Below are 576,716 nucleotides of genomic sequence, written 5' to 3'. Positions count from 1 at the left end.
ACTGTTCAAAGGCTCCCTATCCTTTGGCGAACGCAGCACCTGTCCTAGCTTCATATGAGGACGGAAAATCGTCTTAATGCAGTATCTCCGGCGTAATAAGTGTCCGATTTTATCCGTCACGCCCTTAATGTAAGGTAGGTATAGTACATTCATACATAGTACATAGGAGAGACGGGCCGAAACATTTCCACCAGATTGTCCGAGCACATACGTAGTATGAAGAACAGGGATAGCCGGGGTTCTGCGGTGACGGAACACGTGTTGGATTCGGATTCGACTCACTATATACGTTTCGATAAGGTAACTATGCTGGCGAAAGAAAAGTTTGTGATTCAGCGAAAAGTACGGGAGGCTATCGAAATTGGTCGTCATCCGAATTTTAACCGTGATTGTGGTTGGTCAGTGACTCCGAGCTGGAAAACTGTTTTGGGTACTACGTCGGTGGACAGTGTGGACGAACCATTAGCGAATGACGTAGTGAGTGTTGTGTGCAACCCATCATTTGACAATAATGCCGTAAACGAGGGTAGTTTCTCGCCCCCCCTGCCGCCACCGGCGCCCGCGCCGAGTCATCGGGCGCGGAGGGCTGCGGCCCGCAGTCTGCGCCGGTCCGTCACCGTCGACGCAAGCTCCTGATGACGCTCCTCGGTACGGAGTGAAACATGTCGAGCGTTTTCGACTGAAAACACGTGAGTGACCCGTCATTAATATATTTAATATGTCTATGTCTCACGGAAGTTTTGTTATTAACATTATAGTATACTTACGTATTTTATTCATTTTCACGAAATAATAACGAAATTTTATCAATTTTCAGTATTTAAAATGCAAGACAAATTTGCATCGAGTGTGAAATTGTAAATGATACATTTTTCACCGATCACTGATCCAGTCAAAACTTTGAAAAGACTCAATCAAAATCCCTTTCAACACACCGCATCTCATTATAGTCTAATTTAAACCACTAAATTATCCCTTTCTGCAATGACAAATAATTCCACTTCCTTGTTAGCGACTGACTAGGGGACACCGCTTTTTATTACGACACGGTTCCATTACTTCCACACACACAAGCGAATTTACACTCTAATGTGTGTTATTGTGGTTTAAAATTGAAGGATGTTAATGTGTAGAAGGTCCGTTGTAAAGTGAGAAGTGTTGCGGTGAGCCAAAATGGATGTTTTCAGCGAAGGCGTCAGCCTGCATGATGGGATTGAGTATGGAAGTATGAACTAATCCCCCGTCGGTGATAACTCAATAACGTTGGATAATTACGCCTTTGATGCTGCCCCGGCCCTCTGAAATCCTAATTACAGATAAAAAGATAAGTTCGCAGATGGTGAGATAAAAAGATAAATTTGCAGATGGGTGTGCTTTTTGACGAGTTAGATGGACACGCTGTGACCGCTTGATGTACTGACGAAGAATTTTAATAGGCGTTGTTTTTAACAGATTTATCTTTAGATGCACTCACTGATTTAGTATTGTCGGTAGATAGCCTGCCTACGAACTGCGAAGCCGGTCCCGGGTTCAATTCGAATCCTGGTAAGAGCATTTGTATGTGTTTATCAAATTACGAGTATCACATATATTTGGTCCTGAGTTATTCATCGATAACGACCATAACTATCTGTCGTCGTCTTGTACCTATACCCACAAAACAAGTCTTATTGAGCTTACAGGGGAATAACTCAATTTGTGTAAGATTGTCCCATAAATCCCATAATATTAATTTATTTGTTTAGAAATGCTAATACATATAGTATAAACTATGTATATGTGAATTTCGTAGTAATCGCACTGTAGAAAAAAAAGCTTTTATATTGATTTGAACTAACACGATTTTCACTCATAATTCCCATTAATTAATTAATTAGTCTGCCTGTGACCACGAACGTAACGTCACGTTCGAAACGTCAGGCCATAAATAAACGTAAGTTTGTACGCGATTAAGTCCCGTTAGTTTTAAAATTAAAAAAGCTTTTGTTCGAAAATTATTAGTTGAAGTAAGTCAAAGGGCATAATTACATACAAGAATATGGGTCACACAGTCGTCTCTTTGTGAAAATGTATGAGGAAACTACATCTTAGCTGTCACTAATAAGTCGGAGAGGGCGCTATGTAATTCTTTTGTCGCATGTCGACGAGAACAATAATTGGACACTAGTGCATTTAAGAAGTGAAAAAAAAATTACACTTCTTAAATGCACTAGTGTCCAATCTCCTCATATCCTGGATTCCCTGCGCCCTCGGCAGATATTTCTCAGTGGCGACGAGAACAATTGGACACTAGTGCATTTAAGAAGTGAAAAGTTTTTTCACTTCAAATAGGAAATAAGAAGTGAAAAGTATTTTCACTCCACATACATTACACGTATACTTTATCACTACGCGAAAAAAAAAAACAAGGTCACATCTAAAACAAACAAACGGCCAAAGAAAGCACACCAGGTCACCCATAAAAAAACCTAACTAATTGTTCCTACTGAAATAGCAAATAAAATCCTAGACTTATTTAACACACGCGAGCTAGTCACGCTAGTCCATTCAATTTCAATTAATATGCAAAATTTTATCGCCAACTAAAAATCTAAATATTAAAATGTATGTCTGTCCCAAGGGGGTAGGTACAAATTGCGAAATTAAAAGTCCCTTGATAGTATCTTCGTTAAGGGTAGGTTAGGGTAGGTAGGGGAGGTGTCGGCGCGTACACCTACCCCTGCGCGCGTGTTTTTGAGTTTAAATTAAGCGTGCATAAGTGTGCGCGGAACGTCACTAACGATGACGGCATGGTATTTTATCCTCCTTTTGTCGCTGTCGGCAGCCGATCGCAAAATCAGGCCGATCGCAAAATCAGGCCGAACGCAAAATCTGGCCGTTCGTAAAGTTCCTGTGTATTGTTTTGACGGTAGTCACATTAGACCACCAGATAGGTAGGATAGGTCCGTTAGGTTGCTTCAGATGCCCGAAGGGAAAAATCTCTAGAAATAGGAAGACTCAGGGAACGACACAATGATTTTCACGATTTACGACATGCCTAGGAATTTCATGATCAGCCTGATTTTACGATCGGCCACCGGCATAGCTAAGTCTATAGTTATTTACGGAATTGCCTGTCCCCCAATGTCTGAGAAGGAGAGATTAGACGTCTCGCATCTTTAAGTGACATTCGGATGTCAACTACGGCTGCATTACTGCTGCGGCATTGATGACGTGGCACTGCTGTTTATGTCAAATCCCTTGATAAAATAAGTAAAGTTCGCCACCGCAATACTGTCGCAATTATGACGTCCAATCCTTCATTAATTTTATCAAGGTAATTGACAGATACAGCGTTGCATCAATAAGAAATGTCACTTTTGACACTGACAGATTATACCCGTAACGAATTCAGATCAAATTCATTACCTGCTATTACAATTAGAATACGCCTCCTGATTTCTGGCCGGCTTTTCGTTTACTTCATTAATATTATCTATTCTAAACACCACTATATATGTATTAGGTACTTTTCTGTAATGTGCCGTCGAACATGAAACATCAAACATTTATTCAGCAAATAGGCCACAGGGGCACTTTTACATGTCAATTTTTACAAACAATAATATTAACCCAAAATTACAAAAATCAATTACATAAATATAAATGTTAAATTACACAATTAAAATACACACTAAAATTGCGAAATTTCCACATGGAAAAAATTCTAAAACCTCATATTATTGTATCAATTGTATGGCTATCGAAATCTTCCATTTCTAAATTAGGTTTTCTGTGAAAATTTTCTGTAATTCCCGAGAGTTTTCCAACTTTTTGGTAACTCCGTAAGTTGCATATCTGTAAACACTAGCACATTTATTTGTGACATTTTCAACCAAAAGGTACCACATTGTCGCTTGTCAATAAGGTTGATTTCAAATTGAAGCTGTATGGAAATAGCGCCTTATTGACAACCGACAATAAGTACCCTTTTGATTGAAAATGGCACATTTCCTCTCATTTATTAGCCGTCCGTCTGGCAAAGTCAGTTTTTTACGAGAGGGCAGTAAGAGGCCGGCACGATATTGACTCTCGAGGGCCCTCCGGCGTCTTTATCTGGCCTTTGACGTTAGCGATTTATGACAAAATATGGTATTATTTTTCTATACCTACAGCGGTAGCTAACAACGGTCCTCTTGATGATAGGGTAGACGGCAGTGCCGGTATATATGGCTCACGACTATTCAATTAATTATTTAATTATTATATTTTCAAGCGTTTTACTTTCAAAAAATGTATGGTTTGTAAATGTAATGTATGTTTTTTTTAGTAATATAGTAATAATCCTGAAGAAAGGCCAGGTCAAGAGCACCCTAAACCGGCGAGCGTGTATGAGGAATGTTATGAAAGTGAAGGAAGCGAAAGAGTTATGTCAGGATCGTAGCAAGTGGAAATCCGTGGTCTCTGCCTACCCCTGCGGGAAATAGGCGTGATTATATGTATGTATGTATGTATGTTTTTTTTAGGGTTCCTTACCCAAAGGGTAAAACGAGACCCATTACTAAGACTCCGCTGTCTGTCTGTCTGTCCGTCTGTATCTCACGAACTGTGATAGCTAGACAGTTGAAATTTTCACAGATGATGTATTTCTGTCGCCGCTATAACAAAAAATACTGAAAACAGAATAAAATAAATATTTAAGTTGGGCTCCCATGCGCCAAACGTGACTTTTTTTGCCGTTTTTGCGTAATGGTACGGAACCCTCAGTGCGCGAGCCCGACTCGCGCTTGTCCGGTTTTTTAAAGGTTATTAAACAATCTCTATTAATAAGGTAGTGCAATAACGCTAAGGTCTAGAATCACTTAAGTCTGATTCAATAAGATGTATTTTTTCAACGGCTTATGTGTGTGAGAATTATAAGAAGGAAATTCAAAGAGCTGGTGGGGGTAACTGCACTATTTTTCAGACTAGCAACATTGGGTTTCTTGAAGCCTAGTGCATCAAGTTTCAGAAGTCAAAATGCTATTTAATAATTGTGGTAATTTCTATAAAAAGGGACCTTAGACTTATATTGACCGGGATATAGACCGTGATTACCTTTTGTATTATTTGTGAGCTCCCGATATTTCGACGCAGTTACATGCATCATGTTCACGGGTGATCTTCAGTCACCCGTGAACATGATGCATGTAACTGCGTCGAAATATCGGGAGCTCACAAATAATACAAAAGGTAATCACGGTCTATATCCCGGTCAATATAAGTCTAGTGAAACTAACCGTGAATCATTCAAAACTCTAAAAGGGACCTTATTGTCGATGGCACTTACGCCATTATTAACGATGCCCCAATATAAAATTTATATTGCATTGTATTTATATTATAAATACAATGCCGCGCGACGCTGTGCGGCGTAAGCGCCATCGACAATAAGGTCCATTTTCATAGAAAATGTTCCAATATGCATACGACACAGTTCTAGAGATACTGGTCTATACACCGTGTTTTTTTAAACTTCTTTAATTTTAAGGGTACATTCCTGTGAGCCTAAATTAAGTAACTTTCTCAAAGACACTGGTATTTATTTTTATCTAATAAGGCCCCTATGAGCGTGTACACTTGCCTTAGGGCTTGTTTACAACTTTACATTATTGATTAGTGTTTATTATTATTATTAATTCTTTATTTCAGATAATTTTTTTGTTAGTTGTTTAGTATGAGTTTATGCATTTGCTACTAAACGCAAATAGGTACTCTGAATCAATGTTCAAAATTATATTTCAAAGTTTTCAATTGTTTGGTTAAATAGCATGCCCATGTTAACAATAACGCTATGTAGCATTTAATTACTTTTTACAAAAAAAAAAGTAAATAAAAATTTTTACTATGCCAACACCATGTATACTTCCCGGAATTCTTGTATCCGGACCATCAAATCCCTAGCATTATCTTTTTCAATAGAGAAGGGACAAAGATCACGATATCTCGAAAGGGTTGCGTTGCGATCCATCATCCCGTGAAAAGCTTTACGCCGTATTGAGACGTACACGCCACTTTATCTTGGCGTTTATGGCGTATTTTACGCCTGACAATGGGGATAGAGACGCTCCGATAAATAAAGTGTAAAGGCGCAAGAAACTAACCTAACTTGAAAAGAGGTTTATTTAAATACTTTTTACAAGCTTTTTATTAACTTGCCATGTACAGTCGCCATCTGATATATCGGAGCGGCCAAGGTGCTCACAAATATCTGAACACGCCTCTATTGTCAAGGCGCTAGGTGCGTGTTCAGATATTTTTGAGCACCTCGGCTCCGATATATCTGATGGCGACTGTCAGTTGGGGCGCGTTCAGAACTCCGCTAACAGTATGTACGGGTAAAATCTCTATAAATAAGTACTTACCTAATTCAGAATATCCATTAGGTTACTGAATATAATGTAGCATAAAAAGTTCAGCACATAAAAACATTATAAAAAAATGCCACACAAAAATGCTAATATCCTTCCAAAAATCCTTAAACACCTTTATCGTAATTAGTACAGTCAGCAACAATTATAACTATAATTGAGACCACACCACTAACGGTAATAACACTAATAACTTGTAAATATATTCACCGATTAAATCTCGTCACAGCTTGTACGGTTGGCCGGAGACCAGTAAATAATAAAGACAGGCGACCAGTCTGATAGACGGTGACTAGAAAAAAAAAGGTCTGTGACGACTTTTCAAACTCGTTTAGGTATACTTGGTGGCAGTAGAGGTGACTTCACGACTGATAAAAATACTAAAAAACGGCCAAGTGCGAGTCGGACTCGCGCACCGAGGGTTCCGTACTTTTTTAGTATTTGTTTTTATAGCGGCAACAGAAATACATCATCTGTGAAAATTTCAAACAGACAGACAGACAGACAGACAGCGAAGTCGTAGTAATAGGGTCCCGTTTTTACCCTTTGGGTACGGAAACCTAAAAATGAAAAATCTTTTAATACTGTTTTGTTTATTTTAAAAATAAAAGAATGTTTCCTTTAAGTACAATATGCTAACTGAAGGTTTTAAGGCAGTTTCCCTCCAGGGCCTATAATTTTTTCCCACCCCGTATATAGCGACATATACTTATAAATTGACTTCTTGCTGCAGACAAGATTGGAAGAAATGACATTATGACCTCAGTCGTCAGTTAGTATTGCAATTACTTAAATCTAAAGTGAACTCACAAAATATTTATTTATTTATTTATTTAAACTTTATTGCACAAATTTACACAAAAAGAGTACAAATGGCGGACTTAACGCCTTGAGGCATTCTCTACCAGTCAACCATTGGGCTAAACAGAGACAGTTAGTTTGGTGCAGGATTGTAAAGAGTAAATATGAAAAAGATCCAAGTCAGACTACTATGATACTATATTTACACAAATATCCATAAAGAAAATAATAATATACCTACATATATACAAATTTAATATATATATAAATAAACATACATATATTTAATAAATATTCCGAACAGGACCGACATGTTCCGTTGCGCCGCCATTGAGGACTGTATGAAGTTTACCAATTTTTATTATTAACCTGTCTTTCTGCCGGGTAATTATTTGGTATTCGACACATAACTACTACATTTTTGTTAATAATTCACAACGCTTGCCTTCTTTGCCTGATCCTAAGGGGCCCACTGACTATCAGTCCGCCGGACGATATCGGCCTGTCAGTTAGAACAAAAATTTGACAGTTCCGAACAACTGACAGGCCGATATCGTCCGGCGGACTGATAGTCAGTGGGCCCCTTAACCAACGTACGAATACGGTACGTCGCCTTAACCGTTATGACGCTTCGTAAACGTTCAAATGGGATGTTAAAAATTTAACGTACGGTCAAGGAGATTAATTTCACTACTATTTCGTACCTTGTCACAGTGACAATAGGAATAAGTATGATGACATGTTGAATTTTATAACAAAATCTAGTAAAATATATAGCAAATGAGCAATTTATCACAATAATGTGGATATTTTTTGAATAGCTTAATTAAATCAGTGTTATACCTAACATAGTTTTATGAAAACCTCACGTGCGTGCTATCGCATGTTTCGGCAGATTTTAATGGAATGGAATGTATTTAGGTGATTTATTTCCGTTTTGTAATAGGCAATGGTGCCCGTAAATTATATACTAAACAAGCACATATATTTTAGTGTTATTTATTCTATAATACTATTTAATTAACGTTCAGCTAATTCAACAACGACTTTTCCTAAAAGACCAACCCCGAAATCGATGTCAACTTTTTTTGGGCTTCCGTACCCACAGGGTAAAACGGGATCTTATTACTAAGACTCCGCTGTCCGTCCGTCTGTCTGTCTCTCCGTCTGTCACCAGGCTGTATCTCATGAACCGTGATAGTTAGACAGTTGAAATTTTCACAGATGATGTATTTCTATAACAACAAATACTTAAAAACAGAATAAAATAAATATTTAAGGGGGCTCCGCTGTCCGTCCGTCTGTCTGTATGTCTGTCCGTCTGTCACCAGGCTGTATTTTATGAACCGTGATAGTTAGACAGTTGAAATTTTCACAGATGACGTATTTCTTCAACAACAAATACTAAAAAACAGAATAAAATAAATATTTAAGCGGGCTCCCATACAACAAACGTGATTTTTTTGCCGTTTTTATAGATAATGGTACGGAACCCTTCGTGCGCGAGTCCGAATCGCACTTGGCCGGTTTTTTTTCTACGGAACAGCAGATTCAGATTCAGATTCAGATGTTTTATTGGTAAAAGGCAGTCATTTTACAAGTCAATAATTTACATAACACATTTTGGGTAGGTACTAACTAATTATTGTTACATATTTATATTAATATTATAAATTTACATTAATTTCATTATTATATATTTACATTCATTTAATTATTATATATTTATATCTATAATTAATTACTTGCGACTTTTTATATATTTTTTCTCATACGCACATGCATCATTCTCGTGCCACATGTATCTAATCTACTGCCCAGCACTAGCAAAATGCACACGCTAATGATAGTAAAAAGACATCATTTAGACTTCAAAATATACGTTCGAATTGGCCTAAACCACGCTTGACTGTCTCGGAACTCGGAACCATTGAAAATATAAGAGTTTTTGAATGATTCACAGTTAGTTTCACTAGACTTATATTGACCGGGATATAGTCCGTGATACTACTATCTTCAGTCACCCGTAAACAAGATGCGCGTCGAAATATCGGGAGCTCATAAACAATACAAACAATACAAAAGGTAATCACGGTCTATATCCCGGTCAATATGTCATTGAAAATATGTTATTATGAAAAAAGACAGTAACGAGACTCAAATGATGTTATACTAAAGTTTGTGCACAGAATCCCTTTCTAAAAGTCGGTGGAACTACTAAATTTTGATTGTTCTAGTCCACTATCTGGAGTTGTAGTTTTGTTCTAATAGTAAATCGACTTCGTGAGCGCGTTTCGACTGTGGTTTCGAGTCCGATAGCGTACGAAAACCAACAATTTGGAAGCCGAAGTTATGCAGAACTAGTTTAAAATAGACCAGACTGATGCTACTATTTTACTCTGTAGAAAGATATTTTTCCCTCACTAGCTCGGAAAGCCGTCTTTTATCATTTAAAACAAGCGGGGAAAAACGCATTTTATCCACTAGTGGGGAAAGTAATTTGACCTTGGATGGAGCGTGTTTAAGTAGCTTTTGACAGGTAACAAAACGTAAAACGCTCATAATAATGGTTCGTTCGATATTAATTATCATTAAATAAATGGTTTGAGAATAACAAATACCAAATTTAGCTATATTTAATGATTTTAAGTCATATACCTTAAACTCCATAAGAAACATTTGTTTTTTTAAATGATGCTGAATGTAATTCTGAACGCACAAGTTGAGTCGATGCAAGTTCAAAACGCATCGTCAGAAATGTCATTGTCAACAAAAACTTTTCTCACCAACACGTAAAAATACACAACTTCCAGAGTTTTCTGTTATAATATCGTATTATCGTAAAAAAAATGAGTGATTCCAATGATGCAGATGATCTAAGTGGATGTTGCACTTTCCTCGCTATAGTGAGGGGAAAAGCTTTGTGTTACACACGGGTGCAAATGTATTTTACTTCTCGTGTGTTAAAACACTCGCTACGCTCAGGATTCTATTTTAGAACCACTCGCTTCGCTTGTGGTTCAACGAAAGAATCCTTTCGCTTGCTTGTGTTTCAATTCCACACTCGCGGGTAAAATACAACTTTGCACCCTTGTACAACAAATAACTATTTTAAACATCACCATAACTGTTTCTTTCATTCTTAAGAGTACCTCTGTAGGTAGCTATAAAAGTACTTAAGATAAATATAGATGATCTAAAGGGGCCCACTGACTATCAGTCCGCCGGACAATATCGGACGGTTAGTTAGAACAAAAATTTGACACTTCCGTTCCGAACAACTGACAGGCCGATATCGTCCGGCGGAGTGATAGTCAGTGGGCCCCTTAAATAGTGTACACTTAACACTAAAGCAAAAAAATGTGTCCTAGAATTTGTGCGAGAAAACAAAACGCGCCTTCAATTATTACATGAGCATTAACTTTCGTAAATATGCCTTAAGGCCTTGTCCCCCAAAAGCTGCACTCGAACATTAGAATCTGATCTAAATTGGTACCTTGTGAATTGGTAATCGCATTTTAAAGGTCTGAAAGCCACTCCAAATTCCCCAAAATTAGAAAAATCATCCCCCAACTAAAAAACGTTTAAACAACTCCCGTCATAACTCAAAAAAAGCGAATCTGCGTCAAAAAACCCGGTTTTTATTGCCACCATGTTATCACACATGTCCCGGTCGGCTCGCAAAAAACGCGGAAAAACACGAATCGGGTTCATGTTAATATTTGAGGTATTTTTATTTGAAATTTCCATTTACACGCGGCCCTCCCTCATACATATTCATCGGATGCACCCCACTTTCTCCACTACAGCGCGGAGTGACCTGGGTTTTGAAATCTCCTCGTATAATTTTATTCGTGTTTTCGAATCAAGGTGTATTGAAATTTTGAATTTGCAATTTGGGAATAAACACGGCTTTAAGGTTTCAGTGCCGCGGTTAATTTTGCTAAGTACCTTTCATTTCACTGAAATATTGGAAATGCAAAATTACGAATTATTATTTTGGCACTGAAATTATTTAATAGCATTTTTTTGTATTATATTTACCCTAAATTTCTCCTCATTTGATATCCGTCAACATCAGTGAAATCTACCAATATAAATATTTTTAGAATGACCAGCCTAACAGGACCCAAATTTACACTGAACTGCCTGTTAGTTTAAAATAAAATTACACTCAGAAATAACCCTGACTCTGCTCAGGCGCACAAATAGATCAGCACAAGGCTTTGTACTGTGATTCTGTTATAATTAGATTTATTGATTTAATCAATCAATATGTTTATTTCAGGCAAAAACCCATAGATAAAAATTACCTATACAAATTAAACTTAAAAATACATAAAATAAATTGAAATTATATTACACTACAATTACATTAAAAATCAAATAAAAATTACAATTCACTATTTACATTTAATTAGAGTTTTTAATTATACACATAGTGGCTCTAGAACCCATATGTAGGTCATTCCAGTGGCCCCAAAGTGTACTAGCTGGATTTCCAGAGGAAAAATATGTACCTACATTCGTTAATCGCATACATTCTGTCAGGAGTCATGATATCTTTTATTTAAACCCGTATGCATTTTACACTTAAAAAAGTTATATCATGACCAAACACCCCACATGAATGTATCTAAAATACACAAATACCAACCACGTTTTTCTATCCGAGCAACAATTTAGTACACCCTCGCCTCCACAAATACAGAACCTCCCTTTATTTCATTAAAGGTTCACTGAAGGGAAGCACAATGGGAAAATTTGAAACTCTACCTAGTGGTATTTTGGACGAAAACAGACGGAATTTACATCTGGTAGCAAAGATGGATAGTAAAAACTTAGGCTGGGTTTAGTGTCACGCGGACCGTCCGCGGGGATCGCTCGACGTCGCCAAATTGTATGAGAAAGTCCGCGTGACACTAAAACCAGCCTTAAGTAGGGTCAAGGAGGGAACAGTGGCTCAGTGGCCGAAGAAAGGGGTACAGAGCCTTCGTGAACCTGTTCACAAGGATTGATCACAGCTGACTTTAAAAGAGTCGGGATGCGACAGAGATGGTTTCAAAAAGGTGGAGAAGAGAAAGAAACCAGCTCCTAAGAATCAGTGCGGTACCCCACCGACTAGACCCAACCATTTGCTTCATTTCATTTCATTTTACCACAAACAGTGGCTCAGTCGCCCAAATATCGCTATACACTGTAGAACCCTTACGTATTAAAATAACCATTGCTCGTTCATTTGAATTTGTTCGATTACTAAATGTTTCTGCTGTATTAGCCGGAAAGCAAATAGCCTCTCTCATGTTGGATTTAGGTTGAGTGAGTCACTGTACCCGGCTATTTTTTTCCGAGTCACTGTTCCCTCCTTGACCCTAATGCTTCTCTTGTAGCTTGTAGAGTACTCATAACTACCTATATATCCGTGTACCGTTTCAAACGCTTAATTTACGTGGAAATTTAATTGAAATTCAACTTAAATTCTATATTCACAGATTTGTGACTTAAGGCCGTTCCATCGGATTGCCGCTGTCACTGTCACATTTCGCATCAGATCATGCGCGCCAAGTGTCAATTTTAATAGAATTTTGTCGATTTTTATTTATTTTCAAAACGTTACCTTACAATATCGAAATTCGAAAGCTATGAAATTACTATTTAAGTTAAGATTGTTTTTTTTTGTTTATAGTATCACATAATAAATAACCGAGTAAAGTTTGATTAAAAGTCCGAGTTAGAGGTTACTTTAGGAATTAATTGTATCGAGCGAAGTGTCATAATTTGTGTATGGGAAGCTATGTTATTAAAGATAATATAGTCAAAAACTACATATATTTTTTCCACGTCTACGAAAAAAGCCAAGAAACGATTGATAAAAGTGTTTATCTGGGGCATTGCGTTGTATGCGAGTGAGACGTGGACACTGAGACAAAAAGACAGAAAAAGGTTGGAAGCTTTCGAAATGTGGTGTTGGCGGAGGATGGAAAGGATTAGCTGGACTGAAAGAAAGACGAATGAAGAGGTTTTGAATATGGTAGGAGAAAGGCGAAGCTTATTAAATACCATAAGGAATAGGAGAGGCAAGATGTTAGGACACCTAATACGAAACGACAACTTTTTCCTTAACATCCTGGAAGGAAAAATTGAAAAGACGAGAGGCAGTGGAAAGCCTAGAATCACATATCTGAGCCAAGTAAAAGAGAATGCATCGTACGAGCAAATCAAAAGACTGGCTCAGGAAAGAAAGGACTGGCAATTACTCCACCGACAAGAGCAAAGCTCTTAAGTGATGATGATGATGATGATGACGAATATCAACGCCTCTTAGAAAAACATGATCATATAAGGAGATTATTCGCCTTCTGGCTCAGGGAACCGCCTTAACAATTTGTTATGATTTTGAACTGGTTTTGACCTTGACTCTCGCCTTGGTGATTGGTGCGTATCTCACGTACGACGCTCACTTCAACTAACGCACCAATCAGCGTTAGCGTCCTTCAAGGTCATATCAAAATAAGATCAAAACTATAACAAGTTGTGATATCGAGCTCCTGGACAAAAAATATTAAACTTCCTAGCTAAATAAAATGTGTTTGTTACGTATACAAACACATTTTATTTAGCACGTGGGCCGAAACGTTTGGGGACTGAGGTCGAAAGGATTTACTCGTAAGGTTACCAAGGTTAAGAGAGCGGAGTTTTTGAAAAATCGTATTGCTTTTTTAGATCACAAGGGTTCGTCCTCATTTTACGTCACAGCAACATGGGGAGGGACGTCATATATGCTAAGTGTGACAGTAATTATTAAAGACCTATACATAGTAAGCGGGAGGGGGGGGGGGGGGGCTAAAAAAAATCTAAATTTAGTGTGATGTACTTAATAATACAACCCGACGACAAAAGTTTAATTTGCAATTAATTCGGATTTTCTCTAGAGACTACATCGATTCGAATCCTGTTTTTTTACTTTTGCTAGATAGAAAAAAATTACGATCATAGGTCTAAAACGCACTTGGACACACTTTATGCAAAAAAGCTAAAAATGTGAAAATTTCTTCTAAAAATGGGCAATTTTATTTTTGTACGATCTCATCGTTTAATTTTTTTGTCAAAACTAATTAAAAATAACAATTGAAAAATAATGATATCCTCTATCCCGGGCACGCACCGCTCCTCGCTCACGCTCACGCTCAGTGAGAGTGAGAGAAGAACACGAACCTACGGGGCCTTAAAGTAAATTACAAATTTTAAGAAAAACAACCGAAAATTCAATGTCGTTACTTTAGTAGGTCAAGAGTCAATGTTCAAAGTTTCATTCTCCTTGAAACTTCAGGATTCGCTGTTAATTTACACAATAAAGCTTTGATGCGTATTATTAGGGTTCCGTACTCAAAGGGTAAAAACGGGACCCTATTACAAAGACTCCGCTGTCTGTCTGTCTGTCTGTCACCAGGCTGTATCGTGAATCGTGATAGCTAGACAGTTGAAATTTTCACAGACGATGTATTTCTGTTGCCGCTATAACAACAAATACTAAAAACAGAATAAAATAAATATTTAAGTGGGGCTCCCATACAACAAACGTGATCTTTTTTCCGTTTTTTGCGTAATGGTACGGAGCCCTTCGTGCGCGATTCCGACTTGCACTTGGCCGGTTTTTTTTTAATAATCTAAGTCGATTTTTCAAACTTAGGCACAGTAGCTGATGAACGTGCCAAAATTATCTGCCACTGCCACACTGGAATATATTTCCAAATAGAGATGTGACGTTTTCAACCAAAAGGTACCACATTGTCGCTTGTTGATAGGGTTGATTTCTAATTGAAGCTTTAAGTATTAACCTTAGTAAGATAAGTTAATCATTAAATTTAGATTAAGGTACTAACATTGAAAATGGGTGCATCATTTCGTTAAACGCAAGTTTGGCGAACCTACTATAAAAAAAAAAGTAAATAGCGTCTTACTGACAAGCGACAATAAGTACCCTTTTGGTTGAAAATGGCACAAATATCTTCACAGACCACAGTTCACGTTAAAAATTATCTGTTGCAATCTGCCTACGTATATTTACATAGGTATCGAGACATAGTTTTTTGTTAAGCTATTAGGAAATGGTATAGATACTTCTGACGTAAGGGGCCCACTGACTATCAGTCCGCCGGACGATATCGGCCTGTCAGTTGTTCGGAACTGTCAAATTTTTGTTCTAACTGACAGGCCGATATCGTCCGGCGAACTGATAGTCAGTGGGCACCTGTCTGATCTGCTACCTTGACGATAATACCTATTACCAGTCAAAATTACTGTAAGTTTTCTTATCATCGGACCCTAATATGATGTATATTTTATGAACTGATACGTATCTATTGTTTTTTTTATTTTTTTTATTCTAGATTAAAATTTCTTGCATATTGCAGTATCTCAATGTCCCGTACTGGGTACGATAGGAAGGTCAATTACCAAAATCAAACGTAGAGATGATAGCCTTATTAAAAAAAATTATTAATACATAATTTAGATGTACTTATGAACAACAATATACTAAACAATGACCTGAAATTGCAGGTACACCGCCGGAAGTGCGTCACACGCGAGCCGGAAGTGACGTCACTGGGCCAGGACACCGGAAGTGGACCGCGGCGCCGCCGACGGAAGCGGATGTCGCCGCAATGCGATATCTTGGAGGTTAATGACCTGATCTAGTGAAGAAGATAATAGTGTGGTTAGGAAATAGGAAGCAATATATCATTTAGTATTAACAACAAAATTGTTTCCTTATACTAACTTCTGCCCGTCTGCGTAGAAAAATGATTTCCCTAATCCATAATATCCATACTATCCATACTAATATTATAAATGCAAGTCTGTCTGTCTGTCTTTCCGTCTGTGTGTTCGCTCTTCACGCTTAAACCTCTGAATCGATTTAGATGAAAGATTGTATATAAGCTCCGAATAATCAAAATTTTTGTATTTATTAAGTGGTGAACGGTTTTGGTCACACATACTGTAAATAGTGTTAAAACTACTATATTTAAGTTTCCCTTGTAGTGATTGTTTGTTTACCTAAATAAATTGAAAAAAAAAAAAAAAAAAAATTGGCATGTTTGAGTGAGAAGGACATAGGATAGTTTTTATCTCGAAAGTCATCCCTTAAGAAAGTAAAAAGCGGGGTGCAATTGAGATATGAAGTGCCTGCTAATTTGTGTGCATAATATGCTCAAATTGAATGATTGCTATGAGATTTTTTCTAGGCGCTATACTTACTTTAGCTGCTGTTACTAAGTCCACGCAGACGAAGTCGCAGGCAAAAGCTAGTAAAATATAATAGCCTTCCTCAGAACTCAAATATAAACTAAACTATATAGTACAATTACAAGATATTACAATTAAAACATTACATTAAATTAAATCATTAAACCATATCAATCATTATCATATTACTACATCACTCAACATAAAAAAATAAAAATAAAAAAACACACACACAAACACAAAACAAAAGCAAAGCTGAGCAGTCAGCAGCAGTTGGCAGCAGTCAGTCAAAGATCCCACCCCGCGTCATCCCGTGCGCAAAGGTGCTCAAAACGCTCGCCGCATTATCGCGCTGAATCGCGATGGAACCTCTGCACCAAGAATGGCCCGGAGCAATCCAGGCCTTTATTTCGCAAACGGTTCCCATTGAAAAACTATCTAGCCTCTGAGCACCAACAGCCAGCCGTTTCGACCGCCAGAGGCACAAACAAGAGCCGTCCAACCCCGCATACTTCTCCCGTTTCCTCAGCGCCGCTACCTCAGCAGCTGCCCCTGCTGCCCTCACGGTGCGGCCAATGTGCGATGCAGCAAAAGTGCTGACGCATGCAGCATCCCAAAGCATCCATCAAAGCAACAAGCTCTTTCTTTTCTAGTGAACCGATAATGAGACTTTCACGAGTGCAGCTCAGAAATGAAATGGCAGCTCAGAAATGGAGCGCGGCAAGGACTGACAGAATAGCCATCGCCGTTATGTCTATTTTTTATTGTATTAAATCCTTAATTATTTGATGAGGATTGGTGGACTTTAACACTAGGTATTAGGTATATTTATAATCTAACTAATCTCATCTTAATCGATGCAACGTAAACATGAAAAGTTAACAGACAAGCAGTTACTTTCGCATTTGTAGGTAATGTTAGTTTGTTTTCGATTTGGTGAACAGCAGACAACGAACTAATTGGTAGGAAAAGTCAGCTGCAATAGTATTGAATAGAAAGTATCTGCCACATTCTAAAGGTACAGTGAAGTGTAAAGATATAGGTGCATATAATATCTTACTCAAAAATATGTCCGGCCATAGTTCTTAATTCGCTGACATAAGAGATATGGGACATATTTTCAAAGCATGATGTGTGTTTCATATTTTTACACTTGACTGTACCATTCGGATCCAGATTAAACCCGCGAATACAGCTGTACGGCAACAAGTTTTTGACCTAAAACATTGATTTTGACCTAGACTTTCTATAGGGGTGTTTTCGGAGTTAATTTTCAAACTTAAATGTAAATATATTTTTCCTTTTTTACGTTGACGTAAGTATGTGTGGTCGAGAGGTAAATCATGCGCTAACGCATTTGTCAAACGAGTTTGTTAATGTTTGTAATCCTTAAAAATGCAGATGTCTCTAGTGACGTTGTTACAGTTGCAATGACTTAATTCGCGTTGATTGGCGGATGGTCAGCTGGCGGAATTTTTAACGCATCCAAGGATGTGGGTTCGAGTCCCACGTTGGCTGACATAGTTGATTTTTTTTATTGTGATTGACATCTGTATTTAGAATTTATAGATTTTTAAACTTATTTATACACGATGAACTTCCGCTTTAGTAAATAATGAGTGAAAATCGCGAAAGTTTAAATCAGTAGATTGTAGATGTAGATGTAGTGTAGGGACGCCCGGCCGCGGAAGCAGGCGGGCTGTCGATCACGTGTCGCGTTCATTCAGCCCAGTTCCCTGAAGTCGGAACTGCAGGTTACTGTCCCGGCGGCATTCCCACACTATTCTCCTCAAATCTTCTTGTTTTCCTGCAGAACAGAAGGACATTTTTAAGTTCGACGTCCTTTAGTTCGGTCTCTTTCAGCGTGTCTCTACCGAATGTATTATATCGCGATGCCGCATACATAATACACTCTGCTAGTAAGTAAAAGCTAGTCTCCTCCTTACCACAATGTGGACAGGAGGCGTCTCTACTAATTTCCATTATCTTAAGGTGTCTATTAAATCAGTGTAACACTGGCATCCGCGTCAGTCGTCTTAAATCCTTATTAATAACCAAAAACCGTCTCGAAACGTAACCGTCCCCCCGATTAAGAATTACGGCGCCTTATCTCCTCTCCGTCCATTCTATGCACCGATATATAAGTGAAATTATTTCAACAAACTTTACCTAACGACCATCATACAATTTCCCATAAGAATATAAACCTTATCGTTAAGCAATAGAGTTGGTCTTAGATTGGGAGCGCATTGGCGTTTACGACGGTTATAAATTAAGTGCGGAAAACTGAAAATCATTTGTGACTCACAGACAAGGACGCAAAATTTGATATGACGGAAATTGGTAAGAGTGATAAGGATAGAGGATAAAGTTCGAGCGAGGGATAAAATTTATACTCGGATAAAACGATTTATTACAAAGCGTTGAAGGTAGGGAATTAATTAGGCAAGTTTTGCTTTCATTTTGTACCATTGTGAGGATTTGTGCTGTCTTGGAGGTTGTACATTGGGGTGCGTTTGAGGTTATGATGGAGATTATGAGAGAGAAAGTTTACGTTATTCTGAAAACTTTGTAATGTTTTTATGTATAGAATAGACCGAGGCGAACCGGATCACAATATGAGGAATGTTAACCCTCCCCCCCTCCTTGTCACACTTGGTCACATTGGTTAACCCCTCCCCCCCTGGTGTGACGTCACATTTTTCAATAAAATCGGCAAATCGAATTAAGTATTATTAATATTTTATCAAAATATTTTTGACAAAAGAAATATTAGTAATTTTATAACCCAAAACAGCTTATGAAAGAAAATTAAACGATTAAAAACGATTATCGTTCCAAATACTTGTTATTTAATTGTACAGCGAAAAAAATAATTTAAATAAGGTAATGTGACGTCACTAAGTTTGTGACTCCCCCCTCCCCCTTGTCACAACATTTCACATTTTCTTGACACCCTGCCCCCCCCTTATTTACCATAAAATTTATATTACGAAAGACGTCACTCACACTTATTACAATACGGCCAGGATTAGGATTACACTTGTAAGTTTTACTTACGTAAGTAGGGACACAGCTATACTACAGATTGAGATATGAATATCGTTATCTCATTCTAGCAAATAGCTTTGTCCCTACTTACGTAAGTAAAACTTACAAGTGTAATCCTGGCCTAAGATACAATACTTACGTAAAAACATTACACGAAACATTTACACTGATTTAAACTTTCACGATTTTTACTCATTATTATTTATCTCCACGGGACTTAATCGCGTAAAATAGTTTCAAATTTACCTCCGAGACCACGGGGACAACGCCGTCCTCGAAACGTCGGAGGTAAATTTGAAACTATTTTACGCGATTAAGTCCCGTGGAGATAAATAATAACGAAACATTTAATTTATTGATAGTTACACGTGTGTAACGTTAAGAATAAAGGGCCATGTATTATCATTAATCATAACAATAGTTCGTTGGCGTCCTTCCAACACCGAGAATGAAATACGTATTTCCATAAAAATACACGTATGTATTTGTATACACACGTGAATTTGTATTCAGTGGGTAATTTGGGAAATAACCATCAGGGAAATAAATTATCAGGAGTAATTTTCTATCCTACACATGGTAGGCATAATGCTGTATGGGTCAGAATGTTGGGCTACTACCAAACAGCACCTCAACAAACTACACACAACTGAAATGCGGATGCTTCGCTGGTCTGCGGGTGTCACCAGGTTAGACAAAATCCGGAATGAGTTTGTCAGGGGAAGCTTTAAGGTTCTGCCTATCACAGAAAAAGTTAAAGAAAACCGCCTCCGCTGGTACGGCCATATCCAAAGACGGCCAGAGGACCATATGGTAAAGCTAGCCCTAGATTTGCCAACGACGAAACGGGGACCTGGAAGGCCACCCACCACTTGGCTTACGACGGTCGAGAAAGACCTAAAACAATTAGGATTGGACGCCTGCACAGCTCAAGACCGAGCACAGTGGAAGAGAAGGATAAGGAGGGCCGACCCCAAGTAGATGGGAAAAGGTCGCGACAAAAGAAGAAGAAGAAGACACATGGTAGGCATAAACATTTACAATACTCTGGACGAAGAGTTAAAGTCTGCCTCTGACTCGATGTTCGAAGTCTTAAAACCTGGACAATGGCGTACAATATTGTTGACGAATTCGTAAAAATAGATGCCTACAAAATTGATAATGTAGTTATGTTTTAAATAATTAAATTAAATTAAATTAAATTAATAATATACACCGTGTTTTTTTGATTTCCGTTAAATTCGACACGTTGCTTGGTACATTAATAGAAGCTACCTGGTATATCGCTTCTTGTAAAATTCGAAAAAAAAATATTTTTTTCCTTTTTCATACAAAATAAATGAATATTGCATTGTAAAAGGTCCTTTAGAGTTACGTAAAAGTTAGTGTGACACATAATGAAAGAAAAGTAGGTAATGTCGGAATTGTCAAACTAACTCACCTCAGTAACCTATGGAAAACTCTTTACTGACGAAACTTAAAAAATAAATAAAATTTGAAGGCAATGAAGAATCTTTTACACAGGCTCAGCAATTAAATTTATTTATTGAATATCTCAAAAACTGTAAGAGTTAAAATATTAGTTTCTTAGAGAAATTAACTTTATTTAACCTAAAGAACCCTTAAAATTAACGGAAATCAAAAATAACACGGTGTATAATATTGTATTAATAAATAATGTAAACGACAAAAATGACATTTTTTTTTTTATCGTTAACGATATAAGTAGAGCGTAGAAAGAAGGGTAGGATATCTAGATATAGAAAGGTGTATGATATTTCTATTCTAAATGGAGCTGGTGTCCTCGCGGTAAGAGCGTGCGACTTTCAAACCGTAGGTAGCGGGTTCAAAGTTTCGTTCAAACCCTGGCTCGTACAAATGAGTTTTTCGGTACTTGTGTACGAAATATCGTTTACTGATTTAAACTAACACGATTTTCCCTTATAATTTTAAAACTAACACGAGACTTAATCGTGTCTCCCTGTGACCACGAACGTAACGTCACGTTCGAAACGTCAGGCCATAAATAAACGTAAGTTTGTACGCGATTAAGTCTCGTGTTAGTTTTAAAATTATGAAATATCGTTTGATATTTACCAGTTCTGTTGCTTTTCGGTGTAATATTTCGTAAACTTTAAAACCAGCTTTTATATATTAGTGTGACTACTTAAAAAACACAAATCAAAATATTTAATAAAATAATTTGATTTGTTCCCAAACTTGTTCTATTACAGTTTTTAATTTAAAACCAGCGTCAAGTAGTAATAAAAAAGTTATAGCTATAAACTCTAAACCATCATTCCTTTAGACAACGACCCATTTAGTGTCGCTAAACTAAATATTTCACGTGTTTACAACACTCGTTCTAAAACATCCTAAAGTTAAGGCTGTTCCATCTGTTTGCCGCTGTCACTGTCACATTTCGCAAGAAAGAACGAGAAAGATCATGCGCGCCAAGCGTCAATTTTGATCGAATTTTGTCGATTTTTATTTATTTTAAAAACGTTACCTTACAATATCGAAATTCGAAAGCTATGAAATTACTATTTAAGTTAAGATTGTTTTTTCTTCTTTTTTGTTTATAGTATCACATAATAAATAACCGAGTAAAGTTGGATTAAAAGTCAGAGTTAGAGGTTACTTTGGGAATTAATTGCATCGAGCGAAGTGTCATAATTCGTGTATCGGAAGCTATGATATTAAAGATAATATAGTCAAGAACTACATATATTTTTTCCACGTCTACGAATATCAACGCCTCTTAGAAAAAAATGATCATATAAGGAGATTTTCCGCCTTCTGGCTCAGGGAACCGCCTTAACAGAAATGTACGGAAAATACTACTTTTATGACCTGCCGGCCTAGCCAAGGTGACAATCGCTATCGCTTCGACAACGAAACGCTTTGTGTCTCTCTATCACTCTTCCATATTAGTGCGACAGTGACAGTTGCGTTTCGATCGCTACGGAGCGTTAGCGATTGGCGTGTTGGCTACGCGGCCTGAGTGCCCAGAAAATAGTCACATATAAAACAGCACGACCTCGAAAGAGTTCTGTGGCACTTACGACTTTGTTGATACTCGTAAGTATCTAGTGAAACGGTCCAGAATTTTATTACAATATCTCGAACGAATCTGAGTTACAATATATGTCACTTTCATATGGGTTTGCGTTTTAAGAAACCAAAACGAAAACATTCTCAATTCAAGAAGGATTTTTGACGCTTACGACTTGCTTTGTTATTGCGATGTATTAATAAGTAACCTATTCTGTGCATTTTTATTGCAATTACTCTACACCGCGGGCCAGGAACAGATTTCTATGACCAATCGCCTCCCGGGCGAAAACTCGTATAGTGGTTAACGGCTATGTATGATGAACCCTCGTGAACGTCAGCTGCCGCTCCGTTGGTGTACTATAAAAAAAATTGTCATCGCCAGATGATCATTTAGATGCTATTGTTAATAAAACAAATCTTCAGCCTGTTGTATCGCGGTGGAAAGGCCGTGTTACGCGTTTCGGGGGCTGCCATTCCTCAACCCACCAACGGAGCGGCAGCTGACGTTCACGAGGGTTCATCATAAATAGCCGTTAACCGCTAATACGAGTTTTCGACCGGGAGGCGATGACTGACGAAATTTGTGCCTGGCTCGCGGTCTACTCGTAGCTTCGTCGTTTTCAAACTATAAGAATGACCTTTAAGAAGAATCAGTCTTCTTAAAGGTTATTCTTATAGGCATCGTACCGCAAGCGAAGTACTACAGGCAAAGAGAGCCGAAGCCGTGCTGCAAGAGGACTCGGTGTGGCCTGGCCTTTAAGAAGAATCGATGTACCTACAAGATCGCAATATAGTTAAACGCCTATCGTTACGATGTATCTCGCTCTCTTGTAAAAGGGGTATGTCTATGTGTAAGTATACAAAATAATTTAGCTAAAAGAACTTCGCAGAAGTATGAATGGGAATTTCTATCGGACACTTTATATGGAATGACCAAGATAAGTCTCCAACGATTGTGACATATAACACTTGCACTAGCACAGTGCAAGTGCAAGTGTTATATGTCATACTTTCATACTTAGAGTAACTTATACTAGAGCGGTACGTCATAGTAAATTTTGTAACCCCAGTAAATTCACTGCCATCTGTCGACACACTTTAAAACTAAAATTGAAGATTTGTAAAAATACGATAAAATGTATTTAAATATAGATAAATGATTTTTTTTATTTGCATTAATTATTTTGATGATTTTGACCCATGTTCTTTCACTGATATGCGTTAAAATTGTTAAATAACAAACGAAACCGTCAACGCCATCTATACGACTGTAGGCCAAAACTAGTAGCGCCCTCTGAACGAGAATCAAATTTTCTTGATTTTCGAGGCACGTTTTTTCCTTAGACTGTATCCATCTATTACGGAGTTATATCTATTTTGCTTTCATAGAAGTTTGACGTTTACAATAACACTTGCACCCATGCGTGTGTATATTACGTGACTATTACATATTCTTTTCTTCAACATTTTACCGCATAAAGTGTATGATGTACGCTCACGCTTGCTTCTGTGAAGTTTTTTCTAGTCTTTCAAAAAATTAACTAAGCATACCTCCTGATTTATTTATTAAGCTATCTTTTCAATGTCGTTCTCTTGCCAAATGGACAGTTAATTGTCGGCATCTTCTGGATTCTGGTCAATTAGAGCGAAATCCACGCGTGTCGAAGAATCACCCGCGAGGGATGCCAAGAAGACTCCTTAAGGCATAAGAGGAAAGCGGTTTGTACGATCATTGACCTCAGCCTACGACCTACGAACTCAACATATTTTCCTCTTCTATAAATCCCTGTTCCGATCTTCCTGGTGGCCGCTTTCCGGTGGTGGCGTCCGTACGCTCGGATTAATTTCGGAAGATTGCAGTCACTTCTAGATAAGATTAGCTCAGAACTGGGACAAATGGCGTACTCGAAGTGAAACCTATACTTAGCAGTGGGCGATAAAAACTGATATAATGATGAATATGGTGATACCTTCCTGTCTCTTATCATCCTATTATTTTACTAACATCATCCTCCTCATTCTTATGTGTCGTCTCTCACATAGTCCCTTTTTATGTTCCTTGATAATCTCTTTCCTCTTACAGTAAGTTCCATAGTCATTGGTCACATGCTTAATTTCCACATAAATTCATCCAGTCACAATTTTCTGCTTAATTAAAAAAAAAGTTTTCCACTACGGTGATATCTCAAGGAAATGCTTATTACTATCTTGTAAATAAATAAAACATGGTAAATAAGTCCACAACCCAAAGTCAATGTGATGGATAAATTTAAACAGAAAGAAATGCTTACGACTCTGTCAACCACTTTCACCTAAATAAGCTGTATTTTTAGTCCTGATACTTAAGTAGTTAGATTTTTCTAAATAGTAAGTGGCATATACTACTGGCAGTTACTAGTTACTTTATTACTCTCTCTTTTTTTTTCTTGCCTTTTGTCTTCATTGCTAAGTTAATTTGTATTCTAGTTACTCCCTTATTAGTTATCATTTGTATACGCTCTGTTTACATATGTGGCTGCGATAGTGCGCAACCTTAGTATAGTACCTATTAGTTTGTATCATGTCACTACCTGTGAGTTCCTATAATTGGCTTCCTGTATCAACTATAATTTTTATGTTAATGTCACAGCTGTTGGGTCTCCAAATAAATAAAATAAAAAATAAAATAAAATATAAAAACAAGGACTAAAGAAATGCGTTCACTGAAACCAAACTCTTCTATTTTGTACCACATCTTAAGCGGAATATCTCAGCATCCTCAGCTAACCATGTAACCCCTTAGCACGCGTCTTAATTACGCTTTACGACCGACGACGACTTATGTTGTGGGTTGATAATTACTCACAACTGCACTATATTACCTGACAATTATATCAGTATAGGGAGAAAAGAAAAGAAAGGATCCAATGAAAAAAAAATTAAGCAGTAGTTACGCAACCTGGATAAACACTAAGATTAGTGATAGCAAAGATAGATATAACTCCGTAATAGATGGATACAGTCTAAGGAAAAAAACGTGCCTCGAAAATGATGAAAATTTGATTCTCGTTATGAGGGCGCTACTAGCTTTGGCCTACTGTCGTATAGATGGCGTTGACGGTTTCGTTTGTTATTTAACAATTTTAACGCATATCAGTGGAAGAACATGGGTCAAAATCATAAATATATTTAATGCAAATAAAAAAAAACATTTATCCATATTTAAATACATTTTATCGTATTTTTATAAATCTTCATTTTTAGTTTTAAAGTGTGTCGACAGATGGCAGTGAATTTACTGGGTTACAAAATTTACTATGACAGTACCGCTCTAGTATAAGTTACTCTATAACAATACTACAAAGGTGAGAGTATAAAAAAAGAAAGGTAGTAAAGAAACAACAAATCCAGTTAGAAATATTATTGTCACTTTGTGACATTTTAATGACGTAAAAGGAAAGGAGATCTGAGACAAGGGGGTTGAGAGGAAGAGAAGTGACACAGGCAAATAATCCCGTTTCAACGGTAGGTATTGATACTACTACGAGTATAAACTCAATTTATCTTGTGCCACATTATAAGCGGAATATCAGCATCCTCAGCTAACCAAGTAACCCCTTAGCACGCGTCTTAATCATGCTTTAAGACCGAACGGGTGTCGGGGACTGGGAATGTGTTGTGGTTTGATAATTACTCACAACTAGACAACAAAATATACTGATAATACTGAACCTTCTTGAGTACTACAGCTTTAGAGTACGCCTGAAGAGAATTTAAGGTTACTGAAACCGACATATCTGACCTTCCAACATTGAGTTACTATTACTAAAGAGAAGTCATACCAAATAATGAATTTGTCGCAATCGCAAACTGTACCACGCGGTACGCGACCGAAACGTCGTAAGAGCCGTAACATTAATAGCGCTTACGCGTTTAGGTCGCGAGATTTACGCTCCGCTTCTATGGCGCAAAATACTGAGTCTCTTTGCCGGTTCTATACGTCGTAATAATAATTCAATGCCTTCCAGCTCAAAAGAAAAATTAGGGCTAATTGGGATTAGACTTGGGATGACTCCTTACGCAGCATACACACTAATACCGTTAGTAAACAAACAGTACCTACGCACATGTGCGTTATGCGTACATAGAGTATTGAAACCTGCGATGATCAGATAGCGTCGGATAAGTAAATGAGAGGACGCCCCCCAGAGACCCAAAGAACAGAGGAGCTGCGGAGTCGCAGTTTTGTAATTCTTTAACAATATTTTTTTACTTATGACGTACTAACTTAAACTTCAATTCAAAAGTAGCTCATTTCTTATAGATTTAGGGTACATTAAGCACCGTAATTAAACAAAGTTTTTCAACAGCTTTTACAGCATTTTTTTTGAAGAATTTTATCAAATGATGGTGATTGAGAATTTCTTTAAAAAAAGCCTGCGCTCACTGAAAAACAATGGCTACAAAAAATTGACGTATAATGTAGTCAAGACTGCAAAAAAGTATTAGGGCACTGTCCCATCTGTCCCAATGGAGATCCTTTTAGAAGGCTTTCATTTTGCATAAAATGAACTGCGTCAGCTAAAACACGGCATAATAGTAATTCACCAAAAATTTTAAGATAACGTCGACTCCACTGAACTCCTGAAAGAACATCAATGCCTAGCTACTAAATTAGACGTTTTGCAGATACTAAAAGATATTTAGCCGACCCCCACCCGGGCACTATTTTAAAGGGTTGTTTGCCACCCTCGGACGTAAACCCGGCAATCTCCGGCAAATGACGAGAGTAAACTAAAAGTGCCTTCTTGTGAGGAAATGGGAAAGATCACGATAGGGTTCGCTGGTCGCTGTGTAAAAGGATTTGTTGAATATGGAGAAACAAAAGAGTGTGAATTGAGTAAGCTTTTATTTGAGAAGTTCTGGGAGTTTTGCTAACGTTAGTATTTTAATTTTAACTGTTGTAATTTACACCAAGAATGAACCCAGGGAATGAAATCCGTTCGTTATGCACTTTAGCAGCTTATAACTTAATCATACTTGTAGGTAACAGTAATAGTATAAATGACACCTTGAGTACAAAATATTGTACTTATAACAGTTACTGTCCAGTCAAAGAATTAAATATCGAGACGGACAGTGCCAAAAAAAATGTACACACGGCCTTATAGCCCATGTACATATTTTTGGCACTATGTCCGTGTCGACATTTAATACCTTTTTTTTTTTTGAAAACAAAACAATTGCTTCTGGAAAAAGTGACTATTCTTATTATAGATAGGTACTTTGGGCTAGTGTAGGGAGAACAAAACAACAAATGTGTGTGTGTGTGTGTGTGTGTGTGTAATAGAACAAATAATGCCTTTGCTCTGCTGGAGAATGTATAAAGGCTTCTTCTTCTTCTACCTAGCGTTATCCCGGCCTTTGCCAGGGTCCGCTTTCCTACTTGCCTTTCTCCACTTTGCTCGATCCTGGGGAATGTTTAATGGTGTTTTGACAAAATGTTTTTGTTGACACCAGGAATGTAACATTTTCGCGCCGCTCTCTCAATTCCTGGCAAATAAATATGGCCTCAATAGTGACCCCCTTTGTACATAACAAATCCATCAAATAAATCCCCTAAAACCTTTGAAAACATAGCATCAAACGTGCCCCCTAAAATATTCCACTTTCCACTTCACAAGTGTCACCCCGCTCCTTTGATCCGCCGTCCAAACATCCACCAATCACAGACCGTAGCATTTGATTGCTCCTGGGACTCTTAATTGTCAAATGACCTTTCGGCAAAGGCGTGTTAGACCCTTAACACTTCGCTGAGTGCCAATTTGCTCCAGTAGGTATGTACCATGTCTTGGTATTCGAGATCAATGTATTTTAGGTGCCCTTTGCGAATGTAAATTAGACCCCCGTTTTAGTGTTTGAGGTTATAGCTTGGCCTATTTTCGGGATTTGGAATGTAGAATTGGATATAAGCGGGCATTTAATTTAAGGTGCCGAGATGTTGAGTGAATTTAATTGATTTTATCATCATTCATCATTGGTCTATTTCATTTTGCAGCATGTGCTAGTTAATGGATTTACAGAAACCGTGAATTATTGGCTTTGTAAGAATTGTATAAGATATATCGCAAATTAGAGGTAAATTCCTATTACGTACAATTACTATTAAAAACATCAATTAAATGACAGATTTCTACAGTAGTTTATAGAAAGGAATTTCCTCCCGCGTACGCTTCGGCTGTGGAATGAGCTCCCTGCCGAGGTTTTCCCGAGGGGCTACAGTATGGGGTTCTTCAAAAAAGGAGTGTACAGGTTTTTAAAGGGTCGGCAACGCGCGTGTAATATCTCCGGTGTTGCAGGCGTCCATAGGCTACGGTAACTGCTTACCATCAGGCGGGCCGTATGCTTGATTGCCACCGACGTGGCATAAAAAAAGTTACGAGAAATAAGCTATTTGAACTTCATATGACAGTATTCATAAGAGTATGCGACACTATTCATAAGACCCTATCCCTATAATATCTAAACGCAGCTTTACAAAGGTCTTTTGGGTCAACCAGTTTGACCTCATTGGTCATCAAATAACGCTAACGGTCGAAATCGAAAACTATTTTGGACACGAAGCCTTTTATAATATATCCTTTTCATAAAAATAAAGCTGATACTCTAGGAACACTTTGTAGTCCCAATGGCATGTGACACAATTCATAATGACCCGAAAGTATCTAAATGCTGTTTTACAGTCAAGCAACATCTTGCCCCTAATCCCCAAGTTTCATGGGTCATCCAGTTTGACCTCATTGGTCATCAAATAAGGCTAACGGTCGATTAGTGCCCTAATCCGGAGCCGATTGCTCGGGGACTCTCTGATTGCACTTCTCTCTTTAATTTATTAGCCAGTCCGACTTATTGCGTCTCTGTGGAATTGTGTGGAGTAAGGTTTTCTTTCACTGCAGGCTTGGTTTCTGGAGTAAAGAAATAAGTAAACTATGTACAAGTGTGTCACGTTCTAATTTTCTGATGACCAAGTTTATGATGGTAAGCACATTAAAATTCTTAATGCATGTTTTGGTCCATCAGCGACTTGTTAGTAGTTAAAAATAAATAAAATAATTAAATATATTAGGACCTACTCCGCAATATATAGATTCTAATATATAGAATCTACTTGGCGTCGTTCTGTGGAGCAAGAGCTGGGTGTATTGGGGATTGGGAGGAGGTTACCCAAGCTGCTCAAGACCGAAGTCAATGGAAGAACAAGATTCGAGCCTTACACCCCAGCAGGGGGTAACAGGAAATGAAGAAGAGAAGAAGAGGACAATGCTACACAAATCAACCTAGTTTCACAGTAAACTCAATAAGACTTAAGTTATGGGAGCATATAAGGTAACATATAAAAAAAACTTGTATGCATAGAAAACATTCATAACTCAAGAACATATATTTATGATCACATATAAATGCCCTTACCAGGACTCGAATCCGGGATCTCCATCATCGTAGGTCAAAACTGACTAGGCTAGGAGGCCATTGCGATATGCCATACATAACCTTGAAGAGCTTCGTTCAATCCATGAATGAAACTACTTGTGCAAATTTTATTCTGGCTATGTCTATACGTCAGCGAAAAACTTCGCATCCAGCTCAAATCGAACGAATCCATCCAATTTAAACTTAAACCCATTCTAATGAGTCAACCTTTTTTTAAACCAAACAAAGTCAAACCTATTAACAGTCGTTCACCATTATTTTTCCTCAAGTCCCAGCACGACTTTTCACTCAGTACGTCAATCAATCTTGGACTTTACGACGTCGAGTTAAGGGTGACGTTGGTCGTAGGAGCTTGAAGAGTCGGTGGCAGGTATCGGGACAACAATGATGTATCTCGACCAGCTCGATTGCGAGGCTTTTTTCACTAACATCCTTAGCGGCTGCGAGCTCAGAACAAATATGGAGAGGGCACAATATGTCAATTTGAAGAAAACCTTTTCGTACTTTAAAAGAATCTATATATAAGAGTAGTACATTAAAGAGAGGAAAAGCCGTCAATGGATATTTCCATACAAAGTGCATTAATTCTAAAGTTAACTTCTATGTTCTATGCAATAATCTTTTCAGTGCCAAAATTAAACAAAATGTACTTAAACATACTAAATAGGTTTCAGTATTGACATAGAGTAACTTATACTAGAGCGGTACTGTCATAGTAAATTTTGTAACCCCAGTAAATTCACTGCCATCTGTCGACACACTTTAAAACTAAAAATAAATATTTATAAAAATACGTTAAAATGTATTTAAATATGGTGAAGTGTAGGTATAGAATATTAGGTAAGGATTCAAATAACATGTAATTAGATCATAAGGATCATATAGCTTAGCGGTACCATATACGGAGAGTCATATAAGACGACTCTCCCCATATTAGGTTAGGAATGTAATCCATATACGGAAAGTAATGTAAGATGACTCTAACAACCATTTGACACCTTTCACGTGTAGATCTCCCAAGTAGTGTGACTCATAGTTAACCTAGATAATTTAGTATATAAAGGATTGTATCTTTTAAATTAAGGCATTATATCTTCAGTATTTAACCGACAGTCTTGTGTTTTACTTCTGTCTTGGGTCCCATCCTTACATGGTGATCCTGCCAGTGGCGTAAAGTCTACGCCATATGGCGCCTGCCGGTGCAGTAGGTGGTTCTGCACTGGCAGGGCGCGCTTCAATGGCAAAGATTCAAGTGTGAAAAATTCAAGAAAATAATTTAAAACTTAATATGTGGACATTCGCAAAAAAAAAAAACAGTGAAAAACTAAAATATAAAACAGCAAAAACTTTGAAAGTGAAAAACAAACAATAATTTTATAATAAACTAAAAGTAATAAACCTTAATTTGTGGAAAAGTGGACTCTAGTGATAAACATATGTGAAATAAAACAAGACATGTATGTGGACAAGAAGGCGAGTGATATACCAGCGCCGGTTTGTCAATGTAAAGTAAATAAAACTATGCTTGTGAAAATCTATCAGCTATCGACGTGAATGTGAAATTAAGATTCAACTATTCGGATAAATAAAGTATTGTGCATATCCGCGAACCAAGACTGCCATGTGTGTATGTGATATGAGTGATGACTGATGACAGTCATTGCTATCCAGCAACGAAAGCTGTGGGCGCGGCTGGATGACTCTAAGTGGACCCAAATAGACAAGAAGAAATGGACTCCTATTATATTAAGGTACACTCAATAATTGTGTTCGAGATTTTAATTATTTTTTAAGAGTGTACATGTGGATATTTAATTTGACTGTCATAACAAGCTGTATTTTCAGGGTAGTTATTTTTTTAAATTGCAAATATCTAAGGTTAATAAAATGTATTAAAAAAAAACAAGAAATTCTTAGATGTAGATTCAATAAATTTAAAAATAGAAATATTACATTCTTTTAACTTCTTCTTAATAGATTCTTAGGCGAAATGCATTAAATTTATTGATTTTATAATGTTTATTTTATTATAAGGTAAATTAAGTAGATATATGTCAAGTATGAAGGAAAATACATAGGATACTTATAGTAAGAAGATATGATTTTACCGGATTTGACTTTGTTAACACGGACTTGAATGCATAATAAACAAATAACGAGGAAGAAAATAAGTGATATTTATAGAAAAATTAAACGTGGAATACATATAATATGTAACAAAGATTAAACGAAAAAAGGTTAAATATTATGATATGTCTATGAAATAAAACTTGATGTTATTTTACTATGGGATATGGAAAATTAAATGTTCGTAGGTAACATTTTGTAAAGTGAAGTTAAATGATTATTTTAGAAAATGAAGTTATTATAATGTAAAGGACTGGTTTAAAGAGAAAATTCGCGAAGATAGAAGGTTAAAATTGTGAGGTTTATAAAGTTGTGTTAAAGATGGCAAAGCTAAGCAGATAAGTTTTATGATGTAATTAGCCTGATCACCTAAAAGCGAATTAAATACCTATATGTTGTAGTTTTGATGGCTTGTGAGTAATCTGAAGCGGATAATAATTGTATAGATTATGAGGAAAATTAATTATTTTAAAAAAGATTATATGAGAGCGGTAATAATGATATTCGTTAGCTTCAGTGGCCCGAAGGGAACTGTTGTGCGAATTAAAACAATGTAGCAAGGTACACCGGGATACAAGGGCAGGCACGAAATCCTTGTTACCTGATCATGATTCGGTCGAGCTACCTTTCGTGAAGGTCCTTGGACACGTGGTATGTTTGTTAAAGAAAGGAAGTGTTAAAAGAACTGCCTGTTAAGTAATAATTAATGGTATAAATAATATATGCGCACTAAAGAAAGAAATAATAAAAAAAATATACCTTGTATGTAATGTATTGTATATGAAAGAAATAATGAATAAAATAATAAATGAGTGAATTAATGAATATATGATATATTGAAGAGATATTGTAGCGCTACAGAATAGATAATTATGCTGTATACCCTTGCAATGAGAATCGCATACAGTGCATGTTTTATAAAAGAAATTGTATGAAAACAAATAATAAACATAATAAGCATGTGAAGACGTCATAAAAGAGAAAGAGATACATAAATAAATTGTGAAACATTATTTTCTTGCAAGTAAATAGGAAAGACGATACTATAAAAAGTTATGCATACTGACAATATAAAAAAAAAACCTGTGTAATTTAAGGTACCTAGGATTGTGACAAATAATTAATACGCGTATTAATCAATGACAATGACAATGAGAAATAAGAAAATTAATAGAAAAGGAGATTGAATTAAGAATTACTTTGTTATCAAATAAGTTTAATTTTATTAAGATAAGAGATTTTTGTATTATTAATTGTTTTATTTTAACATGTAAGTAAAATTTTATTTTAGCATAATTATGAACCATACTTATTATAGTGGAAGACATATGAATATTATTTTTGTGTTATGGATAAATAATTATAAAAAAAAGTGTCAAAAAAAAAGAAAAAGAAAAGAGAATGTAAAAAATATATATATACAAAAACAATAATATAAAAAATGTAAAAAAAAAGAAAAAATATATTCAGTAATATATTTTTCCTTTTCCAGAAGGAGGGAGATGAAGTGTAGGTATAGAATATTAGGTAAGGATTCAAATAACATGTAATTAGATCATAAGGATCATATAGCTTAGCGGTACCATATACGGAGAGTCATATAAGACGACTCTCCCCATATTAGGTTAGGAATGTAATCCATATACGGAAAGTAATGTAAGATGACTCTAACAACCATTTGACACCTTTCACGTGTAGATCTCCCAAGTAGTGTGACTCATAGTTAACCTAGATAATTTAGTATATAAAGGATTGTATCTTTTAAATTAAGGCATTATATCTTCAGTATTTAACCGACAGTCTTGTGTTTTACTTCTGTCTTGGGTCCCATCTTTACAATGGATTAATGATTTTTTTTATTTGCATTAATTATTTTTATGATTTTGACCCATTTTCTTTCACTGATATGCGTTAAAATTATAAATAACAAACGAAACCGTCAACGCCCTCTATACGAGTGTAGGCCAAAACTAGTGGCGCCCTCTGTTCGAGAATCAAATTTAACATCTGTAGGTACATATGTGTTGAAAAAACGGTTATTAGACTAAACTTGTATCATGCTTAAAAGACCCATATTTCCCATGAACAATGGAATAATGAAGACTATTCGAATCGTAGCCGCCATAAATCCCCCATCCAACCTTCGTACAGCCGCGCGCCCCACACCGCGTCACTCGCGTACCTTTTCGCCTTATTTCAAAACCCTTCCTTTTGTTTCGAGCCCATTTCTTTATTTTGCTCGCGATCTTATTATTTCGCTCGCTACCGTTGCCCGCATTGCAACGCTCCTTCGTTTTTGCTCGCATTGCCTTCGGATGCGCATGCGCAAAGAATGGAGTAATACAGTCCAAGACTCCCTGGTATTGTGTACATGTTGAAGTTTTTTTTTAAAAACGTAAGAGATATCATCACATAATTACATATACCAATTAAAATGGCTTGATTGAAACAGCGGATGCGAAGGATTAATTTGTCATATTCCATTTTGCAAAATCTTTTCCTTCAATAACAAACACTGCCTCCTTTTAAGGATAATGTCTTTAGGCTAATTAAGGCGAACATGCGCAGGCGTTAATCACACCGCGCCTGCGCGACAAGAACTTGCTTTTAGTGATCATGTTCCCTTAATCTTAGGAATCCCGATTACAACGCCGGTTCACCCTTAAATGAGACAACACCGATAGCAATGTCAATTAAACAGAATTTAAAAATCTTCGAATTCTATAAAAGGTTTGAATTAAGGAGGTGGTAAAAAGTTTCTCGGGAATGGGCCCAGTTCGTTCTAATTTCGCTTGTCTCACAACCGGAGTGCAAAAAGGTCCAGACAATGTCTCTGGGATCCGTCGGACAATCGCTGAGCTGAATTTATTGAGACGTACGTAAAATAAATAAAGGGCCTTTGGTACTATAAGTAGTATTGTGTTGGTAGTCTGGGGATTGATCTTAGACATCAACTGTCTGTCCGTATGTCTGCACAGGGAGCGCGAATACGAAATGAGCAAGTAAATTATTGTTAGGTTGATCCGCGTCCGATGTCTTCATTGCATGCAAGTATTTTCTAATGTTTAGATTACGTGCTTACTATTTAATAAGTACTGCTTTTTATGCTTTATAATAATCGTGATTATAATCGTTTTTACCTTTACAACAGTGTCATACCTAAGGTAAAAGAGTGCGACTTTCAATCCGGAGGTCGTCGATTCAAACCCAGGCTCGTACCAATGAGTTTTACGATTTTATGAGTACGATAAATATATCATTTCATATTTAGATATTTACCAGTCACTCCGGTGAAGGAAAACATCGTGATGAAACCGGATTAATCCCAATTCCTAGTTCCCCTCTGGGTTAGTAGGTAAGATAGAAGTCGCTTTCGTAAAAACTAGTGCCCAAGAAAATTCTTGGATTACATTTATTTCAGTTTTGATTGACGAATTGTATATATTGTAGGTTAAACATACAACGGTCAAATTAAACATTATATTGTCTTCGGTTACCGCGATAGTTACTCATGAAATAAAACTATGAAAACGGATTATATTGCGTATACTGAATTTATAATACATCCCGACGTTTCAAACCCTTTACAGCATTCTTGGTCAACGAGTGACGGGTGGCTGTAAAGGTATCGAAACGTCGGGATGTATTATAAATTCAATATAAGCGATATAATCCGTTTTCATAGTTTTAAAGTAAGCACTAATCCAAGAAGAGAACTTCAAAAATGTTCATGAAATTGCCTCGTTGAGAACAAAACCACTTCAAATATGATAAAACTGATTTAATTTATAACATTACACTAACATCTAAGTAGCTCCCGAAGTGAGAGACTCTTCGGGACCTTATCTGGATCAATACGCATGATACCGATAAGATTATTCTTGTACTTTATCGCCACGTTTCAGATACGGCGATAAACTGGCACATTCAATAAATGCTGTATAACGTAAAAACTCGTTTTTACGGTAACATATACATTTTATTATTATTCACAACGACGGGACTTAATCGCGTAAATCGGAGGTGAATTTAAAACATATTTTACGCGATTAAGTCCCGTCGTTGTGAATAATAATGAGTAAAAATCGTGAAAGTATAAACATATACATTTAACAGCAAATTTACAAACTTACTATTAAAAAAATATAGTATTAAAAGAATTTAGACGTGGTTGATCACACTTCTTCCAATTTTCAGTTTCTAATTCCTCTTCCCTACCGACAAAATCATTCCAGCATCTCCACCATAATCGGCTCCAATGCGCGGCTAACTATACGAAGGTACCCTCTAGTTTAAACCTAGACTCTCAAATTAGAAGCTCCCTACCCCGGTATACCGGTAGATATACTGTACAGGGTGACTCAGGAGACGTAAGATGTATGAATTCAGTAAATGATAAGCAACTGTTTCGTAGGTACTAGTATGAGCTAAATTGACGTTCATTATTTTTAAATTTTGAAAACGAAAATGTTTTAAATTATTTACGACTTCTGTTGCATATGTATGTGTGCTCACGCACACACCCACCGCGCTAACTTACGAATACACGTCAGTACGCTAACAGCAAGCAGTAGTTTCACTTGTCTCACCCCACGTATCGATACTATTTATTTTACCCGTGACAATGACAAGTGTCAAATATAAGTCATCAGTCTGGTTACTTTTGAAAAAATCGTATCTCAATCAATTGGACAATTATTTTCTTAATAATCATAACTGTAATAGAGGTGAATAAATATGATTGAGAGAATTAGAGAAGTAAACCTGTACTTAATAAAAAGTTAAAATAAAGAACAGGAAAAAAGTTGTGGTTGTTTTACTTAAATACGATTGCGAGCGATGCGATCCATAACAGCTACTGAATGTATAAGTTTTTACTTAAGTGTACCATTTCCTTTTTTTCAACAATCCATCAACTTTTGGGTTATTTCTCCTCAGAATCGCGAGGACTATCGATTTAGAAAGAAAAAAATATCCCCAAAAGAATGTCAGTTTTGTAACGCATTTCCACATACATTTTGTATGGACCGTTACAAAACTGACACCTAAAATGTGTATGAAAAACTGGGGCCCCTTTTTCTTTGTCTCATTCTATAGTACTCCTGATTACTATATAATGAGACGTTAAATATAACATTTAAAACTTTCGCGTTCTGAACACATAATTATAAAATCACATTTAAAAACGGCTATATCGCGAATTTATTTTGTTACCTTTATTTTCCGACGTTTCGACACAGGTTTCACTGGTCGTGATCGCGGCTAACTGATTTCCCAGCAAAATGTCAAAACAGAGATTTGTGTGACTACCCGACGAAAAGTCGATACAAGTCGATAGTCGAACGTCGGTAAATAAAGGTAACAAAATAAATTCGCGATAGCCCCGTTTTTAAATGTGATTTAATATAAGACGTTAAATAACCCAAAAGTTGATGGTTTTTGGAAAAATGTAAATGGTACCATTTTTTCTAAAAAAACCCATAAGGCTGCATGGGCTTACTCACGTCTCGTGAATTACTCTGTATACCGCCATAGATAAATAGGTATAGTGTGGTAGATATTTGAAGCTAGTTTCAGCGTCGGGTTTTACATTACAATCGTCGCACAACCTGTGCAGGATATGATAAATCGGCCATGTTTGTACAGTCGCGCGCGCTGGTGTTTGCCGAAGCTCATGAGCGAAACGTAAATCAATGTTTTTACTGCGAGGATGTTTCTGGATATACATTTTATAGATAATAAGTAGGTAGGTAAGGAAATTAAATATGCACACTGATTTTTAGGGTTCCGTACCCAAAGGGTAAAAACTGGACCCTATTACTAAGACTTCGCTGTCTGTCTGTCTGTCTGTCTGTCCGTCTGTCACCAGGCTGTATCTCATGAACCGTGATAGCTAGACAGTTAAAATTTTCACGGATGATGTATTTCTGTTGCCGCTATAACAACAAATACTAAAAACAGAATTAAATAAATATTTAAGTGGGGCTCCCATACAACATGTAATATTTTAATATGTATCTTTGTGTATATATCATATCTTTGTAATGTTTTGATATGTATCTTTGTGTGTTATCTGTCGTGGCATCACCGAATGGGCCCTACGGAAGACCAGCGCTGGCTTTATAGCTAGCATTATGCTGAGTTGGGTCCATTTCGTGATGCACACTTGATGATCTCTTCTTTTCTTGCTGTTGTTGTATGTACATGTTTGTACTTGTGTTGTGATCGTCACGAATAAATGTCTTTTATCTTTATCTTTATCAACAAACGTGATTTTTGCGTAATGGTACGGAACCCTTCGTGCGCGAGTCCGACCCGCACTTGGCCGGTTTTTACCTTACGTCATTGGAATTAGGTAAAAATATAAACTGTCTGAATAGTGTGGTGTTGATTATTTACAATCAGAAACGTTCGTTGTTTTAATAATATTAAATTAACCGAATGGACGTGACAATTAACATACGTGACAGTTAATATTTACAGTGTAAATTTATTTTTACTTAAAAACATTTCAAAAACGATAGTGGTAAATTTTTGGCGTAATATTCATTTTTTTTTATACTACGTCCCGCCTGATGGTAAGCAGTTACCGGTAGCCTATGGACGCCTGCAACACCGGAGATATTACACGCGCGTTGCCGACCCTTTATTCATGATAAACATACAAACTAGACTGAAATTGGAATATGATTATAATTAAGTTTACTCTATCTATGAGAATAACTTTGTAAATTATAGTGATATGCTAAGTGTTATTTAAAAACCGGCCAAGTGCGAGTCGGACTCGCGCACGAAGCGTTCCGTACCATTACGGAAAAAAACAGCAAAAAAATCACGTTTGTTGTACGGGAGCCACACTTAAATATTTATTTTATTCTGTTTTTAGTATTTGTTGTTTTAGCGGCAACAGAAACATCATCTGTGAAAATGTCAACTGTCTAGATATCACGGTTTATGATATACAGCCATGGTGACAAACGGACAGATAGACAGACGAACGGACAGCGGAGTCTTAGTAATAGGGTCCCGTTTTTACCCTTTGGTTACGGAACCCTAAAAACTACCTACTATAACAATAAAACATTTTATTTTGACGTAGTTTTACTTGTCACGACACACTTTATTTTCTTTTCAGCTGCAATCATACTCATGAAATAAAACTATGAAAGCGGATATACGCGATATAATCCGTTTTCATAGTTTTATTTCATGAGTAACTATCGCGGTAACCGAAGACAATATTATCTACAATCATACTCTTAGTATCGAAAGATATCCTTACATACTAAACAAACTAACTAAATATTTTTAGTATTTTTACATATCAATGTTACAAATTCTACTTAATATATAATTTCCTTTTCCTACACCGCGCGTGCTCGACTGTCCTCTCTACACAGCGGTATGAGTACCAACTACGCGATTGTCTTAGTTGACACGTTCTGAACTTCCCAAGTTATTGGCTTTTGTTAATTAAATTAAATTCAATCCGTCTGTCTGTGCTTTATGAGTTCATGAACTCTCGTCAATATACCTAGCAAAATAAGGTTTTGATTTTTATTCTAATGAACTTTATGATAATTGATATCTTACCTTTTATTCATTTGGCAAAACTCAGAAAAAACAACTGATAGTTCTATATGAATAACACTCTAAGGCTGCGTTTCCACCAGAGATGTGCAAGGATACGTCGTATTAGCGAGGGATGTTTGTTAAGAACCAATTAGGAACACTTGATATGTATACTTAATTATCCTCGCTCAGCGCAGCTCTGGTGGTCAATATTCTATTTGTTCTTAACAAACACATTTCTCGCCACGCTACGCATCCTGGCACATCTCTGGTGGAAACGCAGCCTAAATCTAAAACAGGTCAAGAAAAGTAAACCCAGACTCAAAAAGAGTCCTAATCTCCGAAAAAAGGCAAATCCTTAAGTGTTTCGTGAACATGACTGTCTACTGCTAAATTCCAAAAAGATCTACGCATATTGCACTTGTCATGCACATAAGACTTTCCACTGTTATTAAGTAGCAACAGCAACCTAGTAAATTTAAAACGACGTAAGTGTAACTATACAGGGTAAAAACTTAAAAAGACATATGTATGTGGCAGAACCACGGAAACAATATTGGAGATAAGGAAATTAAATTACCTAAAAGATTTTAAGAAACAGTCTAGTTCTCGAAACTTAAACTATCGTGAGACATATTTTGAAATATTTAGATCAGTACGACGAGCGACGAGGCGGGTGGCGCGGGCAGTGCACGACGTACAACCGCCGCGGACACTCGTGCCTGAGGAAGGATTCCCAAAGAATCCGAAACATGTCGCCGAAAGCGACTAAAAATAACAGAGAGTGAAACCGTACTGGTCTAAATAGTCTAGATCTCATTCAAATTTTGTTTTTAGTCACTAGCATACTTGTACAACTGCAACAAAATTCAAAAGTGGTTTACAGCCCAAACTCTATTGTGAGAAAAGTCTAGAGTTAGACCAAGAGAAGTCTGCAACGATTTTGATAGCACACGCAGTGCGTTATTTATACGTCATAATTTCATAGAAGTTTGACGTTTAAAATAACACTTGCACTGCGTGTGCTATCAAAATCGTTGCAGACTTATCTTGGTCTACCTCTAGACTTATTTTACAATAGAGTTGGGGCTGTGAACCACTTGAATTTTGTTGGAGTTGTACAAGTATGCTAGTATCTACCTACCTACGTGTGCCTACGAAGGTAACATTTGGATTCAAATAACTTCAACTATAAATTTAGCTTTTTTATATTTTATACAGAATTAAGGACGGCAGCAAGTGTATTGATGTCAATGTTGATGCCCGGATGTTTGATGCAGCAGCGATGCAAAAGGCAACAATACTGCAGCAGTAACGATGGTGCATGGAGACAGAAGAGAGAGCCTCGCATGTGGTGCTGGAATGCAGCAGTGGCTCTGGCAAGAGGGCAAAACATCTCGGATGTCCGAGAGATCTCCCCGAGGTTCTACTCAACATCAAAAGATTGGTAGGATTCATCGAGTTGGGCTGGCAGGACTAGCCTACCCCCCACCCCCATCACGCAAAATAGTCACTGATTTAAACTCACGATTTTTACTCATTATTATTCACAACGACGGGACTTAATCGCGTAACATAAGAATAAGAATAAGAATGATTTATTGCAGTACTGTGTACATTTGTAGATGGTAATCATGATACAATTTCAATTTGTTTCAACAGTTTCAGTTTGTTTCAGTAAGTTTTAAATTTACCTCCGACGTTTCGAGGACGGCGTTGTCCCCGTGGTCTCGGAGAAGACTGGCTAAAGTTGACATCAACATCTTCTAGCCGCGCGAGTTTTTCGAACTACCCGCACTTGGTCATTAAGTCCCGTCGTTGTGAATAATAATGACGCAAAATAGTCACTGATTTGCACTTTCACGATTTTTACTCATTATTATTCACAACGACGGCTTAATCGCGTAACATAAGTTTTAAATTTACCTCTGACGTTTCGAGGACGGCGTTGTCCCCGTGGTCTCGGAGAAGCTGGCTAAAGTTGACATCAACATCTTCTAGCCGCGCGAGTTTTTCGAACTACCCGCACTTGGTCATTAAGTCCCGTCGTTGTGAATAATAATGACGCAAATTAGTCGCTAGTTGTCGACGTTGAGTTGCGGAAAATCGCTCGAACTACAATATAATACAATACAACGCTGGTGTAATCAGATATTTTAAAAACAGAAGACATAGACATTTCCTTACTTAAAAACAGGCTCGTTTGCTTTGTGCATCCTGTAACTAAAGGAAATACGACCTTGTGTAACTATCGAGCGCCAAACGTGTGGATCGACGCGTGCGCACGTTCGCGGAAGGCGCCTAATGAAGATCTTAATTGGGCACATGGCTAATCGCATTGTGGACGCGGCTTTAGGAACAGGTATGGACAAGGTTTTAGGTACAATACAAATCAAAATACAAAGTCATCTAAGAGAGTCCAATGAGATATCTCTGTACCGAGTTTGACAGACAAAAGTGTTGAAATTTTACACTGTTCTGTCAAAGTCGATGCATTGCATACCTAGTTAGCTTAGATGGACTTCCGGTTCGAGCGCCATCTTGATAGTCACGCCTCGTGATTAATTCCTTTGTTTTTACTTTTTACACACTTTTATTTAGCTTCACTGCGTATATACCTTTGTATATATAGTGCAATAGTCAATATTATAGCCAAAAGAATTCCTTGGTGGAAAAACACAAACACATCAAGTTTAGCCTCATTAGAAAGGTCTCAAGAAGTACTCGATAGACATGCAAATGGGAAGAAGTACAGTCAGCAATAAAAGTGTGTGTCACAAAAAAATGTTTTGACAGTTACTTGTTTGCTCATTAATTTTGTTTAAAGTGTAATATTGATGGCTTATTATACATCAGTAATTTAATGTGGTAGAGTGCAGTGAATAAAGAATTAATATAGAAACGGATAACAGGATACCATCATCATCATCATCATCATCATAAGTATTCGCTAGAAGAAAAAACGACAAGTACTGGGTTACGTAGTTTAAGATCTTTTTCATTTATCTCAAACGTTATCAAGAAATCCAATGAACGAAATATGTCGAAAACACATTTTTTTTATCACATTCTTCGGTGCTGGAATCAGACTCGAACCTGGGACCAAAGTCTAAAAAGGCAAGAGCCACTAAGCTACCAGTTTAGTCGAAATAGGCTAGAATAGTTATGTAACACTATTCATCGTTTAATAGCATTACGGTTAAGATTGTAGATTCTAACAGAAACTTTGATTCACAAACCAGACCCGAACCCGGGACCGCCGTCTAACGAGTCGAGGCAACAACCACTAAGCCACTAAGCTACAAGTTTAGTCAAAACAGCAGGTTTGGGCTAGGTCAGTGTATACCTAGCAAGTTCATTGCCGTCCCTAAAGCATAAATTTAAATAAATAAATATTCAACGACCAACTTTTGTCGTAGCGACAAAAAACTAAACAGAAAGCTATGATTTGACGAAGGTAGAACTAAACTTGTGAAAGGCGGACTTAATGCTTTATGATACTTCCTGCCAATCACTAAATTATGCTAAACGAAATATCTAAACGCGGGGTTACAGCGGTCTTGTTTAAATACTATTGTCATATTAGGCTATGCCTCCTGCAATAGTCGCTATCAGATATATCAGAGCAGCCATAGTAATCACAAATATCTGAACAGGCCTCTATTATCAAGACGTTATAGTACACACTTTCAGATATTTTTGAGCACCTCAGCCGCTCCGATATATCTGATGGCGACTGTACAACAAAGCGTCCAACATATCTGACATAATTTGTAGAGACATAATAACATGTCATACTTATTAATCTACATACACATTATTTCATCAGAAACCTTTATTTTAGTTTTACATACAAAACAAAAATCGGCCAAGTGCGAGTCGGATTCGTACTTTTTTAGTATTTGTTGTTATAGCGGCAACAGAAATACATCATCTGTGAAAATTTCAACTGTCTAGCTATCACGGTTCATAGACGGACAGCGGAGTCTTAGTAATAGGGTCCCGTTTTTACTCTTTGGGTACCCTAAAAAACAAATCGATTCACAACCATGTAATCATAGCAACAAAGTATGATAAAACGAGTCATTTACTCGTACATTGATTACCTATATATATTACCATGTTCATGCCCCGACTATTTCCAAACAAACAGTTTTAGCAAGCGTGACAGCCTACGATACCTCCCTGAATGGTCAAAATAAACACGAAAACACAAAAACACGCAAAACGACCATTACACAGTACATGTGATTCGATTTGAGAGAGTAGGGAACAGAATCAATCGCGCAGACTCGGCACGCGAGGCTTAACGCCGAAATAATGTAAATTATTGCTCGTAAAAGTGTCATTTTCGACGTATACGTGACGTCACAGACGAGTCACGGAAATATGTGAATAAAGGAAAGTATACTTTAAGAATGAGAGGTTAGCATTTAAAATTGCTTGAGGACTGAAAGCCTTCAGAAAATCGTTTTCGCTCAAACTGCCCCCATTGTTATCTTTCGTTGCATGATGTTCCCAATAATTCAGCATAGAAAAACTTTAAATTTTGACAGAACTGTCCCGAAATTCGCGCTGACAAGGAATCAAATTGTAGATTCGTATTTAAAATAGGACAAAACCTGTCAGGGCAGTAAACCTCAAATGAGTTTGTATGTGTGCCGTCGGTGTGTACGCACACAGATGAACGGAGACGATCATTTACATACGGCGGGCGAGAGGGACAGAGAGGACCGAGGGCGGCCCGAGGGCCCCCGCCGTACATGGAACGCGTGGGAGAGACAAAGACGACTATATTATTATCCTGTGCTAAAAAAAGGAATTGTGGGCGGGGGATTACATTATAGTAGCGAAAGTAATCGATATTCTGTTTCAGTACGAGTTTGTTAGTACTGCAGCGATGCAGTCTATATTTGTAAGGTTAGGTCACACGCAATAACATTCATTTCTTCAGATCTTCTATCACCCTTTAGGTAGATACAGATTTTATTATGTAGGCACTTCAAAAGTCGACTATTTTAAGACTTCTTCTGAACTCAACTCTGAACAACAATGAAAGCTAAATTAAAAAGTATACGTTACTAATAGTTTTGTATAAATTAATTGTACTGACAATGACAATTTAGATTGTATTCAAACATACAACCCGCTATGGATTCCTTGATTGTAAAAAAAATGTTAAACCACGGCTCTATTTGTAATGCATGAAAAAGTTTATTGGTATGAGTAAGAAATCACAAATAAGTGCGTACGTATTTTCTGAGACCTTTAAAATATACCCACCCTGATTGCAAATCAGATTGCTACTTAAGAAGGCTATGGAAAACGACCTAAATAACAACCTAACTGCCCCAAAATAGCTAGCCTTAAACAAAAATACTAAGTTTGTAGCACATATAGGTATGTGACTCACCACCGGCACCAGCTAAGTTAAAGTAGCTGATAAATATAGTGAACATCAATTATTATTTTTGTCTAAATCATTACTTTATCCACATTTCCCCACTTACGCATCTAATTAGTAAGTTCCATGGTGAATCATCTGTACTCAAGAAGTCATTCTTTCTAAATAGTAATTTCTGTCTACTTTTAGAAACCCCATAAACCCGTGTTTTCTGCAGCTGACCTATCAATGCAGCGTCGTAAAGAAGTCAGCTGTAGCTATGTAAATGAGCCACGCTTTATTCAAATTCGCTGCGCTGTCTACCGCCTCACAAGGTCCTTGACACCTTTAGGAGCCGCAACTTCGGCTATGACCTTAGTGTTTTTGTTTAACGCTTTCTTTTATGGGGAAGTAAGAATTGGTATATTGGATTTTCTAGAAGTGCATACACAAGCATTGCCTCGCATTGTAAGGGTTTGACAGCGTTAGGACTGTTAGGAGCCACTTTGGGTATGACCTTAGTATTTTTGTTTAAGACTTTCTTCTTTGGGGAAATTAAGCTTTCTATCCTGGAATCTGAAATTTCTATCTGGAGGATCTATGTCTGTGAGCTATTACCTTGCATAGGTTTTAACACCTTTAGGAGACTTCGGCTATGACCTTAGTGTTTTTGTTTAAGGCTTTCTTTTTTGGGGAAGTTAGGTTTGCTAGTTTAGATATATGTGTGAATATATGATATAATGAATATATGGTGTATATGTGTTTAGATTATGTGTGAAATTTTGTACACATATACCATTTGTATCCTAGTGTTCCATTGCTGGGTAAAGCCCTACAAATTGGCATTCAACAAACATTACGGTTTTTTCACAAAATTCTTTAATGTCAAATTCTAAAGTACTTCCATATTTATCAAGTGTTAGTTGTTATATTATACGTATAATTATGCGTGCCATAATTTTGCTCTCTTCTTCAACTTTACTTAAACCTCCCATCTGTCTCTAAATGTATTTTATAAGTATCCAAAGTTCAACCGACATCAACACTTGTAAAATGCATCCCGAGCCCGTAAAGACATGATTACGGCCGGAAGGGTCAACTCAAATGAGCCGCAAGACATTTGTCGCGTAATTTCACCGAGGGACCCTTTGGTCGGTTATTCATCGGTTATTGCCCATATCGTGAAATCTTAATTCTTTGGGAATGAAATATTTACTGGCTTGTCAGTGGGTGTGAACTTGTGAAGTCTAAAGTTGCTAAGGAAGTAAATACTGGAGATAGATAGGAAATACCATAGGTAAGGTAAGTAAATAATGTTTCTAGTCTACAAGGCGAAAAAGATGACTAGGTAACAATAAGCGGGTTTTTTTCTTAAAAGCGGTATCCTCTAGACAACCTTTTGGTAGCAGAAAAAGTACCATAATAAAGTCTCAAAAAATTCATTATCAAGATTTTTAAAGCACCAAATGTGTATATGTATTTGTCCTTCACCTCTTAAACGTTAGTTGGATGTTCAGTTGCGGATGACAACATATCACTAGATTCTTCTCCATTACAGAAGTGACATAAGATAATAATATATTTTTTTTATCTTGTTGTAATAACTAAGAACCTTAGAAGGGCTTCTTTCGTTTCACCAACTCGGACCAATCTATCTTATCCCTTATCCCCATTTTTGTAGGAGTGAAAAGTGGCGAATTCCATTTTAGAAGGGTTTTTACTTACTTCATAAAACTACCTTTTATCAAACGCATTAAAAGCGAAGCTACGTCAAACGGGCATCCTATAACGGGTTCGGCCCCCCTCGGCCTCGGCACGTAAAGTAGGGGGATATTTATATAGTGATAAAATCCATTTACGCGCTACAATGCGGGGGGACAAACTGTGTTTCCATAGAATCATATCTAGCGCTAGGGATGGAGGTGTCGATGTAAGTTTTCGATATCGGTGTTTTTAAATGAAAAAGTGGTCAACGCGTTGAAAAATACTGAGGTAAATAACAATCCATTTGCATGGTGTAATGAGAGTAAAAAATATGATTGAGGAATTCTGAACTGCACACATTAACGTTAAGCGTGTAGAAGCGGTAGGATGTACAGCAGGGCTTTTTCATGAAAATCTAAAAAGAAACTTAAAATTAAGTACAAAACAGAAAAACAATCTTTTCTACATTGAGTACGTAACAATACTTGAAAGTGGAACATTTGACAGAGATTTTTTAGATATATAATAAATAAAATGAACCAAAATCAACACACACTTTTAACTTTTCGTAGAATTCGCGACCACATTATACACGTTTTGATGAATGAAATGAATTCAAAAACCAACCAATCAACTAATAATACTGATCGGTAAGTGTCAAAAGTGACATTTTTCAAGCAAAACGTCACTGTTGACACTGACAGGTTAATACCTGTCAGTAATCATCGGAAACAGATCGAATAACTAAAACTCAAATTGACCTGTAAGCTAATGTATTTAATTTTTTAAAAAATATTCGCCAGATTCAAGTTGTACTCATATCGACAACTGTGCAACGTGACTTAATCCCCATCATTACATTATCGATATGCAGATGCCCGTCCCTAGCTCCCCTCGGGTTTCCTTCAATTTTCCTTTTGCGATCTCCTCTTAATTGACGGAGAATTTTGATTGGTCGCCGGTACCTACCACACTTTTCCTCTTAAATCAACAACGTCTTATGTTTACTACTTTCATAGCGAGTTATGCTCTTGCAAATTTTTATGGTTGTCTTAGAGACATAAGCTTTTTTTATTCTGATTTTCGTATGCATCGGCGTTGGATTTTTCTTCTTTAATTTGAGCGTTCATTATGCCTCTTATTTTAATGTTTGGTTCGTTATGATTCGCTTGATATTATTTTCTATTTTTACTGAGAGAGGTATTTCCTTGGTCTTTCATTTTGTGGTGGTTGTAGATACACTTGGGATATTAAGTTTCCTTTTTGTGAAATAGTTTTTTTGTAAACGGGTATATCAAGACGATGTTTTGCTCTAAAACTAGTGTGATTTATATGAATAAATAAGTATAATTTACAAGGGAATAAATACCTCAGTTTCAAAATTTAAGTCTTTTTAAACATCCAAAAAGGAAAAAAATGGTACCGTTCGATTCCATACATTTTATTAAAAATAATATTGTACAGCAACAATATACATAAACGCAATATTTCACCGACAAAATCGCAATTTCCTTGTTTTCCACGGCTTCTACGCAATAGCGACGTTACATGCTGACGTCACGATGTAATGTCATTTGGTTAGAAGCGCTTCGTCAAATCGTCAGAAAGGGGCCCACTGACTATCAGTCCGCCGGACGATATCGACCTGTCAGTTAGAACAAAAATTTGACAATTCCGAACAACCGACAGGCCGATATCGTCCGGCGGATTGATAGTCAGTGGGCCCCTTAAAGTGCAGGTGCCAGACTTTGACCATCATTTGTGACTTTTGTATTGCTTTAAAACAATGGGTCCCATACAGACATTTGATCCTGATCGACTGATACCATTAATCAAAAATTGTCAACTTCCCTAGGTATTAAAAACGTTGGCTGTGATTTCAGTAAACATCGTAAATAATATGCAGTTATTCGAAAACTTCCGGTTAGATAGGAATTTCGGTTAAAACTCATTTGTTCGTATGTCACTTTAAAATTGGTCAACAAGAGACAAAATCTATTTTAATTAGAGTCGGACCAAGCTAACTTTGCATAGCGTTTACAATGACAAAATGTGGAAATATCATAATTAATGTCAAACTATAAAAAATATAATTAGTTTATAATCACACTCCCTCACCTCACTTTGTTCTATTGAAGACGGTGCAAAGTTAGATTAGTCGACCTCTAACAGAAATCTAAGCGTTATGAATAAGGGGAGTTAATATATGGCATTGCACTAAAGATTTATCTACATCTTTCCAATAGGATAAAATAGACCATCCACTCAACCTTCAGACTAAAAATAACCAATCAATACAAACAAAAAGCAAATAACATTTCAATTGGCAGCAATTACTCGTCAAAGGCGGTACAGTTGAATGCAGAACTGATTAAACAGTACAGTCGGCGACAGTGTTGACAAAACGGCGCCCGCGCCGGGTCGCTATACAAATTTACAGAGTGCCCATTGAAACGTCACTGGGCTAGTATTGTGCGTATGTCCGCGCTTGCGCATTTTGCGTTTTTTAAGAGATTTGTGGAGGATTTATTAGTAATATGGTTTTATAAAGTTATGGTTGAGATTATGGAGATGATATGGTATTAAACCTATTTTTTAATATAAAAATTTGAAATGGTATCGTAAGCCCAATTTAATGGTCACCTCTCACAAATTTGACCATTTTGATGACTAAAATCTATGGAGGTTTTGTAAAGGCCGGTGTGCAATACACACCTTACATCTACACCTTTTATCTAAAATTCTGGTACGTGTATTACTTTTTAATTGGCTTTTACGATTGTTGATTGGGCATTTTTTTCTGTAGTCATCACTACACTGGACTTTTTTTCCAAAATAGGTAAATTTAATGTTTTTCCTACTCAGAATCACGAGCTCCTTCGTTCCTACTAGGAAGAAAAAAGCGTCGCAAGTTTTATTTTTCCATTCCGTTACCATTTTTCAAACACTTTGCACGGCCGAGTACGGCGGTAACGTAATGGAAAGTAGGTTAAATGTATGAAAATTTTGGGACATTGTTTCTTTCCTAGGAGCATGGAATGAGCTCATTATTCTGGGCACAAATAACATTAAATTTACATATCCTAAAAAAAGTCCAGTGCATCACAAAAAAAATACACAAACCCAAAAAAAAAAATGCCCGATTGTCAACTTTGCCCTAAATACAGTCCTATCATAGAGTAACTTATATTAGAGCGGTACTGTCATAGTAAATTTTGTAACCCCATTAAATTCACTGCCATCTGTCGACACACTTTAAAACTAAAAATGAAGATTTATAAAAATACGATAAAATGTATTTAAATATGGATAAATGATTTTTTTCATTTGCATTAATTATTTTTATGATTTTAACCCATGTTCTTTCACTGATATGCGTTAAAATTGTTAAATAACAAACGAAACCGTCAACGCCATCTATACGACAGTAGGCCAAAGCTAGTAGCGCCCTCTGAACGAGAATCAAATTTTCTTGATTTTCGAGGCACGTTTTTTCCTTAGACTGTATCCATCTATTACGGAGTTATATCTATCTTTGGTCCTATCCTTAATTTTTTACAATAACTTATACACAAAATGTTAAATCGAAATGCTCTAAAAATAAATCTGAAAATCAGAAATCATCGCATCTATTCGTGATAAACTGTAACACACTTGTATAAAACAACAAAGAAATAAACATAAAAATAAACAAATAGACATCAAAGTTCCTCAAAACAAAAGCTACCTTCGATACTTTCTTTCATCCATTCTATAATTGTGACGTTTTCAACCAAAAGGTACCACATTGTAGCTTATCGATAAGGTTGATTTCAAAATAATGCTATATGGAAATAGCGCCTTATTGATAACCGACAATAAGTTCCCTTTTGATTGAAAATGGCGCATATTATGTCGGGAGTCGAACTACTCGTAGCGACCTCCTGCTCCAGTATCCAGCTAGGCGACCCGGCGTCTGATTACCGCGTTTGTATGCTGACCGCATACAACAAGAGGGGGCTCAAGAATTGAGGAAACCAGGATAAATGAAACAATTAATGTTGTATTATATATATTGTTTAACGTTGCATAAACGTCGATAAAATATAAAGTTATAAATATAGATTTAATTGCTATTTGTATGAGATGCATGTAATTTTACCTAGACTTAAGAAAATTGAGTGCCCTGACAGGGTGTCATGTACCTACCATCCTCAAACTGTAACACCTAATGTATTATGAACATGACTGCAATACAATAAAGAATATTTTGTTCGATATTTACATAATTTATATCTAATAGAATACAGATTTTATAACGACAATCTTAGCATTAGCATTAGCATTAGCACCCAATCTTAGCATTAACACAGACTTTTGTTCAAGACATTTAGATCACCATATCCATCAGGGGTCGGAAACCGGTATTTGCTCCATACAAAAATACCGATATTATTACGTTATTTTTCGTTATTTTGTTTATAATTTCATTTTTAATGGGACGTTTTAATAATGCAAAATTGTTTCCTAAATACATGATTCAGTCCTACGTAATGAGAATAAAAAAATTCAAAATATTGGGCTATTTCGGGGTTTTTAAAAAATACCGGTTCCGAGCCCTGATATCCATAGAAAATTACGTCATAGTTTTGCTGGCCTAGCTGATATTTTTTTAACTAAATACTCATAATAATGTGTGATGGAGAATCAAATGGTTACGTAATCTTAGATAAAATACTTTTTCATACACAACTTTGGGAACAAATCAAATTATTGTATGAAATATTTTGATGTGTTTTTTAAGTAGTCACACTACTATATATAAAAAATTATAAACGGAAATAGCTGTCATATATTAAAGAGTAAGTAAAGTTTATAACAAAAAAATGTATGTACCTACGGAAGAGCCAATATGTCTTTCATGTCCTATCTAGTAGGTTGATCAGTGACCGGTACAAGGAAGGGCGTTGAGAAAGGCTGGACAAAGTCCAAGTATTTGCGGACAAAAGGCAGGAATGCGATCCAAAATTCAATTCGTATTGTAGACACCATTTTACAAATTCTTTGGTCTTATTGACTAAATTTACTATTATAAGTTAAGAGGCCGGTGTCGATTTTAGTCGCAAAAATGTAAAATTGATAGATTTACTCCGTGAAATTTTACACCTTTTGTTACCTTATTCAAATAACAAGTACTGGTTTCTATAAGCACGTCTTCTTATCTTACCTTTTATCAGATCAATTTTTTGAAAACATACTCACTAAATTAGTAATGTTTGCTTTTCTGATGGACGTTTAGGTAAACGCGCGTAAAGCACTGATTTTGTCGCTCTTATTTGTAAATTTCGTAATGTTTGGACTGCTAAACATGGTAATTTTGTATTACACATATCCTGTACTTGACGTTTATCAGACTACATTTTTATTATTATGACTTTGAAGTTGTGTAAATGAAAGTTAGACGAAATAAATTTTCTCCAGAAATTACTTCAAAACAAGTGACAATTTCTCTAAAAATCGACTTAATTTCAACTTAATTTTGATACTTAAAACAATCTACAACATTTGCTGAAACTATTCTTATACATCAATTTGTATAATTTAACACCATGATTTTTTGATGAATTTTTAAAAACTGCCCCTTCTCTTCATGCATTACCGGTGACGCACGCTCGCGACCTCATTATTAAAAGGCAAGATGAGAAGACGTGCTAATAGAAATCAATACTTGTTATTTAGATATTACGTAACAAAACGTGTATAATTTCAACGACTAAATCTATCAATTTTACATTTTTGCTCCAAAATCGACTACGGCCTCTTAAATACAAAGATGTTGTCGCATATGTTTTTACTATTATTAGAAAAAATCCGGCCAAGTGCGAGTCGGACTCGCGCACCGAGGGTTCCGTAATTTTTAGTATTTGTTGTGATAGCGGCAACAGAAATACATCATCTGTGAAAATTTCAACTGTCTAGCTATCACGGTTCATGAGATACAGCCTGGTGACAGACAGACGGACACACGGACCGACGGACAGCGGAGTCTTAGTAATAGGGTCCTGTTTTTACCCTTTGGGTACGGAACCCTAAAAAAGGCTCGTTTTAAACTAAGAGTTCGTAGTAGTTAGGTACATCTGTAATTACTTACATATTAATTACTTTTATGTATTAAAGCTATGAAAAGAAGCTGAACATTAGCGAATTATTAGAATTCCAAAAGGTTGCCTGGAAGAGATCGCTTATTAGCGATAGAACCGCCTGTAGTTACCTAGTCCTTTTCCTTGAAAATTTCTTTGTAGTTTTACATGTATGTAATACATAATTATTGGTGCAATAAAGAATATTAACGTAAATAAACATCAAAGTACAACTAAATATTCGTATTTTTAGGGTTCCGTACCCAAAGGGTAAAAACGGGACCCTATTACTAAGACTCCGCTGTCCGTCTGTCCGTCCGTCTGTCCGTCTGTCCGTCTGTCCGTCTGTCCGTCTGTCCGTCTGTCCGTCTGTCCGTCTGTCCGTCTGTCCGTCTGTCCGTCTGTCCGTCTGTCCGTCTGTCCGTCTGTCCGTCTGTCCGTCTGTCCGTCTGTCCGTCTGTCCGTCTGTCTGTCATCTCATGAACCGTGATAGCTAGACAGTTGAAATTTTCACAGATGATGTATTTCTGTTGCCGCTATAACAACAAATACTAAAAACAGAATAATATAAATATTTAAATGGGGCTCCCATACAACAAACGTGATTTTTTTACTGTTTTTTTCCGTAATCAGAATCAGAAAATATTTATTGTCACGAAAAAAAAAATACCTTAAGAGAAGAGTAATGGTACGGAACCCTTCGTGCGCGAGTCCGACTCTCACTTGGCCGGCTTTTTTAATGTTATCGCAGTGTCCACAAATCCTGAACCCCATCGCAACCAATAGCAGTTTTCGCCAAGACACATGTACCGTCCATCTAGATTTAGGAGCCATTTTATTGTACACTTTCGTTGTTAATTGGCTTCTTCCAATTATACGCAAAGTGCCCGTAACCGTGTTAGGATCTCATAAACTGCAGGTTAATTGCAATACAATCCCAACGGACGGCAGAATAAACCACTAAAGTTGCGCAGTTATCAAATATATGTGGTATTTTCTATAAATTCAATTCAATTCAATTTATTTATTTAAGACAACACTGGCCCATAACGGTTAGTAACAATTAAGGTTAAAAACTAAGTGTTAGTGGAACACAAAAAACAGAAAACGACAAAACAAAAACAGTCAGCAATAAAATTCTTACAACTCACCTAATAGCGGTTATGACACATTCAAAATGCCGCATTATAGGTGAGTCGTATCGGCCCGCAACAGTGGTCAGGATGGGGTTGGAGCTGACCCGCACTCTGCAGAGCAACGAGGCAATTCTCTTGCGTATTATGGCATAGTAGTCATCCGTGTGAGCTTGCGCAAACATGCCCGATGCGCTGCAGAAACGGACCTATAAAAAGAGACCTTATTGTCGATGGCGCTTACGGCATTATTAACGATACTCCGATATGAATACAATGCCGCGCGACGCTGTGCGGCGTAAGAACCATCGACAATAAGGTTCCTTTTCATAGAACATGCCCCATGTTGGTGCGGCCAGGATGTTTACAAATATCTGAACACATATCTACAACGCTTAAAGGGGCCGACTGACTATCAGTCCGCAGGGCCGGACGATATCGGCCTGTCAGTTAGAACAAAAATTTGACAGTTCCGAACAACTGACAGGCCGATATCGTCCGGCGGACTGATAGTCAGTGGGCCCCTTTAGCTATGTATGTCGGAAAGTCTTACGCCCAATTTTAACAATGCTTATAAAATGTCACAGCGATACGATACCGATCTGTCAGTGTCAACAGTGACGTTTGTGGTTGAAGAAATGTCACTTTTAACACTAAAATTTGGGTATCGTATCACTGTGACATCTTAAGTATTGTTCGAATTGGGCCGTTATTTTGAACAAAGGTTATAATAACATTTGGTAATGAACCTGGTATGGTTTTGGCCTACTTTTATTGCTAAATATTATGTGGATTTGTTTGTTATAGGTACTTAGTATTTTTTTATCTTTTATAATGATGTAAGAATTATGAATGATTTAATTTGATTTAATTCAATGTAATTTTATTTTAGTTATTGATTTTTACGTCCTTTCTATTACTTTCCTTTCCTTTTAAAAATATTCTAACATAGTTTTTAAGTAAAGAGTTACTAACCATATTATGGAAACTATGTTTTCTGATTTTTTATTTATTTTATTAGTCTACTTTGGTGTCCCACTGCTGGGCAAAGGCCTCCCCTCGTTTTCTCCACTCGACCCTGTCATCGGCATTTTCCCACCATTTGGGGTAGAATGCGTCCAAGTCGTCCCGCCATCTCCTTTTTGGTCTGCCTGAACCACGGCCTGCACCGTCTATGGTGCTCCGTGGGTCCCACTCAGTAACCATTTTTGCCCACCTTTTATCAATTCAGTTATGCACCAACTCTTTTCTGTAACTTGTGATATGTACTTACTATGTACTACAATTGTATTCGTTCTGTGCAATAAAAACATTTTTTATCTTATCTTTTTATCTACCAAATATCATTAAATTATACTGTCCGTTTGTTAAAAATGTGACCAAGAAAGGGCTTAGGCGCCCGAATAACGTTTTAACATTTAACTAACGTGTCTTTGAGAAGAGCAATAGATTATAAAATGTAATGGATAGTATATCACTAGACTCCAGCTTCCAGACTGCAGCAAAATTCGGGATAACAGATGCTACGAAAAACGTGATAATTTCCATACATTATTCAAGTTTAGATTGGTGTTTTTATCAACGATTGCTTACAAAAACTACAGCCTACTGTGGACTAACTGATGACGATGCTCTCTCCTGACCGATTTCGGCCGCAGCGACTGTGTGCTCTGGAGTAGGCGTTTTGTAATTCGCGTTATTAGAGTATAGCTGATCCGCTCTCTGGTGCGCCCTTAGGTGGCTCACGTACCCTATCTTTTTGATGCGGTTTTTAGGGTTCCGGGAACGGAAAACGGGACCCTATTACTAAGACTCCGCTGTCCGTCTGTCTGTCCGTCTGTCACCAGGCTGTATCTCGTGATCTGATAGCTAGACAGCTGAAATTTTCACAGATGATGTATTTCGGTTGCCGCTATAACAACAAATACTAAAAACAGAATAAAATAGAGATTTAAGTGGGGCTCCCATACAACAAACGTGATTTTTGACCGAAGTTAAGCTACGTCGGGCGGGGTCAGTACTTGGATGGGTGACCGTTTTTATAGTTAATGGTACGGAACCCTTCGTGTGTGAGTCCGACTCGCAATTGGCCGGTTTTTTTAATAGATAGAGTGATTTAGGAGGAAGGTTTATATTGCACCCGTGCGAAGCCGGGGTGGGTCGCTAGTATTATATATATCGTTGTCTGAGTGCCCACAACACAAGCCTTCTTGAGCTTACTGTAGGACTTAGTCAATCTGTGTAAGCATGTCCTATAATATTTATTTATTTATTTATTCTGCGCAGACGACCTTGCCATTGCGACATGCCCTGAATAAGGTCGAGTGACGTATGTGCTGAACGCAGCAATAAGGGTGTTCGGAGTGTGCTGGCATTCTTAATCAGTGATATGTGGCTGAGCGTGCTCGAGGAATAAATGGAGAACACTAGGTTTTTGTGATATTTTTCCAGTTGGAATTATGATATATCTTGCTTAAGAAGAGATGCTTGTAAATAGAGTGTGTAATTGTGTATACGTTTTTTCCGTAAGATACTGGGCCCCAAAATGAGACCGGATGGAAGCTGGACAGTCAGGAACCATGAGATTGAAGACATAGTGGCTGAACCTAACATCATGGGAGAGACTAAAGCTCACAGACTCCGTTGGTTGGGCCATCTTGAGAGAATGGATGAGGATCGGAACGTGAAAAGAGCATACCTGGGCCGCCCAGCAAGAAGACGTCCTATTGGACGCCCCAGGTATCGCTGGTGCGACAGGGTGGAGGCGGATCTGCGCGAGCTTCGAGTCACCAATTGGCGAGAGGTCGCACAGGATCGAGAAAAGTGGCGCTGTCTTGTGTCGGAGGCCAAGTCTCATTTATTTGGGTCGCTGAGCCAACGGAGTAAGTAAGTAAGTAATTGTGTAATGTGTATACACAAACTCATACATTACGAAAATTCGGGGTGATCGATGATTCGAGTCGTGAACTGGAAACTGGAGCCTGGAAAATAAAGTTTAGGTACCTATAACGGTGCCGTTCTCGAGAACGTTCTCCGTTTACTATGGGGAATGTTCTCGCACATAAGTGTAGGTACCTGTCCTCTCTTATATTTTGAATCTTCATTTTGACTCATCAAATTATCTCTGCAAGTTTTACTTTGCGGGCGGCTAGGCTATAAAATACACTTGTGAATTGGTTTCTTATACTTAGTTTTTTGAGCTACGAGTCAAACATAGATTTGAGTGTCGATTTAAAATATGTGGGACAGGAACAATAGAAACATCCCACATGTTACATTGACAGTTGACACTTCCAGTGGCCGTGTCTCGTTAGGCAACGTTTTTGCAATGACATGACACGTGACATTGTCATACGCGAAGTGGTAAGCCTACTGTCTTATGTTACATAACGTAACGCACGTTTTTTGTTCTCCATTGTTTTCCATTTTCGTAATAGGTGTTTGAATTTAAGGTTGTTGGTTTTGTCCTGCTTATATAATGTACTAGCTTTTGCCCGCGACTTCGTCTGCGTGGACTTAGTAACAGCAGCTAAAGTAAGTAAAGCGCCTGGAAAAATTCTTATAGCAATCATTCAATTTGAGCATATTATGCACACAAGTTAGCAGGCACTTCATTAATTATCTCAATTCCACCCCGCTTTTTACTTTCTTAAGGGATGATCTTCGGGATAAAAACTATCCTATGTCCTTCTCAGGGACTCAACCTATCTCTATGCCATTTTCATCTAAATCGATTCAGCGGTTTAAGCGTGAAGAGGGACACAGACAGAAAGACAGACAGACAGACTTTCGCTTTTATAATATTAGTATGGATGTGGAAGGAAGGACCATCGGTGACTGCATCCACCATAAGCAGGCTGAACTGGGACTGATGGTGTATATGCATTGGGTTAAATCTAGGGTGTCGGCAGTTATTGTGGTAACAACCACATTGGGGGTAACAATCCGTAAACTGCATAAGTGTGATAACTATGGAATTAACTATCGCTATCGTTTGCGATACTTCCGGACCGATACGACCTTTAAACCTTCAAGAAAAGAGCGTCTTCAAGGCTGGCAACACACTTGCAACCTTTTGGTGTTGCAAGTGTCCATGAGCGACATTAATTGCTTACCATCAGGCGATTTGTTTGCTCCCTTTGCCTCCTATATCATAAAAACACGCCTATTGGGCGCTAAAAGCTTGAAATTCTTCTTATAGTTGGACCAAGTTCAGGCACTTGGTTACCATATTAGCAGTAATATTATCACTTCTATGGATGTCACAACCGTGAATGATTTCATCGCTTTTTTGTAACGTCATCCACGTGTTAATTAACAATTGTCAGTCTTATTGCCAACGCATAACGTCCATCGATAGTCAGTTAAGAGTTCAGTTAAGAATAGAGCCAGTAAGAAACCTGAGGGCTTACTGGCTCATCGATAGTCAGTTAACATGAATTTATAAAACCAATGAAAAAGACTAAATAGTTGGAAAACTCAAATAAATATTAAAGTGGAACTTCTATATTGGACTGCATATTTGACTAACAAATAGTTGTTACAAGAATAAATCTAGATCCACAAGGGTTTTAATCCTGTGTCGGTAAATGGCCACTGAAGGCAAGTAGGCCGTGGAAATATCTTAGCTTAAAGAAGTATCTTCTACATTTCCTAAGTACCTTGTGATTTCGTATGTAGTATGTTAGAAGAATAAACCTGTCTTTAATCCTGTGTCGGTAAACGGCCGCTGAAGGCAATATCGGAGGATCGGCTCGGCACGTAAGTAGGCCGTGGAAATATCTTAGCTTGAAGAAGTATTTTCTACATTTCCTAAGTACCTTGTGATTTCGTATGTAGTATGTTAGAAGAATAAACCTAATAAAGGCAATATCGGAGGATCGGCTCGGCACGTAAGTAGGCCGTGGAAATGTCTTGACTCGTAGAAGTACCTATCTTCCACATTGCCTGAGTACCTTGTGATTTCGTATGTACGAGTATGTTAGAAGAATAAACCTTTCTTTAATCCTGTGTCGGTAAACGGCCGCTGAAGACAATATCGGCGGATCGTCTCGACACGTAAGTAGGCCGTGGAAATGGCCGGCGATACTGCCCCTGTACACATATGGATACTTACGTTGAAGGACCAAAGGTGGTTATGGTGGTGTAGTTAGGTGTTTCTGTCAAATATTTCATTATTTTGATGTATAAATTGCACAAAATTATCTTGAATCTCGACGTGACAAACGTACAAAAAAGCAGAAAATATCTGCTTCTTTCTTAAATTTATTTTAAAATCTTCATACAATGATCATAAAACTTCAACGAGAAAAAAGTCCTAATTTCGAAGCCAGTTATGGTAGAGTTAGATCGAAAAAATTCTGCAACGATTTTGATTGCATACGCAGTGGAAGTGTTATTTAAACGTATAACACTTGCACTGACCGTGCTATCAAAAACGTTGCATTGTAGACTCATCTTGGTCTACCTCTAGCTTTAAGTATCATCACCTAGTAGAATGTAAGAGAGATTTTTTTAAATTGAATCTTTTTTACCACGTCGGTGGCAAAGAAGCATAAGGCCCACCTACACTACAGCAGTCTATGGGCGCATGCAATTCCAGATATGTCGCAGGCACGTTGCCCTTTATACACTCCTTTTTGAAGATCCCCATTATCACAAGAACACCTCTGTATGTTTTCTCTAAGTGACAAAGTATTTCTTCTTTTCTTTCACATTCCGATAATGAATTCAAGCCTTATTCTTTAGTAATTTCCGCAATCAATTGTTTAGTCTCCACAACTTTTCATTTTTTTTTCTTTTTCAAACTGTCCCAGACACTGTACGCCCACTAATGTTAGTACGAAGACATCTGGCGGCGTGACGAGCGCGGAATAGTAATGGCGTTTTGTGACAATCGCCGTACTTTCCATCGTGCCCGTGCGGGAGGGTACACGCACCGCTCCCATGGGTGACTTTTGCCTTGTTTAACTTTTATCAACTGCGGGCTGCGGGCCTAGGCTCTGCAAACCTACGACGAACCACTTCGTTCGTTCATTCGTCGTTCTTTTAGGGTCGGCGACGCGCATGTAACACCTCTGGAATTGCAGGCGTCCATAGACTACGGTGACAGTTCACCATCAGGCGGGCAGTATGCTTGTTGCCACCGACATGATGTAAAAAAGTCTATTTGCCTCTTTATCAAGAGCAATGCAATTATGCAAGAGCTATAGAGAAGCAAATAACGAAATTCCTATTTTCGATGTTCGCGGTAGGATCTCTGGTTGAATCTTGTCACATAATTTTGTTTATTCTCAGTGTCTTAGAGGTGTATTTGTGAAATAGGCTATAACTATATACTAGGAGGAGTTCTGGCCGAAGAGTGTGAAGTAAGTAAGTAAGTAAATATTCTTTATTGCACCAAAATTATACATTTTACATACATGTAAAACTACAAAGAAATATTTAAAGAAAAAATCGAACCAGGTAACAACAGGCGATCTAATCGCTAAAAAGCGAGCTCTTCCAGACAACCTTTGGGTAGCAGGAAATGTAGAACAGAAGTACCGGCGGTTCCGGCTGACACTGCGGGGTTGCGAACTGTATCGCAGCCATAATCGTGTGTTTTTAGTTTTACTTTATTTATTTTTTATTTTATAATAATAGGTATGCTAGTTTTAAGGTATTTATCTATGGGCCAATAGTTGCCTGAAAATAAAGAATTTCATTTCATTATACTTATTTATGGTGGGCTAATAAAAGCCTTTGGCCTTCTGAGCTCTCTACAATCTCTACATAGGTAAGTACATGTAAGAATGTAACTAGAAAGCAGTTTGAAACCACAACTAGGTATTTTAGCGGCCTCGCACCTGCTCCTCTCAAAAATGAAACTAGATAATTAATATTATTTTTCTTATTTACAGGTAACACATCATGGAGTTTTTCCTTTTAAAAGAACATTGTAATACTTAACTATATATTAATTTTATTTTGTAACAATAAATATCATAGTTTATTCGCTGGTTTATTACCTTTCCTCTACATACGTAGCCTAAACAATTCCCCGTTTGGACAAAAATCCCTTATTCTGTTCCACCCGATATAAGTAAAGCCTGACCAGGAATATATGATCACGAGCCATGTTGCGGAATTTCACTGGAACTAATTTTTTCATACTATAGTGAACTGTCACTATACATGAGAATAACAGCGCCCTCTTGACAATGATCATATATTTCTGGTCAGGCTTTAAGTACCTAAGTTTATATCATTTGCATCCCACTCAAACATTAGCGGACTGAACAACATCACTCGGTTGTGAACTATGACATTTCCTTTAATAAAATTTAGCGAACAGATGGTCTGGTGCAACCAAGCAGTGTTGGCCGAACGCTAATGCCATTAACCATTAAAAATTAACAATTAAAAAGGTTAATGGCCATTAACCATTAGCCATTTAATTCGGATTAAAGTTAATTCGGATTAAAGTTAATTCGGATTAAATTTTTGAGACGTTAATGGCCATTGAAGTTAATTCGGATTAACTTTAATTCGGATTAACTTCAATGGCCATTAAAGTTTCTAAAAATTTATTAGAATTACTCTCAATTGCATCAACGTCTAATAAAATTACATTCGTGATATTTTAAAATGAGACAGCAAAATGACCCTGACTGAACCCTGGCAGTAGTAGCAGTACCTACCTACTACCTAGTAGAATTCTGGTTTGGTGCAACACAGACATACGCGGTTTTGGTCATTTAAATCGTCTTGATGAGCACTTCGGAGAGCCGTACCCACGATAGAGCTGATGCTGAACCCTGGCAGTACCTAATGGATCTAAGGTTTGGTGCAACATAGGCACACGCTGTTTTAGTCATCCAACTCGTCTTGATGAGCACTTCGGAGAGCCATACCCATGATAGAGCTGATGCTGAACCCTGGCAGTACCTAATGGATCTAAGGTTTGGTGCAACATAGGCACACGCTGTTTTAGTCACCCGACTCGTCTTGATGAGCACTTAGGAGAGCAGTACCCATAATGGAGGTGATGCTGAACCCTGGCAGTACCTAGCGGAACTAAGGTTTGGTGCAACATAGGCACACGCTGTTTTAGTCATCCGACTCGTCTTGATGAGCACTTAGGAGAGCAGTACCCATGATAGAGCTGATGCTGAACCCTGGCACTACCTAGTGGATCTAAGGTTTGGTGCAACATAGGCACACGCTGTTTTAGTCACCCGACTCGTCTTGATGAGCACTTAGGAGAGCGGTACCCATGATAGAGCTGATGCTGAACCCTAGCAGTACCTAGTGGATCTAAGGTTTGGTGCAACATAGGCACACGCTGTTTTAGTCACCCGACTCGTCTTGATGAGCACTTAGGAGAGCAGTACCCATAATGGAGCTGATGCTGAACCCTGGCAGTACCTAGTGGATCTAAGGTTTGGTGCAACATAGGCACACGCTGTTTTAGTCACCCGACTCGTCTTGATGAGCACTTAGGAGAGCAGTACCCATGATAGAGCTGATGCTGAACCCTGGCAGTACCTAGTGGATCTAAGGTTTGGTGCAACATAGGCACACGCTGTTTTAGTCACCCGACTCGTCTTGATGAGCACTTAGGAGAGCGGTACCCATGATAGAGCTGATGCTGAACCCTGGCAGTACCTAGTGGATCTAAGGTTTGGTGCAACATAGGCACACGCTGTTTTAGTCACCCGACTCGTCTTGATGAGCACTTAGGAGAGCAGTACCCATGATAGAGCTGATGCTGAACCCTGGCACTACCTAGTGGATCTAAGGTTTGGTGCAACATAGGCACACGCTGTTTTAGTCATCCGACTCGTCTTGATGAGCACTTAGGAGAGCAGTACCCATGATAGAGCTGATGCTGAACCCTGGCAGTACCTAGTGGATCTAAGGTTTGGTGCAACATAGGCACACGCTGTTTTAGTCACCCGACTCGTCTTGATGAGCACTTAGGAGAGCGGTACCCATGATAGAGCTGATGCTGAACCCTGGCAGTACCTAGTGGATCTAAGGTTTGGTGCAACATAGGCACGCGCTGTTTCGGTCATCTGACTCGTCTTGATGAGCACTTAGGAGAGCGGTACCCATGATAGAGCTGATGCTGCACCCTGGCAGTACCTAGTGGATCTAAGGTTTGGTGCAACATAGGCACGCGCTGTTTAGGTCATCCGACTCGTCTTGATGAGCACTTAGAAGAGCAGTACCCATGATAGAGCTGATGCTGAACCCTGGCAGTACCTAGTGGGTCTAAGGTTTGGTGCAACATAGGCACACGCTGTTTTAGTCATCCGACTCGTCTTGATGAGCACTTAGGAGAGCAGTACCCATGATAGAGCTGATGCTGAACCCTGGCAGTACCTAGTGGATCTAAGGTTTGGTGCAACATAGGCACACGCTGTTTTAGTCACCCGACTCGTCTTGATGAGCACTTAGTAGAGCGGTACCCATGATAGAGCTGATGCTGAACCCTGGCAGTACCTAGTGGATCTAAGGTTTGGTGCAACATAGGCACGCGCTGTTTAGGTCGTCCGACTCGTCTTGATGAGCACTTAGGAGAGCAGTACCCATGATAGAGCTGATGCTGCACCCTGGCAGTACCTAGTGGATCTAAGGTTTGGTGCAACATAGGCACGCGCTGTTTTGGTCATCTGACTCGTCTTGATGAGCACTTAGGAGAGCGGTACCCACGATAGAGCTGATGCTGAACCCTGGCAGTACCTAGTGGATCTAAGGTTTGGTGCAACATAGGCACGCGCTGTTTTGGTCATCTGACTCGTCTTGATGAGCACTTAGTAGAGCGGTACCCATGATAGAGCTGATGCTGAACCCTGGCAGTACATAGTGGAAGTAAGGTTTGGTGCAACATAGGCACGCGCTGTTTTGGTCATCCGACTCGTCTTGAGGAGCACTTAGAAGAGCAGTAACCATGATAGAGCTGATGCTGAACCCTGGCAGTACCTAGTGGATCTAGGGTTTGGTGCAACATAGGCACACGCTGTTTTAGTCATCCGACTCGTCTTGATGAGCACTTAGGAGTGCAGTACCCATGATAGAGCTGATGCTGAACCCTGGCAGTACCTAGTGGATCCAGGGTTTGGTGCAACATAGGCACACGCTGTTTTAGTCATCCGACTCGTCTTGATGAGCACTTAGGAGAGCAGTACCCATGATAGAGCTGATTCTGAACCCTGGCAGTACCTAGTGGATCTAAGGTTTGGTACAACATAGGCACACGCTGTTTTAGTCACCCGACTCGTCTTGATGAGCACTTAGGAGAGCAGTACCCATAATGGAGCTGATGCTGAACCCTGGCAGTACCTAGTGGAACTAAGGTTTGGTGCAACATAGGCACACGCTGTTTTAGTCATCCGACTCGTCTTGATGAGCACTTAGGAGAGCAGTACCCATGATAGAGCTGATGCTGAACCCTGGCACTACCTAGTGGATCTAAGGTTTGGTGCAACATAGGCACACGCTGTTTTAGTCACCCGACTCGTCTTGATGAGCACTTAGGAGAGCAGTACCCATAATAGAGCTGATGCTGAACCCTGGCAGTACCTAGCGGAACTAAGGATTAGTGCAACATAGGCACACGCTGTTTTAGTCATCCGACTCGTCTTGATGAGCACTTAGAAGAGCAGTACCCATGATAGAGCTGATGCTGAACCCTGGCAGTACCTAGTGGGTCTAAGGTTTGGTGCAACATAGGCACACGCTGTTTTAGTCATCCGACTCGTCTTGATGAGCACTTAGGAGAGCAGTACCCATGATAGAGCTGATGCTGAACCCTGGCAGTACCTAGTGGATCTAAGGTTTGGTGCAACATAGGCACACGCTGTTTTAGTCACCCGACTCGTCTTGATGAGCACTTAGTAGAGCAGTACCCATGATAGAGCTGATGCTGAACCCTGGCAGTACCTAGTGGATCTAGGGTTTGGTGCAACATAGGCACACGCTGTTTTAGTCATCCGACTCGTCTTGATGAGCACTTAGGAGTGCAGTACCCATGATAGAGCTGATGCTGAACCCTGGCAGTACCTAGTGGATCCAGGGTTTGGTGCAACATAGGCACACGCTGTTTTAGTCATCCGACTCGTCTTGATGAGCACTTAGGAGAGCAGTACCCATGATAGAGCTGATGCTGAACCCTGGCACTACCTAGTGGATCTAAGGTTTGGTGCAACATAGGCACACGCTGTTTTAGTCATCCGACTCGTCTTGATGAGCACTTATGAGAGCAGTACCCATAATGGAGCTGATGCTGAACCCTGGCAGTACCTAGCGGAACTAAGGTTTGGTGCAACGTAGGCACACGCTGTTTTAGTCATCCGACTCGTCTTGATGAGCACTTAGGAGAGCAGTACCCATGATAGAGCTGATGCTGAACCCTGGCAGTACCTAGTGGATCTAAGGTTTGGTGCATCATAGGGACACGCTGTTTTAGTCACCCGACTCGTCTTGATAAGCACTTAGGAGAGCGGTACCCATGATAGAGCTGATGCTGAACCCTGGCAGTACCTAGTGGATCTAGGGTTTGGTGCAACATAGGCACACGCTGTTTTAGTCACCCGACTCGTCTTGATGAGCACTTAGGAGAGCAGTACCCATAATGGAGCTGATGCTGAACCCTGGCAGTACATAGTGGATCTAAGGTTTGGTGCAACATAGGCACGCGCTGTTTAGGTCATCCGACTCGTCTTGATGAGCACTTAGAAGAGCAGTACCCATGATAGAGCTGATGCTGAACCCTGGCAGTACCTAGTGGATCTAAGGTTTGGTGCAACATAGGCACACGCTGTTTTAGTCACCCGACTCGTCTTGATGAGCACTTAGGAGAGCGGTACCCATGATAGAGCCTTACCACCTACCTTAGATCCACTAGGTATTGCCAGGGTTCAGCATCAGCTCTATCATGGGTACTGCTCTCCTAAGTGCTCATCAAGACGAGTCGGATGACCAAAACAGCGCGTGCCTATGATGCACCAAACCTTAGATCCACTAGGTACTGCCAGGGTTCAGCATCAGCTCTATCATGGGTACTGCTCTCCTAAGTGCTCATCAAGACGAGTCGGATGACTAAAACAGCGTGTGCCTATGTTGCACCAAACCCTAGATCCACTAGGTACTGCCAGGGTTCAGCATCAACTCTATCATGGGTACCGCTCTCCTAAGTGCTTATCAAGACGAGTCGGGTGACTAAAACAGCGTGTCCCTATGATGCACCAAACCTTAGATCCACTAGGTACTGCCAGGGTTCAGCATCAGCTCTATCATGGGTACTGCTCTCCTAAGTGCTCATCAAGACGAGTCGGATGACTAAAACAGCGTGTGCCTACGTTGCACCAAACCTTAGTTCCGCTAGGTACTGCCAGGGTTCAGCATCAGCTCCATTATGGGTACTGCTCTCATAAGTGCTCATCAAGACGAGTCGGATGACTAAAACAGCGTGTGCCTATGTCGCACCAAACCTTAGATCCATTAGGTACTGCCAGGGTTCAGCATCAGCTCTATCATGGGTACTGCTCTCCTAAGTGCTCATCAAGACGAGTCGGATGACTAAAACAGCGTGTGCCTATGTTGCACCAAACCTTAGATCCATTAGGTACTGCCAGGGTTCAGCATCAGCTCTATCATGGGTACTGCTCTCCTAAGTGCTCATCAAGACGAGTCGGATGACTAAAACAGCGTGTGCCTATGTTGCACCAAACCTTAGACCCACTAGGTACTGCCAGGGTTCAGCATCAGCTCTATCATGGGTACTGCTCTTCTAAGTGCTCATCAAGACGAGTCGGATGACCTAAACAGCGCGTGCCTATGTTGCACCAAACCTTAGATCCACTATGTACTGCCAGGGTTCAGCATCAGCTCCATTATGGGTACTGCTCTCCTAAGTGCTCATCAAGACGAGTCGGGTGACTAAAACAGCGTGTGCCTATGTTGCACCAAACACTAGATCCACTAGGTACTGCCAGGGTTCAGCATCAGCTCTATCATGGGTACCGCTCTCCTAAGTGCTTATCAAGACGAGTCGGGTGACTAAAACAGCGTGTCCCTATGATGCACCAAACCTTAGATCCACTAGGTACTGCCAGGGTTCAGCATCAGCTCTATCATGGGTACTGCTCTCCTAAGTGCTCATCAAGACGAGTCGGATGACTAAAACAGCGTGTGCCTATGTTGCACCAAACCTTAGACCCACTAGGTACTGCCAGGGTTCAGCATCAGCTCTATCATGGGTACTGCTCTTCTAAGTGCTCATCAAGACGAGTCGGATGACCTAAACAGCGCGTGCCTATGTTGCACCAAACCTTAGATCCACTATGTACTGCCAGGGTTCAGCATCAGCTCCATTATGGGTACTGCTCTCCTAAGTGCTCATCAAGACGAGTCGGGTGACTAAAACAGCGTGTGCCTATGTTGCACCAAACACTAGATCCACTAGGTACTGCCAGGGTTCAGCATCAGCTCTATCATGGGTACCGCTCTCCTAAGTGCTTATCAAGACGAGTCGGGTGACTAAAACAGCGTGTCCCTATGATGCACCAAACCTTAGATCCACTAGGTACTGCCAGGGTTCAGCATCAGCTCTATCATGGGTACTGCTCTCCTAAGTGCTCATCAAGACGAGTCGGATGACTAAAACAGCGTGTGCCTATGTTGCACCAAACCTTAGATCCATTAGGTACTGCCAGGGTTCAGCATCAGCTCTATCATGGGTACTGCACTCCTAAGTGCTCATCAAGACGAGTCGGATGACTAAAACAGCGTGTGCCTATGTTGCACCAAACCTTAGTTCCGCTAGGTACTGCCAGGGTTCAGCATCAGCTCCATTATGGGTACTGCTCTCCTAAGTGCTCATCAAGACGAGTCAGGTGACTAAAACAGCGTGTGCCTATGTTGCACCAAACCTTAGATCCACTAGGTAGTTCCAGGGTTCAGCATCAGCTCTATCATGGGTACTGCTCTCCTAAGTGCTCATCAAGACGAATCGGATGACTAAAACAGCGTGTGCCTATGTTGCACCAAACCTTAGTTCCGCGAGGTACTGCCAGGGTTCAGCATCAGCTCCATTATGGGTACTGCTCTCCTAAGTGCTCATCAAGACGAGTCGGATGACTAAAACAGCGTGTGCCTATGTTGCACCAAACCTTAGATCCATTAGGTACTGCCAGGGTTCAGCATCAGCTCTATCATGGGTACTGCTCTCCTAAGTGCTCATCAAGACGAGTCGGATGACTAAAACAGCGTGTGCCTATGTTGCACCAAACCTTAGACCCACTAGGTACTGCCAGGGTTCAGCATCAGCTCTATCATGGGTACTGCTCTTCTAAGTGCTCATCAAGACGAGTCGGATGACCTAAACAGCGCGTGCCTATGTTGCACCAAACCTTAGATCCACTATGTACTGCCAGGGTTCAGCATCAGCTCCATTATGGGTACTGCTCTCCTAAGTGCTCATCAAGACGAGTCGGGTGACTAAAACAGCGTGTGCCTATGTTGCACCAAACACTAGATCCACTAGGTACTGCCAGGGTTCAGCATCAGCTCTATCATGGGTACCGCTCTCCTAAGTGCTTATCAAGACGAGTCGGGTGACTAAAACAGCGTGTCCCTATGATGCACCAAACCTTAGATCCACTAGGTACTGCCAGGGTTCAGCATCAGCTCTATCATGGGTACTGCTCTCCTAAGTGCTCATCAAGACGAGTCGGATGACTAAAACAGCGTGTGCCTATGTTGCACCAAACCTTAGACCCACTAGGTACTGCCAGGGTTCAGCATCAGCTCTATCATGGGTACTGCTCTTCTAAGTGCTCATCAAGACGAGTCGGATGACCTAAACAGCGCGTGCCTATGTTGCACCAAACCTTAGATCCACTATGTACTGCCAGGGTTCAGCATCAGCTCCATTATGGGTACTGCTCTCCTAAGTGCTCATCAAGACGAGTCGGGTGACTAAAACAGCGTGTGCCTATGTTGCACCAAACACTAGATCCACTAGGTACTGCCAGGGTTCAGCATCAGCTCTATCATGGGTACCGCTCTCCTAAGTGCTTATCAAGACGAGTCGGGTGACTAAAACAGCGTGTCCCTATGATGCACCAAACCTTAGATCCACTAGGTACTGCCAGGGTTCAGCATCAGCTCTATCATGGGTACTGCTCTCCTAAGTGCTCATCAAGACGAGTCGGATGACTAAAACAGCGTGTGCCTACGTTGCACCAAACCTTAGTTCCGCTAGGTACTGCCAGGGTTCAGCATCAGCTCCATTATGGGTACTGCTCTCATAAGTGCTCATCAAGACGAGTCGGATGACTAAAACAGCGTGTGCCTATGTCGCACCAAACCTTAGATCCATTAGGTACTGCCAGTGTTCAGCATCAGCTCTATCATGGGTACTGCTCTCCTAAGTGCTCATCAAGACGAGTCGGATGACTAAAACAGCGTGTGCCTATGTTGCACCAAACCTTAGATCCATTAGGTACTGCCAGGGTTCAGCATCAGCTCTATCATGGGTATGGCTCTCCGAAGTGCTCATCAAGACGAGTCGGATGACTAAAACAGCCTGTGCCTATGTTGCACCAAACCTTAGATCCATTAGGTACTGCCAGGGTCCAGCATCAGCTCTATCTTGGGTACTGCTCTTCCAAGTGCTCATCAAGACGAGTCGGATGACTAAAACAGCGTGTGCCTATGTTGCACCAAACCTTAGTTCCGCTAGGTACTGCCAGGGTTCAGCATCAGCTACATTATGAGTACTGCTCTCCTAAGTGCTCATCAAGACGAGTCGGGTGACTAAAACAGCGTGTGCCTATATTGCACCAAACCTTAGATCCACTAGGTACTGCCAGGGTTCAGCATCAGCTCTATCATGGGTACTGCTCTCCTAAGTGCTCATCAAGACGAGTCGGATGACTAAAACAGCGTGTGCCTACGTTGCACCAAACCTTAGTTCCGCTAGGTACTGCCAGGGTTCAGCATCAGCTCCATTATGGGTACTGCTCTCATAAGTGCTCATCAAGACGAGTCGGATGACTAAAACAGCGTGTGCCTATGTTGCACCAAACCTTAGATCCATTAGGTACTGCCAGGGTTCAGCATCAGCTCTATCATGGGTACTGCTCTCCTAAGTGCTCATCAAGACGAGTCGGATGACTAAAACAGCGTGTGCCTATGTTGCACCAAACCTTAGATCCATTAGGTACTGCCAGGGTTCAGCATCAGCTCTATCATGGGTACTGCACTCCTAAGTGCTCATCAAGACGAGTCGGATGACTAAAACAGCGTGTGCCTATGTTGCACCAAACCTTAGTTCCGCTAGGTACTGCCAGGGTTCAGCATCAGCTCCATTATGGGTACTGCTCTCCTAAGTGCTCATCAAGACGAGTCAGGTGACTAAAACAGCGTGTGCCTATGTTGCACCAAACCTTAGATCCACTAGGTAGTTCCAGGGTTCAGCATCAGCTCTATCATGGGTACTGCTCTCCTAAGTGCTCATCAAGACGAATCGGATGACTAAAACAGCGTGTGCCTATGTTGCACCAAACCTTAGTTCCGCGAGGTACTGCCAGGGTTCAGCATCAGCTCCATTATGGGTACTGCTCTCCTAAGTGCTCATCAAGACGAGTCGGGTGACTAAAACAGCGTGTGCCTATGTTGCACCAAACCTTAGATCCACTAGGTACTGCCAGGGTTCAGCATCAGCTCTATCATGGGTACTGCTCTCCTAAGTGCTCATCAAGACGAGTCGGGTGACTAAAACAGCGTGTGCCTATGTTGCACCAAACCTTAGATCCACTAGGTACTGCCAGGGTTCAGCATCAGCTCTATCATGGGTACTGCTCTCCTAAGTGCTCATCAAGACGAGTCGGGTGACTAAAACAGCGTGTGCCTATGTTGCACCAAACCTTAGATCCACTAGGTACTGCCAGGGTTCAGCATCAGCTCTATCATGGGTACCGCTCTCCTAAGTGCTCATCAAGACGAGTCGGGTGACTAAAACAGCGTGTGCCTATATTGCACCAAACCTTAGATCCACTAGGTACTGCCAGGGTTCAGCATCAGCTCTATCATGGGTACCGCTCTCCTAAGTGCTTATCAAGACGAGTCGGGTGACTAAAACAGCGTGTCCCTATGATGCACCAAACCTTAGATCCACTAGGTACTGCCAGGGTTCAGCATCAGCTCTATCATGGGTACTGCACTCCTAAGTGCTCATCAAGACGAGTCGGATGACTAAAACAGCGTGTGCCTATGTTGCACCAAACCTTAGTTCCGCTAGGTACTGCCAGGGTTCAGCATCAGCTCCATTATGGGTACTGCTCTCCTAAGTGCTCATCAAGACGAGTCAGGTGACTAAAACAGCGTGTGCCTATGTTGCACCAAACCTTAGATCCACTAGGTAGTTCCAGGGTTCAGCATCAGCTCTATCATGGGTACTGCTCTCCTAAGTGCTCATCAAGACGAATCGGATGACTAAAACAGCGTGTGCCTATGTTGCACCAAACCTTAGTTCCGCGAGGTACTGCCAGGGTTCAGCATCAGCTCCATTATGGGTACTGCTCTCCTAAGTGCTCATCAAGACGAGTCGGGTGACTAAAACAGCGTGTGCCTATGTTGCACCAAACCTTAGATCCACTAGGTACTGCCAGGGTTCAGCATCAGCTCTATCATGGGTACTGCTCTCCTAAGTGCTCATCAAGACGAGTCGGGTGACTAAAACAGCGTGTGCCTATGTTGCACCAAACCTTAGATCCACTAGGTACTGCCAGGGTTCAGCATCAGCTCTATCATGGGTACTGCTCTCCTAAGTGCTCATCAAGACGAGTCGGGTGACTAAAACAGCGTGTGCCTATGTTGCACCAAACCTTAGATCCACTAGGTACTGCCAGGGTTCAGCATCAGCTCTATCATGGGTACCGCTCTCCTAAGTGCTCATCAAGACGAGTCGGGTGACTAAAACAGCGTGTGCCTATATTGCACCAAACCTTAGATCCACTAGGTACTGCCAGGGTTCAGCATCAGCTCTATCATGGGTACCGCTCTCCTAAGTGCTTATCAAGAAGAGTCGGGTGACTAAAACAGCGTGTCCCTATGATGCACCAAACCTTAGATCCACTAGGTACTGCCAGGGTTCAGCATCAGCTCTATCATGGGTACTGCTCTCCTAAGTGCTCATCAAGACGAGTCGGATGACTAAAACAGCGTGTGCCTACGTTGCACCAAACCTTAGTTCCGCTAGGTACTGCCAGGGTTCAGCATCAGCTCCATTATGGGTACTGCTCTCATAAGTGCTCATCAAGACGAGTCGGATGACTAAAACAGCGTGTGCCTATGTTGCACCAAACCTTAGATCCATTAGGTACTGCCAGGGTTCAGCATCAGCTCTATCATGGGTATGGCTCTCCGAAGTGCTCATCAAGACGAGTCGGATGACTAAAACAGCCTGTGCCTATGTTGCACCAAACCTTAGATCCATTAGGTACTGCCAGGGTTCAGCATCAGCTCTATCATGGGTACGGCTCTCCGAAGTGCTCATCAAGACGATTTAAATGACCAAAACCGCGTATGTCTGTGTTGCACCAAACCAGAATTCTACTAGGTAGTAGGTAGGTACTGCTACTACTGCCAGGGTTCAGTCAGGGTCATTTTGCTCTCTCATTTTAAAATATCACGAATGTAATTTTATTAGACGTTAATCCAAATTGAGAGTAATTCGGATTAATTATTTGACTTTCATGCCCATTGAAGTTAATCCGAATTAAAGTTAATCCGAATTAACTTCAATGGCCATTAACGTCTCAAAAATTTAATCCGAATTAACTTTAATCCGAATTAACTTTAATGCAATTGGTTAATGGCGGAACTAATGGTTAATAAAATTGATCAATGGTTAATTAAAATTAACAATTACGGCCAACACTGCAACCAAGCCTAATTCTACATTAGCTGCACACTTCCACGTTAGTTCACCTCATAAGAAGCGATCAATAAAATTACAATTTATACATTAATAAGTAAAACAAAAAATATTCTAGAGACAACTTTGCGATTTTGAAGTTCAATCGGAGCATATGGAAACCTTGATGCACGTCGATTGTAAAACCGGCCAAGTGCGAGTCGGACTCGCGCACCGAGGGTTCCGTACTTTTTAGTATTTGGTGTTATAGCGGCAACAGAAATACATCATCTGTGAAAATTTCAACTGTCTAGCTATCACGTTTCGTTAGATACAGCCTAGTGACAGACAGACGGACAGAAGGACAGATGGACAGACGGACAGACGGACAGACGGACAGACGTACAGACGGACAGACGGACAGACGGACAGACGGACAGACGGACAGACGGACAGACGGACAGACGGACAGACGGACAGACGGACAGACGGACAGATGGACAGACGGACAGACGGACAGCGAAATCTTAGTAATAGGGTCCTGTTTTTACCCTTTGGGTACGGAACCCTAATAAGTAATTTTCCGTTCTCACATGACAGATGTCACACCGTCGCGAGACCAAGCTCGAACCCGCCAACAGCCGAACAAAATCGCTAAAACTTAAGGGGGCGACGAACCTCCGAACCGCGGCCAAATGTATTCAAATATATGCGCGATTAATTCAGGCTGCATAGCCAGGACGGTGTTAGTAGTGGCAGCCGGTCTCACTTTCCACCGATCGATGGGGCCGTGACCTTCCGCAGGATCCTCAATCGATACTTTTTTTGTTTTTGAAACGATTTTTTGGAGAATCGATTGTGGTTGTGGCGCCGCGCTTCCTTTACACCCGTCGAACCCTGTGTTCGCAACATTCGATAGATATTTCGATTTAGGTTGCTAAGATGTAATATCGATTTCAAGGTGGTATGGAATGTTTATTTTTATTTTTTCCTGTGCAAATATACCGAACACGCGTATATTTTTGCTTACAGGGTGCAGGGTAGCTCCATCCCCTGCATCATATTTCACTTGTATTTTTGCAATAAAGAATTTTGTATTTTGTATTTTTTGTATTTGTATATAAGGTCAAATGAAATTATATTAAATATTGTAGTTTTTTATATGAATTGGTGTATGAATTCGCCGCTAGGGGCGCTAGTGTAGTGTATTTTCCATAGTTCGAAATGTCAAATGTCACTTGTCACTTCAATGACTGACAGCTGTTCATTAGTCTTTTGGACCACCATCAACAGAGGCGCCAACTGGTGAGCAAAAAAACGATAGCCCTCATTGTAATGAATCGAAATTAGCATTTTTTCCTAGCTCTAAGTATATTGATTTGCATGGTAGGTTTTAATTAATTGTACTGTTTAACATTAGTATTTAAGTTTTTTGTTACTAACACTTCTATGGGCCATGCCTGAAAATAAATTATTATTTATTTATTTATTTATACCTGCCTCCATAGGTACACAGTTTTAGTAACAGCTAATAAAAGTAGTACTTGTTACCGAACACGCGTATATTTTTGCTTACAGGGTGCAGGGTAGCTCCATCCCCTGCATCATATTTCACTTGTATTTTTGCAATAAAGAATTTTGTATTTTGTATTTTTTGTATTTGTATATAAGGTCAAATGAAATTATATTAAATATTGTAGTTTTTTATATGAATTGGTGTATGAATTCGCCGCTAGGGGCGCTAGTGTAGTGTATTTTCCATAGTTCGAAATGTCAAATGTCACTTGTCACTTCAATGACTGACAGCTGTTCATTAGTCTTTTGGACCACCATCAACAGAGGCGCCAACTGGTGAGCAAAAAAACGATAGCCCTCATTGTAATGAATCGAAATTAGCATTTTTTCCTAGCTCTAAGTATATTGATTTGCATGGTAGGTTTTAATTAATTGTACTGTTTAACATTAGTATTTAAGTTTTTTGTTACTAACACTTCTATGGGCCATGCCTGAAAATAAATTATTATTTATTTATTTATTTATACCTGCCTCCATAGGTACACAGTTTTAGTAACAGCTAATAAAAGTAGTACTTGTTACCGAACACGCGTATATTTTTGCTTACAGGGTGCAGGGTAGCTCCATCCCCTGCTTCATATTTCACGTGTATTTTTGCAATAAAGAAATTTGTATTTTGTATTTTTTTGTATTTGTATATAAGGTCAAATGAAATTATATTAAATATTGTAGTTTTTTATTTTATTTTTTTATTTGGTTAAACAAACCAACCAACTAATTTAAAATTTATGTTCCATTGAAAAAAATATATATGTACTAAATGTTTGCAATTTACTATACGTTTTATAAAGTAAGGACACTGTTTAAAATAATGTAATGAGCTTAAAAAATCTACTCAAAATTATGCCACAAAAATAATTGCAGCAAAAATGTTCTTGACATTATGTAGAAAAGAACTAAAGGATCCGTAGCCCCGAGCTGCGTGTAACTTGTGAATATTTTAAGTTTTAACTGTTGCTGGACTATAAGAACTTTAGGATGCCAACCTTCTTTCTAGTTGTTTTACTTTTTAAGGATAATATAGTGATGGCGACTTTTCTGAACGTGGAGAAAGTATGTAAAGTAAGTAAATAGTCTTTATTGCCAACCATAAGTAAAATAAATAGTTAAAAATAATAAACGGAACATTTATTGAAGCAAAACTTCTTTAGGCGCGACTAGAGGGTAACTCAGATTTTTTTCTGACGGAAGTAACGCTCAGTAGTGACACACGCACAATAGGACACACGTCAAAGTGCCAACATAGCGATAAACGTCATCGTCAAAGGAGTTTTACTTCAATCGCGCGTAAAGATTACACGCACACACTTTTTAGGGTTCCGTAGGGGGTTTTTTACGGGACCCTATTACTAAGACTCCGCTGTCCGTCTGTCCGTCCATCTGTCCGTCTGTCCGTCTGTCTGTCTGTCTGTCACCAGGCTGTATCTCATGAACCGTGATAGCTAGACAGTTGAAATTTTCACAGATGATGTATTTCTGTTGCCGCTATGACAACAAATACTAAAAACAGAATAATATAAATATTTAAATGGGGCTCCCATACAACAAACGTGATTTTTTTGCTGTTTTTTTTCGTAATGGTACGGAACCCTTCGTGCGCGAGTCCGACTCGCACTTGGCCGGTTTTTTAGGGATAATATAGTGATGGCGACTTTTCTGAACGTGGAGAAAGTATGTAAAGTAAGTAAATAGTCTTTATTGCCAACCATAAGTAAAACAAATAGTTAAAAATAATAAACGGAACATTAATCGCACTTAAACTATCGTGAGACATATTTCAAAATATTTATCAGTACGGTTTTTACTCACTATTATTTTTAGTCGCTTTTGGCGACATGTTTCGGATTCTTTGGGTGCACGACGTACAACCGCCGCGGACACTCGTGCCTGAGGATGGATTCCCAAAGAATCCGAAACATGTCGCCAAAAGCGACTATAAATAATAGTGAGTAAAAACCGTACTGATAAATATTTTGAAACGGAACATTTATTGAAACAAAACTTCTTTAGGCGCGACTAGGGGGTAACTCTGATTTTTTTCTGACGAAAGTACGCTCATTAGTGCCAACATAGCGATAAACGTCTTTGCCAAAGAAGTTTTACTACAATTGCGCGTAAAGATTACACGCACACACTTTTTTTATTATCAGTAGCAACAGACGGTTTGAAAGAGAATTAAAGAAAAAGTGCTTTTGTTTTTGTAAATTGTCTATACAAGGTGGCCCAGAAATACATTGCAATTTTTTTTAATACGGCATATTGTTTGTTTTTAGGGTTCCGTACCTCAGAAGGAAAAAACCGAACCCTTATAGGATCACTCGTGCGTCTGTCTGTCTGTCTGTCCGTCTGTCACAGCCTATTTTCTTCGAAACTACTGGACCAGCTAAGTTGAAACATAGAGTAACTTATACTAGAGCGGTACTGTCATAGTAAATTTTGTAACCCCAGTAAATTCACTGCCATCTGTCGATACACTTTAAAACTAAAATAAAATATTTATAAAAATACGATAAAATGTATTTAAATATGGATAAATGTTTTTTTTATTTGCATTAATTATTTTTATTATTTTGACCCATGTTCTTTCACTGATATGCGTTAACATTGTTAAATAACAAACGAAACCGTCAACGCCATCTATACGACAGTAGGCCAAAGCTAGTAGCGTCCTCTGAACGAGAATCAAATTTTCTTGATTTTCGAGGCACGTTTTTTCCTTAAAGTGTATCCATCTATTACGGAGTTATATCTATCTTTGATTGAAATTTGTTACACATGTGTCAGTTTGTGACCCAAAGACGGACATGTAACGTAAACAAATGAATTTTAAACATGGGGACCACTTTAGGGGTGTAAATGAGAAAAGTAAAAAAAAAAGTTTTTCAAACTATATCGTGTTACTGAAAAGCTCCTTGTTAGAATTTCAAATATATATTTTTTATAATTTTAGGATAAACATTTTAAAAGTTATTCAAGAAAATAGGCAAAAAATTACCATTCCCCCCCAACTTGGCCGGTTTTTCATTATCATCATAATTTAAGAGCATGGCTCGAGAGCCATACAAGTCGGTGGAGTATGCGCCAGTTTCCGCGATCCTCGGCTAATGAAATTTTCTATAAGACGTGTAAGAAAAATATTCCTATTTTTTTTTTTCAAAAGCGCTATTTCAAATTCCTAGGTTTATCAATACTATCTAGTAGTTCAAGAACAATTTAAATTACTTTCTATGAAAATAATTTAATTTGTGTTATTTTAAGTAGACACACTACTATTTATTTATTTATTTCGTCCTACTTAGTACTTGGTAAAAGTAACCCGGATCTTGTAGAAAGTTTGGTAACCTAATAACCTTGCAATTAAAAATGGAAAAAGGCCTAGGCGCTTTTTCCTTGGTTAGGAAAAAGGAGTTTCTATATCAAAGTTGGGTCATAATTGGCGTAGGTATGACCCCAACGACCTATTAACTGAACTAATTTTGAAATAAATTATTGTCACTCGTGTCGACAAAATGTAACCTAATTAATGTACTGTAGGGACTCCAATTAATTTGTACTTGTACAAGTACGCAGGGTCTTAGGAGGTTAAAATAAAATTATACTAGTGAAAAACAGTAAATATGGATTTTTCAAATGTAATATTGACGTAATTCATTTAATGAAGACAGAATCGTAGTGGTGAAGAAATCTTTTTCTGTGAACATTTCAGCGGTCGAATTTCAATTATTTATTGAAGTAAAACTTCTTTAGGCGCGACTAGAGGGTAACTCAGATTTTTTCTGACGGAAGTAACGCTCAGTAGTGACAGACGCACGATAGGACACACGTCAAAGTGCCAACATAGCGATAATCGTCATCATCAAAGATTACACACACAGTTTTTTTGGTTAAGATTTATTGTGTCCAGTTGGGTAAACGGTTCTCGCAATATATAGATATCTAAAATTCAACATTTTAACCTCGTGAGGTCCAGTGTGCATTACAATGTACACTGTGAAACATACATAGCAACATTTTATAAATACCACAGCCAATTCCTAGGTAAAAATTACATTATAATAATGTTATTACTATACAGAATTATAATAGCTTGTGTCCGTGGCTCTGCCCGTATTGCATACAGTCTGTGACATCAATCGAGAAAGTAGATTTCTAAAATGAAGCATCCTATGTGTATCCCCAGGGTTATATGTATGCTCTTTTATGCCACAATAATACTGTTTATTTTTTTCTGTAAATATTTTTATCAATCCCATTAAATTACGTCAAGATATTCTCTAAAGATATTTGCGACTGAAATACTATAAATTTAGAAGTTAAAAAATGATAAAGAACGTCAAGAAAAGCCTCCCAAACTGAACTGAACTGGCACTAAATTTTCCCGAATCTATTTACATATGTACCTTATATAACAACAAAGATTTTATGGAAGTTACGATCGACAATAGAGGCATCTCTGGAGACTTTCTATAAAGGACCGAATTTTACAACCAAAGGTTCAAAGGCTTGCTTGTAAAAAAATTCACATCCCTAAGGTATTCTACACAGATAGCACACACACATAGACATATTCCTATAGTAGCGTATTCGAAACAAAAGCGGTTCAAACATTAGATTAAGCCGCCTGAAATTTAAACTTTAAGCTATTAAGGTTAGGGTAGAAATTTGAATGGCAGTTATTGCGCTTGTATGTTTAGTTGTGTGTGTTTGTGTATGTGTGTGTGGAATGCGGTACGGTAGCCGCGTTTGAAATAATAATGTACTGTGACGTCACTTGAATACCTATATTGATGAATTTCGTGAAGATTGCGTATGAATGTTTTTACGTGTAAAATAAATTTTTCGCATTGTTTAATGTTTATATTGTTTTGTAGTTTTTAAGGCTGTGTATTATAAGTGAGATGAGTATCTACGATTATTTGTCTAGCTAAAAGTATTGATATTTTTTTACGTTGATTATCTTTAAAAAGATAAGTTTTCTTCTTCTTTCAACGTAAAAGGATACACGGAAAATTCCAATTTCTGTTTTAAGTAAATATTTTACAGTAGGGAAACATTTAGATTAGAAAACTTCTTTTGAACAGACATTATTTCACTGCCAGATAGGTATAAAAAAAACAAGCGATGAGTATAAAAAGCATTTTGTAGCCAATAAAATATGCTTTAGCTATCAAACCTATCAACTTTTGTTTTCTAACTACAGAATTAATACATCCAACAAATCCCCTCATTATCAACGCAAAACAAAACGGACAACACCACCAACACGTAGAGGCCTATATCTCACCAACATTCTTAGAACATACTACCATTTATACAGTAACGTATTTTCTACAACGCAAAAGCTGCAACGCATTAAATCTACCTAACATGTAAATGCTAATTTGAATCTTAATGTGTCTGAAAAAAGTCCAATTTCGAATTGATTTGTAATACAAGTTGACGCTCATTTGTTTTAGCATTACCGATCCGTCCGTGGATCCATCGGCTTCCACCAGCAATACACACTACGTACGCACAAATCATAATTTTCAAAACATCCTAAGCGCCATACAAGCTTAAAGAGATATATGACGTTTTTAAATAGATAAGAGTACACCGGGTCTCATCGAGCGTAAGTACACCCACACATAGATGGCGGTACGTGCCGTCGTCCTGGCAACGCCGCGCTTGCGCGGCGCCGCCTACCTCCCCCCACCCCCCACCGCCGCTGTATGGAAGTAAATCTATTCCATATGATTGGTCATCGAACGAATAGCATTCTGGTTCCATATCTATCGCTTGTTTTCCTTATGTGGATGTAATTTGGTGAGTTGTACGTTATATAGGAAAATGGAGAATATTTGATATTTTCAGTCTATCTAAAGTCTAATTATTGGTCATAATGGAAAGCTTAATTGGAATTAATTTAGGATTTTCTTTCAATAAAATGAAAACCAATATGAGATTCTAACTCGAAAATACTGATATTCTAATAAGTGCTTATTAATATAAATTTCTTACATTTTGTTTTTAGTGATTTCATTACACCTTTTTACACACCTACTTTAGAATCTGATTACTTATCTATACAAGTTGATGGTGAGAAATAGAAAAGTTTCTAATAAACAAAAATATTTACCATAGAACAATAGTTTTGTTAAATAAAAGTACCTATAAAACTAGTTAACTATAACTATTAGCAAATAACTACATAACATTAATTCAGGTAACAAACACCTAGGTACCTAAATACATAACTATGTAGTTAAATTTTATAATACACAATACCAGTTAAATTTTATAATACACAATAATAATTTTAAAAGTAGATTAAAACACTGGTTATTAAAATGATCATTTTATGACATAGATGAATATTTTTCCAGTAAAATTATTGATGTACCTAAATAAAATTAACTGTAAGAATAAAAATGTACTTATAATTGTGACATACAAATTGAATGTGTAATATACTTATAGGTATATATATACTGTATATATTGATACTGTACGAATTTTCAAATTTTATACAACCCTGACCTGTAACCTAATGTTAGTAATAAATTTTCATTTTCATTTTCATTTACCAAAGTATTAATTCACGTTAATAAGTTATTCACAGTTTCACACCTACATCAAATACGTCGTAAGGAAATTTTAGTTTTTTTTATACTTTAAAAGGTATTACGTATTATGTATATTTGCCTCAAATTTTCAAAAAGTAATACAGCTCTATGTGGGAACTTATCCTAAAAAAACTGTATGTACGGTCATTTTAAAAAAATATAATTATTTCAGATAGGTATGACAATTTCTTCAAAAATGTTTTTCCATATTTAAAAATAGAAACAAACTTACGTCAAGCGGCATACAGTAAGAAAGAGCCGCAGGTTCGAGTCTCGAGTCCCGAGCTTTTGCATAATTCATGAAACGACGCGAGTTTCAAGGGCTGGGGAAATCGATGCGATGTAGGACGCCGCGATTACCGCGCTATAAACGACTTTGTCAAAGAATTCACGTCATATTTTTATCTAATTTAGTACAACTATCATTTGAAGGGTTCACGGAAAGAACATGTGTAGTCACTTAAGTAACATTCTGAGTAATCGCGATTTTAAAATTTGGAACCATGTCAAAATGTATGGTAATTTCGTGACCAGGTCTTTTTTAACTAAAAAAAAGTTGTGTTACATATATTATACAGTGGTAGCAAAATATATAACCAATAGTTCATTAAGAGCTCTACATTTTGAAATGAAAATCTCATTTTCCGAAAAAAGTGACTAGACAGTAGACATGTTCTTTCCGTGCCATTCATTTATTATATGTAATAAGTTCAAATGTTAAAGAAATCGATGATATTACCGCGACAAAAGCGACTGTCAAACAATTTACGGCATATTGTATATCATATCAAATTACTTTTTGACTTACCAATCAATCATATCATATTTGGAAATATCGGAAAATAATTATACTTACCTATTATATATTTTCTAAGTAAGTACAGTAAAATTGAATTTCTTAAATCATAAAATACAAATATACTTTATATATTTAAATAATTTTAAAGAAAATTTTAATACCATAGTGAAAATTAGATTAAAATCGGTTTAGTAATTTTCGAGTTTTGCAAGCAAAGATTGATAGATTGATAGCGGCAGGAGGACTTCACTTAGGTTACCGCAAATAAAATATGAAGTGTTTATATGACAAAAATAATAATGTATCAAAGCTTATATTTCTATATGTTAAAGCACGAATTTATAGTATAGTTATGTGTATATTCGTCTTAACAGTCGAAGGTAATCAAAGATATTTACATATAATGGGTATATGCTATATGGGTATATGCATATATGGGTAAATGCCTGAAATAAAAGCTTTTTATTTTATTATTTATTTAATTATTATATACTCTAGTATTTTGCTAATACATTACTCGTAACGTAACATAACACTTATCTATCTCAAACAAAACACTATCTCTAAAAACAAACACAATACGAAACAGATACGTTTAAAAACCACTATCACAATATTTACTATATGCAAAAACGAAACGGGTATATTTACCGATAAGCGTACAACGTAATGGAGTTCTAACACACCAGCCAGAGCGAGGCAGAGAACCGAGACAGTAATACGTGCGCGTACCAGACTTGAACAATGATAATTATACAAATATATTAAGATATTTAAGTTTTAAATCAGCTTTGTTTAAGTAAGTTCTTAAAATGTTTAAGAAAAATATTTTTTGATAATGGAAAAGGTGGTATTTATTTTATATTATAAGTTTTAATTAAATTTTTAATCTTTAAGCTGTAGGTTAAACCGTGATTATAAGTTACATAACATTATAATATATTATCATAAATTATAACGTAATAAAATCATTATAGCTTTTAGATACCATAAATAATCGATAATTATTTCCGTTCAGACACTAACAATCCCTCATTCCTTACCAATTATTTACAAGCAAAACGTAGCAAGTTTTCATTCATTCACTACTGAATAATTATTCAAATCAAGAGCACTCGTTCACCGTACTAAAATAAACACCCAACGAAATGCTAACTCTGGAAACTAAAATAAAGAATTTTCGCTACCCGTGGCGCCATCTAATGGCGAGTAGCAGAACTAAAAAAGCAAGCATGGTTCATTTCTAAGTCGCGTGTTTGTTTTAGTTGAATAATTTAATGCAAATAGAGTTTGTTGGCGAGAATATTAATATTTAAGTGAGTAATATTTCCGTTTTCAATGCCGATATATGCAGACGTCCTTGCTTCATTAATATATTATACGGAGTACAAGTTGTATTAATTATACATGAGAATGTTCGCGGTTTTGACGGCTGAGTGTTTACATACTATTATATTGTCTGTCAAATTACTGCACGTGGGAGAAAGAAGTAATAAACGGTTTGTTTAATCACTTTTAGTGATTATTAATGTATTACTCATTTTCTTTGCTAGTTAGCAAATTAACATTATTGAATCAAGGCGTTTTAATTTTTAGATGCGAAGTGTGTAAATAATAATGATTAGAAATTGTTCATTTCAATATTGATTTTATAAAACAAAATTTCAGTCTATTGCAGTATAATAAAAAAAAATTTTTTTTCACCACAAGCTGGTAAAGGCTCTCTTGTTTGTTCAAAAACTGATAAGAAAGTTCTACTTTATTCACATGTGAGGCAAGATAATCAAATGAAATTTTTGAGTTGTTTTCTTATGTTTGCTAGTAGGATTGATTTTTAAATGATGATTTTAAATGATAAATATTTAATAACATTCATTTTTAATTTGCTTTGATTTTGTTTTATGAACAGTAGATAATGAGGAGAGTGTATTTTCAAAAGCGCTTATTTCTCTATGGAAACCATACAAAAATAATCCCTTTTGAAAAGAAACTTCTCAATTAGTATTTTCCTTGTATAGGTGTGGTGAAAATTTTTGTATTTCACTCGGTGGCATTTGTTTAACCCTCGTACCTTGAAACCCTCACAACGCCCAAATTTTCTCCTGTCCATTGGGATAATTTAGCAAGTATCAAGGTATCAAGTATCAAGACAGCAAAATTATATGACGATTGTACAATGTACTTTTAGTACAAGACGTACGTACGTATGAACGTACGTACGTATGAATGTACGTACGAACTCTTAGTAAAGCGATAGCTGGACTTTACAAACAGCCACGTGGTCTGCCGGGTGTTGACTACAGAATGGTTAAACGCGTTTCAAGATTAATTATTCATTATCTGCACACTTCCACATTAGTTTACTGCATAATAAGCTATCAATATTACACTTTAATCAACACTAATGAGCAAAAAATAACAAAAAATAATAATGAAATGAATGTAATGAATTTATTTTATGAGTAACTATCGCGGTAACCGAAGACAATAAAAAGAATAATCACGAGGCGTCGTCATCAATGTGGAGCTCAACCGGAAGCCTTAACACATGTATTGTCGTCAATTCCTTACCAGCAAATGGGTCACAGTATATGCCTTAGCCATTATTTTACATAGCCTATTGTCCCTGTTATTTGGAGTCCGCGGTCCGCGACGGGCGTTATCTCTTCATTTCACGCTGGCTGCTGACGGACAAGGAGGGGCCGTGTGAAAGGGAAAGGGATAATGTTGTGACCATTTTTATTAAGATGACCTAGGTGCTTGTACGCTTACTTACATAAAATAAACTGGCCGGAAAATCTGATAAAATATGTAACGAACTTATATTACCTAGCCTATCATGGTTTCAAGCATTCACGGCAGTAACATGTCCGGAACTAAGATATAAGTAGATGAAGACATAATATAGTTGGGGTCCCTTTGTTCGACATAATTATTGAAAGTCAAAATGTAATGATTGTCATATTATCATTAGTCATACTTCTGAAACCGTTAACTTTACAAGATCTTCGTAAGGTTATCCTAGAACAAATCTAACATAACCTAGTTTTGTTTTATGGCAATCCTGAAAAGTTACGCGTTTCTGAGAAAAACTAAATTATGACTAACGAAAATGTGGACAAACAATACATTATGACCTTAAACTATATGGGAAACAATAGAGACCCTAAATAAACACTTGAATCCGAACACGATTGAGTTCCATCATAATATTTGTACGCCGAATACGCATGCACGTATGTTTGTTCATTTCATGCATGGGCCCACACACAAATTGACATACATGCAGCGACATAATTACACTGTCAGACATACCGCTTATTTGCTATATACAATGAACACGGCAGCAGAGCGAAATGATTACAGTTTTTAATAAAAACCCCGCATAATGGCTGGACTTATTCGGTGAGCGAAAACTAATGTTTCCCGCGAACCTTATATTTTATCACGCATTAGTATTTTCTATTATTATTTTTCTTTAAATATAGTCTTAAGGAGTCAGGTAGTAGATTAGGTGCTTTAAAAGATAGAGCTATACCTATTTAAAAAAAGTCAATCATCTTAATGTTTCTGAAAGCGCTGTATGTAAACTTCCGCATCGACTTCACTCAAAATACAAGACAGAAAAAACCTTAGTATATATTTGTGACAATTAAGAATAAAAGTAGAGTTTTGAATGATTCACGGTTAGTTTCACTAGACTTATATTGACCGGGATATAGACCGTGATTACCTTTTGTATTATTTGTGAGCTCCCGATATTTCGACGCAGTTACATGCATCATGTTCACGGGTAATCACGGTCTATATCCCGGTCAATATAAGTCTAAGAGTAAAAGTAGTCTTACATTGCCGCCAGTTTTACACATAAGTACCTACCTAGTAGGTAGGTACTTATAGGTAGTACCTACCAGCACCTACCAGTCACCATGAAAACTATGAAAGCAATGAAACGTCGCCTTTTTATTCTCAAATATTAAATAATTGAAAACGCAACGTCCCCATCTTAATACTTTAACTTCAATGACAAAGGAGGATATTCTTTATGTTGAATGATTTTTTTTGTCAATTAAATTTGAAAAATAAGCTACGCAGCCGTCAAAGATCAAGTGCGAGAATTAAAATTGATTGGAATTAATTTCAGCTTAATGTACCTAACACACATACTTAACATTATTGGCGAGACAAAAGCTCACCGTCTCCGCTGGTTCGTTCGGCCACGTTTTGAGAATGGAGGAGGATCGCGTCGTTAAAAGGGCATACTTGGGACGCCAGCTGGGGCGATGCTGTTGGAGTAGACTTGAGCGATCTCCATGCCGATAACTGGCGGGAGATGGCGCAGGATCGAGACGACTGGCGTACACTCGTGTCGGAGGCCAAGACTCAATTTTGGGTCGCTGCGCCATTAAGTAAGTAAGTTAGTAATGTACCTAAACGGACCATAGCCAAAACTCCCAAAAATTCCACCCCGTGACCCATTAGTAGTGGTAGATCACCCTACGATTGGTCACGGACCGAACATCCTGTCAAACTGGGGGTGTAGTGACGTCATTATGTTTTAAATATAGTCAGTCGCCGTGACGACAATAAAGTGACGTTACACGGTAACGTATGTTAATGTAATGTATTTATTTTGATGTTAATACGTTAAAGCTCGAAGAAAATCTCAATAAAGTATTAAAATAACAGTATTGAAGTTTCCTTTCAGACAGTCTTTTAATAAGTAGTAATAAGTTTAATTAATAGGTTATAAGTACATATAAAACATGTTTATTAAATATATAATTATGCTAGTACCTCAGTAAATAAACTATCTTAACTATCAAATAACGACGGACCCGGGTATGTCCTTAAACTGCGTCCGGACCCGGATATGTCCTTAAACTACGTCCAAAAGAGAGGTATGGGCACTGTGAATGACATCTCGCTTTGTGTGGTAGGGCACAGGACAGCGGATGTCATTCCAGGTCTAGAGCAGAGCCCAACTGGGGAAGTACCTCCACCTTACAGAAAACCGCAGCCAAATAACACTAGACCCTACACATAGTGTTGTGTTCCTGCCGGTAAGTAAGGTTGCCAGAGCTCAACGAGGGAGAAAAGAAGTGTGGAAGAGTGGAAACTCGAGTCTTTATACATACTTATGATTCGCTTACGAGAATTACACTCCATTATTTGTGCCAATTACAACCAAAAGTTTACTTATTGTCGCTTGTCAGTAAGGCGCTGTTTCCATATATAGCTTCAATTAGAAATCAACCTTATCGACAAGCGACAATGTGGTACCTTTTGGTTGAAAACTTCACATTTTACTATTCAGCTTATTTAGAATAAGATTTAAGGTTTGTAATAACATATACTAATCTATGGTCAAATGTAGGTTCGGATGTCAAAGGCACAATAAATAAAATAAAATAAATATTCTTATTGGTTAAATGGAACCTTATAAATAACCTTATAACAAAACTGTCCTATTAAGAGCCTTTTATTAAGAGTCTGCAGCAAGCTCGGTTCTCCGTACAAACGTAGTTCCGCTCTCATTTTAAAACGACTAGCTAGATTGCTCTGAAACTTTGTACTTACAATATGAAAAGGTATATCTATGTCCGTAATTAGTTTATGTAGCTTCAGATACCATAATAAAAAAATACAGCGAATTTAAGTTTATCATACAAAACTTGTTTTTGCTCTTTTTCGTTTGTTTTAGAAACTGGAGCTACCTATATATAAACTAATTTCAGACCTAGATATACCTCATGTCATTGTATGTGCAAAGTTCCATTACAATCCAACACGTAGTTTTAAAATGAGAGCGGAACTACGTTTGTATCCCTATACAAACGTAGTTCCGTAGTAACGTAGTAAGGTGCATTTCGGCCGAGCTTACCGGGGACTTAATTAGGTAAACTACCCAATATTTCAAATTCTTATCAATTATGACTACCTATCTTTGGACACCCTAATAATAACCTTACACCCTACTTACTAAACATTAGAAAAATCGTCAAATGACTGAATTGAACGATATGGCGGGTAGCTGGCAAAATCATAAAATGGCGGCTTTTCATGATATGCCTAGGAATTTCATGATCCGACAGGTTTTCCGATCGGCTAACGATGTTAAGGATATATGTAATTACATATGTCAATCAAACGTTCTGCTCGAACGGGGCTATATATCACGGGAGAAACACAGTTCCTCGCAGCTTTGCATATCATGTGCATACTGATATGTTGCTTCACGTGTCAATGGATACAGTACTTATTTAACAATGTTTGCTTCCTATGGCTATCCTTTGATGTTGCGGCGAGCTACGGAAGGGAAAAATTTGTTAAGGTTATGCCCAATAGAGGCAAATTTTTAGGGTTCCGTATTTAACTATGAAATCGTATGAAATCGCGAAGCGTCTGGTTGACGTAACTGGTGACCGAAGAGCTGGCGGCTTTCTCGCACAACGTGTCAGCATTGCGATACAGCGGGGAAATGCCGCCAGCATCCTTGGTACAATGCCTCAAGGGCCTATTTTAGATTTAAGCTAGTTATTAATTTCGTTTACGTAGTACCACTGTATATATCTTGTATGTAAATAAATTTGTTTATCTGTCCGTCCTCGGCTTTGCTCCGTTAGTGCTAAAAAGCTGCATTTTTATGGATATAATTATACATAAAGCAATCACGCCGACTGTGGTCAAATAAAAAAGTAGATACACGAAAAGTGGGGAAGATTTTTTTTTTTGCTTCAAGCCTTTAAAAACCATTTTTGAAAAAGATAATATTTTTGAAAAATAATAGCTCCAAAGAAAAACAATATGGCACGGCCCGACACACTCTTGGCCGGTTTTTGTCTGAAAGTCATCACTAAAACCACGTAGACGATTTTGCTGGATGCTTTAGTAAAACAAAAAGTGCCCAAATAGTTATTATTGTCTACAGGAAAGACGTCCGTTTTCGTAAACGCTTTTGACTCAGGCGCCAATTATTTTAAAATAATCTACAGACCCCAAACTCGGAAATGGCAAAACAATTAATTTTCAGCTTTAAATCCTTCAGCTTTATATTTATAAATCCGGTGTGTTCGTGAATACAATTAGTGCGATCCGGCAATCCGCCGTGCATTATGAATGCGGTGGGAAAGGCGACAGGTGCCGCGTAATCGCATGAAGCGCCGAATCATAGTCGGCTGCGACTGACAAAGATTATACGGGTATGAAGCGACAGACACAGTAAAGAAGGCCTACCAGGGATCTACACAGACGGCTTATACGCCTATTATTAGGACGGCAGAATTCCTGCAGGAAGCCTTGGTACACAAAACAATGATCTCATGTAGTCGCGAACTTCCGTGATGAGAAAACGAGGAAGAAGAAAGAGAGACAGAAAACTAAAGTATCAAACGTAAGGAGGAAAGGGTGGAAAGTAGACACTTTCCACCATAATCACACGAAGCCACCCGAATTTAACTCAGCTGGGTATGATTCGCGGCTGCGGCTGACAAATATTATATGATTCTCTTATTTAACTGATATATTCGCACAGCTAAACTGTATTTCCGGACCGATACGACCTTCAAACCTTCAAGAAAAGAGAGTACTCCCATCTTACAACCCCTCTGGTGTGGGAATGTGTCCGGCCCAGTTTCAAGCTTAGGTCAATGGGATCGTCAAAGTTGTAGGTGACAATCTACAACATTGGCTATTCTCACGGCGTTGTATGGGGTCTGTCAGTTTTCTTGATTTACTTGACTGGTTAAATGAAAGCCTCACTGATAGTATCTCCACGTAGGCATCTCAAAACCTTCTCCGACTCCCCCCTCTTTGCCCAGGTGGGTAGGCAGCCTCGCTCCACTATTTGCGCAGTGCTCTACGGAATAACACAGCACACCGTATTATAGGACTGTTTTTACTGCCCACAAAACGTTACCCTCCCATTCATAGTCGAAATTATGACGGTGTTTTTGGAAGGTTTTGGTTGGACTGTTGTTTTTGAAAATAGTGATATTTGGGGAGTCTGGAATTGCTAGTTTCGCTGATGAGTTTAGTCAGGCGAATTCCAACTGGAGTATGATTATAGTTAGTATTTTTTTAAAGTCTGCGTCAAATTGATGTTTAAGTTTACCAATAACAAAATACGTAGGCCGTATTTTATTTCGTATAAAGTGGGTGTAAGATTTAAGTATATTTTGCTCAGTTATTACATACGTAATAGAAATTATAGATCTTAACACAGTGTAGTACATGAGATTATTTACTTAGCCAGAAACCTCTTTTTTTTTACTTATAAAATTTTTTTTGGACTTCCAAATAGGAAAAAAAAGAATGGTACCTTTCGATTCCTTACATTTTATAAAAAAAAATTGTACGGCAACAATATACATAAACGCAATGTTTCACCGACAAACTCGCAGTTTCCTTATTAATTACAATTATTATAAACTATGGTATATGAAAACAAGAAAACATCAACGTTTCAGATATACATCTTGCCCAGTACTCAGTAGCTCTGTTAACAACCAAAGCCTGTCTAAGCCGTTTTTACCAACATATATTAATTTTATAAAAAAACATTAGCATGGCAAAGAAAGTGATATATTCTTGAAATGTTGATATATCTAGCCAGTAGCTGTGTAATCAACTAAAGCCTGTCTAAGCCGTTTTTGCCAACATACTCGTATATTTCCTTTATAAAAAAACATTGGCATGGCAAATAAAGTGTGTTTAGACAATTTGCATAGATTATAACCTACAAGAAACTATTGAAATGTTGATATAACTAGCCAGTAAGTAGCTGTGTTAACAACCAAAGCCTGTCTAAGCCGTTTTTGCCAACATTTCTTTCCCGGCGGCGCGGCTGGAACATCACCCTAGTTGTTTAATTTTTCTTGCTGTCCCCGACGGTGCGTGGCGTACGCAAACTCAAGCACAAAAAACTAGAGGCTTCATCGTCACATGTACGTTTAACGTATTAAAATTATATGGATAACGAATTGACTCTTCATCTTCTTCTCCTTGTCCTTTTCCCATTATTTGGGGTCGGCTCTCCTAGTTATATTTCGCCAGGCTTATCGGTCCTGGGTCATCGCAGGCAGATTGCGAATTGACTCTTCATCAAAAAATTCTATAGGTACATCGAATTTAAACTGTCGTAAGTCATACAAAATAATTTATTAAATTCAATGTTATTGTTTCGCAAAACCATTCTGTCCAACAGTTTATCGCGATCTGTTGCACAAACGTTTGTACTTCGAAGTCTAAAGACGCACTCTTGACACTTGACACTACATCTCTCCAAAAGGACTGTTAGTTCACATTTTAAATCTTTACTGCATATGCTGTCAATAGAGTTGAATATTATAACCAAATATGTGTTCGTATGTTATAAAAGCTTTTAACCAACCCAAACAAATTGGCGGGATTAGGTCATTTCCCTAAGTTTAAATTTCACCGAAAAGATATCCTGCACAGAACCTCTACAAAGAGAAACTGGACTGGCGTTTTCTATTAACAATCGGCATTTTGGCTAGCCCCCTGAATCAAATGTAATTATTGAATTAGTATTATATTGATATTCAATCATTGATTCTCAATAAGTCTCCAGGATTTCTTCACGCATGGCGTTACATTATTTATAGACGACGCGTAATCATTATTGACAGTGCAGCGTTTTGTTCAAGTTGAAAGTAAAACATTAATTTACCACACTCATTGAGTTTGGCAGACTAGACATACAGGAAAAAACCGCATTGATTATATTTATAATAGAATAGAATAGAAATAATTTATTCGTTAGCACACACAAATAGAAATTTATACAAAACAGAGAAACATAAAAAAGAAAAAGTGCCACGAAATGCTCTCACCTCAGCATGTTGCTGGCGACTTCCAGCGCTGATCTTCCGGTGAGACCATCCGGTGAAACAATCACGACAGGTAACAAGATAACAGGTAATAGTCAATGTGGACCACATATAACTCTTATATAATTGTGTATGTTTCTCTTTTCCACAAGGGATACATTTTCATGGCAACAGTTGGTGTTGCAACTTAAAGGTGATGTTCGGGTGTCAACTGGAATTGCATTACGGTTGCGGTATCGACGTTCGTCGCCGCATTACTGCCAACTCCAAATATCACATATTTTCCTACTTTTAATAAAACTATAGATTATATTCAAATGATAACTGCAGCCTTTTCATTTTATTTTTAACAGACACGCATTCTCGGTAAAATTCCCCGTAATATAATAAAGAGTTTAACTTATCCATCGTCCACAAAGCCTTTCCCGTCGCCATGCAAATGTATGGGGGGCGCTTCCTTCCGGCAATTATGTGTGCGTGTGTTCCAGCGTTTTACGCATTTTGTAGTAATATTATTAAACGTGAGGTTCTTTCATACGTTTTTTTTTATACTACGTCGGTGGCAAACAAGCATACGGCCCGCCTGATGTTAAGCAGTCTCCATAGCCTATCTACGCATGCAACTCCAGAGGAGTTACATGCGCGTTGCCGACCCTAACACTCCTCTCCCTCGAGCTCTGGCAACCTTACTCACCGGCAGGAACACAACAGTATTAGTAGGGTCTAGTGTTATTTGGCTGCGGTTTTCTGTAAGGTGGACGTACCTCCCCAGTTGGGCTCTGCTCTAGATCTGGAACGACATCAGCTGTCCTGTGCCCTACCACACAAAGCGAGATGTCATTCAGAGTGCCCATACCTCTCTTTTGGACGTAGTTTAAGGACATACCCGGGTCCTTTTGGACGTAGTTTAAGGACATACCGTATTTGATTATTATAAAACGGGTCACTCACGTATTATTAAGTCGAATAGCTCGACATGTTTCGGTCCAATTTACGAGGACCGTCTTCACGGAGCAACGACACGTGTTTGAGTCTCACGGGAGTTTTATAGATACTGTATTTTTTGCACCTGTATAGGTACCCAAAGAAGGCCCATCGTAATCGGTATAGGAACTTGCAGTTTTGTCTACGGTACTAACGAACATGGACGCAATATTTGAACCCATTCAAACTCATAAAAGTGTCAAATTTTAAAAGTAAGCAGGCTTATGAGCCGGGCCTTCTTTGCGCAGGTATCTTAGGCACAAGATTAATATGGGTGCAAGATTCCACAGATGAAACAAATAACTATACCTAAAAAATAACAATGCCTCATATGGGCATATATTGTTATTGAGCTGTAATATGGGCCCTTTTTAGGGTTCCGTACCTCAAAAGGAAAAAACGGAACCCTTACAGGATCACTCGTGCGTCTGTCTGTGTGTCCGTCTGTCACAGCCTATTTTCTCCGAAACTACTGGACAAATTAAGTTGAAATTTGGTACACATATGTAAGTTTGTGACCCAAAGATGGACATATGTGTATGTCAAAGTCAAAGTCAAAATCAAAGTCAATATAATCTTTATTCAAATAGGCCTAGCAACAAGCACTTTTAAATTGTCAAGTTTTAAATATTACCTTAATCTAAATATCAGAGCAATTTATTGATGCAGTTATTATTATTCTTAAAAACATTGAATTATTATAGATATGTCAAACTTAATAATAAGAATTCACAAAAGGATCGTCAAACACCAAAATTGTATAAAAAATACTAGTCTAGAAACTTTCTAGAATAAAAATCTAAATGTCAAAAAATACGGATTACCTAATATAGGTATTCATTGAATTATCAATTTCATCATTATGAACACAATAATAAATAAATAATTATTTCCAATCATATGGATATGTATACAGTTAAACAGTAAAAAATATTTGCATATACTTTTTTCACTTAAAAAAAATCAACTAATTGTATAAATATATGAGCATCTTTTGATGCTTTTGTAGAGAAAAGCGAATATAAGTATACTTATATGTATTGAATCGCATCCCCCTATAGGCACAAAATTGTAAACGATTTCACTCATTGATTTTCCGAGGTTACATTTCATATCTTCTTCTTCCCGCTAGACCTGTTCCCATTTACTTGGGGTCGGCCTTCCTTGTCCTCAATTTCCATCTAGCGCGGTCTTGCGCTGCGTCCTTATTTAAATGAGCTTCTTTTAGGTATTTTTCAACTGTCGTCCACCAGGTGGTAGATGGTCTGCCTGAGTTGCGTTTAATGGTTACATTTTATATATTTCCGATGCCAGATTTTCAATGGTTTACCATTATGCCATTACAAACATTTCATTGATCGTTTAAGCGCAATTTATTCAAATACCTTAGACGTAGACAGACTACGTGTTTAAAACGGGGTCCCTTTGTTTGACATAATTATTGAAAGTCATATTATCATTAGTCATAATTCTTAAACCATTAACTTTTCAGGTTTTTCCTCAGGTTATCCTATAGATCGTCAGAGATCGTCGGTCGTCAGAGACGCGATGGACAGGCACCGATGGAGGCAGATTACAAGAACCAGGTGTGGAGCATCCACATCCACTGATGACCACGATCCTCAGTCATGAGGGAGCGACCACAGAGAGAGATCCTATAGATAGGTTAGGTTACGTTAGGTTTGTTTTATGGCAATCCTGAAAAGTTACGCGTTTCTGTGAAAAGCCAAATTATGACTAACGAAAATGTTGACAAACAATACATTATGACCCATGATGATTGTTTTTTTTTTTTTTTCTCAGTCACCCGTTGACCACGAACGCTGTAAAGGGTTCGAAACGTCGGGATGTATTATAAATTCAATATACGCGATATAATCCGTTTTCATAGTTTTATTTCAATACATTATGACTTAAAACTATATGGGAAACAATAGAGACCCGTTTAAAACAAATGCAGTTTAAGAAAATCCGTTAGGTTAGATTTCTTTTTCATTTATTTACATTTTTAGCTTCACTACGCAAATATATTTGTTAGTTACTTTGTATATTTTCTTGTCTAAAACTATTTCCTCCTACGTATTTTATAGATCGTTTTAGATCGTTTCATTTATGTAGGCAAGTTAATTATAACATTGTTTCCAGTGTATTAGAGGCCAGTAATGTGTCGCAGGTAGTCATTAGCGGCCGTTGCGCCGGTAATTACCGAGCTGATAAAAAAATAATTGCCGTAAGGTAAATATCGTCACGGTAAATATGGAAAACAGTTTCAGGTAATTTTGTTATTAGTTTATGACATAATAGCTTCTGCCCGCGACTTTGTTTACGTGAAATAATGATGATGATTGTTAAAAACTAGACTCAAACTATCTAATTAACAAATTTTATATAAATCGGTTCACCGGTTTAAGGGTTAAGGGGTAACAGACTGAAAATCGTGCAGAACATTACACATGAAAATATCTCTAAAAAAAAATATAAGAAACTTTCCTAAATCTTTCAATTCCTGCAAGGCTGTGATATGTTTCACACGTCTGAAACATCAAAACTCACCTCGGTCTCCCCTACTCCCATCTGTAACGGAACCCCTCTCGTGTTGCAGGTTGCAGGCTTACTATATAAAAAAAAATAGAATACTGGATTATTCAATACGAATATAGATAGTACAAGCTACTTCGAATTATAGTTTGTCATGTTAATTTGTGTAATATCCGGGCTTCAATGCTCCAATCAGTTGGCAGTATAAACTAGCTAGTTTTCATTTAGATTGAAACACATAAAGCAACTTAGTATGAAAACAGTTTAGGCGTTGCTGGCTGACAAACTGACATGCCGTCGAGCGGGTGGAACCAGTAGTCGCAATTATAGCACAACGTAGGTAATAGTCAGTATATTAAGTAGCTTCACAAGTAGATACGACGATAATATATGGCCGTTTATGAAGTGTAACGCTCTTACGGTAGATGTAGCTAGGATCCCCTAGACCCATATAGTGGGAAGATTTGCTGATTATGGATGAGGTCTTGGTTGCTCAGTTGGCAGAGCGCTGGAGTATCGATACAGAGGCCGTGAGTTCAAGTCACACCAAAGGCAGTAATTTTTCACTTTTAAATTTATTCTAAGCTTAATAGCATCGTTCGCAGACGTTTCTGCTTCTTAAAAATTAATTAAGAAGTAACTTGTTAGTAGGTAGGTACTCTTGCGTACCTAATAATAATACAAAATCATAAAAATCACACGAACCATTTTTGGTGCAGCTTAAAAATTCAATAGCTTTTAACAAGTTTTTGAAAACAAATCAAATTATTTTAAAAATATTTAGATCAGTACGGTTTTTAATCACTATTATTTTTAGTCGCTTTTGGCGACATGTTTCGGATGGTTTAATAGTGAGTAAAAAGCGTACTGATCTAAATATTTTGAAATATGTCTCACGATAGTTCAAATTATTTTATTAAATATTTTGATTTGTGTTTTTTTTTTAAGTAGTCACACTACTATATATAAATTATAAACTGTAAATAGATGTCATATATTAAAGAAAAAGTGACGAAGCCCTCCAGTGGTGAAAGCCGGATTCGAACCGGCGTCTAGCTATCGCGGCTAACGCTATGAACCCCTAGGCCACCCCGCCACGGCGGTGCCCGTCCGAATTTCTCGACTATATGCCATCTTAGTAAGACTAGGCGTCTTTGACCAGCTCTAAGGGCAGGCAGTGCGCGCTTGCACCTCCTAAACGAATTCCTTACGGATTCAATAGTATGCTAGTAATAAAAATTATCTGCTGTTATTTAACTATTAAAATTTCATTCAGGCAACAAGGCCCGTATACCTTATAGACTAACATACATATTAATTTCATAAACTTAAAAACTAAACACTATTTCGGCGATAGAACGGCGTGACTCCGTTGAATCGTCTGGTCTTGTGTCGGATTCGGCAGTTTGCCCCGGAACCTCCGAAACACGACACCCTTCGGCCAGAAGCATAGACATAGTATATACAAGTAGTTATAGACGCGCCACCGAGCGACCGGGGGTAAGAGAAAGAATATTCATATAAGGGCAGCATAGGATTTTTTCTCTTTCACTTATAAATTTCGGTATTCCGCCATCGCCTCCTACCTATGATGCCACCCGGTCGGTGATAAGGACAAAGCGCGGCACTTTTTTCTCTTTCCTCTTATAGGAATCGCAATAAGACTATCATTCTCTATCAAAGAGTGTCAGGCCCTTGGCCAGAAGTGATATGAGTGTATGTACTGTTTTATGTGCGACGTTACAATGTTGACAGCCGGTAGTCGGACCGGTGGTTAACGCATTAATTGTTAGGAAAATGTGCTGCGGAACCTTTTCATACCACTCATACCTCGATTACTGAAGCGTTTGACGTCTACCATGCATTTATATTATGGTATACCTGTAATTTAGGACATTTAGAAAAGCCAAGCCAATGGGAATCATGTTGCACGATACCACAGGGCGGACACGCTATACATCAAAAATCACTTGCGTTTCTATGTGTGAACGGCACGTCTGTACACGCGTCATGCGTCATAGTGTAAGTTGCTTAAAAACAGTACTGAGCGGCCGGCAAACGGCCGACCATCTGCTGTCGCGGGGCGAGGTAATTCGAGTCGGGGCGGGGCGGTGCGTGGCCGTTCTGTATGATAATACTACTAGCAAAATGCAGAGCTTTTTAAGGGCTCGCGGGGTTTTTCTTCCTCATGATCATATATTTAAGAGTTAAGCTCTTGTCGGTGAAGCGATTTCCATGCATGTCGGTTTTCTGCCTTCTCCTTGACAGCCTGACACGACGACGCGAAGACGACGTTGAGTTTTTCCTTTTTAGGGTTCCGTACCCAAAAGGTAAAAGCGGGACCCTATTACTAAGACGTCCGTGTGTCTATCTGTCTGTCTACTCCATACAAACGTAGTCCCCATTTTCATCTCTGGATACTGATATTATGAAAAATATTTTTACATAATTTTATTTAATTTTATGTATATTAACCATAGCTAAGTCAAACGTAGGGGGGTTTGACTTTTTTCGATATTTTGATTATTGTAAAAATTAGGAGCAAAACACAGATTTGTCACTTTCTACCAGGCGAGACGGCACTAAGTAGGTGATGGCCAATCAGTAAGAAAAACTTCAATAGTTATCGCAATAACACGATCAGCCGGTATTTCAGTAGGTACGTCAGTCGAGACTAACGACCCGATTCGAACAATCCTTATAAGAAGCAACAGCTGTACGATACCGATCTGTCAGTGTCAAAAGTGACATTTCTTTAACCAAAACACATCGCTGCGACTTTTTATAAGCCATAGACATAGTATATAGTATATACAAGTAGTTTATAGACGCGTCACCGAGCGACCGGGGGTAAAAGAAAACATATTCATACAAAATGTATACTACGCAATTTATCCGGTTTGCATGTCCAATGTCTTTTCTCTTTCACTCTTATAAATTTCGCCATAGCCTCCTTGCTATGATGCCTACATGATGCCATAACCCGACCATGAAAAAATGCCCGGTCGGTGATAAAGAAAGCATGGCACTATTTTCTCTTTCCTCTTATAGGAATCGCAATAAGACTATCTTTCTCTATCAAAGAGTGTCAGGCTCTTCTTATAAGCATGTATGGATGGTATAGAAAGGATGCCAATCTCTTGTGGCAGAATTGTTGCAATAATAGTTCCTAATCTCTCCGGTGGCGCTAGTTAGGCTCTGGGACATGAGTATAACATAAACCATATAAGGCAACAAATAACCCGACCAAATTACGTAGGTTGTTTTTGGTAGTATTTCGGTGTATGGTGGCGCCGCCTAATTACTGTTTTTTGATGGACACTTTTCATACATAGAGATTTGGCTCCTTTATATAGTCTCCATGTAAGCATGGTTCGAATAGCGACACTAGGGCTAACTGGCCAGTTAGAAATAAAAAAGGCCAATACCACAATCACAGTATCAATGAACACTATCAGTATATCAGTAACGGCTGTTCGTTAGGGCGAGCCGCTGAATATGCATGAGCAACGTGCGGCCACATGTCGGTGTCGGCGTTTTTCTTGTGGGAATCAAGTGACGGTTGAGCTGTGTTTGTTCGGTTTTCAAATTTGGTATTTTTGACGTTCGTGGATGTGACGTTTGGGTTGCGAGTTCTGAAATATCGGAGAGCTGGAGTTGATATTCTTTTATCTGATCTGCGAATGTCCTTTAACCTGTCAATACAGTCAAGTCTGGTATACTTATAGCAGTGTGCAATAGGTACTTAAAGTTGCAGTGTATTTTATATTAGAGTAACTTAGTAAATAATTGCTTAAAATAGGTTATTTATGATTATGATTGTGATACTAGTATTGTCCTAGTCCTAGCTCTAAGCAAAGATAGATATAACTCCGTAATAGATGGATACAGTCTAAGGAAAAAACGTGCCTAGAAAATCAAGAAAATTTGATTCTCGATCAGAGGGCGCTACTAGCTTTGGCCTACTGTCGTATAGATGGCGTTGACGGTTTCGTTTGTTATTTAACAATTTTAACGCATATCAGTGAAAGAACATGGGTCAAAATCATAAAAATAATTAATGCAAATAAAAAAATTAATTTAAATACATTTTATCGTATTTCTATAAATTTTCATTTTTAGTTTTAAAGTGTGTCGATAGACAGCAGTGAATTTACTGTGGTTACAAAATCTATTATGACAGTACCGCTCTATTTTATTATATCCTTTTTGCTCTAAGTATATTTATTTGCATGGTAGGTTTTAATTAATTGTACTGTTTAACATTAGTATTTAAGTTTTTTGTTACTAACACTTCTATGGGCCATGCCTGAAAATAAATGATTTTTTTTTTTTTTTTTTTTTTTTTTTTTTTTTTTTTTTTTTTTTTTTTTTTTTTTTTTTTTGTTATATAAAGAGAACATTCATCAATTTCGTTACAAAAGTTTCGCCAAACTGTGTAACAGTTTGTTGGCGGTGCGCTCTTATTATTATTTTATCTTACCTAATACGTACTTATTGATTACTGTGATTAAAATTACAACATTAAAAGTTAGTTTTATGCATAACAGATGCAATGCGCATGCATCCCTGGAGTGCATACTAGTATGTACCTAAATCTAAAACAAGCTCCCACAGAAGTGGCCAGAAATTCAAACAGTAACTAGTAAAGTTAACACTTCACCTAGCTTTAACTACACTAAACACAAGTAACAATATTGTGATATATATATACTAACAATGGCTTTCAGAATAGTTATTTAACAATATTTCCTTAAGCTTTGCCTTAAGACTACCTATTTTTAATTTATTTTCCTCAAGTAAGAGAGGGTATTTATTACATATCTTAGGTGTTACATATTCTTTAGTTCGTTGACCGTAATAATTTTTAGTCGTGATTTGAAGTAATTTTCTCTTTTTAGATAACCTAGTATCATAGTGGTTAACAGATCTGTTAACTTTAAAATCTTGGGTATAATAACATTCTATGGCATTAAGATATTCTACTTTACATGATATCGGAAGGATTTTACAAGCTAAGAACAATTTTTCATAATTAATTCTACATTCATCTCTTATATTTTTGTTAACTAAGTATTTCATCAACCTTATCTGCAATTGTTTAATTTGGTCTAAGTAGGTTTTAAAAGTGAGTCCATAACAACTTAATCCGTAGCTCAGCAATGAGTCAGCAAGGGCATAGTAAACCATGTACAGGGTGCGTTTATTTAATATTCTATTCAAATGATAGAATTGGCCTAAGACTGATCGAAGCCTATTACTTACTTGATTTATGTGCAATTTCCAGTTAAAATGTGTATCAATCAATAATCCTAAATATTTAAAGTTATCCACTACTTCCAGTTTATTACAAATACAGTTACGTTTATTGTCATGTAGGCACTCATATGTGTGACCAATAATTTTAATTTCAGTCGAAGTCACATTTTTTGCCTTCCTATTGTGCGGCGAATAAATATGCATACATTTTGTTTTACTTATATTTAAAATTATCCCATTGTCATTTAATTTATTTTAAACTGGCATGGCTTATTGTGGGCGGCACTATCACCAGAGCCTCAAGCAAGCAAACAAACCAAGTAGGTATATAGTTAAAAATCAGCAGCAAAGTCCGAAAGATGTACCCATTAGTATAGTCAGCAAGGAAGTTCGTCGTATAGAAAAGTTTCATGATTATTTTCTGGGTGAAATGGTTGAAGATATTTTGTGTATTTTTCATTGGGTTTTCCAGATTCATAAGTTTCTGCTAGGCTAGGAAGTAAATAAGCCGTTTTACATGATTATAATTTTTGTACTTATTACCAAATTATTTAGATGTAGATGTAGATGTAGTGTAGGGACGCCGGAGGTAGGCGGGCTTTCGAACACGTGTCGCGTTCATTCAGCCCAGTTCCCTGAAGTTGGAGCTGCAGGTTACTGTCCCGGCGGCATTCCCAGACTATTCTCCTCAAATCTTCTTGTTTTCCTGCAGAACAGAAGGACATCTTTAAGTTCGACATCCTTTAGTTCATTCTCTTTCAGCGTGTCTCTACCGAATATATTATATCGCGATGCCGCATACATAATACACTCTGCTAGTAAGTGAAAGCTAGTCTCCTCCTTACGAGTACCACAATGTGGACAGGAGGCGTCTCTGTTAATTTCCATTATCTTAAACCAAATTATTTAAGTAAAGTTTATAGTTAAATTTAAGAATTACAAACTTGACACATAATTAATGCTTTTTTTGTGAGTTATTAAATCCTTGAAGTTGTGCCTAAAATACGCTCCCTCATTGGGATTTATTATCTAGTAATTGTTGGAACCACAGAGGTTCAGTTCAGGAGGAGCCAAGAAGCGGCCAGTGTGAGTTGGAACTCACACTGGCCGCTTCTTGGCGATTAAAAGCATGGAGACTGTATAAAGGAGCCAAATCTCTATGTATGAAAAGTGTTCATTAAAAAACAGTAATTAGGCAGCGCCACCATACACCGAAATACTACCAAAAACAACCTACGTAATTTGGTCGGGTTATTTGTTGCCTTATATGGTTCATGTTATACTCATGTCCCAGAGCCTAACTAGCGCCACCGGAGAGATTAGGAACTATTATTTAAAGCTTAACGCGGTCACTTTTACAACAATTCTGCCATAAGAGATTGCGATCCTTTCTATACCATCCATAATTAAAAGGTATGTCAACAGACGTAAGTTTGACTGTTAGAAAAATCGATTATGTTTCATGCAAATATAATATTTATGTTTCTTTATTATTTATTAATCAAGTGTTGTTAATCTCAACACATTATTATTATTATTAAACATTTTACCAAAAAATTAATTTAACAAACAATCTTGAATTTTGCGAAAAGTTCAAGATTCTCAAACTTGCGAAAAGTTCACAAAGCTGATGTGGGTTTTTAGTAGCAACATATTGACAACTAAAATAAATAGGTACTCAATAATCGCACCAAAACAAAATACCTACTACAAATAACACGATAGTATGCCCAAGAATTCTCAAGATTAATTATTCATACGAAGCAGTATGACGAATAAATTTGCCTCCATTACTGCATTGAGCATTATGTTTTTAACACTGTTTGAGTAAGTGGCCAGTATTTCAAACAATGAGCTTGACCAAGGAACGCCATTCGAATGAAATATGTTCGTTTCGATATTACAACTAGGGAACAAATTAGATTAGAAACTTTTTTCTTTGCAATTTTGAAAGCCTAGAGGCGTCTATCTAATTCTAAAGGCCAAGCACCTCCGCTTGCCCTTTAGAATTAGTTAAAGTCGCCTATAGGCTTTTAAAATTGCATATACCTACTTAAGAATTTGGGACGGGTACTACCGTGGTCGTGTGGCCTAGTTCCAGCTAGAACGTTAGATGCGTGATCTGAAGACGCCGGTTCGATTTCAGCCTTGGCCACTGGAGGGTTTGGACACTATCTTTAGTCTATATGTTTTGATATTACTTTAATATTACTATGGCTGGCCATATCTGTTGCCAAAATGCCACAAAACTTGTATTGGACAACTTAGGCTGCTAAATAATTGTTTACTTTGATACCTATAACGCCATCTATGGACGAATAGCAAAACTGATCACTGAGAATTATTTTTATTAAGTTATATTTTAACTATTATATTTCCTCTACTCACAATCCATGCTTAACATAGTTTTTGAAATGTATGTAGCGTTTTGATATGATAAAAAATCAAAATGATAATTGTAAAATAATACCTAAAAGAAGCAACAGATAATATTAGCGTACCTAATTTGAAGGTCAGATTTGAGCATATGTCTGTCCGTACCACAACGTTTGCATCTAATTCGATAGAGGCACATACTTATCTCTAATCTTCAATCATGTTGTTCTATTTCTAATGCTATTTCCAATGCCTTTTTCTAAACCTAGACCCCGGAACTGACCAAGTGGCCATCTGGCCAAAAAGTCCGTTGGAATTGTTGGAAAGTGAAAAAATAAAAGGCGACCCGTCTAATGTTATGCCTCCGCTCACTGGTTATGAAATGTATGCAAATGTATGCGCCTGCGACGGCTGCGTAAAAAGGGACCTAACGGACATACGATACATAGATAAATGTGTCAGCTTGCAGGTTACTGGGTAATAAATATATAAAACTTTACTATTACGAGTCAAATCAAATAATAAATAAATAAATATTATAGGACATTCTTACACAAATTGACCAAGTCCCACGGTAAGCCGAAGGAGGCTTGTGTTGTGTTCAGACAACGATATATATAATATATAAATACCTACTTAAATACATAGAAAACTCACATGACTCAGGAACAAATATCTGTGCTCATCACACAAATAAATGCCCTTACCGGGATTCGAACCCAGGACCATCGGCTTCATAGGCAGGGTCACTACCCACTAGGCCAGACCGGTCATCAATCAAATAATTTTATAAATTATAATTTTGATTTAAGTTTTTTTTTTTCAATAAATACACGTCGAGCGTCGATGTCACTACTATCACAAGTGTTTACACAATACATTGCTGACCAAACCTTTTAAAAAAAATATTGCACTGTTAGTGCAGGCTAAGTTCAAAATTTAAGTTTCAATTGGGTCTTGTTTCCCATAAAGTTTTAAGTCATAATGTATTGTTTGTCCACATTTTCGTTAGTCATAATTTGTTTTTTTCTCGGAAACGCGTAACTTTTCAGGATTGCCATAAAACAAACCTAACCTAACCTATATAGGATAACCTTACGAAAATCCTGAAAAGTTAACGGTTACAGAATTATGACTAATGATAATCTGACAATTTGGGGTTGTACTATAAGTAACTAGCGTAGTCATAAGCCAAACTAACAATTCTATGGATAAAATAATTATCTGAAATAAAGAATTAATAATAATAATAACATAAATACATGATGTATAATATATGTAATGGAATTCTTGTCTGGCTAGTGACAAAAACCTACAGCAATGAAATGAAATGAAATGAAATTTATTATTCATAACACACAGTTATAGGTCAATAGCGAAGTGCAAAGCACACACCGTGGAACGCAGCTGATATGATAGCCTTAATAGGAAACGCTAAGGGCTAAAAACTTATCGTCCACGGTCTTTAAAGGAAGAAAAAGTTTTTTTTGCTATTGTTTGTAAAAGGCTAATTATGAGTAAGTCTAGTTTTTATTATTATTTACAACGACGGGACTTAATCGCGTAAAATAAGTTTTAACTTTTACCTCCGACGTTTCGAGGACGGCGTTGTCCCCGTGGTCTCGGAGAAGACTGGCTAAAGTTGACATCAACATCTTCTAGGCGCGCGAGTTTTTCGAACTACCCGCACCTGGTCTTGTTTATTAACTTAAACGTTTTGCGCACTAGGGATGTCACCGGGTCGACACAACACTCACAATATTCGATTTTTCAACTTTCGATATTACCTCAATATTAATTACGTCGTTGTAAAATAATGAGTAAAAATCGTGAAAGTTTAAGTAAGTCTAGTTTTTGTTTTTAACGAATAACAAAAAAAAACTAACAAAATCGAACATTATTATCCTACTAGTCAAATCAGTTTCTTTTTTAGACCTGTAAAACGATTTCCTAATATGGAATTTATATGAAACATCACACAATGACGTTACGGTCAACTCACATAGGTACTTTTTATACTTCCGATTGATCAAATAGAAATTGTGTTTAAAAATAACAGATATCTATGTTTTCTAATAATTATCTGGTGCTTTATTTCATACATAGTGTGAAATAATTTATTTTTCAACACACTTGCTCAAAACGACGTTTTTATTCCACCGATTTTTGGCTCATAATCCTAGATATTAAACACGCGTGCTCTTTCAGTGTATTATTCCACTCGTGCTTTTTCATTATATTATCCGACTGAGTTAAGAAGGTAACTGATTGCTAATAATATGCATGGCAAGGGAGCCTTCTTTAATTGGTCGGACTGGCGGGCACCGGCGCGCCCGACCGCCTGCGCGGCGCGCGTCCCGGCCGGCCCGCTCGGCTCGCCGCCCGCGGCCGGCAGTATGACAGATGCAACACACAATACTAACTGTAAAAACTATTCAAATATGATTAATATGAAAGTTTCTTTTTTTCTCGCAAGTGTGTTGAAAAACGTCGTATGAAACGCGCGTGCATTGGTCATTACACACATCGGCTTTCTTATTGCGCGCTCGCTTACAGCTCGCGCGCACAATATCGCCTCGTGTGTTATGACTAACTTAGCACACTTGTATCATAATGTACTATTAAATGCAGTGTAATACCCTATTTGCCTGAAGACCCGCGAAATTCGTAACAATAGGTAGGCATGAGTTACATGACTAAAATTCGGAAAAAGACACGCCAGGCCAATAAAATTTACACTGCAATATGGAAACGCGTTCGTGACACCTTTTGAGTTACGGGAGTCCATAGTCTACGGCTACCGCTTACCATCAGAGAGGCTGTATGCTTGATTGCCACTGACCACTGACGGAGCGGTTTAAACAAACAATTTCTTTTTTTCGACTCCTAGATTTACAAATAGGAAAAGATGCCACCCCTTCACTACATTTTTGCAAATAAATATATCTTATCTTATCTTCATAGAAGTTTGAATGCAGCGTGGCACTTTTTTCTGCAGCTGACCGTACCTACATATATATCATATCATGTAAAAAAAATAGAAGAATAATTAGACGCAAAAACACCGCGTGCTGCGTACAAGAGATTATCTCTTGCATGTTTTATAAAAATATCTTAATTTAAACTTTCACGATTTTTACTCATTATTATTTACAACGACGGGACTTAATCGCGTAAAATAAGTATTAAACCCACCTCCGACGTTTCGAGGACGGCGTTGTCCCCGTGGTCTCGGAGAAGACTTCCCGTCGTTGTAAATAATAATATCTTAATTGTTCCGTTTTCACATCATACACAATTTTACACGACATTGATAAAAAATAATTGCCTGAGATTAATGCCATTTTTATTAACTATAATTGGTTTTATTCATCATAATAATAGCGATTATAAATTTATAATACGGTTTATATAAATGGGTGATGTTTTGGTTCGGACCGCTAACTTTATGCACCGATACACATCTTGGGGCTGTGTCCTCACTTGTATAAATTCACTTGGAAGATTATAGATAGTATTAGTTTAACTATTGGATGGTAGATGTCGCTTGTATTCCTTAACAGATATACAGGGTGGAAAAGAATAATGGGCCCTGGAGGGAACGTACCTTAAAACCTTAAGGCCGTTCCATCGGTTTGCCGCTGTCACTGTCACATTTCGCAAGAAAGAACGGGAAAGATCATGCGCGCCAAGTGTCAATTTTGATCGTATTTTGTCGATTTTTATTTATTTTAAAAACGTTACCTTACAATATCGAAATTCGAAAGCTATGAAATTACTATTTAAGTTAAGATTGTTTTTTCTTCTTTTTTTGTTTATAGTATCACATAATAAATAACCGAGTAAAGTTTGATTCAAAGTCCGAGTTAGAGGTTACTTTGGGATTAATTGTATCGAACGAAGTGTAATAATTCGTGTATCGGAAGCTATGTTATTAAAGATAATATAGTCAAGAACTACATATATTTTTTCCACGTCTACGAATATCAACGCCTCTTAGAAAAACATGATCATATAAGGAGATTTTTCGCCTTCTGGCTCAGGGAACCGCCTTAAGTTAGGTCATTTTACTCAAAGGAAACACTTTTATTTTATTAAGGAAACGTAACTGCATTCAAAGTTTTTTTAATTCGCTCAGTCTCGCCCGGGAAACGAACCGACTAAAAAATACTCGCTATTTTATTCCACTAGTCGATACATTTAGGTCTTATACACCTATCGTACAAAATATCCATATAACGAACATTTAGTATTTTTTATTATTATTTACAACGACGGGACTTAATCGCGTAAAAATCAATAATAAAATCAATAATGAGTAAAAATCGTGAAAGCTTAAATCAGTATTTAGTAATTTTTTATGTTTTTAAGTCGGTTCGATTCCCGGGCGAGACAAGTTAATTAAAAAAATCTTTGAATGCAGTATTGTTTCTTTTTTAAAATAAAAGAATATTTCCTTTAAGTAAAATGAGCTAAGTTAAGGTTATAAGGTACTTTCCCTCCAGGGCCCATACATTTTTTCCACACTGTATATTATTGGGTATTATGTAAGTAGGGAAAGATATACTATTTTGAAATGCGAGATGCGAGCCCTCCAGAGAATCTATGGTCATATTAAATATATTAAATCGTGTCACTCACGTTTATAAAGTCACTTCATAAACGTGAGTGACCCGGCTTAATATATTATACCTGGTCGCTCACGTTTATAGAGTCCCTTTATAAAAGTGAGTGACCCGATTTAATATATTTAATATGTCAGTGCCTCACGGAAGTTTTGTTATTAAAATCTATGGTCATGTCGAAATAAGGTAATTTAATTGACAAAACAGCCAAGGATTTTTTGGATTATCTCTAAGAAAATAGCTTAATCTGACTTTTAATTACAGTTAGATGAATCATTTTATTGTTCCAGAAATAAGGAGCAATTAAATCATCGTAAATTGACAAAGCTTGGAGATTTTACTAGTATGTGGGATCATCGACAATTGAAATAATCGATAAAGGAACTCTCTATTAAATTTGTCATTTCATTCGCCTTCAAAAATCTAATGTCTTGTCATAATTATACTCTTTACAAATAAATGTATCAAATAATTACTCACTACATTCAGACTAAAACTAGGTGTATTTTAATTTTTATTTTTTTTCATTTTCATATTCCTTTTCAACTTTACATAAAACAAACAAGCGTATTCTAATTTTAATAACAGGATTAAAGGGCTCGAAACGTCGGGATGTATTATAAATTCAATATACGCAATATAATCCGTTTTCATAGTTTTATTTCAACAGGATATGAATTAGAGCTGGATTAGATATGGATTTGATCTGTCAGTGTCAGTGTCAAAAGTGACGTTTTTGGTTGAATAAATGCCACTTGACACTGATAGGTCAGATCCATATCTAATCCAGATCGAATTCATATCCTGTTATTAATATTAGAATACGCCTGAAAGTTTAATCAAAGCCGAAAACTTAATTAAAAAGATTGGTTACAAACATTCCCTTATTCAAATGAACGTATCTATTTCCACGGGAACTTTTCCGCATATTTTACGTCAAGAAAATTAATAAATGGGAAATTAAACAAGCCGCGGAAATCGGACAGACGCACGGGCAACTTTTAAAAAATACCCTATAATATATTCAAAATTAAAATGGACGTCAGCCTGTCAATTTAAACTCCGTAGAGTTTGGGATGAGGATTTTAAAATGTGAAAAAAGTGATATAGAATAATGCGTTTTTTTTTTGCTTGTGTTAAAAACATTAATTAAAAAGCTTTTAAATTAACATGGTAGTCAATTAAATTATTGAAGGAGGTCCCATTCCCATGACGTCGCTTGAGATTTAAAAAAAGGGACATTATCATATCAAACACATTTTTTTGCACGAGGATACCTATTGTAAGTGAATAATATCGGTTGTTGTTTAGCATTTAGCCATTTATTTATCGAATCAAGTTATATAACAAGATATTCCAATGTATGTACTTCTTTTGTTTAACTAACTTAGCGGTTTCACTCACGTGTTTTTAGTCACTCGCGCGACATGTTTCGGAGAGCCTAGGTCACATGTCGCGCGAGTGACTAAAAGCACATGAGTGAAACCGCTAAGTTAGTTAAGTTAAATGTCTCACGATAGTTTAATTCGATTATTGCAAACTTTTTTTGTTGTTGTTTTTTTGACATTTCGATTTTATTCTAGAAACATTCAAGACTAGTATTTTATACAAAAAAAAATTATGTTTGACGATCTGTTTGTGTAATTCTTGGTATTAAATTTATATTTGTATAATAATTCAATATTATTATGGAATAATATTAACATCAATAAATTGCTCTGATAATTAGCTTAAGATAATATACATATATGCCTACATAAATAAAGTATGTTTGAACTGTAAACTTCAACATTAGGTACAGCTTACGCCAAAGCTACTTATTTAAAACTTATAACTACTTATTTACTATATAAATAGTAACTTAAATCTACGAATACATATGTAATGACTAATGACGGTTCTTCAATCAGAAATGTCACTATTGATACTTATGGATCGTATCCATAATCCATAACAAATCCAGGGTGCTTAGCCAATGTGTCAATCGTATACGCTCCATAGCGAACGAAACGCAACTGTCTCTGTCGCACATGGAAGAGTGATAGAGAGAGACTACCGTATCGTTCGCCACGGAGCGAACGATATGTCATCTTGGCTACGCACCCAGATCTAATTCGTAAAATGTTATTACATTCAGAATATGCCTCCAGGGGCTACACTCGCACTCACCGCCGTACTTCAAATAAAAATGTATTTGACATACAGGACACTGATTAAAAATATAGAGCCATTTCGGATTTACTTTACATTGTACAGTAAGTATTGAACTAAAATCATCTTAAGCCCGTAACAAAATTCTTTAACAATTTTAAAATCGAACCCCCGAATGTAATAAACAAGACTCGACTTAGTCCGTCTATTTGCCGAGAGAGGGCGCTGGCATTAGCATACCAAAGACCCCCAATTAACGTCGCCTTTGATTTCGTGTTCCGAAGCATTTTTGCAAATCTTCTTAATTTACCTTCGGTGTTGCCGGTTAAGGAATTTTTGGAAGTGTACATATTTTATTGGGTGCTTTGAAGTTATACATATAAAAATAAATAACTATAAGAGTACCAGTTTATGTACTTAGTAATTTGAATTACAAATAGTGTTTTTTTTTTGTTTTTATGTTACAATTCGTAAATACGTCATACCTATCTGTCAAGAATATTTTAGCGCTAAACTTGCTAAAGGACATCTCACATCTACTTTTAAAATATAACATATCTATAAGAGCAGCAACGCAGTCGGCAGCATCAGTAATGTTGGTATAGTCTGAATCCAAATGGTACGTTAATGATAAAATACATAGGATTTTGGCAATGCGGTCTTATGAAGATGCCAGACACTACTATATCTGACCCCAATCTCACCACGGTGACAGGTGAGACAATTGTCGAAATCACTATTACTGACGTCACATGCCTCCATAGGCTACGGTAACCGCTTACCATCGAACGGGCTGTGTGCTTGTTTGCCACCAACATTTTAATAAAAAATAAAAAGCTCCATTATATCGCCAATAAATAAGTACTTATTTTGCGATGTCAATGACAATTGTCACAAGAAACACGACAATTGTCGCAAAATTCCGACACAGAACTTATTTCCTGTCAAGAATTACCGAAAATTCTTATAAATCTTGTGACAATGGTCATCATCATCTTCATAAACGTACCTGTTTTTTGCCGATATAATAAAGTTTTTTTAAATATTTCAATAATGGTGGCAAACAGGAATACAGCCCGCCCGCTGGTAAGCGGTAACCGTAGCCCATGGATGCCTGTGACGTCAGCAACATTGATGTTTTACAATTGTCGCACCTGTCACCGTGGTGAAAAAGGGGATATTTCTGATTAAATTTCCAACAGTTGAAAATGATGTAGAAAAACAAAATGATCATTTAAATATTCTTCGTGAGCCTTAGCCAACTAAAATACTCACATCTTGAGTAAGACCCAACCCTTCTTTTGAGGTGGCAACACTTTCCAAGTATTTAAATCGGGCTTTTTGTGAGTAACGCAATGCAAATGCGAACATTAGCGCGCAGATAAGAATTGGGATTAACCGACTTATTGTGGAGACTGTGGCATCGTAGAGCAAGTTATGTAAGTTATAGACGACTAGCGATTTTAACATTCACTAAATATTTTATGCCGTACGAAATACATTATGCCAAAAAAATATTTTTTATACCAAAACTACCTTACATCATTTTTAAAAATAACGAAAAGTTTTCAAACTTCTGTATATATTGTTATTAAACATAGCTAAGCACCACCGCAAGTAAACTCGCTTTCATGTAAAAAACCGGCCAAGGGCGAGTCGGACTCGCGCACGAAGGGTTCCGTACCATTACGTAAAAAACGGCAAAAAAAATCGCGTTTGTTGTTGGAGCCCCACTTAAACATTTGTTTTGTTTTTAGTATTTGTTGTTATAGCAGCAACAGAAATACATCACCTGTGAAACTTTCAATTGTCTACCTATCACGGTTCATGAGATACAGCCTGGTGACATGCGGACAGACAGACAGCGGAGTCTTGGTAATAATAGGGTCCCGTTTTTACCCTTTGGGTACGGAACCCTAAAAAACCGCATCAATTTGAGAGCTACGATGCCACAGACAGACATTGAATGAATGAATATACTTTGCTTCAGACCAAAGCGTGAGCGTTTTATTTGTTGGTGTCAAACATACTAGTATAGGTATAGTATACCACCCCTTTTTTTGCATTGGAGTTTGAAAATTGTAATTATGTACATACATATATTAACTTGTTTATCTACACACATCATTTATTTATGATGTGTTCAGGAACCGCATTTTACGAACGCCATTGCGGCTTTTAATCACACACTCAGTAATATCGACTCGGCTACTATAAATGAGGTCAAATCAAATTCCTTTGTTTTTCAGATTTGCATCTGTTCAAAATTTGAACGTCATTCTTTATAATAAATAATAACGCAATGCAAATTCGAACATTAGCGTGCAGATAAGAAGAAGATTAGCGTGCAGATAGTAACAGAAATAAGTAACCCCAACTGTTGCTAATTGTTGCTGTTGCCAATCTCATCCAAGTTACATCAATTAGCAACAGTTGGGGTTACTAATTGATGTTACTTGGATGAGATTGGATTATTTACACTCAGTTGTAGGAATTGCCATTAACAGTACCTAATGGTGAATTGATAATCAATGTTACCCCGTGAATCAAAGTAACCCCAGTTTATGGTAAACCCGCGGCATCCTTTGAGTTGCGGCAGCGCACAATAGGGTGGCGATCGAGCGCGTATGTTAATCGGGGAGTAATTAGTTGCAGATACTTCGCAACTGCGATAGTAACCCCGACTGTTGCTAATTGATGTTACTCTGTTACTTTAACTTGGATGAGACCGGATTGTTTACACTTAGTTGTAATTGTCATTAACAGTAATGGTTCGTTTTGTTGCTAAGTAATTTTATATGCACGACAAATGCTTCGAAATTACATTTCTTATTAATTCATTGAGTAACATATTGTAAATACCTACATTGGTTTAATACATACGCAATATTTAGGGCTAGTTGCACCAACCACAATTAACAGACTGATCAACGTACAACAGAGAACTATGAAACTTTCCATACAATAAAAATTTAGCGATAGCTAAAACGGTGACAGACGGTTTGCTGCAACTGACCCTTCATGCAACCAAAGAGCAAAGTTATTCTTTACATCGAGATCATATAAATGCATGTAAAAGTTTCTTTAGTAAAATATTAAGTTATAAACAAAATGAATTAAGGTCAAAATTAAAATTACAATTAACTATACTAAATAACAATTACTTCACATACAAATTACATTTAAAATACAATAACTAATCTTAAATTAAAATAAAACTAAAACCTTATAAAATCAATTACAACTAAATTAGAACTAACTAAAAAAGCCCCAGATCTGATCCCTGCGGAAGGGTGCCCATAATGCTGGCTACATTCCCCCGCTGAATGGCAATTCCGATCCTTTGGCCAAGGAATGAGCCAGCTCTAGGATCTCTGGTGGTGTCTAGGAGCATCTTCTTCAAACAAAATTAATCTAGAATTTGATTTCGTTTGGTAATTATAATTTTCACCTAAGTAGCGAGTTAAAAAAATATTTCTTTTAGTATTTATACCCATATAACTTTCTCGTTTTAGTTTATTAAGTGAACATTATTGCTATCATAGTCATTGTTTTATATTTCTATTTATGGAGCAATATACTGAGGACAAACAAGCTTAAGACCGTTCCATCGGTTTGCCGCTGTCTTTGTCACATTTCGCAAGAAAGAACGGGAGAGAACATACGAGCCAAGTGTCAATTTTGATCGAATTTTGTCGGTTTTTTATTTATTTTAAAAACGTTACCTAACAATATCGAAATTCTAAAGCTATGAAATTACTATTTATGTTAAGATTGTTTTTTCTTCTTTTTTTGTTTATAGTATCACATAATAAATAACCGAGTAAAGTATGATTAAAAGTCCGAGTTAGAGGTTACTTTGGGAAATAATTGTATCGAGCGAAGTGTCATAATTCGTGTATCGGAAGCTATGTTGTTAAAGATAATATAGTCAATAACTACATATATTTTTTCCACGTCTACGAATATCAACGCCTCTTAGAAAAACAGGATCATATAAGGAGATTTTTCGCCTTCTGGCTCAGGGAACCGCCTTAATCAATATTCTCAAAAAACACTTCACACATCCGAAATTGAAATCCCAAAAGCATTTATATCAATAGCGTTATAAAATAACGCTATAACAGTAAAACATAACGGGCATCTCGGACATAAATCGTCGGCCAGTGGCGAGGGGGTGCATAATAACATCCCTTCTTAATTTGGCGAGACCGATCGAGTAATTTATCAAGTATTGACTTCCTGTAAGTGGATTAGTGGTTTGTTTGTGCTCTTAGTTTATAATGCACTTGGAAAACTGTTAGATTAGACGGATAAATGAAAAATTGTTTGTTCGTATCTTACTCGGGGTCCCAGCTAACCTAACCGCTAACGTTTTTTTTTTGTTCAATGCCTGCAACTGTTTCTGTTTAGCCTGATGGTTGACTGGTAGAGAATGCCTTTAGGCATTAAGTCCGCCATTTGTTCTTTATTTGTTATATTTCCTCCCGCGTACGCTTCGGCTGTGGAATGAGCTCCCTGCCGAGGTTTTCCCGAGGGGCTACAGTATGGGGTTCTTCAAAAAAGGAGTGTACAGGTTTTTAAAGGGTCGGCAACGCGCGTGTAATATCTCTGGTGTTGCAGGCGTTCATAGGCTACGGTAACTGCTTACCATCAGGCGGGCCGTATGCTTGATTGCCACCGACGAAGTATAAAAAAAAAAAAATTGTGCAATAGTTTAAAATAATAAATAACGTTAGAGAAAGATATTATCAATGAAGTCGTTTAATTTAATATTCGCCTGTCATAAAAGGTGAAGTAATTTTTCAGTTCATTGTGTATGTTTAATAAGAAAACCTCTTCTTTTTAACATTATCTACAGACAAATGTTCACTAAGAAATGTTTTAAATTTTCACGTATTTTTTTATTCTACATACTACTAAAGCCATCTTTTTTGTGTGGGTACAACGAAATTCTAATACAAAAACCGTCCAAGTGCGATTAGGCCACGCGCACGAAGGGTTCCGTACCCTTACACAATAGAACGGCAAAAAAACTACGTTTGTTGTATGGGAGCCCCACTTAAATATTTATTTTATTCTGTTTTTAGTATTTGTTGTTATAGCAGCAACAGAAATACTAGTCTAGCTATCACGGTTCATAAAATACAGCCTGGTGACAGACGGACAGACAGACGGACGGACGGACGGACGGACAGCTGAGGTCCCAGCAGAACCCTAAAAAGATGGCTTCTGTAATTTCGAAAACTGTCTGTTTCCATCCCATTGAGGGTCCACTACCTCCCCTTCCACTTTAATAAATACATCGAAACAAAAATATTGAAAAGCGATCGCTTCACCCTCGTCTTTTGACGTGTAAATAGTGTTTTTTTTTATTTATACCTACCCTCGCCCACCGGCCGTTTGATATATTTTCTTTAGACGCCAAATTTTCCAGCGTAGTCAAAGGGATTCGAACGCTACATTTTATTTGCTTTTATCAACAAATAAACACACAAATTGCCTACTTTGGTATAAAACCGAAACACTGCTTTTATCAAGCCATTCTTTCTCCTAATCTTCTTGGTTCTTGCCAAATTCTCATAAGAAAATGTTGGGGAATAAAGCTGGGTTCATTACGGTGGGTCATCAGTATGCATAATGAATGAGGAGCGCTCCATCTAGCGGGGAGCGGCGGAACTAGTAAGATAATTGTGCGGCAAAACGTAACAGATTGATGGATGGCAGCGCCGCGGTGTTCGGACGCGTTAATAATTCATGTTTATTTGTTTACGTAGTTTCCGTGTTTATTTCGTTTTATTGCCTGTGAACATTCAATATTTCAGTTTAATAGTTAATATAACTTTTGTAGGAAATAACTAGGTAGATCTTGATTAATACGCTCAGCTTTCAAGGTAGCTATATATAGGTACCTAAGTTAAATAGGTGTCATGTGGTGTCATACACAAAATGATGACTTGCGGTATCAAACTTAAGACGAAATAACTCTTAAGCTCTAAGCATCTAGATATTAACATACTATTTGTTTAAATTAAGTTTTATACATTCGATAGCTTATCTTTTAATCTATACAGTAAATAACACATATTTTTATCTATAGTATAGCATAAGAAATAAGGAAGACGCCATAAAACACCAAAAGGCAACTTCAAACAATTACCTCCACAGACATCATCAAATTAGCATTTACGATCAAATCCCAACCTTATTTAACATTATTAGAGTCCAGATTTGCCTGTAAAGAAAGTAAATAAAGGTACATAAGGGACAGTAACGTCCCGGAAGATGTCGCCAGTGTCGATTTATCACGGCAACTTATGACAAGTGGCCGTCGGGAACAGGCGCGGTTGCTACTAAAGGCTTTAGTTGGGGGAACTTTCATGCAGATGCTGGATATTGTGGGCACTTAAGTTACCTATAAGTTTTTGGAAAGGTTTTTAGACGCCTTTATTTTACTTGCAATATTTTTATGTACGTTGACTGTATGTTCGGGTCAAATCTTGCTGTTCACGCCGTTTCGCGGTTTACCTACCATTTAATTCTATGTCTATTCTAAATTCAAACATATTTCCACTACAGAGAGCACATATTTGCATTGTATCGAGCCACACCCAATTATAACAACTAAATATCGCGTGATAATCAGCTCCGCATCCTCGCGGCACTTTGCCGGATACTTCAGCTCACACACTTGCTTTCCTATCGCCACACAAACCACACTACTCAAAATTCCCATACCATTGTACTTAAACTATATAAAACAGTATTTTTCCTATTTAATTTGTGGTTTGTTTTCAAAAAGTCAAGTCTCTAAAAACTTCTTGTTCCCATCTGGAACATGCAAGTGTTCCAGTTAAATTAAACCCACTTCTCATTATAAATACAATATTATGGTATCATCAGGGGTGCGAAACTCCTCCTTTCGGGTATTCTCGGCTCCGTTCGTCTCGGCATTGCTCCGAGCAATTATTAGGGTTGGCACAACTTGACGTCCCTTTGCGTGGACGACCACAGATAAGATAATGACTTGAATTTTGACAACCCTAAATAGCCGAAAGAGATAGTGCGATACATAAGAAAGGGACAGCATGGTTCGTCCCTGAACCGCTGTCAAACTTCGGTTTTGTAGGAAGTTTCCTTTCTGTACGGTTTTATTCTGTTGTACCATCGAGCTGATCTGATGTTGGACACAGATGGACATAGGAACTGTGATAACAACGCAACCTTTATAATTGTAGGTTAGAATTGTCTCGATGACTTTTAGTTGCCTGTTGAAAGAAAAGTACAATCAGCGATAAAAGCTTGTATCACAAATTAAATTTTAGGCCTCTCTCGTCTCGTGGTTGGTCCCATAGTAAAAGTTGCTCAGTATAATCACAAAACCTCAAAACCATGGCAACGGGAATGTATTTATTTTCTACCCAGCCTGTATATACACAAATATGTAAGAACTAAATTTCGAAATTATTTTTCAAGTTTTCAATTTTAGCGCCACCAACCGCAAACGAAAATAAAACCAAATAAAACAAACAAGCATCAGGGAAAAAGCTGGAATATAAATGCGGGGCTTGACATCCAACTCGAGCCAACCGCTTTCAGCGGGAGCAAATAAAGTGGAAGGCAGATTCTGGTGAAGCTGAAGATTTTCTGAAGAACATTTTTCAGTTGTAAAATAAAGGCAAGAAATAGACATAATTAAGACTTTATTGGTCGTAGTAGGTATTTTAGTTAGGTCATGTATAATATGAATCTCGTGTCGAATGCCACTCGTTGCGTATTTCGCATTTGTATCCTAAATAACTATTATTAAATAAGTGAGAACCTACATTCGTGTTATTTCCAAAAAAAACAGTAGTACCTAGGTACCTAGAGTTACTAACGCAAACCGATCTCCCATAGTCATTCTATCAAACCATCAGAGGTCCATCCAGCCACAAACTTGCTAATAAGTTGCTAACACAGCAAAGGTCCACTGCTCACCGCCGCTACGACCATCTCCCAGATTACTTTTATCAGGACTACTGAATAGGGTGCCCACGCTGCGGTTGCTTTAATGAGACTCGGTTTTTCATGATTATTCATGCCACTTGAACGGAAACCCTTACGTTAAAGCTTTGTATTTCGACGATTGGAGGTATTCTTGTATTTATTTTGGTGAAATAAGCGCGGTTAATCTAGAAAAATTGTTTTTATATTATACTAGCGACCCGCCCTGGCTTCGCACGGGTGCAATGCTGATGTATTACATGTAAACCTTCCTCTTGAATCACTCAATCAAAATCCGTTGCGTAGTTTTAAAGATCTAATCATACATAGGGACAGACATACATCCAGACAGCAGGAAGTTACTTTTTTTTATACTAGTTAGTGATGAATCTGAGCGGCAAAGAATTATAGGATATATTTTTAACTCTTAACAATAAATACTTATTGTTAAGAGTCGAATGACTCTAGCCGACCTAAGAACCTGGCCGAGGACCGCGAAAACTGGCTCATACTCCACCGACAAGAGCCATGCTCTTAAATTATGATGATGATAACCCTAAACCAATTTTTTTACATGCAGATACGTCTGCGAGCGATACTCCAAATTTTATATTAAAGGAAAAAATGTGTATAGATGAAGATACGCCGACACTTAATACAAATACAAACTTAGTAAAATCCATTTGAAAGAATACACTCGGGTGCAAAGAAACCGGACGACCCCAGCATTTTTAACCTAAACTGGTTTTATACCTAATGATAAGTGGTCAATTAGTGCATGCGTTAATGAGGCAGTTGGAGGGGGGTGACTTCCAGGCCCATATTTTGCACAATATCCATCCCCACCCCTGAACATTGACGTCATTTGATAGGGCAGAAAATTATCTACCACGTGGTATTTAAATTATCATGATCGAGCTTTCAGTTATTACAGAAATTGAAAAAATGTTAAAAATGCTGGGGTGGTCCGATTTCTTTGCACCCGAGTGTAGTAGAAAGTTAACAATGGAATCAAGAATATAGAATAACATGGGAATAGTACATTTCGATGCTAGTGCGGAAAGTATGTCATTACTCCACGAGTACCGAGATATCTTGCCACGAGCCGTAGGCGAGTGGCAAGACTCGGGACGAGTGAAGAATGACATATCCGCACGTGTATCGAACGACGTTTTTTAATACAGTTGCGAAAAAATAAGAAAAGCAACAAGTAAGGAATGGAATTCGAAACTTTTATATTATTAATTCTGTGACATCATTGCCATTGACATTATGAAGAGGTGTTTTTCTAGCTTTTATTCGACTAGAATAGATTTTGTTATTATCATTGAACTCACTTCAATGAAAGTTTTTTTTCAAATGCATGTTCTATAATCTATAAGACAGAAACAATTGTAAATATTAAAACATTGTACTATTATTACCCAAATTTCGTTATTTACGATTATTTGTGTATCGTATTATAAAAACAATATCGAATGTTGCCTTTGGAAACTTAAAACATTCTTGCAGTAAGAAAATACGCCTCTTCTTTGACTTCTTTCAACTTATTAAGAACGGTTTTTCAACATTAAAAAATAAACGTGATATAATACTTATAATGATGAAGAGGTAAGTAATAAAATATGAAATATGCATATTTTTCGTATTTTTACATTAAAAGTAGGTTTTTATGTTGATTACGACGTTTAAAGGAAACTAATATTAACACTCATCAATAAGTAGTCATGAATTGGAACAAGTAAAAATTTAAAAAAGCTGGAAAAGTAAAAAGCACTAGTTCGCGAAAACCAACTTTCCGCACGCTAAACAGCCACGAAAAGTAGCACTTTTTGAGCAACTGTATTAAAAAATATTATTTTCGGTTATCGTGATAGTTACTCATGAAATATAACTATATAGGTAAACGGATTCATCTCGACGTTTCGGAACACATACATAAAATCACACCAGTATCTTTTTTTTTATAAACAAAAATATTTCCGAATTAAGTTAGCAATTTAACTACTCGTACCTTTGCGCGTGTTTATTGTACTTGTAATTTCTATGAGATTAGGCTTAAGACACCTTTCAATAAAAAGAAAAATATTTGAAATCTTTTCACACAAATACTTCTAGTCAAAAATCTTTCGTTTTTATAGTTGCATGAAATAATTGAAAGGTTGTACGGATTCTCGGTGCGCAAGTAAAACGAACTTGCACTTAACCGTTTTTTTTTTTACTATTCCTAACATTATTTATGCAAAACACCATAAAACCTTTTACAAAAATAAAAATAAAACTGTTTTCATCTCTTATCTTCAGGTATAAAAACCGTAAAATCCGTAAGTGTCTCCCAATGTATTCAGCCAGGGTAATGAGATACGGCGACCCGGTCCGCCATTACCAGATTGCGTGGTCACCGTACACATTAATTAATTTGACAACAATAAATTGTTATGTTTATTGTGGTGGGGTGATGGGTATTCTAGTTGCGGAAGTGTATATGCATTTTATCTATTGCGTCTTTTGTTATTGGTTTTTCCAGTTTTTAGGGTTCCGTACCCAAAGGGTAAAAACGGGACCCTATTACTAAGACTCCGCTGTCCGTCTGTCCGTCTGTCACCAGGCTGTATCTCATGAACCGTGATAGCTAGACAGTTGAAATTTTCACAGATGATGTATTTCTGTTGCCGCTATAACAACAAATACTAAAAACAGAATAACATAAATATTTAAATGGGGCTCCCATGATTTTTTTGCTGTTTTTTTCCGTAATGGTACGGAACCCTTCGGGCGCGAGTCCGACTCGCACTTGGCCGGTTTTTTTAAAAACCTGGAGACTACTGGCACTGCAGCGAAAAGTAAATATTTGGTCAATTCATAGAACCGGTTTGTACTTGAATGAAAAAAGCTGCTGGAGCAACGTTATCGAAGTGCCTTGAGGTGTGCACGATATGGCTGGTGTTCGCTAGGCAGATCATGAAATGCCGGCTTTTCATGATCTGCCTACTTATTTGATATGCCAAAACGTTGCCAGGCAAATCGTCAAACGTTGAAGTTTGAACGATATGGCTGGTAGTCATTTTCTTAATAAGCTCCCATCTCTATGTTTATGTCCATCACACTTGCTCTTTCATCTGCGAATTTATTTTATAACTCTGCAAAAACACCTCAATTTCCTATTAACAAGCACCAACTTTCCAACTCTCATTCATTTCAAAGCTGAAAGTTCATCAAAAAACTTAGCCAATTTATATACATAAGGCAGCTAAATAACTGACCGGGTACATAAGGATTCCCTCGGTGCGCAAATCAGAAAACAGTCTGAAACAGCGGTATATAGTATATAAGGCTTATGTACGGTGGAAATAGGACAGACTTGGACGGAGGTTTTACGGAGCGTAGGGGTGCACATGACAGAGTTTTTAAATGAAATAAAAAAATATTTATTATTAAGTAACAAACTCAACTCAAATATGCTTTACAGTACAATAGTACATATGGTACTACTTTACCGCACTAGTGCGATAATTAGCACTTTACGTGGCTATGTCAAAAATTTAAAGGGCCATATATACTGTAAAACGTTGTACAATACTCCCTTCGGTCGTGTTTAAATTTATCGCCACTCGTGTCCAGAGCTGGAATCGAACCAGCGTACCCCGTTTACCGGACAGGTGCCTGAACCGCTCGGCTATCCGGCCACGGTGGCATGGGTCGAAATTTCCAAGTATATGACAATTCCCGAAGGCTTGTGGCGCCCCCTGGCCATCTCTAAGGTAGAACAGTATGGTAAACGGGGTACGCTGGTTCGATTCCAGCTCTGGACACTGGAGGCTTTGGTCATTTTTTCCTTCGTATATGATATTTATTTCAGTTTATAGTTTAAATAGTAGTGTGTCTACTTGAAAAACCACAAATTAAAATATTTTCATAGAAAATAATTTAATTTGTTCTTAGAGTTATCGCCACTCGTTTCGAATTTCCTATTATTCGCACTTGTAACGTAATGTACTATTATTCAAGTAGGCATTGCAACAAGCGTATATTTAATAAATAATATTACTAAAAAATATATAATGCTTTACAATCTTTACATATTACACTACGCCGTAGCCCGTAGTATCGTCAACCACGAAAGTTTGTAGCAAAGTTCGTCCGAAGTAGCACCGCGCTCTGTAGCATTTTTTAGGGTTCCGTACCCAAAGGGTAAAAACGGGACCCAATTACTAAGACTTCGCTGTCCGTCTGTCCGTCTGTCTGTCTGTATGTCTGTCACCAGGCTGTATCTCATGAACCGTGATAGCTAGACAGTTGAAATTTTCACAAATGATGTATTTCTGTTGCCGCTATAACAACAAATACTAAAAAGTACGGAACCCTCGGTCCGCGAGTTTTGTTTATTTATTTTATAATAACTAAAAAGTATCCCTTTGAAATAACTTCATCGTCTTAGCTAACCACTAGTCGACTAAAAATATTGAAAATATGTAACGTTTTCAACCAAAAGGTACCACATTGTCGGTTGTCGGTAAGGTTGATTTCAAATTGAAGCTACATGAAAATATCGCTTATTGACAAGCGACAATAAGTACCCTTTTGATTGAGAATGGCACATATTGTTCCGTAACAATAAACTGAACCCCAAGTGTACATAAATTACATTCGATAACCTGACGAGCGTTCACGTTTGCGTTATGTCTATTTTTGTATAGGTTTTTGAACAGCGCGCCAAGCGGAACGTTTTGGAAACTCAAAATCCTATACAAAAATAGACATAACGCAAACGTGAACGTGCGTCACGTCACGATATCGAATGAAATTTACACTACTACTGTTGTTGTTCATGTCTTCTACTTTGTATCTATCATTAGAAATAGAAATAGAAATAGAGATAGAGATAGAGATAGAGATAGAGATAGAGATAGAGATAGAGATAGAGATAGAGATAGAGATAGAGATAGAGATAGAGATAGAGATAGAGATAGAGATAGAGATAGAGATAGAGATAGAGATAGAGATAGAGATAGAGATATAGATAGAGATAGAGATAGAGATAGAGATAGAGATAGAGATAGAGATAGAGATAGAGATAGAGATAGAGATAGAGATAGAGATAGAGATAGAGATAGAGATAGAGATAGAGATAGAGATAGAGATAGAAATAGAAATAGAAATGTTTATTTGCCAGAATACGTTACAATTAGGTCTTAATACAGTTTTAGAGTCAGTATTCAGTCGACATAAAGCCAACATGCAAAACTTTTGTAAATTACATTTACAAGTAGGGTACATCAGGTACATGCATATAATTTAAATAATCCTAATACAACAACGTCAATTCATTACAAATAAAATTAAAAATAGAAATACTTATAAATTGCACATGCATGTATATTGAGGAATATAATCTTCCTTAGCGCCAGCCCTACGTAAAGACAACAAAGCCTCCCCACCCCCTCCCGCGATTTCTCATGTATGTATTCACCACATTACCAGTCAAGTAGGATAAAAACCAGGCTTTGAGATATCCCACCATTGACTGATATTCCGCTTTTTACGCTCGCTTTATTGTTGCACCGAGAGGGATTACTCTTTAGGTGTGGATGATTGGAGATAAAACAATTTTGAACGTGCAAGACACCGGCTTCTCAAAAAAACATTGCAAGGTTTAGTATTCTTTCGAATTTTGTCGAAATGTGACTGAATTTAAGGGGCCCACTGACTATCAGTCCGCCGGACGATATCGGCCTGTCAGTTGTTCGGAACTGTCAAATTTTTGTTCTAACTGACAATGACAGGCCGATATCGTCCGGCGGACTGATAGTCAGTGGGCCCCTAGCACGTTAGAACGACCTAAGTCCGGGCCAGGGTGTCCAGCACTTTATTTTTCATTTCTCATGCTCTGAAAGTTGTTGTTCTTCTAAAAGGTGTGCAGAAAATGATATGTTTCTGCTCTAGAGCTTTGTACTTTTTCAATATGACCTCGGTCTCTTTAAAATAAGAGTGAATAGGTTGTTACTGAACCGGTGAGCTCCATCTTAGGCCCTGTCTTCACTTTCCATCAGATGTGACTAGGGCCAATTGCCGATCAGTTAAAAAAAAAAAGTATGTTTTTGGGTACCTTACACCCGAGTTAAACACTCTATTTCGAATTCAATTAAAGAACACATGTCGTGCACATTGTTAAAGTATAAACTAAAAATATTGTTATTTATAGAATGGGGAGTTAATTATCAAAATGGGAACTGTACAACAAATCCATTAAAAAAAATTAATTGCTCATTTTTTTTTTATTATAAACTGATCGGCGATTGGCCCTAGTCACACCTGATGGAAAGTGAAGACAGGGCCTAAGATGGAGCTCACCGGTACAGTAACAGCCTTCACTCTTGTTTTAAAAAGACCGAGGTCATATTGATCAGGGAATACAGATGGCGGGAGCGGATTCCATTCCTTTGCCGTCCTTGTAAAAAAAAATTGTGCGGAAAATGATGTTTGAAACATTTTTGAAAATAGGTTTTAGATGTCTAGACGGCATACAAATATCGTTTATAGGAAACCCCAATTGAAACAAACAATGTATGGAATATTAAAAGTTACTTTCCGTCACATCTGTTATCTCAATATTCTCAATACATAATATTGTCTTCGGTTACCGCGATAGTTACTCATGAAATAAAACTATGAAAACGGATTATATCGCGTATATTGAATTTATAATACATCCCGACGTTTCGATCTCTTTACAGCGTTCGTGGTCAACGGGTGACTGAGGAAAAATTACAAAGTGCAAAAATACCCACATACTAAAATAATGAACAATCATAGACTACAAACTTTAAGGCTGGTTGTACATGCAAAATCGGTTCATAAGGCTAGTTATACACTACAATTATTTCCAAGTAAAGATATATATATATACGCGATAAAAACTACGCCGGCTCCAACCCTACACCACGGACCCGAGAAGATTTAATTCCCTCCTAAATTGTAGGAGGGTATCCCAATATGGGACCGGCAACAAACTCGATTCTCAATACACTTTTACTTTTCAATCAGCGCTTGTCCATAAACGATTATTAATTATCTTAGCTTTGACCCCTGGTAGCTACCTCCTTAATAAATAGGTACCTTAACTTGTGTAACGATAACAGTTTACACACTATATCACAGAAAAATATATAAGTACTCCTGGTCATAACCGAAAAACATCCCTCAAACATAAAATTACCATCCAAATATTCCTAAAACAAGATGAAGTCATTTACCCCACAAAAAAACGGTATTACACCATTATGGTGTCCAATTAAATTGAACACATCTTATATTCACTCAACGTATGTGGTAAGTACATCCTTATGCTAATTTGGGGTATTTTCCCCGCCTCGTGGGTAAATTTCCCCGCTCGGGTAAATTATTGCTGCGTTTATCTTTTTTTCTATTTTCGGGTTAAGTTGCTTTGGGGGAATAAATTAGGTTATTGAATAAGAGTTGTGGGAATAGTGGATTGAATATGGACAAGGGTTTGTTTCACCGATACATTTTGTTGGACACATGGAAGATGAGAAAACGCTTTAGGGTTTGAATTAAGGGCTACCCGAGGTTTCATCGATTTTTGAAATCGTATCTCCTACACTACACTACACTACATATATAATTATAAGACAAACGGCTATCGGTTCTTCAATCTTTTATCTCCAGTTTTGTATACCAGATTTTGAAAGAAATAAATACTTATTAATTTATGATTTTTATAACTTTGTCTAAAAAAAAATTTGTTTAGTATTGCTGTGAAAGATCTTACATATACGAAATCTACATATTTGGGTTCGTCTTTAACGTCTCTAAAAAATTGTCGTAGGTTTTAATTTTAAACTAGTTAACACAATAGTTATGCCATATTTTATATTAAAGGAAAAAATTGAAAAAGTTACACTTCCGGCAGGATTTGAACCCGCAACCTCCACAATCCGTGCGTTGCACAATAATTATGGCCAAAAAAACAGTGATATCGCCGATAAGCTACAAGAGAGTCGACTGAGATGGCTTGGACACGTGAAAAGAAGACCTGATTACATCGGGGATGTTGCTATGGATCTGGACATTGCTGGGTCCAGAGGAAGAGGAAGACCGAAGAGGAGAGAAAAGACGAACGAAGGAAAGCAGACCCCACAATCAGATGGGAATAATAATGCTAAAGAGAGAGAGAGAGATTTCTAATAATTGTAATTAAAGAAACTTTACCTTACAACCCCTTTAATAAATGAAATTAAACACTTCTAAAGACATGAATATGGAGGAAAGAAGGTGCTAATCCCGATTCTTGGCCAAGTTTTAATTAATACAATCAAAACAAACACCGGCCGGGGTTATTATACGAGGGGATGGATTCGCGTTTTCATTTTATTATTTACCTTTCAAGTTATTTTCGCGTTCTTTTATCTATTTATAATAATCCGTTTATATGCTTAATGTTTTACCTAAATTAGGGCTTCTTGTACTGAATACCGAATTAAAATAATTTTACAATAGTTAAACGATTTTTAAATCTACCATCTACTATCATCAAGATGTCATGTTAAAACACCTGCCCTTAATTAGCCCTAAAAATAGTCAATTTTCAAATGTATTAATATGAAGGTAGAGCTGGCAGCTTCTTCGCATTGCGATACAGCTAGGAAATGCTGCCAGCATCTACGGCACCATGCCGCAGGTGAATAGTTTTTAGTTATTGATTTTAAGATTATTTTTATTCATTTTTAGTTTTAGTTTTTAAGTTTTATAAGTTAGTTATTTAATTTAGAGGTGAAAATGTATATGAATTTGTATTATATTATAGAAGAATATATATTTAAAATATTATGAATAAATGTCTTAATAGGATGGTAGGTAAATAATCCATCAATTTCTGAATACCACCCTGCCCACCCTAATGCCTTGATTTATTCAGTTTTATGAAAAACCTCACCTATTAATCTTAACTGTAAACTCGTTGTGGCTCGCTCATTTACATTATTGCACTTTTCTTAAATCTTACTTCTTAAACATGCTGCGATGTCACCAAATATGACTAATACCTAGGTATATAAGACAAATGCTGTAGGTCTAGAATCAGAATGAGATCATTTATTAGCTTTTTACATATAAATACCTCTTATACGTTTTCAGAAAAAAATGGTACCATTAACTTTTTTTTTTAAATACACTTTTAAGTGAAAATGCCCATAAATACATTCAAATACAGTTATAAAATATACTCTCAAATATATTCTTACTTACATGCTAAAATTGCTTAATTATTCTAAGTTTATGTGGGTAAGGCTAGTCCTTAGTTGGTTACTACAGACTTTTTTCTGTCTATCATAGTACCTACCTAAGATGGCGGCATGGTGGCGAGGCGAAATTCGTAGTCGAAAAGTCGCGGCTCCTGGCGGCACGAAATAAGTTTTTACAATATGTATTTTGATGTCCAAACCACATAAGTTTTGTCAACATTGTGACACCAGTAACTTAAACATACATAAGTATGTAATTAGTCTGTCTAAGTAAGTAAATAAGTTTCTACACTAGTATTTTTTTATACAATTTTGGTGTTTGACGATCCTTTTGTGAAATTCTTATTATTAAGTTTGACATATCTCTATAATAATTCAATGTTTTTAAGAATAATAATAACTGCATCAATAAATTGCTCTGATATTTAGATTAGGGTAATATTTGTAAAACTTGACAATTTAAAAGTGATTGTTGCTAGGCCTATTTGAATAAAGAATATTTTAACTTTGAATTTGACTTTGACTTCTGCATGTATAATTTTACTATCTAAAGTTCAAATAAACTGTTCTTATAATGCTGCTTTGATGATGGACACAGAATTTTGCCATGGAATGTCTACATCAATACATTTAGTGTGAACTTATTACAATTGTCTGGATAACTATCCAATAACAGAAAATTGGCTTATGACAAAAACTTTGTCTATGAGTAAATATAAAAGGTTTAAAATGAAATTCAGACTTAAAAACTCAAAACGCGCTTCACCGGTAACCGTCGTTTCGACATTCAAATAGAGAACTTGGTCCTAATCACTTATTCCGAACTTTACAAACAAACTCGCATTCCGAGCCATTCCTTATTCAAACTGATTGAAAGACGCGACTTTTTCGACGGATTCGCAGCGTCGGCGACGTTCCTCGCGAATGTCCGCGCAGTCGGATGTATACTGTGCCACATGCGGCAGCGGGGTGCTACATTTTCAGAATTGTTACCTACTTGGTACAAAACCGGCCAAGTGTATGTCGGTCAATGCTCGATGTAGATTTCCGTAGTCCGTCACAATAGGCTGCCTTGAACAGGGCTTTTTCATTGAATAGCTCTACATTTACTATAATTTTCATATTCTTTGGTTGGACCTATGTTTCAAAAGTTAGAGAGGGGGGACTCACATTCATCTAGGTTTTGGTTTTTATTTAACCACCTAACAATCACGGAGCCACACGGAGCACAGCCGAGGACGGACAGACAGACGGACATGCCGACACTAATAAGGGTTCCTAGTTGACTACGGAACCTTAAAAAGCGATGTCTTTCTGAGTTGAAGCGCCCAAATATTACTTTTAATGACTAGAATCTACTAGAGTCAATGTAGAACAGTGTCGCCCCTCTATAAACAAACCTTAAACGCGAGCCAAGCGTTTTTGTCACCGCTATACCGCGCTTGATATATAAAGGCTGTATAAAAGCCGTATAACGGGTTTAAGGGCCGCATCAAATTTAACTTTTTGGTACTTTTATGGCGTGAGAAAAAAGGGCAGGTGAGCTTGGAAGCTATATTAAAATGTTTCATGTAAATTTCAGCAGTTTCCGAGGCTATATTTCAGTCTGTCTGAGGATTTCGTATTCATGGGCTCTTAGTTTAATATTGGTTTTAAGCCCTTTTTCAACTTTTCCTGTTAGGAGAATATACTTCTCTTGAAATGTGTCAGGGTAATAAACTTTTATATTAGGTTCTTAATGTGGGTTTCAATGTGTCGTGTTCTGAGAAATATTACTGAAAGAACAAGATGTGAAATATACCGTACCTACGTACCATAGAGTAACTTATACTAGAGCGGTACTGTCATAGTAAATTTTGTAACCCCAGTAAATTCACTGCCATCTGTCGACACACTTTAAAACTAAAAATGAAGATTTATAAAAATACAATAGAATGTATTTAAATATAGATAAATGATTTTTTTTATTTGCATTAATTATTTTTATGATTTTGACCCATGTTCTTTCACTGATATGCGTTAAAATTGTTAAATAACAAACGAAACCGTCAACGCCATCTATTCGACTGTAGGCCAAAACTAGTAGCGCCCTCTCAACGAGAATCAAATTTTCTTGATTTTCGAGGCACGTTTTTTCCTTAGACTGTATCTATCTATTACGGAGTTATATCTATCTTTGCTACGTACCCAGTATTTATAATTTTGTGAAAGCTTGTTTATCTTTTCGAATTTAAATTGTTGTGAGACATACTGACATTAAATAATTTCACGGTTTAGACTCACTTGAAAGGAGACCTAGGCTCTCCGAAACATGTCGCGCGAGTGACTAAAACAAGTAAGTCTAAAGCGTAAAATTATTTAATGTATTATCTTTTGTTTAAGCGGTTTGCTTAGCTAACCCATTTTAAGCAATATTTTAAAAATAACTTTAACGAATCGTTTAGAATTAGTAGTGCTTGAATTTTAAATTGTATTTGTCATCCTGAAATGTATGTACGCCTGAAAAGGTAGAGTTTAGGGTACTAGAGTATCAATTTTAGCAAAATATGTAACGCGTTGTCTACATGCATTAATAAATATGTAATTTCATTTCATTTTTTATAATTATCATATTTAACAAAAAAAAGCTTCTTAAACATTAACTAATAGAACTGCCACAAATTCTTACATCCTTTCACCAACAAGTACAGTCGAAGGCAAAAATATCGATCCAGACAAATGGCTCATAAATATGTGAACGACTTTATTGCGTAAAGTGTAAGAGCGTACACATATTTTTGAAACTTTGGGAATGTATATATATTTATGCCCTTGACTGTACATTACCATCTCGATCGAATATTAGAAATGCTTATCTGAATAATATATTATTATATTTCTGTTTGGCCCAGTGGTTGACTGGTAGAGAATGCCTCAAGGCATTAAGTCCGCATTTTGTACGTGTTCTTGTGCAATAAAGTTTAAAATAAATAAATAAATAATATAGTAAATAGTGATTTTATAAATGTGCTCCCGTCCAGAAGAAAACATGCAGCGTTAATTGTATAAAACATGACCAAAAACAAACTAGGATTAAAAAAATCTCATTGTAACTATACTTCTATCTAGAAAGAAAGAAAGAAAGAAAGAAAAAGCATTTATTAGCACAACATAACAAGACTAAAACTAGAAATAATTAAACAGAATGAGGTTGCGCTAAATGGTCCTTACTCAGCTTGCAGCTTATCTCACTTTTTTGTTTTGATTAGTGAACTATAAAATGTGTAACGAAGATAATATTTATCATGCTACTTGACAGTAGCATGACAAGAAAGCGTGACATTGTTGAGTTCTATTATGTAGTGAATAGGTACAGTCGAAGGCAAAAATATCGATCTAGATAAATGGCTCAAAAATATGTGAACACGATTTTATTGTCTAAGGTGTAAGATAGTACACATATTTTTGAAACTTTGAGAATGTATATATATTTATGCCCTTGACTGTACCTATGTACAGTCACACAGTTTAACTGAAAGATTGCACTGTACTTTTAATATGGTAAACCTGAACATTTTATTAAAATCAAATAAAAAATACTATTGTACAAAGCTTATCTTAGATGGCTCAAAATTAAAAACGAAGGCCTGAAAACAAACAATCATCAAAGCAGCAAAAACGCGTAATTGCAATTAATGCCACACCTACACTTCAAAGACACCCCAGCCTCGCACAAAGGTGTCTGTGCTGCCACAACTCTTCAGCAAATTTATGCACATAGGTTATGTCGAGGGCACTCCGCTCCGTCCCACCAAGACGAGCGTGAAAAATATGACAACACTACTACCAACCTTCAATGCAGTTCCTAAAACGACTTGTCTACTACCTTTATATACTAAGCCCAGGCAGTTCCATTTTTCACCAAGCGCATGATTAAGTTTGTCATGTCAGATTCAGGTTAAGCACTACGCAAATATAAGTCATATAAGAGCTGGATTAAGGTGTAGAATAGGGCTTGCGAAATTGCGAATTTTATTCCCGACTGATAGACGAGTGTGATTGATTTTTAATCGTATTCAAAACGTGGTAAGGCTGTTATTTGTTTGAAGGTTTCAAGAATGGGAATAATTATGTGAAAAAACAGAAGCTGTCATTCAGTCAGCGTTGACAATGCGACGGTTTTGTATGGAATTTATTTTGATGTAGAATGCCGTTTTGTTGCAGAAATAACTTTAGTTTTTTCGTGTTATAATGACGTGTCGTTTATTATGAAGGATTTTTCTTACCGGTTCATATTTGCTGTGTGACTTAACGATCGCATTGTTCGTAAAATTGACAACACCTACTTACTTACGGTACTTAGGTAGGTATCCAGATGTTCAATGTAAGTTATATAGGTACTTATGCACTATTTTTAAGCCTAAATGTTAGTAGCAGGTGCTTTAGATAAGGCTGCCTATTTTTTACCTCCGTCTGTATGTATTATTGTGTGTTCTTTGTATATGTATTTAAAGTTTGTACACCAAAGAGGCTTTTTACTGTATTGTATTGTTGTAAATATAGGTAGGTCAAACATAACTATGATCCAAACTATAAAGTGTACAAGTTTTCACTATGGTATGGCTTAGGTAATAGTCTAAACCAGGCACTTTCAAATCATTTAGAAGTTAGGTAAAGCAATCTTTTATAATTAGATACCTATTAAATGCATTCAAAATTGGAAATAATTAAATATGTATCGTTGTTTAAAAAAAGCTTAAATTGAAATACCCTGAGAATAATAATAGGTAGGTACACTACACGTAGGAAAACTACACGTACTTACCTAGTTTTCTGTGCAAACATGTATCATAATTTTATCATTATATCATTATACTTATATTGACCGGGATATAGACCGTGATTACCTTTTGTATTATTTGTGAGCTCCCGATATTTCGACGCAGTTACATGCATCATGTTCACGGGTGACTGAAGATAGCGGGTGGGTGTCAAAGTTGTGTAGACAGCGCTCTGTCACCCGTGAACATGATGCATGTAACTGCGTCGAAATATCGGGAGCTCACAAATAATACAAAAGGTAATCACGGTCTATATCCCGGTCAATATAAGTCTAGTGAAACTAACCGTGAATCATTCAAAACTCTAATTATATCATTATGTTTTAATATGTTTAGTTACATGCCTAATGAATACTAGGTTAGGAAAATCTCTTTAAAAAACTAGCGCGTAAAGCTTAGCGTCTTATAGATGTATATAACTGTATCAACTGTAAGTAAATAAACTTTATTGCTTTTTCAAGCCAACACCGCCATCTTTAAGATCACTCGACTGCAATCCGTCCTAAAAAGTTCTTTCCACTATTTTCTTTACACCCCCGTTTCGTCCCTTTCTTTGCATAAACCCGCGGTGCATAATTTGCGACGCCGGGACTAATCCTTTTGTATTTCGCAACTTATTTTAGATTTTAGACATTTGCTTAATCAGGGGTCGGCATTTACATAGTTTACGGGGAGTTTAGGTTTAATAGTAGCAAAAACGCGAAAGGTGCAGTTTGCGCGGTTTGAGAGGGCGGTGAAAAGGTTGAAATTGCTTTTGGCTGCGGGTTAATGAACAATCAGTTCTGTCATTTATCTAAAGTACTGTCATAAGCATGTAGCACAAAGATATGCGCGAAAATATCTATCACAATCTCATATTATTTGTAGAACAATAAGAGCGTGTACCTATATATTTTAGCATGCTTCGTTGTGTAGGTAAGATATTAATATTGTATTCGGTTACCGCGATAGTTACTCGTGAAATAAAACTATGAAAACGGATTATATCGCGTATATTGAATTTATAATACATCCCGACGTTTCGAACCCTTTACAGCGTTCGTGGTCAACGGGTGACTGAGGAAAAACTCAAATGTAAATGTATTATAAATTACGCGATATAATCCGTTTTCATAGTTTTATCTCATAGGTAAGATATTATTTGGATGTGACTGTAACATTACCTATAAACATCAATTTGTAATAAACATTACATAACTGAAATAATAATCGTAATGATTTGGAGATCACGGACAGCCGCTCATTTAGGCATTTGTATCGAACCACATTAGCTTTTTATAAACTAAATAAAAATTAAAAAAATGTTTATTAAAAGAAAGAAGACAAAATTACACATCTAACTCAGTGGTCCCACACTAGGCTAGGCCTGTATCGTGGTGACCGCTTTACAGAATTACTACAAACATTTTTGGGGTATAGTAGAAGTAACTAAAGTCTCTTATCTCACATTGAATCGGCTACATAAATAATATTGTCTTCGGTTACCGCGATAGTTACTCATGAAATAAAACTATGAAAACGGATTATATCGCGTATATTGAATTTATAATACATCCCGACGTTTCGGACTCTTTACAGCGTTCGTGGTCAACGGGTGACGGGTTCAATATACGCGATATAATCCGTTTTCATAGTTTTATTTCATGGCTACATAAATGATAAATAATTATGAAAATCGAAATCTTTATTATACGAAACAGGGATAGGTTACAGCATTTACATAATCAAAGTCCATAGGTATGTTACACATTAAAATTACATATAAAAAATTACAATCAGATACAAATAAAATAAAATAAAAATTACAATTACAAATTATTACTAGCTTATTTACACAAATTAATACATCGCATTAAAATTATACGCCCTTTATACATATGTGGTATTTTCTATAAAAAGGGACCTTATTGTCTATGGCGCTTACGCCATTATAAACGATGCTCCGATATAAATACAATGCCGCGCGACGCTGTGCAGCGTAAGCGCCATCGACAATAAGGTCCCTTTTCATAGAAAATGCCCCTTATTATAAATAAAAACGAGTCAACAAATGTTAAATTAAAATAACTACTTACGAATAACATGAATGTAACTTAACGAGTCTATCAAATGTCAGATATAAACGACAAGTACCTATACCCTGAAAACAATCAGCTCTTTAGGTGTGTAAACCAAGCTCGGAAGTGCTAACATGACTGCAACGACGCGGAGCGGGAACTCGTAGACCTTCAAGGCCTAGGTTTAAACCTTAGGGCAAACCTAGGTAATTTCACGGGACTAGGCCCGGACATCGGACGCGGCATTATAAATGACGGCCAGTCGGGATACAAGTACCACCACCAAATACTCTTAATCCCTTTGAGAGGACAAGAATTAGGGCAGCTCATACCTCATCAACTGCTTCACCGTGTAGATACGGACCCTCGAAATTCACAGTGGAACCACAAAAATAGGTAACAGTGAAAAAATTAAACTAAAGAGATATGAAGGTATGCACCCGTTACAAGCAATAAGTGCCACAAAAATTAAGTAGGTAGCCTCAGCCTGGCGTGTAGCAGGTGTGAGGTGATGTATTGCCTCATTTTTACCTCAATTTCCTCATTTTCTTAGGCAACCCTTTCGCGAGAGTTATGAGGTCCGGTGTAATTAAACTGAAAATGGATGGGTCTATTTATTTTGACATTAAATAATAAATAAGAAAACTTGTTAATACTTTTTTTGTAACTTTTGAATAGATATGCAGCTGTTTAATTAAATTTGTAAGTTTGAAAAACAGTGTAAGTTTCTTAATATGAAGACAGCGATTATTCTATTAGGAATCATATCAAATTATTTTATGAAATATTTTAATTTGTGTTTTTTAAGTAATCTCACTACTATATATAGATTATAAACTGAAATAGATATCATAATTATACTAAAGAAAGTGACCAAGTCAAGGTGCAAACACGTACTGCTTGCCCTTAGAGTTGGTCAAAGGCGCCTAGCCTTTGAAAGATAGCATACAATACACCAGAGAATTTGGAACGGGTACCGCCGTGGCCGGGTGGTCTAGTGGTCAGAATCAGAACGTTAGCCGCGTAAGCTAAGGACGCGGGTTCGATTCCCGCCTCGGCCACCGGGGACTTGGTCACTTTTTCTTTAGTGCATGATATTTATTTCAGTTTATGACAGCAATTATTTTTTAGATACATTTTAAAATACACACGTTTAACAATAATAAAAAAACTCAAAACAAACCAAATTGATCGCCTAGGTTCTTACTCGTAAAATGACAAAACTTACGATTCGCTCCCAGAAAAAATCATATATTGCGTGGTTCATTCGTCGGCCAATGTTCAAACCAGGGTGAATTACGTCCAGTTTAGGATCACTACCCATACTGGTCCAATAGACAAAAAACTTGAATAAAAACGAAATATTACCTGCACATGAGATGGCGTCTTAAGCTTCCCTATTTTCATCATTTCATAGGTACTTTTATAACTGTGAATGGGTTCAAATTTTGCAAAATATTCGCTAGTAACATAGACAAAGTAAGCTCATAGGTACTTAAAATAAGAAAAATAAAAGATGAAAAATGGGAAACTCAATTTTAAAACTTTTCCCAAATCCATCAATCAAACTCAAACCCAAATATTTGTTTAACCAATCACAATTAAACAGCCAAACACTCTTCGTCTTCCAGCAGAGAAAACAATCGTCCTCCCAATCAGTCTGCCGATTTTTGCACGTAACTTATTCCGACATTATTTATGCATGCAGGAGGGAAAATATTACAAGATTTTAATGAAAGAAATATTAATTTTGAGGTAAGTTTTCTTTGCGAGGGCGAAATTAAGTTCGGTCTGGAAATATGGTTTTCTAGGAAATGCGGAGTTTACGAAAATTATGCGGATTCGCTTGTAATATTTTGCGTCTAGCGGAGCGGAGCGCTGATTTTGAAATGAGTTTAGGATAACATTTTTAGATGCAGTTTACTGTAAGCAACGATGTTGCTAGCTTGCAAATAAATTCATATTTTATATATATAAATAAATAAACCATTGAAGTCTATTGAAAAAGTAGTGTGCAGTTTTTGAAACTTTCAAGTAATTAAAATGGGTCACCGATGTTTTTAATATATTTCAAAAGTCTGTCTGCGTCTGATAGAAGTGTTGTTATTAAGACTATTTAAACTGCTTATAAAAATATTTTTCGACATAACATTGACACAAAGAAAGTCATCCATCGTAACTTTTAAGTAGGTACCTACTATAATTTATATGCAGGGGATTAGTTATCTATGCAGCTCCTATGTTTCAATATTTGCTGCTGCAATATTTTACAAGATTTACAAGTTTTAATAACCGTTAAATAGGTACAAGAAACTTTGTCAAAAAACTTTAAATACTCGTTCAAGATATTCCAAACAATTTAGCGAGTTTTTCAGCGTGTAAATATTCAAATAGCGACAGAACAGTTGGAGCAAGAAATATGAATACGATTCGCTGAAGTTTCGCGCCAAATGAAGCATATTTCGGCCATAACACTCGCATTATTCAAAAAAACGGGAAAGATGGCTGTTCACGGGCGACTGAAAGTAAGCACAGGGACGTTCAATCTCGCGGTCGAAATATTGTCGCGCCGTTCCTATGCTAGGCCTGCAGGCATAGATGGATGCGTTATCCACATGATAAAATAAACAACATGGAGCGAATGAAAGATAGTTATCACGTTGTCACTTAGATAAGTGTGGTAGAATTTGTTTGGAGTTATACTAGGTTAGTAGGCTAGGTAGGTTAGTTTTATTAAACGAAGCGTTAGGGAAGGTCTTCGGTTTAACTCAGGCATTTTGCTTTCGTATGTCCGGATGTTGTCCTCTACAGATCGCAATTCTTAACCGATTCTCGTGAAATTTTGTGACCAGATTCTAAGATTAAATAGTTTTTTTTTGTCGATCCAGTTTTTGGAAATCTTTAAAAATGCGACAATTGTCATAGGACTTGAGCGCCAATAGCGTCTACGGCGCTTAAGACCATTGTGAGTTCACTGTGATAACGATCCGACGAAACAAGTTTTTTTTCACTTTTACATTTTCTAAGTCTAAAGCGAGGTCTACAGCTCACAGAGCCACCAGTTTTAGGATTTTAGGTGCCCGAGAAAATATAATAGCAAAGTTATTTTACAAACATTTTCCTCGCACTTAAACTATCGTGAGACATATTTCAAAATATTTATCAGTACGGTTTTTACTCACTATTATTTTTTGTCGCTTTTGGCGACATGTTTCGGATTCTTTGGGAATCCATCCTCAGGCACGAGTGTCCGCGGCGGTTGTACGTCGTGCACTGGCAGTGCACTGGCACTAAAGCGACTAAAAATAATAGTGAGTAAAAACCGTACTGATAAATATTTTGAAACATTTTCCTATTTAGATATACAAGCGCTAATAATACAGGGTGAAATTTTAATCACCAGCCATAGTCTGCGTAGTGACTTTATACGTAATGCTGAATAACTTTTATTATGGGACCAATGCCGAAATCGCGAAAAAATAATTTGGCTGTTCATACATTCAGTTTTATGTGACGCTTATTTCTATGGGACAGCACAATTGACCAGAAAGTTTCTTACACGAGAGCTAAATATCGCCCCGTGAATAGGAGGTCCGTATTCAAAACAGCCTTAAGAACACTTGGGGGAGGCGCGTTAACTTTTTATATACATCTCTGGCAAATGAACCGAAACTGCGCCTCGCAGATGCTAAACTTACTTATTTTTTAGCCGTTTTTGGGGGTCCCCTGGCAGCGAGAAGGTAATCCAAAAATATAACTAATATAAGTGAAATCGGATGTCAAGAGCATGTTGCAGCATCGTTGTTGCTGCGTTCACTTGCTGCCGCTTTATCTGTCAATTTCCTAGATAAAAGTAGTGACGTTTACCGCCGCATTACTGCCGCGATTATGATGTTCATTAATTTGCCGCTCATTTTACGAGTATCAAGGAAAATCTATTTCTTCTACCTTCAGATAGCTATTTATTATTTTGATATTCTTGATAGTTTAGATGCTGAATAACGGAACCCAGCCCCAAAATTCCCAAAAAACGGTAAACGAGACGTTTATTTTTTATTCTCAACTAAGCCTTGTCGTATGTAAATGCGGGAGGGAAGCATCTACTTCCCGGCCTCAGCCGTAATGAGGGCTGTAATCGCGACGAAAACGTCATGACTCATGATCATTGCTGACTTATGATTGTTGACTTGCGTTGAAGTTGATGATGGACGCGGTTATTGCGTGATAAAGGCAGGATAATGTGTCCGACCAACCTTATATCGAGCTGTGTCAGAAAGTGAGATAAGTATATGTGACGTTTTTAATCAAAAGGTACCACATTGTCGCTTGTCGATAAGGTTGATTTCTAATTGAAGCTATATGGAAATAGCGTCTTACTAACAAGCGACAATAAGTACCCTTTTAGAGTTTTGAATGACACACGACACGGTCTATAATCTATATCCCGGTCAATATAAGTCAAGTACCCTTTTGGTTGAAAATGGCACACATAATGGTTGTACTACGTCTATCTTACGCCGGCTAATTTATGTACTTAAGAAAATCTCTGACATAGTCATTTTGAAGGCCCCTAAACGCATTATGAGTTTATATCTCCAAAGCGCCAAGAACGCTTGAAAGTTATGGTTTACGCCACCTAAGCAACTTTTATATTTTCAAGTGAGGTACGTGAGGTAGGCGAGGTTGCGTACTTCTACCAAAAATCTTAGCGTGAAATGACATTTTTGGAAGTGACAAATGAGAATGACAATGAAAAAGTAGGTCAAAACGCATGTTTTCCCAAATGTTTCCAGGTAACCAGTTAAAAATAATCAGTTATGTTGCCCCAGAGGACTTCATTTACCTACGTTACCGACCTTCCGGGATTTTTGATTTTCTTTTTCTTGCTTTTTTTAAAAGAAAGTCATACATTGTTCACTTACAAAAAATTGTAACATGTCACAATGAATAAACAAACTCACTTTTGAATGCTCTAACTGCAAGAAAAATGGTCAAACAATAACGTGAATTTGTAACTAAAACAAAAGAAAGCCTTTTAAACGAGAATAGTATCATAACTGAGTAGTTACAAATAAATCCTACCAAATTTCAATGATTATGATCCAATCTATGGTAAATCGAATACCTTTAGAGGAGGAAAATTCAAAAGTGAATGTGATTGCGCCGGTTAAGTCGAAGCCATCGATACAAATATTATTCATAATATTACGTGTAAATGTAGGTACATAAGCAATTAAGCATGTTAAGCCACGGCTCCATAACTAAGTAAACAAGCAAGCAAGCACAATAACACCTAAGTCCTTAACACTGTACAACGCTGTGCCAAACAAACTCGGCTCTCTGCATTTATTTGAATAATTTGGGGTCCCGCGGCGCTTGTGCAAAAATATTAACGTTTCGAATTTGGACTAAAAAAAGGTTAAAATGTTGAAAAAAAATGGATTTTAAATGTATCACTTCGCTTGTAACAATAACAATTATGATGTTCTCATTCTAGGAATGTTGAATTTTATGTCAATATCTAGTAAAATAGATAGCTAATGAGCAATTTATCACAATACTGTGGATATTTAAATAATATATGGAAATGATAAAAATACAGGATCTAAGTTTTAAAATTTAAGGTTTTTATAAACTTCCAAAAAGGAATAAAGTCATACAATTCGATTCCTTGCATTTTATCCAAAAAAAGATTGTATAGCAACTATATGCATAAACGCAATATTTCACCGACAAAATCGCAATTTTACTTATTTGCGTCACGTTCACTTATCGTTTTGTTAGGAGCGTTTCACAAGTGAAGTAAGACTATCGGACTTTGACTATCATTTCTGACTTTTGTATTGCTTTAATGCAATGGGTCCCGTATAGACATTTGATCCCAAAAACAAACCTGATACCCATAACCACAAAGGTAGGCGAGACTATCTTCATAATTATCTCCCCACATAAAATAGTGTGTATAATAATATTCGATCAGTTCATTCCTCCCGCCCAATACTGTACAAGTGTACATACATATGGCGTCCACTTCCGGTCGTTTTCGCAGATTCCTGCCATCCATCACTCGGTCGCTGGACCGTTATCTTAAGATATACACAATTATACAAGTATATCCCTGAGTCATGGGGAAGCAGGGAAAATATATCGTGGAAAACCAAGGTGCTTACTCCATAGCTCATACGTATATAATACACCGTGGGTTCGAATAACCTAAGTTTGAGAATACGGGAGGTATGCAGCTCACAGCCTAGGCGAGAGGTGTCAAAGAACTTATTCTTGAGATTTGTAGGGTTTGAGCCGGCGTAGCTTTATTTGACGTTCATAAGCGCATTGTAATATGCCTACTTTAATAATAAACTATCTTTATCTTATGCAGGAGCAGATAAATAAGGTAAAAAGTATTTTAAGGGATAAATCCATACTAAATAATATCATAAGGCATGTATTTAACGCGGCGACAAATTAATCTGATTTAGGGATTTATAAAAAATTAAAGGGGGTAGCAAAAATAATAAGTTGGCGACTAATTGCGGAGACTAGTATATAGTAAAAAGTAGCAGCTAAGTAATCAATTTTCGGATTTGTTTCAATATAAACTAGCATCGAGTTATTGTTTTGGCGACTGAATTAACTAATTAAGCGGAAACATGACAGCGGATAAAAAGTTGAAAATGGCCTACTCTAATTGTTCAATGGAGATTGCATATAAAATAAATCAAGGTCATAAAAACAATACTTTGTGCAACACTTTAAGAGCTTTAATCAAAGCTGAAAATTGCATGTAAATGGCCTACTCTAATTGTTCAATGGAGATTGCATATAAAATAAATCAAGGTCATAAAAACAATACTTTGTGCAACACTTTAAGAGCTTTAATCAAAGCTGAAAATTGCATGTATAAATAATAATTTTGGTCTATAGTTTTATTTAGTGGCCAGCTAACTAGACGGAGCCCCGCTTCGCGGGGCTCCTATTTCTGGGCGGTTTGCCCTTCGGGCATTTAAAGCTACCTAACGAACCTAACCTACCTACTGATTTAGTGTAATTTTAGATTCCCATTTTGTAGACAGTTACAAAACATTTGCCAACCGTGGCTCCACTTCAAACGAACGCGCTTGTCGCCGTTTTCATTACATTATGGTTTCGAAAACTAAAAAAATAACTGCCCATTACTTTTATATAGCACCCATTTTAATATTTAAGCTGCCAGCAAATCAAAGCCCAAAATGCTTTAATATAAAGTTTGTTATCCTTCTGCTAATATTAGTCGCCAAGTCATTATTTATAGTACCTCGCCTATGATTTCAGTAATCTTGTTTATTATTTCTGCTACCTTAAAGTAGCTGCCATTATTTTAATTTTAAAATATCCTTAGTTTAAAGCTCATTTAATATAAATGATTGCCAAAATATTTAATCGCTGACAAGTTATTATTTTAGTTGCAAATAGTTTGCTGCTCTTTAATTTTTCTGTCGCCGCGAAAATAATAAGCCATATTATAAATGCGAAAGTCTGTCTGTCTTTCTGTCTGTGTGTTCCCTCTTAACGCTTAAACCGCTGAATCGATTTAGATGAAATTTGGCATAGAGATAGGTTGAGTCCCTGAGAAGGACATAGGATAGTTTTTATCCCTAAAATCATCCCTTAAGAAAATAAAAAGCGGGGTGGAATTGAGATAATTAATGAAGTGCCTGCTAATTTGTGTGCATAATAATTATGCTCAAATTGAATGATTGCTATGAGAATTTTTCCAGGCGCTATACTTACTTTAGCTGCTGTTACTAAGTCCACGCAGACGAAGTCGCGGGCAAAAGCTAGTATTTACTATTTACATGTTAGATACTTGAGTATGTACCGTGAAAGAATTTAATTTCATAACTTGTCAGTGACAATCAATATCAAAGTATCTAGGGAACTCATACTATTGTCACTGTGACAAGGTATGAAATGATACCGAAATTAAATTTCTTGCCCACACATTATCATCATGATAGTGATCTCTACAAATAGAGGTCTTGTGCTGCGTTTATATAATCTTAAATTACATATAGGTACCTATCTTATTTCCTGTCAAAGCTAACTCCAATAAAACAAAGCTCCCTCAAACTCGCTTATCAAACAAAATCAATTCTTATCTCCAATTCAATTTGCCGTCTCAACTTCTCGAGTGCGTCTCTTTAATTCCTGTCCCTGTCCCCTCGCATACATTACCGCTGTTTGTTTTTGCGCATTAACATTTTTATGACTAAACTGAGAGGAATCACTTACTAAAACGGTACCACGTTATATATACCATCCCTAAAAACAAAACAACACCATGTTACGTGAACTTAAAGATCAGTTTTGAATGAGTGATGGGAATGTAGATGAAGATGGTAAATTGGTGGAGAAGTATGGCACCGAGCAATACATTAAGTACGAATGTTTGAGAAATTATAATGCCTAAATTGTTGCCAAGATTGTTGTCATAATGTCCTCATTTTGTCGCAGAACGGTGTGTTCTTTTGAAGAGAATAGTGATAAAAATGCTAATGAAGTTCTTGATTTAAAGCGCGTCATAATGGTTAATGTTTCAGTTTTATTAAAATGCGAATTAAGTTAGGTTTAACAGTTGAGTCTCTTGGTTACAATAACACTTTTATACCTACATCGTGGGCTGGTAAAACCCGAAAGATTTAACCAGGCATTCCTGAGGTCATAAGCAGTAAAAAATGTTATATGACTTTTGTTCAAATTCGGCAAAATATAGGTATCTTATGCCAAAATAAAATTCGCTTTATAGACCTATCAATGACATTAAATACATTATTCTAGTTTTTATAAATGCGAAAGTCTGTCTGTCTGTTACCTCTTCAAGCTTAAACCGCTGAACCAAATTAGTTGAAATTTGGCATAGAGATAGATTGAGTCCCGAGGAAGGACATACGATAGTTTTTATGTCGGAAACCATCCCTAAAGAGAGTGAAAAGGGAGGTGAAATTGAGAGATTTAATGAATTGCCAGATAATTGATGTCAAGCAACTAAGTTTATGCTCAAATACTTTATCCAGGCGATAAACTTACTCTAGCTGCTGTTACCTATGCTGTTACTGATGAAACGTAAGGTTAGTATTAGAATTAGGTAAAGAAAAACTTAAAATCCAATAAAAATTCGCATTTGGATAGTTTTTTAGTAGCTTAAATGCTTTTTTAACAAGGCAAACTTTTACAAAACATATGAGAACTCATAGCAAAATTTACATTTGACGTACTCACCCGCCTTAAATATGGTTAGTAAAGCTTTCTTCATCAAAGGCTGTACAGAGCTCCGCAACCTTATTTACCCCAACGTCCTGCGCCATAAATTCAGTTACATAAAACACCCGCAAAGTAAAGTTTAAAACCATTTAAGTCCAAAAATCACATTACAAACTCCAATCTTCGCATACATTACCTTAGGTACAAACAAAATCGTTATTCAAATCCCTGCATAATGTTCAGGAGGACGATTCAGATATCTAGTAATTTATTGTTATCATTTTGTTATAGATATGATTAAGGTCACTTAATATTTTGATGTTGATTATTTTTTCATTAGATATGGATAAAATTTGCCATTTGGCTGGTTTGATGAGCTCTTTTTGGCGAAATAAATACGAAATCAAAACGTGTCCCAAAAAAGTTGTTATTTTTCGTATGTACCATGTGTTTTCGTTACTCAAAAGAAGATTTTTTAGGACATTATGATGAAATTGCGCTAACGAGTATATTGTATACTCATTGTATAGAATAGGGAACTACTTAACCACAAAATTTTATCGAAATCTAACGAAAACATAAATTCTACAAAAAATAAAAATCGGTCCATTTTTCAGTGACATTTTTTTCAACCAGAAATGTCACTGTTGACCTCTAGCATCATATGCAAAACAAATTGATAAAAATAGATAAGTATCGGAATTGTCCTCCTGCATAATGTTCAGGAGTTGTGCGACGTTTTTGAATTTTAATACGGACTAACAAGTTTCGGGCGTCAAAGGAATCGTGTAGAACTCGAAAGCTGCTTGCTCTCGAGCGGGGCGGACGCGAATTTTTAAGAATACTTTTCTAAATCGGTTTTCGGAATGTAGGTAGGTGAAAATGTGGAATGTGTATTGAGAAGACGATTGAGGCGAGTTTAAGTTAATATTTTGTAAGTAAATTTGTTTTTTTTTTTTTTTATGAAATAGGAGGCAAACGAGCAGACGGATCACCTGATGGAAAGCGATTACCGCCGCCCCTGGACACCCGCAACACCAGAGGGGTTGTAAGTGCGTTGCCGGCCTTTAAGATGGGAATACGCTCTTTTCTTGAAGGTTTGAAGGTCATATCGGTCCGGAAATACCGCAGGCGACAGTTCATTCCACAGTTTAGCTGTGCGAGGCAGGAAGTTTCTAGAGAAACGCACAGTCACAGTTTAAAATCTAGAATTGTGGATCTGGTACAATCAGCATCAATAGCAGCTGATGCAACAACACGCCAAAAGTATCTATAAATAAATATATATCCATTCAGAAGTACTTGCTGATACTTATCAGTATCACTTTTTTGTTATTAGAAAATGGTAGCCTTGTAACACATATTTGGGTCGAAAACGTTCGAGAAAACTAGCGTCTTCCCTGCGACAATACGAATGTTAACGATTTGGATATATTTTATTTACTGGGGCTTTAATCAATCAGCTTTATAAAGGTTTGGCAAGAAAATTAGGCTTTGCAGTCCATTTATTTTTAAATTTCCATAGGAATCTTAACTCATGCTAAAACAGTTATTGATCCATTTGTAAAAATAATTAATTTTAATAAGTAGATGTCCCCCTTGCTCGTGTGTCGACGGCGTCCGATCGAAGTAACTGATCAAAGGACCCGTCCAGCGTAATTAGACAGGGAGACTTTGATAGCACCTCGTACCGGACACAGGGACGATAAGAATAATATGGACTGCAGTTGCGAGGAGTCCAGAAAGGCAACATTCGGAGACAGACTCCACCAGCGGTACTCCACAGTGTTGCGGCGGAACATTGCTGGTGACTGCGCAGCTGCTGCAAATGTCAAAATTAATGTCTTCTCGGTCAGGATTTCAACCTGCACTGATCAATTATATACACTTTTTTCATTTTCTGAGCACCCAGTGCAGCCTCTATTGCATCAAGCCCCCCTGGATCAAATACTACACTTTCATAACCTTTTTCTGTTGTCAGTAAGGCATCTTTCGTACAAATTCACTATGCCCCTCCGTGGAGGAGGAGTTTGAACTGGCTGGTAACGTTGTGTTTCTATATGTCTCTTAGAACCATTTATTTTTGTGAAGCGCCAAACGTGGATTTGAAAGTCAATAGCAACTACATGTAAATCAACACGAATAGTGCTCTTTCAGCCTTTTTACTTCTGATTTTGGAAATTATGTTGAAATAAAACACAAGAATATTCAACGATTGTTCATGTCGGCAAATGTTGCTCTTACTTATTTTTTAATTCATGATTCTTTGTGGCTCATTTAATTTTATCCAAATTGTCTTTTCACATATATTTTATAGCATTTTAATAAAACCTAAACCCACAAAAGTAAATGTCGCAATATTCCAGGCCAGTTTTCGGTAAATTAATGCACATAATTAATAAATGTTTGATCCAAACCTCCAAATTTAAGGGCAAGGGGTAAAGCAAAAAGCACCAACAAAAAGGTATGGTTTCTGTATCCCAAATGCCTTTTTGGGCAATTGAATAATAATGCATTTTTTTATTGAGACCCACATTGCCTTGATGGGACCGTTACTATATGTAACGTGTATTTACAAATGTAAAGTAGGTATTTAAGTATCCTTTGAAAAAACCCCAATTACGTTTTCGTATAGCAAAAAACGTTTTTATGCCTTAGTTTGGAATGTTATTCGTATTTTTGTTTAAGTGCATATCTGCTTATTCAGCTCTAGAATATTTAAGTAGATAAGACAAGACCCCCAGGCTCTTATGATCTGTGGCAAAATGCCGGGATAACGCGAAGAAGAAGATAAGATAAGACAACAATCATTCTTCAAAATCATAAGGCAGGTTACAACTAATCGAAGATCGTGGCTAAATAGTTCCATGGACTATTAAATTAATGTTTTACTGTTTATTTGGGCACAAATGTTTCGTATAACAAAAGGGATATTTCCTGTATTTAAATTACATTATTTCACACCATGCACGAAATAAAGCACCAGATAATTATAAGAAAAACATAAATAGCAGTTATTTTTAAACACAACTTCTATTTAATAAATCGGATAGAAAGATAAAAAGTGAGTTGACCGCGACGTCACTACACTAGTTTTCTATACATAATTCATAAACCAATATAGTTGCCACTACTTAATAGCTCATTGAAGAAAAACAAAATACGGAATAACTAATCTGCCAAGACAAACAAGTTAGTTATACCTTCTTGCATGAAACCCATTGGTTTCTTTCATCCTTGAATTAAACATAGATAATATTTCAAGACTGATCAATGAGATAGTAAATCCATTGATCTAACGTTTATCTATTAGATCTCAGGTGCAGTTTTATTGAACGACCGGAAAAGGTTGCACATATAAGGATATATCAGATAATCTTCATCTGGTTTTATGATAATCTATGTATCTCGAAAAAAACGTTCTCTGAATGTCCATTTAAAAGACACATTCAATTTTGTACCTTCTTTCCTTACAATAAAGTATGTACTTTCAAACTAGTTCCCAAATGCTCTCACGGTGAATATGCTTTGCGCGAATTTGAAGCTCAAAGTAGAAAAATAACGACGGAAAATGCTTGTGTGGTCGAAGGAAACTGCAGTGGAACAAAGACCAGTCTCATTCTGCAGGATACCCGCGTCTGATCATCGATTTCTCTGGATTAGATACGTAATGCCGCGTAACGGTGTCTTCGACCACCGGCCGCTGCCCATTACTGCCCGCCATGAAATATTTATGACGACTCCATAATAACGCGGGCGACGATATCATTATACTTTGTGATGGGGGAGACAGGCGGGGCGGAATTTCTGAATACTCCTTAACATTGCAAAGTCACAATCGTTCGCTTTATGATACAGGTAAGTAGTTTAAGTTTAAAACTGACTGATCAGCTGCAGTCAGATGGTTTGAAGATTCGAACGCTCTGCGCAGCCGCGCCGCTCCATCCATATTAACTTGTTAATTAGATCCATAATACGACTTGCAGATGAGCTAGAGTGAAGTTGAATACATAAAAAGGGCTTTTTCAGCGATCGCATGCATTGTGGAGCCGGAGGCTGCCCGGTGGACTGGCACCAGAACTTTGCGTGTTCATAAATAAACGCGAACGGTATTCAACAGCCCTTGGTGCTGTATGCATAACGAATTTGAAGGAGGCAAACTTGGAGGCTCTGGTGGCTCGGATGGAGTATAAAATTCCGTAACAACATGGTGGAGGATTTCATTCGCCGGTTTGCTGTCGTAGAAGACATAGCTCCGTCAATTAGTTTTAACTAATTATCGCGCGTGAAACAGTGAAGTGTTTTCCCGTTTAACTAAAGTGTTAAGTGTTTATGAATGTAAATGAGTGCGGGTTTAGTGAGAGATGCGGGCAGAATGCAGTTGTTGCGCGATGGCGCTGCGGACTTCAGTTACTAGTTGGTTCCATCTGCGTCCGCCAGACGGCGTGCGTGTCTCCGAACATGGCTGATGTACTGTCTACTTTGAATATTTTTGCATGGAATCTGCATTACGTTTTAATCCATTAGATTATTGCTTATTTGGAGATGTTTAGGAGTCGTAAACAATGTAATACATTTAATATCAAAATGGATTTGGACGCTGTCAGCCGCTGGCGCGTGCGTAAGGTCAGGAAGGGTTATAGAGGTACTTACGATATATATCGCGTAGTGCGAACTAAACGAGTTAGAATCTGAATAGATTATTTTCCCATTATGTTAAAAGCATAATATAAACTTAAATTCTGTTTAGCCGGTTCATTGCGATTGCGATTGCTATGCGATTTTCATTACATTCGGGTACCTATTTGGTCGATCGACTGAAATCATTGTACTCTGTAGTTAGTTATATATACTATAATTATATCTTAGAATATTGTATGCAAGTTCTTGAACCGTTATGAGGTAAACGTCCTAGTGTTTGACATGCTGATGCCCAATAGACGTGACCTCTATTGCTAATGACATTTGTTTAAAGGTGACTATAGTCGTATACGACTACAATACCCGTATGGTTTAAAGATAAGCAAATTCCGATTAAAAATTGAGCCATCACAAAAGGCTCCAGTCAATTTTATAGCCCAATGCACTTATTTTACTTAATTTCAATTATTGACAAATAAAATTAAAGATCAGTGAATTAAAGGTTGATTTCTTGTTTTATCTTGTTGGTAATCAGGGTTTTAAAGTTAAAAGTTACAGAATTTGTACAAAATGAACGCTGCGATCATATTATACCTATATATGGTATACATAATACTTCTCAATACTTTGATGCGTGGTATTTAGTAAATTAAGTTAGATTTGACTAAAAATTCTGTAATATACTACCTAGTACAGAGACATCAACATAGTAAGTTATATCTCAATTTATTATTTTCATCAACCTCTAGTATACTAGATTATAGAATCAATCATTTTGTATTTTATAAGTCCTTTAGTCAGCTTACTTCCTTGCGTGTTGAGTTCACGGGTCCTGATCCTGAAATTTAGTGTTTCTTTTCTTAGTCACTTTTTGAGTGTTCTTAGTTTTTCTAATCAATGCAAAGTTTTCATATCATCTTATATTTTCTTTTCTTCTAACCAATTAGAAATTGAAACTACATGCTACGTGAATTTAAGTAATTATAATTTAAGTTATTACGGCACAGACCTAGGGCCAATTTTTTATTTGTAGGCTTTTACTTTATAGGTAGTTTTAGTTTAGTTTTGTTTAGTTTATAGTCTAATTTATTTCTGTTAGTTTTACTTACATCATTTAAATGTAGTAATTATAGAGAATACAGATTTAGGTGAAACAAAGGTTACCTCCATGTTTTGAAACAAACCTGCAAGGAAAAATGATGGTTAAGGTAGTAAGCGATGTTTTCCAGACATATATGATTATGTATATTCAGTTTAAATACCTCGTCATGTAAATACTGCAACTAGTCAGCACACCTTCCATTTACGCCTATACAAATCACTTGTCACCTGAAGCATATGTCACAACCTTACACCACTATAACTTTGCATCTACCAAACAACTTACACTAGTAAAATTTACCTTACGACTTCGAAATACGATTGAGTTTTATTGTGGCAAGCATATTTAACTTTGTCATATTTAACCCTAGACAGTATCCTAAAACTGGAAGGGCTTAAGTGTGGTACATTTGTATGGCACATATGTCCTTTTATTCCGCTGTGATGGAGTGATGTGCTCTGTTAAAGGCGCTAGCGTGGAAAATCAGGTGTCGGATTCTGATGTCGAGGGCATTCGATGCATGCGGAAAATGCGTGGATTTCCATTTAAATTCGGAATTCGAGATGGAAATGTTTTAAGTAAAACTATTTTGACGTGCACATTGCATGTTGGCACCAGTCAACGAAGTTGCTGGAAATTTTGACGGCAACGCACGCACGTTTGTCAAATATGTGAAGGTATAGATATTTTTGTATTTTACTAACGAATAGGACATAATTGCGTACATTTCTAGATAGGTACTATCAATTGACTCTGTGAGCTGTAGAACTCGCTGGAGCCATACAAGCTTTTTTTTAAATTTAAAAGTTAAATCATGTTAAATGACTAAAAAATATACATAAATGTTGATCCTGAAGCTGAAGAAAGTGTGTGTATACGTGTACTTAATGATGGAAATGCTGAAAAACTAGTTTGTTTGTTTGGTTCTTTCTAAAACGTCATCTAAAAATTAGACAATAAACCGGATTTCCGACTAAACTAAATAAATACCTAAAAGAATGAGTCAAAATTGTACTTTTATATTATAATTAAATAAATACTAATACAGTTAAAACCCACTTAAGAAGGTTCTGAAGAAACCACGTAAAAATACATCTTAAGCATAAAAATACGAAAACAATTTAGGCCAGCGTGAAATGAGGTAACTTACATGTGAGGAATTATAATAAACATTGTAGTTCTAGTTATTATACCTATTAACCACTCATTGTTGGGGCTACATCAACTAACTAGCCTCAGTAATGTAGCTAATATTTCTCGACTTAAATAAAAACAACACACTCATAAAGAAACTCCGAACGTGAAAAGTCTAGATGTTTACTTGTGATATGTGGCCTAATTCCTTGTTATAGACCGCGGGCCAGGAACAGATTTCCATGACCAATCGCCTCCCGGGCGAAAACTCGTATAGTGGGTAACAGCTATGTATGCTCCGTTGGTGGATTGAGGAATGGCAGCAAATAAAGTCTATAAAAAAAATTTAGTCATCGCCTCCTTGATACTTTGTCAGATGATAGTTTAGATGCTATTGTGAATAAACAAAATCGTCAGCCGATTGTATCGCTGTGGGAAGACCGTCAGCTGGTCACATGAACATGTAAAAAAGAAAATTATTTTCAGTCATCGGCGTCATCGCCTCCCCTTTGGTACTTTGTCAGATGGTAATTTAGATTTAGAGCTCGAGCTAGATAGGAAGAGGAGTGTTAGGGTCGGCAACGCGCATGTAACTCCTCTGGAGTTGCAGGCGTACATAGGTTACGGAGACTGCTTAACATCAAGCGGGCCGTATGCTTGTTTGCCACCGACGTAGTATAAAAAAAATGCTATTGTTCATAAAACAAATCGTCAGCCGGTTGTATCTATTAGAGTATAAATTAAAAGGTAACTATCTGTCTCTGTAAACTGTTAAAGTAGGTTACTCCGTAAACGTAATTTAGTTTATTAAAGTCCCGCCGTGTGGCGCCTCTATCAATGCGAAACCGACAATGATGTAACTTGGTCTTACTTGTTATAAGTGAAATTAAAACAAAGTATTAAAAGAATTCTCATAGTTTAATTGATAATAGCCTGGCCCCAATAGGTTATGGGCCCAGGCACGCTAGTGCGCGTAGAAATAAACTGTGAAGAGCAGAAATAAGTTGGCGATTGACTGTGGTTCGTGTAAAATATCTACTCTCAAGATGGAGGTCACTAATGCAATGCGAGTAGAGAAATTTGATGGTAGAAATTTCCGTCAGTGGAAATTTCAGATAAATTGCGCCTTGAAAGCAAAGGGTTTGGATATTACGAAAGTAAAACCGGAAGGAGGAACGGCGACGCAGTCTACACAATGGTTAAAAGAAGATGGCATGGCTATGTTTATTATAACCTCGTCTATGGATTTGAACCAAATCTCGTTGATTGAAAATTGTGGAACTGCTAAAGAGATTATGGATAAATTGGAATCGATTTATGAACAGAAGTCGGAGTATAACAAAATGATGGTACATGAAAAGTTCTACCAATATAAAATGTCATCTACCGACAGCATTGCTCAGCATATTTCGAAGGTCGAAAATCTGCCAAAGCAGTTAAAAGAAAGTGGAGAAACTATAAGTGACATGGCTATAATGACTAAAATCCTGTCGACCCTGCCATCAAGTTACCGTTCTCTTCGGCAAGCGTGGTTATCTTTGGATTCGTCTAAGCAAACACTACACAATTTGACTTCAAGATTGTTAGACGAAGAAGCAACTTTGACTACAGAGGAAGAAAGTGAATCCGCATTAATAGTGTCAAAGAAGCTAGGTGCACAATATAAACAAAATAACAATAAAAATAGTAAAGCCGGTTCCTCCAGTCATACACATAGATTTGTTTGTTACAATTGTAACAAGCGGGGACACTTTGCAAGGGACTGCAGAGCGCCGTAGAAATCTGTTCGCAAGAACCAAGAGCAATCGGACATGTTAGCGTTCAGCGCTGAGAGTACCTTGTCGTCTACATATGGTGATAATGTGTGGTTCTTGGATTCCGGAGCGAGCATGCACATGACTTTCAGAAGAGAATACTTCCATGATTTGGAGGATTTTCAGAGTGACGATAAAAGGACGGTCAAATTAGGGAATAAGCTACAGATGGAAAAGGCTCTGTACTCATAAATAAGGTTGTTAATGGGCAAAGTGAGCAAAGTATATTAAAAGATGTACTATATGTGCCTGACTTGCGAAGAAATTTATTCTCGGAGGGTGCAGTAACTAGAAAAGGTTATGTTATTACTAAGGATAACAAAAGAGCGCTTCTAATTAAAAATAATGTTGTGGTGATGTGTGCCGAGTTGAAAGACAATAATCTGTATCAGTTGAACATTAAAACTGTTATACAAGAAACCTGTAATAGTGTGGTAACTGACATTAAAGTTTGGCATGACAGGCTCGGACATGTTAATACTAAAGAAATACAAAATATGAGCAAAAATGGTGCAATTCCTGTGGTACTGACTGGTAGTGATACTTTTATATGTGAAGCATGTCAATATGGCAAGCAGTCCAGGCTGCCATTTAATAAATCTCATAGAGGGCCAACACAACCTGGAGATATTGTTTACAGTGACGTCTGTGGCCCTATAGAGGAACTATCTGTATCAGGAAAGAGATATTTTGTTTTGTTCAAGGATGGAGCCACAAGCTATCGTCATATTTACTTCTTGAAACATAAAAATGAAGTGCTTGACTGTTTCATTAAATACAATGCTATTGTGAAGAACAGGTTTCTACATGATGTGCGCACTTTACACACCGATAATGGAGGTGAGTTCGTGAACCAAGAATTTAAGAAGTTTTTAGAAGACAAAGGCATAAGCCATGAGTGCACAGCGCCCTACACAGCTCAGCAAAATGGTCGAGCTGAGAGAGAATTAAGAACGATTATGGAGTCAGCTAGATCTATGCTTTATGCTAAAGATATATCTATGAACTTATGGGCAGAAGCTGTACATTGTGCAGTATATATCTTGAACAGAACTTCGTCCAGCCAGACACCTAACATCTCGCCCTATGAACTCTGGTTTGGAGATAAGCCTAGTCTGAAACACATCAGAGTATTTGGCTCCGTGGGATATGTACATACACCAAAAGAGAAAAGGAAGAAACTAGATAAGAAGTCTGTGAAGATGTTGCTGGTTGGATATGAGCAAGAGAACTACAGGATGTATGATAAAAAAACAAGAAAAATTACAGTATCTAGAGATGTCAAATTTGATGAAGGAGGTGTTCCTGAAAAACGACAACACTTTGCACAGATAAAATTAAGTAGTGATGAGGTAATGATAGACAACAATATAGAAAATGATCAAGAACAAGGTGTCTCATCTCCATCACAAACAGAAAGTCAAGACGAATTGTCTACCTATGATAGCATACAGAGTTCAACCACTGACTCTGACGACTTGTATCAGCCTCCTAAGCGAATCATCATCAATGAAGAGGAACTTAGGAATGTGACACTTCGGTCTCATAAAAGAAATTAGAATAATTTGGAAGTAAATTTTACTGAAGTGGAGATACCAAACACATATCAAGAGGCAATTAGTGGTGTGAATCATCACGAATGGAAGAAAGCTATTAGAGAAGAGCTTCAGTCTCATGAACATAATAATACATGGACTATAACCGACAGGACAGACAAGAAACCTATTACAAGTAAATGGGTATTTTGTGTAAAACGAGATAAAGAAGGAGAAATAGAAAGATTTAAGGCTAGACTTTGTGCCCGAGGATTTACACAAGTAAAAGATCTGGATTATAAGGAAACTTTCTCGCCTACAACCCGGTATGATTCCATTAGGTTGCTATTGAGCGTGGCAGCCAAAGAGGACCTAGAAATACAGCAGTTTGATGTGAAGACTGCCTTCTTGTATGGTGAGCTATCCGAAGAAATCTACATGGAGGTACCAGAGGGCATAGAAGTTGAGTCGTCAAAAGTATGTAAGTTAAACAAATCTTTATACGGCCTTAAGCAGAGTTCTAGATGTTGGAATAAAAAGTTTTGTTCATTTTTGACTACATATGGATTTAAACCATGTCAATCTGATAATTGTGTATTTGTGGGATATTTTAATAATATCAGAGTATTGCTAATTATCTATGTCGACGATGGGCTTTTACTGTCAAAAAGTAAGGATATTATATCCATGATTTTAGATGACTTGAAAAGTAATTTTGAAATCAAAACAGTAGATTCTAATTGTTTTGTTGGCATGGAGATAAATAAACAGAAAGGATGTGTGTCTATATGTCAAAAACGTTATATAGATAACTTAATAAATAAATTCAATATGACAGATGCTAAGAGCTGTAATACTCCTGCAGATGTAAATGTACAGTTATCGAGAGACATGAATGAGGAAATGGGCAGTGATTTCCCATACAGAGAAGCAGTGGGAGCATTATTGTTTTTATCATCTGTGTCAAGACCTGACATTTCCTATGCAGTTAATCTTGTAAGCAGGTATATCAGCAATCCAGGTACTATACATGTGAATGCTTTAAAGCGAATTATTCGCTATTTGAAAAGCACGAAAGAAATGTCAATTCGCTATTACAAGAACAGCGAACTTGTTGGATATTCAGACTCTGACTTTGCTGGTGATATAGATACGCGGAGATCAAATACTGGATATTTATTTTTAATGAATGGTGGTCCTGTTACATGGGCTAGCAGGAAACAGAACACCGTGGCTATGTCAACAACCGAGTCAGAATTTATGGCTGCCAGCGATGCAGCTAAAGAAATTTTGTGGTTAAGACAATTTTTACTTGATATAAATGAACCACAAGAATCTGTAACACTTAACATAGATAACCAGAGTGCAATTAAATTGATTAACAATCCAGTTTTCCATAAGCGAAGCAAACATATAGACGTGAGATATAATTTTATTAGAGAGAAAGTAGAAGGAAAAATAATTAATATTAAATATGTGGAAAGTTCATCTCAACTGGCAGACTTTCTCACTAAAGCTCTGCCTGTTGGCAAATTTAATTGCATTCGAGATCAGATATTATTTTAAGTTCTGATTTATTTAGTTTTAGTATGTTTTATGTATTGGTGGTGGTTATGGCAGAAGTTACTTGAAGTCAGCCTTATTAATTTAAGTGGGAGTATTAGAGTATAAATTAAAAGGTAACTATCTGTCTCTGTAAACTGTTAAAGTAGGTTACTCCGTAAACGTAATTTAGTTTATTAAAGTCCCGCCGTGTGGCGCCTCTATCAATGAGAAACCGACAATGATGTAACTTGGTCTTACTTGTTATAAGTGAAATTAAAACAAAGTATTAAAAGAATTCTCATAGTTTAATTGATAATAGCCTGGCCCCAATAGTATCGCGGTGGAAAGAACGTGTTACGCGTTTCGGTGGCTGCCATTCCTCAACCCACCAACGGAGCGGCAACTGACGTTCACGAGGGTTCATCATACATAGCCGTTAACCGCTATACGAGTTTTCGCCCGGGAGGCGATGACTGACGAAATTTGCTCCTGGGTCGCGGTCCATTACAAAGCTCGTTAGGGTAGGTGGTAAAACATTGGTCATTAATTAGCCTCCACGATTTAGGTATATATTTTCTCCATTGTTGTGGCAACGCGATTTATGCTGTTATAGTACTACTTCACCTCACATGTTGGTAAAAAAGTTGCGCGGTTATTTCCTAATAGAAGGTAGCTAAATTTTGGTAGGTACTAAAACTATTTTACATGTATACATGGTGTCCCTGAAAACCAACGTAAAGACACTATTAGTTATTCTGTGGTAAAGACTAAAAGGGCTTATAGAACAGCTGATGGGCTAAATTAAGATTAAGATTAGATTAGATTATTTGCTAGATTAAGCAAATTTACGAAAATCTTATAGTTTTTGAGATATCGGCACTTTAATATACCTTTCATAACCAGGATTCTTATAAGTGCCGGTATTTCAAAACCTATGAGATTTTAATTAAGGGTAAATTTGCTTACTATCTTTACCCGTTAAGTCTTGGCGTTGGTTTTAGGGACATCCAATATAACAGATCTCCGTCAGATCCGTTTGGCAGACTTGACGAATCTGTCAATGTATAGGTATCGAAAATTACGCATAGATATGTCTGCCGGAGAACCACAGACGGAGCTCTCGGATACAATTATGACTTCGAAAAACGGTATATTATGAATTATGACTGACTAAATTATCTGACACATAATGACTGAAAGCTATCCTTTCCCCTTAAATACACCCCGCCCGCAGTCTCTAAAATTAACCAATTTATATAACTATAATGTTTAGTTTCCCGCTATTAAAAAAAGTTGTGATTGGTAAATAAAAGTCTTGATTGGCTAAAGTAAAATTAATTAAACCTAAACCGGCGAGCGTGTATGAGGAATGTTATGAAAGTGAAGGAAGCGAAAGAGGTATGTCAGGATCGTAGCAAGTGGAAATCCGTGGTCTCTGCCTACCCCTCCGGGAAATAGGCGTGATTATATGTATGTATGTAAAATTAATTAAAACTAGAGTGTCCGCCGGACAAAGACCTCCCTAGCTTTTTCCCCGTATTTTTTCCATTCCTCCCGGTTTTGTGCAGTCCATTCTTTAAAAAAAAGATCATCGCCGATGCAGTCCGCCAAATCCCCGTTTTGAGCGTCTACACATACTTAGATGAGTAAAAACTTTAACCATAATGTCCTTGAAATAAATTTACGCAGGTTATATGTAAACTGCTTATAATACATTAAACACTAACAACTGGAAATGCTCTTAAATCATAGCCGCTTAAACAAATGTTAGCGCATTGCAGACCATTCATAAAGAACTACATTTAGTATAATTTTGCTCGTTATATTTCTTCAGGATCGTTTGGGTGACTGAAACCAGTTTAGCACGAACAAAACTAATCAAGGGGTCGTAATGAACCTTTTACGTACCTATTACTTATAAAACCTACCTATGGCTTATTAGGCGTATAAAGTACAATACTTTCTGATTAATAAGTTTTTGTTCCTTAATCGCTGACTTTACATTTTATGGTTCCGTACCCAAAACGGGACCCTATTACTGAGACTCCGCTGTCCGTCTGGCCGTCTGTCCGTCTGTCTGTCTGTCACCAGGCTGTATCTCATGAACCGTGATAGCTAGACAGTTGAAATTTTCACAGATGATGTATTTCTGTTGCCGCTATAACAACAAATACTAAAAAGTACGGAACCCTCAGTGCACGAGTCCGACTCGCACATGGCCGGTTTTTTTTTTTCAACAAAACAAGGGGTTCCCCTTGTGTAAATTTCGTTCGATAGCGTGACGAGCGCTCGCGTTTGCTTTATGTCTATTTTCGTATGGGATTTTGAACAGCGCGCCAAGCGGGACGTTTTGGAAATTCAAAATCCCATACAAAATGACACTTAACGCAAACACGTACGTCACGTCACGCTATCGAATGAAATTGACACTTGCATTTTATCCAAAAAAAGATTGTATAGCAACTATATGCATAAACGCAATATTTGACTGACAAAATCGCAATTTTACCTATTTTCCATACATTAAAGATGGGCTCTCAGTGACCCGTCACGTTCACTTATCGTTTTGTTAGGAGCGTTTCGCGAATGAAGTACGACTGTCGGACTTTGACTATCTTTTCTGACTTTTGTATTGCTTTAATGCAATGGGTCCCATATTGACATTTGATCCCAAAAACAAACCTGATCGATTGATATACCATTAATAAAAATTTGTCATCAAGCCTATTAGGTTATGTTGTTTCACGGTTAGTTTCACTAGGCTTATATTGACCGGGATATAGACCGTGATTGAGTGTAGACCGAGCGCGGTCTACACAACTTTGACACCCAACCGCTATCTTCAGTCACCCGTGAACAAGATGCATGTAACTAATCACGGTAATCACGGTCTATATCCCGGTCAATATAAGTCTAGTGAAACAAATAGAAGCTTGTAAAAACAATTATACAGCGCACGGCGCATTGCAAGAAAAGTCAGTTTTCTCTAAAATGGACTAATTGTAATTCCTTTGGAGTCTCCATAAGACTAAAAGGGAATAAAATTATCTCTTCATTCTATCGCAACAATGTGAAGCTGCCTAGAAGGCCGATTATGATTTAGAAATTTGATTAGATTCAATTTTGTTTTAATACAATTTTGACGATCGCTCACGCTGATTGGTGTGCGCAAAATGCGATCACAGTTCTGTTATTAGGTATCCATAACAAATTGTTAAATCTTTTATTTTCGTTGTAAGTTTTTTTTTATAAGAAATTCGCAAAGGGGCCCTTTAGTCTAATATAGAAGCAATTATTAAATAAATATTGAATTAATACAGAAGCCAAAATTTATGATAAAAAATTCACAAAGAGATCGTCAAATGCAAAAAATGTGGATAACATGCTTTCTAGAGTAGTATTGTTTATACAATTTTAAGTGTTTGACGATCATCACTTAAAATTGTATAAACAATACTAATCTAGAAAGCATGTTATCCACATTTTTAGCATTTGATGATCTCTTTGTGAATTTTTATATCATTAATTTTGGCTTCTGTATTAATTCAATTTTTTTTAAATAATTGCTTCTATATTAGACTATCGGCCTATCAGTTGTTCGGAACTGTCAAATTTTTGTTCTAACTGACAGGCCGATATCGTCCGGCGGACTGATAGTCAGTGGGCCCCTTGTGATACCCAAAACACGATTTAAAAGTGCTTGAAGATCTGGGTACTTGAGTAAAGAACATTTGGACTTGCTTTGACTAAATTAGAATCAGCCCCTAGTTAATTGTACAGGGATGTGTCCGTTAACTTTAATTAGTAATTATGCGAGTATTTGTAATTGATTCCACGATCGCGGTTCCCGTGGCTGGATTCCCGGTACTATTCCCATAAACCATGTTAAAGCGGTGTTAAGGCGATTAGTTTTGTGGAACATTTGTTTTTCGAAGTCTTTTTAGGGTTCCGTAGTCATGCCTATCTGTCTGTCTGTCCGAGGCTTTGCTCCGTAATCGTTAGTGTTAGAAAGCTGTTATTTGGCATGGATATATAAATCAATAAATTCCACAGTCGTACAATAATAAAATAAAAATAAATTAGGGTATTACACGTGAAGTGGGGGTGGAATATTTTTTTTCGCTTTAATTCTACAATGAAGGGTATCGTTGGATATGTCTTTCAAAACGAATAGGGGTCTTCAGTATAATTTTTTTGATAGTGAATATTTTCGGAAATAATCACTCCGGAAGAAAAAAAATGCGTCATAAATAAATAAATATTATAGGACATTCTTACACAGATTGACTAAGTCCCACGGTAAGCCCAAGAAGGCTTGTGTTATGTGTACTCAGACAACGATATATATAATATATAAATACTTAAATACATAAACACCCATGACTCAGGAACAAATATCTGTGCTCATCACAGAAATAAATGCCCTTACCGGGATTCGAACCCAGGACCATCGGCTTCACAGGCACTACCCACTAGGCCAGACCGGTCGTCATAATCATAAATATTGCATAGTCCGCGTCGCCTTAAGGAATGCTTGCAAGTTATACGCAACAATGTATTACCCGACGAGTCTAATCTGACGAGGTTTTTTCGCAAATCCGCTAATATACTAGTATGGGTCAATCAGCTTTTTTGAGTTGCTATAACTGTATGAAGTAGACTACAGTTATGCAGTTTTTTTAACAACTTTTTTTTTGAAGTAAAACTCCTTTAACTAAGGTAACTCAGGGACTTCCGGTTCGAGCGCCATCTTGATAGTTAGCATCGTGATTAATTACTTTGTTTTTTGCTCATTAATATTGTTTAAAGTGTAATATCGATAGCTTATTATACAGTAAACTAATGTGGTAGTGTGCAGTGAATGGAGAATTAATTTTGAAGCGCGTTTAACCACCATCTTGGAGTCAACGGCCGGTAGTCCACGTGCTTCTTGTAAAGTCTAGCTATCGATTTACAAGAGCTAACAAATCACCGTACACTGTCTTGTACAACCGTACAATTTTTGTAGTTTTTAAACCTCTAAAATACCTTGATACTGGCGAAATAGTCCCACTGGGCTGAAGCCATAATTTTAAAAGAAAAAGAAGAAGAAGTACACGCACACACTTTTTTTTATTGTACCGAGTCGTCGATAAGCAGGTTGTGATTATATTTTCGTAATTATAAGTTTAAGGATTTACTCCTTTCCTTTTAGATTCTTCAAAACAGGAAAGGAGTAAATCCATCTTTATACTCAAAAAGTAGTTTTTCGCTTTTGTAGCTCTTGTTAAAAAAAATTTTAGGTTACGTAATTGTCCTATTTACATTCAAATTTTTAATTACCAAGCTGGTGTAATTTTATTCAGATAATACATATTATACGAAGTGGCATAGCAATTTTTTTTTTTTTTTTTTTTTTTTTTTAACTTGTAACAATTATATTTTTCTTCGTAAACGAAATTAATAACTAGCTTAAATCTAAAATAGGCCCTTGAGGCATTGTACCAAGGATGCTGGCGGCATTTCCCCGCTGTATCGCAATGCTGATACGTTGTGCGAGAAAGCCGCCAGCTCTTCGGTCACCAGTTACGTCAACCAGACGCTTCGCGATTTCTGCAAACAACTTATGCGCGCTGGGACCCCATGGACCTAGAGTTTCAACTCCAAATGGAACGAAATGATACTCTCTACCGAGGCTCTTATATTTATTACGTTTTAAAATTTCGGCGCTTTCCGCCGCTCCGCCCGCTTTTACATTAGTCCGTTGGAGGTGGGACGGTGCCAGTGTGTCTACGCAGGTAGCATCCCACACCAACATCCGTCCCAAGCTCCAAGGAACCAAGGACATCCCATCGGGCCTCTTGCCATCATCTCTGATAATGCCAGTCGGCTCAAGAAGAGCGGGTACATTGATGGTGGCAAGAGACCGACGGATTATGTCATTAAGCGACGCATGTCTTGAAAAACGGCCGGCACTTTTTTGACAAGATAATCCATGGTGTCCCAGTCGGTCCACGTCCGTGCCACAAGAGCATATGTGTGGCGTACACACCGAAACCCCGAGTCGCAAACCAGTCGCCAGTCTAAGGGAGGCCGGATCCAAGAAAGTACCAGTATTAGGCGAAGGATGGGCATGTAGCCAGTAACCCGCTTCCCGGGCTCCGACCGCCAAAAGCCTCGCGCGGTCTGGACCTGTACAGTTGTTTAGGAGAATATTGTAAGTTAAATCACAGTAAACATTATCCCAACTCCTTTGTGAATTTGGGTTGTCTGGAAATTGTTTTCCCGGGCAAGCAATTTTAAAAGCATTTTTGGCGTCCTCAAAGCCCGCAATCTCACAGTTTGTGGGCAAAGCCCTTAAAATATTTCCTATGAGACCAGACGTGCTATGAGTGGACGCCAAAAAGGCTGGGGAAGCCACACTGGAAATTTTGCGAATTCCTAAACCTCCAAACCGAATAGGGAGGGACGCTTGAGACCAGGAAGGCTCACTTAGCTGAATGTTTAGAATAGTCTCTAAACTAATTTTGATCAAATCATCTAAAGGCGACAATAAATTTTGATGTTTCCAAAAAGGACAGCAGCGGAGCACATATGTAAATTTAGGGACAAAAAGACAAAATTTAAGAATCACAAGAGCATAATGAGGGCTAATTTCGAGTAAGCGATTCGTGTGACTTTTGAATTTAGTTATAGAGTTAGAAATATAACCGGGAAAAGATTCTTCGAATATAGGAGATCCCAGGAGGCAAAGAGAATACTTGTCTACTGATTTGATATCAGGAGCCAGATCGTCAAATTTGGGTTGTAAGTCTGCCAAAGAACAAGAAGGTTTTTGAATAAAGAGTTCACATTTGCTGAAATTTAGTTCTAAACCAATATTTTCGAAACTACTCTTAATAAAAGACAAATCAGAGAGCACAGTATTCACGTCGCCTCCTAGAGTTCCGTCATCTAAATACCAGACATTGAATTTTGATTTTAAATTTTTAATAATTGGATTTATAGCCAAACTAAAAATTGCTGGCCCGAGAGGGTCACCCTGCTGACAGCCAACCTCAGAAGATAATTCATGTGACTTGTACATTAATTTAGATGAGTTTGAATAGCAAAAGAAAAGGTAATTGTATAGCTCTGGAATTTTGTCCTTTACTTCTGTCAGCAAAGTGTCCCTACTAACCGAATTAAAAGCATTTTTAACGTCAATTTTGACTACAATTTCGCAATCATTGAGTGAAAGGTAGGTCCTTAGGGCATGGACGGCTGCCTCGCACCCACCTTTCGTGCCGAAACCTAGCTGTATTGGTTCAAAAAGGGACTGCAATTTTGATCTAACGTGTCTAACCGCAATTTTTGATGCCAGACGTCGTAAAGTAGACCCCACAGCAATGGGTCTCACCCCTCCGTCCTTTTTGGTTAGGGCGATCAGGTTTGCACCGTATAGAATAGGGAGGATTTCAGTGTTAATTTTGCCTGAAAACATAAAATTTACTAATTTAGTAAGGGAACTGATAAGCTGCACACCTGCGTCGCCCACGGAATGAGAAATTAGATCCTTCAAATGTTGGGGCGAGATCCCATCCAGGCCGGCCGCCGAACCGTTTTTGAAAGAAAATATGGCGTCAATAACGTCTTTGTCTTCGATTTGGAGGCAGGCCCGGTCAGATGTAGGTGGGGCAAACAAGTGTGGTACTGAAGGAGCTGGGGGATGTTTAGAACGTAAAGCCGAGAGGGTATCAGGAGTATCTGGCGATAGCACGTCATTTGTGAAAAGAAGACGAGCGGCACCTTTAAGATCGCCGTCGCTAATTTTACTTTCAATTAATTTAGTTCTATTGAAAGTGGATGAGGCGCATCCAGAAGGTCGAGAAATGTGTGGAATTGTATTCGAAACGCAATTGTTTTTGATTTTTTGTGTTAAAGAAATTGTCTTATCCTTTTTGGCATGAAGGGTTTTGAATGAAAAAAGGAAAAGATTATGCCAATCATCAATTTGATTATTTTCCACACATTTTATAATTAGGCCTGAAAGGTGATTAGCGACTGTGATCCTGGCGCCGCGCGGAACTCTTTTAACAACGGGCACATTATTTTTAAGTTCGCTAAGGTATGAATGGAAAGGGATGGAATTTGGTTGGTCAGAAAGGGGGGTGGTCAAAAAGGGTTGGTCTAAATTTAAAACGGCATCATTTTGGCTGATACAAAGACGGTGTTTTTTGGAAATATGAATATTGAGGCCTCTCTGCGTTTTAAAAGAATTGTCGCATTGTACACAATTAAAATTTAGATATGGTGTGCCATCGCCTGATTGAGTTGCGGCATGCATCCACTTACCGTAACAGTATCTACAATAACTAAAGCACAAAAAACTTAAACACAAAATAACAGTATTCACTAAAAATAAAATTTATAGTTCGTAATAGACGTTGACGTCGGCCGTCAGGACGACACGACGTAGCCGTACAAGGCCGCAACGTCTGAAACAAAAAGATATGTTATTATTTGTTCAGTATTGGGCCTGCCCACACTATTGCACAGTAATCTGATGTTTTTAGATAAGATAAAAGCAGTTTCAGGCATCTAGAGCCATGTATAATTTGAAAAATAAGCCAAAAATATCACTGTGCAAAGTGACAGACAGAAGGTTGACAGCTTTTTTTCATAGCAATTAGTGATTTTACAACTCCATTTAGCGTATAAAAACTACTGACAATGACATAATTTCGCATTTTGTGTTTGTCTGTAATCGGTTGTGCATTTAACTTGTGTTTAGATAGATATAAGTCATCTATTCTGATTGATATGATGCAGGGTGGTTGTGAGAGCTGTTCGTGCAATGATAAAATAAATCCCGTCCCGTGTGACTTTACGGTTAACGCTTCCTTCGGACTGCTCAATAAGTACCAGTGACCTGTACGTCAGTAGACGGATTTTATCCGAGAGATACGTAATAATTTGATTATTGGTGGTGGTGAGAGCTAGGCGTAATGCGCGGGTGCCCGAGGCGTCGGATGCTCGCGCGCACGCCGCTCTCACGGTCATTATCCTACAGGCTGTTTTCTTAAGCGCGCTTATACATACAACAACACAACATTAACATTTCAATGAATACATCTACTCAAGAAGAGGTAAACAACAGGTAAACATATGTATAACACGCCGTAACATGTATTTCTGTGTAAATTACGGGAGTTTACCGATTTTCTGCTCAATCAGATACCGAAAACTGCTTGAATTAGTTATAATTATGTGTATAGGTACAAGGTCCTAATAGTTATTTAAGTGTAGTATTGTGTGTTTTCAAATACTTAGAAAAGCGTTTAAAAACGCACAATTTTTTTGTTGAAAATGTATGTTTTTTTTTATAAGGCAGAGAAGTCTAGTAAACCTTCTAGTGGGATTTTGCATCTTAAATTGCAAAAACATTCGGAATAACAAACGTTTTTTTCCTGTAATGTTAATATTTGGGTACATTTTACTGGGGCTATAATCAATCAGCTTTACACCGAAAAAAAAATCTGGTTGTTGTAACGAGAATTCGGTAGACAGTACAATTTTTATCGTAGTATATGTGACAACTCTACACATAGTAAACTCAACTATTCACTACTACTACACACTATATACTATTGCCCGTTACAAACGAATTGTAATCGCTTCAAATTAAATGGTTGGCTAAACAGAAAAAAATGTTAGGAGAACGCAAAATTTGTTACAAGAACAAATTCCCATTTACTATATATTCTGGTAGTATTGTAAAAAATATTTTAAGGTAAGTAAAAGGAGGAGACGTGCCTATAAGAGATCGGCAAGAAAATAAGGCTTTAAAGTCCATTTATTTTTATAATGTCCACAAGAAAAGACGCATAATTTTAACATACCACAGGGCGGACACGCTATGCATCAAAAATCACTTGCGTTTCTATGTGTAAACGGCACGTCTATACACGCGGCATGCGTCATTGTATGAGTAAGTTGCTTAAAAACAGTACTGAGCGGTCGGCAAAAGGTCGTCAATATGCTGTCGCGGGGCGAGGTAATTCAAATCGGGGCGGGGCGGTGCGTGGCCGTCCTGTACGATAATACTATTACTTATTCTGTGCTTATACTAAAAAAGTTTTCCACGAACATAAAAAAGTAATCGCAACACCCTGTACATTAAAGCCAGTGAACAAACAATCGTGCGCATGCCACTACTGTTTGCACAGCGATTACCAAGATCACGACCTTATCAGGTCACACACCTGAACCTTAGCACCTTGACATAAGACCTGTTTCCCTTTGACCCAGGGCAAGTCTTATAGGCCAATTCGAGATTTAGTTATTCGATCTGTTTCCGATGTGATAATGATCTGTCAGTGCCAAAAGTACGTTTTTAGGGTTGTGTACCCAAAGGGTAAAAACGGGACCCTATTACTAAGACTCCGCTGTCTGTCTGTCTGTGTCTGTCCGTCTGTCACCAGGCTGTATCTCACGATCTGTGATAGTGATAGAGTCTAGCTCTCGGAATTTGAGATTCTCACAATGAGCTCTTTCATCTGATATGTAACACGATATAGTTTGAAAAACTTTATTTTTTAATTTCCTCATTTATCCCTCAGAAGTGGTCCCCATGCTTAAAATTCATTTGTTTACGTTACATGTCCGTCTTTGGGTCACAAACTTACATATGTATACCAAATTTCGACTCAATTCGTCCAGTAGTTTCAGAGAAAATAGACTGTGACAGACAGACAGACAGCCAGACAGACGCACAGACAGACAGACGCACGAGTGATCCTATAAGGGTTCCGTTTTTTTCCTTTTGAGGTACGGAACCCTAAAAAAGTACCTAGTTCCGTCAAAAATTAAATTGCGCATTCTAGAAGCAATTAATTTTTTTTTTGTTTCTGTGCATAAATTGTTACAAGTTCGTTTTAGAGTTATGGTCGTGATTTTTTTCTATCGAGCCAAAGTCAAAAAATCAGGATTCGAATAGATGATGTCTTAAGAAAATCCTCATGATTGCTAATTATATTTTTGGCAACCGTATTGTGATTTAAAAATCGCCGTAAAGATGACTGTTTGTGAAACGGTACGTTTTGGTTTCAACAAACGGGGGACAGTAAAAGATAGTCTAACCTCCGGAGAAACAACTAGCACAAAGGACAGTTAACCCGAGACCGTATCGCCATAAATCTCACCCTGTATGTACCCACTTTTATACTTTTTAAACCGCATTTTTATTCAAATACCCACTTAGTAAATAAAATATGGGTGAAACAAAAACAGGAGCTGGGTGGAGATTGTCCTCTTCCGTTCAACTTCCTTTTTTAAGTGAATTTATTTGCTACAAATAGGGACATGATAAAGAACAAAGACGATAAGAACTACATCCTACCTTTTTAAAGTTATTTTTTATTACTTTTGAATCATCTTTTTCTTCATACAACCAATTTATATTACATACTTATAACATACTTTCATCTTTTTTATTAGATTATAAAGAAAACGAGCAGATCATTAGCTACTTTAATTAATTAATTAAATGCATCTAAATGGCAAACTACAAAGTCTACAGAGTAACCATAGACAACTTAAAACATAAAATATTTAGCATTCAAGCACAGCACAACAATTTCAACATGATCTAAACAACAGTTACTTATATAATGAAAACGGGGGTATTTTCTCATTTTCTTTGTAGTTTACGTTGCGTCGAAACTTTCCTTAAATAAACTTTCGCGTCTTTCATAGATATTTTTCCAGTAATAAAAATAACCTAACGGTTTTCCTAAAAAAACAATAACAGAGTGATGTCGCATGAGCCCGGCTAAAAATACAGTAAAAACAGTGACCGGCGATCGCCGAAATGGCGGTATTTTTCTATGCGGTCATGAATTACGCATACCGCTGTTTCATATTGGGTCACAATTATTCAATCGAAAACCTGGGGAATTTTTAGATCAAATGTGGTATTTGTAAAAAGGACCTTATTGTCGATGGCGCTTACGCCATGATAAACTATGCTCCGATATAAATACAATGCCGCGCGACGCTGTGCGGCGTAGGTAAGCGCCATCGACAATAAGGTCCCTTTTCATAGAAAATGCCTCATATTGAAAATGATTATTTATTAACAATAGTTATTTGTTTACAAGGGGGCAGTTGTTGTTTAACCTCTCTTGCTAATATTGATACCCAAGCAAGCGAAAGATTCCAAAATTTAACCACCAGCGTAGCGAGTGGTTAGAAAAATGGAATCTTAAGCGTTGCGAGGGTTGAAGGCACGAGGGTTAAACAAATTTTGCCACCGAGTGAAACACAAAAAATTTCAAAATACTAACTGTAAAATATCAAACAAAATAAAAACAAATCGATTCAAAATGAATGTTATTATTATATTTATCATTCAAAATCATCATTTAAAATACAATTCTACCAGGCCCCAATTTCACCACGGTGACAGGTGCGACAATTGTCGAAATCACTATTACTGACGTCACATGCCTCCATAGGCTACGGTAACCGCTTACCATCGAACGGGCTGTGTGCTTGTTTGCCACCAACATTTTAATAAAATAAAAAAAAACTCCATTATATCGCCAATAAATAAGTACTTATTTTGCGATGCTAATGACAATTGTCACAAGAAACACGACAATTGTCGCAAAATTCCGACACAGAACTTATTTCCTGTCAAGAATTACCGAAAATTCTTATAAATCTTGTGACAATTGTCATCATCATCGTCATAAACGTACCTGTTTTTTGCCGATATAATAAAGTTTCTTTAAATATTACAATGATGGTGGCAAACAGGAATACAGCCCGCCCGATGGTAAGCGGTAACCGTAGCCCATGGATGCCTGTGACGTCAGCAACATTGATGTTTTACAATTGTCGCACCTGTCACCGTGGTGAAATTGGGGCCAGGAAACCAGCACCGGTGTCATGGTCGCGTTTTTGTCACTTGTCATATCATGCGTCACTTACGAACTTGTTAGAGCGTGACAGGTATGGTGACAAACTCCGTAATAGATGGATACAGTCTAAGGAAAAAACGTGCCTCGAAAATTTGATTCTCTATCAGATGGCGGCACTACCTTTGGCCTACTCTCCTATAGAGGGCGTTGACGGTTTAATTTGTTATTTAACAATTTTAACGCATATCAGTGAAAGAACATGGGTCAAAATAATATAAAAATAATTAATGCAAATATTGCAAAAAAAAAACATTTATCCATATGTAAACACATTTTTTGATATTTTTATTTTTAGTTTTAATCGTGTGTCGATAGATGGCAGTGAATTTACTGTGGTTACAAAATTTACTATGACATGATGATGTGGTACGTCGCACAATAAAAAAAGGAAAAAAATATATATATTAACATTTAAGGGACTTCCGGTTCGAGCGCCATCTTAATAGTTAGCATCGTGATTATTTACTTTGTTTTTTGCTCATTAATATTGTTTAAAGTGTAATATCGATAGCTTATTATACAGTAAACTAATGTGGTAGTGTGCAGTGAATGGAGAATTAATTTTGAAGCGCGTTTAATCACCATCTTGGAGTCAACGGCCGGTAGTCCACGTGCTTCTTGTAAAGTCTAGCTATCGATTTACAAGAGCTAACAAATCACCGTACACTGTCTTGTACAACCGTACAAATTTTTGTCGTTTGTAAACCTCTCAATACCTTGACACTGGCGAAATAGTCCCACTGGGTTGAAGCCATAATTTTAAAAGAAGAAGAAGATTAACATTTAAGTTTCGCATCAAAATATTCAAAATCCGTTGCGTAGTTTTAAAGATCTACGCATACATAGGGACAGACGGACGGACAGACAGCGGAAAGCTACTTTGTTTTATACTATGTTGTAGTGATGATGAACAACCTACTCCTACTAGTACGGGTAGACCTAAAAGTAACGATTATTTAAAGCGCAGCAATAAAAAATAAAACAACTCAAACACGTACTGCTTTTTCTTTCATCTAAAGTGTACCCTACTTTGTTAGAAATTGTAGCGAAAAAATGTTTAGATGTTGGCAAATTAGCATTTGGACCCGCGGAGGGGCCCGGGTTTTGTTTTACTTTTAAACCGCTCTTAGTTTAAAAACTTCAGGGGACATTATTTAATTTTGTTACTCGCTTCAAAATTAAATTCAGGATTGCGTCACAGTTCAAGTATCTATCTCTTTGTTTTGTTTCGTTTTCGCGGTTTAAAACCATTATCATCTAACTTAAAATCAAAATGAATTGCACAATGATTAGATACTTAAGTATTTATTTTCCTGACATTAATTCCGCAGGTTTTATCTATGGATGGTATAGAAAGGATCGCAATCTCTTATGGCAGAATTGTTGTAAAAGTGACCGCGTTAAGCTTTAAATAATAGTTCCTAATCTCTCCGGTGGCGCTAGTTAGGCTCTGGGACATGAGTATAACATGAACCATATAAGGCAACAAATAACCCGACCAAATTACGTAGGTTGTTTTTGGTAGTATTTCGGTGTATGGTGGCGCCGCCTAATTACTGTTTTTTGATGGACACTTTTCATACATAGAGATTTGGCTCCTTTATACAGTCTCCATGGTTTTATCATTGTTTTTTGCTGTAATTTAAAAACAATAAACAAACAACTTGATTACAATTTTTCGTGAAAAACTCCGAATCCGAGCGATTTATGAGCCAGGTATTTTTTTTCATACTACGTCGGTGGCAAACAAGCATACGGCCCGCCTGATGTTAAGCAGTCTCCGTAGCCTATGTACGCCTGCAACACCAGAGGAGTTACATGTTCAGTTATTGGATGTACTACTCGTAAGATGAATTTGGGGTATGTAGTTTTGTTAACCCTTATTTTCAATTAATTACAGCATTGATAATAAAGTTTGTTTATTAGGTAGGTATTACCTATTTCATGAATTTGACTCGTGTGTGATGTGACATTAAATCCATGGAGACTATATAAAGGAGCCAAATCTCTATGTATGAAGTGTCCATCAAAAAACAGTAATTAGGCGGCGCCACCATACACCGAAATACTACCAAAAACAACCTACGTAATTTGGTCGGGTTATTTATTGGTTCATGTTATACTCATGTCCCAGAGCCTAACTAGCGCCACCGGAGAGATTAGGAACTATTATTTAAAGCTGAAAGCGGTCACTTTAGCAACAATTCTGCCATAAGAGATTGGCATCCTTTCTATACCATCCATAATTTAATCTATAAATGGCAGCAAAAACGTCAACCTCACAAAGATAATATTATCCACTACCTATTTGAGTTATCCAAACGTGAAAACTTTGAAACTTTTTTAGAAATGTAACATTACTGTTATGTTAATTATGACATTGCTACACTTTATCATTGCAAATGTTATGCAGAGGTAGTTTGGTCTGACTCATGAGCAAATTATTGGTTAGTTAGGTACTATGGGCTTGCCCTTTCTGAAATGATTGGGTACCTTTTTCTATAGGTATTAAATAAAATTTGACCTAAATTGCCCAATGAGCAGGTATACGAGTGTTTCGGGCGCTGCCACTAGTTTGTAATGAAAAAGATCAATTTTAAACTGCATAATAAACTGTCACCCGCGCTATCTCTACCGTCTATTTCCGGACCAATACGACCTTCAAACCTTCATGAAAAGAGCGTACTCCCATCTTAACGGCCGGCAACGCACTTGCAACTTGCGGGCGATGATAAGCGATCGTCTGCCCGATGCCTCGCCTCCTATATCATAAAAGACTTTAAAAAAAAGAATCTCGTAGCAGACCAGTGCACATTATACCTTACCAGCTTTTCCCCGCGACTTCGTCTGCGCGGACTTAGTAACATCAGCTAAGTAAGTATAGCGACTGGAAAAATTCTCATGGCAATCATTCAATTTGAGAATATTATGCACATAAATTAGCAGGCACTTCATCAATTATCTCAATTCCATCCCGCTTTTCACTTTCTTAAGGGATGATTTTCGGGATAAAAACTATCCTATGTCCTTCTCCGGGACTCGAAACTATCTCTGTGCCAAATTTCATCTAAATCGGTTCAGCGTTTTAACAGTGAAGAGGTAACACACAGACAGACAGACAGACAGACTTTCGCATTTCTAATATTAGTATGGATACCTTGCCTAGAGAAAAACAACACAAGTCTTACGGAAAACAATATTGGCGCCATCTTCTATCGAAAACATAAATATCACCCAATTCCATTTAATTGTGACCAACATCTAGCCAATTACTTTGTTCTATAAACAAAAGACGATTTTCAAACGCCCCGCCCACTCAGCAGGGCGTGGTGTAGCCCCGCCCAACGACACTCCCCCCTTAAAATTACCAGGTTTTATTTTCCAGTGGGTGGTGGGGGGAAAGATGGCTACTATTTATGCGGGGGTTTATTTGAGAGAAATGGGCTTTGGTAACAAAAGGTAGAAATATGCTGGTATATCTAAGTACCTATAAGTAGGTATTGTGCCTTCCTTTGTGTTGGGTAACTAACTTAGTTTACTAGCAGACAAAGAGAATGTAAGTTCAAAAATTTTGTTTCCAAAAGTACCTTTAAAACCAGGAAATTAGAAGGCGAAATATATGACGTGCCGCCCGAAACTTGCGACGAGAGAAATGGCCATCGCGCAGGTTTTTACCTTTTATCTCAATTAATTTGAAAATATAATATACTTCTTTTCAAAATTTATAAAACAATTATTAGGGTTCCGTACCCTAAGGGTAAAAACGGGACCCTATTACTAAGACTCCTCTGTCCGTCTGTCTGTCTGTCTGTCTGTCCGTCTGTCACCAAGCTTTATCTCATGAACCGTAATAGGTAGACGGTTGAGATTTTCACAAATGATGTATTTCTGTTGCCGCTATAACAACAAATACTATAAAGTACGGAACCCTCGGTGAACGAGTCCGACTCGCAGTCGTCCAGTTTTTTTTGTTTAGGTAGGTACGATTGATAAAAGTTAATATCAATGTTTTTAAAATTAGCATGTTTACAATTGGTACTCAATTTACATTACTAATGAGGGTAGGCACGTAATTTTAATAATAAAATTGCTCTCAAAACAACTATGCTCGCCTTTAGGCATTTATACTAAAAGTATTTATAGTATTATTTCTTCGTCGAATTATGATTGTAATGTATTTTATATTTCTAATACAATTTGAATAGCGTTTCTACAAGGAAAACTCAAATCAAACATCAAAACTTAGGTGTCATACCTACATTATTGCTTTGCAATGAAAAAGTGTCCATTGGAAAATGATTTAGGTACCTAAATGTGAAGTATGCACCAAAATCCTGTTATTGTAGTCTCCTAATCACCCAGAATGTATAAATAAGTATAAAAAAACCGACCAAGTGCGAGTAGGACTCGCGCACGAAGTGTTCCGTACCATTACGCAAAAAACGGGAAAGAAATCACGTTTATTGTATGGGAGCCCCACTTAAATATTTATTTTATTCTGTTTTGAGTATTTGTTGTTAAAGCGGCAACAGAAATATATCATCTGTGAAGATTTCAACTGTCTAGCTATCACGGTTCATGAGATACAACCTGGTGACAGACAGACGGACAGCGGAGTCTTAGTAATAGGGTCCTGTTTGTTTACCCTTTGTGTACGGAACCGTAAAACCCAAATTTGAATCAGAATTCGATTCAAGAACAGCATGAATTAAAGTACAAAATGTGGTACATACAAGGTGAGGACTTACACAATTTAAAAACAAAAGGAATTGAATACCTAACAAGTTTGCTTGCAAACAGTGTACTTTTTTCCCAAGAATGTTCCACAAAAAGATGGAATCTCACGATGCGCCTGCCGTTTTTGCGTTTTGATTTATTGCGTGAATGTCGTTGACATGTTGATGCATGGCAGCCGAAATATTCACAATGTTTTGGGTAAAAAGTATCTGTGGAAGTGTGAGTTTGACGTAGGTAGTTTAGGTACAATTCACATTTTATTTCTTCAAGTACCTACCCTTACCACGCGCCAATAATGACATATTAACTAGCGTGTACTTAACTTACTTTCCATGCATCTATAAATTAATGTATTATTAATTTTATAATTGTAATAATAAGCGAGATGTATTAGAAAGTAAGTTACGTAGACGTAATCGTAGTAGTAAATTATCTAAATAATTAAATACTGACATGTGTTACATCATTATTATACCTATAAGTATTTTTTTTAAATCTTACTTGTCACTACAATTGTTTTTTTTTGTAAATAATTGCTTCGAGCACCTAAACGATGTGTATTTAGCTGGTAAATATTCTTTATTGCACCACAAATAAAATAAATTTAAAAACAGATTTATAATGTAGATTTATTATGTTGCGAGCATGGAATTTTCACGTGGCGCTAATTGCCAACAACTATAAAGGCTAATTGTATAAATATTAGACAACATTATTTTAATCTACTTATTTATTTTCTAGCTACAACCCTATGCGCCGGAGGCCTGCGCCCGCGGCTATAAAAGGCAGCCTGCCCACGCGCACGGCGCACTCGGGATCGGAGCGGGATGTAAGTATTCACTTTCTTTACTTTAGCGGCCATTTTGTGATGCCACCATTTTGTTGAACACGTTTGAAATCGTTTGGTTATTTTTCAACTTTAAACGTTATTTAAGTGAATTATAAATGGATATTTAGCGCTCAAAACCCTTTTTTTAAACAAACGAAGTTGGATTTCGCAAATCCGCCATGTTGTTTAACACGTTTTGAAATTGTTTAATCCTTTTTCAACTTTAATCATTAATTAAGTGAGAGTTATAAATAGACATTTATAGGCATGTTATTAATCATGTTTTAGAACAACGGAAGTCAGTTAACTCAATTTCTGGGAATCCGCCATCTTGTTTGAACTCTTTAAACCACGTGTTCTTAAAATTTTCTCTGTCGTTCAGGTTTTTCACTTTAAAATGACCTAAATAGTAGGCTGGGAAGATTAGGAACATTATTTTTCAACAGCTTACGTGACGTGAGTCACATGAGATCGTTTTTGAATGAGATCATTGTGATACCTAATCACCCACGTGTTCGAGTTAGGTTATTTTTCTTTCAGTTTTTATTAATAAATACTTTAACGTTCTTATTAAATCGATTAAGTGTTAAAGTAAGCAGTTTTATCCACAACATAATAATAAAAATATACATAGTCGGGCTTTTGAAACCATTCATGTCAAGAAACCAACGATTAATCAAATAAACAAATCTTCCACTGCTATTTTTGACATAAACCAAGAAATTAATATTTTTAAAGCCAGGAGTAACGGTTCTCTGAATGTATATTTCGTTAATTATTTCCTTTTATTGCAGTGAGCCAGGGTACCCGCTTATTACTGGGCTTGCGGCAGCATGGTAAGTCTACTAGTTTGTGTAAACGATGTGCAATTTTATTTTTCGCCATATTTTATGTCTCTTTCTTTTATGTTGCTTTCTTGTTGTCTGTTACCTTCCGTGATTCTCACCTGATGGTGTCATCGGAAGATCAGCGCTTTAAGTCGCCAGCAGCATGCTGAGATGGGGCTATTTCGTGACACATTATTTTCACTGTTCTTTTAATGTATGTCTATTGTCTGTGTGTTTAATTCAATTATAAGAATAAAAACTATTCTATTCTACATTAAATCATTTAACGGTTTAGACTCACTTGTCCGTAAAATAATGTAATGTTAGTATGTCTCACAACAGTTTAAATTCTATTATTCTATTCTATTCTATTATTAATTTAGTCACTATCTAAGTCATATCATTTTAGATTAAAACATTAGGTAATTCATATACGTGCTTAGTTACTAGAGTATTTTTCATATGAAGACGAGAAAAAGTCATCTTTATAATACCTGCTAAATATTTCGTAGTCGCTAGATATGTTAAGGGGCCCACTGACTATCAGTCCGCCGGACGATATCGGCCTGTCAATTGTTCGTAACTGTCAAATTTTTGTTCTAACTGACAGGCCGATATCGTCCGACGGACTGATAGTCAGTGGGCCCCTTAAGGGTCCCCGGTAAGTTTCTCCATACAAACGTAGTTACGCTCTCATTTTAAAACGACTAGCTAGATTGCTCTGAAACTTTGTACTTACAATAGGATAAGGTATATCTATATCTGTAATTAGTTTATGTAGCTTCAGATACCATAGTTAAAATATAAAAACCGGCCAATTGCGAGTCGGTTTCGCGCACCGAGGGTTCCGTACTTTTTAGTATTTGTTGTTATAGCGCCAACAGAAATACATCTGTGAAAATTTCAACTGTCTAGCTATCACGGTTCATGAGATACAGCCTGGTGACAGACAGACAGACGGACAGACGGACAGCGGAGTCTTAGTAATAGGGTCCCGGTTTTTACCCTTTGGGTACGGAACCCTAAAAAATACAGCGAATTTAATTTTTTCACACAAAACTTGTTTTTGCTTTATTTCGTTTGTTTTATAAACTGGAGCTATAAAAACTATGCCATTGTATGTGCAAACTTTCATTACAATCCAACCCGTAGTTTTAAAATGAGAACGAAACTCCGTTTGTATGGGAAGGTGGAATTTGGCCGAGCTTGCCGGGGACTTTTAACGTCCCTCTTTTACCTATTGATAGTTAACCACTTAAGTTGTCACGGCCGTATTCGAACAATCCTTATAAGAAGTCACAGCGGTACGATACCGATCTGTCAGTGTCAAAAGTGACATCTCATTAACCAATAATATTTAGTTACTTATTTGTTATACAAGGGTGCAAAGTTGTATTTTACCCGCGAGTGTTTCAACACACAAGGAAGTAAAATACATATTTTGCACCCGTGTGTAACACAAAACTTTTCGCCTCACTATAGCGAGGAAAGAGCAACATCCACACGCGTTAAATCATCTTCATCACTAGAATCACTCTATTTTTTACGATCTTCTTCTTCTTCTTCTTTTAAAATTATGGCTTCAGCCCAGTGGGACTATTTCGCCAGTATCAAGGTATTGAGAGGTTTACAAACGACAAAAATTGTACGGTTGTACAAGACAGTGTACGGTGATTTGTTAGCTCTTGTAAATCGATAGCTAGACTTTACAAGAAGCACGTGGACTACCGGCCGTTGACTCCAAGATGGTGGTTAAACGCGCTTCAAAATTAATTCTCCATTCACTGCACACTACCACATTAGTTTACTGTATAATAAGCTATCGATATTACACTTTAAACAATATTAATAAGCAAAAAACAAAGTAATTAATCACGATGCTAACTATCAAGATGGCGCTCGAACCGGAAGTCTTTTACGATATTATTACAGAAACTTGTTGACACTTGACAATGTTGACATTTCTGAATGCGTTTTGAAATTGCATCAACTCAACTTGTGCGTTCAGTTACCTATATGCAACATCGTTATAAAAAAAATCTTATTTCTCATTTTAAGGTTTATGATTTAAATTCATTGTACAAAGCTAAATTTGGTATCTTTTATTAAATTCTCAAACCATTTACATATTTAATGATAATTAATATCGAACGAACCATTATTATGAGCGTTTTACGTTTTGTTATCTGTCAAAAGCTACTTAAAGAGCTTATTACACTATACTAATTTAGTGACTTTATAACAAGAGGGACGCCACTATAATATATACGTGAGAAACGGTAGGATGTATCTCTTATCGCGTCTCACGTATAGCGGCGTCGCTCTTGTTAGTCACTAAATTTAGCAAAGTGTAATAAGCCCTTAATCACGCTCCATCCAAGGTCAAATTACTTCCCCCACTAGTGGATAAAATACGTTTTTACCCGCTTGTTTTAAAGGATAAAAGACTGCTTTCCGAGCTAGTGAGGAGAAAACGTATTTAGGCACCTATTTAAAACGTATTTACCTATTAACTATTTACCTAGATATATTGGCGTCCCTCTTATTTTGATGCTTCTGGAAAAAATTGACAGTATATTGACTCCATCGTTCACAACAACATTTTATTACAAAGACATTTTATGTAAAAATACGATAAGATACAATTTATTTCAAAATAAAGGTACGCAATTAAAGAATGTTGTTAGGGTTCCGTACCCAAGGGGTGAAAACGGGAACCTATTACTAAGACTCCGCTGTCCGTCTGTCCGTCTGTCCGTCTGTCTGTCTGTCACCAGGCTGTATCTCATCAACCGTGATAGCTAGACAGTTGAAATTTTCACAGATGATGTATTTCTGTTGCCGCTATAACAACAAATACTAAAAACAGATAATATAAATATTTAAATGGGGCTCCCATACAACAAACGTGATTTTTTTGCTGTTTTTTCATGTACGGAACCCTTCGTGCGCGTGTCCGACTCCCACTTGGCCGGTTTTTGTTAAAACATAAGCATTAACATGAAACTATTTCCAGGCAGGTAGCACACGCATGCATGCATCTGGCTGCGGCAGCAAGCTCGGCCGCCCGGTGCCGTTCCACCGGCGACGTCGAACGACGTCGAGCGACGTCGGGTGACGTCGGGCGGAGCGCTGGCCGCGCGGCTGCCCCGCTCAGAGAGCGGCTAGCAGTGGACGCGCTGAGAGAGACCTGCGTTGGTAAGTGTTTTTCAGACAGACAGACTTTCGCATTTATAATATTACTATGAACTAATATTATAAATGCGAAAGTCTGTCTGTCTGCCTGTCTGTCTGTCTGTGTGTTCCCTCTTCATGCTTAAACCGCTGAACCGATTTAGATGAAATTTGGCATAGAGATAGGTTGAGTCCCTGAAAAGGACATAGGATAGTTATTATCCCGAAAATCATCCCTTAAGAAAGTAAAAAGCGGGGTGGAATTGAGATAATTAACAAAGTGCCTGCTAATTTGTGTGCATAATATGCTCAAATTTAGATTGCTTTGAGAATTTTTCCAGGCGCTATACTTACCTATACTTTAGCTGCTGTTACTAAGTCCGCGCCGACGAAGTCGCAGGCAACAGCTAGTAATTTCATAAAAATAGGATTTATAGGTAGGTCATAGTAAGCGATTTGTCACTATTGTTTATTTAATACAGTGCAAGCTTACACTATAAACGTAGTCATCTTATCCGACTTTGTCACAAAGAATTTTATATGGACCGAACTTCGCACAGTAACTACGTCATAGTAAGCGATTGGTCAGTATAAGCGGAGTCATAATAAACGGATTCTACTGTAATCGCACTTAAACTATCGTGAGACATATTTCAAAATATTTATCAGTACGGTTTTTACTCACTATTATTTTTAGTCGCTTTTGGCGACATGTTTCGGATTCTTTGGGAATCCATCCTCAGGCACGAGTGTCCGCGGCGGTTGTACGTCGGGGCGGCGCGGGCAGTGCACGACGTACAACCGCCGCGGACACTCGTGCCTGAGGATGTGTCGGGGCTTCTAACCTCCGTGGCGACCTGACATAGACCGACTGACTGACTGGCTGACTAACATACAATATTATTTGGAATATTGGAACGACCGACATCTAAATTCAAAATTAGACATGACAGCCAACAAGACCAGTTGACGACTAGTTCTCGACAGATAGCGGACGACGACAGACGCTACAGGATGGATTCCCAAAGAATCCGAAACATGTCGCCAAAAGCGACTAAAAATAATAGTGAGTAAAAACCGTACTGATAAATATTTTGGATTCTACTGTGTTGGACGTTATTTTACAGTGTGGTATACTTTAACACGAGGACTAGATACTGAGCCGCTAAATTTAAGCGAATTAAAATTTCAGCACCATTTCGTACTTTGTCATAGTGAGAATAGTGTGAGGTCCCTAGCGACTTTCATATTGATTGTCACTGTGATAATACGAAATGATACTGAAATTAATTTCTTTGACTGAGCCATATTTTCTGTAAAAAATACGTAATCATGATCCTTTTTAACCGACTTCAATTTCATAGAAGGAGGAGGTTCTGTATTCGGTTGTGGCTATTTTTTTTTATGTATGTTCACCGATTATTCCGAGACCCGTGGTCAGATTTTTTAATTATGTTTTTCCTCTCTTGTTCCAGATCGCGGTCTGCAGTAGCGGAGTCAGGGAATTTAGCTTAAACATTAACATTAACATGCTGCGTTTAGGATAATCTAACATTTTATTTTTAGCAAGTCTTAAAGTGTTATACATATGTAATTCGTTCACCAGTCATTCACGATTGTATCATACATTGGGGTTTCACCGTTATACTTTTCCGTTACACGTTACTGATACAAGCAGGTATATTATTGCAAGTATAAATGCACAATTGTATTATTGTACAATTGTATAGTTGCACAATTTTATAGATAAGTTTTTTGTTAATCCATTTCCATCTCAGTCGGCACTAGCTTAGTTTTCTTTTTTGACCTTAGTTTTAGTTTTTTCTATTAAACTTGTTTTTTTCTTACTTTATAACTGGTAATTTTATTTTGCACCTTGCTTTTCCCTAGTACCCCTAGTACCCCTAGTGTAAATTTCATTCGATATCGTGACGTGACGTTTGCGTTTGTCATTTTGTATGGAATTTTGAGTTTCCAAAACCTCCCGCTTGGCGCGCTGCTCAAAATCCCATACAAAAGTAGACACAACGCAAATGCGAACGCTCGTCACGCTATCGAAATTTACACTAGGGGTTCAGATTATATAAAAATATCCTACTAAATACTCTTCAAGGTGACGTACGGATGTCAGCTGCAGCTGCATCTGCCCAGGTAGGAAAATGACGTCAGCGACGTCGTAATGTATAAATGCTACTGGGGTGTTGTGACCATTCCGACACTCTTTGATAGAGAAAGACCTAAGCCCTCCTACGTATATATGTACAGTCGCCATCAGATATATCGGAGCGGCCGAGGTGCTCACAAATATCTGAACACGCACTCTGCCCCGACAATAGAGGCGTGTTCAGATATTTGTGAGCACCTTGGGCGATCCGATATATCTGATGGCGACTGTACAATGCGGCCGGTCAACTACTGTCGTGTGTAAAAGAGTTTTTAAGAGCAAGTTTGGCCTGGCCAGCCACAAGAGCTCATGAGTGGGAAAAACCATGATTGTTGAGGTCGCCGTCATCGAAATCGATGTGGAGGATAGAGAAAGATAGTCTTATTGCGATTCCTATAAGAGTAAAGAGAGAATAATGCCACGCTTTGTCCTTATCACCGACCGGGTGGCATCATAGGTATCTTCTTTCAGTTCTCAAGGTATCTAAGGCACATAGCTTAATAGCATATGTGATGATAGAATAAGCTAAATATTCTCTCACACAGGTAAGTGGGTAATAACGAAAGTGTCATCGGTCGATTTTAGTTTTTTGTTTTGGAAATAATTTACAATATTACACTTAAGCATCGTTATTTTCCACCGTTATCAACCGATACCTTATAAAATGGACGTCCTCGTAAGGACCAATGGGCATTACAATGTACACTATTTCGATCTAATTCGAACCTTACAAAAACTACATAAAGTAGCATTTCTTTTGTTTCAGTTTTCTAAAACAAACGAAAGTCACCCTAATCTACTATGCAACAAGGTTCAAATTAAAATTAGAGAAACTTTGTATGGTGGGCCTTGCCTATGTTTTGTTTATGATCACATCTAAATGTGTCGTTCAGTTAAGATTGAGGCTTCATTGGAAGACTGAATTTACTAAGTTCCATTAAGTTTACCTACAAAAAACATTTTTTTCACATCACCAATTCGAAAAAGGGGTTTTTCTTCCCTGCTAGAAGGGATCAAAGTGGCACTTTTCTTCCTTGCTAGGAGCTAGGACACTATTTTTACATTTTCTTGCACATTATTTTTTTAGCTTAAATAATATTTGTAACATCATAATTACCTCACAGGTGATGTGAAAAGCAGTATGTGTCACATGGTAGCAAAATTATTTTCATCTTGGGCGTAACACACTTGAATCCCTCACTACGCTCAGGATTCTACTTTAGAATCCTTCGCTTCGTTTAGGATTCCATGTACGCCCTCGCCGTAAATATGTCATTTTGCTCCCTTGTGGCACAATCTACTATTTTACTATTGGACAGATGCCGCGTTCTATAGTAGATTGTGTTACAAGGGAGCAAAATGACATATTTACGGCGAGGGCGTACATTGAATCCTAAATGAAGCGAAGGATTCTATAATAGAACCCCGAGAGTAACGAGGGATTCTAAAGTAGAATCCTGAGCGTAGTGAGGGATTCAAGTGTTTTACGCCCAAGATGGAAATAATTTTGCTACCATGTGACACACTGCTTTTCACATCACCTATGAGGAAATTGTTATGTTCCAAAATATTATTTAACCTAAAAATATTGTATACAAAAAAGAAAAAAAATCATGTCCTAGAACAGAAAAGTGCTACTTTGATCCCCCCTAGCAGGGAAGAAAAGTGCCACTTTGATCCCTCCTAGCGGGGAAGAAAAAGCCCCTTTTCGAATAGTTGATGTGAAAAAACTTTTTTTTTTTTAGTAAAATGGACAGATGCCGCCTTCTAAGTAATTTTAACTTTGCACAGTGAAAAAATTTAAAAATGTCCCCTAGTGTGCCCGTCTCCGCAATATTCAAATGAAGATCATCTGCTACTTGGTCGCCATCTTGCGCTAATATTGTTTCACAAAATAAAGCTTTACGCTCATTTTCTTGAGGCAGTTTTTGGAATGTGTTTTTAAGGTATCGACATTAAAATGTAACTGGAAGACTAAATGATGTGTTAGGACATTGTGTCGATCAAAGAAATTGCATATTTAAAATTGAATGGCCGCTACAAATGTAAATGTATGTAAAAAACCGGCCAAGTGCGAGTCGGACTCGCGCACGAAGGGTTCCGTACCATTACGGAAAAAACAGCAAAGAGATCACGTTTGTTGTATGGGAGCCCCATTTAAATATTTATATTATTCTGTTTTTAGTATTTGTTGTTATAGCGGCAACAGAAATACATCATCTGTGAAAATTTCAACTGTCTAGCTATCACGGTTCATGAGATACAGCCTGGTGACAGACGGACAGACGGACAGACGGACAGACGGACGGACAGACAGACAGCGGAGTCTTAGTAATAGGGTCCCGTTTTTACCCTTAGGGTACGGAACCCTAAAAAACAATGATATGAATTAAAATTTGCTTAAGGCTCAGTAGGTTCGTAACTTCGTATTCGTGTCACACTCTCACTAAGCGTAAGCGTGAGCGAAATGGATGCGCACAAGACCGCAGATATGATGTTTTTTAATTTAAATTTGTAATGTGTTTAAAATAATAATAAAAAAGTAATCGCTGAGTTCTCTCAAGCATAATATTGCTCAATTGAATCAACGCTATTTTGCCTAATTTTTTATAAAATTCACACCAACACAAACTGAAAGACTGATTGATTAACAGGCCAATTCGAATGTTAGTTATTCGACCGGTTTCCGATATGATCATGGAGACTATATAAAGGAGCCAAATCTCTATGTATGAAAAGTGTCCATCAAAAAACAGTAATTAGGCGGCGCCACCATACACCGAAATACTACCAAAAACAACCTACGTAATTTGGTCGGGTTATTTGTTGCCTTATATGGTTCATGTTATACTCATGTCCCAGAGCCTAACTAGCGCCACCGGAGAGATTAGGAACTATTATTTAAAGCTGAAAGCGGTCACTTTTGCAACAATTCTGCCATAAGAGATTGGCATCCTTTCTATACCATCCATAGATATGATACTGATCTGTCAGTCTCAAAACCGGACAAGTACGAGTCGGACTCGCCCACCTAGGGTTACTTTTTAGTATTTCTTGTTATAGCGGCAACAGAAATACTACATCTTCTGTGAAAATTTCAACTGTCTTGCTATCACGGTTCATGAGATACAGCCCGGTGACCGACGGACAGACAGACAATGGAGTCTTAGTAATAGAATCCCGTTTTTACCCCGGTACGGAACCCTAAAAACGATCAGTACCCGATTCAAAACGAATTAAAACTTCAGAAAGTCCATAATACATGAGCGCAATCCCATCAAAGAAACTCGATTAGTAAACATTAGTAGCACAAATGCCGACGCGGCAATAAATTGAAATAAGAGAATTAAGAAATAAATCAAAAGAGGATTTTCCCGACACGTCGTCGTCGCGAAATTGGAAAAATACGACGCGACACGCCGAGCGGGGCGCGGGCGCGTTGCCTTACGACACGACACGACAACTTTGAACGCTTTTCAGTATTTTTCTAAACCTTCTTAGCATTCCGTACCCAAGGGGTAAAAACGGGACTCTATTAATAAGACTCCGCTGTCTGTCCGTCTGTCACCAGGCTGCATCTCATGAACCGTGATAGGTAGACAGTTGATATTTTCATAGATGATGTATTTATGTTGCCGCTATAACAATTTGCGTAATGGTAAGGAACCCTTCATGCGCGAGTCCGACTCGCAATTGACCGGTTTTTTTTTATATCCCATTTACTAAATTGCAAATAAGCGAGTTTTCTAATATCTTAGCTAATATATATTTTGGAAATGTTAGATTCAGATTTATAATAATAATAAATAAATAATAAAACATCTTTATTTCGAAGAACAGACTTCATAGTTGTTAGTAACAAATTAAAACAAAACAAATAAACTTAAAGCTAAAGGTTATACAAAATGCTGCAAATCTCTGGCGAAATCACAGTCAATTGCATTTTTTTTTTCGAAATTCTCTTCACATCGTTCCTTTGTATGACTGTTGCGCCGCCCTAGTGGGTGCGGGTTGCTTATTTGACAATTGTCCCATGAAAGTTCATATTTTAACCACGTCGTGCGTTGCTGTCGCTGGTAATTCCCCCCACCACCTTCCCACAATAGCCAATACGAAATAGACCACTCGAATGTATCATGCGGGGTGTTCAGTAAAATTTCGTGCTACAATGGACACTTGCTCCATAAAGATAATAAGAGTGTCGGTACATATTAAGCGCGCAGCTACAGCCTCATCTCCATATACATGATAAAATTGAAAGAAAGCGGGTAGTCAGGTAGAACTGCGTTTTATTTTATTTTCCCCTGTTTACTTTTGTACAATATGAAGATAGTCATATTTTTAAAGAGGGTAGGTTGATAAATTTTGATGACTACGTTAGCTGAGACGCCCTATTATGAGATAGTCTTCATTGTCTTCAATTCGTATATGATGTCAAAAACAAATAATAAATAAATAAATAAATATTATATGACATTCTTACACAGATTGAGTAAGTCCCACGGTAAGCCCAAGGAGGCTTGTGTTATGGGTACTCAGACAACGATATATATAATATATAAATACTTAAATACATAGAAAACACCCATGACTCAGGAACAAATATCTGTGCTCATCACACAAATAAATGCCCTTACCGGGATTCGAACCCAGGACCATCGGCTTCACAGGCAGGGTCACTACCCACTAGGCCAGACCGGTCGTCAAACCATTTGAATATGGATGGTATAGAAAGGATCGCAATCTCTTATGGCAGAATTGTTGTAAAAGTGACCGCGTTAAGCTTTAAATAATAGTTCCTAATCTCTCCGGTGGCGCTAGTTAGGCTCTGGGACATGAGTATAACATGAACCATACACGGATTTAGATTAGGGTATAACTTCATGGAACCATATAAGGCAACAAATAACCCGACCAAATTACGTAGGTTGTTTTTGGTAGTATTTCGGTGTATGGTGGCGCCGCCTAATTACTGTTTTTTGATGGACACTTTTCATACATAGAGATTTGGCTCCTTTATACAGTCTCCATGCATTTGAAAATGTTGAATGACTTTTGATATTTATGAATATGAACAAGAAGGTTGAGTTTTTGACGTGCTATAAGTAGTTTAATTGTTGTTTAGTGTTTTTGGGTAATTTTAGTAAACACTCCGATTATGGATTGTTTTAAAATCAAATTAAGGATGCCTAGGGTAAACTCGCATTATTTGGTGACACGTGTAATTCGGTGACACGAGTCAGTGACGTCAAGTTCACTGAGAGCCCATTTTGAATGTATGGACAAAATAAGAAAATTGCGTTCTTGTCGGTGAAATATTGGGGGTTGGCCTAAAGCAAAGGGGGTGCAAAAAAAAGACTTAGAATTTTTTTAGTAGCTACAATAACATGTTCTGTTTGATCGTGATCATCGCGGTCAACCTAACACACTCCTCCTCGCTTCGCTCGTCGTCGCACCTATCTTGTCTCTGTTACTTAAATTTACTGTTCCAAATGATTGATTTTTATTTGTCAAGTAGTGGTTTCAACTTGCGGGTCAAATATCTCGGCCATATTTGATTTTAGAGAAAAGTTTTTCCTACAAAACATGCTTATTTTAGCGCATTCTCTACGATAAATTAATAAAAAATAGTGTCGGCACCCCCTTTGCCCAACCCATATATTATTTTAATATCTACATTACTGTGATAAATTGTTTATTTGCTATCTATGTTACTAGATTTTGTTAATAAATTCAACATGTGTCATCATCCCTACAAGCGAGGCCGTGTTGCATAATAAACTATAACTAATAGGTATTACAAGCGGAACTCCTTTTCTAATTTCACCTATTAGAAAAGGAGTTCCGCTTGTAATATTCGTTATAGTTTATTATGCAACACGGCCCGATGTCACTTTTTGACAGCTTTTGTTAGAAAGGGGCTTCCACTTGTATTACAAGTTACAAGCTTTTGAGAAACGGGCCCCTGGACCATTCTATAAAGCGCGTCATCTTTAATTGCCAAAAGCATGTAACGGTACAACTCGAGCAATCACTCCAATACAATTACCAAAAGAATTCGACTAAAGGTCACCAAAAGCGTGATTGGTACATTACAGGAGGGTACATATAATTAATAGAAGTGCCGATAACAGGGGGCAACGATGGAACACGGAATCTGGTTAACACACAGATTTGGACGTAAGCTGAATGATGGTTTTTAGGGTTCCGTATCCAAAGGGTAAAAACGGGACCCTATTACTAAGGGCCAATTGCACCAAGCACATTTGACAGACTGATCAACGTCACTCAACAGTAAACTATGAAACTTTCCATACAATAAAATTTTACGAACGTTTTAACGGTGAGAGGCGGTTTGGTGCAACTGTCATAGACTCCGCTGTCTGTCTGTCTGTCTGTCCGTCTGTCACCAGGCTGTATCTAATGAACCGTGGTATGAAATTTTCACAGATGATTTATTTCTGTTGCCGCTATAACACAAATACTAAAAACAGGGCTCCCATACAACAAACGTGATTTTTTGCGTAATGGTTTCCGGTTTTCGTGGCCGGTTTTAATTTTTAAATGTTTAAAAAATGATGAGGCCTGTTGCGGATATCATTGGTATGTTTGGGACGAAGCATGTTGCTGATTTGCATTTGTAGCCACCAGAGCGTGCGTTGCGGATTTCTTATATATGTATACCTAACTAGATTATTTTTAAGATTTTGTTTTTGTCGGTTATTGTAAAATGACATGTATTTCAATTTTAAATATAGATTTGTAAATCAAGCGAAAATGAATTAATTTGGTCTAATAAATACTTATTGTTTAATAAGTAGGTTTTTATTAAGAGGCCGTAGTCGATTTTGGAGCAAAAATTTAAAATTGATAGATTTAGTCGTTGAAATTATACACGTTTTGTTACGTAATATCTAAATAACAAGTATTGGTTTCTATTAGCACGTCTTCTCATCTTGCCTTTTAATAATGGGGTCGCGAGTGTGCGTCACCGGTAATATATGAAAAGAAGTTTTTAAAAATTCATCAAAAATGTATGGTGGTAAATTATACAAATTGATGTATAAGAATAGTTTCAGCAAATGTTGTAGATTGTTTAAGTATAAAAATTACGTTGAAATTAAGTCGATTTTCAGAGAAATTGTCACTTGTTTTGAAGTAATTTCTGAAGAAAATTGATTTCGTCTAACTTTCATTTACACTACTTCAAAGTCATAATAATAAAAATGTAGTCTGATAAACGTCAAGTACAGGATATGTGTAATACAAAATTACCATGTTTAGCCGTCCAAACTTTACGAAATTTACAAATAAGAGCGACAAAATCAGTGCTTTACGCGCGTTTACCTAAACGTCCATCAGAAAAGCAAACATTACTAATTTAGTGAGTCTGTTTTCAAAAAATTGATCTGATAAAAGGTAAGATAAGTAGACGTGCTAATAGAAACCAGTACTTGTTATTTCAATTAGGTAACAAAAGGTGTACAATTTCACCGACAAAATCTATCAATTTTACATTTTTGCGACTAAAATCGACACCGGCCTCTTAATATGTTACTTCTGATTCTACAGGATGGCCAGCGGCAGATTTCTAGCGCAAGTAATTTTCACAAAAGATAGAAAAAAACTCAGGCACTACCAAAAATAAGATTTGGTATTAATACTTTTAATTCCGTTTGAACTTGTGGACTGTAACTACTGGACTGTACATAGTTGGGTGGTATTAAGTCTCGTGTTTTTCTTTGAGTAAGAATTCAACAGTGTTATCATCCGTCTCGATTTTTTTATAGACAAAAAAAAACCGTAAATATTATTTACACACATTTTCTACTCCTTGTATGCATATTTTCTCATGATGTTTTCCATTACTGAATAGCAATTACCAAATATTCCGTAGTTCAAAGAGGGTCGCTCACCAATAACAAAATAAAGAAAATCGCACAAAATCTCCAACGTATTTTTCTTCAAAACCTTTCTTCAATTTCAAGAATTCCCTCTCCACTATTTCAAATAAAAGCAGCTTTTCTCCAAGAAACATAACCCTCCCTATCTAACGTGGTTAAAAGCTCTCAAAGGCACTTTCAACAGCAAATCCGTCTTAGAAGTACTTGACATAGTTTCGCGGCCACGCCTCCCGCCTACGTCGTGGCCACGCCCAGCCGCCTTGGTTAAAGCGATTCTTATTAGGGTTGCGTTGAAAGCTGAAGCTTTCAGGAAATTGGTTGTTTATTTTGGAACGTAACTAAATAGTTTTGAAAAGGTTACCAACGTAATACGTATAGGTACGTAGTCATATGCCTTACCAAAAGCTGAATTTAACATGCAAACTCATAGACATGAATCTACAGTAAGTATAATTGTAGTTTTTTGTAATAAAAAGGAATTAATAAGGTAATAAGTTTAGTAGCTTAAGCGCCTTAAGCACATTTACGTTGCGATTGTTATCCATAGAGTGAAGATGCATATATATTTTTTTTCATAATTTTTGGTTGACTCATTTAGAAGTTATAAGCTCTAAAAGTAACAGTTTTTGGCCAAAAACTGCGCGAAGCGCCTTAATATCACCTTTGTCTTACCGTAGTTTAGTATCAAAAATTCAGAAATTAGTAAACTTCAAGCTTGGGTCTATGCTAAAATATCGACAAAATGTGAAAACTACACAACTTTTAATATTATTTTTCAAATGGCTCATCCATTATTCGGGTATTTACCTCTTAGGTTTACAAGGGAAGGTTTTTACTTCTAACTTGAACTAGCGATCCAAAAAATATGAAAAAAAAATCACGAAAATAATGCTTATAAACACATTCGATAAAAGTTAAAACAATCGTGATCAACAACAAGTTTGAGAACAAATCAAATTATTATTTTTATTAAATATTTTGATTTGTGTTTTTTAAGTAGTCACACTACTATATATAAATTAAAAACTGTAATAGATGTCATATATTAAAGAAAAAGTGACCAGTCTCTCTCGCTACAACGTAAATCCGTAAGGAGTTCGTTTAGGAGGTGCAAGCTTGCACTGCTTGCCCTTAGAGCTGGTCAAAGACGCCTAGTCTTACTAAGATGGCATATAGTCGAGAAATTCGGACGGGCACCGCCGTGGCGGGGTGGCCTAGGGGTTCATGGCGTTAGCCGCGAAAGCTAAAGACGCCGGTTCGAATCCGGCCTTCACCACTGGAGGGCTTCGTCACTTTTTCTTTAATATATGACATCTATTACAGTTTTCAATCGTGATCAGTTAAGCCGTTTATGAGTTATCGCTAAAAGTCTTTTTTTTTTTTTTACTAGCCTAATTTAGTGTCCCACTGCTGGGCAAAGGCCTCCCCTCGTTTCCTCCACTCGACCCTGTCGTTTGTAGTGTCCCGCCAATCCGGATAAAATGCGTCTAAGTCGTCCCGCCATCTCCTTTTCGGCCTGCATGCACCCCGGCCAGCACCATCTATGGTGTTCCGTGGGTCGCTAAAAGTCTTCCCTTCTTATTTTATTTAAAAGCCTGGTTACCATTATTTGTGGCCGTATCACTGTATTCGCAATAAAATTACCATCATTTTGATATATGTGGTATTTTCTATAAAAAGGGACCTTATTGTCGATGGCGCTTACGCCATTATAAACGATGCTTCGAAATAAATACAATTCCGCGCGACGCGTAAGCGCCATCGACAATAAGGTCCCTTTTCATAGAAATATAATTCAAGCGTCAGACAGATCAGTGCAATTATCGATATATTCACCTGTTTAAACACGGCAACCACATACTCGTATTAGTGACCGGAAAAAGAGAGGCAACCTACTTGAATCATGTTGTACAAGTTGTATACTTTCCATTGGAACTTATTTCTATTTGAAATTTAAAGATTAGTTAAAAAAAATCAAAAATTAGTTAAAAATAGCCTTGACCATGTTTCTTTAGGCAACCCTAATTATTTATGTTAAGGACATATTTTCTTTCATAAAATACACATAAGTTGCATCCGTCAGACGTGGCACCAACGTTTAGTACCTAAATTAGTTCCGAACCAGTATGTTGGTAACAGATAAAAGTCATGGACAGTCAAAGGGGTAAAGAGGCCCACTGACTATCAGTCCGCCGGACGAGATCGGCCTGTCAGTTGTTCGGAACTGTCAAATTTTTCTTCTAACTGACAGGCCGATATCGTCCGGCGGACTGATGGTCAGTGGGCCCCTTGAAAATATTGAAAAGTTTAGCTTACCTGCTGTCTTATTATGACCCGAAAAAGTGAACTTGTAAAACCCATAAAAACAATAATACAGAACCAAGTATTAACTAGTAAGTATTTCAAGTAGGTAGTAGAATGTTCGGGGCAAAGACAGTGTGGTTTATTACCCCCACCCTCAAGTGGTGGGGACGTTGCGTAAGTTTAAGAGATAAATTACTGCGAACGTTAAACTTTTATATATCTTTGGTTTTCTTGGACAGAGAAATAATATTGGGTGTTTTTTAATGCTGGAATTTCTGTAAGTTTGAAATTTTAAAACAATATTTATACAATACAACAATAAGTCCTTCAAATATATGAGAAAATATGGGTACTTACATACTTTGTAATTGGAATCGATGGAGAATTTATATATTTTTTATAATAAATAAGTCAGATGGCCCAGAAGGGGTAAGATGAACATAGGTACTTTAAATTATTAGCACGGGGCAAGAAAAACAGTATGACGGTTCCATACTAGTTTTCCTCTACTCTACCTGTCCTTACTACATTTTTATTTTGATGTCGATTTTTTTCGTCAGAATTGATAAAATTTGGTAGGTTTGAGCTTCTCATTCTGAGCGGAATAAAAACCAAATCCCTATATGAGACAAAATGTAATTTTCCATTGAGTTACGAAAAACCCATATACGTTTTCGTAACTCAACTCTAAGAAGATTTTTGGGATATACGGTGAAATTGCGCTCATTAGTTAAGTATATCGTCCAGAACAGGGAACTATCTGTTCACCAATTTTATCGAAATCTAACGAAAAAAACCGGCTAAGTGCGAGTCGAACTCGCGCACGAAGGGTTCCGTACCATTACGCTAAAAAACGGCAAAGAAATCACGTTTGTTGTATCCTCACTTAGCCTTAGGGAGCCTCACTTAAATATTTATTTTATTCTGTTTTTAATATTTGTTGTTTTAGCGGCAACAGAAATACATCATCTGTAAAAAAGTCAACTGTCTAGCTATCACGGTTCATGAGATACAGCCTGATGACAGACGGACAGACAGACAGACAGACAGACAGCGGAGTCTGAGTAATAGGGTCCCGTTTTTACCCTTTGGGTACGCAAAGAAGATTTTTGGGACATACGAGTAGGGTAAAATTGCGCTTATTATAGGTAAGTAAGTTGGTAAGTATATCGTATCGTACAGAACAGCGAATTATCTGTTCACCAATTTTATCGAAATCTGACGAAAAAAAAAAACAAATAAAAATCGACACCTTTATGTACTTTTCTTTATCAAGCGTTAAAAAACAAACAAAGCCCTCATAGTTGCACTTATTGGCTATGAACCCAGCACGTGCCTCAATCCTGAGCCCTCAGAGCTCAAAGAGAAATATCAAAAAATACACGCCGGCCTCTTGGCGCTTTATTAAGAATAAATTTAGGGCGGACGGCGGGCGGCGGGTGGTACAAGGGAAAGGGGACAAGCGGGTTGTAAAACTCGACAGAAATGGGGTTGGCCGGTCGGAGGAATTAGCAGATGGCACCAGCATAGCTTGCTCTGTCAAAATGGAATTTTATGGCCTGGATGCCCTTTAAGCCAAATCTCATAGAAAAAGGGACGACAAGCTATGATGGCGCTTTATATGCAAACCTTTGACAGTTGCCAACCCCATTGGGAGCAGAAGTAGGTGTCAGTAATACGAAAGAGTAAGAGTAAGTAAGTAAATAAAATGGTAAGTCAAGGTAAACATATTTAGGTTTTACTAATTTGTCTTTGTTGTTCTCGAAAGTAAAACACATTGGTAAAACACATGTTCACAATTTTAGTACGACCGATAGAACATTTATTTTACTTAACGTTTATTGCAAAAAAATGCTGTGTGGTGTAGCATCTTGCCCCTCCTTTAATCATGTTCCATACATACTTGGCTTGGTGTTCCTCTTATTCCACCTCTTACACTCAAGATTTACAAAAATGATGAACACATCGCGTTCATCCACATGAACTACGTATCACGCACTTTTAATACTCTCAATCACTGGTTATAAACAAAGTTCTTCCCGTCTCATAAGCGCAAGCGGAAATTAAATCGCTATCTAACCCGCTTGCGCCCCCAACCTGCACCCCACCCAACACGAGGTGCCTATCTTCAGACTAATGCATTTATTCAGCAGGCGTTAGCCTCGATCGATACGCCGCGTAATTTCACCGAAACTGCGACTCCACACTTCGCTGGTTATCGTCTATTTGTTTCTATCGAGGGTCAATGAAGTGTGTGGAATATGAATTTGATGATTCCTGATTTGAAAGACACACACACACGCACGTACATACTCAAGGGGCCCACTGACCATCAGTCCGCCGGACGATATCAGCCTGTCAGTTAGAAGAAAAATTTGACAGTTCCGGGCAACAACTGACAGGCCGATATCGTCCAGCGGACTGATAGTCAGTGGGCCCCTTTAGTCTGTTTAAGTCATGGATGTAAGTAAAGGGAGGTAGACATTGCACCAGGCGCTCCATCGTGAGCCATCAAATAGGTTCCGGAACCTATATTGAGTTAGTCGTACGGCTGACGCCAATGTGTCAAGATTGTCACAGTCATCTACTAAATATTGCCTGCATTTTAGTTTTGTCAAATATGCACGTCACGCGTCTATTATTAATAAAAGGTCATTGATACGGAGAGGGAGGGAGGGAGATGCTTCGCTCGCGCTTCGCGCTTGCTCGGACAAATAGGGTTGATAGATTTAAAAAAACAGACAAGTGCGAGTCGGACTAACCCACCGAGGGTTCCGTACTTTTTAGTATTTGTTGTTATAGCGGCAACAGAAATACATCATCTGTGAAAATTTCAACTGTCTAGCTATCACGGTTCATGAGATACAGCCTGGTGACAGAGAGACAGACAGATAGACAGACAGACAGACATATGGACAGACGGACAGACGGACAGACAGACAGACAGACAGACAGATGGACAGACGGACAGTGGAGTCTTAGTAATAGGGTCCAATTGCCCATTGCATATTTTATAAACTATGATTTTGACGATTTTTTCGGTTGCTGTAGACCTACGTATCTATTGTATTTTTTTCGAAACCTGTTCGAGTTCAATAAAATTAACTTGTGAAATCTATATATATATCTATCATCTGTCACTGAAACAATTTTTCTTACAGCGTCAACGATTGAGCTGTGCGTATTTTGCCTCATAATTTTACACGTCTTGCCTTTTTTTTCACGTATGGCAAATCAACAAAGTTTATAGGTTCCAAAAATAAAATCAAAATCAATAACAATTAAAAACATTTTTAAACAGCTTTTAATTTAGTATAGCTAAAAGAAAATCACAATAAAAATTCACCTTTTAATAATTTAAAAAACAAACAAGCCATTGCCCTATTTCAATCCTGAGTACTAAAGTAATTCACCTTTCCTTGAACAATAGACAAAAATAAACAAAACGGAAAAACTTGAGAATTCTTAACAAGTTTACTTCGTAAATCGGATTCCGAATTTGAATAAGACCCAATAACAAGTGCGTACTTACCTTGCCGAGCCCCCTTTTAATGGGGGGATGGGATCTAAGTATTTCTACTTTAGCAGAGACATTGCATAATGAAATAATGCGAAACAAATATACTTACATTTATAGTTAGGTAAAGTTGGGATCAAAAGTAACTACCACGATTTAATAATGAGGGCTAACGCGTATGAATTCGCCGCTAGGGGCGCTAGTGTAGATGGTGGTCTTTTCCATAGTTCGAAATGTCAAATGTCACTTGTCACTTCAATGACTGACAGCTGTTCTTTAGTCTTTTGGACCACCATCGTTCGAGCGCCATCTTGATAGTTAGCATCGTGATTAATTACTTTGTTTTTTGACCATTAATATTGTTTAAAGTGTAATATCGATAGCTTATTATACAGTAAACTAATGTGATAGTGTGCAGTAAATGGAGAATTAATTTTGAAGCGCGTTTAACCACCATCTTGGAGTCAACGGCCGGTAGTCCACGTGCTTCTTGTAAAGTCTAGCTATCGATTTACAAGAGCTAACAAATCACCGTACACTGTCTTGTACAACCGTACAATTTTTGTCGTTTTTAAACCTCTTAATACCTTGATACTGGCGAAATAGTCCCACTGGGCTGAAGCCATAATTTTAAAAGAAGAAGAAGAAGAAGAACAGAGGCGCCAACTGGTGAGCAAAAAAACGATAGCCCTCATTATTTAAAAAGAGATGTAGACACTGTGACAAGTGGCAGATACTTTTGGTGCGTTGTTTCGTCTGCTATTATTGATGCTGATTGTACCAAAAAAATTTTGAGACTGGCAGATGGTTTAAGTTAGGTTAGTCGGTATAAGTAGACTTCCTGAAAAGTGACTGGTATCATGTCATTTTGTTGATACTAACGATATTGTTCGACAAACAATTGGTGGACAAATAAAGTTTTCACAGATTAAAAAAATGTAACAAAACAGTTTATCTTTATGCTGGGTTTTGAATGCATTATATAAGGTTTAAATTATGTGTGTTAAAACTTAAATCAAATATAGGTGTATTATTTATACAACGAAAGTTTGTTGTTATACCTAAAGGCATAATGGATTGGCCCGGAACAATACGGTGAGTGCCGACTCACGTCCGCATGCCCTCGAAACAACTCGATCAAACTAATGTAACATATAATTAGGTTTCTACAATACATTTTCGTACAACCATACCAAAAATACAAAGAATCACTATGTAGATAAGAGTGATATGAAATAGTTATTTACAGTACATATGGTGCTACTTTTTCGCACTAGTGCGGGAATGAGCACTTTTCGTGCATATGTCGAAAGTTTAAAGGGCCATATGTACTGTAAAACGTTGTACGATAAACGTGCGAAAAGGTAATTCGCAACTCGTGTCGATTTAAACCCTCGTTTCAAATTCCCTATTTTCTGCACTTGTATCGTAAATAACTATTGTTTTACAAGGGCGCAAAGTTGATGTTTAACCTCTCGTGCTAATATTGATACTCGAGCAAGCGAAAGATTACAAAATTGAAATCGGAAATTCAAAAATTCGAAAAATGGAATCTTGAGCGTGGCAAGGCGCGAGGGTTAAACAAATTTTGCCACCGAGTGAAACGCAAAAAAATTCACCACACCAACACAAGGAAAATGATAACTGTAACTGTGATTCAAAATGAATGTTATTAAGTATTTATCATTCAAAATCATCATTTAAGTCAATTCTACCAGAAAACATAAAAAAACAACTCAAAATTTGTATTTGATTACTTTGCCTCACATGTGAATAAAATGCAACTTTCTTATCAGTTTTTGAACAATTGAGAGTGCCTTTACCAGAGCTGGTGTGGTGAAAAATACATACTTACGCCATACTTTAAAAGAATGTTCTGATTCAGACCTTCACATGGGGACAATTTTCTTACTGGCCGGGATACGGCACCCAAGCTTCAAACGCGGACATGTCCAGGCTTACGGGGACCTATAGCAACACTAGTAGCCTAACGGAACAGCAAGGAGCGGTTTCGAACCCGGGAGTCCAGTCCACCAATATGTTTTTGGAAAACCCATCTACAAAATTTCACTTGATGATTTTATTAGTCGCTTTTCAGTGAAGGAAAACACAGTGTAAAGAAACTGAACTAATCCAAAAAATACGTAGGTATATACCTACTCACACTTCCCTCCTCTTATCTTATACAGGGTGTCCCTAGCCATTGGACACAGCCGAAATGTACATATGCATTAGGGTATTTAGAACCAGTATACAAAGTATCAACAACCGGTGTAGCCGTTACGAAGAAATTAACAAATTACGATTTTTTACTTTGGAGCAGCCTGTATGTGTTAGTAGCTCCCGAGGTATTAAATAGTATGAAACCTTCTTCAATCAATCAATCTTTATGTAGAATGGCTCCATCGATACTGTCGATGATTTCGCCAACGTCAAAGTGGGATCCACGTCGGATCGAGTTATATTTCTTCAATCTTCTTGTAAATCAGCCAGTGTACGGTAAAAGTATAAATAATACAATTATGGCCTCTAGGGCTCTATCCAGATACGGTTAGAGGTAGAAATTCCAAATGCTCTTAGAGCAGACGTTGTTCGGTAGTTGTGATATTATGAGCTCTTGTATAGCGATAGCGACTATACAAGGGCCACGTGGAGCTACTTGGCGTTGACGCCAAAACGGTGGATAAACTCGTATCTAGATTAATTATTCATTATCCGCACACGTCTTTATTAGTTTACTGCATAATAAGCTATCAGTATTACACTTCAAACAACGTTAATGAGCAAAAACAAAAAATGAATCCCGACTCGATGTCGCCAAGATGGCGGTCGTCAAGCAACTCCCGAAACCTTCTTCGACCTTTTTGATTATAATTTTTATTTATGACACTAATACGATTCTGACTTTTGACAAATGTCATCATTGCCGCACATTTTCGAACAAATTGACAAAAGCACTGCCAATGATTAATACAGCACGTTTCTTTTTGTTGTCGATTATTGAAAATAGCTTTAGTTTAAAAATTTTTTTTTATCTTTTGTTCTAATAAAAAAAATATTAACGTTAGAGCATTCCTGAGAAGTAACCCTACGTGGGATTTCAGGGTTTGTCCAATGGGTAAGGTCACCCTGTATACCTACCTAAAATTATAGTGCTTGTGCAAATGTTTAGATAGGTTTCTGAGACCCAAGCTATGATAATATTCTAAATAAAAAATAACCGGCCAAGTGCGAGTCGGACTTGCGCACCGAAGGTTCCGTACTTTTTAGTATTTGTTGTTATAGCGGCAACAGAAATACATCATCTGTGAACATTTCAAGAGAGATAGTGCTGCATGAACAGATCATGTTGTTTAATTCCACATTTTAAGTATTATACATAGGTACCTACATTTACATTTAAATATCAGAATCAGAATAGCCATTTATTAAATTGACACATGCTTATCTTATGTACATTGTTTCATTATTTACATTCATTGCTTATTATTTATTCGCCCGGGATCGAGAAGCATGGAACGAGCTAATTTATATATAAATAACAATAATAATAATAATGCTATAAACGGAACGGAAATAACTGTCATATACGTTAAAATATTTTCATAAAAAATAATTTAATTTGTTTTTAGAGTAATAATAATAATGCGTTTATCTGAATAAAATATTAATAAAAATAAAAAGAATAACTATAATTGTAAGTTTCTAAAACTCCTAGCAGGGCTGTAACCCATGGAGTTTATTACCATGCCTCCTTCTTCTCCCTGAAGGAGAGGCCATTACAAATTTGAATTAATTCGTTAAATAAATAATAAGCAATGAATGTAAATAACATTTAAATATGATCACCGAGAAACCCCTCAAAAATATTACGTATGCATTTTGACAAATGTATAACAGTGTATTGTACTATAATAAAGCTTTATACTCATAAAATATGGGTTATCTGAAAGGAACGAGTACCCGCAACCTGAATAACTCGTCACAAAAGCTCTATAAATAAATTACTTTCCAATATTACAAACATCCCTTATACCGTGAAAGGTATACGCTGAATGACAACCCAATACAACCCACAACAATATTAAAGTTACAACCCTAGCAAACTCTAATCTCCTCACTTTTCCGTCAAAAACCGACCTTGTTTGTGTATTAATGGAGCTCAAATTTGAATAATAGGTGATGAGGTAGGAGGTTTGGAAAATGAGTTTGGTTGAAGTATCGTTTGTCAGAGCGACACATTTCGATGCGTCACCTTTATAGGCGATTACGTTTTCTTCAATACAGGGTTGGGAGGAGATAACTTTGGATATGGCACTGATTTTCCTATATTATTGAAAAAAATATGATTAGGCCAAGCAAATTGAGGAAAGCGTTTTGAGGAATTAATTCTCAGCAAGCTGGGAATCAATTTATCTCCTAAGGCCAAAATTTGTGCACACTTCCTGGGATTGCATTCTTCGAAAAAATCTAATTTGATTTTCCTAGATGGAAAAAAATTATAGGTTCTTCCTTCCTCATAGTGTGACTTACACTATGAGGAAGGAAAAACCTTCGTAGCACTGGGCAAGTTGCAGAACATTCTCAAAACTCCCGAAATTTCTGGAAATTCATGAGAAAGTTGTCTCAATTCAGAAAGTTTTCGTTCAGATTAGGGATTATTAATCGTAATCAATGATGTTTTTAACTGATGACGACTGTTTCATTTAATATTGACGTCACTCATTTGCATCTATCGGCCATCATCAATAATCATCATACTTCGCAATAATATTAAGCAATTTTACATGTAATAGGTAATTATATTTATAAAATTTTGTAACTTAGTGTACATAGTTTTAGGATAGTTTTAGCTCGTTGTTATTTTTTTCTTGCTGTGCATGCTTATTTTGGAGGGCACTTTTACGTAATACCTACAACTTAAGTAATGTTTAATAATGCTTTAAGACAAGATTTAATTTGTAATAATGTTAAATGTTGTCTGTTTAGTGTGCCTTTTAAATAAAACAAAAAATACATTAAATTTCGAGTGTCACAGAAGTTGAAACTAACTGTAAAACGAGGTTTAGACTACCAAGAACTTGCATGCAATTTACGTTACATTGCTGACTACTAAGGTAAACTGCATTCAAAATGTTTATCAGATACCGCAATGTAATGAAAATTGCATGCAAGTTCTTGCTAGTCTAAACCTCACTTAAGGTTTGGCAATAAATCATGGAAAATTTTCAATTTTTGAAAATTTCTTTGGGACTGCTACCCCTTCGTAGCTCCTTGCCTTGCCCGAAAAATCGTCAAATCACGTCGATTAGCACGTACAATACGCATTGTACACAATGCTCGATTGCACAACCCTGTATTTGTCCACCTGCTATTTAAGCGACAACCCTGGATGTTCCCTTCAGTCCTTATGGAAATTTGGCGGAAAATAGTGCTCTAATCGGTCTATTAATTACTACATAAACTGTGGTATTAAATTACCTAAATTCTAAGCTTCTTAAGAGAAAAAGACACATGCGTTCTCCTTCAGTCCTTGAGAAAATGTTATAGAAAAAAGTGGTAGTCTAATTTTCTAAATTATTTAATTATTTTCTATGTTCATCCTTCTAAATAGTTATGAGTTTCTGAGCCTGTAAATAGTTCCTTGTCATTCAAACGATTTTTTTTAAATACAATTTCGAAACTAAAACCATGTCCTAAGAGAAAACTCTCGACAGCCTCGTCTTAACAATTTAACCCTTCAGTCTTGTGTGCCTTCATACTTGATTTGACCGGTCTGAAAAAACTTTAAACCACGATGAACTTACAAAACCTAACCCAATCGGAGCCACTAGATCTCTCAATGAAATCACGAACCATCAGCTTCGATCTGACGTTCCTTGCCGGCATCAACAATCAGCTGGTCAAGTTATATGAGAGTCAATGCAAGAATCCGTGTCGAGGCAAGAGTGTGCTGCCATGCCATGTGTGTTTAAAAACGTTCGATAGGCCGTCGTTGCTCAAGAGGCATATGAGGACACATACTGGTTAGTAACTTAGGTCAACTTACGTAGTTTTTTAAACCGCAAAGTTTTCTAACACGCATTGCTGACGTTAGCAAAACGCCAGGCTCAAATAGGACTGGGCTGGCCACGTCTATCTATCTATAGTTTTTATTTATTATTATTGTTTTTAACAATAATTTATTGTAATTTCTAATTGCACTGATTCATAATTCCTGACTTGATAATTGTAAATTTATATACCTATTGACTTTATTGTAATTCATTTAGATCGAATATTGGCAGTGTATAATCAATACCAATAAATAATTTCTTAACAATAAAACTATAAAAAAAGGGAATGATGTAGTTGTCTGATTGTTTTGTTACATGTATAAATAAATCTATATATCTATCTATCTATCGCATGCATCCGGATAGTGGCTAACATAACCATCAAGTGGATGGCGATGCCGGTAGAAGCGTGGGCAGGGCAGGCCCAGGCGGAGATGGACTTTGACACCTTCCTTTACAACTAGCCGGGGCCAAAATCAGACGTTAATGAGAAGAGAGGCCTTTGCCCAGCAGTGGGTTCTGATAACATTGCCCATCTTTGTTTGAGTTTAAACTTGATACTATCTAATGACTCATTAAGAGTCCCCGGCAAGCTCGGTTCTCCATACAAACGTAGTTACGCTCTCATTTTAAAACGACTAGCTAGATTGCTCTGAAATTTTGTACTTACAATGGGATAAGGTATAGGTCTGTAATTAGTTTATGTAGCTTCAGATACTAAAGTAAAAAAAACTACAGCGAATTTAAGTTGATCATGTAAAACTAGTTTATGCTCTATTTCGTTTGTTTTATATACTAGAGCTATATAAACTAATTACAGACCTAGATGTACCTTATGTCCTTATATGTGCAAAGTTTCATAACAATTCAACACATAGTTTTAAAATGAGAACGAAACTTCGTTTGGTGAAATTCGCCCGGCAAAATAATTTGCACCACCATGAGTGCCTACCTCTATAGTGATTTTTAGTCTGGGATTGGACAAAAAAATATATGAAACTGTACAGAGATCGTGGGTGGGTGAGTTTCCAGTAAATTGGACGAGGTCTCGAAATGTTCAGGAAAACTGTACAGGGAACAAGGGAAACTCTCATTTTATAAATGGAAAATTTGGATTACAAAATTAGGGAATTTTAGAATTTTCTCCAAGTGGACATTTCGCAATTTTGGAAACTTTACATCAGTAGTCGTGGGACGAATGTCCAAAGTATCCAATATTGTCTGATCCCTTCCCGAATAGTAAGCATTGGTCATATTAGTACAGCAACTGTACCTATAAGCATCCTTAGGTCATCCATACCACAGATGATATAATACTATACTATCCATACTAATACTATAAATGCGAAAGTCTGTCTGTCTGTCTGTCTTTCTGTCTGTGTGTTCCCTCTTCACGCTTAAACCGCTGAATCGATTTAGATGCAATTTGGCGTAGAGATAGGTTGAGTCCCTGAGAAGGACATAGGATAGTTTTTATCCCGAAAATCATCCCTTAAGAAAGTAAAAAGCGGTGTGGATTTGAGGTAATTAATGAAGTGCCTGCTAATTTGTGTGCATAATATGCTCAAATTGAATGATTGCTATGAGAATTTTACCAGGCGCTATACTTACTTTAGCTGCTGTTACTAAGTCCACGCAGACGAAGTCGCGGGCAAAACCTAGTATTAAATAGCACAGCAACTGTATAAGTAAGTGTGTTTGTTCCATAGGCGAAAAACCTCACATCTGCAACGTATGCAACAAAGGGTTCAGCACATCGAGCTCACTCAACACGCACCGACGGATACACACAGGTGACATAATAAATTATTAACTTAATAAGGTTTTATTTAATTGGTTTTCTAATTTGGTATAATAAATAATTTCGTTATGTAGAATACTGCATGACTACTGACAGACAAACAGCCTAAACTGCTGAAATAAGCTTAAACGGTACTCGACTGAAAAGCTCTCTAGTATATCACGATTGTATAAAATACTATTTTACAAAAATGGGACCGACTAGGGACTATATACATACAAACAAAAAAATAATTTTCCAAATCGGCTTAGAAATGACGGAGTTCTGGGGTAACACATACAAAAAAAATGCGTTCGAATTGATAACCTCCTTTTTTTGAATTCGGTGAAAAATACCCCCATCTTTTCGTGCCGGGGGTTAAAAACAAACCTGTGCCTGTGCGGAACCCATCAAGTTGCACATATGAGCCGATGATGATCTATTTTCTGAAAGGCGGCTCGTAATATGTAAAAATGTAAAAAAAAATTAAGCTTTTTTTCCATGTTTTTTTATATATACTTAATTCATTGTGCATTTTATATTTCATTATTGTTTTTATTTTTTCTCTTTTGTTGTTTAGTATGTATAGATTTTTTTATTTTTTTTGTTTGTGGTAGTTACTTACTTTTTTTGTCTGTGTTTTTTGTTTGTGTCGTTGGCGTATGTGTCGCCACCAACTCATAGTTTTAAGTCAGGTCCCCACTGAAAACCAGCGCCGCGGATTACCGCGGCATTATGCTGAGTGGGGTCCTATTTTAGCGTCCAATGTTTTTTGTCTGTATGTTTCCTTTTTTTCATATATGTAATCTGTTGTGGCGTTAAATAAATGTATTTTCATTCTTTTCTTTCTAATACCTAATATATTTTTTTATTTGCAGGCGAGAAGCCCCACAAGTGTCCAGAGTGCGGCAAGTGTTTCACCGCCAGCTCCAACCTGTACTACCATCGCATGACCCATACAAAGGTAAATATCGTAAACAGGGGTGAGTAGGAACAAAACTGACACTCAAACCTCGATAACATTTTATTTTTACATATGCAAACTGAATGGTGTATATTATAAGTGTTCCGGACGTTCGTATTTTAGTTTTTGTTTTATTTTGGGTAGTTCCATTTCATAACTGACGATAAACAGGAAATCCCACCTCACCCCGTAGTCCCTCGTAATTAGGGTAAGAAGGGTTTTCATACAAAGGTGATTTTGGAAGACTGTTGGATCGATCTTTTTTTATTATGAGTATTACTATAGCTCCATTTTAAATTGGAATACATTATTTTCGTAATTTGTAGTAGTAGCCTTAAAATCCCATCTCACCCCCCATTCCTACCTTCTCTCCCCATTCATAACCCAACTCTCCCCGCGAACCCTACTCACCCCATTTTACGGTACTAGTCAAATGTTGATAAAGTGTAGGTTTTCTTAGACTATCAATGGAGTTAGAGCTAATGATATTATTGTCCCGTAGGCATTACGAACCTACATAAATACCAGATGTGACTTATTTGAAATACTTGTATTAAAAATGCAAATACAAAAAGCAAAATACTTATTTTGTATTTAAATACCTTTTGAAGAAAACTATTTTGTATTTTATTTGAAATCGTTTTTGGGACCTACATATTTTCTATTTTCAAAATTCTGATTCTAACGTTACAATCCTTGTAACTCCTCTCATTCTTTTCACATGGAATTGTTGAATCTGTTTAGTAACGCCGCACATGACCACAAGCGTAGCGAGTGGTAAAAAAATTGGAACCTTGAGCGTTGCGAGGGTTTCAAGCCACGAGATGTGAATAAACTTTTCTGCCCTGAAACTCAAACGAGACGTTATCCCCACACCAACGAGAGGCATATACTAGCTGTAAAACATTACCTATACAAGTCTAAATTAAGGCTTTTAAAAATTTACCGTTACAAAGTATCACTTCATTAAGTCCAAATTTTCACTCTAGTCTCTAGAGGACTGATTGACATTGACACACTTGTTTTCAAAGATTTAGTCGACAAAGTGCCTTTCCAACTCTGAGATTTCGATTCACTATTCAGATCACCTTTAATCGCAAAGTATTTGTATTTTAAAAAAGTATTTTGAAAATACGTATTTTGTATTTAGCATTTTAAATACAAATTTAAAAACTATTTTGTATTTCGCATTCGAAATACTACTTATATCAAGGAAGTATTTGTACTTTGTATTGAAATACTTTTTATAAACCCCGATTCTAATATTAGGTTTTTATAAACTACTATTTCACATCTCTGATAAATATCTAGCTAATGATTTCTCCTTTTTCAGAACAAGCCCCACAAATGCATATGGTGTCCGCGTTCGTTCCCAACACCAGGCGAATTACGTGCGCACACTGCGGCGCACGGCGCGCACGCAACACTTGCGACACACGCACGTACTGCGGCGATGGTGCCACGACTTTATGGCAGACGTAATGTTAATATGTAACGGAAGATGAAAAAATTTAATGACACAAAAATATTTTATTTTCCCCTCACTAGCTCGGAAAGTTGTCGTTTATCCTTCAATACAAGCGGGGAAAAACGCGTTTTATCCACTAGTGGGGAAAGTAATTTGACCTTGGATGGAGCGTGTTTAAGTAGCTTGACAGATAACAAAACGTAAAACGCTCATGATAATGGTTCGTTCGATATTAATTATCATTAAATAAATGGTTTGAGAATCTAATAAAAAATACCAAATTTAGCTTTATTTAATGTTTTTAAGTCATAAACCTTAAAGTTCCATAAGAAACGTTTGTTTTTATAATGATGTTAAATATAATTCTGAACGCACAAGTTGAGTCGATGCAATTTCAAAACGCATCGTTGACATTTCATACGTCAGAAATGTCAACATTGTCAACAAATTTTTTACTTAAAAACTTCTCGTGTAAAAATACACAACTTCCAGAGTTTTTTGTTATAATATCGTAAAAAAAATTGTCATTCCAGTGATGAAGATAATCTAACGCCTGTGGATGTTGCACTTTCCTCGCTATAGTGAGGTGAAAAGTTTTGTGTTACACACGGGTGCAAATGTATTTTACTTCTCGTGTGTTGAAACACTCGCTACGCTCAGGATTCTATTTTAGAACCACTCGCTTCGCTCGTGGTTCAACTATAGAATCCTTTCGCTTGCTTGTGTTTCAATTCTACACTCGCGGGTAAAATACAACTTTGCACCCTTGTATAACAAATAACTATTTCCTTTCCATCTCCTTACTTACGAGCATACACACAACACTGCGGCGCACGGCGCGCACGCAGCGCATGCACATACTCGTATTGCGGCGATGGTGCCATGACTTTATGGCAGACGTAATAATGTTAATATAATTGGTCAAACCAAATTGTCAGTAAATAAGAACAAAAAAAAAACTATACTCATCCTTTTCTTTTGGGTGCTAGTAACTAGTACTAGCACCCAACCTGCACCTGTGTTGGTGTTACACTAGTAAGACAAAGATAGTATGATTCTCTTTGTTTATGCTTGAAATGAGACAGTCCTTTGACAAACTATATGTAACGGATGAAGACAAATAAGTGAAGGAATCGATTTTGTACTTTCTTTTTTAACCTGATAGAACTAAGGTACGGCAAGCTGCAAAATCGAATGCAGACAGACTTTATGAATGAATAGCATTCCTAAAATGGCCATGCACTTTTGCAGCTTACAATGTACAGCCAGTCTAAAATATGAATAAGGACAAACCCCTAAAAACATGTGCACACTTATTGCCTAGTAGTGTATATGTATACATTTTTTTTCGCGATTTCGTGGTTGGTCCCATAGTAAAAGTTGCTCAGTACCAAAACCTCCCTGGGAACGGGAATGCACTTATTCTTTAGCCACTCTGTATATATTTATCTATATCGATACACTTATTACACCACTTATTTGAATTATATACAGACTAGATATAATGTAAACTAATTAAATTATAATATTACATCTGTTCGTGAGTCGTGGGTTTTTCTATATACTCAAGTATTTATATAATTTGTGTAAAAATGACTAAAACCGCGTTAACACTTAAGGTGGTTCGATTTTTATACAAAATTCAATCTGCTTTAATTAAGGCACTACACACTATTACTACACAAATATATGCTCATTTATCTACTTTCGAATATTCGTTTGCGCTAAATTAATAGAAAAACTTTGTTTCATACAGAAATCATACATAAATCAACGTAATTTTTTCATCAATTTTACGTATGTGTGTGTCACAAATGTCGTGTACAAATACGTTGCGTGCGGCGTTGCCACTCTATGACGTTGGCGACGTTGCCTGGCCGACCTGGCAGGATTTGCAGTGCCGTCATGTTTAGTGCATTTTTATTTGACAGTGTTGACACTGACACATAGGGTCATGTTTATTGTGTCAATTTGTTTGTATAAATTGAAAATGATAGCAACGTCTAAATCAAGTTACAAAAATCATCGGTGTTCTGGTCCGCGAAAATCCAGAAAAATTCAGACTCAATTGAAGCGGAATTCATGATGGTGAAGTTTCGTAAGGTAGGTACAGTTTCATTCCTTCATTGTACATTGTAATTTTCTCGTGCCGATCTTTTTAGAAAATAATTCTCACTTCTTCCATAATGGTATAGATATAAGCAGTGAACAATACCTATATAATGTAATTATTACTGTTTTGGTTGCCGAATAGTCAAAGTGTCACTAACTCTAGGTTTTTTTTAGGTATTGTGCAAAATGAAGAGGCATTCTTGGAAATAAAATGTTTTCCTTCATTAGCCAGAAAAAATCAGGACATCCTCACTGCAATAAAGTAAAATAAAACATTTCCTGGGGATTAAAATTATGGAATTTTGTCTATGAATGAAAAACACAATTATTACTAGGTAAGTAAATGATAACTTTATTAGAATCCATATTGTTGCATCATCTTTCTTCCTATAACATTAGAGATTTTGTGCTATCATGATATTATTTTTCTTTCAGGTACAGGGACAACTACGGATAACAAATATGAAAAAATGTTATTTCATTTGTTGTGTGAATCCATCTACACCAACAAGACATCCAGACATAGGCCTCCCCAGGGATCTCCACAACGACTGGTCTTGCAAGACCGGCCAAAATATCGAGAAATAAATAATATAAATAAACATGATAAATATCCCGTTTTCTATAATAGTTATAATTAGAAGGCCATGCAATGTTGTTACTCACTGTACCTACTTGAATCCAAAAAAAAAATATAAAAAAAGTTTTAATTTTATTTTACAATTACTACTTTATTATTAGTACATTACGATACAAGTGCGAAAAGTAGGAAATTGGCAACGAGTGGCGATAAATTGAAACACGACCGAAGGAAGTGTTTTAATCGACACGAGTTGCGAATTACCTTTTCGCACGTGTATTGTACAACGTTTTACAGTACATAATTATGGCCCTGTACATTTTCGACATATGCACGTATTGTACTAATTACCGCACTAGGGCGGTAAGGTATATGTAGCACCATATGTACTAAAAAGTATTTTACAGTACATATGGTGCAACTTTCTCGCCCTAGTGCGTAAAGAGCACTTTTCATGCATATGTCGAAAGTTTAAAGGGCCATATGTACTGTAAAACGTTGTACGATACACGTGCGAATAGGTAATTCGCAACTCGTGTCGATTTAAAACACTCTCTGCGGTCGTGTTTTAATCTGTCGCCACTCTTTTCGAATTTTCTCTTTTCCGCACTTGTATCGTAAATAACTATTTTAAGGTGGTTCGACTAGGTTACCCAAAGCTTAAACCCCGCTAGATGGCGTCACTTTCGCAAATTTTCAGGTTTTATTTTTTTGTGGAATAGTGTTGGTATCTGTATACTTACAAGTATGTTTAGCGCACTCTTTACATAAATATTGAACTATTATAATAAACATTGAATACTTCATTAGTGCAAAAAACACTTTTAAAGTCGACAGAGTGTTTCTGTCATGCTATTTCCTACTATTACTCACACATGCAAACAGTGTTTCCGTGATGCTTGTAGTAGACAATTTCATGCAGTGTAAGTATGCTGCAATGGCGTTGCGGTATGTTCGTGGAAATACGTGCAAGAGGATTCGGGTTCGAGACTGGTACTTAAGTCAGGGGTACTTTTTTTTGTCCTTTTTGTGTTATGTTTCTTATACCTTTTAGTCTTCGAATTCTTGTCCGATTCCGATATAACCGAAATATATTTCAGTGATATCGGAAACGGCTCTAACGATTTCGATGAAATTTGCTGTAAGGGGTTCGATCTAGCTAGGTCTTATCTCTGGGAAAATGAGCATTTTTGAGTTTTTACTTGTTTTCTTTTTCTCCCAGATATTCAGTATTATTAATAAATTCGTTTATAACGTTTTATAAAAATATGTGACGTTTTGAACTAAAAGGTACCACATTGTCGGTTGTCGATTAGGTTGATTTCATTTTGAAAATTTTGATTTCATTTTCAATTTGGTTAAAAACGCCACATATATTGAAAACCTGACTTTCACAAATCTCACCTTTTTGGGTTCTTCTTACTCAGAAAGGATGGAGAATACTGACGATTCTTAGTAGCACTAGCCCAAGGAAGTCCAGGTTTGTAAGTGTCAGGTATCAGTTTTTTTTAAAGCGCTAAATATAGTTCTACAAGTAAAGCAATCCCTTACTGCCCAACCTCTATAGTATTTTTCAAACTGGAAGGGTACGATGATAGATTTCATCTCCATACAATTTATAACCTAATAATGCCAAATGTTGCAAAATTATATTGAATTGAGATCTATCATCGTACCCTTGCAGTTTGAAATAGTTATTTACGATACAAGTGCGGAAAAGAGAAAATTCGAAAAGAGTGGCGACAGATTAAAACACGACCGCAGAGAGTGTTTTAAATCGACACGAGTTGCGAATTACCTATTCGCACGTGTATCGTACAACGTTTTACAGTACATATGGCCCTTTAAACTTTCGACATATGCATGAAAAGTGCTCTTTACGCACTAGGGCGAGAAAGTTGCACCATATGTACTGTAAAATACTTTTTAGTACATATGGTGCTACATATACGTTACCGCCCTAGTGCGGTAATTAATACAATACGTGCATATGTCGAAAATGTAAAGGGCCATAATTATGTACTGTAAAACGTTGTACAATACACGTGCGAAAAGGTAATTCGCAACTCGTGTCGATTAAAACACTTCCTTCGGTCGTGTTTCAATTTATCGCCACTCGTTGCCAATTTCCTACTTTTCGTACTTGTATCGTAATGTACTAATAATAAAGTAGTAATTGTAAAATAAAATTAAAACTTTTTTTAAATTTTTTTTTTGGATCCAAGTAGGTACAGTGAGTAACAACATTGCATGGCCTTCTAATTATAACTATTATAGAAAACGGGATATTTATCATGTTTATTTATATTATTTATTTCTCGATATTTTGGCCGGTCTTGCAAGACCAGTCGTTGTGGAGATCCCTGGGGAGGCCTATGTCCAGCAGTGGATGTCTTGTTGGTGTAGATGGATTCACACAACAAATGAAATAACATTTTTTCATATTTGTTATCCGTAGTTGTCCCTGTACCTGAAAGAAAAATAATATCATGATAGCACAAAATCTCTAATGTTATAGGAAGAAAGATGAAGCAACAATATGGATTCTAATAAAGTTATCATTTACTTACCTAGTAATAATTGTGTTTTTCATTCATAGACAAAATTCCATAATTTTCATCCCCAGGAAATGTTTTATTTTACTTTATTGCAGTGAGGATGTCCTGATTTTTTCTGGCTAATGAAGGAAAACATTTTATTTCCAAGAATGCCTTCATTTTGCACAATACCTAAAAAAACCTAGAGTTAGTGACACATTGACTATTCGGCAACCAAAACAGTAATAATTACATTATATAGGTATTGTTCACTGCTTATATCTACGGAAGAAGTGAGAATTATTTTCTAAAAAGATCGGCACGAGAAAATTACAATGTACAATGAAGGAATGAGACTGTACCTACCTTACGAAACTTCACCATCATGAATTCCGCTTCAATTGAGTCTGAATTTTTCTGGATTTTCGCGGACCAGAACACCGATGATTTTTGTAACTTGATTTAGACGTTGCTATCATTTTCAATTTATACAAACAAATTGATGTCACAATAAACATGACCCTATGTGTCAGTGTCAACACTGTCAAATAAAAATGCACTAAACATGACGGCACTGCAAATCCTGCCAGGTCGGCCAGGCAACGTCGCCAACGTCATAGAGTGGCAACGCCGCACGCAACGTATTTGTACACGACATTTGTGACACACACATACGTAAAATTGATGAAAAAATTACGTTGATTTATGTATGATTTCTGTATGAAACAAAGTTTTTCTATTAATTTAGCGCAAACGAATATTCGAAAGTAGATAAATGAGCAAATATTTCTGTAGTAATAGTGTGTAGTGCCTTAATTAAAGCAGATTGAATTTTGTATGAAAATCGAACCACCTAAACTGCAAGGGTACGATGATAGATCTCAATTCAATATAATTTTGCAACATTTGGCATTATTAGGTTATAAATTGTATGGAGATGAAATCTATCATCGTACCCTTCCAGTTTGAAAAATACTATAGAGGCTGGGCAGTAAGGGATTGCTTTACTTGTAGAACTATATTTAGCGCTTTAAAAAAAAACTGATACCTGACACTTACAAACCTGGACTTCCTTGGGCTAGTGCTACTAAGAATCGTCAGTATTCTCCATCCTTTCTGAGTTGGAAGAACCCAAAAAGGTGAGATTTGTGAAAGTCAGGTTTTCAATATATGTGGCGTTTTCAACCAAACGGGTACCTACTTATTGTTGTGATATTTCCATAAAGCTTCAAAATGAAATCAACCTAATCGACAACCGACAATGTGGTACCTTTTAGTTCAAAACGTCACATATTTTTATAAAACGTTATAAACTAATTTATTAATAATACTGAATATCTGGGAGAAAAAGAAAACATAAGTAAAAACTCAAAAATGCTCGTTTTCCCAGAGATAAGACCTAGCTAGATCGAACCCCTTACAGCAAATTTCATCGAAATCGTTAGAGCCGTTTCCGATATCACTGAAATATATTTCGGTTATATCGGAATCGGACAAGAATTCGAAGAATAAAAGGTATAAGAAACATAAGATAACACAAAAAGGACAAAAAAAAGTACCCCTGACGTACCAGTCTCGAACCCGAATCCTCTTGCACGTATTTCCACGAACATACCGCAACGCCATTGCAGCATACTTACACTGCATGAAATTGTCTACTACAAGCATCACGGAAACACTGTTTGCATGTGTGAGTAATAGTAGGAAATAGCATGACAGAAACACTCTGTCGACTTTAAAAGTGTTTTTTGCACTAATGAAGTATTTAATGTTTATTATAATAGTTCAATATTTATGTAAAGAGTGCGCTAAACATACTTTTAAGTATACAGATACCAACACTATTCCACAAAAAAATAAAACCTGAAAATTTGCGAAAGTGACGCCATCTAGCGGGGTTTAAGCTTTGGGTAACCTAGTCGAACCACCAATCTGAATGAGCAATCGTTTCTAATAGTAAATGGGAAGAGCAAACATTTTGCTCAAAACAAAACGTTTGCTCAGAAATCTAAGTTCAAACGCAGTTTTATAATAGGGGATATTACTGCAATGTCCTGCCACCAGAGTGCAGCACTAGCCTTTTTAGTAAACCATAGAGTAACTTATACATACTGTACCTTTAACAGGTTTTTGACAAGTTTTCAGAGATAATAAAATATGACATTGATGCATCAAGGCGGTTTCTTTACAGGGGAAACGCGAATCCGAAATTTCGCTATCTGCCTCACTATCATTTTCTCTCGAATATGCAAGAGTGACAAAGATGTTAGATAACAAAATTTCGATTTTCTTGTTTCGTGATAGACCAGATTGTGGTAGTGGCGCCCCCTAGGCAGAGTTTCGCGTAATATTCCCTATAGAGGAACCTAATTCGAAATAAAACGCATACTTATTTTCAAACATTTATTCTCCCCCTTTCGCCCGTTTGGCGTCACCATCTTCAGATTCCAACTTTCTCTTCGCCCCATTTTCCTTCTCGCCTTCGTTTCCGTTATTGGGACCTTCCGATTCTCCAGCGTTTTCAGATGACGCTTCGTCGCCTTTGGCATCTGATGTTTCTACAAGAAAAAAAAAACATGAATTACTTCCCTCGTGAAAGAGACGATTTCAAAACAGTCTGATATACAGTCATCAGATATATCACTAAACTTTTGCGTTTTGAACACATATTTGTGACGTTTTCAAGCAAAACGTACCACATTGTCGCTTACTATAAGGGCGAAAATTACTTGTATGCTTATACGAATAACCTGTCACAGCATCCTTATGACAAGCGACAATGTGATACCTTTTGCTTGAAAACGACATATTTAATTTCACGAACGGGTCTATCGCGATTTAATTTCATTGTTTTTACCTTGAATTCCGACGTTTCTGCTAGGTTGCACTAGTTGTGGTCACGGAAGACACCACACACCAACGAAAAAATAACCGGCCAAGTGAGAGTCGGACTCGCGCACGAAGGGTTCTGTACCATTACGCAAAAAACGGCAAAAAAATCACGTTTGTTGTATGGGAACCCCCCTTAAATATTCATTTTATTCTGTTTTTAGTATTTGTTTAGCGGCAACAGAAATACACCATCTGTGAAAATTTCAACTGTCTAGCTATCACGGTTCATGAGATACAGCCTGGTGACAGACGGACAGACGGACAGCGGAGTCTTAGTAATAGGGTCCCGTTTTTAACCTTTGGGTACGGAACCCTAACAATGAAATTAATTTGCGGTAGACCGGTTCGTGTAATAAAATATGAGTCATAAGATATATCGGAGCGGCTGAGATGTTTAAAACTATCCGAACACGCACTTGACACCTCTGTCAAGGAGTTAGAGTGCGTATTCGGATTCGGTTCATGTTAAGATATTTGTGAGCACTTTGGCCGCCCCGATATAAATATCTGATCGCGACTGTAGCATTCTATGGTCTACATTGTCTACAACATCAGTTCCACTTCACAAAATGGTTATTACTAAAAAAAATACACAAGAATTATTAAAATTACTTAAAAGTAACCACATCAGGAATCACAAATGGCACCAAAGTCGTCGTCAATAGAACTTGCGAATAATGTAAACAAACATGACAGATTTTGTTAGCATTTGACACATAACCTAACATTTTTACCATGGAGACTATATAAAGGGGCCAAATCTCTATGTATGAAAAGTGCCCATCAAAAAACAGTAATTAGGCGGCGCCACCATACACCGAAATACTACCAAAACCAACCTACGTAATTTGGTAGGGTTATTTGTTGCCTTATATGGTTCATGTTATAATCGTGTCCCAGAGCCTAACTAGCGCCACCGGAGAGATTAGGAACTATTATTTAAAGCTGAAAGCGGTCACTTTTGCAACAAGAGAGATAAGAGATTCAGCCATAAGAGATTGCGATCCTTTCTATACCATCCATATTTTTTACGAAAGTTATTTTCCCTGAAATATTAATAGTTAACATTTAATTTAACTAAAAATTTATATAAATAAAATATTTAAGTATAAGTAAGTATTTTAGACTGTTGATAAGGTCATGGTTATCCTTTTAAAGAGCGGGATTACGAAGTAATGAAGGTAAAATGTAATGTTTACATTGTTTGCAAGTTCTATTGACGACGACTTTAAGGATAGTATTCCATCTGTCCAATATCTTGATCCACTTGTCTTACAAATAGTGACGGCCAAAGTGGCCAAATATATTGTAATACACCTGTTCTCAAAAATGAACGGCAAAGTCGACGTTGCCGGTTAAAAAGTAGGTCGCGAAGTGCGTTGTTTATGGTCAGTCAAAAAATTAAAATGTTAAAAACATTGCAGTCTCGATTTCGGGACTGCAATGTTGCATACAAATTCCATTATTTGTCGAGTTTCAAACTTTTTAAAAGTTGAAGTGGCCATATCAAATGCAGGCAAGGTCCATTAAACAGCCAAACAGATGATACACATGAGAAAAATACACTTCAATTTATAATTTAAAAAATAAAACGGCGGCAAAGCAAATCTTTTGTTTTTTTTCTGTGAAAATATATACATGAGAACGTTGCTTCTGTAAAATATTTCTATTATATTTGCATTTATTGCGCCATTTCTGAGAAAAGCACTATATATGACTCGGCTGGAAGGCTACTTGCTGGCTTCGGATTCAATTAAACGGACTCCCAAGGTCGTCCGTTTAAAACGAATCCTCAGCCAGCAAGTAGCTACTTCCGAGCCTCGACAATAATGTACTATTGTTACCGTAAAAATAAGGGCATGTTCCGATATATTTGGTCACTTTGGCCGTCACTATCTATTGGGTGCTGACCGTACTTGTCTACCTGTTAATGTGATAAGGTCAGCGTCTGTCTTCAAAAGCGCGGTAATAGAAAGTGACGGTTGCTTATCAAGTGGGGATTGAGGACTGTCCTTCATACGATCGTAGGCCTCTAAGAGCGTTTGAAAGACATTTAGATCCTTTTGTAATGGGAAGGAAATTGAATAAAATACCTGTGGCGTCAGGTTTCTTGTGGTAGTTGTTCTGCAGCGCCTGGTTGTCTCCCGAAGTGTCGACTTTCAGAAGTTCTCTGAGAGCCATGGTCGCGTAGCAGCTTGCCGGGAGAGACATGCTGAGGAGTAAGGCTTTATATTGGCCATCTGGGAAAAGAGAAGTAGATAATATTATTGGACCCAGATATCGCCCGGAATGGAGAAAACGGACAAGGAGAGCCGACCACAGATGATGGGAAATGGCGCAGGCAGATGATGATGATATAATATTATTGGACATCCAATACCAATAAACCTGGTCCCAGCAGCCCTGTTAGCATGAGTTGCGTTCTTCGCGATACTTCAAGTGCCGTTTAGCATGAGGCGCGAGAACGCAACTCATGCTAGACGGTCAGAAACCCTTATTAAAGCTTTTTTTATATGTTTAGTAGAAAATTCTTTCCGGAATTCAAACCCAAGACCCCTACCTTTGTAGGTAGCAGTAGCAATGCTTCAAAGAGATTCGTAGGTAAACCGAAGCTAATTTAGAAACGGCGCTCAACTGTCTAGAGAATTAAGGCAAGCCGGTAAAAATCGAGGATTATAGACGCCCCACCAGATTTGACAGTTAATATTGGTAATAAGAAATAGAAATAACAAACAAATTCATGAATCATTGTGTATGTGTAATCTATAAATCTATTACGCGTGATGCAACGAAGTAATTTTTTTTAGGGTTCCGTACCCAAAGGGTAAAAACGGGACCCTATTACTAAGACTTCGCTGCCTGTCTGTCCGTCTGTCACCAGGCTGTATCTCATGAACCGTGATAGCTAGACAGTTGAAATTTTCACAGATGATGTATTTCTGTTGCCGCTGTAACAACAAATACTAAAAACAGAATAAAATAAATATTTAAGTGGGGCTCCCAATGCTCCCATACAACAAACGTAATTTTTTTGCGTAATGGTACGGATCCCTTCGTGCGCGAGTCCGACTCGCACTTGGCCGGTTTTTAATTTAAAAAAAAATACGTTTATTACCAGACACAATTTTAAAATGGTACAGCGATGGAAAAAAAAACACAGAAACAGAAACATTATGGTGTAGGTAACTTAAACTATTGATTTTTTTTATATTTTTTATTTATTGATTCAAACGAAATTAGCAGTTGTCTTATACCTGGTGTCTCCTTAAGTGTGACTCCTCTTATCTCGTCCATATCAGACAGGATCAGATCTTCAGTAGGCGAGTTGTATCTCACGAACGACCACGACATGTCAATAGGACGGGTAACTAAACGACGATATGCGCCTGACATACTGAGACTCCTGAAAAAAAAACGAATTGATAAAGTATGGTCAGCATCAAATAGATAATGACGGCTAAAGTGGCCAAATATATCGGAACATGTCCTTATTTGTGCTATTTTCAACCAAAAGGGTAGTTATTGTCGCTTGTCAGTAAGGCGCTATTTCCATATAGCTTCAATTAGAAATCAACCTTATCGACAAGCGACAATGTAGTACCTTTTGGTTGAAAATGGCACATTTTTACGGTAACAATATATTTGGTCACTTTGGCCGTCTTTATTCGATGTTGATTGTGTTACACATTTTTTTAAGGAGAGAAATGAGGGCATCCAAAATTCTGATAAAAAAGATCGCAATCACATTTATTCAGGAGGGCAGCAACCTGATCCAGTGCTACTTTACAAAAGTGTTCTTAGGAGACCTTCTCAAACTATTTAAATAAGACGATTTACAGACTTCACTTGAAATTTACAGATTTTTTTTATGCCAATCGATTCTTTTCTCTGACCAGGATCAAAATGTGCTAAAAGACCAACCTAGGTTAGTGCCCTAGAAAGACCACAAATCAAAGAAAATGTTTTACAGTACATATGGTGCTACTTTCTCGCACTAGTGCGTAAAGTGCACTTTTTGTGCATATGTCGAAAGTTTAAAGGGCCATATGTAATGTAAAACGTTGTTCAATACACGTGCGAATAGGTAATTCGCAACTCGTGTTGATTTAAAACACTCCCTGCGGTCGTGTTTTAATTTATCGCCACTCGTTTCGAATTTTCTCTTTTCCGCACTTGTATCTTAAATAACTATTTCGTACACCGTATGTAAATATCTGACATAAAAAACAAGGTTAAACAGTATAATCTAAATAAATGTTTAATCTTAAGATTTATTCCAACGCAAGAAAACTTACTTAATTTTATTTTTCAACTCCAAAGTCAATCCATCCTTCTTCAACAACTCTTCATAAAAGTCGACCATATTTTGCGGATAGTCTATAAAATATCCCGGCAAAGGCATTATAATGTCCAATATACTGAACTGCCCGCTATCCACGTCTTCTTGCGATAATATTTTAACTGGGAATTTCACTGGTTCTTTTTGCATTCCTGTTTTGTTTTCTTTAGACTCCGTAGTTGAAGTATGGTCGCCATCTTGAATGTCGCCGCCATCTTGGATAACGCCGCCATCTTGAATGTCAGCGCCATCTTGATTAACGCCACCATCTTTATCGCCGCCATCTTGATCGTCGATGTTTTCCTCGTCGCTGTCTTCGTCTATGTCATCTGTTGGAGAAATTACGTTTTGAGTCTTTTTTTTTATTTTTCTGTACTTGATTTTTTTAAAGAACGTTTTTGAGTTGAATAGGTTCGACAGCCGGTTCTTAAGTTAAAATATTGCAAAAAAATTTATAGTTTCTTGCCCAAAGGGTAAAAACGGGACCCAATTACTAAGACTTCGCTGTCTGTCTGTCTGTCCGTCTGTCACCAGGCTGTATTTTATGAACCGTGATAGCTAGATAGTTGAAATTTTCACAGATAATGCATTTCTGTTGCCGCTATAACAACAAATACTAAAAACAGAATAATATAAATATTTAAGTGGGGCTCCCATACAACAAACGTGATTTTTTGCTGTTTTTTTTGTGCACGAGTCCGACTCGCACTTGGCCGGTTTTTTAAACTTACCGTCGACTTCTGTGAGCGGCACGAGGTCTCCAGCGGCGGGTTTCAGTCCGAAGCGTTTGATCCGCTCCGACACCGCGCGGTTCCACACCATCGACTGATACGAGTGTATGTATAGTAGGCGAGTGTTGCGGGCCAACTGGAAAAAGGAGTTTAGTTATTAAGTTAAATGAAAAGTTAACTACCTGAAAGAAAGCTCACGACCTTCTAGAAGTCCATTTGCTCAAACTAAGCTACAAAAGCTAGTATCATTGGCCTTTTCGTCTATTGCAGACGATTTATGGTGTAACACCGGAGAGACACCGTTTTTGGTGGCTGAATAGACCGATGCGAGACCGTCATGAACTACCACAGGCCTGAGAAGAGAGATTTGCTGAAAACGGTACTGAGACGCCTTGTCGTCGTTTTTTCCTCTTGTCAGCAAGTGCGGCGAACCAGGTCTAATCGCAAAACTTGCGACCTTCCACATGTTTGCGCCATTCCGTCCGCTGTCTATATGGAAGATGGAAGGCAATCATGTCTCTCTTTGCGCAATCTTTAAAGCGAAGCAATGGACTCCCAACGTTACGTTTTGCATTCGCAACCGCACCATGAAGAACACGACGAGGTAATCGAGAGGGTTCCATCCTGTGCACATGCTAGTAAGACCGTAGATTACCATCACTCCATAATGTAATAACTTTTACTTTTTTTTATACCGTAAGGCGCTTAACGAAATTTTCTATTCTAATTCGTAATGGTACTGAGATTTCAATTTATGTAGTAATTTTAATTTAATAATTTATGACACCTCGTACAGAGCTCTCGACATGTTTTTAGTCTGGCAAGCTAGCGTCTCCGACAGTCAGTTCTATACTTTTATTAGTCCAAACAGGCAGAGTCAAGACCATATTTTAAATTATTTATTTCATGATATTTACACACATATTGGGAGGTTTTTTTTTTTCATTTAGTAAACAGAAGATCTGTTTTGCCTAATAAATAAATATTAGGGGACATCTCTCACAGACCAACCTATCCCCAAACTAAGCAAAGCTTGTACTATGGACGCTAGGCGACGATATACATACTTATATAGATAAATACATACTTAATACACATGGAAAACACCCATGACTCAGGAACAAATATCTGTGTTCATCACACAAATAAATGCCCTTACCGGGATTCGAACCCAGGACCATCGGCTAAACAGGCAGGGTCACTACCCACTAGGCCATACCGGTCGTCTGAATGAACATTAAAATTATGAAAACGGATTATATCGCGTATATTGAATTTATAATACATCCCGACGTTTCGAACCCTTTACAGCGTTCGTGGTCAACGGGTGAATCCGGGATGTATTATAAATTCAATATACGCGATATAATGCGTTTTCATAGTTTTATTTTATGAATAACTATCGCGGTAACCGAAGACAATATTATTACATACCTTATTGAGCGCTCCCAATAAGTCTTTAGGCTGACTAGCCAGCGCCTTCAGCAGCCGGAGCTCTATACTGTTGTGCGCGCGCACGCCGGCCGCTAAAGCTGCGCTTGCGCCGTGCTCGCGGTACTGTTCTAAAGCGTATTGGAGCGGACCGGGCCGGGGCCGCAGGATTCCGTTTATCGCCTGAAATAAAACAAAAACAAACTACAGTACCGGCCAATAATATATCACCTCCATGTTTTTACGGTATAACTTTTTTAGGGTTCCGTACCTAAAGGGTAAAAACGGGACCCTATTACTAAGAATCCGCTGCCCGTCTGTCCGTCTGTCTGTCTGTCACCAGGCTGTATCTCATGAACCGTGATAGCTAGACAGTTGAAATTTTCACAGATGATGTATTTCTGTTGCCGCTATAACAAAAAATACTAAAAACAGAATAATATAAATATTTAAATGGGGCTCCCATGCAACAAACGTGATTTTTTTGCTGTTTTTTTCCGTAATGATACGGAACCCTTCGTGCGCGAGTCCGACTCGCACTTGGCCGGTTTTTTTGTATTACTTTTGACTTACCTCCTGAAACTCCCCTTTGAGCATGCTTTTCCCAATTTCATAAGTGGGCGTGTCGGCCCTCGTGCCGAACCGTTGTAAACCGTAGTAGTTGATGAACCCGTTATCCTTCAGCAGCTGGCAGGCTTTGTCCACTGAGTCGTCGGCGGCGGTCACGTTGCGGAGGGCTATGCGGAATCTGCAAAGCAAATAAATCCTTAGGTATAACATTTTAAACTCTCGCGTTTAGTACACATAATGACATTAATCCTTAGGTCATCTAAATGGGTGGAACTATTTCTTCCAGTTAGCCGACTGAATCTATACTAATCCATACTAATATTATAAATGCGAAAGTTTGTCTGTCTGTCTGTCTGTCTGTCTGTGTGTTCCCTCTTCACGCTTAAACCGCTGAATCGATTTAAATGAAATTTGGCATAGAGATAGGTTGAGTCCCTGAGAAGGACATAGGATAGTTTTTATCCCGATAATCATCCCTTAAGAAAGTAAAAAGCGGGGTGGAATTGAGATAATTAACGAAGTGCCTGCTAATTTGTGTGTATAATATGCTCAAATTTAGATTGCTATGAGATATTTTCCAGGCGCTATTCTTACTCTAGCTGCGGTTACTAAGTCCACGCAGACGAAGTCGCGGGCAAAAGCTAGTATTATAAATGCGAAAGTGTGTCTGTCTGTGTGTTACCTCTCCACGCTTAAACCGTTGAACCGATTTAGTTGTAATTTGGCATAGAGATAGTTTGAGTCCCGGAGAAGGACATAGGATAGTTTTTATACCGAAAATCATGCCTTAAGAGGGTCTAAAGCGGGGTGGAATTGAAATAAATGAATTGCCTGATAATTCGTGTAAGCAATTTGTGTGCTCAAATTGAATGATTGCTATTAAACTTTTTCCAGGCGATACACTTACTAGCCGCTGTTACTAATTCCACGAAGTCGCGGGCAAAAACTAATAAATTATATGATATGATACGTGCCTATAAAAATATTTCAAATCTAACTCACGTATCTATGTAAGTCGTCGATGTCGGGGTGAAGACCGCCAGGCTAAAGCGGGATCGGGCTGGATATGTCTGCCTTATGCATGATGACAGATGGGTCAAAATAGTCACTAGCCGGCATCCACAGCGTAGTCGGGGCAGAGGCGGACCGAGAAAGAGATGGCGGGACGATTCGGATGCGTTCCAGCGGGATCGGCGGGATCTCGCTCAGCACACGGAGGATCGGAAAGGGAGGCCTTTGCCCAGCAGCGGGACACACACGTAGGCTAATAAAATGTTTAAGGCCGTTCCATCGGTTTGCCGCTGTCACTGTCACATTTCGCAAGAAAGAACGGGAAAGATCATGCGCCCCAGTGTCATTTTTGAACGAATTTTGTCGTTTTTTAATGATTTTTAAAACGTTACCTTACAATATCGAAATTCGAAAGCTATAAAATTATAATTTAAGTTAAGATTGTTTTTGTTTTTTTTTTTGTTTATAGTATCACATAATAAATAACCGAGTAAAGTTGGATTAAAAGTCCGAGTTAGAGGTTACTTTGGGAATTAATTGTATCGAGCGAAGTGTCATAATTTGTGTATCGGAAGCTATGATATTAAAGATAATATAGTCAAGAACTACATATATTTTTTTCACGTCTACGAATATCAACGCCTCTTAGAAAAACATGATCATATAAGGACATTTTTCGCCTTCTAGCTCAGGGAACCGCCTTAAAAAAACTCACCTATTGCCCTTGAGCATGCCCAGCTTCAAATGCGTGTCGCTGAAGGTGAAGTTCCCGATGTGTATGTCGCGGAGGTGTAGCGCGGCGCCGGCGAGGCGGCGCGGGTCCAGCTTGCGCGCCGAGAACCACTGCGAGGACTTGGCGCGCCGGTCCTTGGTGCCCGCGTAGCCGAGGCAGGATGGACGGAGACTGAATAAAACTTACAATTAGCTACATGCATAAATTTATTTTTATTTTTGGATTCATAATTTATATCGTTGGAACACCGGAAATGATAAAATAGTACATTTTACAACTAGTGTGAAAAGAATGTCTTTTTACCACTAGTACCGAGGTATATTGCCAAGAGCTGAAAGTTTTTTAATACAATTGCGACGTTTTTTAATACAATTGCGAAAAAATAATAAATTAATATATCATTAGTAGAATCATACCACCAAACCAAACCAAAACCAAAAGTACCTATACAGCCCGCGATACTTGAGCTGCCGCAGCCCGCGATACCTTCATACTCGTGCGCGCCCCGGCCGCGGCCGCCGCGGGCCCGGCGCGGGTTGCTCAACGACACCGAGGAGTAACGAGTGAGGCCCTGTACGGCTACCATGAGTTCCGTAAATGACAGTCGAAAGTGAGAAAGTTAAGGAAAATGTATGGAGTAATTGTACAGTGCCTCTACCGGTCACGTAAAAAACTAAAAAAATCAACTGGCACCATGAGTCACAAACGTTTTAACGTGAGTTTTCGATACATGCCTAACTTCACACCTATAACGTTCTCTTTCTAACTATATAACAAAAACTGAGCCAGAATTATTCTAGGTAAATACTTTACGCCGTTTACGCGAATAAACGTGACAGCTGTCATCGAAAAATACGTGCGTTTTCGATGTGACATTTTCTGTCAACTTAAAAACAACAATATTTGAACGAAATATTTTTATTCGGATGTTTATTACCGTTTTATCATGTTACAAATGCATTTCCGTCTTTAAATTATCGTTTAAATGCTTAGTTAATCATTGTAGTTTTATCACTACTTACCTAAAACACACGAAAAAACAGAAGTATTTGAACGTACGCTAAGAGTGTCAAACAGTCAAACAAGAGTGCCCGTTTAGAAAATAATATTAAAATAAATAACTACACTGTGTAAAGTTCGGTCGAATTAAACGCCTTATAGTAAAACTTTTGTTCCTCCAAGAAAACAACCCCACAAATATAATGATGGAGTGTTATTGTAAGGCCTAATCCTATCAGACAACCTGCCATGTCTGTCCATCGATGTCTTTATGATGTCCCGATACCTTTTCAAAATGCAAGGTAAATATACCATATGATTAGTGACTAATGTATAAAGTATGAATGTGTATAATGCTTAACGTAGGTAGCATTAAACTTACAACTAAATAACCTATAAACTTATTCTTTTTCAGGAGTATAACAAAAATGATAGTAGCTGATGAAACTTGGAAACTTAAGTAACAGCTATGGAACTGTATGATCACAGCCACATCATCTGATGTGGCCGAATGTGCAGTATTCTGGATGTGACTTGGCCAGTAAACATCATTACACATTCAGAAATTATAAAAACAGGAAGATATCTGAAGAATATAGTGTTATACAGTGCTTTTTAAAAACTAAATAAGAACTAAAAATATGTTGGTAGTGGAAGTTAGATGTATAGTTGATAAATCACCTAAACCTGAGTAATCTTTAGGTACTTTAACCGCTTCGAACTACATATCAATGCAATTAGTAAATAAAACAGGCCACAGGCAACTGGAAATTCTAAAAATGTTATATAGTCATAGAGGTAGATTATGCTAGATATTTAACTTTGTGAACACTTGCTAGAAAAATGATGTACCTTCTGGAACGCAACAATATTTCCAAGGTTGTAATAAATAACAATAAAATGAAGTGGTATTTTTTGTTTAATAGGTTTGTTGCATATTTGGTAAGTATGTACAACTAACAGTAATAACTACATCTCATACTAACTTCATATATAAGTATATAAATAAGACTATATGAGATTTGATAATTTAGATTATCATAGTAATACCATTTTTGTTTGCTTTTGCGTGAATCTAATCTGCTTGTCATTAGACCCAGTTCACACATACAGTTTCTGATACAGAAAATCATGTGTAATCAAAACAACACTATGGTTTAGCAAGAGGTGCATAACATTTAAAACTCGCGTTTTGAACACATATTAAATTAGGCCCCATTCGCACGAGAGCTTAAAAAGCGTCGCGTTAAAACCCGACGTTGGAGCTTTTTTACCGTTTCTGATATTTGTGTTCATATGAACGCTTAAAAATCACTTGTGAGTCGTACTCCCTGCAGTCCCTGCCTTGTGGAAGTGTAGTAATAAAAACACGCGTCATTTTTTAAGTAGTTTATTTCCGTATTCCGGTAAAAGTGGTCGGGACTCGATTTCTTGAATTAATAATTCGGGATCGAGCTCCCACATAGTTATTTGTTACGAATGGTACGATATGCGTTATGTATTCAAACGCGTCTCGGCAGAGCCATGACGATTGACACCAAAGATTGACACTCGACAGCCATCTGACAGCAGCGCCGGCGCTTTTATAACGCTTGTGGGAACAGATACACGGAGTTCCGTATGCTCAATTCAATTTACGGCCAACGCTCAACGCCGAAAATCGAACAGTGCTCGATAAAAACCGGCCAAGTGCGAGTCGGACTCGCGCACCGAGGGTTCCGTACATTACACAATTTAAACAATGTATTTTTGTATTTAATTTTGTATTTAAACAGTGTAGTTACAGGGGGGGGGACACATTTACTACTTTGGAAGTGTCTCTCGCGCAAACTATTCAGTTTAGAAAGATATGATATTAGAAACCTCAATATCATTTTTTAAAGACCTATCCATAGATACCCCACACCCCACACGTATGGGTTTGATGAAAAAAAAATTTGAGTTTCAGTTCTAAATTTTTTTTTTCTATTTTTGTGTGAAAATCTTAATGCAGTTCACAACATACATGTACTTACCAAGTTTTAACATTATAGTTTTTATAATTTCGGAAAAAAGTGGCTCTGACATACGGACGGACGGACAGACAGACAGACAGACAGACATGACGAATCCATAAGGGTTCCGTTTTTTGCCATTTGGCTACGGAACCCTAAAAAGCGCCGCGCTTAAAAACCGCCTTCGTGTGAATACATACATGGTTATCCATTTGTCATTCAAACGCTTTTTTAACGCGCGTTGAAAAAACTCTCGTGCGTATGGGGCCTTATTTACCGACTATTGTTGGTTAAACCAAATTGGCAGTAAATAAGAACAAAAAAACTATACTCATCCTTTTCTTTTGGGTGCTAGTACCAGTGAAAGACAAAGATAGTATGATTCTCTCTGTCTATGTTTGAAATGAGCATGAATCTAGATTCATGTTTGACAAACTATAGCAATTTTATTTGGTATGAAGTTAGCTGCATAGTTCGTGTCTAATAATCAACTTCAAGTATATTATTATTTAGTCGACGTGGCCTTGTTCAGTTACGCGTTTGTACTTACAATAAAATTTGTCCTCTAATTTGTTTGTAAAACTTATGAAAGTGGCTACATTAACTATGGATGAAGTCGTTTCTTGTGAAGGGAAGGGATGTTTCCACGTATTACTCAACGAAGGCAAGGTAAAATCGTTAAACTTTGTAGAAAAACGGGATATCATTTCCGCGCCAAAATCAACACACGACTTTTGTATTCTCAGATAAGTCAGTCGCATAAGAGAAAATTCTGTACGGCCGTTTACAAAACACAAGGGATTGTTGTTGCCTGCAACTTGCAAACTTCGGTGTTCGCGGTAGGCCCTGATATGTTTGTAAAATTATATCTAGTAGTAGTATGAGTATGCCCTGTGCGCTATGATTAGCTGGCCTCGATACGCTAGGAAATTCATTTGAGTACAAAGAGTGAAGATACAGTTATTACGAAAACATAATCTTTCGGCTTCCCTTACTCCAAAACTCTAGGCACGCCACTGATGATTTAGCCCAGAATTTTGAATTCAGAGAATTATAAACATTATATGATACCTTAAATAATATTATTAATATTAAATTAACAATAAACACATACATATATACAAGAAAGTAAATTACGTTGACCGCGTAGACGTGAGTAAATATGTCAATGTCAAAACTGGTAGTTTGCTAAGGATTTCGATAGGTAATTTACCGTTTACTCATACGTTTGATATTTAGTTCTTTAGGTGACACCTAGAGGCGCTGTACAATACTCCGATATAATTCTTGCTCTGTTTTTTAGTATACTTAGAAAGGGTCAGCATCGTTTGCAGTGGAGTGAAGTTGGGCACATAATACGTAAACCGACGTAAATATGTGACGTACGGCGCGTTTATTCACTTAAAGTAAGTGAAATTTACTCTGGCAACTGATGGTAGAGGTACTGGTACCTGCTCAAGCTAAATTACATTTTAACTGCGTTTCGAAACTATAGTTTGGAACTAAAAAGTAAAAAGCACTAGTTCGAGAAATTGAGCTTCTCGCACGCTACGCAGCCACAAAAAGTACCACTTTTTGAGCAACTGTATTAAAAATACTTTTGTAAACCTTAACATTATTTTATAAAAAAAATATTTAAAATGTTGAAAATTTTTGAGCGGTCGAAACGCTCATAATTTTTGGCGCGAATTCGACAGAGCGTGATGACGTCACACGTTGGGCGGCCCGACTGACGTTTGCTACTAATGACACTAATCTGTCGAACGCGTGACGTCACGTGGCGTTTCGAGCGTCTCGCTCACTAGCTTTTCGCGGGCAAATTTTTGTACTTTTTATTTATAATTTTAAGTAATTAAATGGTAATTTAAAAACGGAAATGCATTTGTAACATGATATAAGGGTAACAAACATCCGAATAAAACATATTTCGTTCAAATATAAACTTCATGCATGAGGCTTATTATTATATGTATACATACGGTAGGACCTAAAGTTTATAACAAAATCCCGCTAGAGCTAAAACAGATAACTAGCGACCTATGTTTTTATAAAAAACTTAAATCTAAATTGGCGTCTGATGCATACTACACGGTCGATGCCTTTTACGATACCTAGCACTGTACTAAGTGGATAAAACTTATTATTATTGAAAAATATATATATATATACCTAGTCGGCTCATAAGTTCTGTCATATACATAGTATCAAATAAAATCAAAAGTTTAAGTTTATTCCGTATAATTTGTACAGCGTTTGTAAGCTTATAAACTAGAGAATCTAAATGTATAACATTTATTCAAAATGACCGCCATAATTATCTACACAGGCTTGAAGTCTTCGTGGCCAGTCGTCAATGGATTCACGCACCACTTTCATGTCGATATTGGCCACTGCCGTAGCAAGAGATTTTTTCAGCGAGTCTAGATTTGCATGAGGTTTTGAGCACACCTTTTCCTCTAAATACTGCCATATTTTATAGTCTAAAGGATTAAGATCTGGGCTAGAGGAGGGCCAATCTTCATGCCGTATAAAGTCGATTTTATTGGAGGCGAGCCAGGCTTGTGTAGACTTTGCCTTATGGGCTGGAGCAGAGTCCTGCTGGAAAACCCAATGCTGGTTTAGAAACATCGTATGGGATAGTGGTTTCACAATATTAGTCAACACCGTGTCTTGGTACACTTTGGCACTAGTTTTTACTCCTTTCTCACAAAAATGCATACTAGTGACGCCCGCATAAGAAACTCCCAGCCAAACCATCACAGATGAAGGGTGATGACCTCTTTGAATACGGGGAATGCTATTAGACGCTTCTTTACTATTGCGAGCGTACACTCTATCATTTTGTTTATTACAGTTTTCTTCTATGTCAAAAATTTTCTCGTCGGAAAACAGTATACAACGGTGCTTATTTTTAGCGTACTTCTTCAATAAAGCTTTAGATCTTTTAAGCCTTAAAGCTTTAAGCCGACCATTGAGAAGATGGCCAGTTTTTCGTTTATAAGCACGAAGTCTCAGGTCTTGATTAAGCACTCTTTTCACCGTGTTTTTGCTCAAACCCATCTGGAGGGCCATAACTTTTTGTTTCCTAGCGGGATTTCTGGCAATGCGTGCCCTAATTGCTTGTACAACCGCTGGAGTCCTAGCTGTACGCGGACGACCGCTTCTTTTCTTGTCATTTAAACTAGAGACCTCACTGTATCTTTCTATGGTACGATACACAAATCTTAGAGAGAATTTTAAATTTTCAAGTAGCTTAAAAATTTTAGTCGGCGAGTGACCACAACGATATAGTGCAATTATTGCGGTACGGCTATCTTTAAGCGTCCACTCCATGTTGAAGAAAACAGAAAATTGCAAAATTATACTACTCAAATATTTAATAAAGATTCGAAATTCAAATGCAGAACGGTTTTTGTTTTAGGAGTTCCAAATTTAAATTTTAAAGGCCAGTGACAGAACTTATGAGCCGACTAGGTATATATAAAGCAACTGATTCGCTGGCTCAGCCTTGCCTCTTAAACTATGTAATTAACAAAATAATTATAAGACTTACCATTAACTATTTAGCATTTGAATGTACCTGACTTGTAAAATTGTATTTTATGAATAAAGTCTTGAATTGAATTGAATATAAACTATATTAATAACGGGTCACTCGCGTATTTTAAATCGAAAAACGTCCGACACCGCCGCCGCGCCGGTCCGTCGCCGTCAACGCAAGCTCCTGATGAAACTCCTCGATACGGAGTGAAACATGTCGACCGTTTTTCGACTTAAAATACGTGAGTGACCCGTTATTAATATATTTTGTCTACTCGTCGAGTATAATCTGTGTATTACAAACCTTACTCTTTTCAACGTTGAATAGTCTATGGCACTTCCGACTCGAGCATAAGAATTTTATCGATACGGTTTAGTCAATTATAAAAATTTTGAAAAAAGAACTTCATTAATTTCGATAAAATATTTCTTGTTTAAGGAGACTCGATTCAATGCAAATTAGCCTACTTAAACACGCTGCGTCGCATCTGCTTTGTGATTGGTTGGCCAACAAAAACATTTTATTTTATGTTGGAGTAGAAACAATTGCTTCATAAGTCAGAAACGCGCATGTGACACTCTTCATATACCAACATCCATACCCTACGAAAACAGCTTAGCGTTGCTTGTTAGTCTCCATAGGCTACGGTGGCCAAAATCGAGAAAAAACTGTCTTAAAATTGAATTTAGCGCGGAGCAGGTACCAGGGCCTCATGAGTTACGAGGAGGTGTCGTTGACCAACCCGCCGGGGGCGCCGCGCGTCAGGCCCGGCGGCCGGGGCGCGTACGAGTATGAAGGTATCGCGGGCTGCGGCAGCTCGCGTATCTTAGCTGTATACTTTTGGTTTGTTTACCTATATGATTCTACTAGTTGAAAGTATTATTTTTTTGTCTCGTAGAAAAACTATTGTATACAATAGTGATATAATCAAGCTTTTCAATCTCGTACCTTAACTTAAGCAACTCAGCAAGCTCTCTATTATATCTCGATTGTATAAAATATTATAATAGTTCTGTGTCTCTCAGAAGTTTTGTTATTAAAATGTTTATAAGTAGAAAAGATCGAAACGCAAAACGCATACTTCATGTGCCTTAGGCTGACAAAATATAGTTATCTGGGAAACTACGCAATACCATAGTCCAGGGGTCGGCAACCGGCGGCCCGCGAACCGCTCGCTTGCGGCCCGCGAGCCTCCGGGGTACATCAGTCCTACGTCACTAAAGTGATCGAGTGAAAAAGAAAAGTCTTACATTTCAATTTAATCATTTGGAGTTGGGTTGGGTTATCACAAGATCTACATTAAATGTGCCGATCACTCAATATGCACAGACGTGCCAATATTACGGTAGTACTATTAGTTATTCTGTGCCAATATGAGTGTCTGCCTATCGCAATGTAAGAGCGCGTGAAGCACGCTGAATGTCGGGTTTCGCCCGACCTTTAAGTGTGGAGGGTTCGCTGTATGTCGGGCTTCGCTCGACCTTTAAGGGCGCCCTGTATGTAATAGCAGGCGCAGGCGCCCTGCATGTAAAAGCGCGCAAAGCGCGCATCGCTAAGTGTGAGGGCGCACTGTTTGTAAGAGCGCGCGAAGGGCGCTGAACAACTGTGAGGAACGCCGCAGGCGCCCTGCATGTATGAGCGCGCCAAGCGCGATGAATGTCAGGCTTCGCCCGACGATTAAGTGTAAGGAGCGCCGCAGGCGCCCTGCATGTAAGCGCGCGCTGAATAACTGTGAGGGACGCCGCAGGCGCCCTGCATGTAAGAGCGCGCTTTCGCGCGCTGAATAACTGAGAGAGACGCCGCAGGTGCCCTGCATGTAAGCGCGCGCTGAATAACTGTGAGGGATGCCGCAGGCGCCCTGCATGTAAGAGCGCGCCAAGCGGGATGAATGTCCGGCTCCGCCCGACCTTTAAGGTGTATGTAAGAGCGCGCGAATGGCGCTGAATAACTGTGAGGGACGCCGTAGGCGCCCTGCATGTAAGAGCGCGCGAAGTGCGCTGAATAACTGTGAGGGACGCCGCAGGAGCCCTGCATGTAAGACGATGAGGGGCGCCCTGTATGTAAGAACTCGCGAAGAGCGATCTGAATTTCGGCACTCTTTTGCATAAAAAAGTATATTAAAAAAAGTCCTTTTTGACAAACGACAATGTAGTACAGTACCTTTTGTCTAATAAATTTACGAATTATTAACAGAGTGCGGCCCGCTGCAATTTTGCTAACCGCTATGTGGCCCTTGGCTGCTAAAAGGTTGCCGACCCCTGCCATAGTCTAATATTTATTATAAAATTTTTTTTCATTAGACTATGTTTTATAAAGGAATAAATGAATGAATGAATTATTAATAATACATAGACAGCTAATCCCCTTGACATGTTCGCAACCAAAATACTGCTTATTTTCGTAGTCGACATCTATAGCGGATTTATCAGGGCCGAGTCTCTATTGTTTCTCATAAAGTTTTAAGTCATAATGTATTGTTTGTCCGCATTTTCGTTAGTCATAATTTGGTTTTTCCCAGAAACGCGTAACTTTTCAGAATTGCCATAAACCAACCTAACCTAACCTATCTATAGAATAACCTTACGACGACGAACGACGCGAACAGCTTTATCCCCCTCTTTCTTTTACCAACACGGAATCTCTATCTTTTATTCCTTGAGCGAGAAAATAGTCGATAGTTTATCGCTTCCTCGCCCTTGGTGGGACTAGTGCCTCTAGTGGCAAAACTGGGAACTTACTTCATGCGCAGTCGCTCGGCGAGGCGCTGCGCCGCGTCCATAGTGTCACAGTTTTCTTTGTGTAGAATGAAGTGCACGTGTTCGCCGCCCCAGACCCACTTCACACGGTTGTCTATGCGTACTGTAACACAAATAATATTATAATCAATTAAAATATCAAAAAGTTAGGAGAGATCTCGGAAACTTTTGGGAAACTTTAAGAGGGATTGTGCGTACCTAAACTAAAGACCTACTGCGAACATCGAAACCTAACCTGCCTTTCTAATAACGCTTACATACTATTCGAGTGATGTAAAGACAAATAGAAGAACGAACGAAGTGGTTCGCGGTAAGGCCGCGGACAGGACGCAAGCGGCGAGCGGGAAATCAAGGACATTCATACATTACGCTCGGCCAAATGTATGAACGGCTAAGGTTCTGTAGCGGGCAGACACTATATTAATTAGCTCCATGCATGAATTTATTTTTATATTTGGATTCATAATTTATATCGTTGGAACACCGGAAATGATAAAAATACTTTTGTAAACCTTAACATTATTTTATTAAAAAATATTTAAAATGTAGAAAATTTTTGAGCGGTTGAAACGCTCATAATTTTTGGCGCGAATTCGACAGAGCGTGATGACGTCACACGTTGGGCGGCCCGACTGACGTTTGCTACTAATGACACTAATCTGTCGAACGCGTGACGTCACGTGGCGTTTCGAGCGTTTCGCTCACTAGCTTTTCGCGGGCAAATTTTTGTACTTTTTATTTATAATTTTAAGTAATTAGATGGTAATTTAAAAACGGAAATGCATTTGTAACATGATATAACGGTAACAAACATCCGAATGAAACATATTTCGTTCAAATATAAACTTCATGCATGAGGCTAATTGGCGTGAAGTATGGGAACAAGTTTAAGTTTACGATGAAAGTCATAAGATGGTAGACGATGGAACGCATAAGGAAGAGTACGTAAATTGTAGAGCAGAACCTGTTTTTGGGGCAACACCTCTCAAAAAATTTGGTAACAAAAAAACAGAAATACATGAATAAAAACAATAGACCAAGAATTTCGGTACATCTATCATAGCTACTTTTTATTCAACCATCAGTGAGATTGACCCCAGAGAATTGTTACATTTCACATTGAACTAGTCTGAAAAATCAAATGAAAAACTTGGTAAAACCGGCATGTTGACAGCTTACCTTTTATATGTTTTTAAATTGTGCCTGTTCTGACTCTTAAATCAGTTATGGCTGTATAAAACCCCCACCAAAAGTAAAGCCATAGTAGTTGATGGTGGAGGTTATCTTGGTTACTTGTTAAGTTTGATAGAACGGGATACCTTCTCTTGGCATTCCCACTCTTTCTTTCTTGACATTGCTTAAACGCGTATTGACTCCGCTATCTAAGTGATATCTTAGATTCTGTTCGATTTCCAAATGGTCTTCAAATTCTTCATCTTCATCAGAAACTGAGTCAGTCCTTTCCAAAGTTTGATATTGTATTCTTACTCCTTGGTTGGTCATATGAGCACTTTCCACGCCTTTATGCAGATTCTGGAAAACATTTTGTGGCGGATATTCAGAAAAGAATCCTTTAGAACCTTCAAACTTCACATATACAGAACCTAACATGAAGCCAAGTCGGCGTTCGTGCTCTAAAATGTTTTTCACCAAACTCTCTGGTACACTAATAACAGCAAAAGTATCAGTCTTTTGTTTTTCAATCCTATGCAGTTTCCAACTATCAACTTCTGCCCAAGCATTCTGATACCTCAATGTTTTTACAATCAAAGTAAAGTCATCCCAAACACCAGGTAAAACTATACCACAGCGTACCAACGGTTCAACTTCTCTTTTGATCTTTATAATTATTTTAACTCCTGAAGAAACAGTTATGGCGGAACTGGTACGTTTAAGCCATGAAAGCGTGGCTTCATCTTCACACCAAAGACGTAAAGCACCGTTGGAATATATCGGTTTTCCTCTAAATATTGGACCAGGACTGTTATTTGATTTCCTGGCATCCTCCATTAGTCTCGCTTGTAATTGTTGCTGAAATTCTTCGGAAAGCTGAGGAGTAAAATATCTATTTAATGTTGTGATGGAAACTATCAGGCCCAATTTTACAGCTTCTGCATACGTTATATTTCCTATCGTTTCTGTTTTCTGTCTTTTAGCCTCAACACTATTATCAATGTTATCAACAAGGACTCTTTTACGTGATATTATCTCTAGTTTACTTTCTTTGGCACTAAGTTTTCTCCTCTTAATAGGATCAGTAGGTGGTATGACCTCAATGGTTCTTTTTCGTGATATATTCGGGTTTTCTTCATTTCCTTTAGGAGTACTGACTTCAAGGGCGATAGCTGCTTTCATGGTATTTGTGTTAGGAGTACTGTAAGCTGTGTTTCCAGAAGCATCCGGTAGGTGGGTATATAACGCAATTGTGTTCATCTCTATTGCTCGTCTTGCTTGTTTTCTAGCCTTTCGACGCTGTTTCCTATTTTTCTTTTTCTTTATTTCTTTAATTGCAGGTTCGGACACTGGCTTTATTGTTTTATTTTTGGGATTCTGAATAGTCCAATTAGCTTCAAGTTGTGCTAATATCGCGTCTGGTTCTGTCTGCTCTAAGACATCAGACACGGCTCGTGAATCGTCACTATCTATTATGATTATAGACTGACTATGACATTCAGACGTGTCTGTAGGTAAAGCCTCTAGTTCAGCAAAATTTCCATCAGTCAGTGTACCATCTGGGTGTGTAGATAATGTAGTTGTGTTAATCTCTATTGCTTGCCTAGCTAGTTCCCTAGCCTTTCGACGCTGTTTCTTATTTTTCTTTTTCTTTCTTTCATTAATTGTAGGTTCAGACTCAGACACTCGGTTTATTGTCTTATTTTTGGGATCTTGAATAGTCCAACCGGCATCGAGCCTCGCAAACACATTATCTTGTGGCTCTATCTGCTCTAAGGCATTAGATACTTCTGGTGAGTCGTCTTCTGTGACTATAGACTGAGTATGACATTGAAACTTGGCTGTAGATGAAGCTTCTGATTGGCCAACTATTCTGTCAGTCAATGTAACGTCTGGAGCGGACAAGTTAGTTTCCCAAGCCACTGATCTATCAACTTTTATACACGGCAAGGTACGGCTTTGAGCGGAAGAGTCTTTCCAAGGTGGTCCACTAATTCTTTCATCAAGCTGGGTACGGTATAGAACCTGTGCCGAGCTTGAAAAAGTCATTGGCCCAGCAACTTCTCTATCAGACAGGGTACTACCATGGGCCAGCCGCGAGCCACATATCGCAGTCACTGTTTCATAAACTCTTTCAGACTGGGTACAGCTTAGAGCCTGCGCCGAGCTTAGATAAACCATAGGTCCAACACCTCTTCCACTATGGCTATGGCCTTGCGGTGTTCTATTATCATTTGTAAAATGGGAAGTGACTGTAGAAATGTCTCGTCGTGAAAAGAGAGGCACTGTGGAAACAGCACCCTGTAAATTGTATGGCACTGTCGAAACAGCACCAATACATGTAGTAGACAGCATTTTGGCACCGCCATATGGATTGTGTGTAGAAACACCATTAAAATCTGTATTCTGGACTCTCATGATATCCTCTCTCGAAACTTGTATGAAGGGGTTTATGTCAGTTGGGAACCAGCCTGAAAACGAGTGAACTATTTCAACATACAGTCTGTGAGTTGCTAAAAAAAACAATTTTTGTTGTTAAAAACATAGTCATGAGTATTTTGAAATATGGTTTTGAACGATTTGTCAGCATTTCACACACTGTATGTTCTATTGCTGTTTATATGTACAGTTTTACGAAAAGTTATTATATTGTTATTTTTGTGCATGTATTCGTTTGTAAGATTTTTCTAACACAATATCATATTGTTATAGTAATAAATAAATGAAATGAAATGAATGAATGAGTTATCCATGCTACTATTTTTTATCAGAAAATACGTGAGGTAAATCTTAAATTAAATTAGTTTAGTGAGGTAAGCTTTGATAGGCAGAGTTCAGTTTTTTAATGCCACTTTGTACAGTCGCCATCAGATATATCGGAGCGGCTCAGGCGCTCACAATATCTGAACACGCCTCTATTGTCAGGGCCTTAAGAGTGCGTGTTCAGATATTGTGAACACCTCGGCCGCTCCGATATATCTGATGGCGACTGTACAAAGGTCATTTTACGAAAGTTGTCCTCCTTACCACTTGAGATCTCTTAATTTTTTTTTATTCCTCTAACTTTTGATGGACTTTGTATGACTGTAACGGAATCGATGGTAAAATTCGCTGAACGTAAGTATGATTTACAACCAGTGTTGGCCGAACGTTAATTGCAATTAACCATTAACAAGTACAAATTGAACCGTAAACTGTAACCGTCCGTTACGGTTTACGGTTACGGTTCACGTTTCGGCCAACACTGCTTACAACAGTTTAGATTTGATTAGAGCTTACCTCCTTTTCTGTATCTCTCAAACCGCACAAGCTTCTTGTCCCCATCACTGACGGTGCTGCCGACAATACTGTCTCCGAAGGCCTTTTTCACCGCATCATGGATTTTGGTCCTCTGCTCTTTGGACATGCCTGTCACGTCTATCTGTTGGTAAAATATGCTGATTATTTATTACTACAGGTCACAGACAAAACAGACTTCAATGGAAAGTGGATTTAAAATGGAGTTTAAACTTTATAATGACTTTTAGCAAAATTATTTTATCAACTATTCACTTAGCTATAGTTGGTAGTTACTTAGCCTATGAAGGAGGGCTTAAGTTTAGGCTGACATGTTTACCTAGAGTGTCCAAAGCCTCTATAAAAACTAGATAAAAAAAAAAACCTAGTTAGGGCATTTGTTTGTGTTTATACCAGGGACCGGCCCGCTATCCCTTATCGGGGTTTTATAAGGGTATTGCATAAGGCTTAACTCACCATACCCTTTGCCAGACGAAACCCTTTGTTTTGCTTTTAAAAACCCTTATATAAAGCTACCACATTTGAGTAATCGGTAGCCCAAATACCCTTACAAAACCCTTATCATCCGCTCACCAACACCTTGCATATTGCTTATAAGGGTTAGCCTTATAAAGAGCTTCCCTTTTAGCATATAAGCGTGCTAATTTAAGTCGTCTACCTTGTTCATAAAGCACACATTACTTCGAATCCGAGCGATCGTCGGCGGCGACGGTGGCGTTCTTTGACTAGGCACGTATTTTCTTTCCTTTTCATACACTACCGTAGATATATACTAATCCTGTCTCTTTCACGCAAAGGGAAACCTTTATAAAAAGCGCTTAAAGATAAGGGTAAGCCTTATTAAGAGCTAGCCTTATTTTTGGTTAGCTTTTCGGTAAGCGTTAGTCAAAGGTAAGGGTATGAATGGGCTTGCAGTTCAAAAGGGAAAGTCTTTCAATGTGTTAGCCGTGTTTAAGTGACGCCCATTGAAAGGGTTTTATCGCGGAAAGGGTTGTCCGGTCCCTGGTTTATATTTTTATAATTAGTAATTATTATTTCCGAGTTATAATAGTCTGCTTGTTTGCATTCTTTATGATATAAAAAATAATACTGTGGTACTAGGTTTATTTGTGCAAGATTATCTCAGGTTTGTTTCTAAGTTCGATTATTGATATGATTTATTTTATTTTACTTCCTCAAGCAAATTTTAATTAAAAAAAAACAAAACCAAATACCTACTTCAACCTTCTCGGTACTAGCTTCCGACACAGCCAGCTTGTTGATCCGGTCCCACTCATCCATTGGCAGGATCTCCACATTATACTTGTTCAGCAGCAGATCCTCATCCTGCTCTACGTCCTTGTCTACGGGTGGTTGTGGAGGTTTGGTATTGGTGAGCTTGGCTATCTCGCCTTTAAGATTGATCTCGGAGACTTGGAAATCGGAGTATCTGGAAGGGTTGTAGAAGCTTGATAAGCATTTTGTTTTTATATTTTATTTTTCATCAAGGGTCTGCTAGGCTTCTTGGAAGAGTTGGGTTGGCAAGAGTAGTGCCGACAACCCACCAAGCAAAATAGGCGCAATAATATGACGTCGAGTTGCGGAAACCAAGCCCGCGAAAACCTATAAACCTATATTCCAGACACAGTTCAATTGGACATTTTACTACACAAAGTGCCCAATGAGGGATACCGCGTTTAATTTCGCCGCTAGGCGCGCTAGTGTAGATGGAGGTCTTTCAAAATGTCAAATGCATAGAAGTTTTGGGGGTTTCAAGCTTTTTATCGGGAATTTTGACTCCTTATTCATAATTGTGGTAAATCTTTGTCCATCTTTGATTAATAATGGTAAACAATAAATGCTCAATAAATGTTAGTGTTTTAAAAAAAGAGTCATTTAAAATACATGGAAAATTAAATAGGTCGAAAAAAAATGGCACATTTAGATGTTAAGATACTTTTGTGTATATTAGAACATATTGATTTTATAAAAATAAGCATGGAAGAATTTTGAGATGTTTTTCTGGACCTACATCTACAGTGGCGCCAACTGGTGAGCACAACAACGATAGCCTGAGGGACTATTATTTTAATAGAAAATACACATATAGATTACTTAAGTATCTGGAATATAAAAACAAAGTTAAAAAGTAACCGTTCAAAATAGTAAGGAATACACTAGGATTGGACAAGTAACAATGAGATCTACTGACATTTAAAATAAAAATTCACATATGCAACTAAATCAAACTACAAATTTGTATTGAAAGGACGAGAAAGGGCTAAATAAGTAGTAGGGCCTTGAAGGAGAGCATAGAATAGAATAGAATAGAATATATTTTATTTGTAGTAATTGTACATCGTCATATTCAAAATTATTTACTTATACTCTAAATATAAACTAATTTTTAGGGTTCCGTACCCAAGGGTAAAAACGGGACCCTATTACTAAGACTCCGCTGTCCGTCTGTCTGTCACCAGGCTGTATCTCAGGAAACGTGATAGCTAGACAGTTGAAATTTTCACAGATGATTTATTTCTGTTGCCGCTACAACAACAAATACTAAAAAGTACAGAACCCTCGGTGGGCGAGTCCGACTCGCACTTGGACGGTTTTTTACTTATTTTTCCATTGTTACCAGCACAAACAAATATGCCTATTTGTACAATTTTAAACAACTACTATTATAATTCTACTATTTATTTATTTATGTATTTATTTAAGAAACAAACAGTATTTTATAGTTATACGTAACACTGGAAATTTTCTTAAAGCTAGACTTACAGTTTCCTTAATGAAAATATTTTAACATCATGTTTAATAAAGTTTCTACAGAGTAAAACAGAGCTATTTGTGCAAACAAGAACAAAAACAATAACAACAATAATGAAGAAAAAAAAATGCAAGAGTATCAGGGTGTTAACAATTAATTTTATTATAGTTCTTTTAATGTATGTCTATTGTCTGTGTGTTTACGAATAAAAACTATTCTATTCTATTTTATAATTGTCTTACCTGGACTTGATAACACCTAAAAACCCCTCATGGTCGTTGATATACTCTGTAACACCAATCTCCTCTTCCGACAGTCGCTTCCCAGGCATATCTCGCGGCGTTTTACCATAATTCTGGAACGGTTGGGGCGGCCCGCGTCCGCCATAATCATTCTGACGCCCACCGCGAAACCCTCTATTATTTCCAAAATTATGCCCCCTGTAGTTCTTATTGACCCCTCCCCTGGAGCCTCTGTCTCTGCCGCCGAAGCCTCCACGACCTCGACCGCCCCATGGCTTCCTATTACCCCAATTTCCACTGCTCATGTTTAGTTATGTTAACCTACAATTGCGTACAGTTTTGCTTAAAATAAAGCAATAAATATAGTTAAATTGACCGTATTTTAACTAGATGCATTTGTTAAATCTTTAATCTGCGTGGTTTTAATGCTTTTTGACCAAAAACACAGCGCGTCGAATTGAAATCGCCGAACAGCGAATCAACACGCTATAACCTATAATAAGACATAAGACAAAACGTCAAATTGACAAGTATGGGGTTGCCAGTGCTTTGAAAAGAAATACCCTCGTTTCCAAATAAGGCCGTGTCCCCTTTGGGTTGAAGTTGACGGGTCACATTTACATCATTCTATATTAAATTTATAATATATATTATACTACTCTGTGGGTCACATTACATGGCAGTCGCTTTCGTAAAACCATAGAGTAACTTATACTAGAGCGGTACTGTCATAGTAAATTTTGTAACCCCAGTAAATTCACTGCCATCTGTCGACACACTTTAAAACTAAAAATAAATATTTATAAAAATACGATAAAATGTATTTAAATATGGATAAATGATTTTTTTTTATTTGCATTAATTATTTTTATGATTTTGACCCATGTTCTTTCACTGATATGCGTTAAAATTGTTAAATAACAAACGAAACCGTCAACGCTATCTATACGACAGTAGGCCAAAGCTAGTAGCGCCCTCTGAACGAGAATCAAATTTTTCATGATTTTCGAGGCACGTTTTTTCCTTAGACTGTATCCATCTATTATGGAGTTATACCTATCTTTGGTAAAACTAATGATTACTCCAATCCATGGGATTAATTGTAAATTTCTTAGCCGGTCAAACAACTTTGTCAGTAGAAAAAGGCGCGAAATTTATTTCTATGGGACTGTCCCCTATTTCAAACAGACAGAGAGAATCATACTGTCTTTGTCTTGCGCTAGTACTAGCATCCAAAAGAAAGAGAAGAGTATAGTTTTTTTTTGTTTTTATTTACTGAGAAATTTGGTTTACCAGATTATAAGTCTGTGATTGATTGATAGCACAATCGGATTAGGACTAACTTCGAAATCTCTAGAACAGTCCTAAAATTTGGTACGTATGTTAATAAAATTAAAGGTCACTTTTTCCTGTCCACACTATTTGACATTTGGGGACCTGAAGGAACCGCCACCATCTTTCCTATTAAGAGAATGTCACCTGAAAGAGTAAAAGCGCTAATTCTGGATTCAAAAAATATTTTCTTTAAGAACATGTATTTTTTTGCATAAGTGTCGAAGACTTTTTTGTGTAGAATTTAATCGGCTTTAATTTTGCCGTAAATCATATTGTCATAGACAACTTAGATTTCGAGTAAAATGCAAACTTCTCCAAGGTTGTACACATTTTCCAAGATGGTGGCGGTTCCTCGAGGTCCCCAAATGTCAAATAGTGTGGACATGAATTCTGTGGACTCCAATACTCCAATTAACATACATACCAAATTTCAGGACTGTTCTAGAGATTTCGAGGTCAGTCCTAATCCGATTGTGCTATGATTATAATAGGGAATTGTACGCGAAACTGCGTAGGGGGCGCCACTATCACAATCTGAGGGTCAGTAAGGTCAGAGTAGTAGAATATGTAATCTCAATAGTACTACACAATTCATACTTAGAACCTCACGTATTCTTCTGCAGAGTGCAGGTCTTCGCAAAATTTTACTTTTACAAATAAAACCACCGTAACCAGTCTTGTAAATGACAATATGTAATTTAAATACTGTAAACGAGAGATCTGACATAATTCCTTTACATTGCAACATACAACGTCTAAGATCAAACATATCAGCATTAGAAAGACCCTTTTATAGTTCGACAAGAAATTGTAGAAAATAATTGAGGGCGCCACTTCCTACGTCACTGTCACATTTTTGACGTAAAATGCCTAAACTAAACATGGCAACAATTTAGTATGGACATTTTTTAGTTCCATTTTATTTTTCTACTATTTTATGTCGCACTTTATCTGTAGTTTTTTTTTTTTCATTAAGAGCTTACATTGAAATATTACTTCATAGATAGAAATTAACATTATAAGGGGGCTTTTAACACTGATAAATTTACAGTTAAAGAAATATGCATTGATTATAGTTCCAAATATGTTCAATAATATTCGAGGTAGACCTATTAAAAACTAACAGAATATGAAAATATAATATAAGAAGAATAAATAATGTAAAAATAGACTAGTCAATGGTTATAATACGATCGAAATACATCTAGAAAATAATATACAACTCGTAAAGGAACAATATTAGCACTATTTACCATCACTGCCTAGGGCACAAAAGTTGTCTAAATTAATAAAATTAGGAATACTCTCTCTCTAAAATATGACTAAGTAAATACAAAAAGTAGCACGTCAGAAAATATTTTTACAGACACTAAAACGAAATAAATGCGAAAGACAGCGGTCCGCCTATAAACTATAACGTGGCAACACTGCCTTGATTTGTCTGGATGACGTTTAGTGTTGCCATGTAATTGAATTTAATTTATTCCACTTTCAGTTGCCGGACCCAATTTTATAAAGCTTCAAGTTACAAATTTTACAAGACTAAACTGGCAACACCGGTCAAAAGGCTAATCATTGGTCGAGAAAATGTTAATCGCATAAAGGTAGGGACAAACTGAGTCCACGCACGCAACGAATGCAATGCATATGAAATCTGGACCCTGAAATTTATATGCTTAATAGAAACATACTTGTCATGCGCAACGCGACGCATGACAAGTATGTCTTTAAACTGATTTATAATTAAATGTCAATAATCTAACCTCACTTTTTCTCTTTTCCGTATGTTTTAAGAAACTAAACAAAGCTAAAAGGATACATCTTTATTTATTTTAAATGCTAGAGTATGCAAAAGGAAAATTTGAGTTTACTTCTTTACATATTCTCCATTATTACGAAAGAAAAAGGATTTGAGTGAGGTTAGTTTTTAGGAATGTAATTACAAATCAGAATATAAGCATACAAATTTCAGGGTCCAGATTTCATAATGCATTGCATTCGTTGCGCTGGCTCAGTTTGTCCCTACCTGTAATGTTGCCAGTTTACACTTGTAAAATTGCAACTTGTGTTTTTATAAAATTACTGAAACATGAGGAATATTTTTTGACGCGTCAGTAACATTTCTTGTGATTTCAATATCACACACGGCAACTAAATATAAGATATTTAGCTACTTAGGTACATTGAATACATAAGCATAACCGTTTGATTTGAGGTTACTTTCTGAAACTAAAGCAGAGAAGCATTCCAAGTACATTTTCGTACATTCACCCGCCTGTCGCTATCTCTATTGCACGCGCATAATTATATTGCTGTCGCTCATGATGTCGGATGTCAATGTCAGTGTGCGAGTTTGATAGCGATATAATTATGCGCGTGCAATAGAGATAGCAACAGGCGGGTCAATGTACGAAAACCTATTTAGAAAGCGTCTCTTCTTTATATGACAAGCAATTTGTATTGCGTCCATTTTGAAACTTGACACAATGTAAATTTAAAAGCTCACTTCAGACTAACCCATGTCTAAACACTATGTATTCAATATAAAATATTATAAACATTTATACCTACATTTGTGATAGTCATCATTAAATAACTTTCTAAGAAATATCCTTCAATGATTCTATAAAATAAAATGAAGACTTTCTTAGATCTGTAAAACTGCTATACAACATACGTTTAGGATATAATCCGTAAAGGTATATTGCCGGTCAAACAAGTTTGTCAGTAGAAAAGGGCGCGAAATTCAAATTTTCTATAGGACGATAACAATTCGCGCCTACGTTTTTTAAATTTGCCGCTCTTTTCTGCTGGCGGAAATAGCTTGATAGAGTATACATCAGATGTCATCTAATATAAATCTCCATTTTATTCCATAATATGGAACTTGGTTATTCAGCCAATGAGATAAACATTTTGCATCTGTGGAATTATGTCATTGGTCGAACGATAGAATCACATTTTTTTTAATTATTATTTTTAAGATCCGTATGGAAAACACTAAGATTTGGTACAAATAAATACACTAAATCAGACTTGGGCTTCATATTTAGGTTTAATTTAAATAAAATAAGGATAAGGTGTTTAAAATAAATATAACCTAACTCTGAAATAGCTGTCATTCAGATAATATAGATAGAGATAAATATCAGTTTACTTACCTATAATGCCAATATTTTAACTGCGTAGCTAAATAAAAAAAAAATACAATTTAAACTGTCATTATAACACCAAGAACACAATAAAATGATTCGAGCGTTTGAATTTTAATCTTTAAATATATTCAAAAGTAAAAGAGAAATGTACTCCATTACTTTTTCCTGAGAACGTCACGTATAGACGAAAGTTAGTCGATTTGTAAATAATACGACTGTGTGATTAAATATTGAAACTCATAAATTATGTACATACAAATATATGTGATGTGAAGATTGCACATAAGACTGGTATATTATATATTACGGACTAAACAACCATATAAAATCTACGCTATGATATATTTGTTCTGGGCTTGAAATACAAATGTTACAAAATTCTAACTAAGTTAACATTAAGTCGAAAGGTGTATATTGTAGATTAGATAGTGGCAGACCGTTTTTTTTAAATTGTGATCTATAGAAATAACACATTCACTGTCTAACAAAAGTATTAAAAACTATCAGTTATGTAATGTCAATAACAAAAATATTGTAAAAAAAAAATTATTTAGAAATAATCTTTCTAAAAATTTTAAAAATGTCACTTAGTAAAGAAGAGGGAGGGCCCTCTTCTTTACTAAATTACATGAAATAATGAAGAAAGTTAGAATTTAAATTTCCTTAAAAAACTTCATCAAAAGTACATAAGAATTTCATTTTGTGTGGTGCTTTCTTCGTAAATTATGATAGAGAAGGCATGGAAATAACGGAATCCTTCACTATGCGTTGTCCGACACACAATTCTGATTTTATACAAATTATACACAGTGAATGTATTACACGCAGTATATTGACTTTATAAATCAGTCTGCCGCGGGTAGAAGCATCGTCTGGCTGTGTTGGACAGGCTGTAGGACGTAGAACTAAGGTCTAAGTTAAAATGCGAGCTGAGATCAAAGGAGTGTCGGAGGAATGAATCAAATAGAAGGCATGCTTTGAGGTTAACCAAGGATTTTAATTAGGTACTGAACTTACTGAAGATTGCATGTAAAACAAAAATGTTCGCCTATCCTTGATGTTTTTGCAGGGTTATTCTCTTTAAATGACGAGTAAAAGTATCTGTCAAGTAACTTTCAAAAGACTAAGGGAAAAATCTGTTTAAGGTCATATTTGTCAAAGTACAAAATGGTCTGAAGCATCTTGGTTTGTATTATATGTATATTGTAAATCAAGAATGGAAATATAAGTGTAATGGAAAGAAGAAAAGAAAGTGATTGTCTATTTGAAATGTAATTTTATGGTACATACAGATTTAATGTTTTAGCTAAGATTTTAAACCGGAGCTAAGTTCTACACTACAGATGTTGAGAAATTACCCTAAAAGTATTTAAGCTTTTAACCCTATTTTTACCAACTAGCGCATAATTAAAAAAATCATAATAATCAGCGAAAAAAAACTAGGTAATTAATTCGTTCCTCCGACACTCAAAAACAACCGTGAACTATATCGCGATATGAGGTTGCCGTATTTATATTTAAATATTAAAAAACTTGGCAACAATGATAAACATAGCATGAATGTACAAATTCACCAATATCTCGCACACACAAAGCTCACACAATACTGGGTACTGAGGGTAGTCACAGAAAACAAAATGTGGCTTTCCATTATGCTTCAAGTGCAATAAAGACGTTTCTATCAGAATTTCTGTTGAAATTTCGGACGGAAACGTCCTTGTTCTGTGCACAAATAGTACTTATAGGGTAGTGTTCTCTCCATAAATTGTTTTACAGCAATCATTTTTAAAAATACCCTAAAAAATTAATGAAAGAACCGAAACTTATTGCCACTTCGACCGCCATTATGAGTTTTTAAATGGCGTTCGGACACTACCCTATTGTCAACAAGTTTGCCATGTGATTTTAGGCTCTTGTTTCACATTGAGCTAAAGGTTTTTTTAATCGCTAGAAATACGAGTTAAGTCCTTATTATAATTGGGCATTTCAGAAAATCAATGCGTTATGTATTCCTGTAAAAACCCTCCAATAGAAATGATGAAAATACATTTAAATAGTTTACTGTTCAATTCGATGTCATACACCAACAAAGAGCTATCTAAACTAATTTTCACTCTCATTCATACAAAATTTGATTAACAATGAGATTTATCATGTACAATTTGTTCGAGTTTCATTCGTTTCAATTTCAGGAGTAAATCAAAACTGCGTTTATTTCTAATGTTTGGTTTCACTGACAACATTGAAAAATAGGCACATTGTAATTTTACAAAATGTCAAGAAATCCTGAGTTAGAATACTTAGAATATCTGTATTGTGGTCAGATTTCAATATTGTCAGTAAAATTGACAAATCGCTCGATATATCGTTAATCAATTAACTGATCATTCGTAAAACTTATTGCAACTGCATAAGGCCTATACATTGTATTTATATACCAGACACTAAAAATATCAGTTTAATTGGCTCAATTTGTCTTAACGATGGGTACTGAAGGATGGTGATTGAGTAGTTTAGGTATTCGGCAAAGAGTTGAGGTGAATGATTAGACGCACAGCAACATAGACTAAGGGAGATGTGTAACGAGCCCTCGTAGACGTCAGCAGCTGCTCCGTTGGTGGTTAGAGGAATGGCAGCCACCCAAACACGTAAAAAAATTTTTTGTCATCGCATTCCAATTGAAACTTTGTCAGATGATAGTTAAATTGCATAAATTATATCGTCAGCCAGCTATATCGCGGTGGGAAGTCAGCTGGCTCGCGATCTAAATTGGCCAATAAAAGTCAAATTTTTGTATCTGTGATTTAAAAACATCTTACAAATGGTCAGTTACCGTTACATTGAACCTGACTAGTTCCCAACAATGCGTTAAAAGCAAACTACGAGCTTAAAGAGCTGAGAGCACTTGTATTATTATCACAAATTTTTTTATCAGTCGAACGCAGAACTAATTTCTGCATTGAGTCTATAATATCCTCACTGACCTCAGAGTTCTCCGGAGAATCTTCCTTATTGTCAAACACAGGAAAGAAGTCATATTGTGGCTTCCCGTTGACTTTCTTTTCAGATTTCTTCTCTTCGCCGCTCTTGATGGTGGATATGTTCCGTTTGGAGAACTCGTCCCAGCCCTCTGGAGTCTTCCCGTGGACCGTGTTCCAGTCTTTCCGGAATGATGTAGATGGTTTGGTTTCGTTGGATGACAGTTTCTGCTGTATGTCATTGATTTGATTGTGGTTTTCTCTGCTTGAAACTATTTGTCCGTATACTGGAAATATGAGAGATTTTTTTATATGTGAGATTGCAAAGAAAAAAAAATGAAATACCTATCATTCCATATTTACAATTTGCTATTAGTTGAACGAAAACATCAAACCAAACTTATCCCAAGGTCCCTAATAAGACAAACAGGAAAGCTAAGCACTAAGAGCTGATTTAATGATCGTACCTGGGGTACAATACGTAGTATTGTCAGTATTATTGACATGGCTTTGATTGATCTGACAGTTGTTCATGCCAGAGTCAAACTCCGACTTCTGTCCGGCGTTGAGCAGTATCTGTTTGGATGATTTCACCGTTTTCTTGCCTTGGTCGCGTGAGTCTTCCGGCTCATCGCTGCCTATACCGTCGATATCGTAAACCTGAAAACGGTTGGGTTGATAAAGTGGGGTTGAGTCAGTTATTATTTTTAGAACAAAGGATAGTTGATCCCATGGCCAACGAGAGGGGGAGGGCCATACATTTGTGCCATTTTCAACCAAAAGGGTACTTATTGTTGCTTGTCAGTAAGGCGCTATTTCCATACAGCTTCAATTACAAATCAACCTTATCGACAACCGACAATGTGGTACCTTTTGGTTGAAAACGTCACATTTAGTTAGAAGTATTATTATCTAGGGAGTCTAGGGCGAAACAGCTGATCCCCCTGGCGACTCCCTTGTAGATAAATATCATATGATATGTGTACAGTGTTAGGGCTTTTGGCCCAAGAAAATATTCTGAAGCAATTAGATATATTTTCAACTGTCCATCCTTATTCAATGTACAGTTCAATCATCACACCACACCACTAACCTTATACATGACATCCTGGCTGCCTTTTTCCCTTTCTCTCTTGTTCTGTACTGCGAGCCATACGTCTTTGAGCTCACCCGCCAGGTCGCGGTCCTATAAAACAATTCAAAATATCATTTGCAGCAGAATAATAGAACCATACACTATTAAATACACACTGAATGTGTACAAGTTTCCAACAAACATCTGAATATTCTAAATATGATGACTCTTAGAGTTGAAAAACAACCTTTTCCACGACCTCGCAAGAAAAATATTGGCAACCCCTCTTACTTGTTTTGTTTTATTTTTTACTTGCGGCTCCGTAGAAACTATATCAACAAATACAGATATCTTTACTTTCTTTTAACTTTGTTCATTAAGTCTGTTTTTATGGGGCGACATATTCGTTTACTCGAAAAAGGGGGCTTTTTAACAAATAAATAACAAACAAATATATAAATACCTATGTATACATATATTACAAAAATAAGTATTTTAATTAGCATATAATGCATATAGTGTTCAAAGTCAAAATATTCTTATTCCCATCCCCATCTGAAAGTTTCAATTATATCCTAAATCGAAATTTACAACATCACATCAAATATAATGTCAGTTACGGTGGAAATACTATAGCTTTTGCACTAAAAAATCTAAACATACCTTTAAAATAGTTGGGTTCCGTGCTAGCACCAGCCCTTGGTTCATAGCCTCAACAAAGTCGCAGAGCAAACTCACTAGGGCTTCTCTATCCTGAAGACAGTAAGTTATATTAGCAGAAGCCGTAATTCTTGTGGCAGTTTTAATTATCATTAGGGACTTCTCATTTATCGATTTTCGATTACCCGATATCAATAAAAGGTATAGCTACATCATATTTAAAAAACCGGCCAAGTGCGAGTCGGACTCGCGCACGAAGGGTTCCGTACGATTAGGCGAGAAACGGAAAAAAAATCGCGTTTGTTGTATGGGAGCCCCACTTAAATATTTATTTTATTCTGTTTTTAGTATTTGTTGTTATAGCGGCAACAGAATTACATCATCTGTCAAAATTTCAACTGTCTAATTATCTCGGTTCATGAGATACAGCCTGGTGACAGACAGACTGACAGTGAAGTCTTAGTAATAGGGTCCCGTTTTTACCCTTTGGGTACGGAACCCTAAAAAGATTAGAAATAGAGGTAAATAACAAGCGATCTTATAAATGCGAAATAAAGCTGTGCAATACATTAAATTAAAAATAAAATTAAAAAGCTTTTATTTCAGATTATACATAAAAACAATGAAAACTTAATAGTTAACAGTTTCACATTTAATTACTTCAGTTCCATGTTTTTTCATTTCATTTCCTCCCCTCTCCTCTTTCTCTCTCATTCACTCCCGGTACGGAGTAAACATGTTGAGCGTTTTTCGACTTAAAATACGTGAGTGACCCGTTATTAATATATTTAATATGTCTGTGTCTCACGGAAGTTTTGTGGACTTACACTAGGATTGGCAGCATTTTTCCCATTAGCCTTCAGGATATCTGGATTCACCATCACAGCAAATACCAGCAGTGGTGGCCGAGTGCTGTTGGGTCCGCAGCCCTGCGGCACCTGGTAAAAAAAAAAAGTTTAAGTACAGACACCTGTAACACGCTATACATCAAAACTCACTTGCTTTTCTATGTGTGTACGGCACGACTGTACATGCGTCATGCATCATAGTGTGAGTAAGGTGCTTAAAAACAGTACTGAGCGGCTGCTTAATCTGCTGTCGCGGGGCGAGGTAATTCGAGTCGGGGCGGGGCGGTGCGTGGCCGTATTAAATTTACTTATTCTGTGCCTGTAGGCTTTAGCACAGGAGCGCCACAACAGTATCTTGCCCTCTATCTGTCTCTCTATTTAATAAATAAATAAAATAAAAAAATAAAAAAAGCCTTTTATTTCTGGGTTGAAACAATCTAAATTTTTCTAAACCCAATATGTCTAATATTTAATGATCACTCCAGAACCCTCCTAAGAGGTATAGGCCTCTTCCAGATTCTGCCACTTTGTTCGGTCTCTATTTAATACAGTTAGAAAAATATGGGTACTTTATCTCGGGCGTGAGATACTGTTGCGGCAGTCCTATGTTAAGCCTACTACAATAATATTGAAAGAATTAATGCTTTATACTTCACAAAATTACAGAAAATCAACGAATCCCATCTTATGCAGTTTTTGTATTTGAGAAAATAAAAATATACAGATAGTCATAACCAGGCATCGTAAACTGCGAGCGAAATCCATTAAAGTACTAGGGTTTTCATACGTCTAACTGGTTGTCATACGTCATTTAAATGAATTTCGCTTGCAGTTTACGATGCCTGGTCATAACCTACGTTAATAAGACTTTATGGGATTATGTTAGAAAAGCATTTAACCTAGCTTTTTTGACAATTACAGAACAAACCCAAAACTCGGCTGAATGTGTTTCCCCAGACAATTAACATCCAGTTTGAAGTTACATTTATTAGCAACAATTTGTAAAATTTGAGACTTCCATATAAAAAAAACCTGATACGTAATACTTTTCCCAACCACTTCTTGATAAGTGTTACAAAGCAATGTTGCAAACTAAAACAATCAGCAAAAATCGTCCAGACATGACAGAAAAACATCAATAACTGAATTAAACATTCAACTACATGATGTAAGCTGTTGCTACAAAGAAACTGTTGACATCACAAATCAATAAATGCTACTCAATCACAATTTACACTAATAAACAATACGATACGCAACCACTTAATCTTGGCCTATTGACCCTAAAACATAATGAGGATAGAAATTAGAATACCAACCTGCATTCCTCCGTAAAGAGGTATAGGATCTGAATATTGCTTCGGATTCGCGATTTTCTGCCATCCCAACACATTAATGAACAATTTCTCGGAAGTATCCCGTATAGTATCTTGAATGCACATATGGGGCTGAGGTGGATTTTTAAATTGTCTAAATGCTCTCGAACCCCGAACATACTGTATTGGTACAGTCCGCTCTTGTGGGTTTTGAGTTTCCATAGCAAAAATACAAGTTCATGTATGCTTTGTGTAAAAATCACTTCTAAAAGTCGTACATAAAATATCGAATGACATTTATATTCCGGTTAGACCCAGCCTTCTGCTTGACGGACTGACATCCGAAGTTTATTGAACTCTTCCGGGCATCGGAGTGTTGTTTCTATTCAATTACACCGTCTACACTTCATCACTCACCAAATGCCTAATTTAAAACAACCTTTGTTTATCTAATTAACAGTATTTTAATATACAAAACGGTCTAGGTACTAAAATTAAGAGAAATTAATTCGATTTCACAAAGGAGAGAGAAGGAGGAAAGATACTTTTCTTGGACAACCGGAGGCCGCTAGTGATGTGAACAATTACTTTGAAACTCCGGTTTAAAAACCGGTAAATAGAGATTTAAATAAATTCATTAAAAAAAGATTCATTTTGGATCACTGAGCCAAAATAGTTAGTTATAATTATAATTACATTTATTAATAAAAGTTACATGACTACACTGTACTACAGTATACTACTGTGTCACGACAGAGACGACCATTGTGTTCTTTGGTGACGACTGATTTAGATTTAAAGCCTGACCAGTATATATGATCATTGTCAAGAGGGCGCTGTTATTTTCATGTATAGGGTGACAGTTCAGTATAGTATGAAAAAATTAGTCCCAGCAAAATTCCGCAACATGGCGCGTGATCAGACTTTAGATTTATTTATTTCAGGATAAAAATGACACTTTAAATTTGCATCAATGTCTAAATTATGCTTATCTTCTTATCATGATCGTCAAACATTACATAATAACAAATATAAAATACACTGAGGAAACTAGTAATAACTTGGATCTTTATCCTATAAGGCCCGTCCAATTTTTGCAAACGCCAATGTTGCTCGCCGATTACGACGCTGATTATGACCAGGCGCTGATTTTGGGCATTTTTTCCCATTTAGAGCGCTCAAATATCACCATAAATCTAAAATTGCTGATTAAATTGGAGATCGACGGCAATTTATTTCTGATTTGATCATCCCGTCTCGACTGGCCTATCTTATCTTATGGTATTTGGATACACTTCGACCCATAGGGATCTTTTGTGCAGTTACCCCGCTATAGGAAAGATCCGTCAACTACTCAAGAGCTTTTTCCACTATCTCCATGTGCCGGATGATGGAGCTCATGGGTAGCGTTTTGAATTCCTTTGGTTCCAGATAGCCTGCTGCAAAGTTCTTCATTCTTTGTCTGGCGAGAGCTTGAAATTCACACATCACCACATCAGACCTGCTGTTATAGGATGAGTTGCGTTCTCGCACGCGAGTCACGCGACTTCATACATCTAGCGCGACTTCAAGTATGGACTCGAGAACGCAACTTATGCTAAACCGTCAGGTGTTCTACTGTCTCTTCCTCTTCGCCACACATACCACAATTGGTGTTGTCAGCGTGTCGACTGGTCTATACTTACCACGCCTATACCAAGCACATTAAATGATGATCCCTAGACACTTCTTTCAAGTCTCCTTCGATTGAACTCCATTTCAAAAATAATTTAAGATATATTTTACATGGTTTTTACCACGTTTTTTATTACTTAAATATCACATTTTTAAATAAATTAGTGTTAAACTTCCAAAAAAAATCTGCACACATTTTACGTGACAGCTACGCCATATAGGTCAACATGAAATTTAATGTAATAGGATAGGGATCATCAGCTGAGCATCACTCAGCGCGACAGGTATAGGAATAAAAAACATATTGGACATGATTTTATTTCAATAGCAGGATATGCAATTATATTTCAAAGCATAATTTAACATCTTTCAATTTCAATTCAATTTCAATTTCTTTATTTTTCAATTTAGACATTAACATAATGCACCTATGAAAGTCAATAAAGTACAGTTGTACAAAACTAAAATTAAACATTCATTCCAAATAATCACAAATCACAACATACATTACAATTTACATACTTAGAAAATACAGAATTATTAATAAAATCAATTTCAATTGCCTATTTAACAAATAAAACATTTCAATTAAAGCGCTTTAGCGCTAAATGCAGCTCTGTAACTTGAAAAATAATAAAATGTATTAATTGTTTGTTTGCAAACTTAAAACTTCGTGATCTAACAAGCTAATAAAATTGTAACAAAATTAGGGAAGCTGGTTTAGTCCTTATAACAATACAAGTGGTATGATTACAAGTGTAAAAATTAATATATTGATAATAACAATTCATAATTATGTATCTCAGAAAAATAAAATAATCATATACCTACTCTATAAGCTCACAAAATAAAACAAAAAAAAATCTTAAAAGTGCGTATAGACTGGCAAGAAAATTTTGGAGTAGAATATAGGCGGCAATTAATATTAAAAAAAATGTATATGCAACGGATCGAACTCCTGTACAAATTTGAGTTTGATGCCTTTTTTACTGACAAAATTGGTGTGCTCAACTGTATTATGTGTATTTTTAATTTGAAGTATCTTATTCCCTTAGTAAGGTATAATAACTGTAAGCTCCTTTCAAAATCTGTAAAGAAAAAAAAACATCATTAAAATAAAGCGTTTACAAAAGAGTTGTGGTTGGTTGTTGAAAATAATAATTTCAAAACAATTAAGGTTAAATTAAAATGCACAGATTGTATAACGTTATTTTACAATGGCTTAATGTTCCGGAAATCGAAAATCGAAATTTACGAATGGCTTCATTTATTTAGACAATTTATGAAATTCTGGATACGCTACTTAGCTATTTAAATCTTCTTCTTCTATCTTATATTAATAAGACATTACAGTAAAACGTTCAATAACAATTCGTAAATTCTCCTATTAATGTACCCTCATTGGCCGATTTTTGAATTTCGAGAACAGCGAATTGATATTTTTAAAATACTAACCTAACTCATACGGATTTTTGAATAGAAATATTAGAAATGTAGGTAGTAGTCGTAGGTAATAATTATCAAGATACGTTCTTTTCGCCAATAAACTAGTAAACTTTTCCTGGTAAATTTTTGAATTTTAAATTTATAATTCTTTCAAAGTATATGTTTCAAAAAATTTCGCTTTTAAAAATAAATAAATAAACGTTTTGATTTCTACATATGCAATGTTCTTCAAGTACTTACTTGAAATTATAATTTTAAAAGGTAACTCAAATATGGTATAAGTACATAGCATTGTATGCATGCATACTTAATTTTATGCTGTGAAACTGACTACTTCTAGAAACGGGTATGACGGAATACGTAACCTGCTTTTGCATAATTTATTAGACTGCCAATCTAAAGTTACCTAACGCCTTTACCTATTTCTCATTTTAACACGTGTCGTTCATGTGACAAGTTTTAAATATTTAATTGATCTACCGTTTTAAAAATTAAAAATCCTACTCAGTTAATCTCGTGTAGTACTAAGTAGGTAACAGACATAAAAAATGTGTCTTATAATTTAATCTATTTAGTTATCTGCAATCAGACAAATCCGTTGGTTGAGGGCAGGGAATGACCGTTCGTTGTGGAGATCTTTGGGGGAGGCCTTTGTCCAGCAGTGGACGTCTTTCGGCTGAGATGATGATGATGATGAACCAGACAAAAAATAGTATAGTATATAGCCACGAGTACATAACATTGAAATATAACAAAGATGTAGGTATGTAATTTTTTTTTAAATATAATTTTGCAAGTCATTTGTCAGTTAAGCACAAGTAGAGGTATGACGACCGGTCTGGCCTAGTGGGTAGTGACCCTGCCTGTGAAGCCGATGGTCCTGGGTTCGAATCCCGGTAAGGGCATTTATTTGTGTGATGAGCACAGATATTTGTTCCTGAGTCTTGGGTGTTTTCTATGTATTTATATATTATATATATCGTTGTCTGAGTAGCCATAACACAAGCCTTCTTGAGCTTACTGTGGGACTTAGTCAATCTGTGTAAGAATGTCCTATAATATTTATTTATTTATTTATTATTAGAGGTAATCATACTGTATTTTCTTATATGCATATACATATACTAAGTAGTATTTAAACCCTAAAAGAGGGATGAATGCAGATTTTTTTAACTTCCACTGTTACTAACAAAACTTGTTTGCCAGACCATGCTTGCTCGTTTACTTAAGTAATTAATTGATCATACAGTAACAAATGTAGCCAGTGTGAGGTTAGTGAATGGTCCCGCCGTATAGATGTGTACGAGTCGCATCTGCCCCTGAAGAATCAGAACGTTTTTCCGCTGTTGAAGATTGGCTGCCCACCAGTCACTCTCGTACGGCCCCATCATAACAGCCCGACTCTGTAAAACATTATAGTTTAAATGGATAATAAAAATATTCGGTAATTATTCGGTATTCGGCCGAATAGTTCGGTTCGCACTGCCGAATATTTACCGAATATTTTTTTAAGAGCGTCCGCTATAATATAGCTGGCGCGGTGGGTGCACTTCGCGATCAGAGGGCCTACCACGAAGACTGAATTCCACAAATTGCTGGCATATCTTTCTCTTTTAAGCGAATTCCGGTGTTCACGGTAGGCCCTCGGGCATGAGACGGCTCAAAAACGAAACGAGAGGGGAAGGATCAAAAACACGTGATGAGTGCAGACCGCGGACCTGTATGAACTTGTTTTCAGCTTTTTAGGCAGTTTTATTTTAGCCCAACCAAATATTCGCCCGAATATTCGGTTCGGTATGAGCTGAACCGAATGTTCGCCCGAATGTTAGTATTCGGCAAAGTCTATATTCGGCCCATCTCTACTAATAAATATTAGATTCAGATTAAGGATCTGTGTAAGATTGTCCCCAATTTTTTATTTATTCATTATTTATTATTATATCGTAATCAACAGAAACTTGTGACTTTACAATACATATTGCAATAATGTTTGATGAGAAAAAGTGTTCTTAAATATTTGTAGTCGTAGATTAAATGTTTTCGAATACAAATTAAAACTGATGATCTTAGTTTTAGGTCTAAGATCGCTACTAGGGTTGCCACCTTTTTTCTATACACATATAGTATTTTTATCAAAATATTGAAAAAATATAGTATTTACTGGGAAATTTGAAAAAAAAAACCGATTTGAGGCGAATTAAAAATCCAAGTCGCATACGATGCGATGATATCGGTGCCATTTGTATACCCCATTCTTGAGTGATGAAAATATAGTATTTTTCGTACTATATTGTTTTTGTATAATATATAGTACAAGTGACTAAAATATAGTACGATACTATATATTATAGTATGGGTGGCAACCCTAATCGCTACCCTTAACTCTTGAGCCTTTAATCCGTATGCCTGACAAACTTCTTGGCACTATTAGTCCCATAGTAGTCCCAATACGGCCAGTAGTCTATTTAAATTTTATTATATTCATTTAACACAACGATATTTTGTAAAATAAGGTATAAAATAGATAGGGATAATCACAACATTAGTTATAGCAATCGCAATCGTAAATAGTGACACACAATACTTTAAAGATTATCTTTACGCGTGTAAAATGTTTGCCGCGGTTTGATATAATTGCAATTTGCGGGCTCTAGCCTACCTAGTTTCGTCGTCTCTTACCTTGTAAAGAACACCATTGCTATGCCAACAAAACATAAACAGCTGAGCAATGCCAAATATTAAAAATTCTGCCATCAAAAGTTTTTGCGTTGTATTTGTTGCAGACTGCAAAAATTGAGTTTAGTTAAACATTGCTATAAATTATTTATTGCTAATATTTATCTAAATAGCGAATATACAAACGGTTAGTTGGTAAGCACTGGCGCAGATCATCAGTGAGCACATGACGACATAGCAAAACATCACAGGTGACAAAACTGAGTTGAACAATCTGGAATGCCTGAAAAAAAAGTAACTTTTCATGCTTGACGAAATTTAGGGCGTAACCTAATTATTGTTATGAAGATAAGTGCGCTCAAATAAACGAGGCTTGCATAGTGCGGCTAATATGGATAGGAGAAATATCGATATCTTTTTCAAGAGAGTATTTCACTTAGAATTAAAATAAGTATGTTATTTAACCGATTTATAGAACACTTGTCATTATTTTTGGTATTTAGTTTCCTGTGTCTATTTTAAATGAACAACTGATTTGCCATAAGGCTGTTTGACCGGCTGATGGGTTATTTTATTCGGTGAGAAAATATATGAAATATACCGGGTGTTTCCTGTAACAGGAGCAATAAATTAAGCTGTAGGCTGTACTCCTCAAACTGACCAACATTTGTTCAGCAACTTTTAAAAATAACTTCTGTTTTGACTTTCATTACACTTTAAAGTTTATTCTAAGACGCAATGTATTGCACAATTTGTTATGTTTAAAGGGTGACAAGAAACGTCAAACATACAGATGGCAGTACATTGAAAAAAAAAATTCATTAGTATGAAAAAGGTATAATCTAAAAAAGTCATAATTTTAAAAAGTTGCTGAAAAAATGTTGGTCAGTTTGAGGCGTACAGCCTCCAGTTTAATTTATTGTTCCTGTTACAGGAAACACCCGGTATATGCAATGTATACAAAACATAGAATCATGTAAAGTCTACTTTATTAAGCTAAATATTCTCGCTCTTCCCTGTCTGTTCAATAGATACAATCTAGATCATGTAAAACAGCGTTACGAGCAAAAAGTTTTTTTGGAATGGGTTCAAACATTTATAATAAGCTACCTTTTAATTAATCGTGTCGTGTATATTTTATTAAGACTAGTTTGTAATTCTATTGCACGCTACAGCTTTGTAGCTATTTGTGTGCCATGTGGCGAAACATAGTAATACTATATTATACATTTAAGGCCTACTGTTGTACAGTCAGCTGCAGAGAAAAGGTACCCCCCCTGCATATAATATTGTATGCAAAGGTGCTAAGCGAATATTTTCAAAATAGAAGAAGGAAAAATAGGGCGAGGACGACCACCAATCACCTGGATGCAAACCCTAAAAAACGATATAAAGGAAAGCAGTACAACAGAGGAGACAACCCACGATCGTGCGATGTGGCGCAGGATTACTAGGAGGGCTGACCCCAAATAAACTGGGATAATAGCCAGGACAAAGAAAGGTGCTAAGCGAATAGTATTGCTGACTGCACATACCTATTATACGTTTCCTAAGTTAATCCTTAATCCCTTGGTTTGGTTATTGCTTATGATATGACTAAACTAATAACTTGAACATCAGAAGTGAACAATTAAGTGTTCAATATCTAATTTTAAATAAAATAGCAACCTATCTACCCGTCCGCGTTAGATATAGGCCTTCTTTCATAGAGGAGGATTAATATAGGAAGGAATAAGTCATAAGACCAGTCCAGTGCGAGCTGGGCTGGAGACACAGCAAAGTGCAAATGCCTAAGAGCAAGTCGAAAAACAGTGAATTCTAAATTAACAACTTTTCAACGTTTCCGACACGGGAACGATAGATAAACGGATATGAATATTAATAACTGTAGTACGACGTACTATACTATGATTGTCTCGGTTTCATATAGAGGTTGAATAAATAAGTAATATTTAAGGTTGATTACAAAAGTGTCATGGCACTGAATAGACTGAATAAATAAATAAATACATCCTTGACTTACAACACAAAAAAAGATATAGTGTACATTTCTTAACCCAAAGCCATCCTGAGATCAAGGACCAAGGATCTAATATCAAGGATTTACTAATTGCGTTGCTGCTAAATAAATATTTTTGAATAAATAATTATTGATTTAAAGCTACAGGAATAATGAGAGTTTAATTTACATAGTTGAAGTGTTTGGGGTTGAAACTCTGGGGCTGTAAGGGCTTAGAATTAGCTAAAGGTATATGTACCTACATATATATTTGTACATCAGATCAGATCTGCATCTGCCTGGCACATGAATGTAGGATGGGTACATTTTTCAATGTACATATGACTAGAATTAGGCAAAGATTTTTCTGAGGCCAGATCTCTAGCATACACATCTTCCCGCTACATTTTCACAGATTTGTTCACCAAACACGTCTACCAGTCAGATTTGATGAACACGTCCGTACTTGTAACCTTAGTTACTCTTCGCATTTATAAGGACATTTCGCCAGTGGCGGATTTGTAGTGTTGGCCGCCCTAGGTCTCAGGCCCTGTAGTAATTCTAGCCGCCCCTTTCTCAGCACCCATCATACAGACTGCCGCCTTGCTGTCGCCCCTAGTCTTGCCAAGTTGCCGCCCTAGGCTCGGGCCTATTACTCTGGCTGGCCTTAGGGCAAATCCGCCACCGCATATCGACGATGACGACGATTCCTACAGAGGCGTCTGATAACCACAGGGCAGGCCAATATTTAGCGAGGTGGATTAGTCTATACTTCCAAAGATACATTATAGGTTTTTTTATTATTGACATCAGTACAATTTAAGAGTTTTTAAGGAAATAACATAAGTAGGTTAATATAAATTAGCAGAGATCTAACGCGTTATACCATTTAATAGGGTCTAAAATACTCATAGGCATTTACTCCGTAAGGAATTTTGTCTTTTAAGTTATTAAGGGGAAAACGTACAGGGAACTTTATGAAAATTACTGCCGAAAATTTATTTTAATTCTAATAAAAAATATATATATATCATCTTGAAATTGAGCACTGGTGACCTAGCAGTAAGGTGTGCGACGGAGCTCGTGTTCAATATTGTGGTGAATAGTTACGAAATCTTATTAGATATTTATCAGTATTAGGTGAAGTAAACACCGGTTTCCCAAACTGGATCAAGAACGGGAATAATCCCAATAATACGTAGGTCCAGAGTAAAGATCTGACTAAAGATTTTGTTACCAAAGCGAACCCCGGGCTCCTATTTTTTTTTATACCATGTCGGTGGCAATCAAGCATACGGCCCGCCTGATGGTTAGCAGTTACCGTAGCCTATGGACGCCTGCAACACCAGAGATATAACACGCGCGACATACATATATGTCCTATGACATACAACCGGATAAATGATAATAAGATGAAGAGGATTATTAATCTTAAAACTGTTACAGAATATAACAAAAATATTCTATATATATTCCTTACATATTCTTTATTTTAGCCTTTTACTTGAGCGGTAGAGAATGCATTCCTCAGGCATAAGTACGCCATTTTCATATGTGTAATATAATTTAAACAAATCAATGAAATACTAGGTTTCTTATATAACTTGTTCTAATAACTTGCATCTGTTGCATTGAATTCATAATTTATTTTATACCTATTTTGTCAGTTTCAACATAACTAATAACTACTAGGCAATATTCTAAAAGATATGGCATTTACTTAGACCGTGGATGCAGATCATAGATTGAGATCTTAGAGTAATTTTACAAAAAAACTCAGATTTTTGTACGGCCATGTATGATGATTTTTAAAAACTATTTATTTGAATTGTTTTCAAACAAGTGTCTTGACTGCTTAGTATGCGATTTCAACACTGTCCTATTCTGTTTATATAATATATTTAAATTAATAAAACTTTTTTCTCTGATATTTGTCCATTCCCACCTAATGTTTGAATTCCCAAAGGTTATTTGAAAGATATCACTTGTTAGCGATTGAATGTTTCTTCATATATCTAGTCTTTATTTTTACTCTTTAAGTATTTGCGTATTTTGAAACTTATCTTTAGTATATATTTTTATGCACAAGTTTTTTAAACTGGCAAATATATAAACATAAAAATGTATATCTTAGTATTATTTTTGTAGTTGAGAAAAGAAAGTAGCAAAAATAGCAACAACGTGGGATTAAAAGTGTGATTGAACATAATTAATTATTTATTGTTATGTTAATTAAATAATGATGAAATTAATAACTCAATGTATATATTAGGTAATCCGTATTTAGATTACATTTAGATTTTTATTTTAGAAAGTTTCTATACTAGTATTTTTTTATACAGTGTTGGTGTTTGACAATCCTTTTGTGAAATTCTTATTATTAAGTTTGACATCTATAATAATTCAATTTTCATCAATAAATTGCTCTGATTTAGATTAAGGTTATATTTGTAAAACTTGACAATTTCAAAGTGCTAATTGTAGCTAGGCCTATTTGAATAAAGAATTATATTGACTTGACTCTTGACAATTTTATCAGTAGAAAAAGGCGCGAAATTCAAATTTTCTATGGGACGACTACCCTTCACGCCAAAGTCGCCAAATTTGCCGCTTTGTTTCTACTGACAGACTGGCTTGACAGACTTTATGTAGGTATACTCTGGCAAGCCAACTTAGCAGTAGTAGGGGCTCGAAGTTCATAATAAATGGGTGATTGATCCTTCGGGCCTACATTTTTCAAAAGTGTCACCGTTTTTACTGACGCTTGCCAGTGTAGTTTGATATACAAATTTTTATACCGCTTAAATAAATGTTTTTTAAATTAAATTATAGCAATTGTTAACTAAATAAGAGTTGAGTTAACTTACTTCAGAAGTAGAACATGAATTTGATGGAGTTGTCGGACCACTTTCTCTGCATTTTTATCACTTACTCCTTTCCCTTCCGTGCCCAGCATCTCCCTGCATCTTATTCGAAGAAGGTCTAATTTTCCACCAAAATAAACCAATATCACCATGACACTAGTGTCATAAGCAGCCATTATAAACCCCCCATAAGCACATACCACGGTGTGCCACATAATAGTAATCCAGCACCCTGGGGACTTCTCTGTATCAAAAGGCATCCATGAGATGAATATGTGGGGAAATGGTTCAGTTCCGTTGTGAAATCCCTCCCGAAACGTCTCCGATGAACAATACTTCATTAATGGTTGAGTAACAGTAGTAAAGAAAGTAGTAAAAACCAAAACCCAGTAAAAATAAGTCACGCGTCGACAATATCTGGTGTAAGTGTTGATAATATTTCCTTTAGCTTCATCCTGATTATCCCTTTCAAACTTGTCAGCTTCAGTCATGTAGTCAATGACTTGACGCCAATTTCCTTGCCAAAATACAAATGTATTTGCTTTAATTACACAGATGATGCTAAGCATAGAAGTCCTCAGGTTAGTCAATACGAGATCCAAGTCTGATCTTGTTACGTAGAGTTCCATGTACTGGGTGAATACGAAAAACGTAACAATCTCGTATATGATTATATTCCAAATTTTATCCATCCACTTTTTGGGAAGCAGCAGCCCAATTTTATTTAAAAGCCAATAGTTTGGACCAAAAAGAGGTCTGTTTGCATCTTCTAAACTTTCAAGAAATTCCTTGATCATTTCGAACTCGTTTTGAGCAAGGTCTGATGAAAAGTGGCATAAAAAAATACTTTCAGTGTCATTTATATATTCACCCCGCTTCTCTTTCTACCTCAGTGAGTAAAGCAATCACAGCGTAGTGTGAAGGTATCATTTACAACTATTGACAACCCCATTTCCATATTTTATTAAAGCTATAAATACTTATCTGTTAGCTTTTTTATTGACAACTAAGTAGCCTGTATACTTAAATACATTGATATCGCAAAAACTTTGTAAAGAAATAAGATACAAATTATAATGTTTGCAAATTTTTGTAGGTAACTTAGAAGCATGATTGAGTTTAATAATATGTAACATAATTTAGAAACTTTACATAAACATCGAATCAGCGATTATTCGTTAATGACTTTTCACCATCTTTTGAAATATTGGAGAAGCCGATACTCATTATTTATTGTCTATCAAGTTGACTGACAAAGACTATACGGTGCGATACGGTTATACTTACTTCTAGAGCGATTGATATAGTTTCGCAACAAAACTTGTTTACCAGATTGCCTAGAATGCAATATTTTAACAACTTATATTATAAACTGTAATGGACTTACATTATTTTTATAACAACAGCAGCTTATGGTATTCTGATTAATAATAAACTTGAAACTTAATTAAACAGCAGTTAATTCAGAATTCATACTGATTTTGTTATAATAAATTTATATAATTCACTCGTAATTGACAACCGTATTAAGATTTATTTTAATTATTATTTTGAATACTTATTGCAATGTTTAAGGTTTTTAACAAAAATATTTTTTATCGACATCGACGGATTCTATCTACATCACTATGATAACTTAATTTATAATGTATTTTTACTGAGTTCCAAACCTTCAATTTCGATGTCTTTATAGCAATCGCAAAATGTGGGCGGGACGATCACACGAGGGGCGACTACATACCCTAAAAAAATAATGAAGCCGTCAAACGTTCGAACGGTGTGAGGCGGGCGGTTCGGTACAATTAGCTTTTGAATAACACAGCAGGGTTGATGTAATGATACCTTATTATAATGACTTAACTAGATAAGTATTCTACTGGGCAACCTTTTTTTAAGCGATATTTACTTGTACTTTTGTAAGTTAATTTAAAATATTTTTTAGGGTTTCGTACCTCAAAAGGAAAAAACGGAACCCTTATAGAAAATTAAAAAAAAAAATTTTCAAACTACATATATCGTGTTACATATCATCTAATTTTATTATATTTATTAATTAATATTTTATTTATTATCTATAATTAAAAATTTATAAATAAAAAAATTGCCATATCATCTTATATTAATTATTATTGTTATTTCAAAATCAATAGTTAGAAGTTATTTAAGAAAATAGACAAAACTGACCATTCCCTTTATCTTCGAAACTACTGAGTCTACAATTTTGAAAAAAATACAAATAATAGTCCTTTACCTATAGATCACAGGAAAACCTATTAGAAATATGTAGTCAAGCGTGAGACGGAATTAATTACTTAGTTTTTGATCCGACCCCTACGGGTTTTTTAAGACATTTCACTCACGTAAAAAATACAATTTTTAAAACTATGTAATGTACGGAACTTTTAGAACGCGAGTCCGACTCGCATTTGACCGGTTTTTTTTGTTTTCAAGAGAATAAATTAATGTACATTATTGTTTAAACGAACGAACTACTTATGGATAAAACTAACAAATTTAATATTTAATTCAAAAGACAATTTATTAAAAAGCACTTAGGTAATTTTTGAACTTCGCGGCATACCCTCACATTGAGACTGAAGCCAAATTACAATGATTACTAATTTTAAAAAACCGGTAATTTTTAGCACAACACTAGAAATGTTAATAATGAAAATAAAGAATTGATTTTACTAAAATGTTCTTTATTTTATTTAACTAATTTAGAAAAAATAAACAAGGTTCATGAAAAAGCACGAGAAAAAAAAATAGAACCATAAAATTAACTGAAATTAGAAATTAGTATACTGATGAAATGAGTTTCTGCATTGCAGTATCTAAACGTTAACGCAATACGACTAAATTAAACAGTCTTTATAATTTGTTCTTGCTCTTTCTTTCATTGCGTGTACGCCTTTGCAAAACAAAGATGTTTGACCTACATTCCAACTCCTACATTTCTTTGCTTTGTTGTAAATTGTTTGTCAATTTATTCTGACATTTTGACATTTGTCCAACTTCTCCAAGCAAAATACAACAGTCAACAAACTATGAGAGCTTTTATTCTTTAGTTTTAGTCTAATTAAAAATATCTTAAACTATTAACGAATGTAAAATGGTAAGCTGCGCAGTCACTAACTGCAAAAATACTTCAGTTAAAATTACGAAACACACAAACGGGATTACGTTTCACAGGTAATATTTTTACTTTAGCATAAACTTGTAAACAATTCTAGAATTATCGCAGTTATCATAGTTAGCTGACTATTTCAAGACTTTTTAACGATTTTGACTGTATTCTGCTGATATTTTGTTATCATAAACAGCTTATTCGGGTTTTTATGGCAAACTTTTTGCCGCTTAAACTTATAAAAGCCTCACCTGTTGCCCATCAGGTTTCCTCGTGATAAAAAGCGTCGTCGGCAATGGGAAGTGGCCGTAGACCGGGAGAACTGGTCCGCCACGGCGTCGAGCGCCGTGTGTTCAGAACATTTTGATGCGAAAGACTTCTATGTGACAGACTCTGGGCTGCGTCGGCTGTCTGTTGAGGCGGTGCCTGTTATTAATATTTCTGTAAGCACATTTTTTATTATGATTGTGAGGGTGACCACAGTGGCGTTTACAAACTGAGGCCAGTAGCACATTTATCCAATTGCTGATTTGATGACCATTCTGATGGTCAAATTGTAGCCCCTCTCAAACCAAGGGCCTATGTCAGTTTGCCTGCTTTGCCCAATTTGTCACAACGGTGAGCCAGTTGACTTGTCTAACAGAAACACCGTACAAGTGCGAGTTGCACTCGCCCACCGAGGGTTCCGTACTTTTTAGTATTTGTTGTTATAGCGGCAACAGAAATACATCATCTGTGAAAATGTCAACTGTCTAACTATCACGGTTCATGAGATACAGCCTGATGACAGACAGACGGACAGCAGAGTCTTAGTAATAGGGTCTCGTTTTTACCCTTTGGGTGTGGAACTCTAAAAAGGAGAGTTCATTACTTGGCCATACTTGGAGCATGTTACTGACACTTAAAAAAATGTGTTTAGGTCGTCCTTCAGCTTCCATGTTGGTTTAGACACTTATGTGCGTTTTAGGGTCCCATACCCAAAGGGTATAAATGGGACCCTATTACTAAAACTTCACTCTCCGTCTGTCTGTCACCAGGCTGACGGACGCTGTTTAGCTATCTTTTGAACCGTGATAGCTAAACAGTTGAAATTTACACAGATGATGTATTTCTGTTGCCTCTATAACAACGAATACTAAAAAGTATGGAACCCTCAGTGGGCAAGTCCGACTCGCAATTGTCCGGTTTTTATTTTAATATGTAGTTTGTTAAGGCTTGTTGTGTATGAACTAAAATTAAAGTCAAACACATACTTTAATTTTAAATTATGTTAAAAAAGCAACAGTTCTATAATTATAAAGAACATTGTATATTTTTAAATAAACAATACTTGTATGAATAAGACTCGTTTAAATATTGCTAGCAAAATGACTGCATAATACTTTATTCTGATTACAAATGTAACTTGACTGAAATGGGGTCTAATTGGGTTTAAATACAATATGGGAAGTGCCCAAAATCTGATTAATTCAATCAAAACAGATGCCCAATGCGATAGTCTAGCAAAATATAAACTAGAGACATAATAAAATATGTATAAAATTATTTCTAAGTATAACATAACATAGGTCGCGGGAATTCGGTGGATGCGAGCGGCACAGGATCGGTCGGAGTGGCGAGCCTTGGGGGAGGCCTATGTCCAGCAGTGGACGTCTATCGGCTGACATGATGATGATGATGATAACATAACACAAACAAAGTGACTTTGATGAAGTCATTCTCGTAAGAACACATCAATCCGGATAGCAACTTGATTGAGCGTACGGAAGGCTCTCGTCCACGGCGCCTCGTGCAGTAGATAGATCCATATATAGGTAGTGACAAAAAATCTTAATAGTTGTATGTTTATTTTATAATAACGTATTGTTAATTTATTTTTCTAGATATGCCAACCAAGAGCTCAAACGGTTACAGAACTACAACCGGCTGACATTAGTCCCACGGATTCTGATGAAGTTATCAAACTAAAGTACAAACTACGAAGGCTAGAAATAGTTTCCTCTAACAGAAAACGAAGAATCTATGAGCTGTGGAAGAGTAATAAAAAATTTAAAAAGAAATTACAACAAATGAAAGCTGTTATTAAACATTTAATACAGAATAAGAAACATACAGAAAAAATAGGCACAGAGGAAAATACTAGTATAGATTTAGAAAATATTGACATACGGAACTTGGATATGCAGAATGTTGAAATGTCTTGTGAATTGGAAAATAAGTGAGGTAAATACTTTGCTTATTATTGCCAGATTGTGATCTACTATCTACTAATACAAATTGTGTTGTAAAGCCTGACCAGGAATATACGATCACGCGCCATGTTGCGGAATTTCACTGGAACTAATTTTTTCAAACAATACTGAACTGTCACCCTATACATGAAAATAACAGTGCCCTCTTGAGAATGATCATATATTAAAAAGTTGAAGTTTTTGGAAATTTCATGAAACAAGAAATAAACAAGACTTATATACCGGGATATAGACCGTGATTACCTTTTGTATTATTTATGAGCTCCCGTGAACGTGTGTGAATTAACCGTGAATCATTCAAAACTCTAAGAAATAAACAACATGCAAATTGTGGAAGTGGAAAATTTCAAAATTAATAATTAATTTTATTTTGGTTCTAGGTAATAGGTGAATTTGTCAGAAAAAAGCATTCAAGTTGTTTTTCCCAGAAATCTACAATTTTAAAATTTTAGGACAAGGGCCCGTTTATCGAAAGCTTGTAGCTTGTAATACAAGTGGAAGTCCCTTTCTAACAAAAGCTGTCAAAAAGGGACTTCCGCTTGGATCATCAAGTCTAGTAGCCTTCCATATACTGATCCATAAAAAAATGTATCTTATGTGACACACTTTGCAATATGTACCGTAAAGACAGGTTATTATGGTCCTAATTCGTGGTCCTGTGATTATATGGTCCATGTGATTTTGTAAATGTACCTACTTAATTAAATAATTATTTGGTGGAACTATGAAGTCAATATATCCATGGAGTAGCTAAGTAAGAAATATATAGTTGGTCAAGCAAAACTTGTCAGTAGAAAAAGGTGGCAAATTAAAAAAAAAATTGGCGCGAAGGGTTATCGTCCCATAGAAAATTCAAATTTCGCGCCTTTTTCTACTGACAAGATTTGCTTGACCAAAAAAACAACTAAATTAAACTTTATAATCCAGAACCAAGTTTTCATATTCCAAAATTCACTTTTACAATTGTATTTTAAAAATATACCAAAACCAAATCCCCTATCAAACAAATCCCATTTTTTCCTTAAATTTTTGTTTGATAACTTATCGGCATTAGAAACCTCGATGCCATCGATCGCGCCGCGCGCGCAGTGCCTCCCACCATTCGCCAGTCTTTCATTACCAACCGCTCGCGGCGCGCGTCAACCACGTTCAAATTTCGAACGTTCGAAAACAAAACACGCGTTCTAATTTCAAAATTTATAAAAGTGCGTTGAAAAAAACAGTGCAATGTGCCAGTGTTTTAATAAAGCGTGATAATTAAAAAGTTGCGAGTGAAAATGTGACTGTGTCTGAGTACTGTTTGTAGTTAAGATGCGGGAGTTTTTAAGGATTGTTTTGGTGTGTGCTTGCGCATTGCTTTTGACGGTATGTTGCGAGGACAGTGAGGAACTGGATTCGAGGGGTGAGAAGGATGACAAAGGTCTACAAACAGGTATGGAATGCAATTTATTAGATTTATTGGGGTCAGCCGGCCTTGCAAAATTCATGCGAGTTCTGCGATTTCTAATAGGTATGTAATGTAGGTAGGTACTTAAGTTACCTTCATAGACTTTCGCTTCACTCAGGTTAGTAAACATTCAATATTTTTGGACCTCAGCGGTGCCAAAAAAAGTGCCCAGTCGGCTGGATTGTAAACAAACTACCGCCATAGCCTATGGATACTGTTGACTGCAGGGGTATCAACTGTATCAAGTCCATTGCGGATATTGTAGCGACATTCAGGGGTATCTTTGGATTCTTGTATTCAAATTCAAATTAATGTGAAATGCAATAAGTAAAATTTGTTGCTGTGTTGGTGGTGAGAATTAAATAAATGATTCTGTAAGTAAGTAGGCCTTAAGGGCTGTTTTACATATGCCAATGAGCTTATGTAGGCCGTCCACACCTTTGGGTATCATAGGACTAAATTTATCATCATGTTTTCCCTCACCTCACAGCGACTAAATAAAACCGTAAAGGAGAAATTGCCCCAAATGTCCCAAAAACCCACATGCACCAACGGAAAGCAGAAATCAGTTACAAAGTTTGAGCGGTATTCTCAATTCAAAATGCATGTGCTCTTATCGCGTACGTACGTCGAGCACGTCCGTGCCGAATAGGCGTTCCAATTGCACGTTCATCACGGCGATTTTTATGATGATTTTTGGTCTTTCTCACATTTTTGTCTATTTTTAAGATTGAAAAAGCCTGTGATTCTTAATATAAACATAACAAACTTAAATCTGAAAAAAAGTTGGTTATGTAGGTATACAACTATAAACTTTAAATATGCTGAATAACGACATTCTAACACTATAAGGTCGGGATTACACTTGTAAGTTTTACTCATATCGTTATCTCATTCTAGCAAATAGCTTTGTCCCTACTTACGTAAGTAAAACATACGTGTAATCCTGGCCTTAGTAAATTGGTCACTAGACAGACAGACGCACATGGCTAAATTCATGTTAGTTTATTTCGTAAATACACACGTGCATTACACGTCAAATAATACATTTTTTGAAGATTGTAGATTGTAGTGCCTATACAATTGCGTTTGAAAATGCACTATTATCCCTTTTCGAAGCTCCATTCCTTGTTGGACAATCTCATTATGCATCAAAAAGTAAAAACTGTATTCTGCCTAAAAGTAACACTGTCGCGATTTGTTTCACGAGAATCGCTTGAGAAATAACTGTAGAGGAGAATAACCGGACGTAAGATAGCATTTTTGCCCAAGCTGAATAAAATACACTTCACTCGGTCGACAAACTATGATATGGTTTAAGGCCGTTCCATCGGTTTGCCGCTGTCTTTGTCACATTTCGCAAGAAAGAACGGGAAAGAACATACACACCAAGTGTCAATTTTGATCGAATTTTGTCGGTTTTTATTTATTTTAAAAACGTTACCTTACAATATCGAAATTCTAAATATGAAATTACTATTTATGTTAAGATTGTTTTTTCTTCTTTTTTTGTTTATAGTATCACATAATAAATAACCGAATAAAGTAGGATTAAAAGTCAGAGTTGGAGGTTACTTTGGGAATTAATTGTATCGAGCGAAGTTTCATAATTCGTGTATCGGAAGCTATGTTGTTAAAGATAATATAGTCAAGAACTACATATATTTTTTCCACGTCTACGAATATCAACGCCTCTTAGAAAAACATGATCATATAATGAGATTTTTCGCCTTCTGGCTCAGGGAACCGCCTTAAAGGAATTGTCGTGAGTTGATTCAGAAGTCGAGAATATCGAACATATATCGTCTTCCGTGTAGTAACGCTCTTACGCAACGCGTGGGCACAATTTCCATAAAACAAGCAGTTGGAAGGCCTATTGGAAGAGAGAGTGTCTATGAGTATTTAGTTGAACTAAAGTTGTTTATGGTTTAATAGTGTTGGCAAGCGTAAAAATTGAGGACTTACTTTGCCATGTTAACTTTAGGCACGGTGTATGGCGTTGGTAAGAGTGAGTTTTATGAATTTTACCAATCGTCGATTACATCACCGAAAATGGTTTACAAACCTGTTGAAATATGCAGCAGAATTGTACAAATTTGTTGAACTTACCGGAACCAAATAGGCAAAGGCCGAAAACCATCAATCTGGTGGTTTAATATAATAACCTCAATCAAGCCCTTGCCAGGAAAGACGGAAAAGCTTGGAGCAACTATGTAAAGAAGCCCAACCCTAAATAATGGGAACAGGCTAGTGAGATGACATGGGAGGTCTTTTTTAGTACCTATCAATGTTCAAGCTTCAGATTTAAGGAGCATGAATTGGGCATAATTACTTTTATATAAGTCTGAGCTGTAAACTGAAATAGATGGCATGAAGTAAAGAAAAAGTGACCAAGTTCTCCAGTGGCCGAGGTCGGAATCGAACGGGAGTCTTCAGTTTAAGTACACGGTTAACGCCTTGACCTCAATGGATAGAAGAAAAAGAAGAAGGCAAAATTTTTAGTTTTATACCTTTGAGACATCATTTGGCACTCAATTTTGGCTAGTTTGAGATATACTTCAGACATCTAGTTGTTTCAGTAGGTTATTTTAGGAAAAGCTGGTTGCGACGCCCTATTCAATTGTTGAGATTAAAGCCTCACGACTTCGCTGGCTCAGTCACCTGGAGAGGATGGGAGATGATCGAGCTGTGAGAAGAGCATATGTGGGGCAGAAGGGGACTCCGGTGGAAAACGTCCATGCGGGCGTCCCAGACGCTGGAGTGAAGTGACGAAGCCCTAAAAGACCTGTCCGTCCTCGGAGTACCCAACTGTCGTGAATTGGCGCTGGATAGGGCAGAGTGGCGTTCTTTTGTGTCCGGGGCCAAAATCCTTTTTTGGTTAGTAATGAGCCAGTGAAGTAGTATTTTAGTGCAAATATCTGCTTATGGTTAAGTTAAGAACTGTTAGCAAATATTATCAAATACTTAATTCAAGAACAATATTGACCTTCCTTGAGCACAAAGTAAAGGATTCACGAAATCAACACGCAAAAGGCAAAGGGTCAAACTTGATGCAAACCGGTTTCTTCCTAATAATTTTAATAAAAACATGATTACATTAAAGTCAAAATGCCTGTTGAAGATTCGAATCTTCACATGTTCATTGCCAGTGTCGAATTGATTGGTCATGTTAGGTTTTGCGTATTGCCTATTTTTTGTTCTTCATTCTTGGAATCAGATCATCGTCGTGTTTATAAATAGTTACGTTGACGTCATCATAATAATAATGAAAACATATAATAAACGTTAAAGTAGTTCCAACAATATGTGTAATTATCTAATTATAATATAACGTTAATGAATAACTTTCATTACTAAAGCAATCAATTAGATGTGTTTTAGTGCTCAAATTTCCGACCAAAATTCCGTGGTAAATAATAAAAGCTAAATGGAATAATTTAACATTCACAAATGTAACGACGTTGGAATGTTTTTAAAAATCTCTTTCCTCTACCCGTTCTCTAGAGTATTCTGATTATCTCAGCTTGTTATTGTTACTGAATTTCTCATACCCCTATTGTCTGTCGCACATGAATTGCTTTATGTACCTACTTGTAGAATTTATTTAGTTCTATCACACGAACAATGCCTCATTGCACCGATGATTATTTAGAAAAAGTTTTTTATTGTTATTGCCTTCTAAAAGATCTACTTTGCAATAAATTGCGAAGTAGTTTTTTTAATAAATTACTTTAGTCGTTACACCATATTGAAGTGTCCTCTGCGGTTTTTGAATTGTTGTCTGAGAAATTTGCATTACCTTTTGCGTTGTCATTTCGTTACACATGTACATGGTTATTGCGTTTCGGAACCTCTCACACTGCATTTCGTCTTATGGCTTCTCTACACGATGGCCCAGCGCTGGACCAGCGAGATGGCCATGCGATGGTTGAGAGCACGCACTGTGGCATTAGACCACGTGTAGATGCGGACGCACCATCGCGATTCTGTCTATATACTTCGGATCTGTTCTAACCTATCCTAGGTTAGGCACATTTGTCACTCAATGCCGTGCATGCCTTATCTATATTGTGGAACATTATTAAATATGAATCATCCGGCGAGCATAAGGCTAAAGGGGCCCACTGACTATCAGTCCGCCGGACGATATCGGCCTGTCAGTTGTTCGGAACTGTCAAATTTTTGTTCTAACTGACAGGCCGATATCGTCCGGCGGACTGATAGTCAGTGGGCCCCTTAAGCGCTAAGCGCTAAGCGTATGCTGAGACGCCGGCAACGCAGTTCACGCAGCGCAGCGCGGAGCAAATTTTGTAAGGTATAGAAAGTCCTGTAGCTACGGACACTGCAGTGCAAGAACGTTCCATAACTTCCATACTTTACAAAATCTGCTCTGCGCTGCGTTGCGTGAACTACGTCGCTTGCGTCTCAGTTGGTCTCAGCATACGCTTAGCCTAATTATGTAAACATTCGGTTTTACGCGTGCCTTATCGATACGTTATAATAGTTGTATGTCGATTTTATGACACGCGCGTGAGTTTTAAAGATTTACGTGCAAACAATGGCTATTAGTTTGTTATTATTGTTAGAAAAGTCAACAACTTGACAGTTTGCATAAGTAGAATGAGAACTTATCTTACCTAATATACTTAGGTACTTTACCTCTTTGACTTAGGTGTATCATGGGTGTATAACAACACAAAAAAGCACCATCTTCAGCAGTTTCTGAGAGAAGGAGAAACCGAATTTTTATCAATCCACCTAGTAGAACTAGCTTTGCCCATGACTTTGCCTTTTTCCTTGGCCCATTTCTGTAAAACAAGATCTCGAAAAATGTTAACTTAACCCAGCTAACAGTGAATCGTTGTAAAGCGGCCGTTACATCTTTTTTGAAACTATACGACTACGATGACACTGAAAAACTCCTAAAAATCACTGTCTAAACTTAACTAAATACAATTAATACGAAAAGGTTAATAAAACCTGGACCTTTAAAGAATTACCCTCCACTTTAAATGTACCATCAGTCACGCAATGCTTGATAATCTTGATATCAGAGTTTTGAATGATTCACGGTTAGTTTCACTAGACTTATATTGACCGGGATATAGACCGTGATTACCTTTTGTATTATTTGTGAGCTCCCGATATTTCGACGCAGTTACATGCATCATGTTCGATATAAGTATATATATATAGTTAGATATGGTCAATATAAGTCTAGTGAATCTTGATATCTATTTTTTTTTATATACGTTGTACTTCCCTCCATATTACATATCCATATATGCTTCCATACATGCTATGCTTCTCATGATCTTTAGAATCTCACACACACGCACACACACACACACACACACACACATACACTCACACGCGCTCACATTCACAAACACTTATTTCCAATGCTCTTTGCTTTGTTTTTTTCTTGTTGCAACCTGTTTTATTTTTTTCATTTTCTTGTCATCTTTATACAATATTACATATATATATATCTAGTACTGCGCAAATACATGTATACCTACTGCTAGATAAGAGTAAATGTGATCCGGGAGAGGTGGTGCTTCCTGCCGTCATACAGTTTTTACTAGTACGGAGGAATCGTTTCCTGCTCTTATGAACAACATGATGTAAACTTAAAATTGTACTTAAAGGAAATAAATAAATTGAAATCTTGGGTGTATCATATGTAGGATTGTCAATTTTTCATTTATTAATTTAAATCTTATTGGACCATATAAAAGTGGCCCTGAGTGATCTAATCACTGACAACTGTTTTCACACGTCTACCTAGACTGAATGTACCTATCATGAGACGCAATGCTTGTAATTTAAGATCTTATGTTACCATATGTTCATTGTGAATATATTGTGTTGTGATTAATTCAGTCATTCAAAATTGGCAAATGGCGGACTTAATGTTTTTCTACGAGTCGACCATTCAAAATCCATCTTGGTACTGTTTAGATCAACGTGCTCAAAATTATCTGCGCTGTCAAAAGTTTAGGTGTTCTTAAGGGCGCTCCAGACTAAGCGGCTTCGCGCCGCGCTTCACGCACGAGTGTGGAGGGCGCTTTACATAAACTTTTTACAAGTTACAACATAGTAGATGTGTTACCTGGATAATTTTCGGCACTTCGTTCTCTTGGCCACTTCTGCTGATTGTATCTATAACGCAATCAGATTGTTAAATGAAAGATTACTCATAATAGGATGATTCTGACAGCTGTCAACCTACAAAATGGCGGACCAATCAAAATGGCCTCCCACTGTGTTCTTATTCAAAGCACATTGCATCGCTGCCCTTTACCCAGCTAGGGAGCTCAAGATATTGGGAAATTATACAAAATTCAGGCTCATCATTATATTAGCGTCACTGTTCACTAGCAATTCGTAAATCTTATGACAAAGACATAAAGAATACCAATGACCAGTTACTTATTATTGGTGTTACTACACGTCGTGTCAAATCTAATCAATCAGGCATTGTTGTCAGCAATAAGCCTACATATCAACGGTCAATTTGTTATGATGCGTTTGAGAAAGTTGCAACACCGGTTGACCAATTTGCTCTTGACCGTCAAATTTCACAATGTTGTGGATTAGCTTACATTGTGGTTATCACTGTAGCTATCATCGGGATTGCATCAGTTAACAAAAGCCAAGGCTTGAGTTAACTAGCGTTCATGATCATCCGATTGTTAATATGAATGATATCAATACAGAAATCAATTTGAGAATGTTGCAAAATTTACGAATTGGGTACTCGAGTGAAAACATACTGTTTCTTTGTTCAACTTCAGAGAGATTAATGTCCAACTATTCCAAATAAAGCGCAATGATTTAGCTTATTTTTAATCAATTAAATTAAGTGCTGGGCAATTACCTAGCTTAAAACAAATTTATGATATGTTAAAATCCGAAAATATTGCAAAATTTATGCACGATGGCATATTTTCAACTTGCCATTAAACATCAAAAGGAATTAATTTAAAATTGTATTTTGCTGATTATAATTTAGTGCCAGATTTTCGTAATGCTTATTTCTCAGGATAAAGGCCTACTTGTCAGAGTATCTTTATAGCCAGAGATACATTTTATATTCACGTCGCTTTCAATGGTTTAAAAATATTTTGAAATGTACGAGTATTCTAAACTTCCGAAAGTAGCCTTTGTGCACTAGGAAACACGAGTAAACATGAATGTCCGAAGCGAATGCGAAATGCACCTTCCTGCGCGCACAATGGAAGCGCGCTTCCTGAATTAAACCTTATTTACATACGCTAACAATGCTCATACAACATACTCGCTACTGCCACTGCTATTTTTAACAGACTTCAAAATTTTTAAACAGGAGGTTCTCGACTTGTGTTTTTTACGTTCCTCTAGCCACGATAGACCGTGAACTCTGTGTACAAGAAAGGTTGCCTATCTGGGCCACAATCTCAGGCACTCCATATGCGAAAGTCTGCAACAGATAGTAACGGCCATAGTGGCAGAAAACTACGTTCTGGTGGCAGAAAAACATCTTGGTTGCGTAATATCTGGGAACGGACCAGAATCGGAAAAACCGATGAGCTTTTCAACCTTGCACAAGATGGGGAGGAATATGCGGAGCTGACTGCCAACCTTCACTAGTTGAAGAGGCACTAAAACAGAGTTAACAGAGAGCCTATGTTTAAATGTAAACTAAGTATGCTCAAACACACCCGACTTGTTAGTTGAAAAAGGCGTTAAAATAAAATTTTCTAAAGGAAATCACCGTTCGTTTAAATTTGCTGCCTTTTTCTACAGACAAAGTGGCTGTGCCAGAACATACTTATATATCTATCAATTGTTAAGCAACAGTATTTATTATCCAAACACCTGCATCGCCCTCGAGGCGCGGCGTCCTGCACAATTGTTTCCGAACAATGCTTGGGAGCGTTTTCACTGGCCTTTTCTGCATTTTACACACGCCAGCCGACATTGTTTGAGAATTTTACGTGGTTTAGTGTGTAGCAACGACATGTGCTATCGATAGCTTTATACTACGGTTTAATTAAACTCAACACAAAGCCAACAATAGATAAGAACCTAAGGCCAAATGGTAAATCTGGCTATGACTAGTCATAGGGCCCAGAGCATCATAGGCAACACAGAAATAAACTTGGCTGGTAACTATGTTACAGCAGATTTGAATCTCTTTTCTACTGCGTGGTTGTAGGTTTGGTTTCAGTTCAAACACAGCCTTTAATCTATTTACAAAACCACCAATGAGATGGATGGATCAGGTCGAAGCTGCAGTGATGGGTTAGCACGAATATGCCAGGAAGGCAGCCGACAGAGAGGAATGGCGGCGTGTTGTGAAATGTGAAGCTCGCAGCTAATCGCTTAAGTGATGATCACAACCACTGTCAAGAGTGAAACGACACAGAAGAATAATCTATCTATTTTAACCAAGGGCCTGACACTCTTTGATAGAGAAAGATAGTCTTATTGTGATTCCTATAAGAGGAAAGAGAAAATAGTGCCATGCTTTGTCCTTATCACCGACCGGGTAGCATCATAGGTAGGAGGCGATGGCAAAATACCGAAATTTATAACAGTGAAAGAGAAACAATCCTATGCTGCCCAAATTGTATATATTGACAGAAATATCCAGCTTAAACTATCGTGAGACATAATTCAAAATATTTAGATCAGTACGGTTTTTACTCACTATTATTTTTAGTCGCTTTTGGCGACATGTTTCGGATTCTTTGGGAATCCTTCCTCAGGCACGAAAAATAATAGTGAGTAAAAATCGTACTGATCTAAATATTTAGAAATATCCAGGTTCAGGACAGATGAAGCGACTCATTCAGGTGTATCTTATAGAAAATTTCCAGTGAAGTCAATTTACCTACCATAATTTGTGAAGTACCTACCAGGTTTTGATGAGTCTGAAAACTGTTAACTTTTTTTAGCTCTTATTACTTTAGTACATACATTGTTTTCACACTGAAAACTTTGTATAATCTCATTTGAATAGTCTTCACATAAAGTAGGTACGTAATACCACTCGTTTTATGCTCAACATAATGGATGGTTAAAGAGAAGCCATGATTCAATATATTTTCTTGCAAATCATCTAGTTTGATAGATATCCTTCATCAAAGTGCTTAAAGACTTACCTTATTTGCGGTTTGTTACTTCATCAATACCATCAATACAAGCATATGATTATCGACATAGCGAAGCGAGGTCTAAGGGTCAACAAGGGGCGTGAACTTTCATGTTTGTATGTTCCATAATTACATATTTCTCTTGTAATATTCATGTTATTTCCTAAGAGCATTTCTCCAGAAACATCATGTCTCGCACAGCTAAACTGTGGAATAATTTATCGCTCGCGGTATTTCCGGACCGATACGACACAGAAAAGAGCGTACTCCCATTTTAAAGGCCGGCAACGCACTTGTAACCCCTCTGGTGTTGCAGGTGTCCACAGGCGACGGCAGCAATTGCTTACCATCAGGCTATTCGTCCGCTCGTTGGCAACCTATATCTAAAAAAAAAAAACCGGCCAAGTGCGAGTCGGACTCGCGCACCGAGGGTTCCGTACTTTTTAGTATTTGTTGTTATAGCGGCAACAGATATACATCATCTGTGAAAATTTCAACTGTCTAGCTATCACGGATCATGAGTTACAGCCTGGTGACAGACAGACAGACGGACAGCGGAGTCTTAGTAATAGGGTCCCGTTTTTACCCTTTGGGTACGGAACCCTAAAAAGACGGCATTTGAGTTACTTTTTGCAGTAACAATTAAGACGTTTAAGATTACCAAGTTACCAAATGCGCTCTCAGTTGTTTTTCCTCCACATAACACTTACAAAAAAAGGAAATTACCAAACTGCAATACGTACTCATTGTAATCGAAACCAAGCAATGATTGCAAACATACTAAAACCAACCTTAAAACTTTTTAAATAAAGTTCATTTTCCAATTGAATCGCATGTTTCGCAAGTGGTTAGTGGCCGGAACGATTCGAGGTTCATTCAAGAATTTTCACGTAAAAACGGTATTAAAAACGCATTGCATGCATCTTACTCGCACATATGTGCGAGTATGATGTATTGATATTGCTCTTTGTGTTTAATTTTCGTGTCTGAATTTTCTTTAGTTCTGAGCGACTTGTTGAAGTTGTTGGTAATCGCGTGGCAAGGTTTTCGGAGAGTATTTTAACGGTAGGAATATGAAATGTTTTAAAAAGCATGTACTGCTTATGCTTCTGGTTTTCAAGTATACTTATTCGTATGTTTATGTATCGACAAGTGTTACATTGATATAGCCAGTGATTTAACATGATTTTCGTAATACTTACTATAGAATTGATACTTGAGTATGTCCTTAACCCTTAAATGCACATTGTTGCCAAATGTATACAAAGCATTGGACAGCTCACAGATTCAACAGAAAAAAGCTTAATAACTAAATAAAAACATTTTTTCCAACCAAAAATAAAAAATCATGCATTTAAGGGTTAAGAAAAACCTAAAGACTTAACCGTAAAATAAAGAAGGGTTTAATAGGTTATGTTTGTTTCCACTGCAATTATTTACATCGTCGAAGATAATGTGATTTTAACACTTAAAACTTTCGCGGTTTAAACACATTAAATCACATTTAGAAACGGGTCTATCGCGAATTTATTTTGTGTCGAAACGTCGGTAAATAAAGGTAACAAATAAAATTCGCGATAGACCCGTTTCTAAATGTGATTTTATCCGTTGAATTTAATTATCTAGTTGAAGTAACTAAAACGCTGTAGCTAGTATTTCATTCGTATAGTTTAAGTTATCGGAAGTAAAAAGCCCATCGTTTTTATTCGTACTTTTATTATATCGGTAAGTAGGTATATATTTTTCTAACAGATCATAACAAAGGAAAATTTGATGTCAACGTTATATTTGATGAACACTTATCAAATACTTATAAGTTAAAAAAAGAAACGTTGAAAGGTCTCATTTAGTCATATTTTATATGAAATTCTTCCCCTCCAAAAAATCTTTTAAAACCCCCCAAACGTAAAGCATTTTAAATACATTATTCATTAACATTAGGATTACAATAAAAAGGTCATGTGCAATTATAGTAATCTTAAGCGTTAGTTTAACAAACCTTCACTGACTCCCACCGAGGCTGCGCTCGCGCATACAAATCCTTTGCGCAAAAGTTGAACCAAAATGACGTTTACGTAAACGGATTAGGAGTCATTATAAATGCTTTATTTACGTGGTTTGCACGTTTAAATACAGCGAATTATAAGCGTTTAAGGCAAGCAATAATAAACTTTATTTCTATAGTGTTAAACCTTTGACGTTTATTTTGTTAGTTTGTAAGATTCTGCGTGGGGACTTATAAAGGTAAAGTATATGACATACAATTATTACTCACTTACTCACTATGTTAACGTGCATTATGACAAAGATAGATATAACTCCGTAATAGATGGATACAGTCTAAGGAAAAAACGTGCCTCGAAAATCACGAAAATTTAATTCTCGATCAGATGGCGCCACTAGTTTTGGCCTACACTCGTATAGAGGGCGTTGACTGTTTCGTTTGTTATTTATAATTTTAACGCATACCAGTGAAAGAACATGGGTCAAAATCATATAAAAATAATTAATGCAAATAAAAAAATCATTTATCCATATTTGAATACATTTTATCGTATTTTTATAAATATTTATTTTTAGTTTTAAAGTGTGTCGACAGATGGCAGTGAATTTACTGGGGTTACAAAATTTACTATGACAGTACAGCTCTAGTATAAGTTACTCTATTATGATTATGATGTTCCAAAACGTTTGGTAAGGTTATTTAGATTTTGACATTATGGGTTATTGTGTCTTCTGTCCGTAAATGTACCTATAGTTGTAGGACTTGTAGGTACGCTTCAAAATAGGTATAGGTACAGTAAAAAGGAATATTAAATAAAATTCATTATTGAGAGCCTAACTCGTTAATTTGTAAAAATTACTATTACGTCTTTCCTCTTACATAAACTTAAAACACACTAGAAAACGCTTAAATGTCGTCTTCACCGAACAGTGTGTCGCAAATATTTGTGTCACCAAACCGGTCACATCTTCATATGTGCCATTCTCAATCAAAAGGGTACTTATTGTCGGTTGTCAATAAGGCGCTACTTCCATATAGCTTTAATTTGAAATCAACCTTATCGACAAGCGACAATGTTGTATGGATGGATGTTGGAGAGTCAATAGTTCACGTGTGTTGTTTCGTCATATAACGCGTTGCTTCAAAAAGATGTATGTCCATACACATATTATAGATATTCGTAGACGTGGAAAAAATATATGTAGTTCTTGACTATATTATCTTTAATATCATAGCTTCCGATACACGAATTATGACACTTCGCTCGATACAATAAATTCCCAAAGTAACCTCTTACTCGGACTTTTAATCCAACTTTACTCGGTTATTTATTATGTGATACTATAAACAAAAAAAAAGAAAAAACAATCTTAACTTAAATAATAATTTCATAGCTTTCGAATTTCGATATTGTAGGGTAACGTTTTTAAAATAAATAAAAATCGACAAACTTCGATCAAAATTGACACTTGGCGAGCATGATCTTTCCCGTTCTTTCTTGTGAAAGGTGACAGAGACAGCGGCAAACCGATGGAACGGCCTTAACAAAACAAATTAAATAAGGTGTTTAAGTACACAACGTTGACTTAGTGTTGACTGACGTGAGTATAAAGTGTGATGTTAAAGGGTCTATAATTTTACTTGTAGTGCTGTTGTTACAGTATTTTTCAAACACGTGGTTTTTTAGGGCTCCGTACCCAAAGGGTAAAAACGGGACCCTATTACTAAAACTCCGCTGTCTGTCTGACTGTCCGTCTGTCTCATGAACCGTGATAGCTATACAGTTGAAATTTTCACAGATGATGTATTTCTGTTGCCGCTATAACAATTAACAACAAATACTAATACTAAACTAAGAGTAAAATAAATATTTAAGTGGGGCTCACACAACAAACGTGATTTTTTTACCGTTTTTTCCGTAATGGTACGGAACCCTCGGTGCGCGAGTCCGACTCGCACTTGGCCAGTTTTTTTCATATGTTAACGTAATTTTCCTTTGTTTTAAGTATGTTATATGTTATAAAAGTTAAGAGAAGTAAATCATTACTACTTAACTACTTTAAGGTGATGCCTGCAAAAAAGGTGAAAGTGCCCTATTTGAGGCATTTAAGCTAAATTATTATTCACAACGACGGGACTTAATCGCGTAAAATAAGTTTTAAATTCACCTCCGACGTTTCGAGGGCGTAACTTACTTTACGCGATTAAGTCCCGTCGTTGTGAATAATAATGAGTAAAAATCGTGAAAGTTTAAATCAGTGATTTAAGCTAAATGTTTCTAGAAATATTTGATAAATTCCTAATCTAGAAATGTGCTTAATATTGTTTTTTACGGTGACCTGTTCTCCTTGGCATTATAATCGTTACTTTTGTCAAAACATCTCAATGCATCAATGAGGAAAAAATGTGCCCACGCTTACCAAGAAAAGTGACCAGTTTCCTATTGACAATATTTTACTACATAGGTATTAGTTTCTAGAAATAAATACCTACGCCTACGTAATGTTATTAATTGTGGTTTGTTTTATTTTGAACGTTAATTTTTATTTATGATCTTAAACTGACGTTCGTTACCTACCCATTATAATAAAATAATAATTAATAACCATGAGTATTTAAATATCACTTATTTTTGATTTACTTTGCTAGCGTATGTTTTAGTGTCGTTTATATTTTACTCAAATATCCAATGTTAAATACAAGTCCGGATCTAGAATGCTCTACGCTGTGCTGCTGCCCTGCACAAAGTGTTAGTGTCCAAGCTAATGACCAGGAACACGAAGCTTCGAATATACAAAACGATCATAAGGCCAATTCTTATGTACGGATGCGAAGCCTGGACACTAACACAAAAAGAGGAGCGCGCGCTGCTGGTAGCCGAGCGGAAGATCTACCGCAAGATATTGGGACCCACACGTCGAGAGGATGGAACCTGGAGACTCCGCAAGAACCAGGAGATTGAAGATCTGGTGTCTGAGCCGAACATCATCGGAGAAACGAAAGCCAGGCTTCGATGGCTCGGGCACGTAGTCCGGATAACGAATATGTACTGAAATTTCTTGACAAGTCCGCGTAGTTTCCCCGCGTTAGTATTTATATTCTCTATCTAAAAAATAGTGTCTTGAGTGAACTTGATTCCCAATGGCTTGCCTACGAGTAATTTGAGCCAATTTGGTTGCCTGCCTTCCCACTGAGGCGAAGATAAGAGGAGACGTGAGGGAATCACTGATTTAAACTTTTACGATTTTTACTCATTATTATTCAACAACGACGGGACTTAATCGCGTAAGATAAGTTTTAAATTGACCTCCGGTAGTTAAAAAAACTCGCGCGCCTAGAAGATGTTGATGTCAACTTTAGCCAGTCTTCTCCGAGACCACGGGGACAACGCCGTCCTCGAAACGTCGGAGGTAAATTTAAAACTTATTTTACGCAATTAAGTCCCGTCGTTGTTGAATAATAGTGAGGGAATCAGTTAAAAACATTGATTGTAACTATGTAATGAAACTCGCATGCGAGTTCTCGCACCGTCTAAATGCTCTGTGACTTTCATGTGACTTATTAACGCAAGCGCTCCAGTTACGAGTTAATTGCGAAACAAACGCGAATATCGACTTACGAACCGAGTAAAAACTGCAGTTACGCTACAATACTAACTACTCGTATAACGTACTGCAACCAGTTGGAAATGGGACCTGTAAACCAATTCGAACTTCCATTTTGTCATCAAAATGATGTCATTTGACGCGGCGCGCAGCAGTAAGCGACTCGCGCCGTGAACGCTACTAGCTCATGCACTGTTTGTGCTTGAAAATGAAGAATGGAAACATGTTGCGACTGTTGCGAGTGAGTAAAAACACATGAGGTACGGTTCAACCGTAAAATTAGCTTAATATTATTTTTTACATGTACTTACATAAACAAGTATGAGCAATATGCATGCGTGATAACAAAATGACATCGTTTAGATATCAAAATGTATGTTCGAATTGGTTTTCTAGTTCTTGTGGATCTTTCGCATTATTACTACCTAATGAATGATTTAATAACTACTTATTTCCATTGAGCAATCAAAATCGAGGCGATTTTTCTGCGTATTTTCTTTTAAACCCATTAGGGCCACTAATCCGGGGTTAAGCGGTTAAAGCGTTAACCCAATGTCAAATTATACTGATGGTAACTCCAGGTTTAACCGGAATGGTTGCGAATGAAGGTAAAGTGGAAAATCTCAATTTCTCGGGCGAGACTCGTATTTGCGACTGGGATACCAGCCCCCCGCTCTACCAACTGAGCTGTCGAGACTTATCCGCAATACAGCGAATATTTCCACCATATCCTTTCTACGCGCCGTAACGACATTACGTCATTCACAGATGTTTCGAATTAGTACTAATTCTTTGACTGAAACGTACATAAAAGATAGGAAGATAAATTTGAAACTGAATGCTACATTAATTCAATTAGAATGGATTTTACGAAGTTAAAGGTTAACGAAGAATTCATAAACAGCTGTCAGATTAACAATAAGCTTGACCGAAACATATTGTTTCTGCATTATAATGATGTTTTTAATGTAAATTACATTGAAGGGCGACCGCTTGAACGGAGTAGCTTATTGAATCTATTCAGTTGGTTAAATTAATTATTAATTATGTTGTGCTATAGCTAAGTGGCCTTAATTAACAATGACCTTGTGATATTAGCAATTAAAGTTAATGCCGATTGTTAGGATTGTAATGAGGTAAAAAACCCACAATCGAAAATGGTTTGAACTGTCTTAGAACGAAACAAAAATCTGCAGTCTGTGGTTATTGTTATTAAATGTGTATTAAAAATACATGAGTGACCATTTTAAAACGAAGATTGTTTGACATAAATTATTTTTTTATTTTATTTTTTGAACAAGCAGAAACTTCTGCGAATTATTATAATTAAAAGCGAAGATAATACTGCCTTGGGTGACTCGCGTGAGACTCGATAAAAGCAAGGCAGTAATTTTTCCAATTTTAAATTTATTCTAAAGGGGCCCACTGACCATTAGTCCGCCAGACGATATCGGCCTGTCAGTTAGAACAAAAATTTGACAGTTTCGAACAACTGACAGGTCGATATCGTCCGGCGGACTGATAGTCAGTGGGCCCCTTAATTTGCTCGACATGTTTCGCTCCATAACGAGGATCTTTACCGGGAGACCGATACTACCGGGAGCACGCGTTGGCGGATGGAAGCAGACTGCTATGGAAAATTATGAGCGAAACATAATAATTATGTACTTGTACGTTTGAATATATTGAATGTCTGTCTGACGAAAGTTTTGTTATTAAGTAATAGTTAATGGTTATTTAGATTTGTAGACATGTTTTTTAAACGATTACGTTTTTTTATCAGATTTAAAGTATAGGAACCTATGTGTATTATCTCCTCGGTTATTGATTACTTATTAAGATAATTTACTTAAAAAAAAAAAACTGTTTATTTCATAAGAGGTTAGGTACGAGATTCGTCTTAACTCTTAACGCAGTTACAATCTCTATATTTTGAGATTATTTTAACTAAGCTTAGCCTTAATTATATGTGTAATTCGTTTTAGTTATTTATTTTATTTTAATGTGTCTCATGGTGGAAAAAAAACAATAACATCTATATGTAATTTTCTATTTTATTTTACTTTTTTTTTTAAAGTTAAAACTTACTAGGAAAAAAAAAAGATTTGGCCTAGATTCCAGAACTAGTCTTGACCTATTAAAAATGACACCTATTATTACCTTTGTTTTCTAGTTGTACATTATTCGATGTCATAAAAATCATAAAATTGCGTAGAAGAATCTAGTTTCTCCATATGTATCTCATGGCGACACTGGCGAGCTGCTGTGCCGTCTGTATAAAGCCGGCCTGGTTTAAACTAGTTACAGACACATCAGAAATCACATCTGTCTTGTGACAGTTGTGACACATTGGTAGAAAGGGAAATAGTCTCACATATAACTTGAATACATCTATAAAGAAAAATGTAATTCTCACGTGAACCTCACATTTCTTCAAATGTAATAATTAATAAAGTATTAATAGAGGATATACCTACTATTTAATTTTACTCTTTTAAAAATAAAACAACATTTAAGGATAATTAATCTTAATTTTATGTAGGAATTTAAGAATCTGTCTGCACGGGCGAAATAACCCACTACTTCATTTTAATAATAAATAAATTTATTCATTATTTATAATATTAGCAACATTTTACGAGAAAATCTTACAAAATTCAACTCAACATCACAGTAAGGCCAATAAGACTTGTGTTATGGGTACTAGACGACTATAAATTAATAATTATTTGATACCTATCAAAGTATCATACTCTGGTGCTACAAGAGAAATCTCACGAGATGATCTATGAGAGAAGTGCTAGTCATTCAGCAGCTCTGTAGCTCTGCGGGCGGCCTAAGAAGTGTACCCTGAGGCACGCTACTTATTTATTTTTATCTTAACATGATACTTTTGTTTATTATTATTTATGACATCGATGTAATAGTAATAGTATATTATTATATATAGTAGTAAATGTGGCTATATGATAACAAAACTGGTTCTTTAGCGTAGACTTGAAGTTATAACAATATCAAACGCCTTACTGCGTTTTAAAACATATCATCAACCGTAAATCATATTTGAACTTCTCGAATCGTCTTTAAGAGATGGTAATCTTCAAAATAACAAGCCGAACCTAGCCTAAAGTCTCGTACCTACAAGCAAACCAGGCATAGGTCACAAAATGCAGTCCTAACCTTACGTAAACGCATTGTAAAATCAGTATTTGAACATCATTCTTCCGCCGCACAACCTCGGTGATAACATCGATGAAAAACAAACTCAAATCTACAGATCATTTAAATCTTAATTCATTCGAATAGAGCTGGAGTTCCAATGTTTTGTTCAAATTCGAGGTGGTTTCGATACGCCTGGCGAGTTGGAGATTGTTTGTTACGAAGGAATGCTTATAAAAGGTAGTTAAAACTCTGAGGGATGCGTTTCCTTGTTGGTATTTGAACAATCTTTGATTATGTCCTTTATTTGCCGTGCATTATAATGAGGTTGGCTGCAAGTTAATTAAAGTTAGGGGTATTCGGTTTGTCGTCGGAATACGTAATTCCTTGATGTTATCTTGTAGATTTACAAGTTTAAACTGTGGTTACGCGATCGTTCTGATACGGTACGTTGCGAACTCGCGAAGGCTGGGCAGAGTAGAATCATATAATAAATTATGATAAAAGACATATAATTTATTTTTATTACTATATTTGTAATTTTTTTATTTGATTTTTAAGTAAAGTGACAAAATATATGGAGTATAAAACTGAATTTACAATGTTTTGGTTACCTATGTTGTTGGCGTTTTCTTAAGACGTGTATCCCAGCCGGATAAAAAACCCACAGTAAAAAATTTAAAAACCTTCACATGACGAAAAGTTAAATGGAAAATTGACAAGTCAATATGTGAAAATGCTATCTATAAATTTACTCGTAAAAAAAGGTTATTTTAAAAATGATTCAACAAACCTCTCAATTTCTCAACGTATTGTGGGACTTATGTTAATAAAACGTCTTAACCACAAAATTAAATATGTAAGAAAGGAGTCGTATTTCCAAACAGTTCATTAAACAAGCCCTTGGCTGTAGTGATGTGTAAGTTAGGTGGGACGCGTAACCACAGTGTCAAAAGTATACAGTCGACCGACGACTTTGACGTGTACCGAGCTACTAACATCGCCAATGTATGCAGCTCGGGTGCGCGCGGTACACCTCTGGCCCCACGCACCCCGAACGATTGCCCTGTCTAGACGGTTTCAATGACTGTATTGTTTTATAGACTGTGGCGTAACCAATTAACCATATCCGTCTTGTGTAAGAGCTTGACAGACTTATAGGATCGTTTAATAAATATTTTAACCGCAGGTGACAAGCAGTTTAATGAATGGGCCAAAAACGTTTCCCAAAGTATTACCCCAAGCTATATTTACCCAAATTATCATTTCCCAAAAAATATTTGGCTAAGCAACTTATCGCAGTTTTACAGTTAGCAAAACTCTTTTTTGGCAAGTTATTGTTTAACAAATAATGATTTTTTTTATTATTTCTCATGTCCTATTCATATATAAATTATAACCAACATAAAAATTTACACATGCCCTTCAAATCCAGCTAAATTTCTTATTTCGTGGTCAAAGTTATAAACTGAACTTTCTGTTGAGCCAAAAGTAGATTTTAAATGGGGCATTTTCTATGAAAAGGGACCTTATTGTCGACGGCGCGGCATTGTATTTATATCGGAGCATCGTGAATAATGGCGTAAGCGCCATCGACAATCAGGTCCCTTTTTATAGAAAATACCACAAATATGTAACAAGAGCTATAATCGTCATTAACCAAAAATACTTACAAATGTTAATAAATAAATAAGAACCAAAAAATCGGCCAAGTGCGAGTCGGACTCGCGCACCGAGGGTTCCGTACTTTTTAGTATTTGTTGTTATAGCGGCAAGTGAAAATTTCAACTGTCTTATCACGGTTCGTGAGATACAGCCTGGTGACAGACGGACAGCGGAGTCTTAGTAATAGGGTCCCGTTTTTACCCTTTGGGTACGGAACCCTAAAAACCATCATTAAAGATCTTAGAACCCCTTCAACCGTATCAAACAAGCCTGGCATTCATACTGCTGTGACAAAGATAAATGGTTAGCTAACAATTAGTAAAATAGTGGGTGACATTGCGCACGCCTTGACCCGCGCAGGCGCATAGCGGCCATCGCTTCCTGGCAATGAGAAAAGTTCTCGCAATTGTTTTTACTTAAATAATGATAGCATATCCGAAGTGCCATGGATAAAATTTAAAATATTGAGTATGTGAAGTCCCCATCCCTCATTGACCTATAGCTTCAGCTATAGTTAGCTGAAGCCTGCGCATGAGAGGAGATCTGTGCCTAGCGGTGGGCCACTGAGCAGTGGGGACTTGGGGAGTGGGGAATACCTAGCTTATATTATACTATTATAAATTATAATTTATTATAATTTAGTATAAGGTATTAAATGTAATAGGTGTATAAGAATATAGTTGCATTGCAAATATACCTACCTTTTTACTTCTACACTATGTGACCTAAGATTCAATATTGTTATTACTAGGTACTTACATATAAAGGTACATGTAAGGTGTAAAGTATGCTAATTAAATAAAAGATAATGACTAGGTTCTAAGAATGGTTGACATAACATAAATGGCTTCTAAAGCAATTCTACGGAATCACCGGAGCAAGTAAATATGTACCTAATGATATTTTATAAGTGCTCTGTATAATAGGGAATGATTCTGGTTTTCTATACAAAATCAGTCAATCAACGCGTTTGAGATGTGGTGTTGGCGCCGGCTTTTACGAATACCGTGGACGGCATTGCGTACCAATCAGTCCATACTGGAAGAGTTGCGCATAAAACGCCGGCTGTCAACGATATCCCAGGACCAAATGCTTACTTACTTCGGACACCTCTCACGTCGTTCTCCGGATAGCCTGGAAAGAGTAATAATGACGGGCAAAGTTGAAGGCACGGGACCTCAGGGCACTCCTCCCACTAGATGGTGTGCTCAAATTACGGCACCTATGCAACTAAAACTGCACGAGGCCATGCGCTTGGCGAGGAACAGAACCCTATGGAGGAACCTGGTCTTCAGCAGAAGGACATGATGTCACGATCCTCAGTATTGAGGGACCGACTGAAGAAGAAGATACAAAATCAGTACCGGAACTGGGAATTCCCGTTTCTCGCCATACAAATTCAATAACGGGAATACTCGCTGTAACTAATAATCCAGAATAGAAGAATAACGATTTTCATTTTTATAAATAATTTAGGATGATTTAGGAGCAGGAAAATTTACATTAGTTAATTCTCCTTCAACTTGTAAGTATTCTTTTTCAAATCTGGAACGTAATAAGCGGTGGCGTATCAATTTTCCGGTTCTGTGAAAAAACTGTTTCTGGTGTTGATTTTAAAATCAAGTCACAACGCACAGATATCAGTACCGAGTACCAAGCCTTCATTGTATTATGGCTCATCCAAAAATGAGCATTTTCCCCATTGACACATGTCTCACTTTCGATTGACACCGCCATGCGTGTTAACGCATGCGTGCATCAATTATTGCGCCGACGCTTTTCCCCGGCTTTCTCGCCCAACACCCGTGACGAAACGCGAGACCTACGACTGTCCCTTTCCGTCGTATGGCTCTATGGTCTATGTCTCGCTCTCTATTATGAAACTTGCGGAATGCTATGGCTATTAAGGTTAATAGTTTAGTTTGTTATACGGACATATCATATGTGACAGTATTAGGTTAGGGCAAGGGAGCTTGATAATTTATGATTTTAAACATTGGAACATTTATGTATCGAAGCGTGAGTTTATTGAGAAACTTAGCTGTTAATGTTTCTCGCAGTTAACGACCCGGGTAACTCGTTTTCGTCCTTCCTATGGACATTGCAAAGTTAAGACGAAAGTGGAGGACCCGAAATCGCATTTCGTACAAAAGTAAGTAGTCCTCATTTTCCTCTCTGGATATTAACATTATTGAAAATATTGTGACACAATTTGTTGTATATCAACCACAGCTATTATGCCCCTACGTTTGATATTGACAAATTTGTATGAAATCTGTTTTTCGCTCCTAACTTTTACAAGAATCAAACAAATCGAAAAAAGTCAAGCGTAGGGCTAGGGCTAGCTATGGTTAATATACATCAAATTATGTAAAAATATTTTCCATAATGTCAATATCCAGAGAGGAAAATGGGGACTACGTGTGTATGGAGAAGCGGCCGTCTCCTTTCCTCTTAAGGGAATCTCTCCTTCTTCTTTCTCCTCGCCACTTCCCTTTACGCGGGGTCGGTTTTATTAATCTTGAGGCCTTAATCCTCTTAAGGGAATCTCTCCTTCTTCTTTCTCCTCGCCACTTCCCGTTACGCGGGGTCGGTTTTATTAATCTTGAGGCCTTAATCCTCTTAAGGGAATCTCTCCTTCTTCTTTCTCCTCGCCACTTCCCGTTACGCGGGGTCGGCTTTATTAATCTTGAGGCCTTATTCCTCTTAAGGGAATCTCTCCTTCTTCTTTCTCCTCGCCACTTCCCGTTACGCGGGGTCGGCTTTCTTAATCTTGAGGCCTTAAACCTCTTAAGGGAATATCTCCTTCTTCTTTCTCCTCGCCACTTCCCGTTACGCGGGGTCGGCTTTATTAATCTTGAGGCCCTAATCCTCTTAAGGGAATCTCTCCTTCTTCTTTCTCCTCGCCACTTCCCGTTACGCGGGGTCGGCTTCCTTAATCTTGAGGCCTTAATCCTCTTAAGGGAATCTCTTCTTCTTCTTTCTCCTCGCCACTTCCCGTTACGCGGGGTCGGCTTTCTTAATCTTGAGGCCTTAATCCTCTTAAGGGAATCTAATGCTAATTTTTACGCTGCACCCTTACAGGCGGAATTTTTTTCAGCACGATACTCAAATAAGAAAAACGGGACTATATATGTAATCAGAGTCCTTAACTTTTATTTTATTTTCCACAGAAGTAACCTTTTCTTAAATGTGTTTGTCCATACTTGTGCGCATCTGTTTTGAATAGGGAATATTACGCGAAACTCTGCGTAGGGGACGCCACTACCACAATCTGAGGGTCTATCGCGAAACAGGAAAATCGAAATTTCGTTATCTAACATCTCTGTCACTTGCATATTCGAGCGATAAAGAGAAAGATAAGTTTCGGATTCGCGTTTCCCGGTAGGTCCTCTGTAAACAAATCGTCTTCAGTTTCAGTTCTTTATTTGCTTTCGATGGCCTTGATATATGCATCATGTCATATAGTTGGTCAAGCAAATCTTGTCAGCAGAAAAAAGCGGCAAATTTAAAAAATGTAGGCGCGAAGGGATATCGTCCCATAGAAAATTTGACTTTCGCGCCTTTTTCTACTGACAAGATTTGCTTGACCAACTATGTCATATATTTTATTATCTCTGAAAACTTGTCAAAAACCTGATAAAGGTATAAAATAAATTACTCTATGGTTTACTAAAAAGGCTAGTGCTGCACTCTGGTGGCAGAACATTGCAGTAATATCCCCCATTTTAAACCATGGTTCAAATAATAGGTACTAGAATTGGGGTCGCAGTGGTAGAAGTGTATAGGAGCAAATACCTAGGTAATCCATGCACACTAAAAGAGGCAACTAGCAACCTGAAGACTTTGCTAGGCTTCGTGGAGGAGCTGGGGTGGTTAGAGTAGCGCTACCTCGTTTCACGCAAAATAGGCACATTGGATGTCGATTTGCGGAAAATGCCCAGCATAACTAACTAACTAACTAACTGGGGTCGCAGTCGAAACAAAATATTGAGAAATATTGGCTGATCGTTTAATGGTCGGCTTTTTAGCTTGATTAATGGGTTGTCTTAAGGTTCAGGGTTCAAACGTACCCGTCTTTAGCTTTAGACATTAATGTATGTGGAATTTATTCGTACGGCGTACTGCATGGCCATAACTTTATAACAATGATGGACTTAATATCAATGATGGAATGATGGATGTACAGTTTATTCGTAATTAATGAGTTAATTAAGTGTTTTGTTATAAACTTAAATAGATGTCTAATGGAAAAAGAAAAACCGGCCAAATGCGAGTCGGACTCGCGCACCGAGGGTTCCGTACTTTTTAGTATTTGTTGTTATAGCGGCAACAGAAATGCATCATCTGTGAAAATTTCAACTGTCTAGCTATCACGGTTCATGAGATACAGCCTGGTGACAGACAGACAGACGAACAGACGGACAGACGGAAAAATCACGTTTGTTGTATGGGAGCCCTACTTAAATGTTTATTTTATTCTGTTTTTAGTATTTGTTGTTATAGCGGCAACACAAATACATTATCTGTGAAAATTTCAACTGTCTAGCTATCACGGTTCATGAGATACAGCCTGGTGACAGACGGACAGACAGTCGGACGGACAGCGGAGTCTTAGTAATAGGGTCCCGTTTTTACCCTTTGGGTACGGAACCAAAACACAAATCCAAATATTTAATAAAATAATTTGATTTGTTCCCAAAGTTCTTTAAGAACAAATTAAATGACTTTCTTATGAAAATATTTTAATTTGCGTTTTTACAAGTAGTCAGACTACTATTTAAACTATAAACGAAAACGGTTTCGTTTGTTCCCAAAGTTTTGTTAGTATTTTGTTGTTGAGCTTTTCCCAAACTTGAAGAATAACTATGAAAAATTACTATGATCCTAATTACCGTAGGGCTTTTTTTATTGAAACTTCATTAACGCTTAACAGTTTTAAAACACAGATGGCTTAAATTGCCTTTATGCTATATATGACTGAATTAATTTTGAATATTGTGTGGACAAGATGGTACTTACTCAGACTCAAATAGGAAGCAAATTACATATTTTAATTTCATGGTCATGAAAATCGTATTTATAAAACAGATTTTAATGCGTGAGAATCAAGTAATCGAAAAACCTTACGGATGTGTTTTTCCCCTCAATGATGTTAGCTTACGTAAACTCATCTTTCAATCAAATTAAGTAATCGTGATTATAATTGAAATGAGTTTTTTACGAGTTCCACGCGTCTGCGATATTTTATATTATGGCGTTCAAGTAAAAAACCGGCCAAGTGCGAGTCGGACTCGCGTTCCAAGGGTTCCGTACTTTACACAATCTTTAACAATGCATTTTTTTTATGTAAAACGTGAGTGAATTGACTTTAAAAAACCCGTAGGGGTCGGATGAAAAACTTAGTAATTAAGTCCGGCTCACGCTTGACTGCACATTTCTAATAGGTTTTCCTGTGATCTACCTATTTTGTGTATTTTTTTCAAAATTTTCGACAGTAGTTTTGGAGATATGGGGGAATGGTCATTTTTTGTCTATTCTCTTGAATAACTTCTAAACTGTTTATCCTAAAATTATAAAAAATATATATTTGAGTTTCTCAAAATGAGCTCTTTTATTTGATATGTAACACGATATAGTTCGAGAAACTTTATTTTTTTAATTTTCGAATTTACCCCCTAAAAGTAGCCCCCATTTTTTAAATTCATTTGTTTACGTTACATGCCCATCCATGGGTCACAAACTTAGATATGTGTACCAAATTCCAACTTAATTGGTCCAGTAGTTTCGGAGAAAATAGGCTGTGACAGACGGACAGACAGACAGACAGGCAGACAGATAGACAGACGGACAGACAGACGCACGAGTGATCCTATAAGGGTTCCGTTTTTCCGTTTCAGGTACGGAACCCTAAAAACGTTAAATTTAAATTTATTTAATCTCAGTTTTAACGTAAATAAGTGCCTAACGTCAGGTTTGATTTGTGGTTTGAATTAATGATTTATCATTTTTCTGAGAATAGAAATAAACTGGTGAACCAAATCTAAAAAATTATTAGGAACAATTTTTTTCCATCATGGGTTTCTATTTCGTTAAGAAACGGCGTGAATTTTACACGAGGGTACTATTGAGAGATCGAGACCCTGGGGCCCACTGACTTAGTCCGCAGGACGATATCGGCCTGTCAGTTGTTCGGAACTGTCAAATTATTGTTTTAACTGACAGGCCGATATCGTCCGGCGGTCAATGGGTCCCTAGAAAAGATTGCTCTTTAAAAAAGTCTTTAGCGATAAGACCGCTAGTTGTCTGCCTCTATCTATTGATTAAAAATATGTTATTTTTCTGGTACTATTTACTAATATCTCTTAAGGCTTCGCAGAATCAAATTCAGTGTTTAATATTTGGTATGTACCTCATACCGGAATCGAAGATAAACTACAGACAGCTTGTTTCGTTCTCTCACCAGTTTGCATTGACTGCATTCTTGCACCCGCGGTTTAAGTGCTATTGTCTGCTCCACTTTGTCACAACTGGTTAACAGCCATATTTCGCTACTGACAAGAATTGATTCAATACAGGTAGCTGCAACTCTGGTGGGTTTAGGTGCAATTTTCTAGAAGAAACTAACGTACCGCTGTACTGACAGAATTTAGTAAACTAGCAAAAATGATTACCTATAGGTATACCTACTGATTTGAAGTCCTGCGGGCGCAGCATGGTTTCATTTTGATAGCCTGTCACTATGCCCGTCACTTTCGCACTTACATACTTGTTAGATCGTGACAGGCATGGTGACAAGCAGAGTTGTGCCGTTCCCGGTAACATTCCTCATTTTGTATGGGGAATGTTACCGAGCGAGAAATTTCCCCATGCAAAATGGGGAATGTTACCGGGAACGGCACAACTCTACACAAGCACAAGCGATAAAAATGCGACCGTGCTGCCGCCGCTGAACTGTCTAATTATGCACAACTTCAACTACCAAATAGTTTCATAACTTAGATACAAACTGTCAAACAAAACACAACCTAAACCGTTGATGGTAAATACCAAGTAAATATCTTGAAGATATTTTTCTGAAATTAAATCCCCATTTATTATAAATAAATAAATATCAGGGGACATCTTACACAGATCAACCTAGCACCAAACTAAGCAAAGCTTGTACTATGGCCACTAGGCGACGATATACATAATTATATCGATAAATACATACTTATATACTTACATAGAAAACACCCATGACTCGATCAGGAACAAAATATTTGTGTTCATCAAACAAATAAATGCCCTCGGGATTCGAACCCAGGACCATCGGCTTTACAAGCCACACTATACCCACTAGGCCAGACCGGTCGTCAATTGAATATTTGAAAGTTTTTGACAATATCTACTCAGACGAAGTCCACGGTGGAGGCTAGTCTCTCACTTACATAAGAACAAGATACGAGCGACTGACATTTGCGCCTCCATTTCTCGACGATTACGCCGCAGCTCATGTGTCGAGCTACACAATAAAACCACAATTAGCAATTATTTTAATGCCTTAACTGCTCAAAATGTGAGAAATTCGAGGTCTGCACAGCTACAGGCAAATTACCACGAATCGAGTCGCGTTAATCGGTACGAATCGGCAATAATCGGTAAAATCAAGCGTGACGACGATTACGTGATAATCTGAATAAATACAAGTTGACCGTTAGAATGGCTGCTGGATTACGCATTGAATAATCGTATACGTTCGTTAAGTATGATGAAGTCACAGGTTACATTATCATTAGACAGTCGTTTGCAATGACCACGCGTGACAATGTTATTAAGAATGTCATATTTCTATATGTATACTAACACTTCCTCACTTTGTTCTGTTCAAGCCGGTGCAAAATTAGCTTAGACCATTAAATGGACACTATCACAGACCATAGCTGAAGTTCAATAGACAGATAAGTAACATTTAGTGACAAGTATTGAAAAGTAACATTTAGTGACAAGTATTGCAAAGTAACATTTGGTGACAAGTATTGAAAAGTACCATTTAGTGACAAGTATTAAAAAAGTAACATTTAGTGACAAGTATAAAAAAGTAACATTTGGTGACAAGTATTGAAAAGTAACATTTAGCGACAAGTATTTCTTGTTAAAATTTAGGTCAGGTTTATAGATCCAATCACCATGTAACGGCTATATAGGTACTGCTAATGACAGCAGTAGAATACTGTCACAAATTCGCAAGGTAAAAAATACTAGCGAATTTGTGAATGCAATTTACTTACTAACCTAACATTCAAAATTTGACCAACCAATTTTATAGTGAAAACCAGCGCGAAATTCAAAAATTCTACGGGAGATTACTGTTCGCGCGAACATTGCCCCAATTTGCTGTATTTTATCTGACAAAATTCATTTGTCACACTACAGTTCAGAATCTCTGATAAAACCACTGAACAAACTTACCATAATTACACTTTAAGGCGATAGTGGATGGAAAATGGGGAGTACGTTTGTATGGAAACGGCGGTCACGTAACCTCGTCCCCTTTCCTCTTAACTTTTGTTGCAACAACGGATGTCTTAACCGCACCGGTAACAACGTGATGCATCATATTAGTTGCACTCAGTACCGTACTAAACCGCTATAGTATAATCGACAACAGACCCTACAAACCTGAAGCGAGAGGGTCATCGCTCGCCGCCGGCGCCGGCGACTTTTACTTTCGATCGGGGAAAGCGACGCGAGCGCACGAATCAGATCTGCGCACTGACATAGACACAAAAGGCGTTAACTGCTTACTGGCTCCTTATGTTCTTAATACATTACGAGCGCGTGAATTAGATATGTCCATTGACACAGAAATAAAATAGTTATTTGTTATACAAGGGTGCAAAGTTGTATTTTACCCGCGAGTGTGGAATTGAAACACGAGCAAGCGAAAGGATTCTATAGTTGAACCACGAGCGAAGCGAGTGGTTCTAAAATAGAATCCTGAGCGTAGCAAGTGTTTCAACACACGAGAAGTAAAATACATTTGCACTCGTGTGTAACACAAAACTTTTCCTCTCACTATAGCGAGGAAAGTGCAACATGCACAGGCGTTAGATCATCTTCATCACTGGAATCACAAATTTTTTTACGATATTATAACAGAAAACACTAGAAATTCTGATTTTTACGTGAGGCGGTGAGAAGAACAGTAAAAATTTTGTTGACAATGTTGACATTTCTGTTCTGACGTATGAAATGTCAACGATGCGTTTTGAAATTGCATCGACTCAACTTGTGCGTTCAGAATTATATTTAACATCATTACAAAAAATCTAACGTTTCTTATGGAATTTTAAGGTTTATGACTTAAATTTATTAAATAAAGCTAGATTTGGAATTTTTTATTAGATTCTCAAACCATTTATTTAATGATAATTAATATCGAACGAACCATTACCATGAGCGTTTTACGTTTTGTTATCTGTCAAGCTACTTAAACACGCTCCATCCAAGGTCAAATTACTTTACCCACTAGTGGATAAAATGCGTTTTTCCCCGCTTGTTTTAAAGTATAAAAGACGGCTTTCCGAGCTAGTGAGGGGAAAAGGCATTAACTACTTATCGGCATCATATGCTCTTAATCCATTTCTATCAATCAGATTAAATATGTCTTAAATGGAAAAGGTGAATGATAACTACGTATGGGCAGGGGTGTGAAACTCCTCGCTTCGTGCAAACTCGGCTCCGTTCGGCTCAGCATTGCTCCGAGCAATTATTAGGGGTTGTCACAACTTGACGTCCCTTTGCGTGCACGACCACAGATAAGATAATGACTTGAATTTTGACAACCCTAAATAGCCGAAAGGGATAGTGCCATATATTAGAAAGAGACAGCATTATTCGACCCTGAACCGCTGTCAAACTTCGGTTTTGTAGGAAGTTTCCTTTCTGTAGGGTCGCTATTACTTATTCCGTGGGTATGGGTGTGTCTAAATCTACGCTCAGGTATTTCATTATATATACAATCTCATACGTTCATATAATACTCATACACACCAATGAATAGGTACCTAGTTGCACACATATAATGCGTTAACTTCCCCATATGCTAACCTTAACTACATGTAGTCATAAGTCTTAACATGCATACAACTTCCAGTTTTGACATGTTGATCTAAACGACATGACATGAATAATTGCATTGTATTCAAACAAACATCAATGTCAGAAGTCAAATTACAGCTACTTCTTTTATTGCAATTACGAATTCTTTATACCTTGTGTTTAGTTTTAATACCAAACTATTCGGAACGCATCCTTAAATTGTTTCGTTATGCCACTTTTGTCATCTCGTTCATTCTCACCTTTTATCTTATATATATCTCTCGTTTGGGGCATGCGCATAACACAAACAAAAGGAACAGAATTTTGAATTTGATGGAAGAAAAAGAAAGAAAATGTCAGAGCTCCGTGCGGTCGGATTTTAAATGTGACTCGGTGAATTTTATTATTAAAATACTTTAAAGAAGATCATTGGATGTGAAGATAGTAAAAGTGAAGTTACACTTAAAGTGGAGTTTAACTGGAGCCACGAAGACCTGCACAAGCGCCACGGGGGTGAGTGTAGGGATATATTTATATATACGTTTTTTTTGTTTTATCATTGCATCGAGAAACGGGTGCAAATTCTTCCGAGGCGCGAACTAGAACCAGCGCAACAAAAAACAGTCAAAATCCAGGTCAACCGGGTGACTGGAAGGCTTAGAATCCATTTGGTCCTTCGAGCCGGATTTTTCATTTTCGGCGCCTCGGTAAATTTCATCCGTTTCTTATCATCTTTATATTTCGAGCGGTCGAAATATAATCATTTTTTCACTGCGGTTTCATTTCACACCAATTTTGTGGGAATTATATATTTTTAGGCCTCATTTTTTAATATTTTATATATTGGCTGGGGATTTTATTTTACTATATTTCATTCTTATATTTCATACATACCACATTTTTTGGTCGCGGACTTTGTAAAAGAAATTCAATTGCAAAATTCAATTTGTCATAAATTCATTATATTGATTTTGACATTTCAAATTAAAACAGTTTTGGTTGCTAAGTTACCATATTGTCAGTTTCAGATACTATAGGGTTATTTCGTTCTGTTTGGTAACTGCTACTATAGCCTTGTGGTTGTAGTAGTTGCTTAATATTAGTGAGGTCGAGGGTTCGATCCTCAGCTAGGTGCAATTTTTGTATTTTTCTAAACATTTATATTTCTAGTAAAAGCGGTATAGAGCATTATTTATCGGTATTTAATGCTAATTACGGTACATAAACAATTTTAAAGGGGTTCTAAACATTTTCTTTCAAAGTTAGCGGAATAAATATTTTATAGTATATTAAAGTTAGCGGTTAAAACTTAATATATTAGTTGTGCGGTTTAAATTTAAAGATTTATTGCGGTGTGCGGTACAAATACATTAAAAATAAAAATAATGTGTAATTGTAATTTGTAGCTTTCATGGTGTGGTTCTTGTTCGGGTTCGGGATCCTATTGCTTATATTTATTTGGATTTCGTATTCAAATACTAACGTAAACATGGCGGCAGCTAGGCGGATACAGTTGCTGCAAATGAAATATCATACGGCATGTCGTAGTATGGATGTTTTGAATGGATTGGCTTGTAATCCCGAACTGTCTTCGGAACAAGAAAGTGATTTTATGGTGCGGTTTCAAGATTTAGAGAAAGTTTATGAGGCATTTACGGAAATGTTTTATGAACTTCAACTCTCTGCTGCGGATATAGAGAGTTTTGATTTGGAAGGTCATCTTCAGGAGTACGAGACGTACAACAAAAGATATTATTTTATCAAACAACGTCATTTAGGGTTGACTAATTTTAACGCTTCAGCTAATGCGGACAAAAGCTGTAGCAGCGGTAGCGGTAATGACAATCCTAAGAGCGCGCGGAATAGGGCAGTTCTCCCTAAAGTCAAACTTCCTACCTTTGCGGGACAGGTGGAAGAGTTTGTTTCTTTTATGGAATTATTCCAATCTTTGGTGGGCAATGATACCACTCTATCGGATACTGAAAAAATGTATTATTTAGCGGGGTCGCTTTTAGGTGAACCAAAGTCCTTGGTCCAGCATTTGTCGGCCACAGGGGACAATTATTCGGTCGCGATAGATTTGTTAAATACACGGTATAACAACAAAAGGTTGTTGGCGGATCGTCTGTTGCACAATTTGTTAAGTGCACCCCACGTCACCACTAAAGGGATAAGTGGTTTAAAAATGTTTTTAAATACTTTGATGGAAAACACAAAAGCCTTGGAAAAGATGGAGTTTCCTGTTGATTCGTGGTGCTATTTGCTGTTTTATATTAATTTTCAAAAGTTAGACGGCAACATGAAGAAACATTTTGAAGACAAGCACGCTGATAAAGAATTACCCACATTCTCGGACCTTATAAGGTTTTTGGTAACCGAAATACGGATTTTGGAATCCAGTGCGGAGCCACAGGCCGGTGCGTCAGCGGGAAGGCGTAGTGGAAGTGGACAGAGCCATGCGGTAAAGGCTCATGCGGCATTTCAGAGTTATGCGGGTTCGGCGTCGTCGTGTCGACTATGCGGAAAAAGCGGACACTTCATTGCTAAGTGTGAAAAATTCTTGGAGATGAAACCTGCGGCTAGGAAGCGTCAGGTGGTATCGCTTAGGTTGTGCTTCAAGTGTTTGAATGGTCACAACATTAACCAGTGCACTTATAACAAGAACTGTTACAAGTGTAATTCGGCTAAACACCATTATTTATTACATTTCGATCTTCCGGCAACTGGTTCAGATCGTGAACAACGTTTGACGTCAAACAATTTTATTACAAGTGGGGAGGCTCACAACGCTAGCTCGTCCTCTCCAAGTGCTCCTATTGTGAGTGCACCTCTGCCTAGCGGCAATCCAGGAAGTGCGGTCCCTGGAGTCACTGGACTAATGGCATCACAGGTCAATAAATCTAATATGTATCAGCGAAAGGTGCTACTTGCGACGGCAATAATAAGAGTACTGGACAGTAGCGGAAGCTTCCAGGAGGCGCGGGCCTTACTGGATGGAGGAAGCGAGAGCACATTTATATCGGAGTCATGCGTGCAGAAGTTGGGCTTAAAGCGGTTTAAGCCTGAAGCCTCAATTACAGGACTGAACTGTACTCCTATAAGCGGTTGCAGGGGAGCAGTTAACTTAACCATGGCACCTAGGCTGATGGATCAGCCTGTGCTAGTGACCACGGCTACGGTCTTAAATAAAATCACACATAACCTACCTGAATATTCGTTGCCGGCTCAATTAGCGGATAATTATCGGGGACTGTATCTTGCGGATGAACAGTTCTTTGTCAGTCGAGAGATTGGCATTTTAATAGGCGAAGATCTACTTGGTGACATTGTACTTAGCGGGCGCATTAAAATCAATGATCACATTCCACTGATGACGAAAACGGTGTTCGGCTACGCGTTATCGGGTCCAGTCACTATTGCGGCTTCCTTTCAAGTTCCTTGTGCCTCAAATATTGTAAATACTGTACCATTAGCCAAGAAGCGGTCCTTAGCTATTGGAAAGCGGTTCCTTGCAAAGGGGAATCGAGTTCACAGATTGTGAATTGCGGTTTAGACATAGCCTGGAGACACTTACCTTCAGAAATGAACCCTGCTGATGTCGCGAGTCGCGGTTGTCGCGCATCAGTACTGCTTGAGCACCCTTTATGGTGGGGTCCTCCTTGGTTGTCAGGTGATGCGGAAACCTGGCCCAGGAATATAATGGATAAAGCGGAAGATCCATTACCTGGATTACGGAAGGTAAAGGTAAATGTTCGGGCCTTAGCCGGAATTGTTGACGAAGATAATATTTTTATGCGGTTTAGTCGGTTGGATATGTTATTGGCGGTCGTAGCATATTGTTTCCGGTTTGTCAACAATGCCAAGAATTCGTCTGAAAGACTTATAGGGGTGTTGACAGTCTCAGAGCGACCGTTCGCTTTGCAGCGGTTAATTAGATTGGTCCAGCAGGAGGAGTTTGCGGACGACATCCACTGCTTGGCCCAGAATAAACAATGTTCCACGCGGCTACGTCGGCTTCTGCCATTTATTGGGGATGACGGCTTGTTGCGCGTTGGAGGTCGTTTGGAACATTCGAGTTTATCATTTCCAAGGAAGCATCCGGTGATTTTGCCCAAAGCACATAGTTTAACGATTTTGATCGTAGATCATTTTCATGTGACTTATTGCCATGCGGGAGCTACGGTGCTCATGGCGGTATTGCAACGGCAATTTTGGATTCTTTCAGCAGGACAAGTGGTTCGTACACGAATTTACAAGTGTATGAAATGTTTTAGGACCAAGGCTAGGCCTACAGCGCCAATTATGTCAGCGTTGCCCTGGGATCGGGTTAACGCGACTGGTGTGTTTCACACTGTGCAAACTGACTTTGCTGGTCCGTTCAGCATTAAACATTCTCGTTTGCGGAACGCAAAAATTCTAAAGGCGTATCTTTGCGTATTTATATGCTCTGCATCCAAAGGGGTCCATTTAGAGTGCGTCACTGACCTTTCGACGGAAGGTTTTCTCGCGGCTTTGACTCGCTTCACATCTCGACGCGGTATGCCGAGTGTGATACGTTCAGATTGCGGAACTAATTATACCGGTGCAAATAGGTATTTGGATGATGTGCGTAGATACTTAACTTCGCAGGAAGTACAGCAAGGGCTTAGCGACGGCGCAGCCAAGCAGTCAATAACATGGCGGTTCAATTCTCCAGCGGCGCCACATTTCGGTGGTCTATTTGAGGCGACCGTAAAATCGGCTAAAACATTATTGCGGCGTGTCATAGGTGAACAGGTTTTGACGTTCGACGAATTGGTAACGGTATTTACCAGGGTTGAAGCGGTTCTTAATTGTCGTCCGTTATGCCCGTTGTCCCAAGATCCTCATGAACTGGAGGTCTTGACGCCTGCCCATCTACTCATAGGTAGATCTTTGCTTTCGGTTCCGGAGTACAATTTTGAGGATATGCCAAACTCGCGGTTGAGTCGTTTTAACTTAATTCAAGCTATGTCTCAACGCCTGTGGAGAAAATGGAGTGACCAATATCTTCATTCTCTTCAAATGCGTAGAAAATGGACATCTCCAACTGATCCGCCTAAGCTGGGCGATCTTGTTCTTATAAAGGAGGAAAATTTACCTCCTCTGAAATGGAGGTTAGGAAGAATAGAGGAATTGCTACCCGGCAAAGACGGTGTTGTTAGGGTAGTGCGTCTTAAAACTTCTACAGGTAGCTTCACGCGGCCGGTTGTTAAAATTTGTAGGCTTCCTTTGGAAGATTAAGCGGAGGTAGCGATACCAAACTGTTTTAGTTTAGTGTTTTAATTTATTAATAGAGTTGAATTTTGTTTATTTGTTGATAAAGGCTTTAGCCTTTCTCGGGCGGGGGAATGTTTAGTTTTAATACCAAACTATTCGGAACGCATCCTTAAATTGTTTCGTTATGCCACTTTTGTCATCTCGTTCATTCTCACCTTTTATCTTATATATATCTCTCGTTTGGGGCATGCGCATAACACAAACAAAAGGAACAGAATTTTGAATTTGATGGAAGAAAAAGAAAGAAAATGTCAGAGCTCCGTGCGGTCGGATTTTAAATGTGACTCGGTGAATTTTATTATTAAAATACTTTAAAGAAGATCATTGGATGTGAAGATAGTAAAAGTGAAGTTACACTTAAAGTGGAGTTTAACTGGAGCCACGAAGACCTGCACAAGCGCCACGGGGGTGAGTGTAGGGATATATTTATATATACGTTTTTTTTGTTTTATCATTGCATCGAGAAACGGGTGCAAATTCTTCCGAGGCGCGAACTAGAACCAGCGCAACAAAAAACAGTCAAAATCCAGGTCAACCGGGTGACTGGAAGGCTTAGAATCCACCTTGTGAAGGTCAATGAAGAAAGCTTTCTTTCACTCATGCAGACTTAAATAAGTGTTAATGTCAGTTGTGAATTGATTGACATTTACTAAACTAAGACTGATTGACATTGGTGTTTTCACTTTTATTAGAATCCAATACATTTGTCAAGTTTTAAAAGTCATGATAAGTATGTCAATGATCTAATGATGATTGGGCAATTAGCTTTGTGATGAATGTAGTGGAATGAGTATTTCGTAATCGTTTAAATCGTTGACGGCAAAACGTGCGATACGGCGTCGGAACGAAAGTGAAATAAGGGGCAATAATAGTTTTCGTTGTAGTTTTTTAATTACGTCGTAACAAAAAAGTTGGTAAATGCTGGTTTATATGTAGAATGGAAGTGGATATAATAGGTAAATTTTTAGGCTATATTGTTTTTGTGGGTCTCTAATTGTTTGTCCACATTTTCGTTAGTCATAAATTGGTTTTCTCAGAATCGCGTAACTTTACAGGATTGCCATAAAACAAACCTAACCTAACCTATCTATAGGATAACCTGAGAAAAATTATGAAAAGTTAACGGTTTCAGAATTATGACTAATGATAATATGGCAATCATTACATTATGACTAAAAAATTATGTCAAACAAAGGGACCCCTGTTTGGGTACATATTGTACATAATACATGTAAGTACGGTCGTAGATTATTGAAATGTTTTGCAATTAATGGATGACAGTAGTTTGTGTAATCGCAATTTAAATTGCATGGATTATTTAAAACAATAACTGGTTAGTTTGACAGTCTTTGTGAATAAACATATTTTAAACATATTTAATTGCAATTTCGTGTCGCTTCATACGCTATATTGGGGATACATTTATTTTATTTACTTACAATTGCGAATTTTATTGGATATCTTTATTACATTGTTTGTGATCAGCGACGCAGGCTGCGTCATGTGGACACAAACATAAATCAGCTACAGACTTCGTCACCTACAGTAATATCCATCAAACAACGGAACGGCCAAGGTTTTACAAATATCTGAACTAAACGTTAAAAAGCATGTTCGGATATTTCTGACCACCTTGGCTGCTCCGATATATCTGATGACTGTAACAACAAATGATGTAACTTGTAGATTGTAAAATTTACTAGTTATACCCTAAATACGTTTGTCGTATCGCTTTGCTTTTTGCTTTCCGGTAGGAAGTTGCAATGGTTTGCATAGATTAATGTTAGTCCACTTTTTATTGGCATTTTGTAAGTGGTTTCTAATAAAGTTAAATAGCTTTTCGTAACCAATATTTTTCTACATTTAATTGGATAGCGTTAAATTGTGAAACCGCAAGTCTTATAGTACAGTTTTACTTATTGCTATCGTAGTAACAATCTTCGCAATCGTATATAAAAAGAAGTAGCGTCACAAATTGTATCATGCGATTGGAAATAATAGTATAGGTAGATTTTGTATGATACTATGTCATAAAGAACTATCGATAGTAGTAGCGTTTGCAGTCAATTCTGCAGCTAATTCTAGGATCTTCTCTTGTTACCAAGATTAACAGTGTCATTCATAGGTGAGGCCATTTTCATACGAAACAGCGTACATCGTTTTAATCTTTTCGCAATTTCCAGAACCCAACTTACACTTTAAAGGCATTTCCTACGAACCAGTCCGCTGTGTCATCACACTGGATGCTGATGAAAGTGGTGAGGCGCCATCTTAGGCCATATATTCCGCTTCCTTTACGAGAGCGCTATGTGTTTACACAAACCCGTGTATCGTGATCTTATGATCCTTAACCAAAATGGTTGATCGGAGCACGTAATTACACTGGTTTCTAAATCAACGGCAAGTTACTAGTGGTGTAGGCCATATATTCAGTTTCGTTTTCGAGAGCGCGACTTTTTACATAAACTAGTGTAATGTGGTCTCTCGATCCTTAACAATTATGGCTAATCGAAGAGTACACTCATACTGGTTTCTAAATCAACTTGCATGATAAGTTACTGGAATATGTGCGCGTGCGCTATCAATTAGACGAGTTTATGGCGATTGGCGATACGTGGAATTAGTGCAGTTGGCTAATTGGTGTGTTGGTTAAGTGATTTGGTTTGCCGTGGGAATGGATTAGGATTAGTTTGACACGGATTAAGTTTTCGGTGTTACATGTTGACATCAATGTGTTCGCATTATGTCAAAGGAATAAACTGCATGCATGTTAACGCCTTTGACTGTTTAAATGTTTATAGCTAACTTGTTTCTCTATTTTATTATTAGATTAGAATTGTTTTTCACATACAACTAAGAAAGCTGTGGTCTATGTAGCTTCATAAGTGTTTACTTTAATGTTCTGCTTTAATTTTGTTTGTTCTGTTGTAATGTTTTCTAATAATAAATATTTTGTTACAGGTAAAGTAAAGAACATAAACTGCCCTCTCATGTCATTGACGTATGGTATGTTTATTAGAACTAGGTATATTGAAATACAATTTATGATCGTCTAGAGGTAAATATTGTAATCCAAACCGCATTTCAAACAACTTTTGCTATGAGTTACGAGACTAAGACTTTAATAGTCTTTAAACTGATCTAATACTCGGTAAAAATATTACTGATGCTAAGAGACTTTAAAATTTTGGACGTGGTGTATTATTATCGATCGAAATTAAATCTGAAAAAAACAACAATCAGAGTAAGATGATAAAACTTGTTTATGTGCAATAAAGTGACATACATGCATACAAAATTTAATAACAGGTAGAGAATAGAGTTCCTATAACGATAAACTCCCTCGATGCATTTATCATTTACCTACTAGTTTGCACTTTTTATTACTGTGAATTACTTAGACTACCTTTTGGGTTAATAGCTGCTTTATTTTTATTTTTTACACAATAATTCGGGTAAAATAGCGCACCAGGTATTTATTGATACTTTGTTGCGCAAAATCAAAGCAAAATGTATTTTAACATTGCGCACTTAATGCCTAATCCCCCAACCTTTGACATGTAGGTTGGTGGTGACATAAAAATAATTTCCAGTACCAGTCAACCATAAGGCACAAAGGCTTGTATGTAAATAATCTGCGTTAAACGTAAAGCTTAAACACACAGTGCTCCCACGAGGCTGACCCACTGTGGGTACGTGTGTGACCTTACAGGTGTGTTAACAAAACATTAGCGTTCAGTTCCATCTTAGTCGCTGGCTTTTGCGTGCTGTATGAAACCTGCTGTATGTATAGTTTAGTTTTTCAAAATAATTTCCAGTACCAGTCAACCATAAGGCACAGATGAGTATGTATGTATATGTAAATAATCCGCGTTAAACGTAAAGCCTAATCACACAATTAATGCTTCCATGATGCTGACCCACTTGTGTGGGTACGTGTGTGACCTTACAGGTGTGTTCATTAAACATTAGTGTTGAGTTGCATCTTAGTCGCTGGCTTTTGCGTGGCGTATATAAACCCAGTATAGAATTTAGTTTAAGTTTTCTAATGTAAAACGATTAGTGTATGCATACAGGTTACTTCTACCACTTCATGGGTAGTTCTATGCGATTATTCAGTCGCATGTCGCATCGCACCAATCGCGTCATTACCATTCTCACATTATTGACGAACTGCGTATAAATGGTGAAGTCATTTTCGGTCATCTTGTAGCACCCCCGTGCTTCTGCTATTCTTGTCACAGTGATCATGTTTGCTTTTATAAAACGGCCAATAATGTGATGATGGTAATGAAGATTCAAAGCGCAGTACAAAATCGCATAGAAGCACCCTCATCTTCTTCATCATTCTTAATCTTGCCCACTGCTGCTGGTAGCAATTTTTTTTGGTATATTATCGAATAAAACGATTTATATTTTTTATTACCTTAACTTTGTCTTGCTTTAGCGATACTTAGTCACACAATTTTTTAAAATAGCGACACATGAAGAAAAAATACCGAAAACTGTGTTTTGTGTATTATAATAGCAATACGCATTCTTAAATTCGATTATACGCATTGTTGGTGAAGATGGAGAGAAGAGCACAGTCATAAATTTTGAAAAATTTAAACTTTTGAGGATATTGTAATTAAAAGTACTTGTTTTTTAACCGACAAATCTCTAATTTACCTGTATTCATATGATTTTATTGCTCAATTTTCAACAACAATTTATATTACCCTTTCAACAAAACAAGTTTGACGTCTATATCGTGACCGGCCTTACGTAAAAATACATTTTTTACACTTAAAATATAAAAAAACAATCACGACGGAGATAACCAAATAATTACCGACAAGGAAGATAGTCGTGCAGAAGCAAAAAAACAATCAATTATTGTAATGATGAGTCTTATTTTAAATCTTAATTAGCTGACCCGGCCTTGAACCTCTCGCGTCAAACAGTAACCTGAACTCTAGCCGGAACAACATAGCGTGTGTCAGTGTTGCCAGTACGATAATTGTCGTACATGTACGTTAATTTTGGCTCCGGTACGATGTACGTTCCAAAGAGCATTATCGTACGCAAAAGTACGATAATTTCAGCCCTTGGACGATGCCACCCAAAAACTAGTATTTGAAGCAAAGCAAAATATGATACTTTCCCTCAGAAATAGACTATAATTAGCACCTTTTGGGAGTTCGGCTCCTTAGTGTAAGTCAAAAATGTCGAAATTTCCTGTAAACCATTTGGATCTAAGATTACAAATTTAACACAAATACAAAACTGATGTTTGCGAAATTTAGATGAAAATTGCGTTTTCTTTGATTATACATTGGACATGGAAGCTTATTTTGCAAGAAATTTTAGACGTAGTGCCTTTTTGATAGGCGTACGATAATTTTTTCATCGGTACGATAATTTTGACACTTAAATACGATAATTCTCTTCCGCTCACCTGGCAACACTGGCGTGTGTTAAAAATACAGTATAATTAATTTTTAACAAGCAGAAACGTCTGCGAACAATGCTATTAGATAAACTTAAAATAAATTTATAAGTGGAAAAATTACTGCCTTGGGTGAGACTTGAACTTGCGGCCTCAGGATCGATACTCTAGCGCTCTGCCGACTGAGCCAAGGCCATTAGTTCAAGTCTCACCCAAATCAGTAATTTTGTCCCACTTAAATTTATTCTAAGTTTACAGTATAATTATTTCTATATAATAGGGTTGTTGACATATGTTGAATTTCATAACTAAATCTAGTAAAATAGATAGAAAATGAGCAATTTATCACAATAAATAGGAAACTTAAAAAAATTATGAAAATAATAAAAAGATACATCAAAGTTTCAAAATTTAAGTTTGTTAAACATCCAAAAACGAAAAGAATAATGGTACCATTCGATTCCTTACATTTTATTCAAAAAAAATTGTACGGCAGCAATATACATGAACGCAATATTTCACCGTACAAAATCGCAATTTCGTTCTAAGCAATAGTGACATTACATCGTGACGTCACAATGTATTGCCATTTAGTTAGAAGCGTTTCGTCAGTAAAGCGCGATTGCCAGACTTTAACCATCATTTGTAAACTTTTGTATTGCTTTAAGGCAATGGGTTCCATACAGACATTTGATCTTCAAAGGACCTCAAAAAAAAAGTCCTCGTTGAACTTGACTAAGCGTACGCTGCTACGGCTTAAAATCATTAAAAATAATATAAAGGCACCTGCCGGCCTAAATCAGTCATTAAAGTCATTACAAACTGGTGCCAATTTCATTGTGCTGTGGAGAAGTAGACGGCTACGAGGAAAGGTATTCCTGGGTCAAATCAAAGGTAGCGGTAAGTCAAGCTCGCACGTTTTCCGCCGGCACGGAATCCTCGGGGAGCGAGCCTAAATCTACACGAACCTCATGAGAAAAGGTACGTCATTGTGCACTATCTCGCGTAGGAAAACCTTGTTTGAAAAAATATAGAAATTTTGCATTTAATTTGTCGGTTTGAATTTGATATGTTGATATTTTTATTGTAAAACCATGCAGTGACTGACACTCCAATCTTTGACCTTAACAAAACTCACTAAAGTCTACATTCAAGCGGACGATGGCAGCGAGTTTCCCAAAAGAAGATTGAATTATACTAAACACAGACTGATTTGTGTCCTTAATACAATGCACTAGGGTTCACATTCGAACGGACGGCGAATTGTACGGTTCCCACATGCGCGCGGGAGTGGCCTCAGCGGTTAGAGCAGAGGTCGTCAACTGTCACGAGTATGCTTAATTGTTAAGCCACCAGGCTTTATACAGTGTGGCAAGGCGAAAATAAATTTACGAGGCGACATTTAAAGAAAATATAAACATGTATTTTTTTTATCATATTATTTTATGCACATAACTACTGATCAAGACATCAAGCATTACCTCAATGAGTCACAAGGACTATTTTAAGATTTCGAAAAAGTTAAACCCTTGTCACTTCCTACAAGTGATAAGGGTCAGTTTGCCCGTCTGTCTGTTAAAAATCCTTTTTCTCCGAAACGCGTACATGTATCAAGACAAGTGACGAATTCAAAAGACATCGCGACTTTATGTCGCATATTTTGCAAGTCGCAATCAAAACAATTATAAATGTTACGTTAAGGATTGAAAAGATTGATGCTGAATTGAGGACCATTTTGTACTTAGATGAGATAAAAGTTTATTCAGGACATTTAAATATTTGTTTGTTATTCTTCTATGTTGTATTGTTTTGTTGTGTCACAAATGACTTGAAATTGCCAGTAGTCCGTGACGTGCAACGGCGATGGGGTCGTGAATCCCGACCTAGACAATGTCGCAACAGAACGTGAACCGAAGAGCCCCGGTGACACGAGCAATTACAGTACCGGTTAAGATGGCTGACACGAACTGTCAAGGTCTGAGAAGATCTGGAAAAATTACGGTTTTTACCATAGATTTAAGTAGTAAGGTTTTTACTGCGGCAGTGAACATAATAGATAAAAAGTACGTTAAAGAACACCACAAAATAATTCAGGGATGTCAGGATATGTAATTTCTGTGTCAATCAATATCTTTGTCACTGGAGAAATATGCATGAAGGAAGATTAACAAAAATTTACATGAATAATCATGTAAAATGTATTAACCAAATCTTTGAACCGCAATGATAGGTATTTGGATTTGGAATCTAACTTCATGTGTTGTATAAACATTTCAATTGGTCGTTGTGATCGTTGCTAAGCTAATTCATGCCTGTTGGTATTTTATTGTGCAATTTATAAAACAAGATAATCAGATAACTCCCTTATAAGTTTGCTACCAGCAAAACACTTGAAGCCTATTTATTTTACGGCCAAACAATTTAATGTCAAGACCATTCACCATCTGATAGGGTTTTGAACCCGCGACCTCTTCGGCCCACAACTTGGCAGTTACAGCACCGGCCACAGAAAATTAGTATGTATATTTAATGTTTTCCACGCCGTGGCAGCCCCGGGCGGATTCTCACACAAATCGGTATTTAGAGTTAAACGTGTAGTATCTACCCAACAATTTTCCACTTGATTGCCCCCTCGGGCTTCCGGTACAGTCATTATATTAAACTGTTTATTTACTTGATAATTTTATTATTGACTGACAGTATTATAGATTCATCTTCACTAGCCTATGCACGTCCATCTGCAAGCCAAAGTCCTCACAAGTGGATGCCAGTCGAAACTTGTATATAAACAGTCGACGTCAAAAATAGATTTACTAGGGAATGCAATAACCGACCAAAGTTCATAACCGGTTTCGGTTATGCCCGAAAAATAACCGATTCTTCGTCTTCCTCTCCTGATCCCATTATTTGGGGTCGGGTCTCCTCACTGTCCTGCGCCTGCCTGTCCCAAAAATAACCGATAATCGGTTATAATCGCTTACGTTATTTTCAAAAAAAAAAAGATAAATTTACAACCAAGTAATCAAAAAATTAAATATATTAATAACGGGTCATTCACGTATTTTAAGTCGAAAACGCTTTAAACTACGCTGAAATACGTGAGTGACCCGTTATTAATATATTTAATATGTCTGTGTCTCACGGAAGTATTGTTATTAAAATCAAAAAATTACAAAAATAAAGGTACAGTATTAGAGAATGTGAGTATAAGTCTTCGTTTTTTAACAAAACACACATAATACAGTAAAAGTGAAATTATGACCTTGGACGTGACGTAGTACAATATTCAATATTTCGATATTAAAGTACACGAATGACTTAAGTTATAGTCACAGGCGTCACAGCCAAAAAAGGCAGGATTTTGTAGTCATTAGAAGATCAATGTCATTAATAAATAACCGAAAATAACCGCAATCGGTTATTTGAGTTTCCAATAATCGGTTATGAATTTTTATCATAAAAATCGGTTATAACCGATTATTTCGGTTACGGTTAATACCTATTTGCATTTCATAATGTTTACATTCTTGGCCTTATTATAAAGGAGTAAAGTGCAAAAAAGCGCACTCAGCTTTTTTGGTCATATCATGCTTTAAAAAGCATGACCTAAAAAGGCAGATTATCTTGGGTCAAATGGATGGCAAGTGTGTGCGACGAAAAGCACCCACGAGATGGTCCGATGCTGTGAAGAGGGTGGTTGGCGGCAACATGCAGTGCGTGACCCATGGCTTCCTAAGTAGCAAAGTGACGTCAGCGACGTCATAATAACTTAATAATGACGTCATTATGACGCCATAAAGACGTCGCCGACGTCATAATGACGTCATTATAAGGTCATAATAACTGTGTACAAATGTACTAGATAAATGTGGAAGAGCGGGGCTTCCTGTCACAGGTATTATACATACTTACTAGGAAGTCCCAACCATGAGTGTTATGTTGTACTGTTTAACGAAATAAATGCTTTTTGATTTTTTATTTTATTTTTTGAAACATATCTTTGACATCGACTGTACATGGAAATGATTACGTGACTTCTCGCTTGCATACAGATCAAGGGCTTGACACTCTTTAATAGAGAAATATAGTCTTATTGCGATTCCTAGGAAAGAGAAAATAGTGCCATGCTTTGTCCTTATCACCGACCGGGTGGCATCATAGGTAGGAGGCAATGGCGAAATACCGAAATTTATAAGAGTGAAAGAGAAAAAATCCTGTGCTGCCCAAATTTTATATGAATATTCTTTCTCTTACCCCCGGTCGCTCGGTGGCGCGTCTATAATTACTTGTGTATTATAATATGTCTATGATACAGATGCAGATTGGGGTGACAGCACCCCAACACATGTTCACTTTTCGATTGACGGTTTTCTATAGCCGCTGAGCTTTTTTTTTTGTTTTTCAAGGTTGTGAACCTTAATATGCAGATGTCGCTAGTGACGTCGTCACAGTTGCAATGATTAAATTCGCGTCGATTGACGGATGGTCAGCTGGCGCAATTGGTAACGCATTGGACCGGCAATCCAAGGATGTGGGTTCGAGTCCCACGTTGACCAGAGTTGATCATCGTTGATTTTTTCATTGTGATTGACATCTGTATATACAATTTATAGATTTTTATGGCTAGCTCATAATTACATAGTAAATGTTGTAAATGTTATAGACTAACACTTAGTTTATAGGTTCCCTAGTTTAAGTATTACTAACAAAATATGGATTTTTTGATTTTTTTTTAATATTTGCAGTTGTGTGCAGGTTTTCTCATTGTTTTTCGTAAACTAGCAAAACTTAAGTTACATTTTAGTTGCAAACATAAAATAGGTAGAACTGTGCAAGAAACTATTTATGTTTAACAATAAACTGAGGTCCATAGGTGAAGGTGTCGTAAAGTATGTTAAAAGACACTTAAAATAAACATAATGTAAGACCAACGACAAATTGATGGCTCTGTGCTGTTAGTAAATTATTTGCATAAATAAATTTCTAACAAATAGCTATGTGTTGATGTATTTATTGTACACAGAAACTGAACTTGTTAAATCCTATAGGTGTGTAGAGGTATGTACGATTATATATGTCGTCGGCTAGTATATAGACACAACCTTGAGGTTAGGTTATATGTTATATGTATTTTGGGAAACTAGTCAATTTGTGTAAGTTTGTTCATGATATTTATCATAACAAAACTTCCGTGAGACACAGACATATTAAATATATTAATAACGGGTCACTCACGTATTTTAAGTCAAAAAACCGGCCAAGTGCGAGTCGGACTCGCGTTCCAAGGGTTCCGTACATTACACAATTTAAATAATGTATTTTTTATGTGAAACGTGAGTGAAATGTCTTTAAAAAACCCGTGGGGGTCGGATCAAAAACTAAGTAATTAAGTCCAACTCACTCATGGTCATTTTTTGTATATTTTCTTGAATAACTTCTAAACTGTTCATCCTAAAATTATTAAAAAAAAAATTTGAGTTTCTCACAATGAGCTCTTTCATTTGAAATGTAACACGATATAGTTTAAAAAAACTTTATTTTTAAATTTTCTCATTTACCCCCCAAAAGTGGTCCCCATGTTTAAATTTTATTTGTTTACGTTACATGTCCATCTTTGGGTCACAAACTTACATATGTATACCAAATTTCAACTGAATTGGTCCAGTAGTTTCGGAGAAAATAGGCTGTGACAGACGGACAGACAGATAGACAGACAGACAGACAGACGCACGAGTGATCCTATAAGGGTTCCGTTTGTTCCTTTTGAGGTACGGAACCCTAAAAACGCTCGACATTTCGACCGTTTCGTTCGTTTCAAGCGTTTTTCGACTTAAAATACGTGAGTGACCCGTTATTTTTATTTAAATATTTATCATATATAAATATGTAAATATTATAGGACATTATTACACAAATAGTCGCACAGTAACCTTAATAATGCTTGTGTTGTGTGTACACAACGATACATATAATATATACATATTTATAAATACATAAAAAAACATCCATGACTCAGGAACAAATATCCGTGCTCTTCACACGAATAGATGCCCTTACCAGCATTTGAACATTTTGAACCTAGTACCATCGGCTAAATAGGCAGGGTCACTACCCTCTAGGCCATTCAGGTCGTCCATATTTATTTACTTAAGGGGATCACATGCCTCAAAGACCTTCGATTTGAATCCCTTAGTTTTCTAATGTTTTTTGTAGCTTATCATATTAACAGCAACGGATTTTAGCAATATATTATCCCATATTTACTTCAAAGTTCATTTTTTTCGAAATATTTGGCATCAAAGTTGAACAATTTTAGGCCAAAATACTGGTTTTCTGGCCATAACTTTTGTGTTAATTAGTTTAAAATTAAAACCGTAGACAAATTTTTAGAGACGTCTAAGACGAACCCAAATATGTAGATTTCGTATAAGTAAGATCTTTCACAGCAATCGAGATACGAAAAAAGTGTTTTTTAGACAATGTTTAAAACAATCATAAATAAATAAGTATTCATTTTTTTCACAATCCGGTAGACAAAACTGGAGATAAAAGATTCAAGAACCGATAGCCGCTTGTCTTATAATTCTATATGGAGTGCAAAAGTAGGAGATACGATTCAAAACTTCTCAAAAATCGATGAAAACCTCAGGTAGCCCCTTAATGATTCTATAGAGTTTGTTTGTATTTAACAAAAGAGTTTTATTTCAAACTTTATTACAGATTCCTGAACCACTGCTTGTATTTTGTCAATTTAGAGAAAAATAATTACCTAAACTCGACGCCACCATTAGATACCAATCATCTAACCTCACTTTTTCTCTTTTCCGTATGTTATAAGAAACTAAACCAAGCTATAAGGATACATCTATATTTATTTTAAATGGAAAAGAGAAATGTGAGTTTACTTCTTTACATATTTTCCATTATTACGAAAGAAAAAGGATCCGAGTCAGGTTAGATTATTGGAATCTAAATGGTGGCGTCGAGTATAAGTGTTTTTAAAGCATTTTAGGTTGGGTAGTATGAAAATAAAATACTATAACAGAAAAAAAAATCGCAGTAAAAACTAATGCTCTTGATCATAAATTCTAAATCTATTGTGTTCATATAGACATTTATTTACATACAAGATATATACAGTGGTACTACGTAAACGAAATTAATAACTAGCTTAAATCTAAAATAGGCCCTTGAGGCATTGTACCAAGGATGCTGGCGGCATTTCCCCGCTGTATCGCAATGCTGATACGTTGTGCGAGGAAGCCGCCAGCTCTTCGGTCACCAGTTACGTCAACCAGACGCTTCGCGATTTCTGCAAACAACTTATGCGCGCTGGGACCCCATGGACCTAGAGTTTCAACTCCAAATGGAACGAAATGATACTATACTCTCTATCTAGTGTTCATAGGTCACCAATATATAAATTCGACCTTTATCATAGTAAATTAAAACTTTAATCGTAGACAACACAATCAAAACATTGTTTCACAGACAAATATTATATCCAAATAAATAGTCCACATTACGATGTAGAAGGCTAACTAGTTAATTATGTTAACCGTGGCTTAAAAATGACATCGGAAACCTGTTCTTACGATCCAATAGATACGTACATATAGATTAACAGGTAGGTCACGAAGTCAAAGGGAGACCGTTTTGACTTACATATAGGTTTGCCATATGAATAAAGGGAATATTCTGACAGAAGTGCGGACATCACCCTAAAAATTATGGATGGTATAGAAAGGATCGCAATCTCTTATGGCAGAATTGTTGTAAAAGTGTAACGCGGTCACAGCTTTAAATAATAGTCCCTAATCTCTCCGGTGGCGCTAGTTAGGCTCTGGGACATGAGTATAACATGAACCATATAAGGCAACAAATAACCCGACCAAATTACGTAGGTTGTTTTTGGTAGTATTTCGGGGATGGTGGCGCCGCCTAATTACTGTTTTTTGATGGACACTTTTCATACATAGAGATTTGGCTCCTTTATACAGTCTCCATGCTAAAAATGACATTTCTTGGGCCCTATCTCACAAAATTTACAATTACAATTTACAAGTCACAAGTTACAACTATGGGCCGATTGTATAACAACTTGTAAGTAATAATATAAATGTATCTTATAAATTGTATCATGTAAACGCGAATTTCTTTATTGTTTTTTGAATACCTTAGTGCCTATAATTTAATATTTTTTGTACGTTTTTAGGGTTCCGTACCCAAAGGGTAAAAACGGGACCCTATTACTAAGACTCCGCTGTCCGTCTGTCCGTCCTTCTGTCCGTCTGTCTGTCTGTTCACAGATGATGTATTTCTGTTGCCGCTATAACAACAAATACTAAAAACAGAATAAAACAAATATTTAAGTGGGGCTCCCATACAACAAACGTGATTTTTTTGCCGTTTTTTTGCGCATTGGTACGGAACCGTTCGTGCGCGAGCCCGACTCGCACTTGGCCGGTTTTTTTAATTAAATATTTAACGTTCAAAAATAACAAAGAAACAATAACAATCCATGGTTTATTCCAAATTAAATTCATCCAATATAGCTGCCACAATAATTAAAACCGTCAAAACATACGAGTAAAATAAAAACTTGAACCTTGGAACGTTGCTCAGTTTTTTTTAACGTGGGCAGAGGCTTTTGTTTGTACAGCCATGGGTTTGATTGAATCAAAGATATATGTAACTCCGTATAAGATAAGTAAAGTCTAAGAAAAATACGTGCCTCGGAGTATCAAGAAAAAGTTATACTCGAATAGATGGCGCCACACCTTTGGCCTATACTCGTGTAGATGGCGTTGGCGACACCGTTTGATATTTAACAATTTTAACACATATCAGTGAAATAACATAGGTCAGTCATATAGCGTTCTAAAAAAACATTAAATAAATATATATATCATTTTTTTGTTGATATTTTTATACATTTTCATGTTTAGTTTTAATCCTGTGTCAATAGATGGCGGTAAATTTACTGTGACTACAAAATTTACTTTGACAATAACCCTCTATACACTATTCTCTTTGGTTTGAATGAAGGGCAATTCTTGTCTGTGGTAACAGTAGGGCTGTTCCAAAGCTAGTTTTCAAAGGTAAATGAAATTCCTCACCCACGTTTCCTTGTTGCTTAATTTCAAGTAATTAAAACCAGTAATTAGAAACTAAATTTTAAAATAGTGTTAAAACCACTACACCTAGATTAATTGGTAGATGTTGGTAGTGACCCTGCTTATGAAGGTAAAGTCTTGGGTTCGAATCCGGGCATTTATTTTTGGGTTTATAAAGAATATATTTGTTAATGAGTTAGGTGTATTTTTTTTCATATTATTTAGTAGGTATGTACATGCTTTGTTTAATTTTGGGCTAGGTCGAATTGCGTAGGGTTTTCTAGAAATATTTAATTTATTCACTTTAGCCCTGCCTTTGAAGACTTAATTAGAAAAAAATGTATACAAAATTATTAAGAAATGACAACCCTAACACATATATATGTGTAGGTAACCGTATGTATGTAATGCATGGATGCCTTAAAACACTTTCCCTTTTGCCATAAAACTCATTCAAATGAGACAAAAACCTTTTCAAAGTTTCTATCTTTATCTAACTTGACGAATTACCTCAGTGTAAGAAAGAAACAGAGGAAGTACTTAAACAATTAACCTCCTTACACACTTTTGTGTAGTTCTTTTGACTAGTTTGTTATTATTTAACTACCGGTAAAGTAACAATATGTACGTTAGTTTCTAAAGAGTTAAGTTATGGTATTATTTTGTTTTAATTATGACATTGTTTTTCGACTAATCGCAAAGAAAGATTTTAATAAATGATTGTAAAAATACCACATAAAATACAATATTAAGATTAGACCGCAATATAATAATGATAATATAGCCCCAATGCCTGCTGCGACCGGTTCATGGGTGTCTATTGTTGCGCCTGTGAACGGGTTCCAGCAGGCGTTCTACATGACATTAAAACTCCAAGGGGCCTCTACGTGTTGGATCTATATCCCCACGCAAGCCTATCAAAAGACCGGGATTTATAGGCCCATGAAATCCACAAGGAGATACAAATAATACATACATACATACATATAATCACGCCTATTTCCCGGAGGGGTAGGCAGAGACCACGGATTTCCACTTGCTACGATCCTGACATACCTCTTTCGCTTCCTTCACTTTCATAACATTCCTCATACACGCTCTCCGGTTTAGGGTGCTCTTGACCTGGCCTTTCTTCAGGATTTCCCCGATCTGATCAGAGAAAGTCCGCCGAGGTCTGCCCCTTCCAACTCCCGTTTCTACCTCTCCCTTATACACTCTCTTTGTTAGCCTTCTTTCACTCATTCTTTCCACGTGTCCAAACCATCTCAACATACCTTTCTCAATTTTTGTCACTACATCTTCGCTCAGTCCACACTTTTCCCTTATCACACTGTTCCTAATTCTATCTTGTAATCTCACACCACACACACTTCTCAACGCTCTCATTTCCACTGCATTCACTTGGCTCTGATGCCTCTTCTGCCATACCCAACTTTCGCTACCATATAAGTGTAGGCACCAGCACCCCTCTATGCACAGCCAACCGTGCCTTTTGCGACACCTTCTGGCTGCTCATAAAAGCGTTAAGTGCCCTATTCACGCGATTTCCAGCACTCACTCTCCTTTCAATATCTTTATCATGCTTACCATGCTTACCGTACAAATAATATATAACTAAATAAGATTAAACCGGTCAATAATAACATTTTTTACAATATCAAAATAACATGTGAATTAAGACTAATTAATACTTAGAAAAATAGCTAATAGTCAAATAAGCGTCCGCAAGTTGTTTCACGCTCATCCTATTATATTATATCCTGCGATATTATAAAGATAATAGTACATTATGATACAAGTGTGCTAAGTTGGTCATTACACACAAGGCGATATTGTGCGCGCGAGCTGTAAGCGAGCGCGCAATAAGAAAGCCGATGTGTGTAATGACCAATGCACACGCGTTTCATACGACTTTTTCAACACACTTGCGAGAAAAAAAAAGAAACTTATATTAATCAAATTTGAATAGTTTTTACAGTTAGTATTGTGTTTTATCTGTCATACTCGTACTGCCGGCCGGCCCTCGGCCTCGCTCGCCGGTCGGGCGCGCCGGTGCCCGCCAGTCCGACCAATTAAAGAAGGCTCCCTTTCCATGCATATTATTAGCAATCACTTAGCTTCTTAACTCAGTCGGATAATATAATGAAAAAGCACGAGTGTTATAATATACTGAAAAAGCACGCGTGTTCTTCTTCTTCTTCTCGTGTCGATGGTTTCAGACTTTCAGACTGTGCGGGACCAAAAGGCAGCGACATTTATCGCCCTGTCCGTCGCATCACGGAGATCCTGCTCAGAGCAGGAATGCGGGCACGCTGGGCAAGATAACATGATAGCACGCGTGTTAATCTAGGATTGTGAGCCAAAAATCGGTGGAATAAAAACGTCGTTTTGAGCAAGTGTGTTGAAAAGATAGTTTATTATTCAAGTAGGCATATTACAATGCGGCGCTTATGAACGTCAAATAAAGCTACGCCGGCCCCGGTAAAAAAAAAAAAAGTTTTCTCAGAATCCCATTTCTACCCAGAAATATGTATGATTCAAAGAACGTATTCTTTTTTTCAAAAGAGAAAATTTAGAATCATAAACATTTTGGTACCTCTTAATTGAAGGCAGGCAGTTACAAGCCGTAAAAAGTATCAAATAAAATAACTGTAACATTATGTCATTTATATAATCCATCCGAGCGGATCGAACCTCAACCACAAAAACTAATAACTGAGGAGTCATCATTTGTATGGCCGTTTTTGTATGATACAGTCTATTTCACATTACAAATTACAGTAATTTTGTTTTTTCAGTTAAGACTGGGATCAAATGGGTTCTATAACCTTTTGCATCTTGAAGATTGTATTAGATAATAATAAAATAAAATATGTACTTAAGTATAATTTCGCATTGCACGTGAAACTACATATGTGAGTACCGAAACTGTTTGACTTGATAACTTTTACTGATAGAAAATGCCTTCTGACATTAAAGTTGACTTTTTGTAGAAACATTACATTTGGACAAGTTTTGAAAACTTATTAAAAACTTGTCCAAAAGTATAATTGTGATTAAAGAAATAAAAACCTTTCTATTTGGTTACCATTTTTTTTATTAACGATAAATATTATTATACATTATTATTTACGTAAATTTTTATGTATAGGTAAAAAATATTAACAAGCTAGTGCTTATATTTTTACAATTATTTGTATTTTTTAAAATACTTTTTTCAACTCTAAAATCAAAAGATTAGGTTTTTTTTTTTTTTTTTTTCTTCATCTATGTTGAAAGTTGTAGGTCCTCGCTTTCAGTACGGGCGGCCTACAACTCTTATTACTTTGTTTCTATTTTACATTTACATACATGTTAATTACTGAATATAAAATATTAATTAAATATATATTTATATACATATATAAGTACGATCTATTTATGTATTATTAAATTTCTTTAGTGAGTTTATTATTTTTGTGATAAAATTTTCGAACGATGTTTTTGTTGTTTCTTTTTCTATTATTTTAGATACATCATACGGGTCAATTTTATGCAGTTCGCAGAGAAACTCGTGGTCACTGCGGAAGTATGAATATTTGGGACAGTGTTTGAGTAGATGGTCGATAGTTTGTGGTGTCGTATCATCGCATGGGCAGGTATCAGTGTTAGTGATGTGGAAGCGTGCTAGGTAGGCTTTATGGTATCCATGACCGGTAAGTATTTGAGTGAGTTGGAAGGTGAGTGACATATGCTTGCGAAGTGTTGTTACATGAGTAAGTGTAGGCAGATGCTGCTTTGTGTGGGTTCCTGTTATACTGTTCATGTATATTTGTTCATGTTTTCCTATTATAGTTGTATGTAGGTTCTTTTTATGAAAGGATAGGGGAAATCTGCAGAAAGATTAGGTTGGATATTTTTAAGTGTATTATTTCACGTCGCAAGTCGCAATTATATTTTTTTGTTTCTAGGTGTTCAATGAGAGAAATCTACAATTCTACATATACCTACTCGTTTAGTCCAAAGACAAAGCATAATGCGTTGATGTCTTTTATACCACAAACATATTGTAAAGGAAGAAATAGATATTGCGTTAACAATTGAAATTCATTTAAGGTTCCGTCACATTGACGCGGATGCGTTCCGGAGCGGTCGCGCAGCGGCGCGGCGCGGTGGCAAGGCGGTGATGTCGGGGTCCCTTTGTTTGACATAATTATTGAAAGTCATAATGTAATGATTGTTATATTATCATTAGTCTTAATTCTGTAACCGTTAACTTTTCAGGATTTTATCCTATCCTATAGATAGGTTAGGTTAGGTTTGTTTAATGGCAATCCTAAAAAGTTACGCGTTTCTGAGAAAAACCAAATTATGACTAATGATAATATGACAATCATTACATTATGACTTTCAATAATTATGTTAAACAATAGAGACCCGGTGATGTCACATATTGAGCGCGGTTGGTGGATTAAAAGCGTTTTGATCACGGACCCGCGATCCAACCTCGTTGTAAGTTACCTACGGCTACGGGTAAGCGGGCGCAGGCAGCACAACCGCTCCGCCTCCGATCCGTGCCAATGTGAAGGGGCCCGATATCGGCCTGTCAGTTGTTCGGAACTGTCAAATTTTTGTTCTAACTGACAGGCTGATATCCGCGTCGGTAGTCGATATCGCATTCGGTTGGCGTATCGAGGGCGGATTGAACGCGGTGCTGCGTTTCGGCAATGTGGCGTAGCTCATAACGTTCTGTGCATTTCCATTGCGCGGTACCGCGCGCAATCCGCGTCGGTTCCGCTACCGCGCCAATGTGAGGGAGCCTTTAAACTAGCAGAAAAATATAATTTGGACCTAATACAGTCTGTGTTTATGGCAAAATTAATTATATACAGAATGATCATAACATTCATCACGAACACAGTATAATATTATGTAGACAGCAATGTTCACAAAAACCCCCATGGAATCAACAACTTTTTATAACTTCATTCCACGGTTCTTACATCCCGCCTACACTCATATTATGCATCATTATGAAACAAAAGCGTTTTTGCCGACCACACCATTGTACCGACAGCAAAAACTATGGCAAACGACAAGCAAGCAAGCAATATCGAGCATATATCACTAGCATCTGGAGGTCAATTCAGTTCCTCATTCAGTATATTAAAACCAAACTTTAAGTGCGTATATTAGTACCATCCTTTATTGAAATTGATACCTTAAATGTAAGGCATTAAGCTAACATTTAGAATGACAAGTTAAACTATTATAAGAGATTTGGAAAATTATAATTATCGTTTAACAAACACGTATTGTAATTACTTTGTCATTCAAATTAAAACCTTATTAACTGTTAGTAAGGTCGCATTTAGAACTTCCAATCTACGTGAAATAAGATAATTGGAAAGATACAATAGGGTACCACATCTCACAAAGGATTATGATAATTATACATAGTAGGCGGTTTGTTACAATATTATTGTAATTGGTTCATTTTCGTACAGTAGCATCAACAAATGAAAGTCTGCCTTATGCCTTCGTGATAAAGTTTAATGTTAAATGAAATAGTTATATTATTCATACAGTGTGAAGTTCATATTCATATTATCACATGTAATTATGGGTTTGTGTAATTATATTGTAATGTCAAGTTTATTTTGTGTTTACACACTTTCCAACCGGACTTAATAATGTTGAAAATTGTGTTGTCCTTGTCTTTTATCATAAAATTGATTTATTATTTTAAAAGATTGAATTTCATAGACACCTGCAACACGAGAGGGGGTGCAAATGCGTTGCCTTTAAGATGGAAGACTGGGAGTACGCTATTTTCTTGAAGGATTGAAGGCCGTATCGGTCCGGAAATACCGAATTCGACAACTCATTCTGCAGATTTATTTTCTTTCGTGGTTAATTAATTAGCACTTTCATATTAGAGATATCGATTAAATTTTTCGGATTACGTACCCAAAGGGTAAAAACGGGACCCTATTACTAAGACTCCGCTGTCCGTCTGTCTGTCACCAGGTTGTATCTCATGAACCGTGATAGCTAGACAGTTGAAATTTTCACAGATGATGTATTTCTGTTGCCGCTATAACAACAAATACTAAAAACAGAATAATATAAATATTTAAATGGGGCTCCCATACAACCAACGTAATTTTTTTGCCGTGTTTTGCGTAATGGTACGGAACTCTTCGTGCGCGCGTCCGACTTGCACTTGGCCGGTTTTTTATATAAGTTTAGACACCAGCTAGACTATAAATGACTAGAAATTAATAGTATCTTAATGACTATTAATGACTTTAAAACTAGAAAGACCTAGACAAACTATAGACACAGTAATGACTTAGTAATTAAATGCCGATTCAAACCACATGTGACATAAGTAACACAGCCCAATTCCAACGTATACGTGATATCAGAATGACATCTAACTACTGATGTCATTCACCGGTCAATTCGAACAACGAAAACAATACAAGATTAGATTCGTTATAGTTTTGTTCTCAACTAGTTCTTTTTTAGTTCGATTCGAGAAACAAATTGTCATTTCACGCTACAATTATTGTGACGTTAAGTAATATTCGAGGACATTCGGAATCGCGGAAATATCAAATTTGACATGACTTTCTTAAATATCTCGTTATCGTTTCTGTATCATATCTAGTGAATATCTAGTTGATATCTAGATCATTGTTCGAAATGGCCCGGTTACCGTGTATTTCGCTCGTACGTGTCCGTACATGTATTGGCGCGGGCGAGACGCACGATAACTAAATAACACGATTTAAGTATCATTTGTCAGTGTACGTTCGAATTGCCCTGTCAGTGTCTAATTACCGATGATATAACGGTGGTAACGATGACTTTCTCTGTCATAACTCACTAATGACTCTCATTAATGAAGATAATTAACGGCGTCTGGGTAATTGTTTACGCGGCAACGACAGCGTGTAGTGAAAGAAAGTGAGTGGGCGTTATCAACGAACAATATGCTTTTATAAATAAAATAATAATAAATAAATATTATAAGACATTCTTACACAGATTGACTAAGCCCCACGGTAAACTCAAGAAGGCTTATGTTGTGGGCACTCAGACAACGATATATATAATATACAAATACTTAAATATATAGAAAACATCCATGAGTCAGGAACAAATATCTGTGTCATTACACAAATAAATGCTTACCGGGATTCGAACACGGGACCATCGGCTTCATAGGCAGGGTCAATACCCACTAGGCCAGACCGGTCGTCAAAATTGTTTGTTGCTTTTGATTATGGATGGTATAGAAAGGATCGCAATCTCTTATGGCAGAATTGTTGTAAAAGTGACCGCGTTAAGCTTTAAATAATAGTTCCTAATCTCTCCGGTGGCGCTAGTTAGGCTCTGGGACATGAGTATAACATGAACCATATAAGGCAACAAATAACCCGACCAAATTACGTAGGTTGTTTTTGGTAGTATTTCGGTGTATGGTGGCGCCGCCTAATTACTGTTTTTTGATGGACACTTTTCATACATAGAGATTTGGCTCCTTTATACAGTCTCCATGCTTTTGATGATGTCTGTGACATTTTGCTGATGATTTCGACTGAATTGTGACTTTCTCAACTTGAACTTAACCACGGAAGAAAGAATGAAATAAACGCGCCGGGCTTTACGAATGATCATTTCTCATCTTTGAAGTTTGAACTATGTGACAAATAGTCAATGTCACATGTAGCTGTTTGTAGCATAGTGATTTGATAAATGTGGTAAATAAACATGATAATTTGACTTCGGTTGACTAGTAGAGAATGCTTTTTATCACTTGTATAGGTAATTGTATATATTTATGCTAAAGTCTAAACAAATTCATAAGTTATTTTTCAACACACTTGCTCAAAACGACGTTTTTATTCCACCGATTTTTGGCTCATAATCCTAGATATTAAACACGCGTGCTCTTTCAGTGTATTATTCCACTCGTGCTTTTTCATTATATTATCCGACTGAGTTAAGAAGCTAACCGATTGCTAATAATATGCATGGAAATTTAGCCTTCTTTAATTGGTCGGACTGGCGGGCACGGGCGCGCCCGACCGCCTGCACAGTGCGCGGCCCGGCCGGCCCGCCGCGCCGCCCGCGGCCGGGGCGAGCGAGGGTCGGCCGGCAGTACGAGTATGACAGATGAAACACACAATACTAACTGTTTTAGCTATTAAAATTTGATTAATATGAAAGTTTCTTTTTCTTCTCGCAAGTGTGTTGAAAAACGTCGTATGAAAAGCGTGTGCATTGGTCATTACACACATCGGCTTTCTTATTGCGCGCTCGCTTACAGCTCGCGCGCACAATATCGCCTCGTGTGTAATAACCAACTTAGCACACTTGTATCATTATGTACTATTATTTAGGCATATTCAGATTCATTTAGTAGAAGAGCGAATTATTTTGTATTTATACTCATCACAAAATGTTTTACTCACCGCAAATCTGCTAAAGTACTGAATATTTTTTTAAATAATCAAGGTGTATACCAAACATCGCAAGTACCTCGGTCTCTTTAAAGCAAGTGAATAGGCTGTTACTGAACTGGTGAGCTCCATCTTAGGCCCTGTCTTCACTTTCCATCAGGTCATCAAAAAACATAAATATTTTGTGAGATATTATAAAATTTAAAAAAACAAATCTTAACAAATTATAAACCTTTCGTAACTTACTCAAACTGTCGCATTTCACAAAAGAAATTTCCTTAACACAAGTCTCTATAAACTATCGTAATAGATTTCTGCAACGCATCGTGACAGCGCGTTTCGTCAACGTCTGACAGATTTCCTCTCCCGGTGACCCTAGAGGTCAGTTATTGGACCGTGCATTGGCAAAAAGTGTAAGAAATTCACAGGTGCAAGTTTTTTATCACTATAAAGTCTTTTTGTGAAGGCACATGGGTGCGTAGACAAGATGCCAATCTTATATTAAAGGAAAAATGGAAATAGTTACGCTTCCGGCAGGTCTTGAACCCGCGACCTCCGCAATTGCGTTACTCTTAACCAATTGAGCTACGGAAGCCTATCAGAACCTTGCAAATCTTTCCATTCCTTCCCTTATGTATACACGCCTTTGGGGTGGCGTAAATAAGTTTGGGGTAGAAGTTAAAAAATTGGTTAAGATGCTAATAGTTAACGCTCGGTAGCGAACGAAACGAAATTGTCTGTCGCACTAATATGAAAGAGTGGTAGCTCTCTACCACTAACCACTAGATAATTACGCTACGCTAGGGAGAGTTAACGACTGGCATCTTGTCTACGCACCCTGTAAACACAAGTCCCTATATTGATCCCGGGTATGTCCTTAAACTACGTCCAAAAGAGAGGTATGGGCACTGTGAATGACATCTCGCTTTGTGTGGTAGGGCACAGGACAGCGGATGTCATTCCAGATCTAGAGCAGAGCCCAACTGGGGAAGAACCTCCACCTTACAGAAAACCGCAGCCAAATAACACTAGACCCTACTCATAGTGTTGTCTTCCTGCCGGTAAGTAAGGTCGCCAGAGCTCAACGAGGGAGAGGAGTGTTAGGGTTGGCAACGCGCGTGTAATATCTCCGGTGTTGCAGGCTTCCATAGGCTACGGTAACTGCTTACCATCAGGCGGGCCGTATGCTTGATTGCCACCGACGTGGTATAAAGAAAAAATTGACGTAAAAGATTTCAGCAAAGCATCGTGACAACGCGTTTCGTCAATATCTGACAGATTTCCTCTCCCGGTGACCCTAGAGGTCAGTTACCGTGCATTGGTAAAAAGTGAGGCATTCACAGGTGTAAGTTTTTTTATCAGTCTTACGTCATTTGAGACAATTGAGACGACTGTAAAAAATTTAACACGCAATTGGTGAAATTGTTTAACTTGACGAAGTGCAGAGACCTCAGCGAACTCGGCGCCGTCGACTGGACAGAAACGGCTTTGGATAAATTAGCATGGCGGTCTTTGGTGTCGGAGGCCAAGATCCACTTCGGGTCGTCGCGCCACAGCAGTAAGTAAGTAAGTTTAACTACGAGTTGATATGTATCTAAATTGACCATTTAAATATTTGCAAATCATTTTTTAACCAACCGATTGAGCTGTAATTTAGCATAGGCATTTTTATTCTTTATTGTATTGCAGTCATGTTCATAATACATTAGGTGTTACAGTTTGAGGATGGTAGGTACATGACACCCTGTCAGGGCACTCAATTTTCTTAAGTCTAGGTAAAATTACATGCATCTCATACAAATAGCAATTAAATCTATATTTATAACTTTATATTTTATCGACGTTTATGCAACGTTAAATGTCAAGTTCGTTTAGAAAATTAGTAAAATAATAAAATAATGATGCTAAATATTAAATGTCCAGGTTAATTTATAAATAGATTTAAATAATGTGAAACAATATAGTTAATGTTAATTAACTATATGTCATTTTAGAAAATGCATAAATGTCAATAAATGTTTACAATAATATTTCAATAAAATTTAATTAATTCAATTTGGGTAAGTACATAGCATTATTTCAGTGTTTGGTCATTTAGAAATTCGTCTATTGTGTAATATGCTTTCTCTAGAAGAAGCTTTTTAAGCGTATTTTTAAACGGTTTATCATTCGGTTCCTGTTTTATACTGTCGGGTAGTTTATTTGTGATTCTAATACATTGATAATAAGGTCCCTTTCTGCACATAGCTAACTTGGTATTTGGTATGGCTAACTGATTCTTAGACCTACTATTAGTTTTACAGATTTCTCCTTTGGTTTTAAACAATTCCGAGTGGTTTCTAACAAAAAGTGCACACTCCAGTATATATATACACGGTAAGGTAAGTAGTCTATGTTTTACGAAATGAGGGCGACTGCTGTTTGGTATTCGTGTGTTTGTCAGAATACGGACGCATTTTTTCTGCATTATGAACAAATCATTGGCGTCAGTGCTTGGGTACCACAAGACCACACCATACCGGAGCCACGCGTACGCATATGCAAAATATGCGGTTAGCGCTGTTTCGAAATTTGTGTTTCTCTTTAGAATATTTAACGCATAGACAAACCGTGATAGTTTAGTTTTTACATTTTGAATATGACTTTTCCAGTTAACGCTAGTATCGATCGTTATCCCTAATAGTTTAAATTCACTAACTTCTTCAATAGACTGACCGTTTATTTCTAGTTTTATTTCCAAGGGTTGTTTCTGAGTTGGTCTAAATTGAATGATTTTAGTTTTTTTGAAATTTATCTGTAAATTATGGTCGGTAAGCCAATTTGTGACGCCTTCAAGAGTTTTCCGTATGCGGTCGGTACATTCCGTGCTATTTGTAGTATTTAAAAGTAGTGACACGTCGTCGGCGAACATAATGCATGTTGTTTTTGGTAGGTCATTAATATATGCAATAAATAACAGACAAGAGATTACTGATCCTTGAGGGACAGAGCAAGTAGTTCGACGTATTTCCGATTTTACTGTTCTAATTTCGTTCGATTCTCTGTGGTAGTGTTCGATCTGCACTTATTGGTATCGGTTTTGCAAGTACGACTTGATCCACTGATATGCTATACCCCTGATTCCCATAGCGTATAATTTATTTAGTAGGATGGGGTGGGATACCCTATCGTATGCCTTGGACATATCCAATAGTAGCCCTACTGCGTATTGTTTTTTGTCTATTAGATTTAAAGCTGATTGTATAAATGTGTACACTGCCAAAAACGTAGACCTTTTCTTTCTGAATCCGTATTGATTGGTGTCTAATAAATTATATTTTTCAAAAAAGGAATAAATACGATTTGACATTGTTTTTTCATATATTTTCGAGAGGGCCGGGAGCAAAGATATGGGTCTGTATTGACTTACATCATATTTATCGCCACCCGGTTTCAAAACTGGGTTTATTAGAGATATTTTAAGAGCGTCCGGAAATGTTCCTTCATCATAGGATTGGTTTATTAGCCAAGATATCGGAGTGCATAGTTCTTTATAATACTATTACTTATTCTGTGTCATAGGTATAGATAAAAACTTAGATAATGCCCCTCCTCTTGCCTGTGTATGCGAAGTCTTCCGATAGACGATTCGTATGTCAAATTTGTAATATAAGTACCATAAGGTTTGTAGACTTATTATTTACTTAGGTACCTATTTAATTTAGCCTATCAATTTATAAATATATTATTTATGAGGTATAAACAGAAATATTTACTAATGCCAGTAATTTATTTATTAGGTTTTTTGTAAACTGTCCGCAACCACAGAATAACTAATAGTACTACCGTACAGAAAATTCACTCCTTCACAAAAGCCAGATTTAGGTATAAAATTATACCTACACTCGCCTCCTGCAAGCAAAATTGAAACTTATAACCGCGCACGCACGAACCGTGAATCTTCTTTGCGCGCCGCAGTTTTATGACCGAGCTGCGAGTGTCGGCACGGGGTTGTCACTTGACAAGTTTTTGTACCTATACTCTACTGATTTATTATTGCCGCAACTAGGTACACGCAAGAGGGGCTTGACTTAAGTTTTTACTTATACTTAATGACTTACAATCACGACATTACAGTTGTATCATAAAACATGTGCTATTCTCAATCAAAAGGGTACAATAAGGCGCTATTTCTATATACCTTCAATTTGAAATCAACCTTATCGACAACCGACAATGTGGTACCTTTTGGTTGAAAACGTCACATATTTTTTGACACTTAGGTACTTCTTCTCTAAGTGTTTTTGCATCACTCCACTTTGCCACAAAGCTACTGGTCACACAAAATTTAAATTATTACTATCATTTAAAATAGAACAGGTCATTACTCTAAGTATTCAGTCACAGTGTTGCCATTTTGCTTTAGTGCCAAAAAGACATCGGCATAAGCGGATCATAGTTTGTTAAGCTAGTTTAATTTTATCAGTACTTATAACTTTCGTGTTTCGTATCATCGGGGCAATTTTCATTAATTTTGATGACGTATATATTATGTAAGTTTTAGTGTCGGTTTCTTTTTTTCTACTTTAATGGTATGTAGCCAATAATCTGTTTTGTGTTTGAGTCGTGAAATCTGATTATACATATGTGCCATTTTCAACCAAAAGGGTACTTATTGTCGCTGGTCAGTAAGGCGCTATTTCCATATAGCTTCAATTAGAAATCAACCCTATCAACAAGCTACAATGTGGTACCTTTTGGTTGAAAACGTCACGTATTTTAGTGTATTTTATTATTGGAGTAATGTGCATTTCATAAATGGCAACGCCTGATATGCATTCCTCATTTTGATGATTTCTTTTTTGTATTCTAGGGCAAAGAGCAATAGGGCGGCTGGGTATTGTCCGGCCGACTCTAATTTCTGTTAAAAAAAAAAATTGCATGTCAGATTATAAAAGTACTAATGTACCTTATTAAGTACTTATTAAAAATGTCCTTAAATAAAACTAGCAAGAGACAATTTCAGAAGTATATTCATTAAATTAACATTTTAAATTAGGTATGTTTATTAATTTTATTTTGCATCATAAATTCGGAACCAAAATTACTGTTAACAAACGGACGAAAGATTCACCGGTTTCGAGCGGCTTCGGTTCGGTAACTCAGTGGGTGATGGCTGTGGTACCGGTTTGAAACTTTGAATCCCATAATCATCATTCGCTTGCCCTTGTCCCATTCACTTGGGGTCGGCGCAGCATGTCTTTTTCTTCCATACATCTCTGTCACCCGTTATCTCATCATTCACTTGCGTTAGTTTCATATCATCTTTCACACAGTCCATCCACCTTTTCCTCGGTTTTCCTCTCCTCGTACTTCCCTCCACATTCATTCTTAATACCTTTCTCGTAACATGACTTTCATCCATCCCATAATGTTAAATAGAAATTGAAAAAAAAACAAATAATAAACCTACGTGATGACTATACTTAAAAATAACTTTAACTATACTTAAACTATATTTAAAAGTGTAGTTTTGGTAATAATAACAAGGGAAAGTAATAATGTTAGGATGTAATAATACATAATGTAAATTAATTAATTATTATGAACTTTGTGTACCATGTTATATTTATCAATAAATTGATTTAAAAAAACGTAAAGGTGTCTGGTTGTCCTTGCTACCACCGCAATCTGACACCATTCGTTCCCTTCTTAAATGTCACACTGCGCTATGGTGGACACCATGGTAATTTGGCATTTTATTAAGGATAAACCCTAAATTTAACCTGAAATGTATTAATTTACCCGTCTTTCCGGTCATTACAGGTATCACTTCTTTTTGACCCTATTACTAAGACTCCGCTGTCCGTCTGTCTGTCCGTCTGTCCGTCTCTCTGTCACCAGGCAGCATCTCATCAACCGTGGTAGCTAGACAGTTGAAATTTTCACAGATTATGTATTTCTGTTGCCGCTATAACAACAAATACTAAAAAGTACGGAACCCTCGGTGGGCGAGTCCGACTCGCACTTGTCCAGTTTTTTTAATAATGTGTGTTATAATTATAACATAACACACGTTTCAAAATGGCAGTTTTATGCGCGAATTTAGCTATTCCAGTGTATTTCTGACGTAACTTGCTACGTGAGTCGTGACTTATGTATGTATGTCTTCTTTACAGGTAAGAACGATAACCAGAACTTACGAAGGGTAATCCATAATCAAGATTCAAGTTAACAATTTGACGTTAACCGGTTTGTGAAGTGTTCGCTTATTGCTTAATTGTGGCAAAGAATAGTAAGTAATAGTAACAGGCAATCACTAAAGTTGAGAGACTAGAAGACAGAGATTGGTAAGTAATAAAAATAGGCAATCACTATACAAAGTTGAGAGAATAGAATAAATCGGACATAACAATAAATACCTTGTATTAAACAGTGACCTTTTATTTATTAATAAGTAAATATCCATACAAAATAAAGCCTTACATATTTTGCAAAACGTTTGCCAAAAGCTGAATTTACCCGTTTCAAGAGTAAATTCAGCTTTTGGCAAACGTTTTGGGGAACGCATCAGGGCGTCTACATACAATGCTATAAATAACTATGTAACCTCAGGGATTGCACACAAATGGAAGCGAAAAAACTGCTTTTCAAACTGCTGCACTCACAAAATTATGCCGAGACAGAAGCCATATTTAACAAAATTTAGTTTCAATATTGTGTCTAGATTAAGCCTTAGTTTGTACAATTGTAGTTAGTAGTTTCTGACTAAATGATAGTTTTTAATTGTAACAAGTCTGATATTTAAATTGTAATGAGGGATATCGTTTTTTTGCTCACCAGTTGGCGCCTCTGTTGATGGTGGTCCAAAAGACTAAAGAACAGCTGTCAGTCATTGAAGTGACAAGTGACATTTGACATTTCGAACTATGGAAAAGACCACCATCTACACTAGCGCCCCTAGCGCCGAATTCATACGCGTTAGCCCTCATTGGTTCCCCGCGATACAGGCACTGCCTTGTGCGGAGATCCCTGGAATGTCTGTAACCTTTAGCTGAAAATAAATGATCTTTATTCTTCTTCTTATTCTTCTTCTTCTTTGCATATTTGAATTTTAAAGTTTTTATTTATTTATTGAGTTGATATTAACATTAAAAGTCCGCTTTGACAGCTAGGATATTTGTAGTGACGCTGCGCAAAATACAGTAAAAAAATACGTAGAAATCGACATATATTTTTTCCTTTAAGTTTTACATTTTATAGGTAAGAACTTTACAGAGAAATTACCAGTCCTTATAATTTACTTGTCTTTAACTTCGGTCACTTTAACCAACTTTAACGGTTGCCAAGAAAACTAAGTAAGTTGCCAAAGATCGCAATTAACCAAGTTTTTAGTCTATTTGGTTTCATCGACATTTGTTTATCGGAGACTATAATAATCGATTCGTTCCAGCAATTATTTGTGACGTTTTCAACCAAAAGGTACCACATTGTCGGTTGTCGATAAGATTGATTTCAAATTGAAGGTATATGGAAATAGCGGCTTATTGACAAACGACAATAAGTAGCCTTTTGATTGAGAATGACACATTTTTTGTTTACTTATCGTAGGGTTCTTGCCCGTACGATGCCCTAACATTAGGCAAATGTTACAAAAAGTGTTAATTTTTTTTTTTTTTTTTTTTTTTTTTTTTTTTTTTTTTTTTTTTTTTATTGTTATATAAAGAGAACATTCATCAATTTCGTTACAAAAATTTCGCCAAACAACAAATTCCGTTAATCATTAGAAGTATTAGATCAAATTAAATTAGTTACGGTTTAGGGTTCCGTACCCAAAGGTTAAAAACGGGACCCTATTACTAAGACTCCACTGTCCGTCTGTCTGTCTGTCACCACTCACCAGGCTGTTCAACTGTCTAGCTATCACGGTTGAAATTTTCACAGATGATGTATTTCTATTGCCGCTATAACAACAAATACTCAAAATTAAATTTGTACGGAACCCTCGGTGGGCGAGTCCGACTCCCACTTACGGTTTTATTTCAGTTTATAATTCCGTTATTCTTAGGAAAAACAATCTTTTTATTTAAGTACAGATGAATTGCACAATTTTTTCCGCTTAATTTATTTCCAAACTATTTCAAAAATCATCTGAAAAACATCTCCGAGAACGTGACGACTGAAATTTGGCAAATCGATTGATCAATCGAGAATCCGATGAATACTTGTATCGATTCCGGTCTAGGATGACTCTGACATAATCTCGATCGTAACAAAGCTGTCGCAAGTATCAATGAAACATCGATGGATAGCTTTTATTAGTTGATAAGGTATATACTACTCAGGTATATAAGGAATATATACTGGTAAGGTCTTGTGAGTGGAGTCAGGTTTGTAATTAATGAGAACATAGTGTTTATAATAAATCTTTGCAGGTGTTAGGTAATTGTTTCTATTTTGGAGAAATAATAACGATTTGGGAAATAATAACTATTAAGTTACTCGTAATCATTCTGATTGCTGCTATGTTTCACGACTTGTAATTTCTACCTGATTTTATTGCAAAAACTAGCCTAGCATACCTTAGATTTTTGTTATTACTCTTGACCAAAGTTCTTGGCTGTTATGATAAAAAAATTATCATTGCATATTGGTGTGTTTTTCATTTGGGTTACATTCATTAAGATAAAATCACGTATTCGTCTATTTAGAATAGAATAAAATTCATTTATTCATGGTAAACTACATTTCATACAAACGTATTACAAAGAAAAAGGATATTTAAAACAAGAAATCGGCCAAGTGCGAGTCGGACTCGCGCACGAAGGGTTCCGTACCATTACTGAAATAACAGCAAAAAAATTACGTTTGTTGTATGGGAGCCCCATTTAAATATTTATATTATTCTGTTTTTAGTATTTGTTGTTATAGCGGCAACAGAAATACATCATCTGTGAAAATTTCAACTGTCCAGCTATCACGGTTCATAAGATACAGCCTCGTGACAGACAGACAGACAGACAGCGGAGTCTTAGTAATAGGGTCCCGTTTTTACCCTTTGGGTACGGAACCCTAAAAAGTATATACCTAGTTTACCACGAAATGGTCCCGCCTCAGCATAATGCTAACCTTAAAGTCAGCAGTATTTCGTCTTCATCATCATCATCATCATCATGTCAGCCGATAGACGTCCACTGCTGGACAAAGGCCTCCCCCAAGGCTCGCCACTCCGACCGATCCTGTGCCGCTCGCAACCACCGAATTCCCGCGACCTTCACCAGGTCGTCGCTCCATCTTGTTGGAGGCCTACCGGCAGTTCGTCTTCCGGTACGCGGACGCCACTCCAGAACCTTCCGGCCCCACCGGCCATCTGTTCTGCGAGCAATTTCGTCTTTATAAAACTAAATTCAAATATCTTTGTTAAAATGAGATATGGGATTGACATTGACGGCGTATTTGCATACTTCCGATTCATGTATACGAATATAATTTATTACCATTTTATTTTTCGACCATCGAAAATCATCTCAAAAGACTCCAATAACCTTCCTTAATAACTACAAAACGAGTGGGTTATGATTATGACAAGCATTCATCTCCGGAAATTGTTTCCTGACACAATTTATATTCACTTACCAGATTTGGCGCAGTTGAGGTCAAACGCATATAGTTTGGCAAGAGCTACTGGAGCAAAGGCAGAGAATCACATTGACTTTACGGTTCCGTACCCAAAGGGTAAAAACGGGACCCCGCTCCGCTTCGACTCCGCTGTCTGTCTGTCTATCACCACGCTATATCGCATGAACCGTGAAAGCTAGACAGTTGAAATTTTCACAGATGATGTCTGTTGCCGCTATAACAACAAATACTAAAAACAGAATAAAATAAATATTTAAGTGGGGCTCCCATACAACAAACGTGATTTTATTGCCGTTTTTTGCGTAATGATACGGGTACGTAACCCTTCGTGCGTCAGTCCGTCTCGCATTTGGCCGGTTTTTTGCAATTGCGACCTGCCGGTAAATATGTGTAATGTGTGTAACGGATAGCTCTTCATCTTCAACAAGTCATTATTATACGACAAATTATTTCCTGACTTTTATTTATATTCACTTGCAAGATTCGGTCCATTACCTTTACAACGCATTTTAATTATTGTGTATGCATAAATGCCAGTAGGTACTTTAAAGCCAGAAGGTGCCAGAGCCTTCAAAGCCAGAAATCGTGAGGTCCAAAGTAGAATGACGGGGAAGTGGTATTAAAAGAAACGCATTCATGATGCAGTGAATTGTTATGAATTAATAACGATTAAGTATTTTCCGCTATGTCATTCCTGTACTCGTACAGTCGCCATCAGATATATCGGAGCGGCCGAGATTCTCACAAATATCTGAACACGTCTCTATTGTCAAGGCGTTAGAGTGCGTGTTCAGATATTTTTGAGCACCTTGCCCGCTCTGATATATCTGATGGCGACTGTACGTCGAACATAAATGTATCATCACTACATAGTATAAAACAAAGTCGCTTCCTGCTGTCTGTCTGTCCCTATGTATGCTTAGATCTTTAAAACTACGCAACGGATTTTAATGCGGTTTATTTAAATTCATAGTGATTCAAGAGGAAGGTTTATATGTATAATACATCAGCATTGCACCCGTGCGAAGCCGGGGCGGGTCGCTAGTGTATCATATTTAGTGTGCTTGTACTTTCTACAGGAATACAGGTATAATATTTCATCCTGTGTGCTGATTTTATTACGGTCATTTAAAACTTTTGAGAGATAGGCCTCAATTAAGTGGTCTTACTTGAAATATTATATCTAATAGCTGTTTAGATGTTATAGTCAGATTTTCGAAACGGAACACTTAAGCATAGAATATCTTCAGTGTCTTTAAGTCAGATCCGGCCTAGCCAAGGTGACAATCGCTATCGCTTCGACAACGAAACGCTTTGTGTTTCTCTATCACTCTTCCATATTAGTGCGACAGTGACAGTTGCGTTTCGATCGCTACGGAGCGTTAGCGATTGCCGTGTTGGCTACGCGGCCAGGGCACGAGGGCAGAGTCAGGAGACAATGATTTCTATAGAATTTAACACAATCGTAGGATTGACAGGTAAAATGTATGCTGGCGGTGTAAAATACTTCAACCAACCCTATTCATATATACATATATACATACATATAATCACGCCTATTTCCCGGAGGGGTAGGCAGAGACCACGGATTTCCACTTGCTACGGTCCTGACATACCTCTTTCGCTTCCTTCACTTTCATAACATTCCTCATACACGCTCGCCGGTTTAGGGTGCTCTTCACCTGGCCTTTCTTCAGGATTTCCCCGATCTGATCAGAGAAAGTCCGCCGAGGTCTGCCCCTTCCAACTCCCGTTTCTACCTCTCCCTTATACACTCTCTTTGTTAGCCTTCTTTCACTCATTCTTTCCACGTGTCCAAACCATCTCAACATACCTTTCTCAATTTTTGTCACTACATCTTCGCTCAGTCCACACTTTTCCCTTATCACACTGTTCCTAATTCTATCTTACCCTATTCAGTTACCTCAAAACATATGGCAGAAGGGCAGAACCCTGGAGGATTTTTTCTAAGTGTTACGTGGAGAGTAGTAAAAACTAATTAATCTTAAGCACACGTACGTATAGCAGCAGGTACATACTATGTACGTAAAAGTACTCGTTACGTACAGGACGCGGTGACACAATAGCAAAGGATCGTTCCGTAACATAACGGTGCGGCGGCGCGTGCGCGTGCGTGTGGCAAATTATACGGAAGGGAATATTTATAAACATATGGTGTTGGCAGTTGATACTTGTATGATTATATGTGACGTTTACAACCAAAAGGTACCACATTGTCGCTTGAGGTTGATTTCGAATTGAAGCTGTATGGAAATAGCGCCTTATTGACAACCGACAATAAGTACCCTTTTGGTTGAAAATGACACATATTGGCGTCATAAAGCACTCTAAAACTAATAAGACAAGACGTTTATCCCACTCGTGCGCAACATTTTTATTGACTTTTCCTTATTTATACCACGACGTGTCCACCGGCTTTGCAAATGTCGCGTCGTGATGTCTCTGATGATGATTAATCGATGCACAGACGCCAATAGTTCTATATATGTACACTATATGTGAATGATGTGTGTATATTATTTAGTATGTGTGTGGTGGCTATACGTGTAGACGCAGATCACGCAGATGTAGTTAATTATAGAACTTAGTGTAAAAAGAGATTGATACTTGACTCCACAGTCAAACTAATTACAGTTTTGTGGAGCTTTGTTAAATTGTAATTTTTAACATTTGATTATAATAAATAAAATACATTATCATAATCAATAACAGCCAAAAGGTTTGGGATTGATACATTCCAGATTTGACCTAAGTTTTCTACTCTGATGGGTACTTATGAAATGTTCTGGAAACTCCGAAGAACCTAAGAACTTACTGGTATCTTTCCGCAACTCTTCTCTTGGGTTCAGGGCTATAACCGCGAAAATCGAAGTTGGCAAATTGCGGGCATTTTACTCTGTCACTCTAATTACGCCTTCATTAGAGTAAAAGAGCGAGCGCAATTTGCCAATATCGGTTTTCGCGGTAGCCCCTCAGGATGGTTAACAGTAATTTTGTCGAGGTGGCACATTGTTGTTTTTGGTTTAGTCTAAAAGATACTCGTACCTCCAGGTAATGTGTTTGACCAGCCGTTAGCAAAGGTCTCCGTTTCAGCTTGGTCAAAAAAGCTTTGGGATGTTATCCTCTACAGATCGCATTTCGTAATCGATTTTTTTTAATATATATATTTTTTTATTTTTTTTATTTAGAAACAAACAGTCTTATAAAACATGTAGGTGAATAAGCTGACAGCTAGAATTTATTACAATGTAGACCTATAGTTTCCTGTATGTAAATTTTTAATAAAACTTAATACTATGAAATGCTATCTGAGACAACAGTGAAATTAACAAATAATGAGATAACTTAACCTAGCTTTAATACTAATTTAATAGAGAATAAACTTTCTTCTTAAATAACCCTAACGAACTGCCAAATATATCCGCGTTCATACACTTTTCATTATACAACCTGCATGCGCGTTTAATATATGATTGCTGTGCATATTTAGTGCGACATGTCCCAACACTGAACAGCATTTTGCTCCGACAACCACGTTCTGTTTTACGAGGCACTCGAAAACCTATATTATGTAGAAGTTTAAAGCTCATCGGGAGGTCTACACTTCTAAAGCTCACTGTCACGAATTATGTAATATTCATTTCTTCTGTGGCCTAAAATTGAGCGATCAACGTAACTAGTGTCACTAGATTATAAACTGAAATAAATGTCATATACTAAGAAAAAATGACCAAGGCCGCTGCCGCTGTGGCCCAGTGACATCAGTGGCGCAGTGACAGCAGAGGACGCTGGTTCGATTCCAGCCTGGGGCACTGGAGGCCATGGCCACTTTTTCTTAATATATGACGTTTATTTCAGTTTATAATTTATATAGTAGTGTTTCTTCTTGAAATAAAAACAAAATAAAGTATTTTCTGAAAATAATTTAATTTGTTCTAATACTTCTAGCTAACAGTAGTGTTACTAGATGTTTGCGTCAGTTACAGACTCACTTTCCCATTAGAGAATCTCAAGGATGTAAATTAAGACTAAAACAAACGTTCCGGCCTAAATAAACAATAGATTTCGCTAATAATGAAGCAATTATTTCCTTAAACTCCGTTTTCTACTTTAGCAAGAATCTTAAATTTACGTCATCGTTGCATAAAACCAATTTATCGCATCAATTTAAAGATGATTGCGATTTTAATTCTATCATTAAGTGATTTTTCGCATGATCATTCTAATTATTTTGCTGTTATACAATCTTTTTTAAACGAGAAGTGTGAAATCTACGATTTTTCTAAGGGAGAGTTGCATTTCGAAATAGTGGATATATAAAGATTTCTGACATACACATTTGTGCCTAATTCCTGCCCTACATTAACAAATTTGTCTATATATGCGGATAGATTTCTGACATACACATTTGTGCCTAATTCCTGCCCTACATTAACAAATTTGTCTATATATGCGGATAGATTTCTGACATACACATTTGTGCCTAATTCCTGCCCTACATTAACAAATTTGTCTATGTATGCGGATAGATTTCTGACATACACATTTGTGCCTAATTCCTGCCCTACATTAACAAATTTGTCTATGTATGCGGATAGATTTCTGACATACACATTTGTGCCTAATTCCTGCCCTACATTAACAAATTTGTCCACCACACATGTGCACAGGTAAAACAGTAAGCTCTTGGGTCAGTCAACTTTTAGCTTATGGTCCACATAAATACATACCTATAAAAATAACTAATGTTTAAATAGACAAGTAACTACTTATGACCTGACAAGTTGACGACCGAGAACCTCGGGCCAGTTGGACTTTATATCATCGCAATAAAGTTTCGTACTCTCAACTGTCACGGGCACCTAAGACCTGAATAACGACAACTTTACACCTTATTCCATTGCAATAAGACTGTGACTCCAGCCGGGCTATGATGCTCGACTGTATAAATGATATAGCTGTATAAATGATGATAAAACTGACATTTTATCCAGTTTTGACGTCTTATCCACTTTTGACAACGATAGCCGTTAAATGATATACTGCATAACATGGTCGTTGGATAATATGTCATTTGTCCACATTTCCACCTTAAAATTTGATGATAAGTGGATAAGTTAAATGATATATATGACACTTGTCCAGATTTATACATTTTTATACACTTTTGTCCACTTTGACAGCAATAGCCGGTAAATGGCTACGATTGTTGGATAAATAGATATATAGTCGATTTTTGACGGCTAGCCTTTGATTAATTTATCGTAGTGCTCACTGGGCACGATAAGTGGAAACACATAGACTTGAATACTAGAAGGGGATTTGAAATGAAATGAAATGTAATTAAAAGTATTTATTTGTCAGAATATGGTACATTGATGTGATCTTAAGTTAGAATTAATGCAAGTTCCATCATATTCTACCGTGAAGTTTGGTTTAAGGTCTTTTTGTGAGGATAGTACATCTTTCGTTTGTTCTGCTAAGATTAGCGAAAAAGACTTGTGGAATATAAATTGTGAAATATACCAGTTTTTGGAGTTAAATATCAGTAAGTATCTGTTTTTTTTTTCACTATAATATATACAATTTGGATTCCATTTATTTACATATAATATTATCAATACATTCTTTGTAGGGATGGCAAGACACCATTTCTTCTTGGCAGCTGCTGCTATTAAAAAAAGAGGAAAGAAAACTGCAACGACGGGCCATAAGGGATGCATGCAACCGATATGCCTAACAAGGAGTTTCGTCACATATATACCTATAGAGTGCGCAAAAAATTGGCACTCTATTTGTGTGGCGAACTCGACGCCGACCTCAAACCTCAACATGGCGATGGATTGCCGGCACATCTTAAAGTAAAGATATAATGTTGCACTATTCCTCAAATCTTTCTTGTCACCTTTACCACCACCTTGATCTTAATACTTGTTTAATAATGACATACCAACTTACAACTCTTTATTTTAGGTTCTAACATCACTGCACCTATTAACTGACGGTAGTTACCAAAGGGGAACTGGACAAGACCATGGCTTGTCCATTGCTCAATCTACCGTCAGCAAGTCCCTAGATCAATTTGTGACTGCGGTGAATAGAAGGTATGTCCATTTTGGTACTGAACACCACTGACGCAGGTGATGAGAACTATAATGATGTTCCTTTTATACGGCGTAATCACATACATAGTCAGTAACATTATATTTATACATTTTTCCTAATACATACTTACGTAGAATTTTGAGGACTATGAAATAGAAATAAGGCTTGAATGTGTATTTTTGAAAATTAAAAGTAATTTGAAGTGTTTCTAAATATTTCAATGCATATTCATATTCATATGTACCTAACTTTTGTTATTAAATGCAACTTCTTTAGGACTCTTCGAAGCTTGTACTTCCATATTTATGGAAGTATTATTCAATATTAGCTACGTGTAGCTAAGGTACCAAATCATAAAAGTGGTGGGTTGTTTACAGACTTAAGGACAAATGGATATCTCTTCCCAGGAGACGAGCGGTCCCGGCAATCCATCGCCAGAGGTTTACCCGGGTACCTGTCGAGTCGACCCTAGTATATAGTATCCATAATTTTTAGATGTAGGTTTTAAGTTTGTAAATTTCTGTATACTTTTTAATATTTGTTATATAAATAAATACACATATAGCTAATAAATTTTTTGATATTTTTTTGTATTAATATAAATAAATGTGGAACTTAAAAATGAAGTTCATAAGATAAGTATGCATAAAGCTGATGAAAGTAATTAATATGTACTTTATATCAATAATAAATTATGAATAAATAATGGGCTTGAAAAATTAGGTAGGTATATGCAACCTTCTCAATGTTACTTCATACAACCAAGTATTGTGTATACGCGAGTCAATGGCTAAAGAAATCGGTATAAGTAAGCTCTCCGATTACGCATAGGTTGTTACGAATCTCACGGTCACGTTATAAATACTGGGGTTTCCGAGATGTCTACATGCTTGCTAGCCTATCGTTGGGAATTAGGATTTTTCTTTTCTAGGGTTCCGTAGTCAACTAGGAACCCTTATAGTTTCGCCATGTCCGTTCGTCTGTCTGTCTGTCCGAGGCTTTGCTCCGTGATCGTTAGTGCTAGAAAGCTGAAATTTGGCATGGATATATAAAATATAAATCAATCGAAAAAAATGATATGAGGTTTTTAAACAGTTTCTGACATTTCCTGCGATAAATCGAGGATTGAAAACATTTTAACAAAAATACTGATGATCTTAGATTTTTCTCATGGGCTGTATTGTCATCGAATAATAAAAGTTATCGAACTATAATAGAAGTGGCCTACCGCGTGCGCCCGTGAGGGATAGAACATACGCAATGCGACAATATGATTGGTCGAGTAGCCCACCATAAACCATAAATAAGAATTTACGATGGGGAATAAAAAAAACCGGCCAAGTGCGAGTCGGACTCGCGTTCCTAGGGTTCCGTACATTACACAATTTAAGCAATGTATTTTTTATGTGAAACGTGAGTGAAATGTCTTTAAAAAACCCGTAGGGGTAGGATCAAAAACTAAGTAATTAAGCCCAATTCACGCTTGACTGCACATTTTTAGTAGGTTTTTCTGTAATCTATATGTAAAGATCTGTTTTGTGTGTTTTTTTTTAAATTTAAGACCCAGTAGTATCGGAGATAAAGGGGGGGAATGGTAATTTTTTGTCTATTTTCTTGAATAACTTCTAAATTGTTTATCCTAAAATTATAAAAAATATATATTTGAGATTCTCACAATGAGCTCTTTCATTTGATGACCTTCCAACCCAGAGGGGGAACTAGGCATTGTTAGGATCAGTCCGGTTTCCTCACGATGTTTTCCTTCACCGAAAAGCGACTGGTAAACATCAAATTATATGTCGTACAAAGTCTATCATTTGAACCATGGGTTCAAAACAAAAAAAAAAACGTGAATGTAGAGCTGTAGAAAGACATTCAATGAAAAGTCGTTTTTGACTTATCGCTAAAACTTCCCTTCTTAGTAAAAAGACGTACCTATGTACAAAGCGTTGCGAAGGTATGCACCTACTCCCTTTTGCCTGTTATGTTATGTTGTTACTTACTAATAGGTTCCATTCAAGGCAGCCTATTGTGACGGACGGGTAACTACGGAGCCCTACAATGAGCATGGCCCGACATGCTCTATGCCTTTTTTTCAGATATTCAGCACTTGAACCTCTTATGGTCACGGAATTAATTTAGATATTGTCTATGTCACCTATTTTGTGTGTTTTTTTACTAGCCTATACATATATAATAGAAGGAAGAATAGAAAAAAGGAGAGGCAGAGGAAGATCGAGACGTGCGTTTTTGGACCAAGCCAAAGAGAAAATCATCGTAGTGACGTATCAGGAGCTCAAAACAGTGGCAGAAAGAAGAACGGAGTGGCGTGGCGGTTACTCCACCGACAAGAGCCATCAGGCTCTTAAGAGTTATGATGATGACATATACATATAAGAGTGTTCCACTGCTCGGCAAAGGCCTTCCCTCTCACCGCTATTTAGTCCTATCCAAATTGTCCAATGTACACTCCCACTTCTTTTCTAAATAAGTGTCCTGCCATCTCTATTTTGGTCTTTCTCTGCTCCGAGGTCCATCCTGTGGGATCCAGTATGTGGCTAGTTCGTTAATTCGGCCAACGTGCCCTGCCCAGCCCCATTTAGCCCACTTATAGCTTTGCGACCTTCATGCCCACATCCACAATACCGGTTTTGGATCGCAGTGCGGTGTTTATATGTAATATGCTCGGTTGGTCGGTTCTACGAACATCCAGCATGCTGCGTTCCATTGCTCTCTGACAAACCTTGAGTCTGGACTTTTCAGTTTCAGTTTAAGACAAAGTTTATGAATAGGTAGGATAAACATTCCGACCAGTTTATTTGACAAAGAATATCTGAATTTATACCAAATTGACCTGAATATCTATTCAGGTGCTGAATTTCTTAAAAAACAAGCGCACGTGTTGTCATCACGGTTTATGACATACAGCCTGGTGACAGACAGACGGACAGTAGAGTCTTAGCAATAGAGTCCCGTTTTTACACTTTGGGTACGGAAACCTAAAAAGTAACCAAGGAACCATATACATTGGACACACGTAGGGAGCTTTTGAAATGTTTACGTTTCCCATTCGTAAAGTGTCCTAACAGCAAAATCCAACTATCTATATCTCTTTCGCTCATTACTTTTCATATGTAAATGTGGTGGTCGAAAATCGTGGGTTCACCCTCGGGTTGTGCTTTAGCTATGAATTTCGGTTAGGGTCCGTTTCATACAGACAAGTGGTTAATAAGGATATTCGCTGACTTTGAATATGTTTGACGAGGATGTATTTTCAAAATGGCATAAAATCGTCAAATGAAGGAGTTTAATAATAAGTAATACTTAGTTTTAAAGAACATATTAACTATTTACTTAAATAAAACCAAAATTGGGCGATATCGTGAGAATTTTTTGAGAAAAGTTATCTTAAAAAAGAAAAAAACGTTAAATGCTAAAAAATTTGCATCTTTGGTGACAGATTGCACAAAAACTATAAGTGATAATATAAGAGATTAATAGCAAATTTATTAAGGATCACTTCGTTCCTACACACTTTTTCTGTATCTTGAACGGTTTCCTTAAAAATTGAGAAAACCCGGGTTTCAGGCCCATTGCGGGGGGGTGGGGGGGTGGGGGGGGGTGACGCAGAGGGGGGAGGGATGGGGAGGGTTGATGAAAAATAACCTCGGTCCATAACGTACATATCCCAATTTAAAAAAGTCTTCCATTAATTATGCCGTAATTTTAGCTAATTTCCCTTACCTAATGATTGACGCGACAGTATCTCGCCGCGAGATAGACTACCCGTCTTTCTGTATGAATTAAAGGGGGTCGGGTAGTCTATGTCGTGACGAAATACTCTCGCGCCAAACATGTGCTAGCCCGGCTATAATTAGTTTATGTAGCTTCAGATACCATAGTAAAAAAAATACAGCGAATATAAGTTTTTATAGAAAACTTGTTTTTGCTCTTTTTCGTTTACGTTTACGAGAGCTATATAAACTAATTACAGACCTAGATATACCTCATGTTATCGTATATGCAAGGTTTCATTAAAATCCAACACGTAGTTTTAAAATGAGAACGAAACTCCGTTTGTATGGGAAGGTGAAATTCGGCCGAGCTTGCCCGGGACTCTTACATGAAGATTACTGTTTACATGGCGAAACAAAAAGTATCATTCATAAGATTAACATATAGGATAGCGTTTACCCCTAAAAGCATCTGCTAATAGGATCAGAGTCACATGGAAAAGCTAGTTACTAAATAAAATACCTAATTCATGCATGTTTGAGAAAGATAGACGCATTTAAAATGGCATGGCGGTAAGAAATTCTGCTTCTTCTGATACAGGCGTTCGTAGGGCTCTGTAGGAAAAAGATAGGAGGGCGAACCATTCGTTCAATCCATTAATTGTAATGCAATTATCAATGATACTACATCAGTTACTAGCGGCGATACTCCTCGCCCCTTTTGGAATGTGGCGAAAATCTCGCACTGACCCTTAATGAAACAAGTTGGTCCAGGCTACAGCTATATGTTTGTGAAGCTGGAGCTGGTGATGGTGGTGTGATATTAAAGCGAACAGAGGCCTCGCCGGCGAGTTGCGGAGGCATGAGGCGGGGAACATCTTTGTGTTAACGAGTAATATGCGACTTAAGACCTCGGGACGTGAACACTCGCGACGAGTCAAGACAGTAAGGGGCACGACGACTCAGACAGAGAACTCATTGCATCTAACACCATGAAATAGTAACATAGTAAATGAGAAACTTATATCAAATAACAAACACAAACCACAGTATATAATTATGTATAACTAAACAATTCACAATTAACGTCTGGCACGATACTGCAGAGTCGATACACTCTCGATGTGTGCACGGTGCACCGTCGCATCTAGCGGCGGCAGCGGGGACTTGGTCGGAGCCGGAGCGCTAGGCCTCAGACAGGGCGTCGAAACGAAAGGGGCTAAAGGGCAGGCGAAAGCCGGCACTCCAATGGGTAGGCCTAGTTTTTACAGGCGCCTTCGGGGACATCGGTAAACAATGAATTCGATAGGGTCGTAATCGTAACACAATTTCAAACCGTACCACAAAATTCTTACATTGCATATTTCCATTTTAAAAGAACATTTTTACATATATATGATTAAAATAGAATTTTACTACTGCTGTAATGCGACATGCTAAAGACGGTTAAATTTGAGGCGACGGTATAAAAGTTTTACTTTAATAAACGCCTTAAATAAACTCAATTAGAGTTTATTTTTCAAAAGCTTACACCATGGATAATTTTTAACTATCAATATCACATGTACATGGATAAGTGATAGGACGTCATTTAGCCAAATATTCATTAAAATACACTTTAATTAAACTTGTTTAGAATTGATTTTTCAAAAGCTCAAACCATGGATAATTTATAACTGTCTATGTCATTTGTACATAGATAAGTGGTAGAATGTGATTTAACAATCTATTCTTTAAAATACACCTTAAGTTATCGACTTTAAAATTGATTTTTCAAAACCTCATCGCTATCATTTGTCACTTATACGTTATCCTCGCGACTTTATATCCAATTATATCACTTATCAGATATGCCGTCTTTTCACTTATACAATTATAAATGAAATGGTGACAAAGCATCATAGCCCTCCTGCTTCCACGTCCACCGCTCCCGGCAGCCATTATTATCCGTGGCATACGCTTCCTGTGCAGTCCATTAGCATGCTCCGCGTCGCGGCTTGCGTAAGAATTGCGTGGCAGTTGCGGCACTCTTGTGGTACCATCGTCCATACTGTTAACTGACAATTCATAAAGATAAAGACAGTTAGTCAAGTAGGCATATTACAATGCGCTTATGAACGCCAAATGAAGCTACGCCGACTCTAAACCTACCTCTGCCGCGAGAAAATTTAAATCCCCCCTCAATTGGATTCCTCATGATTTATAGCTATGGTTAATGTACCATAGTCCATAAATTGTGTGAAAATATTTTCGATAATGTCATTATCCAGGGAGGAAAATGGGGACTACGTTTGTATGGAGCGGTGACGTTACATCGTCCCCTTTACTCTTAAGCAGGATGGGTAGAGAATTGGCTATTCGAGCTGTAATTTCATTACCTAGGATGGAAAACACAGCTTGCAGTCTTGGCAACACTCAAGGCTTGAGAAATGCAAATATTACTCATCCTAGTTTTACATAGAAAAGTAGATGAAATGTAAATCTAATTTTATATCAAAATAACACCAGGGGCATAAGGCAACAATCGTTCGCAGAGAAACGAAACGCTATACGTCTCTATCGCATTTATATGGAAAAGTGATAGAGACAGTAGCGTTTCGTTTCGTTTTCCGCAAACGATTGTCATCAGACCCCTAAGAAAAATTAATCACCTTTCAAAAATTTGGTCCATGGTGTCAACTTAACTCGTTTGTATTTCGAGGTATGAAAACAACACTTTCGTAATTATGTCTTTACTTCATAAAAATCATAAATATGATTGAACAATTTCTAGTCCATGTGTTTATCAGGCAGAGGACTCTGCACAAAAGGCCAAAACATAGCTAAATACCATCTTCTACCAAAAATGTACTCTAATTTCCTCGTTAAACAAGCCTTGCTTGGAGCCTTCCCTTTAAAATATTGATTCGCAGTCACTCCTCGCATAACATTCCTCATGTGAATGAAACAAAAATACGTCGACGACGGTAAAAATAATAAATCAACCAACCAAACTAATACAAATAAGATGCCTTCAAAATCTGGCGGATTAGGCATAGTGTTTATCAAATAGGGTTTCAGAATTATAAGCACAGTTTGTATAAAGGAAGTAACATTCAATTCTGAATATATAACTAAGAAATTATAGTACATGCAATAAGCCATAGAGAGTGCTAAGTGTCCAAGCATACAGATGAAGTAACGGATATTTTTGCGTCCAATGCAGTGTGCCAATAAGCAGCAATGGTGGTCTCTTCTAATAATGCAAGCATTGCATACCTTACAATGCCATGTTTCCGCTGGTCTGTTCTGTTTGCAGTATTGGCAGTAAGTACCTGGTCCGTGGTAATCCTTCAAACGGGAATCAGTGAGAAAGCTGAGGATCAAGTTGCCAGCAACGTTGATGAAACAGTAAGTTCCGAAGATGCTGTGGAGGTAATAGGTGCAGCGAGTTATGAAGGACAGTTTTAGCAGCTTGGGTAAGGCAACGATCATCCCGAACCAGTAATATCCTGGAAGAATTATGAACATTATCACGAAACATTGGATTTTTTCAAACCGCGACAGGGTTTTTATATTTTGTTCACTACGAGCCATTGTAGTTATTGATTTGAATCTTTTAAATTGTTTGTAATCAAATTGACAATGACAACGAAAGTTGATGCAGACTTGTTAATCTTTTGGACGCCAACGACGGATATATCGGCACGGCAGGTCCAACGGCAAAGACGTATTAATCCGTCACAGACCACAGAGCAACATAGACCTACGTGCATGTGCATAAAATTCAATTTCAGTTTTGACACTTCGGTGACATGGCGTCCGAGTCAGCTTTTGAGTTTGACACGGCTATAGACGACATATTAGAGTAACTGATATGCATAAAGGTACAATAATATAGAGAAGAAATGGCCGCTCTTCCATTTGACCGAACGAGATGCTCTTATGGAACTTTCAGCAGGAGTAGCAGAGAAAGCGCTATTATTGTTTGTCCTTATCATAGTCTCACTTTTCCTTTCTGCCTACTTCTAAAAAGTCCTAAGTGACGTAGACGTTATTTGTTGCCCACCGCTTTTATGTTATATTGTTTTTGGTATGTTGTCAGGAATGTTAAAACTTGTTTTTAACTTCGTCGCATTGTGTATGTTCTGTCCCTCAGGGGCGCACGCGTATAGCACATCTATATTGTAATGCTAGGTCTATGCCAAGGGCCTGACACTCTTTGATAGAAAAAGATAGTCTTATTGCGATTCCTATAAGAGGAAAGAGATAATAGTGCCATGCTTTGTCCTTATCACCGACCGGGCATTTATGCATGGTCGGGTTATGGCATCATAGGTAGGAGGCGATGGCGAAATACCGAAATTTATAATAGTGAAAGAGAAAAAGGATTATGCTGCCATACATTAAACTGTCAAATATATGAATATGTCTTTCTCTTACCCCTGGTCGCTCGGTTTCATGTCTACTACTTGTATATACTATGTCTATGGTCTATGCTTATATGTGGTCTATAAATAATGATGTTTTTTTTAATAGGCACCTAAGAGACTTTGACATTTATCCAGAAGAGTTTGTGAAATTAAACAGGAGTCATTAGTTGTGCAAATATTTAGCTTGATGATGATGAATACATATTATAATCAAAGCAAAAAAGACACCTACTATTATTACACGAAGGACATATATAGTATTAATTAACTAAACACAGCGTAAATATAGGTAAATCATACAGCTTTAAAAATAATGACAATTAGGTATATATTAAATAACGTACACATTACAAATTACGTATTTGAAAAGAAAGCCAAAATTTGTATAACAACTCAAAAATTATAAAACTAAAATTTAAATTTGCGTCTCTCGTCGCAAATCTCGTATACCTTGTGCACGTTTATTATTAGGCAGAGGACTTTCCACCGACGGCCAAAGTAAAGCGAGATACCACCGCGTGCCAAAAACGTAGGCCAAGTTCCTTTTCCAGTGAGCCCTTACAGGCACCTTCCCTTTCTTATACTCGTACCACGTCAAACCTTTAAACGCCTTATACAGATGGAACACCAAAAAATTAATCGAGATTGGCAAAATAATTAAATTGAAATACCAGAAGCATACAAATAAGCGAGCTCTTAGTATCAATGAACTATAAGCAAATATGCTCCAATCAGTCAAATCGAAAATTCTTGACGCGGTCGCAGCAAAAGTCCTGAGGTCAAACATGGAGCGAAGAACGATGTAATTGTAGTAAGTGGCGTAAAACATCGAGATACTTAGATGGCATAAGTAGCAAATGTAGTATCGTAGGTTGTTACGGCCAATGCAGCGTGCGAAAAGGGTGCAATGATGGTCTCTCCTTAATATACAAGCATTGCATGTCGTGCAGTGCCAACTGTTCGCTGGTCGTTTCTGTTTGCAGAATTCGCAGTAGCTACCTGGTCCACGGTACGATTTAACACTAGTATCTGACAGCACACAGAAGATCATGTTCCCAGCGACGTTGGTAAATAAGTAGCTGGCGAAAATAATGTGAAGGAAGTGTTTCACAGGACCCCAGTCGAGATGTACTGTTAGATACGGCCTTATGACGCACAGCTGGAATAAAAAGTAGGCAGGAGTTAGCAGGAACACGGTATAGCTTAGTATCGCTTCTTTTAGGTGTTGCCTTCTGAGTGGTGTGAGACACATTTTATAAATTACTTGAATCAAGTTATTGATTCTAGTTATGAACCCCTCTCCCCGATTGACATTTGAATGAGTCAAAAGTCAAAACCCATAGTCAATCAAGGTATTGTTCTATGGTTATGGTATTGTTATCGTTTTAAAGTTTTAAAGCATGTTGAAGGCAGGATTAAAGAAACGCATTGAAATGAAGTAGGTCAAAACAAAACTTCATTTTTAACAAGGCATATCATAAAATACAAGTTAATTAATTAAAGCGTTTAAATTCTCACAAAATATTATTCCAAATACCTATAATATTCTCTTTAGTAGAAATTCCCGAAGTTTAAAAATACTTGAAGTCACTGTAAGGCACCAGCAGCATATAGTAACTTTTATATATAACGGCACCAGTTTTGTTAAAGGTTACCAGTAAAAATGTCGCTGAAAAAATCGAAGAAGCTGCTAATAGCATTTGAAAAAATATTATGTGTTATCATAGTGTTTGGAGTAACACCTTTCTCCTTCATATTCCAAATGTTGGTTGTTCGACCAAAATTGCAAAATGTATGGGGGCTCGCATACACGAAGCACTGTTTCCACTCCCTGCTTGTCACATACATCTTTGCCAATGTCTTCGGGAATATGCTCTTAAGTATAGTCGTCGACTCTAGTTTGAAGGATTGCCGAGAATATAAAGGACGAGGAAGATACTGTGATACTTGCAAGCAGAACCAGCCAGAAGACAGTTGGCATTGTGCGACATGCAACGCTTGTATACTTCAGAGAGACCATCACTGCTTCTTCTTATCACAATGCATTGGACGATACAATCTGCGATATTTCGTTTGCTTCTTGGCGCACGCTGTAATGTCTTTCGTGCTCTCAATCTACTATAACTATAGTGCCATGGAACACCTTGACATTACTGGTTTTATGGATATAACGTTCATCGTTGTACAATTTTTTAAGCCAGGGAACATTTCTATCCCGCCGTTCGACGTAAAGAAATACCTGTATGAGTTGTTTTTGTACCTCAATGTGATCGCTTTCATACTTTGCGGAAGTCTGTTGTGGCTCCATTTGGGGAACGCATTGCGAGGCATGACGTCATATGAGCGTAAAATAGGGAAATTTCCGGCGAAAACGGATTTGAGAAGGAATATGGAGCGAGCTTTTGGTACAAGATGGTACTTGGCTATATTATGGCCGCTTGTGGACAGTCCCTTGGTAGATAAACGAAGTAAGATTGTCTAGTTTATGCATTTTAGTTGATTAAATATAGAATCTTTAATGAAATAGTTCTAAAATGAAAATTATGTCGTACTTTACACAGATAATTAAATCAGTAATTACTAATTATACATTTAAATAAGTGCATTGTTTAGGTATTAATTTACTTTAAAAACTGGCCAAGTGCGAGTTGGACTCGCGCACCGAGGGTTCCGTACTTTTTAGTATTTGTTGTTATAGCGGCAACAGAAATACATCATCTGTGAAAATTTCAACTGTCTAGCTATTACTGGTGACAGACAGACGGACAGACGGACAGCGGAGTCAGTAATAGGGTCCCGTTTTTACCCTTTGGTACGGAACCCTAAAAATGCATTAATATTTAATGCATTGAAACCTTTTAGTTCACTAAGGCCGTCAATGTGTCAAATCTGAAGCAAGTTGACACTGGACATGTTATTATTTCAATCGCTGGTTATTCCTGAGTTTTATTTTAATGCAAGCATTTTCTTAATTATCGGTTTGAACGATTGTTTTAAAAGTAAAATGTCATTACCACGAACTAAGAAAATGAAGAATCTAGAAATAACTTTCGAAAAAATCATCTGTTTCCTTATAGCATTCGGAACGCCCGTACTCTTCGCTTTTCACATGCTGGTAATAAGGCCAAAACTTTTGCAATTTTGGGACCTCAGCTTCACCAGGCTTAGCTTCCACGCTCTCCTTTGTACGTACAGTTTCGTAAATGTATTTGTGAATATGATAATGATTTTAATAGTGGACTCGAGCGCAAACTCATATAAACATGAAGATGAAAGATGGAGGTATTGCCAACGATGCGAGAAATACCAACCAGATAACAGCTGGCATTGCAAGACTTGCAATGACTGCATTCTGGACAGAGACCATCATTGCTTTTGCTTTAACCATTGCATCGGACGCAACAATTTGAGATACTTCATCTGTTTCCTAACTCATATGGAAATATCTTTAGCGCTTTGTATTTACTACGATTGCTGCTGTATAACTTCGGAATTTAATTTTAATAGTTTCCTAGATATAACTTCCTGTGTCGCCGAAATTATAAGGCCTTCTTACTTGTTCATGAGCACACGCTCATGAACAAGTAAGAAGGCCTTATGGGATATGAGAAAACATCTATATGCGATATTGTGGTATTTCTTTGTAGTAATTTTCATTTTATGCGGACGTTTGTTGTGGTACCATTTGGATAACGTTTGGAAAGGTATGACGTCATACGAGTATCACAGCGGGAGAATCCCGAAAACAACATATTGGAAGAAGAATATGAAACGTGTTTTTGGTGTTCGGTGGTATTTAGCTATACTCTGGCCTTTCGTGGATAGCCCTCTGTTTAAACTTTATAAAATAAGATAAGCGATATGTTATATTACATTATAAAATTGATTAAATAGATTACATATTACAATGAATTTGATTGTATTTTAATGACATGTTTTGTGATAAGTTATCTTTTTACTGTTATTACGTCTAACCGCAGATTTCATGAGTTAAGATTAATAGCGTAAGTATATTGAAACATTGAAACTCGGTGGCTATTCGATTATGGGTTTATTCCAAAGAGTAAAATAACTAAATATTAGGTAGCATGGAGACTATATATTATTCTATACCATCCATATTAGGTAGTTTATTCCATCAAAATGTCAACGCGATAAATACCTATACGTCAATGTCATGAAAATAATAAACAATTATATCCAAAACAAAGATTTCAAGAATGATTAATGAAACGAACACGCTGGAAATTATATTGGAAAGAGTATCATGTTTGTTCATAGCGTTCGCAACGCCTGTATTTTTCACATACCAAATGACTGTCATACGCCCTAAACTCTTAGAAATATTCAACGTTGGTCTCACCAGACATTGCTTCCATGTCCTTCTATCTACGTATTGCTTCATAAACGTACTGGGCAATTTGCTTCTCAGTATATTTACTCACTCAAGATTAAAGACCTGCAATGGTGAGGGAAGGTACTGCGAGCAGTGTGAACAGATTCGGCCGGCGGACAGCTGGCACTGTGCAACGTGCAATGCTTGTATACTAGGGAGAGACCACCATTGTTTCTTCCTCTCATGCTGCATTGGACGCCACAATTTGCGATATTTCATCTGCTTCTTATCTCATATTGTAACTTCCATTGCGTATTCAACGTACTACGACTATTTCGTTCTCGTATCTGAATTTGAATTTACCAGTTTTTTAGAAGTAACACTAAGTGCAGTTCGGATCATTTTGCCAATTTATACTTTGATAAATCCTTTGGAGATGATGAAACATCTGTATGCATTATTCTGGTATTCCAATGTATTTATATTGGCATTTTGCTTTAGTTTATTGTGGTATCATATGAGTAATGCTTTAAAAGGTATAACTTCATTTGAAAATAAAATAAAGAAGGCTCCTTTAAATTCCAATTGGAAGGCCAATATGGCTTATGTATTTGGTACTAAATGGTATTTAGCTTTACTCTGGGCCTTTGTATGTAGTCCTCTACCAGATAAGCGTAGAATGTGATGAGACATCACAGATTGATAAATAGTAGATTAAATGTATTAAACTATTTATAATATTCTTTTGATTGACTGTTACTATAGTTTATCGTAAAATTACTGTAGATTTGGATTGTCTGGCCGTTGTCTAAGTTTTAATGACAAATATAGTTAGAGGATATGTAATGATTGAACAACTAGATTATCAAAAAGATACTAACAGCTACTGACGTGCCGTCGGAAAGATTCCAAGATTGAGAAATTTCCACTTGAAAATTTTTCAGAAATGTCGCATGGTTTTTAGGAATCAAAAATTTCCACTTGGAAGTAAAATGTGTTTCTCTGTATTTACAAAGATAGATATAACTCCGTAATAGATGGATACAGTGTAAGGAAAAAACGTGCCTCCAAAATCACGAAAATTTGATTCTCGATCAGATGGCGCCACTTGTTTTGTCCTACACTCGTATAGAGGGCGTTGACTGTTTCGTTTGTTATTTATAATTTTAACGCATACCAGTGAAAGAACATGGGTCAAAATCATATAAAAAGAATTAATGCAAATAAAAAAATCATTTATCCATATTTAAATACATTTTATCGTATTTTTATAAATATTTATTTTTAGTTTTAAAGTGTGTCGACAGATGGCAGTGAATTTACTGGGGTTACAAAATTTACTATGACAGTACCGCTCTAGTATAAGTTACTCTATGGTATTTATATATGCATTAAATAAATCATTATTACTAAAAAACGATAAACTCAAAAAAGTCGGACTTAATGCCAATGGCACTCTCCTGCAGCTGTTTTTGTCATAGGCGCCTTCCGACATCCAATATCGGAAAGGCGCTTTTGATAAATTCAGCCATGTCGGAGCCCCCCGTCAGCTGTCGCGCCGATAATATTTGTATGTGTGCGTATGTCTAGGCAAATGCTTGTTGTAGTGTGCGTGACCGCTATAGACGGCGCCCGGGCGCGCCCCCGCGGCCTGACTAATACGCGGATGTAGGATCGGACAATGTGACAACGCTCTGTTGCTAATTTTCAGAAAGATCCAGCTTTCGAAGTTACCTCCAATGCATCTTTTTACAAGCTTTTTATTAACTTACAATTAACTTACCTATCACGGTTCAAACGCACCCACGTACCGAGCAATAGAATTACTAAATAACTTCTTAGCTTCAATCCAAAACGCAGACATATTCGCAGACAAGTGGCCGTCCTTACAAAGTAGTGTCAGGATTTTTTTAAACTCTACCTATGTAACTTTGTAGTATGTATGTTTAATTTAAGTTCCTAGAGATACTCGTAGTTCGAAAAATGTATACATGTTTATGATACTGACTATGTATTAACAGTATAAGTGTCTTGGCGTAGGTCGCTGTAAACTTATACTTGTGTTTGTTTGAATAAAGAATAAAGAATAAAGGGCATAAATATCAAAAGTTCCCAAAGTTTCAAAAATATGTGTACGCTCTTACACCTTAGACAATAAATTCGTGTTCACATATTTTCGAGCCATTTGTCTGGATCGATATTTTTGCCTTCGACTGTACCTACGAGTATGTAACTATGTTTGTATTACGGGTCAAATCTTGCAAGTTATATTTGACCCACTTCCCGGTTCCCGATGAAGCTGAAAATTTGCATACATTATGTAAGTCGGGACAATGCAATCTTATGCTACCATATAGCTGATCACATGACGGAGACAGGAGCTGGCATGAGTTTGGGGTTTTTAGAATTATCTCGATGAGTATTAGTACTGCTGACTATCGCTGACTGTACTTTTCTTTCCATAGGCAGTGGAAACTAAAGTACAGTCAGCGATAAAAGCTTGTATTAAAAATGAAATCTTTGCCAAAAACGTATTATCTCGACGTCTCGACATTTATCTGAATGAATGTGGTAAATTAATTTGATCACACCTCCGCAGATTATTTTAGATGACGACGATTTTCGACCTCTTTATAACCCGATTAAGGTCAAAGAACTAACAAAGAAACATCTTATGAATACTAAGTTGTCGCGATCAACATCCGAATTATATTCAAAAACAAAACTTCGCTCTGTTTTTTATCTTATTCGCTCGCGATCATTCACAATTGGAAAGAGAGAAACAAAGTACTTCCGAATTTTGTTTATAAGCGTTGCCAGTTCCATCATCAGGTCAGATTTTTGCTAAAATTATGCATGCGAAAGCAGTTTCTACGCTGTTTCATTTAAAGTTTAAAGTTAATTTCTGAAAAGGAGTGACGAAGGGTATTTTGATGGCGGTTTCTGAAATGCCAGGATCGTGCGCAAGCGTCGCAAATAACGCGTAATATCGGCTTTTATCGCGGTATTTGTTGTGATATACAGCTGCCATCAATATATCATCAAGGATGCTGATAACTATGCAGTTTGTTTACAAGTTTTATGTCTCTGTGACCTATTTGTAACTACTCATACAGCGTGAAGAAGTTTTCTCGGGTTCAATAATTTTATCGCTGTAAATTGTAAAAGCGACTGAAGTCGTGGCGAAAAATTATTTCCACCTTGGGCGTTAACACTTAAGTCCCTCACTACGCTCAGGATTATATTTTAGAATCCCTCGCTACGCTCAGGATTCAATGTACGCCCTCGCCGTAAATATGTCATTTTGCTCCCTTGTGACACAATCTACTATTTTCGAACCCATAGCGGCAAAAACACATAGACTGACCACATTAAGTTTGGACTGACTTAATAGTGACAATGCATACATGTCCAATCATATCATAATATGATATTATATTATTATATATATTATATATATTATCATATCATATAATATAGGTCAGGAGCGCTATACTTGACGTAGCACTTGGCATTCAAGTTTTATTACCCATGATATTTTCCTATGTTTCGTGTTTTCTTTTAAAGAGATTTGCACGTAAGTAATATCACTACACCTTAAAACAAAAAGGCCCCGCCGCGTCTATCTGTTTATATGTTCGCGGTAAACTCGAAAACTACTGAACGGATTTTCATGTGGTTTTTACCTATCAATAGAGTGATTGAGGAAGGTTTACGTATGTCAGGATTCCGGTGCGGAGCCGGGGCGGGTCGCTAGTTATTGTTTATAACAAATGGCGGCAAAAGGGCTAAAAGGTCCGTAGCAAGTTGTAACGCATGGTTCTCACACTTATTGCGAAATATCGATTGCCAAATCGACGATTAGTTATGACTGCTGTCATTCGATGAAAAATACTACACGATACTCCATTAGCGGCCATTACAGACTCCTTAGCTTTTGATAGATGGCCCCCTACAACAATGGCATCGAAATGGTCTTTATTCACAACGTTGTACATTCAGTTAGCGGTGCTACTATCATTGAACGGCAGGTGCAAAGTTACTATGAACGCGCGATCACTCCAGAGTTTGCTAAGTGAATATATAACTTTGTTATCCTATATCGTTTCAGAAAAGCGTTCAATAGAAAATCTACTTTAATACATAGGGTGTATAGTTAAAGTTCTAGTGCTAAGTGAATGTTGAAATGGTTTTAAGTAGCCACTTGTTTGAACTTTTTAAAATTGATGACACTTAAAGACGTCGGCAGCGATAGGCGTGGGTTGATAGTTGATATTCTGATTGGGTTATTATTTCTACCTTAAGGGGTTTATAAATTGGTTCTATTGTCATTAGCTATTGATATATCTAGTTGCAAATCCTTGTCAATTTACGAAATAATGCTTACGACAACTCTGTAAATAAACCGTGAGAAATAGCACCTAAAAGTGATAGGTTTTGCTTGTTTAACTAGATCCAAATTAATTTTAGCAACGAAACTCCTCATGCTCGGACTATAGAAGTGTATAAATAAATAAATATTATAGGGGCAATTTTACACAAATAATACTAAATTTCAACTGTCTAGCTATCACGGTTTATGAGATACAGCCTGGGGACAGACGGACAGACGGACGGACAGCCAAGTCTTAGTAATAAGATCCCGTTTCTACCCTTTAGGTACGGAACCCTAAAAACAAACATAATTGAGTGAGCAATCAACAGTGAAAGTCCACACAGCCATGTCGTCACGTAACCTAGTTTTTTTTTTTTTTTTTTTTTTTTTATGTGATATTCAGCAAACGAGCAGACGAGCCGCCTGATGGGAAGCAGTCATCGTCGCCCATGGACGTAAGCAACATCACAGGAGCCACTTAAGCATTGCCGACCCTTGAGAACCCTAAATACCCGCTTCTTGAAGAATCCCATGTCGTAGCACAAAGGAAATACCTCAGGAGGCAACTCATTCCACATTCTGCACGTTCTGGGAAGAAACGAGCGGGATGCCCGCTTATTCATGGTGTGCCATGTGTCTAAGAAGTAAGGATGAGCTTTGCTCCTTTGGCGGGAGGTGCGGTGATAGAAACGAGACGATGGCACCAGATCAAAAAGTTCTTCGGAACATTCCCCATTGTACAGACGGTAGAACATGCAAAGAGAGCCAACGTCTCTCCGAAGACTAAGAGGTTCTAAGCCGTCAGTAAGTTCGGAATTGCCGACAATACGAACTGTCCGACGTTGGATGGAGTCAAGGGGAAGGAGCTGGTATTGTGGAGCGCCAGACCAGAGATGAGAACAGTACTCCATATGGGGTCGAACCTGCGCTTTATATAACAAAAGTCGGTGACCCGGTGTGATAATAATAAACTGCATAATTTTTGTATTAAGGTAAAAGGGAATATCGTGAGAAGCTGCAAATAACAACCAATCATACTGTTATGCAGATTGTGGTTGGCTTTGTTTACGCAGTTTGAATATTCTCAAGCGTTCAACTTAAGTGTGCCTTTTGAAAGTGAAACAGGTGACCCTACTAGTACCTATTATTATGACCCTACGAAGTTTCATCTATGTATGAAGCCAAAGATAGATATAACTCCGTGATAGAGTCTAAGGAAAAAACGTGCCTCGAAAATCACGAAAATTTGATTCTCGATCAGATGGCGCCACTACCTTTGGCCTACTCTCGTATAGAGGGCGTTGACGGTTTCGTTTGTTTTTAACAATTTTAACGCATATCAGTGAAATAACATGGGTTAAAATCATATAAAAATTATTAATGCAAATTAAAAAAGTCATTTATCCATATTTAACTACATTTTCTCGTATTTTTATAAATCTTCATTTTTAGTTTTAGAGTGTGTCGATAGATGGCAGTGAATTTACTGTGGTTACGAAATTTACTATGACAATACCGCACTATCCTATTATATCCTCTTTGATGAAGCGTTTTGTAGTAGTAGTTAAAATCTGTTTAACATATCAATTCGTAACTGTGTTCAATTTTTCAAGGTGATCGGTAAATTTATGGTCAGGTATTTGCAACGAGAAAAATTATAAATACTTACCTAAGAACAAGATAAACAGATCTTAATATGTCCGCGGTTCTTGCGGATAGACTTCGACGATCTTTTATGTAATCGCCCCCTCAAGAGCTACCTTGTGCCTACTCAAAGGCTTTTTCGACCATCTCCTTTTCCTATGCAATTTGTCTTCTTTTAGCTTAGAAACAAATTATCGTATTATCCTTCGCAGACGTTTCTGTTTGATACAAAATTAAAATTAGGTAATTCATTTTGGCTTTATGATAAAACAAATACACAACCATAGGTAATATCATAGAGTAACTTATACTAGAGCGGTACTGTCATAGTAAATTTTGTAACCCCAGTAAATTCACTGCCATCTGTCGACACACTTTAAAACTAAAATTGAAGATTTGTAAAAATACGATAAAATGTATTGAAATTATATATAAATGATTTTTTTTATTTGCATTAATTTGACCCATTTTCTTTTACTGATATGCGTTAAAATTGTTAAATAACAAACGAAACCGTCAACGCCATCTATACGACTGTAGGCCAAAACTAGTAGCGCCCTCTGAACGAGAATCAAATTTTCTTGATTTTCGAGGCACGTTTTTTCCTTAGACTGTATCCATCTATTACGGAGTTATATCTATCTTTGGTAATATCTTCAAAAGTCTTTAGTGCATGGAGTAAGAGGCATCTACATATGTAAAAGCACATAACCTAAAAAACCTAAGCTTGAATTAATCGATATGTGAACGCCCATCGGAAAAACTAGTTAAGTATAGAAACTTTCCGGAAACATGTATAAATAACTTGTTCCCGTCATACTTCACATCCGTCTTGTAACTTTAATTAACATGCTGTAAACGAATAATGTTATATAACTCAGATTTAATCGTTTAATCATACATAACATGACCATATATCTTTCAGATTTTAATTTCAAAATGCGTAACATTATGACCTTTTGCGGGAACTGGAAAGATGTTTTTTGAGACGATAAACAAATATTACGAAGCGTTTACGCAAACGTAAAGGGGCCCACTGACTATCAGTCCGCCGGACGATATCGGCCTGTCAGTTAGAACAAAAATTTTACAGTTCCGAACAACTGACAGGCCGATATCGTCCGGCGGACTGATAGTCAGTGGGCCCCTTAAGACAAAACAGTATAATTGGCGTTTGTCAACTTTGTGGACAGTTTTGTCCACAATAAGTTATCTTTATTGATGGTGACGTAATAATAGCGTTTCAGATTTGATGGATATCTTTGTAGGTTATGCTTTTAAAAAACATCAAATTTCTATAAAGGAAAGTACCTACTGTATGTTGATGAATTCTATAGTAATTTAAGTTGTATTTTTTTCAATTTAATGCATGTTCATTATAAAAATGTAATATTTTGAAAATATGTGTCTCGCCTAGTTTCTTCCCGGTCCCATATTGGGATACAGATACAGATACACAATTGAGGAGGGATTTAAATCTTCTCGAGCAGTGGTGTTGGGTTAGAGCTTGTGTAGCTTTATTAGACATTTATAAGCGCATTGTAATATGCCAAATAAACTATCATTAAAGTGTGCTTAGATTGTTTTTCTTTTTGTTTCCAGGTAAATGTCTACACGTGTATCATCGCTCTTGTAGCCTCTGATGGTCACCGCTCATGTTTTATTGGCAAGTACCTATTTTGATCAAAATATGCATTTTCAGGATGTTTAATAATCTAAAAACAATATTGGTAGCCTAAGCTTGTTGAAATAATACTATATGCCCAAATCACTTTAAACCAAAAAAAGCCTATAACTGACGGACAGCAGACATGGAAATAGTTCGAGAAATACTGGTATTTTTGATATGTAAATGGCCCGCATGAAGGCGATTTTTAATACTATCGATAGGTAGATATTTGTAGTTAAATTGTTTTATTACATGTTCTAAGTTATTAAAATACTTACATTAAATTAAACTGACCGACAATTTATTACTATTTGAACATTCCAATAAGACTCCTAATTGACCTTTTAATCCGAAGGTTCGTAAACTTCTGTGTCCATTTTGTTAAATGCCACTGCGGACAGTATCATAGTAAATATCTATGTACTGAGTTAGTTAGGTAAGTATACTATACTTCAGAGTAATAAAATGGATCTCTTTGTATATAAATATTGATTCAAAGTGAGCAATAGCAGTGAGTTTTCATTGCTATTGAGTACAGAACGCAAGGCTTAATACATGACAGACTTTAGTCAAGATAATGTTTAACCATTGTTGAAAGATTTTAATCGCGTAATTTTAAGGTTTTTAAGGTTAATTATAAAATATCGATTATATTTAAAAGTAAAAACTGTAAAATGTAATATGTAGGCCATCTTGATAAAAACGGTAATATTTATTTCAATACCGTTTTAAAAAACAAAGGCTAGTGGTGTAATGTTTGGTAGCTAAAATAGATTTCCTGATAAATCGCTAAGTCTCTTGACCTTTCAGATTCGCAAGTGTATTAGTCAATTTACTAGTTTCATTATATTAGGCGATTATGATATTGTTTTATTAGATAATAAGTACAATGAAATAGGTAGTGTTTAAATCGATCTTGCACAATAACCTAATGGCTTTTTTAGCTAACTGATGAAGTAATGAGAATGTTTTTAATCTCTATTTCAGCACGCCTTGCAAAGTGACTTGACAAAGTTTAACGTGTGGCATTACACGATACACAATTTGCCTGCGTTTTGGTCTTTTGGAACATCACCTAAATTGCAAATGTTTCCACGTGGTTCAAGATCTTGGACTATTCTCAAAATTATCTTAAGGAAATTTTCTAAAATGGAACAACTTGTAGTTGTGTTCTTGTGAATCTTTGCAGATTTTCCCAAGTTTTTAGATTTTTTTGGCAACTTACACATTTGTTTTTATCAAAGATGACATTAACATGACAATGACAAAAGAAAACGCCAATAGATTAGAAACTTAATAGTTATTTACGATAAAATTGCGAAAAATATGAAATTCGGCACGAGTGGCGAATTTTGAAACACGACCGAAGGGAGAAAATTTATGTTCACGTTTTTATGAACCCTTCGATAACTCAGCTGGTCCTAGGTTCCCTAGCGTATTAAAAACTTTGGTCAGGCATTGCAATCAACCAATATGGGATAGCCACTAACCTTGAGCACACGCCGATGATTTTCGGGGATCCTGGTCCTTCTTCAGCTAGCTAGCACTTCCAGGGCCTTGAGAGGTCGTCAAACACGCCTTGTAAACTGATTGTTCGCAAACACCACCGAAATACCGAATTTTGGAAATATTAACACACAGAGGAACCCACGGTGAAGCGAAGAGGCAACCAGGGCCGGCCTGTTTGAGGCGCGGGCTGGCCCGAGAAGGACGCTCCAAGTGGGCTGTTTTAGCCCGCTTGTGATGCGCCGAAGGTGGGCCGTCGAGGAAGAGGAGTGTCGGTATTGCGGTTTGCCGTTCTTCCTATCCTCGGCGGCCGAGGTGGGATCGCAGGGGAAGAGGAGTGATGGTATTTCGATGCGCCACTCTCCCTATCCCCTGCGAACTTGGCGGGGCCGTTCCGCTGTAGCGGCGTTGGTGGGGCTGCAGAGGAAGAGGAGTGTCGGTGTTACGATCTGCCGTTCTCCCTGTCCTCTGCAGCCGAGTTATGGTTTTGCGGCAGAATCATAGACCTGATCTGTCGCCGGGCGCCGGGGAAATTTCTGGCGCCCGTGGCTTCCTTGTGGCGGGCTCGGGGGGGTCCGCTACAACGCAGAACGGAAGCCGAGGAGGCCATCTGGCGCGCCTAGCGTGAAGGGCCTTCGGGCATTCGCGAAGGAGCCGCTCGTGGGGTCGCGGATGAGTACGTAAGCGTTCCCGTAACCCCACCAATAGGGCGTGGTGGGTGAGGCGGCATATGGGGGGTTTTTTAGTGGGTACACCGTGGGCCCCATTAGCCTAGACGAGAGTCCCACATAACCATTCGGAACACCACCCGCACCCGGTTGGTATGCGGAATGCATTTTTCCCTCCTCAAAAAAAAAAAAAGGCCGAAGTGCTTGACAGTCCGAGGTGTTGAATCTACCTCCGAACTTGCTCCGAAACGGCATACCCTCATATTAAAAAGATTACAATGCCCGAACATCCCCCCGCCAAACCAAGGCCTCCTTGGTTCCTAGACTTCAATAGGCAACCTACAGAGTTTGGACACGGGTCTTGGGTCGGGAGGGAGAATTTCTGTTTTGCCCTATGGTTGACTGGTAGAGAATGCCTTGAGGCATTAAGTCCGCCATTTGTACGTATTTTAATTGTGCAATAAAGTTTAAAATAAATAAATAATTAAATATACTGTCTTTTTTATGCAAGTAAGTACAGTGTTCTTCGAAGTCTAAAATTTAACCGCACACGCGTCAACATACTCGTATTATCGTCGGTAACCGATCGATGATAATCCGACTTGACAGCCTACTGCTTAATAAAGGTTCATTTACACGGTACAAGTAGTTTCTACTACAATTTTAAACGCAATTGTATGACTGTTGTGAAGATATTTGACAAGCGATTATCTTACAAAACTAATTATACCAACAAAAAATGTAGGTACCATTTAAATTATTTATATCATCATATCCAATGATATTTTCTACTTACAAGTAAAATTCCATTAAGAAAAAAAAAACAGTGTCTTCTTTTTTAGGGTTCCGTACCCAAAGGGTAAAAACGGGACCCTATTACTAAGACTCCGCTGTCCGTCTGTCCGTCTGTCTGTCACCAGGCTGTATCTCATGAACCGTGATAGCTAGACAGTTGAAATTTTCACAGATGATGTATTTCTGTTGCCGCTATAACAACAAATACTAAAAACAGAATAATATAAATATTTAAATGGGGCAAAAAAAAAAACTTTTTTTTTTTACCACAAACGAGAATATGATGTCCTCCCAGACGTATCCGTCGACAGCGACATCCCGACAAGCGTATAAGAATATAATCCATGTAGGACAAGTAATTTACGTAAGACAAGTTTTTTATGCGATTCTTCATTCGTTTAAGACCTTCCATATCGTACGTGGTATCGTACATATTTTATCCCGTGTTGCGAATACGATTCCGTGTCCGATAAGTAACTAGCTCCGTGTAAATGGCCCTTCACCGACCACGACCCCCGCAGTGCTAGGGTTAAACACTTGAACTCTTCAATCTTCACGCTTGTCGTGTGGAATCATCGAAGGTTACATTCAGTGGTTTCAATGACAACAAATTGAGATAGGTTCGGTCTATTTACCGCTATTTGGGCCTGTCAGTTGTTCGGTTCAAGTTTTTGTTCTAACTGACAGGCTGATATCGTCCGGCGGACTGGTAATGGCTGGGCCCCTTAAAGGTGGCAGACGTATTCTGATTTTAACAACAGGATAAGATCTGGATTAGTTATAGATCTGATCTAATTTTTATCCTGTTATTAAAATCAGAATACGCTTCTAGGGCATACCGGTGGACAAGTTTCTATAACTTGGAAAAGTCGTGGAACATTTCATACAAAAATGTGAGAGGTTTCTGATTTTTTTCTGCGTGGTAAAAGTAAGTATTTATTATATGACTTTTTTTTACTACGCCGGTGGCAAACAAGCATACGGCCTGATGGTAAGCAGTCACCGTAGCCTATGGACGCCTGCAACTCAAGAGATGTTACATGCGCGTTGCCGATTCTATCACTCCGCACCCTCGTTGAGTATAATTATGACAATATTGATTATCTCTTCTTAATTTAGTTAATTCCTATAATTTTAGAATATACAAAAAATACCAAAATGAACAAACAATAACAATGTAAGTAATATATCGGTTTGATTTGAAAGGCATTAATTTACTACAAAGATAATAAATATAAAAGACATTTATTCGTGACAATCACAAAACATGTAAAGCCTGACCAGAAATATATGATCATTGTCAAGAGGGCGCTGTAACGCTGTTATTCTCATGTATAGTGACAGTTCAGTATAGTATGAAAAAATTAGTTCCAGTGAAATTCCGCAACATGGCGCGTGACCATATATTCCTGGTCAGGCTTTATGAAGACATTAAATGTGCATCAAAAAATGGACCCAGTATAATGAAACCAGTACAGCGTATCATACCCTCTGCTGGCTAGATTATACAGTCAGCATCTAATAGATAGTGACGAAAAAAGTGACCATATATATCGGAACACAACCTTATTTATTTAACAAAGGTGTGTAACGATATATTTGGCCACTTTGGGCGTCATCACTATCTATTTGATGCTGACTAAGCTGTACTTATACATAATATTGTCTTCGGTTACCGCGATAGTTACTCATGAAATAAAACTATCCCCCGACCACCCGGGCCACCCGTCACCCGTTGACCACGAACGCTGTAAAGGGTTCGAAACGTCGGAATGTATTATAAATTCAATATACGCGATATAATCCGTTTTCATAGTTTTATATCTGTACTTATACATTTCAAAATATAAGTAGTCCTTCTAACCGACTCTTGTCAGAATTTATAATCGATGTATTGCAATCGGTATTTTGCGAAACAAGATGCAGATTACACTAACAATGCACTTCAAGTGTTATCTCTATAGCAATCTGTATTTAGATGAGCTCTCATATTAGTCAATCAAATGTTAGGAAAATAAATAAATTGTAAATACAGTTACACAATCTCTAGGTTGTATTTGAATTCATCTTTACATACCGAATGCTTAGGCTTTCTATTTGTATCCGTTCGCTCGGAGTATTGTTTATATAGGTACCTACCTTTAGCGCCGAATGATCTAATATCTAATCTTTTATGGTTGGGCTTAATCTAATAAATACTTGAAGAAATGTTTTTACGTACCGTAAAATGGGGTGAATAGGTTTCGCGGGGAGAGTTGGGTTATGAATGGGGAGAGACGGTTTGAAAGGGGGGTGAGATGGTGGATTTTAGGTCTACTGCTACAAAAATAATGTATTCCAATTTAAAATAGAGCTATATAGTAATAATAAAAAAAATCGATCCAACAATCTTCCAAAATCACCTTTGTATGGAAACCCATCTCACCCCAATTACGAGGGACTACGGGGTGAGGTGGTTTTCCTGTTTATCGTCAAAGTTATGAAATGGAACTACCCAAAATAAAATAAAAAACTAAAATACAAACGTCCGGAACACTTGTTATATACACCATTCAGTTTGCATATGTAAAAATAAAATGTTATCGAGGTTTAAAAGTCAGTTTTGCTCCTACTCACCCCATTTTACGGTATTTCATAATAGCAATTGTCATAAAATTATGCAGTCCGCTTAAATTTTGGAGACATAAGGAGGGTTATTCTACTCTCATTCCCCTGGCTATACCTCTATTCGCAAATTCCCAAGGGATTCCCCTTAGCTGTTTTGGTTATATCTACAACCATCCATCCACCTGGAACCATCTGGTTCCATCTGGAACTTTGCACGAGTTACACAGTCACCAAAAATGAGATGCGAATAGGTGGCCAGGGGAATGAGATTTTTGTAGAATGAGGGCTACCGTTTTTGTGCTCACCAGTTGGCGCCACTGTAGATGTAGGTCCAGAAAAACAGATCTCAAAATTCTTCTATGCTTATTTTTAAAATCAATACGTTCTAATATACACAAAAGTATTTTAACGTCTAAATGTGTCATTTTTTTTCAACCTGTTCAATTTTGCATATATTTTAGTTGGCACTTTTTTAAACCACTAACATTTATTGAGCTATATCTATTGTTTACTATGATTAATCAAAGGTACAGGCAAGATGTACTAGCAACGTTAAAACCACCCTTTTTAAGGCGTACTGTCAGTCATTTTACACTTGCAGCCTATGGATCAACTTTACTCAAAAAACTTACAGCGCCCTACGCGTCCAATATAATTGCTTTTAGGATGCTGTTGGGGCTGCCGCGCTATTGCAGCGCTAGTGGTATGTTCGCGGAGGCGCGCACCGACGGCTTCCACGCCATCATGCGCAAGCGGGTGGCGTCGCTGGTGCGGCGCGTGCGCGGCAGCACTAACAGCATCCTAGCCACAGTCGCAGACAGGATAGATGGCGCTTTCTGGAAATACTGGAGTAGCCTACATGTTTATAATTAGTTAAAGTATACATAGATTACATACATAGATATTGTCACTAACATAGGCATTAAGAGTTAATAGAATAAGTTACTAATAAAAAAGCTTGAAACCTCCAAAACTTCTATGCATTTGACATTTTGAAAGACTTCTATCTACACTAGCGCCCGTAGCGGCGAAATTAAACGCGGTAGCCCTCATTACATTATTTTATTTAGCAAATTACCCTACAAGGAGAAACAACACGCTGACACCAAACTTTAAGTACCTACACCCAATCTACTCTAAATTCGAAACTGCATTAATTTTTAGTCAACATTATCGAAATATGCAATTCTTCCGCCCCACAAATTTCAGCCTTACCTTCATAAAGATACGGTATAAACTCGTATGTACAGTTTCCAGCAAGCCCTTCTCCTCCAAAGGTCGGCGCGTGAGTTGCCGACATACCCATAACAGGTACTTCAGTTCCGCTAGCGCATGCGCGTTGGCAAACAGAATCCGAAGATTCGATCGTGCGCTCTTTTTTTCTCCATTTACATACCACTGCAGAGTAAATGGGACGGAACGCGTGTATTTCAGTTGGTTGGAATATAATATATTGACCTGCTGGATTTCTTCATAGTAGTTCGGTAGCCGTTGATATAAGAGGCTAAATATTGAGACAAGCAAAATTGTTAATAATAACGGAGAAACGAATTCCATTGTAACTTCTATTGTATATTTTATATTGTTGTATATGTTATTTTGTGTTTATTTTTATGTATAGTCAGCAGCAGAAGTACTTAAGTTTGTATAGGGGTGTCCGCTTCTTTCACAGAAAATTGTTTCATAGAATGTAATGTTTCGCAGAATTTCCATTTCATAGAAACTTTTTTTTTACAAAAAGCGTTAACTTTTTAGGTAAGTACAGCTAAAAGGTCATTGTGCAGAACCCATTAGATCATACAGAAAAGTAGGTTAGGTTAGATTGGAACTGCTTGGAAAAATGTTTTCTATGAAATGAAAATTCTGCGAAACATTACATTCTATGAAACAATTTTCTGCAAAACAAGGTACAACCTTGTACAGGAACTGCACGCCGACTGCGGGCCAAATGCGACTTGCCATTTGCAGTCGGGTTGCAGTCCTAAGCGGGTGAGGGTTTTAATATTTCACTAGACTTATATTGACCGGGATATAGACCATGATTACCTTTTGAAATGTTTATGAGCTCCCGTTATTTTGACTGGATTAAGCTCGCTATATCCCGGTCAATATAAGCCTAGTGAAACTAACCGTGAATCAATCAAAACTCTTAATGTTTTTTTTTTAAACTACTAAATTTGGGCTCAGATAATTTTGAATAACCCTTGCCCGCTTAAAAACTTCTGTTCTTACTGTGCCAATTGCATAAGAGCTTTTGGATTAATACGCATCTTTTTTAGGGTTCCGTATCCAAAGGGTAAAAACAGGACCCTATTACTATACTATTCCGCTCTCCGTCTGTCCGTCTGTCTGTACTCTGTCACCAGGCTGTATCTCATGAACCGTGATAGCTAGACAGTTGAAATTTTCACAGATGATGTATTTCTGTTGCCGCTATAACAAATACTAAAAAGTACGGAACCCTCGGTGCGCGAGTCCGACTCGCACTTGGCCGGTTTTTTAAACTCAATAAGCAGCAGTCATCTCCCGTCCAACCGGTGATATCCTTCGTACGGTGCTAAAGCTAAACAAACCAACGTTTCGGCTGCGGGGCTAAGATGGACGGCTGTCTATCATTTGTCACCATACCTGTCACGCTGTAACAAGAACGTAAGTGCGAAAGTGACGCATGATATGACAAGTGACAAAAACGCGACCATGGAGACTGTATAAAGGAGCCAAATCTCTATGTATGAAAAGTGTCCATCAAAAAACAGTAATTAGGCGGCGCCACCATACATCGAAATACTACCAAAAACAACCTACGTAATTTGGTCGGGTTATTTGTTGCCTTATATGGTTCATGTTATACTCATATCCCAGAGCCTAACTAGCGCCACCGGAGAGATTAGGAACTATTATTTAAAGCTTAACGCGGTCACTTTTACAATAATTCTGCCATAAGAGATTGCGATCCTTTCTATACCATCCATAAACGCGACCATGATACCGTAAAGATTGGCTTAAACCTGCTTACACAAACAATCAATCTTTCAATATGTCACAGCCGCTTATTCGGCAATACATCACATAGTATAATAACATATTGTCACATAAGATATAAGATCAATAACCATATTTCGAGACTTAACAATGCAATAAGTCTTAAACTGTCACTATAACCTTCTCGAAACGACAGGTGTCAGAAATTGCCCCAATTTGTGTTACGTTAAAAGTTACACAATTGATTTTGATGGATTTGCACATCCGATTCATAAATGTTTCTAGTCTTAACTGGGGCATAACAAGTGGTCTAGATTTTTGTTACACAAACTGATTTTTAGGGTTCCGTACCCAAAGGGTAAAAACGGAACCCTATTACTAAGACTCCGCTGTCCGTCTGTCCGTCTTTCCGTCTGTCTGTCCGCCTGTCTGTCAGCAGGCTGTATCTCATGAACCGTGATAGCTAGACAGTTGAAATTTTCACAGATGATGTATTTCTGTTGCCGCTATAACAAATACTAAAAAGTACGGAACCCTCGGTGGGCGAGTCCGACTCGCACTTGGCCGGTTTTTTAACCGACTTTTAACAAGTTTTTAAACAAACTCTGAGTGTTATAATAGCCTGGCAAAGCAGAAAAAAATTTGAAATTTAATAATAACATACAATATTATTAAATTTCGAATTTTTTTTCTGTAACATGTATAGTGCACGGGAGATTTTTACAAATTTGCCATCTGTTACTACTGACAAAATCGGTTTGCCAGACCATTATAGGTCATACTGAACAACTTTACTATAAGTGTCAATCCATACATTACGGCGAATAATATGAAAAACTCATACATATCGGCGAATAATATGTTCGTGTTTTTTATGGAACAGCATTTGAGAGTTCATTGTAGAACGAAAACAGATCTCTCGGTAAAAAATGTGGCTGTCTTAAAAAAACTGATTTAAATTGTGGAAAGTTTATATTTTTTACACGTCTGTGGAAACTTTAATTAAGAAAAATGAAATCTGGCCATTTTGTATAGAAAATCTTTTTTTTTACTGCTGTACACTGAGTTAGATATGCTTGATTGACTTTTTAACGAACAAAACGTAATTTCAAAAATCATTTAATTTAGGATATTACAATACCCTTATGAATGTCATAAAAGAAAAAAGCTACCGGAATATAACTGCTAACACTAACCTAACCTACACTGCTGGCCGTCGCAAGAAACTCAACTTTAGGTCCTTATCTTATCAAAACAACGTAAGTTTATCTTATGAAGATATTCCAGTTGCCTCGATATGTAAATGAAGAGCAAATCTAAAAGCCGGTTTTCACTTGAACGTTACGTAACAACTGGATCGTTACGGTAACATACAAAACATAACGAAAGTGAACAATTACTGCAGTAGGGCGGAGGGTCAAAGGTGGAGCTATCGCGTTAGGTAACAGTTAGGAAAGGTGGAGATCGATGGGAAAACACTGAGAAATAGGTTTACGATATAACTCTTGCATAAGATTGCTTAAGGGGCCCACTGACTATCAGCCCGCCGGACGATATCGGCCTGTCAGTTAGAACAAAAATTAGACAGTTCCGAACAACTGACAGGCCGATATCGTCCGGCGGACTGATAGTCAGTGGGCCCCTTTACATGCGGCTTGATTCGAACTTTTAAAGCTAATGATACTGATATAAAGATTTGGATATGGCGAAAACGACACTTTTGACAGTGACATATCCGATCCATGTCGTATCATTAGCAAATTTTTGAAGTATTTTAAAGTTCGAATCAAGCCACTACTATACAAGTTCTAATCTGATTTTAAGTTTCACGTTTTTCTCACATTATTATTTAATTTAACGTTACCTCCGAGGTTACGACGTTAAACTTTATTTCTCCGAGCTCAGGGACAATCCTCGAAACGTCGGAGGTAATTTTAAATCTTAAGTATACGTAATAAAACCCGTTAGTAAATAATAAATTGTAATCCTGGTTTTAATAATAATTTATAGCCTACGCTGACACGAAACTTAAAAACACTCGTTTTTAACAATTAGATGAAATTATATCATTAAACTCCTACTTGTTTTGTCTATAATTAAATATTTAAAACCAACCTCAAAATGTAGGACCATAACCACTTAAACAGCAAATTAGTAACGATCATTAGACGTGATTTTAATTTCGCACTGCGTTTAATTTGCATTAGCTGTGATTGTTTTTGTTAATAGATCAATTGAGATAAGTACGGACAGACAGACAGATTGATGAGGCTTCGGTAAACAATTGATTGACTATATCTGTAAATTGATCTGTGTAGGAAGGTTGGGCGTCGATATGTGGAGGGCTGGAGGCACGTATGCGACCTGACCCATGATAATATAAGGTCTTTGGTTACGAGTATATTTCCTAATATTACGTGTTGAGTAGGTACCTCTAAACTAGCCTTGCATAGTAAATACTGAGAAATAATTGTTTTAAATAATAGGTTACTAACCCGAAAGTTAAAGATAGGTAAGGTAAGCTAGGGCAATCGCAACAACTCCTCTAAAAAGACAAAAAGTCAGTCTGAAGCTGGACCCACTTGTATTCATGGTGCCCTTCCGCCAATCAAGAGAGTTCACCCATGGTATCATGGTAAAATGGTATCCTCCTAAGTCCCAGCTTTTTTTAAACGTCATAGTCCTAGAGGCCTGTTGTAATGAACAATCTTTTTGCACATAATAAATATTTGCTGTCAGTCCTGAACAGACTATTTACAACATTATTATTTACAACGACGGGACTTAATCGCGTAAAATAAGTATTAAACCCACCTCCGAGACCACGGGGACAACGCCGTCCTCGAAACGTCGGAGGTGGGTTTAATACTTATTTTACGCGATTAAGTCCCGTCGTTGTAAATAATAATGAGTAAAAATCGTGAAAGTTTAAATCAGACTATTTACAATTCTATGGACTGTCAGAATACTCCGCGCGAGCATTCAAATTTGAAAGGGGCATCTGAACATTTTGTACCGAAATATGTACTATCGGTGTGTATGGAAATTACTATAGTAAGTAATTTACTTAATGCTGGGACTGTCAGTAATTTACTGAATTTCTGGTTGTGCGTAGTTAGGAAGATGCTTAAGACAAAAGTATGCTTACGAAAAAATACAACATATTTTCAAAATCTTATTAAACAGCTTCTTTTTTTAGCGCTATCATGGTTTACATCAGAAAAAGGCAGTACCAGCTATCTAACCCCCATAAATTGACGTAGGCAATCATACGCACAGCTAAACTGTGGAATGAACTGTCGCCTTCGGTATTTCCACACCGATACGACCTTCAAACCTTCTAGAAAAGAGGGTATTCCTACTTTCAACCCTTTGGTGTTTCAGGGCCACGGTAATTGATTATTCGTCCGCTCGTTTGCCTTCTACTTTCGAATTACCATTCGAATTTCCAACCAAGAGTAGACACTGGGGTATTGCCCGGGTTAATCAGGTTTCCTTGCAAAGTTTTCGCTGAAAAGCAAAAAAAAATCATAATTATGACATTTCATTCATAGTTCCAAAAAACCAAAGATAGATATAACTCCGTAATAGATGGATACAGTCTAAGGAAAAAACGTGCCTGGAAAATCAAGAAAATTTGATTCTCGATCAGATGGCGCCACTACCTTTGGCTTATTCTCGGATAGAGGGCGTTGACGGTTTCATTTGTTATTTATAATTTTAACGCATATCCGTTAAAGAACATGGGTCGAAATCATTTAAAAATAATTAATGCAAATAAAAAAATCATTTATCTATATTTAAATACATTTTAACGTATTTTTATAAATCTTCATTTTTAGTTTTAAAGTATGTCGATAGATGGCAGTGAATTTACAGTGGTTACAAAATTTATTATGACAGTACCGCTCTATCTTATTATATTCTCTTTGAAAAAACTCACTTAACTTCGCTTTGGTTTGAAAGTATCCGTCTACAATTAACTAATCTAAATAGTTTTTTTTTTTGATTTGAACAACCATTCTTTATTTCACAACAAACATTTACAATACAAATTTCATAATACAGATATTAAAAACCTAAAGTTGCATGGGGCATCGTCCCCAGGACGCTTGCTGCGTTTCCCCGCTGGATTGCCAGACTTAGCCGCTGAGCGAAATAGTGTGTAATTGTGAACTTTCCATTTAGTAAATACTCCCAAGACTTGTTTATCTTAATATAACTTTCAACGGATAAACCAAGGTAATGATTATAAATCGTAAAGCATACTCATAATAGCCATTTCCTTATCAGGTCTAATCAAGACCTGATTGAGCTCGTGGGACTGATTCGGATCTAATAATTTGTTACAGTTTTGATCTTGTTATGATACGACATTGTCACGACTCGTAGTGCAATCTCACTGATTGACTGAGATGATTGATGACATAATTTTTATGTTTCAAAGCTTTTATGAGCCATGTCGTTGCTTGAATTCAATGAATACAATACAATAACTCCGAGTGCATTTAATGCGCATCAGTTATCGTGAGCGATCATCAAGTTCGTGTCATTACAAAATCTGAACTTTAAAAAAATAATTCAATCCGAATCAGCCTCTGTATTTAAATATGTATGTGTCGTTTTCAAGCAAAAGGTACCACATTGTCGCTCGCCATAAGGACGCTCTGACAGGCTTTACGTATAATAATAATAAATAATAAATATTCTTTATTTGCTTAAAATATGGTACAATGAGATGGTATAGATAACATATTTCTGCACTAAGACATATTTTGCTAGTTAGCATGCAAATGTACACTTAACCTAAACTTAAACCTATCTAAATTCTACTAAATACTATTACATGCAAACAAGTCATCTATGGTGTAAAACATCTTAGTTAAGAGGGAGATCCTTAATATTATCTGGACGGGCATTAAATATTTGTATACACATTATAATAACTGTTTTTTTATAAAAAGGGAACTAAACGTATAAAGATACAAGCAATTTTCGTCCTTATGTTAAGCGATAATGTGGTACCTTTTGATTGAAAACGTCACGTATAATGTTTTACGTGATAACATGTTATATTGGGCGTGGGAGTGTAGAGCCAAGTATTAATTAATGTGTTGTTGATAGAATTCAAACATAACATGTTGTATTTTTATGCAATGATTGCTTAAATTTTGTAAATAATTGTTCAATCAAATAAAGGCTATGGAATGGAGTGGAAAACTATTTGGTTGAACCGGTTAAACTCGTTTACCTACGCAGTGTTTCCTAGATATTAAAATCCACAGTTATAGCCCGACAACAAATTGTAGAAAATAATTAAGGGCACCACTTCCTACGTAACTGTCACATTTTTGACGTAAAATGACATGGGAACAATTTTTTTAGATCCATTTACTTAATTTCTACAATTTTATCTCGCATTCATCATCATTCGCTTGCCCTTGTCCCATTCACTTGGGGTCAGCGCAGCATGTCTTTTTCTTCCATACCTCTCTGTCACCCGTCATCTCATCATCTCAATTTTATCTCGCACTATAGATTGGCTAATTCATTCTGCCCAATGCAACTATTATTTTTGTACAGCGAGCTGCAAAAGTGCACGCCCATTACCCACTTTATAAATGAGTTCCATTCGGCTACAAAAGTGCACTTTCGCAGTTCTGTGTACAAAAATAGACACCTGGCTCACAAATCACAAATCTCGTGTACTGAACTGAACTCCAGCTTTCGTGATCAACCTGAATTGAATATGAATTATCTCAGATGATTTTTTCGGGCTCGGGCCCTAATCTGTTAAACAAAAGGTATTGTTTCCTAAAGGAAACAGTGTGTAACTAGACGCACTAGCTGAACTAGTTAATTTATAAAACTAGCGTCCCGCCTCGGCGTCGCACGAGTGGTTCAACTACTTTAAGCAGAATCTTTACAAGTTATACATATGAACCTTCCTCTTAAATCGCTCTATCTATTAGGGAAAATCGCATCGGGGTCCGTTGCGTGGTTTTGAGGATCTGGGCATACATTGGGACAGACATACAGACAGCGGAAAGCGACTGGTTTATACTATGATGATCGACACAGCTGATCAGTCTATAATATTTTCATAAACTTAAAATCTTGATTACTAAGTATCAATGTTACATATAATAGAATACATGAAAGTAAATACGTATGCATTCAGTAAATCAATATGTAAATAAAAGCAAAAGTGTTCTCACGCCAAATTCCAAACAACAAACAAAAACTCTAACCAAATCATGTGTCCAAGTGGGCCGTTAACCAGAAAAAATGATTGCAGACACCAAAGAGAATAGTTTGTTAAGAGGGTTGTTGTTATGGTAAATTCTAGGTTTGTGGTCTTATAAAATCAGATACGTAATGCTACGTACAGTATTTTGTATGTATTAAAAGTGTTTGATATTTGCCTATTAGATATAGACAATAACTATGATTTGTAATTTTTATTATTAACAATTTGATTATGATTATAATTCGTTTTCTACCATCTGTCGACTCAGCATAGAAACTAAGAATGAAAATGTATAAAAATATCGAAAAGATTTATATATATATATGTAAATTATTGTTATTGGATCATCATATGATTTTGACCCATGTTATTTCGTTAATATGTGTTAAAATAGGATTTTTATTGTAGTTAAAATAAATGAAATGCATGGAATAAAGCATCGGATATTTATTGGAAAAACATAGATAGCAGTTGTTATGAAATACAAGTTATATTTAATAAATCAGATAGAATTATAAAAGGAGGATGAGATGACCGTGACGTCATTATGTGGTGTTTCATATGAATTCCATATTAGCGAGGCGATTTGACCGTTCTAAAAGGAGAAACTGGCTCGATTGGAGGGATAATACTCTATTGTTAAGTATCAGAGGTGTGGCACCATCTGTTTGAGAGTGATTGTTCCTTGGTTTCCGATGAGCGTTTTTTGCTTAAACTTTGCTTCTCTTATACGAGTCACATAATATCTTTGCAGAAACTATTCAAGTATGGTGCTCGAGTTATTAAAAAAGCACGTCGAGGAATGCGTTTTCTTAATGTGTTGTATGGTTATAAATACCCCTAAACCAAGCGGGGAAGGGATTATTCAATTTTTGTTCGTCGGATTGTCACAATCTCTGGCTAATTCGTAGACGTAAAAACAAAGGTGGTTATTTTGACGGATGAAAGTTTGACATGACGTAGCTATTATGCTGCTTTTTGTCAAACTGTTCAATTGTTATTTTTAGTGTCAGTGTTTACCTATTTTTGTGATATTTATTGTGTTTTAGAGCCAGATTTGTGTCAGATCGCATGGTCGATCTACCGGAAACGCCTAACCTTGCGGCTGTTAAACAGGCATTTCCGGGAATCCAGTAGAGTGTTAGGTCCAGGTCGCGAGAGGGGCCTGGCGTCAACCTTTTTACCAACACAGGTGACGAATATACCTCTTACGTTCTCTTCAAGGTCTGACAGAGGGATGTGAGGGTCTCACGTGTGGACCATTTGGAGTAATCCAGGCTCATTGAAATCTGTTAGTAATTGAAGAAGCGTGGTCTTGTTATGTATATTTATATATTCACATTATATATCTGGATAGGGCGCCTTACTCGTTTGTACCCTTAGCTTCGGCTTAAACAGACGGGGGGAGGCAAGAACACAGACACTAGGGTTTGCTTACCTCGGTTTTGTCGGCCGAACGTTTACAGCTTAGATTAGGGTCCCTCATACACATTCCTCCCTGTAAAACTAGTGGTTCGCTTCTAGTTTTACTCATTAGAATAGGTGAAATTGGGGTAGAGTTAGGGTAGAGTCATTATTTGGGTGTTAAGTTTATTTATTTTCTTTCACACATAGTTCGATTGCGTACAGTATTAAAAAAACTTTATTGTGTTAATTGGTTCAAAATACAAAATAAATATCTAGATTCAGTAGCATATGGATGGGTTACTGTGGCTCGTACATTAAATATGATATAAAGGTTTACACGTTTTTTATATTGGGTGAGATAGGGGAACAAAGTTATTTGAGGACATACTAAATAATTTTGTTATAGGGAGCTAGTGACAGGCAGAGCAGTTCACTAGTGACAATTGAGCTTTTCTATAACTGGGTAAATAAGGGTATAAATCATATTTAATAGACGATTGTTTCAGTATTTCATTCATTTAAAGTATATTCAGATGAGTTTCTTGGCGTTTCTTCTCGTCTGAAATTAGGTTACGAAACGCTGGTAAAATAAATATTACATAGTGCATAGGATACCTATTAAAAATAAAAATAAAATAAAATGGGTATTATCTAGATTAAGGACCCGTCTTCATCCGGGCGTGGCAGTAGATAAAGTAAGTTTGTACGTACTATTTTTACATTACATTAATATAATTATTTTCCTTTAGCTAGCTAGGTTAGCGGATGGATATATATAAAAGGAAAATATAAGGTTTAAATTACAAACTAAAAGGACTTACTACTGTCCACGGTAACTGGTCACGGTAGGGCCCGGTAGGAGATAAATTCAAAAAATATATACTTTACTCTTTATTTATCATACAATAGAGTCATAAAAGAAACATAGTAGCAATATTTACAAATTTATTAGAATATTTAGGGATAGTATTTGAAATCCAAATCTAATCAATCTGCACATAAAAGACGATGGGTACTAAGGTTCACAACGTATTTTTAACATTAGACGATCACATGGCCAAATTTATATATTTTATTTAATCTTTTTCAAACATTTCTGGTAGTTTTATTAAAGTAGTAATAGAGTAGATTAGGGTTAGGTACATTTTTGGTGCCGTGACCAGGATTAAATACATAATTAGTTTATTACAGGAAGTAGCCTCTTAGGCTACATTTTTGCTGCCGTAAGAAAACTGGAATGTGAGTTGATTTGATTTGGATTTTTCTAAAAATTATACATTATTTCTATATATTATTTTGAACATGAATATTAAATTCTCCTCCTCTTGACTTCATTGTACCGATGTGTAGCGACGTAGCCTGGTTTAGCGTTATATCATCTGTAACAAACACAAAAATACATTAGTATAAACAGGCTAGTATAGATAAGCTAAAAATACAATGCGTTATACAAGTTCAAAAAGTTAGGGGGCGATAGTTTTGTTTTCAACAAACAAGTATGCGCATATATGTATATGTGCGGGCGTATACATATATGTATTGATTGTTACTATCAACCCAGCACAGACAACCAGTGAAAGTTGTGTTAAAAAAAGTGTTACATAAGTGTATTTAATAAGTGTTAAATGATAATGGTTTTGTGAATTCATCATAAAAAAAATGTGTTAATTATACCCTTATATTTATACATTACATTATAACCTTTTAAGTATGTTAAATAAAGGGTTGGGCTACTTTATGTTACTCGAAGGCACAAATAGGGCTAGTGGATTTTCACAAAAAAATTAAAAATATTTTTATATACATAAAAAAATAAAAAAATAAAAATAAAGTATATACAGAAAATATCTTTAAATCAACAAGAGACTAGTAGTAATTATTATGAATTCAGTAAATCATTTTGAAAAGTATATTTAAATGGTATCATATTATAATCTGATAGAAAAAGTGAATGGTATGTTAGTAACAAGTAAGCAATTTAATTACCTCTAATAAAATGAAGAGCCAGCTTTCAGCCACACTCGGTCTCTAGTTAGGTGGAACATCTGAAAAACGGGAAGAATTCAATTTAGACAAAGAACAAAGATCGATTTGTATTTATTTTGGCAGTCGTAGATTTCAATATGTCATACAGAACAAAAAAAAAACTTGGGCATATTAATAAGACATATTCAAATATCATTTTTGTTTAAAAACATTTTTGGTTAAAAATAATTAATCTGAATAAGAAAATAGAGTAAATGTTTGATTACTGCAATATAATTTATTAATTTGTTATAATGACGATGTTTGATAGTTCATTAAAATTATTTTAGTTAATTTATAAATAAAAATGAAATATTATAAGGTTAGGAAAAGCATACTTACTTAGAAACTGTTGTCACATAATTAGGAGGTCTAATTACATATAATCAGCTTGCCCGATCGCCTTACGTGTCTGAAATCATTTTTAAGTAAAAATTTACAAACTGTAAAACAAATACATATAAATGTTCCAAAATTAGCTGATGAACATCGAGAGACGCATTCAGCCACTTAAAAGGGATCGGAAAAAAAAGGTTAGCTGTAAAGTTAGTGTAAACAAAGATTTTAGACGAGAAAAATTGGTATAGATCAATGAGTTGAATTTATATAATATACCTATACTTATACGTAATGAGTTAATAAAATGGCACTAGGATAGTACAACATAGATAGATATTCATTAAATGTTAAGTATAAATTAGCATTACGTAATGCATTATATACTTAAAGAATTGATCGTGTTCTACCAAATTGGCATTCCTAGAAAAACATTGCATAAAAGAGAAAGAGAAATGTATGATAGTAGAAAGAACAGTGTATTACTTACATAAAGGGTAGGATCAAGTATGATCATCCGTCCTTCAGCAATCCGGATTCATTGATTAGGGCCTAATTTTTTTTAAATAAGCATTATTATAAGTTTTGATAATGGAATAAGAAAGTAAAATATATGTAATAAAAAAAAAAAACAACGTACGTTGATGTCAAAAGGAGGTTCTTCGTTTTCAACCACTTTCTCCGGGATGTCGAATAGTAAATTTTCTAACTGTGATGGAATCTAAAAATAAATAAACACAATAAAATTAACAAAAAGCTAAACAATGAATAAATAAAATAGGTTATCAATATGTTGATTATACTTACTTGATTTTGATCTTGAATTTCTTCAACGGTGATAGTAGCGTAGTGTGGGAATCCCGGAGACGATTGGATTATTCGGATTTTATACCGGAAATGTTGTCTGTTGTCGATTAGTTTTTTCTGTAATAAGAAATGTTTTGGTATTAGAATTAAACATTTTTATGATAATAGTTAAGAGATCATTATGATAAAATGTTTTGTCAAAACAAGTATATAAATAAATAAATATATAAACATGAAAATATATACCGTTAATCTACGGAGACGGTCCTTGAAATTTCTAATTTTTTGGTTTACCATGTTTATGTTATAATGAGGTTTTTCATTTTTGATTACTTTCAAAAGTTCTTTACGAGCCAATTCAGTTAAAAATTGGTCTCCATAGAATAAATTATTTCTATCCCAAATTATTGGAAAGTCGCAGATCAAAAGGTCAATATTTTCAAGTTTCATGATTAACACGTTTCAAGCACAAGCTAGCACTTCAAATAAGAGTTTGACGTTGGATATACCGAAGTGCCAATTTGTAACTTATAGTTTATGCCAGGGGCGCCACAGAGGACGCCATAGTCAAAGTAAGGGAAGTTTTAACAGTAGCATCAATGTTGCTAACAATCAAATTATTTGCAATAGTATATTAATAACCATTCAAAAATATTTTTAACTTGGGTTTGAGTAATTATCATTATTCACTACCATAAAAACATGTTCAAGTCATAAAATTGGAAAGTTGGAACCGGAGCCATTGGTCGTATAAACAAAAGACCGTTAAAGACAATAGATTTTCGAAGAAGAGTCAGCCTGGTTGCACATGATGAAGTTGAAAAAAAAAAAAAAAAACGTCCAGCGCCTCGGAGATTTTATACCTGGGTTCGAAATGTGTGGGGTTTTTGAGTACAAAGATAGAGATAGAATGTTATTTAACTGATCTAGATACTAAAAATAACACAAGTATTTAGTAAATATGCCATACATAGTGTATTTAGTTGAATATTTAGCAAGAGTGATCGAATAGATCGAATGCCGGTTACTTGCAATTATTTGTGGTCTTTAGTATGTAAAGATATTAACATGTCTATAAATATGTTTAACAAAATATTAATACAATGATACTTTTGATTATTAAACTATTAAATAAATAGTTTAATATAATATTTGTTATAGTATCATAAAATATGATATCTTTGGATTAAAACGATGGAAATTAAATATTTGTTTTAAAATACATATCAAGAAGAATTTAAAATATATTTGAAGGTAATACTTTAAAATTAATTTTACATAATACATATTTTACATGAGATGGTAATAAAATAATACACGTGATATACATAATGCAGAAACAATGGCATTAATGTACAAAATTAACGATTTAAGTTGTATAAATAAAAAACTAGATAGGATGTAAAAAGTAAGAAATATATCCAAACTTACCGATTTTTATTCAGCAGCAAAATTTCACTAGTCACAATTCACAATAACATTAAACTGATCTACACAGCACTGAGTAAAATTTAAAACTGTTCATTCAAACTGACAACGGTCAGATAGGCGCGAATCATCTTCCCCCTTTTACTGTCACTTTGCGACGCATCCTTGCGGGGTTGCCGTGATAAAATAATGAGTTATTGTGTTGCCATAGTAAGATATAATAACGTAACGTTAACTTAATCGGTAATAACGTTATCTCAACTGAAATTTTTAACTTAATAATAAATAGGTTTGCAAAATTAAAATTACGTTTGTTATTGATTTACAATTAATAGGAGGGAACTTGGGGTTATGTTAGAATTATTGATTTGTCTTTAAAAAAAAATTTAGTTTCATTTGTTTCATTTTATTTTGATTGCATATCGTTAACGTTGGCTATCTGTAGAAATGGCCTGGTATGGATTGTGTGAACTGGCAAATGAAAGGCAATGAAAGTTTAATGATTAATTTAATTTTAAAAGGTTGATGGATATTTGTTATTGTTGCAAGAAAAGTGTGAAACTTTTGTATTTTTGTAAGAATGATTTTTACGGTTAGACAACTGTTAGATTGCAGTCAACCTGGATTTGTTGGTATTTTGTTCCGAATAATACACAAAATAGTCAACAAATTCTTATCAGTAGGCTAAAATCGTATGACGATTCGACCCATTTCAAAGGGTAGTTTTTGTTGACTATACACTACACAAGAAGCTAAGACCATGACTAATTACACACCACATCGTGAATAAGATCTTTGATATCAAATCTGATAATGATATGTCAATGAACATGCATTATCATATTATTATATGCTAAAGAAAGTATTATTAATATATTTTTTATAAAATTTTAATGACATTTGAAATACGGCTTTGTGTAAAAAATGGTTTTATGAATTTATTTATTAAATAGAAAAATAAATAGTAGTATTACATATCTACAAGTAAGACTTATTTTCATACGTTATAATGGTGAAGTATTTATATTATTGTAGGAAATTATAAATTTAGAAAACTTTTCGATTGAATAAATAAAAATATTTTTAATATCTATTTGCAGACATTGCATAGTATCTTTTTGCTTATATCTATGTTATGTTTGTAAAGGTAATATTTTGATACAAGTATCAGGATATTATCATGGTATTTTAGGTTTTTTTTAATACTTTATTGTTAATATGGGAATAAGTCTGGACAAATATCTTGTTCATGTATGTGACATGCTCCAAGAAAATTTGATTGGGAGGGATGTTTTGGTATTGGAATTCGGATTGATTTTTAATTAATGGGGAATGAGTATCCCAGTACTTATACCAAATGTTTTTCCTATTTTGTGAAGGGAGGTTTTGCTGGTTCATCTATTAACCGGACAATGTGGTTAAGTCGCCGGATAGAAAGATCCATAGACTAGGATGCGACCATAAAACCAAACTACTAGAGTTTATTGGATTCACAACCCAATACCCTGGGCTGGTAGGAAAATCGTGACGAAAAGATAATCATGATTCATTAATAGAATTCAATGATCTGAGTTTTATACCGAATCAATCGCAATCAATGAGTATTGGTTTAAACACACATAATACACCACACGATTACGTTTATAGAGGGGGGAAAGGGTATAATACCAACAAATTTGGGAGATAGTTTTCAGTTTTATTGGAATAGGGTCCGAGAATACTACATGTATGTGTATGACAATACATTGCGAATTCTCGAGGGGGCGACTGTAACTAGACGCACTAGCTGAACTAGTTAATTTATAAAACTAGCGTCCCGCCTCGGCGTCGCACGAGTGGTTCAACTACTTTAAGCAGAATCTTTACAAGTTATACATATGAACCTTCCTCTTAAATCGCTCTATCTATTAGGGAAAATCGCATCGGGGTCCGTTGCGTGGTTTTGAGGATCTGGGCATACATTGGGACAGACATACAGACAGCGGAAAGCGACTGGTTTATACTATGATGATCGACACAGCTGATCAGTCTATAATATTTTCATAAACTTAAAATCTTGATTACTAAGTATCAATGTTACATATAATAGAATACATGAAAGTAAATACGTATGCATTCAGTAAATCAATATGTAAATAAAAGCAAAAGTGTTCTCACGCCAAATTCCAAACAACAAACAAAAACTCTAACCAAATCATGTGTCCAAGTGGGCCGTTAACCAGAAAAAATGATTGCAGACACCAAAGAGAATAGTTTGTTAAGAGGGTTGTTGTTATGGTAAATTCTAGGTTTGTGGTCTTATAAAATCAGATACGTAATGCTACGTACAGTATTTTGTATGTATTAAAAGTGTTTGATATTTGCCTATTAGATATAGACAATAACTATGATTTGTAATTTTTATTATTAACAATTTGATTATGATTATAATTCGTTTTCTACCATCTGTCGACTCAGCATAGAAACTAAGAATGAAAATGTATAAAAATATCGAAAAGATTTATATATATATATGTAAATTATTGTTATTGGATCATCATATGATTTTGACCCATGTTATTTCGTTAATATGTGTTAAAATAGGATTTTTATTGTAGTTAAAATAAATGAAATGCATGGAATAAAGCATCGGATATTTATTGGAAAAACATAGATAGCAGTTGTTATGAAATACAAGTTATATTTAATAAATCAGATAGAATTATAAAAGGAGGATGAGATGACCGTGACGTCATTATGTGGTGTTTCATATGAATTCCATATTAGCGAGGCGATTTGACCGTTCTAAAAGGAGAAACTGGCTCGATTGGAGGGATAATACTCTATTGTTAAGTATCAGAGGTGTGGCACCATCTGTTTGAGAGTGATTGTTCCTTGGTTTCCGATGAGCGTTTTTTGCTTAAACTTTGCTTCTCTTATACGAGTCACATAATATCTTTGCAGAAACTATTCAAGTATGGTGCTCGAGTTATTAAAAAAGCACGTCGAGGAATGCGTTTTCTTAATGTGTTGTATGGTTATAAATACCCCTAAACCAAGCGGGGAAGGGATTATTCAATTTTTGTTCGTCGGATTGTCACAATCTCTGGCTAATTCGTAGACGTAAAAACAAAGGTGGTTATTTTGACGGATGAAAGTTTGACATGACGTAGCTATTATGCTGCTTTTTGTCAAACTGTTCAATTGTTATTTTTAGTGTCAGTGTTTACCTATTTTTGTGATATTTATTGTGTTTTAGAGCCAGATTTGTGTCAGATCGCATGGTCGATCTACCGGAAACGCCTAACCTTGCGGCTGTTAAACAGGCATTTCCGGGAATCCAGTAGAGTGTTAGGTCCAGGTCGCGAGAGGGGCCTGGCGTCAACCTTTTTACCAACACAGGTGACGAATATACCTCTTACGTTCTCTTCAAGGTCTGACAGAGGGATGTGAGGGTCTCACGTGTGGACCATTTGGAGTAATCCAGGCTCATTGAAATCTGTTAGTAATTGAAGAAGCGTGGTCTTGTTATGTATATTTATATATTCACATTATATATCTGGATAGGGCGCCTTACTCGTTTGTACCCTTAGCTTCGGCTTAAACAGACGGGGGGAGGCAAGAACACAGACACTAGGGTTTGCTTACCTCGGTTTTGTCGGCCGAACGTTTACAGCTTAGATTAGGGTCCCTCATACACATTCCTCCCTGTAAAACTAGTGGTTCGCTTCTAGTTTTACTCATTAGAATAGGTGAAATTGGGGTAGAGTTAGGGTAGAGTCATTATTTGGGTGTTAAGTTTATTTATTTTCTTTCACACATAGTTCGATTGCGTACAGTATTAAAAAAACTTTATTGTGTTAATTGGTTCAAAATACAAAATAAATATCTAGATTCAGTAGCATATGGATGGGTTACTGTGGCTCGTACATTAAATATGATATAAAGGTTTACACGTTTTTTATATTGGGTGAGATAGGGGAACAAAGTTATTTGAGGACATACTAAATAATTTTGTTATAGGGAGCTAGTGACAGGCAGAGCAGTTCACTAGTGACAATTGAGCTTTTCTATAACTGGGTAAATAAGGGTATAAATCATATTTAATAGACGATTGTTTCAGTATTTCATTCATTTAAAGTATATTCAGATGAGTTTCTTGGCGTTTCTTCTCGTCTGAAATTAGGTTACGAAACGCTGGTAAAATAAATATTACATAGTGCATAGGATACCTATTAAAAATAAAAATAAAATAAAATGGGTATTATCTAGATTAAGGACCCGTCTTCATCCGGGCGTGGCAGTAGATAAAGTAAGTTTGTACGTACTATTTTTACATTACATTAATATAATTATTTTCCTTTAGCTAGCTAGGTTAGCGGATGGATATATATAAAAGGAAAATATAAGGTTTAAATTACAAACTAAAAGGACTTACTACTGTCCACGGTAACTGGTCACGGTAGGGCCCGGTAGGAGATAAATTCAAAAAATATATACTTTACTCTTTATTTATCATACAATAGAGTCATAAAAGAAACATAGTAGCAATATTTACAAATTTATTAGAATATTTAGGGATAGTATTTGAAATCCAAATCTAATCAATCTGCACATAAAAGACGATGGGTACTAAGGTTCACAACGTATTTTTAACATTAGACGATCACATGGCCAAATTTATATATTTTATTTAATCTTTTTCAAACATTTCTGGTAGTTTTATTAAAGTAGTAATAGAGTAGATTAGGGTTAGGTACATTTTTGGTGCCGTGACCAGGATTAAATACATAATTAGTTTATTACAGGAAGTAGCCTCTTAGGCTACATTTTTGCTGCCGTAAGAAAACTGGAATGTGAGTTGATTTGATTTGGATTTTTCTAAAAATTATACATTATTTCTATATATTATTTTGAACATGAATATTAAATTCTCCTCCTCTTGACTTCATTGTACCGATGTGTAGCGACGTAGCCTGGTTTAGCGTTATATCATCTGTAACAAACACAAAAATACATTAGTATAAACAGGCTAGTATAGATAAGCTAAAAATACAATGCGTTATACAAGTTCAAAAAGTTAGGGGGCGATAGTTTTGTTTTCAACAAACAAGTATGCGCATATATGTATATGTGCGGGCGTATACATATATGTATTGATTGTTACTATCAACCCAGCACAGACAACCAGTGAAAGTTGTGTTAAAAAAAGTGTTACATAAGTGTATTTAATAAGTGTTAAATGATAATGGTTTTGTGAATTCATCATAAAAAAAATGTGTTAATTATACCCTTATATTTATACATTACATTATAACCTTTTAAGTATGTTAAATAAAGGGTTGGGCTACTTTATGTTACTCGAAGGCACAAATAGGGCTAGTGGATTTTCACAAAAAAATTAAAAATATTTTTATATACATAAAAAAATAAAAAAATAAAAATAAAGTATATACAGAAAATATCTTTAAATCAACAAGAGACTAGTAGTAATTATTATGAATTCAGTAAATCATTTTGAAAAGTATATTTAAATGGTATCATATTATAATCTGATAGAAAAAGTGAATGGTATGTTAGTAACAAGTAAGCAATTTAATTACCTCTAATAAAATGAAGAGCCAGCTTTCAGCCACACTCGGTCTCTAGTTAGGTGGAACATCTGAAAAACGGGAAGAATTCAATTTAGACAAAGAACAAAGATCGATTTGTATTTATTTTGGCAGTCGTAGATTTCAATATGTCATACAGAACAAAAAAAAAACTTGGGCATATTAATAAGACATATTCAAATATCATTTTTGTTTAAAAACATTTTTGGTTAAAAATAATTAATCTGAATAAGAAAATAGAGTAAATGTTTGATTACTGCAATATAATTTATTAATTTGTTATAATGACGATGTTTGATAGTTCATTAAAATTATTTTAGTTAATTTATAAATAAAAATGAAATATTATAAGGTTAGGAAAAGCATACTTACTTAGAAACTGTTGTCACATAATTAGGAGGTCTAATTACATATAATCAGCTTGCCCGATCGCCTTACGTGTCTGAAATCATTTTTAAGTAAAAATTTACAAACTGTAAAACAAATACATATAAATGTTCCAAAATTAGCTGATGAACATCGAGAGACGCATTCAGCCACTTAAAAGGGATCGGAAAAAAAAGGTTAGCTGTAAAGTTAGTGTAAACAAAGATTTTAGACGAGAAAAATTGGTATAGATCAATGAGTTGAATTTATATAATATACCTATACTTATACGTAATGAGTTAATAAAATGGCACTAGGATAGTACAACATAGATAGATATTCATTAAATGTTAAGTATAAATTAGCATTACGTAATGCATTATATACTTAAAGAATTGATCGTGTTCTACCAAATTGGCATTCCTAGAAAAACATTGCATAAAAGAGAAAGAGAAATGTATGATAGTAGAAAGAACAGTGTATTACTTACATAAAGGGTAGGATCAAGTATGATCATCCGTCCTTCAGCAATCCGGATTCATTGATTAGGGCCTAATTTTTTTTAAATAAGCATTATTATAAGTTTTGATAATGGAATAAGAAAGTAAAATATATGTAATAAAAAAAAAAACAACGTACGTTGATGTCAAAAGGAGGTTCTTCGTTTTCAACCACTTTCTCCGGGATGTCGAATAGTAAATTTTCTAACTGTGATGGAATCTAAAAATAAATAAACACAATAAAATTAACAAAAAGCTAAACAATGAATAAATAAAATAGGTTATCAATATGTTGATTATACTTACTTGATTTTGATCTTGAATTTCTTCAACGGTGATAGTAGCGTAGTGTGGGAATCCCGGAGACGATTGGATTATTCGGATTTTATACCGGAAATGTTGTCTGTTGTCGATTAGTTTTTTCTGTAATAAGAAATGTTTTGGTATTAGAATTAAACATTTTTATGATAATAGTTAAGAGATCATTATGATAAAATGTTTTGTCAAAACAAGTATATAAATAAATAAATATATAAACATGAAAATATATACCGTTAATCTACGGAGACGGTCCTTGAAATTTCTAATTTTTTGGTTTACCATGTTTATGTTATAATGAGGTTTTTCATTTTTGATTACTTTCAAAAGTTCTTTACGAGCCAATTCAGTTAAAAATTGGTCTCCATAGAATAAATTATTTCTATCCCAAATTATTGGAAAGTCGCAGATCAAAAGGTCAATATTTTCAAGTTTCATGATTAACACGTTTCAAGCACAAGCTAGCACTTCAAATAAGAGTTTGACGTTGGATATACCGAAGTGCCAATTTGTAACTTATAGTTTATGCCAGGGGCGCCACAGAGGACGCCATAGTCAAAGTAAGGGAAGTTTTAACAGTAGCATCAATGTTGCTAACAATCAAATTATTTGCAATAGTATATTAATAACCATTCAAAAATATTTTTAACTTGGGTTTGAGTAATTATCATTATTCACTACCATAAAAACATGTTCAAGTCATAAAATTGGAAAGTTGGAACCGGAGCCATTGGTCGTATAAACAAAAGACCGTTAAAGACAATAGATTTTCGAAGAAGAGTCAGCCTGGTTGCACATGATGAAGTTGAAAAAAAAAAAAAAAAACGTCCAGCGCCTCGGAGATTTTATACCTGGGTTCGAAATGTGTGGGGTTTTTGAGTACAAAGATAGAGATAGAATGTTATTTAACTGATCTAGATACTAAAAATAACACAAGTATTTAGTAAATATGCCATACATAGTGTATTTAGTTGAATATTTAGCAAGAGTGATCGAATAGATCGAATGCCGGTTACTTGCAATTATTTGTGGTCTTTAGTATGTAAAGATATTAACATGTCTATAAATATGTTTAACAAAATATTAATACAATGATACTTTTGATTATTAAACTATTAAATAAATAGTTTAATATAATATTTGTTATAGTATCATAAAATATGATATCTTTGGATTAAAACGATGGAAATTAAATATTTGTTTTAAAATACATATCAAGAAGAATTTAAAATATATTTGAAGGTAATACTTTAAAATTAATTTTACATAATACATATTTTACATGAGATGGTAATAAAATAATACACGTGATATACATAATGCAGAAACAATGGCATTAATGTACAAAATTAACGATTTAAGTTGTATAAATAAAAAACTAGATAGGATGTAAAAAGTAAGAAATATATCCAAACTTACCGATTTTTATTCAGCAGCAAAATTTCACTAGTCACAATTCACAATAACATTAAACTGATCTACACAGCACTGAGTAAAATTTAAAACTGTTCATTCAAACTGACAACGGTCAGATAGGCGCGAATCATCTTCCCCCTTTTACTGTCACTTTGCGACGCATCCTTGCGGGGTTGCCGTGATAAAATAATGAGTTATTGTGTTGCCATAGTAAGATATAATAACGTAACGTTAACTTAATCGGTAATAACGTTATCTCAACTGAAATTTTTAACTTAATAATAAATAGGTTTGCAAAATTAAAATTACGTTTGTTATTGATTTACAATTAATAGGAGGGAACTTGGGGTTATGTTAGAATTATTGATTTGTCTTTAAAAAAAAATTTAGTTTCATTTGTTTCATTTTATTTTGATTGCATATCGTTAACGTTGGCTATCTGTAGAAATGGCCTGGTATGGATTGTGTGAACTGGCAAATGAAAGGCAATGAAAGTTTAATGATTAATTTAATTTTAAAAGGTTGATGGATATTTGTTATTGTTGCAAGAAAAGTGTGAAACTTTTGTATTTTTGTAAGAATGATTTTTACGGTTAGACAACTGTTAGATTGCAGTCAACCTGGATTTGTTGGTATTTTGTTCCGAATAATACACAAAATAGTCAACAAATTCTTATCAGTAGGCTAAAATCGTATGACGATTCGACCCATTTCAAAGGGTAGTTTTTGTTGACTATACACTACACAAGAAGCTAAGACCATGACTAATTACACACCACATCGTGAATAAGATCTTTGATATCAAATCTGATAATGATATGTCAATGAACATGCATTATCATATTATTATATGCTAAAGAAAGTATTATTAATATATTTTTTATAAAATTTTAATGACATTTGAAATACGGCTTTGTGTAAAAAATGGTTTTATGAATTTATTTATTAAATAGAAAAATAAATAGTAGTATTACATATCTACAAGTAAGACTTATTTTCATACGTTATAATGGTGAAGTATTTATATTATTGTAGGAAATTATAAATTTAGAAAACTTTTCGATTGAATAAATAAAAATATTTTTAATATCTATTTGCAGACATTGCATAGTATCTTTTTGCTTATATCTATGTTATGTTTGTAAAGGTAATATTTTGATACAAGTATCAGGATATTATCATGGTATTTTAGGTTTTTTTTAATACTTTATTGTTAATATGGGAATAAGTCTGGACAAATATCTTGTTCATGTATGTGACATGCTCCAAGAAAATTTGATTGGGAGGGATGTTTTGGTATTGGAATTCGGATTGATTTTTAATTAATGGGGAATGAGTATCCCAGTACTTATACCAAATGTTTTTCCTATTTTGTGAAGGGAGGTTTTGCTGGTTCATCTATTAACCGGACAATGTGGTTAAGTCGCCGGATAGAAAGATCCATAGACTAGGATGCGACCATAAAACCAAACTACTAGAGTTTATTGGATTCACAACCCAATACCCTGGGCTGGTAGGAAAATCGTGACGAAAAGATAATCATGATTCATTAATAGAATTCAATGATCTGAGTTTTATACCGAATCAATCGCAATCAATGAGTATTGGTTTAAACACACATAATACACCACACGATTACGTTTATAGAGGGGGGAAAGGGTATAATACCAACAAATTTGGGAGATAGTTTTCAGTTTTATTGGAATAGGGTCCGAGAATACTACATGTATGTGTATGACAATACATTGCGAATTCTCGAGGGGGCGACTGTAACTAGACGCACTAGCTGAACTAGTTAATTTATAAAACTAGCGTCCCGCCTCGGCGTCGCACGAGTGGTTCAACTACTTTAAGCAGAATCTTTACAAGTTATACATATGAACCTTCCTCTTAAATCGCTCTATCTATTAGGGAAAATCGCATCGGGGTCCGTTGCGTGGTTTTGAGGATCTGGGCATACATTGGGACAGACATACAGACAGCGGAAAGCGACTGGTTTATACTATGATGATCGACACAGCTGATCAGTCTATAATATTTTCATAAACTTAAAATCTTGATTACTAAGTATCAATGTTACATATAATAGAATACATGAAAGTAAATACGTATGCATTCAGTAAATCAATATGTAAATAAAAGCAAAAGTGTTCTCACGCCAAATTCCAAACAACAAACAAAAACTCTAACCAAATCATGTGTCCAAGTGGGCCGTTAACCAGAAAAAATGATTGCAGACACCAAAGAGAATAGTTTGTTAAGAGGGTTGTTGTTATGGTAAATTCTAGGTTTGTGGTCTTATAAAATCAGATACGTAATGCTACGTACAGTATTTTGTATGTATTAAAAGTGTTTGATATTTGCCTATTAGATATAGACAATAACTATGATTTGTAATTTTTATTATTAACAATTTGATTATGATTATAATTCGTTTTCTACCATCTGTCGACTCAGCATAGAAACTAAGAATGAAAATGTATAAAAATATCGAAAAGATTTATATATATATATGTAAATTATTGTTATTGGATCATCATATGATTTTGACCCATGTTATTTCGTTAATATGTGTTAAAATAGGATTTTTATTGTAGTTAAAATAAATGAAATGCATGGAATAAAGCATCGGATATTTATTGGAAAAACATAGATAGCAGTTGTTATGAAATACAAGTTATATTTAATAAATCAGATAGAATTATAAAAGGAGGATGAGATGACCGTGACGTCATTATGTGGTGTTTCATATGAATTCCATATTAGCGAGGCGATTTGACCGTTCTAAAAGGAGAAACTGGCTCGATTGGAGGGATAATACTCTATTGTTAAGTATCAGAGGTGTGGCACCATCTGTTTGAGAGTGATTGTTCCTTGGTTTCCGATGAGCGTTTTTTGCTTAAACTTTGCTTCTCTTATACGAGTCACATAATATCTTTGCAGAAACTATTCAAGTATGGTGCTCGAGTTATTAAAAAAGCACGTCGAGGAATGCGTTTTCTTAATGTGTTGTATGGTTATAAATACCCCTAAACCAAGCGGGGAAGGGATTATTCAATTTTTGTTCGTCGGATTGTCACAATCTCTGGCTAATTCGTAGACGTAAAAACAAAGGTGGTTATTTTGACGGATGAAAGTTTGACATGACGTAGCTATTATGCTGCTTTTTGTCAAACTGTTCAATTGTTATTTTTAGTGTCAGTGTTTACCTATTTTTGTGATATTTATTGTGTTTTAGAGCCAGATTTGTGTCAGATCGCATGGTCGATCTACCGGAAACGCCTAACCTTGCGGCTGTTAAACAGGCATTTCCGGGAATCCAGTAGAGTGTTAGGTCCAGGTCGCGAGAGGGGCCTGGCGTCAACCTTTTTACCAACACAGGTGACGAATATACCTCTTACGTTCTCTTCAAGGTCTGACAGAGGGATGTGAGGGTCTCACGTGTGGACCATTTGGAGTAATCCAGGCTCATTGAAATCTGTTAGTAATTGAAGAAGCGTGGTCTTGTTATGTATATTTATATATTCACATTATATATCTGGATAGGGCGCCTTACTCGTTTGTACCCTTAGCTTCGGCTTAAACAGACGGGGGGAGGCAAGAACACAGACACTAGGGTTTGCTTACCTCGGTTTTGTCGGCCGAACGTTTACAGCTTAGATTAGGGTCCCTCATACACATTCCTCCCTGTAAAACTAGTGGTTCGCTTCTAGTTTTACTCATTAGAATAGGTGAAATTGGGGTAGAGTTAGGGTAGAGTCATTATTTGGGTGTTAAGTTTATTTATTTTCTTTCACACATAGTTCGATTGCGTACAGTATTAAAAAAACTTTATTGTGTTAATTGGTTCAAAATACAAAATAAATATCTAGATTCAGTAGCATATGGATGGGTTACTGTGGCTCGTACATTAAATATGATATAAAGGTTTACACGTTTTTTATATTGGGTGAGATAGGGGAACAAAGTTATTTGAGGACATACTAAATAATTTTGTTATAGGGAGCTAGTGACAGGCAGAGCAGTTCACTAGTGACAATTGAGCTTTTCTATAACTGGGTAAATAAGGGTATAAATCATATTTAATAGACGATTGTTTCAGTATTTCATTCATTTAAAGTATATTCAGATGAGTTTCTTGGCGTTTCTTCTCGTCTGAAATTAGGTTACGAAACGCTGGTAAAATAAATATTACATAGTGCATAGGATACCTATTAAAAATAAAAATAAAATAAAATGGGTATTATCTAGATTAAGGACCCGTCTTCATCCGGGCGTGGCAGTAGATAAAGTAAGTTTGTACGTACTATTTTTACATTACATTAATATAATTATTTTCCTTTAGCTAGCTAGGTTAGCGGATGGATATATATAAAAGGAAAATATAAGGTTTAAATTACAAACTAAAAGGACTTACTACTGTCCACGGTAACTGGTCACGGTAGGGCCCGGTAGGAGATAAATTCAAAAAATATATACTTTACTCTTTATTTATCATACAATAGAGTCATAAAAGAAACATAGTAGCAATATTTACAAATTTATTAGAATATTTAGGGATAGTATTTGAAATCCAAATCTAATCAATCTGCACATAAAAGACGATGGGTACTAAGGTTCACAACGTATTTTTAACATTAGACGATCACATGGCCAAATTTATATATTTTATTTAATCTTTTTCAAACATTTCTGGTAGTTTTATTAAAGTAGTAATAGAGTAGATTAGGGTTAGGTACAAGTGGTTAATGTGCTTACTGCTAATAGCCCCGACATTATCGGGGATGCACTCCAGGGATGCATGCGCATTGCATCTGTTATGCATAAAACTAACTTTTAATGTTGTAATTTTAATCACAGTAATCAATAAGTACGTATTAGGTAAGATAAAATAATAATAAGAGCGCACCGCCAACAAACTGTTACACTGTTTGGCGAAATTTTTGTAACGAAATTAATGTATGTTCTCTTTATATAACAATAAATAAAAAATAAAAAAATAGTAACGGGAACAAGCCCGTTTAAAAAGCAAATTTACCATCATATTTGTATAAATATGATAATAAATTTGCTTTTGAACCATATGGTTCAAATTCATGAAACACGTTTTGTTATCTCCAAAGAAAAAACCACTGATTGTTCTCTGAATGAGCTGTCACATAAATTTGAACCTTAATACTATCATGATAGTTGCTTTTTAAGCGACATGGTTGCTTTGGCACGTGCTGAAGACCGCTCTTAAGAGAAACAAAGCCTTTTGTTTAACAGATTAGGGCCCGAGACCGAAACGATCATCTGAGATAATTCATACTGTAGTTGGGTGGTTTTGCGATATGCAAACGCACCTACAGATTAAATGTCAATTTGATTTAAAGCTGGTCGAATGTATCGTAATGTGAATGTGTCGGATGTAATGCCAATTAATCACTGTGACATTAACTGTCTTAACTAAACGACTACCGTGATTTCTCCCTCGGTTCTCACGGCGAGAGGATGGGAGAGCGACATGGCGACAGGGCCAGATGTCAGCTGTTTGATTAAACTTGTCTGGTAGGATGAGCCAAGTTTGATTATGGTTACGGACGTTTCAGCACTAAGTCCGAAAAAGTAGAGCCAGTGTACGTGATCTTTGGGCAGTGTCTCCGGAGCAAAAACTAAGCCACAGTCAATATCATTTCTTTCATTTCTTGATGCCATTCAGGGCATTTTTAATATTGTCAGATAAGGGGGCGAGTCACGCGATTGTCAATTAGGACACCTATTCGAGTTTTATTTTATTTTATTTTATTTTTTCTTTATTAGGGAAATAACAGACATAGGCAGATAATACAAAAAGAAGAGAATGATTTTTACATTAATAGGTGCAATCTACATCCTGAGACAATTCCCACTAAGATTTATAAATCAAGAGTGTATAAGTGACATTGTCATCGGATTGAGGTATAACATGTGTGGTAGGTATTCACTTATAAGGAGTTCACAGAAAAAGTAAGGGCAAATCGCCTAGCATGGTACGGGCATGTGATGCGGAGGGATGAAAGTCATGTGACAAGAAAGGTATTAAGAATGAATGTGGAGGGAAGTACGAGGAGAGGAAAACCGAGGAAAAGGTGGATGGACTGTGTGAAAGATGATATGAAACTAACGCAAGTGAATGATGAGATGACGGGTGACAGAGATGTATGGAAGAAAAAGACATGCTGCGCGGACCCCAAGTGAATGGGACAAGGGCATGCGAATGATGATATCCCATTTATGTACCAAATTAAATCATATAAATAAGAAGATATTTTTTGGTAGCACAATAAGTATATGTAAACAATTTAAGCCACGACTGAATATTCAGTCGGAAATGTCGCATAAACAATATTTTTAAACGTGTCTTCGAAAATGATAATTTAAATCGGCTAAACGGAAGCATCTTCATGATCGGCGTCAGGAACCGGAAAAATACAACGCAAAATATTGGCGAACGGAAACAAATAGATTAGATTAGATTAGATTAGATTAGATTAGATTAGATTAGATTAATTTATTTCTTAATGGGAATTACATGATATTTAACAATGTCACAATGTATCTAAATAACATGAACTCACAAAAAGATCGTCAAATTGTATAAAATAATAATTCAGTAAAATAATTAAAAAATAAATAAAAACAAACAAATCATAACAAAGTAAAAAATTAAAAGTCAAATACAGTGAGATAAAATGTCAGAAAGTAATGATAGTTATACAAAACACAATGTCAAAAATTATCTCTTCAGAGTATAAATAAGCTGTCAAAATATATATATTGCTAGGGCACCCTAGTTAATATAATGTCAGAATTAATAATAGTATTGCAAAGTCAAATTAAAATAAAATTCTAATTAACAAAGTAAAGTTATTTGCAATCAGATACGTTTGCAAAGGATACTACAATTTAAAGGAAAAATGTATAATTCACGGGCAAGATTTGAACTTGCGAACTTTTGGAACACCTGTCCAATCGCGTCTTGAGTTCTAACCTACTGAGCTACCGTAGCCTACCATGCAGAAGCATGCGTTTATTTCCATTTCTTCCTTTTTCGTCAGTATCATTAATATGTTCTCGTTTAGAAAAGCAATCGTAGTAGTTTCTCGTTACAGGTTTTTCTTACGACTAGTCAAAGTTAGATGTTTTATTAAATAAATAATAATAATAAATTCATTTATTAAGGACCAACTTGGATCAATTGGTGTTAGTGACAGTTTTATCTTAAGGCTAATGTTAGTATATACATAATTATTTACTGACTAGCTAACTATATAAAATAATAGTTTCTAAAATAAATAAGTAAGCACATTTTCTCAAAAACCAGTTTAAAGAAAATCTGCCCACCTACCCATTCCTGCGCACATGAATCATGCAGCAGTTATTTATATATATAGGCTATCAATGTGTTTTTATATTCATATAGCAAATGTTAAATGTGAGCATCGTGGCAAAGGCATTTATAAAAAAAAAAGTAATTTAGGTTTCTATATTAAAGGACAGTTTTATTACGTGATATATGTACCTAACTAGTTGCTTTTGGCCATGAACACATAACAAGATATTTTTCCCCTCACTAGCTCGGAAAGCCGTCTTTTATCCTTTAAAACAAGCGGGGAAAAACGCATTTTATCCACTAGTGGGGAAAGTAATTTGACCTTGGATGGAGCGTGTTTAAGTAGCTTGACAGATAACAAAACGTAAAACGCTCATAATAATGGTTCGTTCGATATTCATTATCATTAAATAAATGGTTTGAGAATCTAATAAAAATACCAAATTTAGCTTTATTTAATAATTTTAAGTCATAAACCTTAAAATTCCATAAGAAACGTTAGATTTTTTATAATGATGTTAAATATAATTCTGAACGCACAAGTTGAGTCGATGCAATTTCAAAACGCATCGTTGACATTTCATACGTCAGAACAGAAATGTCAACATTGTCAACAAAATTTTTACTGTTCTTCTCACCGACTCACGTAAAAATTAGAATTTCTAGTGTTTTCTGTTATAATATCGTAAAAAAATTAGTGATTCCAGTGATGAAGATGATCTAACGCCTGTGGATGTTGCACTTTCCTCGCTATAGTGAGGGGAAAAGTTTTGTGTTACACACGGGTGCAAATGTATTTTACTTCTCGTGTGTTGAAACACTCGTACGCTCAGGATTCTATTTTAGAACCACTCGCTTCGCTCGTGGTTCAATTCAACTATAGGATCCTTTCGCTTGCTCGTGTTTCAATTCCACACTCGCGGGTAAAATACAACTTTGCACCCTTGTATAACAAATAACTATAATTACCTAGGTCATTTTAATAAGCCTTTGTTTGTAAAACTAAAGGTCTTTTATTATTTATAATTTTCTAATCAATTTCTGACTTTTATTAGGCATTTGATAGTACCTACTTTTTGTGATTGCTACATAATGAAAGGCATCAAAATACCAGCGGGTTTATAAAACGAGCACAAAGCAAGTTCTATAAAAACATCACACGAGTGTTTAATGCCTAAATATGTTAATAAAACATTAAATTGTCTGTAAAAGAAAAATAATTTCAACAGTTGCTGTGAAGGACAAAATACTACTCAATAATGCTAAAATAACTCTTGTTTTCATTATTAAGGAACAAATAGGCTAGTACTTAAAAAACCGACCAAGTGCGAGTCGGTCTCGCGCACCGAGGGTTCCATACTTTTTAGTATTTGTTGTTATAGCGGCAATAAATCATCTATGAAAATTTCAACTGCCTACGAAAATTACTTTCCCTACATGGATTATATTCTCGTTTGTGGTAAAAAATATATTTAAAGAGGCGTCTCAAAACTAAAAAAAGTGCGAGTCGGACTCGCGCACGAAGGGTTCCGTACCATTACGAAAAAAACAGCAAAAAAAATCACGTTTGTTGTATGGGAGCCCCATTTAAATATTTATATTATTCTGTTTTTAGTATTTGTTGTTATAGCGGCAACAGAAATACATCATCTGTGAAAATTTTAACTGCCTAGCTATCACGGTTCATGAGATACAGCCTGGTGACAGACAGACGGACAGACGGACAGCGGAGAGTAATACGGTTCCGTTTTTACCCTTTTGGTACGGAACCCTAAAAACTGTCATTAAAATAATAGAGGCAAAAGGCAAAAACACTTCCCTAATTAATTTACTTAAGAGCTATTAGAGTTTTACCATTTAACGCATCTTAAGTAATATTTACACAATTAGACAATTAAAGTTTGTCTAAAAACCGCGGAAGACATGCAGGCGGATACCGACTTCCTCGCCGTTTGTTGTTTATTGTTACTTAAATAAGAAGAATTATACTCTGGCAAGCCAGTATTATCAGTAGCAATTTAGCAGTAGTTTAGTCATAATTTGTTTTTTCTCAGAAACACTTAACTTTCCAGGATTGCCATTAAATAAACCTATCCTAACCTATCTATAGGATAAGCTTACGGAAATTCTGAAAAGTTAATGATTCCAGAATTATGACTAATGATAATCTGGCAATCATTACATTATGACTTTCAATAATTATGTCAAACAAAGAGATCCGACTCTTGACATGTCAATAAAACAGAAGAGAGATACAGGCCAATTCGAACAATGCTCTAGATATCCACTAGATATGAAACAGAAACGATAACGAGATATTTAAGAAAGTCATGTCAAATTTGACATTTCCGCGATCCCGAATGTCCTCTTGAACGATCTCTAAAATTTGCTTAAGATATTACTTACACATCCAATGGATATCTAAAGGATATCCCAAAACGTCACAATAATTGTAGCGTGAAATGACAATTGGTTTCTCGAATCGAACTGCAAAAGATAACTAGTTGAGAACTAAACTATAACGTATATATTAGATCTCGTATTGTTCTCGTATCTAGTAATTATCACGGTTCGAATTGACCGGAAAGATTCCAGTAATATTATTTACAAACCTTACAGCATCCAACTGACCAGGTCAAGCTTTGACCCCAGTAACACGTAATACCGATGACACAGCTACATTCCGGTTCTGGAGTGTCATGTCGACATGATACTTTCACTGGCTTTCTCGCAAGGACGACCGCTTTCTAACCTTTTGTCTTGCATTCCTTGACGTTCATCCCGTCCGTGTAATGTTTCAATGTTTATTAAAGTGGGTGACTTTAAATTTCTTTGATACGTCGACGTTGGTAAACAAGACTTTTAAATTCCTTTATTGCTAAAACATGTTGGGTATCTACAGAAATATGGTAGCAAGTCGGGATTTTATCGCGTCATCGTATCCGTCACGTTCTAATAGGTATTTACGAGAGTTACACATGACACAACAGACGATAGAAGCGCAGCCATCCTATCAGTACAGATCAATGACCCTGTCATAACTTTAGTACACAATACAATACGTTAAACTGTCATCACTTTATAGCCTTAAACGACAGGTGTCAGTGATTGCCCCAATTTTTGTTAGATTAGTAAACCGTTACATAATTATTTTGTAGTAACGTGTACGACTATTCCTTAGTTTATCACTTTCCTTAATCCCTGTCTGTTATAATAGGTATAGGTAAATACTTATATATGTAGGTAAATATTGTTTGACTAACTCGATAGTATTTACCAAGTATTTTAATTTTAAATCTATTTCTGACATACACGACTCAACCCTCATCGCCTCCTTAAAGTCCTGAAAATTCAGCATAAGATAAAAATACACTAATCACAATACTTCAATTTGACACAGGGTTAACGGTTTAACTGGTTAACCCCGGGAGTGGGATGGTGCAAGTGACGCTGATGATGTTAAAGGGTGGTCATTTTGACGAATATAATCTAAGTGTGCCCTATAAAAAGTAAAGTATCGTTTTGCCGTTACCCGTATTTTTAAATAGGTAGCCACTTTATTTATTTACTAGCTTTTACCCGCGACTTCGTCTGCGTGGAATCAGTAATTCTGACACCTTAAGTTTTAAACAAATCTGCTTTCAAATTCATCCTTTTTTTTTCACCCCGAAATTGGTCCACTATAGATTCCCACTCCATTTTTTACACCCTTAAGGTATGATTTCGGGCATAAAAATTATTGTATATCCTTCCCCACAGCTTAAACCATCCCGATACCAAGTTTCATCTAAATCGGTTCAGCGGTTATTGATTCCCCATACAAATTTACACCCACCCAGTTCTTGAATAAAACGTGTCCTATGTCCTTCCCCGGGACTCAAACTATCTATATACCAAATTTCAACTATATCGGTTCAGCGGTTTAAGCGTGAAGAGGTAACAGACAGACAAACACACACACACACACACTTTCGCATTTATAATAGTATGTATAGCTTGCCACGCTGTGTAGTCAGTATGTTATTAACCTCCGCAAATCAATCAACAATGTCTAAAGTGATGTTGGTTTTCACTTTAAACAGCATTAACCCAAATGATTCATAAGTCACAGATAATCGACTTTCCTTATCTTGCGAATGATCTCAAATCGTAATGATTTATATATTGCGTGACCGTAAAAAGTTAAAAACCAAGAATAAACGCTCATTTCACCCAACATTGCTTTTGAAATTAACCCTTTCGCTGTCTAAATAAGGTTTATTTTCAAGTATCCTGGACATCGCTATTCGAAGTTTTTAAAGTTAGCTATGTCATCCATGTTTAGAGTTATGAAGATGGTAATTCGATGATTTCAAAGTGATGATATAAGAATTATATCTATTATATCTTATATCAGATCTCATTTTTACGGTACTTGAAGATAACTATTATTACGTGATGGGATTTTGAAATGTTCATTGAACTTAATGTAGTTATCATTGCGATTTTGACAGCTGATTCAATTTGTAGATTGGCATAAAATCGCTTTTGATTGAGCACATTTGTATAGTCAGCATCGAAAGTAGCGAATCAGACTACGCTTTACAAGTATTCTGTAATCATCATCATCGCGGTATCCCGGCATTTAGCCACGGCTCACTAGTTTTTACAAAGCGACTGCCTTTCAACCCAGAGGGGAACTAGGCCTTGTAAGGATTAGTCCGGTTTCCTCACGATGTTTTCCTTCACTGAAAAGCGACTGGTATAAATATTAAATTATATTTCGTACATAAGTTTCGAAAAACTCATTGGTACGAGCCGGGGTTTGAACCCGCGACGTCCGGATTGAAAGTCGCACGCTTTTACCGCTAGGCCACCAGTTTTTTCTAACATCTACGATTCTCTAATAACTTAACCAAAAGAGATATGTCTTTATATGTAGAACAATTGAACTGTCGGCCCAATTCGAACAATGATCTAGATATCAACTAGATATCCACTAGATATGAACTAGAAACGATAACGAGATATTTAAAAAAGTCATGTCAAATTTGACATTTCCGCGATTCTGAATGTCCTCTTGAACGATCTCTTTGATTTTCTTAAGATATTACTTAGACATCCAATGGATATCTAATGGATATCTCAAAACGTCACAATAATTGTAGCGTGAAATGACAATTGGTATTTCGAATCGAACTGCAAAAGATAAGATGAGAACTAAACTATAACGTATCTATTAGATCTCGTATTGTTCTCGTATCAGTAATTATCACGTTAGACTTATATTGACCGGGATATAGACCGTGATTCCCTTTTGTATTATTTGTGAGCTCCCGATATTTCGACGCAGTTACATGCATCATGTTCACGGGTGACTGAAGATAGCGGGTGGGTGTCAAAGTTGTGTAGACAGCGCTCTGTCTACCCTCATTCTTGCGCGTCGGCTGCGTTCACTTTCAACGTTACCAACGGTCGCATTCACACTTGTTGGCCCGGTCGCGTTCACACTCGTTGGTCTGTCCAAACACACTACACTCACGGTGTCACTACGCGTGTTTGATTCGGATATCACTGGTTTTTTACACAAACAAATCACAGGATTCCACACATTTGACAGTTCACGGTCTATATCCCGGTCAATATAAGTCTAGTGAAACTAACCGTGAATCATTCAAAACTCTAATTATCACGTTGTTCGAATTGACCGGTGTGACTTTTAAATACAAATTGTAGAGATATATAACTATTTGGAAAAGTATATCAGGGTGGCAGATACTTTTGGAGCGTTGTTTCATCTGCTACTATAATTGGAGCTGACAGTACACCGCAGATGGAAAGATGATGATAATATAGATTCTTTAAAGTTGTTGATGGTAAATGTGGCCGCAATAGTTTATGCAATGTAACAATATTTACCTTTATATGTTTAGCAATATTTTATTCTATCAGATAAATAAAGTCATTCATAATACGCCTGCAGCAGTCTTGTTATAAAAACTAGTTTGTTTATTCATTCGGTGCTAAATTGTGAATATTTACTTCAGTAAAAATTGTTCCGTGTGTTGTATCATATAACCTAGTATTTAAAATTACTTAACTCGCCGACACAGGTCATTTGCTTTGACTTACTGAAGCCAATCACAGAAAGGAAAATGAATGAAGAATGGATACACACTGTTGCATCAGGACTGGTAATGTAAATAATGATTATGTCATGTTTTGTAAGGCTGTAATATGATGTATTATCATAATAAGACGAGTTAAAGGCGTTACTGTTTAGATAAAATTAGAGTATATTGCTATTGAGAAATAATGGTATATTTTTAGAGCAAACTAGAGACTAGCGTCCCTGTGAAAATTGAGTAAGTTTAATATTGTCTTCGGTTACCGCGATAGTTACTCATGAAATAAAACTATGAAAACGGATTATATGATTGTTCATTATTTTAGTATGTGGGTATTTTTGCACTTTGTAATTTTTCCTCAGTCACCCGTTGACCACGAACGCTGTAAAGAGTTCGAAACGTCGGGATGTATTATAAATTCAATATACGCGATATAATCCGTTTTCATAGTTTTATTTCTTGAGTAAGTTTATTGCTCTAGCATTAAAAAAATCTAAATATTTAATCGAAAACTAACTACATGGAATTATCGAACTTGCTTACAAAATTTCACGAAAATCGGTTGACAAATGCGATAGGTATCGGTTCGGTATCTATAGGTACAGAGGGGCTACCGCAAAAACCGAAATTTGCAAATTGCGGGATCTTTCTCTTTTACTCTCGTAATTAGAGTGGCAGAGAAAAATGGCCGCAATTTGCGCGGTTATAGCCCTGGTCGCAGTTGCGTATGTAGAGACATAAGAATGCATTTCAGCTTAAGCTGAATCGGAGACGCTTGCGCTTAATGCTTGCTCGTTCAATAAAAGTATGAATTTATAAATCTAATTCCAGTGACAAGGTAAATGACTAACTGTAAACGTTTAACGAGGCCTCATATAGAATAATTATTAATTTTATATGACTGCAGTAAATACTTTGGTTTCTAAACGTTAGTTATGGTTTTAAAACGCAGTCATAATATCGTGTGTTTCAAGGAAGTAAAGACATAATATAATGTACATGTATTTACTCCAATAACATAATAAATTCAGTTCATTTAATGACATTTATACTTTATAATAGTTACTTAAGTGTAAATTATATTGCCACAAAAAACTTTTCCGTAAAACTGTTTAAAGTACAGTCTATGTCAAAGTGTGCATTTTCCGCCATATTTCGAAGAAATAAGGTGCAAAATTGTTGACATATCTTTGAAATGTGTACATTAAATTTACTTCCTCATTAAGCTATCGGTTTTACGTGACACTTGCAATTAAAAGCGAACAATTCAGTTCTAACCGCTATTAGAAGTTGTTAAGCCCGTATAAAGGCGTGCTTGGTCGGAAAATATTTATGAAGGTGCTAGCTAAGGTCGACGCCTTTCGGAGCACTTGATCGAGTACTATGTGCAAGCAGAAACTTACTTACTCTACATTGTAATTCATCCCCGAGACTAATCAGGATTGTGAAACGTGTGAAATTGATAATTGCGATCTTTAAATTGTATATACAGATATCAATCATAATGAAAAAATCAACAATGATCAACTCTGGTCAACGTGGGACATGGGTTCGAGTCCCACGTTGACCAGAGTTGATCATTGTTGATTTTTTGGCGTTGCCTTGGATTGCCGGTCCAATGCGTTAGGTACCAATTGCGCCAGATTTTTGCGTTGTTGATTTTTTCATTGTGTTGTATATACAATTTATAGATTGTAATAATGTGGTACGTCCCACAATAAAAAAAGGAAAATATATTAACATTTAAGTTCATAATTGCGATTGTTCGTTTAATAAAATAATATAATAAATATATAGGCAGCGTGCCTCGCAGTCCTTGACTTAGCGGTTAAGCTCCAAGAATGTCGCCTCCGGTCGCCTTTGTCGCAGGCCAGCTGGCCAGCAGGCCCCCAACCCTACGGCAGACCAAAAAATCGATGGCATGATGTCGTGAAAGCAGACGGGCTCACACGAGAGGACGCCCAGGATAGCGCAAAGTGGAGAAAAGCAAGTAGGAAAGCGGACCCTGGCAAAGGGGACAACCCTAAGAACATAAATAAATATTTGGGCACTTATACGGAGGTTGCCGATTTTTCGCTGCATAACGTGAAAACTACATAAAATTCGAGCTCTTGCATATTCGGGCGATAGAGAGACAAAGAAATTACGTTTCTTTTTCGTTTTGGTTTTTCGCGGTAGAGCTACATATCAGACATCCTTCAGTATCCTGATTTATTTTTAAAAGATAATTCTTGTTTTTCTTGACTTATTATAAGTACTGTTAAATGGGGTGAGTAGGGTTCACGGGGAGAGTTGGGTTATGAATGGGGAGAGAAGGGATGAAAGGGGGGTGAGATGGGATTTTTAGGCTACTGCTACAAAAATAATGTATTCCTATTTAAAATGGTGCTATAGTAATACTCATAATTAAAAAAAAAATCGATCCAACAATCTTCCAAAATCACCTTTGTATGAATACCCATCTCACCCCAATTACGAGGGACTACGGGGTGAGGTGGGATTTTCTGTTTATCGTCAGTTATAAAATGGAACTACCCAAAATAAAATAAAAACTAAAATATACACCATTCAGTTTGCATATGTAAAAATAAAATGTTATCGAGGTTTGAATGTCAGTTTTTCTCCTACTCACCCCATTTTACGGTACACAAATATACTTGCTCGTGCACAAGATATGTAAATCGTGTAAATCAATTAAAAACTAGAGCACGCCACTCCTCACGCGCTGCGGCCATATGTGGCCTCGATATCCTTTCCCTGCACCGGGCGGCCCTACATTATAATTTATTAGATTGTACATGACAGATTTCTGCTGGACAACTATATAGTTGTTAAGGTTAAGAGAGGTTATCAATTTATCTCACACACTTGTATTCGTTTTGGGTTACGTATATTACTAATACTAGCTTTTGCCCGCGACTTCGTCTGCGTGGAGTTAGTAATTTGGGTAGCTTATTTTTTATCCAATCTGCTTTTTATCGATTCCCCATACAAACTTCCACCCCCCTGTTCACCACCTTAAAGAATGACTTCTGGGATAAAAACTACCCTATGTCCTTCCCCGGGACTCAAACTATCTCTATGCCAAATTTCTACTAAATCGGTTCATCATCATCAACATCATCATCATCATGTCAGCCGATAGACGTCCACTGCTGGACATAGGCCTCCCCCAAGGCTCGCCACTCCGACCGATCCTGTGCCGCTCGCAACCACCGAATTCCCGCGACCTTCACCAGGTCGTCGCTCCATCTCGTTGGAGGCCTACCGGCAGTTCGTCTTCCGGTACGCGGACGCCACTCCAGAACCTTCCGGCCCCACCGGCCATCAGGCCAACTAAATCGGTTCAGCGGATATATGGATATATGGATACAATTTTGGCATACCTATATTATGATGTATCCGCCGTGCAGGTCAGAATCTTGACGACTCAAATAAAACTTCTATTCGTAGTAAACTAATACAATGTCCCAAAAGGTACTGGTTAAAATGAGGTTGACAATATGGAGGTTGAAGAAAGAGTGGTACGCAAGAATTTAAGAATGTTCGTACGTTTTTGAGATTTAGGGTGTGGTGCTGGCCGAGGTGCCGGCAGGCCGAAAAAGATGGCGGCACGACTTGGACGCATTTTACCCGGATTGGCGGGAATCTACAAAAGACGGGGTCGAGTGGAGGAAACGATAGGAGGCACACACACAAATATGTTTTTCTTGACACCACTGCCCTACAAGCTACCCAACAAGTACCTATAGTAAAAATGACTACACAATATAAATACCCAAAGCTAACATACTCAGATACGATCTTAATGCGCATTGCGTTGCGCTTGCGTCGATTCTATCACTGTCGGCGTATTCTTATTTTTATCTAGCATTTTTGAGTCGTGCGCTCAGGTGAACCAGCGTAACTATGAGAGCGTAACTACGAGATACAAAAAGGTGTATTCAAATGTAGCGAATTAGCGGCGACACACTAGCGAGTAAAATCGTTACGTCGTGCCGCGTAAAAATTAGCTTTAGATTCCCGATGTGTACGGGAAAGACGCGAACGAGTTTTCTATAAAATGTGTATGTGTTTCTTTAACTATTTTGTAGGCATAACTATGTTTTGTGCGATTAACACCTACGTTTAGTTAAGTAGCAAGTGGAATAACAGCAAGTAAACATTCGATATTGACCGATAATCATCTGATACGAATAAAGGACGTTATCGTATAGTATAGTAATTAACAAGCGATCTCTATCGGAATGTGTATTAATGTTAACCAGCACTTTGGTACAGATAATTGATAACGGAGCTATGCAATAAACAGCTGCTGTTACGAATGTGTTATTATGAAATATAAACACGCATATATTAGAGAATTGTAGAAACACTCTTTACATATTACATATACTTTCTACTAAACTAAAAAACAAATGAACTTCACAGCTGACTTTATGAATAGTGATGAAGTTTGTGGACATAAATTAGTGCTAATACAACCTAACATAAGTACCTTGACATGTGCCTACTTTGCTCCAAATTAGAACAGGGAACCGGGAATACAATCACAATAGGGAATATTACGCGAAACTCTGCGTAGAGGGCGCCACTATCACAATCTGAGGGTCTATCGCGAAACAAGAAAATCGAAATTTCGTTATCTAACATCTCTGTTACTCTTGCATTCGGATTCGCGTTTCCCGGTAGATCCTCGTAAACAAACCGCATTGATGCTCAATGTCATATTTTATTATCTCTGAAAACTTGTCAAAAAACTGTTAAAGGCCTTATGTATGTTACTCTATAGTTTACTAAAGGGGCTAGTGCTGCACTCTGGTGGCAGAACATTGCAGTAATACTCCCTATTAGAACATGCCATGGGTTAGGGAGGGACAAATTAGATAATTTGTGTTTGACTTAATAAGTGACAGCCGATAAGCAGCATTACCTTTACCTTTTGTTTAAACTCTGAAAGGAAGATAGATGAAGTTAGTGCGGTGGTTACGTAAACCGAAACGTTAACGGACCGTTAGCCAATGGCCGGCTGTATGGGCTAATCGTCGGCTAATCGGTCCGTCAGTGTCTGTCATTGTTAACTGTACCAAAAACTGATGGAATAGTCTAATCATCTTAACTTCTAAGTCTCGTAATAAACAATGTAGTTTCCTGTTTCTTTCCATAATTTTAAAGTAATATATACAAGAACAAACAGTATATATTTTATTTATGAACCTTTACAATAATAGTATTTTTAACATTAATAAAACTTTAATTAAAAACTAAACTAAAATAAGACTAAATAAATCTAAAATAAAAAAAGTCGGACTCGCGCACGAAGGGTTCCGTACCATTACGGAAAAAAAACAGCAAAAAAATCACGTTTGTTGTATGGGAGCCCCATTTAAATATTTATATTATTCTGTTTTTAGTATTTGTTGTTATAGCGGCAACAGAAATACATCATCTGTGAAAATTTCAACTGTCTAGCTATCACGGTTCATGAGATACAGCCGTGACAGACAGACAGACAGACAGACAGACAGACAGACAGACAGACGGACAGACAGACAGACGGACAGACGGACAGCGGAGTCTTATTATTTATTTATTTATTTATTTTAAACTTTATTGCACAAGAACAAGTACAAAAGGCGGACTTAATGCCTTGAGGCATTCTTAGTAATAGGGTCCCGTTTTTATACGCCCCTTTGGGTACGGAACCCTAAAAACTATATTAAATCTAAAAATAATAATAAGTAGGTATCTGATTAGGATCCTGACCGAATTTTTAGGCATTCATTTTCTTTTTTTTTTAAAGATTTATAAGCTCTATATGTACTACAGCACAACCAACAAAACCGCGTTTTAAATACCCCGGCCACATACTGGCAACCTGGCAAGATACTTTTCCCCTCACTAGCTCAGAAAGCCGTCTTTTATCCTTTAAAACAAGCGGGGATAACGCATTTTATCCACTAGTGGGGAAAGTAATTTGACCTTGGATGGAGCGTGTTTAAGTAGCTTTTGACAGATAACAAAACGTAAAACGCTCATAATAATGGTTCGTTCGATATTAATTATTATTCATTTATTTAATATTATATAATATTTGAGAATTTAATAAAAAATACCAAATTTAGTTTTATTTAATGATTTTAAGTCATAAACCTTAAATTCCATAAGAAACATTTGTTTTTATAAATGATGTTAAATGTAATTCTGTACGCACAAGTTGAGTCAATGCAATTTCAAAACGCATTGTTAGAAATGTCAACATTGTCAACAAAAATTTTCTCGCCGACTCCGACACGTAAAAATACACAACTTCCAGAGTTTTCTGTTATAATATCGTATTATCGTAAAAAAATAGTGATTCCAGTGATGAAGATGATCTAACGCCTGTGGATGTTGCACTTTCCTCGCTATAGCGAGGGGAAAAGTTTTTTCCCCTCACTAGCTCAGAAAGTTGTCTTTTATCCTTCAAAACAAGCAGGGAAAAACACGTTTTATCCACTAGTGGGGAAAGTAATTTGACCTTGGATGGAGCGTGTTTAAGTAGCTTGACAGATAACAAAACGTAAAACGCTCATGATAATGGTTCGTTCGATATTAATTATCATTAAATAAATGGTTTGAGAATCTAATAAAAAATACCAAATTTAGCTTTATTTAATGATTTTAAGTCATAAACCTTAAAATTCCATAAGAAACGTTTGTTTTTTATAATGATGTTAAATATAACTGAACGCACAAGTTGAGTCGATGCAATTTCAAAACGCATCGTTGACATTTCATACGTCAGAAATGTCAACATTTGTCAACAATTTTTTTACTTAAAAACTTCTCACCGACTCGCGTAAAAATACACAACTTCCAGAGTTTTCTATTATAATATCGTAAAAAATGAGTGATTCCAGTGGTGAAGATGATCTAACGCCTGTGGATGTTGCACTTTCCTCGCTATAGTGAGGTGAAAAGTTTTGTGTTACACACGGGTGCAAATGTATTTTACTTCTCGTGTGTTGAAACACTCGCTACGCTCAGGATTCTATTTTAGAACCACTCGCTTCGCTCGTGGTTCAACTATAGAATCCTTTCGCTTGCTCTTGTTGCAATTCTACACTCGCGGGTAAAATACAACTTTGCACCCTTGTATAACAAATAACTATTGTTACTCACGGGTGCAAATGAATTTTACTTCTCTTGTGTTGAAACCACTCGCTACGCTCAGGATTCTTTTTTAGAACCACTCGCTTCGCTCGTGGTTCAACTATAGAATCCTTTCGCTTGCTCGTGTTTCAATTCCACACTCGCTTGTAAAATACAACTTTGCACCCTTGTATAACAAATAACTATATTGACATTGAATTTGGCCTTCTCGCTTTTAACACTATTCATGAAAATTCACACATTACATTAAACCAAGGTACCTCTGCGGCTCACTCAACAACGATATTACTCTTCTTATTAAGAACCTTAACTCATTGGCCGAAAGTTTAGTTTCGCAAAGCTACAATCCTATTTTATTATTGTTTTATACCAAGCCGTAGATGGATAGCTTTTATTTTATAAGAGAACTATGCTGAGAAAAAAAATCTCGACAGTTTTTACACCGGTAATACCAGTATGCTAAGGTTCAATTTCCTTTGACTTACTTATGTATGTGTAGGCGTGTTGATTTGTTTTTGTTTATGGATTGCGCTATTTATGTTAGTAACGTTATGTAAGACAAGTAACATTGCTGTAATGTTTAGCTCTGTGACAATCATCCTGACATTTTCATGACTATTCTTATTGTCTTATAAGGCGTCAATGACAAGGTTTTTTTAAAAGGTTTTAAATAGGAACAAAATACCTATTGTAGGTGAATACATATTTTACTTTATTTTGAGAAATATGTAAATAACAAAATATTTATCTGTACGGTTTTTACTCACTATTATTTTTAGTCGCTTCTGGCGACATGTTTCGGATTCTTTGGGAATCCATCCTCAGGCACGAGTGTCCGCGGCGGTTGTACGTCGTGCACTTTTAAAATATGTCTCACGATAGTTTAAGTGAAATATGTATAACATTGTTATGTGCATCTCATAGTACTTACTTACCTATCTACATAAAGAAGAAATTCAATTGTGTACAAAACTTACTGTTTATTTTTGAAAATCAAGGGACAGGCGTTTACCCAGCAGCGGTGAATTATGTATAATGGACTAAGAAAAAAAAAAGTACAAGACACGTTTATCTTAAAATATAACCAACACTAAGTACATTAAGGGCCAGTTGCATCAACTACACTTGACAGACTGATCAACAACACTCAGCAGAGAACTATTAAAATTCCCATACAATAAAATTTAGCGAACACTAATGGTTTGGTGCTACTAAAGGGTTAACCCACTTACCAATAATGCCTCACATTTCGACACTAACCCATCAACCTCATCCATTGCGTAATACCCATCGTCATACATATCGACACCTCTCGATCAGCATTCATTGTACGACGTCTAACACAATGGATCGCTAACCGCATGATTAACTACGTCTAATTGGTTGACATTGGTTATAATTTGGTCGTTCGAAACAAAAGAACGTTTAATTTAAATGTAGAATCGTTTGATTATAGACTTAATTGTATACGTGTTATGATTTAGAATGCGATAGGTTTCTTAATTGTCGTCGTGATCTGTAAAATACTCTAGGTACAGTCGCCTTTAGATATATCGGAGCGGCCAAGTTGGTCACAAATATCTGAACACGCTATTGTCAAGGCGTTATAGTGCGCTTTCAGATATCTTTGAGCATCTCGGCCGCTCCGATTTTATTTGTATAACGAATATTATTTCAAAGGAAATATTTGGAAGAAGCTGTTTTTAACTTTGATTATTGGTTCCCATGCTCGACATGATAATACCCAATAGATAACACCCTGCTGTCACCTTTATTACTACTTATTAAAATGATGTAAGTTTGAAGATGGCAGGGACGGCATGGCGCGCCGCTGCTGCACACGATGGATGATGAGGGGTTCAAAGTTTGTGGCGAGCAAACTAGGTCTTAAGTTCAACTAAGGGTTCACTTTAAGGGTCGACTGGACAGAAACGGCTTTGGACAGAGTAGCATGGCGGTCTTTGGTGTCGGAGGCCAAGATCCACTTCGGGTCGTCGCGCCACAGCAGTAAGTAAGTATAAGTAAGGGTACACTTTTCATATTTTTTCGGTTCAACCGACTTCAGTCCCACGCTTAGGTTCACTTTATTTAACTTTATAGTTCCTGGACTGTAAACTTAATAGTAAAGTTAATAGTCATACATATTCCATTATATAAACAAGCCAGGTATGGCAGGTATCTTACATAGTGTGAAACTCAATCTGCGCGCGGTGAAAGCAAGAATAGATGCCCCTGAGATAACTCCACGGTGGGGAAATTTCATAATGCCTATGGAATATAGAATGTAGATTTTATTCGTAAAAGGAAATATACACTTTACACGTGCAAATTTTACTAGCCTGTGAGGAAACTTTCTCAGGACGGATCGAATCAGAAACACGGTACGCTCCAGAACTCGCGTTGTAGATGTAAGTGTCAAGACCGCTAAGCTTAAAGATAGCGTATACTAGCGTCTTTTGAGTCTTTTGGCACAACTGCCCAGCGACGCCGTTTTTCATAGCGCTAACTAGGCGCTGACGCTTAAAAGGCCCTAAGTGGGACTGGGCTGGACGTGTCTGTCGCATCCAGCCGGAAAAGTGAAGCAAAATGGTTCTCGAGTTCCCAAGGAACACCATAGATGGTGCAGGCCGTGTAGGCAGACCGAAAAGATGGCGAGACGAAATGGACACATTCTACCCGAAATAGTAGGAAAATACTGTTAAACTAATACACCAATCATCATCAAATAAAGGATTTATTGATTGATTTTCATCCAATTTAGAACTACTTTGGTTGCTTTTAAGAATCAATTTTCCTCTATACCCCTAGGAGTACTAATTGAAATAAATTACTTTAATAATGACACTCGTACGGTTTAATAAAATAATATCATCATCATAATATTGTGCAAACAACACGATAATGACTGATATTATTAGTGAATGACCAATTTCACGGTCAAGCGATTTGTCAAACTCGACCTTTAAGGTAATTGTTATTTTATGCTTCATCATCGATCATCGTTTAATTGATTGCTTTAATCTGGATCATCACATATGATGTATAGTTAGATAGATCATTTTTGAATTGAATGATTAATTGATTTAAGTGAATTAATTTAGTATGGGGATGCGCCATGGGCTTATATTGCTTTTGATTCTCAATACAATTTGAGACGCTAAAGTACAAAATGGTACTGAAATTATCTTGAGCGTACAAGATAATTTCAGTACCATTTCGTACCTTGTCGCAGTGACAATAAGATAAACCATAAGATAAGATAAGATTTGGTCCCTAATAGTGACTTTCATATTGATTGTCACTGTGACAAGGTACGAAATGGTACCTACTACCTACTGAAATTAAATTAGTTGACTGTACCTACATCAAATAGGGAATATTACGCGAAACTCTGCGTAGGTACGCCACTACCACAATCTGAGGTTCTATCGCGAAACAAGAAATCGAAATTACGTTATCTAACATCTCTGTCACTTGCACATTCGAGCGATAAAGAGGCAGATAGCGAAATTTCGGATTCGCTTTTCCCGGTAGGTCCTCTGTAAACAAACCGCCTTGTTGCATCAATGCCATATTTTATTATCTCTGAAAATTTGTCAAAAACCTGTTAAAGGTACAGTATGTAAAAGTTACTCTATGGTTTACTAAAAAGGCTAGTGCTGCACTCTGGTGGGCGAACATTGAAGTAATATCCCCTATTTCGCCTTGAGCTAAATATAAACACCTCGACACATTTGCTACCGGTGTTTTGCTAATGCTTTCTTCTCATTGATTTATTAACTAGATATCCATTAAGCCTCGATCCGTGATGCGAAGAAATCATTGCGCTCCAATTACTTAATCATTAAATCATTACAGATCAATATAACATCATGCAATCGGATCGTTAATAGAAAAGATATAAGGCTTCTGCAGACGAATTTCGATATATTGCATTTGATAGATCGATCGAACTGATTGCACCGCTCTGCAATGGAGATACATCGCATGCGAGTTCCCCGCATCGTTTAAATACTAGGAGGATATAACTAAACGGAGACGCCACGTCTGTAATTTTCTGTACAAAAAAGTCTGCCGATTTTTGCGGGGGAGGGGAACGTCAAATGTATACGTAACGTCAAAATAGCTTAATGGCTACTCCGTTTGGTTATATCCTAGTTTAAATGAGCATCTAACAGTTACAAACAAACACTTGAAGATAATTGAAGTGTGCAAAAGAAGCTAACGTATTATAAATATTTCATAAGTGCGTAGGCTCCAAATGAAAAAACCTGACCACTTTTGGACTTCATAGCGGCCGCTTAAATGTACCAAAACGTGCCAAATACGCAAAACTGTGTTCAGGAGATACAGTGGGTGGTTATATAATAAGAATATTAGATACTGTTACAAAAGGAAATAATTTAAGCAATCACATATTATATCGTCTGAATTTTGATATTTGATAGGCAATGCCGCTAGTCTTCTTAGCACCTTACCACAAGGCACCGAGCTAGAGCCAGTTTTTTATTTATAATTTTAGTTGTAGTTAGTTGTAGTTTTATGTAATTTTTAATTTCAGTTTATAATTTTTACTTAGGTTTTATTTATTTTAGTATATATGTGCCATTTTCATCCAAAAGAGTACTTATTGTCGGTTGTCACTAAGGCGCTATTTCCATATGGCTTCAATTTGAAATCAACTTTATCGGCAAGCGACAATGTGGTACCTTTTGGTTGAAAACGTCACATATTACTTGTTATTGCAATAAATATATTTTTTGTCAATTATAATATTTATTTAATGGCACTCCTTATGTAACTGATGTCTGCTTTCTAACTTACACAGGCTTGCGCTGTTTTAAATGTTTGATTTTTATCTACAGTTGTCTTTAGTTCGTTCTCAAGGATGTCTGGGGGAGATCGCTTTATACCAATACTACCTCGTGTATATCCTCCTTTTTAATGTATTTGTAAAATATTTACTTCTTCAATGTATTTAAGAATATTTACTGACCTACTGTACCCTTCTTTTGAACGCCTTGTGTCTCTATCACTCTTCCATATTAGTGCGACAGTGACAGTTGCGTTTCGTTCGCTACAGAATGTAATTGATTGGCATGTTGGCTACGCACCCTGTAGGTCTGTACAGTGTCGTGGCTCGCGGTGTCACATTGCGATTGTCAAATGGTTTACCAAATTGGACGTGACCGTAATCGTAATTTCACTTGAACTTTGTGACTAGCGAGTCGTAGGGATCAGTGTATTGCTCTTTTCTTTATTTATCTATGTTTTTTGTTTACTATTAAATAACATAGGTAACCTAAAAAAAAGTAGTAGAAACGTTTACTTTGATGCACACTTGTGCTTGCAGAACATTAGGCGAAATTTATTGTATTGGATGTTTTTTTGCTGAGTGACGTTCACAGAAATAAATATACCATAGAAGACGCAAATGCATCTACTTTGCGTGTCCGAACCCCGACGAAGCGTCGAGGTTGACCGTCGCTCTTAACAGTCTACGCGCGTCAGTTGTTGCAGCCGGACGTCCGTGAAAACTTAAAAATGCTTCGTTGCATGGATAATTACTAATAATTAACTGCAACAACCCAAAAATTGCGAGGACCCAAAGGCAAGAACATATCTCCTATCACAGATAAGTAATTTTAAAATTATATTATGCGTAAATTTTGTATGAAAAAGTCGGCACGCTTGGTTTCAATACAAATCGTGGTATTTTCGTCATCTAGCGTATATATTAAATATGTGGTGACGTTGATCTCCGGTTAAATGTGGTAAACTGGTCCTTATTGTATCCCACGCTCACTACATGAATGGTTACGTTAATGTTCGCGCAGGCGCATGTCAGAGACCTACGACTGTCAAATGTTTGCCAATGCGCACGTGATGTGCAAAATAATGTGATAGTTGGACTAGGAAATTCTTCGGCGTTCCGATCACCACAGTAGCTAATACAACTGTCTCTATATAAATGCACGTTTTTGATTAATATATTAAAAAAAAAGTGTGTGCGTGTAATCTTTACGCGCGATTAAAGTAAAACTTCTTTGACGTTGACGTTTATCGCTATGTTGGCACATTGACGTCCTATTGTGCGTGTGTCACTACTGAGCGTTACTTCCGTTAGAAAAGTTTTGCTTCAAAAACTATATGTATAGCCCACTTCGTAATACTCGTATCTATCAGGGGTATCCGTAAGAGACTAAAATGAATTCGTATACTTAACTATATAATAATACAAACAATACAAACTATAATACGTCTTTTGGCAAAAACTAATGTTACAAACTAGGCCTAGCTCTCTTCCAGTTATCGAATTTAAACTGTTGTGAGACATACTAACATTAAATCATTTTACGGTTTAGACTCACTTGTTTTAGTCACTCGCGCGACATGTTTCGGAGAGCCTAGGTCTCCTTTCTCAGGCACTAATAGTGCGAGCAGCGTCCACGACGACCGTGTATTGCGTACACAATACACAATACACGTGGGGTGTGTGGTGTAGTACGCAATACACAATCATTAAAATGATTTAATCTCTTCCAGTTAATGAAAAAAAAACATCTATTAAATTCATTATCTATACGATGTTGAATCTCAAGCTTATAATCCAAATCAATTTCGTCCCTGGCCCAGAATTGCAACAAAATGAATCATCATCATCATCATGTCAGCCGATAGACGTCCACTGCTGGACATAGGCCTCCCCCAAGGCTCGCCACTCCGACTGATCCTGTGCCGCTCGCAACCACCGAATTCCCGCGACCTTCACCAGGTCGTCGCTCTATCTCGTTGACAAAATGAATCATTCTGCTTAAATGCTAAACATGTATTATTAGCCACGACTTTGATGTTTAATACGGCTAGCCATATTACAGATACATTTACTAGTAAGTGTATCTGGAAAGTTCCATCGACAAATACTCTTAGCCTTGTCAAACTCGTTTACGCCTTTCAGGCTACTAATGCTATCTATAATGATATGCTACTTTGTCTCAGCCCAGGGGGCGTACACGTCGTAATAAAAATATCGCTGCATTCAACATCTCATTCAATAGCAATGTAACGGCTGTTATTCAAAAGAACAATACATTCACCGCTCCCTTTCCGCCGTTTTTCATGGCTGACAGTTTGATTCTAGTTTACTTTGTTGTTACCATGAAAATGACGTGTAATTGACCAAAGCGAAGGTCCTTGTTTCAGGTTGGGCAAATCCTTTCGTATGTCCGGATGTTCTCCTGTTAGGTCGCAAACCTTAATCGATTTTCTTGAAATTTTGTGAGCAGATTCAATAATTAATTATAAAGATTTTTTTCGATTCAGTCGCGTATTCCATACCTACTTAAAAATAGAAATAGTTTTGTACATGTTGGGAGCGGTTCTCAATCCAAAAGGTATCCGTTTGCATTGGTAACATCCATAATTGATAATTTGCATCATTAGTTATGAATTAGTTATATGCAACTTGAATTACCATATTATGAAATAAAATTAATCTAGTTCCATTTGTAAAACAAGATGTATGTAATGTACAAGACTAATGATATGGAAATCAATATTTCCATATTATATTTCGTTCTATTTATGAGCATTAAGGAAATACGGATCATTTCCCTATTTATGTGTAATTATTTTCCATATTGGTTTAATTATGCATATCGAGATTACGATCATATTTATTGCCAATATGATTTGCCTAAGGAATATTGTAATAGAGAAAGGATTGCGCATAAAAGGACACAGACCACCTGACTCATACACTGTAAGATAGGCTAAGAATCACATAGTTTTGTCATACTTTTAATGTAATATGTTATACAGTAGTGTTTTTCGCCAAAAATGAATAAGTATCGCGCTTTTCTATTGACCAATAATTGGCTGGCTAGAAACTTTTTTAATCTAGAAAGTTTTGAAGCTGGATTTTTATGACGAAATTGCGTGGTTCCTGGAACTTCAATTCATTTGTAGCCACTGAGTTACAACACATTTGAGCTTTTTAGGGTTCCGTACCCAAAGGGTAAAAACGGGAACCTATTACTAATACTCCGCTGTCCGTCTGTCCGTCTGTCTGTCTGTCTTGTCAACTGTCCGTCTGTCTGTCTGTCACCAGGCTGTATCTCATGAACCGTGATAGCTAGACAGTTGAAATTTTTACAGATGATGTATTTCTGTTGCCGCTATAACAACAAATACTAATAAGTACGGAACCCTCGGTGCGCGAGTGCGCTATTATTATTATGTTGTTGCGGGATTTTTGAGTGCCACGTCGACCAAGCATTGATCTATTGTGACGGCCCTTTAAAGTTCATTACTAATGCCCGTTGAATCCAGGAAATTACAGATTATTTGCGCCGTAATGTTCTGTACCTCATAGGGTTGCATGCCGCCCTAAGTAGGCACTTCTTTTTGACATTAGTGGTCCACAGGAACAGAGAATGTGCATTGCAGTCTCCTCTGACTCCTGGCAGAGCCTCCATGTCACGTCTTGTTTCTCTCCTATTTGAAACATGTGTTAGTTCAACCTAGTATAGTATTAAAGTAAGTATTAGTAGTTTAGTTTAGTAGTAATCTGTGGTTCAACTAACAGTGTCCTGTCAGTTAACTTTATTACGTTTACTCATATTGTTTGCATTTAATTGTTGATACAACTATGTTATTTTCATTATTTTTTAATTGTAAAATTTCAGACTGTTAAAACGAATGTAAAAACGAATTGAACATGACATGACACAAATGATGCAATCCAATCGAACCAGACTAGGCTGAATTTAAATAATTATTTTACTTTTGTCTCTTGATAATAAATGCATCGGCCTGAATCATCGCCTCGCCTGCGCGGGCGCAGGTTGCGTCACAAGTTGCGTACAACATGGCACGCACAATGCGTCGTACAGTCTAGTTATGTGCAGTATTTGGACTAAAATGTTTCTGTTTAATCTTACCCGTGAGAAAACTTACTTAGCATCTTTTTTTTGAACCTGGAATCTGCGGTGCGAGTGGTTCTGTTAGTTAGATGAGCTGGTTAGAGAATCCTCGTAACGTATCAAAATATGTCGAGCAAAATTAAAGAAAATTCAGCACGCTCAATATTTTGATAGGTCTGAGTCGCATGGTTATTTTATAGTTAAAACTATCGACCAGGGGCCCGTTTCTCAAAAGCTTGTAGCTTGTAATACAAGCGGATTATTGACGGCTTTTGTTAGAAAAGGACTTCCACTTGTATTACAAGTTACAAGCTTTGAGATACGGGCCCCAGGAGCGATGATATAAAGTAGTTGGTATGATCACTTGATTAGTCGTTTATCTAACATTTTCTTTTTAAAAAAGACTCCTTTGTCAAAGATAACAGAACAATAATATAACCTAATATAGCATTTAAAACTTTCGCGTTGTGAACACATATTAAATCACATCCTGTGTCGAAACGTCGGTAAATAAAGGTAACAAAATAAATTCGCGATAGACCCGATTGTAAATGTGATTGAATAAAACCTAATATTTAAACGTAACACCAGAAACGTAAGTTACACAAAAGTCACCTCATGTATGAAGTCAAAATACTGTTCCTCACACCGATCGCGTCGGCGTCTCATTGTCTCAAACATTAGCATGCCGTATACTGTCTCCGATTGTACTCGTATGATACATATTTCGCACAAAGAGGGTTTCCTAATGCCCGACGCATCTCGCGCGAATGTTTGTATTGAAGTTTTTTCCTTGTATTTTTCACGTGCATTTTGCATTTTAATATTACCTACTCGTGACTAAGATGGTCTCATAAACGTGAATGATAAACATAACTGATAGTACCTACTATACCTATCATCTCAAGTAACAAGTAAAGAATAAAAGAAGGTGAAGTAAAACGTGTAAGCCGTAATTTGTTTGTTGGGGGAGTTGTTTTCAGAGGTTCTTGCGGTGGCTTGAACAAAATTCATCATCTCTTTTGGTCAAGAAGAGATTCCTCCAGTTTTTCCGCCTTCGTCTCATTCGTCTTTGTGGACAACCTATTTGTCGATTTGGGGAACATACGCTACAGTATATTCCACGTAATAACGGTTGATAAATTTTGTCTACAAGAAAACAGATTACAAAGCAAATGGCACAATGGCAAACTAAGAGTTTATTATTATTAACATTATTTTATTTATATATATTTTTTATTTAAATATTTCACTGGCATATGGGAATACATTTATACAACTACAACGACGTTGAAAGACAGTTTATGCATAATATCCCTGTCGTCTAGTGCGAAGGAACTTATGACACCATTAATCTGAATGAAACATGAATTGCAGTTCTCAGAGTCGGCAACGCATTTGCAATCTTAAAATTTGCATGTGTCCGTGAGAGCAAGAGTGCATTACCGTCAGGTGGTGTGTGTGCTCGATTATTGAACTTAAGTCCCCAGAAAGCTCGGTTCTCCATACGAACGTAGTTACGCTCTCATTTTAAAACGACTAGCTTGATTGCTCTGAAACTTTGTACTTACAATAGGATAAGGTATATCTAGGTCTGTAATTACTTTATGTAGCTTCAGATACAATAGTTAAAAAAATACAGCTAATTTAAGTTTTTCATACAAAACTTGTTTTTGCTCTATTTTGTTTGTTTTATATACTAGAGCTATATAAACTAATTACAGACCTAAATATACCTCATGTCATTGTATGTGCAAAGTTTCATTACAATCCAACACGTAGTTTTAAAATGAGAACCAAACTCCGTTTGTATGGGAAGGTTAAATTCGGCCGAGCTTGCCGGGGACTCGTAAAGGGCTCGGGGGCTCGGGGACTATAGAAAACTTGAACTATTTTATTTTCTAGCTGAAATTAGTCTGCTCATGAGGTCAAAATACATCAACACTAAGTTGCCCGTGTCCGTGTCAAACAAACGGACACTCAAACACTTAAAAACTGTTACCTTTTCTTCTTTGTAGGTCGACATTGCCCTTTCTTTTTTATTAACCTAGCACAAAATTAAAGAAAAACGCGTCATATCATAACGGTGTGTAGTATTTGCAAATGTGTGGGTGCTGGACCAGATTTTATTTTTGTCAACTATTAACGTCACATATCTACCCCTTTTTATCTACATCTATGGTCATATCAGATATTAAAGGAGCCGGGAAATGAGCCCATGACCTATGGTTTGAAAGCCTTTTGGAAGCAAGTCTCAACAATCTGTTATCGATGCTCCGCTCCGCCCAAGTATCTATGAGGCCAATTCAGATAGTATTTTTTTTTTTTTTTAATTTATTTTCAAAAAAAGTATAACACATTTTAAACTTATACAAGTTTCGCCAAACTTGCGTTTAACGGCGAAATGGTGCACTCATTTTCAATGTTAGTACCTTAATCTAAATTTAATGATTAACTTATATTACTAAGGTTAATACTTTTATATTACATTACCTTGTTACGAAACGGTTATGGATATGATATATGAAATATGAATAGGCTTCCTGATTTGGCAAACCATTTCAATTTCGCAACCACGTTCCGCAGTTTATAATGCCAAATACCTTCATTAAGTTATTAATTACTCACGGACCGATGAATAATCATCGTCTTTCTGTTCCAGGTACGTTACATCACAGCATGAGGTATAAACATAAGCATACCCACTTATGTCAGGTCATTGTTCGACATATATTATACCGCTTTGCTCAACGGAAGTAAGTAAACACATAATGTCCACGGGTCAATCAAATCTTACGCAAACGTGCGGAACTGTGGGACTTTATAGCATTCGATTTACATTGCCGGTTTTGCTATAGAGTAATTTCATGGTAGCTTACGCAGCGTTCAATGGATACGGTTTGAAGAGGAGAATCGAAAACGTGACATAGTGCTACAGGTGAAAGTAATGCACGAGCGTCATTTGTTTCAGTTGCTTTGAAAACCTCATATATTTTGCTTTGATTTGAAATATGAACTTTGTAGAGCAGAAATTTAAGTTGATTTTAGTGGAATGAAAAATGAGTTAGTATGTTTGGAAAGCTTGCGAATTTTTACGTCAGTCGTAAATATTATGCGCTGCCAATTTTCTTATGAAACGAACGCGAAACGTAGATGTATTATTAGTTTCGAATTGGATTGTGGGTTTAATTGTATTTTAAACTAGGTTAGCCGGTGAATTACATTAGTAATATTTAGTACATTATGCATTAACTAAATGTGACATTTGGTAATGCAATTTGTAAATAATAATGTTTTTTTTTTTGCTGATCTATTAATTCTGTTTCTTCTTCTTCCTGCCATTATCCCACGTTATGTGGGGTCAGCACAACATGTTTTTCTCTTCCACCTCACCACTCACCTCTTATCTTTCGTCACCTCAGCACTCACTCCTTTCTTTCTCATATCCTCTTTCACACAATCCATCGTTTTTTGGGTCTACCATTCGCTCTCCGTCCATCAACATTCATCACTAACATTCTTTTGCCTATATGGCATTCATCCCTCCTCATCACATGCCCATACCACGCTAACCTGCTACTCCTCATCTTCCTTGTTATCGGTGCTACTTTCAAACTTCCCCTAATATACTCATTCTTAATCCAATCCTTTCTGTTCACTCCACACATCCAACATACATACATTTATTAATTCTGTTTGATTACACATAATCAAATTGATACACTCTAGTTGTCTCTACTCGATACCCTTTTGGGAGGGTGTGAGGGGTCTCTTCAACATCCCTGTTGCGGAGACTGTATCCATTTCGCGCCCCATCTTCGTGGGGCGGTCTTCCGTCGTCGATTTGAGGACGACTGTGCGATCTGGTGTAAGCCAGCTTTACTACCGGCCGTTATCCAACCCCGCAACCCCTAGCCTGGTGATACCGTTTGAGCGGGGCCAGGTTTCGGGGCCGCAGTGAAGGCGACCGGATAAAATTGATACATTAGACACATTTTAAAAAGTAATGAAATAAATGCATTTGTACATGTGGCTCTTTCATTCATAACACAAAGATCGTGTCGTGTCCAACTATTAATTTCCAGTTTACGAACCACACCGTGCCAAATCTGTAACAGACACACTCTTGATACCGTGACAATCCCTCAATTGTCAACCCATATTGGCTGTTAAACGTTTTGTTCGACAGTGAAATTTCTGTAGGTACTATCTATTCTACAGACATGAGCACAGATATATCTTCAATGTTATAGTTTAGAGAAAGTGGTCCGGTTACAATCCAATATGGTCTATTTAAATGAGTTCAATTTCCTTTCAAAGACTTTGATGTTAATGCTATTAAGTTTCAATGAACACTTTCACTAGTGGCTTGCGTTTTGCATTTATTCTATACAAAAACATGGATACTAGACTAGACAGTTTGAAATTTTTAACTCAACTATTTATATTCATCTCGATGTTACTTATATCGTTACCCAATATGTCAATACACAACCCTGGGATGATGATGATTCTATTTACTTACTTATGCGGGTGCAAACGCCAAATTGTAGTTTTTATATTGAATTTTTACACGATTTAACCAAAAGAAAATGCCATCCAAAAAATCATACGGAAACAAGACTATATTTGCAAGGGTAGACTCAACTAAAACCATAAAAGGTTAAAGTTGTCTCGATAAAAAAATCACTAAAACATGTCTAATTTTCATTTATTTTCATACATTTTATATAGCTAATGATAATAATGATTGACTATGTCTACGACTATATCAAAGCTACAATAACCGCAAATAAATCACAATATCTCTCCATTAAAATTCAAATACATTCTGCAACCACTAATTGAATAAAAATCCAGCAGAGAGCGTAACAACCTACTGATCCTAATGCCAAAGAAGCGTGGCTACCATCTACTAAGTTAGTAACCTCATATCACCCTCGGATTTTTATAATAATCTAAACCTTATGCTAACCAGTAAACGGTTGGTTTCACAATGAAAAGATTTAACAAGATAAGTTATTGTGAAAGTAAGATAATTAGCTAATTGGCAATTCTACACACCTCATATCTAACCTCCACTTTTTATAAGAATCAACCTTATGTTGAACAGTAAACGCTTATTTTTACAATGAAAAGATTTAACTAGATACGATATAGTGTATCGATAAACTCATGTCCACCGACAATTATCATTACAATTTAAATTTTCTGTTCTACAAAATACAGTTGATTATGGCAGGAAAATTTTGACAAGATACGATATAATAAAAGCAGTTAAGGTAATTCGCTAATTGGCTATTCATGGTAGTTATACAATTATAAACAATAGCTTAGTCATCTTTAATGGTGATGACAATTTAATTGGTTGACGATTAGTGAAGAAAGTCATTCGGCATGACGATTAACCTAATTAATTGTCGTATGGAGAAAATGTGTTCTTAAGGGTCCCCGGCAAGCTCGGTTCTCCATACAAAAGTATTTCCGTTCCGTACCCAAAGGGTAAAAACGGGACCCTATTACTAAGACTCCTCTGTCCGTCTGTCCGTCTGTCTGTCACCAGGCTGTATCTCATCAACCGTGATAGCTAGGCAGTTGAAATTTTCACAGATGATGTATTTCTGTTGCCGCTATAACAACAAATACTAAAAAGTTCGAAACCCTCGGTGGGCGAGTCCGACTTTTTTTTAATAATAATAATTCCTCTTGTTTTATACGAGTAATTACTAATTATCTAACCTGAACGGAAGCAATCAGTTTGGTAACAAATCTCACTGCAAAATAGTACAGTCGAGTCGCTTTGTTTAATGGATTAAGGCCGAAGCACGAAAAATATTATACATATCATATTGTTCCCGCGGCATTTGCAGTCTGTCGTTTCCCACGGCTCATACAAACATTATCTGTATGTATGTATGAATGGTTTCAGCCGAGCGTACATCCGGCCTCTTTCAATGGTTGCGGACCGTGAGGTCACAGTGTGCAGTAAATTACGATTATTTGGTAACATGGTAACAGTTAGATTATTTATACCAAAGAGGATATAATAAGATAGAGCGGTACTGTCATAGTAAATTTTGTAACCACTGTAAATTCACTGCCATCTATGGACATACTTTAAAACTAAAAATGAAGATTTATATAATACGTTAAAATGTATTTAAATATGGATAAATGTTTTTTTTTATTTGCATTAATTATTTTTATATGATTTTGACCCATGTTCTTTCACTGATATGCGTTAAAATTATAAATAACAAACGATACCGTCAACGCCCTCTATACGAGAGTAGGCCAAAACTAGTGGCGCCATCTGATCGAGAATCAAATTTTCGTGATTTTCTAGGCACGTTTTTTTCCTTAGACTGTATCCATCTATTACGGAGTTATATCTATCTTTGTTTATACTTACTACTTAGCTGTTGTGCAGTTAAAATAGAATAGATAGGTTCCTTTAAGAGAAGTGAGACTTGAACTCACGGCCTCTGGATCGATACTCCAGCGCTCTACCAACTGAGCAACCAAGACCTCATCCATAGTCAGCAAATCTTCCCACTATATGGGTCTAGGGGACCCTAGCGACATCTACCGTAAGAACGTTACACTTCTTAAACGGTCACCGGAGTTCCAAGTCATATTGGAAATTCACCAGTTACGATGTTCATTAAAATTTTTTTTTTGCTTCTATTAAGGCCGTTCCCTGAGCCAGAAGGCGAAAAACATGATCATATAAGGATATGATCATGTTTTTCTAAGAGGCGTTGATATTCGTAGACGTAAATAAGCAGTTCTTGACTATATTATCTTTAATTTATAAGCTTCCGAAGTTACGATACGCGAATTATGACACTTCGCTCGATACAATTAATTCCTAAAGTAACCTCTAACTAGGACTTTTAATCCAACTTTACTCGGTTATTTATTATGTGACACTATGAACAAAAAAAAACCGGCCAAGTGCGAATCGGACTCGCGTTCCAATGGTTCCGTACATGACATAATTTAAACAATGTATTTTTTATGTGAAACGTGAGTGAAATGTCTTTAAAAAACCCGTAGGGGCCGGATCAAAAACTAAGTACTTAAATCCGACTCACGCTTGACTGCACATTTCTAATAGGTCTTCCTGTAATCTATAGGTAAAGATCTATTTTGCGTATTTTTTCTAAAAATTTTAGACCCAGTGCTTTCGGAGATAAAGGGGGGGATGGTAATTTTTTGCCTATTTTCTTCAATAACAAAAAAATTAAAATGTTTATCATAAAATTATAAAAAAAATATATTTGATATTCTCACAATGAGCTCTTTCATTTGATATGTAACACGATATAGTTTGAAAAAGTTTATTTTTTAATTTTCTCATTTACCCCCAAAAGTGGCCCCCGTGTTTAAAATTCATTTGTTTACGTTACATGTCCGTCTTTGGGTCACAAACTTACATATGTATACCAAATTTCAACTTAATAGGTCCAGTAGTTTCGGAGAAAATAGGCTGTGACAGACGGACAGACAGACAGACAGACAGACAGTCGCACGAGTGATCCTATAAGGGTTCCGTTTTTCCCTTTTGAGGTACGGAACCCTAAAAAGAAGAAAAAAGTAATTTGTCTGCTTTCGAATTTCGATATTGTAAGGCAACGTTTTTAAAATAAATAAAAATCGACAAAATTCGATCAAAATTGACACTTGGCGCAGTTGGCGCGCATGGTCTTTCCAGTTCTTTCTTGCAAATGTGACAGTGACATGACAGTGGCAAACCGATCGAACGGCCGGATAAGCTTAGAAGTTATGGTTCCTTTAAGTTTCTTTTGGTTGCGCTTAATAAAAAAAATATTGAAGTAAAATGCCTACAAACGTTTTGCGTGACAGCAACTCCATATAAAAACCGGCCAAGTGCGAGTGCGAGGTACTTTTCAGTATTTGTTGTTATAGCGGCAACAGAAATACATCATCTGTGAAAATTTCAACTGTCTAGCTATCACGGCTGATGAGATACAGCCTGGTGACAGACGGACAGACGGACAGACGGACAGCGGAGTCTTAGTTATAGGATCCCGTTTTTACCCTTTGGGTACGGAACCCTAAAAACGAAGTGTTATAGTTATAGTGTTCATTCGACGCGAGAGGTACCGGTGGTAATAAACTGATTTCTAGCGAAGTCATTCGACTATTGTGGCTGAAAACCAAAATTCACACAAATCACAAAGGGATATTTTCGAAATCGATTCGCAATATGTTTTCTGGAAAAGATATGTAAGTATTTATCAGATTTGATTGATGTGCATATTTTTTTTAAATGCGTCATGCCGAGTTTCTTGCGCCGGTATCTTCTCAGGGTTGTGATGTAGGGTTTGATAATAACTCGTGGTAGTTTTTGACATTCATATGTCCATTGTAATATGCCTAAATTGAAGAATAAAGGCTTTCACTTTCACTCATTTTAATTTTTTGCTTGTACACTAAATAAATTGCCATGTTATATTTTTTCCCTAAAAATCACTCAAGCGACTATCGCCTCTATTGTACAAAGTGTTTTTCCAAAGCAATGTAGTGGAGTATACCTACGCAGCGGTACGAGCCAATGCTCTGCTTAATATTTAATAATACATCAAGGATAAACGAATAAAAACTCTATCTCTTATTACATAAGAGTGTCTACAACTGCATTAAACGAGCCGTTTATAACCAACTGACAAATATCGGTAAATTATTCAACATTGAACTCTATTACTTGAGCATAAAAGTGTAAACATTCGCATTTCGTATGTAGCTATCTATAATACACGAAAACGATTGCCGATATCACTAAAATAATCAAAATTAGACTTTAATTCCTATGTTATAAGTTCGATTAAAGCATGTAAATGATTAAATCTAGAGACAGTTTGTTTGTATACTTTGTATGAATGACATTTCGATTGTATCAGTGACAGTTGGTTACGTATTTATTTATTGAATTCAATGGGAGACAATAAAAAGCGCTGGAAGTAGCTTATGGGGATTTATCTGATATTTATCACTGTTTCAATACTTGGCAATAATATCTATCAATAGTTTTATGATGGAGGAAAACAGCGTGGGAATTCTGGTTGGTTGCCAAAGTGACATATTTGTTTGAGAATATAAGGCTTATAGGTACATTTCATAGAACTAAATAATTGCTAGAATTTTTCTATGTTAAGTTTACAGTGACATATACACATATTTGGCAAGTTTGGCAGTTTTAGGCTCATGATAGTGTTGCCATCTATATTTCTATGCAGATTTAACTTATATAGGTAGACGATTAATTTTTTTTTTGCCCAGAGATTTAAGTTTAATTTAATTTGTTTATATTTCCGAAAGTTAAAGGCATTGGCGATTCAGTTGCTTACAGGGGGAAAGAAGTTTTCAGACTTCAACAATTTACAATTTTTCTTATAGAAAATGTAGGTCTTTCAAAACCTTGCTCTTTTATGCCACCATTCTCGTATGTCCTGCCCTTATATTTTCTTTATGTCTTAGCAATATTTATAACAGAAAAAGTGGTAAAAAGATAGCCGTAATTCTTTCCAACATTACGTAGCCATTGTATTTATTACATACAAGGAAGACGCAATAAGACAATAGCGTGTAAGTTTCCTGGTTCTGGAGACATGCGTGCGTGGTGCGTGTTATTTATAAACGCAATAAGTATAAAGAAAACCAGAAAAAAAGAAATCCTGAAGAAAGGCCAGGTCAAGAGCACCCTAAACCGGCGAGCGTGTATGAGGAATGTTATGAAAGTGAAGGAAGCGAAAGAGGTATGTCAGGATCATAGCAAGTGGAAATCCGTGATCTCTGCCTACCCCTCCGGGAAATAGGCGTGATTATATGTATGTATGTACCTACAATAGTAGGTATGTACAATAAGTATATTATAATTGTTGTTTACAGTGTGTTAATATGTTGTAACACAGTAAAAGTACCGAGACGGCAATATTAGACATCTCCACTGTTTTCTAATAACGCTAACTACTTCCTACTAGACTCAAAGACAGGTTTTTTCTTTAGTTATTTTAGTTTTGAAACTCATTCTTGTACTAAACACAATGTTAAATGTTTAAATTACGAAAATACAGGTACGAAAGCGCACTTAGAGATCCTTTCCTGTTATTTCTATTCCACGTTTCATAGAACCTAAGCTTCAACTTATATTGCATACAGCTAATTAGTAATCGACTCACGCGCAGCCTTACAATCAGAGCTATGCCCGATAGAATGCGTGCGCTGTGCCAATATGCGTTCTATAACATAATGAGTCCAATAATGAACACATCGTAGCAGAAAACATAAAACAATATCTTATATAAGGAATAACTATATCAACAGACAAATTTTACAATATTTTGCGTCTGAGGACAAATCTTTCCTTTAAATTATTCAGAATCTGATGGTAAGCAATTGCCACACCAAAGAGCGTGATTTCAATAGGGAATATTACGCGAAACTCTGCGTAGGGGGCGCCACTACCACAATCTGAGGGTCTATCTTTGTCAAAAACCTGTTAAAGGTGCAGTATGTATAAGTTATTCTATGGTTTACTAAAGAGGCAAGTGTTGCACTCTGGTGGCAGAACATTGCAGTAATACCCCCTATTCAGCAGTTGAATATGCACCCCAAGAATGATTTACGAATTTCAAGATTTGTCTATGTAAAATTGTTGTATTTGACATAGACAACAATTAGACATAGATGGAACTTAACTTGAAAAGTTCGTTTTATTTTGAAATTAGTTCTTAACGGAAATATAGCGTACCAATTAATAAATTAGTGATAAATATTTACGAGTGGGTAAGGGGCGACGTAATAGCAAGTCTTCTAGCAGCCAGACAAAAGTTAACAAAAGATTTGTAGTCAGGAATTACAGCAATGAATAAATTGAATGATTGGAAAATAGTGTAATTATAATTATACTAATAGAAATGCTGACAAATCCCCCTAGAATACACACATCACATCATCACAGTTGCCGACAGTCTCACATTTCTCACGCACGCGCAGTTTTTACCGCGCGGCAATGAACTGGAAAATATGTCGTTTATACGAGGAAGTGAAACCGCTCGTGTCGAGTGTCGATTACTGAGTAGTAAGTAGCAGATCGAGATGATAATCAAGATTATTTTCATCCAAGGATTCATAATGAAGGTTACCACTAAATGGCACTTGGTATTTCATATACGTTCCATATTCCGTTGTATATACCATTAAATGTGTACCTACCGTAAAATGGTCTTACAGTTGTACGAGTAGTGCATAATTGTTTTCCATCGAATTTCCACGGAAACTTACGAACGTATCTTGCTATTTCAGTCAGTCTCGGTACGAAAAGTACTGCCATTAACTGAACTAGCATGACAAATACGAACGTTTCCGAGAAAATACGAAAATACTCCCCTGTGTTATAAAACGATTTACCATTTACTTACTCCGTTGGCTCAGCGACCCAAAATGAGACTTGGCCTCCGACACAAAGACAGCGCCACTTTTCTCGATCCTGTGCGACCTCTCGCCAATTGGTGGCTCGAAGTTCGCGCAGATCCGCCTCCACCCTGTCGCACCTGCGATACCTGGGGCGTCCAATAGGACGTCTTCCTGCTGGGCGGCCCAGGTATGCTTTTTTCACGTTCCGATCCTCATCCATTCTCTCAAGATGGCGCCCAACCAACGGAGTCTGCGAGCTTTAGTCTCTCTCATGATGTTAGGTTCAGCCACTAGGTCTTTAAACAAAATGGTCATGGTCATTTACCGTTTCTAATATTATATTTCTATGTTATACCTATATGTGTGTATACTCAGGTAAATCTGTATATTCTGTATTTATAACGTTGTGTTGTGTCTCTAAGTAAACTACATAAACCAATACTTACATCTGTAGGTATTCAATATTTCCTTAATTTGCAGCAATATAGGACCAATTTAAGGTTATTCTTAAAAGAAAACAACATTCCGATAGTAAAACATTGAAAACTATAGGTAGGAACAAGGAGGAAAAATCGAAGTGATAACCTTATCACAAAAAAACTGCTGCGATTCTTAAAAAAAAAACTACTACTCCACTGGATAGGTATCAAAAAACTCCATATTTCCCGTAACTGTACAAAATAGAACTGTAGGTAAACATTTTCAAAGTATAAATCTAATTCAAGGCAATATTCGTTTGCTATCAACCATTTTAAAATACATAATTTAGGATACCGTTTGAAATTTGCCTACTGTAACTTTGTAGCTTTGGGTTTTTACCCAAATATCTATGATTTCATAAATAATCGCTCCGTTAGGTAACTCTTATTAGTGATGTTATTTGGTTACGCTTTCCATCAACTGCTAAAATCAAATCTGAAAAAATTATGCACTGAGCAATAGTTACTAAACCCGTCTTGCTAGTTTGCATCTCTGGCAACCGGAGCAAATCATTGTAACTGTAACAACTGATGATTTCGCTTCTTTTGATACACTTTGCAACTATGTCGAAATTCTGTCTGTACCTATAGTTTTTATTATGGGTATATAGATGTCATAACAATTGTTTTAATTTAAAAAACCCGGCCAAGAGCATGCCTGGCCATGCTCAGTGTAGGGTTCCGTAGTTACCCTTCCGTCACAATAGGCTAAACTGGAGCTTGTTGGACCTATAGAAGATTGTTAAAGGATGAAATGATGCTTGATGCCTTTCACCCGAGTTAAACAATCTACTTTTCATATCCAATACGAAACCAAAAAGACAAGGCAAATTTGCATAATCAGTAAATAAAAATAATAAAAGTAATTTTTTTCATGATTTTTTCCTTAGAACTTACTTTCAATTGGAGACTTTGCATGTCTGGTGGTCATATTAATCCATAGCGAAACATTCAATTGCAATATTTATTAAATACACATTTTAGGAAACTGCACTTTTGTAGGCGACGCTTAGGTCCTATTTACACATTTAAATTTTTGATGCTATTTTTATATTCAGTCGTTTTATTATTTTAAAATATTGTTTTCGTTTTAAAATGCACATATTCAACGTGATGAGTATGCTGAAGCCATATATAAAATTATCGATGTCATCGTAGACAATTATGTGCATAAAAAACCACATACATTATAAATTTCACCTAAAAAGGTATTGTTGGCGACAATGTTTCATCAGCGAGCGTGTTGTGTTTTACAAAAAAAAATCTGCTGTGACTGCTGTCAAATGTGGAATTTTCACTGGTCATCACTACATAAATAAAGGTTGACATCTGATGCCTACAGCAACACATTGTTTTTGCACACCTGGGGGCCTAGCCACGATGACGCCAAGTACCTATGTCACATTTGATACAGTTTGATAGAGAATACTTTTTAGGGTTCCGTACCCAAAGGGTAAAAACGGGACCCTATTACTAAGACTTCGCTGTCCGTCTGTCACCAGGCTGTGTCTCGTGATCTGTGATAGCTAGACAGCTGAAATTTTCACAGATGATGTATTTCGGTTGCCGCTATAACAACAAATACTAAAAACAGAATAAAATAGAGATTTAAGTGGGGCTCCCATACAACAAACGTGATTTTAGACCGAAGTTAAGCAACGTCGGGCGGGGTCAGTTCTTGGATGGGTGACCATCTTTATAGATAATGGTACGGAACCCTTCGTGTGCGAGTCCGACTCGCACTTGGCCGGTTTTTCTAATTAAATCTTGTTTTGTTTCAGGTAATTACTATGGAAATAGCGGTCGACGAGCTCTGGTTGGACCAACTTAAGTAGAAACGAATTCGCAGAGCTGCTGGAACATGCCAGGAGTCACACATCTGTGATCGGTGCGGCAAGAAATGCTGATCGGTCATTGGTCTATACAGCAGTGTTGGCCGAACGTTAATTGCAATTAACCATTAACCAGTACAAATTGAACCGTAACGGACAGTTACAGTTTACGGTTCAATTTGTACTGGTTAATGGTTAATTGCATTAACGTTTCGGCCAACACTGCATACAGTCACTGCAGTCGATGTAGACTGTAGGCTACCTCCTCAAAATAGCTCTAGTCGCTGCAACTATCATCTGTAAAGATGCTGTGGCCGATGATGATGATGAGCGGTCTATAATAAATTCGAACAAAATGTGCGTAAACATCTCCGATACCATGTATACGTGATAATATGTGCCGTTTTCAATCAAAAGGTACCACATTGTCGCTTGCCATAAGGACGCCCTGACAGGTTATTCGTATAAAGGTACAATCTAATTTAGTCCTTATGGTGACAGACAATGTGGTACCTTTTGATTGAAAACGGCGATGACGATACATGAGGTATACCAAAATAGATTTAAATAGAGAAGAGTAGAGTAGACCATCTTCAAGAATAGGTACTCGTACATACGATAGACCGAAAATAAGTAGTTATTTTCGATACAAGTGCGGAAAAGAGGAAATTCGAAACGAGTGGCGATAAATTAAAACACGACCGCAGGGAGTGTTTTAAATCGACACGAGTTGCGAATTACCTATTCGCACGTGTATCGAACAACGTTTAACAGTACATATGGCCCTTTAAACTTTCGACATATGCACAAAAAGTGCACTTTACGCACTAGTGCGAGAAAGTAGCACCATATGTACTGTAAAATAATTATTACAATTAGGTACCTGTGTAATGTCACTTGCTTGATCTTAATAACCCGTTTAAAACAAATGTCACCAGAGAATCTCAATCAAAACTACTGACTGACCTTGAATTAAGACATTAAACTAGTTAGTTTACTTTTAGATTTAGATGACCCAATTATCGACGTTGCTCGGACAACGGCGTGTGCGCATCGTAAGGCTGTGGTCCGGAGGTAGCGATTAGAGCAAACAATTATGACACAATGTTATCAGTTTTCAGACTTTCAGTAACAGCTGCTAGGTTGTCTGTATTTTTTGTGCATTATCATCTTTCACTAACACATTTTTAGTAGGTACTTGTATAAAGTAATAAGTCTAGGTAATTGGACAAAATTTCAGAACAAATTTTAGCGTTTCAAGGAATCAAACTAGTAACAATAACAAAGAGGCGCGAATGAAATAGGTAACTCCTAAATAAAAAAAAATAACCTAATTATGAGTTTACTCATGGTATACTAAAATCGAGATCTGAACATGCCTAAATAAAGTTAAAATTATAAAACTAAACATTTTTTTTAAACAGATTGTAATTTGTATTCCATGTGTAAAAAAAATACTTGTTTGTATAGCAATCACAGCGTTGCCATACAAACAAGTATTCAGCGCAGCAGTGTTGGCCGAAACGTTAATGCAATTAACCATTAACCAGTACAAATTGAATGTAACCGTCCTTTACGGTTTACGGTTCAATTTGTACTGGTTAATTGTTAATTGCAAGTAACGTTCGGCCAACACTCGAGCGCAGCCTTACCTTCACTTAAACAGTAACAAATAAAACGACTGGTCATTGTGAAATAATTGTGGTAGATGTCAGTTATACATAATTGGGTGTATCCACTTAAATTTGATTGATGTTACATTGCACATTACTTACTTAAAAGGGCTTATCTTGATCAAATATTCGTGGTGCTTACGACCTTTTGCGGACTTTAATGATATTGAAACTTACGACATTTTTGGGACTTGGGTGTTAAATGATACATATTCATTACACGTTAATGGGTATGTTAATTAACTATATCATTGCGCTTGTCATTAATCTTAGAAACGTTTTTTGCGGCTTTGTCAATATTTTGTAATTTTTTGACTAAATGTTTATTTTGTTGAAATTATAATTTGTAAATGAAATGAATTGTGAAGAGTAACGTGATTGTATGAAGTAGGTTCTCAATCATTGTGTATTAACGTACTCCTTTATGAACAAACAAATGAAGAAATTTTGGTTTTATACGATTCAACGATATTTAAAATAGAATATTATAATAGAAATAGTTTATTCAGATAAAGCACACGTAGCAAAACATACAAAGTTGAGGCTTGAGTGTTTAAGACCTAATTTTATACGTTAGGTACAAGAATAGGTTGACTTCATACGATCTTATTTACAAAACTGGATAAGAATATGAAATTGGTCAAAGAAATGTAATTTTTTTTAACTATGCAATTTTTTACAAATTGAAATTATCCTATCCGCTTTTGTGTACGATGAAAATGTAAACAGTAGATATCTGCTTGTTTACAAAACGTGTACGTCAATCTTTTAACAGTTTTAACAATTTTTTTAACTATGCAATTTTTTACGAATTGAAATTATACTATCCGCTTTTGTGTCCAATGAAAATGTAAACAGTAGGTATCTGCTTGTTTACAAAACGTTCACGTCAATCTATACGTTTCATAATTATGACAAAATTAAGTTTTTCTTACCTGTATAGCCTTCAGTTGAGGCCACGGTCATCTAATTGCCAGTATCATGACCCGACCGTCATGTAGACGATGATGAACAACTTCCGATGATTACAGTAACCGTTTTACTTGTCATCAAGCTGTAGACGGACGTTTGGAATGACGGTTTTCGTGGTTATTGAAATTCTTGACCTTAAGGTGTTGTGAAACTTGACCTTAGACCTTAGGGTAATGATATCGCGAATTTATTTTGTTACCTTTAAATGCACTTTTCGTGGGGTAGTCACACAAATCTCTTTTTTGACATTTTGCTGGGACGTCAGTTAGCCGCGACCACGACCAGTGAAACCTGTCGGAACGTCGGTAAATAAAGGTAACAAAATAAATTCGCGATAGACACGATTGTAAATGTGATTTAATATGTGTTCAAAACGCGAAAGTTTTAAATCTTAGGGTAATGATGTTGGGAAATATGTAATATTTGTGTATGTTAGATATAGACTTGTTCGGTATGTAAACATTAATATACTTACTGGATTATACAGTAAATGGATTGGTTTATTAGAAAACACATTTCCACTAATGAGGGCGCCACTGGACGGACGATGCAGTGCCTATAGGCACTGACTTTGAGTTATCTAGCCGTATTTTGTTCCAATTATCGCAAATTAATTTCAGTATATAATATGTAGAACAGAATCAGGGACGTTTATGCAAACTGGGAATTGTTTAGGCTCCGTACTTTATTTCTCACTTATTAATCACGTTAATATTTCTAACCGCTTTTGAGTTTGTTAAACATTAGTGCCAAAATCTGTATGTTTCAACCCTAGCAAATCCGATGAATGCCATTGTGAGATGTGTCAATTTAAAATGTAAATAACTTTGTAGGGTTGTCACTGATATAAAAATATTACATTTAAATGACTTTGTTTTACCTTTTAATTCAGCTTTACGATTATAATAAAATAATATCACGGTTTAGACTCACTTGTTTTAGTCACTCGCGCGACATGCTTCGGAGAGCCTAGGTCTCCTTTCTCAAGCACTAATAGGCTCTCCGAAACATGTCGCGCGAGTGACTAAAACAAGTGAGTCTAAACCGTGATAGTATTTAATAGTTTGATGCGGCTTTTTTAATGGATAGTGATTAGAGAGGAAGGTTTATATGTATAATTGGTAAAGGTTTTGTGTAAATTAGTTGAACTACTCGTGCGAAGCCGGGGCGGGTCGCTAGATTCTTACATACGGCAAATGTAGGGTTGCCAACGATTGTTTAAAAACAAAATTTAAAATTTAAGCTCTGTTTTCCTAGGGTAGCGGTGTCGTCATATAGCGGCCGTTTCCATACAAAATTATACGGCTATATATGGATGAGTAGTATTTTGTATGGAGACGGTATACTTATGCCGAATATTGGTAGTTTAAAAAAAAATTGTGAGTGCATTTGCTGTGTGGAAATCGACATTTTATTCAAAAAAAATTTTTATTTTAATTTCATTCACTTTTTTCGGGGACAACGCCCTCCTCGAAACGTCGGAGGTAAAAACTGTAATAGATGTCATATATTAAAGAAAAAGTGACGAAGCCCTCCAGTGGTGAAGGTTAATTTATATATAGTAGTGTGACTACTTAAAAAACACAAATCAAAATATTTAATAAAATAATTTGATTTGTTCACAAAATTGTTCGTCGGAGGTAAATTCAAAACTTATTTTAAGCGATTAAGTCCCGTCGTTGTGAATAATATTTTATTTGTAGATTTTTAGTGGCAACCCTAGTGCAGAAATTTAATGTGCACATTACGTGTGAACTTACACTAATTTGCACTTACAAGTTTTTCTTCACATCAATTTGAATAAAACTAACTTTGTTTATTGCGATAGCGGCCCAAATATATGCACGAGAAGCGACCACGCCCCGTGACATTGCTTGTTCCTTGGTCAAGACTAAAGGGGCCCACTGACTATCAGTCCGCCGGACGATATCGACCTGTCAGTTCAAAAATTTGACAGTTCCGAACAACTGAGAGGCCGATATCGTCCGGCGGACTGTTAGTCAGTGGGCCCCTTAAGGCTTTATTATGTTAGTTATAAACAGGATATAAAGATAGAACACTAGCCTAGTAAAAGCGTTTCAAATATGGTTCGGCTATAATCTTTATTGAACCTCAAGCAACCTCAATAAAGAAACAGTTTCAGAAAAAAATATTGACCGAAGAGTTAGCGAAGGTCTCCGTTTTAACTCGGGCATTTTGTAGTTGTCCGGATGTTCTCCTCAACAGGTCGCAATTCTTAACCGATTCTCGTGAAATTTTGTGACCAGATTCTATGATTAAATAGAATTTTGCAAAATGCGGAAATTGGCATAAAAGACTTAAGCGCCAATAGCGTCTATGGCGCTTAAGACCATTGTGAGTTGACTGTGACAACGACTTGACGAACTAAGTATTTTTCACTTTTACATTTTCTAAGCTTAACGCGAGGTCTACAGTCAGTGTTGGCCGAAACGTTAATGCAATTAACCATTAACCAGTACAAATTGAACCGTAAACCGTAACGGACGGTTACAGTTCAATTTGTACTGGTTAATGGTTAATTGCAATTAACGTTCGGCCAATAGAAAATGGCAGACAATAGACGCTCCTTTCGCTGGAAAGGATTCATGCTTCCATTTCATTCTTTTTTACCGAAATTAAGAGAAATACAGGGTAATTACAGGTAGCCCAAAAATACAACATTGACAACGGCATATTGTTGATAATTTTAAGTTTGCGTTTGTGTATTAAAGCTGAAGAAGATAATACGATTTGTTTAACTTAAATGATGTAGGTAGTTTTAACTTTTAATAACATTTCGTAAAAGACTTGTAAGTATTGGGAAAGAGAGAAGTTGTATCATTGTGGGTACCTACACTCAATTAAGTGAAAACGGGTTACATTTTAAGGAAACGTATAAACACACCGTTACACACCCGATTTCATTGCTTATCTCACTTTGTTTTTATTATAATGTAGGTAAACTGAAATAAATGTCATATACGAAGGAAAAAATGACCAAAGCCTCCAGTGTCCAGAGCTGGAACTCTGCTCTGGACACTGGAGGCTTTGGTCATTTTTTCCTTCGTATATGACATTTATTTCAGTTTATAGTTTAAATAGTAGTGTGTCTACTTGACTTAGAGTATAATGTAGGTATTTTTTATTAAATGTAACATGTTTTGTTTTGTATCATATGATTCCCCTCAATTATTCCACCATTTTAACCGGTTTTATTTATGCCGTGTGTTTCTTATTTAATAATTTATAAGCGCAAATTTATATTCTTGCCTTCATGTTTAGGTTCAATAATATGATAATTACCATACCCAATGCCCTATACTTAGGTCCTATTTAATAAATTGTGCGTGATTCTTTGCAACGCATATTCCTAATTATAAATACATTATCATATTCCGTGCAAGAATCACACTTAAATAATTCATATTACCTCGGAACTTAAACCCACAACCTGAATGATTTAAACCTCTATAATTTAAACATGAGGAGACGCACATTCAAAAATAAACCTTATTTTGGTTGATTAAAATCTATATTTACCTACAGTTTCTTAACTAATTGATCTTTTGTTTTGTAACGGAATATGTTAAAATAAATTTAATGCATCTAAACTATAGTACGGTATATAGGTAAGGTGAATAGGTATTGAACCGTAATTTGAAACCATACACACATGGTCATATTGTCCAATAGTAAACAAATGGAATGCCATGCACATGGATAACAGGAGTGCTGTTGGGCTAAGTTAGTTATTTAAGTAGTAGTTTTATTTATTTAAGTTATTGTAATAATATAGTCTGTAAGGTAGCCGTAATATGGGCCTTGTTGCCTGATTAAAATTATTAAATAAATAAATAAAATATCGAATACCTATGGACGTCGCTTAGTATCTGTCAATTTGTTTGTAGTACCTATTCCGATTATTGACGTGAAGTGTCACGTTGTGGACAGATCTCCATGGTAACGTTGTGGACAGATCTCTATGGTCACGTAGTGGGCAGATCTCCATGGTAACGTTACGGCCTTGTCATCAATGTTTCCTTTGACGTTATCATGCAAAATTATCGTCCGTAAACCGACTTCACAGACAACAATTTTTTTTCGATATTTGTATGCGCAATATGTAAGTAATTAGTACCTAATGAAACTTACCTAAAGGTAGAGCTGGTAGAGGTGCACCTGCGTGAAAAACATTATCTACAGATTAAGGGGCTTATTTTGTTTTTGTTTTCATAATTCAGAAACATTGGGTCATCAAACTACGTCGGTTACAATACAACTAGAAATACAGCTAAAATGTCTTTGATTTTCGGAGAAAGAGAAGACAACATTTGTTTGTTGTAACAACACAGTTGTTGTTGTTGTTTATGACCTACGCACCATCATAATCATCTATTACCGGAGAGACACCATTTTTGGTGGCGAAAACACCGGTGTTATTTCTGTATTAGTTTTTTGATAAGAAGGGTGATAAAGCGTTTTCTTAGTCGTCACAACCTTGCCCTGCAATGAAACAAAGATGTGAACATTCGTATTTACATACTGGCTGATGTTGTCTGTCTAATGAATGTACGAGTACTATGTTAATGTGGAGTTTCGCAAGGAACATCGACAGCCATTCATTGTTCTACTTACTGATGACTTGTTGATGCGAGCTGTGAATATGGGAGGACGAAAAACTATCTTTATACCCGTCATATGAACCGACAGGTTTCCGCTACTGAACAAAGGCCTCCTCCAAGGAGAATCACAACGACGCTTCTTTATTGGTCCCTGTGACTTCTTAATTTCATGACGACTTGACTTTAACGTCGTTCTACTTTGGCACATCGTCATCAGGGATCAATAAAGAAGTGTCGCTGTGATTATCCTTGGAGGAGGCCTTTGTTCAGTAGGCACATCATTATCCATCCATCATCTTGTCCCATCGGCCAGGGGTAAATGTTATAATACAGTTGTTAGGTAATCTAAATTTGACTGACCATTTTCGGCATAGGACGTGTACGTATCTAGGGCATTTGGGTGTAAAAAGATTACATTTATGAGGTGACTGTAGCAGTGTTGCTGGCAGCAACACTGCTACAGTCACCTCCTTACTGCAACGTTGCTATATATGCAGTACATTTGACGCTGACGACTACATTGCTATAAGAAATTTCAAAGCAATGTTGATGCCTTGATCATTTTTTTTACAGCAGCAATGCATTTGGCAGCAATGCTGCAAAGAAACACTGCAGCAATAACGCTGGTGCAGTGGTGGTGAGTGCAGTTAACGGAATGGTGACCGCTTTCGGATGAAGGAAGCCCCTGGCGTCCGTTGGCTCGTTGGGTGGACGACATTCGGAAGATTGCGGGTCACTTCTGGATGAGATTGGCTCAGGACCGGGACAAGTGGCGTACTAGAAGAGAGGCCTAAGTTCAGGAATGGGCGATAAAGGGCTGATATGATGATGAGTTCCAATCCGAATGAGACTCGATCCTAAGTTTTTCTAATCTAGCTACTGCCATCATGCGATTTGCTGGCCTCATCAGGCCAGCAAATCGCAAAGCGGATCCAGAGAATCTACCGCGAATATCAAAATTCGAAATTTCGCTACCTGCCTCTTTCGCTGATATCTCTTCTGCATCGATCTTGCATATTGGATCCTAGAGAGACAGATAACGAAAATCGATTTTCGATGTCCGTAACAGTGTTGGCCGAAACGTTAATGCAATTAACCATTAACCAGTACAAATTGAACTGTAAACTGTAATCGTCCGTTACGGTTTACGGTTAAATTTGTACTGGTTAATGGTTAATTGCAATTAACGTTCGGCCAACACTGGTCCGTAGGCCTTCATTCCCAGAAGTGGAAAGTAAGACAATGCGACAGAGCAAATGAAATGCAAATAAATCCTGTCATTCAGATTGAAACGTCGATTATTTGTTTATCTCGGTGGACTTTATCTGTGGTTTCATGCTAATGCTGTTGTCAGTTTGGACCTTGCGTTTGTGATTTGCCTTGACGCTGAAACAAAACAAATGGTAATTGTATGAATATGTTTTGAAATAAGAACAGAATAAAGAATTGTTAAGGCGGTTCCCTGAGCCGGAAGGCGTAAAATCTCCTTATATGATCATGTTTTTCTAAGAGGCGTTGATATTCGTGGACGTGGAAAAAATATATGTAGTTCTTGACTATATTATCTTTAACAACATAGCTTCCGATACACGAATTATGACACTTCGCTCGCTACAATTAATTCCCAAAGTAACCAGCTCTAACTCGGACTTTTAATCCAACTTTACTCGGTTATTTATTATGTGATACTATAAACAAAAAAAGGAAGAAAAAGCAATCTTAACTTAAATAGTAATTTCATAGCTTTCGAATTTCGATATTGTAAGGTAACGTTTTTAAAATAAATAAAAATCGACAAAATGCGATCAAAATTGACACTTGGAGCGCATGATCTTTCCCGTTCTTTCTTGCGAAATGTGACAGTGACATTGGCAAACCGATGGAATGGCCTTAATGTATTGTTTTTTTCTGTCTATCTATCTAGAGTTAAACCAAAAAAGTCTGCAATGATTTTGATAGCACACGCAGGGCAAGTGTTATTTATACGTCATAATTTTATATAAGTTTGACGTTTAAAATAACGCTTGCACTGCGTGTGCTATCAAAATCGTTGCCGACTTTTCTTGGTCTAACTCTATATACAGGGTAGTCAAAAAATAAGTGCATTCCCGTTGCCAGGGAGGTTTTCGGCTTGTACTGAGCAACTTTTACTATGGGACCAACCCCGAAATCGCGAAAAAAAATGAGGCTGTTTCATACATTTTGGCTGTTCCATTTTCTATGGGAGTGTGAATTTTATGGGTGTTTGTGTGTGAACTAAGAAAAGTCTGCAATGATTTTGATAGCACACGCAGTGCAAGTGTTATTTATACGTCATAATATTATATAAGTTTGACGTTTAAAATAACACGTGCACTGCGTGTGCTATCAAAATCGTTGCATACTTTTCTTGGTCTAACTCTATATACAGGGTAGTCAAAAAATAAGTGCATTCCCGTTGCCAGGGAGGTTTTCGGATTGTACTGAGCATCTTTTACTATGGGACCAACCCCGAAATCGCGAAAAAAAATGAGGCTGTTTCATACATTTTGGCTGTTCCATTTTCTATGGGAGTGTGAATTTTATGGGTGTGTTTGTGTGTGAACTGAGAAAAGTCTGCAATGATTTTGATAGCACACGCAGTGCAAGTGTTATTTATACGACATAATATTATATAAGTTTGACGTTTAAAATAACACGTGCACTGCGTGTGCTATCAAAATCGTTGCATACTTTTCTTGGTCTAACTCTATATACAGGGTAGCCAAAAAATAAGTGCATTCCCGTTGCCAGGGAGGTTTTCGGCTTGTACTGAGCAACTTTTACTATGGGACCAACCCCGAAATCGCGAAAAAAAAATTAGGCTGTTTCATACATTTTGGCTGTTCCATTTTCTATGGGAGTGTGAATTTTATGGATGTGTTTGTGTGTGAACTAAGGTAAGTCTGCAATGATTTTGATAGCACACGCAGTGCGTTATTTATATGTCATAATTTTATATAAGTTTGACGTTTAAAATTTTCTTGGTCTAACTCTAGTATAACGTTGATTGTTGAATAAGTCATGCGTCATTTGAAATAGAAGAATAATTTTATTGTTACTGGACTAAATAAATGTCCTTCTATGTAAATAAAATTATGTTATTGTTTATGATTACTCCTAAACATAATTAACATAACAAGTCCTCACATCCGACTAAGTTTTTACTGCGGTTTTTCCCAAGGATTGTTGCCACTTTGCTGATAAAATCCTAAATTATTTCTGAATGGAATATAATTGCGCCGTCAAGTAATTGTTTCCCAGCTGGTTACTTACAACAAAGGTCGAAAGGATGGACGGAAAGACTTAACATCTATATACCTAGATGACACGGAGTCCAAAGGAAGTTGACTTCTGATTGATAATGGAAGTGGAATGAGAATTGACGGTAATGAGAGGTATGGTAATGAGTTGCGTATTACGTATGTCGACATCCATTGGTGTTGAGTGTAGGTATTCAACAAAAAAGAGAGGATGTGGACGGTGATGAGAGGTTATGGTAATGACAAGTATGTCAGTAACTCAGTAAATACATACAACAGTAAATTGCTAGTCGTGCAGATAGTGAACAAATTAAATTAATATTCTACGTGCTATAGAAAGATAAACTTTAGAATTGTCGACATATGATTGTAAAATGTGTAGATTTCATAAGACAGTAATAATGTCTTTAAGCATAATTTTTACGATGGAAAAATGAAACACATTTGACAACAAAATATTTGTTTAACCTGCCTGTATTCTATCGTGCAAAGTGGGGACACATTTTTTAAACAAATTGAAAAAAAAAGGAAAACTGACCAAATGCTAACAATCCGGGCACTTCAGCTTTTGCGAACTTTTGATATATTAATTGTGTAATTGACACAACACAACTAAAATAATAGTGAATAATAACTTAATAACGATAAAAACTCATTTGTTTCATCTTTCCCTAACAATAGGAATAGTTAAAAAAACGGTAACGGCATTCCATTGCCCAATGTTCAATATATGGATGGTATAGAAAGGATGCCAATCTCTTATGGCAGAATTGTTGCAAAAGTGACCGCTTTCAGTTTTAAATAATAGTTCCTAATCTCTCCGGTGGCGCTAGTTAGGCTCTGGGACATGAGTATAACATGAACCATATGAGGCAACAAATAACCCGACCAAATTACGTAGGTTGTTTTTGGTAGTATTTCGGTGTATGATGGACACTTTTCATACATAGAGATTTGGCTCCTTTATATAGTCTACATGGTTCAATACCTTACAGAGGGCGGACCGCTGGCTGTCAGCCGATCATACACCAAAGGTAAGCAACCTTTATGTATGAGGTACGAGCCACGCCTACTAAGCACTGGCAATATACTACACAATGTAAGCCACAATGTCAGTTAATTGACTATGAAATTGTCGAGGACTATGATGGGGTAACAAGAAATCATAATGCGAAAGCATGCTGCTCTAACACCCTCCTGGGATCCTTTATCCGCTTTGAGGCATGGGGGATAGATACGGAAATCAGATACTTTTGAATTGATTCCACGAGGTCGAATGAAGAGCTCGGGTAAAATTCCGCGTTATTTTTTTTTTGTGTAACCTATTTAATATTTAGACTGAAATAAAATAAATAATTAACAATTTTGTACCCGAGAAACTAAACTTAAGAGAACTTTAAATTAAGAACTTTGGGTATTAAATGAAGAAAACTGTAGTGAGATAGATAGAACGTCATTTTTTATTCACGTCCAAAATACTATTATTTTGGTTAAATGAAGAGTTCTCTTAAATCGAAATAAATGTCATATACGTATCTATCTCAATACATGTTGAACTCATCCGACCATAACCGATTCATAACGATAAAATACATAGGTACACGTTATCATTATATTCGTGCAGATAATTATTTCATGAGACGAAAAAACAAACATATAAATCGCAAGGTTATATAAAGTTAAATAGCTAACAAACCAAATAGACAGGGTATAAACAAAACATACAAGTTAACTATGGTATTTTGGAGATCTATTTTTATCGAACAAACTTTATGCAATCATGTAACCGTTCAATAATTTGGCTAGTTCTGAAATTTTAACTAGCGATAATACTAGGTTCTGAAAACAACGCCCAATTCGACAATCGAAAAATAAAGTATCCCTTGTTCAAGTGTCCCTTGTTGTGTGACATGGATATCCATAAAATATAATATATATAAGACTGGTAGAGAATGCCGTGTAGCATTAAGTCCGCCTTTTGTCACTGTATATTTTTACTGTGCAATAAAGTTTAAAATAAATAAATAAAATATATATTATATACTTGGAGTTTGAAGGGGCCATTTTTCTCCCTATGAATACCTATACACAAATCTTACAGAATTTCATAATTCAAATTGAAATTGAGTAATGTAGTTGCCTTTTTATTCTTTCCCCTATGCCAATATAGAATATAGGCACTGTACTTATAATTTTCTTCAACTCAAGATACTGATTGAAGTGTACTGTGTTGCTCGCATCTATTTAAACAGCTGAGCTAACCTTTCTAGACTTGAATTAGTGAATTTGTGAAACTGGTTCCACCTCATTATCCCACTCAGTAGATAAACTACTGAGTGGGATAATGAGGTGGAACCAGTTTTTAGATATTCTAAGCATTTAATAGACTTGTTCTCTTACAAAATGTATTTAGATAGCGCTAGGAAATGAGAGCGCCTGAAAGCATTTCGAGATAAATATGTAATAAAGATACCATTTTACTTGTGTATTTACCATATTTTATTTCCCATTTGTCCGCGCCCCTAACCGCGGGCTATGTATATACGAATGAATCCACCTATCCCCATCTGTGCTCGGCTGGGACAAATAGAAATACACCGTTTTTTACTATCTACTAAAGATACAAGTTGCTACGTTACCAATCATTTATTCCGATATGTGACAGTTTCTTATATAGGATGGTATAGAAAGGATGCCAATCTCTTATGGCAGAATTGTTGCAAAAGTGACCGCTTTCAGCTTAAAATAATAGTTCCTAATCTCTCCGGCGGCGCTAGTTAGGCTCTGGGACATGAATATAATATGAACCAACAAATAACCCGACCAAATTACGTAGGTTGTTTTTGGTAGTATTTTGGTGTATGGTGGCGCCGCCTAATTACTGTTTTTTGATGGACACTTTTCATACATAGAGATTTGGCTCCTTTATATAGTCTCCATGATAGGTTCTAAGTAATATGTACTACTGTTATCTAGTTTGCGTCGGGAACAGCGACATCTTTGAAGTAATTTAAACAACAAAGCAAACATACTCTATATCGGCTCGAACAACTACTTAAATATAAGTTTTCGACCATGGCGACCACTTCGACTCCTAGTTAGTTCGGCGCTCATGCGCCCGAAGATGGCTGAAGTAGCCGATCTTCGAGGTGAACCCCCGCGCACATTGAGGGCACATGAGGATACCACAAACCATGGTAGTGGATGGCAGCAGGCTGGTGCGTTTTCAGCTGGCCGCGTTTAATGTCTAGGTCAACTTTACGTTGCTCTTCAAAGTCGCGTACTTTGTCGTGCACTCGTGCACCATCAGCCTGCGCCACTCACAGGACGCTGTGCTGCCAAATCTTCCCACTCGATGTTGAGTCTATGTTTAGTACTCATACAACCTTCAGGAGCTTAATCCTTATCAAGAAATGAGGTAATTTGAATGCAATAATTTGTTTTATGTTTAGTTGTTGGCCATGACTGTAGGTGTTTCAGAAGTTATTACTCGTTTTAAATACAACACACGAGTCACACGACTATATCAGTGCCCTACAGTCCAGTTCTCAAGTAAGTAAGTAAATAACAAAGGTAAAATCCCTTTGAAGGATATCTTCCAACTCAAAAAGTAATTAAATTCTATACATTAGATAATCCAGAACATTACCATTCGTCATTATTACCAATATCATTCCCCTGTCATTCTGTCCCATTCCTCACGCTTACTTCAAAGACCCGTGAATTCACGTGATTATGTTTAAATTATTATGATCTCAGCGGATACTATAGCAACGTGATCCTCAAAGGGCACGAACTGTTATTTATTCCATTTATTGCAACAGCTTTATATAAACCAGCATAAAATAGGTCCCTGATGGTGGATATTTAATATGGAGTTAGGGATCCTCAATGTTTGGACGATGGAAATGTAGGGTCTGAAGTGAGAGGTGTATAAATGGATCACGATTGTAGAAAGGGATTTCCTTGTAGATAACTAATTGAATTGATCAATCATAGATTGTTAGGTCAGTTCTATACTGAAATTACCAGATCAATATTATTTGCAAGGCAGCCTTTGCTTTGCGTATTGTATGTAGTTATGTGTGTAAAGTTTATCTGTAAAATCGCACTGGACTGTGAATCCCCCAGAATGTTCAAGAAAAAGAACGTACTCTTAAAGGCCAGCAACGTACTTGCAACCCCTCTGGTGTTGCAGTTGCAGGTCTCCATGGGCGATGGTAACTTACCATCAGGCGATTCACTGCCACTTCCACGCTTTGTCATTTAAAAGTCGGTGCAGAGTTAGCTTGGTTCAACAATATCACTGGAATGACCCTTAGAACCTTCACACACATATAAAAAAAGGGCCCGATTTAACACTGTCATGTCCGACCAAAAACATGCAATCGAGTGGAGATTTTACTGTGACAGCATTCTAAAGTTCAACAGAATCTCTAAAACGTTTTCGTTGTTTGTGTAGCTTGTCGTTGTTTTTTCCAATACACCAGCATTTCAACATTCCTGGCCTTAAGTCACCTATATTTTGGTCGTTTCGCTAATAAAGTCGTGCTGTTATGGTATCGTGATAACGCACAGTATCTGCGTGAGGTCATTACCAGGACTGAGTCATGACGGTATGCCTAGATTACCTAGGTAAGCTCTAGAGCTTACTAGGTAAGTATTGTTAATTGGTTTGCTTGACATAATTATATATATTTAAGTATTAAATTGAATCTGACTATCAAACACGATCGTCTCGCTTGGTAGTTTGTGGTACAATTTCTTCTAACATAAGTCCGAACAAGATCAAAAAAATAAAATTTTAACTTTTACACAAATCTTTTCAGACACGATTTAATCTCTAGCGGCCTACCATAGATGAACAATTGGCAGTCGAATTTGAATCACGGTAATTACAAAATAAAATTGATTTTTGGTTCGTTTTAAAACCGAACAACAAAAAAAGCAACTGTGTCCTAAAATTCCATTGTAGGTAGTACTAGTGTTAGGACGGTGGGACGCTAGAGATTATTATCATATTATCCTTCTTTTAGGGAGTTAACTATAGGTATTATTTGTTTATTGTTTTTAGGTACAAAAAAATATGAGCGATAATGTAATTTTTTGTTTATCTTTCAAATTTACTCCAAATTTGTGATCTAAGAAACGACAGGTTTAGTGTCCTTAAGAAAAGAGTATAATCAATTAATAAAAACACAGTGACGAAATAACTGATGTTAATATATTTGCAGTACATTATTCGTAATTATAACGATACCAAACTTCTTGTATCAATCATGAGTCGACAATGTCGACATTTTTCTTTACATGAATAAATTAAGTCATCAAATTGATGTTAATATTAATGAAGCACTCAACCGCTTCTGACATTGTTATCAGTCAAAAAACATTGTTGGTGACATATGCTAATAGCAAAAATAACTGACTAACTTTAGACCTTATTGTCTTTGCAATAAAGCAATTGTTAATACAAAATGTGGACGATATTTAGAGAGCACACCGCTAAAAGTGAACGTTAGAACAATAGCGGAAGAGTCACACCCACACATTCCTTCGTAGATTATGTAAATAGAGTGATATGTGCCATTTTCAATCAAAAGGGTACTTATTGTCGGTTGTCAATAAGGCGCTATTTCCATACAGCTTCAATTTGAAATCAACCTTATTGACGAGCGAAAATGTGGTACCTTTTGGTTGAAAATGTCACATATATTCCTGTTTATATACATACGTCCTCTATTATTGATTCGTTACATGTTTACTGTATCTGTTGACATTTTAGATTAGATAAGTAGGAGCATTTTTATGTCTTGATTATGCTTATGTTTTGACAATGACATTTTGTTTGAAAATTGATGAAAAATGGTAATGACATTTCGTTGCCATTAATAATTCCGTACGACTAGAGTCCAACAAAGTGTAATATTTGTCAATACCACCATACTCTTAAATGTTGCCAAATATACTTATTTCAATCAAAACTTAACGTGGCCTAACTCTACGAAGTTAATTAAAGCTTGTCAGTAATAACAGTATTGTATTCTCACGTTTTTCCTACGTCTTGGTCAATAAAAAGTTAGGTAGTAGCAAAGATAGATATAACTCCGTAATAGATGGATACAGTCTAAGGAAAAAACGTGCCTCGAAAAAGCACGAAAATTTGATTCTCGATCAGAGGGCGCCACTAGTTTTAGCCTACTCTCGTATAGAGGGCGTTGACGGTTTCGTCTGTTACTTATAATTTTAACGCATATCCGTTAAAGAACATGGGTCAAAATCATATAAAAATAATTAATGCAAATAAAAAAAATATTTATCCATATTTAAATACATTCTAACGTATTTTTATAAATCTTCATTTTTAGTTTCAAGGTATGTCGATAGATGGCAGTGAATTTACAGTGGTTACAAAATTTACTATGACAGTACCGCTCTATCTTATATAATAATCCTCTTTGGTAGTAGTTACTTTACTACATATACCAATTGAAAGTGCGATGTTGATGTAAAATGCCCTATGACATAACCTAATTAGTTCGTATGCTTTAAATTAACTAGTCAAGCTCATACGAACGTCACTTTTCACAAAATGTCAGATTCACTGACATTTGCATATACAAACGAAAGCTTCTTCAACCAATATTACTTGACACCTAATTTATATTAAACCTTTTAATATTCATGACTCAAGTTATGTTGGTTGCAGAATAAGTAATCGGTGTGAAATTGAGTTCTCAACCACGATCTGACCTTTTTGTGATGAAAACGTAAGTCGCAGTCTAAAAATGACGTCTTACGGTACAAATGAAACTGTTATTTCGACTTAACTTTGACCTTTTTGATTCCATGTCTAAATTTAGCTCTTTTCGTTATTAACGATATAGCGCACTATTACGTGATATCATAGAGTAACTTATACTAGAGCGGTACTGTCATAGTAAATTTTGTAACCACAGTAAATTCACTGCCATCTATCGACACACTTTAAAACTAAAAATGAAGATTTATAAAAATACGATAAAATGTATTTAAATATGGATAAATGATTTTTTTATTTGCATTAATTATTTTTATATGATTTTGACCCATGTTCTTTCACTGGTATGCGTTAAAATTATAAATAACTAACGAAACAGTCAACGCCCTCTATACGAGTGTAGGCCAAAACTAGTGGCGCCATCTGATCGAGAGTCAAATTTTCGTGATTTTCGAGGCACGTTTTTTCCTTAGACTGTATCCATCTATTACGGAGTTATATCTATCTTTGGTGATATGTAAATGAAAATTACCGTAAAAATATGTTTACATAATCCATTAGATCAAAGTGAAACTTTTCTGAAAACTTAGGAAAATATAGGCATGTATTAAACTTTTTTTTATTCAAAACATAATAATGGAGGAATAAGTTTTAAGAAGTACGATGACCGTTGTGCTCTCATTTCCTCTGTCATTATCATTACCGTTTCTTGGCCAGGATAATGATAATGTAATTTATGATACTTAAAAAGAGTTTTGTGATGTCAGTTATGTTTTGTTATGTAAAATAAGTATGTACCGACTTCATTCTGCAGATACCTATTGCATAATTTCTAAAGAGGTACAAAACATTAAGCGTGATTAACCTAAAAGCTTTGAAAGTGACATTTTCTAAGTCAAATACCCGTTATAATGTTGCGGACACATGTTGATCGTTAGTGTCGCGTCGAAAGTGAAACGCGGCCATGTTAGACGATAGCTGATCCTTTGAGAGGTAAATTACTTACTTATTTAGTCAGTAGACTTATATTGACCGGGATATAGACCGTGATTACCTTTTGTATTATTTGTGAGCTCCCGATATTTCGGTCAATATAAGCAAAGATAGATATAACTCCGTAATAGATGGATACAGTCTAAGGAAAAAACGTGCCTCGAAAATCAAGAAAATTTGATTCTCGTTCAGAGGGCGCTACTAGTTTTGGCCTACTGTCGTATAGATGGCGTTGACGGTTTCGTTTGTTATTTAACAATTTTAACGCATACCAGTGAAAGAACATGGGTCAAAATCATATAAAAATAATTAATGCAAATAAAAAAATCATTTATCCATATTTAAATACATTTTATCGTATTTTTATAAATCTTCATTATTAGTTTTAAAGTGTGTCGACAGATGGCAGTGAATTTACTGGGGTTACAAAATTTACTATGACAGTACCGCTATAGTATAAGTTACTCTATGATATAAGTCTAGTGAAACTAACCGTGAATCATTCAAAACTCTAATTATTTAGTCAGGTGAAACTTTAATTTGTCTTTTAACCCTTCAAGTGGCAACGTCATTTCTTAGTAGTTGGAATTTTGATTTTATCTCAATTAATCCAATTTTAAATGACTTAATCAACCATGAGCCGGCAGCCTGCCACTTAAAGGGTTAAGGAAGTTGACGTAAACTTTTTCTACGGATATATTCTACTGCTCTGGATAATTACCCTTATTAGGGTGTCCGCTAGATGGCGCGGTTGCACGAAGCAGGTGAACGGTTTAACGAAATAGTATTATGAGCAATTTTAACTGGCGTGGACGCTTCCGACGGTAAGGGTTATTCCCACTCGTTACCACCAAGTTGTTACCAGTGGTAACTACTGGGAAGAGGTGGGAATTTTTTAATTCCCAGTAGTTATACTGGGAATAAAAAAATAACTCAGTAGTTACTACTGGTAACAACTTGGTGGTAACTAGTAGGAATAACCCGATTTAACCTACAATGGCGCCAGCTAGCGGCCGATATGAATAAGACTAACTTAGAAAACCTCCGTGAAATTCTGTTTCTTTATACTCTAAATACCGCTCAAAGCTTACATTTTTTTCTACTTTGGTTTGAAATGATTTATTATTTTGATAACGGATGTTTTTGCTTAAAACAATTTCCTACGGAATAAAGGAAAAACTTAATTAGATCATAATATTGTAAATCTATTTAAAAGTGGAAAAATTACTGCCTTGGGTGAGACTTGGACTCACGGCCTCTGGATCGATACTCCAGCGCTCTGCCAACTGCCACCAAGACCTCATCCATAGTCAGCAAATCTTCCCACTATATGGGTCTAGGGGACCCTAGCGACATCTACCGTAAGAGTGTTACACTTCTTAAACGGCCACCGGAGTTCCAGGTCATATTGGAAATTCACCAGTTACGATGTGCTACCCATTCTAAATTAATTTTATTTATTTTTTTAGGCAGTAATTTTTCCACTTTTAAATTTATTCTAAGCTTAATAGCATCGATCGCAGATGTTTCTGCTTGTTAAAAAATAATTTATTGTAAATCTAAGTATTTATATGCAAGATAGTCTCTAGGTACCTAGTGTTTATTTTGTTAGCAACCAAAAACATTTTGACTTGTTAAATTTTTATCTATTTGCGTGCGCAAAATCAATGAGAATGTTTACAAAATGCGGTCAAATAACTCATACTTGTGTAGCTAAAGTGCTATGTCGAGGCAAATGTTTACGTCATTCTATATACTATGTATTACCCTATTAATTAGCCACATAATTGCCTGTATATCAAAATGGACTTAGCTTTTAATTCCTACCATAGAGTAACTTATTTATACTAGAGCGGTACTGTCATAGTAAATTTTGTAACCCCAGTAAATTCACTGCCATCTGTCGACACACTTTAAAACTAAAAATTAAGATTTATAAAAATACGATAAAATGTATTTAAATATAGATAAATGATTTTTTTTATTTGCATTAATTATGTTTATGATTTTGATCCATGTTCTTTCACTGACATGCGTTAAAATTGTTAAATAACAAACGAAACCGTCAACGCCATCTATACGACAGTAGGCTAAAACTAGTAGCGCCCTCTGAACGAGAATCAAATTTTCTTGATTTTCGAGCCATGATACAAGATACAAGATACTTGACATTTATTAGTAAAAGTTAATGTTTTACAGGTCAGTAAAATAGGTAGGTACATAGTAGGTACAACATTTCTAGAGTAAGTATTTATGTCACAAACTTAATTATTATTAAATAAAACATGCTTTTTCCTTAGACTGTATCCATCTATTACAGAGTTATATCTATCTTTGTTCCTACTTAATTCACGTTGCATCTCAAATCATCAATGCCATGCATCACAATGATTTGATCTCTGCCCCTCGTGTGTAGATAATTATGCAAATAACAAGTTGACTTGTTATTTTAATCGGACGCATCTTCATGCAGTCACGTTTTGAAAACATATGGTTGTTATGCATATATTAGCTGTGTCCGTTTGCATACGTGGGATCCTATCAGTGGCATTTTCTAATGCTCTACACAAAAATTGATAATAAATATTAACCATTAAAATAAAATACCCTTAATGCTTTATTACAACGTATTTTGGGCCATCATGTAAATTTAATTTTTACACGTTAATTAATCAAGGGTGTTTTTTAGTCAATAACCACGGCTTTATGTTTTAGCTATTGGATAGCCATATTTGCTCGAGTGCCTAGACTATAAAAAAACCGGCCAAGTGCGAGTCGGACTCGCGCACCGAGGGTTCCGTACTTTTTAGTATTTGTTGTTATAGTGGCAACAGAAGTACATCATCTGTGAAAATTTCAACTAACTATCACGGTGCATGAGATACTGGTGACAGACAGACGGACAGCAGGATATTAGTAATAGGGTCCCGTTCTTACCCTTTGGGTACGGAACCCTAAAAACATAAGGATTTCTTTAGTCACGTTTTGCAACAGATGGTTCTGACTACTTATCATGTTTTGATCTTACGACCTCAGCCTTAAGGTATCGGACAGGAGTCTTATTTGAAAAACAGAAAACTACCTATTTACTGTAATTAGTACCTATTAAAATAATCCTTAAACTTTGACCTGGTTAGTTCATTAGTTTTACAAAAAAAAAATATGTTATCATGTTTTGATCTTACGACCTCAGCCTTAAGGTATCAGACAGCAGGAGTTATTTGAAAAACAGAAAACTACCTATTTACTGTAATTAGTACCTATTAAAATAATCCTTAAACTTTGACCTTAGTAGTTCATCAGTTTTACAAAAAAAAAATGTTATCATGTTTTGATCTTACGACCTCAGCCTTAAGGTATCAGACAGCAGGAGTTATTTGAAAAACAGAAAACTACCTATTTACTGTAATTAGTACCTATTAAAATAATCCTTAAACTTTGACCTGGGTAGTTCATTATTACTAAAAAAAATAGTTGTCTGTAAAGTCGGTTTACGGACGATATTTTTGCATTATAACTTCATAAGAAAACATTGATATAAAGGCTGTAACGTTACCATGGAGATCTGTCCACAACGTTACCATGGAAATCTGTCCACAACGTTACCATGGAAATCTGTCCGCAACGTTACCATGGAAATCTGTCCAGTGACACTTTTTCGTGCATGCTACCGGTGTTCATCGATTTATAAGACGTTATCACGTCAAAAATATTTATTTTAAAAGCAAGTAATTTTTACTAGCTTTTGATTTATAACATTTAAAACTTTCGCGGTTTGAACACATATTAAATCACATTTAGAATAGGGTCTATCGCGAATTTATTTTGTTACCTTTATTTACCGACGTTTCGACACAGGTTTCACTGGTCGTGGTCGCGGCTAACTGACGTCCCAGCAAAATGTCAAAACAGAGATTTGTGTGACTACCCCACGAAAAGTGCATTTAAAGTTTGAGGGGGTAGGGGGGGGGGGGTTTGTTGGTTTGAGCTTTTGATTTGTTGTCGCTGTTATTTTGACTTATGTATTTGTAAGAAAGGGATAAAACATAATTTAACTAAAACAGGCCCGTAAAGTTTTATGAATGGGGTTAGTTCTTAAGTCAAGTGCACTGACCACTGATCGGCAATGGTGCCGTTACCTCACTCACACACGCAAAGTAGCCTTCACTACACGCACACTAGCGCCCACATAGTATATAGGTATACAAGTAGTTATAGACGCGCCACCGAGCGACCGGGGGTAAGAGAAAGAATATTGATATAAAATTTGGGCAGCATTTTTTCTCTTTCACTCTTATAAATTTCGGTATTTCACCATCGCCTCCTACCTATGATGCCATCGGCGGGTCTCTATTGTTTCCCATATAGTTTTAAGTCATAATTTGGTTTTTCTCAGAAACGCATCTTTTCAGAATTGCCATAAAACAAACCTAACCTAACCTATCTATAGGATAACCTGAGGAAAATCCTGAAAAGTTAACGGTTTCAGAATTATGCCTAATGATAATATGACTATCATTACATTATAACTTTCAATAATTATGTCAAACAAAGGGACCCCGGGGTGCTCAGTCATCAGGAATGGAGGAAGAAGAAGGTAAATCGAAATATTTAAAAAGTATTGCTTCAATTGCTTGTTTAATAGTATAGGATCAATAATACAATGCTAACTAAGGTAGCTTTTTGCTGCGGAAAGCGGTGTGAAACTACACAAAATATGTGGGAAATACTTGCAACACAACTAAACTTCTAAATAGACGTATGTTGCCTTCAAATTGTTTGTGGATGCTGACTTTTGTGCCGAGATTGCTGCAATGTCTGTTCTCATGTTTTTAAGTGTTGGAATAAATATATGTGTCGTTTTCAAGCAAAAGGTACATTGTCGCTTGCCATAAGGACGCTTTGACAGGTTTTTCGTATAAACATACAAGCAATTTTCTTTCTTATGGTAACCGACAATGTGGTACCTTTTGATTGAAACCGATAGGTGTTGGAGAACAATTAGGTGCCTACGTTGAAATGTCGAATGGTTTCTTCGAACATATATTTTCTTGAACAAGTTTGGGAACAAATCAAATTATTTTATCAAAGACGCCTAGTCTTACTAAGATGGCATATGGTCGAGAAATTGGGACGGGTACCGCCGTGGCGAGGTGGCCTAGGGGTTCATGGCGTTAGTCGCGATAGCTAAAGACGCCGGTTCGAATCCGGCCTTCACCACTGGAGGGCTTCGTCACTTTTTCTTTAATATATGACATTTATTACAGTTTTTAATTTATATATTTTCTTCTTGAGTGTTAGAAGACAGTAGGTACATAGATAGATATTCTCATTCTAATCTTAAAATCAAATTAAACAAGTAAGTCAAAAGTAAGACAAGAAGTTAAATAGTTATTTCAACTTCTATATTTAAACAAATACCAATTTATAATCTAACATTTTGTCTCAATCACGCTCGTAAACACATCCAACTGAGAAATGGTGCGCTCATACATTTCCCAATCGCCAATTCCCATCGTTTAGCTTCTAGGTAATTAATAGCACAACTTTCGGACCAACCTGGTAACTTGCGTAAACTTATGTACTAGATACTGAAATTGAATTGACCATTGGTAGACTTTATGGTGATTAAAATAAGGTTTATGAAAGGTTAGTTAGGCTGCGTTTATGGTACATAGAATTGATGCCGTAGTCACTTAGTTTGGTGAATGTGGATAGTCTATTAGGGTTAAGCAAGGTAGCATGTTTTAATGTCCCTTTCCTGTGTGCTACTTGCGTGTGACTTTACCTTAGGCAACTTATATACTTATAGGTAAATGCAACCTACTCATATGTTTAATACATATTGATAAAAATACAGTTTTTCATACCGGATAAAAATATTGCTAAGCTAGCCTTTTCAGTCCTCTGGGCAAAAATGACCCAACTTTTGGATTGTGTTAAATAATTCAGAAATGTCAAGATGTAATTAATTTACACACTCCAAATGATTTGTTCTAACCCATATATGCCCATTGGGTCGTTTTCGATCCAATGAATAAAACAAGCTCCTACACGTTAAAATTAGTAGGGACTCTCCTGACGAGGCTGTAACCTTAAGGAGTGTGGGTCGAAAACGACCAAATGGGGATATATGGGTTAATGGAAATGAAAACAAGTGCAAATCCTCTTAGTTATTAAAAATAAATCTACAATAAAAACTGAAACTTAAACTGTATTCAATGTGTACAGTAATAGTGTAGGTAACTTTGCGTTTGTTATTTTCTTTCATGGCTTACGGTTTACACATGAAGCAAAGCTTAGCGCAATCTCGTAATAAACCACGAAGTGAATTGTTTTATTACTTATAGTACCGACAAATCTGAATTCAGTAATTCTCATATCTGTCTAAGAAACAGTCGTCATGCTTTATTAAGCCAACAAAGCTTTTACCCACTAAATTGCGTTTGAAACTGCAAATGTCCAATCCTACGGTTCGCACGGTGCAATCAAGATTTAGTTACAAAGTTTATGTATAGCTATAGTTTACTAACTAGTAGTGTGCAATACGGTGAGCGCTGGATTCGCTCTAGTTAAACGCGCTGGTCAGCGGAGAGCGCTAAAATGTATATGCATTGTCTTTCTTCAATATGTGATATATATACACGGTGGCTAAAAAATAAGTGCATTCCCGTTGCCAGGGAGGTTTTGGGATTATACTGAACAACTTTTACTATGGGATCAACCACGAAATCGCGAAAAAAATTTGTCTGTGTAATTTTTCTGGTCCATTTTCTATGGGAGGGTTTTTTTTTTTGCAATTTCGTGGTTGGTCCCATAGTAAAAGTTGATCAGTATAATCTTAAAACTTCCCTGGCAACGGGTATGCACTTATTTTTTAGCCACCCTGTATATTGGTATAAAGTCTCTTAGAAGACTATTAGGAGAACTTTAATTACTTAAGAGTCTACTTCTTAAGTCTTTTAAGTGAAGTCGAGTCCTTTTTTTGATCTTTTAGAGTAGGTACTTACCCCAAAATGTCTCGATTTCTTTATTTGACTTGACCTAAAGGTTTTATTGAGACACAACGCCTTACAGGTTTATTGTCGCAATCTATATACACATTTTACGATGTAGTGCAATATCAGACAAACTGTGAAAACAGTTTTGCAGGAAACTGTATAACTTAATATATAACTTTTGAATAATAAATCTCTCTCTCTCTCTCTCAAAAAATATTTTTTCCATCGTTTTTTCACGGAAACGTACGCACGTGTCTTGCTATTTCAGTCAGTCGGTACAAGAAGTACTGAGGTTGACTGAAGTAGTATGACAAATACGAACGTTCCCGAGAAAATACTATATAAAACAATTATGCACTACATCTGTATCTATCTTAACTACGAAAATTGACTTGAAATTTTTGTTTATTTTTTTAGTCTTCTGTAGAAAAGACTTGAATTTCCACAGCATACTTATGTCTAAAAATTAGGACTGCGAAATGGTGCCTACTAATGCAATGAGTCACGTAATACTGACATTAACTGTCGCCGTCTATGTGTGTAATGTGTATATCTATGGACAGCAAGTGCACATTGTCATTGCTTTGAAATATACATACATACATATATATATATATAATCACGCCTATTTCACGGAGGGGTAGGCAGAGACGACGGATTTCCACTTGCTACGATCCTGACATACCTCTTTCGCTTCCTTCACTTTCATAACATTCTTCATACACGCTCGCCGGTTTAGGGTGCTCATGACCTGGCCTTTCTTCAGGATTTCCCCGATCTGCTCAGAGAAAGTCTACCCCTTTCAACTCCCGTTTCTACCTCTCCCTTATACTTGAATTATAAGTTCTGTAAACTATAAAATCCAGCAAAATTGAATGTTACTGCGCATAACGCATTTTACAACTGTCTTACATCACTTCCATCACTATGCCGATGCCGGGTACCGTTCATATTTATCTACTGACACATTCTTATCATGAAATCTAAGCCCTGTAAGCTATAAAATGTGTAGTATTATAATATTATGTCACCGCGCAAAGCTCTATTTTACAACTCTTTAAAATCCATCACTACGCCGCGACGGCTACCGTTCACAATCTACCTATGTTATCGTAAAATTAAAGTTATGTAAACTATACAATCACAACATAATGTCACCGCGCAATGCGTTTTACAACTTCACTACTTATACCGGCTACCGTTCATATCTACTGACAGTAAAATACAAATTGTTATCGTTGAAATGCAAGTTCCGTAAACTATAAAATCACAATAGAATGTCACCGCAAAGCTGCATTTTACCGGCCGGTTACAATTCCATTTTCCCAGCCTTCGGTCCTTACGCAGCTTTTACTTGCGCAAGCGCTCTCGCTTAGCGAACTATACAACAGTTTACCGTGATCGGGAACATCTTGCACCATCAGGAATTTATAGGTCAGACATCTTGTTAAAACCGGAATGAGATGGAAACTTGGATTAAATCTATGACTAAAAATGTTTTATCGACTACAGATAAATCTATTTTTGATCAACTATTTTAAAAACACCATACGCATTTTCAATTACAGTACACATTGGAATATATACAAAGACTATATGTACGAGTGTGTATACTTAGGTATTTTGAATTAAATACAGGTTGGCTAAAAAATGAGTGCATTCCCGTTGCCAGGGAGGTTTTGGGATTATACTGATCAAGTTTTACTATGGGACCAACCCCGAAATCGCGAAAAAAAATTTGGCTGGTCCATTTTCTATGGGAGGGTAAAATTTTTTCGCGATTTCGTGGTTGGTCCTATAGTAAAAGTTGCTCAGTATAATCCTAAAACCTTCCTGGTAACGGGAATGCACTTCTTTTTTAGCCACCCTGTATAATACCGACTGTAAAAGGTTGGCAACGCGACTTTTTCACCTCTGGAGTTATTAGCGTCCATAGGCTAAAGTATAAGTTTACCATAAAGGTACTGGAATCACATCTTCCTTAGGATAGGTTTTATCAATCATTTGCTGGACTCTTTTGCGTGGCTATCTAAATTAACGTACGTATAAAGAAACAGTTGTTGCTACATAATGTATCATAACATAATAACGGTGTCATAACGACGCCTCCAAAAACGATTGCCAAACGTCACACGTTACGTGTCACAATTGACAGTTATCACACCTTTAACGTTCAACGTCAAAAACATGGAGACTATATAAAGGAGCCAAATCTCTATGTATGAAAAGTGTCCATCAAAAAACAGTAATTAGGCGGCGCCACCATACACCAAAATACTACCAAAAACAACCTACGTAATTTGGTCGGGTTATTTGTTGGTTCATATTATACTCATGTCCCAGAGCCTAACTAGCGCCACCGGAGAGATTAGGAACTATTATTTAAAGCTGAAAGCGGTCACTTTTGCAACAATTCTGCCATAAGAGATTGGCGTCCTTTCTATACCATCCATAGTCAAAAACGTCACGTACCTTGACACGGTAAAGTCAACGTTAAAACAATTGATGACTATGTAATTAAAGGTGTTACAATTTTAATTTTTAATTTACGACCGCTGTTGTTTAAATGAGAAGTAATTATTTCTTAATTTAACAGTTGTGGGCTAGTAATTATTGATTTAATGCGTTTTAATTGTGAAATAGTGTTGAAAAGGGTTTGTGTTGATTGGTTTTAAGATAATTATACCGGCTGTGTGTTAGCACATTAAATGAAATGATTTAAAAGTACGATACAAACTTTACATAATTATTAATGTTTTTCTACCTACGTCTAAGACCTCCCAAAAAATTTTAGCAATGTAAAACTTGTCATGATATCTTAATATTCGCGCTTAATGAACATTTGAAGAATATCGCTACTCTTAGTTAAATAATAAATATAGCTATCTAGTTAATTATGTACCTTAAGTATTCATTATTAATCTTAATTATACTGGACATTAGAGTTTTGAATGATTCACGGTTAGTTTCACTAGACTTATATTGACCGGGATATAGACCGTGATTACCTTTTGTATTATTTGTGAGCTCCCGATATTAATACAAAAGGTAATCACGGTCTATATCCCGGTCAATATAAGTCTAGTATACTGGACATGTTTGTGTCAGGAGTTATTTATTGAGTTAAACTTTATTGCACAAAATACAAAAAAAACGGACAAGTGCGAGTCGGACTCGCCCACGGAGGGTCCCGTTCTTTATGTTGTTCCGTTTAATATTTGTTATAGCGGCAATAAAAATATATCATCTGTGAATATTTCAACTGTCTAGCTATCACGGTTGATGAGATACAGCCTGGTGACAGACAGACGGGCAGACGGACAGACGGACACAGGAGTCTTAGTAATAGGGTCCCGTTTTTACCCTTCGGGTACGGAACCCTAAAAACGGACTTAGACTTAGACATAGGAAACTACTTCTTTTTTTTAATAAAAATCATAAAAACTTCGAAAATTTGTCCAAATCTCAACAAGACCCTATTTTTCTTCTAGGTTGGAAAGCAAGGTAATCCCTTCCTTTCAAACTAGTGCTTACGTTTATTCTTGACATTAGGTAGCCAAGCGCGTCTCCGGTTTCTTTAGCACCGATTATTCATTTGCTAACTTTTCATTGGTTTAACGAGTTTTTGAAAATCCATTATTATTCAAAAACTTTTGAAAGTAGCACTCTGTAGAAGCTACTAAGTTAGGTTAGGTAAGATTTGAAACTTAAAAATTCTTCTCGGTTTTTGAAGAAAATCCGTTCGATCATATGACAATTTTGGCTAATGAAACATTGGACAAACTATTTTCAGAAGCATTACATATGTCGGCGGCCGATCGTAAAATAAGACAGATCATGAAATTCCTAGGCATATCGTGAATTCACGATCCATTGCCTCGTTCCCTGAGTCGACGGAGCCCGCTACGCGGGGCACCTATTTCTGGGCAGTTTGCCCTTCGGTTCGGGCTTCTGAAGCAACCTAACGAATATCTACATAATGGTTTCATCAGGGGTGCGAAACTCCTCGCTTCGAGCAAACTCGGCTCCGTTCGGCTCAGCATTGCTCCGAGCAATTATTAGGGTTGGCACAACTTGACGTCCCTTTGCGTGCACGACCACAGATAAGATAATGACTTGAATTTTGACAACCCTAAATAGCCGAAAGGGATAGTATGATTCGACCCTGAACCGCTGTCAAACTTCGGTTTTGTAGGAAGTTTCCTTTCTGTACGGTAGTACTATTATTTATTCTGTGGTTTAATGTAACATTACACAGGAACTTTAAGAAAAAGAAGAAAGAAAGAAAAAGCATTTATTAGCACAACATAACATAAAATTAAAACTAAAAATAATTACACAGAATGAAGTTGCGCTAAATGGTCCTTACTCAGCTTGGTGTCACGGTATGAGCCACATGGCACACTCCGCGACGCTGATTTTCAGTACGATCGGGCGCCAACATATATATAACCCTAAAAACAAAATAAAATAAAAATTGTCCATTCCTTTGATAGTAACTGCCCAATAGCCGGCCATACAACCGGTCCGGCTACGTTACGTTATGTCATGTCAAACGTTATACGGTGCATCGTGCACCGTTAGCCCTTACTGTCGTACCAGCTTTGAAAAGCGTTATTTGATAGGAGTTTTAATGTGAGATATGCCATTTTAATACTAACACGGCTTAGCCGCAAGGAATGTACCAAGTATTAGACTGTTAGCGGATAGAGATTTTCTTTCATAGTTTTTTAGAAATTAAAAAGCCGGATTTATATCCATTGCGTGAATGTCAGGCTTATTTATATGCTTGTCTATATTTTGTTTAATGAAAGTACCGTATTAAGAGATCAATTTAAGGGGTTAATTAAAAAAAAAAAAATTATTTTATACATTTTGGTAAAATAAAATCAGTTATTGACTTTAGAAATAACTATATATTATATAATACAACTATGAAATTATTAAAAGTTAAATAAGACACTGTCAAATATATTGTACATATATAAATTAATCTTTAGATTTAAGATAATTGCCTTGCCCTACCAGGGCCCATGTGAAACTATTATATATGTAACACCTGTGTACCATGGATGCAATAAATAAATAAATATGAATATGAAATATTAAAATATAAGCGATACATGCATTATTTCATTATCACTCGTAAATTTTGTTGCAATTTTGGTGTAGCGTAGATGAATTAGAGTAAAAAAAAATATAATGCCTATTCAGTCATCAGTGCTATTTCTTAAACCAGAAATTTCAAGAGATCAAACATAATTATTACTGTCTTAATTATAATTTTAGCTGAAAATGAATAATAAGTTAATAACTACAGACTTATAATGCAAAAAACGCGAAGACTGTAATTATTTATAAGATTTTTTGATAACCTATAACAGTTTTTGACAAGTTTTCAGAGATAATAAAATATGACATTGCAATGATGCATCAAGGCGGTTTATTTACAGAAGTAGCTCACCAGTAGCTCACTGGGAACCGCGAATCTGAATCGCTATCTGCCTCTTTATCGCTCGAATACGCAAGAGTGACAGAGAAGTTAAATAACGAAATTTCGATTTTCTTGTTTCGCGATACCCTCAGATTGTGGTAGTGGCGCCCCCTACGCAGTTTCGCGTAATATGCCCTATTGCACGCGCGTAATTATAGCTGGTCAAACCAAATGGTCAGTAAATAAGAACAAAAAAAATTAAACTCATCCTTTTTTTATCCTCCTTTTATGGTTTTTATGGTTCTCGCTGTCTATGTTTGAAATGAGACAGTCTTTTGACAAACTATTTATTAAGATTCGGTGTCTCTGCCGCTTGTGACTTACACTGTGTCGTGACTTGCCAAATCTGAACTAGACTGTATCGTGAGATGACCGTAGATAAAGTACGAACGAAGTACGAACCGAGATAACTGTTCCTGTCATTACGTTGTTTATTTAGGATTAACTTACGGCGGTTAAATATTTTCAAGTTTGTATACATATACAGGTAGCTAAAAAATAAGTGAATACCCGTTGCCAGGGAGGTTTTAGGATTATACTGAGTAACTTTTACTATTATATGGGACCAACCACGGAATCGCGAAAAAAATTTGACCCTCATAGAAAATAGACCAGCCAAAATGTATGAAAAATAAGTGCGTTCCCGTTGCCAGGGAGGTTTTGGGATTATACTGAGCAACTTTTACTATGGGACCAACCCATTTTGTATGAGAGGGTAATTTTTTTTTCGCGATTTCGTGGTTGGTCCCATAGTTAATGTTGCTCAGTATAATCCCTAAACCTCCCTGTCAACGGGAATACACTTATTTTTTAGCCACCCTGCATAATAATGTTTAGTCAAATAAACCTAGCTTAAATACGGTAGACGTCATTAGCAAGAGAGCTGACAACAGCACTGCATATTGGGCACCAGCATGTCGAGCACTGGGACGTTAACCTTCTAATAAAATAGTGTGAAGCGTACAATGCATAAGCTCATCACCCTTGACAACACACGTGTATGCAGCAATTACGAATTTCTCGTTCGTGATCGCGGTCATGCGACGTTTTTTCGCAACGCAAGTGTTGTTACAATCGCTCAACTGCGCCACGTGTGCAACAATTGGGGATATTACTGCAATGTTCTGCCACCAGAGTGCAGGACTAGCCTTTTTAGTAAACCATGGAGTAACTTATACATATTGTACCTTTAATAGGTTTTTGGCAAGTTTTCAGAGGAAATAAAATATGACATTGATGCATCAAGGCGGTTTGCTTACAAAGGACCTACCGGGAAACGCGAATCCGAAAATTCGCTATCTGCCTCTTTATCTCTCGAATAGGCAAGTGACAGATGTTAGATAAATAAATTTTCTTGTTTCACGATAGACTCTCAGATTGTGGTAGTGGCGCCCCCTGCGCAGAGTTTCGCGTAATATTCCCTATTGTGTGCTCTTCGATGTCCTACTCGTAGTTGTAAAGGTTAGGGCGCATAATGAACTATAAAATAAAATCCCATTCATTATGTTTCTAATTCTTATCCCTTTCTTAATTTAGTAGGTATGCCGCTTTCACAAAATGCTCCGTCTGCTAAATGGGTAATACAAATCAATTAGGTTTACGTATCTCCTGTGGACATATCCAATAACCATCCTCCTGTGGATATATCATTTTCACCTTCAGGGCCTATTGCCAAACTTTTTACACGTGCAGTCTGTGGGCAACATTTAAACAAAGAGCATATAACACGCTGAGTTAAGTACAACACGTAACAACGTCCTGAGGATGCTGTTGAAACTGCCGAAGCACTGTAGTGCTTCGGGAATGTTTGCAGAGGCGCGAATAGATGACTTTTACGCCATTACGCGTGCGTAGGTAGGTAGCAACAGCCTCCCGAGGACGCTGTCCGAACGTTTAGATTGCCGCCTAAAAAAAATTGAGTCATTTTGAGTGTGTCATAACCGCTATTAGGTGACAGTTGTTAGAATGTTATTGCTGTCTATTTTTGGTCTGTCGCTTTCTGTTTTTTGTTCCACTAACACTTAGTTTTTAATCTTAATTGTTACTAACCATTATGGGCCAGTGTTGTCTTAAATAAATAAATTGAATTGAATTGAAAATACTGGGTAGGTATATAGGTGGTGATAGGCCGGGCTAAATAACCCATCTTATCCCGTGTTCACGCATTGTGTTAATCAGTAAATAGTTAATAGTAATAAGTGTTTTTTATGTAAGTACTAACATAGGATGTAAGTTTTTCTACTAAAAAAATATGGATCTGATTGTCTGAATTAAACAATATTTTATTTTATTTATTATATCCAAAAAGCTAAGGGCCGGTAGCAGAACATAATTTATGTAACTCATCTCTAGACCAGAGTTATAGTGGACACCCAGAGCGCATAACTCGGTAAGCCAGCATGAAAGCCAGTAACTGGTACTACTACATGCTCGTTGGCTTGTGCAACTGAGGTTGAAGAACTAGCGTTCTATTTCGCTGCCTGGGTTGATATGGAGGACGATTCCTTATCCAGTTTAACAAATGTTTAAATATAGCTATTGAAGAAGCAAATGAAACTGAGTTCTAACAAATTAAACTTGATATTATTTCATCTAAAGGAATGAACAAGTATGTATTTAAAATTTTGGTCTTGTGCGCTTTCAAATCTTTCAATTAGTGTTTCTGCAAAATTATATTGTAGATTCACAGCTTTGAGATTTTGATAGCCAGCCTTATTTTAGTTCAGTCAGTTAGTTTATTTAGTTATTTTCAGGGATCTAAATATTTAATTAGAACTAGAAGCAACGAATTATGGTAGATTTTCTTTACAATAGCAATACCTAAATATTATCAACTACGTTAAAATTTTGTATTCCATTTTCTCTGGAACTATCAAAACAAACTTTATAGGTACCTATAGGTATATAATGAGGTGTGTTACATAATAAATGATGATTTCATTCGATTATGAAGCCAAAATTGTGAATCAACACCGAGTTACAAATATCAAGACCAGATACACATGCAATACCATATGAGTACCTATGTAATCTTAGTCCATAATGTCCATGAGACCATTAGCAAGTACTAGCGATCCGAAGGTGTGAATACCATAGCAAGTGTGGCGTGGGAAGATGGAACTATGACCCAACCATTTCAGTCAAACGAGGCATTTGCATAGTATACAATAGGCAAAAATGAGATAATAATTATAACTCTGTTTATGTTACTTGGATTAGAAGGGTTTTGGCGCAAAATTAAACAAAATATAGGTATGTAAATTAGATAGCAAATGTTTTATTCCGGCGCTTCGTTTTCTATGAAAACTTGGAAAGCACCACGTGATCACCGATCAGCCGTCATAGAAAATTACATTTCGGACGCCTCGGCCCGGGCCCGGCCCAGTCTAGTGCGACTAGCGCGTCATCCTTTAGTTGTGCAATGTTGAAAAATTTGACGATATGCTATATTTTGTATATTCTATTGAAACATCCCATGTCATAGCTCGCATACCCAATCTTTTTATTACCCCATGTCATATAGACCGCGAGCCAGGCGCAAATTTCGTCAGTCATCGCCTCACGGGCGAAAACTCGTATAGTGGTTAACGGCTATGTATGATGAACCCTCGTGAACGTCAGCTGCCACTCCGTTGGTAGGTTGAGGAATGGCAGCAACCGAAACGCGTAACACGGTCTTTCCGTAACCGGCTGACGATTTGTTTTATTAACAATAGCATCTAAATTATCATCTGACAAAGTATCAAACGGGAGGCGATGACGCCTATGACTGAAAAGAATTTTCTTTTTTACATGTTCATGTGACCAGCTGACGGTCTTTCCACAGCGATACAGTCGGCTGAAGATTTTGTTTATAAACTAAAGCATCTAAATTATTATCTGACAAAGTATCAAGCGGGAGGCGATGACATTTTTTTTATACAATTTATTTGCTGCAATTCCTCAACCCACCAACGGAGCGGCAGCTGACGTTCACGAGGGTTCATCATACATAGCCGTTAACCACTATACGAGTTTTCGCCCGGGAGGCGATTGGCCATGGAAATCTGTTCCTGGCCCGCGGTCTAATAGGTTTAAATACCAAGTGGTCGTCACATCAAAATACCAAACTCAGCATACACGACCTCACTTAACATTTCCTGTCTATTTACTATTTACCTCTCCAAAGTTCTGGTCACCATCTTGTACAAACGCATCTATTGTCTTTACACGCCATTCCGAGATTGTGGGTGAAGGCTGCGCGCACGCCGACAACACATTCGAATTTCAACTTTAATGTAAAGACATTAGGTCTAATTTCTTTTGGCTTTAAAATTTTTCGCCAAGATAATATAACAGTCTTAAAAAGTACTAATGATCTCTAGTACCTTAGATTTAAGGTCCTATTTTGTTTGGTTTCGAGTATGTGAATTAAGTTTTAATTTGGTAAGTATCTGCTACTACAAGATTGCATGTAATTATTCCAATTGTTGGTCATCACGCAATACCTTAACGGATAAGTGCTAATTTATGACATTGAAACCTCTTATCTTAATAACGTTATCATTCAAAGTAATCGTAATTAAATTGAATTTAATAGAAATTGAAAGATGGCTATATTTAATATACATAATAAAGTCAAATCAAAGGTTAACTGGAAGAGATCCCTGAAAGTTCGCCTTTGTACAAATGATGCGTTTTTCTCTTGTTTTATGTTTCTTTTTGTACAATAAAGAGTTTTACTACTAGTACTAAAATCAGTATTTTAGCAGTCGAAGATTGAGTTGGGATTGCCAGAAGCAGAAGCGAAATCTATGAATATTAAATATTGAATAGGTATGAGGAAGATCTTGATTGTTTATTTGATTATAAGTTGCGCAAGATTTTACGTTTTCGCCAAATCTGTTATTTGAATATCTATCAGATGTTAAATAAGGAGTGATTTACATTAATATCAAGGTATTATCTGTAATGCGTAGGTAATATATATAATAAACAAATAACTTAAAGCGGGGGCATTGAAACAAGTAAGTCACATAATCAATTCAATGACTTGATTTGATCGATTTTTTGTGGAGGATAAGTTTATTTTATGCTTTTAAAAAAGCTTGACACGTGATGTTATAGGTATCCAAACTGTTCCAATGTAATGTCATTTCATTCCCAAGATCAAAACAATAGGCCTTAGTCAATTACAAGTCCAATTGTTCAAGTGATCGTCCGAAAGGCGCCGTGTTGCTGCCGCGCCGTTGCAGCATTGCAGCAGCAAACAAGGCGTTTCGTTTGAGAAACATTTCTGGAATTTTAATTTTATACGTCATAAATGGTTTAATTTTTTTATTCAAACCCGATTCCGCAAAACAAGTCTCGAAGAGTAAAAAAAAAAGATTTTTTTGAAAATGTTTCATGAATCCGAAGTAGGATTCTCAAATAAATAATAATATTTAAATTTATTTATTTTTATATTTCGAGTTCCTCAAACATTTCCCATCTATTCCAGGCACCCGTCGCACGACGACGCAGAGCAGCATCAACGCGACTCGGGACCAGCAGCTACACGCCGTGCTGGCCGCGCGTCGGCGGCAGCTGCTCAACGGGAGGCTCGCCACGCACATCAACAACTTAGCCAACATAGCTAATAAGCCACACAAGTAAGTGATAATTGGTTTTCAAACTATTTATCGACTCTCCTGCAAATACAACAACATGCACACACCACACACACACACACGGCCACATAAGTAACTATTGATCAGGTCTTATGACAACAAGTGCTAAGACTGCTAAGTCTACGACACGGTACACAACGGGCGGCTCGCCTCGCACATCAACAACTTAGCCAACGTAGCTAATGAGCCATAAGTGTTCTCAGTCATCGATATTTTCCTGCCAGATAACCCTTAATTACTCGTCCATGCCTGTTTAGGTAATCCAAACATGTCACGTCTGTTTCGGTTTCAAACTACTTATCTAGAAGTGTGACTCAAGGGTCAACATTGACCATTCTGATGGAAAAATTGCTCTTCATTATTACGAGTACTTGTAAAAAGGTGTTCTTCCTGTTGAGTCAAATGAATTTACTAAAATATTCAAAATTAATTAATGAGATAAAACTATGAAAACGGATTATATCGCGTATATTGAATTTATAATACATCCCGACGTTTCGAACTCTTTACAGCGTTCGTGGTCAACGGGTGACTGAGGAAAAAAAATTACAAAATGCAAAAATACCCACATACTAAAATAATGAACAATCATAGACTACAAACTTTAAGGCTGGTTGTACATGCAAAATCGGTTCATAAGACCACGAACGCTGTAAAGAGTTCGAAACGTCGGGATGTATTATAAATTCAATATACGCGATATAATCCGTTTTCATAGTTTTATTTCATAATTAATGAGGTTTAGTAAATTTGTATAAATCTAATTCTGATATTTTTATTTTCCAGGAGTAACACTACATTCCTCCAGATAGAAGTCCGAGACTCAAACAGCTCTATAATTAAGAGGATAACGTTCGACAACTCAAGTAACGAAGCGGCTCCCAGCCTTCGGCTCACGACGACCGACGGCATACGGGAGATCAAACAAGATCTGAAACCCCATGAGATCAGACATCTATTCGTGCCCAAAGTCTACCAGGAAAACCGAAGTCGAGCAGGTTTTTTAAACAACAGGAGAATTAAAACACAAGGGCCTTCCACAGAAAATGGAATAATATACGTTCCACCAGAAAAACTTGAAGGACTGGATAAAGAGGTAGACTTGGAGCCAGATGAAGAGTTTCAAGTTGATGAATCTAATCATGGTTTATATTTGCTCAACTATTCAGACACTGATAATGTCACACAAGTTCCAGTTTTAAATGAAACTGTTACTACGAATGAAGTTAATGTAAGTAGTACTGTTAAAATTGAAACTACACCGCTCACCAGTCATATTACAAGTAACATCTCAACAGAAGCACCAAATGTTCATGTACATAAAAAAGATGAACAAATTGAAGATATTATTGTTAACAGTACTGATACGAAAAACACAAAAGTGGAGAATGAAAAAGATAAAAGAAATAATACTCAGTTCATGTCAGAAGAAATTTATAATCACTTTAGACCGCTGGAATCGGAATTACCAGTTGAAGACATGACGCCTTTTATTAATTTCGGCCAAAAAATAGCCGGTCAAATTATCAACGATAATCTAACAGATTCTCCATCGCTATCGGCATCAACCAAGTCGGTTAATTTCATCGTCGCTCCCCCGGAACGACGAAAGTTTAATTCTAGATATTCTGCCACCGAAAAATATAAGAACACAAGTGTTGATGAAGAAGAGTTGAATGAAGAAATGGATGTCTCTGTAGTAAAGAATACAATTGAAAAGAATAAGATCAGAAACACTGTAAAAGGACCAGCTCCTCAGCGTCATGTGGGATTAGTTAATGCTTACAGAAAACATACTACGTCATCCACATCTAAGCCTCCAAACATTGCTCAACTTAATGTTACTGAACCGATAATAATTAATGTGACACCAGGTTCTGTAGACAAAAGCAGTAATACGACAAATACCACTGTAAATAAAGAAAATATCAATACAAATACCACTGTCAAAGAAAATGTTTCGAGTAAAACAAATGGAACTTTAATACCGAGGAATTACACAAGAAGTTACTATAATTTACGACGTCGTCCCGCTAGAGTCACAACAGTTTCAAGTACTGAGAACATATTACCCGTTGTAGTCGTAAACACAACAACAGAAAAAGCTTCAACGGTTTATACAGCTGTCGTTACTTCTGTGTCAATAACATCTTCCATGAAAGGGCAGAATAAAACTGATATCAAAGATGGTGACAATGCTACAGTCATCGAGACAATTGTGCCTAAGGAAAATGATACTACACCTAAACTCTTTCTCATCAATGTTACTGAGACAACGCCCATACCGCCACCTTCTTCTAGGGTTCCGTATAAACACAGAATAAGAATACGAACAACAACTACGGAGAGTAGTATCCAGTCCAGCCCAGCGGTTTATATGCACCGCGCATATGAAGACAACGATGTTACGACAAAAGTTTCAGATCTCAAAAACGAAGCGACAACTTCCAGGATATCTGAACGACTGGCCAATTTGTTTAGGCAAAATGAATATGAAAACAATAATAACGGAAGTACAATTAGACCGAAAAATATTCTAAGAAGACGACGGCCAACTACAACTACTACTCCTGCTCCAGTATCAAGTATTCGACCTACATTTTTGACTACAATTTCGACTACGACTGAGCTGCCAACAAGTCCTGTCACAACGGCGGAAACTTCGACGGCTACTGAAACCAGTTTAAGACCATTGATAGTCACTTCAAGGACATCGTCGCAATCTAGTTATAAACCAACGGTTACACCAGACACATCAACGGAAAAAGAAGAAAATATTACTTCAGTTGATTCGGTGGAAGATGGAAAAGCTACATCTGATAATGAAGTAGTGATAGAACCTGAAAAGACGTATACAGCATCGTATGTCTTAGCTGGATTAGGTTTCCTGCCTGTGGCGGGTATAGTTGTATTTGTTTTAAGAAATATTTTACATAAGAAGACCAAAGAGATAGAGACGGAGTACGAGGGTTACTTCGATGATGACGAGGTGAAGAAGGAGTCTCCTATAACGCCCGTGGCGCGGCCGCCGCTGCCAACGCCGACCAAGCCGGACAATAAGTGGGAGTTCCCGAGAAACAAGTTGAGGCTACAAACTTTGTTGGGTCAAGGGAACTTTGGACAGGTAATTATTACGAGTCTTTACAACAGCTTTTATAATACTTGCTTGACCGAGAATATACTTAACACACATTTAAAAGTAGAGGATCTGTGATCTGTAGGTAAAATTTGAGAGTCCAAACACAAGTTTAAAATTTTGAAAAAACTGAAACAAAAAATCCGTGAAATTTTCAAATTTGCTTACAAAATTTCACAAGCATCGGTTGAGAAAGGCGACCTGTAGAGGAGAACAGCCAGATAGAAGTAGATATGAAAGCTCTCTTGCCACAGTCAATAACACAAATTTATGGTAGGCATACTGGTCCGAGAGTTGGTAGACATTTTAGAGCAGCAGGTATTTGAGGCAAGCTGAAAATTAGTCTCATACTTCTTCTATCATATCCTAACTCAGAACTGCAGGTCAACTGGCGTCTTGTCATTTGTTTTTAATCCTCTTGATTTGACAACGTAGGTATTATTCGATTAGAGTAGCTTGTAGGTACACTATATTTAGCCAACTCTACTTATTCGTCCGCATTTTTGTTACCATACTCTAACTAAACATATATTTACCATAAATCCTCTCGTTCCAGGTATGGAAAGCAGAAGCAGACGACCTGAACGGCCACGACGGCCTGACGCGACTGGTGGCCGTGAAGAGCATCAAGGAGTCCGCCTCGCAGAAGGAGAAGCAGGAGCTGCTGCACGAGATCTACATCATGCAGAAGATAGGGACGCATCCGAATGTCGTAACGCTGCTCGCTTGCTGCACTGAACATGGTAATTTGATCATTTCTAGGGTATGAAAAATTAGGGTAGTTATCAAGATTGCAGGAATTTTCGTGGGAACGAATCGAATAGATATAATTCAAGAGTAATTATATTTTAAGTCACTTCGTTAGGAAATTTAGATATAACCTAAATTGATCTATTTTCTCTGCTTTTAAATGTATGCTTTAACAAATTACTTATGTGGATCTAATGAAAAATTACTAAAATATTTTGGATACTAGAATTAGTTGTTGACAGAGGTTAGAGGTTAGGTGACAATAGAAAATTTGAAACGAAAACTGAATGAGTATTTCAAAGTATTTAATACAAGTTTGACTAATATTTTAAAAAGCTTGTCTGTGCAAATATCTAACTTCATACTATCATGCCTCAAAAAAATCTTAGTCAAACATAGTTTTTGTTTTCACATAAGTGCGGTAGATATTCCTTTTATTTTGGAGTCTGTCTCCTTCCAGAGCCCTACCTTCTCATAATGGAATACGTGATGTGCGGCAAGCTGCTTACATACCTCCGCGAGCGGCGCTCCCGGCCCGACCGCTTCAGCGGCAGCGGAGCGTTGACTTCACGGGACCTTACGGTCTTTGCCTACTGCGTGGCACGGGGGATGGACTATATCGCTTCCAAAGGGGTGAGTCTAATAGAATAATAATTATACCTGTGGGATTGGTGACCCCAGTCCGACTGCTATAGGCACGTTGACTTCGCGGGATCTCACTGTGTTTGGCACGCTGCGACTACCTATACAATCCTGTTTAATTTTTTTAATGAATCTAAGAGTTGTTCGAATCTGAAAGTCACTTTAAACTTCTTGTAGTCGTCAAAGTCAATATATTATTTATTCAAATAGGCCTTGCAACAAGCACTTTTAAATTGTCAAGTTTTATAAATATTACCTTAATCTAAATCTTCGTCGTGTGGATGTGGCAGGTTTTATCAACAACATCAACCCCAATCATCCCCAATCATCTAACATCAATTTTCTGCGATACCTCTTGCATCACTTTTCTATTAAGACATATCCCCTGTACTACCGGTGTACTGTCTCTCTGGTCTAATATAGGTTTCCCCACGACGAAAAATTTTAATAGCATTATAGCTCTGTTAGAGAGCAAACTATGTTTCTTTTCCGGGATTAAAATTAAAATATCCGTCCTCAATTGTGATGATGGCATATCATCGTACATCTGGGAAAACCACCCATTTTTCTCAATTTGCAATTCCAGATCGTCCACCGCGACCTGGCCGCCCGCAACGTGCTGGTCGACCACAACAAGCTGTGCAAAATCGCCGACTTCGGCATGTCGCGGGCGGCCGGCGGCGCCTCACGTAATCGAGGGGCGTTGCCGGTCAGATGGATGGCCCCTGAAGCATTACTTTACAATGTGTACAGTCATCCGACGGATGTGTGGGCCTTTGGGATTACGTTGTGGGAGATCGTCACGCTTGGTGAGTTTCGTATACTTTTGTACCTCTCCTCTCCTCCCTACTCCCTCACCTCTCCTCTTGTCCTTTTGTGTGCCGCGAGTATTTTTTTCAAATAGTTTCTTCGTACGCGGATCCATGTTCCGGCATACGAGGCGGCACCTCACGGAACCGGGGCGCTTTGCCTATCAGATGCATCGCCTCTAAAGCATCGCTTTACAATGTGTACACGTACAGTCATTCGATGTGTGGGCTTTGGGGACGCTGTGGGAGATCGTCATGCTCGGTGAGGTAGGTAAGTTTTAATGCCTGCTTTATGTTCACTTCAGGGATGTTGCGGATGCGGATGCGGATGTCGAGATTAGGCACATAAAAAACGTCAAATATTACACCTTAATAATTATTATTTAAAAAAAACTAAACTTTTACTAATTTGAACAAGAATATAGGTGCCCCACAATCGCATTACTATACTAAAGTCCAAATAAAACAAATTATTCACTTCTTCTCGCTGTCCGTCACAAAAACGAAACGAGATTCCTATATTGGCTAATGACGAAATTACCTAGCACTTACGCCGCCGTTAAGACGTTCCTGTACCTACCTGTTCCACATCCGCATCCGCATCGCTTTTATGCGGATGCGGATGCGGGTGTTGAAAATAATGCGGAAGTTCCGCGGTTGCAACATCCCTAGTTCACTTCAGCCATAGTCGGTAACTTCTTACCGATCTTATAAAATCTTCTTATACTTATGATTATTGTTTAATAGGTGTCTGGTATTTTGGATTCTGGAACACGTATGTGGCCACGAGTCAGAAGCGATTTTTTGATTTTGAAATGGTTTAAACGTCTTTTACTAGGAACTGCTCATTAATTTACTTTAATGTGTTTCCAGGTTCCACGCCATACGCAGCGATGTCCGGGCGCGAGGTCCTGGCGGCCGTGACGGAGGGCTACCGGCTGGAGCGGCCGCCGCACTGCAAGCCGCAGCTGTACCGCGCCATGCACGCGTGCTGGCACGCCGACCCCTCGCAGCGGCCCACCTTCGCGGCCCTCAAGTCGCAACTAGCCGAGCTCCTGGACAATGAACCCTCTGAAGGGAATTATGTGGACTTGGACTCGTTTTATCAGGAGTCCTCGGTGTATAGCGATCCGTCGGCGATTATACATGACGATGAGGGGCTGTCGGCGGAGTACGATCGGGAGAGACGATGTTTTAGAGAGTAAGTGTGGACAATTCAAAATTGCTATTGCGAATTTGGCTCTCGTTGATGAACATAAATCAAAATTTACTTGTTGGTACGAGTTTGTCGATGACGTCTGTTGAACCACAAGAAAAATCAACCCTGGAACTTCGATTTTAGTCTCCAGCGATGATCCCGTGACTCACATAAAGCCCCCTTGTTCCTACTTTTGCTATTCCCTCAAGTCACCCTTTCGCCTTTCATCTATGTATTTCGATTCAAAATGTTTGCCAATAATTCTTACTCGTTTCCTTCTCTCTTCGTAGACTTACCAAAGGCCCCACGAAATACGACAACCACTTCAACTTCCGCGAAAGAAACGAAGATCTTCTAAACAAATTCGGGGGCACACCTAGAATGGGAGGTTTCGGCATCCGAGACGTCCCCTTCAACGACAGAAACTTCTCCGACGGCGAGTTCAACGAGCGCACCTTCACCGACAAAAGTTTCACCGACAAAAACTTCACCGACAAAAGTTTCACCGACACCAACTTCACCGAACGAAAGGAAAAACTCTCCACTTCGAGTTTCCACAAAGAACGGGAGGGTAGAGAGAGCAATTTGGTCAGTAGGAATAGTTTTAATGGGTTCCCTAGGATAGGTACGAGGGATAGCCATTTTCAAATGATGCCCGATGGGAGGAATAAAAGGGTTTCGGAGTTTGAATGTGACATCTGAAGATACGGTATAGTCGAACGAGAATCTAAAAATCTGCAGCTGGGGCCTGTTTTATGAAATCTTGGCTTTTTAAATTTTATATACTTAAGGCTACAAATAAGGATTTTTTTGTTCTCGGTTAACTATAATTGAGTCAATGTAGAATGTCTTATTTCTGACTTTTACGCGCTCATATGAGTCTTTAGAAATCGACTGAATCTTTGTATTTCTAGTATCTTTAGGAAGGTTTTGTGACTTTGCCAAACGTTTGCACTGATTTCATGTTTTTAACACATTTTTAGCACAAGTGTGGACTCGTGATAATTTTATTTTTAAGTTTCAATTTCAATCAAATTGGTTGAAATTATGTAACTTGAAATGTGTTGATTTTGTAAATAGATTAATTTATAAGAATTTTGTATGTGCGTTTGTGTTAATTAGTGTTTTTTTTTGTAAATAAATTGTATAAATAAGGAGGTATAACGACAAACAAAAGAACTGCATCTTATTTTGTAGATTTATGTAACCACAGTGATTAAAATGTACGTTACTGTTTAAATAATAAAAGTATAAAAGATAAAACTGTTATGCAAAAGATTAATATTTCACTTAAGTTAAAGTTGGATCACAACGGTGCTAAATATAATAGGTTTTCTTTTAAAGTAGATTTCTTTACAAAACGAATATGAAGACATCCAGTACCTGGTGAAAGTCATTTACTTCAAAAACAAAATGTAGGGTTATTTGTGTAAATACTTAACTATGTAGGTATGTTATAATATTGTCAGATTTATTTTCTTTTTTCGTTAAGTGACATTGTTGCTATTACAAATTATCGCCATATATTTTGACGTTTTAATATGACAAATAATTAATACGAAACTGGATTTTCTGTAAGTTTTGCTATTCCAATATTACTAAGAAACCTATAGTTAATTACTGATATACACATTTAATGATGTTGCTTGTAATATTAGAGCTGATATTTATTTTGCCATCGATTTTTTTCGTCATATTTTGAAGAGGTACTCATTCTGGGCGGAATTTCTTCTTCTTCCTAGCCTTATCCCTTCATTTGGGGTCGGCTCTCCTCCTCGTGTTTGCGTTTCAAGCTGAGCCCGTTCCAGGTCTTTGGATACGGTAGCTAGGGGGACCCACGTAGCTAGGGGGCGCCCTCCGCCTTTTCTCTTTTCCGGGATTGCTATATATAGATATTCATTCTGGGCGGAACAAACGCGAAATTCGAATTTGGGACGATAAAGTTAGTAATTTTCCGTTGTGTTGCGAAAATTCGATACCGTTTCGTAATTCAGGGGATAATTTTAATAACATTATTAATATATGGTGAAATTGCGCTTATATTGTACGGAATAGGAAATTTTATCGAAATCTGATTAATAAAAACGATAACAAAATAAAAATCGGTCTGTTAAATTTTATAAAATGTTATCCGAAGAATTTTCGAATCTCCATATTAGAGTACTTACTGGAATTGACGCGATATGCGTACGTCAATTGTGTACAATTCAGATTGTGTACAATTTGTTGTTTTTTACTATGATGATTTTGAACCTTTGATATTATGATGTATATAATTATTAAAGTTGGTTAATAGATTATCATCGGGATAATTCGAAAACAATTTTCTGGTCCTATATTTCTTTTGGGATAGATATTGAAAAACAATTGATTAAATTAATTATTCTTTGGGTCCATGTAAAAATATCTAAACGAGTAATATGATGTAATATGTAAAAGAGTATTTCCAACTAAACATAAGTTTCTCATTTAAATGACAAAAGGGTTTACAAATTATTTTCTTACTTTCGATTAACGATTGTCACCTTTGGGCTTATTCTAATTGTAACTACTGGTTATATTATCTGTCACGTCTGACAGATCGTATCCATAATTAACATAATTAACCACCATATGATCAGTTGTTACAATCAGAATAAACCTTAGCATTGTACTCTGTGATGACCCGTTGATGTCGTTCATATGTGAAAATAATTTAGACATAAACGCGTCCGTATTCTGGTGCTAGTGTTTATTCCACAGCAGTACAGTACTTATATAGTTCACTTTAGCAAAAATTCAAAAATTCAATGATTGTATTAATTAAATAGATGTGCATAGTTAACGCTATCTCTACTGAGCTCGTTCACTTGTACTAACAATGGCATTCTGTTAAACAAAAGCCATTATTTCTTTTGTGTGAGCACGTGGCCTTTGTGCCTGAGCGCGTGGCCATTGTGTGTGAGCCTCAGGCACAAAGGCCACGTGCTCACTCAAAAGAAATAATGGCTTTTGTTTAACAGAATGCCATTGTTAGTACAGGTAAGTGAACGAGCTCAGTAGAGATAGCGTTAACTATAAAATCTAAGATAAATTCGTGCTTTAAGTTTGACTGGTAATGTGGATGGTCCTGTACACGTCTTCATATTTCCGGCCTTTAAGATTACAGTTTTCTTGAAGATATAAATAAAGGTATCGGTCCGGAAATACCGAATCAACCATCGAAGCTTTCAAACTAAGGTATAATTTTTTTCTAAGATATTAAACATCTTACACATCCATTGAATAATTGGGTCTCGTGTAAATATTCGCTGTGAATCTCAGTTCAGTAACTTTCTAGTCTCCATAAGATATGATATTGGTTTGTCCGTAATATCGGTTTAATTGTTTATGTATGAAAGATGTATTTTATTTTAATTATATGGATGTATTGAAAATTAAACGGTGTATTATTTAATCGACATTAAACTATAGTGACTATAGTCACTACGGTTTCACTCACTATTATTTTTCCGAAAGTCTGTAACATGTCGCCAAAAGCGACTAAAATTAATGCAGTATAATTTATTCCCTACTATCTATTAGTTGAAATTCTGTTAAAATACAACCTTGATAAGTGGGTAGTTTACTTTTAGATGAATTATTTTAAAAGAAAAATATTAAACGTATAATATTGGAGAAAGGCAAGCAGGAAAGCGGACCCAGGCAAAGGAAAGCGGACCCAGGCAAATGAAAGCGGACCCAGGTAAATGAAAGCGGACCCAGGCAAAGGCCTACACTACGTAGAACTACGTAGAAGAAGATTAAACGTACCTATAATATTCAGTAGCTAAATTTATACAATTTGACAGACACTTCAGAAAATGAGTCTAAAATTTAACGTTACTCATATACAATTTATCACTCAATAAAACTGCACAGTTATTTTGGACGTTTAAAAAACGTTATCCGAATCATAGTGTGCTTTCAAGTGCATGTATGCATGTATGTATAAGCTTAATATGACGACCGGTCTGGCCTAGTGGGTAGTTACCCTGCCTGTGAAGCCGATGGTCCTGGGTTCGAATCCCGGTAAGGGCATTTATTTGTGTGATGAGCACAGATATTTTGTTCCCGAGTCATGGGTGTTTTCTATGTATTTAAGTATTTATATATTATATATATCGTTGTCTGAGTACCCATAACACAAGCCTCCTTGGGCTTACCGTGGGACTTGGTCAATCTGTGTAAGAATGTCCTATAATATTTATTTATTTATTATTTATTTATTTATTTAAAGAAAAATTGTCAGTACACTGGCAAAACAGTGATGCTTTCCTTAAATAGCCTATTCTATTAGCTAATTGAGTGTTGTAGCGCGTTTATTAGTATATTACATTACGTAAAGAATACATCTCTTTCATATTTAAAACATATGCAATAGACATTTTAACACACCTTACCATTACAACGCACTTTTGAAACAAAACAAACAAATTGCACAATTACCATCACTATAATACTTAATTTTAAACCCTGCAAACATTTTGCCGTTCTCTTAATATCGTCACTATACTTACTCAACCTCAAATCTGCAACAATCATTTCATGGAAATGTCGCTTTTCTTTCATTCGGAATACGGGTGTTTTTGGCATCAAATGAGTGTTGCAGATACGAGGTTGAGTAAGTATAATGGCGATATTAAAAGCTAATTTTCCACAGATATAAGATAAATTGGTAAACGCTGATGGGTCTTTGTAAGCGGTTATTATGGGGGTATTATAGAAACGAGGAAAACGCTAGATTATCCGATTAAACTGCGGTGGCGATATTACTTGTTACTTTCTTTGTGATTTAAGCATCGCATGTTTTGAGCGTACAGGGTGCTAATAGTATCGTAGTATTGTTAACACAATAACACAGGGCGGACACGCTATAAATCAAAAATCACTTGCGTTTCTATGTGTGAACGGCACGTGTGTACACGCGTCATGCGTCATTGTGTAAGTTGCTTAAAAATAGTACTGAGCGGCCGGCAAACGGCCGTCAATCTGCCGTCGCGGGGCGAGGGAATTCGAGTCGGGGCGGGACGGTGCGTGGCCGTTCTATATGATAATACTATTACTTATTCTATGACAATACCGTCCACTTAGCAGTGGGCTTAGCACAGGAGCACCGAGACAGTATCTCTCTCGTATCTTAATAATTAGAGGGACGGGTGATTCTATCTCGTGAGTAAGACACTCCCGGCTTCTGTGCTACGTTTACAACCCACTAAACATTTACTTTTTGCAAAAAACATTTTTTTTTAAGCATATACATTCTAAAAATTATGACAGCGAACACAGCCCCCTAAGGCTTAACTGCCGCAGCTTAAAAATATTTTACTAAGGCTTTATAATTCAGCCTTGAAGAAAAATAGGGTTTGAACGTGCCTATAAGTACCCAGCAGCAGGACGCAGTGATTTCAAATATAATGATTACAATAATTAATCTATTGTCTGAGTATGATAAAGATACGGACCGAATTTTTAGGTCACCTGTTTGATTGTTTTCCGGAAGAACTTTTTCTGCTGCTATATATGTACAGCACAACCGAGGTTAGACCAATTTTGACCATATTTATAATATGAGAGTTTACAATACTTAAGCTGAAGATCTTGTAGATTTTGGACAATATATTATGTCGTAATTTGCACGTAGTTTAGTATAATTTAACCTCGTAAGACCCACCATATAAAAGTTTTTAATTTTTTAATTTAAACCTTGTTCTATAAGTAAATTGGAACGAATTTCGTTTGTATTACAACGCAGTGAAACAAAAAAAATGTTACTTTATTTGTTTCATGAAAGGTTAAAATTAGATCATTTTACGTTTTACTCACTTGTTTTAGTCACTCGCGCGACATGTTTTCTCGGCGCGCGCGCAGCGAGCGACGCGGCGCGCGGCAGCGGCAGTACGCAATACACGGTCGTCGCGAACGCTGCTCGCACTATTAGTGCTTGAGAAAGGAGACCTAGGCTCTCCGAAACATGTCGCGCGAGTGACTAAAACAAGTGAGTCTAAACCGTAAAATGATTTAATGTTAGTATGTCTCACAACAGTTTAAATTCGGTTCAAATTAGATTGCAATGAATTTGAACCGAATTTAAACGCATTTTAATGTACATTTAGACTTACGAGGATAAAGTTAAACCGCCCGAAGTAAAATAATGTGAAATGTGAACAGCCTGTAAGCAATACTAACAAACAAAGTTGCTGGCGTTGTGGTGAACGAAAGTGGTGTTTCATAGGCAGTTATCATTCTTCTATTTGCTTCATTGCTTAGCCTTTCAGAGTTGTAATAATTCTCATAATAGTCATAATGTTGCTTTGTCTATCGAAAATTTTCATTAAAATTTAACCTGGAGTTTTAGTTAGTTGGGCCTAGCCGCAGCTAGTTTTGGCTAGGGAATGCGGGTTTTTATGGAAATATACAATACAATACAATACTCTTTAATGCACACCTCACATAGTTTACAATAAATGCACAAAAACATAAACAAACATAATTGGATAGAGGTAACAACAGAAAACACAAATACAACAACAGAAAACTGAAATATATATTATACATAGTATCATACATTATAATGGCAATTTTATTCATTACTATTATAACATTATAATTTCTACATTGATAGTCTGTTAGTGACCTGGTTTCTAGCAGAATTACCAGTGCTTCGCTCGAAAGAGCGGAGTGTATAACTGAGCCAGAACCCTTTTGTTTTGCTGCAACGCACAGCAATTCTTCGGTTTATTTTTTTAAGTTTTGTTTTTTATCTTAATGTTGCTTATTTGTATCTCATGTGTTTCTTCTGTTTTAATATGTGTGTATTGTGGCAAACGAATAAATGGTTTATCTATTAAAGAAGCATGTAATGAAATTTTCATGTAATTAAATTACAAACAATTTAATTACATGCAATTCAATTAGTAATTAGAATAGAATAGATTAGAAATCATTTATTCAGACAACACATCAATACAACACATATATAGCAAATACAAGACAAAGATAAACAAAACAGTAGAAATAGAGATGTGAAGCCGAAATGGTCTCCATTCAGCAATGCAGCTGGCACGACTAGCGTGGTCAACGGCGCTGGTGGTAATTAGATTACACATGTAATTAATTGCGCCCAACACTGGTGCTTTCAATAGAAAACGAAGCGCCGGAAGCACCGGCCCGGCCCCGGCCCGGCCTAGCGTGGGTCATCCTTAAGCGTGAAGAGGTAACCGACAGACACACTTTTGCCTTTATAATATTAATATAATATTTCCCAATAAGTAATTGGTAAACCGTTCACCAAGTATTTTCTTCATTGCTGCATGAAAAGTTCAGCAACCGGAGCAAATTTAATAATATTTGCAACTTCTCAGATCACCACTCCTTTTGATACACTTTAGCAACGATTGCGGTTATTGCTACAAGCCTTATTTCTTTTAATTTTAGTATCTAAAGTAAACAAGTCAATTCAGACACTTGCACAACCTTGCCAACCAATTAAATGATTGTAGGTAAGTACATAACAATGTATCGTTGACTAGAAATATAATTTTATCAAACATGCAATGAAATATAGAACTGTAAAGGAATTCATACGAAATTGATGGCCTAGGCCGGGAAGTATTTTTTTTTTAAATTTTAATGTAAACATGGCGTCTGTGTTCATGCGAACAGGCTAAACAGTTGAATTTTTTTTCAGTCGTAGCTCAAAAATAATCAAATTTTCGTTCTCCTCTAGATGACCCTTAATTTAAATTTGAAAAAAAAACCCAAAAAAAAAACCTCCTAAACCGTGCGTCGTAGCGCAAAAATAATCAAATTTTTGTTTATCCTCGATACTCCGCGCACTGACATGAAACAATCATCATCATCATGTTTGCATTCTTATTTCATTGCATGTTTGGTAAAAGCACTATACATAAGTACCTCGGCGTGAAAAGGGGTTGCCGGCCTCATAACTTATTCGGCCTCACTACGTTCGGCCGTCTATTCTATTCAGCCGGCAACCCCTTACTTCACGGCCTCTGTAGTAATGTACTATTTCTACCGATCTCTTATATTGTCGAACTAAATAATTACCATTTTAATTTACAAGCCATCTCATTTCTTATTATAATATCTGTTACATAATGAAAGCTCATCTAAAAACGATTTTATCACCACGTGTCAAGAGGTAAAGGTACCGTTCGGATTCAGACTACACCAGCAATATTGCAGCAGTATTGCAGCGCGAAATTACTGCCGACTGCATTACTGTCGCAAATGTCAAAATCGATTTTGCTGCCCTGGTTTTTGATATGTATGCTTTTATTATTTATTTTTTAAACAAAATAGGTACAAAGCAAATCTTAAAATGTAAGCATAGCCCCACTAGTTTGTCTGTGGGATCATCCGTTTCCAGTTAACTAAAATTGTGCAGAGTTAAAAATAAATTTTATTTATAGTAGTAATTACTTAAATAGTAGGTTTGATATATGGAAGGGTTTTTTAAACAATGCCTGAATTTGGAAAGGTATGGAATAAGGTGAGTTCGGCTAAGTTTCGGACGATTTTAGGTGGGTTGAGATGATGTTGGTTTTTTTTTTTTTTTCTCAGCTTTTGGATAGGGTACGGACATGATTTAAGTACAGAATTGATAATAATGAAATGCTCTATATAATTGAATTTTATTATCTTTCTAAACGTCATAGTGAGCGTGTAATGAGTGTTTAAATATAGGAAACAAAATAAATTGACAGCATTCTTTTTTTACCTGGTGGTGTAAGAACGGACGGGCCTATAAGTTCGGCCCTATTGCCGGTACCATAAAGTTTACCATTGCAAAATAACCGGTTTTACTCACCGATTCATATATAGAAGAATTGGCCTAGCAGTAATTCGGGCTATCATATCCGACCCATTTCTTTTTTTTTGCATTTTTTCCGTCCGATCTTACACCATGCGCTCAATTTTCAAGAAGTTGTGGTTGTCAAACTTTTAGGTGTGGGGTCAATGAACCCATGTGGGTCAATGAACCACGTAGGTTCATTGACACCTTAAGCGCGGTAGGTTGAAAGAGGGTGATAAAATAGGACATAAGGGTAAAATAATATGAAAGTGGAGGAATTAATACGACCAAAACTTAATCAATTGCAGTAATATCAGTCTATAGGTACTTAATAAACTTTCCAACGCCATCTCACATAACTACGAGTAGTCATACTTGTTATGGCCATTTTTTGCCCGGATGCTGCACTTCATGATAAAAGCAAGCCGCTTTGCACAGTGCTAGTAGGGACCAAACAGTGATTTGACCCGCAGCAGCGCAAGTTTCACCCCTTAGGAACAGAGATGGCGCCACTTCTTTAAAAAATATTTCAAAAAATTCTACAAGCTAAACCAATGAACCGATTTAAATATTTAATATCTCAAATGAAAGCTCATTATATACATTACTTTTAAAAAAATACTAAAAAAATATATACTGATTACTTTCGACAAAAAACGGCATCTTAAGTTTTTTTTTTACTCGATTGATAGTTTTTACTTGGTTTCTCAAAAAACATGTATGGAACATGAATAGCTTAATACATGTATATATTACTGAATAAATAACAAGTATTATAAAAAAAACCCGACACCGATACCTCTCATACTTCACGAAATATAAAAGTTTGAATATGAGTGTAAATTTCTTCAAAATATATTTAAAAAAATTCTACAAGCTTAACTATTTGACCGATTTCAATGTTTAATATCTCAAATAAAAGCTCTTTATATACATTACTTATAAAAAAATACTCATAAAACATATACTGAACCCTTTTGGCAAAAAACGGCATCTTAAGTTTTTTTTCTTACACGATTGATAGTTTTTACTTGATTTCTTAAAAAAAATATTATGGAACATGAATAGTTTAATATATATATATATAGTACTGAGTATATAAAAGTATTACAAAAAAACCCGACACCCATACCTTTCATTTTTCACGAAATATTTAAGTTCAATTATGCACGTTCTTACAAATAAATAAAAAAGGTTCACGGTAGATGTAAAACTGAAAAAGAAAAGTCGTTTTGTTAAGTACTCGTACCATTCCAATACTACAAAATCACTGATCATACATGAACTGGTTGCTGTAGATTACTGTTGAATTATTTTTGTGCCTAGTTGATAACCATTAAACCTATAATTTTGTGCCAGACCTATAATTAGTGGTCAGCATGCAAAATAACCCTGGATTGAAAATTACATTAACTTACTTTTGATTTGTACAGCCACATTTGCATGATTTACACTGGGCTGTGCATGGCCAGCTGACGCGACGACACCCACAATGCATAGTTTCGCAGCCAGATTTGCAGCCACAATGGTCCAAGAGGCTTAATTGAGACCAAATCGCTGTAAATGCCGACCATTCCGGAGTCCAACTCTCTTTTTCCTCAGTCCATCCCCAAAAAGATGTACATGGTATGGAAACTTCTAGTTTCAGAGCGTTTCCCCATATATGGCCCTCTTGGTAAGCTGCTCGAAGTGCATGTTTATAGAGAGCAGCTGATGTAGGTGGCAGGGTTGGCAGGTTCTAATTTCTCGGCCAAATCAGATTTGTTCCCTGAACGACGCCCTCCATTGACTGACAACGAAGGTGGACAAATTTGGTTTTCGTACTGGAAGAATTCGTTCAGATCAAGCTGCCTTTCTCTGGCCACTATAAAAAGACGGGAAAATAGGAGTATGTCAACTTTTAAGTTTTTGATTTTGTCAGTTGTCAGGTGTGTAACTACATATTTTAATTTTAGTATAAAGTAACCCTAGATTTGTGTTATTGTTTGGCCAAACGGAACACATAAATGTAAATGAAGTTCACAAATATTTGTTTGCTTCAAAAAACAAGCTTGTGTCAAGCCTGCCACCTACATCAGCTGCTCTCTATAAACATGCACTTCGAGCCGCTTACCAAGCGGGCCATATATGGGGAAACGCTATGAAACCAGAAGTTTCCATACCGTGTCCATCTTCTTGGGGATGGACTGAGGAAAAAGAGAGTTGGACTCCGGAATGGTCGGCAGTTACAGCGATTTGGTCGCAATTAAGCCTCTTGGACCATTGTGGCTGCAAATCTGGCTGCGAAACTATGCGTTGTGAGTGTCGTCGCGTCAGCTTACCATGCACAGCCCAGTGTAAATCATGCAAAGGTGGCTGTACAAATCAAAAGTAAGTTAATGTAATTTTCAATCCAGAGTTATTTTGCATGCTGACCACTGATTATAGGTCTGGCACAAAATTATAGGTTTAATGGTAATCAACTAGGCACAAAAATAATTCAACAGTAAATCTACAGGCACAAAATTTTTCCAACAGTAATCTACAGCAACCAGTTCATGTATGATCGGTGATTTTGTAGTATTGAAATGGTACGAGTACTTCTCAAAACGACTTTTTTTTCAGTTCTACATCTACCGGTGAACCCGAAGAGGACATTTAAGTTTTTTGTTTACAAATGTAGTCACTTTAAATAAAAATAATTCCTTATTTTAGATTTGTTATATTTTTTTGTAATTCAGCACCAGGAAAAAACTTTATTCAGTTTTTATTTATTAATTTTTTATTTATTAAAATAAATTGGGTGATTTCTTTTCATATGGCACATTTCATATTAAAATCAGTGCACTTACTGCGGTTGAAGATTTCTTTTAAAGAATTTATTTGTAAGAACGTGCATAATTGAACTTAAATATTTCGTGAAGAATGAAAGGTATGGGTGTCGGGTTTTTTTATAATACTTTTATATACTCAGTACTATATATATATTTATTAAACTATTCATGTTCCATAATTTTTTTTTATGAAATCAAGTAAAAACTATCAATCGAGTAAGAAAAAAAACTTAAGATGCAGTTTTTTGCCAAAAGTATTCAGTATATGTTTTTTGAATATTTTTTTATAAGTAGTATATATAATGACCTTTTATTTGAGATATTAAACATTAAAATCGGTCGAATAGTTTAGCTTGTAGAATTATTTGCAATATATCTTGAAGAAATTTACACTCACATTCAAACTTTCATATTTCGAGAAGTATGAGAGATATCGGTGTCGGGTTTTTTTTTATAATATTTGTTATTTATTCAGTAATATATACATGCATTAAACTATTCATATTCGATACAATTTTTTTGAGAAATCAAGTAAAAACTATCAATCGAGTAAAAAAACAAACTTAAAATTCCCGTTTTTATCAAAAGTATTGAGTATATATTTTTTGAGTATTTTTTTAAAAGTAATGTATATAATGCGCTTTCATTTGAGATATTAAACATTTAAATCGGTTCATTGGTTTAGCTTGTAGAATTTTTTGAAATATTTTATAAAGAAGTGGCGCCATCTCTGTTCCTAAGAGATGAAACTGCCGCTGCTGCGGGTCAAATCGCTCAGTTTGGTCCCTACTATCACTGTGCAAAGCGGCTTGCTTTTATCATGAAGTGCAGCATTTTGTTCATAACAAGTATGACTAGAGTATGATTTCGTGTGAGAAAACATATCTCGATCTTACAAACAGGCCAATTCGCTTTGATAAGCACACATTTTAAACCAAGTAAGAATTGATTAATCAACACAACAATAATATTTCAAGAAACCATTATATTTCTTTAACATTATTAAAATAATAATAATAATCAACAAAAAAATAAACCTACCTCTTCATAATTACAGCAGATAGGTAAATAAAAATATTTATAATTATTTATTCATAAAGAGATCAGTTACCTACTTAAGTGTGCAATATTAGACGCTTAGATTGTAATTTGCGGTTATATAAAAAAAACACCACTATATACGTCTGTTAGAGAAATTTAATCAAGCATCGTGGTGACACGTATAAAGTTTGAGCATTCCTGAGAATTTAAGATCGGATGATTTGCATCCGATCTTTTACCACTTCGGGTAAGACCGGATCTTGGCCTACAGGCATCGTATCAGAATTCCAAATATACAGATTTGTCACAAATTTAATAAAAATAACATGCAATCTGTAAAATAAACAAATAACGCTTAAACTTACCAGTTATTCCAAAAAAACTGGCGGAGGGTATATCCGGATGGAAAATAAAAACACATTTTTTGAACTTTTCTCCTTAACGGCACAAAACACGCGTCTAGTCTTTCAGAGCAACAAGTGCGGACTGAAGAGGGGTGCGGAACAAAATTGCGCATCGCATCACCTTGCCAGCATTAAAAAAATACCCCACAATAGGCGGAAATTTGAATCATACGATCTTACCCGATGTCCGTAACTTTGCCGAACTCACCTTACGTTTTGAGCAGCAAAGCGGCGGCATTAATGTCTCGCTGCAATACAATTGCAGTAATGCTGGTGCTGTCTGAATCCGAACGGTACCTTTACATTTACAACACTGAGGTTTTATAGCTACGGAATAAATAAAGTCCTAAGTCGTATAAAAGTCGCTTACATGACTCGCAAATCTCGTATCAATCTACAAAATCTATAACCATTATAACTTATTCGGTAACACAATCATGTGTGAAAGCATGTTTGTAAAAGTGGAATATCATGCCATCAAATCTTTGTACAAATGTACAATTACATTGTCAGAAATACCAAGTTGGTAAAAACACTGAGCGTCTTTACTCTCATACATATAAAGACTAATTCAGATTGACATTCAGTTTTCTTAATGCATTATAGAAAAGTTTGATCATCATGCAACACCTTTTAAGTATAACCACGTTGATAAACGCAATGACTTATCAATAGTGACCCAAAGATGACCCGGTAAGAGAGAAAGTTACGACTTACGAGATCCGGCATAATCTGACACCTGGTATATGCGAAGATGCTCGCATGCGCGCGCGCTCATTCTACGCGCGGCGGACGAAAGCGGTGCGCGTACGATATGCGCAAAGATTTCTATTGCATAATTTAAATAATGTGCAGTGAAGTGAGATTAATCAAGTGACAATGGCGTTTAAATTTATTTCCGCTTTAGTTTTAGCGATCTTAGTTGTAGCTGATGATGATCTACAAGACTTTGAGTTCGCGCATGATGATGAGATTATGATAGCGCAGGAATCGAGACATTATCAAACAGTGGTCAAGCCTCCTGTGAGGATTGTTAAGCCGCATGGAGTGACCAATTCGCACAGACCACAGTATAATATAGACTCTTATGAAGAATTTGAAGGGCATACGGAAACAACAACAAAAAGAAATTTGAACAACAACAAAAGTTACAAGTCGTCGCATAAGTTGAGGGCTAAGGAAGGGATGATAAGGGATGCTGTGTTGCGGGCACTGGAGAGGAAGGACCACGTTGGGAAGTTCGCGCAGATCCTGCCTATCATCAGGGCGATGTCGGGGAACCAGCGGGTGGCGCTGGCGTCGCTGGTGGCGAGTCAGGTCAGCACGCCGCCGGGGAGGCAGCCGCTCAATTTGTCACAGGTAACATAACTTTCTTATTTAAGATCTTCGATAGTCCCAGCCGTGTAAGCCGTGTTAGGGACAGCCACAGCAACCTTCTGAATACCAGTCCAATAGTCAAAAACTGGAAAACCTCGCACATGGCATTTACTGTATTCTCTCTGTGTTATGTACTTGTTAAATATGTGCTTGTGCAATAAAGTGTTTTCTAGTACTACTCCATGGACAAGAGGAGTGCTGTTGGGCTAAGTTAGTTATTTAAGTAGTAGTTTTAGTTTAATTTAGGTTATTGTAGTATACCCATGGACTAATTTTTCAAATAAATAAATTTATAATTATTATAGTAGACAGCAGGATTCGTAAAAACTTGCTATTAACACGAAATGTACTAGGTCGATAGGTATGTATGCAAAAGTAACTAGACACAGAAAATCAAAATATATATCTGGTTCTCAAAAGTTACACATGATAATCTTTTTTACATATTCTTAACTTTTGGGAAGACCAAAAAGAACCAATCTCTATTGGGATTTTAAAAATATAAATGGATCTTCTATATTTAAAGGTTAACTGGAAGAGATCCCTGAAAGGGGTAAGTTCGCCGTTGTACAAATGATGTGTGTTTTTCCTGTTTTATGTTTCTTTTTGTACAATAAAGAGTTTTACTACTTTACTACTACTTAAATTTCTACATAGTATATACGAGTATCAGTTCTGTGCACGCCTAAATAAACGACGGGTCTTTCTTAGGCCTGTTTATAAGACGAAATGTATTAAATAGTATGTGTTTCTTCTACTACTACTGACTGTAGAACGGAATTGTAACGGAACAGTCGATGCGTGAAGGCTTGCTGTAAGTTTGTTAGTTACGAGTAATTCTGATCTGATCCTTATCTTGGTTTAATTGTCCGTTCGCGCTTTCTTATTTGAAAACAGATATGGGTACAATCACCTGCGCTCGCGGTGTTCCAGTTATGAAATAAAACCCTTAATACCTGCCTACTTAACTAAGGCCTGTAAGGCGTTCAAACGAATATCGCACTAAGGGTGAAACACCGCGAGCGATTGTACATAACTGATAACAAAAAAAACTCTTACAATATATAAATTTTACCGAGAACGCCTATCAAATATGTATGGTAGGTACTAAATTCAATTGTTATTGGTATGTTACTGGTACATACTGTACCATAATCCCAATGAACTCTAGAGGCTGAGCTGCAAGGATAGTGTTTTATCTACAATTGAGTTATTATAATCGTAAATCTGAAGTAAAAAGTAAAACAAAAATTATTAAAATGAAATATTTGTATATCGGGTACAACCCTACAAAGTTACTTACATTTTAAATTGACACATGTCATGTCATTCATTGGATGAAATCGCTAAAGTTGAAACAAACAGATTTTTCCACTAATGTTTAACAAACTGTATTTCAAAAACGGTAAGAAATATTAACGTGATTAATAAGTGAAAAATAAAGTAGGGTAGCCTAACCAATTCTCCGTTTGTATAAAAGTCCCTCATTCTGTTCCACCCGATATAGAATAGAATAGAATTCATTTATTCATTATATATAGACTCTATATATGAATATATAAGTTATGTAACTGATTGAATGATAGAAAGGTGCGCTCCAGATTTTTTAAACAAGGTTTTTTGAAACAGTGTTGGCGTCGCGAAAGAATTTTAATAATCATAAAGGGCCGTGGCACCGTAAAGTTTGAAAAACACTGATATAGAGTATAGAGTAAGTATTACTTGCTCCAGCTTTAAATTAATTAATAATTCATCTATAGGTTAACTTGTTTTCGATCTCTTGTAAATAGCGATCGGTACTAATTGTAAAATTTTACGAAACTAATAATTATAATTTGTGGCGTCAGTAACACCACCATTAGCCACGCACTGCGTGTCGCCAAAAATTTGCAATACCGATTGACAAGCGAAACCGTGTCACCTTTTAATGCTTTTTGAAGTTTCATCTGTATCACCTTTAGTGCTGAAAAAAGCGCTGGTGGCCTAGTAGTAAGAGCGTGCGACTTTTAATTCGGTAGTCGCAGGTTCAACTCATTAGTTTTTCGGAACTTATGTACGAAATATCATCATATTTACCAGTCGCTTTTCAGTGAAGGAAAACATCGTGAGGAAACCGGACTAATCCAATAAGTTCTAGTTTACCCTCTGGGTTGAAAGGTCAGATGGCAGTTGCTTTCGTAAAAACTGGTGCCTACGCCAATTCTTGGAATTAGTTGTCAAGCGGACCCCAGGCTTCCATGAGTCGTGGCAAAAATGCCGGGATAACGCGAGGAAGATACCTAGCATAACATTCGTAACATTCGTATTCGTAACCAAGTTTAACATTTGTAGATATAATGGCAGATAAGTACGAGTAGGTGAAACCACAGATCTTGTACAGTCGCCATCAGATATAATGGAGCGGGTAAGGCGCTCACAAATATCTGAACACGCCTTTATTGTCAGGGCGTTAGAGTGCGTGTTCAGATATTGTGAATATCTCGGCTGCTCCGATATATCTAATGGCGACTGTACCTACATGATTACTTGTCAAGGATCAAAACCGCGGCAATAATCATAATGATGTCATGTAGTCATTGGAAGTATTTAATTCAGAATCTATGTGTCTATCCACGACCCACCAGTATTCTCCTAAATGCAAAATTTCGTATTTATCAATCCACTTTGGATTTTTAAATCCGGCCGCCAGGGCGCTACAAAATCTAAATAGTTTCGTCAAAAATCGTTTTATAGGCTTCCGTACCCAAAGGGTAAAAACGGGATCCTATTACTAAGACTCCGCTGTCCGTCTGTCTGTCCGTCTGTCCGTCTGTCTGTCACGAGGCTGTACCATGAACCGTGATAGCTAGACAGTTGAAATTTTCACAGATGATGTATTTCTGTTTCCGCTATAACAACAAATACTAAAAAAATACGGAACCCTCGGTGGGCGAGTCCGACTCGCACTTGTTCGGTTTTTGAATTTGCCTGACTCATGATATGATACGAGATGGCTTTTGCACACTTCAATTATCTTTAAAATGATAGTGTCATTCTAGATCTGTAGGTGAAACAAAAAACCGGCCAAGTGCGAGTCGGACTCGCCCACCGAGGGTTCCGTACTTTTTAGTATTTGTTGTTATAGCGGCAACAGAAATACATCATCTGTGAAAATTTCAACTGTCTAGCTATCACGGTTCATGAGATACAGCCTGCTGACAGACAGACGGACAGACGGACAGCGGAGTATTAGTAATAGGGTCCCGTGTTTACCCTTTGGGTACGGAACCCTATAAAATGGAAAATGCATCAAAACGCGCCTATAGAGAGATTAGAGAGGAAGCATGTAAAAAGCTTGTTAAGCTTGAAAATTTTACTGTTGAACAGTGTTAAATAGTTAATTATTTCCTGAAAAACTTATCTTTTATTCAATAGCCCTTCAGATAATAATAGACTCTATTGTGTCGGATTCGGATACCATAAAAATATGTAGCTTAACATTAGGTGCAGCACTTTACGAGTATTGCATCAGATTTACTATTCTTACTCACTTGGACGTAGAACTAAAGCCATAAAGTTTGTCAATATCTTCAAGTCGCCTGATGTCCTAACACCTTTTTCTTAATAATTTCCCGTTCACATAGCTAATTGCAACATTATCCGAGAAAAGCAATTATAATCATGGGAGCCAATTCTCTCCGTCGTGTCGCAAAATAAGTGCACTTTTTTGGTCTCTAGAGCATTGTTAATATCTACATTATCTACTATCTACATCAAACCGTCTGATACGCCATTTTTCGCTCTTAGAAAAATATACTTTATATTATACTACTTTAAGTTGGTAGTGGATTAACTCGTTTTTAGTTTAAGTGATATTTTTAAATTAATCACTAGTAATAGGTACATGCTTTCATATGATACGTGAGTGACAAATATGATATTACTTCCGAAAGTATGCGTGTAACGGTTGATCTTACATTTGCTACCGTTTGTTTTCATAAGATTTCTCTTTACTTTACTAAGCGTAATACTTACATATGATAATATTGTCTTCGGTTACCGCGATAGTTACTCATGAAGTAAAACTGTGTATTTCATTTCATTTCATTTATTGATTGTAAAGTCATGTACATACATTTTATAATTAAGGTGTTATATCAATTCTGAAAGTCAGTCCATGACGTCCTGTGAGGATATACAACAATATATTAGACCGTCATCTAGGCTAAACATTATAAAATAAAATTAATTAATAATCATGCGAACTAACAAATCTACAAAGTCTCCTAAATTAGTAATGCATTAAAATATGTTAAAATTATTATAAAAAAAATTATGTCACTTAAATTACAAATTTTACACATTTTGCATGTATACGGATTATATCGCGTATAATGAATTTAAAATACATCCTGATGTTTCGAAACTTTCGAACCGTTTACAGAGTTCGTGGTCAACATTGGTCGTGGTTTATTTCAACACTTATATGGTTATAAGCAAAATATAATGGATTAGGTAAATCAAATTAGATTTTTTCGAAAAATTAATTTCCAGCAAGCTGGGAGTCGTTTTAATACTTTCATTTCTTTCTAAATGCGTGTTATCCGAGTTTGCTCAATCCCAGGCATAACTTTTTGCTCTTTTCAGTATATCCGACGGAAAAAAAATCAAATCATGTTCATTTCAGTTGTAAATAAATGGCCATTCTGAATTTCTTTATTTTTGGTAAAATCATGTTAAAAATCCGAAAACTGCTATTTACCAGTGTCTGATCAATCAAACCTTACTGGTAGTGCCATTGTAATTGATGGTGGGTACCTTCTAAGACATTCTACATCAAGTAGTTTGGCAATCCAAGGAAAAAATATCTAAGGCTCCCAAAATTTATGCACAACTCTTGGCAAACTAGGATTACACGCAATTAGGACCACAACAAAGTATTAAAACGATTTCCAGCTTGCTGGGAATTAATTACTAATTTTATTGGCCTATTATAACTTGATAGATGGCAGGAAACCATACACATGCGATATATGTTGTTTTTCCTTTTGGCTGGCTGACTGTTTTAGTCTTTCTGCTCTTCTAGTTAAAATAAAAATCACACGTGAAAAGTTACAGAACTGAAATAGAACATAGAGCTAAGTACCTACTTATTAAGTTCAAATTGAATCGATTACCAAGATAATATCCAGAGTTTTTGGATTATCAATTTGGATGATTTAGACCTAGATTGATTGAGTGGTTATTTTGATTGTGAGATTAGGTGTGTATGATAAAAGCATGGCTAAGAAACCTTTGCAAATGAGCGCTAATAAATCACAGAAGCGCTGGTAGATTTGATACTACCAATCATTTAATATATCAAGATAAAAGAGAGAATAATGAAAATATTAAAGGAAACATGACAATAAATCCTTCATACAACTGCGAAGAATTTAAAGGTATTTGAAATCTCCATTTCGCTATGGGCTAGGGTAGGACTATAGCCCAAATCCTCCTGAGTAATACGAAAAGGCCTATAATACCCAGCAGCGGAAATTTAAGCCTAGTAAATTCCCGGCTTTCTGCTTTTATACCCAGGAAGTAAATGAGATTTACGCCACTCAAATATAACAAAATGTTTCACATTAAAGATTCGCCTCGCCATGCTGGTAAACTTGACCTTGTCGTAGCTTCGGTCGGTTAATTTAATTAGTTTACTAAACTTGTTAGTGCGTTTTCATGCTGGTAAACTTGATCTTGTCGTAGCTTCGCTCGGTTAATTTAATTAGTTTACTAAACTTGTTAGTGCGTTTTCATGCTGGTAAACTTGATCTTGTCGTAGCTTCGCTCGGTTAATTTAATTAGTTTACTAAACTTGTTAGTGCGTTTTCATGCTGGTAAACTTGATCTTGTCGTAGCTTCTCTCGGTTAATTTAATTAGTTTACTAAACTTGTTAGTGCGTTTTCATGCTGGTAAACTTGATCTTGTCGTAGCTTCTCTCGGTTAATTTAATTAGTTTACTAAACTTGTTAGTGCGTCTTCAAGGAAATAAATTATAAAAAATCGTGTAAATGAAAAGTATATAGTGTAATCGTTCTAAACGTGTTAATTGAAAACTTAGCATGGTCCGACTACGGATTTTAAATTTTAAAATTATTTTCATACCTGATTTAATTTACATACTCATAATTATCAAATCACTCTAATAACCTCCGATTGTCGACATTAGATAAACTAAATCGTTAATCGAGCCATAAGATTATGCGTGAATGGAATCGGACAATTATCAGGTAGTCATTAATATGGATGGAGAGAGGAATAGCTGGCACCCGATCGAGTATGTCGACAGCTGCATCCGATTTCAAAGGCGAAGTTGGAAATGTTGAGGGAAAGATTTATCTGAAACAGGGCCACAGAATAAGTAATAGTATTATCATACAGAACGGCCACGCACCGCCCCGCCGCGATTCGAATTACCTCGCCACGCGACAGCAGATTGACGGCCGTTTGCTGGCCGCTCAGTACTACTTTTAAGCAACTTACACTATGACGCATGACGCGTGTACAGACGTGCCGTTCACACATAGAAACGCAAGTGATTTTTGATGAGCGTGTCCACCCTGTGCCCTGGCATTACTTACATTGTTTCTCTTTTTTCCCCATAATGAATATTTTATATACGAATATTGTCATAATTTTTTTTCGTCAGAATTCGATGAATTTTGGTACATATATCGAGTGTATCTTGTAACACGAGCAAATAATTAAAACATAGATTGTACTCAAACGGTGACACTTTTGTTCAATAACTTTTAAAAAATTATGAAGTCTAGACTTCCTATTTTTCATACAAATTAAATATTATCTTCAATATACGCCATTAACATTGTGATTGATATTGCATCCCTTTATCAATTCAGGCCATTTTCGATCACTCTTACTTCGTAATGGATAAAGCTAACAGCCTGAAATTGCATCATATACCTTGTAAAAATTGGATTTGTTAAATTATGTGTAACATAACCACAGGTGTTATTAAGAAAATGATGTACTGAATTCTCCGGAAGTAAACCATGTCAACTGGAAATTACACTTTTATGTTCAAATCGGAACTAAACGGTCGTCGTCGTCGCCGTTACATAACGAACATGGCAATTATAAAATGTTTAGTATGTGATACATGTGCTACATGCTCACACACCATGGTCCATGATCTAAGATTAGGTAAACAATTTGGAGACAACATTCATTAACGTAAAAATATTATTATTCAATTTAGTTAAGCTTTTGTTCTCCATTTTTTTCGATTGTTATCTAAGTTAATTAATCAATGCGAATTTTAATTAAAATGGGATTATTACAATTAAATAGAAATAAACTGAGATATTGTGACTTCATATACAAATCAGTAATTAACTTCAGTTTTGTAATTCTATTACGTATTACGTAATGTCATTGATAAGAATCATCCTGTATGCGGATGATGTTGCCCTGATATCTGAATCAGCCGAAGACCTGCAAAACATTTTCAATCTCTGGGCCGATGCTCCAGAAACGAATGGCCTTAAAATCAGCCGAAAAAAGACAGAGCACATGTCCTGCATATTTGATGACTTCACAAACCCAAAAGAAGTCATGATAACCATTGACAATACTACCTTGCCCACTGTGGAACAATTTAAATATCTTGGGTATGTTATAAGCAATGATGGGGAAATCGATGCTGATATCACACATAATTAATAATACCGGATGGCTTAAATGGCGAGAACTCACAGGTGTGATGTGTGACAAATGACAAACGAATGCCCATAAAAGAGAAACATCTACAAAACTGCCATAAGACCTGCAGTACTTTACGGCTCTGAGTGCTGGGCCACGAACAAATGCCATCTAAACAAACATCACACCACAGAGATGCGCATGCTATTGGTCTGCTGGCGTCACTCTGTTGGATAAGATTAGAAACTAGTACATCAGGGGCAGATTCAAAGTCGCACCGATAACAGATAAACTTGTTGAGAAACGCCTACGGTGGTACGGGCACATTCAGAGACGACCTCCTGAACATGTGATCAATGTAGCCTTAGCGATGCCTACGACGACGCGAGGACGCGGAAGACCACCAGCCACTTGGTTAACGACGGTGGAGAAAAGCCTGAGAGAGCAAGGGATAAAGGACGCATACCTGGCACTAAACCGTGCAGAATGGAAGAAGTGGACAGGGAGGGCCGACCCCAAGTAAATGGGACAAGGTCTGGGAAGAACAAGATAAGAATAAGAATAAGTTTTCTTACTGAATTTAGTCTTTACGAAGTAATAATATATGTCTATGAATACCGCAATGTAACATTTACTTATTCTCGCCCTATTCAAACTAACTCGCTTGCATTCGATGTGCGTTTGGAATAACACCAGATATTGATCAGATTCAAAAGCACGAAGCATTTATAGCGAAAACTGGGTCTGATTTGCTTTAGAGATATAAGTAAGTATGAGAATAGAATCGCACGAAGTTTTTCCGCGTAAAAAGTAACAGTTTGAATATTAAATAATAAAATGTCATATGGTATTTTACTATGGGGTGGTGCTTCAGAGATAAATACCATTTTTGTTCTGCAGAAGAGGGCTATTCGAGCAATATATAAAATGAACCACAGAGACTCACTTAGAGATAAATTTAAGGAAATTGACATAATGACAGTGCACTGTCAATATATTTATGAGAATACTGATTTAAACTTTCACGATTTTTACTCATTATTATTTACAACGACGGGACTTAATCGCGTAAAATAAGTATTAAACCCACCTCCGACGTTTCGAGGACGGCGTTGTCCCCGTGGTCTCGGAGAAGACTGGCTAAAGTTGACATCAACATCTTCTAGGCGCGCGAGTTTTTCGAACTACCCGCACTTGATCTTGTTTATTAACTTGAACGTTTTGCGCACTAGGGATGTTACCGGGTCGAACCACAACACTCACAATATTCGATTTTATTTTACGCGATTAAGTCCCGTCGTTGTAAATAATATTTATGAGAATATTCTGTATGTACATAAAAACATTGCCAGTTTTAAGAAAAACTGTGACATCCATAACATTAATACTAGAAATAAGCATAAGCTTGCAGTACCTTTCATTCGGGTCCATAAAATAAAAAAAATCATTCATGGGTAAAGATTTTATAATACACTTCCAAATATCATCACTGAATTATCTGTTAATAAATTTAAAAAATATGTAAAACGCAAACTTATCTCTAAAGCCTATTATAGTACACAAGACTACATGAATGATGAAACACCGTGGGATTGTAATTGAAAATAATTATTTATTATTATGTTAATAATGATGAAATTGATAATTCAATGAATACCTATATTAGGTAATCCGTATTTTTTGACATTTAGATTTTTATTCTAGAAAGTTTCTAGACTAGTATTTTTTATATAATTTTGGTGTTTGACGATCCTTTTGTGAAATTCTTATTATTACGTTTGACATATGTATAATAATTCAATGTTTTTAAGAATAATAATAACTGCATCAATAAATTGCTCTGATATTTAGATTAAGGTAATATTTAAAACTTGACAATTTAAAAGTGCTTGTTGCTAGGCCTATTTGAATAAAGAATATTTTGAGTTTGAGTTTGAGTTAAAATCACATAAGTGGCCAATGTAATCTAGTTATTTACATATATATGAGTAATAACATTGCCCATCGTCAAAAACGCCTCAGGGTTGTAAGTAAAAAGTTTGAGTTTGAAATGTCCAATAATAAATAAATTTGACTTTTTATATAAAATAAAAAGTCAAATTGCAAAATGGATATCGTGTATAATTTATTTAAAAGATGTCAAGAAATATACGTAATCTATGCTACATTGGCTAGTTAGATCTTAAATCTACTATTTTACCTTCTGCACATTCCCTTTCGAAATTGGACAGTGCACATACCGTACCGTGACATTTACGCAAGAGTATCCTAAATTGGAGCACGGTGTATTTAGGATTCAGGCTTCTTTGACCTTACTTTCATATTCCCATGGCCCGAACAGTGAACGTCTGATTAGTTTACACAGTGGCCCGAATGACAGGCTCACTCATTCCAAAATAAAATTATTATCTAAGTTATTTGCTGTTTATAACTAAGATTTCATTTCATTAATTCGTTGTAAAATCATGTAAGTACATAAAATCAAAAGGGGTTAAATCCATATCCATACTAATATTATAAATCCATACTAATATTATAAATGCGAAAGTCTGTCTGTCTGTCTGTCTGTGTGTTACTCTTCACGCTTAAACCGCTGAACCGATTTAGTTGAAATTTGGTATACAGATAGTTTGAGTTCCGGGGAAGGACATAGGATACTTTTTATCCCAGAACTCACCCCTCAAGGGGGTGAAAAGGGGGGTGGAAATTTGTATGGGGAATCAATAACCGCTGAACCGATTTAGATGAAACTTGGTATGGGGATAGTTTGAGCTGTGGGAAATGATATAGAAGAACTTTTATCCCCGAAATCATCCCTTAAGGGTGTAAAAAATGGGGTGGAAATGTATAGTGTGGACCAATTTGGGGGTGAAAAAGGATGGATTAAAAAGCAGATTTGTTTAAGAATTAAGGTACCCAAATTACTAATTCCACGTAGACGAAGTCGCGGGCAAAAGCTAGTAATTAAATAATGTCAGTCCATGACGCCCTGCTAGGGCACACAACATACTTAAAACTAATCTAAAACATCTATAGAAGGACTAATTACCTACCTAACCCTTATAAGTAAGAACAGCTGTAAAAAGTAATGAAATAAATTCATTTGTATTTGTATTTGAAGTTTGGACAACATTGACGGAATTTGTCAACTTCACCACTTAAATGGTTGGCAGTTCTCAACTGTACGTTTCTCCAGAAACTTCCTGCCTCGCACAGCTAAACTGTGGAATGAACTGTCGCCTGCGGTATTTCCGGACCAATTAGCGTTGAAAAAACCGAAAAAACTTCAAAACGGCTTGTATTTTTCAAGTTTCTTTCGAAAAAAACAATCCAAATTTCAATTACAATACTTCCGAAAAAAAGAATAAAGCTGAAATAAAACAAGTTTTTTTCAAAACCTGTGTTTTTCAATATACTTAATTAGGAATTTAAACAGGTAGGTTAAGGTTGCATGTGTAATGTGTTTGTTTAGTGTCAATACACTATCATCACTCATCAGTGGCATTGTGTGTGATGTATTTAATTTTTCTGAATAGAACTAGAAAAAAACCGAAAAGAACGAAATTTTGTAAAATTTTCGAATAAAACATTTGATTTTTTCCGGAATTTTCATCCCTAGGACCGATACGACCTTCAAACTTTCAAGAAAAGAACGTATTCCCATCTTAAATTCACACACCCCTCTGGTATTGCAGGTGTCCATGGGCGCGGTAATCGCATACCATCAATCGATTCGTCTGCTCGTTTGCCTCCTTTATAAAAAAAATATTCGGGTGCTAACCGCTCTGGGGGAGGCTAGCCAAGATGACATTAATATTTATTTATTTAAATAAACCGCGACCATCCGCCTGCCTCCATGACTAGCATGTTCAACAAAAGTCAAGCAGCACACGCCAACGCCATTAATGTTGACGGAATGACTCAATGGGTACATTACGCGCGTGAAACGCGGCGTCGTAAAAAACCGGCCTCGTTTGAGTGGAAGCGGGCTACTTAGATTAGAACAATGCATCGGAACCACGATCTAAGAAAAGTTTGCTACCGAATGATTTCAGCCAATTGAGCAAGTCATCATGATCTTGAACACAGCCTATTTGGACGTATGTTAATAAAAATAAATAAATATTATAGGGCATTAATACACATATTGACTAAGTATCACAGTAAGCTCAATCAGGCACTTTGGGCACTTAGACAACGATAATATATAAATATTTAAATGGGGTCCCTTTTTTTGACATAATTATTGAAAGTCATAATGTAATGATTGTCATATTATCATTAGTCATAATTCTGAAACCGTTAACTTTTTAGGATTTTCCTCGGGTTATCCTATAGATGGGTTAGGTTAGGTTAGGTTTGTTTTATGGCAATCCTGAAAAGTTACGCGTTTCCGAGAAAAACCAAATTATGACTAATGATAATATGACAATCATTACATTATGACTTTCAATAATTATGTTAAACAATAGAGACCCCCTATTTGGACGCATGTTAATAAAAATAAATAAATATTATAGGACATTTTTACACATATTGACTAAGTATCACAGTAAGCTCGATAAGGCACTTTGGGCACTTAGACAACGATAATATATAAATATTTAAATACGTAGAAAATATTCATGACTCCGTAACAAATATCCGGGCTCATTACACAAATAAATGCCCTTACCGGGATTTCAACCCAGGACCATTGGCTTCATAGACAGTCACTACCGGCTAGGGCAGACAAGTCGTCAAACACCACAGGTAAAAATATAATTTATGGTGATACGTAATTCCTTTTTCGCAGTTTACCATATTTATGGTGTACAATATTTAATATCATGCACAACATACTGTTAGGTTAGCACCGGGTTGATGATAAAAACCAATACTAGTACCAATATTTTAACTTTATTCGTTCGCTACCAACATAATAACAACCAATTTACAATAAATATTCCAAGACGTCTACACTGTAACTCGTCTGTACACGAACTGCCCCTTGTCACAGTGTACCCGCCTTTTAATAACAATTCAAGATGGCGGGAACCAGTGACAAGTAAGGGTCAACTGATACACTTTTTTAAGCTAATCGTAAAAGTAAAAATGATCAAAATATAAGCTATTATTAAATAATGATCCTTAGAAACAGTGTTGCTAACAATACAGTCAAGTTATTTACAGTATATATATAAAACAGTATTTTCTACAATAAGGTATAGGTATAATGTCAAAGTTCGCAAGGTTATACTCTAGCTGGAAAGTGGCAGCATTTTTGACCAACTGGCCCATTAGCTCACAAAGAATGCACTTTATAATTCATTCTTTATACGAGCCTCGGAAGTAAGTAAACACCAATACAAAATAACCAGAAATTACCCATTCTACGGCCACGCATGCAAAAATTATAATTACCCACATTTGTATTTCCCCCACGACACACGCGATTCTATTTCCGATGTACACACTTGGTACACACGCATATTGTTACTTAAACGTGATTAAAAACAAATGAATAGCTAAATTATATATTTCGAAATGAGGAAATATTTTGCATGCATAATAAGTCTAACTGTACCTACCTACAAACTCCTTAGTTTTGTAAGTGTTACTAATAAAATGTGTCTTGGTTACATGAAATAAATGTATTGAATTGAATTAAATTAATAATTACTTATTCGCCCCCAATAACCCTACCACACCTAATTTACCACTCTCCATGTATGCTTAAGAGCTGTATTAGCACACCTTCTATGTAAGTAAAGCCTGACCTGTAATATATGATCATTGTCAAGAGGGCGCTGTTGTTGTGCATGTATAGGGTGACAGTTCAGTATAGTATGAAAAAATAAGTTCCAGGGAAATTCCGCAACATGGCGCGTGATCATATATTCCTGGTCAGGCTTTAATTAAAGTAAAAGTAAACTTAGCGACAATTTTTTATTACATTTTATAGATTTGTATCCTCACAGCGGAAACTTATCAACAGTGCATTATACTCGTACAAACCGTTTTCTTTTATATAAATTTGCTTCTGATTTATAACACATTTTTGTGTAACGGAATACATCATTCTTTTAACATCATCATATCAAATATTATTTATACTATTATTTTATTTCTTAGTATTTTCCGTTATCGCTTCAACATTTCTCTTGCTTTAAATTCAGTTTACAAATTGATTTTTCACCGTCTGAACTTCCTTGTCTTACTGTAAAATCAGCTTTCTAGTAATTAATACATCTAGATTGCATTCTGCAGTTGATACGGCGGCATGAAATAGACCAAAACGGATGTATCTTGTTGCTAGTGAGACTACTTAGAGTATTCATCTCCGTTAGGTATATTGGAGTAATCTGTTTATTTTAGGATTTTTATAACATAATGTTTACCCAGGTATTGGTCGTTGTGTTTATAAATATTACTATGTATTTTTCATGTCACTATGATATCACGGTAAATATTGTATTGGCTTGTTAAAGTGCCCATCATCATCATCTTCCTCGCGTTATCCCGGCATTTTGCCACGGCTCATGGGAGCCTGGGGTCCGCTTGACAACTAATCCTAAGAATTGACGTAGGCACTAGTTTTTACGGAAGCGATTGCCATCTGACCTTCCAACCCAGAGGGGGAAACTAGGCCTTGTTAGTATTAGTCCGGTTTCCTCACGATGTTTTCCTTCACCGAAAAGCGACTGGTATAAATATCAAATGATATTTCGTACATAAGTTCCGAAAAACTCATTGGTACGAGCCGGGGGTTTTGAACCCGCGACCTCCGGATTGAAAGTCGCACGCTCTTACCGCTAGGCCACCAGCGCTTCCTAGGCCACCAGCGCTTCCTAGGCCACCAGCGCTTCCTAGGCCACCAGCGCTTCCTAGGCCACCAGCGCTTCCTAGGCCACCAGCGCTTCCTAGGCCACCAGCGCTTCCTTAAAGTGCCCATGCATGCATACTTAATCCTTTATTACATATTAGGATCCTTCGCTCTTATTACGGCTAAGTTTGTGTCAGAGATTTTTAGCGTTTATTCTTAAATAATATATTTTCGCTTGATAAGATATTAAACTCTTCAGATAATAACTCTATAAAAGCCGTCATTATAAATCTGTGATCAAAGCACTTTTAATTATTTTTCTATTGCAAATTGACTGGCGTTGCCTTTTCGAATTTCGAGTGTCATATTTTGAAAGTTGTCGGCTGACAACGGTCCAAAATGACCTGAAAACACAAATACAGACGGCCAAGCTGCAAATAAAATGTCCTGTGTCTAGAAAGAGCACAAGGAGAGCCGACCCCAGATAACAGGAAAGGGCTTAGGTGGAAGAAGAAGAAATATTTTGAAAATTCTGTATTTCGAGAATTTTAGGACGGAACGGAACTGTAACGGAATTTTAAAAACCGGCCAAGTGCGAGTCGGACTCGCGCACGAAGAGTTACGCAAAAAACGGCAAAAAATCACGTTTGTTGTATGGGAGCCCCACTTAAATATTTTTTAATTCTGATTTTAGTATTTGTTGTTATAGCGGCAACAGAAATACATCATCTGTGAAAATTTCAACTATCACGGTTCATGAAATATAGGCTGGTGACAGACAGACAGACAGACAGGCGGACAGTGGAGTCTTAGTAATAGGGTCCCGTTTTTACCCTTTGGGTGCGGAACCCTAAAAATCGAAGGTACTGTTGCTTTCGCATTACGTGAGCGCTTTCGCCTCTTTATGGGTGATGGCCGTTATATCACTGATCGACCATTCATAATCTGTAGAAGCATTCGACATTTTAAAACTTGATCTTGCCTTGGCCTTACTCTCTGCAGCTCTCGCTTGCACTAATATAAGTTTGCGTGATGTACTGCGAGTAATATCAAATTGAGGTTTTTAAAGCTTGAATGCAGCTTCTGGTTTATAGTAAACGGTTTAGACTCAGTTTAGAGTGATCGGTTTATTGAATGTTATTATGTTGTTTTTGTACCATCTCAGCGGGAGAAGATTGGCTATTCGAGTAGAAAGATGTTTATTCTAGAAATTGTTACGATACTTAACTTCTGATTGATGTCGTTTTAGGGTTTACAATATTTTTATCTTGTAGATATGATGATGTTTAACGGTTTAATATTTGTTATGATGGTGTTTTTTATAACACACTTAGAGTAGTCGTTAAAACACGCTATCACATAAAGGTTAATAGTTATTATTAAAGTTATTGTTACCTATATGTTTCTTATGTATGTTAACGGACATACCCGAAACTATTCTGCCCATAAAAAAATAGTGTTTACTGTTTAAGAATTGTTTGGTTAAAAAATAGAGTTTGTGGTTAGTGGCTGGCTGGACGTCGTGGACATGCTAGATAACAATTTCACATCTGAGGATGCCGAAGACCGGGCAAAGTAGAGAAGATTGAGTAGGAAAGCGGACCCTGGCGCTAGGCCGGGGAAACGCTAGGTCGAAGATGAAGAAGATTGTGGTTAGTTAGTAATTAATAATCCCTGGATAATAAATGAAGAACCGTACTAAAAGTTAACCGTTTTGTTTATTGTTGTTGTTATTTCAAATATAGTAAAGACTCAACTAGAGTAAGACTATAGGTATACTCAATGTAGCAATGTCAACATGTCAAATTTAAAATTAATATGTCGTTTGTAATGGCACTCTCTCACTTAGATCTGTGCAAAGTTAGCTTAGACGGACGGTCGAAATGTCTAGGAGATTTATCATAAAATGTGATGTTCTTAGACAAAAGGTGACGCTGCTAAAAAAGCTGAAAATTCAATGCAAATGCAATAACTACTTGAACTTATCAGTCACAAAAAACATCATAATTAACTTTGTAAGTCAACAATGTCCTTAAAACAATACGGTACTTATTGTTTTCATAAAATAGTTAATCTTAAAAACTGACCTTAGAATCGGGTTCATTGAAAAACTATAATTAGTTATTTTTTTGCGTTTACTAACGTTCTTATCTTATTAGCAATAAGGTCAAATTTCGAATGCACAAAACACAATTGTCCTACATTTTTTGGTACGAGTATTTCTGAGCAATTCTCACGGCCGTGACTTCATAGATAGAATAGTTCTAGAGATTTGTTTTTAAAATAATACTTAAGGTTATTAAGTAAGAATGGGGTATTTGTTTTATGAATTAGATAATTATAGTAATTATCACAGCAGGCAGCATTATATCATTATACTTTACACATAACATACACAGTTAATGTTTGCAGCAAGCAATATTTTTTCTGGCCTAACATAGGATGTACCTACATATGAATTTAGTGCATATACGTTCGGTTAGGTAGGTTGTAAAAATCTTTTCGACCCAGTTGAAGAAAAAAATCACGCCTCCTAGTTTGACGGCTACAATAGATGGCGATGTATTGCAACTAAGTACTAGAATTGAAAGTTGGAGTTGATACTCTAGGTCCATGGGGTCCCAGCGCGCAAAAGTTGTTTGCAGAAATCGCCAAGCGTCTGGTAGACGTAACTAGTGACCGAAGAGCTGGCGGCTTCCTCGCACAACGTATCAGCCGCCAGCATCCTTGGTACAATGCCTCAAGGGCCTATTTTAGATTTAAGCTAGTTATTAATTTCGTTTACCTAGTACAACTGTATATATCTTGTATGTAAATAAAGTACCGAGCTGGATCTTACCTGGTCCAACAAATATCCTTAGCCATTCAGCGTGGCAACGCAGCTGGCATATTTGGAACATTTAGGCCAGGTAGGGAACAGTTCGGGACTTATAAGGAAATTTTTGACGGGACTAGTTTGTTATTAATAAGTTTTTATATACTAAGTGTATACAGTTTAGGTTTGCTAGGTTAGTTTTAATTTTATAATATTGTAATTTTATCGTTTAGATACTTTAGATCCATCTTGTTATATGTATAAAAAATACAATGAAAATGTAGTAATGATTATATTGTATATTTAAAAAATAAAGTACTAGAATGTACATATATTATGCAATAATTGACCCCTATTCATGAAATCTTGCAAGCCTCTATTAGTTATTCTATGTTTTATACCTTTGATGATTAGGAACTACTTGACTTTAAGCGCGTGTATGAACACATACATATGTAACTCAAACAACAACAATGCATATATTATGTAACTCAAACTAATTTACCAACTATGCACATTCCAGGTGAGATCAATGTTTGGCAACGCCAACGCGACTTCAGACCTCATGCTCCCCATTCTTCTCGACATGGCCAACCTCATCCGGAAGGCCGTCCGCTCAGGCAAAGAACCCAGGGAAGTCAGAGAACCCCTCACCCTGCCACAGGCACAACTTCTCAGACGCTCATTCATTGAAGACACTGAAGACACAGATACACTCCTAAACGACGAACCATTCGAATACTCAACCACAAAAGCACCAGAAACACGATACCGTAGAATACCTCAAAAGAGATACAGTCCTAAAACAGTAAACAAAACAGATACAGACACTAAAAGTAATAAAAGCAATGAAGTTAAGAAAATGAAAGAGGATACTGCTGTAAGTATTGCATTTCACTCTTTCAAAATTAAAATTTTAACAGTTTTGAATGATTCACGGTTAGTTTCACTAGATTTATATTGACCGGGATATGGACCGTGATTACCCTTTGTATTGTTTCCGAAACAGTACAAAAGATAATCACAGCCTATATCTCGGTCAATATAAGTAAAAATGTTTATTTGCAAGTACTTCCCAAATTCACCCTTGTTTCTTCATACTACTTGCCTACATATTAAACTTCCCCTTTCCCCGATGCATCTGGTCTTTAGTTAAGTGTACCTTCAATTCTTCATCTTTATTAAACTTGTCTTATAAAACATAAACAAAATATATAGGTAGTTCAGGTTTTCAGACAACTTTCTTGTTCCTCGATTATTATGGTATCTAAAATTAACGTTTTCACTTCCATACCAATCTACTAAGCTGACTCTTACATGTTACCATTTTACAACAAATCCAGTTTTACATTATATCCAGTAACATACAGTTCATCATACTTATTTCTATCATTCATACATCCAATCCTATCACTTGCTTCTGCATTCATCGTATCGTATTAGGGCCACTCCACACTAGCATCTCTCGTCATCGGCGTCTAGTTAGCTCTATGGAAAATGGCGTCGCCAACGTAGCGTCGCCAACATAGAGTTGATTAGACGCCAACGCTCTGGTGACGCTAGTGTGGGGTGGCTGTTACATTGTTATTAAGGATAAACAAGTCTGCAACATCACCGCCATAAACAATGGATGCAGAATTAGAAAGTTACCTACACTGAGCCATTGACAAAATGCCATGCTTCCATCCTGATCTTCCCTCCTCTCGAATTCCAGAACATAACAAGAACCACAACGACAGAAGCCCCCTCCACAGTCAGGAACAAGAATGCGACAGAGAACAGCACCATGGACCTGATGGCCGACGCGACGAACCAGACTCTTGCGCAAGATCTGCCGGTTGCTGAAAAGCTGAGGGCGCTGAATAGGTTTATTGATAGAAAAGGTAAAAATCTTCAACAATAATTGAATAAATAACAGATCAAATTTGTAAAAGTAACAGTGAAACAACATATCGTTTGTCATAAAAGCCGCTCCTTACCGTTAGTGCAAATGTGCTCGCACCATTATTACGTTGGAGAGCCTATTGAAAATAATGTATTTGAGACATTGAGTCATAACAAACCAACTATGCACATTCCAGGTGAGATCAATGGTTTGCCAACTATGGTGACTAAAAAATGGATTGCCTCTTTCTAGTATAGGGTACTGGGGCAGAGACAATATTTTTGGAAATTTTCTTTTTTAAATAATTGTGTTAATTAGTTTGGTCTAAAAGAGGAGGAGGCCTCTACAAGCCTGTATGCTATTATTCAACATATTACGCATAGTCCATAATGCATTTTATATATAATCCATATGGATTAGCAGTTTTCTTCCTAATATAAGATAATCCGGTTTTGTGGATCGACTGCGACTAAAAATTAAAGTTATCAAAATCTTATGCATGATAATGATTATATCATCATCATATGATCTTTCGTGATTCTCACCTGATAGTCTCATCGGAAGATCAGCGCTGGAAGTCGCCAGCAGCATGCTGAGATGGGGCCATTTCGCGACACTTTATTTTCATGTTCTTTTAATGTATGTCTATTGTCTGTGTGTGTTTACGAATAAAGTATTCTATTCTATTCTATATATAGTCATATAGTTAGACTTGTCGGTAGAGCGATTTCCATGTATGTCTTTCCTCTGTCTTCTCCTTGACAGCCTGATACGACACGACGTTGAATTTTTTCTTTACTTGATCTATGTACGTTCTCCATGTTGTGAAATATATATATCTAATCTAATTTAATCATGGTCTCCCACTCCGTCTCATTGCCTCAATTCTCCCTTTAATTATTATATATACGACTTTTAAAAAAAAGTATTGTAATTTTTTGATGGTTTGCGAATAAATTTGCCGTAAATTTAAGTTTAATTCAATGCTTTGAATTCAGATACTATTCTGAAACTAGTTTTAATAAGGCCGAATGAACGCTGTTTTAAATAATGACAAGTTTTATAACATGAATACTCATAATGTTACATATGAAAACAGGAACTTGATCGCTTTTGTATAAATTAAAGGATTTGCGTTCCATGAGGATGTAAATTTTTAATAACGATATTTACGCATCAAACCTCAATCAGCGTCTAGTTTCTTTAGGTAGTTCCAATAATAGACAGTCTCACTCTAATAGGGGAGGCCTAATATGACTCATTATTAAGTCCAAAAAAAATCTATAATTTTGCAACTTCAATCAATCATCAAGTAGCCTAACATATTTAATCTGTTTTATTAGGCAACCTCATTCGCCGAGGCACGTTTCCGCCTAAGCCACCTGCACGGCGTGCCACCGCCGAGTCTACAATAAGCCCGGTCCGAAGACGACCAGTCCCAGCAAGAAAACTACCAGTGATAACACCGAGCGAGCAAGCTACATGTGAACTGTTCACGAACACACTTTGTCTCCATTCTGAGGATTATCCCACGTAAGTAATTGGTTAAGAGAATACCCAACCGTCTAGTCACGACGATCTGGGCCAGCGAGAAAACGGCCTGTGATCACACCGAACAAGTCAAAAGTGTGAACTCTTCACCAACACACTCTCAACACTCTGCCTACTCTTTATCCTACATATGTAAGGTACCTAAGGTAAATACGGGTAAGTGTGGCATAAGGGACAAGTGTGGCTGGCCTTCACACTGGGGCCTGTTTATACATTGATTAGTGTTTATTGCGAGTTCATACATTTCATACATTTCATAGGTACTTGCTACTTGCGTATAATGGTAAATGTATGAACTCGCAATAAACACAAATCAATGTGTAAACAGGCACAATAAGAAGGCCACCCACACCTACCGATATGCCACACTTACCCGTATGCCACACTTACTCGTATGGAGCTTATCTCATTTTTATGAGTGTCTTGTAATAATTGATCGAGATCCATTTTATGCTACACTTACCCATATGCCACACTTACCCGTATGGCACACTTACTCGTACATATCTAATTTTTATGAGTGGCTTGTAATAATTGATCGAGATCCATTTTATGCCACACTTACCCATATGCCACACTTACCCATATGCCACACTTACCCGTATGCCACACTTACTCGTATGGATTTAAACAACATTTTATGAGTGTCTTGTAATAATTGATCGAGATCCATTTTAATCGATATACATCTGTGCTAGGGAAAAAAACAATTTTCCAAAAGTGGGTCTATTTAATTTGTTTGACGGCAACGGGGAGGAGGGGTGGAGACAGTCCCTATGAAAAATATGTGGAAATTTTAGAAAAAAAATCTCCTATCATGGAGTGGAAGAGTTCGAACTTAAGTTTTTCCAAATTAAACAAAAAGTAAGTACCTAATGTTACAACTTTCCATAAAATGGCCATAGCAATTACCAGAAGTGATCATGAATCTTTTTGTGCTATCTTGTCATTGTGATCAGACAATAAGGCACTTAGGCACTTTCCATCATTAAAACGTTTGCTACCTACTTATTGAAAGCACGATAACATTACTAACTTATTGACAGTGATGTACCTGCAGTAACGAACAAGATCACGATTTGTGACGATTATTTAACATCAAAGAGATCAATTTTAAAATTCGGTAGGCCTACGATTTATATTAGCGTTAAATCGATCATCTCAGCTAAACAGAGGTCAAATTGCGTAAGTAAATTGTAAGATAAAGACGTTATATTCAAAAAACAACAAATCATTCTAATAACTATCCTATAAACTACTAGTTAAGGTTGAAAGTAGAAACTATTTGTTTAAACGACTCACTGTTCTTGATTTTTTTATGGAGCAAAGAGTAAATCACGTTATGTAGAGTGTGAAAGTGGTTGACATTATTCGAGTAATGACAGTGTTTTTTGCGTCAACTATCTACCGGTCAAATACACACGTGAAATTCTGGTTCTGCGTGGTTCTGCTAAGTTAAATAAAACCTCATGTCATGGATTTAAGGTTCAAAAACGGACAAAGTACCCGTGTAATCTTTCTTGCGGTGCACGCTAGACGCTACAAAGAAATGTCTCTTTAATGGTGTTCGAGCTATATAAAAAAGTTTTCCATTACAAAACACTAGCAAGAATGTTAGTCTCATCCGCAATATTGTACCTACTGGAATTTAGGTAGAAAGGAATGACTGGCTTATTTGAGTTACACATTTCGTTTAGGAAATAATTTTTTTTTTCTTATAAACTTTACTGTGGCATCAAATCGATTTAGTCCGATGTAAGTACCTTCTTAATTGCGATTATGTTACTTAATTGCCGCAGCGAGTATATCTATGTTATCTATAAACTATTCCACTCGGATCTTAAAATAATTTTGAATCAATAGACCGTGACTCGGCGAATTAGGTACAACTTATTGTATCATTTAAGTTACATATATATTACCTATATCATCGGTTGAACAACCGAGTATAGTTACAATAAACACTCTCTCATTCTTAACGTGAAAAGTATAACGTGAAAAACTCGGTGTGCTCAATAAAGCGAGGCGATACTTTACTCCGGGGCAAAGACTGCTGCTATATAAATCGCAAGTCTGACCTCATATGGAGTACTGCTGTCACCTTTGGGCAGGAGCACCTGGATGCCAGCTTGAACCCTTCGACTCAGTCCAAAGGCGCGCTGTACGAATCGTTGACGATCCCAAACTCACAAGCGGTATTGAACCTTTAAGTCTAAGGAGAGACTTCGCCTCCTTGTGTGTGTTCTACCGCTTGTACAATGGGCTGTGTTCTGAAGAATTGTTTGACATGATGCCAACGGCCGCTTTCTATCACCGCACCGCTCGCCATCGGCAGGGTGTTCATCCCCACACCCTAGCACCTAAATGGTCGCGTACTGTGCGGTTTAAGAGGAATTTCCTCCCGCGGACGCTTCGGCTGTGAAATGAGGTCCCTGCCGAGGTTTTCCCGAGGGGCTACAGTATGGGGTTTTTCAACGCGCGTGTAATATCTCTGGTGTTGCAGGCGTCCATAGGCTACGGTAACTGCTTACCATCAGGCGGGCCGTATGCTTGATTGCCACCGACGTGGTATAAAAAAAAGTATAGTGCACAAGTTCATCAAAAATACTTCAGTATATTAACATACTTACCCATTTTCATTGCAAAAAGACCTAAAAGTACTATACTTACTATTTTCAGTGACGCAATAATCCAATCCATCCGACGCAACAAGGCGGCAGCAGGGGCTCTCCTGGCGGACTTCAGGGACCCCGGGGAAGGCGCCCTGGACGGTGTCACGGCTGCTCAGGAGGCCAAATACACAGCAGACCATTATCTGGTATCTAATAGGTAAATCGGGATGTTTTAAATAAAACAGATGGGAAAAATATCACCTTGTAGGGCATGATTGGCGCTCCCGGCCTCGAGAAAAATGGCCCATCACCAATCTGTAGGGGGCATTCCTCAATTCCGCGATAGCAGAAGACGCCGGATTGAATTCAGCTTCCGCCACTTTATAACTTTTTATTTATTAAATCACATTTAAAATCGGGTCTATCGCGAATTTGTTTTGTTACCTTTATTTACCGACGTTTTCGTTAAATTTATAATTTATGTTATAGTACTGTAACTATTTCTACTGACAAAATGGGTGGGTTTCACTATACTAACTAGACGTTTACTCTGCTTCAGACGGGGCGACACAGCTAACAGAGACTTCGCAAGCGCGGGTGAAGCCGGTTTCATGTGTCCCAGCACAGTGAAGTACGCTCGACCACAAAGAGCACGCGCAACTTCAGGCCAATGGAAATATATCGTTAATACTGGCGAGCATACGCAGACGCTGCGGCTGGAGAAGTGCTTGTAAGTATATTCTACTTCAGTGGAAGATACAGCCAGCGTTCTAAAGTGGAATTTGACTTTATGTGCCTTAGCACCGTGAAGTTGGTAAGTACACTATCCTAAGAAAAGGCAGGAGAAGTAGATAGATTATACTTCGTGCTTCAAAAGATAAAAGCCAGTTTACAATACATTGATAAAAAAATTGTCCAACGAATTTCGGATCCAACTGATTTACCTTTGATGACAATCTATTAATATTTATAATTCATGTTCGCCTACTTTGATTTCAGAAAACCGAAGGAATCGTGTACATATTTGACGGACAACTTTAAATCAAAATGCGTCCAAGTGTACAACTATCACAGACTTTTGACATGGGATCAGCAGAATGGATTACACATGGACATATTTAAGGTAAAAACTGAAATTTTATTGCCCTACAACAACAAAAGTAGATAATATAAATGACTAATGGAGTTTCGAAATTCATTTATAACATATTTATTTTAAATCTTCTTGTTTATAGGTGCCAACATGCTGTTCCTGCCATATTGAAGGCTACAGCGTATCATTCCCACCACTAGGCCACAGGATCCACGAATCCTCAGCAGAGAACATGCCAGTAGAGGAACTGTCCTCAGAACAAGGCAACCACGCCTTCGAAAATGTACAACCCAGCGTCCAAAGACCCACCGTCTCCAACAACCCACCGTTCACCTTTAACAAGCCTATAGAGTCCTTCTCACCATTCTCTGATAACCACAACCTAATAACCGGTACGTCGTTCTCTAATGCTAAACTTAACGATGATGATAACAGTAACTTACCTTTGCCAGCAATACCAGTAATACCTGTTGTACTCCCCTCTAGCCCTACTGATTCTTACGGTAACACTTATTTCCCAGATTCCTTCAACCAGGCCACTTCCATTAGAAACGTGAAACGCCCTCTAATATCGAGAAATCCTGTCAGCACATTTGACCCCGTCACGTTACCAAGCTATCTTGAACCTCCGACTCCGTCTGCACCGACTTCGTTTTCATTCTCAAACGACATTCCGAATAAATTCAAAAGTACGCCCCAATTCAAGAGAGGAGCAGGAAGGCCGAGTCGTCGACCAATCAGGAAGAAGATATCCGGTGCTCCGGACGACTTATCCTCTTCAGGTACGTCGGCGGTAGAATCGTTTACGGGAAGCAACTTGGAAACCATGGAAGATTTCAACGAAGAAATGGATGAAGAGGCGACCAACACTAACCAGAAACCTATCCCACCTAGACAAGTACATCCTACTATTGCTCCAAAACTTCACGCTGCTACGAGTGAAAGGACGCCCATCTTTCATCAACAGGAGCAAACTAAATCTGTGAAAGACAATGTTTCGAATGGAAAGAGAGTAAATTATAATTACCATCCTATAATAGATTTCTTTGGAGAAGAGGAAAAAGAAGAAAATGACTCCATAGACAGAGAAGACGTGGTAGCAGCGTACGTTCCATCGTCAGAGTCTGAATGGAAACCTATGAATCACCCACCGTCAAGAAGTTCACAAAACACTAATCTAGTAGAAAGAAAGAAACATAAATAACAATATAGATATGAATAATCAGAGTTGCCGTTATATTTAGTTATAAACGTTTATATAGACATTATTGTAAGTAATGTATGTTTTTCGTTCTCAGTACTGTTTACTTAGGAAATTTTATATTCTAAAGCTACTACAGTTGCAATTTAAGAATAAATGGAACATAAAGAGTTTTGTCAATGCGATTATAATACTCAAAATGATATTAGTACTAAATTATTAAGGCCTGTAAACATTTTACAACTATTTATGGATGTATATGACATGATAATAATCGGAACTTTAGTAATGGTTTATATTTAACAAAGTTTTATCTTTAAGTGGAAGAGGCAATATTTATATATTAATAACGTAAACAAACGATGCCAAATCGAATCGCAATGTAAAATATTGATTAGTATTTATTTAAATTATTTCTAGTTGCGTTAATGATACTCCAGTTTTAACTCACCTTTAGGATAAGTAAGCTAATGTAAGACTCAAAAGACTTGCCAGACAATAAATGTGTATCTTCAAAAGAGTATGTTTTATTCACGCCACTAAATTTAATCATTATTTTTCTGTAAATTTTATTTCTGTGAAAAAATAACAATATAAAATATAACATGGAAAAGTTGATGAGTCGTATTATGGGCCGATTTTTATTTTACTGTAGTTTTTTTTGTCAGAATTCGATAAACATTGATGGACTTAAATAGAGTTGTACAAAATAAGCATAATTTTACTGTGACCTACAAAATCTTCTTAGTTACAAAAACATATGTTATTTATGTTAACGAGAATTATGTACATACCTTTTTTTTCCCAATTTGGGAGTTCGTATTTCTAGTTCGTTCGTAGTTCGTTCGTAAATGTGACGGGAAAAAAACTGCGACACAATAAAATCGGCCCTTATAATAATAACAGCGTGATACACATACACATACAGCATGCAGCAGCAGCTCGTACATACAGCATGTATTTAACACAGCAAGACAGAGAGAAATATTCAGTCGTTTTTTTAAATCTATATATAGGGCCTACAATATTGCAATTCAGACTCGATTTCAATACGACTCAAAGTGATACACAGTCCAACGCTTTACCAAAAGTGAAAGCGGCTTTTTGCGCCGAGTTGAACGCTCCCTATTATCAATAGATTCTCAAGTAATCGAACTCATTACAATGTGGTGTCAAAACTATACGATAGGTCTTCGAGCATAACCCAGATGTGAACTGGACAAGAAAATTGGTCACGACATTGAGTAAGAATTTAATTAAAGCTTTTGCATAAAAAATACAACGTTATTTGAATAGACGTGACATGAAACAATTAATTATTATTGTATAGTAGGGTGGCACAATTCTGTTATGTTATGTTATGCTAGTTGTGTTGGCTCTCTTTCTTCGTTTCTTAGTCTTCAATTAATTTTATGCAAAAAAATATCTATGTATAATATGTATATACACTAAATTTATATTCGTATATTACAAATCAACAAAATATCTGTCCCGTAAAACTCAGCCAAAGCAGTTTCGTATACCTACATCTCAGGCGTCCGTTGGCTCGTTGGGTGGACGACATTCGGAAGATTGCGAGTCACTTCTGGATGAGATTGGGTCAATCGGAATAAGTGGCGTGCTCGAAGAGAGGGCTACGCTTAGCAGTGGGCGTTAAAAGGCTGATATGATGATGATGACATCTCAGACAAAATCAAATAATAATATTATTATGATAAATTGTTTTTATTTGAAATGAAATTAATTAATTGAAATTACATTTTTGTTACATATTTGAAAAAGCATAATTGACTCCAAGAAATACCTAACTTCAAATCTTAATAGGCAATGTCTCTTTATTTCATTAAAATAGTGATATAAGTAGTTGAAAAAAACGAGGGCAGTAATTTTTACAAATTTTATTTAGTAAATTATAAATAAGTAAGTATAACAACAGTTAGTAAATTTACTTTATATAACAATAAACAATGTTAACAAGTTCTATCACAGAAGATTTCGTTAGCAAAGAAAAAAACGAGACAAAATTATCTAAATTTTTCGTTGAACACTTTTACGTTTTGTTCAAAAGTGATACGAAATTTAGTGGCACTTTCTACTTACAACCTAATTTTTAAAAAACAACGCATCATCTTACTTTTCATACAAACAGAGACTCAATTAACTGATAATTATCGAGTTCTCTTATTTTTGTGTTGGTGAATTTAAAGAAAATATGTAACTAATGTTTTCGCGTGTATGTACTTCATGCAGACTATATTTTTGTATGAAGACTAAGACAAATCAGTCCATTCATGGCGTATAATCTTATTTTCTAGGTATCGACGTAATAATACATACGCTTACTAGGGTCTTTTATATAGTTTGGCGTAGTTGTCAATAAAGGAACAGCTTTTGCAAAGCCTTCTAGGACTTCTGCAGCACTGTGTCGGCCATTTTTTACATTTTTACTTCTCGACTGTAATTCTTGTTTATTTATTTTTTCTGAATCATCTTTAGGTGCTTCTGCTTGTACCAATTTGGCACTTCTATAGTTGCCTCCGTGCAATCCACCTCTTGATCCATTATTGTCGTACGATCCATGCGTTTTATCGGAGTCGTCGTCATCGTCGTATTCATCATCAAGTTCGATCAGTTTTGCACTCTTATTGTTTCCACGAGACTTGTAAGTATCCTGTAACGATTTCAGGTTACCTCCATGTAATGCTCGAGGTTGATCTACTTCGCTTAGCTCAATATGTTTTGCGTTTGCTGGTTCGTTGTCTTTAACTCGCACATCTTTTATTAACTTCATGTGTCCGCCACGTTTCGATTTAACCTCGACATCCTTTATATCTGATTCTTCGATTTCAGGCTTCTGAACGATTCGTTGTTGTCCTGAACCTCTTCTTCGTAAAGGTGTTTGGGTTGAACTTACAACTGGCGTTAATTTGATCTCAGCGGCTCGATAATTTCCTCCATGTCTAGGTCCTTGCTTAGTATCCAAATTTTCTTTGAATACTTCCACATCTTTCAATTTATTTATTTCTTCCGCTAAGGTTTCATCTTTGAACAGATTTAGTGCTTCAACATTTTTTTGAGGTTTCCTGCGTTTTTGAGGCAGTTCTTTAATTATTTCTACTTCTTTTATGTCTTGCCTAAACTGTGTAACATGGGGAGCTGACATGTTGACCGGCAATTCTTTATGAATTTCCACTTTCTTTTTATGGATAACTGGTTTGAGATCTATTTTTAAATTACGCGCTTCAGTGGTAGAGATAGGTGCTTCTGTAGTTCGAAGAAGAGTACGCTTTGTTGGTTCAGGGGTAGTCAAAACGATTGGTTCTGGATGAGATTCTTTTTCTGTCTCATCTTCGCCAGATGATGGTGACGTTTCATCATCGTCATCCTCTCTTTCGTCTTCATCTTCGTCGTCATCGTTATCCTCATCTTCATCTTCATCATCTTCCTCCTCACTTCCTTCGCTTTCTTCACTTGACTCGGGCACTTTCTTTTTTATGTTTTCCATTGCAGTATCAGCTTCTTTCGCATAGCTAGGCACATAGTCATTCATATTTTGTTTCCCTCCAATCATTGCATCGACTTCCTCTTTCATCATATCATCATCTTCTTCATCTCCATACCTTTTAGAGTCCGTAACTAACGTCGATTTTCTAGTTTTCTTTTTCTTTTCTGTATATTTTGGGGCATTGATATCATCGTTAGTATCAATTTCAGTAGGTTTATATTTAATTGACTCCTTTTTTATGAAAGGTTTTTCAGTTATATGTGGTTTGTTAAATCTTGTAATTAAGCGTAGCTTCGGTAGCTCTTCTGCATCATCATCTTCCTCAAATTTAGTTGGTTTTGCGGTTGTAGTAGTAGGTCGCGCCCTTCTCCTAAAAGATGGTCTGATAGTTGTGCTAGTGGTCGTTATTGGGACTTCTTCATCGTCTTCATATTCCTCATAGTCTTCCCCACTTTCTTCACTTTCTATCGGTGTTTGGGGTTCTCTTATTTTTTTAGGTGCAGACGTAGTACTTACTACCCTGTTCACTGTCTTGGAAGCGGCAGATTCTATAGACGATGGAGAAAATCTTGATTCTACATACTTTGCTTTAGATGATTTCCTATTTCTTGTGGGTGCAATTGTTGTGTTGGTTCGAGTTTCATAATCTTCAACTGACATTGCTTTTTTGTGATCAACTGGTGAATAATGTGTCTTGTGATTGGCAGGTTTTATCTCGTACCTTGGTTCTCCTCTTCGTTGATCAATATTCACGTCTACAAACCCTATTTCGTCCTTATTAGTACTTTTTCCCCTATCTTTTCTACTTATGTCTTTGTAAGTGCGTGTTCGTACATTGCGTTTGACCGGTTGATCTTTGTCATGGTTAAAATATAGTACCTTTTCAACAATTTTACTTGATTGAAGTTGTTTAATGAGTGGACTTATGTTACCTGTCGTTGTTGTTTTTTTGGATTCTGGGCCCTGGCCTTCTCTAATAATTTTATACGGTTCATATATGAAAGGTGCAGCTCTTTTTTGTCGTAGTGATGAAGGTGGTTTCGGTATAACTTCTCTATTTTTTAATGACTCGTAGGTTAGATTTTTTGCCTCGTTATCACCAATAGACGTATTAAATACTCGGTCAACAACTTTTGCGTCACTTTGTCTTAGAAATGGATTTTGAAAATTTTGCTTTATATTTTCTAAAATATCTGCATATACTTTACTTTGCTGATTGGCATCTGGAAAACTAAAGTTGGAAGGTAACAGAACGGAAGATTTAAGTTCTTCTGTTGCTTTAACTAAAGAGTCCTGGAGTGCCGTTGATCCGTTGTTTAATTTATCTCTCAACAAAGCAAAATCAGTTGCATCTTTAAAGCTATCACCATTTAGATTTGATGATAATTTTCCAAAGTTGTTTAGTTTAAATGTTTCTAGCTTAGGAGTCTTAATTGGTTCTGGGTTGGCAATAATGTCTTCTTTGAAAAATGGACTGTCTAGTGGATTTTTACCAAAATATTTAGCCTTAAAACAATCAATTTTATCTCCAAGGCCTTTCAGTCGCTGCTTATTTTTTGAGTTATCAAACTTTGATTTCTCACCTGCATTAGGTTGATCGTCGTCGTCATGTTCTTCAGAAGTTTGGGTGCCATTATTTTTAATTTTTTCTGGTATGGGATCGACTTCATCATCGACTTCTGCACATTCTATATTTGACCGTGAATCGTAAAATTCTGTGCCTCCTTTAGATTTTACAGGCATCAGTTTTAAATTTTCAGCATACCGTAGTGGAGAGTCTTTATGTACGGTCTTTAGTTTTTTAAAGTAGTATGGATATTTTTCTCTCAAATTACTCTTTTTTTTCTTAGGTAACTTAAGCTTTGCAATTTTATTTAATTCTTCCTCACTTATAAATGTTGAGTTGAAATCAAATTCCGGAACTTCAAAGTTCGCTTCGCGTTTATTAACATCATGATCTGATTCAGTTAGATTAGTGGTCGTTATTGTTTTGTCTTCCCTTTTGTGTTGTGTTTCCTCATTATTTAAAGAATTGTCAGAATTTTCTTCAACAATTCCCTTCTCTTCCTCTTCTTGGCCTTCTCTCTCTTCATTATTTTCATTTTGTTCATGAACCGGAGAATTATTCGAGCTTTCATTGTCTTGGTCGTTTTTTGAGTCATGTTCTCGCTTGTGTCGTAAATCGTCATCTGGAACATTTCCATAGGCATCTTCTTCTTCAAAATTATCATGTTCGTCTTCAGAGTAATCTTCGGAGTCATTTTGATCGTCTTTGTCTTTGTTGTCCTCTTTCCATTTTTTGCCATGGAGCTTCTTATCTCTATAAACTGACCCACTCGAATCTTGGTACTTACCACTGAAGGAAGGCGTTTTATATTTTCCTCCACTGATTTCTGATTCTTTTAGGAAACCACCATGACCCTCATGATCAGACGCATGTTTCTGTTCACCGGCATGGTCGTATGCTGCGTCTTCGTATCCTTCTTCAGAGTAGACGGTTTGAGCTTTAGTACTCTTAACAGCTTCTCTCAAACGGTGAGCATTTATTATATCGTCATAACTAATGGCATCTGCTAACGCTGCTGCCTTTGGCAGATGTTTAGTAGTTTCAGTCTTTCTGACTTGTGCGTAACTTTTGATGGGTACAAAATCATTTTCATCACTTTCTTCGTTATTATCTTTATTTTGCAGTTCAAGTCTTTCATAAGCAGGAGGACGATTATTTAAGACAGCTTTATTGATGGACTCGTCAACATTATTTCTCAGTTTATTATACCGTTCTTGACCTTTTAAATAAATATCGTAACCATCAGGCGGTTCCGCGAAATTTTCTGATGGCGGAACTTGCGGATACTCATTACGTTCATCATCATATTTCAGAGCATGGTGTTGTCTTAAATTGTGAAGATGAGATTTCAATGGTCGATAATGTAGCGGTCTAACTTTCACAAAGTTTTGGTTCCACGGATGTCTAAATTTGTTATTTAGAATTTGTTCATGTGTAAAAGCTTTTGGCGGGGTTCTATAGTATACTGGCTGTCGTAAGGGTCTGTGGATCTCGTAAGGAGCTGGGATATTCTTGTGAGGAAATTTCTTGTTATCGGTTTGCTCTGGGCTCTCTAAATATTCACCTTCTTCAATATTTGGTTCTCCCGCTTCTTGCTGATATTTTTGTGCCATGGCTTTGCTGTTTTCTAAATCACTTCTTATTTTATCTAAAACCGGGTCTTTGTACAATTCTTCAAGGGCTGGCTCCTCGGCTTTATATGGATGGAACACTTGATAACTCGACGATGTTGGAATTATTTGACTTTGTATTTCTTCATTACTATTTACATATTGCTGAAAAGGTTTATATATCTCTTTATCTTCATCTAACATGTGACGTATTCCTAACTCCGGCTTATGTTTACCAGTAAACGGTCTCACAGGATACGCTTTATAATGCTCATATGGATTTTTAACACCATGGAATTCAGCAACATCAACAGCGAACTGAGGTTTATGTGCTTTATATTCAAAATATTCCGTCGGAATAGATTGTTGATGAGATTGCTGCAGTGTCACTGGAACCTCTTTCACTTCACTATTTTTGCTCTCGTCCCACACGACAGGGACTCGGATGGCTCGACACTCGCACAACACAAGCACTAACATAAACACAAGGCGCATGGGGCGCATGGACACGCATGCGTGCGCATGGGTCGGCATGACGCGCAGCATGGTCGCATCACGGCCGGGCGAGCACTAGCCGGGCCCGGGGTCGACAATCGTTTTTAACTCCTCGGTGGTCGCGGGCCGCTCGCTTTCCTACGGCTGCTGGTGTAAGGCTTGGGAAATAGCGGAGTAACCAGATATCCAAATGAGTTCAGTGATTAAAATTATATTAAATAAAGTAATGTCAAAATTTCGACTATGCAAATTTACGTTTTATTTTGATAAACCTTGGATAAGTGCTTATAAAAGGTATCCTATGTTTTTGATTTTAATTTAAAATATTAACGTTTAGAAATATAAATTTGACATTATGGTCGATATATTCCTTGAAAAACTAGGATGTCTTGACTTACTCGTATGTGTCTTGTATACAGTATTGTATGTATACTTGTACCTATAGCTATGAACTGAATGACAGCAAGTAAGTGGACTCTTCATAAACCTATGTACATAGATAGACAAATGAAGATAATCTAAAAATAAGATTTCTTAATTCTTAATAACACTAATATTAGGGAAAGAAGAAATAAGTTCAGAAACGCTTATTGTTAGTACATTATAAATACCTAATAATAAATTTTGTTTAGATCCCACTGCTGGGCACAGGCCTGCTTTCATGCGCATAAGGGCGTGGGTTAAGGGGGTGGGGGTGGGTACTATAGTCCCAACGCTGGCCTAAAACGGGTTGGGGACCACATCTATACAGGTTTCCTTACGATGTGTTCCTTCACCGAAAAGCTAGTTATAAATGGGTTTTATCTTTTGAAAAAATAGTACCTACCATTCACTTTTTTTCGAAAAACGATCAACTTTTGGGTTATTTAGACTCAGAATCACGAATGAGACATGAGTTGGATGAGACAAAGAAAAAAAGTGCCGTTTTTCATACAAATATTGGGTGTCAGTTTTGTAACGGTCCCTACAAAATGCATGTGAAAATGCGTTACAAAACTGTCATTTTATGGCATCATATTTTGTTTTTGTTTTATTTATTAAATGGGTACCTACATTTTTAAGTAAAAATACCCAAATATCAAATATCATTCCGTACATAAGTTGTGAAAAACTCATTGGTGCGAGCTAAGATTGCCAACGTGCGCCTCCGGATTAAAAGTCGGACACATAAACAACAACTATTTTATATTTAGTCATAATTTTGTTTTATACAATTAATGTAAATAGTTATTTATATTTTTTTTAATAAAGGTTGGTTATCCCTTCTCCATAAACACAAAAAAACAACATAAGAATAAAAAGTGTATCTGATATATTAAAAACTACTCGTACAGTTTGTCACTTGCGCAACACTATGTCAAAGAAATGCAAAAGTTTGACACTGTGGCACGGAGCAAACGACTAATGAAACAGATAAACTAAACACTTGAGAAACAATAGTACCGGATGTCGTCAAACGTGTGCAAGTACATGATGGTGTAGAGACGATTAAATAACAGAGATTGGCCATCTTCATACTGCAGATTGCGTTCCTCATTATTATAAACTGTTAATTGACCTTCAAGAAAGAGTGACTGGTGGACTTGGTCACTTTTTCGTTAGTGTATGTTATCTATTCCAGTTTATAATTTATACCAAAGATAGATATAACTCCGTAATAGATGGATACAGTCTAAGGAAAAAACGTGCCTCGAAAATTACGAAAATTTGATTCTCGATCAGAGGGCGCCACTAGTTTTGACCTACACTCGTATAGAGGGCGTTGACGGTTTCGTTTGTTATTTATAATTTTAACGCATATCAGTGAAAGAACATGGGTCAAAATCATAAAAATAATTAATGCAAATAAAAAAAATCATTTATCCATATTTAAATACATTTTATCGTATTTTTATAAATATTTATTTTTAGTTTTAAAGTGTGTCGACAGATGGCAGTGAATTTACTGGGGTTACAAAATTTACTATGACAGTACCGCTCTAGTATAAGTTACTCTATGATTTATACAACTACTTAAAAACCACAAATCAAAAAATATTTTATAAAATAATTTGATTTGTTCCCTAGTTGTTTCTCAGTATTGTTCAAAATTCAAATTCAAAAATTGATTGTGTTGATAGGCCTTAAGGGTACTTTTAATAGTCAAATTATACAGTGTGTAAATCCAATACGGGCAATAAATTCACCCAGATATATAATTTATCCGTGTAATCCGTTAAGTTACACTTAATTATGATTAATTAATGAATGTAATTAATGTAATTAATTAATTAATTCTTGAAAATTTACCGAGTAGCAATGTACTATGTACAAACATTACGAGACATAACATGACATGATATTACGAGATACAGTTAAAGTTAAAGTGGATTTTAAAACTAGGTTAATATTGTGAAAGATTCGAGAAGTATGAATGGTAAGGGATAATAAATCAATGTGAATATGTTTAGAATGAAGTTAACGATTTGATTGATCGCTGACTGGAAGTATACCTAATTATATGATCTGTGCCTATGCTAATTAATGATCTGAAATTCTTTGAATTGATTTATTTACTATACAAAAGAATTCGGCCCGCAATGTAAAGCAACACACAAGTTACAAGATACGACGAGCTTTTTAAAGCAACTGTCAACGGTTGTTGCTCGCAAAAGAGTCGTAAGCTTTAGTATATATTAGAAGCATGTCGCATAAGCATATTGGTAGCCGTTTATATATTAGAAGCATGCAAATACATTAGAGCAAACCTAGATGTATATAAAAAAACCTGTACCCGCGACGCAGTCAGCCGCAGAATGCCCATGCTAATCGCTCCTACTCAACGACTCACGAAGGCCCGAATGTCTCTCAGTGTTATCGGGCCAAAAATATACAACAAAATTCAACAAAATTTACAGAAAGCGATTCAATATTTAATAAAAAACTTAAATGTCTACTCCTTGACCAAGCATGTTACTCTATTGATGATTTTATGAAAGAGATTATTTAAAATATTATTGTATTCACAGCTATTGCACGATGATTATTTAAGAAATTGAAAACTTTGACCAATGTATTTTATCAATCATATTTAATTGTATATAACTGTCGTATTTCAAATGTACCTGTGTGACCTGTAAAATTCTTTTTACCAATAATTAATAAACTGAACTGAACCAACAAGCGTTGACAGTTACTTTAAAAAGCTCGTATCTCTTAACTTGCGGGCTTAATTATTTTGTAGGGTAAATATTTTCATTGTATTTCTAAGCAAAATTTATCTCAATATACTTTAAGTATTATTTATTGATTTATTATACACCGTTTAAATATTCGTAGTGACATGAAAAATACAAAGCAACATTGAGAAATACAACAGACAACCTGCGTAAATAAAAAAAAATTGGAGGTGTAAAGGCTCTCCAAGCGTCATAACATAATGAAATTATATAAATTAATTGTGCCGCGTCAGTTTTAAATTGTTTCACATTAGCAATGTCTCAGTTTCACCTAGTAATTAAGGACCTAACTATTCAGGACACGAGACTGTATTTTTTTTTCAAATAAAAGGTACTGGACAATCTTACACAATCCGAACTAGTTCTACAATAAGCTCAATGAAGCTTGTGTGAAAGATATGAAAGCCGAAATTATTTACAACTAAGGAATGTTGATTTCTATGATAATCACGTAAAAAATGCACTTAAAACTACTCATTTATTATTACTTGTGTTTCCGTTTAAAATTCTCATTCTTTCAAGTCTGGTCATTTCTAAGGCGTGCGTCCAGATCACACGTTTAATATTATTCTTTATTTATCACAGGTCAACTATAGAATATAAAATCTCTGTTATCTGTGTCACCGCAGTGTACCTTGGTAAATCCAGTAATTGTGTTCATGGGGTAACAAAATTACATGGTTTTAAATGAATATAGGCCTTGAATAAGTTTGAGAACAAATCAAATTATTTTATTAATATTTTGATTTGTTTTTTTAAGTAGTCACACTACTATATATAAATTAAAAACTGTAATAGATGTCATTTATTAAAGAAAAAGTGTTGAAGGCCGGATTCCATTACAGTTTTTGAATATAGGCCTTGTTAAGTAGCAGCAGAGATTGACAGTCTATCACTTATTTATCTCTGACGGCGTGAAAGGCCCAAAAATGACGAATGGCACGAAGTTATCCGCACTGTCACAAACGGAGCAATTAGTATTAAAGTGGATTTAAGTAGGTTAATATTGTGAAAGAATCGAGAAGAATGGTAATGGATAATAAATCAACTTGAATGTGTTTAGAATGAAGTTAACGATATATGATTTCTCGCTGACTGGAAGTACTTATACCAATGCTAATTAATGATCTGAAATTCTTTGAAATGATTTATTTACATTTGTTTGCTTAGATTACCATTGATCAGAAAAAAACCGGCCAAGTGCGAGTCAGACTCGCGCACGAAGAGTTCCGTACCCTTACGCAAAAAACAGCAAAAAAGCACGTTTGTTGTATGGGAGCCCCACTTAAATATTTACTTTATTCTATTTTTAGTATTGTTATAGCGGCTACAGAAATACATCATCTGTGAAAATTTCAACTGTCTAGCTATCACGGTTCATTAGATACAGCCTGGAGACAGACGGACAGACAGACAGCGGAGTCTTAGTAATAGGTAATAGGGTCCCGTTTTTACCCTTTGCGTACGGAACCCTAAAAAGACTACCTTAGATGTATGGTACTAGAATGAATAGTGACTTACACATACTATACTTAATAACGATAGATCTTGATATTATTATATGTTAGGTATAATAGTTAGTCTTATTATTTTTTTAATCTCACTTAAATTACTTACCTCAAAGTATGTCAGGACAGCAATTCATTAATACCGGATTGCAAAACATTACGGAAATGGTTCTAGAACAAACCAATCAATATAAAATCGGTTAATGGTACAAAATTAAACCAACTGAACACCATCAAAGCCAATATTAAGTTTACGTTCGGATTGCGACCCGAGCAACGTAAAGGTGACATTCAGTATGCGAATGTAACAGCGTTATTCTTGTTCCTGCAGCGAATTACGGAAATTGACAGTGAACGAGTCAACACTGTTGCTGACGCCATCCGTATGTAACCTTTACTGTTGCAGTGTTGCTGCTGCAGCCTTGACCTCGGCAATATTACTGACAATTTCCATGGTAAATAGCGTTCGTTGTCGCATTGCTGTATTCGATTAAAACAATTAACCCGTTACGCATTTTATCAAGAAGATTGACAGCTAAATCTTCCATGTCAACGCTGCAACGGCTATACTGTTGCTGTCGCCTTCCGAATAACACCTGTAGTTCAATCTATCGGCTCCGAAACTAATTCTACACACTTTGCAATAATTAAACAATTGTGTCGACCAAATTATTTTTCGATCCAATTGTCAAATGTCCAAACTTATTGCAAGTATAACAATGCAGTATAATTTGTGCAATTCGACGGGGAATTTCTTTACATAATTCATTTGCAATAGCCTGAAATCGTTTGATGTAATTGAGCCATTTTCTTGTTGTAAAAGAAGGCAGGATGTTGTAGGATTTTCTCAATAGTGTCTCGAAATGATTCGTGATTTGTCTGTCTCGTTAACCTTGCTATGTAATGTTTGAGTCGCTTTGTGATTGTTTCAGCCATTTCTCAAAATTACTGATATTCGTATATAGGTAAGCTTGTAAACCGAAATAGTTGGTCAAAGGCGCCTAAATACTTTCAAAAATTGCATATACATACTTACAAGAATATGTGACGGGTAACGCCGTGGCCGGATGGCCTAAGGCTGCGTTTCCACCAGAGATATGCGAGAATGCGTAGCGAGTGTGACGTCCTGCCTCTTAGGTAGATATTTGGGGAACAACAATAAACACATCCTATATTGGTTTCGAATGCACAGTTATGCACTCGTCCGTTCGGTGGCAGGGTCGGAGCGAGACTGCCTTTAACCCTACCCACATTATCGGCCGAGTGCTAACCGACATTCCATTTATTATATTATCTCATGACGTCACATCTCTTCCTTTTTATAATGATTTATGTTTATCTTATACTGCTAGGTTAATTTAGATTCTAATTCTGACATACTACTACCGGTTCGGAAAACAGCGTTAAACTCAGACCCGAGAAGAACCGGCGAAAGAAACTCGGCGAGTTGTTGATGTATTCATTTTGCAACAGTTCAACGATAAACATTTTTCAACAGTATCAAACCTTGGAATATTTACAACTATTCAATATATCTCTCTTAATTGCTTAGCGGTTAGCTGGAAGAGATCTCATAAAGAAATAAGTTCGCCTTTGTATACATTTATTGTATTATCTTATTGTTATTTTAATTTTACAATGTCAGTCCTTCTCCTTCTCCTTTTTTGCAGTTTTGAGTCTACTTTCTTTTATTCAAATTTATAAAAACTGAGGTTTCTCTTACAAGTATTAACCTATAGTATGACTACATAGTGCCTTATAATGGCTACACATTTCTAGGTATTTTCATTAGCATACCAGCTACATACATGTTTCACCAAATTAATACCTATTTCGTGAGTTTACAATAAAATTATATCATACAGGTCGCTTTCCAATAACATCTTGTATCTGTACAACAACTGATTGCCTTAGTTTTACTTGGCATATTTGATAATACAGTACATATATGTCTAGATATGATGCAATTTATAATATGCATAAATGGTCCAATGTTAAGTAAGGTAGGAATGTCACACTGCTACCGTTTACCGTACATACCACAACAAGCTGTGTAGTTTTACTTGTGTACAGGTATAATGTTATTTAAACAAACAATGGTATATATAAATAGATTTATATTAATTAGGTATAATGATGAACCTACATATTATGTATTTGACCGTTATTATTATAAATTGCACTGGACATATTATTTAGTTCTATAATTATAATACTTGTTGGATACAATATTGACATCAATTATATTCAAATACGGTATCTCGACTGTAATGTTAATCTAGCAACCTCAATTCACTATTTTTATTTTATTTTGTTGCCTCAACTAGGCACACTGTAATTTGGTGCAATCAAGATCAAGTCTGATCCGAATATTGTTCCTATTTGCTTATGTTTTTATACGTATACTTAATTAAAACCCATCTCTGTCTGGGTAATTGTCCGATATTAGCGCCATGGCTAGGCAGTCTGTTTTACGAACTCGGTTATTATGTACGTATGTGTGTTTTTCACTATTAGGAACAAGTCATATATAAAGTACCTCAGTGGCTTTCTCGCCGTGCAAGGTTTCACGCAACGCCACTGATTTTTACTTTGTTTTTTTATTTATTTTTCAGCATTTACTTTTTACCCAGCGTCTATTTATTTACCTCTGATTATCAATTTATAGAATTACGTGCTCTTTCGACACTAAAACTGATTGGCTTTAGGTAATTTATTCATTCTTGGACTTTTATTTAGTCGGCCCGTCGACTTTTATCGGTACTCTTTTAGTCCTAGTGCAGCTTTGCATTTGGAATTGGTCTTTGCAGACACATTTATCACATGCCGGCACATTTTATCTTTTAGGGGAAAGGCAGCACCATTATTACAATCCTGTTGACCTGTTCGTTATAACGCGGACAACTAAGACATCATTGTAATACCAAGGAGAATATATATTAGGATAGACTAGACGGTTACTGTCATAGTAAATTTTGTAGTCACAGTAAATTTACTGCCATCTATCGACACACGATTAAAACTAAAAATGAAAATGTATAATAATACCAAAAATACAGATAAATTATTTTTTTATTTGTATTTACTATTTTTATATGATTTTGACCCATATTCTTTTACAGATATGTGTTAAAATTGTTAAATAACAAGCGAAACCGTCAACGCCATCTAGCCTAGAATCAATTTTTCTTGATTTCCGAGGCATGTATTTCCTTGGACTTTATTCATCTTATATGGAATTACATAGGTCTTTGGTAATACTATCCGTAATTAAGCACGGAACATGTGCGTTAGGTAAGTACCTTCTAACTACCGAGTTTCCATACTTAGCGAGTTATCGAAGTTATCTAACGTTTTTAACAACAGAACAGGTAGGCACATATACATAGGATTGGACCCCAAGACATACATTAAAATTCAACGAGTCTATGTGACAATTAGCAGAGTATCACTCCTTATCGTTAATAATAGGGTATTTGACAAATTTTTATTAATGGTATCAGTCGATCAGGTTTATTTTGAAAATCAAATGTCTATGCGACCCGTTGCCATAAGCAATACAATACAAGTCACAAATTATGGTCGAAGTCTGGCACCCGCACTTTACTGACGAAACGCTTCTAACAAAATGGCAATACGTCGTGACGTCACGATGTAACGTCGCTATTGCTTAGAAACCGTTTCGATGTATGGAAAACAAGCGGCGAAATATTGCATTTATGCGCCATACATAAAATGATACCATATTTTCTGTTTGGATGTTTAAAAACTTAAATTTTGAAACTGAGGTGTTTTTTGACTCTTCCCATTATTTTTCAAATTTAATTTTTTTTTTTTTTAAATCATAAATTGTTCATTTTCTATCTATTAAACTAGATTTAGATTCAACATGAGTCACCAACCCTATTATCGTCACATAGTTGAAGAACTTATCAATTTCACTACATGGGCCGATATCCCATGCAGTACTCGCGAAGTTTTTCACTCCGATGGTATTTTTTCCGGGCTTATGTTCCACTTACGAAGTTTTCGCTCAAATTGTATTTATCTAAACGGAACTCATCTATTGCATAAACTGTACATTTATAGCTTTGTCTTTTCAGTCTATGAAACTCGACTTTGCTAGTTTTAATATTTATAGGTACTTTTGTGTTAATGTGTAGTTGTTTTAAATACACCACAGTCAGCATTAGCAATCCTGCCCCGCGTACTATAACCTCGGTAGTTGCATTTGAAAACTCGTTTAATTAAGGAGGACAAGGTAGACCATTTCATGAGTTTTCAAACTGCTGGCGTGGCAGAATTATTATAAGCATAACCATACCTTCCCAAGGCCCACGGTCCTACATGTAGTAGGTACCTACTTTTTAAGTTCGATGAAATTTAAAATTTTTACCTCATCTATTCGGAAAAGGGCTTTATTATTATTACTATTTACTCCTTAGACTATATTTTTATTTTTTTATTTCTCAAATGAAAAGTGGAAAGCAGTATGGGTCACATGGTAGCAAAATTATTTTCACTGGCGTTGTCAACACTTGAATCCCTCACTACGCTCAGTATTCCATTTTAGAATTTCTCGCTTCGTTCAGGATTCAATGCAAGCCCTCGCCGTAACCATGACATTTTGCTACTTTGTGACACGTTTCACTAATGTTCAATGGAAGCAGAGTGGCATCTGCTTTGCTTTGTTCTATTTTAAAACAAAATAAAATTAACCCTATTTCCTATATTATCCTCGTGAGTCTAAATGTACATTAAAATGTACATATTCATTGCAATCTAATTTGAACCTTTTGATGAAACAAATAGAGTAGCGTTTCTTTTGTTTTACAGCGTTGTAAAACAAACGAAATTCGTTCCAATTTACTTATAGAATAAAGTTCAAATTAAAAATTTAAAAACTATATGGTGGGTCTTACGAGGTTAAAGGTTTAGATTTCATTAGCAAATTTCGGACTTTTTCCTTGTATGGCTGGGCCCCAGGAGGATCAGTGCAATCTTAACACAACATTAACAACCATAAAGGTATTTCCATGGAGAATAGGTAATTACTTGCTTTAACGACAAATTTCACCGACCGTATCAGTTTGTTTACTTATTTTTCTTTTTTACATTCTAGAAACAAGACTCAGGCAATAATGTGCTGATTTGGTAAACAATTAAAATTGATACCTAAATAGCACATGTTGTGCAGCTGATCAGTTGAGTTTTATTAAGTCTGACGCTAAATAAAGTCTACACTACAATTATGAGACACGTCCATTGTAAAGTGTACACTTATTATTTATTTAGATAACTTCTGGTTAAAACTATTATGTGAACTATTATGAAGCAGTTGTCGTTAATACCACATATTCGTGAGCTACTAATATATTACAGTCATCATTCGCTTGCCCTTGTCCCATTCATATGTCCCATGTATACTACAGTTGTACCTGGATCAACAACCGTTACGCAGACAAAAGCATTTAATAGTATTCAGACTAAATAAGACGTTGAAATATGCTTTATAGTAATACTATTAGCGCAAAAGTAGTTCTTTTCTCGACCATACTGTAGTTTAAATACCAAAAGTGTACCTTACAAAAATTTTTATGTGCTCAGACTGCTTTGTGGGTAGTCATACCTGCGCTATTTGGGTCATTCTTCTCCTTTCCTTTTATTGAGAAGAATATAAAACTGATAACTTTTTGTCGGCCAGCATCATCTACGGCACCATGCCGCAAGGATATATTATATTTTTATTTATTGGAGTAAATTTCCAATATTTTTGTTTCTAGTTAAATACTGACTAGATTGATGTACACACTTATACTGATTGATACCCATGATTTTTAATCAGTATGGAACTTTCCGCCCTAAATAGGCCTTATGCATGTACATACCTATTTATATATTTTTAAAACAAAAATGAATTGTATATTCGTTACCCTTTCCGTAGTATTAATGTAACCTTTCCGTCCTTCTGGTCATCTATACTAACCACCTTATTAGTCGTAAGCCATAAACTACTGCAAAAATTTCGCCTTTATTACAATAGCTAAAAATTTGTGGAACAAAGATTAAATTTGCATCCATCTGTTCTTGTCAGAATGTGTATTTAAATAGTAACCCAGAAGTTAGAAAATAAGGATTTCGCAATGGCAGACGCCCGATTCGGGTCTCGCCATAGCCGAAAGGCTAATTATTATTGTTAGGTAGGTGTAATAGTACTTACTAGAAAGATAGGCATAGGCCAGCCAAGCCATTCTCAAGTGTTTAGCGAAATATTTCGCTTTTCAAAACTGTTCCGTCACCAAAGTTTAAGAACCGCTGGCATAGGCAATTATAATTTACACAATAGGTTTGATGTCCAGATGCGCCGCCGCAGCCTGGCCCCATACCGAATACGAATTGTTTAGGTATATAAGTAGATTACTTCCGTAACTAATAAACACGGCAGGTCTTTGTTTGTAATATTTAAATGTTTATTTTGAAGGCGTTAACATTTATCGGTAAAAGTTGGGTAACGAATTAACAATTCCTATAACCTTTTTGTGTACGTTTACGTACATCTCGTGGGTTCTTTATTTATTACATCGATATATTTAGCAATAAATAGCTTTAGTGGTGCAACTAGTTAGTAAGCTGCTATTTATATCCCTCTTTCTTATTTTTGAGACAGGATTTTCACTTATTTGGTAACTCGTCGCCACTGTGACGTCCTGCCTCTTAGGTAGATATTTGGGGAACAACAATAAACACATCCTATATTGGTTTCGAATGCACAGGTTTGCACTCGTCCGTTCGGTGGCAGGGTCGGAGCGAGACTGCCTTTAACCCTACCCACATTATCGGCCGAGTGCTAACCGACATTCCATTTATTATATTATCTCATGACGTCACAGCGAGGAAAACAAATGAAATGATTCTATATACAAACACATCCCTCGCTACGCATCCGCGCACATCTCTCGTGGAAACGCAGCCTAAAGGTCCAAAGTGTTAGCCGCATAAGCTAAAGACGCTGGTTCGATTCCGGCTTCGGTCACTGGAGAACTTCGTCACTTTTTCTTTAGTATATGACATGTTACGCCAATCAAATTAGATCCAAAAAAAGCGTTTTGAGGAATAAATTCCCAGCAAGCTGGATTTTTTTTTAAAATTTTTTTTCAAAAAAGTATAACACATTTTAAACTTATACAAGTTTCGCCAAACTTGCGTTTAACGGCGAAATGGTGCACTCATTTTCAATGTTAGTACCTTAATCTAAATTTAATGATTAACTTATCTTACTAAGGTTAATACTTTTATATTACATTAACAAAGTGTAAGTTGTAGGTATATATGTTGTTATTCTTTAAGAATTTATTTGTAGTTTTACATGTATGTAAAATGTATGATTTTGGTGCAATAAAATTGCAATAAAATAATTTTAGTACCTTCATTTGGTCCTAAACGCAGCCACCAGCAAGGCAGCAAGATTTTGTGGATCAGACATTGATGAAAATTAGTTTTCGAATGTTAACATCATTAAACCCAAAAAAAAAGAAATTCGAAGTGGCGCCGTGGCGGCCATTTTTTACACGACTGCCCAAAAGAAGAGAGTGTAATGTTTTTACATACTTTGACTACGAATTCATAATAAGGTCCTTACCTTTCGGATCTTCCGATATCAATTTTTATTATAATTACAGCAAATTATCCGTCAGAAGTATCGTTTTCGAGCTACAACCAAAAAACTGAAAAAGAGCAAAAATTTATGCACACCTCTGTAGCATCTCATACCTGGGTCCTAACTCCCAGTTCTTACTCCCACGGGCTGATGCTCTGGATTCTCCAATCGGCTATAATTCCTTAACGCTTTTGCGTTCTCTTTCTGTCTGATTCTCGTCTTCCAAATTACTCCCTGAAACTTTTGATATAAAATGTTTACTTTCTGGCTATCATTTCTAAATTCTCCCTAAACTCCTTCTACCCTAATACGGCCCTGACCCGTCCGGTTACTTACCTTGCTGTTTTTCTAATCATTTCATGTTTTTATAATAATTTCGAAGCTAATCGACCTAAAATTCACTATAAATTTTCCATTGACATATTTGTTTCTTTGTTTTGACATTATCCGTCAAACTAATAATTTACTCAAAATTCTTTAGCATGAAGTTTAGGTCGTATAGTTTTCAAGTAGTTTGTTCTAAATTTTATCTAAAAATTGTTACTGGTGAACAAATATTTTCAAATATTTTCAAAATTAATAATAAGGTAAACAATAATTCTAGAAAATGTTATCGCTAGCTATATAAGCGGCCCAGCGGACATCTGAATTCACTTTGCTTCTAGTTCCCAACAAAGGAACATCAGTTGTAAGGGTCCGTGCGGGGCCAAGCCAGGCCCCGCACCATCAAGAAACCCTCGATCGCGCTCATTAAAAGGTTACCTGTGTTCCTGGCGAAGTCTGGCGCTCTCTGCACGCACCCAAGTCCGGTGGTGCTTTGCAGTTGCTCTAGCGGAGCGCCTCGTCTCCTAGGCGCGCGCTATCGGCGCGCCTCGCCTCAACAGGCGCGTGCTGTCACCGCGCCTCGCCCGCTATCGGCGCGCCTCGCCTCAACAGGCGCGTGTTGTCACTGCGCCTCGCTTCTTTGAAGAGCGTGCTTATCAGCGCGCCTTACCCAGCGCGCCTTACCGTGCGCACGCTATCAGCGCGCCTTACCCAGCGAGCCTTACCGTGCGCGTGCTACCAGCGCGCCTTACTGTGCGCGTGCTGCCAGCACGCCTCACCTTTGCGCGTGCTATCTGCGTGCCTTACTCTTGCGCGTGCTATCTGCGCGCCTTACTGTGCGCGTGCTACCAGCGCGCCTCACCTTGCGCGTGCTATCTGCGCGCCTTACCTTTGCGCGTGCTATCTGCGCGCCTTACTGTGCGCGTGCTACCAGCGCGCCTCACCTTGCGCGTGCTATCAGCGCGCCTATCCGTGTGCGTGCTCCTGCCTTGCACGTGCTATTAGCGCGACTATAAACTTTATTTTATTCTTTTTGTAATTTAAACCATCTGTAGCGTGTCATATTTAGACAATAGCCGTTAAATAAAGAACCTACCCCTGTTATATCTATCTTTTCCTTTCTACCTCCTCACTCCTAGCTCCGTTACTCACTCCTCCAATATACGTGGAGGAGGGAGTAACGTGACAGTTTTGGCGCCCAACTTGGGGTAATGTAGCATCTCATACCTGGGTCCTAACTCCCAGTTCTTACTCCCACGGGCTGATGCTCTGGATTCTCCAATCGGCTATAATTCCTTAACGCTTTTGCGTTCTCTTTCTGTCTGATTCTCGTCTTCCAAATTACTCCCTGAAACTTTTGATATAAAATGTTTACTTTCTGGCTATCATTTCTAAATTCTCCCTAAACTCCTTCTACCCTAATACGGCCCTGACCCGTCCGGTTACTTACCTTGCTGTTTTTCTAATCATTTCATGTTTTTATAATAATTTCGAAGCTAATCGACCTAAAATTCACTATAAATTTTCCATTGACATATTTGTTTCTTTGTTTTGACATTATCCGTCAAACTAATAATTTACTCAAAATTCTTTAGCATGAAGTTTAGGTCGTATAGTTTTCAAGTAGTTTGTTCTAAATTTTATCTAAAAATTGTTACTGGTGAACAAATATTTTCAAATATTTTCAAAATTAATAATAAGGTAAACAATAATTCTAGAAAATGTTATCGCTAGCTATATAAGCGGCCCAGCGGACATCTGAATTCACTTTGCTTCTAGTTCCCAACAAAGGAACATCAGTTGTAAGGGTCCGTGCGGGGCCAAGCCAGGCCCCGCACCATCAAGAAACCCTCGATCGCGCTCATTAAAAGGTTACCTGTGTTCCTGGCGAAGTCTGGCGCTCTCTGCACGCACCCAAGTCCGGTGGTGCTTTGCAGTTGCTCTAGCGGAGCGCCTCGTCTCCTAGGCGCGCGCTATCGGCGCGCCTCGCCTCAACAGGCGCGTGCTGTCACCGCGCCTCGCCCGCTATCGGCGCGCCTCGCCTCAACAGGCGCGTGTTGTCACTGCGCCTCGCTTCTTTGAAGAGCGTGCTTATCAGCGCGCCTTACCCAGCGCGCCTTACCGTGCGCACGCTATCAGCGCGCCTTACCCAGCGAGCCTTACCGTGCGCGTGCTACCAGCGCGCCTTACTGTGCGCGTGCTGCCAGCACGCCTCACCTTTGCGCGTGCTATCTGCGTGCCTTACTCTTGCGCGTGCTATCTGCGCGCCTTACTGTGCGCGTGCTACCAGCGCGCCTCACCTTGCGCGTGCTATCTGCGCGCCTTACCTTTGCGCGTGCTATCTGCGCGCCTTACTGTGCGCGTGCTACCAGCGCGCCTCACCTTGCGCGTGCTATCAGCGCGCCTATCCGTGTGCGTGCTCCTGCCTTGCACGTGCTATTAGCGCGACTATAAACTTTATTTTATTCTTTTTGTAATTTAAACCATCTGTAGCGTGTCATATTTAGACAATAGCCGTTAAATAAAGAACCTACCCCTGTTATATCTATCTTTTCCTTTCTACCTCCTCACTCCTAGCTCCGTTACTCACTCCTCCAATATACGTGGAGGAGGGAGTAACGTGACACCTCTTGGGATTGCGCAAACTCGGATTACACGCATTTAGGACCAAATAATAAATAAATAAATAATAAATAAATAAATATTATAGGACATTCTTACACAGATTGACCAAGTCCCACGGTAAGCCCAAGGAGGCTTGTGTTATGGGTACTCAGACAACGATATATATAATATATAAATACTTAAATACATAGAAAACACCCATGACTCGGGAACAAATATCTGTGCTCATCACACAAATAAATGCCCTTACCGGGATTCGAACCCAGGACCATCGGCTTCACAGGCAGGGTAACTACCCACTAGGCCAGACCGGTCGTCAAAATGAAGGTATTAAATCGATTTCCAGCTTGCTGGGAATTAATTCTTAAAAAAAAATCTAATTTGATTGACTTGCATTTCAGTTTATAATTTATTTATAATTGGAGTAGTGTGTGTGTGTCACCCGTTGACCACGAACACTGTAAAGGGTTCGAAACATCGGGATGTATTATAAATTCAATATACGCGATATAATCCGTTTTCATAGTTTTATTTCATGAGTAACTATCGCGGTAACCGAAGACAATATTAGTGTGACTACTTAAAAAAAAAAACAAATTAAAATATTTAATAATAACTTATTCACTTAGTTCCATAGTTGTAGGTAATTATAGGAAGTATCGGTTTCTCAATTTCGTAATAATATTTTTAACTAATTTCGTACGTTATAACAGACCTAATTCATAACCTGTTATTAAAATCACAATACGCCCGTGCCTGTGCCTGTACGTCTGTGCCCGTGTTGTATTTTATCAGTTTCATTCAAACATCAGTCCAACGTTACAATCTGTATGATTGGAGATTACCTTTAACTCAGCTTAGCCTTAATTGTATTTTGTTTAAATTTAGATAGTGCTGTGTTACTTTAATAGGTTCTTATTAATCAGTGCTTTCTTATGTGTACTTTTTAGGGTTCCGTACCCAAAGGGTAAAAACGGGACCCTATTACTAAGACTCCGCTGTCCGTCTGTCTGTCTGTCTGTCCGTCTGTCACCAGGCTGTATCTCATGAACCGTGATAGCTAGACAGTTGAAATTTTCACAGATGATGCATTTCTGTTGCCGCTATAACAACAAATACTAAAAACAGAATAATATAAATATTTAAATGGGGCTCCCATACAACAAACGTGATTTTTTTGCTGTTTTTTTTTTCGTAATGGTACGGACCCCTTCGTGCGCGATTCCGACTCGCACTTGGCCGGTTTTTAATTTATTACGATTATTTTTTCCTGTACTACTTGTTAAGTTGGGTAAGCTGTAATGTCCTAATCACAGAACTAGGATGACAAAGAACAACTGTCAGGCTTTAAAAGTGCGACCAAAAATGAAATGCAAGTGTGTGCGTAAATTGTTTATGTGAGATCAAAACTAGTGATGTCAAGTTACAACATATTAATAATCTATCGGTGTTTGACTGCTTTATCGACTACTGTTTCAATGTTTCTTATTAAAATAAAATGAATGAATTGAATCCTTAACGAAGCGAAGAAGTAGTAGTATGTTTGCCTGGGTTATTTCGCCCTGTGATACTACAATCCGGCACACTACACGACACCATCTTCACTACATTACTTTATTGTACGTTTTCTTCCTGATTTCTTTTTATTTTCAAGATTAAAAAATACGGCAATGCGCTCCCGGTCGAGTTGAGCCGCCTGTCACTCAAAAATGGTTACGTTTTCTCATTTGTAGTCTGACTCTTTCGCACTCATGGGATGTTCATATACGTGATGGCTTCCCTTTCCCACACTTCAGCTGTTTTTATGCGTAAGCATACATTTTAGGTCTGTGGTCCTAATGGTAGGTATATTTGGTCCGAGTGAGATGCACGCGCAAAGTTCTAATAGCCTTCAGAATCGTCCAGAACCGATATTCTACAATAGTCATTACCGCCGTTACGGCAACGGCCTCGGTTACATTTCCCATAATCGGTCGTCACGAGCGCCAACCTGCTCCAGTTGTTCGTTACGCTCTCGGTGGGGTTCGGCCGGAGGTTCGAGGAATCGTCACGGTATTATCGGTCTACCACTTGGTACCGTAACGTACCGCACCGAGTGGTATAAGTATCTCAGGCGGTCGGTTAGTAAATTTTAGCAGAAGCGAGCTAAATTGTGGGACGTATGAATGAATGAATGAATATGTATTTATTGCCACAACAGCGAATACAGAAAACACAATATCAAAAAGTTACTTAACCTATAAACATTATATCTATAATCTTAACCTAATATCTGTAACTTAATAACTAAACATTTGCTGTGACAAATGGTTTGGGCGTCAGCATAATGCTGCCAGCATCAACTCAGCGTGAGTGACACTGCAGCGCTGTTTTTCAGCCCAGACCAATACCAATTAAAATAAATTAAATTAGCTCCGTATTTAACTACACAACACAAATACAATTCTCACTTAGCCAAATCTCAAACTTCAATTTATATAAATAACAAAGTGCTGAAAATCTCTAAGACTACTCATCTATTTTTATTTATTTATTTTATTTTTACCTAGGTACGCAAATTTGCCGTTTCCAGTTGTTTATTAAATATTAAGCGTTTGCAGTGTTTTTTAAATGTAATCAAACAACGTTTATATCTAATCGGTGGTGGTATATTGTTCCATATTTTTGAGGCAGCTTACCTAAAACTACCCTTAAACCCTGCATAATTATGCTTAAACACCATTAAATTTAGCTTTATTGTCTCTGTATACCAAAATATTACATTTTACTCACTTAAAAAAACCTATTTATTTCCAGAAGACAAAGTGCTTAAATCTATTATACATTTTGTGTGCTAAATCTCTAACATGAGATTATGTGCGCGGTCACTAAACTCGCGTTTCTTTGTAAATATTATGTAATTTAAGATATAAGATATACGTGACAACAGCTTCATGCAGCCAAAGCTTTCAAACATTCCTTCTTACCAGTCCCGTTAAATGGTAGACCCATAAAATATTTTTCAACACACTTGCTCAAAACGACGTTTTTATTCCACCGATTTTTGGCTCATAATCCTAGATATTAAACACGCGTGCTCTTTCAGTGTATTATTCCACTCGCGCTTTTTCATTATATTATCCGACTGAGTTAAGAAGGTAACTGATTGCTAATAATATGCATGGAAAGGGAGCCTTCTTTAATTGGTCGGACTGGCGGGCACCGGCGCGCCCGACCGCCTGCGCGGTGTGCGGCCGGCAGTATGACAGATGCAACATACAATACACTGTTTTAACTATTAAAATTTGATTAATATGAAAGTTTCTTTTTTTTCTCGCAAGTGTGTTGAAAAACGTCGTATGAAACGCGTGTGCATTGGTCATTACACACATCGGCTTTCTTATTGCGCGCTCGCTTACAGCTCGCGCGCACAATATCGCCTCGTGTGTAGTGACCAACTTAGCACACTTGTATCATAATGTACTATTTAATTGAGGGGGGATTTAAATCTTCTCGAAGCAGATATGTAGGGTTAGAGCCGGCGTAGCTTTATTTGACTTTCATAAGCGCATTGCAATATGCCTACTTTAATAATAAACTATCTTTATCTTTATCATATCTTTAATTTTACCCGTACCTAAGTACTTTTTTATAAAATCGCAAAGATTTGTGTGCCAATATTAAAGAAAATCATTCGTACGTATTTTATTGTTCTACATTAACACGCATATCTGTAGTGTAGTATGCACGTATGTATGACTAATATGTTTGTGTATTTTTAATTATTATTTTTAATATAACAACACATAACTAAAGTATAAAAATTATAAAGATCATTTAATGGAACAAATTAAATAAAAATATAGTAACAAAACTTATAAACTAAATGTAACTAAAATATACTACCTATCCTAAACCTTAACTAAAATAAAAATTCGCCCCTCGGCAAGGTGCCTACTTATATGTTTGTTATGATTGCATTTAATGCATTTGCAATATTTCATGCTGTAGACTATGGATGGTATAAAAAGGATCGCAATCTCTTATGGCAGAATTGTTGTAAAAGTGACCGCGTTAAGCTTTAAATAATAGTTCCTAATCTCTCCGGTGGCGCTAGTTAGGCTCTGGGACATGAGTATAACATGAACCATATAAGGCAACAAATAACCCGACCAAATTACGTAGGTTGTTTTTGGTAGTATTTCGGTGTATGGTGGCGCCGCCTAATTACTGTTTTTTGATGGACACTTTTCATACATAGAGATTTGGCTCCTTTATACAGTCTCCATGCTGTAGACCTTAGTAATGAGTAAATATAACAAAAAACCTTCCTAGAATGCAAGAAATTTATATCTGTCATTTAAGGTATTAAAACAATCTTTGAATATAGTTTGTCAAAGGTCTGACTGTCTCATTTTAAACATAGACAGAGAGAATCATAGTATTTTTGTCTTACACTAGTACTAGCACCCAAAAGAAAAGGATTAGTATAGTTTTCTTTGTTCTTATTTACTGCCAATTTGGTTTGACCATAGACATAGTATAGTAGTTATAGACATGAAACCGAGCGACCAGGGGTAAGAGAAAGACATATTCATGTATTGACAGGTTAATGTATGGCAGCATAATCCTTTTTCTCTTTCACTCTTATAAATTTCGGTATTTCGCCATCGCCTCCTACCTATGCTGCCATAACCCGACCATGAAAAAAAGTCCGGTCGGTGATAAGGACAAAGCATGGCACCATTTTCTCTTTCCTCTTATAGGAATCGCAATAAGACTATCTTTCTCTATCAAAGAGTGTCAGGCCCTTGGTTTTGACCATCTATATATTTGTACCATAATGTATAATCATGCGATATATTTATTTACCAGCATAATTTTATACCTAATATTTTCTTTAATAATATTAGGACAGAACAGAAAACAGAACCCTTTTATTATTAGGAATCAGGCCAAGTTAACTGCACTTTTTCCGACATCGGCTATTTGCATTTTGCAACTCGAACCAACTTGTGCAAACATTTAGAAACAGATCGAGACAGAAACTTCAGAGTCAAGGAGATGCACGGTTTCTATTGTCATAAAACAAGGGTTTCTATTTGAATATAACAAGCTTCTGTCTGCGAATTAGTCTGAATGATATGATTCCCGTGATAAAAACTATGGGGAAATAAATTCGCGATAGACCCGATTTTAAATGTGATTTAATATAGAAGGATCCCCAGCGGTGTCAGCATGGTTGCATTTTTATCACCTGTCACAATGCCAGTCACTTGTACTGTGTTACCGTGATAAGCTCGCTGGACTCAAACTATATCCATAGTACCAAATTTCATCTAAACAAAAAGACAGTTTACTTAGTAGAGTGGCCGAACAGGCTTTAGGTTACTTTTCGCTCATGTCGTCTCGGACATGGGTATATTTGGTATATTAGTACATTCAGTATGATATCCTGAACACAAATATATGAGATGACAAGCGCGAAAGTGGTGGGGGTAGTTGCTGTGACGTCATAAAGTCGGCAGTACAAAGTTTTTTACTTTTTTCTTTTAAACATGTGGGGTACCAAATGAAAAGGCTTTGTGAGTAGATCACAATACTGTAACATTTTCACTGCTTGGTCTAATAAATTATTAGAAAACGTTCAAAAATTTCACAACCCGCAGTTGACTTTGAACTGCTCTAAATTGAAAATGACTGAATGGGTTATTCAAAAATAGGTACATACCAAGTGACTGTAATTATCCTCTATATAATGTTAAAAAATTATTAACTAGATATATCCAAAAATAAAAAAGTACATCAAGTTGAATAACAGTATAATTTTCTGTTACATTAAATTGCAACTATTATTAAAACAAATAAAAAACCTAACTGTTTACATTTTTTTTAATGGTCTTTTCACTAGCTTTCATTCGGTACCCATATTGCTATAGTAAGAAAAAAAAACAATCCCTCCCTCCCTTTTTTCATTAGCGGGCGCCATTTTCAACTCACAGATCAGAGACCACAGTAATGTTAGGATCAATCAGCAGAGACAAGCTGTCGGGAACGCCCATGAAATCTACGCAACATCAAGAAACTGCAAGTAGGTTATGCAAATTCTGCAATGGCGTTTGAGTGACTTGGTTTCCTGCCGACGGGGACAGCCTCCGCGGTCTAACAAATCTCTCCTTACGCTATTCGATCTTGTATATAGTGGCATCGAAGTCTTAAATTTTGCCCATTTAACCCTTAAATGCATAATGATGTATATATGCATCGTATATTTGATGGTCCAGCTATCCAAAATCACATTTATTACTTTTATACAGCATGACACATCTATTTCAATTTATTAAAAAGTTATACAAAAAATCATGCATTTAAGGGTTAAGGTTATTTAACAAGGCAACCAAAACAGACTGAGATTGATATTACCTATAACAAAGATTTATTGATGTACAAATGGCGGACTTAATGCCTTAAGGCATTCTCTACCAGTCAACTATACCATAGATTTATGTGTAAAATAAATTCAGATTTTTAATCTTCTTTGTATTTCTTAATTATGTCCAATTTTTAAAACACGTCTAGTAATTTAAATAGGTATCCAAGAATTTTATTAAATATATTGAAAGAAGTGTGAAAATTGATGTTGATGCCCGGATTCTTCACAGTTGCGGCAGCATCATGCAGCAATGCGATCGGCAGTTATGTTGCGCTGAAATCAGAAATACTTCAGCAAATCAGCAGTAATACTGGTGCTGTCTGAATACGAACCGTACTTTAACAGACGCCATCCGATTGTAACCTTTAAAAGTAACTTTCGACGACCGGTCTGGCCTAGTGGGTAGTGACCCTGCCTGTGAAGCCGATGGTCCTGGGTTCGAATCCCGGTAAGGGCATTTATTTGTGTAATGAGCACAGATATTTGTTCCTGAGTCATGGTTGTTTTCTATGTATTTAAGTATTTATATATTATATATATCGCTGTCTGAGTACCCATAACACAAGCATCCTTGGGCTTACCGTGGGACTTAGTCAATCTGTGTAAGAATGTCCTATAATATTTATTTATTTATTTATATTTATTTATTATTTAAAAGTACGTATACAGATTAAACTTGTCAGAAGAAATTAAGCGTGCAAAATCACGGAAGGAGAGATCCAGATTCTTATAACAAGATAACGCATTGTGCGAACCGGTTAGAGAGTCGAACAGATTAAGTGACATTGTGAAAACTAGTTTTGCTGTTGCATTGTTAGCGTGTGCTGGAGTTTTATTTTGTTTTGTACCGAGGAATTTAAGTGACAGTTTCTTTAAACTGTTGTGAGACATACTAATATTAAATCATTTTACGGTTTAGACTCACTTGTTTTAGTCACTCGCGCGACATGTTTCGGAGAGCCTAGGTCTCCTTTCTCAAGCACTAATAGTGCGAGCAGCGTTCACGACGACCACGCACGCACGCAACACACGGTCGTCGTGAACGCTACTCGCACTATTAGTGCTTGAGAAAGGAGACCTAGGCTCTCCGAAACATGTCGCGCGAGTGACTAAAACAAGTGAGTCTAAACCGTAAAATAATTTAAGTGACAGTTTCTTTGCTTTAAGTGATCATACGAAGGACTACTTGGCTTCTGTACCTAAGTCGTATTGTGAGATTACTATTCTTAGTTGCAGATAAAGCTCTTGGAGAAAAGCGATAGTGGTACATATTGATAATGAAATCATAGCAAAAAACCGGCCAAGTGCGAGTCGGACTCGCGCACGAAGGGTTCCGTACCATTACATTACTTCCGTAAGACACAACATATTAAATATATCAATAACGGGTCACTCACATACTCCGTACCGAGGAGTATCATCAGGAGCTTGCGTTGACGGTGACGTTAAAATACGTGTGACCCGTTTTTAATAAATTTAATATGCAAATCATATTATTATGGCATAAAGTTCCAAGTAGAATCTCCGAAATGTCACTGTTCCAAGAAGTATTGAAAGCCACAAGATTTCCGCCGACCGCTTAGGGATTTTGGATATTCTAGCGTAATGCGCTCAATCGTTACATTCGTTACACGGCGGAAGTATGCCTATAGGTCGCAAATGCCATAGCGCTTGTTGAGAAATTTGCCGACTGGCCGTTCTCACGTAATTATGTTACGAGTTACGAATACGGACATTCGGAGAATGCTGGCAGGTGCGTGTATTGTAACATTTAGATTTTTATATTTTAAAATACTAATAGTACTCAGTGGAAGTTATCCCTTTGTGGGCCACTGGGCCCACAGAAAATTGATCCCGCGGGCTCTTTGACCCCTGTCGGTTTTTTCCGTGGGTGAGCCGAACTGACAGCCCGCGGGCTCAGTCGACCACTATGGGTCTCCATATTTAAGTGGAAGCATGCTGAGTCCAGTTTTCTTTCTTTTTAGACATATGAACATTGAACAATGAAATACCTATAATTCTTGCTAGTGGTTATGAATGAAGTCGGTTAAAAACGGCACAGTGCGTGTCGTATCGTACTCCGCCTACTATAACAAGTAAGACTAATTATAATTTACTTTTAATTATAGACTAAAGCTCACAGACTCCGTTGATTGGGCCATCTTGAGAGAATGGATGAGGATCGGAACGTGAAAAGAGCATATGATATGATACCTGGGCCGCCCAGCAGGAAGACGTCCTATTGGACGCCCCAGGTATCGCTTGTGCGACAGGGTTGAGGCGGATTTGAGCGAACTTCGAGTCACCAATTGGCGAGAGGTCGCACAGGATCGAGAAGTGGCGCTGTCTTGTGTCGGAGGCCAAGTCTCATTTTGGGTCGCTGAGCCAACGGTGAACGGAGTAAGTAAGTAGTGAGTAAGTATAAAATACTAGTCGAACGCGATTCGAAGTTACAATGTTGTAAGTTTTGGCGCGGCGCGGCCGAAAAGTTTGGTAGTTTTTGGGCCGAAACATGATTTTTAAGGCTAAACCCGAAACAAAAACTGGACATGATGATGATCACATATAACGCCATCTATCACCCAAATTGCCCAAATCGTTACTATTCTTACTAGCATGCATATGGTCGATAGGAGATGTGGCCTTATAAATAGCGCATCAAGGCCAAGCGCCTCACTGTTGCCCGATTCGCCATGTTGTACGTTCGACAGGTTAGTGTTTGTTCATCTTTACATAATAAAGGAATATATATTTTAATCAAAATAACAATTATTACGTTCATTAACGTAATTGTGTGTGTGAAAATTAATACTCGTTCATTAATTTTGCGAATTGCGGTTTGTTGTGTTTGTTTTTACCACATGCGGTTTGACAATCGCAGTTGCATTGGCATACATTAGTAAATTTTTGAGCTTAAATAATTTGACTCATACATTTGTTTTAGAAATGTTTGTGTTATAAGTACGTTCTCAATATTTAATTATATGTCTAGTAAATATAGAACAAGGTTTAAAAAGTTGTTCAAGTTCTGCATTTCTCTGTTTGTGCTTCAATTTCTCCTGTAATAGAACTTTTAGTTTCTTTAATTTCTGAAAGCTTCTTAAGCAACATCAAAATGGCTATCCCTCTAGTGCAAAGCAATTTTGAGAGGTGATAGGCCTAAAAATCTATATTATCTTAAACCAATTTCAAACCTTGCTGAAACATATTATATTATATTTTTATTTTCTACACTCCTATTTGCAATTCAATTGCGCCAAACAACAAATTAGCAATTTAAGGGGATCCCGTGCCCCAATGACGTTCGATCTGAATTCCTTAGTTTTCTAATGTTTTTTGTAGCTTATCATATATTATTAACAGCAACGGCTTATAGCAATATAGTATCCCATATTTACTTCAAAGTTCATTGTTTTCAAGATATTTGGCATCAAATTTGAACAATTTTAGGCCAAATAACTGGTTTTATGGCAATAACATTTGTGTTAATTCGTTTTAAATTTAAACCTTTGACAAATTTTGTAGAAACGTCAAGGACGAACCCATATATGTAGATTTCGTATATGGAAAATCTTTCACAGCGATCGAGATACGAAAAAAGTGTTTTTTTAGACAATGTTTAAAAGAATCATAAATAAATAAGTATTCATCTTCAAAATCCGGTAGGCAAAAATGGAGATAAAATATTGAAGAACCGGTATCCGTTTGTCTTATAATTCTATCTGTAGTACAAAAGAAGAAGATACGATTCAAAACTTGTCAAAAATCGAATAATTCCTCGGGTAGCCCCTTTGATCGCCAAAGACGTCAACTAATACGCGCGGCTACAGCCTTTATGCATTCACGATGACACACCGCAAATGTTAGAAGTAGAAGTAGCGTTAAAAGGGTTATACGACTTTGACCTTTGTCAAATGTGGTAGTATAAAGGGGCCCACTGACTATCAGTCCGCCGGACGATATCGGCCCGTCAGTAAGAACAAAAATTTGACAGTTCCGAACAACTGACAGGCCGATAACGTCCGGCCGACTGATAGTCAGTGGGCCCCTTAAGAACTTAACGAGATCATAGAGGCACGTAGTTATTGCCTTATATGTGCCCAACCTCGAAGCTGCTATGCCATATTGTATAATCTTATGCATGTTACGCAAGCCAACCTTCGCGTTATGTATTTTTACATAATCAAGGGACTTTTATCCAAAACATATTTGAGATACGATCCATATAAAGAGACTATTAGTTTATGTATACCGCCCAGCAGTGGGACGTAGGACGACGGACGTGGTTTGTGTACCCAAGGACAAACATTTCAAAACACCATCATGAGCATGAGCATATCATAAATTTAATAGTTATACAAACCAAAATCTTTTACCGGCTGTGACACTACAGTGTTGGGCAAAAATTGTCTATTTACGAACAACCGGGAAGATAACTAAATCATCTTTTATTTGAAATAACTAAATAATCCGTCTTTTGTTATTGTTATGACATTCTATAAATTTATTACTATAAGCTTACTTCAATAACAAACGAGACCAGTTATCTTCGTCTAGATAATTTATCTATATAAAAAAGTTGTCAACGCACTATTTGTGATTGAATTTATCTTCGAATAAATTTATTTGAAATGATTTTATTTGAAATAATTATCTAGATAAGAAATTATCTATATAACGCCCAACTCTGCACTACATGCTTATTTGTTTTACAAATGAAACTAATAAGTAGGTCATTTGTAAATACCAAAATAATACGATGTTTAAACACTATTTATGTACTAATAACATCATAACTCTCTGGCTAATAGCATCTGAAAACATCTGAACTCTCTACTCCTTAGTCTCCTTACTCCTTGCACCACGATACACACTTCTAGCTCCGAGATAATCCAAATCATTGTGAAATAGATCTGATTTAGGTAGTTCAAATGTCGCATTAAGATACAACTTCAGAGCTAAATAATTTAACTCTTTTGATAGTTAGTTCATACTTGAGTGCACTGACCTCCCTATATTCCACTAGATTGCCACCTGTCACTTTAGTAAACTATCTGAGTTGCGTAACTTTGTGCACTATTGAAATGTCATTGTTTGTATTAAGTATCAGCAAAGATAGATATAACTCCGTAATAGATGGATACAGTCTAAGAAAAAAACGTGCCTCGAAAATCACGAAAATTTGATTCTCGATCAGATGGCGCCACTAGTTTTGGCCTACACTCGTATAGAGGGCGTTGGCTGTTTCGTTTGTTATTTATAATTTTAACGCATACCAGTGAAAGAACATGGGTCAAAATCATATAAAAATAATAAATGCAAATAAAAAAATCATTTATTTTTAGTTTTAAAGTGTGTCGACAGATGGCAGTGAATTTACTGGGGTTACAAAATTTACTATGACAGTACCGCTCTAGTATAAGTTACTCTATGGTATCAGTTATGATGTTACCTTATGTTACGAACCGTCTAAAGCAAGGGCCTACTCTTCGATAGAGAAAGATAGTCTTATTGCGATTCCTATAAGAGGAAAGAGAAAATAGTGCAATGCTTTGTCTTTATCACCGACCGGGCATTTTTTCATGGTCGGGTTATGGCATCATGTGGGCATCATAGCAAGGAGGCTATGGCGAAATACCGAAATTTATAAGTGAAAGAGAAAAGACATTGGACAGCCAGATAAATTGCGTAGTATACATTTTATATGAATATTCTTTCTCTTACCCCCGGTCGCTCGGTGGCGCGTCTATAACTATATACTTGTATCTACTACTTGTACTTGTATATGGTCTAAAGTCAATGCAAATATATTTATTTCAACGCCAAGGAAAAATTATGAAAAGTTTACGTTTGTTAGCTTTAACCATGATGTCACATTTTTGGATATGTCAAAATAAATAGCGGTAAAAATATTACGCGGTAGGGCCCAGAGTCCGTTTGGCAAACAGACCAACAGGTTGACGTTATTATTTTTACTTGCAATTAATATTGGCCTTCCAACCCAGATGGGAAACTAGAACTTATTGGGATTACACAGGTTTTTAGCTTCTTTACCTAAAAGCTCCACTAGTAAAATTTATATGATTTTTGCAACCCACGATTTCCGGCCCACAAGCCATACCATGAATAAGATTACGATCATTAATCAAATTATGACATGCATGCACCTTAGTTTTAAAATTCCTGACTAGTCGCACTTATTAGTAGTATAGCTACATGATGTATATTTTAAATGTACCTATAATATTACCATGTGTGATGAATAAATTATTATCTATCTATTTATCTATCTATCTAATGGTAAAATCTAAGGCGATAAGCCGAGACGCAGGAGCCCAATGCGGTGGACAGACCAAATTCGCTCAGCCCTTGATGTAACGCTCCACGGTAACGTTTAGCGTAGCAAAACCGTCTCAGCGTAGCAAAACCGTCTCAGCGTAGCAAAACCGTCTCAGCGTAGCAAAACCGTCTGAGTAGCAAAACCGTCTCTGCATAGCAAAACCGCCTCGTGTGATGTGGAAGGGTCTTGGATTTTCCCCAGGCTACCATCCAGCCATCAGGCTACACAGTCCTACCGCTCTAATTACCCTAGTGTAATAGAGGAGGTGTACTTTAACGTCATTATCCTTGAATTAATTACATAGATCAGGAACTAAAACTCATCAAGGCTAATCGCGTGCGGGTTGGATACCTCAGTCACGATCAATGTCACACGCTGCGAAAGCTCGCGCCGAAATTACATAACACATCAGCATTAATCTTTTTAATATGTCCATTTAACTGGTTTTGTTTGAATGCAGGTAGAGTTGGTATTTAGTAAACAGTACTTTATTTTAAGGTTAAATGTTTACAGTTCTTGTACATGGTGTTATCTGCTCATAAAATTTACACATAAGAACTTTATGATGAATAATAGAGTGAGACAATTTATTTGAAAAAAAAACAACCCTTTCACATTGATTTTTCTTACCCCCGAAAGAGAGGTGTTATACGTTTGACGCCAATGTCTGTATTTCTGTATGTCTGTCTGTTGTGCCATCGTAGCTCTCAAACGAATGGACCGATTTCGATGCGGCGTCTCGGATGTGAAAGCGAGTTGCGGAGGTTCTTAGCTAGGTTTCATAAAAATCAATGCAGCGGTTTGAATAGTATCAATCTGTTTTCCAAAATGATGTGATATAAGGCATTTTTGTGCGTAACCCCCCACGCAAAAAAGAGGGGTGTTTAACACCCGATGCAAAAAAGAAGGAAATTTAACACCAGATGCAAAAGAGAGGGGTGTTTAACGTCCGATTAAAAAAAGAGGGGTGTTTAACACCCGATGCAAAAAAGTGGGGTGTTTAACAACCGATGCAAAAAAGAGGGGTGTTCAACCCCCGATGCAAAAAGAGGGGTGTTATATTTAAATTTTTAATTTAACAGTTAGAGACGCTCACTTGTATATTTGAAATTATTAAAATCATGTATATTTTTGAAAATGATCCAGAACATTACAAAAAGCCTTTGACAGATATTAGAGATGATTCAAAAATAACCTATTTAGGTTTTACAAGTCATAAATCACAAAAATGTTACGTTTAATAGGTACGTTGCTATTCGTGATGTATCCATTCAAACATTATGAGTACTTGAAATAAGATCGTCTAAATGTAAGAATAGGGCGTCCCGCAAGGACCTCTACTCGGTAAATGCTCGGAAGTCACTCGGTGTCATGGGTGTAAGGATTTATAACACCCTTCCCAAAGAGGTCATTGACTCAGCTAGTGAGGCAATATTTGTAAGCAAACTTAAAAAAATGCTAATGTGTTTAGCTTGTTACACAATAAACGAATTTATATTCAGAACTGCTGATGTCCCAAACTGATGTAATTTCAAAAATAAATTAAAACAATGTATTCTTGTGATAAACTGATGTAATTTCAAAAATAAATTAAAACAATGTAAAATAACTGAATAATTTAATATTGTGATAATCTACTCTATTATGTATTATTGTGATAATGATGTGTATGCTGTGTGACGTGTAAGATTATTTAATAATGTTATCAATAAATTTCTCATTCTCATTCTCTCATTCTCATTCTCAATGTTACTATTTAAACTACAATGCCCACGCCATTACCATTAGATCCCCTGCGCTTGCACTCTCGGTCTAGTTTACCTTAATGGATGCCACCTTGACCATTTTATATTAGCACTAAGACATAGACAGATAGATAGAATAGATATAATACTCTTTTTTGGCACACTTTAAAGATTAAGCTTAAAGAAAGCAATTTACAGTGTTACTCTCTGTTAGAAATTCAGATTTAAATACTCCGTCCTACAGTTTCGTTATATTCGTATATTGTAGTTCCTACTTTGATAACTCTGTGATACAAAGCTTAAAATATAAAGATAAATATGTGCATTATAAGTAGGTTTTTAATACTTATTATTTATTGTAATTAAGATTGAGGTAAAAAAAATTCTGAACTGGTTCACCGCTAATGTCCCCGATAGTATCTATGATTATGATTGCATTGCAGCAAAATAGTAATAATCATAAAAACACGGAAATCGTAAAATTTAAAACCGATTTGCTATTTCCGCGATATCTAATGATCAAATTAAAATACGTAATTACAAAGTCAAAGTAATGCGCGGGGTCGAGTCGGGAACAGTGGCCGGCAATTTTTCGGACACTCAATTTATAAATTCACACTCAAGTCACTCAACGTGCTTTTGTTTTTCATCTGTCATTCATTTTCCAAAATGAATTTCACGACAAAATTATGTTCTAAACGTATTGACTCTAAAGTGCTTGTTGTTAAATCTAATTAAATAGAGAATGTTTTGAATTTAATTGATTGCATGCATTCAAAATTTTTGCCCCATGAAGCGTAACGGTCGATTAAGTACTTGCTATTAGGTATATAATTATAATGATTTTGTATGTTTCATAATAGAACTTCGATTATAAACAGTAATGTAATTGAGTACGATGTCTTATATTTTTATTTGTATGTTAGTAAGTGGAATTATTGATTTCGTGACAAGCCAACTTTTTTACCTAATAGATAATCGTTGATTTAGGATTAGGTACGCGTGTTACATAATTGCGATGAATCGAAAAAGCATAGCTTTACATATTGCTTTAAAACCAAATAATTTACAACTAAATACTTATAATTATCGTGACAAGGCAACTGTTACATCGTTGATTTAGGATTAGGTACGCGTGTTACATAATTGCGATGAATCGAAAAAGCATAGCTTTACGTATTCCTTTAAAACCAAATAATTTACAACTAAATACTTATAATTATCGTGACAAGGCAACTGTTACATCGTTGATTTAGGATTAGGTATGCGTGTTACATAATTGCGATGAATCGAAAAAGCATAGCTTTACGTATTCCTTTAAAACCAAATAATTTACAACTAAATACTTATAATTATCGTGACAAGGCAACTGTTACATCGTTGATTTAGGATTAGGTACGCGTGTTACATAATTGCGATGAATCGAAAAAGCATAGCAAACAGAGCTTTTCAGATTCCGAGCTGACCTTGAAATATGAAACATATTTTTCAAAATGATTTAGAAATCCACGACGGTTTCTTTTTCAATTCAAGCCCAAGGGAAGGGGGCTAAAAACTGGGCTGATCATTTTCTACGACTTATGAGAATTATGAGGAAGAAGTTGAGGGCGCAATAAATTTGTATTTTATTAGTTATCTCTGTCCGATACCAAAATGGAGTCGATGGAATTGGGCGGAACATGTTGCCAGGCAGAGTGATGGCATGTAGACCAAAATGTTGACGGATTGGTGGCCGCTTTCGGATGAAAGAAGCGCCTGGCGTCCGTTGGCTCGTTGGGTGGATGTTCGAAAAATCGCGGGGCACTTTTGGATGAGACTAGCCCAGGACTGGGACAAGTGGCGTGCGAAGAGAGGCCTATGCTCAGCAGTGGGCGACTGAAGGCTAAATGATGATACCAAAATACAAGCTAAATGGTGAACATTGTAGAAATATTTGGCTGAAATATCTCATACGCTAAACTGAAGAGCTTAAAAAACCATGAGCTCATCAAGTCATCAGTCAGCATTATAAATCTCGCTTGTATAAAAGCTTAATTGACCACATTTATTATAGTCGTGTGCATGTTCATTTTTTTGCCTCCTTGATCTTGTTCACTTTTTAGGGTTCCGTACCCAAAGGGTAAAAACGGGACCCTATTACTAAGACTTCGCTGTCTGTCCGCCTGTCTGTCTGTCTGTCTGTCCGTCTGTCACCAGGCTGTATCTCATAAACCGTGATAGCTATACAGTTGAAATTTTCACAGATGATGTATCTCTGTTGCCGCTATAACAACAAATACTAAAAACAGAATAAAATAAATATTTAAGGGGGGCTCCCATAAAACAAACGTGATTTCTTTGCCGATTTTTGCGTAATGGTACGAAACCCTTCGTGCGCGAGTCCGACTCGCACTTGGCCGATTTTTTCAATGTTCATTTTTTTCTACCAAAATTAGCCACTAAATCTTGAAAAGAACTTCAAAATTTAGCTGCTAATTAACTAAGCGCCACTTGCACCATTCCACTAACCGTTTATTCCTTTAACCGGTTAACCCTGGGTTAGTAGGATGGTGCAAGTGGCCCTGTATGTTTCTTGAAGTGTCTACAATTTCCTTAAATTTCCAGGTAACGTTATCAGTTTTTCTATGCTGTATGATGGCTGCGCTCGCGCGGCCCGACGGTGGCGATAGCCCGCCTTTGCCTGGCCCTGGTCTTTCATATGGTAAATATAACTTTATTTTGTATAATGATTTATTTTATATGGTAATTTTAGCGGACGCTTTAGCCTAGTTGGTAGAAACCCTGTCTGGGAATAGCGCCTCTGCCAGGTCCCGATGGTCTTTCAAATAGTAAATTTAATTGTACAACTGAACCTGCCGCCAAAAAGCCGCTCCCATACATCAAACATCAAACATTTATTCAGCAAATAGGCCACAGGGGCACTTTTACATGACAATTTTTACAAACAATAAAATTAACCCAAAATTACAAAAAACAATTACATAAATATAAATGTCAAATTACACAAAAAAAAACTAATAAAAAATATACAAACAACAGAAGTACTAAAATTGTTAAGAGATGTAAAAGTCTCTAGGTGTCAGAGATAAAATGTATATAATAATAAAAAAGATCATCAAATTATCCAGAGATGTAAAGGGTCTCCAAGACTTGAATCGTACAATCGTAGTTACGTTTTCATTTTAAAACGACATGCTTTATTGACATGAAACTTGGCATGAACAGATGTAGTGAATAATCCTTATTATCATCGTATGTTCACAGAAACGCACTAACATGTTTCTCAAAATATTTATCAGTACGGTTTTTACTCACTATTATTTTTAGTCGCTTTTGGCGAAATGTTTCGGATTCTTTGGGAATCCATCCTCAGGCACGAGTGTCCGCGGCGGTTGTACGTCGTGCACTGCCCCCACACTGGCACTGGCCCTGCACTGGCAGTGCACGACGTACAACCGCCGCGGACACTCGTGCCTGAGGATGGATTCCCAAAGAATCCGAAACATTTCCCCAAAAGCGACTAAAAATAATAGTGAGTAAAAACCGTACTGATAAATATTTTGAAATATGTCTCACGATAGTTTAAGTGCAAACATGTTTCTACTTCTATTTCAGTCAATCTCACTCAGTACAAAAAGTATGGATGGTATAGAAAGGATGCCAATCTCTTATAGCAGAATTGTTGCAAAAGTGACCGCTTTCAGCTTTAAATAATAGTTCCTAATCTCTCCGGTGGCGCTAGTTAGGCTCTGGGACATGAGTATAACATAACATGAACCATATAAGGCAACAAATAACCCGACCAAATTACGTAGGTTGTTTTTGGTAGTATTTCGGTGTATGGTGGCGCCGCCTAATTACTGTTTTTTGATGGACACTTTTCATACATAGAGATTTGACTCCTTTATATAGTCTCCATGACAAAAAGTATCGAGGTTGACTAAAGTAGGATGACAAATACGAACGTTTCCGACAAAATACGATGGCAAAGGATACATCTGTAGCATATATATATCTACGTCTGGTATTAGTTTTCGTTACACGAACTAAAACTGAATTAAAACTAAAAACTATTTTTGATACTAAATAAAACTTTAATTGTACAACTGGCAAATGAACCCATTCTGCCCCGATACCTAGTTATATCGGTGTACAGTCAACTGTAAAACTATGGGTGCATATAACTTACTTAAAGCTATGTCCCATACTTAATTCGCTGAAATAAGAGCTATGAGACATATTTTCGAGTATAATGTGTGCACCCATATTTTTATATTTTTACACTTGACTGTACGATAGTGCCCCCGCCAAGTCGGCTAAAACTGGGCTAAGCTCTTCCATTCTTTTCTGAAAGTCATTTAAGGCATTTTCAATCCCCCTGTAACTTTGTTGTGAATAAAGCTAGAAGCCTGAATTCTAAATGAAATTAAGTAATCAACATTCTCATTACGTATTTAGATGACCAATTTAGATTAACCATGGCCAGATTATATTAGAATTTGATAATTTCATGAAATTTCACTTTAGAATTGAACACTTCATATCAATGGTTATGTGTATATTTATTTGTTGCCCCCACACGGTGGCAAAAAAATAAGTGCATACTTAACATCCACGGAAAAACTTATCAGATTTTAATACATTTATCAGATCATGATAAATTTTGTAGGATTTTTTCGCTGGTTTATTGGAGAAAACTTTTCTAACCCAACATTTCCCACAAATTTCAGGAGGAATCCCGTACGGCAGCATGAGCGGCAACGTCGCCGAATTCTTCAGACAACAGGCGGCACCTAGCGGCAGGAGTGCGTACCGCCAGCAGTTTACCAATACGGCAAACGTCGACTTCGCCCCGATTGAGCAGTGGCTGCGATAGGTGGCGCTAGTAGTTTATAGACGTGGCGAGGTCATAGAATTTGATCATTTCATCAAAATCCTCGTTGATTTCAAAGATAGATATAACTCCGTAATAGATGGATACAGTCTAAGGAAAAAACGTGCCTCGAAAATCACAAAAATTTGATTCTTGATCAGATGGCGCCACTAGCTTTGGCCTACTCTCGTATAGAGGGCGTTGACGGTTTCGTTTGTTATTTATAATTTTAACGCATATCCCTTAAAGAACATGGGTCGAAATCATATAAAAATAATTAATGCAAATAAAAAAATAATTTACCCATATTTAGATACATTTTAAAGTAATATTGTCTTCGGTTACCGCGATAGTTACTCATGAAATAAAACTATGAAAACGGATTATATCGCGTATATTGAATTTATAATACATCCCGACGTTTCGAACTCTTTACAGCGTTCGTGGTCACCCGAACCACCACGAACCACGAACCACCACCACCGACCACGAACGCTGTAAAGAGTTCGAAACGTCGGGATGTATTATAAATTCAATATACGCGATATAATCCGTTTTCATAGTTTTATTACATTTTAAAGTATTTTATAAATCTTCATTTTTAGTTTTAAAGTATGTCGAGAGATGGCAGTGAATTTACAGTGGTTACAAAATTTACTTTGACCAAAGCTATGACAGTACCGCTCTATCTTATTATATCCTCTTTGATTTCATGAAATGGCATTTTAGAATTGAATTTATCACTTCATGATATGGTTAGGTTAAGTTTGATTTTTCATGATGTGTCTAACCGATCATTTCATGAAATGATTGCCACGTTATGAAATGATTAATTCTTAGATCTGGACACGACAGATTTTGTGTTGGGGTACCAAAGTATGTGGCAGCTATAGCGGTTAAGCTAATGATATGACTGAGGGCCCCTCAACTTTCCAAAATAAAGAATATTCAGACGCTGTGATAATAAATTATACATACTTTTTAGTGCATGTTAAAATACATAGAACAATATAAGTACCTTCAAATTTTAAAAGTATAAATTTTGTTATTCACTTCATTCCAGGGAAAAGTTAACCAGTTTATATCTAACGCGTTGTATGAGCCTATGAGGGTCATTCTCAGAGAATATGTCTGCGGTTGCGTCTAATTGCCATCACTCGTTTCAGTTTCATACATTTTGTACGGGTCGACGCGACGGGTCGCGGCAATTAGACCACAGACATATTTTTGAGAATGACCGTGAATTGAAGAAATGCCAATTACAAAAGATTTCTTCAATTTACTGCCGTGTTACCTATGCTTCTGAATTCCACTTTGTCTTGGGTGCATTTATTTATTTATTTTGTTTATACATATATGTGACGTTTTCAACCAAAAGGTACCACATTGTCGCTTGTCGATAAGGTTGATTTCTAATTGAAGCTATATGGAAATAGCGCCTTACTGACAAGCGACAATAAGTACCCTTTTGGTTGAAAACGGCACATATAGCCGATCAAACAACTTTATCATTAGAAAAGTGCGCGAAACTCAAATTTGGGATGATAACCCTTGGCGCCTACTTTTTTTTAATTCGCCAGTTTTTTCTACTGAAGGAAATGGCTTTACAAACTATAACAATTATTTAATGTTGCCATATTAATTAAATGTTTATTGAGCCATGTTTAAGAGACAAAAGTAAAAATAATTTTAGTTATACTTCGGTGTTGTTTTTATTATACCTTCCCTTCCTATTTTCCTTCTGAGGACCAGTATAACTAGTCACATGAACCCGCCGCCAAAAAGCCGCTCCCATACAATAGTAGTTACGTTTTCATTTTAAAACAACATACATACATACATACATACCTACATATAATCACGCGTATTTCCCGGAGGGGTAGGAGACCACGGTTTTCCACTTGCAAACAACACAACAACATGCTTTATTTACATGAAATTTGTCATGAACATTTACGTACAGATGTAGTGAATAATCCTTTATCATCAATAATTCATTCATTCATTCATTCATTCATTCATCGTGATATGTTCACAGAAACGCACTAACATATTTCTTCTTCTATTTCACTCAGAACAAGAAACCGACCAAGTGCGAGTCGGACTTGCGCACGAAGGGTTTCGTACCAACGCAAAAAAACGGCAAAAAAATCACGTTTGTTGTATGGGAGCCCCACTCAAATACTTATTTTATTCTGGTTTTAGTATTTGTTGTTATAGCGGCAACAGAAATACATCATCTGTGAAAATTTCAACTGTCTACCTATCACGGTTCATAAGATACAGCCTGGTGACAGACGGACAGACAAACAGACAGACAGCGAAGTCTTAGTAATAGATGGTCCTCGGTAATAGGGTCCCATTTATACCCTTTGGGTACGGAACCCTAAAAAGTACCGAGGTTGACTGAAGTAGAATGACAAATACGAACGTTTCCGAGAAAATACGATGGCAAAGGATACATCTGTAACATAATATATTATATCTATGTCTGGTATCAGTTTTCGTTACATAAACTAAAACTGAATTAAAACTAAAAACCATTTTTGATACTAAATAAAACTAAGTCTAAACAAATTGGCCCTTTGGCATGTTTCGATAATGCTGGCAGCATTTCCCCGCGGTAATGCAATGATAATTAATACGTTGTACGAGAAAACTGCCAGCTCTTCGGTCGCTAGTGAAATCGACAACTTATATACTTAGATATTTATTTTCTTTCTTTAGATATTAATATTTTATTTTTATTTATTTATTTATTTGGGAAACATACAGCACATAATAATACAATAAGGTAAAAGATATAGTAAGAACATAGGCCAAAAGAGTTTCCACTTATAGTTAATAAAAAATTCCTACAACAACAACAACAACAATATGTACAACAAGTTGAGAGACTGACAGCAGAATGTCCGTCCAACACGCGCCATAAAGTGCTACTTTTATTACACGAATAATTAACACATTAATGAGTAAAAATTAGTAGAAATTACTCGATAAAATAAAATTTGTAATATTTAGAATACGAGCTTAAAGTAATATTTAAGTATATATTTTTAAACTTAAATTTCAACTCTTAAAAATAATTCAGCCTAACGTAGCATCTAACAAAAACTATGTCAATGGCAATTGCTATTCAGAAAATAAAGGCGCAATGTGAAGAAAGAAACACGTCCTCTGAAGAAAGGCACAGAGAAATTGACGAGTACCTGCGAGCACACCGGGCCGAACTAGGGGACGTCATGTATCAGTAGATTCAGTAGTTCCACAGTAGGTGGTCGTTGGACCCGGGTATGTCCTTAAACTACGTCCAACAAGAGAGGTAGGGCACAGCGTTATGTCATCACGCCTGAATTTGGAGCAGCCCAACTGGAGAAGTACCTCCACCTTACAGAAGACCACAGCCATAATAGCACTGCTGCCTACTTTGTAGGCATGTAGTGTTGTGTTCCTGGTGGTGAGTAAGGTTCCCAGATAGCTCCAACCCCCAAACCCCCCCTTTCTAATGATGATGGCGCAGTTAAAGAGGTTACCCCAGGAGGGTACCAGTTGCTGCACTAGCGCTGGAGAACCCCTCACTGGGCTTCCATGCTCAGGTAACATTTTGCCTGAGCGTGGACGCCGAGGCCGCCCCATTTCGTACTCTGGGGGGGGCAAAACCGCGCTCAACCATCTGTCATCTGCCCGAGGCAAGAGCAAAGCAACTTCGGCACCCCTTGCCACGCTGGCCGTGGACTTCTGCAACATCAGGGGTTTACATTCCAACCTTAATGCTGTCCACCTACACCTCGAGACAGCAAAGCCGGCCTTGCTCTTTTTGACCGAGACGCAGATAGCGTCTCCAGCGGACACATCTTACCTCTCCTACCCTGGGTATGGACTGGAATACTCCTTTTCGCCTAGGGCTGGGGTGTGCGTGTACGTTAGAGACGATATCAGTTTTCGTCGCCTCAACAATCTTGAAGGTAGGGACCTCTCCACCTTATGGCTGCGTATAGACAACGGTGACCATCCCCGTGTCTATTCGTGCCTATATAGGTCCCATAGCGGTGATGCCGAAACTGACCGACTCATTGAGCAGATCCAAATGGCTGCAGACTCTGTGCAGCAGCAGATCCCTTCCGCTGAGATCATTGTACTTGGTGATTTTAATGCCCATAACGCCGAATGGCTCGGCTCTAGCAAGACTGATCATGCGGGCAGATCAGTTTATAACTTTGCTCTGGCATATGGCTTGACACAATTGGTTACTGCGCCTACGCGGATCCCAGATGTGGACGGCCATGAACCTTCCCTGTTGGACCTTCTGCTGACCTCTCATCCGGTTGACTACAATGTATCCGTTGAAGCCCCACTCGGTTCCTCGGATCATTGCTTGATCCGGAGTACGGTGCCACTCGCGTACCCGCCGCGTCTGCGAGTTGCTTGTGGCCGCCGTGTGTGGCACTATAGGTCAGCAGATTGGGACGGGATGCGGTCCTTCTTTGCATCCTACCCTTGGAGGCAGGTTTGCTTCACGCCGGATGATCCCAACGTCGTTGCTGATTCTGTTGCTGACGTGGTGCTGCAGGGAATGGAGCTTTTCATTCCATCCTCTGTGGTCCCTGTTGGTGGCAAATCCCAACCTTGGTTTGGTCGTTCCTGCAAAGAGGCCTCTCGCCGAAAGCAGGAATGTTACCAAGCCTGGGTAGACGCAGCGGCAGTACGGGATGTAAAGACTAGCGCATTAAAAAAGAAGTTTAACTTTGCCTCCAGGTCCTTCAAAAGAGTTATTGCCAGAGCAAAGTCGCTGCACATTGGTAGAATTGGCGAGAAATTAGAGCGCCTCCCTTCGGGAACTCGTGCGTTCTGGTCTCTTGCCAAATCTATCCAGGGGAATTTCTGCACGCCATCTTTTCCACCTCTGCACACGGAGAATGATTCATTGGCCCACGACGCAAAAGACAAAGCCGATCTTCTGGGCAAACTCTTTGCGTCCAACTCGACTTTGGATGACGGGGGAAACGCGCCGCCGACCATACCGCGGTGCGAGAGCGATATGCCGGATGTCCGGTTCAACCAAAGCTCGGTGCGCAAAGCACTTCGTTCCCTCGACACTCATAAGTCGAGTGGGCCCGATGGAATCCCTCCGATTGTGCTGAAGATGTGTGCTCCCGAGTTGGCACCGGTCTTAACGCGTCTTTTTCGGCTCTCTTACTCTTCCGGCGCAGTCCCGACTTCGTGGAAGTCAGCTTTGGTGCACCCGATCCCTAAAAAAGGCGACCGTTCAAATCCGTCCAACTACAGGCCAATAGCTATAACCTCCCTTTTCTCGAAGATAATGGAGTCCATTATCAACTGCCAGCTCCTTCGGTACCTAGAGGACCACCAGTTGCTTAGTGACCGACAATACGGTTTCCGTAGAGGCCGCTCAGCTGGTGATCTTCTAGTCTACCTGACACATCATTGGGCACAGGCGATCGAGACAAAGGGTGAAGCATTGGCTGTTAGTTTGGATATAGCGAAGGCCTTCGATCGCGTCTGGCACAAAGCACTTCTTTCGAAGCTACCGTCTTATGGGCTTCCCAAGAGATTATGTGTATGGGTCAGTAGCTTTCTAGCAGACAGAAGCATAAAGGTCGTAGTTGACGGTGAATGCTCAGACTCCATGTCTGTGAATGCTGGTGTCCCCCAAGGCTGTGTGCTATCACCCACGCTATTCCTTCTGCATATCAATGACATGCTGCAAATCAGCGGAATTCATTGTTATGCTGATGATAGTACGGGTGATGCCTCTTACACCGGCCGCACCAATATCTCTCGGGAAAACGTCATCGAGAGCCGGAACAAACTTGTGTCTGAAATTGAGACTTCCCTAAAAGAAATCTCTGAATGGGGTCGACTAAACTTAGTCCGTTTTAACCCTGCCAAGACACAGGTTTGCGCGTTTACCGCAAAAAAGTTAGAGTTTGTCGTGTCACCTCGTTTTGAGAGCACTCCCCTGACTGCCGCAGCCAGCATCGGAATCCTCGGCGTCGACATTTCGAGTGAAGTCCAGTTCCGCGGCCATTTAGAGGGTAAGGCCAAATTAGCCTCAAAAAAGCTTGGTGTGCTCAACAGATCGAGACAGTATTTCACGCCGGCCCACCGCCTACAGCTGTACAAAGCGCAGGTTCGCCCGCACATGGAATACTGCTCTCACCTATGGGCAGGGGCACCCCAATACCAGCTTCTCCCTCTGGACCGCATCCAACGAAGAGCGACTCGAATTGTCGACTGCCAGCGTATTTCGGAACGGCTTGACTCCTTGGCGCTGCGTAGAGATGTGGCCTCGCTCTGCATTTTCTATCGCGTGTATAACGGGGAGTGCTCCGAGGAATTGTTCGGATTAATCCCTGCCGCTTCTTTTCGCCATCGCCCTACGCGACAACATTACCATCCTTACCACTTAGATGGTTGGCAGTCCTCAACTGTGCGTTTTTCTAGAAACTTCCTGCCTCGCACAGCTAAACTGTGGAATGAACTGTCGCCTGCGGTATTTCCGGACCGATATGACCTTCAAACCTTCAAGAAAAGAGCGTACTCCCATCTTAAAGGCCGGCAACGCACTTACAACCCCTCTGGTGTTGCGGGTGTCCATGGGCGGCGATAATCGCTTACCATCAGGTGATCCGTCTGCTCGTTTGCCTCCTATTTCATAAAAAAAAAAAAAAAAACAGTAGGTGGTCAGGGTCTAGGTGGGACTAACTATCGTTCCCTATTTCGTCTTTGACTTCGTCTGCGTACTTCTAGGAGGATATAGCCAAACGGAGTAGCCATTAACAGGCATTCTCCTCTGTCGAAAATAGTCGGCCAATGGTCATACACAATGTATGGACTGACGTTTATCTGACATGGCTATTTTGACGTTACATATACATTTGACGTTCCCCTCGCCGCAAAAATTGGCAGACTTTTTTGTACAGCAAATGTGCCGTGGCGGCTCCGTTTGGTTATATCCTCCTAGGCGTACTTAGATCATAAAATTCGCCGATTTTCAAATTCATTAAAAAGTCCTTTACTAATGGAGTTCTAATAGGTATTATAAATGTAAAAGAAACTGTGTTTGTCTGTGTGTTATGTAATGCTTTACGCTTAAACTGCTGATCCTGTTCCGATGAAATTTAGTATAGAAACTGAGACGGCTTGAGTCCCAGGTCCCAGGAAAGGACAAGGTAATGTGTTTATTATCACTATCTTTATACTAAATTTCGTGTTTAAATTGGTTCAGCGGTTTAAACGGCAAGAGGTTACTGTCATAGGACTCATAGGAACAAAATAGACGAAGTTATGTATGACACACGCCTTTTTAAACAGATGCTCATTTTTACCTGTGTACTGTGTACCTGTGGTGTGTAGGTGTGGTATACCACACAGGAGAATGCACTTGACCGATATACCGATATATCGGTATATCGGTCAAGTGCATTCTCCTACCTTCGTCCCTACAAGACATACAAGCCAGCAATTTGCGACAGTGCTGTGAGAACCGGCCACAATGAGCTGCATTACTGCCGACAATGTTCGCTAATTGTTACGCACCGGCCTTTTTGTCATTTATTGTATAATGCTGCTATAATGCTGAATCGGCCGATTGTGCTATGCCAAATCAATACAGGTTACTTATAGGTACATTTGTTCATTTAAATCCGATTCTGGTGTATATGAAATTAGAGTGCTGAAGAGGAATGTTTGTGAATTTAATTTCAACACTCTAGCACTCAGGATCGGGACAAGTGACATACTCAAAGAGAGCCTACGCTCAGCTGTGAGCGATAAAAGAATGATATGATAGAATAGAATAGAATAAGATTTTATTCGTAAGCAAAGCACAAACAAACAAGACATTGCATTATATAAAAGAAAACATAAAATAAGATTAAAGTGCCACGAAATGGCCTCATCTCAGCATGTTGCTGGTGACTTCCAGCGCTGATCTTCCGATGAGACCGTCAGGTGAGAAGAATCACGGAAGGTAACAGACAAGATAAAAGATACAAAAAATAACATACAATTAACAAATAGTTAAATAAGAAAAAGGTACACAGCAAGAAGATACAACATAACGATTAAATTAAAAATTATTTATATAAAGCAAGCATCGTACTTATAACATAACACTCAGTCACTGTATCGGTGATGATGATATCCCTATATGAATATTACAAGCGGATGCTATGTTCGTTTTTCCCTAGAACGTACAGCCAGCGTATGATAAGCACCCGCAGCCAATCCCATGGTGTTAAAAAATTACGTTTGTTTTATCGCATAAACAACCGCGTAGATTTCACAGCCACGGCATACGGAATGAGGTGCTTCGAGCTATAATATTTATTTATTTATTTAATCTTTATTGCACAAAAGAAAATACAATCGTACAAAAGGCGGACTTAATGCTATGAGGCATTCTCTACCATGTTTGTAGCATTGTATGTACAAGTACGAGTATTGTCCGCCAACATTCAATGTCTTGACTACGATTTGTTATAATCTCTCTCTTCTTCCTCGCGTTATCCCGGCATTTTACCACGGCTCCTGGGAGCCTGGGGTCCGCTTGACAACTAATCCTAAGAATCGACGTAGGCACTAGTTTTTACGAAAGCGACTGCCATCTGACCTTTCAACCCAGAGGGGGAACTAGGCCTTGTTAGGATCAGTCCGGTTTCCTCACGATGTTTTCCTTCACCGAAAAGCGACTGGTAAATATCAAATGATACATAAGTTCCGAAAAACTCATTGGTACGAGCCGGGGTTTGAACCCGCGACCTCCGGATTGAAAGTCGCACGCTCTTACCGCTAGGCCACCAGCGCTTTGTTATAATATTAGCATAAAATTTAGTAAGTATCATTTAAGTGTAGAATGTGGATTTGTTTACATAATTATTACATTCATGGTTTAGTAAAGTTCTTTAAAATCAAAGTACGGCCATGCAATTTGATTTCTGTGGCACTTTGTACCATGTAACAGTAAGAATAAAATGATACCCCTATAATTTTACATGGTACTAAATTTATTTGCCAAATTCCTTGACTGTGTATCATGTGTGCATGTTTATGTAATAAATGTGTAAGTTACTTAAAACCGAACTGTGCAACTTTGTTCTCTGACAAAAAATCGAACAACACTAACAAATCGAAAATATACCAAATATGCCACAAATTGATGTCCAAGATTCTCAGCCATTGATCTGCGTGACAAGTAAGGGAGGACAGGTTTTCGGGGTTTCGAGGGCATGCTCTAATGGCAAGGGGGGGACCTCTTTTTTCTCTTATTATTTAAAGGGCCAGCCCTTATTAACCGTAAAGATAACCAGACACAGACCGCCGGAAGATCTCATGTCCACTCATAATTACTTTTTCTATACCCTCGTGACATAACCGACTGGGTCTCAAGTCATGCTTGACAGCGCTAAGGAATTAGCCAATTTAAAGTCAAAACGACGTATTTCTATGTAAATATCAGCATGGTTATAAAGAAAAAAAGACCTTAAAGCTATCGGTGCTTACGTCAAAATGTTTATCTTTCTATTGTAAAATCTTTACAATTGGCATAACACGCTGTACATTAAGGTTAATTTTTCCTTAAAATGGATAAGGCGATGCTCTTTTGTCTTATTATGGTTGTAAGTAGCTTCAGCTGTAGAACACTACTCATTAGTGACTGTATACTTATTTTCGTGAAGTGGGTCAATGTACTGCGTGTGCAATATCGGATTTGTGCTATTTGTCAAATTAAGGTTTGACATGTGTTGATTGTTATTAGTTGGTTCAATATGGTTACGAGTATGAAGGCTGCCTTGATTTGTAATGGATATTTGTTTATGCATACATATGCGAAGAAATTTAATCGTGTATGTGTACTCTCCAATCCGATTGGGCCAGCGTGAGGAGTTGGGGACTATTAGACCAAGCCCTCTCATGCACAATATTTGCTGAATAATATAAGTTGACGATGGATGGACGGATAGATGTACATTTGTTTACGTGTCGACCAACCTGACCAACTATGAAACAACATTGAGTAAGACGAATAAGGCCCTTAGGAGGTTCAATAATAAAAGGACGAATATGTACAGGATTTTAAAGGGTCGGCAACGCGTCCTTGACAAAATTTGAGTAAGCAAGTGCTGTCTATAGGCTACGATACGGTGTTACTTTAGAAGAACTATAGGGGAACAGACATAAGTACAACATTTACTATTGCATATATTTGAGAAAGGACATTTTGCAAAAAAAACGTTGCATAAGTAACGGGAGCACTACGGGAGGGATCTAATGATCTAATGCGGGAGGGATCTAATGTGTCTTTACTAAAGTACCTTAGTTTCAACCAGCCCCGGTCTCCCCTATAAATTAGCAGGCTGGCAATGACGACCTTTCCATTGACGATTCGGCGCGCTGAACACTTTGATTAGCGATTGATTTGTTGGTTTTACACGGTTGTTCACGTTGCTACTTAAGGCTGCGACGAGATTAGAAGATTATGAAAGAGTCAGAGTAAAAAAGAGAGAATATTATTTGTCATATAAACGATATAATATAGATAGATAGATAAAAACTTTATTGCAAAAAATTTACATGAAAAAAAATTATGAAGAACTTATAAGACCAGTATTATAGTGTAGGTATTAGGACCCTTCTGAAACCGGATTGTGATATAGTTATATCATAGAGTAACTGATACTAGAGCGTTACTGTCATAGTAAATTTTGTAACCCCAGTAAATTCACTGCCATCTGTCGACACACTTTAAAACTAAAAATGAAGATTTATAAAAATACGATAGAATGTATTTAAATATAGATAAATGATTTTTTTTATTTGCATTACTTATTTTTATGATTTTGACCCATGTTCTTTCACTGATATGCGTTAAAATTGTTAAATAACAAACGAAACCGTCAACGCCATTGTAGGCCAAAACTAGTAGCGCCCTCTGAACGAGAATCAAATTTTCTTGATTTTCGAGGCACGTTTTTTCCTTAGACTGTTTACATCTATTACGGAGTTATATCTATCTTTGGTTATATCTAATATATTGCGTTCTAAAAAATACATTAACTGATTGTAGACTTTTTCTAGTATTTTTGACAAATATGGTAACAAGTTAGGTTTTAGTTCTTGTGGATTGTTTTTTTTTTTTGTTGCGATTGGTCTAACATTACAATGACACTATTCCATAATTGGGGAAATGTCGATGTCTGAATAGATGTGTGATATAATTATGACATCATATAACCATTATGAACCAATATAGATGGGACATGCAGCACGTACCCGAGAAAACGCTGGAAAGCCAGAGCGACGACAAGGAAGGGAAATCTAGGAAAGAGTCTCTTATATAACTCTATGAGATGACAAAAAAAATATCATCAGAATCCCCGGTCCACATTGAATGATGGTAGCCAAGGATCGGGTACATGGATGGCTTTGGGGAATATCTTCGCTCCTAAAATTAATTTCTAAAAAATAAAAATGTAGTAACACTCTAAAATCCGAGAAACAAGACTTTTTATGTTATTATTTTTATTTATAAACCAACTGCTGATTACAGTCAAGGTCTTTATTTTTTATTTTTAGTTTAAATAGTAGCGACATTATCGCCGCCTATTGGCTCCATACCTATATGTCATTATGAATTTGTTACATAATTGAGAAGCATTCTTGTTATCATACTACCTTTGACTATTAAACAATCCTAAAACCAAAAGATTATCTCATCACAATCTATCTAACTTAACTTCACAATTTCGCCGCTGATTTCGCATTCATACCGCATTAGATCCCGGTATTTTTACCATTGTACAAACTGAACTGCGATATTATACGACAAAACCATGATCAAAACAAATTGATCTGTAAATGAAATCTAGCTCTATTATCAACCGTATATACTTTGCATTAAGGTAGGATTTCGCGTCGTTTCTTTAAAATTTAGTCGTTCTTTAAATATGTGATAGTAGAATACTAATACAGTCATACACGTCACATAGGGTGTGAATGACAATATTTTTGACCGTTAACATACAGCCAAGCTCCATGTGACTTTTAAAAGGACTTGTCTTCACAAAACTCAGTGGCACATTAGACCTTCTACAAATAAAAAGGCACAGCGCATGGCAAATTGGCAATGTTTTATCGGCGTAAATGGGTTATTTTTTGGTTGACTACTTTAGATACTAAGAATTTTTAAGTTTATGTGCTAGTCATGATTGTCAATTTAGCATAATTTAATTATGTAAACAAATCTTTCAACATATTTAGAAGAATCTTCTTTCTTTTGGGTTGAAATATAAAGAAATTGATTATCCTGACCAAAGTCCAGATATCATCCTAAAAATCCTGACATTTACTGAACGGTCCTTTATTCAAAAATTCGCGATGTTCTACAACCTTTCGTGGGCCACTAGCCCCTTAACTCGCCACGATACGCTGTAGCTAGTAACATAACCTTCCCTTTCCTCTGCCCGACTCCAAATTTGTATGGATAGTTAGGATTTCTAAAAAATCCTGACACACGGGGGACAGTCTAGCCAAGATGAAAATCGTTTGCAGAAAACGAAACGAAACGGTATTGTCTTTCTATAACTCTTCCACATTAGTGCGATAAAGACAGAAAGCGTTTCGTTTCTTTGCGAACGATTGTCACCTGGGCTAGGTCCAGGTCAACGACAAAAAATCCGAACATGTCACGGGGAAACCCTGGTGTTCACGCCAATCACTCTAAACTAGACGATCGTGCTCCCAGCACAGGGCGGCCACGCAAAATCACTCGCGTTTATAGAAACGCACACATAGGTGTGAACGGCACGTCTGTAGGTCTGTACACGCGTCATGGAGTGTAAGTTGCTTAAAAATAGTAATGAGCGGCCGGCAAACTGCCGTCAATCTGATGCTGTTGCGGGGCGAGGTCATTCGAGTCGGGGCGGGGCGGTGCGTAGCCGTTCTGTATGATAATACTATTACTTTTTCTGTGCTCCCAGCCTTGTAGTAGTTAGTAAAATTGCAAATAAGATAAAATTTTCAAGCAATTTTCCCACTCTCCATCAAGGTTTGTGTAGTTCGCGATGCTTATGGTGTGTCGAATGATTACGATTGTAATTATAGAATTTGCCTCGTTTAGAGGGTCAAATACATCTAATACATGGTATCAAAGCAGTCATTGTCCCAGATAGTGTCAATTAGCTGTCAAACAAAGCTGACTACAGCCTTAGTAGCGGAAGGAAGCCGCGAGGACGCGCATTGTTTCCGCGAGACGGGCGCATAGGCGGGGCGGAAGCGGGAGCGAGTTTGATGTTTTTGCTCCCGACGAAACAAAGACGGCATGTGCATTATTTATGAGGAGGCAAACGAGCAGACGAACCGCCCGATGGAATTCGCCCATTTACCGTCGCCCATTGTCTTCGTAGTACGCTTTTTTCTTGAAGGTCGTATCGATCCAGAAATAGGTCCAGAAGAGGATGTGTTTGTGCACACGAATGAATGTACCCATTTATCTCCAAAACGGGTGGACGCATAAAGTAGCGGTTTGCTGTAAAGGATCTAATACAACTTTGTGGGAGGTTTTTAAGATTAATGTTTGCAATTTGCATTGCAACATTGCAAACATTGCAATATTTTAAAATATTAAGTGTGTACATTTGAACACGGGAAACAAAATACTTGAAGATATACCACGACGCAGACGTTCCCTTGACGGTTCCATTGCAGGTCTAGGTAATGTGTGTGATACAACATGTATGTACAGTACCTACTTTATTATATATGCATCTGTGGTTAGCATGCATACCATACTAATATCAAAATAGGGTATCACTACATAGTATAAAATAAAGCCGAGTCCTGCTGTATATATGTCCCTATGTATGCTTAGATCTTTAAAACTATGCAACGGATTTTGATGCGGTTTCTTCAATAGATAGTGATTCAAGAGGAAGGTTTTTATGTATAATATATAACAAACATCAGCATTGCACCAGTGCGTAGCCGGGGCGGGTCGCTAGTTATAAATAAGTTATAATTACCCATGCAAAATACTAAACAGCGTGCGACCCGCTCTCCGCTCCGCTCGTCACTATATCCTCTCTCGGCTGTGTCGTAACGCCAATTTTCGCTAATCTGGCCCTAAGCACACTAATTGCCGTCCTACCGTCATTTATATACATTTATACACGCATCACGCGACATTGACAGTGATTTTTTGAGGAAATTCGTCAAATTACGGTGCAGTAGGCCAAACAAGTTATGCTCTTTTAACCGACTGCGTGACAATAAAGCAATTACATTGTACAATGAACGAATGCAAAAATATGGGTCTAGAGTTCTGGCAAACTAGTATTTTGATAAGTAAACACTTCGCACATTGGCATTGCTCGGATATTTACGTATATAATTATCTAGGAGACATCAATATTTATAATGATACTGTTGAGCGTAGACTGTTTTTCGTTGAAGCTCGTACGCCGAAGACTGGAACGCGCTGGCCGAAGTGAAGCTGCCGCTGCCAATTACCTCAGAAATACCACCACCATGTTACCGGGTTAGTGTGAGGGTTAGTAAGAACACTTATTTTAGGGTTAATAAGTTGTTAAGTGTAGACTAGTTGTTGATGGACTGACGAGGCTTTTTTTTTTTTTTTTTTTTTTTTTTTTTTTTAAATGTTAAACTGAGTTGGAAGATTCCTTCCGTTACTACTGCTATGACGCCGGGGGGTCCCGGAGGGACACCCCGGGGAAAAAGGGGGTTGCCTGTGGCCAGAGGGGACACAGGTCTTGGAGAAAGTTAATTATGTCGGTAAGTAAGTAAGTCAGTCGTAAAAACTGTTTTTAAACGGAGATTGTAAAAAGTCTGTAGGTCAGTTAGTTACTATGATGGATCAGTTGAAGAGAACATCATCCAGGGTCATGCGGCAGAACCGGGGATGACCGAATATCGGGTCCCAGGCTCCTCCCCACTCTCCTTTTGGTAATATTTGGCCGATACCTACAAGACGGAGCAGACAAGGCAGCACCCATGTCTTTTAGTTGATTTAGTAAAGCATCAAATTCTTCTTCAGTTGCGTTAGTGATATCAATTGTGGGACCAACTGGGAAGCGCTTAGGCGGATTAAAAGTACCCTTATTAATGGCGGCAGTGAGGGTATCTTCCGGGTCATGAAGGACATGTTTGGGGCGTCTATTTAGGGGATTAGAGACAGGATAAGGCGTGTAACTTACCAACTCTCTAATGAGGGGGTTGGGATTGTGGGGGGCCTTGTCAAAGTACCGTCTTGAGCAGGTATTCATAAAATGGGCTACGGATGTTATGCGAAGATCCCTGTGGAGATCAGCAACTCTGATATAAATTGGAGCACCGACTGCACTCCTCAGGAATCTGTTTTGAAGTATTTGAAACCTCTCAAGGCGTCTCTTTGATGTGTGTGCAAATACCACACTGGCATAGGTAAGAATGGGTCTTATACAAGTTTTAAAAATGGTTAATTTATGTCTGGTGGCCATTTTGTTTGAATTAATCATTGGATGGAGACGTCCCATTACAAAAGCTGCCCTATCCCTTACAGTTTTTATGTGGGATTTAAAGTTTAAATGTCTGTCTAGTATGACTCCTAAATATTTTGTTTTGTCGGTCCAATTTATAGGCCTGCCGTAAAGTTTGATTGGAGGGTGTGCCTCCAGCTGTTTTGGGTAGTTTTGTTTTTTCCTTGAAAAGAGCACAGCAGCGCTCTTATCTGGATTGACCTCTATTCTCCATCGATCAAACCAACTCCCGAGAGAGTCGATAGCCCGCTGGAGAAGCGAGGTCAATCTTGAAGGGATGTGGGATGAGGCATAAATAGCAGTATCATCAGCGAATAGGGAATAGTGAACTCCTGGAATCTTAGGCAGGTCGTTGATGTAAAGAGCAAATAAGGTGGGTGAGAGGACCGAGCCTTGGGGGACGCCCGCTCTCACTGGGTGACGCTCCGAAAGGGTTCCCTCGACTCTATAGCTAAAGCTTCTATTCGACAAGAAGTCTCGTATGATAAGAACGAGACTGTCTGGCACTTGAAGTTCAAGCAGCTTGTACAGCAAGCCGTCGTGCCAGACCTTGTCAAAAGCTTTAGCTACGTCCAGGAATATAGCTCCTGTTGGGACTCCCTTCCAGTTCGTCAACCAGTAAAGTATGTGCTCAGTAAGGCGATGCACTTGATGTACGCAAGAATGTTGGGCTCTAAACCCGAATTGCTCTTGAATTATAAGATCCCTGGAGTTCACCACCTCCATTAATCTGATATGAATGATTTTTTCATAAAGTTTGCCTAGGGTGTTCAAAAGAGAAATGGGTCTGTAGTTGGCAGGCTCATTTCTAGGTTTACCAATTTTAGGAATTCCAATGACAACTGCCACTTTCCATGCGGCTGGAAAGTGACAGTTGGTCAAGGCAGCGTTGAAGATGTTTACCAGTAGAACGATCAGGTTATCAGGGAGTAAACGTAGCAACCTGTTCGGAATCGCATCCTCACCCGGGGCTTTTTTGACTTTTAATTTATTTATAAGTCGTTTGACCTCAGTGAATGAAGTGGGCCTAGGAGGAGGATCTGATGGAGCTGTGGAGAGTTTGTCTACCACCATCTCCTCCACCAGTGGAATATGGTCAGGGTCGCAGGGCTCTTTACCTGGAGAGCATTGCGATTCCAAACAGATTGCTAAAGATTCCGCTTTTTCGTCGTCCGTAAAGGCTGGGGTCGGGAGATCAGGTCGGACCAGTGGCGGCATAGACACAACAGTGTCTGCCCTGAGGGTTCTCGCCAGCCTCCAATACGCTTGGTGACTGGGTGACAACTCCTCAAGGAAACCATTCCACTTTTCCTCTCTGAACTCCTTCACCCTCTCCTTTACTTGTCTGCGGAGCCTATTTAATAAGTTTTTATTTTCATGAGATGGAAACCTGTCATACTCTCTTGTAGCATAGTTTTTATTTTTAATAAGTTCTCTGATGTCGGCTGGTAAACGCCATTTGTGATCGTCTTCAACTGGAACTTCTTTGGAACACTTGTCAATAATTGCACGGATACCGTTTGTGAGGGAAGATACTGCCGCATCTATGTCTTTCGTGGAGGAGATTGGGAGCTGGGAAATATCTTTGAGTGGGCATTCCTCTTTGTTAAGTTCAACTCCCACATTAACCCAGTTAGTGACTTTTTTAAGCACTGGTGAATCACTAGGGGAAGATCCAAGGCGGAGGATTACAGGACGATGGTCTGAGTCGGCCGCGTGAAAGACCTCAATGGAGCTCACTCTTAGGGAAATTCCCTTCAGAAGAGCCACATCAAGGACATCAGGCCTATGATTAAGCTGGTGAGGAAAATGAGTTGGCTCAAGCGGGGCTAGCATATCTATATTGGGAGTGGATAATAGGAATTTGTGAAGGTTTCTTCCATTAGTATTAGTGGAGTTGCAATTCCACTGGCTGTGCTTGGCGTTAAGATCACCTGCCAATATGACAGCTTCGTCAACGCCAAACACCGCCTCTAGGTCTGAATCTAGTATTGCTTTATCAGGTGGTAGATAGGCGGAAATTATAGTGATTGGGATATGGCCATTAAGGGAAATCCGACACGCGGTTGCCTCTAGGTTAGTGAGAGATGGTAGATCAACCGGACAGCAATGTAAAACGCGGCGATAGTAAATGAGGGTGCCTCCTCCTCTGGAGGTCAGTCTGTCAGTTCTTGTGGATGAGTAGTTGGCTATTCTAGGGGTTCTACGACTAGGTTTAAGGAATGATTCTTGGATCAGTAACAAATCTAATTTGTTTTCATTCAGTAAACAAGATAAATCATCTTTTTTGCCATTTATACCATTAATGTTCAAGAAACTTAAGTTCACCGATTTGGGTTTCAGTCTTTGATTGGGTGTACTATCCATTATGGACTGGCCGGGGAACACAACCTCCTTACTGTTCTTATTATATTCGCATGTTGCGCCATTATTAGCAATTGTTGACCAGGGGAGGCCGCGCTTCTTAGCCTTGATGCCAATAAGCAAACCTCATCTATATCTAAAGCGTTGGCTAGATCCATTACTAATTGAAGATCGGCTGTAGGGTCACCCATCGGCGGGTTTTTGGGATAAGACGAAGCATTAACTGCTGTTATGTGATGATTGTGATTGGGTATTTGGGTTTGGGTAGGATATGGAATTGCGTGCTGTGAGGCAGTGCCTCTCACTCTTGGAGGATTAGGTGTATTAGGGGTCGGGGCCCCTCCATTATTTACAGTATTACTAAAGTGATTTTCATGCATTTGCTTAGATAACGCTGATCTTGGGGTTCGGAGGGGTGGGTAGCTGGTGTTGGATTGCGGGTTTGGGTGGTGGGTTAGGCCTTGATGGAACTGTGACTGAGCTTGATGGGAAATCGTGTGGGCTTGGGTAAGGGGCTGATTAACGGCATGGGGTAGCTGAGGGGGGAGTGGGTGTGGTTGGTTAAGGGAGATGCTCGTGGCAGTTTGCGTGTTGATTGTAGGGAGTTGCCAAGCGTTCACTACCTCTGTGTGGTTTGGTTTGGGATCGAACACCCTTCTAGATTTGGGTTGCTTGGGAGGAGGAGCCTTAGGGCATTGCGTAAAGCTAGCAACATGATCGAGTTTGCAATTGCAACAGTGAGTGGGGTACAAGCCTGTAATTGGGTCTTTTTTCCGATCACATTGATCAGTGGGGTGAGAATTGCCACATTTAACACACCTCGGGGAGAGATGGCAGTGCTTGTGAGTGTGGCCCCACCTTTGACAATTGTAGCATTGTGGGGGGCGGAGGCTACGATGAGGTGGCTCGATCTTAAGGCCACTTAGACCGCAGATCGCTTTTAAGTTGAAGGCCTTCCGCCCCTCTGGGGTGCGTTCTGATACCACTCGAACAGCGTTAAAAGGCTCACGTTTTGGGCCTTTAAGCATACGATGGACCTCAAGGACTGGGAGACCTTGACTCCTCAGGTCTTCCAGGATGTCGTAGAGCTCCATCGAGACAGGAAGGCCCAGTATCACTGTTTGCAGCTTCTTCTCCTCCTCTGGTGGGTAGGAGAAGAAACCGTCAACTAGGAGGCGCCTCCAAGCCCAGTACTGTGCTGGGGTCTGAGTTTGGATAAAAAGAAATGTTTCTTCAGTATCTTTATCTTTACCTATGCTGGCATAAAGGTATCCTAGGTTAGTTCTTTGCGCCTCTTGGGAGAGCTTTTTCCATCTGCTTGGGTCTTCTATTCCAAGCAATGGTGGTTTTTTGGTTTTGGGCGGTGTCTCCTTTGTAGGGGAGGTCTCGGTAGCTGAGTTGGGTTTGCGGGGGTCGCGGTCGTCTGCGATATCATTGTTGATAATCGGGAATTTATCTTGGGGTAGTATAGTAAAACTATTCTGGGTTGAAGTTGTGTTACTGTTATTAAGGTATACACTGTGACAAGTTGACTTACTGATTTTAGAACGTTCACTGTGATTTGGTCGAGTCGTGTTTGTT

The 576,716-nt window shown here is 36.9% G+C and overlaps 11 protein-coding genes, 1 long non-coding RNA gene and 1 other non-coding gene across 17 annotated transcripts; 9 read left to right on the top strand and 4 right to left on the bottom strand.

Annotated features, from left to right (window-relative positions):
• The first annotated feature begins 146,881 nt into the window (after window positions 1-146,881).
• On the top strand, window positions 146,882-203,551 carry LOC134742685 (uncharacterized). Its single transcript, XM_063675880.1, has 4 exons — window positions 146,882-147,561; window positions 201,028-201,111; window positions 201,977-202,062; window positions 203,396-203,551. Coding segments are annotated over exons 1-4 (321 nt in total). The 5' UTR covers window positions 146,882-147,559; the 3' UTR covers window positions 203,545-203,551.
• Window positions 173,280-179,228, top strand: LOC134742688 (uncharacterized). Its single transcript, XR_010127953.1, has 4 exons — window positions 173,280-173,372; window positions 174,167-174,208; window positions 177,216-177,397; window positions 178,849-179,228. It is a non-coding gene; the product is annotated as an uncharacterized LOC134742688 (long non-coding RNA).
• On the top strand, window positions 188,645-188,717 carry Trnas-cga (transfer RNA serine (anticodon CGA)). Its single transcript has one exon. It is a non-coding gene; the product is annotated as a tRNA-Ser (tRNA).
• A 7,606-nt stretch (window positions 203,552-211,157) lies between the features above and the next one.
• Window positions 211,158-237,710, bottom strand: LOC134742638 (pseudouridylate synthase 7 homolog). Of its 2 annotated transcripts, XM_063675816.1 has the most exons (12): window positions 237,221-237,700; window positions 235,445-235,655; window positions 234,209-234,350; window positions 229,739-229,859; window positions 220,449-220,637; window positions 218,726-218,900; window positions 218,156-218,335; window positions 216,722-216,857; window positions 215,947-216,319; window positions 214,906-215,054; window positions 213,745-213,891; window positions 211,158-211,317 (listed from the first exon to the last, which is right to left on the bottom strand). In XM_063675816.1, the coding sequence occupies exons 1-12, from the start codon at window positions 237,523-237,525 to the stop codon at window positions 211,163-211,165; spliced, it is 2,283 nt and encodes a 760-aa protein (XP_063531886.1). In that variant the 5' UTR covers window positions 237,526-237,700; the 3' UTR covers window positions 211,158-211,162. The 2 variants fall into 2 exon arrangements, with proteins under 2 accessions (XP_063531886.1, XP_063531884.1); XM_063675814.1 differs by lacking the exons at window positions 211,158-211,317; window positions 213,745-213,891; window positions 214,906-215,054; ... (4 more) ...; window positions 220,449-220,637; window positions 229,739-229,859 and adding an exon at window positions 230,971-233,400 and having other exon boundaries at window positions 237,221-237,710.
• Window positions 237,711-239,226: 1,516 nt separating this feature from the next.
• On the bottom strand, window positions 239,227-260,171 carry LOC134742632 (uncharacterized). Its single transcript, XM_063675809.1, is given in 10 exon segments — window positions 239,227-244,975; window positions 245,156-245,348; window positions 245,782-245,874; window positions 246,427-246,516; window positions 247,251-247,361; window positions 248,591-248,833; window positions 253,012-253,110; window positions 254,387-254,491; window positions 254,570-254,666; window positions 259,250-260,171. Coding segments are annotated over 10 exon segments (2,211 nt in total). The 5' UTR covers window positions 260,044-260,171; the 3' UTR covers window positions 239,227-244,589.
• Window positions 260,172-262,256: 2,085 nt separating this feature from the next.
• Window positions 262,257-265,461, top strand: LOC134742854 (THAP domain-containing protein 1-like). Of its 3 annotated transcripts, none has more exons than XM_063676040.1 (4): window positions 262,257-262,438; window positions 262,639-262,816; window positions 264,257-264,596; window positions 265,013-265,452. In XM_063676040.1, the coding sequence occupies exons 1-3, from the start codon at window positions 262,359-262,361 to the stop codon at window positions 264,593-264,595; spliced, it is 597 nt and encodes a 198-aa protein (XP_063532110.1). In that variant the 5' UTR covers window positions 262,257-262,358; the 3' UTR covers window position 264,596; window positions 265,013-265,452. The 3 variants fall into 3 exon arrangements, with proteins under 3 accessions (XP_063532110.1, XP_063532108.1, XP_063532107.1); XM_063676038.1 differs by having other exon boundaries at window positions 265,006-265,452; XM_063676037.1 differs by having other exon boundaries at window positions 264,257-265,461.
• Window positions 265,462-265,732: 271 nt separating this feature from the next.
• LOC134742637 (uncharacterized) lies at window positions 265,733-476,981 on the top strand. The gene is made up of 8 exons (XM_063675813.1): window positions 265,733-266,057; window positions 468,518-468,668; window positions 469,473-471,810; window positions 472,379-472,565; window positions 473,033-473,205; window positions 473,801-474,023; window positions 474,897-475,224; window positions 475,512-476,981. Exons 1-8 carry the CDS (start codon window positions 265,937-265,939, stop codon window positions 475,921-475,923), a joined length of 3,933 nt encoding a protein of 1,310 aa, XP_063531883.1. The 5' UTR covers window positions 265,733-265,936; the 3' UTR covers window positions 475,924-476,981.
• Window positions 345,455-349,175, bottom strand: LOC134742755 (probable palmitoyltransferase ZDHHC24). Its single transcript, XM_063675942.1, has 3 exons — window positions 348,374-349,175; window positions 346,770-347,002; window positions 345,455-345,568 (listed from the first exon to the last, which is right to left on the bottom strand). The coding sequence occupies exons 1-3, from the start codon at window positions 349,173-349,175 to the stop codon at window positions 345,455-345,457; spliced, it is 1,149 nt and encodes a 382-aa protein (XP_063532012.1).
• Window positions 349,594-350,405, top strand: LOC134742852 (probable palmitoyltransferase ZDHHC24). The gene has a single exon (XM_063676035.1). It carries the CDS (start codon window positions 349,686-349,688, stop codon window positions 350,403-350,405), a length of 720 nt encoding a protein of 239 aa, XP_063532105.1. The 5' UTR covers window positions 349,594-349,685.
• On the top strand, window positions 350,862-351,809 carry LOC134742753 (probable palmitoyltransferase ZDHHC24). Its single transcript, XM_063675940.1, has 2 exons — window positions 350,862-351,481; window positions 351,527-351,809. Exons 1-2 carry the CDS (start codon window positions 350,928-350,930, stop codon window positions 351,777-351,779), a joined length of 807 nt encoding a protein of 268 aa, XP_063532010.1. The 5' UTR covers window positions 350,862-350,927; the 3' UTR covers window positions 351,780-351,809.
• A 12,105-nt stretch (window positions 476,982-489,086) lies between the features above and the next one.
• On the top strand, window positions 489,087-515,848 carry LOC134742639 (neurotrophin 1). Of its 2 annotated transcripts, XM_063675818.1 has the most exons (9): window positions 489,087-489,674; window positions 507,520-507,876; window positions 508,711-508,879; window positions 510,225-510,414; window positions 513,112-513,261; window positions 513,604-513,774; window positions 514,044-514,167; window positions 514,280-514,529; window positions 514,659-515,848. In XM_063675818.1, exons 1-9 carry the CDS (start codon window positions 489,195-489,197, stop codon window positions 515,339-515,341), a joined length of 2,574 nt encoding a protein of 857 aa, XP_063531888.1. In that variant the 5' UTR covers window positions 489,087-489,194; the 3' UTR covers window positions 515,342-515,848. The 2 variants fall into 2 exon arrangements, with proteins under 2 accessions (XP_063531888.1, XP_063531887.1); XM_063675817.1 differs by having other exon boundaries at window positions 514,280-515,848.
• A 1,752-nt stretch (window positions 515,849-517,600) lies between these two features.
• On the bottom strand, window positions 517,601-522,511 carry LOC134742631 (uncharacterized). The gene is made up of 2 exons (XM_063675808.1): window positions 520,922-522,511; window positions 517,601-520,801 (listed from the first exon to the last, which is right to left on the bottom strand). The coding sequence occupies exons 1-2, from the start codon at window positions 522,498-522,500 to the stop codon at window positions 517,650-517,652; spliced, it is 4,731 nt and encodes a 1,576-aa protein (XP_063531878.1). The 5' UTR covers window positions 522,501-522,511; the 3' UTR covers window positions 517,601-517,649.
• Window positions 522,512-546,949: 24,438 nt separating this feature from the next.
• On the top strand, window positions 546,950-557,263 carry LOC134742850 (uncharacterized). The gene is made up of 3 exons (XM_063676034.1): window positions 546,950-546,970; window positions 554,949-555,045; window positions 557,075-557,263. Exons 1-3 carry the CDS (start codon window positions 546,953-546,955, stop codon window positions 557,218-557,220), a joined length of 261 nt encoding a protein of 86 aa, XP_063532104.1. The 5' UTR covers window positions 546,950-546,952; the 3' UTR covers window positions 557,221-557,263.
• The last annotated feature ends 19,453 nt before the right edge of the window (window positions 557,264-576,716 follow it).

Source organism: Cydia strobilella, chromosome 7 (assembly GCF_947568885.1).
Source record: "Cydia strobilella chromosome 7, ilCydStro3.1, whole genome shotgun sequence".
Taxonomy (NCBI): Eukaryota; Metazoa; Arthropoda; class Insecta; order Lepidoptera; family Tortricidae; genus Cydia; species Cydia strobilella.
The sequence above is the reverse complement of the archived record's forward strand: the minus strand, read 5'-3'. Positions and strand labels throughout refer to the sequence as shown.

Bases quoted from the DNA above. Each gene is read 5' to 3' on its own strand.
- LOC134742637 (XM_063675813.1), top strand. From the start codon at position 265,937: ATGCGGGAGTTTTTAAGGATTGTTTTGGTGTGTGCTTGCGCATTGCTT. The intron at 468,669-469,472 runs GTAAGTGATAAT...TTTATTTTCCAG, and splicing joins ATAGCTAATAAGCCACACAA to GAGTAACACTACATTCCTCC. The intron at 473,206-473,800 runs GTGAGTCTAATA...TTGCAATTCCAG, and splicing joins ACTATATCGCTTCCAAAGGG to ATCGTCCACCGCGACCTGGC.
- LOC134742850 (XM_063676034.1), top strand. The intron at 555,046-557,074 runs GTAAATATAACT...CACAAATTTCAG, and splicing joins TGGCCCTGGTCTTTCATATG to GAGGAATCCCGTACGGCAGC.
- LOC134742852 (XM_063676035.1), top strand. From the start codon at position 349,686: ATGTTGGTTGTTCGACCAAAATTGCAAAATGTATGGGGGCTCGCATAC.
- LOC134742631 (XM_063675808.1), bottom strand. From the start codon at position 522,500: ATGTTAGTGCTTGTGTTGTGCGAGTGTCGAGCCATCCGAGTCCCTGTC. The intron at 520,802-520,921 runs GCCAAGAAGAGG...TAACTGAATCAG, and splicing joins AAATAATGAAGAGAGAGAAG to ATCATGATGTTAATAAACGC.
- LOC134742638 (XM_063675814.1), bottom strand. From the start codon at position 237,525: ATGAGCAGTGGAAATTGGGGTAATAGGAAGCCATGGGGCGGTCGAGGT. The intron at 234,351-235,444 runs GTAGGTATTTGG...TTTTACCAACAG, and splicing joins CTAGTACCGAGAAGGTTGAA to ATAGACGTGACAGGCATGTC. The intron at 233,401-234,208 runs GTAAGCTCTAAT...ACTCGTTTTCAG, and splicing joins TGAGAGATACAGAAAAGGAG to GCTGGTTCCCAACTGACATA.
- LOC134742685 (XM_063675880.1), top strand. The intron at 201,112-201,976 runs GTGACATAATAA...TTTTATTTGCAG, and splicing joins GCACCGACGGATACACACAG to GCGAGAAGCCCCACAAGTGT. The intron at 202,063-203,395 runs GTAAATATCGTA...CTCCTTTTTCAG, and splicing joins ATCGCATGACCCATACAAAG to AACAAGCCCCACAAATGCAT.
- LOC134742753 (XM_063675940.1), top strand. From the start codon at position 350,928: ATGTCATTACCACGAACTAAGAAAATGAAGAATCTAGAAATAACTTTC. The intron at 351,482-351,526 runs GTTCATGAGCAC...GGCCTTATGGGA, and splicing joins ATTATAAGGCCTTCTTACTT to TATGAGAAAACATCTATATG.
- LOC134742639 (XM_063675817.1), top strand. From the start codon at position 489,195: ATGGCGTTTAAATTTATTTCCGCTTTAGTTTTAGCGATCTTAGTTGTA. The intron at 513,262-513,603 runs GTAAATCGGGAT...ACTCTGCTTCAG, and splicing joins CATTATCTGGTATCTAATAG to ACGGGGCGACACAGCTAACA. The intron at 514,168-514,279 runs GTAAAAACTGAA...TCTTGTTTATAG, and splicing joins TACACATGGACATATTTAAG to GTGCCAACATGCTGTTCCTG.
- LOC134742854 (XM_063676037.1), top strand. From the start codon at position 262,359: ATGGTAAGCTGCGCAGTCACTAACTGCAAAAATACTTCAGTTAAAATT. The intron at 262,439-262,638 runs GTAATATTTTTA...GTTGCCCATCAG, and splicing joins AACGGGATTACGTTTCACAG to GTTTCCTCGTGATAAAAAGC. The intron at 262,817-264,256 runs GTAAGCACATTT...TTATTTTTCTAG, and splicing joins TGCCTGTTATTAATATTTCT to ATATGCCAACCAAGAGCTCA.
- LOC134742755 (XM_063675942.1), bottom strand. From the start codon at position 349,175: ATGTGTCTCACACCACTCAGAAGGCAACACCTAAAAGAAGCGATACTA. The intron at 347,003-348,373 runs GTATACGAGATT...TAATTCTTCCAG, and splicing joins TAATAATAAACGTGCACAAG to GATATTACTGGTTCGGGATG. The intron at 345,569-346,769 runs GTATGCAATGCT...ATGAATTGTCAG, and splicing joins CGGAAACATGGCATTGTAAG to TTAACAGTATGGACGATGGT.